This window comes from Bos taurus, chromosome 25 (genome assembly GCF_002263795.3).
Source record: "Bos taurus isolate L1 Dominette 01449 registration number 42190680 breed Hereford chromosome 25, ARS-UCD2.0, whole genome shotgun sequence".
NCBI classification, from domain to species: Eukaryota; Metazoa; Chordata; class Mammalia; order Artiodactyla; family Bovidae; genus Bos; species Bos taurus.
In genome coordinates, this window is record NC_037352.1 from 1,008,811 (window position 1) to 1,485,210 (window position 476,400).

At 55.5% G+C, this 476,400-nt stretch overlaps 26 protein-coding genes, 3 long non-coding RNA genes and 1 pseudogene across 93 annotated transcripts; 15 read left to right on the forward strand and 15 right to left on the reverse strand.

Moving 5' to 3' along the window:
- Window positions 1-384: 384 nt before the first annotated feature.
- LOC132343834 (uncharacterized) lies at window positions 385-5,782 on the forward strand. The gene is made up of 2 exons (XR_009492804.1): window positions 385-936; window positions 5,379-5,782. It is a non-coding gene; the product is annotated as an uncharacterized lncRNA (long non-coding RNA).
- A 42-nt stretch (window positions 5,783-5,824) lies between these two features.
- On the reverse strand, window positions 5,825-20,427 carry LOC617663 (mastin). 5 transcript variants are annotated; one of them, XM_024985342.2, is made up of 7 exons: window positions 18,931-20,425; window positions 16,823-16,883; window positions 16,490-16,670; window positions 16,207-16,282; window positions 16,008-16,092; window positions 12,251-12,411; window positions 11,786-12,165 (listed from the first exon to the last, which is right to left on the reverse strand). In XM_024985342.2, the coding sequence occupies exons 1-7, from the start codon at window positions 19,567-19,569 to the stop codon at window positions 11,998-12,000; spliced, it is 1,371 nt and encodes a 456-aa protein (XP_024841110.1). In that variant the 5' UTR covers window positions 19,570-20,425; the 3' UTR covers window positions 11,786-11,997. The 5 variants fall into 5 exon arrangements, with proteins under 5 accessions (XP_059737470.1, XP_024841111.1, XP_024841110.1 ...); XM_059881487.1 differs by lacking the exon at window positions 11,786-12,165 and adding an exon at window positions 5,825-7,177 and having other exon boundaries at window positions 16,008-16,282; window positions 18,931-20,427; XM_024985341.2 differs by having other exon boundaries at window positions 16,008-16,282; window positions 18,931-20,426.
- A 9,906-nt stretch (window positions 20,428-30,333) lies between these two features.
- UBE2I (ubiquitin conjugating enzyme E2 I) lies at window positions 30,334-42,017 on the forward strand. Of its 4 annotated transcripts, none has more exons than XM_024984843.2 (8): window positions 30,334-30,456; window positions 31,259-31,370; window positions 34,848-34,923; window positions 35,084-35,167; window positions 35,960-36,032; window positions 39,341-39,450; window positions 39,539-39,618; window positions 41,420-42,017. In XM_024984843.2, exons 3-8 carry the CDS (start codon window positions 34,858-34,860, stop codon window positions 41,481-41,483), a joined length of 477 nt encoding a protein of 158 aa, XP_024840611.1. In that variant the 5' UTR covers window positions 30,334-30,456; window positions 31,259-31,370; window positions 34,848-34,857; the 3' UTR covers window positions 41,484-42,017.
- Window positions 42,018-48,278: 6,261 nt separating this feature from the next.
- Window positions 48,279-61,738, forward strand: BAIAP3 (BAI1 associated protein 3). Of its 3 annotated transcripts, none has more exons than XM_059881482.1 (35): window positions 48,279-48,387; window positions 52,148-52,288; window positions 52,512-52,599; window positions 52,742-52,822; window positions 53,052-53,159; window positions 53,585-53,644; window positions 53,779-53,845; window positions 53,918-54,113; window positions 54,351-54,395; window positions 54,516-54,593; window positions 54,683-54,785; window positions 55,114-55,221; window positions 55,310-55,405; window positions 55,536-55,639; window positions 55,836-55,956; window positions 56,439-56,563; window positions 56,651-56,741; window positions 56,878-56,934; window positions 57,031-57,128; window positions 57,232-57,283; window positions 57,373-57,503; window positions 57,650-57,773; window positions 57,850-57,993; window positions 58,081-58,173; window positions 58,265-58,456; window positions 58,543-58,611; window positions 58,701-58,780; window positions 58,852-58,960; window positions 59,367-59,438; window positions 59,583-59,663; window positions 59,745-59,865; window positions 59,945-60,068; window positions 60,151-60,356; window positions 60,485-60,824; window positions 61,540-61,738. In XM_059881482.1, the coding sequence occupies exons 2-34, from the start codon at window positions 52,158-52,160 to the stop codon at window positions 60,586-60,588; spliced, it is 3,459 nt and encodes a 1,152-aa protein (XP_059737465.1). In that variant the 5' UTR covers window positions 48,279-48,387; window positions 52,148-52,157; the 3' UTR covers window positions 60,589-60,824; window positions 61,540-61,738. The 3 variants fall into 3 exon arrangements, with proteins under 3 accessions (XP_059737465.1, XP_059737464.1, XP_059737467.1); XM_059881484.1 differs by lacking the exon at window positions 48,279-48,387 and adding an exon at window positions 48,459-48,557; XM_059881481.1 differs by lacking the exon at window positions 57,850-57,993 and having other exon boundaries at window positions 48,305-48,387.
- TSR3 (TSR3 ribosome maturation factor) lies at window positions 61,526-63,978 on the reverse strand. Its single transcript, NM_001098911.2, has 6 exons — window positions 63,813-63,978; window positions 63,507-63,726; window positions 62,955-63,148; window positions 62,380-62,556; window positions 62,161-62,224; window positions 61,526-61,916 (listed from the first exon to the last, which is right to left on the reverse strand). The coding sequence occupies exons 1-6, from the start codon at window positions 63,922-63,924 to the stop codon at window positions 61,736-61,738; spliced, it is 948 nt and encodes a 315-aa protein (NP_001092381.1). The 5' UTR covers window positions 63,925-63,978; the 3' UTR covers window positions 61,526-61,735.
- Window positions 63,979-64,042: 64 nt separating this feature from the next.
- GNPTG (N-acetylglucosamine-1-phosphate transferase subunit gamma) lies at window positions 64,043-75,077 on the forward strand. 3 transcript variants are annotated; one of them, XM_005224411.5, is made up of 11 exons: window positions 64,043-64,134; window positions 64,244-64,301; window positions 64,380-64,447; window positions 72,924-72,978; window positions 73,042-73,125; window positions 73,196-73,289; window positions 73,361-73,475; window positions 73,551-73,633; window positions 73,707-73,838; window positions 73,913-73,994; window positions 74,091-75,077. In XM_005224411.5, exons 1-11 carry the CDS (start codon window positions 64,083-64,085, stop codon window positions 74,186-74,188), a joined length of 921 nt encoding a protein of 306 aa, XP_005224468.1. In that variant the 5' UTR covers window positions 64,043-64,082; the 3' UTR covers window positions 74,189-75,077. The 3 variants fall into 3 exon arrangements, with proteins under 3 accessions (XP_005224468.1, XP_010817378.1, NP_001017428.1); XM_010819076.4 differs by lacking the exon at window positions 73,042-73,125; NM_001017428.1 differs by lacking the exon at window positions 64,043-64,134 and having other exon boundaries at window positions 64,247-64,301; window positions 74,091-74,303.
- Window positions 74,278-106,939, reverse strand: UNKL (unk like zinc finger). Of its 6 annotated transcripts, none has more exons than XM_005224601.5 (15): window positions 106,855-106,939; window positions 105,416-105,522; window positions 95,819-95,995; window positions 95,372-95,505; window positions 92,367-92,502; window positions 91,052-91,169; window positions 90,561-90,645; window positions 89,961-90,046; window positions 86,714-86,776; window positions 84,228-84,405; window positions 78,843-78,935; window positions 78,120-78,347; window positions 77,543-77,745; window positions 77,155-77,412; window positions 74,278-76,577 (listed from the first exon to the last, which is right to left on the reverse strand). In XM_005224601.5, the coding sequence occupies exons 4-15, from the start codon at window positions 95,406-95,408 to the stop codon at window positions 76,425-76,427; spliced, it is 1,638 nt and encodes a 545-aa protein (XP_005224658.1). In that variant the 5' UTR covers window positions 95,409-95,505; window positions 95,819-95,995; window positions 105,416-105,522; window positions 106,855-106,939; the 3' UTR covers window positions 74,278-76,424. The 6 variants fall into 6 exon arrangements, with proteins under 6 accessions (XP_005224658.1, XP_005224655.1, XP_010817476.1 ...); XM_005224598.5 differs by having other exon boundaries at window positions 105,416-105,625; XM_010819174.4 differs by lacking the exon at window positions 105,416-105,522.
- A 3,532-nt stretch (window positions 106,940-110,471) lies between these two features.
- UQCC4 (ubiquinol-cytochrome c reductase complex assembly factor 4) lies at window positions 110,472-111,408 on the reverse strand. Its single transcript, NM_001076512.1, is given in 2 exon segments — window positions 110,472-111,280; window positions 111,357-111,408. Coding segments are annotated over 2 exon segments (408 nt in total). The 5' UTR covers window positions 111,389-111,408; the 3' UTR covers window positions 110,472-110,904.
- A 5,729-nt stretch (window positions 111,409-117,137) lies between these two features.
- Window positions 117,138-120,499, forward strand: PERCC1 (proline and glutamate rich with coiled coil 1). Its single transcript, XM_015460241.3, has 2 exons — window positions 117,138-117,826; window positions 119,098-120,499. Exon 2 carries the CDS (start codon window positions 119,131-119,133, stop codon window positions 119,923-119,925), a length of 795 nt encoding a protein of 264 aa, XP_015315727.1. The 5' UTR covers window positions 117,138-117,826; window positions 119,098-119,130; the 3' UTR covers window positions 119,926-120,499.
- A 38-nt stretch (window positions 120,500-120,537) lies between these two features.
- Window positions 120,538-128,324, reverse strand: CCDC154 (coiled-coil domain containing 154). 3 transcript variants are annotated; one of them, XM_059881485.1, is made up of 17 exons: window positions 127,840-128,324; window positions 127,527-127,743; window positions 127,249-127,438; window positions 127,064-127,110; window positions 126,670-126,765; window positions 126,099-126,222; window positions 124,514-124,615; window positions 124,312-124,440; window positions 123,963-124,084; window positions 123,544-123,670; window positions 123,328-123,465; window positions 122,359-122,478; window positions 122,211-122,287; window positions 121,734-121,851; window positions 121,244-121,330; window positions 120,791-120,978; window positions 120,538-120,683 (listed from the first exon to the last, which is right to left on the reverse strand). In XM_059881485.1, the coding sequence occupies exons 1-17, from the start codon at window positions 127,847-127,849 to the stop codon at window positions 120,554-120,556; spliced, it is 2,022 nt and encodes a 673-aa protein (XP_059737468.1). In that variant the 5' UTR covers window positions 127,850-128,324; the 3' UTR covers window positions 120,538-120,553. The 3 variants fall into 3 exon arrangements, with proteins under 3 accessions (XP_059737468.1, XP_024841058.1, XP_059737469.1); XM_024985290.2 differs by having other exon boundaries at window positions 123,963-124,087; XM_059881486.1 differs by lacking the exon at window positions 124,312-124,440 and having other exon boundaries at window positions 123,963-124,087.
- Window positions 128,325-129,352: 1,028 nt separating this feature from the next.
- Window positions 129,353-149,924, reverse strand: CLCN7 (chloride voltage-gated channel 7). Of its 3 annotated transcripts, none has more exon segments than NM_001025331.1 (25): window positions 129,353-130,490; window positions 130,625-130,705; window positions 130,789-130,965; window positions 131,080-131,139; window positions 131,679-131,808; window positions 131,904-131,989; window positions 132,088-132,215; window positions 132,414-132,465; window positions 133,354-133,523; window positions 134,232-134,325; window positions 135,010-135,148; window positions 135,625-135,685; window positions 135,927-135,981; window positions 136,532-136,648; window positions 136,784-136,848; window positions 137,060-137,153; window positions 137,656-137,739; window positions 137,831-137,893; window positions 138,474-138,554; window positions 138,974-139,083; window positions 139,306-139,438; window positions 139,984-140,049; window positions 140,141-140,212; window positions 143,297-143,368; window positions 149,724-149,924. In NM_001025331.1, coding segments are annotated over 25 exon segments (2,430 nt in total). In that variant the 5' UTR covers window positions 149,877-149,924; the 3' UTR covers window positions 129,353-130,403.
- Window positions 149,925-153,181: 3,257 nt separating this feature from the next.
- PTX4 (pentraxin 4) lies at window positions 153,182-157,083 on the reverse strand. The gene is made up of 3 exons (XM_002697976.5): window positions 156,781-157,083; window positions 155,581-156,205; window positions 153,182-154,220 (listed from the first exon to the last, which is right to left on the reverse strand). Exons 1-3 carry the CDS (start codon window positions 156,919-156,921, stop codon window positions 153,580-153,582), a joined length of 1,407 nt encoding a protein of 468 aa, XP_002698022.2. The 5' UTR covers window positions 156,922-157,083; the 3' UTR covers window positions 153,182-153,579.
- A 4,021-nt stretch (window positions 157,084-161,104) lies between these two features.
- On the forward strand, window positions 161,105-162,154 carry LOC787289 (heterogeneous nuclear ribonucleoprotein A1 pseudogene; annotated as a pseudogene).
- A 2,886-nt stretch (window positions 162,155-165,040) lies between these two features.
- Window positions 165,041-176,689, forward strand: TELO2 (telomere maintenance 2). 4 transcript variants are annotated; one of them, XM_010819183.4, is made up of 21 exons: window positions 165,041-165,403; window positions 166,088-166,423; window positions 166,927-167,204; window positions 168,675-168,743; window positions 168,892-169,039; window positions 169,822-169,924; window positions 170,046-170,114; window positions 170,250-170,391; window positions 170,495-170,631; window positions 171,059-171,138; window positions 171,332-171,433; window positions 171,597-171,685; window positions 171,774-171,865; window positions 171,958-172,074; window positions 172,182-172,253; window positions 172,988-173,152; window positions 173,450-173,544; window positions 173,979-174,078; window positions 174,225-174,289; window positions 174,429-174,544; window positions 175,090-176,689. In XM_010819183.4, exons 2-21 carry the CDS (start codon window positions 166,089-166,091, stop codon window positions 175,194-175,196), a joined length of 2,481 nt encoding a protein of 826 aa, XP_010817485.2. In that variant the 5' UTR covers window positions 165,041-165,403; window position 166,088; the 3' UTR covers window positions 175,197-176,689. The 4 variants fall into 4 exon arrangements, with proteins under 4 accessions (XP_010817485.2, XP_005224670.2, XP_024841145.1 ...); XM_005224613.5 differs by having other exon boundaries at window positions 173,453-173,544; XM_024985377.2 differs by having other exon boundaries at window positions 165,041-165,270.
- LOC132343835 (uncharacterized) lies at window positions 168,499-169,827 on the reverse strand. The gene is made up of 2 exons (XR_009492805.1): window positions 169,527-169,827; window positions 168,499-168,723 (listed from the first exon to the last, which is right to left on the reverse strand). It is a non-coding gene; the product is annotated as an uncharacterized lncRNA (long non-coding RNA).
- On the reverse strand, window positions 175,549-233,781 carry IFT140 (intraflagellar transport 140). 7 transcript variants are annotated; one of them, XM_002697913.6, is made up of 31 exons: window positions 233,730-233,781; window positions 232,999-233,100; window positions 229,374-229,551; window positions 227,429-227,650; window positions 222,461-222,582; window positions 222,216-222,358; window positions 220,520-220,695; window positions 219,649-219,740; window positions 218,988-219,094; window positions 218,300-218,445; window positions 216,109-216,312; window positions 215,901-215,973; window positions 215,172-215,263; window positions 208,408-208,535; window positions 206,803-206,920; window positions 205,910-206,040; window positions 205,390-205,540; window positions 204,569-204,700; window positions 202,583-202,782; window positions 185,970-186,147; window positions 185,537-185,727; window positions 185,172-185,267; window positions 184,857-184,989; window positions 184,574-184,717; window positions 184,359-184,487; window positions 184,102-184,284; window positions 183,222-183,428; window positions 182,829-183,041; window positions 182,564-182,730; window positions 181,440-181,581; window positions 175,549-176,267 (listed from the first exon to the last, which is right to left on the reverse strand). In XM_002697913.6, the coding sequence occupies exons 3-31, from the start codon at window positions 229,518-229,520 to the stop codon at window positions 176,061-176,063; spliced, it is 4,374 nt and encodes a 1,457-aa protein (XP_002697959.3). In that variant the 5' UTR covers window positions 229,521-229,551; window positions 232,999-233,100; window positions 233,730-233,781; the 3' UTR covers window positions 175,549-176,060. The 7 variants fall into 7 exon arrangements, with proteins under 7 accessions (XP_002697959.3, XP_015315729.1, XP_015315728.1 ...); XM_015460243.3 differs by having other exon boundaries at window positions 229,374-229,554; window positions 233,692-233,779; XM_015460242.3 differs by having other exon boundaries at window positions 232,982-233,100; window positions 233,692-233,779.
- TMEM204 (transmembrane protein 204) lies at window positions 188,585-201,027 on the forward strand. Its single transcript, NM_001076377.1, is given in 3 exon segments — window positions 188,585-189,322; window positions 193,153-193,308; window positions 200,390-201,027. Coding segments are annotated over 3 exon segments (681 nt in total). The 5' UTR covers window positions 188,585-189,042; the 3' UTR covers window positions 200,635-201,027.
- Window positions 233,782-235,572: 1,791 nt separating the features above from the next.
- CRAMP1 (cramped chromatin regulator homolog 1) lies at window positions 235,573-280,379 on the forward strand. 2 transcript variants are annotated; one of them, XM_005224460.5, is made up of 21 exons: window positions 235,573-235,855; window positions 237,919-238,265; window positions 247,195-247,388; window positions 249,245-249,398; window positions 250,868-250,951; window positions 252,387-252,435; window positions 263,149-263,234; window positions 263,697-263,820; window positions 264,820-264,901; window positions 265,370-266,503; window positions 267,535-267,712; window positions 269,521-269,702; window positions 269,788-269,862; window positions 271,552-271,633; window positions 272,573-272,677; window positions 272,789-272,967; window positions 273,505-273,567; window positions 274,056-274,287; window positions 275,037-275,201; window positions 275,759-275,904; window positions 276,629-280,379. In XM_005224460.5, exons 2-21 carry the CDS (start codon window positions 237,920-237,922, stop codon window positions 276,791-276,793), a joined length of 3,825 nt encoding a protein of 1,274 aa, XP_005224517.1. In that variant the 5' UTR covers window positions 235,573-235,855; window position 237,919; the 3' UTR covers window positions 276,794-280,379. The 2 variants fall into 2 exon arrangements, with proteins under 2 accessions (XP_005224517.1, NP_001192803.1); NM_001205874.1 differs by lacking the exon at window positions 235,573-235,855 and having other exon boundaries at window positions 237,920-238,265; window positions 276,629-276,793.
- Window positions 280,380-280,470: 91 nt separating this feature from the next.
- JPT2 (Jupiter microtubule associated homolog 2) lies at window positions 280,471-293,631 on the forward strand. 3 transcript variants are annotated; one of them, NM_001081546.1, is given in 5 exon segments: window positions 281,017-281,085; window positions 283,692-283,831; window positions 288,017-288,159; window positions 290,253-290,298; window positions 291,117-293,631. In NM_001081546.1, coding segments are annotated over 5 exon segments (549 nt in total). In that variant the 5' UTR covers window positions 281,017-281,041; the 3' UTR covers window positions 291,293-293,631.
- A 3,054-nt stretch (window positions 293,632-296,685) lies between these two features.
- Window positions 296,686-340,658, forward strand: MAPK8IP3 (mitogen-activated protein kinase 8 interacting protein 3). Of its 22 annotated transcripts, none has more exons than XM_010819109.3 (33): window positions 296,732-297,171; window positions 309,791-309,911; window positions 315,202-315,272; window positions 315,453-315,544; window positions 318,131-318,154; window positions 320,133-320,277; window positions 323,244-323,487; window positions 323,649-323,751; window positions 323,940-324,058; window positions 328,792-328,893; window positions 329,668-329,685; window positions 330,825-330,882; window positions 331,162-331,314; window positions 332,000-332,081; window positions 333,094-333,224; window positions 333,655-333,711; window positions 333,802-333,972; window positions 334,558-334,684; window positions 335,019-335,114; window positions 335,224-335,382; window positions 335,839-336,004; window positions 336,223-336,405; window positions 336,506-336,695; window positions 336,794-336,910; window positions 336,983-337,063; window positions 337,153-337,220; window positions 337,335-337,483; window positions 337,812-337,983; window positions 338,059-338,172; window positions 338,343-338,381; window positions 338,564-338,743; window positions 338,851-339,000; window positions 339,094-340,658. In XM_010819109.3, the coding sequence occupies exons 1-33, from the start codon at window positions 296,854-296,856 to the stop codon at window positions 339,213-339,215; spliced, it is 4,122 nt and encodes a 1,373-aa protein (XP_010817411.1). In that variant the 5' UTR covers window positions 296,732-296,853; the 3' UTR covers window positions 339,216-340,658. The 22 variants fall into 22 exon arrangements, with proteins under 22 accessions (NP_001069564.2, XP_010817411.1, XP_010817417.1 ...); XM_010819115.4 differs by having other exon boundaries at window positions 336,250-336,405; XM_010819114.3 differs by having other exon boundaries at window positions 332,000-332,054.
- Window position 340,659: 1 nt separating this feature from the next.
- NME3 (NME/NM23 nucleoside diphosphate kinase 3) lies at window positions 340,660-341,849 on the reverse strand. Its single transcript, NM_001098986.1, has 5 exons — window positions 341,791-341,849; window positions 341,546-341,676; window positions 341,352-341,453; window positions 341,167-341,279; window positions 340,660-341,071 (listed from the first exon to the last, which is right to left on the reverse strand). The coding sequence occupies exons 1-5, from the start codon at window positions 341,834-341,836 to the stop codon at window positions 340,954-340,956; spliced, it is 510 nt and encodes a 169-aa protein (NP_001092456.1). The 5' UTR covers window positions 341,837-341,849; the 3' UTR covers window positions 340,660-340,953.
- A 290-nt stretch (window positions 341,850-342,139) lies between these two features.
- MRPS34 (mitochondrial ribosomal protein S34) lies at window positions 342,140-343,394 on the reverse strand. The gene is given in 3 exon segments (NM_001035500.2): window positions 342,140-342,768; window positions 342,857-342,899; window positions 343,048-343,394. Coding segments are annotated over 3 exon segments (657 nt in total). The 5' UTR covers window positions 343,369-343,394; the 3' UTR covers window positions 342,140-342,475.
- Window positions 343,395-343,491: 97 nt separating this feature from the next.
- Window positions 343,492-349,521, forward strand: EME2 (essential meiotic structure-specific endonuclease subunit 2). The gene is made up of 9 exons (XM_002697918.6): window positions 343,492-343,736; window positions 343,914-344,050; window positions 344,406-344,498; window positions 345,125-345,216; window positions 345,382-345,475; window positions 345,606-345,721; window positions 345,870-346,059; window positions 346,140-348,427; window positions 348,546-349,521. The coding sequence occupies exons 1-8, from the start codon at window positions 343,511-343,513 to the stop codon at window positions 346,308-346,310; spliced, it is 1,119 nt and encodes a 372-aa protein (XP_002697964.1). The 5' UTR covers window positions 343,492-343,510; the 3' UTR covers window positions 346,311-348,427; window positions 348,546-349,521.
- On the reverse strand, window positions 346,801-352,387 carry SPSB3 (splA/ryanodine receptor domain and SOCS box containing 3). 7 transcript variants are annotated; one of them, NM_001034506.1, is given in 7 exon segments: window positions 346,801-347,554; window positions 347,645-347,770; window positions 347,844-347,946; window positions 348,031-348,218; window positions 348,293-348,467; window positions 351,000-351,137; window positions 352,338-352,371. In NM_001034506.1, coding segments are annotated over 6 exon segments (1,038 nt in total). In that variant the 5' UTR covers window positions 351,126-351,137; window positions 352,338-352,371; the 3' UTR covers window positions 346,801-347,234.
- Window positions 352,388-352,596: 209 nt separating this feature from the next.
- On the forward strand, window positions 352,597-358,051 carry NUBP2 (NUBP iron-sulfur cluster assembly factor 2, cytosolic). Of its 3 annotated transcripts, none has more exons than XM_059881298.1 (7): window positions 352,803-353,779; window positions 355,595-355,713; window positions 355,818-356,016; window positions 356,634-356,788; window positions 356,908-357,018; window positions 357,120-357,189; window positions 357,488-358,047. In XM_059881298.1, exons 3-7 carry the CDS (start codon window positions 355,863-355,865, stop codon window positions 357,631-357,633), a joined length of 636 nt encoding a protein of 211 aa, XP_059737281.1. In that variant the 5' UTR covers window positions 352,803-353,779; window positions 355,595-355,713; window positions 355,818-355,862; the 3' UTR covers window positions 357,634-358,047.
- Window positions 358,052-358,893: 842 nt separating this feature from the next.
- Window positions 358,894-361,705, reverse strand: IGFALS (insulin like growth factor binding protein acid labile subunit). The gene is given in 2 exon segments (NM_001075963.1): window positions 358,894-360,713; window positions 361,690-361,705. Coding segments are annotated over 2 exon segments (1,836 nt in total).
- Window positions 361,706-371,539: 9,834 nt separating this feature from the next.
- HAGH (hydroxyacylglutathione hydrolase) lies at window positions 371,540-383,542 on the reverse strand. 2 transcript variants are annotated; one of them, NM_001035274.1, is given in 9 exon segments: window positions 371,540-371,809; window positions 372,218-372,297; window positions 375,659-375,760; window positions 376,248-376,351; window positions 377,047-377,155; window positions 378,258-378,375; window positions 380,341-380,405; window positions 380,893-381,065; window positions 383,409-383,542. In NM_001035274.1, coding segments are annotated over 9 exon segments (927 nt in total). In that variant the 5' UTR covers window positions 383,485-383,542; the 3' UTR covers window positions 371,540-371,709.
- Window positions 383,543-383,708: 166 nt separating this feature from the next.
- Window positions 383,709-385,333, forward strand: FAHD1 (fumarylacetoacetate hydrolase domain containing 1). The gene has a single exon (NM_001075400.1). The coding sequence runs from the start codon at window positions 383,978-383,980 to the stop codon at window positions 384,641-384,643; it is 666 nt and encodes a 221-aa protein (NP_001068868.1). The 5' UTR covers window positions 383,709-383,977; the 3' UTR covers window positions 384,644-385,333.
- Window positions 385,334-387,166: 1,833 nt separating this feature from the next.
- MEIOB (meiosis specific with OB-fold) lies at window positions 387,167-430,630 on the reverse strand. The gene is made up of 14 exons (XM_059881489.1): window positions 430,080-430,630; window positions 426,325-426,401; window positions 421,990-422,047; window positions 417,214-417,345; window positions 415,408-415,480; window positions 411,727-411,922; window positions 409,379-409,479; window positions 408,467-408,519; window positions 408,283-408,378; window positions 404,588-404,689; window positions 400,486-400,639; window positions 398,135-398,318; window positions 393,851-394,848; window positions 387,167-387,422 (listed from the first exon to the last, which is right to left on the reverse strand). Exons 2-13 carry the CDS (start codon window positions 426,391-426,393, stop codon window positions 394,732-394,734), a joined length of 1,335 nt encoding a protein of 444 aa, XP_059737472.1. The 5' UTR covers window positions 426,394-426,401; window positions 430,080-430,630; the 3' UTR covers window positions 387,167-387,422; window positions 393,851-394,731.
- Window positions 430,631-448,818: 18,188 nt separating this feature from the next.
- Window positions 448,819-456,564, forward strand: LOC112444337 (uncharacterized). Of its 3 annotated transcripts, none has more exons than XR_003032667.2 (7): window positions 448,819-449,248; window positions 451,281-451,563; window positions 451,704-451,765; window positions 451,943-452,009; window positions 452,455-452,562; window positions 454,495-454,637; window positions 456,153-456,564. It is a non-coding gene; the product is annotated as an uncharacterized lncRNA (long non-coding RNA). The 3 variants fall into 3 exon arrangements; XR_009492806.1 differs by having other exon boundaries at window positions 448,820-449,248; window positions 451,943-452,005; XR_009492807.1 differs by having other exon boundaries at window positions 448,820-449,128; window positions 451,943-452,005.
- The last annotated feature ends 19,836 nt before the right edge of the window (window positions 456,565-476,400 follow it).

The following is a 476,400-nucleotide window of genomic DNA, read 5'->3' on the forward strand; positions in this document are numbered from 1 at the left end:
GGAAGGGAGGCGTTTACTTTCCTTAATTCTGACCAATGCGCCCTTTTCTTTAATAATTAAAGCAGGTGCACAATGTGTGTTTGATGGCCACAAACAGCCTGAGAGTTAAGTTAGCATAAGATCGAGTTCAATCATGTATAAGACAGAACGACTTCCCCAGACCCCAATAAGTGAATACTTCTTCCATCCTGGGTCAACAAAATGTATTCCACTTGAGGATTTGGTTGTAAATCCTACAGCACCTTACAACCAACTGTTAGTTCACTTTTTTAAGCGTCAAAGAGTTTAGTGATCACTTTTTATTCCCTCAGCCTGTCATCAAGACATTCAGATCAGCTTGTCCTGCTGACACCTATGGTGATCACCACTTAGGCGCATCGACCTTGGACCCAATTTCACCGATCAGGCTCCTGTCATTGCTGCTACAAAAATGGGCAGGTCCTCCAATTGGCACAGAGTCTAAACAGTCAGCTGTCTGCCCAGTTTGTTTTCAAGGACTAGGAATCAGCTGTGTCCAGTTTGAGCTCAAGCCAGTTAAAACTAATTAGGACCCAGAACACTGTAACTGGGCCCCAAACTTCATCCTCAGAGCCCTTGGGTCCCACAGGGAGAGGGGCCAGAATCCATTCTGGACAGACGCCTCATTCTGTTCAGGAGAAGCTGGCTCTTCACATGGGTCCTGAGAGGCCTGGCCGGGGGGAGTCAGCTGGAGGCTGAGCAGCGTGAAGACGTGGACCTGGACACCCCTCCCGCTGGGCCCCCCTGCCGGGGCTGTCTCCGCACCCCAGGCCCCTTACTCCTCCAGTGTCACCTAGACGCACCTCCGAACCCCAGAGACCAGCTGTCCAAGGGGGCCCACAGGACACATCCCGTAAGAAACAGCTGTAGTCGTGAGAGATGCCAGCGGGGACCCCATTCTCCTGGCGCGGGTGTCAGGTGAGGAGGGGTAGGGAGGGGTGGGGAGGGACGTGTGGACTGAGGCCGCAGGGTCTCAGAGAAGCAGGCAACAGACGGCGGTGGCGGGAGGGGGAGAAGCCGAGGATACCTCCCCAGGAGGTGGGCCCACCCTGCTCCCCGCCAGCTGTGCCCAGGGAGCCCACCCAGAGATCCCCCACCCCCACCCCGGTCAGATCAAGCACACACAGCCTGGGAGCAGCTCTGCACAGTTTAATGAGGCTCACGTCACAGACAGCTGACTGCCGGCCTCTCCCTTCTACACGGTGCCCCCTTCTGGAGCCCCTGCCTTCTCCCCAGGACCACCAGGGGCCCCTGAGCGAAGAAGATTGGGGGTCTCCAGGTCTAGGGCCCTGGGGACAGTGGGACATACTGGCGGATCCAGGACATGTAGCTGGTCACCCGGGTGTATACCCCAGGGAAGTCGGGGAGCGCACACTTGTGGCCCCAGCTGACAACTCCCACCTGGACCCAGGAGCATTTCCAGAGGCACACCAGGGCCCCCCCGGAGTCACCCTGTGGGAAAACACCACTCAGTAAGCACTTCCCATGTCCCTAGGCAGTGGGGCTGGCGGGTCCCCTGCTCAGGGGTTGGGGGGACAGATTAGAGGGTGAGTCCGGGATCCCACCTTGCAGGAATCCTGGCCCTTGCTCCCGGCACACAGCATGTCATCCTTGATTGGCTTGGTGCTGTTTTCAAGTTTCTGATAGTGTTGGTTACAAACCTGGTTCCCCACGATGGGCACCTCCACCTCCTGCAGGTGGTAGGGAGGGGGCAGGGGCGCTGCGGGGAGAGGCTGGGTGAGCTCCGTGCTGGGGAGGGGCTCCCCTCGGTCTGCGGGGGGCCTGGGGACCCACTGCCAGTCCGACCCTGGGATCTAGACCCAGCGCCCCTGATCTTGGACTCAGTGTCCCCACAGCCATGAATTCGGGGTCTGATCACATGATTCTCAAACGTCTAGGTGCCCCTGCAGCATGGAGGAACCCTGACCTTGGCGGGTCGCCCACGCTCAGTGACCCAGACCTCCTCCCCATGACCTGATGACCTCCTTGTGTGCTCAGGCTGAGAGGGTCAGAGCCCAGGACAGCTGGGGCAGAGTCTGACCAGAACCCAGAGTTAGTGGCCCACCCCTGAGATTGTTCCAAAAGGTTCCCGTCCAGAACCACACAGAATACCCCTCCCTGGGGTCCAAAGGTCTGCAGAGTGAGCTGCTTTCCCTGAAGACCCAGCCTCCCCAGTTCCTCATCCTTCGCCTCAAGTCTCCCCAAACCTACAGTGAACCGTGACTTTGCCCCAGCCGGACACCCAGCACATCTTCCTCTCAGGGACCGTCAGTGAGGCAGGCGGGAGAGAGACCACCTGGACGTGAGAGGAGAGGCTCACAGGGGCCTCCAGCCTCAGCAGGGCGATGTCCGCCCCACCCTCAGCAGACAGGATTTGGTCGTAATCGGGGTGTTGGACAATCTTGGACACTTTGGTCAGCTCGTCATGGTCATAGAGTCTCAGCTGCCCAACTTGGACCCTGATGGTAGAAGCCTTCTGGCTTTTCCTGGGGAGAGGGACCGGGAGCCACTCAGAGGAGGCTGGGGACCCCCAGAGCTGGGGAGGGGCCCCTGGACACCCACACACACCTCCCCCAGCCCCCTCTGCTCCCCACCCTCCTTGCAGCCAGCCACAGGGACAGGGACATAGAATACTCACGGCTTAACACAGTGGGCAGCAGTCAGCACCCACTGGGGGTGAATGAGGGAACCCCCACAAAAGTGTATCCATAGGCCAGCTGTCCTATTGTAGAACCTCAGGCTCACCTGCCACAGGTAGCTCCTGGCCGAGACATCGCACCCCCCCACGATGCCTACCAGCTCACGTCCTGAGCCGGGGCCTGGGGAAGCAATGTAAGGAGCCATCAGGGACCCAGACAATGGCCTTCCCAGGCAAAGCTGTTCAGAAGCGGGGAGGCCCCTGCCCCCCAGATGGGCTAACCCTGGGTGCAGAAATGGGTCCTGGGATCCTCAGGGCACTACGTGGGGTGTGAACTCACCCAGGGTCACGGGCACGGAGTGCCCCAGGCAGGGGAGGGTCATGACCAGAAGCCACAGCATGTGCAGGTGGTCTTGAGGGGCAGCTGGACCCCCAGCACCAACTTCGGGAAGGGTGGCCTGAGGCTCCAGCTGGTCTGGACAGGAGGGTGGCCTCCTCCAAGCTGCTTCCACGTCTCTGCCCCCGGTTCCCCCAGGGCCCCATTTATCCCCCTCAAACAGGAAGTGGGCACAGGGCTGTGTGCTGTGGCCAGGTCGGTCCTCTACCCGTGGGGGCCAGGGACCGGGGCCAGTTCAACTCAGCCTCCTCCAGCAGGGGGTGGGGGCAGGGGCCCGGGCAGGGGAAGAAGCGAGAGCCCGGAGCCCCCGGCCCAGGTGGGCCCCGTTGGGAGGGACACTCGGTGGGCAGGGAGGAGGGAGACGACTGAGGGGCGCTGGCCGGCTGCTGCCCCAGGGGGTCCTTAATCGGAGGCGGGGTGGTGAGGCCAGGCCCTGCTCTTCTGGGTACCGGCCACCCCCAGGGACCGAGGGCTGCTCTCCAGCCTGGAGCCCAGCGCCTGGGCTGATGACCCTCCTGACGTCTCTCCCAGACCCTGAGGGCTAACAGTTACTGATGCCCATGGAGGCTCCAGAGCCAGGACAAAGGAGCATTCCAGCACTGAGAGTGTGGGCCGGGCGCCCATGGGAACCCTGGGGACCCGGGCATCTCCGGGGGTATGTGGTCTCAGTGCTGCCCTGACCATAGCCTCTGAAGGCAGGATGGGTCTTGGGGCATGGTGGGTAGAGGGTCAGCTCAGGGCCTGTTTGTTCTCAGGTTTGAGATCGGGAAAGAATTGGAGGATGAGGGGTGAGGGTTTCCCTGGGCCCCTCCCTGGTCCCGGTTCCCAACCCCTTGGAAGCTGGCACCTCTCTGCCTGGACCCACTTGCGAGGTGTCTTCTAGGAGAGTCTGGGGTCCAGAGGGACCCCTGTGTGTGGGGAGGGGTGTGCATTTGAGAGAAGTCAGCCAGACTCAGGAGGGCCGGAGGTGTTTCTCCCAGTTCTCCAGGGAGCCCGGGTCCCCTTTGTGGCCTGAGTGATATCCCCTGCATTCCTGTGTTAAAGCCCTGGCCCCCATTCCTCAGGATGTGACTGTATTTGGAGAGGGGGTTGTTAGAGAGGTCATCAGGGGGACGGTCTAATCAACATGGCAGGTGTCCTTAGGAGAAGGACACAGACACGCATGGAGAGACCTCGGAGGACCCGGGCAGAAGGTGCCGTGTGTAGGCCGAGGACAGAGGTCCCCGGAGGACCAGCCTTGCCCCAGCAGGTCTCCACATCCAGCACCGGGACTGGGAGGAGACACGCTCCTGCCTGATCTGCGGGGCTTTGCCCAGCCCGGGTTGCCTCACAGCCGAGCCCAGGATCCCCAGGCCTGGAGGAGGGAGATGGTGGGTTCTCGCCTGCAGGCTCTTCTCTGCTCACGCAGGTCTTCAGCAGGGAGGGTCGGGGAAGGGCAGCAAGGCCTAGGGTTGGGGGAGTGCTGTGTTCATTTCAGATGTACAGCAAAGTGACTCAGTTACACACATACACACATATTCTTTTTTGTATTCTTCATTATACATTATTAAAAGACATTGAATGTAATTCCCTGTGCCATACAGGAGATCCTTATTGGCTGTCTAGACACAGTAAAGTGGATCTGTTAATCCCAAACTCATAACTGATCCCTCCCTTCCCTGGTCCTCTTTGGTCACCAAAAGTTTGTTTTCCATATCTGTGAGTGTGTCTGTTTTATAAATAAGTTTATTTGAATCATATTTTAGATTCCATATAAAAGTGATATCATATGGTATTTGTCTTTTTCTAACATGTCACTTAGTATGATATTTCTAAATCCATTATGTTGCTGCAGATGGCATTATTTTATTCTTTTTCATGCTTGAGTAATATTCCGTCATGTATATGCGCCACATCTTTATCCAGTCATCTGTTCACGGACATTTAGTTTGCTTCCAAGTCTTTGCTATTGTGTTAGTGCTGCTATGAACATTGGGGTGCGTGTATCTTTTCAAACTAGAATTTTGTCTGGACACATGCCCAGGAGTGGGGTTGCTAGGTCATATGGTAGCACTGGGGCTTCCCAGGTGGCTTAGTGGTAAAGAACCCACCTGCTCTTGGCAGGAGACACAAGGGATGTGGGTTCAATCCCTGGGTTGGGACGATACCCTGGAGAAGGGCATGGCAACCCACTCCACTATTCTTGCCTGGAGAATCTCCATGGACAGAGGAGCCTGGCAGGCTGGGGTTGCAAAGAGTGGGACATGACTAGAGCGACCTAGTGCACGTGCATGGTGGTAGCTCTGTTTTCAGTTCTCTAAGGAACCTTCATACTGTCTTCTACAGTTGCTGACCAGCTTACATTCCCACCGACTACAGGAGGCTCCCCTTCCCTTCACGGCCTCCCCAGCACGCGCTATTGTAGACTTCATCATGATGGCCGTCAACCAGGCGTCTCTGCCCTGAACACGCTTGCACATGCTGCAGAGGAGCCCACCTCCCTGTCTGAAGCCCGCAGGCCGCGCCCTCACCACTGCAAGCGCTGCTTCGCCTGCGTGGTGTTTCCAGTGGATGACCCCGCAGCTCATCCCCGCTCTGCGGTGACACCAGCATCGCGGCCTCCAGGGTCTGCCTGCTTGCCTGGATGGCGACAGGGCCCACACACAGTCATTCATCTCCAGCAGAAGGGCTTTCAGGTCGCGTACAGATTCTGCCTACACGAACATAAACAGTGTTTCCATTTGAATCCATTGCTGGTGTGCTCTTTTACCACCTCCCCTCCCCACCCCGAGGGACAAGGGCAGCAGCCTGGCTCCCGAGCCACCCTGCAGGGCAGAGGGACCTGCCATCAGCCCTAGAGCGTCTGCTCCCTGCTGCTGCCACCTCCAGGCACTGTCTCCTCAGTCTTCACCCATCTGGGGTGCAAACGGCCCCTTCTAGATGCCCTCAAAAGGGCTTCCTGGGGACTTGGTGGGAACCAGCTTTCAAATGCTCGCCTTCCATCTCTTAGTCTGTAACCCGCCCCTGTGGTGCCTGTGGTCTGTCTCTCAGGCTGAGGTTCCCGGCCTGTTTCCAGCAGCACATGGCAGCACGCGGCCTGGGTTTGGCACCCCCCGCTCCCCATCACTCCCCCTCCTCACCTGGTCCTCAACCTGAAAGCACCTCAAACCCCCATTCTCCGGCATAAATCCCATCCAGACAATGGGAAGCAGCTCAAAACTTGGCTCCTGTCAAACACTCCCGGTGAGACCAGAGGCACGCGACCCATCTTCCTCTCCACCCTTGAGGACGGAGCCCTGCATCAGCCACTAAATCCACTGATGAGTGGAGACTCATCCCAGCAGAAAGCCTCACGCCTGGCCCTGCCATCGGTGCGGCTTCACAGCAGGACCGATGTCAGGCGGGTCCACCCACCGACGGCTCCCTAGTCCCTCTGGAGGGATGTCACAGGACGATATGTTCTCCTGACTCCAGAAGAGCCTCGGCAGAGAAAGCTCCTGAACCCACAGTGGGAAGCCTCTCCACACCTATGTCACCAGCTCTTGTCCCCTCCCTGCCAGGATTCCCTCCCCTTCCACAGGGAGCCTCCCCTAAATCTTCATCTCAGGGCAGAACCGAAGCCAAAACAGCAGGCGGCACCCCCAGGGGCAGGCTGGGCAGGTGGAGGGGATCCTGACCATGTCTAACAGTCTGAGGAGTCACAGCTCATTTGAAAAATCAGTAGTTGTATCAGATGATCCCACAACAACAGCAGATGCAAGTTGACAGGCAAGTCATCTTTCAGAGTGGTGAAGAAGACAATTTAGAAGCAAGCGAACAGCCATTTGAGGAAGAGGGCAACACAAGCATATTCTCAGAAACACCACATCCCAGACCTTTGAATCGATTACAGTAAAGCTCAATAAAAGGCAAATGTCCCAAAAGATACACTCAGCAAAGGAAATCAAATCTCATCATCAAAGACCATCATCATTCTTATCTTTTTAAAAGAGATGCCGTCAAAGAGAACGATGAGATAGGCAGCCACAGTGACCCAGAATTAACAGTCTAGATGCTGTCCAGATGGCCGATTCAGGGCACGTGAGACAGGAGATGAACGGCCGATCAACGTCTTCTCTTATCGGGGTTGTGCACACATGTCTGTTCTAGAAGAAAAAGGGGAGAAGGTAGAGAAATGCTGCTGCTGCTGCTGCTAAGTCGCCTCAGTCGTGTCTGAATCTGGGCTACCCCATAGACGGCAGCCCATCAGGCTCCGCCGTCCCTGGGATTCTCCAGGCAAGAACAGTGCAGTGGGTTGCCATTTCCTTCTCCAATGCATGAAAGTGAAAAGTGAAAGTGAAGTCACTCAGTCGTGTCCGACTCTTAGCGACCCCATGGACTGCAGCCTACCAGGCTCCTCTGTCCCTGGGATTTTCCAGGCAAGAATACTGGAGTGGGGTGCTATTTCCTTCTCTGAGAAATGCTGGGACAATGCAAATTAGTAAGTTAAGGAGGTAGAAGCCAGTCTGAGGACGTCAGTGATTATATGACATCAAGGCGATGACAGTGAGCTCACCAGTTTACACACCAGCACGGAAGGAGGGCATCGGAAATACCCCGGACACAGGCCACTCACGAGAGTGTGGGATGGAAAAGACGCTACAGGCAAAAGCCGGCCAAAGGGGAGCGTGGGCCACAGACAGAACCTCGGGGACACGCTGGATGGCATCAAAACCAGAAACCTACGCTCCCCAAAAAACACTCCCGAGAAAATGGGGTGAGGAGTCCCAGGGAGAAAGTAATTGCAAAGCATGAAGTACTTGTATCCAGAACAGATAAAGAATTCCCCAGACACCATCCTGAGAAACAAAAACGTGTTGAGTCCTGCCCGAAGGCCACAGGTTCAAGGCTTTGTCCCAAGGTCACGTCCCAAGGCCATAGAAGTGGAGCCCAGAGCCAAGGTCCCCTCCGAAGCTGACTGAGCCCCTTTGTAACCATTGCCAAAAGACACCCCCCCAGCCCAGTCACCACCAGCAAATTTCCTCACCCCAAATTAGGCAAAGATGCCCACCCCAATAGTCAACCTACAGTGCCCTAAAATAAAAAGTGTTAGTCACTCATCTGTGTCTGACTCTTTGTGACCCCATGGATTGCAGCCTGCCAGGCTCCTCTGTCCATGGGATTCTCCAGGCAAGAACACTGGAGTGGGTTGCCATGTCCTTCTCCAGGGGATCTTCCCGACCCAGGGATCGAACCCGGGTCTCCTTCATTGCAGGCAGATTCTTTACCACCTGAACTTAACCAATTACCTAATGCCAATCTTCCAGCAGGAATTTTCTCTGTCTTGAGGCTGTAAAAGATGGCTACTAACCCATGAAAACTGTCGACTCTCCCTGGCCTGTGAGGAGGTTGACCCAAGGTGCTCGCAGCACCTGCATTATCTCTGCTTTTTATTCTTAATGAGTTCCCTCCCTACTGCAGTACTCTGTGTCTGGAAATTGTCTTCCAACCTGCGGTCGTACTGCCCCAACAAAGCCCAAGTAGAGAAAGCGTTTACAAGAGAAGCTAGCAGGGTGCCAAGGAAGCACATGAAAACGCACAGCAGACTGAGTCATTAGCAAAATGCAGGTTAAAATAAGCACTAACCTGTTAAAATGGCATTTCAAGGCCAATGACAAAGTCAAGGGCTACAGAGCAAAACGCAGGCTTTCCAAGAAGAGAAATGGACACACATTCCCACGCAAACCAGTGTGAAAGATTAGCCTGATACACACTCACCAGAGACCTGGAACAGCACCAATATCCTGAGCAGGTAAATTCAGGTTGAAAAAAAAAAAAGGAAATTAAGTTCAAATAAAAATAAACAGGTAGGTGACTTCCGTGGTAGTCCAGTGGTTGAGACTCCAAGGTGCCAAAGCAGGGGCGCAGGTTCAATCCCTGGTCGAGGGACTAAGACTCCATATGCGGTGCAGCCAATACATTAATTAAACAACATAGAAACAAACAGCGGTGCGTTCACGCAGTGGAGAGTGTTGGACGACAGACGCAACCTGGAAGCCAGAGGCTGCGGCTGAGAGCTGGGCGGGGAGGGGGCGGCAGGAAAGGGCACACAGAGAGTATTGGAGGTGTCGGGATGGCCAAGGGTGGCCCGGCCAAGCCATCCCCCTGAGGACCACAGCCCAGGACGACTGTATCAGAGGGGGTACAGCTCCCGGCCTTGGGAAGCCAGTGTCATGGTCCTTTTCCCTCTGGGAACCACCTGCTCCCAATGGTGGTGGTCTCCACCCACTGTCCAGCCTCGTCTGAGGCTGCCCACCATGGTGTTAGGCCCTCCACAGTCTCGTAGGGTCTTTCCCTGGGGTTTCAAGGTGCCCACGGGAGCCCTCCGAGCTGGGGAGGGCCTCACTCTGCCCACTAGGGGAGCCATGCGCCCACTTCATAGAGGGGGCCGCTCCCTACCCCACGTGTCCCGCCCCGTCTCAGCCCTGACCCCTTGGAACACCCTGAGCCTCAGGCCTCGAGTCCCCAGGACACATGCTGGGTGCTTCCTGCCCCCAGGACCCAGGCCTGGACACAGATGTGTAGGGGGGCGCCCTAGTGTCTCCAGGGGGACCTCGCCGGGGCTGGGGGCCCACCCGCTGCCAGACCCCAGACTTGTACATGCTACGGAAAGGGGCAGGATCCATGTGTCCCCGGGCACCTCCAGGTCCCAGGTGGGAGTGATTTTCCAGGCTGAGTATCAGCTTCAGGGAGAGAAAGGGGGACAGGCAGAAGGGCTCATGGGCCAGTCCCTGGGGAACCCTCCACAGGTACTGGCAGCTCTGATCTCACCTGCGTCCCTGAAATGCACAGGGTGGGATCAGGGCCACCCCTTCACTTACTGGGTTAAAGCCCCTCCTAAGATCTTCATGACCAACATAATTACAGTGGTGTGATCACTGACCTAGAGCCAGACATCCTGGAATATGAAGTCAAGTGGGACTTAGAAAGCATCACTACAAACAAAGCTAGTGGAGGTGATGGAATTCCAGTTGAGCTCTTTCAAATCCTGAAAGATGATGCTGTGAAAGTGCTGCACTCAATATGCCAGCACATTTGGAAAACTCAGCAGTGGCCACAGGACTGGAAAAGGTCAGTTTTCATTCCAATCCCAAAGAAAGGCAATGCCAAAGAATGCTCAAACTACCGCACAATTGCACTCATCTCACACGCTAGTAAAGTAATGCGCAAAACTCTCCAAGCCAGGCTTCAGCAATACGTCAACCGTGAACTTCCAGATGTTCAAGCTGGTTTAAGAAAAGGCAGAGGAACCAGAGATCAAATTGCCAACATCCACTGGATCATGGAAAAAGCAAGAGAGTTCCAGAAAAACATCTATTTCTGCTTTATTGACTATGCCAAAGCCTTTGACTGTGTGGATCACAATAAATTGTGGAAAATTCTGAAAGAGATGGGAATACCAGACCAACTGATCTGCCTCTTGAGAAACCTATATGCAGGTCAGGAAGCAACAGTTAGAACTGGACATGGAACAACAGACTGGTTCCAAATCGGAAAAGGAGTACATCAAGGCTGTATATTGTCACCCTGCTTATTTAACTTATATGCAGAGTACATCATGAGAAACGCTGGGCTGGAAGAAGCACAAGCTGGAATCAAGATTGCCGGAAGAAATATCAATAACCTCAGATATACAGATGACACCACCCTTATGGCAGAAAGTGAAGAGGAATTTAAAAGCCTCTTGATGAAAGTGAAAGAGAAGAGTGAAAAAGTCGGCTTAAAGCTCAACATTCAGAAAATGAAGATCATGGCATCTGGTCCCATCACTTCATGGCAAATAGATGGGGAAACAGTGGAAACAGTGCAGACTTTATTTTTTGGGGCTCCAAAATCACTGCAGATGGTGACTGCAGCCATGAAATTAAAAGACGCTTACTCCTTGGAAGGAAAGTTATGACCAACCTAGATAGCATATTGAAAAGCAGAGACATTACTTTGTCAACAAAGGTCCATCTAGTCAAGGCTATGGTTTTTCCAGTGGTCATGTATGGATGTGAGAGTTGGACTGTGAAGAAAGCTGAGCGCCGAAGAATTGATGCTTTTGAACTGTGGTGTTGGAGAAGACTCTTGAGAGTCCCTTGGACTGCAAGGAGATCCAACCAGTCCATTCTGAAGATCAGCCCTGGGATTTCTTTGGAAGGAATGATGCTAAAGCTGAAACTCCAGTACTTTGGCCACCTCATGCAAAGAGTTGACTCATTGGAAAAGACTCTGACGCTGGGAGGGATTAGGGACAGGAGGAGAAGGGGACGACAGAGGGTGAGATGGCTGGATGGCATCACCTACTCAATGGACGTGAGTCTGGGTGAACTCCGGGAGTTGGTAATGGACAGGGAGGCCTGGCGTGCTGCAATTCATGGGGTCGCAAAGAGTCGGACACGACTGAGCGACTGAACTGAACTGAACATGCTCCAGAGACCCCTCCTGGGGGTGAGAGTCCTGAACCAACGTCACGGGAGGCGTGGGGCTGGGCAAGCGGGATGTGATCAGAACAAAGTCACTGCCCTGCACTCACTGGAAAGGGACACACCCAGGGGCAAGGTTAACCCTCCCCCGCAAGCTCCCAGAAAGCTTTCCCAGAAATGTCCCCACCCCCAGACCATGGCAACCCAGCCTAGCGCCAGAGTCCAGGGACCCCTTCAGGGTCCCCCGCACGGCTCCCTCCAGCAAGCACAACGCCACAATCCCAAACCACAGTCGGGGGCTGGCTTTTCTGAGTTTAATGGGAGACAGAGGGTGAGCAGCAGGCCAGGGGCCACCACACTGCCGGGAGACAACAGCGCACGGGGCTTCTCGCTGTCTCTCCCTCCCAGGGCGAGGGGAAGGGGGATTGGGAGGGCAAGGCTGGCCCTGGGAAAGAAGCGGGGTGTTGGCCAGAAGGGGTGGCAGTCTTCTCATCGTGCAGACCCCACCCCCACCCCATCTAGTGTCCGGGGGACAGGACGTACTGGTGGATCCAGGACACGTAGCTGGTCACCCGGGTGTACACCCCAGGGAGGTCGCGATGGCCACAGATGTCTCCCCAGCTGACAATGCCCACCTGGACCCAGGTGTCATTCCAGCTGCACACCAGGGGGCCCCCGGAGTCACCCTGCGGGAGAGGCGGCCCTCAGAGCCCTGCAGTGCCCCCTCGTGGGCGAGGAGGGGCGGGAGGATGGAGCGGGCCTGGGTCCCACCTGGCAGGAGTCCCGGCCCTCGCTGCCCGCACACAACATGTTGTCCTTGAAGATCTGACGGGCGGCGTCTGCAGAGGAGTTCTGATAGTGCCGGTTACAGACCTCATTCCCCACGACGGGCACCTCCGCCTCCTGCAGGTGGTGGGGTGGGCGCAGCGGCCCTGTCGGGGGTCGGGGGCCAGGTGAGGGCAGGCACTCACTCTGCTCCACGCTGGGGCGTCAGCAGTGGGCTCCAGGTCCCCACTGCCAACCCTAACCCTGGGTCCAGACCCAGCACCCTGGGGCCCTGGGGCTCAGCTTCCCCACGGCCACTAAATCCACCCAGCACCAGGACGCAGGGCTCTATAAGCCTAAGGACAGGATGACCCAGGACGGCATTCTTTCGGGAGTTCTTTTTCCCTGGAGAAGGCATGTAGCAAGCCCTTGTCCTGACAAGGTGCTCTGAGCCACATGGGTTCAAGTTTGCACCTTCTGACATCTGAGACCACGGCAGACCCCAGCTTCTCTTTTTCTGTTTGTTTATTTTAATTATTTTTTATTGAAGAATCGTTAATTTACAATGTTGTATCAGTTTCAGGTGTACAGCAAAGTGGTTCGGTTACACCTGTATGTAGATAGTTGTGGAGAGGCACTGGCACCCCACGCCAGCACTCTTGCCTGGGAAATCCCATGGGCGGAGGAGCCTGGTGGGCTGCAGTCCATGGGGTCGCACAGAGTTGGACACGACTGAGCGACTTCACTTTCACTTTTCCTTTCATGCATTGGAGAAGGCAATGGCAACCCACTCCAGTGCTCTTGCCTGGAGAATCCCAGGGACGGGGGAGCCTGGTGGGCTGCCGTCTATGGGGTCGCACAGAGTCTGACACGACTGAAGCGACTTAGCAGCAGCAGTGAGTTTTATCCCTCCCCAGCCTTTTCTCTCCTGGCAACCATGTTTGTTTTCTATATCTGTGACGATTCCTGTCTTGTAAATCATTTGTACAATTTTTTCGTATTCCACATATAAGCAATATCACAAGATATTTGTCTTTTTCTGTCCTGACTTCACTCAGTATGACAATCTCTAGGTCCGTCCGTGTGGTTGCACATGACATTATTTCATTCTTTTTTATGGCTGAGTAATATTCCATGGTGTACCTGTACCACATCTTCTTTATCCACTCATGTGTTGATGCACATCTAGACTGTCTCTATGTCTTGGCTACTGTGAACAGTGCTGCAGTGAATATCAGGGCACAGGTATCTTTTTGAATTTTGGCTTCTTCAGGTACATGCCCAGGAGCAGGCCCTAGCTTCTCGATCCCAGGTTTGCTTCTATGCAGGAGGACAGTCAAGGCCCACCCCAGCGGTCATGGTGAGGACCCATGAGAACCATGGGTGTAATTGCTGGGACCTGGCAGAGAATAAAGGCCCTGAGTCCCCAGTATCCCACACACCTGCCCATCTGAGACCTAGGTCTCAAATACATTCAGCTCAAAGGGGAATCCCCTTCAAAAGATCAAACATAGAATTAAAGGATGACCTGGAAATTCCATACCTGATCTAGACCCAGAAGAATTGAAAATAGATGCTCTAATAGGTGCTGGCAGCCTCAGGCTCATAGCAGCTTGACTCACAGGAGCCAAAAACTGGCAAACACTCAGGCATCCATCAACTGGTGCAGATACACAGAATGTGGTTCATCCACGCAGTGGAATATTCAGTTTAGTTCAGTTCAGTCATTCAGTCGTGTCCGACTCTTCGCAACCCCATGAATCACAGCACGCCAGGCCTCCCTGTCCATCACCAACTCCTGGAGTTCACCCAGATTCACGTCCATCGAGTCAGTGATGCCATCCAGCCATCTCATCCTCTGTCATCCCCTTCTCCTCCTGCCCCCAATCCCTCCCAGCATCAGAGTCTTTTCTAATGAGTCAACTCTTCGCATGAGGTGGCCAAAGTATTGGAATTTCAGCTTCAGCATCATTCCTTCCAAAGAAATCCCAGGGCTGATCTCCTTCAGAATGGACTGGTTGGATCTCCTTGCAGTCCAAGGGACTCTCAAGAGTCTTCTCCAACACCACAGTTCAAAAGCATCAATTCTTCGGCGCTCAGCTTTCTTCACAGTCCAACTCTCACATCCATACATGACCACAGGAAAAACCACAGCCTCGACTAGACGGACCTTTGTTGGCAAAGTAATGTCTCTGCTTTTCAATATGCTATCTAGGTTGGTCATAACTTTCCTTCCAAGGAGTAAGCGTCTTTTAATTTCATGACTGCAGTCACCATCTGCAGTGATTTTGGAGCCCCAGAAAATAAAGTCTGCACTGTTTCCACTGTTTCCCCATCTATTTGCCATGAAGTGATGGGACCGGATGCCATGATCTTCATTTTCTGAATGTTGAGCTTTAAGCCAACTTTTTCACTCTCCTTTTTCACTTTCATCAAGAGGCTTTTTAGTTCCTCTTCACTTTCTGCCATAAGGGTGGTGTCATCTGCATATCTGAGGTTATTGATATTTCTTCCGGCAATCTTGATTCCAGCTTGTGCTTCTTCCAGCCCAGCGTTTCTCATGATGTACTCTGCATATAAGTTAAATAAGCAGGGTGACAATATACAGCCTTGACGAACTCTCCTTTTCCTATTTGGAACCAGTCTGTTGTTCCATGTCCAGTTCTAACTGTTGCTTCCTGACCTGCATACAAATTTCTCAAGAGGCAGATCAGGTGGTCTGGTATTCCCATCTCTTTCAGAATTTTCCACAGTTTATTGTGATCCACACAGTCAAAGGCTTTGGCATAGTCAATAAAGCAGAAATAGATGTTTTTCTGGAACTCTCTTGCTTTTTCCATGATCCAGTGGATGTTGGCAATTTGATCTCTGGTTCCTCTGCCTTTTCTAAAACCAGCTTGAACATCTGGAAGTTCACGGTTGACGTATTGCTGAAGCCTGGCTTGGAGAATTTTGAGTATTACTGTACTAGCGTGTGAGATGAGTGCAATTGTGCGGTAGTTTGAGCTTAGCCGTAAAAAAGGAACGAAGTGCTGAGACTCACTACAATGTGGATGAGCCTTAAAAACATGCTCAATGAGATGAGCCAGACACAAAAGACCATACATTGTATGATTCCATTTACAGGAAGCTTCCAGAACAGGCAAATCCCCAGAGACAGAGAGCTGGTGGTGGCACCAGAGGCTGGGGGAGGGGAGCCAGTGCTTGAGGGGGATGGCGCTTCTGTGTGGGGGGACGTTCTGATGGCCAATGGCGGTGATGGTTGTACAATCATGTGAATGTACTTCATGTACAGTTAAAAGTGGTTAAGATGGCAAAACTTTGTTAGATGTGCTGTGCTTAGTCGCTCAGTTGTTTCCGACTCTTTGTGACCCTATGGACTGTAGCCCACCAGGCTCCTCTGTCTGTGGGATTTCCCAGGCAAGAATACTGGAGTGGGTTGCCATTCCCTCCTCCAGGGGGATCTTCCCAAGCCAGGGACCGAACCCAGGTCTCCCACATTGCAGGAGGATTCTTTACTGACTGAGCCACCCAGGAAGCCCAAGAATACTGGAGTGGGTTGCCGTTCCCTTCTCCAGGGGATCTTACCAACCCAGGAATCAAACTCGAGTCTCCTGCACTGCAGGTGGATTCTTTACCAGCTGAGCTACCAGGGAAGCCCTTGTTAGGTATATTTCACCCCACTAAACAAGGAGAGGATTCCCCCACATCACAGAGAATAAAGGGTTTCTGTGCATGCCCACTGGGTCTCCCAGAACCTTACCTCCGAGTCTGACGTCACCCCAGCCGGTCACCCAGCACATCTTCTTTTCGGGGACCCTCAGTGAGGCAGGTGGGAGGGAGACCACCTGGACGTGAGGGGAGAGGGTCACAGGGGCCTCCAGTCTCAGCAGGGCGATGTCCGCACCCCCTTTGGCAGACAGGAGGTGGTTGTAATCAGGGTGTGGGATGATCTCAGTCACCTTCATCAGCCGGTCTGGGTCATAGAGCCTCAGCTGCCCGACTTGCACCCTGAAGGCAGAAGCCTGCCGGCTTTCCCTGAGGGAGAGGGGTCGGAAGCCACTCAGAGGCCTGGGCTGGGGCAGGGCCAGGCTCGTCTTGCAGCAGGAACAGGGCTGGCTGCTGGCAGAGCCATGGCTTTCTGTGTGGCCCAGCACCTGGCCCCCAGCCCACACCCACACCCCCCTGTGCCCCCCACCCCCGCTCCCCTCCCCAGCCAAGGGGGCAGCGAGCAGAGTGACCCACCGTCCAGTGCAGTGGGCCGCGGTGAGCACCCACTGCAGGTGAACGAGGAAGCCCCCGCACACGTGCTCCCACTGCTCACGCTCCTTGCTGTGCCTTCTGAGGCTGGCCTGCCATGGCCACCGGCCGGGAGGGGCATCGTGCACCCCCACTGTGCCATGCTGCTCCCTCCCCAGGTTGGGATCTGGGAAGCCGAGAAAGGGCGCCATCAGGGACCCCTGCCCGGCTGCACACACTCAGTCCCTCCCGGGGATCGACTGACCAGTCCCCTCTGCACTGGTACAGGGGCATCTGGGTGGCCGGGGCAGGGGACAGGGACAGGGACTCAGGACTCACCGAGGGACATAGGCACGAAGCCCCCCGGGCCCGGAAGGGTCAGGAAGAGCAGCCACAGCATCTGCGGGGGAGGGCAGGGCCCCTGATGAGGCACCCAGGGCCAGGACCCCGGGGGGAGGGTAGACAAGCAGGCTGAGTGGGGGGCTTCCTCACGGGGGTGCATCTCTCACTCCCCTCCAGCCCCTCTGAGCCCCTTTACCCCCAGGGTGGGCGTCCAGGGAGCTGTGAAGCACCTCCTTTCTCGGGCCCCATGGGGACTGAGCTTGGTGAGTCGATCAACAGTCATTGAGGAGCTCCTGCCCCTATCCAGATAATCACGATGGTGTGATCACTGACCTAGAGCCAGACATCCTGGAATGTGAAGTCAAGTGGGACTTAGAAAGCATCACTACAAACAAAGCTAGTGGAGGTGATGGAATTCCAGTTGAGCTATTTCAAATCCTGAAAGATGATGCTGTGAAAGTGCTGCACTCAATATGCCAGCACATTTGGAAAACTCAGCAGTGGCCACAGGACTGGAAAAGGTCAGTTTTCATTCCAATCCCAAAGAAAGGCAATGCCAAAGAATGCTCAAACTACCGCACAATTGCACTCATCTCACACGCTAGTAAAATAATGTGCAAAACTCTCCAAGCCAGGCTTCAGCAATACGTCAACCGTGAACTTCCAGATGTTCAAGCTGGTTTAAGAAAAGGCAGAGGAACCAGAGATCAAATTGCCAACATCCACTGGATCATGGAAAAAGCAAGAGAGTTCCAGAAAAACATCTATTTCTGCTTTATTGACTATGCCAAAGCCTTTGACTGTGTGGATCACAATAAACTGTGGAAAATTCTGAAAGAGATGGGAATACCAGACCACCTGACCTGCCTCTTGAGAAACCTATATGCAGGTCAGGAAGCAACAGTTAGAACTGGACATGGAACAACAGACTGGTTCCAAATTGGAAAAGGAGTACATCAAGGCTGTATATTGTCACCCTGCTTATTTAACTTATATGCAGAGTACATCATGAGAAACGCTGGACTGGAAGAAGCATAAGCTGGAATCAAGATTGCTGGGAGAAATATCAATAACCTCAGATATGCAGATGACACCACCCTTATGGCAGAAAGTGAAGAGGAACTAAAAAGCCTCTTGATGAAAGTGAAAAAGGAGAGTGAAAAAGTTGGCTTAAAGCTCAACATTCAGAAAACGAAGATCATGGCATCTGGTCCCATCACTTCATGGGAAATAGATGGGGAAACAGTGGAAACTGTGTCAGACTTTAGTTTTTGGGGCTCCAAAATCACTGCAGATGGTGACTGCAGTCATGAAATTAAAAGATGCTTACTCCTTGGAAGGAAAGTTATGACCAACCTAGATAGCATATTGAAAAGCAGAGACATTACTTTGCCAACAAAGGTCCGTCTAGTCAAGGCTATGGTTTTTCCTGTGGTCATGTATGGATGTGAGAGTTGGACTGTGAAGAAAGCTGAGCGCCGAAGAATTGATGCTTTTGAACTGTGGTGTTGGAGAAGACTCTTGAGAGTCCCTTGGACTGCAAGGAGATCCAACCAGTCCATTCTGAAGGAGATCAGCCCTGGGATTTCTTTGGAAGGAATGATGCTGAAGCTGAAATTCCAATACTTTGGCCACCTCATGCGAAGAGTTGACTCATTAGAAAAGACTCTGATGCTGGGAGGGATTGGGGGCAGGAGGAGAAGGGGATGACAGAGGATGAGACGGCTGGATGGCATCACTGACTCGATGGACGTGAGTCTGGGTGAACTCCGGGAGTTGGTGATAGACAAGGAGGCCTGGCGTGCTGCGATTCATGGGGTCGCAGAGAGTCAGACACGACTGAGCGACTGAACTGCCCCTATTCACACTTTGCTGTGGATGCACTCTTTCCTGTCCGACTCTGTGAGACCCCAGGGACTGCAGCCCGCCAGGCTCCTCTGCCCATGGGATTCTCCATGCAAGAATACTGGAGTGGGTTGCCATGTCCTCCTCCAGGGGATCTTCCCGACCTCGGGATTGAACCCGTGTCTCTTTTGTCTCCTGCACTGGCAGGCGGGATCTTTACCACTAGTGCCACCTGGGAAGCCCGACATCCAAAACCTCACCTGCCAACCCACAACCAGGCCGGAGGAAACAGGCCCAGAAGAACGTGAAGAGGATGCAGGCTTGCTGGATGAAGTCCTGGAACACTGGCCCAGGCTGGCAGGATGAGGGGCAGCATTCGCCAGTGACCGGGCCGCTTGAGCCGCGGGGCAGCCCCTGAGGCCACTGAGCTCGGCGGGGCAGCTGGAGCACACCACCATCTGCCTGGAGCACAGCTGGCCGCCACCCTCACCACCACCAGCGGAGGGACATGGCACCCTGTCTGCTCTGAGGCTGGGGTTCTCAGAAGCTGTTGCTGAGACAGTGTGACCCACTGGGCCGTGGAAGGCAGGTGGATGGAGCCAGGCTGGGTGGAGGGTGATGCAGGGCTGACCACCGCCCGCAAGGAGGCCCAGGGCATGCACAGCCCTCGTGGGGAAAAAATGCCAGCCCTTACACCACCCTAGATTAGCCAGGGGGCCGACGGGAGTGAGGCAGCCACAAAGGAGCTGCCAGCCCCCCGGACACTGGTCAGCAAGTGCTCCCCAGAAGGGGGACATGGCAGCCCACCCTGTCCAGCACCGTCCACTGTGTGTGAGGATGGCAGCTGCAGGACAGGGGAGAGCGGGGCTCAGGGTCCAGCCCACAGCCACTGCGGCCATGCCGGGGGCCAGAAGGGCCCCCCACTGTCCACTAGACCCCCTTTGGCGATGACCCGCAGATTCACCCCATCCCTGAGGTGTCTGAGCTCCGTCTGGCCACGTGGACGTCTGGGCCGGGGCTGTAGTCCCAGGCCGTCACAACTGAGGTGAGCCAGGGGCGTGCTCTGCATGTGCCCTGCCCTCCATTGTGACACAACAGCCCTCCTCCCGGTGGTCAGTCACTGTCCTACCAACAGGATGCCCCTCGTTCTTGACCAGGGGCCTCTGGACACAAAGCCCAGCACGGCCAGGCATCAACTGCGACTTTGCTTTCAACACCCTTATGACACTGGGACCCTTTGAGGGGCCATGACCCTTGACCCTGCACAGTGCAGACTTGTGGGCTCCGGGAGCACCAGTCCCCACTGAGCATAACAGTGAGCAAGCCCTGCTCCCCTTGCGCCCTCTCGCACCCCGCGTGGCCCCCGCACTCCCCTGGGGAAACCCTGCTCCCCCCGTGGCACCCTGCTTCCCTCCGGGGGCCCTGCTTCCCCATGACCCCACTCCCCTCGTGAGCCCTGCTCCCTCCCGCCCCCATGGGCCCTGACTCCCTCCATGGCCCCTGCACCCTGATTCCACAGTTGGAGACACAGCTCCAGAGAAGGCCTGCAATTCTGCCTGGGATTCATCCTGGAGGACAGCCTGACCCATGACGTGTCACTGCCCAGCTGGGCCACCAGCCAGTGGCTCCCAGGTGTGCCCAGCTGGCGCCTGGCCGTGGGCCTCTCTCTCGCCTCCTAAGGTGCCATGGGACGGGATTCAGACACCCAAGCTCCCAGATAGTGGTGCCAGCCAAGTTCCTGCAAAACCCCAGGTGGACATGCCTCCATCACCACAGGAACAAACCTCTGGTCCTTCCAGGAGCAGAAGCACCGACATGGGGCTCTGTCCACAGGGCCAGTTGCTCCCTGGCAGAATTGTGCCATCGGAGTGGGCACTGGTGTCCTTTGCTGGGAGGCTAAAGCAGCCCTGTTGAGAATGCCCCCGGCCGTGACCACTTTTCCACCAGCCGCCTAGCCGGCTGGGCAGCAACCAGTGCGCTTCACTCCCAACAGGAAGAAGCCGCCGCCCACTGCTACTTTGAAGGCATTGTTGCCCACCCCCAGCTTGGGACCCCTAAGTATTCGACTGATACCACCCTGTCCCTCCAGATCAGACTGGAGCTAGGTGGTCCCTCAATCCAGTGGTGGGTGTCCTTGTAAGAAGAGGTGAGGGCGCTGGGAGACACACGGAGGAGACAGCCATGGAGGTGACAGAGGCAGAGACAGGAGGACGTGGCCACCACCAAGGATGCAGGTGACCCTGGATGCTGGGCGGTCCTCCCGGAGCCCCCAGGACACCCTGAGCTGGACCCCCGGCCTGCAGCCTTCCACTGCTGTAAGCCCCCACCTCCCCTACCCTTGGCAGCCCACCAGGAAGAGTCTACCCAGCAGCTGCTTGGCCACAGCCTCAGGCAGGGACACCCAGAGCCGGCTCTCCTGGGTTCAGTGAGCTGCACAGAGAGGAGGCGAGGAGGCCGTGACCCTGGCCCCACCTGAGGGCATGGTCCGGCTGCTCCCTGAGCCAAGGACAGGGGCCCGGCAGGAAGGTCTCAGAGCAGGGGGTGGTGGAGGACGAAGCTGAGTGAAGAGTGGGCATCGGGGAAGGAGCAGTGAGGGCCCCCTCCTCAAACACCCGGGAGGGTCCAATACCAGCCCGTGCTGCCAGCACCCTGGCTCCTGCCAGGGGCTGAGGGGCTGAGGAGCCGCAGTGGCGGCTGTGGCACAGGCAGGAGGTCATTCCAGGAAAGCTGGGGCCACAGCAGTGCCCTACAACACACCACCCCAGCTGGAACCAGGTTCCCCTCTGGTCACAGCACCACACTTGGCGAGCTCAGGTCTCCAGGGACCCATCACTCCCTCTGGGGGTGAGAGTCACCAGCATCCTTCCTCCTCCTCCGGGGGCCCCAGAACCCCAGGAGATGTTCAGATCTCTACAGAGAACAACCCAGATCCCAAGTGGCCAGGGTGCCATCAGGGGGAGAGAGTCTGCACACAGGAGGGGAGGGGTCCTACAGGCCCCGGGCACAAGCTCTGGGTGAGGGGCCTCCTCCCGACCCCCCACCATCCATCCACCCACGGTGGTGGGTGTGGGTGAGGAGTTGGCTCCCAAGGCCCAGCTGACGGGGACACATCACAGAGGTGACAGCCAGGAGCCCCAGGCCCCCAGGGCCGAGCCTGAGCCTGGGCCCTGACTTTCCGACCCCACCAAGCCCAGATCAGGTGAAACGGGCTGGAGTGGAGCCGGGGAGAGAGGGGGGGCCACCGCTTCCGAAAAGAACCCCGAGGGAGAACACTGGGGGCAAAGACATGGTCTGAACACAGCCATCGGATCAGCCAGAACCAGAAGCAAGAGGTTTGAGGTTTATGGGGGAAAAGCCTCCTGACTATTATTGGCAGATAATGTGATTTTCTTCCCGGAAAAGCCAAAAGCTTCAACTGAAGAGGTTTTTAAATTAAGTTTCTTAAAGTGTTGAAATGGAAGATAAATATTTTAAACACAAATAAGTAGAGAAAGAAAGAAAGTCGTCCCTGCCTCCCAGGGATAACTGTGGGAGGGGCCAGTCTAGAGCCGCATCGGTGCCCCCACCCCCTCTAATAGCTGCACAAGGAATGTTTGCAGGTCTGTGATGACTGCAAAACTCTCCAGAGAAGGGAAACAAAATGCCATTCGAGGTGGCTGTCATCAAACATCAACCCTTCTGACCCCACTGTGACGTGCTGCTGCTGCTGCTAAGTCGCTTCAGTCGTGTCCAACTCTGTGCAACCCCATTGACGGCAGCCCACTAGGCTCCTCTGTCCCTGGGATTCTCCAGGCAAGAACACTGGAGTGGGTTGCCATTTCCTTCTCCAATGCATGGAAGTGAAAAGTGAAAGTGAAGTCGCTCAGTTGTGCCCGACTCTTAACGACCTCATGGACTGGAGCCTACCAGGCTCCTCCGTCCATGGGATTTTCCAGGCAAGAGTACTGGAGTGGGGTACTGCAGGCAAATCTGCTCATTTTCCCGAGGGTGTCTGGAGGGAAATTCAGGGGAGGGCGGCCACGCAGTGTTGTCACCATGCAGACGGGGCTCCAAACTCACAGCGGAAGGCCCGCCGGCTTTCAGCGCTCACTCCCTAAACCCCGGCCACAGAGACGGCCAAGAAGCCGCAAGTAACTGGCATCAACTCGGAGGCGAAGAAAGAGGCCACAGTGTCGTGTCCGTGTCTGATGGGCAAGTGTTTGGACACTGGACGGAGGAGACAGAGAGAGCGGGCAGCAACGGGCAGAGGGAGAAGATGGGCTGACTCACAGGGCTGCTGGAGGGCAAGTGCACAGGCCGACCAGCAACATTCTTCGCCATTACAAGTGTCCACAAGAACCACGCATGCAGAGGTGGGGCTTCATAACCTCAATCTCGAGTCCCTGGTCACCCTCCTCTTCCCTCCTGCTGGCCTGGGCACCGCTGTGGGGCCACAAGAAGTAACGGCAGGCCCATCATTTAAAGCATCTTCAGTTCAGTGCAGTTCAGTCACTCAGTCGTGTCTGACTCTGCCACCCCATGGACTGCAGCATGCCAGGCCTCCCTGTCCATCACCAAATCCCAGAGCTTACTCAAACTCATGTCCATCGAGTCAGTGATGCCATCCAAACATCTCATCCTCTGTTGCCCTCTTCTCCTCCTGCCTTCAATCTTTGCTATCATCAGGGTCTTTTCAAATGAGCCAGTTCTTTGCATCAGGTGGCCAAAATATTGGAGTTTCAACTTCATCATTAATCCGGCAGATGAATATTCAGGACTGATTTCCTTTAGGCTTGACTGGTTTGATTTCTTTGCAATCCAAGGGACTCTCAAGAGTCTTCCCCAACACCACAGTTCAAAAGCATCAATTCTTTGTCACTCAGCTTTATGGTTCAATTCTCACATCCATACAAGACTACTGTAAAAACCATAGCTTTGACTAGGTGGACCTTTGTTGGCAAAGTAATGTCTCTGCTTTTTAATACGCTGTCTAGGTTTGTCACAGATTTTCTTCCAAGGAACAAGCATCTTTTAATTTCATGGCTGCAGTGATTTTGGAGCCCAAGGAAATAAAGTCTCTCACGGTTTTCACTGTTTCCCCATCTATTTGCCATGAAGTGATGGGGCCGGATGCCATGATCTTAGTTTTTTGAATGTTGAGCTTTAAGCCAGTTTTTTCACTCTCCTCTTCCACTTTCATCAAGAGTCTCTTTAGTTCTTCGCTTTCTGCCATAAGGGTGGTGTCATCTGCATATCTGAAGTTATTGGTACTTCTCCCCGCAATCTTGATTCCAGCTCATGCTTCCTCCAGCCCAGCGTTTTGCATGACGTACTCTGCGCATACGTTAAATCAGCAGGGTGACAGTAGACTGCCTTGACGCACTCCTTTCCCAATTTGGAACCAGTCCATTGCTCCATCTCCGGTTCTAACTGTTGCTTCTTGGCCTGCACACAGACTTTTCCGGAGGCAGGTTAGATGGTCTGGTATTCCCATCTCTTGAAGAATTTTCCAGTTTGTTGTGATCCACACAAAGTCTTTAGCATAGTCAATGAAACAGATGTTTTTCTGGAATTCTGTTGCTTTTTCGATGATCCAACAGATGTTGGCAATTTGATCTCTGGTTCCCCTGCCTTTTCTAAACCCAACTTGAACATCTGGAAGTTCACAGTTCACGTACTGTTGAAGCCTGGCTTGGAGAATTGGCAGCAATGGTCAGTGGGTGGTGGTCAGGGCCTCACGATCTCCACGGAAGTTTGTCTCCTTGTTCCCCCACCACAACCCACCTGCTGGCATCACTCTGGGCTCAGGGCCCAGTGCCCTGGGAGGGGTCCCCACAGCTCAGTGTTGAGCACAGCCCCTGTCCGGCCATTTCTTCCAGAGCACCAGGCATCCCGGGAGTCCTTAGGGGCAGGGCATGTCTTCAATTTGTCTCTGGCCCCCTGAGGCCATGGTGGGCAGGGGCAGGGGATGGAGTGGACACAGTTTGCAACCCCCAGATGCCAACAGAAAAGTTCCCAGGGGAGGGCACCTGGCAGGATGCAGCCACCAAGGAGAGGCAAGGAGCAAAGACCTCTGTTTCTGGGATCCCAACCCTCTCACATCTGTGTTCCATGTTTTGTCTTTAAATTTGTTCAAATGTTTAACTAAGATCCAGATTAAAAACAAAAACCATAGCACTGTATAGGAAGAGAAAGCACTGTCACTCGTCACAAACAGAACTGCAATACAAACTCTCCTGCTCACACACCCTCCCTGCAAGGCTGAGGCCCATCGGGACCCAGAACCTTGGTGGGGGCGCTCATCAGGTCCTGCCTGGTGGCCTCACCCCGAGGGCCCAGCTACACCTGGGCAGTCTCCCCTCTGTCTCCCCTGATCTCATTCCTCTGCTGTGAGTCACTGGCCTCTGGTCCTCCTTGGACAACCAGCTCTTCAGGTTTGGCTGTCTGTCTCATTGGTTTGGTGCGTGTGCTCTGCCAGGCGCCCACGGACCTCCACGCGTGCTCCGGTCTGGCCCATGTGTGCTGGCGACCTGCTGTCCTGACCTGTCTGGACTGAGGGGGTTACCAGAAGGCGAGATTTTAGGACATTCATTACCATTAGCACCGTTATTATTGTAAAGCACATATAAACTACGAATGTGCTGTTGTAACCATTTAAAGTGAAGGATTCGGTGGCATTTAGTACATTCACAATGTTACTCAACTCCCACCTCTTGCTGATTCCAGAACATTTCCAAGGGATGAAAGGAAACCCATCCCCATGAAGGCACAGCTCCCCGTTCCTCCCCGCACCACCACCCCCTACCCCGGGTGACCACCCATCCACTTTCCATCTGCCTGTGGATTTCCTCATTCTGAACATCTTGTACAGAGGGGGAGACAAGCTCCATGGTCTTCAGTGTCTGGCTTCCCTCGCTGGCTCAGCACGTTGCCGGGTGCGTCCACGTGGTGTGGGGTGTGGGCCGGACGCCATGCCCTATCTGGATGGAAGGGTCTCCTGACCCATCTTCCCCTGAGGAGCCTGTGGGGTGCTCCTGTTTCTTGCTTGCCGTGAACAGGGATGCTGTGAACACGTGTGGACATGTCTCAGTGTGAATGCCTGGTTTCAGTTCCTGCATATTCGCCTAAGTGGGGGGTGCTGGGTCACATAGCAAGGAGCTTTCCATGTTAAACCCAACCTGCAGGGGTGGGCCGCCCCCTTATCACCTGACCTTACAGCCACCCTCACCCTGCTGCTCTGGCTCCTTGACAAGTAGCTTCCACCACCCGGCTCCACGTCCACTCCTCCACAGGCTCCTCTGCTCGAGCCCCACGAGCCCTACCAGGTGGAGAGCTGCAGACAAGGCCCAGGCTGTGAGCCTGGCAGAGGCCCTGGATATGGGTAGTGAGCCACACAGGGAAGGAGGTGGGCTGCCCTCCCTGCCCCAGGGCTCTGGCGCCGCCCCTCTTAGACTGTCCCCCTGCTCGAGGACAGGCTTCCAGGGACAGAGCAGCTTCAGGGACACACACTCGGTCCTGAGCGCCACTGGGGCCTGGAGTCCTCCAGGACGTGGAGTCTGAGCTCCAGGAAGCTGGGAGGGACTGTCACAGTGGCCTCAGAGCACGCTGGTGTTGGCTCTAAGCTCATCTCTCAGAGTGGGGACAGAGAACACCTGCCCACAGATAGTTCCCAGGCTGGAGGAGCCTGCAGTAAAAACACATCAAATTAGAGGATGAAGGAGACATGCCAGGTGCTTGTAGAATCCCTCAGTTTAAAGCCAAGAGAAAGGCTTGCCTTTGAGCCGCTGTGGCTACTTCAACACCTCTCCACGTCTTGGTATCCTTGTTCCCTCCCATCCCCACCCCACTTTAACAAGAAAGGACAAGTGAGGCCAGAATCTGGGCAGGTTAGGGTCAGGTAAGGCCATCAGGCTTCAAACTCAGAGCGTGGTTCAGTTTGCACTGTTACTTAAGTGCAAGGCACAGGGACACCCCCTATCCAGCTGTGTAGGAAGCCTCCTTTCAGCAGCTGCTAAGTGTGCAAACACACGGCTGGTCTAGTCTGGACTGGCAATACGGCGGGCCGGGGTCGAACCTGCCTTACCTGCCGCCGAGCTGGGGCGGTGGCGGCGCTTTGCTGCCACCTGGCGGCCAAGCTCAGGGCGAGGCGCCGCGGTCACATTGCCGCCCGCCGAGCCAGGTGAGCGCCGCGGGTCTCCCGGTTCTTCCGCTTGGCACCCTGAAAGCTCCTCCCCCAAGCTGGGCGCAGGTTGCGGGGGAGCGCCCCCGTATCGAGGGCTGTACATCCTGCGGGTTCGGCCTTCTGACGCTGGGAGAGGACCGGGAGGGGGCTGGGACTTAAAGCAGGCAGGAGGGGACGCAGGAGGGGAAGGCCTGGCTGCAGTGCTGGGGGAGGGAAGGGGAGGGGCGCAGGGGTACAGCAGCGACCCAGGCCTCAGCCTCGCCCTTGAGGCAGAGCTGGCTGAGTGCGGGGAGGGGAGGGCCGAGTGCAGGGGACTTGACCTGGCCAGCGGCTCTGGGGTCCTCAGAATGCCTACTGAGATGTTGGGGGCTGAGTCTGATAGGGTGCCAGGGGGATACGCTGAATCATGGCTCACGCGGAGGGGAGGGCTCTGAAAACGTTCGCAGGCGTGCCCACCTGCAGGGCATGGGAGCCCGGAACCTCCGGGGTGTGCCCAGCTCACCCCTGAGCACCCTTTCTCTCTCATTGTCTTGTATAGCAAACATGTTCTCCCATCTTAAGATAAAATAAAAACCAACCAATCCTTTCTTAACCCTGGGCTCAATGACAAGGCAGGGAGTGAACGAACCTATGACCAGGTAGGAAGGCACCCTCACTGCATGTCCTCTGTTTCATGGGGGTTGGGAGCCAGGCTCTGTTGGGGCCACTTTCTTTCTGCACTGAGAGGAATGTCCAGCTGCCCCAGGTGACGTTATCCTCCACTCGTAGAAAGGCTCGTGACAATCAAATATTTCTAACCCTGGTGGCTCAGCTTTCTGCAGGACACATGGGAGCATAAATAAAGACCCACCCTTTCCCAGTTGGTAGGCATCCATCCTATGCCTCCCCAGCACGCTTTGCAACCCACAGATACCCCCAGAGTGGGAAGTCCAGAAGTTTGGTTCTCTGAGGACGGCTCCCAAGCTCAGGGAGACAGATGCAGTCCTTGCAAGCCCTAGACCTTCCCACCTTCCAGATTTTTCCATGGCAATTGAACCCAAACCATTTTATGTAACCACCATCTTGTACAAGCCTTCTCCATATTCCAGCCAACGCTCTTTAATTTGCATTTCTTTAGTGACTAGTGGTGTTGAGCATCTTTTCACGTGGTCATTGGCCATTTGTATGTCTTCTTTGGAGAAGTCTTTTCAGACCCTTTGCTTGTTTTTGAACTGGGTTTGTTCTGTTGATGTTGAATTGTAGGTGTTCTTTATGTATTCTAAATGCTAACCCCTTATCAGATATGTAATCTGTGTTTTCTCCTATTCTGTGGGTCACCATTTCACCCTGGTAATAATGTCCTCTGATGCACAATCTTGACATTTGATTCATTTATTTTTTTCCTTTTTAGCTGCCTGTGCTTTTGGTGTCACATCCAAGAAATGATTGTCAAATCGTGTCATGAAGATTTTTCCATTTTCTTCTAAGAGTTTTATAGTTTGAGCTCTTCTGTTTAGGTCTTTGAGTTGGTTCTGTATGTGGTGTGAGGTCGGGGTCCAATTTCATTCCGTTGCTTGTGGATTTTCTTCCTTTTTAACTCAGCCCCTGAAGCAGCAGCCCCTGCACATAGACCTCCCACGGCCTGACCCTCAACAGCCACCTGAGGGAGCTAGCGGTGCTACCCCTACTCTAGGCAGCTGCCAATCACACCTACCACCCCTTCCCCCCACAGTGGGCACATGACCAGGCTCAGTCCACCAGGATCCTCCCCCAGCAATGACCACCACTTTTCACCGGCAAATGTTACTGGTCTGGGTGACTTCCCCATGCAGCCCTGTGCAAACCTCCCCAGTACCCTCACAAAAAAGATGGTGCTGGCACTGAGCCCATGCTCCTGGGGTTCTTAAAACTGTAGCTCAGTGGTCAAGTGCTGCATGGAGGGCCCACATGAGACACTTGTTAAAACGCACACTTCTACTCAGAGCCAGCGAACCAAGGCTGGGGACCCAGAGAACAGATGTCTCAGATAAGCCCCTGAACCTGGCATCTGCCCCGGTGAAGAGACAGGGGAGGCAGTGTCCCAGAACAGGCCCACGCTGAGTCACTGTGGGGACACAGGAGCCGGCAGCCCCTTTGGACTTCTCTGAAGTCCTCAGAGAGGCCTCAGAGAGACCTGGAATGCTCACCTGCTGCTCAAGGGGTCTGGGCCCTCTGGTCTTCGTTACCTGGGACCCCAGGCACTATAACCAGGCCCTCTGGGCCACGGCTGACCCAGAGGTAACCTAGGCAGACTACCTCCCCAGCCCAGCGGAGCTACCAGCCCCAGGAGACGCCCCCACCCCAACCCCACGCCCGGCCCGGGGCCTTCTCAGGGCTAGTGACCGTCTTCATTGTAACAGACGGGCTGGGAGCGCTGAACACCTGCTGAGAGCTCTGGGCCAGACGTGGGCCTTGGGACACCAGTCTTGCGGGGGTGGGGGGCGGGGGCCGGGGCGGTCTGCCCTGGAGGCCAACAGTCTCAGTACAGTGCCAAATAGGGGGCTGCCGAGGGTGGGTTGGATGGAAGGAAACGGAGGAAGGAGGAGACCCAGGGCGCAGGGGTGAATGAATGCAAGCCGGGGGTGGGGGGTCACCTCCCGCCACTTGACCCCAAAGAGCCCACGGGCGGAGGGGCTGACCTTGGAACGCTCCCTCTTTCCCACTCTGGGCCAGGGGACAGGGGTCGGGGGCCGCCCGACAGGGAGGCGCCCAGCGTGGTCGGGAAGGACAGGCGTTCGCGCCTGGGTTCGGGGAGGACCTGAGCTCCCGGCCGCAGGGGCCCAGCCCTGCCCCTGCTCCTCCCCCACCCTCCCGGACCACCCCCCCTGGCGCCCCTCCCCCCAGGCCAGCTCCTGGGTTAGGGAGCGTCTGCACTTCTCCTCCCGTCGGTCGGGCCCGCACTTGGTCTTGTGTACGGGGCCTGCTCATTGGGCACATTAGACGGATGCCCCGCCCAGGGCCCCGAGTTGGCCAATCGCAAGGGGTTTCACAGCATGCCGTAGGCGAGGGATTGTCACCTTACTACGACGCTTGGGGGATCCCTAGGCCTCAGTGGTCGTTGCTCCTCCGCCCGGGGCCCTAGCCTCAAGGAGACCTCCGGGACCACTGCCCGGGGAGGTGCCCGCGGGGCATCCGGAGAGCCCGGGGAGATCTCGGCCGCCCTGCTTCCCCGCCGCTCGCCGGCCCGTCCTCGCGAGGAACAGTGCCCCACTAAGGGGAGTTTGCAGACGCTCCCTGACACCCGGGACGCGGCCCCTTTAAGGACACAGGTGTCCATGGCGCCGCCTGACTGGAAAGCCGCCTCCAGGCCGGGCTCCCGAGCCGGGCCCGAGGCGCGAGCGCGCGGCGGCGGGACACGGGCAGCGAGCGGCGCTCGGCGGCGCGGGTGGCGCGGGGCTGGCGGTGGCGGCGGCGGGGTGCGAGGCAGGCGCGCGGCGGGCAGGCCCCGCAGGCCCCGCCCCGCCCCGCCCGCTCCGGGGTCCTCGAGCGCTCGGGCTGCGCGCGGAGCGGGCTCGGGAGGGAAGTCCCGAGACAAAGGGAACGCAGACGCCGCCGCCGTCGCCGCCGCCGCCTAGTACGCCTCGCTCGCCGGGCCGGGCCGCCCGAGGTGAGCGCCGCGGGGCGGGCGCCGGGTCGCGGGGGCCCGAGCCTCCGCTGCCGGCGGGCCCGGCCGGGCAGGCGCCCTCCGCGCGCGGCCCGGCCCGTTCCCGGGGACCGGCCCGCCCCGGGCTGCTGACGCCGCGGCGGGGGCCAGCCCGCCGGGCTCCCCTCGGGCGGCCCGGCCCCCGGCCCACCGCGGCCTCGGCCCGCGAGGTGGGGGCGTCCTCTCCCCCGGGCGCGCGCTCGGGGCGAGTCGCGTCCGGGGCGACCGACGGCGCGCTCCGCTCGGGCCGCGCTGACAGGAGCGCCGAGCCCTCCGCTCAGGCGGAGCGTTTCCGGGGTCACGGTCTGCGCGCGAACCTGTGGCGCGTTCCAGCCTGGGAGAGGACGCGCAGCACAAAGAGTGCAAAGCCGCGCGCTGCAGGAGCGCCGGCGCGTTTGGGGGTGGCGTGTGATGCCTGGAAACGAAAACAAGCCAGAGCTCTTGCGCCTCTGAGCTCCGCCCGCCGTTGGGGGGACCCACCGAGTGTTCGCGCTTCCCTTGACGGGGAGGTCTCGTCCCAAGACCGCTTTATATCAATTGCACGGAGGCTGGAGCTGGTAGTTTTCGCGAGTAAGAGGAAGGCGAGGGAATGATTAGCTGGGCTGATGGTAACGGCCAGCAGCTGTCCTTGAATCATAGAAGTAGCTGGTTTGGTTTGTACGGTTTGAAAACAAGCTCCGTTCGCAGAGTTACTCCTCTGTTTGCGGAGTTGGCTTTCGTTGGTCTGCTCTTAAGCCCGTGGTCCTCTGTGTTTCTTGCTCCCAAGGAAACCCTGCCTTTGGACGGAGAACCTACCGAGCAGCAGGGGAAGAAGGATCCCATGTTTGTCCTGACTTGCTTTTGGGTGGGTTAGGGGTGAATTCTGCATCGTGCTGCACGTGAGTCTGGCTGGGGGTGCCGGGCTTGCTTTGGAAACAGCCGGGCGTCCTGGGAGGCGTGTCAGGAAAGACCAGGGAAGTGCACCTGGGCTGGAGGGTCTCCTGAGCGCAGGTGAAGCCAGTGCCTTCCTTCTCCTGGCGAGTTTACGGTTGGGTGGGAAAGCCCACCAAGGGCCGCGAGCCTTCATCGGTTTTATCCTGGGCCGACCCCTGGGCTGACCCCTGGGCTCACAGTGCTATCGCCCATTTTACCCGTGAGAAGGTTGAGGTGGGAGAGGGAAGCCGCTGGCCCTCACCTGCAGCCAGTAAGTGGCTTCACAGAGCGTGATCTGAGAAGCGTGGGTTCAAGCACAGCCCATGCTGGAGAAGGGTGGCTGCAGACTTCAAGGGTCTGCCCCAGACTCGGATCCTGTGCTTCAGGCTGTCTCTAGCAGGTCATGGATATCCGATCTTTGCCTCTCAGTGATTTTGCTGCTCTGAGGACTCTCCTCACACTTAACAGCTCCTTAAGTGCCTCCCTGTCAGTTGGGAAAAGCTGATTCGATTCTAAGTGGGATGCTGAAGGAGTGGTTCCGTGTTGTAATTAAAATGTAGCAAATTGGCTGCTTTCTCCTGGGGAGCGAGAGGCCAGCCTCTCTCTGGGCTGGTGCAGGTATGTGCCTGTGACTCTGCTCTGCCTGCAGCATCTATCTGGTGCCGGGTTTGGTTGTCACCCCCAAGGACGGGGTTGCAGCAGCTCTTGTGGGACACCCCCCCTCCCCCGTTACTTTTTGCACCTGAGACAATCACAGCTGGCATCCCGACAGGGTCTGCTGAGGCGGCTTTGTTCCTTGTCAGCAGAAGAGGTGGCCTGTGGCGGGGTCCTGGCATGCGGTCAGCAGGCATGCGGCACTCAGGATCACCCCACCGGCCTTCTCTACATCCTGGCCCAGCCCTGCCGCTCGAGAGCCCTGGAGTGCCAGCTTGCCCATTCCAGAACCCGTGTGCCGCCCAGGCTCCAGGAACCAGTCTTGACGCCTTGCTGAGCGCAGACTCAACAGGAACCTCGCAGTGCACGGGGAGCCAGGCTGCTTGTCTCTGCCGCTGAGCTTCTGTGTGGGACAGTTTAGAGGTGGCCGCAGCCGGTGCCCTGTGCTCTGCCCTGGCCCGTGAGGGGCTCGTGTAGGACATCCTGCACCTCCCTAAGCCCCCACTGGGGGAGGGAGAGGTGTTCCCATCGGCCCTGGGGATGTGCGGGGGGCGAGTTCTGTTTAGAAGGGTCGTGTGAAGTGAAGGGTTTCAGGCTTCAGGATTACTGCCCTCATGTCTTAACCAGAGAGGACCTTAAAGACGAAAGCTGGCCGGCGCTCCCCTCTGCTCTGCTGGCTCCCCACCTGAGGGAAGTGACTCCACCACCTCCCCCTCTGTCCTGTTTCTGGATAGCCCAGTGCTGCAGGCAGTGCCCAGGTGGCCAGCCAACCACCACTAAAACCCAGGGGCACCAGTATACCCATGTCAGCCTTCTGGCCGCTGCGCTTGTGGTCTTCAACTTACATCGCATGAATGAATGAAAATACACGATGGGTGTGTATGTGTAGGGAAGGAGACCCCAGATGGGGTCCTGTCCGTCAGGTCCATGGATGAGGAGGAGGTGGGCGGGCCAGGACTGGAGGGTTGCAGGTGGCAAAGAGAAATTCTGTTTGGGGTCCGGGCTTATTTGGGATTAAGGCCTTCTTGCTTGGAACTTGAGGTTGGGCAGGGTTAGAGCCTTGGAGAGTGTCCTCGGTGGTCAGAGCCGGGCAGCAGCCCCTGTCACCAGGCCTCCTGCGTGGGAACTAGAGTTTCGATGCTCGCTTTTCCTTGTGTTGACCCGAGTCTCCGTGTTTCTTGACAACTCACGGCACCCAGTTGTCTGGTGTCTGCAGTAAATCACCCCACTTCCTGGACCCTGGGATCCTGGGTGAGGTTGTGATGGCAATCCCAGTTCCACCTCCCATATGCTTACTTATTGGGGAGTGGTCCAAGAGCCAGACCCCTGCAGAGTTCTGGCTCCTTGAGGCCATTGGGTCTGGGAACAAGCAGCCGCCCAGGGCCGGGCTCTACTGTCGACCTGCTGACCTGACCCCGCTCCCCTGCACAGACGTGGGCACACCAGAGTGGCCACCAGCAGCCGGTGCTGGGACAAGGTCACCATTTGGCTTGCTGGAGAAGTTGGGGGTCAGCTTGAGCCAAGTGATGGTGGGCCAGTGGCCTCGGTGAGAAGTGGCCCTTCTACCCCTGGGTTTGACTTGAGGCTTCTCCCCCAGTGGGCAGGTTACTTTCTGGGTCTTTCGTTCTCAGCTCTGAGCTGGGCTTGGTCCCCTGCTCTGGGGCAGGGCCAGCACCACTGGGAGGCATGGCCGGTTTCTTGTCCTGTCTTCAGCGGAAGTTTGTTTTGTGGCTGTGGAAGGCACGGCTTGTTGTCCTAGGACACTCCAGGTGCTGGGCCTCTCCCCTGCCAGAGGCGCGAGGTGGGGTGAGCCGGCCACCCGGCCGATGTGCCCAGCTCGGAGACCCTCCCCTCAGTATGGTTAAAGTCGTGCTTGTGGAGGTACTTGATTCGTGGTACTCTCCAATGTTGCCATGGACTTGAAGACCAGTGAACACACTAGGTTCTGTGTGGCCCAGCAGGTTCTGTGGCCTCTGGGGCCGGGTTCCTGTGGGCGGAAGGGTGGCGAGGGCAGTGGGGTTCTGACCTGGGCCTGTTCCTGGTCTGGTCGGCGTGCGGGATCAGCTGCCCTGGGACGTGACCCAACAGCGTCAGGCAATGGGTCTGTGTGCTGATGGCCCAGCCTTGAAGGTCTGGGGTCCAGAGGTGGTAGGGGAGGGCATTCAGAAGTGCCCGGGGGCCCCAGCAGCTTGGCTACAGGGCCCACTGAGCCTTTTGCTGACTTCCCCAAAGTCCAGGGGACAGGCGGCGTGGCGGCGGGTCCTTGGGTGGGGTGTCAGGTGAGGAAGTGGCGGGGCTGTGGACGGCCTGGTGGTGGGGTTTGCTGGAGGCTGGGCTTGTGTGGCCCCTGCCCCTCCTGTGATTGAGCTGCTCTCTGCCCGGGGCCGCCTTCCAGAACACAGGCTCCCCTCCTGGCTGGGCCCAGGCGTGGATTCTGGCAGCACCCTCATGTCCCTCTGCTTAGTGACTGCCCCCTAGGTCTCAGGCTGGCCCTCTGGATGTCCCCATCTTGCTCCTGCCCCTCCTAGTGATATCGGGGTCCCTGTCACTCCAGCCAGGGTTGCAGGACAGAGAGGGCAGGGCTGCTACTGGGCGCGGGGGGCGCCCCAGGGAGCACGACCCCCATGCACACCCCAGGCAGAAGCATGCTCAGAGAGCCTGTGAGGTCACTGGGACCCTTCGTTTGCTTGCTCCTCGGAATCAAGTCTCAGGCTGGGCCAGGTGCGGGGTGAGGGGCGGAGGGCCTGTAGCTACCTTTGCTCATCACACATTCTGCCTGGCTCTTCCAGGGACGCGAACATGTCGGGGATCGCCCTCAGCAGACTCGCCCAGGAGAGGAAAGCTTGGAGAAAAGACCACCCGTTTGTAAGGAAAGCTTTATTTCTGCATGTGGCAGGGTGACGGCATCCCCTGACTGGAATGCCTGCTCCCTGTGGGTCCTTGCTTGGCCTGGGCTGTGCTGGAGGGCTGGTCCTGGGGCAGGCCCACTGCCCGGTGCCGATATGCTGATGCTCTTCCCTTGCAGGGTTTCGTGGCCGTCCCAACAAAGAACCCTGACGGCACGATGAACCTCATGAATTGGGAGTGTGCCATTCCTGGGAAGAAGGGGGTAAGAGGGGCCACCCCTTCAGAAGGACCCAGGCCGGCCCTGGTCCCGTCCCCTGGCCAGGGGACAAGGTTAGAGTGACACGTGCCCCCCGGGCAGCCTTACTTCAGAAAGGAGCTAGGCTGCAGCAGGTGGGGAGTGCACCGTGGGGCCCCACGTCCGGGAGCAGGGGGAGCCCTTGAGGGGTGGAGTGGAACGGACGTGCTGAGGCTGAAGCGGTGCTCCCAAGGCCAGGGCGGAGGGGCTTTGGGTCTCAGACCCTGGCAGATCCTTAGACGCAGAAGCGACCTCTGCCACCTGGGATGGCCTTGTCGGCCTGGTGTCCTTCACTTGGCGCCACGGCGCCACTGGGTACACTGGAACTGGCACGTTGGAAGCTTTTGTGGGCTTCAGGGGCGGAAGGAAGAGACCCCTGAGGTGCCCGGGTGGTGACAGGGCTTCGTCCCTGCACCCCTCCTGGTTGGCACGAAGCTGCAGCAGGAGTGGACGCTGGCAGTGGGGCTGCGCCGTGGAGCTGGGAGGCTGCCTGGGCCCGCAGGGTGTCTGGGGACGGCTTCGCAGAATGTCCCTCCCAGGGAGCCCCCTCCCTGAGTCCTCACCACACCTGCTGGTGTGGGTCCAGGGCCACGTACTCCTCCAGGGAAGGCCCTTTCCATGTCCCCTTGGGGCCGTAGAGGCCCCAGGAGTCCCGGGGAGCTGCCTTGGGGTCCTCCTCCTGGGGGTGCTCTGGGGAAGGCCCCTTGCCCCTCTTGGGCCTGGCCACCAGCACTCCTGATCAGTTTCATTGCCCAACAGACCCCATGGGAAGGAGGCTTGTTTAAACTACGGATGCTGTTCAAAGACGATTACCCATCCTCACCACCAAAATGTAAGTAGGACGAGGTCCTCAGGAGTCAGCCGCTCCCACGGTGTTCAGCGGGTGGTCCAGGTTCCCCTGGAGAGCCTGGGCCCGGGGAGCCGAGCTCGTGTTCCCATCTGCTCCCGGCGGCTCCACTAGAGCCTCTGCTCACTGAGATGGGCGGTGGGCGTGAGTCTGTTTCCACCCCAGTGGCGGGAGTGCATGGAACAGGCTGAGATCTCAGAACCTGACTCATCCCTGGGGCCCCTGGACCCCTGGTGCCCAGCAGGGACCAGCTGCCACCAGCTTCCAGCCCTGGAGGGAGGCAGGTGTGCGTAAGGGCTGCAGTCTGGAGCCTCCCCCGCTTCGGGTTTTGTCGCCTGTTGGGATTTTGTACCTGGTGGTGCTGTGTGTCGCCCCTGCGTGGGTGGTGCACTGGCGCCTCCAGAGAAGGCGCGGGAGGAGCCGGCCCGGCTGCGTCTGAGGTGGTGCTGAGGCAGACTTCCACAAGCAGGTCCGCAGGGCTCAGGCAGGGCCAGGCCCCTCCTCTTGGTAGCTGGAAATCAGCAAATGCTGTGGCTGGTTCGTTGAGCGCATGAGCTCATACCCAGCGCGTGGGGCAAGACTGTGTCGGCGTTCACTCTGGTGCTTGGTGATTCAGGAGTGTTGTCTGTTACAAAGGCAGGACTGGAAGAATTTCTGAAAGGATAGTCAGCCCCCGGGAGGGAGATTGACTTCATTTGCCTTGTTCTTTGCTGTTTCAATTTTTTGCCACAAAGTTACTACCTTAAAGAACATCTTTAAGAAATGAGATAAATTGTAGCAGCTTTCTTTATCTGTCCCACCCTGAATTGGAATTCCAAGCTGATCCAGCCAGAGAGGAAGAGGAAACCCCATGGAATTGGAGGACAAGCCTACAACCAGTTTCTCTCCAAGTCTAAGGCTGCTGAATGAAAGAGCAGTTCACAAAAGTCTGTTTTCATGTGATTACAAGAGATGGCGTCTTCTAAAGTATACTACGTACATCAAATATAGCGGGGTAAATCCAACAGATGTAAGGCCTCACTGCTGGGGAAAAAAAACAGAAGAATTTTAAAGGGAATTCCCTGGCCAGTGGTTAGGACTCCACGCTTTCACCACTGCAGGCAGGGGTTCAATCCCTGGTTGGGGGACTAAGATCCCACAAGCCCTGCAGTGTGGCCAAAATAAAGACGTCTCAGCAAGGATCCCGGCCGCCTCCAGCCCTGGCAGGACGAGTGCGTGCGCGGTTCAGGGGGCCGCGGGTGTCCGCGTCTGCTCTCAGCTCTGCTTGCAAGTCCAGTGTGATTAGGCAGACTTCTGTAAGCTGTCGCCCTGGCTGAGACGCAGGGGAGGCAAGTGCTGAGAATAGTCACGTCCTTGACACACTGGCTGGGACCAGGGGGGTTCTGAGGCCCAGGCTGAGGCTCGTCAGGCAGGCCTGAGGAGCAGAGGCCAGGAAGGCCAGCCGTGTGCGATTGGTCGGGGGGCGGGGGTGGGAGAAGAGGGACGGGTGCTCCTGGGGATCCTGGCGCCCAGAGGGAGAGGAACTGCTGGGGAGATGGCCTCCCTCATGTTGGCGGACCAGAGCCCTTAACTGGAAATACCAGGGGGAAAGTGAGCTGGGCAGCCCTGGAGTCAGGACCGTGCCCTCCCCCGGGGCAGTACGCGTGAGGAGGAGAGAAAGATGTGTCTGTCGTCGGTTCTTTCCCCACGTTCATCGGAGCCCCTGCACGCTGGTGAGGAGAAGCAAGCGGCCATCAGCTCGGACGGCCCTTCGAGGAAGAGGCTCTCCAACTGGCCGGCGGCCCGGGAGGGCACCCAGCTCCTCGTGGACGCTGCGGGGGGCAACCCGGCAGCCCTGAATGCTCCCTGGAGAGCGCTCGGCGGGCCTCCTGAGGCCGCACGCGACGCCTGTCCCTGGACTGGCGCTCCCTGAGGAGGGGCCCAGTGCGCTTGTGCCCAGCAGAAGGCCAGGGAGACCTGGGGCAGCCCTCGAGTCTGCACAGCGGGCAGAGGACGGTCTGCGCAGAGGAAAGAAGGGCCCGCACGTGCCGGAGACAGGAGGCGCTGACTGTGTTCAGTTGGGGTCAGCCGCGCCCATGAGGCGGGGTAAGGTCATGGCGGGGCTCAGGGTGCTGGTGCTGGGCCAGCGTCTTCCTGCACAAGAAGCAAGATTCAGTTAAAGATGGGAAGCAACATCTACCAAAAAGTAAAATTAAAGGAGCAAAGAGACAGACTCGAAGTGGGGGACAAATGCCTGACAGCGGGCCTGTGTCCTGCATGTGTGTGTATAAAGAGCGTCTGCAAGTCAGCAAGAACACCGTGCCAGAGATGGAAGAAGAGCTGCCCAGAGGAGCAGCCCTGACCAGGCATGGCGGGCCGCACGTCGGCACCGTGGGTGGCAGGCACCACTGGGCTGGCACGGTCGTGAAGCCTGGGAGCCTGAAGACCCGCTGGCAGTGTGTGAATTGTTGCAGCCGCCATGCAAACCAGCAGCATCTGCTCAAGTGGTGGTTTCATGCTGAGAAGGCCTTGTGGCTCCATTCGTAGTGGCTGAGCTGTGCCCTGAGGTTTGTAGGCCAGCGCCCAGGCCTGCCAGCGAGGCCTGCGTGGTTAGTGGGGTGGGCTGAGCCCCGGGCAGAGCCGGAGCCCCGGGCCGGGGCAGATTTCTCAAAGCTGTTTGGTAATTCATCGACCACGCTGCTGTGCTTGCTGCCCTCTTCTGGGTATGACGCGTTTAGACAGAGGGGAAAGGGTCCAGGTGAGAAAAACTGGCCAAAGCAGCAGATGAGTGAAAGGTCTGCGGTGGGGCTCAGGGTGGCAGGCTTTTCCTGCTGTTTTTATAGTTTCAAGTTTTGTATGTGTATATTTTTCCTTAAAGAAGGTGAACTGTGTTTTTTGTTTTTGAAGAAAGAGCCTGTGATCCTAAAAGCCTCTGGTTGTGAAGCAGGATGAATCTGAAAATGGCCACTGGTGGGGAAGGGCCCCTGCGTTTCTGCCCGGTGCCCCCCAGGCCCCCCGTCTCCCGCTGCAGGGTTTCCTTGCCTTCTTCCTGAGCCAGGCCACTGGGAGGCCATAGGGCAGGGGTCCCGTTCAGGGCATGGTACTCTGATCACACACACACACCCCCCCCAGCCCCCTGCCACCGCGGGGCCTGCCCTCTGGGCCTGTCTGCTCGGCCTGCTCGCTCCCCCTGCCGCCTCCCCCTGAGGCCAGTTTGTTTTCCCGCTTGGTGTGGGGGAGGGGTGCCAGGGGAGTGGCAGGCCCTGGGCAGAGGGACACCTGCCTACAGAAACATTTCCCTCCCTGTGCTCCAGGCAAGTTTGAACCGCCGCTGTTCCACCCAAACGTGTACCCCTCAGGCACAGTGTGCCTGTCCATCCTGGAGGAGGACAAGGACTGGCGGCCAGCCATCACCATCAAGCAGGTATGCGCCCATGCCCACCCTCCCCAGTGGAGCCCAGCCCGCGGCCGAAGAGCCTGCCCTTCCCACCACTCTGTTCTCTCTCATGCAGATCTTATTAGGAATACAGGAACTTCTAAACGAACCAAATATCCAAGACCCAGCTCAAGCAGAGGCCTACACGATCTACTGGTCAGTAGTGACCCGCTCGCTCGCTGCACCCTCTCCTTGGCCTCCCTGAAGGCCAGTCTAGGCCGCCCCTGGCGGGCGGGAGAGCGGGTGATGGGGTGTCAGGAGGCGGAGGTCGGGGGCTGACCGCTTTGTGTCTGAGCCCTGATCCGGCTCAGTGGGAACGTTCCTCTGGGTGTGGGCCCTGGAGGAGGGGTGACCAGCGGCCCACTCAACCAGGGACGCCAGCCTCCTGCCTTGGCCTTGCTGCGGCCCCCGGGTCTCCCAGCCCCTCTTCCCTGTCCCACCCGGGCTTGGTGCCTCTCCAGGGGGCGGGGGCAGCAGTAGGGTACGAAGCCAGGTGTCTGCTTCACGCCCAGCCGTTTGCTGTGTGTCCCTCGGGGCCTGTGTCCAGGGTCGGCACTGAGGGAGGAGGCTGGGGTGATGGAGTCGGGAAGCACCCGTTACACCTGGTGCTCTGGTCCTTCCCAGGCTGGCCTGGGCAGGGCGTTTAGCCAGGCTGGGGGCCCCGGCACCCCAGCCCCACCCTTCCCTCGGGACTGGGGGAAGGGAGCCCCAGTGCCGTGATGGCTTGGCACCCAGGGCCTGTCCTTCCTGGAGAGCATGGGGAGGTGGTGAAGCCAAGACTGCGGCTGTCCTCAGGCCCCGCTGAGTGGCCAGCACCCCAGCTGCCTGAGTTCCCTGAAAGAAGCACCAAGTTGCTTCCCCAGAACGGCTCAGGTCCCCGGGTGGAGGCCCAGTACTGGCCAAGGGCAGCATGGTGCCCACCCCCGGCAGGGCAGAGGTCCAGTCCCTGAGCCCCCGGCCCACTCACCTCCAGCCTTCAGTCCCCCTGCCTCCTTGGGTCCCCATTGGGAGCATCACTCGTGGTTCTAGCGAGCACGTTCTCACTGCCAGGTTGGTTGTACACTGACTTCTGCCTGACCCCAAGCTGGGTGCTGGGTGCTCAGTTCTGCAGCCTTAGTAGGTAAGGCCAGCGGGTATGCACCCGAGCTGAGCCCTGCAACAGGAGCATGGCCCACGAAGTCAGGGAGTCTCCTGTACCCGTGAGCTTGGGGAGCAGTGCCTCAGGCCGGTTTTCCTGGGTTTCTGTGTTGGTGGTGGTGTGCGGCCGGGTGCTGTGGGGACACCACTCCGCAGCATCCGCGCCCGAGGTCTCCCCAGTGGTGTGGCTGGTGCTGGCCCACACGCCCACGTCCCCTGGGGTGCAGTCAGTCTGCTGCAGGCTCTGGTTGCTCTGCCTCGTTCCCGGCTTGCAGGGCAGCTCGAGCTCTCCCTCTGCGGGTGCTGCAGCCGTTCCCTAGGGAGGCTGCAGGCAGGGTGCCAGGGCTCAGCAGGGCAGCTTCTGCCACCCCACGCCTGGCTGGAGGTGACCACTGGGCCTCAGGCTGGGGTCGGCACGCTGAGGGGCCACGCTTGTTGTGAGCACAGCTTGGGGGGCCCTGGCTTCCTTTCTTTCACACACCTGTGTGCACGTCCCTGATGAGCCTCAGTTGTAAGTGTCGTCTCCCCCCTGGGGCACAGCGCCCCTTTCATCAATAGCGGTTCTCACCCTGGAGCCCCCAGCTGTAAGCTTCCCACGGGCAGCGCTGAGAGCCAGGGGCAGACCCCCGGGACTTGTCTGGTTTTGAGGCAGGTGTGCGGACGCTCTGTCTCCTCCACTGACCAGGGTGGTGGAGGCTGCCTCAGAGACAGAGGAGCTGTTGCTCCTGCTGACCGGTGAGTGCGCGGGCTGCCGCAGGCTCCCGGTACAGCTCGGGCGGCAGCTGCACCTTCTAACATGTCTCTCTTTTGACCTCCTCAGCCAAAACAGAGTGGAATACGAGAAAAGGGTTCGAGCACAAGCCAAGAAGTTTGCTCCCTCATAAGCAGCGACCTGTGGCATCGTAAAAGGAAGGGATTGGTTTGGCAAGAACTTGTTTACAACATTTTTGCAAATCTAACGTTGCTCTACAATTACTGGTCACCTGGGGAGGGTGGGCGGGCGCCATTTTCCATTTCCGCCACTGGTACAGTCTCGACTCGCTGAATCGCCCAGTTTTTCATACAGGGTCTCTTCCTTCAGTCTTTTGTATTTTTGATTGTTATGTAAAACTTGCTTTTATTTTAATATTGATGTCAGTATTTCAACTGCTGTAAAATTATAAACTTTTATACTTGGATGAGTCCCGAGGAGCGCGTTCCCTTCGCTCGCGGACGCAGGCATGCTCCACGCCGCCCAGAGCTGCACTTAGCCTCCCGCTGGCCGCACGACGCCGGAAAGCAGAGCCGCCCGCCCCCAGAGCCCCAGAGCCCCAGAGCCCCAGCCAGCCAGCGTCGCGTTTCCGCATCACTTCCTTTGTGTTTATATGGCGTTTGTCTGTGTTGCTGTTTAGAGTAAATAAACTGTTTATATAAAGGTTTTTGTTGAATTATCATCATTAAAAGTGAGGAGGTGGCCTCCATGTGCCCCCGGCCCCATCCTCTGTTAACAGTGGCAGGCGTTCTCTCCCCGCCACTCTGGGCTCGGGGCTGCGGGCGCCGGAGGGTCAGGTCTGGTCAGGCCGGAACTGGCATCCAGAGGCTTGTCAAGCTCGCAGGCCCAGGCGTCAGGAGCAGGAGACGCTGACCCAGGCCAGGCAGGCGGGAAGACCATGGTCCAGGCGGCTCACCCCCAGTGCCGACGTGTGGCTGAGGGCTGCCGGGCTGGGCGATGGGGCCCAGACTGCAGTGAGGCCTGCAGCGGAGCCCCCACACACCCCACACACAACACCCCCACCCCCACCCCCGCCCCTGCCCCGCGAGCGCAGGCGGGCAGGCCTCGCTGCAGGCCGCTGCCCCACAGGCACCTCCCTGTTGCGGATGCATCTGCACCTGAGGCTGCTCCTCCGGAGGCTCCGCCCCACTCGGGTCCCGAAGATGGAGACGGGACAAGGCAGGCGGGCTTGGGCCCGGGTCCTGCACCCTGGAACTGCAGAGGCCCGGGGTCCAGCTGCCCTCCCACACTTCGAACCCTCACCCTCACTGGCGGACCGGTGCCTGTGGCTCCGCCCACAGGCTGAGGGCCTGAGGAGGACTGATCACCCCGACCCGTCAGGAAGCCAGGCGGGGCCAAGCTCCACTTGGGGACCCACCACCTAGCGACAGGATTGTGTTGAAAGCTGGGGGCCGTGGCTCCAAGGCCCATGTGGCTCGCCCTCTCGTCGGGCTGGACTCGCATGAGCTGCTGACACGGAGGATAGGTAGGCACAGAGGGCCTTTGGGGGTCCACAGGCTGCGTATCTGTAACTTCTCACAGAACATCTTATTTTGTAATGACTGAACTATTCTTCGTAATAGTTACCCGTGTATATGGTTACCATGTGTGGAAATTCAATCTATTTTCTACTTAAAGCATTCTAAGGTAATCAGTATTTCTAGTAAATCGTCGTGACTTTGGCTAATGAAATGTCCTTTTGTGCCACAGTTCTTGGCTTAACAAAGATGTGAATCTTGTAACAAGAACTATGAAATGTGACCACCCTGTCTCTACTATAAGGGAAGAGCGTGTCCCCAGCATGAGGTGCCTCATGACGTGTAAGGAACTGTGGGGTGAATCTAAAATCCTCTGATTAAAACGTTTCCGATAACTGCCGCCTGCTGGAGTCCTTTCCTGCCACCCTGCCCCAAGGAGCCAGGCTGGCTGGTCCCTCCTCCCTCGGCCTCCAGCGTCAGAGGCGCAGCGACCCGCAGGTGTCAGGGGGTGACATTCCCTAGAGCCAAGGTCGAGTGTGTACCTCGAGGTCAGTGCGCAGGCAGCCTGCGTCCGGTGCTGACCCCTGGCCCTGTCCCCCAAGTCTCGCCTGCTGGAGCAGGTACCCACCACGTGGGGCTGTTCCCACCACCAGGGTGGCCCTCCCCAGGGAGCCAGGACGCTGTCCCAGGGTGCTAAGGTGCGCATGAGTCCTCAGCGTGTCCAGGACAGGCTCAGGGCAGCCTGTTCCGAGCAAGGAACCCACATCGGGGCTTCCAGGAGAACTTGACCACAGGACAGGCTGGACACTGCTACCCCAGGAACCCCTGTACGTGGAGCCCCTGTGGCTTCTGGCTGGGCTCTGGGTTCTTGGGACCCCCTGACCTCCCTGGACTCTCCTTGCTGAGCCATCACCATGCCCTCGTGCCTGACCCAGCTGCCCGAGGCCCTCCCACCATGCACCAGGCCCTGCCTCCTGCTTGGGGTTGCCATGACGACGAGTTGCCAGGTTGGAGGGCCTGAATACTGACTTGGGCTGGCTCGAACCGGTCTCAGCCAGCTCCAGCAGGGAGAGGCCCAAGGAGTGCTGGTCCAGGTCTGTCCCCAGGTGACACTGGTGCTGAGTCTGTGGCTGTCTTGCCCCAGCGATTCAGGAGGCTCATCTAGAGGCCTCCAGACCACCATGGTCCTGTCTGCAGAGGCTGTGGGCCGGGCAGAGGGGCGGGAGCACTGGGCCCCTTCCACCCCAAGTTCTCAGACACATGGGCTTTGCCACCTGGCCTGAAATCTCAGGCATCAGTTGGGAAACTGGGTGGTTCAGATGGTAAATAATCTGCCTGCAACGTGGGAGACCCAGGTTCAATCTCTTGGTCAGGAAGATCCCCCGGAGAAGGGAATGGCTCCCACTCCAGTGTTCTTGCCTGGAGAATTCTGGAACAGAGGAGCCTAGCAGGCTACAGTCTGTGGGGTTGCAAAGAGTTGGATACGACTGAGCGACTAACACACTTAGAAGGAACCACCAAGGGACAGAAAGAAGCAGAAAAACATTAAGCACAGTGGAAACATTACTTTTGATGAGATCGTCAACATTGCCCGGCAGATGCGGCATCGGTCTCTAGCTAGAGAACTTTCTGGAACCATTAAAGAGATCCTGGGGACCGCCCAGTCTGTGGGCTGCAATGTTGATGGCCGCCACCCTCATGACATCATAGATGATATCAACAGTGGCGCAGTGGAGTGCCCCGCTAGTTAAGAACTGCAAAGGAAAAAAAAAAAAAAAGGATCATTTGACAACCAGAAAAAAAAAAAAAGAAAGTAATAAGGGAGCAGCAAAAAATAGTCGCAGTGCCCAGGCCTGGGTCCTTCCTCCCCGGGCCTCTCACAGGTGACCCGTCCCAAGGTGGTCTTTCTTGCCTGAGGGGAGAACCGGGGGTCCCAGAGCCAGTACAAGTGCCTCCGCCTCCCGCGTGCAGAGGGGTGTGTTCAGAGGAGCAGGCGCCTGGCCCACTCCCAGCCTGCAGCCCATCGGCCCAGCCTCACAGATACCCATACAGCCTGACTGCGGGGCTGCTCTGTGCCCCCTGCAGCCCCACGGAAACCTCGGGCTCGAGGTCCCGTAGCCCCAGCCCTGCACAGGCCCCACCTGCACAGGTGCAGGACCCCCTCCCCCCACATACACGATGGGCTTCTGCTAAGTGCCCCAGGCCAGGGGCCACACCTGGGCCGGACCCTCGCCTAACTGGAGCCGCCTCCTCTGCTGGCAGAACCAGCACCCAGGCCAGATTCCTGCAGTCCCTCAGGGTCCTCCAGCCCTGAGCAGGGAGGGACCCTGGCTGAACCCCTTGGCCATGCGCCCAGGAGTTCCCTGGGGCCCACCTCCCTCCCTACTTTGCCTGCCACAGTCCTTCCACTGGTGTGGGGGTCAGAATGCTAGGACCTGTGCCTGCAATTCCAGAGGCTGACCCCAGAGGGCGGGATTCATGCCTTATTAAACCTATGGCAGGGGACTTCCTGTGGCCAAGACTCCCAGCTCTCCTTGCAGGGAGCCTGGATTTGATCCCTGGTCGGGAAACTAGATCCCACTTGCCACAACTGAGTTTGCGTGCTGCACTTAAAGATTCCACGTGCCGCAAGGAAGATGGAAGATCCCGCATGTGGCAACCAAGACCTGGTGCAGCCAAATCAATACCTTTTTTTAATGATGGTGGTGCCCTGGCCTCACAGGATGCACCTCACCTCTGCGGCCCCCTGTCCCTGCCCATCAGCAGCCATCAGGGTGGCGACCCAGAGCCTGGTGCTTTTCTCCTGGCCCTAAGGAGGGAAAGCCCCACCTGCTGCCTGCCAGATCCTGTCCAGCCCAAGCCCTGAGGGTAAACCCACTTCCCCAGGGGCCCCACCAAGCCCTGACACCCACAGGCAGGGTGTCTTGTGCCCTGACGCCCCTGCATGCCCCGAGCTGCCCTCTCACTGCGCCTCGAGCTCCTAGTGCCGTTGGGGGTCTGGGGCCAGGTAGATCCTTCAGCCTGAGGTCTGGGGCACAGGCTGGGGCCAGGGGCGCCCTCCCTGCCCTCTGCCTGCTGTGGGGTCACACGAGGACAAGCTTACCCTTTCAACCTGCTGAGGCCAAAGCAGTCCCCAAAGGAAAGAGCCCCTCCTGAGGCCCCTGGAGGGTCCCCGGTGACAGCCCCCACTTCTTCTCCCCTGGAGTGGAGGAGCTGCCACTGACTCAACCAGCACTTGCTCCTCCTCTCTAGGATGGCTCCCAGCCCCTGCTGAGGGCTGGGCTCCGCTGCTGCTGCTATTTCTGTTTGACAAATGAGGAAAGCAAAGGCCCAAGGTGCCGGAGGAGGGCAGCAGGGCAGGACTATGACCCGGGAGGGCCTGACTCCAGCCTCAGGACAAGTCAGGAGACACTGAAGGGGCTGGCGCCAATGGGACCATCACTCCGTCCCCAGGAAATGTCAGTGGAGGGAAGGGTCTGAGGGTTATGCCTTCCTGGGGAAACTGAGGCCCTGAGTTGGGCTTGGTACCCAGCCTGTTGCCTGGACAATCCCTTTCCCCTCTCTGGGCCTGTTTCCCCACCTGCAAAAGAGAGTGGTGAGGTCTCCAGGAGCCCTCTGTGGTCTTAGTCTTGGGGGCTGGTGCATCTCCAGGGTGGCTCTGGCCCCCAGCCCCTTGGCTCCCCTTGGGCATGGGATGGGGGTTCAAGCAGGGGCCCCCTCCCTTGGCAGCTGCCCCTCCTTACTTCCTGTTTACAGCAGCTGCAGAGTCTCATCTCTTCACCCCAAAGCCATTATGATCACCATGGCAACCAAGCCATGTTTGTTCCAACAGGTTGGAAGAACCTGACGCAAGACTGCAGGGGTTGGGGGGCATCAGCTACAAGATCCTGGCTCAGGACCTGCCAGATCCTCAGGGAAGGACATTAGTTGCCCTGACCCCATTCCTATCCCCTGTAGAAGCCAAGGGGCAGCTGGTGGTGTGGGGTCCAGCCCCCTCCCCTGCTCATCTGATTCATTTGTGCAAAGCTGCTGTGCATTTCCCAAGCTCCCCCACCCGCTCTGCCCGGCTGTGCTGGGTCAAGATGGAAGCAGGACCTGGAACTAGAGCCTCCAGCAGTAGAACACACCCTGCAGGGCTGCCCCTCTCCCTGCAGGGCTGTACCCCCTCCCTGCAGGTCTGTTTTCCCCAACCCAGGTGGTTCTGTGTCTCATCCTGCACAGATAGGTACAGGCGGCTCAGACATGAGTCTGGGTCTAGAAGCTAAGACAGGTGGTGGCCCTCTCAAAGCACTGTCCGCCCTCTCAAAGCACTGTCCACCCCCTCCTGGGGTGAGAGGAGTGCATCTTGTCCCCTCCAGACCAAGGAATAGAGAAATCACAGCTGCCTCCCTGCATGCAGCTCTGTGCTGAACCCTGCTCCTCCAGGGTCTCCTCCGCTCAGCTCAGCCCTGACCTCCCAGAGCCAACCGTTCTTTTACTCTGGGGCTGAGCAGAAGTGGGTTCCAGGTCTGTCTGATCCCCAGCCAGCCTAGAGTCCCTCCACTAGAGACGAGGTCCTTTGGGGTGAAAACTTCTCCAAACCACAGTCTGATCCCCCAAGTACAAGGTGCTCTGAGGGTCCAGCAGGGTCTACTAAAGGTAGGAAGGGGATCCAGGGAGCCCGCGCATGTGAGCAGCCTGCAGGGTTCTCAGCTGGGGTGGGAGAAGCCTCAGATGGCGAGGCCCAGCCTGGGCTCTGGGAGTCAGCAGGCCCCGGTGGGCTCAGCCAGCCATTTTTACGGGCTCCCCAGGTGACCATGGCGCGGTGGAGGGGCGCCAAAGATAGGCTGGGAACAGCTCGAGAGGGTTCCAGCCGTCGGGGTAACCTGGCAGGTGGCTAGACATGGGCCGTGGGGTCGGTGGCCCTTTCGGTGACCAGGATTGTTGCGGGCGTTCTGAGTTGACCCCTGCAGCACACGTAGGCACCCCCCGGGGTGCGGGCTGTCCCCTCTGAGAAGAGCGGCTGGGACTGCGGAGGCGGAGTCCTCAGGCCCAGGCCCGCTCCAAGCTCCAACTGCTGGCTGGGAGGGCAACATTGGAGATGACCACACAACCCTTCCAGAAAAGTCTGCGCTGCGGCCCGGGCGTATCCAGTTCGGTTTCCGCAACTCTTGTCTGCCCTGGGGTCCCCGAGAGGGGGTCGTGACGCAGAGCGGGTCTGCTCCGGCTCAGTACCCCCGTGTGGGTTGACTGGCATCCCCGAGCCCCCTCCCCTTAGGGTCCGCGGGCTGGGCACTAGGGGCACGTGGATCCTCGCCCTGCGCCCCTAGCGGCGCGGGCAGGGGCGAAGAGGGGCGCGAGGGAGGCGGGGGCGGGACGGAAGCGGGCCCCGAGCGGCGGGGCGGGGCGAGCAGGCTTAGCCCCGCCCCCGGCCCCTGCAGCCCGGGCGCGGGGCCCCTGGCGCTCAGTCGTGGGCGCTGGCGGCAGCGAGCGGTCGCACCGCTGGAGCGACCCGGGAGCCGGCGCCGAGTGCGGCGCCCGCAGGAGCCCCGTCCCCGCGCCCCCGCCGCCTTGCCCACGGTGAGTGCCGCGGACTCCTGCCCGGCCGTCGAAGCCCAGCCCGGCGCCCCGCCGGCGGACCGCGCTCGCCGCCACCCCGGGGCGCCGGGAGGTCGCCAAGACGCGCCGTCGGCACCGGGGAGACGAGGCCGGCGCGCGCTTGGAGGAGCGGAGCCTCGGAGCGGGAGACGGTGCGCACTGCAGAGGGGCGGGGGAACCAGACCTTCCAGCCGCGGAGGGCGCGGGGCTCCAAGACCACCGCCCCACCCCCCCGACATGCGCAGGGTCACTACGCTCAGACCCGGAGCCCTATCCCCGGGGGAAGCCGCAGGTGGGCGGGGACCGAAGACTCCGAGACCCTCCACGGGGTTTCCCAGTCCACCCTCCAGCGATTAAGACGCCCCTGAGCCCAGCCCGCTCCCCCTCCTCCGGATCCTGGCAGGACCCCTTGTTTTCCCCAAATTCCTCCCGGCGTCTGGGTGGGTCCCCCAAAATACACCCTTTCCAGGCTTCCAAACTGTCCCCGAACCGAACACCCACCAATGAGAGAAGCACCCCGACAGAACTGGGGTGGGGGCGAGGTCCGAGCGGGGGTCGGGAGGAAGGGGCGAGCTGGGAGCCTGTCCCTGAGAAGTGGGAGGGGTGAGCAGGTCAGAGGGACCGGCTGGCCAGGTGGGAGGGGACCTCTGAGGAAGATCGTACGGGCACTTCATTTTAAATGCGTTCATTCTAGAAGCATCTCGCCAACATTTTACTGCTGGTCTCCGGCTTCAGAGCTCTAGGTCCGCCCGCGGAATTGTTTACAATACAGACCTCAGACCCCTCCCTTGGACTGGGTGGGGAGGAGATCCCAGTGAGCAGTGCTTCTAAGAGGCGTTGCAGGCGGGCTGCGGGACGCACTGCGGCCGCACTGTGTGCAGGGGAGCACTGTGCAGGGAGTCAGCGGAGGGGGGCAGCCGGAAACCCCCTAGGAGAGTGAAGGGGGCCAGCTGGGGGCTGGGCTGGGCAGCAGGGAGAGCCAGGTGGCCAGGCCAGACCTTCTGCTGCCCCCTTACACATGCCAGGGGCAGCATCGGTGGATGCCCTACCCCTAAGTCCCCAGGGACCGGTTTCAGTGAGCGGCCCCAGCGCCCTGAGGGTGTTGATTCACGTTCAGGGCGGCCAGTGGGCTGCTAGGGATTCTTCTAGAAGACCAGGCTGGCTCTCCAGTTCAGCCCCACTGCTTCAGACCTGTCTCCTTCAGTGCTAGCCCCCAGGTGGGCTAGCAGAGACAGCTGGGCTTTGAGCCCTGGGTTCTGGGCAAGTCACCCCATCACTGGGATGTGAAATGCGAGTGACATCACTTTGCAGAGTGATCCTTTCCCACTCAACCCCAGGCCTTGGGCACAGCCCTGAAACACAGCAGGCCTATTGCTTTCGTCTGGGTCTTGGTGCCTGTAGGGCGTCCAGCTCCTTGGCTGGCCTCGCTTTGTTCATTGGACAAACTGGAGCTGGTGGCCAGGCCTGAGCGGGGATACAGGTGTTTCCTGCTCAGAGCTTCTGGCCAGGCCTGGGTGGGACTGAGACACGAAAAGTTCAGGAAGGAGTCCTCTGGGGTCTGTCAGACAGACAGGGGGTCCCCTGAAGCCTGTACCCTGCTCACTCTGCCCCATGCACGCCGAGAGCCCCTGGCAGCCAGTGAGTGCTCCCTAGAGATCGGCCCCACGCTCTCTGTCCATGATAGCTCTGAGTGGGTGCTGGCTGGCCCCAGGGCCCAGGCTGCCGGGTGCAGCGAGTCTGTGGCTGTACAGGCAGCCCAGGGGTTCCCAGGGGACAGAGAGGGCTTCTGAGCTCCCAGGAAAAGCCTCTGCATCCGGACACCGCTGCTGCCTCCCTCCTGGGCACAGGCTGAGATGGGAGCAGGGAGGGGCCCGCCTGGACCTGGGATTCAGGACGAGCCAAGAGCTTAGCGCCTGGATGCCAGAGCCTGGGAGGCCGTGACTCTATTCCGGGCTGCCTGCTGCCTGGGTTGACCCTGGGCTTCATGAGCCTGGGGTCTCGGTTTCCTGGTCTAGGTGCGGGGAGCAGAGTGTCACTTCCTATCCAGGGCTGGTCTGAGGAGGGGGCCCCCCTTGCCTTGAACACTCTCGTCTCACCAAGAAAGCCTCCCACCCTGCAGCTCAGGCCACTTGGCTCCTGCGTCATCTTTGTCTCCGGGACTGTGAGCCCTGGAGCCCCCGTCACACGTAGAGGCAGCTGGCGGTTACCCTGGCAACAGCTCAAGCAGTGGCTGCTCCCTCGCTTTGGGGGGCTGTTGGGGAAGCAGCGTCTTCCAGTGAGCTAGAGAGGAAAAGGGGACCCGTGACACCCAGCCCCCAGGGACCTCACAGCTCTCTGGGCTGCCGAGCCCGCAGCAGGGGTAGGGGCTCCCTGGGGCAAGCACCAACTGGCGTGAAGGGGGCCCAGGGCTGCTGGAGGCCGAGGCACCCCTCCTCCTGTCCCAGCTCTCGGGTCTGGCCGGATGGGTTCCCCTGGCCCTGCAGCTCCAGGATTGGAGGATCAGGGACTGAGATGAGGAGCTGAGAGCTGGCGGGGGTCACATACCGGCTATGGCAGCCCAGGCACCACCCCCCCAGAGATACACCCGGCTTGCTCGAAAAGTCTGTCCTGGACCCTCAAGGTGGCAGGTGTGCCTGGCCCCGCTGTCCCAGCAGAGGGTGACCATCCGGGAGAAGGTCAAGGCTATAAATGAGGACGTGCCAGCACTCACATGGCCCCTGGCAGTGGGCACACAGGGCGGGGTGGGTCTCCCTGGCTACCCCACTGCCAGGGACCTGTGAGAGCCCAGCAAGTAGAGCTGGATCTGGCGGGGTCCCCATTTCCTATTTTGTCAAATGAAAAGGACAGGCTCTGGCTGACGTGCCTGGCCTGGGTGGCGGGGGGCGCCCTCAAGAGTGGACAAGGACAGGACCCAGGCAGTGGGCAGGTCCCCAGGTGAGCCAAGGGGAACATGGCGTGTCCAGCACACAGAGGCCAGCAAGCCAGGGCCAGGGAGCCCAATAGGTGGCACTGAGGGGCAGAGGTGGCGCAGGAGAGGGTCTTTGCTTTGACCTGTTGACTTTCAGCGTGGGAACAGGAGACCATGAGACCACCTTGTGAGACGTTGTGGGGGCAGGGGTATCGGGAGGCCAAGGCCGGAGGTAGTTGCCTGGGCCAGGTCACGGGGTGGAAGAGGCGGACTGCAGGGCCCTTGGTGGCTTCCCCCCGAGGTCTGCAGGGGGCACGAGCACCCGCAAGGTGTGAGGGGGTTGGAGTCAGCAGTGACAGCCGTGCGCCCCTCAGGGGCGTCCCAGGGCCGGGCCCCCTGGACAGGAAGGTGTCCCCCAAGCAGGTCCCACTCCCCTTCTGCAAAGTGTGGGCTGTGGGGCCGCAGCCCCTGTCTGCTCCCAGGGCCTGTGTTGCCATAGCAACTGAGCCACCACGCAGCATCCTGCCTGGAGTAGCCTAGATGTCACCCTGGGGCACGGGAATTCTTCTTGCCAAGGGAGGAATGGGGGCTGGGCCTGGCGGCCCCCGCCTGTGTGTCCCCTGAGACCAGCTCAGTCCGAATCATTCTGGTCTGGGGAGCCCAAACCTGCGGGGAGGCAGGGCTTGGACTGAGCAAGTCTGCAGCCTTGGGAGGGTTGGAGCCCATGGCCCCAGCAGTAAGCACCTCTGAGTTCCAGGTCACACCTCTGTCACTGCTCAGGGTGGCACCTGATGTGACCACAGGGGACAGTAAGGCGGGGTTCTCTGCCCACAGATCACCCGCCATGTCCACGTTGCTGGAGATCAAGAGCAGCGTGCTCAGGCAGGTGCAGGTGTGCCCATCCTTCCGCCGGAGGACGGAGGAGGAGCCGGCCAGCGGCAGTGCCGACCCGCCGGAGCCCACAGCCGGGGCCTGGTGGGTGCCCCCCAGCCCACTCCCTTCCTCCCCTGACCTCACACACCAGCACGGCCCCTGGGGGAAGCCCAGGAGGCTCTGAACCCAAGGCTGTGGAGGGCATCACACTGCACCCCCAGCTGTTCAGAGACCCGGGGATCCCTTTGAGTCATGTGGGCTGGCACGTGCTCTGAGCTGCAGTGTCTGGAGGGTCTGCTGACCCCGAGTGTGGCCTTTCTTGCAGGAAACCCGGAGATGGTGTGGAGTTCTTCGCCCAGATGCGCCTCATCCTGAAGAAGGGGGAGGGCAGACAGGGGCTCCCGTGCCCTGAGGTGCGGACACTGCGGGCCCTACTGCCCCTAATGGGCCCGGGCTGGCCTCCCCAGCAGCTGCTCCGTGCTCCCCTCCCTCCCTCCCTGGAGCACTCCCTGCCAGGGAGCCACGGAGACCCTCACCCCCCGGCGCCCCTCACAGGTCCTGCTGCGCAGCAGCTCACCTGCCCCCGCAGAGCCCGTGGACCCCAGCCGTGGCCTGAGAACTTTGAGCCAAGAGGAGGTAAGGGGGTGGGGGTGTCTGGGGAGGGTGGGCCGACCTCCCCATGGGAGTGAGCAGAGGTCAGGGGTGGGGAGGGACCCCTGGTGGAGGCCCCAAAGGTGCAAAGGCGCAGAGGCAGAGACCAGGCTCTGCCAGTGGGAGGAGCGGCTGGGGGCTGGGCAGAGAGGGTGCGTCCGAGGAGCCGAGAGCCCCTGCAGTCGGGACTCAGGGCCCACGTCCCCACTTACAGGTGGACATGCTCTACGAGGAGGCTCTGTACACGGTCCTTCACCGCGCAGGCACCATGGGCCCCGACCAGGTGGATGACGAGGAGGCCCTGCTGAGCTACCTGCAGCAGGTGAGCCCCAGGCCCCGCCCACTCGGCTGGCTCGGCCCCACTGTCTCTGGGGGTGGCTGAGACACTTTCCCCACCTGCTTGTGTTACTGTCGCCTCAACACACAGAGTTGCCCTACGTACATAATACACACACAGGTGCTCAGGCAGACACACATAGGCTGACAGGCATGCCCAGAAAGGTGGACAGACACACAGACACATTCAAACAGAAGAACACACAGATGGACACAGCTACAAAGAACATTGGAAAAGACAGGTAGACAGATGTAGGACTCACACAGAAGGATGGACAGACACACAGAGAAAGGTAGGAAGGACAGACCCCTTTCTTCCTGCTGCGTGTGCTCCCCCTGCCCCGTGAAGCCCCCGGGATGGTAACTGGTCTGCTTCAAGGGCCCCTGGGCCTCACACCTGCCGGCCTGCAGGTGTTTGGTACCGGCCCCGAGGAGCACGCCGTGGCTGTGGAGCGCGTGAAGAAGGCCAAGGTGAGGCTGCTGCCCGATGGGCAGATGCTGCCCTCGCAGTGCTTGTGGGCAGAGGCTCAGGGTGGAGGGGTGCAGGGCCAGCCGTGTCAGGCCCACACCGAGCCCCAGAGACCGTCACTGCCCCCCACCTGCAGGCACCCACCTATGCCCTTAAAGTCTCCGTCATGCGTGCCAAGAACCTGCTGGCCAAAGACCCCAACGGTGAGTGGGGGGCCAGCCGGGTCTGGGGGCCACGGGGGCGGGGCTGGGACTGAGGCACCCACCATCTCCTAGGCTTCAGTGACCCGTACTGCATGCTGGGCATCCTGCCGGCCTCAGGCGCCGTGCGGGAGCCTAGCCCGCACAAGGAACAGCGCTTCAGCTTCCGCAAGGGCAGCAAGCGAGGTGGCCCACTGCCAGCCAAGTGCATCCAGGTCACCGAGGTCAAGAGCAGCACCCTGAACCCCGTGTGGAAGGAGCACTTCCTCTTGTAAGGCCCCTTGTCCAGTTGGGCAGCGGGGTGGCTGGGCGGGGTCTGCGGCGGTGCCGGCTGGTCCTGGAGCAGCTGCACCCATAGGTGGTCTCAGTGCCTGCCCCTGGGAACCGAAGGGCTGGTCCTGTGCCCACTTTCCAGAGCAGGAGACTGAGGCTCAGAAATTGTCCCTGCCCCAGCACCGGGCAGGGCATCACCTGGACCCTCCGGGGCACCTCTCTGTTCTCCTTACAGTGAGATCGAGGACGTGGGCACAGACCAGCTGCACCTGGACATCTGGTAGAGGCCCCTGTGCCCTGCAGGGCAGGGGGTGCGGGCGCCTCTGGTCTGGGCGGAGCGGGAGGGGGCAATCAGAGCCAGGCTGAGCTGCAGACAAGCCAGGCCCCCCACTCCCTCCAGGGATCACGACGATGATGTGTCTCTGGTGGAAGCGTGCAGAAAGCTGAATGAGGTCATCGGCCTGAAGGGCGTGAGCAGGTGGGGCAGCAGGACCCTCCCACACACAGGGGCCAGCGGGTGTGGGCTCCTCAGGGGCCACAGGCCTGAAGCCATCCTGCTGCCCCCAGGTATTTCAAACAGATTGTCAAGTCTGCCCGCGCAAATGGGACAGCGGGGCCCACGGAGGACCACACTGATGACTTCCTGGGGTGCCTCAACATACCCGTCCGGGTGAGTGGGCTGGCAGTTTTGCTTGCCGAATGGTTGCTCCTGGGTGTCCCACCTGGTGTTGGCAGCAGTCCTGCCCCACTGCTGCTATGTCCCGTGATACCCCAGCAGCTTCCCATCCTTCCTGAGCTGGGGCTGGGGGAACATCATGCTGCAAGTGGGGAGGGACAGCCTCCAGGAACCTCTAGTGTCCAGGCACCCCTGAGCGCCCCTGTGCTGGTCACCAGCGTTCAGTGGGAAGTAGAGGCCTGTTTCTCCTGCCGTCCCAGAGACAGTCTGTGCAGGGAGGGAGCGTTAGGCAGAACCACCAATCTGAACTCCCTTCCCCTAGGAGGTGCCTGTGGCTGGGGAGGACCGCTGGTTCAAGCTGGAACCGCGCTCTAGCGCCTCCCGGGTGCAGGGTGACTGCCAACTGATCCTCAAGCTGATCACCACACAGGTGGGAGCCAAGGGCCCCCCTCCTGCAGCCCTGCACCCCAGCCCATAGGCTCGGGAAGGGCTACTGACCAGCCGGCCCTGCGTTCCAGAGGGACACGAACATGAGCCAGCGTGGGCGGTCGGGCTTCCTGTCGTACCTGCTGCTGCTCAACCGTCTGCTGCAGTTCGAGCACCGAGCGGAGGAGGTAGCGCCAACCTCCGGCCCCAGGGCCAGCCAGGGGCGGCTGGGGAGGGCGAGGCGGGGAGGCCAGGGACCTGGGGGCCGAGAGGGGATGGGGGTCTCCCGCCTCCACCCACGGCCAGCCCGTCCCCCAGCCCAACTCGAGCAGCTGGCGTGGCGAGCTCAGCGGGCCTGCGGCCACCGTGCTCTGTCTGCACGGCGCACAGAGCAACCTGTCGGCGCTGCAGCTGGCTGTGCTGTGAGTGGGCGGGGCCGCGTCGCGAGGGGTGGGGCCTAGGCGCACGGGGCTAGGTGGGCTAGGCCTGCCGCAGGGGGCGGGGCGGGGCGGGGGCGGGGTCTGGGAAGGGGTGGGGCTATCAGTCGGAGGGGCACGGGTCCCCTGCTGGGTCGGGCCCCTGACGCAGCTACCCTGAGCCTGGGCTGGGGCCCCGCAGGCACTGGCAGGTCAGCAGCCGCCACCATCAGACCCGCACCCTGGACTACGGCTACCTGCTGGGGCTGCTAGAAGACCTGCAGGCTCACTGGGAGGAGGCGGGCTCGCTGCCCCAGGAGCAGGTGGGCTCGCATGAAAATGCTCCTGGAGGGTGTGCCGGGGGGCTGTTCAGGCTGGGACAAGCAGGGACAGGACCGCCAGAGTCCTGCCCTGCTGGGGTGCATAGCCTGTGGGAGTGGTAGGGGGTTAAAAATAAGCGGACAAAGCGCGGGACTTAAGAGAGAGCAGCTGCTGTGCGGTCCCAGGACAGGGCTGTGCGATACCAAGAGGGAGTCCCGCGGGAGGCAGGCCGTGCGGCTTCAGCCCCGCGAGCAGCGGAGGGAGTGGGCCGCAAGGAAGGAGGCGCAGCTCGTGCTGCGAAGGCCCTGGGGGCGTCTGTGTCTCCAGGGGGCGCTGTGGAGGCTGGAGAGGGCACCGGGGCGAGGCCAGTGGGGTTGGAGGCCCGTAGTAGGGAGGGTGCTCTTCAGGGCAGGGCCTTGCAGACCGGCTGCTTTTGACGAGGAGCGGGCACTCAGCGTCCGTTCTGAAGGGCCCTGTCCCTCAGGAGGAGGGCCTGGCAGACAGCTTCTCTGCCTTCTCTGAGTTTGGGCTTCAGCTGCTGCGACAGCTCCGGGACTACTTTCCTGCCACTAACAGCACAGCTGTGTACCGCCTGGAGCTGCTGTTGAAGTGGGTGCAGCCACTCATCTGTGGGTGGGGGTTGGGGCTGGGGGACTGGGTGGGGCAGCCCCCAGTCAGCTGCAACCCCTCGCCCAGGTGTCTTGGCAAGCTGCAGCTCTTCCAGCCTTCGTTTGAGATTTGCCCCTTCGAGACGGAGCTAAACATGGACATTGCTGCTGCCCTGAAGGTGCGTCTGGTAGCTGGGTCTGAGCTAACTGCCCATCCTTGCCCGTGCCCCTGCCCTCAGGCTGGACCTGTGGAACCACACACACTTGCCCTTTTTCCCTCCCACCCAACACGCTTCCTCGGCACTTCCCTTGCAGAGAGGCAACCGTGAGTGGTTCGACAAGCTCCTGAACACCCAAAGTCCTCGTGAGCAGGTGTGGTGGCAGAGTGGGGGGGGCGTGGCCACAGGGGAGGTGCGCGGCCACAGGTGAGTGCAGGCCAGAAGGTCAGTGTGCTGGGCCTCCTTGCAGCCAGGCCCACAGCGCCTCGCCGGGCTGATCAAGCTGGCTGACACCATCTACGAGGACCTGCAGTCCTGCTACGGCATCTACGCCAGCCTCTTCCACAGGTGGGGCCAGGGCTCTCCCTGCTGCCCCTGCACCCAGCCCCTAAAGTGCCACCACCCAGCTGGGGAGCAGGGCGAGCAGGTATCTGAGGTGTGTCCTTTGCAGCATCATCAAGGTCGACTTCTTCACCCTCACCTTTCGGCAGCTGGAGCGTCTGGTGAGGAGGGGGCGTGGGGAGAGCCCCCTGGCTGGGAAGGGGCCTGGGGTTCCTTGTTGCCACCAGCCTGAGTCCACCCTCCTGGGCAGGTGGCTGAAGAGGCCTGGGTGCTGACAGAGGAGCTGAGCCCCAAGATGACCCTGGAGGTGGCCTTGGGGCTCTTTGAGCTCTACCTGACCCTGGCGGACATCCAGCGCTTTTGGAGCAGCATTCCGGGCCGGTGGGTGCCCTGCCCCACCTGTCCTCCAGTCTCCTCTTGGAGGGCTCTCTGTGCAGTCTCCCCAGGGCCTCTGCAGGCTGGGAACCTGGGACATGTTGGCTCAAGGTGTTTGATCAGGGTGAGCGCTGACGGGCCTCCCACTGCAGGGACAGCCGTTCCCTCGCCCTGGCCGGCATCCATGCCCCATTCCTGCCTGCTGTGAAGCTTTGGCTGCAGGTGCTGCGGGACCAAACCAAGTGGAGGCTTCAGGGAGCCGTGGATGTGGACACAGTGAGTGAGCTCTCAGACTTGAGGGGGCTGGGCTCATCTGGGCTCCCCCCAACCTGGGCCTCCTCCTGCTTCCTAGCTGGAGCCCATGGATGCCTCTTCCAAGCACAGCAGCTCTGCGGCCACTGCCAGCCTCTGCTTCAGCCACATCCAGGAGCTGTGGGCCTGCCTGGCATGGCCTGACCCCGCCCAGGCCCAGACACTAGGCACCCAGCTCAGCCAGGTGGGGACTACCCACCAGGAGGAGATTGGGGTCTGGGTGCAGAAGGGACATGGCCCACAGTTCCTGAGCCCCCGTCTTCCACCCCAGGACCTGTGTGAAGCCGCCCTCTTCTACACAGAGCTGCTGCGAAAGAAGGTGGATGCTCAGCCTGGGGCAGCTGGAGAGGCAGTGAGCGAGCCCGTGAGTAGGGGGGGCGCAGGAGTGGGGGATGGAGGCCTGGGGTGGCCACCACCCGGCTGCCAGCCCACGCATGTCTGTCACACCTCCCCAGCTCTGTGTGGTCCTCAACGACGTGGAGCTCCTCCGCAAGGCTGCTGGCCAGGCACTGCGTGGCCTGGCGTGGCCGGAGGGGGCTGCGGGGCTTGAGGGCACGCTCCCGCGGCCCCTGCTCAGCTGCACACAGGCCCTGGACGAGGACCTGCAGCGGGAGGCCCGAACCGTGACAGCACACCTGACCTCCAAGGTGGCAGGGCCGGTGGGCTGGGGCAGGAGCCAGCTGCCCCTCCCTGCACCCGCGTTGCTAAGCACCACTCTCCTGCTCTCCCACAGATGGTGGGTGACGTCAGGAAGTATGTGCAGCACGTCAGCCTCTCGCCGGACTCCATCCAGAATGACGAGGTGAGTGCCCGGCCAGCGAGGTCTTGGGCTTGGTGGGGAATGCGTGTGTGCACTGGGGCCCAGTCCTAGCCTGAGGACCCTACCTGCAGGCCGTGGCCCCCCTTCTGAAGTACCTGGATGAGAAACTGGCTCTGCTGAATGCCTCACTGGTGAAGGAAAACCTTAACAGGTATGGTCCTGGGCGGGTGGGCAGAGCAGGGCTGGCCCATGGTCGGGTCACAGATGCTGAGCATCCTGCAGGGTGCTGGAGGCCCTCTGGGAGCTGCTGCTGCAGGCCATTCTGCAGGCTCTGGGAGCAAACCGAGACGTGTCTGCCGACTTCTACGGGCGCTTCCACTTCACACTGGAGGTAGGGCCCCATGGAAGAGCCTTTCCTGCCTGAACTCCTGGTTCCTGGCCCCTCTGCCCTTGCCCCCTGGCAATAAGACTGCTGACCCTTCCACCTGCACGCCCCCCTCCGGCCTGGTCCCCAGCCCAGACACTCCTCCTCTGGGAAGCCATCAGGCAGCATCTCTTTCCCTGAGTCTGCTGAGTCAGCAGCATCTGGGCCACCTGTTCTGACAGCTGTCTGGCTTTGGGTGCCCTCATGTCCCCAAGCTTCCTGGCAGCTTCTGATAACGGCCCAGATGTGAGTGGCTCTGCCTTGGGCTCCAGACAGCCCAGGCCGGGTGCTGCTCAAGGCTCCATTCCTTCCCACTCTCTGTCTCCAGCACCCACCCCGGCCCTGATACCTTTTCTTTCTTGCCCCACCCCAGGCCCTGGTCAACTTTTTCCACGCTGAGGGCCAGGGTCTGCCCCTGGAGAGCCTGAGAGATGGAAGTTACAAGGTAAGGTTTGGCCCTGGGGCCTCTGACAGAGGAAGGGGGAGGGGCGGACACCTGAGACCCAGGTTTGAGTTCAGCCCCGCCCCGCGCGTGAAATGGGGCCGGTGAGGAGCTCCGGTAACACCAGGCGCCGCCTCCTCCCTGCAGAGGCTGGAGGAGGAGCTGCGCCTGCACCAGTGCTCCACGCGGGAGTGCATCGAGCAGTACTACCTGGACAAGCTCAAGCAGGTAGTGCGGCCCAGGTGCGCGCACGAGGCTCCGCCCCCAACGACCCCGAGCTCGTCTCACCGGCTCCTGGCCTTTCCACAGAGATCCATGGAACACAACCGGTTCGGGCGCCTGAGCGTCCGCTGCCACTACGAGGCGGCCGAGCAGCGGCTGGCGGTGGAGGTGCTGCACGCCGCCGACCTGCTCCCCCTGGACGCCAACGGTGCGGGCGAGCGGTGGGGAGGGCTGCCACCGGGCGGGGCGGGGCTGGCGGCGGGGTGCGCTCACAGCCGTGTCCCCAGGCCTAAGCGACCCCTTTGTGATCGTGGAGCTGGGCCCGCCGCACCTTTTCCCGCTGGTCCGCAGCCAGAGGACCCAGGTCAAGAGCCGGACGCTGCACCCCGTATACGACGAGCTCTTCTACTTGTGAGTGTCCCTCCCCACCCTGCCGGCCCGGAGTGGGGAGCAGGGCTCCAGATAACGACCCACCTCCCCTCTCCCCACGCAGCTCCGTGCCCGCAGAGGCCTGCCGCCGCCGTGGCGCCTGCGTGCTGTTCACCGTCATGGACCATGACTGGCTGTCCACTAACGACTTCGCGGGGGAGGCAGCCCTGGGCCTGGGCAGCGTTGGCGGCGTCGCGAGGCCCCAGGTGGGAGGGAGCGCGAGGGCCAGCCAGCCGGTCACCCTGCACCTGCGCCGGCCGCGAGCCCAGGGTGAGTGAGCTTCCGGCGGGGCGGGGCCAGCCGGGCCGATGCTGGCCCCGCCCCCTGCAGAGCCCAGGGTGACTGAGCAGTGAGGGCGGGGCCAGCAGGACTGACACCGCCCCCGCCCCCGCCCGCAGTGAGGTCCGCGCTTCGGATGCTGGAGGGTCGCCCCAACAAGGAGGCGCAGGAATTTGTCAAGAGGCTCCGGGAGCTGGAGAAGTACATGGAGGCGGACCCCTGAGCCCTGCGGGCGAGAGCCAAGCCCTCCACACGTCCCGCGCTGTTGTCTCGCCTTGTGGTCAGCTCTGTGCAGCTGGGCCATGGCGCCCTGTCCCGCTTCATGGTGTGTGTTCCGTGGCTGGACTCCCCGGCTCCCTTCTGCCCCACCACGTCTGTGCGGTGTGTGCTGTGAACTGTGCCCAATAAGCCCTACCCTACTGGATCTGGACAGCCGACTGGAGGAGCCCTGGCCACCAGGTGAGCTTCCCATTTCCCCTCAGGTTCCACGGCCTCAGGGTGGGAGGACCCTGGTCTTAAGACAAGGTTCTCAGTTGGGGGCCTTGCCCCCAGGGGACGTTAGGCAGGGGGGATCAGTCACACCTGGTGATTGGTGGCTGTGCTGTTGGCATCAGTGGGTAGAGGCTAGAAGTGTGGTTTGACATCCTGCCATGAGCCCTCCTCCCAACATAGAATCGTCCACCCGTAAATGTCACCAGTAACCAGGGAAGACCTCTGTCCTGGGCCTCTCTGGGGTCAGGGCAGAGTCTCCCTAAGCGGAGAGGCTGGAAGGTCTTGAGTTTGGAGTCTGGACAATCCAGGCCTCAGAGGGAGAGGTGAACACCCGCAGCGCCCCCACCTTCTCTGGGGATGCCCCCCGCTCCAAGAGGGCATATGGAAGGGGTTCTCCTGAGAGCTCCACAGGTCTCCAGTCCCCACCCAGCCCACAGGCCCAGGAGAGGGACCTCTGCGGTCATTGTGGGAGGCTGAGGATGTCACGCCAGGCTGATTGGGTTAGTGTAAGGCACTCTGTGCCAACTGTCTGGCCATCTCCTTTTCATGAATGCACAGCGTCCACACAAGACCTACCCAGGGGTCCCATCTCTACACCCCAGGCTCTCTAGGCAGGATGTGGCTCACTAGAGGCCGAGTGCCGAGAAGCAGAGGCTCACGCGGGGGTCTTCTTGGCTTGCAGCTTCATTGGGAGGGCTCTGAGGCAGGACCCAGAGCAAGGCTGGGTAAGAAGCGCCGGGAAAGAGCCCAGTCCGAGTCCAGTCCTGCTTGCAGCTGCACGGCCTGCGGCCGCCAGGCCCGTCTGTGTCCCACAAGCCCCACTGCCATCTCCAGATGTCCTCGTCACCCCGCCTCCAAAATACACACCTCTGCGACTTTCAGTCTCTCTGCCGTTTCTTGATTCCTTTCCAAATCTCTGTGGGGACCCTGGCTTCAGCCCCTTGCTCAGCAGTCTCCTCCTCTTCTGGGCTGCTGCTGCTGTCTCCCCCACTGTCAGGGTCAGGCCCAAGTTCCTCAGACTCATCTTCAGTGTCACTGTCAGCACCATCTCTGGGCAGCCTAAGAGAGAGGGGTATGTCCACTGGCCTCCCCGACACACCTACTCACTCACCAGAGCCCCCAAGCTGAGGACAGATTCCTACTCCCCATCCTCTCAAAGTGGAAACCCCTCCAGCTTCCCTTCTCTGCAGTCAGAAAACCATCCTGATGTTTAAGACAGTCCCCAACCCTGCAGAAGGAGGGGCTGAGATCAGAGGTGGAGGAGAGCCTTGAGTCAAGGCTATCATGACGCTGGGGGACCTACCGGGAGCCAGTCATGGGCCGATTGGGGTTTGCAAACTCTCGCCCTGAGTCCACATCAAAGGGATCTGAATGGAAGAATCAAGGAGGAAAGCGGCCTGAAGTAGGAGTCTCACAGCTGTGGCAGGAAGGTCTTCCCAACCCCGGGGCTTCTCAAGGGAGGGGGCAGGCCTGGAGGGTCCTGGCTCCCACCTGGGGGGTAGGTGTCCCTGCCAGGCCTCACCGATTTCCTCCTCTTCGGGGTGCTCCTTGGCTTGGGCCAGGAACTCCTGCTCTGCCTGCAGCACCTCCTCTGGGCTGCTGCAGGCCGCATATTTGTCCAGAAGCTGGCGATTCAGATCCAGAAAGCCTTTACCCCACTTGAATTTCCGCAGCAAAATGACAGCGAGGTCTGAGAAGCCTGTCGGTGCAGGAAGCCTATGGATGTAGACAGTCCCTCTCCTGCCCCCCAGGAACTGACAGTCCCGCCAATACTGGCCCACAGCCCTCTGCAGCCCACCAAGTCCCTCTCCCCACAGGGCGTCTCACGGGACTGCCCGTCTGAGCCTCCGTGTGGACCTTAAGTTCTCAGGGGATGAGCTGGGTTAACAGGGCTCTGGGGGCCGTTGTGCCCTGACGACAGCCTGACAAGTGCTTGGAGGCCAATGGTCTGTTCTGTCTCCACCTCCGCCTCTCAGGGAGAGGACTAAAGTGGGAGCTGGGAGGAAACCCTGGCCACCACCCAGCACGTGGTCAGGCTCCTCCCGGGACTGGCAGCAAAAGCACACCGACTCCCAGCTGCCAGGCCCTGACACTCACCCAGGATGCAGAAGGTGGCAGCAAAGGCCTCCACGCAGGACAGCCTGCAGGGCCGGCCATAGTTCACAGGGTTGGCAGCCACCAAGTGGGGCAGGAGCCGCAAGTGGCTCCCACGCATCTTCCCAAATGGAGTCTCATCCAGTCTGGCCCAGGAGCAGTCGATGACAGCGACCCCAGACTGTGCCACCAAGTGTCTGCCAAGAGCAGTGTAGGGCTTGGTTCTGGGTTTAACTGGGTGCTGGCCCCAGGGCAGCTATGTCCTAGGAGACTGGCCGCCCTGGGGATTCAGGGGCATCATTCAAGGACTCTCACGGGCTAAGCATCTGAGGCAACTGGGGGAAAGCTGTTCCTCCATGAGGCTTTTATTCACTCAACAAATGTTCACTATTGCCTGCTACCTCCTGGGTTCTGTCCTAGGCAACGGGGGCCAACTAGACAGATAACACAAACAGGTGAGCCCTGAAGGGAAAGATGCGCCAAGGCTGGGCGCTAATTAAGAAGAGTCCGAGCAGGCCCACTCCGTTTCCCCGCACCCAGTCCTCTCGAGCCTACCTGTCTGCGGGGGACACGTATTGGGAGCCCACGGGGCTGAGCACGAGGCCGCCGAACCTGTGGCCCAGGCGCAGGCAGCGCACCAGCCCCAGGCGGGCCAGCTTGCGGCCGGTGCAGCGCCGGGGGTCGCAGTGGCCCAACTCCCACATGGCCAGCGTGCAGGGCAGCTGCGCCGGGCCCGGGCCGCCCCGGTCCTCAGGGGCCTCTGGCTCCACGGACGCTGCGGCGGGCAGAGAAGGGAACCCGGCCTCAGGCGCGGCTCCGCGGCCCGACCCTCGGCCCCCAACAGGATCACGCCCCACTCACCGCGCAGCGCGGCGCCCACTTCCTCGGCGAAGGCCTCCAGGGAGCGGCCCGCTGGGCGCCGAGCACGGCCGCCCTCCGCGCCCTGCCCGCGCGAGGCCCTCCGGCGGCCCATAGCGAGAAGCCGGGCCCACTACGCCTACCGCGTCTCCGCTCCTCCGGCGGCCAAGTTGTGCGCCGGCACCATTTCCGGTTCAGGTCCCCATGTGACCGCGCGGCGGGGCGCCACTTCCGATTCCGGCTCCCACGTGACCGCGCGGCGGCGGCGGCGCGATGGCGGCGAGGCTGGCGGGCTTGGCGGTGGTGCTCGGGTTCGCGGCCCGCGGTGAGTGACCGTCCCGGCGCCTCCGTCCCGGAGCACCCTCTCTGGTCTCCGCGGCCCCGCCCGCGCTGCCTGCCCGCCTGCCCGCCTCCTCACTGCTCGTTCCCCGCAGGGCCCGCGCCCGGAGGCGCCGCCAAGATGAAGGTGGTGGAGGAGCCCAACACTTTCGGGTGAGTGGCTGCGCGGGGAGTGGGGGTGCGGCGCCGCGGCCCGGGCCTGCTTCTCCCTGACCCTGCCGCGTCTCGCAGGCTCAACAACCCGTTCCTGCCCCAGACCAGTCGCCTCCAGCCCAAGAGGGACCCTTCACCCGTGTCTGGTGAGTGCGGGGCCCTGACCGCTGACGTGCCGGGGACCCGGGGCAAGCAGGGAACCGGCCCAGCTTCAGCACCGGTGGGCCGCGTCAGCTCTCGGGAGCCGGCGCCAGGGAGGGAGAGGGGCCTTGGAAGTTAGGACCTGGAGGCTCATGCTGTCCTTTGTCAGCCTTCTAAGTGCACGCTAACCTTCCAGAGCGTGCCTGTGCCGGGTTCACTGGTTAGGGACTTAGTCCTTAGTTTGTTTTCCTAGAGGTGATCTCTGTTATCAGGTTTGGTGTCTGTTTTCTTAAACGCTTTTTAATGCGTTTACATGCATAAGCTTACACGTAAAAAACGTGTAGTAGGTTTTTTGTGTGTGACCTTTGCTTTCTTGTTTTGAGTAGTACCATTTTACTGCTCAAAACGGGATTCTTTGGTAGCTCAGCTGGTAAAGAATCCGCCTGCAATGCAGGAGACCCCGGTTCGATTCCCGGGTCGGGAAGATCCGCTGGAGAAGGGATAGGCTAACCACTCTATAGTGTTCTTGGGCTTCCCTGGTGGCTCAGCTGGTCAAGAATCTGTCTGCAATGAGGGAGACCTGGGTTCGATCCCTGGGTTGGGAAGATTACCTGGAGAGGGAAACTGCTACCCACTCCAGTATTCTGGCCTGGAGAATTCCATGGACTGTTTAGTCCATGGGATCACAAGAAGTCGGACACCACTGGGCAACTTCCACTATGCAGGTTTGCTAATTTGCTGTTGTTGCTCACTGTGGGTCTTCGCTCTTCTCACTTGGTGCCTAGCATTCCGTAGGATGCTCTGTGTTCTTTCATTGTCCAGCAAGGTGTTGTTTATTGGTTTCGGTCGCTAAAAGCATTGTTGAGAAGAATATCCCTTCTAGGGGTCCCTGTTTCTACATCTATTGGAGTGGTTTCCTGCAGCAGCATCTCAGGAATGGAATTGCTATGTTGTTAAATGGGTGTTAAATATAAACAAACCAAAAATCCAAGGGAATTTTTTCTCTGGTGGTTAGGACTTGGTGCTTCCACTGCAAAGGGCATTGAATTCAATCCCTGACGCAGGAACTAAGACCTGCAAGCTGCACAGCGCTCATTCATGTCCGACTCTTTGCGACAACGTGGACTGCAGCCCACCAGCCTCCTCTGTCCATGGGATTCTACAGGCAAGAATACTGGAGTGGGCTGCCATGCCCTCCTCCAAGGGATCTTCCCGACCCAGGGACTGAACCCATGTCTCCTGAATTGCAGGCAGATTCTTTACCAATGAGCCATCTGGGAAGCCCACCAATTAAAAAGAAAAAAAGTCCAAGATCTCTTTTTAAAACAAATACTTATTTGGCTGCAGCAGGTCTTAGTTGAGGCACTTGGGATCTTTGATCTTCACTGGGGTATGTGGGTCGAGTTCTCTGACCAGGAATTGAACCCAGGTCCTCTGTGTTGGGAGTACAGAGTCTTAGCCACTGAACCACTAAGGAAGTCCCTCCATTTTTTTTTTTTTTCAGTTGAATGCTACCATGTGTTAGGGTCTATGCTGTGGATGCAGAAATGAAGAAAACATACAGTGTCCTCATGGAGTTGACAGTCTTAATTGGCAGGGGAGTAGGCTGACAAAAAAAAGTCGGTAAAATGTAGACTGGTGAAAAGTGCTCTGTAGGTACGGAAGGCAGAGAAGAGTGTGCGTGCGGGGTTGTTCTGGGGATTGCCATTTTAAATGGGGGGCTAGTTCAGGAAAAGACTGAGAAGTGAAATTTCGGTCAGAAACTGAAGGGCAGTGGGAGTTAGGGCTGTGACTATCTGGGGGGAGAAGAGTCCAGCAAAAGGAGTGGCCACATACAGGCCTTGAGCATGGATGCCAGGCCCGGAAGGATTGGCCATGGGGTGGGGGTGGGGCGCCGAGATCAGAGACGGAGGGTGCAGCTGTGAGCTTTCACTCTAGACAGACTTTAGCTTTTTACTGTGAAAATATTGAATAGAAAAACTGAGGAATGGGGCTGTGAACAGCAGCATACACTCCGACTCAGTGCAAGAGCTGATGTTCTGCTGTGCTTGCTTTACCTTCTTCTCGTTTGAGACCAGGGTTTGATCCCTGGGTCGGGAAGATGCCGAGAGAAAGGAATAGCAACCCACTCTAGTATTCTTGCCTGGAGAATTCCATGGAGAGAGGAGCCTTGCAGACTACAGTCTGTGGGGTTACAAAGAGTTGAACACAACTGAGTGACTAGCACACACACCCACACAGAATGCCTTGTACAGCTATCCCGGGTCCCACACTCACCCCGACCCTCGCTCCGGGAATCAGTCAAGGGGAATGTATGCGTCTGGTTAATTCCGCGCTGGGCCAGCCGTCTCACTGACTATGAGACAAGTGAGCAAGGTTTGAGACTTGCAATTTATTTTGGAGTGTGTCCAGCCAGAGTTGGGCAGCAGGGCACTGTGGTCCACCCTTCACGAGGTCATTCTTTTTTTTGTCATCAGTTTGATTTGCAGTTGGGTTGCTGTGTTTCTGCTTGTGCTCAGTTTTAGTGCTTACTCTACACATTTTTACTTTTGATTTTTCCTTGACTTAGAAAAAAAATAGTTCTAGACAATTTCAAGCATGTGTGAAAGTGGAAGAAGGGTGTGTGAAGCACCAGGCACCCTCACCTAGCTTTCTCTTTGCCACTCTGGTTACTTTGAAACTAATTTCTCTCAACTTAATTTATTTGTAATATTTTGGTGTGCATGTATTGAAGGACACAGCAACAGTATCAGTCGGTAAAATGCCCTCGTTGGTGAGATGTCTCCAATAGTCTTATGCTCTCTAACAGGCCGGTGGTTTGAGTCAGTAGGGAAGGGCCGTGTGTCGTGCACTTGACACACGCCCACGTGTGCTCCAGCTTCCTTGACTCTATAGATCCCTCCCTCCGGCTCCTTGCGATTTATCTACTAAGGAAACTGGGTCGAGTGTTTCCCACATTCTGGACTGTGTCCATTGGATTCCCGTGGTTAACGTTTGTTCGTGTAGTAGCTGGAGTCCAGCTGTGTGCCTGCGTGCTGGCCGGTCCTCTGGGTTTCTCAAGAGCAGTGGGGAGAGGTGTCCCCCACCTGGCCTCTGTCTCTCACCTGAAGCTCCCATGTATAGCCCTTTCTCAGGGAGAGGACCTTCCAGGCTGTTCCTGGTTGCTGAGTTTTTACCATGAATAGCTGTTGGGTTTTGTCAAAGGTTTTTTCTAAACCTATCAAGGTGGTCCTGAGTTTTCTTTTGCAAGCTGTTTCTAGGGTAGGCGAGAAGCTCTATATAGTCAGCAAAAAGATGACCAGGAGCTGACTATGGCTCAGATCATGAACTCCTTATTGCAAAATTTAGACTTAAATTGAAGAAAGTAGAGAAAACCAGTAGACCATTCAGGTATGACCTAAATCAAATGCCTTAGGATTATACAGTGGAAGTGAGAAATAGATGATAGAGTGAGTGCCTGAAGAACTATGGACGGAGGTTCGTGACATTGGACAGGAGACAGTGATCAAGACCATCCCCAAGAAAAAGAATTGCAAAAAGGCAAAATGGTTGTCTGAGGAGGCCTTACAAATAGCTGAGAAAAGAGGAGAAGCTAAAAGACAAAAGAAAAAAGGAAAAATATACCTATTTGAATGCAGAGTTCCAAAGAATAGCAGGGAGAGATAAGAAAGCTTTTCTCAGTGATCAATGCAAAAAAAAAAAAATAGAGAAAAACAATAGAATGAGAAAGACTAGAAATCTTTTCAAGAAAATCAGACCAAGGGAACATTTTATCCAAAGATGGACACAGTAAAGGACAGAAATGGTATGGACCTAACAGAAGCAGAAGATATTAAGAATGAGGTGGCAAGAATACACAGAAGAACTGTACAAAAAAGATCTTCATGACCCAGATAACCATGATGGTGTGATCACTGACCTAGAGCCAGACATCCTGGAATGTGAAGTCAAGTGGGCCTTAGAAAGCATCACTACGAACAAAGCTAGTGGAGGTGATAGAATTCCAGTTGAGCTATTCCAAATCCTGAAAGATGATGCTGTGAAAGTGCTGCACTCAATATGCCAGCACATTTGGAAAACTCAGCAGTGGCCACAGGACTGGAAAAGGTCAGTTTTCATTCCAATCCCAAAGAAAGGCAATGCCAAAGAATGCTCAAACTACCACACAATTGCACTCATCTCACATGCTAGTAAAGTAATACCCCAAAATCTCCAAGCCAGGCTTCAACAGTACGTGGATGGTGAATTTCCAGATGTTCAAGCTGGTTTTAGAAAAGGCAGAGGAACCAGAGATCAAATTGCCAATATCTGTTGGATCATCAAGAAGGCAAGAGAGTTCCAGAAAAACATCTACTTCTGCTTTATTGACTATGCCAAAGCCTTTGACTATGTGGATCACAACAAACTGTGGAAAATTCTTCAAGAGATGGGAATACCAGACCACCTGATCTGCCTCCTGAGAAATATGTATGCAGGTCAAGAAGCAACAGTTAGAATTGGACATGGAACAACAGACTGGTTCCAGATCGGGAAAGGAATACGTCAAGGCTGTATATTGTCACCCTGCTTATTTAACTTCTATGCAGAGTACATCGTGAGAAATGCTGGGCTGGATGACGCACAAGCTGGAATCAAGATTGCCAGGAGAAATATCAATAACCTCAGATATGCAGATGATACCACCCTTATGGCAGAAAGCAAAGAAGAATTAAAGAGCCTCTTGATGAAAATGAAAGAGGAGAGTGATGAAGTGGGCTTAAAACTCAAAATTCAGAAAACTAAGATCATGGCATCTGGTCCCATCACTTCATGGCAAATAGATGGGAAACAGTGGAAACAGTGAGAGACTTTATGTTTTGAGGGGCTCCAAAATCACTGCAGATGGTGACTGTAGCCATGAAATTAAAAGATGCTTGCTCCTTGGAAGAAAAGCTACGGCCAACCTAGACAGCATTATTAAAAAGCAGAGACATTACTTTGCCAGCAAAGTCAAAGCTATGGTTTTTCCCATAGTCAGGTATGGATGTGAGAGTTGGACTATAAAGAAAGCTGAGTGCCAAAGAATTGATGCTTTTGAACTGTGGTGTTGGAGAAGACTGTTGAGAGTCCCTTGCACTGCAAGGAGATGGAACCATTACATCCTAAAGGAAGTCAGTCGTGAATATTCATTGGAAGGACTGATGTTCAAGCTGAAACTCCAATACTTTGGCCACCTGATGCAAAGAACTGACTCATTGGAAAAGACCCTGATGCTGGGAAAGATGGAGGGCAGGAGGAGAAGGGGACGACAGAGGATGAGGTGGTTGGATGGCATCACCAACTCGATGGGCATGAGTTTGAGCAAGCTCCGGGAGTTGGTGTTGGACAGGGAGGCCTGGTGTGCTGTAGTCCATGGGTCGAAAAAGAGTCGGACACGACTGAGGGACTGAACTGATAGGGTGGGGATCTTTGGCTTTTGAACATTGAGCCAACACTGTGTTCTCGGAATAAGCTTCCCTTGAGCATGATGAATACGTGTATTTTCGGGATCTCTGGGCTAATTATTTCTGACTTTTTAAAAGATTATTTTTAGAGTTTCACAGCTCTTTCTAATTTTTATTTCTCTGCTGAGATTCCATTTATGCACCTTGTTTTCCTTAACACCCTGGAACATGGTTGCAATATAGCTGCTTTACAATCCTGTCTGTGTAGGAGAAGAATCCTGTCTGTGATATTTTGTTGTAGCAGCTCGAATGAACTAAGGACCTCATGTAAGTGGAGTCATGCAATACTGGTTCTTCTGCGATTTCACTTAGCACAGTATCTCAAAAGTTCACTTCGTGGCCTGTGGCAAGACTGCCTGCCCTTTTTAAGGCTGAATAGTATTCCGTTGCCCATGCGCACTGCATTCTGTCTATTCATCTGCCGTGCACACTTGCGTTTTTACCTTTCGGTTACTGTGAATAAGGCTGCTGTGAACATGGTCCACGTTTGAGTCCCTGCTTTCAGCTCACGTACCCAGGAGTCAGTTTGCTGTATCAAGTGATTCTGTTGGGTTGGCCAAAGGTTCGTTTGGGTTTTTCTGAAAAATCTTTCGAGAAAAATCTGAGATGAACCTTTTTGGCCAACCCCATATGTTTAAGCTTTATGAGGAACCACCAGACTTTTCAGCAGCGGCTTGTGCATTTTACATTCCCACCAGCAGTAGCAGTGTGCAGAGGTTCTGGTTTCTCTGTATCCTAACCAGCATTTGTTCTCTGTTTGCTTAATAATGGCCATACTAATGTAGATGAAGTGATATCTCATTGTGGATTTGATTTGTATTTATTTTTCACTTCAGGAAAATGTCTAGTAATCCTTGGTCCATCTTAAAAAAATTTTTTTTTCTGATATATTTGGCTGTGCTGGGTCTTAGTTGGGGCATGTGGGATCTAGCTCCCTGACCAGGGATAGAACCCGGGCCCTCTGCATCAGAGTCTTAGCCACTTTTCTAAGCCACTTGGACCAAGGAAGTCCCCGTGGTCCATCCTTTAATTGGGTTGTTTGGGGCTTTGCTGTTGCTATGGGAGCGCCCCACATTTCTAGTTTTCCTTTTGGTACCGTTGCCTTTGGCGTCATTGCCAACGCTCTGATGTTTGGTGCCGTGTGCTTGTAACTGTCACGACCTTGGTGAGGGGACCCTCTCATGTGTAACACCCCCCTTACCTCCCTGAACAGTGCTGACTGGCAGTCTGTCTCGTCAGGTGTCGGCGTGGCCGTCCCCGCTCGCTCTACTTGCGTCTTTTTCCATCTTCTCACTTGCAGCCTGCTTGTGCCCTCGAGCTTCAGTGTGTCTCTTATAGATAAGAGTATGCACAGTTGGGTCACATTTCTTTACCCGTTTAGCCAATCGGTGCCTTCTGAATGGTAGAGTTTAATCTGTCTACGTTTAATCACTGATAAGGAAGGATTTGGAGAAGACAAAACAGCAAAATTTGTTGTATAGTTGTTTTTTGTTGCTCGTTCCCTCCATTCCTTTTGTTGACCTTTTCCTAAGCGACCTGTTCTGACATCCCTCTTACCTCCTTTTGTGTGCATTCTATGTAGCCATTTCCTCTCCAGTCGCCAGGGGATTACATATGATCATGTAACTCAAGTCTAACTTGTACATGATTGAAGTTGGTGTGACTTGAAGGACTTCTCCTGCACAGCTCTGTCCCTCCCCAACTTTGTGCTGGACTTCAGAAAGTGACCCTTCAAGCATGAATCTGTAGCTACATCCATGCTTCTTGTCTTTTGAACCCTGTAGATTTGCGGCTCAGGACCATGGCACTGCTTTGAGTTTGCCCGTGTATTTGCCTTTCCTGGGGGCAATAAGGGGCTCCGTCCAAGGCAGGCTTGGTGGTAATGAAATCGCTCAGCCTTTGTCTGGGAGAGTCTTGATTTTGCCTAACTCTTGGAGGAGGGTTTCCTGGAGATAGACTCCTTGGTTGACAGTTTGCCTCCCACCCCACTGCTTCCTGGCCCCCCAAGTGCAGCAGATAAGTGGTGGGTAATCACTGGTTCCTCCATGGAACGAGTCACTTCCTGGCACTTTTGCCTTGGTGTCTGCTGTTTCTCTTCAGTCTCGGTGGGGGTCTCTGAGTGTGTTGTACATGGAGTTCAGTGAGCCGCTTGGATCTGTCCATCCGTGTGTTTTGTTGGGTTGGGGCAGTTATTTCCTCAGATCCCGTCTCTGCCCCTCCTCTTTACCTCCACTGTCTCGTCACTGGTTCTTCTCTCTGCTCAGAACTGTTGAACTCCTTCTGTGGGTTTATTAGTTCAGTTGTATTTTTCGGCTCCAGGGTTTTCTAGTTCCTCTCGACATGGTTCTCACCTCTCTGCCCACGTGTCATTTTCCCGACTCGCTTTGGTTCTTCCTGTTTCCCTCCAGCCCCTTAAGTATATTTTAGGCATTTGTTTAACTGAAGTCTTCAGTCAGTCCAGCGTCTGCGCTTCTCCCAGGTGGTCCTGTTGCGTTTTCCTTTGGAGAGGCTGCGGGTCCCTTGCAGGCTGGCTCGGTGCTGGGGCCCTTCACCAGGCTGGGCCCCAGAGTTCAGAGCCTGGGGGCGTCCGCGTGCAGGCCCCCGGGGTCTCCCTGCACTCCTCCTGGGCCCAGACGGCCTGCTGTGTGTGTCCAACCGTCACCCCTCACCCGCAGCCTTCATGAGCAGCCCCCCTTTCCTGCCTGGGATCCGAGTTGAGCAGAACAGCGGCTGGGCTCCTGGCAGGCCTCAGCCAGGCTGCTCCTCAAGGCCCCGCTAGGGCGGGGGCTTCACTGCAAGGGGCTCACCTGGCTGCAGGTAAGCCTTCTCTGGAACGCTTGGCCGTGTTTTCACAGGGTGTGAGCCGGCGCTATGTGAGGTCGCTCACGCCCTCCACCTGGCTGTCACGTTTCCGGCACTCGCCCTCCCAAAGGGCCCTGACTTTGGGCTCTGCGCCTGCTCAGGACACCACGCTCAGCAGGCTACGCTCTCCCCGCAGGCCCCGCGCACCTCTCCAGACTCTCTGGCAAGTGCTTCAGCCTGGTGGAGTCCACGTGAGTGAGGGCAGGGCAGGGTGGCTGGGGGCCGGGGCCCCGCTGACGGCACCGTGCCCGCAGGTACAAGTACGAGCTCTGCCCGTTCCACAACGTGACGCAGCACGAGCAGACCTTCCGCTGGAACGCCTACAGCGGGATCCTCGGGTGAGCGGGGTGCGGCCGAGGCCCCGGGGGCACCGTGCCCGACCCCGCCTCACTCTCTGCCCCTCCGCAGCATCTGGCATGAGTGGGAGATCACCAACAACACCTTCAGGGGCATGTGGATGCGGGATGGCGATGCATGCCAGTCACGAAGCCGGCAGAGCAAGGTGGGCGGTGGAGGTGGGGGCGGGGCGGGGGGGCGCCTGCTTCCCCCACTTGCTCACTGAGGTCCCCCCAGGTGGAGCTCACCTGTGGCAAAAGCAACCGGCTGGCCCACGTGTCTGAGCCAAGCACCTGTGTCTACGCGCTGACCTTCGAGACGCCCCTCGTCTGCCACCCCCACTCCTTGTTAGGTGGGTGCCCGGGCGGGCGGCGGGGGGTTGAGGGGCAGAGGGGCTCAGCTCAGCCAGTTTCTCTTGGACCCTCAGTGTATCCGACCCTGCCTGCGGCCCTGCAGCAGCGGTGGGACCAGCTGGAGCAGGACCTGGTGGACGAGCTGATCACGGCCCAGGTGAGCCGTGGGCAGGCCCCAGATGGGGGCCGGGCAGCCCAATGGGCGCTCCCTCCTCATCCTCCACCTGCAGGGCTACGAGAAGTCGCTCAGGGCAATTTTTGAAGATGCTGGTTATCTGAAGACATCAGAACCAAATGAAGCGGCGCAGCAGGAAGGAGGCACCAAGGGCCTGCGGTTTGAGACGCTGGAGAGCTGCCAGGAGGTACAGACACGGCCCCCTGGCCAAGGACGGCCTCCCACCAAGGGCCTGACCACTCTTCTCCACTCCCGGTCTAGGCACATAAGGCCCTGTCCCAGGAGATAAAGAGACTGCAAGGCGTGCTGACCCAGCACGGCGTCCCCTACGGGAAGCCCACAGGTCTGTGGTGCCCGGTGGGGGGTGAGGGGGCCAAGCCCACCCGGGCTTTATGCTTGCCGGTCGGGTCCTGACTCCCACTGTCTGGTGTTTCGGCAGAAACCCCCAGCTCTGAGCACTGGGGCCCCCAGGTGCCCACGGCCGGGATGGCAGAGCCCCTGCGAGGCGACCCTGGACTGCGTGGGGACACCCTGTGACCCTCAGGACTGTGGGCTTCGGCCTAAGGACCTTTCTCTCCTTCTGAGCCAGCAGGCCCTCGGGGTTGTCCTCAAAGATGCAGACAAAATAAAGATCAGAGTTTTAATTAATTTCCATACTGATAAAAATAATTCCATGAATTCTGTAAACCATTGCATAAATGCTATAGTGTAAAAAAATTTAAACAAGTGTTAACAACTTTAAACAATTCACTACGAGTAAATGATTATGCATTATAAATACTACCTTCTGGGTTAAGAAAACTCCATCCCAATAACATTCTCATCTAAACACTCGAACATACAGATTGGGGCTTCCATAAGTTAATTTGTATGAAGCGTCCACAAGGAGTCGAGGTCTTCTGCCCACAGCGACAGACGGTGGGATGATGGAATGTCACCGCTAACACTGAGCACGCAGGAGCTGACACTCGGCAGCAAGAGCCGCGGCCTCGCCGAGCACCGTGTAGCTTCAGCTGCTACGCCCAGCACCCCCTTTTGTCACCCGAGTGCGGGGCGGTGACACCCTGAGCCCGGCCCGGCCCAGCCTGGGAGGCCCGCTCAGCCCTTCAGAAGGCCAGGGCCACCCGGCCGCTGGGGGGCAGCCCAGGAGCCCCACCCCGGTGGTTCTTTGGTCTTGCCACCACACCTGTCGTCAGAGCCAGCAAGTACCTGGGGGGTGCGCCTCCAGTTTCTGGAACCCCACAGAGAGTACTGACCGGGGTAGCTTATAAATACACCTAAAGCTTAATTGTTCCTGTTTATAATTTGAAAATGTCTAGGCTAGATGTCGATTACAGACATTGTCCCGTTTGCCTAGAAGGCCAAAGGCCTGCTGTGGGAAACAAGTGCATAAATATTAATAAAAATAAAGAACTTTAAACAGTGATTACAGTAGCACAAAATATACGTAATTTCTAAGAGCTAATAAATCATCATCACTATAATTAGAAACAAAGGTTCACCACAACTGAGTCAGAGTTACCGTTAGCAGCGGGCAAGCTGCATGGAGCCATGGACCCACCTTTGAATGACAGCTTTCCCATCAGTGTGTCATTAAAAAAAGGTTTTCAACCTCTCACTATAGTAAATACATTCTAATTTGGTCACTGATAAAAATTTTTACCTAGTCACTTTGCACTTTAAAAAAATGCTATATAAAGTCTTTGGCACAGCCCTGGGCAGGCGGGCAGGGACAGCCAGTCCCTTCTGGGCCAGGGCCCAGTCCCCGCTCCATGCCTGCAGCAGACTCCAGGGAGATCCTTGCCCTATCTACGTCTGCAAGTAAGGTCTCAGCCAACTACAGACAGCTTTTACTTCCTCCCGGATTCCTCGGAAAAGTGACCCAACGCAGACAGGAGAGACCGAAGCCAGCACTGAGATCTGACCTGTTCCCAGCAGCCCTGCTGCACCCTGGCCCTGCACCGCCCTCACGGTGGCCAGGTCCTCCACCACCTTGTGGTCACGTGACCACAACACCTGGACAACAGACCTGGCGACAGTGTCTCCCACGCGGGTGGGCGAGGCTCCAGCCAGGAAGCCCACTGTGAGCTTGGGGGAGGGGAGCATCCAGGGCCCTCCCTGCTGCCCTGCTGCCTCGCACGCTGGCCGGGTCCAGAGAGGAGGAACGCGCCATCCCCGGCTCTCCAAGGCATAGGCACTTGAGCGGGGCCTGTGGCCACAGGGCTGTCACTGACGCTGCAGTTACTGTGCACACTTTCAGGAAGTGAGTTCCCGTCATAAAATTTCATCTACATGTATATGTCTCTCAATAATCACTCTGCTATAAATACTATTGGTTTGCACTTAATTTGAAAACTGTAAAAATCCTAGGTATCTCTCACTACTAGATAAATGCTCACTTCATAAGTACTAATCTCAGATAGGAACTAGCATGGTTACCGTGCTACGGGCTGAGAGAGACCAAGAGGAAGTGCTCTGTTCACAGTACACGTGTAAAGCTTCATATTACCGCATATTAAAAACACGAACCTCAAAGCAGCTCAGAGCAACTTGGAACCTCTGCCTAAACTCTTCCATCTACAAAGTGCTTCTCGGGACTCGAGCTCCCAGGATCCAGTCACAGTGGCGTCAGGACCACAGACCCCAATGGGTCACCCTGCCTTCACGCCCCGTGGGGCACCAGGGTCAGCGAGGAAGAGTCTGAGGCCATGGGTGGGCCATGCGGGGCGGGGGTCCCGACGTCGGTGGCACCAGGAAGCGGACGAGGCAGCCGTCACCAGGGCAGGGGCTGGCCCGCGCAGTAGGCGCACTCGGGGGCGCTGGCCGCGCAGGGCTCGCAGAGCACGCGGTGCTGGCAGGGCCGCAGGACGGCGCCGGCACGCTCCCGGCACACCACGCACTGTTTCGCCCGCAGCTGGAAGATCACCTGCGGGCCAGGCGTGAAGCACCATTAGGCTGGGGCATTAGGCTGCCCTCCTGCGGCCACCCAGGAGCCAGGAGAGGGCGGGAGGATCCACCACAAGCCTCCGGGGTGGGGCTGGGCTCCCAGAGCCTGTGCCACCACAGGGCGAGGGGAGGGGAGCTGGGCAGGCGGCCCGTGGAGGGGCCTGGGCAGGATGGACCCGGCTCCTGAACAGCCTCCAGCGAGAAAAGCCAAAGCCCGTGTACAGGCCCCTCGGAGATGAGGTGTGTGCAGGCCGGGCCAGGGAAGTGACATGCGTGACAGGCAGGGGCGGGGAGCCCCCAGACGCCCCAGGCTCTAACAAAATGCCTGGTGTGGAAGGGTCTTCCTGCTGAGCCAAGGGCAGCAGGTTCAGCACTACAGCAGGGGGGTGACCAAGGACCCTGGAGGGTGACCCAAAGACGCGGGTGACATGGCCCCTGTCCAGGGGGGCACGGTGGCTGAGAGGAGGCAAAGGGGGAGTGGACGGAAGCTGTACCGGGCCCCCCGCCCCACCTCGGTGCTCAGCCCGCTGGTTCCTTGAGGACGAGCCTGGACTCACCCCGTCCACCGCCTCCAAATCCAAGCGCAGCTGACTCTGCAGCGAGTGCAGCTTGGGCAGGGGGATGGCACCGATGTCGCCACAGCCGCTCAGCCCGGGGAGCGCGGAGGCCAAGCCCCGGCCCTCCAGCTCCTCCTGCAGCCGTCGGAATTGCGCCTCCACCTCCTCCTTCTTCTGCAGCGCCAGCTGCCGGGCACTGTCGGCCGCAAGCGCCCGCTCCTTAGCCTCCTTGGCCTCCCGCTGCCATGCGTCGCAGGCCTGAAACCCAGGAGCCGAGGTGACCCTGCGGAGCCGGCTCCCCGCCCCACGCCCTGCTCAGCCCCGCGCCCCGCCCCGTGGGCCCCGCCCCCTGCCCCGCCCGCCCGCACCGTGGCCCCCCGCAGCTCACCTGCTTCACCTGCTGCCAGGACTCCTCCCACTGCCGGATCTTCCTCTTGGCCTCATCCAGCTGCCTCCGGACCCGGGCCAGCTCGGCGCTGCTGGGACTCACGCCTGAGGAGGCCGCGGGCCCGGCGTTCAGGATTGGGGATGGGCTGGGAGAGAAGCTGCCAGAGACGAAGTCCCAGATGCTGCCGGGGACGCCGTTCAAGCCTGAGTGTGGAGGAGCTGGCGTCAGCCTGCTCGAGCTTGGGCCTCTTGGGCATCCCCCCAGCCAGCTCTGGGGACCCCAGCCCTGCCCCCCGACAAGGACGCCTGCGCCATCACTCGCCCCAAGAGCTGTGTCGTGGGGGCCGCGGAGCTCAGACCCTGGTCCCAGAACCCTGTCCACACTTAGGACCTGGAGGACCCCACAGGGTTTCTGGTTACCTGAGTGACATCTATTGACATATGTGACATCAGAGAGTAAAACAAGCATTTAAAAACATGGTTTCTTTAAAAATAACAATAAAAACATTCTTTTAAAACAGATCACAAGTTTCCATTTGCAGATGGATTCTGCAAATCCATCTGACGAGGCCACTCACCGAAGGAATTGTAGGACGAGACTGAGGGGCCCAGTGCTCTGGGCTCCGACTTGAGGGGCGGCGGCTGCTGGGGGGGCGTCATGGCCGAGGAGATGAGTGGGCCCGGCAGGGACTGGGAGAAGGAGCCGAGCGGGGAGGCGGACAGGGATGAGGAGGAGTGCAGGGATGGGGAACGCGGCAGGCAGCCCGGGATGGCCACAGGGGCAGAGCCCCCCAGCGACCTCTGACCTGCATGGAGTTGGGGGAGTGGTGTCAGGTTAGTGGGAGGCGGTTGCTGCAGCCCCAGGGACCAGACACACAACAGGAGACCCTCTGCCCTGGAATCTCCCGGCACTGCCCAAGCTGGGGGACTCCCACCCAGGTGAGAAGGCCACACGTCTCACCCCTCAGATGCTCTCTAGGCCCGCCTGGGTGACCTGTCCACAGGCACAGTGGTCCCAGAATGTTTTAGGCCCCAGAAGTGTTTTTTTTTAAGATCAGAGAAATTAAAAAAAAAAAAGATGAACTTTTACATTGAAGAAAACGATTCAGTATCTGATGTGAACTGTGAACCTATTTGTCTTCATACCAATGTGGTGGTTACTCGTCTCCTCGAAATGGCCACAAAGGCCTGCCCCGGACTCTGTAGGGGCTTTGGGGTGGGGGGTGCAGGGAGGCAGACAGGACCCCTCCCACCCCAGAGGCACAGGGGGCGGTCCTGGAAGGCATCGGCTTAGGCGCTACCTGTGGGTCCCAGGTCACGGCCGTCGTGTTCCTCCAGGTCCTTATCCGGGGGCACAAGGCTGATGTCACCAAGGTGAAGGTCTAAGGTGGATCCTGCAGGACAGATCTAGTGTCACCGAGGGGGGATCCAGGCTCCTGTGGCGGGGGGACCCACCTGGGCTCGGGGTCCACCCCTCCTATAGCCATGGCAACCCAGCCCTCATCTCGCCGACTGAGCTTCTGATCATTTGGTAAAATCTGACCGGATCACATGCCTGCCTAGTAAAGAAAATCTGAGGAGGGCGACGTCCATGGGGAGAAAGGGGCTCACGGACAACGCGGGGGGGGACCTGCACTGACCTCCACCCCAGGGCCCAAACCAGGTCCTGCAAGTGGGCAGGGTTGTTTCCCTCCTGTTCTGCTGGGGACCCCTGTGCACCCCCCCAGGCCTGTCATAGGGACAGGGGAAAGGGCCGTAGCCCCCACTGTCCCCACCTGACACGCCCTCCAGGCCCTGGCACAGAGTGGGACGCTGTCTCAGGACGGCCAAGGTCAGGTCCGCCAACCCCCCGAGTTCCCGTGGCCCCATGGGGGCAACTTGGGGAAAGTGTGGCCTGGGGACCAGGGTCCAGGGGAGCAGGAGCTTCAGGGACAGACCCAGGGCCTGAGCAGCCACCCAGCACAAGCCACAGCCAGGTCTGGGGAGACGTGGTGATGCTGAGGGCCCAGCACATGGGAGCGCTGCCACCCCAGATCCCTTCTGTCCCCAACCCTGCTGGGGTCCACTCCAGAGCACCCCCTCCAGGAGGCTGGGGCCTCTCTGGCATGGCTCCGTCCTATGCCCCCTGCTGGCCACAGGGCCCCACAGTGCCCCTGATGCCTGGTGGACGCACCGAGGCCCATTTCAAGAGGCCCCAGACTCCAGCCCGGAGTGGACAATGGGACCCTCGTCAGGCCTGCCTGCTCTGGGTCAGCCTCCCGCCTCCGCTCCCAGCTGCCCGGTGCCAAGTGGCAGAATTCCTGGATGGCGACCGACAAGCAGCAGAGAGCTGCGCTTCCGCCCAGGCTCCTGGGGCCCACCCTCCTGCCTTCCCAGCGGGGAATCCTCAGTGGTCCTCAGTCTGTGGATGCTCTGGCCTCCCCAGCGCCTTGTCCTCCTGTGGTCGTCCCTCCCCTGTATTTTGTGTCCAAGTTTCCTTCTTCTAAGTACATGTTATATCATATTAGGACCCATCCTAATGACCTCATTTTACCTTAATTACACCAGTAAAGACTTTTATTTTTCACTTTTTGGTGGGGGGCAGGCTGCACTTCACGGCTTGCAGGACCTTAGTTCCCGACCAGGGGTTGATCCTGGGCCCTGGGCAGTGAAAGCGAGGAGTCCTAACCACTGGACCACCAGGGAATTTCCTGCAAAGACTTGTTTCTAAATAAGGTCACATTCCCAGGGTCAGAAGCAGACAGTGCAGGGCTGAGGCAGGCCTTTAATTTAACCATCAGTAACTGGGACCACCCATCCTCACCAGGCTGTTCTCTGTGCCCAACAGCACCTCCTGCAGGCCTGGGGCTTCAGGCCTCTAAGGACCCCTCCTGCCTCGGTCAACTCTGCAAAGGGGGCCACCTCTGGCTCCCACCCTTCCTAAGACATGATGGCAGGCCCCTCAGGCCCTCACCCAAATCCAACCTGAGTTGGCTGACCCCCACGTCTTGCGATCCCCAGTTTCCATCTCACTCTTCAAACTGTTGCCCCAGCCTTGCCCCCCACCCCTGAGTGGTGCTCCTAAATGCCCCCACCGCCACCCTCCACCTGTCCTTCTTCCCTCCTCTGCCTGGGGCCACCTCCTGGCCTTCCCGTCCTTCTTGGCAGCCCCGCAGCCCCTCCTGTGGCTGTCACACCCGGACACCAGTTACCTCTGTGGTGCTGACCTGCAGACACCAGCTGTCCTCCAGCGCGGCTGCATCACTGCCTGCCGGCAAGGGAGGACCCACAGCAGCCCTGGCCCCTTAGCAAACTGTGTGCGCGGTGCCTCCCTCAGGCTGCTGCACCGGCACCCACGTGCTGAGCAGGAGCCCAGCGCGGCCCTCAGCTGCTCCCCCCCACCCCCTTAGGGCCCCCATCTCTGCAGGCTGCCCCCAACCCTGACCTCTTCTGTCCCAGGAGACTTTCAGGGATGCCAGCCCCTTCATGTCCCAAGCCCGGCCTCCTGGAAAAGACGCACCCCCCTCAGTGACTGGTCCACGCTTCCCAGCAGGACCCTCTCTCACCCTCACCCACCCCGGCAGGGGCCCCTCTCTGCCTTCACACTGCAGCGCTGCTGTGGGCGGCAGCTTCAAACACAGCTCCCATCAGCCCCAGCACTTCTGAGAAAACGCCAAAACCCTTTCAGAATCTCCCCCTGCTAGATCCCTTCAAGTCACCTGGACCGTGTGGTCCATCTCAGACCCAGACCACTGCGGGCTGACGTGCAGACTCACCTGCTGTGCATAAGCAGGGTGACCCACCCATTGCATACTTGCCCCGCACCACCTCCCCAGGCTGGGACATGCCCGTCAGCTGGGCCCAACAATGTGGACTTGGCCCTTCACCCTGCAGTGGGGGGATCAGGTTGGCTTCAAAGCTGGCAGAGTTTCAGAAACGTTTTTTTGACTAACAAAGGCATGTAAAAGGAAGGAATGGATGGATGGATGGAAATAAACTGAGCGCAGGAGCCTTTTTCACCTGGAAGGCATTTACTTCATCCCACTCCCCCACCCCCACCCTGTGACTCAGCACAGAAGGACCTTGCTGTTGCCCTGCCCCCCTCTGGTGCAGCCAGGGCACAACCGGGACCAAGTCTCACCTGACAAGCCACAGCCTGTGTGGGGTGGTGGCAGGCGCCCCCGAGAAGTGTCCCGGCCCCCAAAAGAATCAGTGCTGCTTCTCTTGTTCTACTACACACCCCACTGCTCCCTGAGATCAGACCCAGGTTCTGAGATGTTCTCTCAAAAGAAATGACTTTTAACACTCAGAATCTACGTGACTGAGTCACCTGACCTATAACCTGCCGTACCTGACCGTGTCAAAATGCCAGGAACTGCCCAGACATTAGTGAGCAATTAGCTGAAAACTGCTGAGTAACAGCCCTGACAAAGCTCAGTTCCCAACGTGACACAGCACATCTGAGGGATGCCCAGGTCCCCAGGACCAGGAGACACATGGGGACAACTTACAGCGCAAGGAATTAGAGGCCAGAATGGGAAACCCTGACCCGTCACCCCCTGGGGTGGGCCAGGATGCCCCTGGCTGGCTGTCCTTCCGCTAATTGCTGGATGGACACGCACCCGACAAAGCGGCTCACTGCTGGTCTGAGTTCCCCATAGCGCAGCGGCAGTTCGCAGCAGGACAAGGCAGGGACCCTGGGAGCGGGAGACCCACCCACGCTAGGCGATGCATGTTTCCCTGGAGAGCCCGGTGGATGGCGCCCACGCAGGGAACACCCGAGCGTCCCCGCAGAGCAGGGTCCTAAAGACGGGAGATTTGTTTTGGCCTCATTCCGCAACCCCTAAGATCCTGGCACGGACCCCTGGCTGTCACACCTGGTCGGGGCGCAGGTGCCGCAGACTGCTACGAGGGCCACTGGGTGGGGAGGGGGCGGCCGGGGTGGCGAGAGGAAGAAGCGGATGCACCGCACCTGAGGGGTCACCTGGCCCGCTTGGGGGGACGGGAGTTGGCCGCCTGCGGGGAGGGGATGGGGGGTGCATCTAGCGGGGGGCAGATGGCGCACCGCCCCATCCGCAGCTCCGGGGAATGACGGCCCGCACCTTACCGGAGCGGGGCTGACAATGCTGACTCACCGTTCCCGCACCCCGCGTTGGTACCGCCGTCACCGCCGCCGATTCAAACGCGGCCCACTCCCCGCCTGCCCGCGCCGGCCCCGCCCCTGGTGACGCAAACCTGAACACCCCGCCCCAGACGGGATGCCCCGCCCCTGGTGTCCCGCCCCGGTGACGTAAGCTTTAGATCGCCCCGCCCCTGAAACGTCCCGCCCCGGTGACGCAGGCCCCTGGGTACCCCGCCCCGGCCCCGCCCCCTGGGTACCCCGTCCCACTGCCCCGCCCCGCCCCTGGCCCCGCCCCCAGGGTACCCCACCCCTGGCCCTGGACCCTGGCCCCGCCCCGCCGTGCAGACAGGTGCTTGCGGACTGGTGCTCGCCTCGCGGCTCCGCGTCCTCGGAGCACAGCGTCCCCACCGCCCAGAGCACGGGCCTTAGGCGGGGCACTCCACCTCTTCGCACCAGCACCTGACTCTGCCGGCGCTGCAAGGCGGCGTGCCGGGACCCCGGGCCCAAAGTGTGCGAAAACCACCGCGGCGAGGGCTGCTCTGGTGGGTTAAAGTGGGATCTCCGCGAGCCCTGTCGCCGGCCGGCTGCTCCTACCCTGCCCACCCGCAGCGGCTCAAGTAAAACGCTCAACCTAGCGCCCGTGGGGTTAACAGGCCGTGACCCTGCCCTCAGCTGCCCACAGCCTTGGGTCCCTCCCTCCCGGGTCCCACCGTTTGCCAGCCACCTGGCAGTGAACTCTGCAGGGCTCCACCTGTTTGTGTGAGGTGGAAGGCAAGGGAGAGGAACCTGCCCAGTGGCCCTGAAAGGGCTCCACGGAGTCCATGAAAGGGGGAGGTCTGTAAGGAGCACCGGCTTGTTTGAGCTGACTCTCAGGCAGTGAGTGCATCGCAGAGGTGCACCCCGGGGGAAGCAGGGGCGGGGGGGGAGGAATGGGGGAGTGGGGCGTGGGGAGGGGGGAGGAATGGGGAAGTGGGGCATGAGGGGGCGGGGGGAGGCTGTGCACTCCGGGTCCTGGGTGCCAACAGCGGAAAGGCCAGCCAGGGCCCTCCTCCCGGGGCCAGAGGGCAGCTCTGAACGTTCTGTGACTTCCCACAACAGCAAGGTGCCCACTGTCCAGACGGGGATCAGGGGACCGGCGTGACCTGGAAGGCGCCATCTCATGCACCAGCTCCACTCTTCCCTGGGCTTTCACCACAGTCCCAGCCAGGGCTCTGCGCCCCGACCACCGCCCCTAACCGAACCCCCACGTCCGATTACATGGGTGATTAGTTCACAAACCCACAAGGACGCCCAGCCGCCAGGGACGCCTTCCGCTCCCCACCCTGGTCACCGTCGAATCTACAGGCCCCCGTCATTTCTCTGAAGCCTCGGGCTCTCGGTGGTACTGCCGCTCTGGCCCGCCAGAGGGCGCCATATCCCCTCTGCCGCTTGTGGCGCCCAGCGAGGTAGGCGCTCTCCCGGGGCAGCACGGCCGGAGTGGCAGATGACCACCGGAAACGCTCTTCTGCAAAGGAGCGTGCGCACACACGCGTGCACCGGAAGGTGTCAAGGCAAGTGCAGAGAGGCAGCAGAGCCCCGGGCTTACCTGGGACGCCCTCGCCGGCACTGCCAGAAGGGTCGAGCGGGTGGGTGCGGGCCGAGAGGGCGGGCAGAGCGGTGGGCGAGGAGCCGCCTGAGCCGGTGCTGGACGCCAGGCTGGACGCGAGGCTGGAACTCACGCTGGGAGCGAGGGGGTGACCCACTGCCAACACCGCAAGGTGGCTCTGTGCAAAGACACAACAGGATGAGCCAGTGCTGGGCTCGTGGACAGCAACGTGATCACGGCCGCACAGTGACAGAGGACACTGGGGGACAGAGACAACAGAGTCACAACGGACAGGCCAGGTTGCTTCGCTCCCCACAGCAGACCAGAGAGCCAACTACTCTTCCAGATATTCTAGAGGGAGGGGCTTTAAACGTCTGGTTAGTTAGAAACTGTCGCTGCAGAATCGTAAGCTGCTACCACCCAGGGATGGGAACAAGTGCATCCAGAGAGTGTCATTCTTTATAGTGACAATAGTAAGAATCATGGTAATAGCGATGCAGAGCAGAAAAAAAGAAGCTACCACGGCACGAGCAGCCAGCCAGCAATGCTTCTGATGATTTCAATGAAATAACCTTGTAATCTCATTATCCAACAACAAAAATAAAAGATTGGGGCAATTCGCATTATCTTTATTTGATAGATTAAAAGGAAAAGAACTGGCACAATCTTGGATAAACAGCCAGGAACGTGGAGGGCACTGCACACAGTAAAGGCAGCAATAAAAATGAACCAGGACTGAGTCATGAAGTCAGGCCTCGGGGCTTTCCAAGGTCACCAGGAAACCAGGAGTCAGAGGCTATAGCAAAGTAAGACGGTGCGTTGTCTGGGCTATCCTGTCGGGGCCCAGGGACTCAGGGTTCTGTGGCTGCAGGAGGAGACGGAGGTCCTGGGGAGGAGCGGATGGCACCCACACGCAGGAAGGGGTCCCCAAAGCAGCTCTGAGCACCAATTGCCCACAAGAGCCAGCAGGCCAGCCTCACGGCCATGGCGTCCCCTGGGCATTCCAGCAGACCCTTCAAACAAGTAGAAAGCTCAGGGTCCCAGGGTCCCTCTTAGATGGCTTTCCGATACTGCTCCCCAACCCCTGTTCACTGTCCCTGGAGCCTGGCTTGGGGACAGGATGGAGGGGGTCCCTGGGTGTAGGTGAGCACTGGCTGGTAGATGAACCTGGCCAGCCTGCTCACAGTGCCTGAGGGGGTATAGCTCATATATCACATCAGAAACTGCCCACCCCTCTCGAGGTGCCCCGCCATGCATCCCACTCCTCTCTAGGCCCTTCCTCCACAGCCCTGAGATCACAGCCACAGTGCCCTGTTGGCTATGCTACTGTTAACATTTCATGTTTCAGATTCTTAATGAGCAACGTCTCGATTTCAATATCTTTTTAAAAAGTCACAAAGTAACTGGGTTGTATTTTTACTTTCAATCATCCTGCTGACTTCAGAGATGGCTTCAGAACTTCCTAATGGCAAAAAGTCCTGATTATCTCCCTCTGAAAAGTCCCCTGGGAGGCACCCTCGGGGCACCAAGAAAACCAGCAGAAGAGAAACAGCAACACCCTGTCCACTTGGGGATTTAAAAGAAAGCACTGAGCAGAGACAAGTGACAATCGAGCAGAGGGTGTGTGCTCGTTGTCTGCCGACCAGGCCCCAGCCTTGCAAAGCTGGCGAAACTCCCTCCGCCTTTCCACAGTGGCAGAAAAACACGTGTCCCATGTCTGAAAAAAATCCCTGCTTCTCAAACAACTCGGTTAAACGAGCACACGGGAAGCTGGGTGGCACAGAACAGAGAGAAAGGGTCCGACTCGGGGGAAGCCTCCGTGTAGCCTCACAACTCCCGCAGAGGTGAGAACGAGCCCAGGTTGTGACCCAAGAGGGAGCCAGGCTCACCAACGGACGCTGTCGTGGGCTCGGCTGGAACTGACATGGGGGTCCTGACCCCCCTGCACCTCTGGGCGGGACCTGACTGGGAGTCGGGTCTTCACCAAGGGAATCAAGTTAAGACGAGGTCGTCAGGGCAGGTCCTGATCGACAGGACTCATGTCCTGATGGCAAAAGGACGACTGCAGACAGACACAGATGCAGAGGGAAGACGGCGCCCACTGGCAGACGGCAGAGGGTAGCCCCAGGAAGAACCGCCACCGCCGACCCCCCGTCTGCAACTTCGGGCTCCGGACGGAACCGAGGCCTGCGGTTTAAGCCTCGGTCTGTGGGGCCGTCACCCACACAGAAGACCACGAAGGGCACCTCTTTTCCCAGGGCGGGGGGAACCTTTAAGAGGCTTTGGTTCTGTTGTTTCTAAGGTACATTTTTTAAAACGTGAAAACAAAGGAAACACGGAACAGACGCCTCTATGGGGGCTGTGAGAAAGGAGCTGTCTCACAAGTGGACGTCAGCCCGGTCACTGTGTGAGGCGGGGGTGAGTGTGACCAGCTGCGTGCAGAGTCCTAACACAGGCAGAGGTCGGTTGCAGACAGCACGAGGTACCTGCTTGCCGTCCTGCTCGCTGGCCTTCTGGCTGCCATCGGCAGGTGACTCTCTCCGCTTTGCCTGCAACAGAAAACGCACTGGCTGTTGGAAGGAGAAGCAGTTGATCAGAACCCCAGAGAGACCTCAGCTCCACCAGGAAGGCAGGAAAGGCCAAGCACTGAAGTCCAGGGAACAGAAAAGGCTTTCAAGTCGCTGCTTCTGTGTCAGCTCTCCTGGGCTCCATTTCCCGCGCCCGACATGGATCTCTGAGCTCTCGGCTGGTCTGTGTGGAGGCAGGTGAGAGGTCCCTGAACCCACAGTGTCAAACAAAGTGTCCCAGGCAGGGCTGCACCTCCAGTGCGGGGAGAGTCTTGGAAAGTCAACCCCTGAGGCAAAGGATGGTTTCCTGGAGGTGATTCTCTGCCCTCTCCTTCTGGCCTGGACACAGTCCCCTCCCTCCCAAGAGGAGGGGAAGGGCTTCACCCCAGAGAACTCAAATCACCTGGGGCTGCAGGAGGCTGAACCTTACCACAAACTCTCTCCGTAACCCTCCTCTTCCACTATTTCCCCCATGTCTTTGCTGCTGCTGCTGCTGCTAAGTCGCTTCAGTCGTGTCCGACTCTTCGCGACCCCATGGACTGCAGCCTACAAGGCTCCTCCGTCCATGGGATTCTCCAGGCAAGAGTACTGGAGTGGGGTGCCATCGCCTTCTCCTCCCCCATGTCTTTACCATCCCGTAATTCAGCTCCCTGAAAGCAGAAACCCCTAGGTCTAGTCACTTCTTCACTATTTATCGCTCTCTGTTAAAACGGTAGGTAAGTCCTCAGGTCTGGCATCCCAATGAATAAATAATAAATCTTTCCTCCAGCTAAGCTGGCTTTGGTCAGTTTAATTTGCGGGACCCCAGACACTAACCCTGAAAGGGTAGAGGGGACCGTTCCCCCCCTTTGCCTGTGTGTGTGGACTCCTGACTCCCACGAACCACCTTCTGGGGCTATTGCGAACGAGGACGGCTCTGCCTACAGCGTCTGGGGCCTGGACTTCCTCAGGGCAAACGTCGGCACAAAGCTGCCGTGAAATGCCCCGCAGGCCTGAGAAGTACTCTGGTTCCTGTGTCTGATCCTATGATGCGTGAGCCTGCGATGGCTCCAGTCACCCCGTCCTGTTTGGTTTCTGCATTTGCAGGAGGACCCATGGAGGGTGGAGAAGTGATGCTCACGCTGGCCCTGACCGGGGCCCCTTCCTCCTGCCCGATGGCTCAACTCTGAGCCCATCTGGGTATCTTTGGTTTCCTAGAATTCCACAAGTGACCCCGCGACCCCAGTTTGGGCGATGGCGCCAAGGCCCTGACCCGGGACCCGAGATCCTCGCTCCACGGAGAAGCTACACTGTGAAGGAGCCAGGCCATCCTGAAACAGCTCCACTTGGCTTCCTCATCAAGTCCCAGGGCTCTGCCCCATCCAGGCCCCTCTGCATCTGCCCTGTGCCGGGGACGGGGGTGGGGGCTCATGCTCCGCAACACCAGGAATTCCCATCACATTGAGCAGGCGCTGAGCTGTTCACAGACGCACTGGAACGGGGCGGGAGGAGGATGGGAAGAGCAGTGCGCCTCTGGGCACAGGGCACTTCACTCACACTCAGCTCGGCTGTCAAAGGCGATGAGATCCTGGGAAACAGGGAAGGGAAGCTGCCCTCTAGTCCGAGCCCCAACGTGGCTTATTTATTTTTTCATATTTATTTATTTGGCTGTGCTGGGTCTTAGTTGCGGCACACGGGATCAACTTCCCTGACCAGGTGGATCAAACCCAGGCCCCCTGCATTGGGAGCTCAGTCTTAGCTCCAGTCTACCAGGCCACCAAGCAAATCCCCTCACCATCACCTTAAATGAAAATGGCTCATTTGGGACAGCAAGACTCATGTTGAGGTCTGACGGTCTCCAAATACCCCAACCGACACATTCCCTTAGGGTCTTGACCAAACCAACGTCCCTGACCTCATGCCGAGGCGTGGGCCCAACTGACCCCAGCGCCTCAGATCCCACATGTTTCCTGGACTCTCAAAGTCTGTTTGAGCATTTGCTGAAAACATGGGGCAGAAGGAACAGCCAGTTTCCAGGTCCTGCTCCTGCCCAGGGGAAGGCTGGATGTTTCACTCTGAAACACTTTGCTCCAATCTTTTATTGGACGCTTTGTAACATAGGAAAACAAATCTGACTCCATATTGGATCTCTTTCACTTTAACATTTGTATTGTATTGCCTTTGCTACAAATTAATCACTAAAAGAATGTTGCCTATGGTCTGAAATCTACAGGCTAACCCAACCAACCACAGTCCCACTCCCATTTTAGTGCAAAAGAAGCCTGATTTCTAACTGGGTTCTTTGGGAAACGAGTCTATACCGTTTTCTTGGTCTGCTGGCTTTCTGAATAATGTTGCTATTCTTTGCCCCAACAACTCAGCCTTTTGACTTATGACCTGTTATGATGAGCAGTACAAGGGATTCCGTAACAACTCCTTAGAGGATCTTACTAACTTCTCTCTCAATTTCCAGTTCTGGAGATTTCAGTTTCAGGCCCTCCCAAGTTCTGGCTCACATAAGGTGAACCAGAAATGGTGGCTGGACCACCACTGTTCATTCACCATGAAGGAGCTGCACTGGAGTTCCACCTCAGGGTAACTGAGGAGCTGGGAGGGGGCTGCATCCAAGTGCAGCCCTGTATACGGCAGCAGTGGAGCTGAGAGCCCGACCCGGGCACAGGGCGGGCATCGTCCAGGAGGGCAGCCCAACTCCCTGCCCCGCTGAAAGAACTCAGCCCCGTCTGCAGGCAGATGCGGAGGCAGCACCTGCAGACGGCTTTATGGAAGTCACGGCCGATGAAGAAGAACTCCTGTGATACTCACTACCCCGAGACGGCGCCCCCGGGACACGCCTGCACCTCAGACACTGAGTCCCAAGCTGTCAGCTGTGCTCCTCACGGGGGAGCTGCCAGCATGGCCTCGCCTGCCCGATGGGGGTCCTTCTTCACCCTCAGGCGGAGACCGCGCCTCGCACACGACTGACACATGCGTTTCTGACAAAACACGAGGCCAAGCAAGTCCACCTGAGTCAGGACTCGGCCAGGACTCTTCTAGACGCTTCTACGCCACCAACCCTGCAGGCAGGCCGCCTCCAACCGCATCACGCAGAGACCACACCCATCCGAGTGCCTGACACTGGATTCAAACCAAATGGCAGCGGGCATCCTCCTTGGATGTCCCCACTTACGTGTCCGGGCTGCCCACTGGGGGTCGTGGGGACGTTGGTGAGGGCAAGGTCTCGGCAGCTCCAGTCGCTGGCCATCCCGAGGCTCTCTGCAGAGAAAGGGGGCTTTGAGTGGCTCCTGGCTGAGACTCTGCTTAAGGGACCCCAAGCTGGGGTTGGGGTGAGTGTGTATTAGCCTCTGACAGGTATAAGCTGACCTGCAAGGGACCCTCATGTCTTCTGGGGTGAATCATGAATGACTCCAAAGTCATGGAGAATTTCAATGGGAAAAGCCCCCCTCACCATTAAAATAGAAAAAAAACAGAAGTAAAATTGGAATTCGTAACATGCTCGTAAGAGCAGGAACCCACGCTCACAGCTTTAGGAGGAAGCTCCCAGGTGCAGTGAGGAAGGGCTGCGTCTGTGCACCTCCCGAACCCGAGGCTGCTTCCCCTTCAGGTGCTTTGTACAGGCTCATCTGGTCACAGTGACTGCACTCAGGACCTTGGGGCACCCAGAGGCAGGGCCAGGCTGGGCCCCAGGAGGCCCAGAGGCCCCCGACCCTCCCAGCCACCCTCGCCCAAGGCGGAGCCCCCGCCCGATCCCAGCAAAGGTGGCACGTACTGTCCACGTGTGCGAAGGCGCAGAAAGGGCCCCGGGGGCAGTGCCCGGTCTGGCGCATGTCGTTGCACTTGGTCGACTTGTAGATCTAGGAAACAAGGGCGACACAGCACGTAGAGCACCGGGCTGGAGACCCGTGTCCGCGGGAGGCCTGGAGCCGAGCCAGTCACGACGCAGAGCTCAAAGAACCACACAACGGGGTCTCCTGAAGACGACGGATGCAGGCAGCATGCCTCCCCCCGCCTCAACCCTCCAGCGGCCCAGGGCGCTGCGCCTGCGTGGGCCCATCAACCCCGGGAACCACGTGGGCCCAGGCCACTCCTGTGGCACCTGTCCTCGAAGCCACCCTCCAGGTCAGCTTGGCCACTTGGCGTTTCCTGAAAGATGCACCTGGCTCAGTGGCCGCCACCCAGCAGGTGCCCAAGGAGTGCCTGCTAAGCGGCCATGGCATGTGCCCCGTGAGCAGACTGCGAGTCCCCATCGGGCGCCCGTACCTCGGGATGGAACTGCTGCTCCGTGCGTGAGTGGCAGAGCGCACAGCTGTCCCCGCTTGCGCACCTGGACGGCTCGCCCCACTCGTCGCCATGCTTCACACTGGGGCAGGGCGTGGACCTGCGGCAAGGAGGGCTCAGGTGGGCAGATGGCCTCCCCATGCGCCCCCGGAGACCAGGCGCAGCCCTGCGTACTCTGGCCCTTCCTCACCAGGACAAGCATCCAGGGGAGCCCAGAAAGCATCTGGGAGCCTGTTTTCATTTTCCACAAAGTGTGAGTGAGTCTCGGTAAGAGCCCCCAGCGCCCGTGAGACTCAGCCGGGCCTCCTGCAGCATCTGGGCGACCAGGTCCAGCCCCGCACAGCCCACCAGGGACTAACACCCTCTTTCTCCCCACCAGACTGCTTCAACACTGCATCTGAGACCCAGGGCCCAAGACACGAGAACCCTAACAACCCCCTCCATGCTTCAGGTGCTTCCCAGCAGCTTTATTGTATGGGGTTTATTTTAAACTTATCTGTGGGAAATAGGACATATTTTATGATTTTCTACCCTTTTATATGCAGTAAAATTTACTTCACCTTCTCGAGACGACATCAAGTGACTAATACTCAGAGGTTCTCTGACCCTCAACTCTCGTTAAACCACTCAGAACAGTAACCGTCATAAAAAGATCTCTTTCTATGTGAAGGCCAAGTAAGGCATGCGAGGCAGTGTCAGATGATTGGAGAATGACTTTTGGCTCAAAGAACAAGCTGGACACAGAGCTGGGGACCCACAGGAGGGTCAAGGTGAGGGGCCAGATGCCTGGACACCCCTGGAGGTTCTGCGCCCCCAGCCCCCACCCTGCCCAGTGCTGGGCCCGTGCGGCGGGTTGGCAAACCAGAGGATAAGCCGGGCACCAAGGTGAGGATAGGTGGAGGGAGGAGGAAATGGCCCAGGAAGAGATCAGGACTACCCAGGTGCACGACCCCAGGTGAGACCCAAACCCACAACCTGAGGAAGTCAGGCCCCCAGAGAGGGTGAAGCAGGCTGTGGGCACCAGGACTCCCAGCCTCGCCAGGGCGGGCCCTCGCCAGCAGGCGCCCTTGCCGGAGGACGCACAGGTCACGGGGGGGACAGGGAAACAGAGGAGCCACACCCTGACCACACCTGCCACCATGGGGGCATCTGCTGGGCTGGCATCCCTGGACACCAGGGCCTCCAGGGAGGCTGAAGGGAATGGAGGGGCCGCTGCCTAAAGCAGAGCCTCGAGCCAGACATAAGCCCAGTGGAGGGGCAGCCAGGCCCACACCCGTGACCCAGGGCCCGGGCTCACCTGTACTGGAACCGCCTAGGGTCCCGCCGCCGGTCCCTGCTGTTGTGGAAGTGTGGGCATGCGTAGCCCTGGCGGCACAGGCGCGGCGGCTTGGGGCACTGCTCTGTCTTGTAGCTGCCCAGCACAAAGTTGGTGTCTGCAAGACAGGGGTCCACACGGGGAAATGCGCACGCCCGCTCACGGCGGCCACGCTGCCCCAAGCGTCTCTGGGCAGGCGATGAGAAACGCCATGCAGTCTGTCCTATAGTGGAGGCAAAGGGGTGAAGCACAGACAGGCGTGCCACGTGGGTGAGCCCTGAGCGGGCCGGATGCGTGGTCAGCGAGAGCGGCAGACACAGAAGGCACGGCCTGACCCTACTTAAAGGAAGCGTCCAGGACAGGCAAACCCGCGGCAGAGTGTGGCCGGGGCTTCTTCGGGGAGACTGGACAGAGTTTTAGAACCGGATGAAAGTGAAGGACGCACACCACTGAACACACTAGAAACCTCCGAAATACACTTTTAAAAGGCTTGGTTTGACCGGCAGGTGACGCTGTGACAGCCGTCCCCTGGCACCAGGGCCACCGCCTGTGGGGAGGCAGTAGCCACGTGAGAAGCCCCCGAGCGTTCCATAAGGTGGGCCCCAGACCTGCCCTGAGAAATAAAGTCTATTTTCTAAATGGTTCATTTCATGTTATCTCAAAGCAAAAATAAAAACCTACCAAGGGTCATTTATAAGCCGTATCCAATAAAAGGAGATTCTTGAAAATAATACGCATTCCTGAGCAATGCAGGAGACCTGGGTTCAATCCCTGGGTTAGGAAGATCCCCTGGAGAAGGGAATGGCTGCCCACTCCAATATTCTGGCCTGGAGAATTCCATGGACAGTCCATGGGGTCGCAAAGACTCAGACACGACTGAGTGACTTTGACTTTCTTTGGGCTGGTTAATAATTGACCTTCCCTTTATATTTTTACAAACGCCATTGTTTTTAACCAAACTTGCCCAGCGGGGCTGACCGTTGAGGTGTTGCGGGAAAGGCCGGGGCAGTGCTGTGCCGACGCCCAGGACATGCTTCCACGCCCAAGTTTAATGGCCCCACCTCCACCAGGCCAAACTCAGTTCCAAATAACTGATTAAATGACAAGAAACATGAACCGCACAGCAGGGCATGGCGAGGACAAAAGGAGTTTGAGCAGAAAAGATGATTTTGAGAAAATAAAAATTGTATGCTGTTTGTTCACAAGCACTGACTGAAGGTCTCCAACAGACAGAGGTCCTGCACTGCATGGCATGACCCACGAGGAAGTAGGCGGCGTGGCAGCATCTGCGAGTCCCAGGGGCTGGGGACACCCATCGGAGGGTGATGGATGAACAAGCCCCCCAGACCTCTTCAGCAATAAGAAGACACTAGCAAGCCCTGAAGAGACCAGGGGACCCCTGCACACACAGCACCAAGTGCAGCGGCTGCGCACTGTGGTCCCCACTGTAGGACAGGACCGTGGGGTGAAAGGTCAGCGGCCGGCAGGGAGGGGGAGGGACTAGCCGCAGAGCAGAGAGGGTCTGAGGGCAGTGACATCCTAACGGGAGGATCCAAGTCTTTACACATCTGCCCAAACCCGGAGGACAACACAAGGCGGGTGAGAAATTGGGTATCAATACGATCATGTATCAATCCTGGTTGTCAACTGGGTATCAATACAATCGTGTATCAATGCTGGTTGTCAACTGTAACAAACGTTACCACATCAATACTAGGTGTTCCTGAAGCACCAACAAAGAACTTCCCTAAGAAAGAAAATCTGCTCCTTAAAAACTCAATCCACAGGGCTGAGAATCACTGGGCCTGGCCCGGCCCACTTTACTTCTTCAAGCTCAGCCTGCCCGACGGTGACGAGGGCACTCACACCCCGACCCGGGCCGCCAGCCGGAGCGCACGGGCGGAGCTGGGGTCTCGGACCAGGGGGGCTGAGGGGCTGCAACACAAAACGGCTGCTCTGCTGAATGACAAGCTCTGAGGTGCCGGCGAGCGGGAGCCGCGGGCGGCCGTTCCTCTGTGGCAGCCTTTCCCCGGGCACGGCTGGACAAGCACACGGACGGTGGCCCGCAAGGCCCGTCCTGAGAAGGCCTGGGCGGCCACCGTTATAAACACATGCCTGGGCCCCGGGCAGCTCAGGGTTCAGCAAGCAGGGGAAAGACCCTTGCAGGGAACTCAGCACTGAAGTGAGGCAGCCTGAAGTGTTGTGTGGGAAGCTTCTGAGGAGACATGCTGGCATAACTTAGGGGTGGTGGGGGCGGTGGGGCCTGTCTCTTAAAACCACACCGCCCGAGAGAAGCATCAAACAGGCGGCCCCATGGCGGCAGAGCCGGGCCAGGGCTGTGAAGCAGGCCCACTAACAGGCAGGGGTTTCTGTCCGAGGTGATGGAATGTTCTAGAACCAAGGTGACGGCTGCACACACTGCAGACATGCCAAATGCCACAAGCTGTGATGCTGAGATGGTTAAAATGGAAGATTTATGTTGTGCCGCTACGTCACTTCAGTCGTGTATGACTCTGTGTGACCCCAGAGACGGCAGCCCACCAGGCTCCGCCGCCCCCGGGATTCTCCAGGCAAGAACACCCGAGTGGGTCGCCACCTCCCTCTCCAATGCATGAAAGTGAAGAGTGAAAGTTAAGTCACCCAGTCGTGTCCAACTCTTCACGACCCCATGGACTGCAGCCCACCAGGCTCCTCTGTCCATGGGATTTTCCAGGCAAGAGTGCTGGAGTGGGGTGTTTATGTTGTGAGTGTTTCACAATTAAAACCGCTCGCTGCCCGTGGCCATCACCTGTGAGGCTGCCGGGGAGCAGGCAGGCTCCGGGACAGGACACTCTGCAGGAGCAGGGGCCGCCATGCAGTCCCGTCCCCAAGCAGCCCGGGGACCAGACCCATGAGCAGGGGTGCTGACGGGGGCCAGCGTGCACGGAGCCTCGGTCTCGAGGTCCACTATGTGGGCACTCTGCAGACGGCAGTGGCCACAGGGTTACCTTGCCACCGGGGGTCCTCGCCCAGGATCTTCTCCATCAGGGCCTGGCTGGCCAGGACCCCGGGCTGCAGGTCAGGGATGCCATCCCCGGCGCCGAGCTGGCCGTTCTGCAGGGCTTCTTGCGCCTGCAGCTCCCTGAAACCAAACAACGCGTGGTCACGGCACTGCGCCCCGTCCGAAGCTTCGGACGGTGAGACGGCCACAGGGCTCTGTCACTTTACGGAGCCACCTAGGCACGTCCATCCCGGGAAGGCCGCCTCAACTCAAACCCCAACAGGCCTGAGAGCTGAGCACCCAAGACGCCCGAGCTCCCCATGCCCAGGTCAGCAGGACAGCAGCGGGTCACTTTCTCCTTAGGAATAAAATCCAGGCCCCGGAAGAGCCCCTGGAGGCAAGCGAAGCCTGAGGCCGGGGGAGCAGAGCGGCTCCTGGCAGGACGGCCACTCACCGGACGTCACACACGGGCGGCCGCAGGTCCAGCGGGCCGTGGGCGAAGGCGCAGTGCAGCCCGTTCTTCACGCAGTGGCCCCGCGCGTCCGTCTCGTGGATGCAGGTGCCCGTCTTGTAGTAGCGCAGGTGGTACTTGCGCTCCGTGTCCCCGGTCGTCCGGTGCAGGTACGGACACCTGGGGGCACAGGACAGTGCGTGTCGGGGCCCACCTGCTCCCCGGCCGGCTGGCTTGCGTCAGCTTTTCCCAGATGCCTGCTCTGGTCGGAGGGTGAACAGCACCAGAGCCCCATCCCTGCCCCAGACCCCTCACATGGCCCTCAGACCCCACGAAGCCCTCGACGACACGTGGGAGGAAAGCACAACACCCAAGCTCCTGGAAAATCACCCTTCGTAATTTTTTTGAATCAAGTGGAAAACAAAGTTCCCATCAGACAAGCGGCTGGCAGCCTCTCCCTCCTCCCATCCAGGTGCTTCCGGGGACCCCTCGGCAGAGGCGGCGCTGGAGGACGCTGTGGGGGACAGGCCGGGGAAAAGCGACTGGGGGAGGACGGGGCAGTGTCCCTGGGGCCACACAAAGACCCAGAGCCTCACATGCCCAGGGAGAGCCACGGGCAGCTCCAGGAGCACCAAGGGTCAGGGTCAAGGCCAAGGTCAAGGGTCCCACGCAGGGAGATGTCAGCAGTGAGATGGCATGGATGGTCCCAGCACAGACATGGCGGGAATGAGCCCACCTCTAGGTCGGTCCCTCCAGACAAAAGCCATGGACACAGAAGGATGGGACAGGAGCCCCTCTGAGCAGCCCCAGGACGGCCCGAGGCCGATGCAGGCCACAGCTGCAGGCCCCCAGGTCTAAGAACACGGCCTCGGCCCCTCCCCGAGACAGCAAGGCAGCACTGTGTGGGAGTTGGAAAAGGCCCACTCCTGCCTCACTGTCAGGCAGGCCGTGGCCCAGGCGCTGGGAGCACCTGTGGGGGTGTGGGGGCTCCCGGGCAGAGCACAGATGGATGGGCAGGACCGAGGGTAAAAGGAAAGCAACCGAGGGGCAAGCAATCCGCATCCCCATCTCAGAAGATGAAGAAACAGAGGCTCCAGGTTAGGGCAGCTCACCGCAGACCTGACCACACCTCGGGCGTGCAGGCCGTGAGCAGGAGGCAAGAGGCAGAGAAGACCCCGTGCCTGGCAAGTCCCGGGGGCCCTGCAGCCACCAGGGAGAAGGTAAATGCTGCGGGCCCCAAAGGGACGCCTCCAGACGTACCCCCGAAGGAGCCAGGGTCTCGAGGAGAAACTTGTGCCCCCACGACTAGAGACACAAGAGCTTAAAGCTGGAGATAAACCAAGTGTCCACCAACTGATGGACAGATGAGCAAGGCGTGGTCCATCCAGACAGCAGAGTGAGTGTGGACGCGGCTGCAACGTTCCGGGAACGCTGGTTCTTGCAACGTTACGGGAACCAAGCCAGACACCAGGGGACACACACTGTGGGGGTTGTTTCACACGAGGGCCCTAAAGCAGTCACTTTCACAGCAACAGGAAGAAGAGAGTGGGACCCGGGGAGGGGCAGGGGGAACGGGTGTGTAAGAGGGCGGAGCTTCTGTCTGGGAGAAAGAATCTGGAAACAGACGGTTGCACAACATTTTGAATGTAATTAACGATGCTGAATTGCACATTTAAAAATATTTAAAATGGCAAACTTTAGGGATGTTATCACAACTTAAAGTCCACTGGAGACAGAAGCAAGAGCTGCTCTCCACATCTGTAGTGAAATACCACTTACAGGGACACGAGTCACAGATCACACATGGCTGGCTTGCGGCATTTCACCTGAGTGGCAGCATCCAGATAAGAGGATGGAACACAGCCAGCCCGAGGGCCCCCGCACATGGACACGAGGGTCGGGGGAAGGGATGGACCGCACCCTCTTGCCTGCGGGCAGGAACTGAAAGTGAGGCAATTCCTCCAATTACCTCCGCACAACACTTCCAGGCAATCCCAGCGGCCGGAGCCGTCCTCATGAGATAAAGGAAAAGAGGAAAGTGGAGAAAGCAGGTTACAGGTCAAGTTGGTCCCCACTTTACAAAAAAGAGAAGAAAAAACTTGACTATTACTGTCTCGCACACAGATAAGGGAAAGGAAACACTCCGCGTGCTGACTGTGCTCCACATGCCGAACACGAGCTGTTTCCTCCATGTTCCCAGCGACAAGCTCCAAGGACCAGTTCTCAGGGAGTGTGAGTGGAATGGCCAGGCGTCTCCTGAGCAGTTTTACTGCGTTAGCTGCCGGTGCAGCCTGCTTTAAAATCCCTCCCTCAGAGCTGCATCTCACATCTCAAGCTCCTCCTGGCACTCCTGCGCATCTCTGCACGACTCAGTCCCTGGGATCCCAGAGAGGAGAGCTGTCCGGGAGCAGCCTCTGCCACACCAGGGAGCCTGTTCTAGAACAAGGACCCCCTACTTTTTGCATTAATATACAGACTAATATCACTAACAGATAAAGAATGTAGAATCAGGGACCAGAACGTCACAGGACGACAGCTAGAGAAACAAACCAGGAACTTAGCTCAGTGAAAATGCAAAGGGTCTGGAGCACTGAGAGGCACTCGCCTTGCTTCTGATGAGAGAAACTCACCTGGAGGCCCGTCTGTTCCAGACAGAACCCGGGGCTCAGGGCGACAGCCAAGTGACACTGTTGCCGGCCAGTGACAGGCACCCAGAGGACATGTGCCCTTACCCTCTGTCCCAGTAACCGTCACAGACAGACTAGCAAACAGAGACAGAAAGATGTGCTGTTTGTAACCGCCAAAGGTTGGAGACAACCGAGTTGTGGGATAAACACCAAGGGAGGTCCGCAGAGGCAGAGGAGCGAGCGGGTGGTTTGTATGAGCGGGTGGTCTGCGTGGAGGGCTTCGGGAGGGGTGCCAGGAGGCACCTCGAGGTAAAAGCACCAAGAAAAGGAAGCGCTGCGCCCTACAGTTCACCTCGGAGGGTGGGGGAGGGGCAGGAATACAGACACACCATCTGCTTCCATCAGAAATCATGGAAGGAAGGGCTGTTTCGTGGGGACGTAGTTTCGGTTTGAAGATGGAGAAGTTTTGGAGGTGGATGGTGGTGATGGCTGCACGGCACCGCGAATGAACTCAACACCATTACACTGTACACGTAAAAGAGCCAAGCTGACAAATTTAATGTTATGTTTCGCCTCAATAAAAGATAAAATGACTTAAACAGGAAAACAGCCATTCTGCAAAAACAGTTCCAATCTTCAGAAACACTCACTCATCTACTGTACGTTTAAAGGAAGATAATTCCAGAGTCTGGGGAGGGAGCCAGCACACCAGAGCCGAGGCAGCATCTGCAGGTCTGTCTATAGAACCAAGTCTGCAGAACAGCCCGAGCAGGACCACAGGACCTCGAGCACCACCAACGGGCTGACACAGGCTGTGGCAGAAACTGCAGGAACCTCCCGGACCCGGGGAGGGAATGTGGTGGTGCCACACCCCTCCCATTTCCTAGCGGTCCCTCAGGTCTGCTCTTAGCATCATTTTGTTTCTTTGCCAGTACCATCTCCATGGCAACCAGAACCTGGCCAAGGTCCCCCTCTCCCTAGCACTGAGTACCGAACAGGCACTATTATTTCACTAGGGGCATGTCACCTCTGCCTGCAAGCATGAGCTGAGATTAAGATATTGAAGAACATTTAATGAAAAGAAAATGGCTTCACCTAAGAACATTTAAGGGGCCTCCCTGGCGGCTCAGATAGTAAAGAATCTGCCCATAATGCAGGAGACCTGGGTTCAACCGCTGGGCTGGGAAGATCCCCAGGAGAAGGAAATGGCAACCCACCCCAGTATTCTTGCCTGGAGAATCCCATGGACAGAGGAGCCTGGCAGGCTACAGTCCATGGGGTCATAAAGAGTTGGACACGACTGAACGACTAATAGACACTATGCTAAGTCACTTCAGTCGCATCCGACTCTGTGAGACCCCATAGACGGCAGCCCACCAGGCTCCCCCATCCCTGGGATTCTCCAGGCAAGAACACTGGAGTGGATTGCCATTTCCTTCTCCAATGCGTGAAAGTGAAAAGTGCAAGTGAAGTCGCTCAGTCATGTCCGACTCTTAGCAACCCCATGGATTGCAATCTAACAGGCTCCTCCTTCCATGGGATTTTCCAAGCAAGAGTACTGGAGTGGGGTGCCATTGCCTAAGAACATCTAAGAGACAAAAGGCCCTCACCGAAGTGGGGAAGGGGCCGGGAGACCCCAGGGGTCAGCTCAATACGGCAGGCAGGTGCTTCCTCAAAGCAGGAGTTCAGTCATCCAACCCCCAGGCCACTGACAGCCTGGCAGCACGTGTAACATGACTCAGTCCCACAGCCCACCAAATTCAGGGCGGTGTCCATAGCTGACAAGCCCATACAACCAGTGACCCACTCTGTGTAATTAACACAGGCTCCGTGGATGCCGTGGTGCAGCAGCACATGTCAGACACAGGTCTGCCGCAAAGCTCTGGAGCCGCTAGAGCCAGGAGGGAGGGGTAGAGAGGAACACAGCTCCAGCAGTTCCCTCCTGCAACTCACCCAAGCAATGGTGGACACACAGACCCAGTGCCACTCTGCGTTAACACCAGTTAGCAAGCCAGGCCGGAGCGCATCAGAACCATCTGGACAGTCTGGGCTGACACTGGTGGGAACTGTGGGTCTAAACTGAGGGCAAGTCCTCAGGTGACGGTGTGGCTGCTGGGCTGGGGCCGCACTGGGAGGACCACTGGGCTCAGAGGGACACTCAAGTACAAAGTGATTCTCTCCTGGTCCTCAAGGAACAGGAATGGAAAGTGAGTGGCAGCAGAAAAATGGGAAAAGGAAGACCTGTGGGTCACACCCAGCTGGGGGTAGGGGAGTAAGGGGATGAAGAAAAGGGGGGGGTCTTGTGCAGAGAAGCTTGAGAGTCTCCTCTCCAACACTAGGGGTGGGGGGCTGCCAGCTAACCCCAGGCTGACACACCTTTCCTCTGCACCCCCAGCTTCTGGCTTCCAAGGGCTTCCCTGGACTCTTGAGCCAGGCTAGTCACCCTTCATTAATCCCTAACGTGGACCATCAGCCCAGCAATGTCCACCGCCCTCCTCTGCACCTCCCAGCTGCCATCCTCTCCAGGGATCCTGTCCCTGCGGTGGCCATCTCCCCACTCACCCCCAAGGAGCACCAGAGCTCTCGCCTTCTCACAGCCCCCTTTTACTCATTGCAGGACAGACTGAAGTGCTAACATCACTCACTTTCTTCTAGCTCTTCTACCTACTGGTCTCTCACAGATCCAACTCAGTCACCTGATTGTAATGTCCTTAAGTTGGTCAGCTTGTAAGCCTGTGTCTTCCTCGAGACTGTTAAGTAGCCCCTGACTCCTAAATAGGGCTTCCCAGGTAGCTCAGTGGTTAAAAAATCTGCCTGCAATGCAGGAGACACAGGTTTGATCCCTAGATGGGGAAGATTCTCTGAAGGAGGAAATGGCACACTACTCCAGTATTCTTGCCTGGAGAACCCTGTAGACAGAGGAGCCTGGCGGGCTACAGTCCACAGGGTCGTACAGAGTCAGACGTGACTGAGCATGCACAACTTCTAAATATTCTGCTCTCATGTTCCCAGCCTGCCCTTGGCTTTCACCTCACCCCCAAAAGCCCAAGCAGAGTTTACTCATAAGGTCGGTTTAACACCAAGAGTTTATAACCCTCCTGCAATGAACAGACTTTCACTAAGCCTTGGGTCCCAGGATTTATAACCCTCTTGCAATGAACAGACTTTAACTAAGCCTTGGGTCCCAGGACACCCGACTCTTTAAACATGGCAAGAGCATCTCTCAGCAGAGAGACTAGACTAAGGACCCGTATGGCACAACAGGCACACCAAGCCTTGGACATGTAGAAAAGTTTCTGTAGGTCAGCAAGCTCCCACGGTGCCCAGATTCACAGGTGGAAGGTCCCCAAATCACACATCATCGCTGAGGCAATGGGGCCGTGTTACCAGATGCCCCCGGTGCAGTGGGGAGAGGACAGGGCCTGCCGGTGGAGCCACGGCAGGGAGCCCTGCAGGCAGGCAGGCAGGCCTCTAGAGGACCTGGAAACTTACAGCACAGGATGGGGGGGCAGGCCCACTTCTTACCAAAACCAAGAAAACATCTATTAGACGTGGGGCCTGGAAGGCCACCCACGGGCGGCCTGACTTTGGCAGAAGGAGGGTTATCAGCAAAGAGGGAGGCAACTTTGTACTGGGCAGAGTTGGGGGCTGCTTGTATTGTTTGCCAATGAAAACATTTCCGGGAGGGGCCAGGAGGGGCCCCTCGGAGTCCTGGAAGGGCCTTCGCTTTGAACCGACCTCTGTAGACGCACCTGACACCTTTTACCAGCACAGGAGGGATACAAGGTCTCCGGGGAGCGGAAGCAAGACCCGCGAGTAGGACCAGCTGAGGGCCCGGGGCCGCTCTCGGACAGCTCTCAGCGGGCGGCTGATCTGGAGAGACCTCCGGCCACGCTGCGCTCCGGCCCGCGCCGCTTTCTTCGAAGAGCCAGCCTAGGGAATACCTGAGACGGATCCGCACGGGGAGTGAGGGAACACGCACCCGGGGCTGCGGGCCTGACCCCGCGGCCAGAGGCAGCGCCGGGCCGACTCGGAGTGAGCGTGGCCCCAGCCGCCGGGAGGCCAGTTCCCACGGGGGTGGGGCGGGGCCACGTGACCCCGCGGCCAGACTCGCCCCGCCGAGGAAGGGGCGTGGCCACCGGAACAAAGGGCGCCGCGGGGGGGCGGGCCCACAGGGTGTTCCCCTGGGGGCGGGGCGAAGCGGGGGCGGGGCCAGGGAGGAGGTGTGACAGAGAGGAGGGTGACTGCCGCTGGGGAAAAGGGGTGACTGCGGGGTGGGGGGTGTGCCCGTGGGGGAGAGGGGATGGGGGGCTACCCAGAGACAGCTGGAGTTCTCACTGGGGTGGTGGGGACAGGTGGTGAGGGCGCCCCAGGAGAAGGGGCGACAGCAAGAGGGGAGAATGACCACATGCCTAGCACAGGAACTGACATCAGGGATGCCAGCCTTCTTGGGGGTCCCCGCTCCTGCCTGTGGCTCAGCCCCACGGCTCCATCAGACTGGCAGAACCGCCTTGGACGCACAAGTCACCTGAGCTGACTGAAGGGTCTTTGCTCTCTGATACATATTCATGATTTACAGTAATAGGTTGGTCCTATAAAAGCCCAAAATAGACATTTCAAGAAGCAATGAACTGAAATAAAAGGAAGGAGGCTATTTCCCTGCTCTGAAGGGTAGAGTCTATTTACAGATCCCATGGCAACCCTGCATGAGCCAGAATATGTAATTCAACAGGACAGACTCCAGGAAAGTCCATCTCAGGCCGAATGAGTAGTGATTACTAACGAGAGACTCTCAGGGGAGACGTCTGGCCTGTCAGACACTTCCTGTGGGGCTAAAGCAAGTCATCTCACTTGCTCAATAAAAGTCACAAAGGAAATCTTTAAGAAGACACACATGTACTTTCACACTATGTGTACATGTTCACAGGATACACCCCAAACAGTGTCAGACACCCATTTTAATCCCACTCTTCTCAGTGATGACTTGCATGCTATTCAGGCTGCAAGTGTTTCCACCCCCACCTCCCCCACCCCCCGGCCATGCTGCCCCACTTGTGAGATCTTAGTTCCTCCACCAGGGACTGAACCTAGGCCCTTGGCAGTGGAAGTGTGTACTCCTGACACTGGACCACCAGGGGATTCCCCATGTTAACATTTTTATAATAAACTGCAATACTATTTAATTAATGTTTAAACCCAGCTTAAAAGGACCATCACCAGGTAGGTGTTCACCGCAGTACTCTTCAGGAGTACTCTTCAGGAACTGGACCCTACCCTGAAGCCCAGCAATGGGTCTGAATCAATACCAGGCCCTTCAGACTCTGGAACCCAAAACAGCCACTAAAATACGCTTTCTTTTCATCATCCATGAATACTGCCAATCAGTCTCCCATCCTGGGCTCTGGAATGGGGTCACACACACTAGGTGACTGGGTCTTTGCAGCAGGGTCTCATCAGTGGCCCCCTGAGGGCAACTCAAGGCTTACATTCAGGAGAGGTGACTGACATGGCCGCGGGAAATGAGGAGTCGGGGCTAAGCCTTAGCTAGGCAAAAACATCTCTCTTCCAAACACCCATTTGCAGGAAACAGCAGCTCAAGATGCAATTAAATAACGCACTTTTAAGACCTCACAGAATATAATACCATCTTAACCAAAATGAAGCCAGTTACATTATTTCCACAGGCTACAGGCTGCCTTAACAACCTTATTTGACTATCTGGTGTTCAATTAAAAACCTCTCAGGAAGTAGAGCTTTTAAGATGATCGCCAAACATCAAAAGTTTACTCCCTGGACCTAAGCATTTTTTAAATGAAAAACAGGGGACTTCCCTAATGGTCCACTGGTTAAGACTTCACCGTCAAACACAGGGGGTGTGGGTATGATCACACATGCCCCAGGGCCCAGGAACCAAAGCAGAAAGCAGAAACAACACTGCAGTAGATTCAAGAAAGACTTTAAAATATTTATCGATTAGCATTAGTCGCTCAGTCGTGTCTGATTCTGTGACACCATGGACTGTCAGAGCCTGCTAGGCTCCTCCGTCCATGGGATTTTCCAGGCAAGAGTACTAGAGTGGGTTGCCATTCCCTTCTCCAGGGGATCTTCCTGCCCAGGGATTGAACCTGGGTCTCCCACATTGCAGATTCTTTAATATCTGAGCCACCAGGGAATCCCCTGAGAAACCAAAAAGACCTCCCCCAAATCAGACTTGGATCTGACAGAAGCTGAACCCTAGACGTTTTTTCCAAGAGGCCCTGGGGCACAGTGCCGCCACCTCACCTCCAGGAGGGACTGGGGAGGCCCTTTCTCCTGACACAGCCCACAGGAAAAAAGCAAGACCTCCTGCTACAGATCTCTGCTGGTTTCATGAAAGTACAATCTAACTTGTACTTTCCTTGTTTTCGTATTCTACATACTTCAAAATGAAGACATCTGTTCATAACACCATTAGGAAACTTGTAAAAAAAAAAAAAAAAAAAAGCAACCAAAACAAAACATGGATTTCTTAAACTTTAAAAGTGCTATACAAGTGACAGTCTGCAAATAACCCTCCTGTCAATTCTTTAAAATTTAAACATATAAACAGCAAGCAAGAAGCCATTCTGGATACATGTGCACAATGTGAGCAAACCTCCTAACAAGCTCTCTGACCAGAAAGCAAGAGACGACTACAAAATGATCCTAAACTCAAAAGCTGTACCTCGTGAGGGTTGGCTCTAATGCAGGGAGTTCAGAGAACTGGGCCGTGATCAAAGCGGGAAGCGCAGCAAAGTCGGTTTGCCCCCTGCAAGGGCTATCCCCCAGCCGCACGCGGTCCTTCCCGCACTGGCTGACAAATGTCCCCACCAAGACCAGCGGTCACGGGGAAAGTTCAAAGCGGAGACGGGGCCTTCCGGCGCGAGGGGCCGGGAAACCCGCGTCCGCACCCGCCGGGTGTGGGCCGCGCCGCCCGGCAGCCGCGCGCACTCACTCGTCGCCGTCCGGGCACACGCCGCTGGCCTCGTCGTACTTGGAGCAGTACACGTCCGGGCTGTAGTTGAAAGTGCCGTCGCGCCTGCGGAGCGGTCTGCGCCGACGCTGATTTAGGAAATGCCAATGGAAACAGGTAAATGGCCTGTGCTGGGTGCACTTGTGCTGCACAAACAGGGAGCACTGCTCTGTCCTAAACTCCTTTAGATACCTAAAAAGACAAACAGCGTTGGGGTCGCTTCCGCCGCCGCCGCCGCCGCCGGCGGGCGGCCCGAGGACTCCTGGGCAGGGGTCGGACCCCGTGCGCCCGAAGGCCCCGACCCCAGGCGCAATCCCCGACTCTGCCGTCCCCCCGCCCCGCTCCCCCGGCCCAGGCGCATTTCTCGGACCCCAGAGACGATCCCACATCCCCGACCCCAGGCGCAGTCCCCAGCTCCAATCCCAGGCACAGCCCCCCGCCCCAGGCGAAGCCCCCCATCCCCACCTCAGGCGCAGCTACCCATCCCAGACCGCAGGTGTGATCCCCAATCTCTTGCGCGACCTCTCACTCCAAGTTCAGACCCCTCCCCACCTCCCTTCCCTCTCCCCTTGCCCCGCCTCCCTCTCTCCTCATCCGTCTCCCTCCACTCCCCTCCACCGCCGCCCTGAAAGCCCACGCGCGTTCCTCGGATCCCAGGAATGATTCGTCAATCCCAGACACGGTCCCCGACCCCAGGCACGACCCTGCAGAATCCAGACGCGGATTGGCCCAGGGCGCAGCTGGCCCATCTCGGAGCTCAGGCGTGACACCCACTCCGATTCCAGACGGTCCCAGGCGGCCGCTCCCCCAGAGCCCAGGAGAATCTCCTGGATCTCAGGCGCGTTCCCTCAGACCCCGCGCGCAGCCCCCTCATACGGAACATAGACATGACCTCCGGGACTGCAGGCGCGCCCCGGCCCCCGGGCCCCGGTACCAAGCCCCGAGCCAAGGAGGCAGCCGGAGTCCAGATGGCCGCCCTTCCCTCGAGCCCAGGCGCGGTCCCCCATCCCCGACCACAGGCGCATTCTCGGCGGCCCCGACCCACGACCCCAGGCGCTGTTCTCCTGTCCCCAACCCAGGTGCGGGGACCCCCGACCCCGTCCCCCAGCCCCCAAGCCCAGGTGCCACTCCAGAACCTGGGCGCCGCCTCCTGTGCTCGGGCGGCGGCAGCCGAGTAGGATGGCGGTCCACCCTCCAGAGCCCAGGCACCGCGCGGAGGCTGGGGGGCCAGCTGGCTAGGGGCCGGCAGGTGAGAGGCGGGGGCCGAGGGAGCCGGGAGAGGGGCGGCGCGGGGCCCCAGGCCGCACCCGGCGGCAGCTCCCAGGCCCAGGGGCGCGGGGGCGCGGGCGCGCGGGCCCGAGGAGCGCGGGGCCGCCCCCTGCCCCGCCCCCGCTCCTGCCGCGGCCAGCCGGGGCACTGACCTGTAGTGGGTCGGCTTCTCCGTCTGCGGGGGGGACCCGCTCAGCGCCGCCGCCGCCGCTTTCGAAACCGACGGCATTTTCAGTCAAAACAATGCAGCGCGCATGCGCCGCGCGTGCCCGCCCCCGCCTCTCCGGATCTCCCCCCGCGTCGAGCCCACCCGCGCCCCCCGCCCGGCCGGCCACGCCCTCCCGCCACGCCACACCCGCGCGCCACGCCCCCATCCGGCGCCCGGCGCGGAGCTGTCGGCCCTGGGCGCCTCCGGTCACCCTGCGCCCAGAGGGGACGCGCAAGCACCCCGGACCCCGCCACGCCCCGAGCCCGCAGTCCCGGCCGGTCGCCCCCACCCACTCCCGCGGGGTCCCCGAAGTCCACGTTCACGGCCCATCCCGCACCCGCTCAGTCCGCGGCCCCGCTGCAGCCTTCACCCCAGCAGGGCTGCCCACGCGCTCCGCAAGCCGGACAGCGCCCTGCGCAACTCCAAGCTCCGAGACAGAGGACAGGTCCCGAGTAAAGACAGCGCGGCCCGGCTGTCACGCGCGCCTTCACTCATTCTGTGACCCCGGGGGGATGCTGAGACCGCGAAGAGTGGCTCCAGTTGCTTAGGGCTCGGTGTGGGAGACAAGGGAGCAGAAAGAGGCCTGACTGCTCACTGGTACCCGGGTTCTTTTAGGCGTACGAATAGGTCCTAAAATTAGAATGTGGTAGTGGTTGCTCCCTGCGAACGTACTAAAAATTTTCACTTGTTTACTTTAAATGGGTAAATATGAACTGCATATCAATAGAGCTGATTTTTTAGAATCCAAAGGCGCGAAGTCAAGAGGGAGACCAGACACACACCCTTCGCCAAAAGGGTGGGAGGGGAAGCACAGAGGGCGGGAACTCCGGGGCAGGCAGCATCCGCCCCCCACCCTCGCCCCCGGCCCCTCCTCAAGACTCACTCGGAGGTCCAACAGTGGTCCCTGAAGGAAGAAGCACGGTGTGCGTTTGAGGAAGAAGAACCCAGGCCCAGAGTGCATTATTTTGTAAATACGTAGCATAAGAGACATTCTTTTTTTTTTTTTTGCAGGGCTGGGTGGCTTGTGGGATTTTAGTTCACCGACCAGGAATTTAACCGAGCCCTCAGGGCAGTGAGATTGCAGAGTCCTAACCACTGGGCTTCCAGGGAATTCCCAAGACAAGTTAAATGTTTAACCTCGCCAGTAATTTTTTTTAATGCAAATTAAACAAAGAAGGGGGCTTCCCAAGGCAGTGCTACTCCTAAAGAACCTGACTGCCAGTGCAGGAGACAAGGGTTCGATCCCTGGGTGAGGAAGATCCCCTGAAGGAGGAAATGGCAACCCACTCCAGTCTTCTTGTCTGGAGAATCCCCATGGACAGAAGGGCCTGGTGGGCCATAGTCCATAGGGTCGAAAAGAGCCGGACACGACTGAAGCGACAGAATGCACAAGAGCTCTTGGAACAGGCACTCTGGTGTTATTCTGAACAGAAAATCAACAACACTCTAACCTGCGGCAAGAATACCCTTGAAGGAAGTGTGGCTAGAAGGAAGGGGTATGGATCTTTATGGAAAGCTAATTTGTTCCATTTCTAGAGACTCCAGCCTAAAAAAGAATGAGATTCAAACAAAGATGTACAAAGATATTAGAGTTATTTGGCATAAACTTAAGAGCACCTCGCAGAGAATAAAAATGCTGAGAATTGTTAACAAGAAAAATGCTCCTCCTCAAGTGACAAGACAAAGCAAGATATAGCAGTTCCATACATTAGTTGCCAAGAATATAAGTTCCTGTTGTTTTTTCAAATACAAGTAACACATCGAATAGTATGAACTATCATTGGTGGTGGGATGAGTGACTACCTTCCTTATATGTTCACATTGCCTAAAAGATACACTACTTCTACAAACTGTACATTGAAACCTGGAAATTAAAATAGCAAAAAATGAACAACAGGACATTTTTTAAGGAAATCAAGCAGGAGAATGAAACAGGGCCCGTGAATTCTTTGGAAGACAAAACAGATCTTGAAGACTTGCCAGGATGTAGGAAATGAGAAAGATGCCTAGGATAATTCCAAGGTCCCAAGCTGGGAAGGATATAAAGAAACAGGTTTGGGAGAGCTGAATTCTGTTTCCAACCTAAGGAGTTTGAAGCACCTGTGAAGTCCAGTGGAGAGGCACAGAGCCGTGTGCGCCTGCTCAGTCATGTCCAACTGTTTGCGACCCCGTGGACTGTTGCCCACCAGGCTCCTCTGTCCATGGGATTCTCCAGGCAAGAATACTGGAGTGGGTTGCCATTTCCTTCTCCAGGGGATCTTCCGACCCAGAGATAGAACCCTTGTCTCCTGCAGATTCTTTACCACTGAGCCACCAGGGAAGCCCACATACATTGAGCTTAAAAAAGGGCTCAAGATAAAGAAATTTGGGCATCTTTAAAACGATGCCTCCTTTTCCTCCTCACTCAAGAGGCACCTTCCTTGAAGAGAATTGGGATAGGCTGTAAAGACTGTCGTTTTTTTGACTTTTGAAGAATGTTCTTAAAAGGCTGGGATAGTACCCAGACACACACAAAAAATAGCACAGCTGCTTAGAAGATATGAGATCATCGACCTCAGTAACTTTTCCTGGGATTAAAAAAAAATTGTCTCTATCTTCTGCCCCAAAAGCTTTGAAAGCGGTTATCTCTAGGTGGTAGGACTCGAGTGTTTCCAATTCTCTTCTTTCTGCTTACCACACTGTCTAACTTTTCCAAATATAGCTTATTGCTTTGATCATATGAAAGTTAATTTTAATGAAAACAAAATTTCTTCTTGTTAGTTCTTCTTTCTTGCAGGAGCTAGTGAGAGTAAAGCCAGGATTCAGGTTTGAATGACTGTTGCTCAAAAAAAATGGTTCACAACCAAAAAGGTCAAAATCACTCCAGGCCAGAGAAAGAACGTCTTAATTCTCTGCTACTAGTGGGACTGAGGATGTAGCCTGAGCTATGATTAGGCCAATCTTTTCAAATCTTGGTCTCTCCATTTTAAAAAAATGAATATACTTGACTCAGTTGCCCCTCCCTAACAAGCATAATTTACCAAGGTGGGCCAGCCACTTAGAGCACTTCTGCAGGTGTCTTGCAAGAAGCCAGTACACTGCAATAGAGTCAGTGGTCTTCAATCCGAGTGAGAGAAATTTCCAGTTAACTTTGGCACCAAAAAAGTCAAGATAAAATGTTCTACTAAAATGGTAAGTAAATAAAATCATCCCTTTACGCGTCCTGTATTTAATCCAGAATTAAGCACGCTTCCTACTAAGCAGTACTTTGAGAAACATAATCATTTACATATCCAAAATACTGTAAGCTGTCAATAAAAATATTTACCAATTTTACTCTACTCAGAAAGTTATTGCCTTGCTAAAAATAAAAATGTACAGAGAGCTGAGAAAGCTCATTATTTCTGGTATTGTTTGATCATATTCCATCAGTTACATTTAGGTTTCTTTCCTCAGCTCCTATTCTGGGGTGGCGGCGCGGCGGGTGGTGGGGGGGTGGGGGCGGAACTAAAGGAATTGAAATGACTAGAAGGCTCCCTTTCCTAAAATGAAGTGCTAAAAAAAAATTGGCTTAACTTCACATTACCAACTTAAAATTTTATTGTTAAACATCAATTTATACACATCACAGTACACTGTAAAATAAAGTGTTTAACTCTTCTGTCAGTCACTCTGTCTCAGAAAGTGGATCACACCGGACTACAGGTGTCACTACGTTGCTTTGTAAACATGATAATGTACAAAGACACCACAAATCCAATAGCACATGCTGCGACCAAAACCTTTTCCGTGGATCTGAGAAAGCTTTCCGACATATTCGATGGGAAACGAGCATCAGACAAGGAGCCGGTTCCGATCTGCTAACATCCTGTGTCGCCTTCAAGGGGTCAGCTTAGCCAGGTCGGTCATTCAAGTCCCTCAGTCTCAGGACGCAAGTAATAACGGGGACAGAAACGGTCAAACGCGACGCCAAAGCCTAAGGGCTGAGGTCTGTTGCTTCGTTCCTGGCACCCCATTAAGTCCTCGCCCCGTGGGCCACCGGAGCTCCAGGCTTTTCAGAAGCGTCGCTGGGCTCCGGTACCTCTTCCAGCAACATCTGTCTCAACCACTGGTCCGCGCTGGTCTCCCGCCTAAAGAAGCACCAAATGACCAGAGCCATGAGGGAGAAGCTTAAGGGCAGCACCACCCACCAGGGTCGCTGCTGCCCGGTTCCCAGGGACTGCTTCACTGTCCAGCGGGGCGGCGCGGCTCTGCTGGAGGAAAACCGAAGGGGGAGGTGAGGATCATCCTCTTCGTCGCCCTCGGCCGCGAGCTGGGCTCGAGCCCGGCCGCTGGGTGGCGGAGGCGGGCTTCGGGAAGCCCAGCGCACGAGCCTCAGCGCCCGGAGCGCCCTGGAAGAGAGAAAGCAGTGAGCGCGCGCGCCCGCCCCTTCCGCCCGAGGTCCCGCCGAGACCCCGCGCAGCTCACCCGGCCGCCGGCGCGGACAAAACGCCGCTCATCGCGACCCCAGCTCCGCGCTCGGCGCCGCAGTCCTGTCACTTCCGTCGCGCGAAGTCGGAAGTTCCGTGCTGTTCCGGGCCTCCGCGCACGACTACAGAACGTGAGTCCCCGCTCGCGCAGCGGAAATGACTCACATCCTCCTGCAACCTCTTCCGTAGCAGGCCCGCCCCTGGTCGGCCGCGCGGGCATGCCGGGAAATGTAGTTCGCGGCCGGCCCGAGACGGTGCTAGCTTTCCTCTCCCTGGGCTTGCGCCCCAGGCCTGAGGCCTGTCGGCCGGGACGGGGCGTTAGCATGGTCCTCCGACGAGCTCGCCTCAGCGCGGGTCCCCCGATAACGGCCCACACTACGCACCCCTCCCGCCGTGCCGGCGCAGCCCGGACGCCTCTTCCCCCGTCCTTGCGCCGCTGTCTTGCTCTCTTCGTGGGACTTCAGCTATGTCCCGTCGACTAGTGTCCCCGGCCCCGGGGCCGCGGGCCCGCACCCAGCCCTTGCGCTCTGCGGGCTCCGAGCTGCGCAGCGGTCGCCGCATATACACCATCCGACCTGCTTGGCAGGCACACGGCTCAGCCGCAGGGCTATGGGCCTCACCCACGGCACCAGGGCACGCCCGTGGCCCTCCCCGCGGAGCCGACGGGCACTCGGGCACGTTTCCCTCTTCAGGCCGGCAGGAACACCTGCCTAGGGCCCGGAGCGCCATTGTTTTGGATGGAGGGTGCAGCGTGCTCCTCGGGGACCTTCTCGTCCACCTGCAGGAGTCAGGCCGGGAGAGGCAGCTCTGAGCTGTCCAGGGACTCCCTGTCTACCCTGTACCCCAGTCGGCTCCATAGGGAAGCTACTGGAGCCTTCTGCCATCAAGGCAAACTGGCGCTGGGTCAGCTGAGCCGTCCTGTCTGGAGACCACATAGGAGGACCCCGGCCATTACCACAGACTCTGTGACGATGTGGGAATGTGCTGGGCTGGGGGTGAGGGGGCACTTAGTGACAAAATCAGATTACAAGGCCACCTTGTGAGCTGTGACATTTGAAAAACAAAAACCACAACATGAGAGGGGGCTTTTCTTTTTGGTCAGTTTTCCCTTAACTCCTTTTAGGGTGTGTTGAAGGTCAGCCACTACGGTGGCTAGTGACTTCATTTTTGCAGAACCAGGTGGCTAGTGCCAGTCTTTGTTGGCAGCTGCAATTTGCCACCTCCCTGGTTCCGCACCTTTGCCTCGAGCATATTCTGCACCTGCTTTCTGGTGGGAGAAGCGCCAGCCTCGGGGATCCCGCCACACCCCAGGAATGCTGGAGACACTTGAGCAAGGGTGGCGGAATGGAGGTGTTCCTAACTCAGCAGCACCTGGGAAGTCTCCCCACCTGGGGAAGCCCAACTCTGAACCCCTGGTGGTGGCTCAGCTCCAAACCCAGGGCTGTGTCCAGAGCTGCTGTGTCAACAGAGGTGCCTGTGTGCTCACATCCTCCTCACTGGGCTCCGCCCCACCTGTTCCACCCCAGAACCCCACCCAGAGTCACTGCTGAACCAGTTCAGCCACAGGGAACCCCAGGAGCACCAACTATAGGCAGGAGGATGGACCACAATCATTCTGGTATGCAGCCTGTAGGGCTTCCTGGAGGAGGCAAAGATAACTTGAGGAGGAGGTTAGGGGTGGAGCTGCTGACTGCAGCTTATACAACCACCTGGTTGGTCTGTTTTCAGGCATCTGGGCACAAGCTGCCCTGGGCCAGCAGAGGGGGCCCAGAGCTGGGGAGGTCAAGGGCAGGGGCTGATGGGGGAGCTGGGACCCCACCCCCGTGCAAGGCCGCCTCTAAAGGGTCACTAAAACTGTCTTGATGACTGCCTTGGATGCGTGACAGAAATTAGACACCTGGACAGGCACCTCTTGAGCCTCTGCTTCCTCAGCTGGAAAATGGGCATCTCCTGTCGTTCACGGCTGCTTCCAGGACTGGAGCTCTGCCTGAGGGGCCCTCGGCAGCCCCTGGGGCAGCTGTTAATGTTAATGGGACAGTGTGGAAATGTCCTCCCATCCTGAAGCAACGGATGTTCCCTTATGGCCGCCAGCCTCCTAGGGTGCTCTGAGGGCAGAGTCCAGGAGGAGCAGTGCAGGCCACAGCAAAGATTTAGCAAATCCACATGTCCTCTGTGCCCAAGTCCTGCTGGCCGGGTCTCCATTCTAGGTGAAGGCATGATGCAAAGGACACAGGGTCCTGTGGAGTCAGCAGGCCTTGATCTCTGAGAGCTGGTCTAGGGCTCAGAGTTGGGCTCTCCCATGGAACAGAAACAACTTCAGAGAACATCCGTGTTGGACCAGGGCACTCCATGACCATGGTGGCTCAAGACAATCACGTCTGAACACAGACAAGACATGGACATGGCCCAAACCTCAAAAAAAGACCAAATACCCGCTTCCTGGCTAATGGGAGGGACTCTGGTCATTCACCAGCCATGGCTGTCCTTCTTCTGGACAAGATGTGTTAAGATGCTATACTAGGGACTCCCCTGGTGGTTCCGTGGTTAAGAATCTCCCTTCCAATGCAGGGGATGTGGGTTCAAACCCTGGCCGGGAACTAAGCTCATACATGTTGAGGGGCAACTACTGAGCCCATGTACTCTAGAGCCTGTGCTCCGCAAGAAGAGAAGCCACTGCAAGGAGAAGCCCGAGCACCGCGATGAAGAGTTGTCCTCACTCTCAACAACGAGAGGAAGCCCGCGAGCAGTGAGGAGCCTGTGTACCACAACAGAGACCCAGCGCAGCTAAAAAGAAGTACAACTTTTAAGTGATGCTACACTGGACTGAACAATGTTCTTCCAAATTCTGTCCCCCCAGAGCCCACCACATAATCCCTATTTGGAAAGGTCTTTGTGGATGTAATTAGTTAAAACTATGTCATATTGGATGGGGTTCCCAGGTGGCGCTAGTGGTAAAGAACCCGCCTGCCCATGCAGGAGATGTAAGAGATGCGGGTTCAGTTCCTGGGTCAGGAAGATCCCCTGGAGAAGGGAATGGCTACCCACTCCAGTATTCTTGTCTGGAGAATCCCACGGGCAGAGGAGCCTGGCGGGCTACAGTCCATGGGATTGCAAAGAGTCGGACATGACTGAAGCGACTTAGCACCCACGTATGCATATCATATTGGATAGGGTGGGCCCTAAATGGCATACTTATAAGAGGAGAAAAGACCCAGAGACACGTGGGGAGAAGGCCATGCCAAGAGGTGGGCGGAGACTGGAGGGATGGAGCCAAGAGCTGAGGAGCTGGGAGGATCCCGGCTGCACCAGAAGCTTAAAGAAAGGCCTGGAGGAGTTTCTTCCTCAGAGTCTTCATGGTTTCAGATATAGGAACTCTGTTGTTTTAACTGCCCCGGCCGGGCCTTGTGGGTGATACTTTGTTACAGCAGATCCTGGAGACTCACAGCCCCCAGAGCACAGCCCACAGGAACACAGCTGAACCCAGAGCCCTTTGTTAAGCCCCACCTCCCGAGACACCTGCACTGCGGCCGTGAGCTCTCCCTGCTGAAATCCACTTGTTCAGTGACATGTGTGTCCCCTCCGGCCTCTAGCTGGAGAGTGACAGCAGCCCCAAATGCTGGGGTTTGCTTGACTCTCCGATGCAAGGGAGCCCCAATGGGAAAAGCCACAACCAGATGCTCCTGGGGCCACCCCCAGAGCATCTCCAGGACCCTCCCCTTCCTGACCCCAGCAATCTTGGCAGGGCGCTGGGTGATAGGTTCCCCACACTGGCAGCGATGCCCCCGCTCCCCCGGGGTATAAACCAACACCTCAGCCTTCATTATCTCAAAGCACACACAGAGCAACCTCACACGGGCCTAATGCTCCACTAATGGGAGGGAGGCTGCCGCCCAGTGTGCCCGATGACGGGACTAATTTACTGTAGCGCCACTTGAGAGCTGACATATTGGACCTATTGATTTTCCCTGGGAAGATCAATACAGGGTGCGTGGGGACAGGCAGGGCCACCACCTTTGGAAAAGCAGAGCCTGTCTCCGGGTGTCGAGGCCTGAGAGCAGAGGTGGGGGCAGGTGGGCACAGAGCTGTGAAGGCCCCACACCGCGCACGAGGGGGACCGGCTGGGAGCAGGCGCTGGGGGGCCTGGCAGCCTGAGTGCCTTGGCCCCCGGCCCACTCAGGGGCCCCAAGGGTCAGGGGGCTTGGAGGCCACTCCATTCCTTGGCTTGAGGCCCCTCCCCCTTTCAAAGCCAGCCGGGCCCCTCTGCTTCTGTCGCCCCGTGTCCGCTCACCCGGCGCTTGGCCCCTCCGCCTTCCCTCTGAATCACGGCCCGTGGGGTAACCTAGGGCCATCTCCCATCTCGGGGTCCTCCTCTCAGTCAGCCCCGCTGGGTCCCTCTGCCAGGTGAGGCAACGGCAGTTTCCAGGGCGAGGGGATGGGCATCCTCGCCAGGCCGTCCCTGCTGCTGGAGCACCTTCACTGCCCCCTCAGTGCCCGCAGACCCCCTCCTTCATGAAGACCCCCTCTGGCCACACTGTAGGACCTTCTCCAGGGCAGGGCTGCACCTCACCTTCATCAGCCCGGCCCCCCCCAGGCAGGGGTCCGGCACAGGCGAGGGCTGGAGACTGACCCACAAGCCCTCCTGGGGCCTCCGCCCAGATTGCACTGCTCTCGCCACCCTTCACCCGGTCGCCCAGCCAGACTCCAGCCCTTCCCCAGGCCCGGGCCCTGGTTGTTCCCGACAGGGAACTGCAGCTGGGGTCCGGGCAGATGCTGGGGTCCAGGCCTGGGTCGGTCACGGAGGGCACTCCTTGGGGCTGTTTCTGGGCAGAGAGGGACCCTGGGGTCCCAGCCACCCTGGGCAGCCACTGGACCCCATGCCACAGCTTCCCTTGGCTGCTGTGAAGGCCCCCGCGGGGCGGGTCACCGGCCTGGCCTGGGCGCGGGTTGCGTCCCTAGGGTAGAACTTTGCATTTCCTGTCATTTCCCCCAAAGCCAAAGCCAGTCCTGAAGGCAGGCGTTGGACCCTCCAGGTGGCGGAGAAGTGACTGGCAGCTTTCAGCAGGGCAAGTCCCCCCACAGTCCCCACTAGGACCCCTGTGGGATGGGAAGGGAGCAGCCCCCTGCAGAGGGCGGTGGAGCCTGGAGCTGAAGGGCCCAGGGAGGGGGTGGACAGGTAAGGCCTGCAGCCGGAGGGAGATCTCGGGCCATGAGTGACCGTGGGGCCCGGGGGCCGGGCACATGCCAGGTTGGGAGGGGCTGCTGTCCTATGCTGAGAACCTGGCCCCCCAAGCAGCGGTGGCTTTGGGAGACCCCCAGCCAGCACTGGGGGTGCTGTCCGGGAGAAAAGCACCCAGCTATGCCCACATGTGGTGGGTGACGAGGCAGAACAGTGTCCCCCAAACCGTGTCCACATGGACCTCAGAAGGGAACCTCACATGGAAGGAGAGTCAGCGGGGCGAGGTCAGAGGGACTGGAGTGGTCCTCAGTCCTGCGACAGGTGTTCTCGAAAGAGCAGGGAAACTCGGACATGACACAGGGTGGGGTGGGGTGGCCCTGCGATGAGCGGAGGCTGGGAGGCTGGGAGCCTGGGATCAGGAGGGAGCAGGGCGGGTGGGCTCCTCGATAGAGCCTTGGGCAGGACCTTTCACTTCAGGCTTCTGGCCTCCAGGGCTGTGAGAGGCTCCCCCAGCTCTGTTCAGCCCCCTGGTTTGCTGGGAACTGGCTGGGCGGCCCCAGACGCAAGTGCAGCAGCACATGGAGGGGGCAGGGAGGACGGCCCGCGAAGATGCTGGGGTCCGGGCCTGGATCCTGGGCGGGGGTTGGCGGGGTCCAGGCCTTCTGGGGTCCTGCTCGCGGTGTCGACTGTAACCGCCCTGGAGACGCGGGGAGGACACCCCTGGGCGGGACCCCCGGGGCTGAAGGGGCTACCACGTCCCTCAGAGGAGGACCCAGATGCCAGAGAAGCAGGTGCCAAGGGTGGCGCCCCGGGGGTGGCGGGGGTTCCTCAGGGTTTGCCGCACGTGCACCTGCCGCTCTGGAGCGGTGGGAGGTGGCGGGAGCAGCCCGGCTGGTGGTCCCTGGCCCAGAGCCTGCTCACCCAGGACGCTGCGGAGGCAGGATGTCCTCTAGAGAAGGCTACTCCAGAAGTCAAAATAGCATGAAATTTAATTTTCCGCCTATTTGACAAGGCTGGGTCTGGGCCCCAATCAGCGCTGAGATAAGGGTCCTCGGCCGGGTGTGAGCCAGCTGGGCGAGCGGCAAACACTCCACCGTCCCCGGGCAGGCTGAGGCTCCCCCCGCGGGACCCTGGTTGCCGGGCGCTAAAGCAAACGGGCTCTATTTGCCCAGTCTGCGATGACAATGCAGTCATCAAATATTTGCTGGCCTGGCCGGCCACGGAGCTCGGCTATAAACGCTTGAGCCCAGGTGGAGGTGGGCCTGCCCAGTGGGAGCTGCAGGCCGCGGCAGGTAGGAGCCAGGCTGGGTGGTGGGTGGGCGCGGGTGGCAGAAGAAGACTGTGGGCTCCTCTGCCCAGGTGGTCTCTGCAGACCATCCACCCACGGGGAGGGGTCACCAGCAGGGTGGGGAGGGCTGGGCCATTGAGGACAAAACCAGGCCAGGGGGAGACAGACACCCGAGGCTCGGCTCCCCACCAGCGGCCATCCGTACCCCAGCACTGGGGCCACGGGACACCCAGGCGGGGAATAGAGACCCCAGAACTGTGAGCAGACAGCAGGGGCAGGGGGCAGCAGAGGGGAGCTCCCCTGACTCCGACTCCTCGCCCCTCCCCCACGCACAGCGTGGTTTCCTGAAGCTGGGACCTCCTCCGTCTCTGAACCCCCTTCCCTTTCTTCCTGCCCCCTGCCAGGGCGCCCACCAGGAGGCCTCTTGGCCAAGGGTTGGCCCACCTGCCTCCCTGAAGCAGAGGAGCTTGGCCTGTCCCGGGGTGGGGGCCTCCCACATTCATAATCAGCTCCCTGCACCCCCGACCCCGCCCGCAGCCCCCCTTGGCTTGCAACCTGTCAGTGACTTGCCCAGTCCTGCCTGCACCACCTCCCCACACCTAGCCTCAGGCTAGGAACACTCGAGGTGACCCCGAACCAGAGAGCACAGGGAAGCCTGGGGTGGTAGGGGTGGAGAAATGGCTCTGTCTTCCCCCAAAGGCCCCCCAGAGTCACCGTCACAGCCCCTGAATCCCCCAGACTTCAAGGGACAGAACAGCTGGGTCAAGGTGGCCAGGCCCGGCCTCCTGGGCTCAGCACTGGCACCTCAGGGACGGGGGGACCCTGCCAACCACAGACACTCATGGGGGCCACCAAAGGGGTCCCCCGCTCCCACCCCGCCCCGGGGCAGATGCCGCGTCAGCCAGCCTGTGTGTCAAGGGCCACAGCGACCCTGCGCTGCGACAGCGCTCTGCTCTCCAGACCCCAAAGCCACCCACAGCCCAGCCCAGCTGGCTCCCTGCCCCCTGGCCCACTCCCGTCTCTGAGGTGCTGTTTCAGTGGCACTGTCGCCAGGCCCCCAGCCCACAGGGCAGGATGAACCCGCCCCCTCGGGGTGACCGTGGCCCGCACGCCCCCTCCGGCCGCGCCCACCCACCCGCGGGCCACCACCTCGTCTCTCCCCAGACATCAGCCGTCCCCGAGCTCGGCACCCGCCCCAAGCCTGCAGTGGCCGTTCCCCTAGCTCGGCTGGGGTCCCCGCCTGCTACCCTGTCCCCTCTCTTCCTTCCTCCACAGCCGGAACCCGCTGCCCTGACAATCCAGGAGGAGATGGCCGCGGGGGTCATCCGGCCGCTCTGTGACTTCCGGCTGCCCCTGCCGGCCCTCCAGCCCTTCCTGTCCCCAGTCCCGGAGCCCCCAGATACTTCTGAGGAGGAGGAGGGTGAAGAGGAGGAGCTGGAGGCCGAGGGGCCAGAGGGCCATGGCCCAAACTTCTGCACCCCAGGCTGGGCCCCCGAAGATCCCCCCCTGGACCCCAGCAGCCCGGAGACTCCGCTGCAGCTGCTGCGGTTCTCGGAGCTCATCAGCGGCGACATCCAGCGGTACTTCGGCCGCAAGGACCGGGGGCAGGACCCTGACGCCTGTGACATCTACGCTGACGGCCGCCCGGCCAGCAGCTTGGCCAGGGAGCTCTCCTGCGCCGATCTGGTGCGCCCAGCCCGCAGCACCCCCCCAGAAAACCGTGAGGCCACCGAGCCCGGGGGCTGCTCCCCAGGATGCCCCGAGGGGCAGGCGCACGGGCCAGGCCTTGGTAGGGATGGGCCACCGCTGCTGGGGCCCCTGGCCGAGCTCTTCGACTATGGGCTGCGGCAGTGCCCTGGTGCCCAGGCAGTGAGTGGGCGGCGACTCAGGCTGGAGCGCAAGTACGGCCACATCACCCCAATGACCCAGAGGAAGCTGCCCCCATCCTTCTGGAGGGAGCCGGCACCCAGCCCCTTGGGCCTGCTGCACCCCGGCACACCTGACTTCAGTGACCTGCTGGCCAGCTGGTCGGCAGAGGCCGGGTCCGAGCTGCTGGGCACGGGTGCCCCGGGCCTGGAGGGGGTGCAGCTGGCCGAGGCCTAGTGATCAGTCGAGGGTCAGTGGGGGTGAACCGAGGGCTCCAGGCATCCAGACTCACCTTCCTGCTGAACTGGAAGGAGCCAGGGGACCCCCAGCCACGGCGGCCACCAGGACTTGGACCAGCTCAGGTGGGGGTTCCCCAGGCCAGGGCAGGGGTGGGCCGGACCTGCCCAGGGGCTCTGCCCACAGGAGGGAGGGCAGGGCAGGAGCTGCAGCCCCTCGGAGGTGGGGGCTTGAGTCCACATGCTGTGGGTGAGTCCCATGTCCCCCAGGCCAGCCCCCAAGGTTCCAGCCAGCGGTGTAGGGCCACCCTCTGCACTGCCCGCTCGGCTGGCCCCAGGGTGGCCCCTCCTTGCGGTGCCCACGGCAGGCCAAGGCCAGCTACTGGGCCGAGGGCTTTCTGGTGGGGCGGGAAGTGGGCGCCGTCTCGGTGTGGAGCGAAGGCCCAGGGGGGCGTGGTGCTGTGGGCAGGAGGCCCTGGGGAGCTGTGGGGCCTGGGCTTGGTGGCTCTGGCTGGAACAGGGGTTCTGGGAGTCTCGGAAAGACCCTCTCGGTTTTTTTCTCTGCCCAGGGCCTCCTGCCCCCCCCCGGGAGGGAACTCTGGACTCGCACAGGAATGGGGCCGGCACGTTTATTTCTGGGGAATAGGTAGGGATGAGAGTTGGCGGGCAGGCTTCTGGACAAGGGGCTTCTCCAAGGCCGCGCTCCTGGACATCTGCCGGGCTGCCAGGTTCACGAGAGCCGCCTTCCACTGTAGCCACCTGCCCGAGACACGGCTCACGCCCGGGGCTCACCTCCATCCCCTGCCCTGCGGCCTCCCCTGAACCCGGATCTGCAGGCGCTCTGGAAGGTGGCTCCTGCTGCCCACCTCACGGCCTGATACACGCCCCAGCGATTCATGGGGACCACGTCGTCAGGGGCCACGTCCTTGATGAAGAGCTGCTGCCGCCCCAGGGACATGGGGCCCCTCCTGCTGCTCAGTGTCGGGGTCCAGGGGCCCTCCTCGCTCCACAGACGCAGCACGCTCTCCTGCAGGGTGGCCATTGCCTCCGTGCGCTGTGGACGCGGGAGTCGGACCAGACAGGGGCCTGTCAGCGGGGATTATCTCCCTCTGGACAAACCCGGGCCTTATCTGCCGGGAAATGCGGCTTGGGCCAGACACGCAGACAGACAAACGGCTGCGCAGAGAGGAGAGCTAGGAGGTGGCCGGGTTGGGGGTGGTGAGGGCAGCAGGGCGTCAGGCCCCGCACAGAGGAAGGCACGGGCGGCCCCCCTGCAGGCCTGGGGGGCGGGAGCGGCCAGCACGGGTGCCGCCTCTCACCAGCTTGGTTTCTGTATTAAACTTGAGATTCTGGATGGTCTTGTTGTCCTGGATGCTGGTTTCCAATTTCATCATTTGGTTCTGAAACTAAACACGGCCCTCCATTCATGGCCACGCACGGACGCAGGGAGTCTGCAGCCCCGGGCGGCAGCCCCACCCCAGCCATTTGGGGCAGGAGGCTCTCCCACGAGAGGGTCCTGGCCCCTGGGTGGAAGCTGGCAGCATCACTGTGCCCAGTGACAAGGCGGGACTCGGCAGTTCTCAGGGCCGCTCTCTCCCCTGTGACTGTGGACGTGCCCCAGCATCTGAAGGTCCATGTAGGAGCCCCTACTGGTACTCTCAGAGGCTGAGGTATGCAGAGCCAGCAGCAGAACGGCTGGTTCCATGGGCCTTGCCCCACCCGCCAGACATTGTCCTGGATCTGAGCCTCCCTGGTGGGGGGAGGTCTGCGTGGCCCCGGCCCCTGCCAAGTGTGCCAGGCCCTGGGTACCGTGGCCAGCTTGCCCTGGATCTCGGCGATCTTGCGCCCGGGGTTGCCCTCTCTGAGCAGCTGCACGGAGGACAGCAGGGCAGCCAGCTCCTGCCTCACGGCCTCGACCGCCAGCTCTCTGTGGGCACAGAGGTGGGGCTGCTGGGCTCTGGGAGAGCCCACGGGGGCACACAGGGCGGTGGAGGGAGGAGGCCCTGGGAGGGGCAGGGGTGCTCAGCCTTGCCACCTCTCTGGTGGGCACCGGGGGGTCCCCAGGAGGTGACAGGGGGAAGGCAACCCCCAACAGGACCCAAGCCCAAAGATGGGCCAGGTGGGGCTGGGAAGGGCTTGGGGCAGCCACAGAGGCAGGGGCTTGGGGAGGACGCCCACCGTCAGGAGACCCGGGAGGCCGCAGGTGATGCTAAGACAACTGTGCCCTGCTTGGGGGGGCAGCCCCGCCCCGAAGGCCCTGCTGGCCGTGTCGGAGCCGGGCCTCACCTGGCTGTGGCCTCGGCAGAGATCTTGCAGTCCGAGTCGCTCTTGTGAAGCACGCACTTGTCGGTGACAGCCTCTATCTGAAACGTGGAGCGGGCGGGCAGCTACGGCCTGGCACAGTGGGAGGGGAGGCCGCCTGGCCCACACCCACCTGCTGGGGCAGCTGGTCCACTCGCTCCTGCACCTCCCGCAGGTGCGCCTCTGCCTCCTCTCGACACCGCGTCAGGCCTTCCCGCCACCGCTGCTCTGCAACCTCCCACTCACTCTGTGTCTGGGGGGGGCACCAGTGAGGGCCAGAGCCCAGAGGGAGTGGGAGGGGGGAGGGGCGGACAGATGGACACGTACCCAGACCCGACACAGTCACCCCCACACAGCAGAGCTCCTGGAGGGCTTGGGGCACCCTCCTTAGGTCTGAGCAGGTCCACACTAACTGGACATAGCCTGGCCTGGCACACGGCAGGCCTGGCTCCCTGCCCCAGTGGCTCACAAGCCTGTGTAGACAGGCACTGAAAACAGACATCCGCCCCACCGCCGAAGGGTGATCATGTGTGCACACGTGTGTTCACGGGAGGACTGAGGGCATCCGAAGGGCAGCAGCTCAGTGCCCATCAGCGGACAGGTGGATAAGCTGCGGTCTGTCCACGGCGAGATGTCACAGCCAAGAAAAGGAGGCGGGTGCTGACGCACAGCACGGATGGGCCCCAGACACGTGACGCTCAGTGAGAGATGCTCAGTGAGAGATGCTCACAGAGGCCACGGGGTGTTCGGTCCCACTTATGTGAAACGTCCAGAGCAGGCAGATCCACAGACAGGGAGCAGATCAGTGCTTGCCTGGGGCTGGGAGTGTCCACGGACACACGGGGTTTCCTTCAGAGAGGAAGGAAAGGTTCTAGAAGTGACCATGGTAGTGCTTGTACAGCTCCGAACGCACGAAGAACCACGGAATTACACACTCTGAAAAGGTGGACTGTTGTGTGCCCTGAACCTCAATAAAGCTGTTAGAAAAAGAAGACAAAGAACCCCTGGGAGGAGGCTGCTGTGCTGGCAGCTTTGTGGAGCCCGTGCGCTCTGGGCCCGGGGCCGTGGGGCCAGTTGCCAGAGCGGCGGGACGGGTACTCGCCTCCCGCAGCCGCATGCTCAGCGTCTGCTCCTGCAGGTCCAGCCGCCAGCTCAGGGCCAGGAAGTGGTCACTCAGGTCCTTCACCTGCCTGACCAGCTCAGCCACGGACACCTCCAGGGCCTGGCTCTTCTCTCGGAGCTGCAGGGGGTGGGGCTGAGTGTGCCGCCCGCCTGGAAGGGGGACCCTGTGAGCCCGCCCCCTGCCCAGCGGCCTCACCAGCTCCAGGGCGCCCTGCGTCTCCTGCTGGGCCAGCTCGCCGGCCAGCTGCATAGCCTCCAGGTTCTCCTGCAGGTAGGTGGCCAGCTCCCCAGCCCGGCTGTCTTCCAACTGCCCCTTGGCATCCCTGGGGGTGGGTGTCACTGAGAGAGACTGACCTCCAGCCAAGGCTGGCCCCCACCCCGGGCACTGGACTAGGGCCACTGGCTTCAGAGCCTTCCAGGAGGCCCCAGGGACGAGATGATGGGCGTCATCCCAGGGGCTACTGGACTGGGCTGTGTCCTCTGCTACCACTCAGAGCACCCTGCGAAGCAGGCTGGGGTGTTGAGGGGAGCCCCCACTACAAGGCCGCCCCTCTGCCCTGGGGCACCATGCTAGGAGGACACCTGCCCTGCCTGAGGGCCCGCTCGGACACCCACCAGGCCTTCTGCTCAGCCAGGAGGACGCGGTTGAGCGACACCTGGTTCTGCTGCACGAACTCTGTCAGCTGGACCACGGCCTTGTCCAGGCCCCGGCACTGCTCCAGGAGGTGGCACTCTTCCTGCTGCCGGGTGGAGGGGGCCTGGCACACTGCCCACCTGGCGCTGCCCCCACAGGGCCCGCACATGCTGTGCCACCCCCCTGGCCTCTCCATCACCCACCTGGCACTGCCCGTCCCCCTCACTGGGCCTGCGCCTCCCTGCTGCCTGGCAACGTCCCCACCTTCCTTGCCTAGCACCGCCCCCTCACCTGGTACTGCCCCTCCCCCTGGCCCTGCCCCTCCCCCACCTGGCACTGCCCCTGCAGGGCCCGCACGCGCTCCGTGTCCAGCTCCTGCAGCTGCCGCCACCTGCCCTCCAGCTCCTCCCGTAGGGCGCTCTCCGCCCGCAGCCGCGCGCTCTCCGAGGCCTTCATCCTCTGCAGCGGCCAGTGGCCATGAGCCTGGGGCGTGAGGGGCATGGCCACCCCCACTACCCCCACAGGCGCCCACCTTCTCCAGGGCCAGGAAGCTCTTCTGCAGGAAGCCGCACAGCCTGGCCTCCCTCTTGAGGAAGCGGAGGCTCATCTCCTCCCCCAGCTTGGTCATCTGGGCCTGCGGGCGGGGTCCATGTGGTCACCATGGCAGTGGGCATCCCCCACGTCCGCCCCCTCGCCCACAGTGCCATGCTGTGCTCTCCCCAGCCTTCTCTGTCGGAGGCAGCCCTGGTCCCCACACCTGCAGAGCCGGGCCCGTCACGCCCTCCAGAGGATGGCAGGTGGGCAGGTGGGCAGGCGGGGCCCTGGTCCCCAAGGGCTATGAAGGGGCCCAGGACACACGTGGTCCCCACAGTGACCCCCAGACCCCCGGGCCAAGGGACGCTGCAGACCAGCCACCTATCCCACCCCTGCCAGGAGCTTGGTGCCCGTTTGAGCATGGATGCACACACGCAAACACATGTACACACACACATTCGCTCGTACACTGCCTGCCCTTGCCCCCGGGCCCAGGGAGGAGGCCCTTCCCCTTTCTCCCTCCATTGTTCCCTTCCTGCCTCACCAGGGGTCTGGGTGCAGCCCCGCCCAGCGCCGCCCCCCGACACGCCCACAGGCTCGAGGCACCCTCTCCTTTTAAGGCCGGGAGGGCCGCCCCTAGTCCAGGGCAGGTGTGCCTGGCCGGCACGTGCCTCCCTGCCCCATGCAAGCTGACCTAGAGCCGGGCTCAGCTGCTTCTGCAAAGAACCAAGAGGCAGACATTCGGGTCGATGGGCCCAGGGTCTCTGTCACAACCCTCCAGCTTCGTGGCTCCTGCGCCAGAGCAGCCGTGGGCAACAGTAGACAGACGACCACAGGCCGAGGAGCCCACTCAGTGCCCTGGGGCACACTACGGAGGCGGTGGGCCAGCCAGGCATGGGGAACCCTGGGCCCCGACACTGCCCGGAGCGCCTGCCTGTCGATGGGGCCAGCACACCACCTTCCCACAGGGCCACGCAGGGGCGGCAGGCAGCAGGGCAGCTGAGCTATGCAAGCAGCAGCTGGGGACGTGGTGCGGGGCCTGGTCTCTATTTGCAGAGCTGCAAAGGCTAGGCCAGAAGTGCACGGCCCCAGCCCTACCTTCTAAGCCACGCGCACTGGCCCAGCAGCGGGCCTACCGGGATATGCATGTCCATGTGCGGGGGTGGAGGGTGGGGAAGGGCCTCAGGGTATGAGCTTCTGTTTCCAGATCCAGGGGCTGGTCCCTTGGGACGGGGAGGCGCTCGTGATGGACTTTCTGTAGGGGAGGAAGTGCTCTGTCTCGTGGCCGTGACCGTGGCAGTAGGCGCTGACCACAGGTGGCCACAGGGCACTGTGGCCTGGCTCGTATGACCAAGGAGCCGACATGCAGAGACCCCCATGGCCAGTGGCCACCACAGTGCACAGCGTGGGTCTTGGGGGTTGGTCCAGGTCCAAACACGTGGACAGAACCAAAAGGAGAGCCGGGGAAAGGAAGAGCCCGCTGACGGAGGAGACGCCGGCTGGGAGGGATCCGGTGTGGGCCAGCTCACTGGCAGCTCGTCGGCCGCTCAGATGCCTGGGCCCAGCGTGGGCCTCCTGGGTACCTGCATCCTGGTCACCTCATGGTCCACCTTCTGGCCCGCCTCCTCCTGGCTCTTCTGCAGGGCCCCGCAGGCCATCTCGCGGTCCTGCTCCTCCTGCTTCAGCTTCCCAGTCAGCTCGGACAGCCTGGGGGCAATGGCTGTAGGTGACGGCAGCCCAGCCAGCCGGAGGGCCTTGGGGTGCCCCAGGGATGCTGCGGGGGCCTGGACATCAAGTCCTTCTCAGGCCTGAGCCTGTATCCAGGGGGTGGAGACTGATCCATGGGCTGGCAGAGCAGGGGGTCTGACCCCGCCGGGGTAAACGCTCTCGAGAGGCCAGAAGCCCAGCGCGTGTTCCCCCTGCGCCCCCACTCCGGGATGGTAAGAGCTGGGCTCCCTGTGAGCGCGATGACGGCGGAGGGGTGGGGTGGGGACCCTGGGCTCAAGTCTCTTTTCCCCACAGAGTGTCCACAGGGGTTCTGAGGCCTCCTGTCAACCAGCAGCTTGGCACCCAGGGCGGGGGGACACCTGCCCTGCCATGGGACGCCCCAACGACCACTTATCAGGTCCAGAGACCGCCTCCCGAGGGGCCCACCTGAGGCTGGCCTCCTGCTCAGCGCCCTTCCGCTCGGAGTCCTGGAGTGCCTGCTTCCTCCGGATCTGGGTTAGGGCCTCCCGGACTTCCACCAGCCTGGCACACAAGAGGCTCATCTGCCTGGGGCCCCGCCCAGTGGCCAGGAGCAGGCTGGGCAGCCTTCAGGGTGGGGGCTTGGCCAAGCCTCAGCCCCCTTCCTGGGCTCCCGGGCTCCAGCAACCAGGCCTTCCGGAGAGGAGCTGTGGATGGATTTGCTAACCCGAGAAGACGCCACATTGGAGGGAACCAAAGCCCGGGGCTGGGGCCCACGCTGGCCGGGCAGCAGCGGCTGCTTCCCCAAAGGCCCTCTCCCTCCCCCAGGCCTGTTCTGTGAGTGGGGGGTACGGGGGGGTACCTCTTGTCCAGAGCCTGCATCTGATTCTGCTGCTGTGGGCCAGGGAGCTGCGAGGCGGAGACACGGGCTGAGTGCAGCCGGGGCCTCGGAGCCCGACCCCGGGGGTTGTCGGGGTGCTGGGCCTGGGCTGAGTGGGGCTCAGGTTCTGGGGAGGCGCTGCCCCCAGGCCTCGGGACACGCCCCACCTGGACAGCCTCCTTCTCGGGGGCTGGAGCCACCCGCCGTGTCTCCAGCTGCAGCCTCTTCAGCTGTGTGTCCTGCAGCTGCAGGCAGGCCCGCACCTGCAGCAGCTCCCGCAGCAGGCTCAGCGTGGCATGCTCACAGCGGGCCCGGTGTCCCCGCAGGGACGCCACCTCAGCCTGCAGGTCGGCTACCCTGGGGGGCGAGGAGCAGGCCGAGTCGGCCGTCTGTGTGGGGCGGTGGTACTGACCATGAGGCTCCCTCGCCTGCCCCAGGGGCTCACCACTGCTCCAGCTGCTTCCAGCGCTTCAGGGTGCCCTGCTCCAGGTCAGAGGCCTCGGACTGCAGGCGACTGCACGCATCCTTCTCCGAGACCTCCTCCGGACTCAGGGGCTCGGGGCTGGCCAGCTCTTCCTCCAGGAGCCCCAGGTCCTCTGGGGCAACGGTGCTCAGCTGGGAGGGCGGTGAGGCCTCGGATGAGGGGCTGCTGTCTGTCCACTCTACGAGAAGGTGCCTTGGGGTTCGCCTTTGGGGCTGACCGGGGAGCTGCTCCCAGATGGACCCCAGACCCTGCCGCAGGCACCCACTGCGCTCACCGTGGCTCATCCCACTGGGTACACAGCGAGGCTCAGGGAGGGCTTGGATCCCGCCGTCCACACAGGAAGCTCAGGCTGAGAGAGGTCCAGGCCCCACTTGAGGACACACAGCGTTGGACAGCAGAAGCAGGACAGTGGCTGCCAGCCCAAGGCCGCCAGGGCTGTGAGGGTAGCCGGGGGTCCCACGGGACACAGAAGCTCTTGCCCAGACAGTCCCTCTAGCTCCAGCCGCCACTCACAGCTTCACCTGCAGCCCTGCTTGTGGCCGGCCTGCTGCTAGGAGGCCTGGGCCTCGCGCCCCGCGGCGGCCCAGATCCGGACCCGGGGGTGAGGGTGAGGGGCAGAGGGCACAGTGGGGAGTCAGAGCCAGAAGCTCCAGGGTCAGGGGAGCACGTGGGGCGCAAAGAGGCTGCCCCTGCCCTCACATCCCTCCTTCTGGGACAAAACCAAGGTTGGAGGACAGCGGGGCTCTGCCGGAACCTTCTCCTCAGCAGAACCTCCTGACTTCACGGCCCAACTGCCGGTGGAACCCGAGCCCTCAGCTTCCCTGTCCCAGCGAGGCCGCCCCAACTGCCCACTCTCAGATGGACCCGAAGGGACGCCCCTCTGCCCGTCGGGGGAGTGGCTGCTGGCCGCTGGGTCAGCCAGGGAACCCCTAGCCTGGTGGGAGGGGTGGCCTGGAAGCAATCACCCATCCTCTGGTCAGGGAGCCCAAGCGGGGAGGCTGGAGGCCAGGACCACACTCGGTGGGAGGGGTGGCCAGGCCAAGGGCACGGGGCCACAGGGGCGATGGGGCGAGGCCGGGGCAGGGCCACTTGGAGGGTGCAGCCGCAGGGCAGACACAGCCCCGCGAGAAAGGGCCGGCCAAGCGGACCTGCAATCCACTCAAAGCAGGTAACTAACACGCCGCCCAGCCCCTCGCTCGACGTCAATGCCCGGCGACTGGGGATGGCGCCCGCGCTCTCCTTGTGTCTCAGCCTGCAGCCAGGTGCCAGGGGGGCCACATCTGGCTTCAGGCCCGTGTGGACACTCGGGCCCCTCACCCCACCCAGGTGGTCCCCCTGTGTGTTACAAGGTGTGCCTGTGTCAAAGGCAACCCCTCCCCAGGGAGCCCGACGCCCTGCAGCCACATCACACACCCTGGAGGCCGGCAGGTGAGGGACAGGGTGGCTTAGGGGCCGCACCCCGACCAAGCAGCCGTGGCCTGGGGGCCCCCGAGTGTGGGGACCGGGGCCGCAGTCGGGAGGCAAGGGAGGGAAGACAGCCTTCTCCAAGGGCTCTGCGGTGGTCCCAGGAATGTGGACAAGGATGTGGTGGCCAGGGCCCACCCTCCCTGGAGCATGGGGTGGCCCCAGGCACTTGCCCATCCACGGGTCTCTGAGTCCCTCACCTGCATCCCCAACTCACGGGCGTCCCCACTGGGGTATCCCCCACCTCCACCCCTGTGAGCCAGTGAATCCTGGGTGCTGCATCAGGGTCCACACTGGGTGGGAACAAGGAGCTGACAACGGTCATCAGTACCATTCCTTTATTTCTTCCATTCAGATCCCCACAATCAGACCCCCGTGCCCCCCACGGAGGGCTTCCCCACCAGCAAGAGAGCCACCTTCTGAGGCCCCACCCCCTTTAAAGGGGCTGAAACACAGCTGGAACGCCTGCCAACCCACCACAGAGCCATCCATGGCTGCCACCAGAGTGGGTCAGGGACGCCAGTCCCTGCAGAAGAAAAGTCCGGTGGGGCCTCAGGGACACAGCATCCCAGCTCTGGGCCTGCCCGGCCTGGGAAGGGTGCGTCCCTGCTCTGGGCTCGCTGACTCATCCCAGAAAGCCCCTGCCCCCAATCCTGGAAGCAGAGCTGCTATAGAGTATCACTCAGGGCCATTGGGGCGCCATGTGCCAAGAAGATCCGCCTTCCCAGCGGTGTCCACAAGGGCGTGGTGACAGAGGCGTGGTTTGACTCGGGGGTCCGGGCCTGAACGAGGGTCTCAGGTCTCCCCCTGGGCCCAGACCCCGGCGCAGACCCCACTGCACTGAGGGGGGTGAAGCCAGGGCTGCAGAGGTGAGTCTAGGAGTCCGGCTCTGGGGTCTGCGCTCCAGGGTGGTCCTGCTCCCCAAGCCTTCGCCTCTGTGCCTCCAGTTCGGGTCTCTGTCCAGACCCAAAACCTGACGGCCACCAACCGAGCCGAGGCCCGAGGGCCAGGGCCAGGGGTGTCTGCTGCAGCCGCTGGTGGTGCTCAGGGCGCAGGCCTAGGAACCAGCCCGTCGTGGGGCTGCAGCACTCAGACCCACGGGCCCCTGCTCGCCAGCTGTCCCCTCGCACACACGCAGACATGCGTGCTCACGGGCTCTTGGGAAGAAAACAGCAGTTGCACAGATTCCTAAAGAATCAGGAACAGGAGGCTGGGTGTGGGACCCCAGGGGTGAGATTGGGGGAGGGAACACTGAGAACACAGAGCGTCCATGTGCGCCACACACTGGCCAGGCCATCCCCAACGTCTTGCGGTCACTGGATCTGCTGCCAGGGAGTGGGGCAGGGCCCTGGGGGAGGTGCAGGCGCCAGAGCCTCACGTCTGGGCCAGAGAGAGCTCCTCCAGGCCCCCCTTTCCAAGCCGGTACCTGGCGAGGTCCTTCCTGGTCACCAACCCGACCACCTGAGAAAGCAAGGCCGGGTCATGACGTCCAGCGTTCCCTCTATGGATGCTCCTGCCCTGCATGCAGGGGATGGCATAGCCTGGGGGAGCCCTGGGGGTGGGCAGGCAGGCCAGGGACAGTGGGCCCCCCTCACCTGATTGCAATTGTCCACCACCACCAGGTGCCGGAGGCCCAGGGCCCGGAACAGCTTGAACACCCGTGGGAGGGACGCCTCCTGCAACATGGACACGGCCTCAGCTCACCCGCCAGCCCCGCCCCACCCGGGAGGGGACGGGGCAGGATACCCCCCAGCAGTACCTGGGGCACCGTGTAGGGCGAGGGGTTCATGAACTCAGACAGGTCCATGGTGCACTCCCGCTCATCCTGTGACACGTGGATGGACTGGATTGGGGGGAAGCGTGGGTAGGCGTCACGGAAGTCCTTCAGCCGCAGCCGGCGTCGCAGCAGGCCCATGCTGGAGCGCTCCACGAACACCTGCGGGAGGCGAGGTTGACGGTGGGGCGGGCACTGGGTGCTGGAGCGGGCACTGGGTGCTGGAGGTTCAGAGCCCAGGGCCCCGCCTGGCTTCTGGGCCACCCGATGGCCTACCTTGTGCTTGAGTAGGACGATGAGCTGAGAGCGCAGGATCAAGCCCTGGAGCCGAGCTGGCTGCACAAGAAATGCCTCATCTGCAGGAGCCCTGGGACCCACCCGCCCGTCTGGGCCACTGGCCGCCAGCGCCAAGACAGCTGGGGGCTCCAGCCAGGCTCCCGGGTGATGCCGACAGCCCACGGGCACTAGCCATGCAGCAGGCACTTCCCCAGGCAGGCTTGCTGGTCCCCAAACGCCCAGGAGAGGCGGCAGGACCCAGACCATGAGGTGCCGAGAGGTCATTGTGTTAGTGCGGGCAAGAAGCAGACTCTGGCCCCTGGCCCAGATGCCAGAGGCAGCGTGGCTGCACATCCTGTTAGGACCCCGACAGTCAGCCCTGACTCCTCGGCTGGGGTGCAGCCTGAGGTGGGACCACAAGACGCTGGGGTGCTTCAGTAACCACCACACCACGGGAACTTCGCTCACGGGCAAAGCGGTGTGAGCAGAGGATTCTACCAGAAACCCCAGAGCAAGATGCCCACCTTCACAGAAGCCCGCCCCCACTCGCCGCCCTGGTCAGCCCAGGTGTCGGCCTGGCCTTCCACGGGGCTCGATACCTGCGTGCCGTCAGCATCCTCCACCACGGGGAAGCCGTTGTGATTGGACGCCGTGCTGCTCAGCACGTCCACGATGACGCCCACCTTCTCCCTCCTCCGCAGGCAGGTGACCGGCGTGCTCATCACCTCCCTGGGGAAGAGCCACGCTGTGACCCACCATGTGGCTGATGAAGCCTCCCAGGGCGTCCAGCACCCGCCCAGCCTGCAGGCCTTCCTGGAGGGTACCTGGCGGTGAGTGAGTGCGAGGTGACAGGGGCCTCCCAGTGCAAGAAGGGCACGCTCTGCAGCTGGATGTGCATGTCATACAGGCCCTGGGGAGAGTGGGCAGGGCCATGCACAAGGCTGCTGGGGACCACCCCCACGGGCCCGCCCTCGCCACAGCCGCCGACCCCCAGTCCCCCTGCCGAACCTCGATGAAGACGTCCCCCACGATCTTGGCGGTCATGAGCACCAGCATGATGGGGAAGCCGTAGGTCACACTGCTGGTGGCCTCCATCATGATGACCGTCAGGCTCAGCGTCATCCTCACGATCCCACCTGCCCCGGGGGAGGGGGAGGGGAGACTGAGCGGGTAGGGCAGCAGCCCCACGGTCCCCTGTGCAGCACCCCGCTGTCCATCCAACCCTGCGGCCTGGCCCCAAGGCAGCACCAGATGGGCGGGGGAGGTGGGGGGTGGGGGGAGGTGGGGGAGTGGGGGGAGGTGGGTGGGACACCCACATGGTAGCCAGCACTCACCCAGCTGCGCAGCGGCTCCCATTAGGGCGTACTTGCCAGGGTCCGCCCAGACCTGCAGGGAAGACACGGGATGCTGGGGGGCGTGGTAGCCCCGATCCAAACCCACCCAGGCTGCACTGACCGCACTGCCCAGGAGCGAGCGTCACCTGAGTCTGTGAACACGCTCACTGGGACCACTCAGGGACAAGTGAACCTGGCCGCCTGAGAGACGGGCATGCGCTACGCTGGGGCGGGGCCGGGTGTGGGCAGGAGTCTACACACAAACACCTGGGCCACACCAGGAAGCGTAGAAAGGAGTGAAAAGCCGACTCGCACTACTGCACGGGCGAGCCGTGGAAACACAACGCTCACGATGGCCCGCCTGCACAGACAGATTGCCGCAATAGCCAGCAGAGGCACGATACATTGCCTCTGCAGTAGTCCACGGAGGCAGAAAGCTGACTAGGGCTGCCGGGGCCGGGGACACAAACGGGACTGCCTAGCGCAGACAGCTGTCCTTCTGGGGTAACGAGAACACTCGGAACTCGGTGGTGGTTGTGGTCATACAACTCTACGACACGTTGTATCGTGAGGAGCTGCCCAGCTGTTCACTTCCACAAGGCAGGAGTTTACAAAGGTGTGAAAGTCACCGTAACGAAGGCCAAAACCGTGTCTCGAAGGAAACTTGGGCCACACGACTTAAACCTGGCGAGGGAAGACCCACTGTACCCCTCTGATGGCTTTTTAAGGTTTTGTCTGAACCACCGCAATACAGCTGGAAGGCCCACAGGCTGAAGGCCAAGCCACCCGGGGAGGCAGGTGGGAGGCGAGCAGGAGGCATCGCCAGGGCTGAGGCCTGAGCTCCACCCCCCAGGCTCCGCCCCCGCAACGGTGGGCTCCTGGGCCCGCCGTGCTCTCCCAGGGCACTGGCCCGGCTGTGGCCCGGAAGACCCGCACTCACCGCAGCCCCCGTGATGTAGGACAGGGAGATGCCGAACAGCCGGCCCCAGGCAGCCCCAATGAGGAGGGACGGAATGAAGACGCCGGCTGACACCGTGAGCCCGTAGGTCCAGCAGGCCAGGAAGAAGTAGACCAGGGTAAACAGGCCGAGCGTCATGGGGTTGTAGGAGCCTGCGGACAAGGCGCTGGCCAGGGCCTGCCTCGCGGACGCAACCCTGGGTGCTACTGCCCACCCAGTGGTCCAGCTGAGTCCCTGGTCACAGCCCATTCCCCGAGCCTTCCCATCCTCAGAGGCCCAGTGCAGGGTCTCAGGGCCCGGCCCTCGGGCACAAGCCCAGATGCCCAGGGGACAGGCGGTGGGGAGCGGGGGCCCTGGGCTGCCACTGACAGTGGGCGACAGCCAGAGCTGAGGCAGAGGGCTTGCAGACAGGCACCGAGCGGCCAGGGCGGCCCCTCGCCCCTGGGTAACCAAGACCACTGCACTGGAAGCAGGTCTGCATCCAGCCTGAGCCTGTCATTAGGAACATGGGATTGCGCAAGGCTCTAGCGCCAGAGAGCGCCTCCCCAGGCTGTCTTCTGACCGAGTGACCCCTGTGGGCAGCAGCCAAGAGGGAAGCCCACCCTGGGAGGCAAGTCCATCTGAACAAAGGACAGGATGGCCTCCAGGAAGAGAACCAGACAGCCTGGGGAGCCTGGCTGGGCCCCCGGGCACTGGCTGCCAGCTGCAGGCCCTAGTACAGCCAGCCCTGCAGCAAGGCTGCGGGTGCTCAGCCAGAAGGCGTCAGTCAGCCCTGCCCGCGTCTGTGCACGCGCAGACAGGCCAGAGGGCACAGGCCTACAGGGGACAGGCAAACGACAGCTCGGAGCAGGGGCACGTACCTGGGGGGTCGTGGAAAAGGCTGACCACGCTCTTCTCCGGGGTGTTGAAGAAGGCCACGGCCATCGAGTTGTACTCCCCATCAGCACAGAAGAGCTGCAAGGGGTGAGAGTGGATGGGCAGTGGGATGCGGTGGTCCTGGGCCGGGCGGCATCAGGGACAAGCACACACGGGGGGTCTGGCTGCGGCCTCGGAGAGGAGGTGAGGCCCGAGAGCTTGTGTCAGGAGCAGGCTCCCACAGTGCCTGGGCGGACGTCAGTGCCCGGCGTGTGCTAGGCCCAGCCCTCAGGCTGAGCAAGACTGTGCCCCCCTAGAAGCCTTAACCTGAGCAGGGGCTCCCAGCAGAGTGGTGTGTGTCCATCCCACGGCCCCAGCTGCGGGCCTAGACAGGCCTGTGAGTGTGTATTCCGCCCTGGACAACCGGCAAACAGCTCCCGTCTATGAAGGAGCCTGCTCTGGACGTTTCCCGTAAACAGAACCATGCCACGTGTGGCCCTTCCCATCTGGCATCTCTCAGGTGGCAATGTGGGAGCACGTCAGAGCTCAGCCCTCTCCACAGGGAGGGGACCCACTGTGTGTGTGAACCACCGGGTTCCTGCTTGTCGTGGGCGGGCACCGGGGCTGCGGTGAAACCTGCCGTGGTGAGCGTGGGCACACGGGTCTCCCCTGCACACCCACCACCGCACCTTGCAGACCCCGTCAGCCCACCACTCCAGGAGGCCAGGTAGGTGCCTGCCCTCGTCTGGGGGCTTGCCCTGCCCCACCCCCTCGGTCGCCTACCTGGAGGGGGTAGGACACGGAGCTCCCCCGCAGAGGCTGACAGTCCCGGGATGAGTAGATGAGCACGAAGGCGGCCGTGGCGGTGACGGCGGCGACCAGCGTGGCCTCGACCACCTGGAGGCAGGGCCGGTGGACGTACCTGGAGCGCACAGCCGGGCCAAGTGTGGGCTGGCCGGTGGCAAGGGCGACAGGGCCCGCCACTCGGGAAGGCCGCCCTGGACGCCACGCCCATCTGCCCACCCGCACCAGGCTTCTGCCTGCTCTCGGCTGCCTCCCGGAGTGAGAGGACAAGGAGAAAGAAGGCCAAGACCCCGCCTCGGCCGCAAACACCAGAGGCCCCCGGGATGGCTCTCCCAGCGACACGAGCAACTCTGCCAGACAGAGTGTGCCTGGCAAACACCCCTGCAGACCACCGAGGCTGATGCGAGCAGCCCGACACACCTCACCAGGGCCGCACCAGGTCCACGGGCCGTGCCTCCTGCCAGGCCTCACGTGCCTCGCCATGTGGGGGGCAGGGAGCACACTGGGCACAGGGCTACTGCATGGCGAGAGCACAGAACGGGACTGTTTCTAAGAGACCCCGTGTGGCCACACCTGTCAAAACTTATTTCTCACCTGATTCGAAACATCGTCAGCCAGTAATTCAAGGCGTTGAACACAGCTCCGAGAATGCCCCCTGGGAAGAGGAAGGAGCAGATACGTGTCTGAGACTCAGGGAAGGCTGCCCAGGTGGCAGGGGGGCCAGAGGGGATGCCCGAGGAGGGAGGGCCCCCCCACGGACTCAGAGTGAGGAAGCTGAGGAGCTGTCCCCCTGGGTGGGCCCCCCCCCGCCACCCGGGAGAGCCAGCAGAGCCGGGGCCGTGAGCTTCTCTGGACCCCACAGCCAGGCTAGGCCTGGAGCCCGCGACCGTCCTTACCCACAACACCCATGGCGATGAAGATGGGGATCTCGTGGATCACGTACACCATGGTCTGTGTGGAAAAACAAGAGCAGGCGTCCATGAGCAAACCACCGGCCCCTGCTCAGATGAGGCCAGGCATGTCCAGGGGCCCTACGCCTCCCCACAGGGCACAGACCCCAGGAGAGGAACCCTAGGCACTTAGGCAGATCAGACCGCCTGCCTCCTCACAGGGAGGCTGGGGACGGCCCAGGGTTTTGCAAATGGGCAAGTGAGGGGCCACGAAAGAGGAAGAGGACGCTGGTGACGTGGCCACCAGCAGCCTGTCATGGGAAAGAGCCAGCCACTGAGGACCTCTTGGCCTCCGGGAGCCGCTGCAGGGCACCAGCCATCAGCCTCAGTGATGCCGCCCGACAGTCTGCAGACGCCTGAGCTGCCCCGAAGCACTGCTGGCTGATGGGCGCCCCACCTGCAGGGCCAAGCGAGACACCCCCTCCTGGGGCAGCTCCAGCCCTAGCCCCACAGACAAGGGCTCCCCCCACAGCTGCTCGGGCTGAGCCTCGAGTGCATAGCCCGGCCCCCTCGGAGAAAGGCTGCAGGGCGAGGGGTGCTGTGGCGGGCACCTCAGTATCAAATCTTCCAAAGTTGATGAGCCCAGGGCTGGACAGGTCCCACGCGTTCCCATGGTAAATACTCAGGACGAAGTTCAAGGTGAAAGTGGAGATCATGGAAGCAAAGAACTGCAGGCAGAGAGACGCACACTGTCAGCACCAACGTGTTGCAGCAGGACACAGCTGAGCCCCAGCGGGGGACAGCGGGGAGGGACTGTGGGCTGAGGGCTGCCCAGCCTCAGGAGGGCCGTCCCTGGCACTCACGATTCTCCACGTCAGGAACTGGTTCCAGAAGGACGCGCCCTCCTCCAAGCTGAACAGCACCCCACCTGGAAGAGCAGCCGCCAGCCCTAAGGTGACCGCCCCACCAGACAGCCCTGCACCCATGGCCGCCCCCGCCCCCGCCCCCAGGGCACCTGGCCCATGACAGAGGGCCATCGGGGCTCTCGGGAGGCCCGCCCCACGTGCTCAGTGGCAAGAGTCCCCCAACACCAAGACCCTCCTTCCCCACAGCGGGGGACAGCAGTCACCCCTCCTCACCCACAGGGGCCCCAAAGGCTGCGGACACTCCAGCTGCAGCTCCTGCCGAGACGAAGTCCCGCTTCTCTGTGTCTCTGCGAAAGTACTCGAAGATCTGGGCCAGGACAACAGAGACGCCTCAGCCCCGGCCTCCGATGGCACTTCTCTCAGACCAGGGGAGGGGGCCCAGACTGAGGGGTAGGGGAGGGGTGGGGGAGGGGAGGAGAGAGGGAAAAGGGACTCAAAGTGAGAGGGAGGAAGGGAAGAGGGAAGGGAGCGGATGGGCTCAGCCATGGGGTCGGCTGGCAGGACTGCAGAGCAGGGTCTCGGGCAGCCTCCTTGCCCACTGACGTCCAGAGAAAACTGCCCACTCCAGGAGTGACCACACGCTGTGGTCTGTGCACGAAGGACCAGCCCGCACACGCGAGCTTCCCGACCTCTCTGGGCCACATTCCCGTGGACACTTCTCAGAGCTACACGCCGTTTCCACACAGACACACACCTCCGCACGGAGCACTGAGCAACCGGATGCCCCACGGACCAGAGGCTGAGGACAGGAGGCTGCAGGGGAGGTGGGCCTTGCCCGGGGTTTGGCCTTGGGCACTCGGGGGACTCACCTTGAAGTCCCGCTTCAGCGACGTGGACCTGCCCTGGGAGATGCCCGCGGCGATCACCGAGCCCGAGTGGATCATCGGCCCCTCCTGGAAGGCAAGGACGGTGTGCTCTGAAGGTCAGCCTGCCCCCACGGGGTAGGGGCAGGGGGTGCAGGCTGGGGCAGCCGCGTTCCGTTACCTTCCCCACGGCCAGTCCCCCCACCACTGACAGGATCACGCCAGACACTTTGATCACCAGGGTCTGGAACACAAAGGAAAAGATGCCAAATCTGATTACAGGCCACACGTGGTCAAGAACCCAAGCGACAAACTGCACACAGAGAGGAACCTCATCGTGACCCCAGCAGGCAGGAGGCCAAAAGGGGGCCAGGGCCCAGGCAGGCGTCCAGGGATGGGGGGCTGGCAGCTGGCGTTCCCCTGTCACCCGTTTCCTCAGACCTTCCATCCCAGGCACTCACGCCCACACAGGAGACACGCAGAGCAGCTGTCGCTCTGTCCTCGGGCTTTGCTCCCTGCTCCCCTGAGAAGGACCAGACCCCCGACTGCCTGGAGCACCCCATCCCCAGAAAGGGCAGGAGAGACGTCACCAGCAAACCCCCGGCCCAGGTCCACCAACCACCCCATGGAAATGCCCAGGAGTCGTCGTCCAAAAAAAGTTCCCATAAACTTGCCAGCACGTCCACACAGAGGCGTGTCAACAGCAGACAGCGCGAGTCTGGGCAAATTGTGGAGGTGAACGTGGGCAAATAGAACACCGCTAAGTCGGCAAGGAAGCGTCCTGGGCTGAGCCCTGAGCCCCCAGGGGCCGCCTCGCACCTCACCTTGAGCCTGACCACGTGGGGGATCTTCACCCCATTGAGGAAGCACTTGATCTGGGGGATCCCGCTGCCAGCAGCAACCGGCTGGAAGGAGAGGCAGCACTGAGCCCACAGGCTAGGCGAGCCACTGTCGCTGCCACAGGCCCAAGAGGACGTGCCTGGTGGGGCTCGATCCACCGGGGGAGGGGGCTGCTCGCCTCTCCCACCCCCACACAGAGTGACCACCGAGGGGAGTAAATGCCACGGGCTTAGGGGGCCCGGTGGCCCCCTGGGCAGGTGGGGGTCCCAGGACAGGGGGCCCACTAAGGGGCCCGTGCTCTTGCCCGCCTAGAGAACCCTGCACTGCACCCAGGTGCTTCCGGACACAGCCCCCCCCTCCTTCCAACACCCCCACAGGGACGAGCAAAGGGGCATGGGGAGGAAAGGGGGTCCTGGGGCACGTGACCCCTCAGTGCGGCCCTCCGCCAGCAGACCTGCAGGGCTGGGCCGGCGGGCCCGCCTACCTCTATGAAGGCGACGATGGTGGAGCCGAGGAGCACGAAGGCGGCATTGAGTGCGGCCCAGAGCAGGAGGGAGAAGGACAGTCCGCCATGCTCGGTGAACCTGTCGATGTCTGCGGCTGTCAAGGGCCACGTGCTGTGGGGTCACGGGGCGCCGCTCCCCAGGGGGCTGTGCTCTGGCCTACGGGACACTTAATGGGCATCTCGGGGTCACCACACAGCCCCACCCTGAGACACGTAGCCCCGCCCAATCACGCTGTCTGACGCACAGCAGAACACGGTGGGGACCCCTCCTGCGGGTCCACTGGCTTCCAGTGACCACGGACAAAGGATACTGTCCTTGACGAGCCTGTACTTGAGGCCGGCCAGCTTCTCCACCACGATGTCGATGAAGCAGGCCACGAGACCCGTGAGGATGCCCACCATGGCGCAGATGACCCAGCGCTTGATCTCCACCGTCCGGAAAGCCTGCGGGTCGCCATGGGCGGGTGTGGTTGTCAGGGGCCGCTCTGTGACCTCCACTGTGCACAGGCTCACCCTGCGGGCCCCCAGACCCAGAAGAGCAGCCCACTGGCGTCTCAGAGGCTGTGGAGCCCTGGAGGACGGACCCCCAACCAGGGCCGTAACTGGATGCCGATGCTCCGGCCGCCACCTCCTCAGAGGTGACAACGTGACGCTGGCATGGGCACCTGAGCCCTGCCGTGGGCAGTGCTCACCCCAGAACGCCAGGAGGGGCTGGGGCGGGAAGGAGAAGGAGGGAGGCGGCGGGGTCTCACACAAACAGATGGACGGACACACACACATACAGACACACTGCCCCCTGCAACCCGCATCACCCACAGGCTCACCCCCCGGCTTGCCCGCCCCGGCTCGCCCCCTGGCTTGCCTGCCCCATCTCACCTGCAGGCTTACCCAAAGGCTCACCCCCCGGCTCACCTGCCCCAGCTCACCTGCAGGCTCACCCCCAGCTCCCACGCAGGCCTGCCCCCGCCCCGGCTCCCCCGCAGACTCACCGTGTGGTTGATACGCCGCTCTTCCTCCAGGAACAGCTGGTTCTCACTGTTGTCGTAGTCCAGGCTCTGCGGACCGGGCGGCAGACAGTGGTGAGCGACCCTGGCCCGTGGGCACAGGCCGGCCACGCTGGGGGAGGGCGGGGCGCAGGGGGCCCACCTCGTACTTGAGGGACAGCAGCTTCTCGTTGTGTGGGATCTCCCTGGGGAAGGGGTGAGGGGGGTCCATGTCCTGTGGGGAAGAGACAGAGCCTGGCAACCCAGCACGTGTCAGGACACAGCGGCACAAGGAAGGGGCTGTGCCCGCGCGCCCCATAGGGCAGCGATTCTGAGCCCAAAGCCAGGCCAGGCATGTGGCTGGATGTGGAGATGAAGAACCTCAACAGGAAGCAGGCGGTCAGGCCCCGCGACACCTGCCAGGTGGGTTATTCCAGGAACCAAGGTGGCCTGGCCCCGAAAAGCAAGATGGCAGATGTCTGTGGTGCGACGGGACACCCACTGTGGGCGCTCGTCCATGCACCAGCTCCGGCCCCGGACACCTGGCTTCTCTGAGTGACAAGCGAGTCTGGGCTGAGAGAGGGCTGGGCTGGGACTAGAAGACCACCACAGGACCAGCGGGCTGGAGACGCAGCTGTTCTCCAATGGGCAGGGGTCAACCAGTCCTGCCCACGCCATGGACCTCCACTCAAACCCCACACGGAGCGGTCAGGGAGCTTCCCGCCAGTGAACGTGGAGGGCTGGGAGAGGGCTCCCAGGGAGGGTGTGGGGCTCCGCACCCCTTCCCATACCTTCCCTGGGGGTCTCCCCTATCTGGCTGTTCCCGAGTCGTGTCCTTTGTGGTAAACCAGTAACATAAGCAAAGTGCTCCCCTGAGTTCTGCGAGGCATTCTGGCAAGTTATGGAAGCAAGGAGGGGGTCGTGGGAACCCTGATTTGCACTGGTCAATGGGAGCAGGGTGGCGGCCTGGACTGGTGTGGGAAGGGGTTGTTTCATGGACTGAGCCCTCAGCCCGTGGGTCTGTGATGCCGTTAGGGCCAGAAGGAACCGAGCTGCAGGACACTTGGGGGCGTGTGGACAAGCAGAAGGTGACGTGGTGTAAAAGCAAAAACAGGCCAATACTGTTTCAATAAAGGACCAAATCCACATAGAGCACCTCAACAGACACAGGGAAAACACCTGACAGGACAGAAGAGCGTGGGGGACCTCCTCCACCGACCAAGGTGCCTGTGAAGCCCCACACGTAACTACACGCTCAGGGCTGAGAGACTGAGACCGCCCCTCTGAGACTAGGACAAGGTGAGGGTGCCTGCCGGGCACCTCTGCTCAGCTGGACAAGGTGAGGGTGCCTGCCGGGGCGCCTCTGCTCAGCTGGACAAGGTGAGGGTGCCTGCCGGGGCGCCTCTGCTCAGCTGGACAAGGTGAGGGTGCCTGCCGGGGCGCCTCTGCTCAGCTGGACAAGGTGAGGGTGCCTGCCGGGGCGCCTCTGCTCAGCTGGACAAGGTGAGGGTGCCTGCCGGGCACCTCTGCTCAGCTGGACAAGGTGAGGGTGCCTGCCGGGCACCTCTGCTCAGCTGGACAAGGTGAGGATGCCTGCCGGGGCACCTCTGCTCAGCTGGACAAGGTGAGGATGCCTGCCGGGGCACCTCTGCTCAGCTGGACAAGGTGAGGGTGCCTGCCGGGGCACCTCTGCTCAGCTCAGTCCTGGAGGCTCTTCCAGGGCAATCGGGCAAGAGAGAAAGGGAAAGGCACTCAGGTCAGGAAGGAAGAAGTGAAACTCTTCTTTGCAGGTGGCATGGTCTGATATGTAGAAAACCCCAAAAAGTACTCTAGAAAAACATATTTCCATGTTCCTGCAATGAATAATCCAACAAGAAATTAAGAAAACAACTCCATTTACCACAGCATAAAAAGACTCTACAAAATAAAATTTATTTCTAGAAAGCACTTAACAAAGCAAGTGAAAATCTGTACACTAGGAACTATAACACATTGTTAAAAAAAAAAAAAAAAAAGAAGACCTAAACAAATGAGAAGCTATGCTGAGCTTGTGGATCAGAAGACTGGATGTTAAGAGTCGACGCCACCTCTGTCTAAACTCCAGCTGGAGCTTCTGAAGAAACTGATGAGCTGAGCCTGAACCCCACAGAGAAACACACAAGGGATCCTGAACAGCCAAAACCTCTTTCAGGAAATGAACAAAGTGGGATGACTCAAACTTCCTACTTCTGAAACTTCCTACAAAGCTAGAGGCGTCAGAGGAGTGTCGCCTAGGCACAGGGACAGGCTCAGAGCCCAGAAACAAACCCGTCACAGCAACTGACCTTCAATGATGGTGCTGAGACAACTCAACAGGGAAAGCACTATCTTTTCAAGAAACGGTGCTGGGAAAACTGGGCACCCAGGTGCAAAGAACGAAGCTGGACCCTTATCTTACATCATGTACAAAACTAGGGGTAAGCAGATCAAAGATCTAAACTGTAGAACACGAAAGACGGGAGTAAACGCTTATGACCTTGGCCTGAGAAGTGGTTTCTTACCTATGACACCCAAAGCACAAGCAACAAAAAACAGACCAAATGGACTCTCTGTGTCAAAATTAGCAGTGTTTGTGCTTCAAAGGACACCGGTATAAAGTGAGAAGACCAGTAATGGACAGGAGGAAATTTCTGCGGATCCTGCAACCGACAAGCGATGTGTGTCTGGAGTGTACAAAGACCTCTCAGGGCTCAATCACAAAAACACAAACAACCTGGTTAAGAAACGTGACAGGACCCAGAAGTTCTCCCAAAGATACAAAGACACGAAGGCTGTGCGGTGCCAGCAGCCTCACGGGGATGCAGGCTGACTCCCGAGGTGGGGGTCAACTGCACGACTCGGGGGAGGGTCTCGGGAAAAGGCTAGAAACTGCTGGATACTTCAACCCCCGAAACAGGGGCAGGAGAAGGGACGCCACCCAGGTCCAAGGGCCCAGCACCCTGAGATGCCATCCCTGGGCCACCACGGGCCCCGCGCCTGGCCCTCCCAGGCTGCACACAGCAGCTTGCTCCTGACGTGCGTGCCCCCACCTGCGCTCATCATCTCAGCCTCGGGGATGGGGTCCCGCAGGGGAGCCTCCTCTGGTGGCCCGTGTGCACGGCATTGTCCCCACGCTCTGCACAGCACTGTCACCACCTGCTATCCTCCTGTGTGGCATTCTCTGTCCGTCCTCTGCCAGGCTGTGGCTCCACAGAACGGGCCTGGCTGTCTGGGGTGGGGCAGGGAAGGGGCCTGGTCAAGCAGGCAGGGAAGGGGCCTGGTCAAGCAGGATTCCACTCACAGGGTCCAGAAGCTCATCATCCAGCTCCACGCTGCTCAACTGTCCGATCCGAAAGAATGCCGAGTGTGGTGACTGGAAGCAGAAGAGAACCATACGCTGCTCAGCTGCAGGCCAAGCTGCATCAGCATAACCCCCTCCTGGCCCCCCGACCCCGGTGTCCTGGCGTCCTTGGGGGAACACAGACCCACATCCGCATGTGGAAGATGCCAGCGGGGCCAGCGCTGCCCCCAGGCCCAGCCCGGGACCCACAGCCTGTCCCATCCCCGGGTCCTCCTGGGTCCCTCTCTCCTGTCCTGGGAAACCCAGGGGATGAAGCCCCTCCTCCAGGAGCCCTTCACCCCGCACCCCCCGGCCACCTGCAGAGGCCCCATCTCTGTCCCCCCATCATGACATGAGCCACTCCACCAGGTGGGCCCGTCACAGGCCTCCCAACTACCACCCCTACCCAGACACACGGTCAGAGGAGCATCCTTTCTGGGGCAGGGCATTCTGAAGCAAGGCGTGCTACTGGGCCCAGGACAGGTCAATCGCAGAGGACAGTCACTCTGGCACGTGCCCACCCTCACGCCCAGCGCCGGGCATGGCACACATGAGGACCAAGAGACGAAGCATAGGCCGCCACAGGCGCAGCCCCGGGAAACGAGCCCCCTGTGGGACACAGGGGCTCCCGGCGCTCAGGCGCCTGGCCTCTCCTCTGCAGAAACCACGGAGCACAGAAGGGATGAGGACCGCGGGCCCGCCACATGGGAGCCCAGAACACACGGGCACTCCAGCAGGAGGGCGTACACTCAGCAGCACGCCCAGCCGCCAGCAGTGCAGGCCCCAGGCTGAGACCACAGCTGCAGAGGCTGCGGCAGAGAAACGTTCTCTCAGCTCCGCGGATACAAGTACCAGCGGGGAGCATGCCCGCGCAGGGTCGGGAGGGAGGCCCTGCCCCTTCCCATCCCTGGTGGTGTGGCAGCCCCTCGGCTGTGGTCACATCACTCCAACCTCTGCTCTGCTGCCACCAGCCTCCTGTGTGTGTGCATATGTGTGCCTGCAGGTGTGCACGTGGACAGGTACGCACACGTGGTGTACATGCGCTTGAGTGTGGGTATGTGTGCACATGTGTTGTGTGTGTCCCCCTCTGAGGACACCAGCCTGACCACACTGGGGCCTGGCCTCAGCTGCCGAGACCCCACACAGGCTCCAGGCTGGGGGGACCCCACAGGGGCACTGCTCCCCCACGACAGGTAACCTGTCAGGCGTGCTCACGAGCCCACCATCCTGCTCCAGCCGCTTTCCTCCAAGTGTAAATGGCAAACATCAGTACAATGGGAGTGAGCAGAGAACACAACTGCTCTCTTTCCTAAAAACAATCGGTAACATCCTTAAAACTGCTGACCCTGATGAGGAAGGCAGGAGGGCCTGGCCCACTGGGCCAGAAAGGACCCGACTTCACAGGTCAGGCCCGAGCTGGCTGCAGCCTGTGCTCCCCACACAGCCACATGTCGCCAGAAGGCACGCCGGCCGCCAGCCCACTGGCGGAGCATGCACTGGGGACTTCTCCATTGAGGAGATGGGGTGCAGAGATAGGCAAAGCTGAAAGTGGGATTCGAAAGCAGCAGCAAAGACCTAACTGCCCTCCAACCCAACAAGCGGAGCCGCAGAACCAGGCGGAAGGGGCATGCGCGTCTCAGTGCCACTGACAGAGCGCACCACCAGTCGCTCCTGCTGAGCCGTTGGTCCACAGAGCAGCTCCCCTGCCAGCTCAGCAGCCCCTGAGGGCCAGGCTGCAACCACGCGGTCTAGGCAGAGTGGGCAGCACAGCCCCAGAGGCGTGGACTCCCCCACCAGGAGTCACCGGGTGAGCACGTGAGGGCAGCAGGGAGCTGCGGTCAGACCCAGACACGGGCTCCTGCAGGGACGGAGCCCCTGCTGTGGCTCCCGGCCGCACCCCTCCTCCAGCACCCTCGTGTTTTCATCATCTCTCCCCCGAACTCTATGAGCATCTCACAAACGAATTATCTTCTGTGATGAAAAAGCCGTTTACTGGATTTATGGGGACTTGTTTTCTCTCTTTTCTTACACCCAAGCTAATTGCTAGCACGTCCCCAAACTGCTGATGCACACGACAGCCTGGATGAAACCTCCATGCTTCCGAAAGGACTGCAAGATTTCACTCCATGTGGCTCCCCTGAGCCGACATGCTTGGAACGCCAGTCCTGAGGGAGAGCAGGCAGGGGCTGGGCAGTGGCTGAGAGAGGCAGGATGCGGGCACTGACGGGTGTGCCCTGCGGGACAGCAGGGCGCTGGGCACACACACTGTGCCAACATCACTGCCCAGTTTTGGCATGGCACTGCCCCGGGATAAGACGGAAGGCCCCCGGGAGATGGGGTGCGGCACACAGGCTCTCTTGTACTGTCTTTTCAACTTCCCATAAATCCACAATTAATTAAAAATTTATATGCGAAGGGAAGTACATCAAAGTGAACTTCCATGCATCACAGGAAACGATGAACAGAGTGAAAAGAAACTAGTCCTACAGAACGGAACTCCTGCAGCCCGACAGCAACGAACGACTCGACTAAAAAGACCGGCCATGGGGCTTGGGGCGTGAAGATCAAAAACACAGTGCGATACCACCTCACACCCGTGAGGACGGACAGGGTCAAAAAACAGAGAAACAAGCGCTGGTGAAGACATGCCAGGACCAGAGCCCTTGTGTGCTGTTGCTGGGAGCGTAAAACAGAGCAGCTGCTGTGGAAAACAGGACAGCGGTTCCTCAAAAAATTAAAAATAGAATTACCTCATGACCCAGGAATTCCACCTCCGGGTAGAGGCCCAAATGACCAGCAAAAGGGGTCTCAAAGAGGTGTGTGTACACCCACACTCACAGCAGCATCGTTTACAGTAGCCAAGGGGCAGAAGCACCCCAACTGCCCACTGGAAGATGGTGCATAAGCCTAACGTCCACGCACGCAGTGCAGCGCTGTTCCGCCTTAGAAAGGAGGAAACCCCGTCACATGCTCCAGCACGCACAGACCTGGAGGCGCCGAAAGAAGCCAGTCACAAAACAACAAATGCTGCATGACGCCGCTGCTCTGAGACGTCACGCAGACAGCAGACCGGCCTTTGCCAGGGGCTGGGGGAGGGCTGGGGAGTCGGGGCTCACAGGGGACAGAGGTTCAGTCTGGGAGGACGAGAGGTCCTGGAGGTGCTGCTGCTGACGGTGGACTTAGTGCTGCCGACGTGTGCTTAGTCACGCATGAGGTGGTCAACTGTGCTACGTAGCTTCTGCATCATTAAAACAAATGGCAAAGTTCACCGGCTGTCTGCACACCCCTGCCCTCTGCTCTCCAACCCCCCTCAGCCCGAAGCCCTCCGCCCTGAGCACTGAGGACATGCACAGGGCCTCTGCCACCAGGGGCTTACAGTCAGAAAAACCAGGCTGCCCATAAACAAAGTCAGCATAAAGGAAGGCTTTGAGGGTGATGCCAGGGCCCAAGAGCGGCGGGGCGGGGGGCAGCGGCATCGGGCCGAGAGCTGACGGAAGACGGTGGGGGATGAGAACAGCCCTGCCATGGCCTTGCTGTCTGGGCACAGCTGCCTCTGCCCCGGGGGCCTCCCGGACGCCCTGACCGGCTCTGGGCCCACCTTGTCTTCATCTCTCCCACATGGTTCGGCTGTACTCACGTCCTCTGCCTCCCAGACTCTGAGCCGCCTGCACCAGCCCTGGGCAGAGGCTACTGCAGGCCTGGGGGAGACAGGGGAGAGAGGGAGCCCTCGGGGAGGTGCCGGGGTGGCTGGCCTGCACCCTGTGACGTGGAGCCAGGGCAGCTGGAAGGGGAGGAGGACAGCACGCGGACACGGAGGCAGAGGGACTTTCCGCCGACGCTCACCCCAGCCCGGAGCTGCTGCCGGCTCAGGCTTCCCTCTGAGTCCTGAGACGCCTCTGCTTCCTGCTGCCCACCCTCTGCCCGCACATATGACTGTGACTTGCTGGCTGACGCCACCTCCCCTGCCCCAGGGGTGGACAGGCAGCAACTTGCCTTCACCCCACACTTGGGCATGACAGGCCAAGGACCAGAGAGAGAGAAGAGCAGCTCCGAATGGCCTGGTTCCCGACGGATGGGGCTACACTCGGGGCGCCCCACAACCATCCTGCCCAGGACGGCCCATAGCAGCCCCCAGAGCGCCTGGCAGGTTCCCATACTGGGTGCACTGGACTCCGGCTGGGGACACCCTGCAGGAAACCCCAAGGCACCAGGCTGCCACTTCAGTTCAGACGGCCCTGTTCCAAGAGCAGCTTCCAAGTGTGCTGTGGTGAACTCAGCCTGCCGGTCCAGAACCGCCCCTCCTGCAAGATGGCTGGCCTTGAGGGGCTGAGTCAGCGGCAACCCAAAGACCACCAGAGCCAAACTGCTGTTTCTAATACCCCTGGGAGTGACCAGTGTTGACCACCTCATGACGGGCGGCTGGGGGCTGGACATGGGTGACCCTCCTTGCCAGCAAGGAGCCTGAGCACTTGCCTCTGCTGGTGCAGAGCAAAGCTCCTGCATCAATGCCTCCAGTGACCCCTAGCCCCTCCATTCGCCCACCCCAGGCCGTCTGAGCATCCTTCAAGGCTGGAGTTTCCAGCTTCCCGAGGTTTCTCCACGAGATAAAGACAACAGGAAGCCCACAGCTGTCCCTGCGAGTCCATCCTGGCTCTTTCCCCCGCCCCACCACTCACTCCAATTTGCTTCCCAAATGCACTCTCCCTTTCTCTCTCCCCTCTGTCTACTGGCCCGAGGATCATGCAGGCTTCAAGACTGGACCCAAGGTGACCTCTCCTGCCCTTGGGGCCCCTCACACAGTCCTCCCAGAGCCCTGGGCCTGTTCTTCCTGGAGTTGGAGCCAGTGGCAAGGGAGCTGCGCTGTTCACCTCTTGTGTGCAGCTGGGGCACACAGCAGATGCACCACACGTTATTTTCAAATTGCTTAAGAGCAACTGATACTTACTAGACACAAATGAAAAACAAAAAAGCCCCTAAAGGTTTTTTACAGGGGAATGAGTTTCAAGGGAAGAGTCAACAGGTTCTTAAGGAAAAACAAAAGAAAGTCAACTCCCGTGTCTATGCTGTCTAAGGAGAACTGAGAAACCCCCGCACACTGAGTCCTGAAATAAACTCCAATTCCATCTGGAAGCTTTCAATCATTTTACCTGTCAGCCCTTAGGGCCAGTTTCATATTTGTAGTTTGTAGATTTCAGATCACTTTCTTTTTTTTATGTAATCAAGTTTTATTAAAGTATGAAGGAGATAGACAAAGATTCTGGCATAGACATCAGAAGGGGGCAGAAAGACTGCCCCTGCCGCTCAGTCATGTCCAACTCTTTGTGACCCCATGGACTGTAGCCCACCAGGTTCCTCCGTCCATGGGATTCTCCAGGCAAGAATACTGGAGTGGGTTGCCATTTCCTTCTCCACACTTTAAGGAGGAGAAAAGAAACAAACATTTTGAGAAGAAAATAACAAAGCAGCCCTGTCTCCTAGCAGATCAAAAACTACTGTAAATCAAACCCTTTAGGTCACTTCTCACGCGGACAGACAGCGCTTGAGCAGAAGACCTCACTCACGGAGCAGACTGTGACCCTCACAGTCCAATGCATCTCTGGGGGACCAGGGGAATCTAATGATAAGTTCTAGGGGAACACCCCATGCTTGAGTCCTTCCTCATTAAACACCACAAAAGGGTGTAAAGGACACATCTAGAACACAGTGAGAAAAAAGAAAGGGGAAGAAAAGTCACAAAACAGAGTAAGGCCACGCAATCAACTCAAAATTAACACAACACACAGGAACTGACTTAAGTGACACAGACTTCTGTGCTGACTCGCAGGGCACATTTAGACCACTCGGACTTGTCTTCCTGCATCTGGCCGCGCTTGCATTCCAAAGAACAGCTGCGGGAAAACCGAACGCAGGTCCCTGTCATTCCAAAGATCGCCCTGACACCGCTGCGTCTAAAGGGGCCTGGCCGAGTCCCCAAGGTATTCCCACTGCAAAAGCAAACTCCGCGACCTAAGCTCTTGAAACATCTTTCCTAGCGGATCAAAAACGACCCGGTAAAAATAGTACCTCGTATTTAAAAAAAAACAAAACCAAAAAGTAATGGGTGACCTGAGCAGCAGACCACCTGCCTTCTCTTCACAACCGCTGTGGAGCAAACAGGGAGGAAACAGCTTCGTGCTGCCGGGAGTCGACCGCAGCTGCCGGGCTCCACCGGGGACGAGGGGACGGCCCCGCGATCCCGCGAGTCCAGAACCGACGGGGCCCGGCTTTCGAGCCCGCCCTACCGTCCGCCCGGCGGTCCGAGCACGGACTCGCCGCGTCCCCGGCCCCCGGCCCCCGGCCCCCGCGAGCGCGGCGCGGACCCTGCCCGGCCCGCCTGCCCCCGGCTCACCGCGCGGGCGGCCGCGGGCCCAGCCCCGTTCAGCAGCGGCGCCGCCTCGCCGGCCGGCACCCCGAGCCGCGGCGCCCTCCGCAGCAGCGGCGCCGCCTCGTCGTCGTCCAGGTCGCGGCCGGACCACGACACCTTCTTGGAAACGTTGGCCATGTCCGGCCGCAGTGGACCGGCCGCCGGCGCCGCGGCCGTGTTTGTTCTCGTGACCCGCGCAGCCGTCACGTGACGGCCGTCCGGGTCACGTGCCCCGCCGGCGCCCACGTGATCCGACGGCGCCGCGGGACGCGCGTGGCCTTCTGGGAGTTGCAGTTCTGCTGCCCGGCACCGGCTGGGCCGCGCGGAGAGTGAGCCGGCTCCAGGGCGAGTCCGCACAGCCGTGCATGCAGACCCGCCTGTCGGGACGAGTCCCCGCGCAGCAAACGGTTGTGCTGAGGGCACACCATGGCCCTGTGGCTTTCCTGCAGAAAACGCTGCACTGAGCGCATCACACAGGGAAAATCAGTTGAACCCCAATTTCGGGACACGTGCCAGCTAGGCAGCTCTTCCTGCAGTGTCAGCGTCCACCGAGAAACACCGAGGAACACCGTGAGACCGCCCTGGATGACAGGAGATTCAGAGCCGGGCAACCGAGGCTGCTCGTGGGCCTGGCATTTGGGGAACAATTGGCAAAGATGAGACATGCACTGTGTATTAGGTAGGGGCGTTACTGCGGCGCCCAAACCTGGGGCGTGATCTTCGTCTGGGTGTCATATCAGAAAAGCCCATTTCCTCTGGAGACAGCACTGAGATATTCGGGGACTGTGATGTGATGTCTGCAGTGTAGCCTCAGGTGATTCACAGGCTAATGGTAATCACAGTATGTAGCTACCCACAGAGGGAGAAAGCAAGCTGGTGGGATGTTAGCACGGATGAATCCAGGGTAAATACACCTGTGCCATGTATTCTTCTGGTAACTTTTTTCTTTAAATTTGAAGCTTTTCAAAATAAAGACATTTTAGAAGTTCTTTATAGGCTTTTTTCTCCCCGCATGTTTCAAAATAAAACCAAAACTGAAACCAAAATAAGAGGAAGGAAGCCCAACAGGATTGTAAGTTTTCCCCATGATCTATCACAAAAGGTGTGACCTGGCTTTGCCCTTTTACGGGATAAGAACAATCGTAAGCCAGCCCTGTCTGTGGAGGAGGGCCTGGAAGCTACGGAGTACAGCTGGCTCAGGCTCCGAGGAGTGGTGGGGCTGGTTCTCAACTGAAGGGAGTAGGCAAGTGCAGGTTGTATGAAGCCCAGGCCTGTGGAGAGCTGCACAGAGCAATGGGGAAGTGAGAACAGGCCTAGGGACGAGGGGTCCGGAGGGGAGGCCCCTCTGCATTCTTCCGTCCTCCCTACCCAGGAACGCAGCGGACTCAGATCAAAAGTGGGGTTGATAGGATTCGAGGTGGGTGTGGCTCCCATCACTCACCCATTGGGGATCCCCATGTCTTGTTCAGCCTCCCCTGCCCCAAAACCTAGACGGGCTTCCCTACACTCCTCGGTGGAAAGCCCAGCCCTGCCCAAATGCCTAATGACCTGAGTTCCCACCAATCTCCCCTGCAAACACCTTCCCAGGTGGGTCTCCCCTCCTGGAGAGGCCCCACCAAGCACCTGGACGAAGGTCGGCAGACAGCCACTGCTGTACTACCTCTGCCAAATGCCCACCGTTTCAGCATCTGTGAACACTGGGCAGAAATGCTGCTGTGGTTAATGGACGATGCTGTGTTAACGGACCTGTTATAACAGGTGTTTGTAACACGCATGAAAGCTGCAGAGGGCGGGAAACAGCCTGCGTGTTCTCTCAATGCTGGCGACCCAGCTGTCCCTAAAGAAAGACTTCCTAATCAAATTAGTCTTCCCCTAAAAGATGTCATCTCTCCCTCCTCAATGGTGCAATGCAGCCAGGGCTATAGAAAAGGCCAGAGGATCCTGGGAAAGAAGAGACTGAGAAGGGCAGCTCTCTGTGAAGACAGACACGCCCTGGGGAAGTGCCAGGGGAAGCAGAAGTCTGTGGTTCTAGGACCTTCCTCTGGCCACCCAGTGGGGTTTCCAGACCTGGGATTCATCCTCTGACCTTGACTCATGGGTGGTTGGGGAATGGGCTGGGAAGGGGGAGGGGAGGTGGCTGGCCAGACTGGCTAAAGGCCTGGGATCACTGCTAAGAGGCCCCGGGGACTGATTTCAGCGCCCCCCCAACCCCCGCCGCCAACCCCCGCCCACCAGCAGGCCAGTTTCCAGACTTAGTGATTCTAAGCTTTTCCGACAGATGAGCAGACATGCCCGCCGCCCCCACCACACACACCCCAAAGCTGCTCTTTTCTGCGCCCACAGATTGACTTTCAGGTTCTGAGCTCTTGCAAGGATTAATTTACATCACAGATTCTTTTTCTTTTTTTTCCTCCCGGGCTGAGTCCTAATCACTGGAGTGCCAGGGAATTCCCCACACCTATTCTGCCAATGCATTTTTTTTTTTTAAACTTGCCATGATTCAAAATTCTGAAAAAAGAAGAAAAAAAAAAAAGCTGTCAAAAACAATACCCAGTACTGGCAAGAATGGGGAGTTGTGGCAACCATCATAGAGTGCCAGCAGGGATATAAAACAATACAGTCACTTTGGAAAACAATTTGGTGGTTTCTTTGAAAGTTTAAACATGATTTTATCATTTAACCCAGGAATTCCGCTGTTAGGTATCCGCTCAAGAGAAACAGAAGCATGTGTCTACAGAAGGACTCAGAGGAGGGTGTGCACAGCAGCTTCATTCACAAGGGCCCCCTACTGGAAACCACCCAAGTTTCCATCGACTGATGAATGGATAAACAAAACGTGGGTCATTAGGACAGAAGGTCATTCATCCACACAAAGGAATGCAGCAGACAGACACCACAACACAGACAAACCTGGAAAGCATGATGCTCGGTGAGAGAAGCCAGACACCAAGGACCACACAGTGACGGAGTCCATTTATGTGAAACGTCCAGAACCGGCAAATCCACAGAGACGGAAAGCAGGAGCGTGGGTGCGGAGCTGGGGGAGGGGCTGTGTGGGGACAGGAGTGACCCTAACAGGCATGATGTCTCTATGAGGGGGGGACAATGGAAATGTTCTAAAGCTGGATCATGGTGATGGTTGCATACTTGGCAGATTGACTACAAATCTTCAAACTCTACACTTAGAATGGGTGAATTTCATAGTAGGTAAAAGCATTGCCCATCCTCAATGTGTGTTTCTGAGTAGCCTGTTTCCTTTGCAAGCCCCCTTCCCGGTGGCTCTGATAGCCTCACCAGCCATGTCACAGAACCCTGATGGACCCCCAGGGTGAAGGAGCTGCAGGGCCAGGAAATGAACTCTCCGGCCCTTCTCATGAGAGGTGTTGGAACAGGGAACAGACAAACAGAAACTCTCACAAGCCTCATGGAGAGAGGACCATGGCAGCTAACACAAGCAGAAGAGTTTTCCAGGAACCAGCCTGCGGCTGCCCCAAACCCACACCCAAGAAGCGTGGAGCTAGAGCCTGCCACCACCACATGGCCGGTCAGCTGCGCGGAAATGACGTCATACTACAAAGGGGGGTGTTTGTAAGAACACTGCAGGAGGGAGAGAATGCAGTCCTGGGGGCCCTGTGGCCTGGCTCTGCCTTGTTGGCTCCCCTCCTCCACCCCCATGCAATGCCCACATCCTGTGTTAGAGGGCAGGTGTGCCTGGTCCAGGTCGGGGGCAGCAGACGGCCTCTCAGTCTGAGTGGGGGCCCTCTATGGACTGTGCAGAGTTTGGGGGTGCCCCTCCCGCTGGCCACCTCAGGAGTGCCACTGCTGTGTGTGCGGTGAGCCCTCAGGGACACAGCTGTAGGCAGGTGCAGTTCACCCTCTGCACGAATCCGCCCACTGACGTGGCATTGTCCAGTGTCAGGATGGCACCCGTCGGGAGCGCCTTTCCCATGGCCAGGTTTGAAATCTCACCAGGGACCAGCACACGGTCCCATATGGCCAGGCCTGCCATGCTCCCCACGAAGGCCTCCGAGCTGTCAAACCCACCCCCCACGTGGTCTTGCTCCTGGCCTAGCACGAGGGACCCTCCTGGGGGGATCTCGTACCCCTCCCTGAAGCGGGAGCCGGTGGCCACGAGCCTTCGGTCCACGTGGAGCCAGTACCTGCCCAGGATGGACGTCCAGATGACACACACATGGTGCCACTGGCCATCTAGCAGTGGCTGGAGGGGCAGCTCCCTGAAGGCTGGGTCTCCGATCACAAAGTGGACGGAGCCAGGGGCCAGGGAGTCACGGCCGTGCAGAACCAGCTTGTTGTCGTTTTCCTCGGTGGCATAGGACAAGAGGGTGCCCAGGTGGTCCGCGGCTGTGCGGACCCAGCTGCAGATGGACAGGGCCCGCAGACCCGTGAGGAAACCGGGGCGGAGGAAGCCCACATTCATGGTGGAGGCATTTGGAAAGATGAGTGCAGGGCCCACGTTGCAAACTAGAAACAAACAAGGAGGGAGAGTCAGCCCGAGTTGCGGGGGGCGGCGGCTCACTTGTCCTCACGTGACTGGCGCCATCTCCCAGATGGGAGGACTGACGCCCAGGGCACCTGGCCAGCTGCGCTCCTTGCAGCAGGGAGCCCCAGATGAGTGTCACGTGGCTGCTGGGACAAACCCCCCACAAATGCAGCGGCTCAAAACAAAACCCAAAGTTAGCATCTCACAGTCTGGATGTCAGAAGTCCCCACGGGTCTCTCTGAGCTGAAGATCACGGTGTGGGTGGGGCTAGTTCCTCTGGAGGCTCCAGGGAGAAGCCCTTCGCTGCCCTCTGACCTCTGCTCCTGCCTCACATCTCTGTCCCTGACGCTGAGCCCCCTGCCTCCCTCTCCTGAGGACCCTGTCATGAGGTCGGATCAGCTCCCATCTCAGGGAGCTGGATGGACTTTCACATTAGAAAGTCCTCTTGCCATGTGAGGTGACGCAGCCACAGGGGCTGGGGCCAGGACGTGGGCGTCTTTGGTGGCATCATCCTGCTGACCAGACTTCTTCCCAAATCTGCCCGAAGGAGAGTGGGTGGGGCAGGGGTGGGGAGCCTGCATTTCTAGCTCCAGGGTAGAAGTGGGGGCTCCTGTCATGATCTAGGGCAGTGGTTCTCAACTGGATACACCTGTGTGCCCGGGGAACGTCCAATGACGCCTGCAGACAGGTTTGGTTGTCAGGATTTTGGGGGTCCCCAAACTTGTAGCCCCGCTTTCCCGGGAGCCCTGTTGATTTCCTGAAGGTCAGCTAGTCAGCTCAGTCTTACTGGTGAGGCCCCCAGAGCCATGCAGATGGAGGGAGATCTGCTCCAGACTAATGGGCCCTGAGGGCTGCCAGGCCAGACTGGGAGCAGCCGGGCCACAGCTGAGAGTTTGAGGTAGGTGGAGGCCAGAGAGGTGCCGAACACCTCTCGGTGCCCTGGAGGCCCCTACAGCTGGGGACGACCCGACCCCAGGTGCCCCTGGAGGAGAACCCTAAGCTGGTGATGAGAAGCGGCAGAGGCCAGGGGCCCTCCATGAGTGGGCACAGACCCCATGGGCTATAGACCGGGGCCCCAGCCCTGCAGGAAGGACCCTGCTGGTGACGGCTGAAGATGCCAGCCCTGACCTGTGTGATCACCAACCCTGAGTGGGCATTTACTGCCCGCAGGCAGCACCCGACTCATGGGTGTGCCAGGCGGCCTGACCTGCAGGCAGGCCATCTCCTGGGCGGTTCCTTTCTTTGAAGGTGGGGTGTGGGGGGGTGTGAGGGCACTAAGGGCTAAGAAGGCCCCTGAGGGAGAGGTGGAGACCGATGGGGGTGAGCGGGTGTGGTGCTTACCCTCTCCTGGGCTCTCGGGGGGCCACGCCTGCTGGTTGCCTAGGCCCAGGGGCTCTTGTGCCCCCTGGAGACGGTAAGCGAAGTCTAGAGGTGGGTCCCGGGGCTCAGGCGGAGCTCTGATCATTTGCCCGCCCCCCTGCAGCTGCAGGGCGCTCGGGTTCGACGGCCTAGATGGGTCCGGGGTCACATTCCGGGCGGCGGGGCTGGGGCCGGCCAACCGCAGCTGGCCCTCGAGAGCGGCTAGCCTGGTACTCTGGCTCTGGACAAGGGGCGTCAGGCGGAGCAGCGCATCCTGCAGGGCCCGCACGTCTCGGGCCAGCCCGGAGACAGCGGCCCTCTGTCTCTCCTGCTCCCGGGCGCGCCGTGCACTGCCCTCGCTCATGGCAGCACTCAAGGCCAGCAGCCTGTGGTCCGCCTTCCGGCCTCGGCGCTGCGTCCTCCGCACCCAGGTCCTGAGGTGGCCCAGCTTGTCCTGCACGGCCGCCTGCGACTGGTTGAGTGCCAGGGCCACGGCCCGGCTCTCATGGGCCAGGCTCTGGAACCGGGCCTCGATGTCGAAGGACAGGTTGTAGTGGCTGGCGATGCCCTGCAGGTGCGTCAGGGTCACCTCTTGGAACCTCCGAAACTGTGGAGAGGACACAGGGGGTCCCAGGGGCTCGGTCTTCAGGGCAGCTCGGTGAGGTGACCGACCTCTGCCACCAGCGCCCCCACACCGAGCTCGCAGCTGTGGGACGACCCCAGGCCTGTGCTGCAGGGGGTGAGGGCCCCCAGGCGGCTCCCACCCCTTCCTGCAGCCACACTCTTCACTCCCCTGGTGAGGGTGGGCAGCTTGTGTGGGGATCAAAGTGAGGAGGGCTTGGGCTCCTAGGAGCCGGCCGTGGCCCCACACAGGAGTCTCTGCTCCATGGGGAACCTGAGATCCGGTACCCCGAGGCCCAGAAGGCCCCAGCACACCTGTGGGTACCCTCCTCGGGGTTGCCCCAAGTCTGCCCACCCTCACACACAGCTGACTTATGTTCAGAAGGAGCCCACCAAACCTGTTTTGCTGTTTCAACCATAGGTGAAAAATCAGACCATAAAAACTGCAAACTCCACTCTGAGCCCACAGAGCACAGAAACTTCCCATTGTTTCTGTATCACCTCTGCATCACCTGCTGTCAATTAAAAAACTCTACCGCCTCAGACAGTGGGTGCACTTACCTGCTCTTCTAGTCTACGGAGCCTCTCGAAAAATGGTTTTCGTTGCCCCACAGGGCCGGTTGTTTGCGACAAAGCTCCATGTAGATATATGTGCACAAGGATGAGGAAGAAAGGCAGAGCTCTTCCCGTTGGGCTGCCCATGCTGAAAAGGGGCAAGAGGCACCCTGAATGCAGGAGGACGGTCTGCTTGGAGCTGGGCCTCCACTAGGCTGGCCCGCCTCTCCCGGGGGTGGCTTCCCTTCTTCCCCTCTGGCGGGCAGTCAGGTGCCTCCCACCACCTTGATGAGAGACATTCACTCTGGACACTTGAGGTTCCTAAGGACACAGGCTGAAAACAGATGCGGTGTCTTTGGAAAATAGGTCTACTGGGTACAAGGCCTGGTCCAACTGGCTTGGAGGCGGGCGGGGTGATTGCTTTAGCAGGAGCGTACAGACTCGTGTTCCCACCAGAGGAGTGGAAGCTGCACAGGGACCCTGGTGGGGGCAGGGGCTCCTTAGAGCTGTCTGCAGCGGGCCCAGCCTGCTGGCCGTGCACAGCAGATCCGGATCCATGAGGCCCCTCCCTCGCCCTTGGAGGAGGCAATGGAAACAGAATTGGGAGCCACGTTAATTCATCTCAGGCCTCGGGCTATGAAGTGGGCTGAGTGGTAGGTCCCAGGCTAACCCTGGTGCCTGCAAATGGGAGCTTATTTGGGAAAAGGGTCTTTGCAAATACAATTAAGGATCTTGAGATGAGTTCATCTTGGATCATCCGTATGAGTCCCAAGTCCAAGGATAAGTGTCCTGAGACAGAGAGGAGACACGCAGGGGAGAGGGCCGTGTGACACGGAGGCCAAAGTTGGGGTGGAGCTGCCTCAGGAACACAAGGAGCTGGGGGCGGGGGGCGAGAATCCTCCCAGGAGCCTTCGGGGGGAACATGGTCGTGCCAACACCCTGATCTCCAACTTCCAGCCTCCAGGGCTGCCAGGGAAAGCGTGGCTGTTGTTTTAAGCTCCTCCGTTTGTGATCATTGGTTACAGCAACCCCAGGGGATGAACACAGGCTGCCTGCCTAAGTGAACGGGGGGCAGAGACCTCATTCCAGGGCCAGGTCCATGGCCAGTGTTTTCCCAGTGAGGGGAGCAGGAGAAAACCACGGTCAAGGCTGAGAGTTCCAGGTGAACAAGGCACCGGGGCACAGAGACTGATCTCCTCTCTTTCCCCAGGGTCACTCTGATGGCGGCCAAGGGACACAGCCTGGAGGAGCCACAGGGCAAAGAGAGGAGATGCAGCAGCTGCCCTGGGGAGCAGAGGAAGGGGCAGAGGGGACCCGGGCAGGCAGGGAGTGGGTCTGCGTCCTGGGGCTGCCATACCCCATGACCACCCCAGGGAGCGGGCACTGGAGTTCATTCTCCTCTGGCTCTGGCGGCCGGAAGTCTGAGGTGGAGGGGTCAGCAGGACCACCCTGGATCCAAAGACTCTCAGGAAGGATCCCCCGGCTGCTCCTGGGGCAGCCTCATCCCAGCCCCGGCTCCGTCTTCACAAGGCCTTCTCCCCTGCGTGTCTCTCCTCTTCTGTCCAACAAGGACACCAGTCATTGGATCTAGGGCCCACCCAGATAATACAGGGTGATCTATCTCGAGATCTGAAACTTGGTTACATCTACAAAGAGCCTTTTCCCAAAAAAGTTCACATTTATAAACACGGGGGTTAGGACTTAGATGTGTTTCTTGGCGGCCACCATTCAGTCCATTACAGGGAGGTTTGAGGGGTTGGGGGCGTCCAGGGATGGCGGGGGGCTGGGGCGATGTGCAGGCTGGAGAGAAGAGACTCATGTCAGTCTGAATACAGAGTTGCCGGCCCCCTGCCTCCTCCCTGACCTGCTGCGCTGGGTGGCTGCTCCTGCCCACCAGTCCAGCCCCAGGACATGGTCAGCTGGTTCTCTGAAGCCGCGATGTCCAATCCCAGAGCCCCAGATGCGTGGGAGTGTTGAGCCCGTCCCATGAGGCTAGCCTGGGTGGAGATCCGCTGCAAGTATAAAAAACGCACTGGATCCCAGGATTTAGTATAAAAAAGGAATGAGAAATACTTCCTCAATCATCAGATTTTATGTATGATTATAAAGGCAATGGCACCCCACTCCAGCACTCTTGCCTGGAAAATCCCATGGACAGAGGAGCCTGGTAGGCTGCAGTCCATGGGACCACGAAGAGTTGGACACGACTGAGCGACTTCCCTTTCACTTTTCACTTTCATGCATTGGAGAAGGAAATGGCAACCCACTCCAGTGTTCTTGCCTGGAGAATCCCAGGGACAGGGGAGCCCGGTGGGCTGCCGTCTATGGGGTCACACAGAGTCGGACACGACTGAAGCGACTTAGCAGCAGTAGCAGCAGCATATGTAGAAATGGTAATAATATTTTGGATGCACTAGGTTAAATAAAATGTTTTAAAAATTAATTTCAACTGTTTCTCCTTTTTAGTAAGACTACGAAAATATTTAAAATTAAATATGGAGCTCATGTCATTGTTTGATTGGACAGTGTCACCTTGGAGAAAGACTCTGGTTTGTGGGCCCCCAGGCAGAAACAGGGGTTTTCCTTTGACTCGCTTTCATCATCCGTTCTTTAAAAAAAAAAAAAAAAAAAGGTGGAAAAAAACATGAATCACAAAATTCACTCATTTTAAGGGTGAAACTAACAACATGTTATTGAAGTAAACATCTACCTATTGGACTGGGAGTCTGAGGGTTCTGCCAGCTTCTGGAAAGCAGCAGACAGGGACCTTCCCCAGGCACCTCCTCCAGGCTCCTGCCCCCAGGCAGGAGGAAGAAGGGAGCTTCTTCAGTCCAGGCAGAAAACCTGCTCTTACTAACATCATGGGCAAGAGCTTCCTGCACCCCGCCAAACCAACTTCCATCCACAGGGTAGACAGAAATCTGCCCCAACAGAAGAGGAACCAGGAGACGATGCAGAGGGCCAAGGAAAGGCTCAAAAGCAATCTAAAGAACACCTTCAGAAAGGCAAGAAAAGCTTTGTGTCCACAAGGCAAGAAATGGATGCTGTGGAAAAAGGAATAATCAGAAAGGATGAAGCTGCTCCTGGAAATGAAAAGCACAATTTTCCAAAATACAAAGAATAAAGTAAAATGCAAATAAATATATAAGTAGAATAGAAAAATTAAAAGGCAAAGTTAAAACAGTTGGTCAGAAAGTAGGCAAAAAGGCAAAGAAATAGAAAAGAAGAGCCAAACACTGGATTGATCTCAGTCCAATGAAAAGACACTATGGCGTATGAGACTACAGGAAAGAAGGGAAGGAATTTCTAGGAAGATAATCTGTGAAGGTGCTGCAGACAAAGGCATCCATCACTTGAAGACCTTGTGGCAGAGAGCCCCAGGCCAAGGGACAACTACAAGGCTCATCTTTAAGTGTCAGACACCACAGATGAGAAGATTCTAAGTGTCCAGAGAAAAAACCTGGTCACCTGTGGATTGAGGCTTTCCCCAGAGGCCTATTGGCCACCTCAACAGCAAGGCTGGCTGCCAAAGACAGGGGACAAAACTTGATGACTCTGAATGAAATGATTTTCATTTAAAACTGAGCACGGCTTCCCTGGTGGTCCAGTGGTTAAGAATCCATCTCGCAATTCAAGGGACACCATTCGATCCCTGGTCCGGGAAGATCCCACATGCCCCGAGCAACTACTGAGCCAGGACTCTAGAGCCCGAGAGGTGCAACTACTGAAACCAGCCCACCCAGGGCCTGTGCTCCGCAATGAGAGGAGCCTGCACAGTGCAACAGAGTAGCCCCTGCTCGAGGCAGCTAGAAAAAGCCTGAGCGGCATCACGGAATGTAAATAAATCTTGGACAAAACAGCAGTTGGAGTGGCCACTTAGCCCAGATGATTAGAGAATAATACTGATGAATTGTGTATCTATTAATAGCTCAAATGTGAATCCACCTGGAGCAAAGAATAAAGTCATTTTTTCAGATATGCAAAGGGTTAAGAAATGTATCCTCTGTGCCCAGTCTCTTGAGACATGACTGAGTGACAGGATTCAGAAAAACGTGGGGATAGAGGGAGAAGGAAGCAGCTGTAGGAGCCAGAAGTGAGAGCTGTAGTCCAGAAGCCACCTGCGAGGCGCACCCACATCCAACCCATCTGGTCTCCCCGAGGTGAGCCCCTTTTCATCACCTGACCCCTGGCTGTTCTCCTACCGGATGCCTCTTTGGGCTTTCTGCATCCGCGGTTGCCCTCTACTGTACACTCTCCTAATTGCACCCTGGGTGGACCCCTCTTGATGAAAGTGTAAGAGCAAAGTGAAAAAGTTGGCTTAAACTCAACATTCGCTTTTTTCTGCCCGTGGACGCCGCCGAGAAAGCATCGTTGAAGTCTTCCCTGCCTCCACTGCCATCATGTCTAAATCAGAGTCTCCCAAAGAGCCCGAACAGCTGCGGAAGCTCTTCATCGGAGGATTGAGCTTTGAAACAACCGATGAGAGTCTGAGGAGCCATTTTGAGCAATGGGGAACGCTCACAGACTGTGTGCTAATGAGGGATCCAAACACCAAGCACTCCAGAGGCTTCGGGCTTGTCACATACGCCACGGTGGAGGAGGTGGATGCGGCCATGAATGCAAGGCCACACAAGGTGGACGGAAGAGTTGTGGAACCAAAGAGGGCCGTCTCAGGAGAAGATTCTCAAAGACCTGGTGCCCACTTAACTGTGAAAAAGATTTTTGTTGGTGGCATTAAAGAAGACACTGAGGAACATCACTGAGAGATTATTTTGAACAGTACAGGAAAATTGAAGTAATTGAAATCATGACTGACCGAGGCAGTGGCAAAAAGAGAGGCTTTGCTTTTGTAACCTTTGATGACCATGACTCCGTAGACAAGATTGTCATTCAGAAATACCACACTGTGAATGGCCACAACTGTGAAGTGAGAAAAGCCCTGTCTAAGCAAGAGATGGCTAGTGCTTCATCCAGCCAGAGAGGTCGAAGTGGTTCTGGAAACTTCGGTGGCGGTCGTGGAGGTGGTTTTGGTGGGAATGACAACTTTGGTCGTGGAGGAAACTTCAGTGGTCGAGGTGGCTTTGGTGGCAGCCGTGGTGGTGGCAGATATGGTGGCAGTGGGGATGGATATAACGGATTTGGTAATGACGGAAGCAATTTTGGAGGTGGCGGAAGCTACAATGATTTTGGCAATTACAACAATCAATCTTCAAATTTTGGACCCATGAAAGGAGGAAACTTTGGAGGCAGAAGTTCTGGCCCCTGTGGTGGTGGAGGCCAATACTTTGCCAAACCACGAAACCAAGGTGGCTATGGTGGCTCCAGCAGCAGCAGTAGCTATGGCAGTGGCAGAAGGTTTTAATTACTGCCAGGAAACAAAGCTTAGCAGGAGAGGAGCGCCAGAGAAGCGACAGGGAAGCTACAGGTTACAACAGATTTGTGAACTCAGCCAAGCACAGTGGTGGCAGGGCCTAGCTGCTACAAAGAAGACATGTTTTAGACAATACTTATGTGTATGGGCAAAAAACTCGAGGACTGTACTTGTGACTAATTGTATAACAGGTTATTTTAGTTTCTGTTCTATGGAAAGTGTAAAGCATTCCAACAAAGGGTTTTAATGTAGATTTTTTTTTTTTTGCACCCATGCTGTTGATTGATAAATGTAATAGTCTGATCATGATGCTGAATAAATGTCTTTAAAAAAAAAAAAACAAACCTCAACATTCATGTATGGAAAGAGTAACATGGAAACTTATGTTCAGTTCAGTTCAGTTGCTTAGTCGTGTCCAACTCTTTGTGACCCCATGAGTTGCAGCATGCCAGGCCTCCCTGTCCATCACCAACTCCCAGAGTTCACTCAGACTCACGTCCATCGAGTCAGTGATGCCATCCAGCCATCTCATCCTCTGTCGTCCCCTTCTCCTCCTGCCCCCAATCCCTCCAGCATCAGAGTCTTTTCCAATGAGTCAACTCTTCGCATGAGGTGGCCAAAGTACTGGAGTTTCAGCTTTAGCATCATTCATTTCAAAGAAATCCCAGGGCTGATCTCCTTCAGAATGGACTGGTTGGATCTCCTTGCAGTCCAAGGGACTCTCAAGAGTCTTCTCCAACACCACGGTTCAAAAGCATCAATTCTTCGGCGCTCAGCCTTCTTCACAGTCCAACTCTCACATCCATGCATGACCACAGGAAAAACCATAGCCTTGACCAGACGGACTTTTGTTGGCAAAGTAATGTCTCTGCTTTTCAATATGCTATCTAGGTTGGTCATAACTTTCCTTCCAAGGAGTAAGCGTCTTCTAATTTCATGGCTGCAGTCACCATCTGCAGTGATTTTTGGAGCCCAAAAAAATAAAGTCTGACACTGTTTCCACTGTTTCCCCATCTATTTCCCATGAAGTGATGGGACCGGATGCCATGATCTTCGTTTTCTGAATGTTGAGCTTTAAGCCAACTTTTTCACTCTCCACTTTCACTTTCATCAAGAGGCTTTTTAGTTCCTCTTCACTTTCTGCCATAAGGGTGGTGTCATCTGTATATCTGAGGTTATTGATATTTCTCCCGGCAATCTTGATTCCAGCTTGTGCCTCTTCCAGCCCAGTGTTTCTCATGATGTACTCTGTATATAAGTTAAATAAGCAGGGTGATAATATACAGCCTTGACGTACTCCTTTTCCTATTTGGACCAGTCTGTTGTTCCATGATAGCCCATGGGAATTTGCTCTATGGCTCAGAAAACTCAAACAGGGGCTCTGTACCAACCTAGAGAGGTGGGATGGGGAGGGAGGTTCGAAAGGCAGGGAGTATATGTATACCTATGGCTGATTCATACTGAGGTTTGACAGAAAACAACATAATTCTTTAAAGCAATTATCCTTCAATTAAAAAAGTAAATTAATTTAAAAATATTTGATCTAGACTCAGAAAAAAACAAAAACTCAACATTCAGAAAACTAAGATCATGGCATCCGGTCTCATCACTTCATGGCAAATAGATGGGGAAACAACGGAAAAAGTGAGAGACTTTTTCTTGGGCTCCAAAATCACTGCAGATGGTGACTGCAGCCATGAAATTAAAAGACGCTTGCTCCTTGGAAGAAAAGCCATGACCAACCTAGACAGCATATTAAAAAGCAGAGACATTACTTTGCCGACAAAGGTCGTTGTAGTCAAAGCTATGGTAGTCATGTATGGATGTGAGAGTTAGACTATTAAGAAAGCTGAGCACTGAAGAATTGATGCTTTTAAAGTGTGGTGTTGGAGAAGACTCTTGAGAGTCCCTTGGACTGCAAGGAGATCAAACCAGTCAATATTCATTAGAAGAACTGATGCAGAAGCTGGAACTGCAATACTTTGGCCACTTGATGCAAAGAACTGACTCATTGGAAAAGACCCTGATGGTGGGAAAGATTGAAAGGAAAAGAAGAGGGCAGCAGAGGATGAGATGGTTGTTTGCCATCATCGACTCTATGGACATGAATCTGAGCAAACTCTGGGAGATAGTGAAGGACAGGGGAGCCTGGCGTGCTGCAGTCCATGGGGTCGCAAAGAGTCAGACACGACTTAGCGGCTGAACAACTACTGTACGTGTACTTTATTGTCTCCTTGACGTGTGAACACAAACTTTGCTTCAGTCTCTGCCCTGCAAGAGTGCCTGCTGGCGCAGCAGGCATTCAGTTAACGTGTGTTGAATTTATAACTATTTCCCAGGTTTCCCCTCAACACCCCTTGGGCTGAAGATCTTGGGAGGACTTCCCGGGCCGCTCCCCAAGTCACCATAGGACGTTCTGGAAGACAGAATGTCCTGTATCTGTGCTGTGCATCTAGCCCTTGACACATGGACAGCGCGACCAAGGAACTGGCCCGGCGGCTGGTGGCTACCGTGCTGAATATTGCCGCCCCTGCCTCAGGATAGCACCCCCGTTGCGACTGCTTCCTAGTCCGGGCCCTGCCTCAGGGCGGGCGGCAAGGCCGCACACGAGGTCGGGGCTCAGTAGGAGCTTGTGGGGGCGAGAACGTGTGGGCTCAGGAGAGAAACGGAGCTCTCGGGTGAAGGGAGGGAGGGAGGAGGTCACCCCGGGAAGACGCACTCAGCGGCAGAATCAACGCCCGCAGGCGCGAAGCAGCTACGGTCCTTCCGAGCCACGTGCGGTTCACCCCAGAGAAAACAGCCCCGCCCACCAGAAGCCCCGCCCACTCGGACACGCCCCGCCCCCGCGCCCGCGCAGGCGCAGATGCGGCCGCTCGTCCTGAGCCTCTTCCGGCTAGCAGATTGGCGGCAGATTCGTTACGGGCAACCTGCGGGAACCCGCGCCCCGAGCTCAGATATTTAGTGCCATCTCTTTAGGCCCCGAGAGTCCTTGCTGTGTGCCACGTGAGCTGGGCCTCGAACTGAGCGCTGAGCGGGCCTCGAGGGCCGTGGCGAATCGGCGAACGGTGGGCATTGGCGGAGCGAGCGGGGCCGCGGCACACCACTGCAACTCGGTGGGCCCGAGGGTGCGCCCCTCCCGGCGATCCCGGTCCTTCTTGACGCCCCTTCTGCCCCGAGACCCCCGCGCGTCCCGACGCCCCGTCCGGCTCCCCGAGGACCCCGCCGGTCCCACGTGGTCCCTGTCCGCTGCGCCACTAGGTGGGCTCAGAGCGCGCGCCGGGGCGCGGGCGCCGAGCCGGGCGATCGCTGGCGGCTCTGCACGCCGCGAGCGGGAGCCCGCGAGGGCCGGGCCGAGCAGGGAGGCCCAGGCTCGGGGGGACACTCCTTGGGTCCCGATCTAGTGTCTGGGTGCACTGGTGTCAGACAGGTGCCGACTTCATGGCGCTCGTGCTGCAGGGGCGCCCGACCCTACCGTCACTACCAGTAGTGCTACTGATGGCTTCTGGGCAGGGAGGGGGCTTGGCAGGGTGAACCCCAGGTGGGCCTCCCGGCCTCAGCACCGTTGACCTCTGGGTGTGGATTCTTCCCTGTTGTGGGCTATCCTGCGCCCCACATGTGGGATGTTTACCAGCGTCCCTGGCTTCCACCACGCACTAGGGGCAAAAAAGTAGCAGCCCCCAGTTGTGACATATAAAGGAGTCCCCAGACACGGGTTCCCGGGGCGTGGGTACCCTACTTCAGAGCCTCAGACCAAGAAATGGCTCTTGGTGGAGAAAGCCACAGCTGCTGAAGGGAGGGGAGTATACTGCTGGGTGCCAGCAGGGGGGCCTGAGGGTGGGCTTCCTGAGAGTGTGTGAAAAACGCTTCCTTATCCGAGACTGAGTCCCACGTGGACGATGATGGCCCCTGGGACTTCTCACACACCTTTCCTGTGAACCCCAGGATGGATCCTGTGGCCTCTGCTGTCCGCCTGGCAGTCCAGGAGGCTGTTCACATCCTTTCTTCATCTGAGGATGGGGGCCACATCATCTCCACGCTGCAGTCCCTGAGGCGGTACCTTGGTGAAACAGAGACCCAAGCCCCCCCTGAGGAGCAGGAAGAGTTTAGCAGGACCCACTTTTCCACCATTCTCAGATGTCTGGTCGGCAAGCTGAGCCCCGACTGGCTGGACCTGCTGCCTGATGGCCAGTTGGAGGAGCTGTGGGCCAGCTTCTTCCTGGAGGGCCCAGCTGACCAAGCCTTCCTGGTGCTGATGGAGTCCATTGAGGGTGCTGCCAGGTGAGTGAGGCTTGGTCTGATTATGGGGTCACTTGTAACATCTGGAGGATTTCGAGCCAGTGGGTTCTCCAAATTACATGAGAATTCAGCATCCTGAGAAGTGAGAAAGTAAAAGCAGTGCATGTCAGAACACTGAACTAAAAGAGGGTTTCGTTAATCTCTGCAATGGACAGGCCCTCTGTCCTGCCATGTGGGTGAAGGGACTGCAGGAGTGGGTGCACCCGGGTGGCCAGGCGGGCCTGCGGGGTGGCTCCGGGCTTAAGTGGTCTAAGCAGTCAGTGGGGTGTGGCCATCCTTGGGTGGGGGGAGCCCTTTCCTTCACTCTGTGGCTCCCAACTCGGCGTGAGGCACCCCAGCAAGACCCCTCCCTGGGCATCAAGCACCCTGCGGGGATGCCGGTTAACCTGACTCCTTGCGGCGGGATGGGAGGGGGCGTGTCCAGGGATCCCAAAGTGTGGAGAGTGCTCAGGAAGCGAGGCTGCTCACACCTGCTCTTGGTTCAGCCCCAGCTTCCGTCTGATGAAGATGGCGCGGTTGCTGGCCAGGTTCCTGAGTGCAGGCAGGATGGCCGCTGTGATGGAGGGGCAGTGTGGGCAGCAGGCGGGGCCGGCCTCCCGCCTGCTCCAGGAGACCCTTCTCACCCGGGTGGTGGGCCTGCCCGATCACCTGGGCAACCGTCTGCAGCGGGAGACGCTGGCTGCCTTCTTCCCTCAGAACTACTTCCCTCTGCTGGGCGAGGAGGTCCTGCGGGTGCTGCAGGCAGTGGTGGACTCTCTCCGAGGTGAGGGCCCCTCTTCTGACAGCCTCCCCAGCCCGGCGTCCACTCCATCATGCCCGCCCTCTCCGGCTTCCAGGGACTCTTCCACCTCTGGGCAGTGCCACGGGCAGGTCGGATGTTATGGTCCGTCTGGGGCCTCAGCAACCCACCTGTGAAGTTTCAGCCTGGCTCGGCTTGCCTTGGAGATGGAACTGGCCCTGAAGTCCTTGCTTGTGTGTCCAGCCCCCCCACTCAGAATAAGGGAACGTCTGAGGTCTGGAAACTAAAGAGCTGTGGTGTGAAGAGGGTCCATCTGAGGTGGCTGCCGGCCGAGGTGCCCGTGTCCCTGTCGTTGTGGGTAGAGGACCTCGGTTCTCTGGCGGGTGGGGGCAGTGCTGGGGGCCAACTCTGAGGGAGCGTCCTGTGCCCAGGGCAATGAGGGCAGTGTCCCTCCCACCCTCTCTGGAGCAGCAGGAGCCTGGCTTCCCCACCAGTGTGGTCCTGTGGTCTGGGAGCCAGTAGAAGCTGGGGTCGTAGCAGCCTGAGTTGGGGTGGGCATTGGCCCTCCCCACAGTGAGGCCCTCCTTCCCTGTGGCCTGGCCCCTGCGCTGCCCCAGGCCTGGACCGAGACCCTCACCTACCCCTCCCATCTTGTCTAAACTGAGCAGCTGAGTGATGCTATTACCTTAAGCCTCGCTCAGGACCTCCCAGCAGCTCACCCCGCCCCTTCCCAGCTCCACCCCACCCACCTCACCTATGCCCCGCCCACTCCCAGCTCCGCCCCGCCCCCTCAGCTCTGCCACGTCCCCCTCACAGCTCTGGAGCGGCTCTGGCCTCGGGTGCTGCTTTTCTGGGCCACTTCCCGGTCACCATCTCACCCTGTTTAGTATCACAGCCACCAGCTTGACCTCAAAAGTGCTTAGAGTGGCCCCTGTCCTGCTGTCTGACTTTCCCTCTGGCGTGAGCTGCGATCCCGGACTTGTGTCCACAGCTGACCTGGTGTTCAAAGCAGCAGCCCCTGGTCCTCACGGGTCTGTTGAGAGGAATGGACCTGAGTGTTGGGTCCTTGGGGCTGACGCGTCTGGAACACTTCTCGTTCCCACCCCCCGCGCCGTGTGGCCGGGTTGAATTCACTCCCACCCGGATCCCGGACGCCCGTCTGTAGATCGCAGATGCCGTGTTCCCGTCATGCGGGGGGCTGTCTGTTTCCTGCTTGGTCCGACCAAGCGGTTCTTATGGGGCAGCTGTGGCCTCTCCCAGCGCCCCACATGGTCCCTGCTTTGTGGGATCACCGTGACGATGAAGCAAGTGAACATGATGCTTTTTGATGTTTTCATTGGCTCTTTGAGTTGGAAACAATGCTGGTGGGGTTGGGGTTAGACTGAACATGTTGGCGTTTTTACAACACGGGGTCCCCCTGCCAGGAGTCAGGTCTGTTCCTGCAAGGCCGGGTGCACACAGGTGGTGGCCTCACTGCTTCCTTCTTCATCCCAGGTGGCTTGGACTGCTCCGTCTCCTTTCTGTCTCAGGTCCTGGGCAAAGCCTGCGTCCATGGGAGACAGAGTGAGTGTCCCTGCCATGGGAGAGGCTTCGATGTGTCCTGGGAGGGGCGGTGCCCCCGCCTGGGCCTGGCCCTGCTGGGTGGGGCTTGGCTGGACTCCCTATGGCCCCCGGGCTCAGGGGGCTCAGGGCCCCCTTTTCTTCCCCTCAGAGGAGATCCTGGACGTGCTGGTGCCCCGGCTGACAGTGCTCACCCAGGGCAACTGCCTCTGGCAGCGGGTCTGCTGGCGCCTGGTGGAGTGTGTGCCCGACCGGGCCATGGAAGCCGTGCTGAAGGGGCTCGTGGAGGCCGCCCCAGGGTAAGAAGCGAGGCATCTTCCTACTGAAGATGCTCCTCTCCCAGGAGGGCGGGTGGCGGGGATCCAGAGGGTGCCTGGCCTTCCCGTCTCTGTGTGGTCAGTGCCATGGCACCTGGTGGGGGCCCCTCCATCTGGTGACTGGTCCTTGCTTGGAATTCGGTCCTGCAAATGCCCATCCCTCCTCACTCCTGGTGGCCAAGTCAGGCCCCCCCTGTCTGCACTTCTGTCTTCTCTGCACCGGAAGGTCCCTGTGCTCAGAAAACTTAAGTCCTACAGGAGGGTGCTGGGCACGCGGCTCCATCCCGCCTGGTGGCCATGCCCGGGGCTCTCACGAAAGCCATGGGAGAGAGTGCTGGTCTCTCACTTGAAGCAAACAGGGGTCTCTTAGTCTAGATCAGGGTTTGCAAACTACAGCCTTTGCAGCTCACCCTGTGCTTTTATGAATGAAGTTTTATCGGCACACAGCCATGCTCAGTTGTGGACCTACCTGCCATGGCTGCTCCCAGCTGCGGCGGCTACAGAGCCCAGTGGGCTGTGTGCCTGGCCCTGCCCAGAGAAAGCTGGCTGCCCTGCATGGATGGAGCATTTCACCTGGACCCGTTGGGGCGAGGAGCGATGTCCTCTGTGTCCAGCGCTGGGCTCCCTAGTCTCCACAGTTACTGGGAGGAGGGAGGGTCAGCACTGACTGGAGGCTGGGGTACCTCCCTGGCCTCCCAGTGGTCAGCACGGATCCGGGGAATTCAGAGTCCTGCTTTTCCCTTTCACCCTGCCACGCCTCACAGGCCGGAGGTCCTCTCGCGGCTGCTGGGGAACCTGGTGACAAAGAGCAAGAAGGCCCAGTTTGTGATGACACAGAAGCTGCTGTTCCTGCAGTACAGCTGCTCGGTGAGGGTGCCAGTGGGGTGGGAACTGTGCTTGGCTCCCTGGACCCTCCTGCCCCCGGGCTCCCTGGCCGGCTGGGTGGTGTCTGTCTGTAGACGGTGATGGGAGCCCGGCTGTGTCGCAGATGCCCATGCTGCAGAGCCTACTGGGGTACTTGGCCATGGATAGCCAGCGGCGCCCGCTCCTCGTGCAGGTAAGGGACCCCTGACCCCCAGAGAGAGTGTTCCTGCTGGGGGTGGAGGGCGCTGGCCGGAGCCTCCTGGGGGCTGGTGGGGACACTGTGAGGAGGGGGTGGGGTGACTGACACACTAGACCCGCCACCTGCCAGGCGCTGAAGGAGCTCCTGGAGACGTGGGGCAGCAGCAGTGCCATCCGCCACACACCCCTGGAGCAGCAGCGCTATGTCAGCAAGGCCTTACTCATCTGCCTGACGCACCTGGGGGAGGCGGAGCTCCGGGCCAGCCGGGACGGTGAGCAGTGAGCAGTGAGCAGTGAGCAGTGGGGCACCCCATCCCCCACCCCGGCACCTCCCCACCCTCCCCCAGCTCAGCCCGTGTGGCTCGGTGCTTCCAGAGCTGCTGGCCAGCCTGATGGAGGGAGTGAAGAGCCGCCTGGACAGCAGCCTGCCGCCCGTGCGCCGCCTGGGCATGATTGTGGCCGAGGTGGCCAGCGCCCGGCTGCACCCCGAGGGGCCTCCCCTGAAGTTCCAGGTGAGCGAGGGCCCTCCCAGAGGCGCCGTCACTCTCGCCCCAGTCGCTCTGCCCGCCCACTGGGGTCCAGGCTGCGGAGCCTCTGTGTCCCCAGGTGTCTGCACAGCTGGGAGGGGTGGAGGCACAGCCCCCATGCTGATGCGGGAGCACGAGCCCCCAGGGGACTCAGGACAGAACTCTCAGGCCCTTCCATCCGCCGAGCCCTCTGGGATGTCCTCGGAGACGGGGCCGCATCTGCCCCGTCCCTGGGGACGCCTAGACCCTCCAGCCCCCGGTGCCACCCTCTGCGGAGGGAGACGTAGTTGCTCTTGAGGGGCGGCTGGCTGGCCGGCTCTGCAGCCCTCGAGCTGTGATGGGGGCTTCAGGGGGTCCCCACGGCACTGCCTGCTGGACCCGTCCCGCCGACTCCAGCTCATTTCTGTTATAGTACGAAGAGGATGAACTGACCCGAGAGATGCTGGCCTTGGCCGTGCCCCGGCCCGCGGCTGACGGCCCTTCGGAGGCGGGGTGAGGGTCCCACTTGGAGCTCTGGGCATGGTGGGCCTGGGGGGCGGCTCCTTCCCACCTGCTACTCCTGACTTGTCCTGGCTGAGACAGAAGCTGAGATGCAGGCAGGGGCGGAGCGAGCGTTCCCCAGGAGGCTGGGTTCTGGGAGGAGTCTTGCAGGGCAGCCCTGAGGCTTCCTTTTTTGTTTCCAAAGCCCGCCTGTGGCTCCCGTCAGTGGGGAGTTTCCTGACCAAGAGACGGTGGACAGTGGCGGCCCCCAGGCTGGGTGGGAGGGCTCTGACTCTGAGCTGGACAGGTAGGGGTGGCCCCACAAGGGAGGGCGTGAGGGCTGTGGCGGGATGTGGGCCCCGCGGCACTGGCTCCCTCTGTCCCTCGAGTCCTCCTCCCATGGGGAAATCAGCCCGCAGGCTCTGAGGGGCCCAGGACCGGTGGGACTGAGTGTCTGTGTTCTTCCTCAGTGATGACGAGCTTGTCCCCTACGACATGTCAGGGGATGGGGAGCAGAGGGGCAGCAAGACGCCCGCGTACGTGCGGGACTGCCTGGAAGGTGCGTCCTCTGCGTCCCGGGTCCCCCGCCCCCTGCCCAGCCTGCCCACCCACCCCGCCTCACTTGGGCCGTGGGGGCCTCTCTGCAGCTCTGACCGCATCTGAAGACTGGGAGCGCTGGGAGGAGGCCCTGCGGGCCCTGGAAGGGCTAGTCCTCAAGAGCCCGGCTGCCACCCGGGAGGTGAGCAAGCGGAGCGCCCTGGCCTCCCTGAGGGCAGGGGCGGGGGCGGGACCGCTTCCGGTGTGCACCTTGACCCTTGACTCCGTGGACAGGTGAGCCTGGAGCTGGCCAAGGTGCTGCTGCACCTGGAGGAGAAGACAGCCGTGGCAGGGTTTGAGAGGCTGCGCCAGAGGGCTCTGGTGGCCGTCACAGTCACAGACCCGGCACGGGTGAGTCCCCGCTCTGTATGGAGCCTGGGTCGTGCCCTCGGCGGGGGCTGTGCAGGGGCCCCCTCCGGGGTCATGGCCCTCAGCCGCCTCTCGCCCGCCCTGCCTAGGTGGCAGAGTACCTGGCCGTGCAGTTCTACGCCCTCAACTACAGCCTCCGGCAGCGCATGGACATTCTGGACGTGAGTGCCCAGGCCTTGCCCTCCCCCATCAGAGCGGCACTGGCGGGCATGGAGGTGACGGGGCAGGCGTTTGCCAGAATCTTCGTGGAGGGACCAGAGGCCTCCCCGGCCCCTTGTCCCTGGCGTGAGAGGCTGGGACCAGCGCCTGTCCGGTGCTTTCTTGACAGGGCACGGCCTCGGGGGCTGCGTCCTGTGTTAAATAACGGCTTCACTGAGTTGTGATGCACACGGCGTAAATTCAGTTTTATGATAAGCAAAATAGGGTATGTTCACCCAGTGGAGCATGACTTGGCCTTAAACAGGAAGAAAATTCTGACATGATGCTCAGTGAAGTAAGCCAGACACCAAAGGACAGACAGCAAATGACCTGACTTAGAAAACGGACGGGCGGGAGGGGCAGGGAGTCCATGTTCCCCGGGGCAGGGCTCCGTCTGTGAGGACGGGGAGGCTCTGCGGGTGCCGGGGATGGTGGCGCTTTCCCTTTGTCCACGAGACAGGGATGGCGGGACTGGGTGGGCTTTGGGAGAAGTGACCGGGGTGTGGGCTCCTCAGCAGGGAGCGCCCACCTGCCCCCCACAAAGCGAAGTGCGCCTGTGGGGTCAGACTTGCTGCGGGACTCCCGGTACCTCCACTCGGGGACCGCTGGGCCCTCCGCGGCCCCACCCCACCTTGAATTTGGAAATCGTTGTCCTTCCCCAGCAGGGCGGCGGCTGCCCCAGTCTCCTCTCCTCTAGGTCCTGGCCCTGGCCGCCCAGGAGCTGTCCCGGCCTGGGCGCCTCGGGAAGGCTGCCCAACGGGGCTCCCCGGGGCCCGGCTCCCAGCCCAGTGGGGCCGCGGTCCCGGCCTGGAAGGCGGTGGTGGAGGAGCGCGTCAGACGCAAGACCCGGCGGTTCTGCAAGGTCAGCAGGCCCCCGGCGTGGCCTCCCGGGCGGGACCTCTGCCCCGTGGGCGCGGTGCCCACTTGTGCCCCGGGAAGGGGAGGGAGGGTTTCGGTGGTGGACGAGGGCCGCAGGGCATCGGGCTGAAGGGGCTGTAAGGCTGGGAGAACAGCCCCAAGGCTCAGCAGCAGCTATCGGCCGCTGGGTGCGACATGGGGCCATGTCTGGAGACATTCTCGTCCTCACCGGGGTGGGGGGTGCCCAGCCCTCCCAAGGGTCCCCGTGGGTCCACAGGGCCTTGAGTGCGCGTGTGTTTAGCAGGGCTCCACGGGGCGGGCAGCAGCTGCTGGCCCCAATGAATTCAACGCAGTGGCTGGATACTTCTTCTTCCCCCTCCTTCAGCGTTTCGACAGGTGAGGGCGTTTTCTAGAGCCCATGGTTTGGGGAACAGGAGCCCTGGACACTCCCAGGCTGGGGGCTGAGGTGGGCTCAGCGGGGTCAGGATCTTGGCTGTGGTTGTTCGTAGCGTAAGTGACGATAGGGCGTCAGGGCATCTGTCACAGACGCTGGGCTCACGGCCGGGCTGGGCCAGAGCCTCCATGGTGTCTCAACACAGCCGCCCACATGTGCCTCCTTGTCCTGGCTCCCTGCCCCAGGCTGGGCTTGACCAGGCGGCCCTGCAGAGTGACGGGGCGTCTGTCCACTGCCTCCCCCTCACGGCTCTGGGCAGTACGTGGATGAGGAGGTGAGGAAGGCGGACAAGGCCTGGGGTCCCTCTGTGGCCCAGGAGGTCGGGGAGCCAGCCCTGAGCGCCTGGCTGGCATCATTGCTGGGTTCTGTGTTGTAGGCCTGTGGTGACCTTTGACCTTTTGGGAGATGACCAGCTGGTTCTCGGGAGACTGGCCCACACCTTAGGGGCCCTGATGTATCTGGCCGTCAACACGGCGGTGAGCACCTGACCCGCCCCCGGGGAGCCCACCCCGGCCTCCTGGCCCTGCTGGCCTTGCCTCGGGGCGGGCGTGCTGGGCCTCATGGGCCCTGCGGTGGGGGCTGCTGGCACCTGGACCCCTGCCCACTGGCGTGCCTGTTGCAGGTGGCTGTGCCCATGGGCAAGGCCCTGCTGGAGTTCGTGTGGGCTCTTCGTTTCCACGGGGACGCGTGAGTGGCTGCAGGGCTGAGGGCAGTCGGGTGGGGGTGTCTCGGATCCTGTGGGACTTGGACAGCGGCAGGCGGGCTGGGCTGGGGTGGACAGCACCACGCAGCGTCTCCTCCAACCCAGCCTCCGTCTTCTTGGCAGCTACGTGCGCCGGGGCCTGCTGTCCGCCGTCTCTTCCGTCCTTCTCAGCGTGCCAGCCGAGTGGCTGCTGGCAGACCTGCCGGACGAGCTTCTGGAGGCCCGGTCCTGGCTGGCAGGTGGGCGCCGGGCCAAGGCTGAGGTGGTGAGGCTGAGGGGGTAGACACAGCCCAGGGGCCGTCAGCTCGGTGGTGGGGACACGGTGCCATTGGTCACTTCAGGGCACCCTGTGGGGAACGTTGGGGCAGTGCCTGTATCTAGGGTGGACGGGTTCGCCCTCCGTGAGGTTACCAGTGTCCTGGCCCCTGCCCCCGGGTCATACGTTCTTTTTAAAAATTCCCCTGTGGTCAGTGTGACCTCTGCCTGTGGGCACTTGAGCCACAGCCCTCAGCACGCTGTGCCCGTGTACACCCGCGAGGCTCGCGACTTAGGGGGTTCTGATGATGGCCTTTCTCTGCCCACCTGCCCCCACGAGGCCACCAGCCCCTGCAGCCAGCCTGTCGGGTCTCTGCTGGTTTTCCAGCCGTCGTCACGCAGTGGCTGAGGCGCCTCCTGGGCCGGGCTCCCAGCCCAGGTGCCCCGCGTCTGGGCCGCTTCCAGCAGGTGACGTACAGGCTGGGCCTGGCGCCCTGACACTGTGGCGTGTTCCTTTCCGTCTTCACAGACGTGGCGGAGCAGGACGCGGACGAGGACTGCCGGTTGCTGGCGGTGAAGGCGCTGCTGCTGCTGGAGAAGCTCCGTGACAGGCTCCTCCCGCTCTCCTCTCCTTAGGCCCCGACCCCTGACCCTTGAGCCCAGGAGGCATGTTGCTGGATGAGCAGGGCGCCTATTGCAGGCTGGAGTGCCTGCGGCTCGGCTCAGATGTCCACCAGGGCCTTGGGTGCTGTCCTCCACGGCCTGGCACTGGGACGTGGCCGCTGCGGCTCTGGGACTCGGGCTCCAGGATTGCTGCTGGGCAAGAGCGGGGAGCCGCGGCTCAGCCTGGCCCCCATGCAGACTGCAGACTGGGGCGTTGAGAACCCCGGAAGGAAGCATGAGAGAGGGGTAGATGGTTCTGTCTCCAGCAGGGACCCTGGTGCCCAGACAGAGAGATGCGAAAATGGGGCCACGAGGGGGACATGGGTCCTTGAGAAAATAGGCTTTATTTGGAGGATTTCAGCAAGGAGACGCGGGGCTGAGGGTGCGAGAGGGTGAGGCAGCCCCTGACAGCCCCTCACAGTGGGAGCTGGTGACGGAAGGGGCGCAGCCTGGAGGGACAGAGCCTCCAGCTGCAGCCAGTGCCAGCTGCTGTCAGCCTGTGGTCAGGACGGGCTGTGCTGCAGGAACTGGCCAGACGTGCTGCCAGGCAACCCGTGTGGGTGCCAGGAGACACCTCTTTCTTACACCCTGTACTCAGGGGGAACGTCATGGGGAAAAACCTACTCCCTTTACTGCAAAAGGGCTAAAACAAACCTCGGCAGGAGCCAGGGACTCGGAGGGGTGGCTTACAGACACCCCGCCACCCCCACCAGACAGGCCAGCATGTCTTCCTGCAGCTCTGCCTATGGTCTCGGGCACTGAGCTCAACAGGGAAGTCGGGCTCCCCTCTGGCCACGGTGGGCGGGTCCCGGGCAGGTCCCAGAGCCCGGCTGCAGCTCAGGGCCCACTTTCCACCTCCTCGGCCACCTCCTCGTCCGCCTCCTTGTGCTCCTCCATGCTGCTGTGCTGCGCGCGCTTCGGCGCTGCGCAGGTCAGAGGGAGCCCCAGGCCCTGGTGCACGGCGTCCACGGTGTGCTGGCTCACGTAGTAGGACACGTTGGCGGAGGGCAGCCGCTGCCGCATCTCCTCCAGGTACCTGTAGGCCTGGGGACACAGGGCAGCCAAGACAGTCAGTGCACAGAACGAAGGCCCAGCCATGGTCAGAGTGGGCAGCGGAGGATGGGGCTCCGGTGACCCTGTGACCTTCCCAAGCGTGGAGGCGGCCAGGGCTCTGGGGCCAGTGCTGTGACTTTCCCTGGGAGGAGTCCTGTGGGCAGCCTGACAGCAGGATCTTGTGTCTGGGGCCATGGCCCTGGAGGGTGGGCCGCCCTGGACGCTCACAGGGGGACCCTGGGAAAGGGATCACACGCTTCACTGGGGTGGTGGGCAGCATAATTTACACACACACAGTTTGTCTTGCTCTCGTGCCACAACTACGGAGCCGTAAGCCACACTGAGGGTCTGCGAGCCACGGTGCGTGCTGGTGCAGCCAAATAAATTTAAAAGGTTTCTCTTGTGTATTTTGACCAGGCGTCCAGTCTAGTGCAGTCAGTCGGCCCTGTGGTTAGTGAGTCTCGTGTGTGTGTGTGTGTGTGTGTGTGTGTGTGTGTGTGTGTGGTCCTTGGCTGGGGGCTGGTGTTTCCTATGGGGCCTCTTCTGGTTCTGCCAAGTGGGAATCTGGGGGCAATGGGGGCCACCGAGGAGCTCGGGGGGGTGTCTGAGGCAGGATGAACATGCTTATACCCACTCCACCTGCGCCCCCGCAGGGAGGGTCACACGCAAGCATGAGGGGCCTCACGTGGCTTGTGTGGATTCACTAAGAATCAATTCAGGGAAAAAAGAATCAATTCAGGATGTGAACAAAGTTTCCAGGAACTCTGACTATATGAGGAAATGATGGTCACATCTAAGTATTTCTTACAGATGATACAATTCTAGAGCAGTCATCTCAGATGTAATTGAGAGAGATAAACAAAGATTGTGAGATAAGCTGGGCTATTTGGAGGGACGAGGGGTGCAGCGTATAGGTGCCCAGACTCCCCAGTGATGGGGAGGCGGTGTTGGGCACCAAGGGCCGGCCCTCGTGTCTGTCGAGTGCCGGCTGTGGGCCAGTAGCCGTGCTGGGGCGCACAGTGCAGAGCACAGGAGGCCCAGGCCAGGCTGGTGGGCACTGCGGTGAGAGGCCTGGCCCAGCAAGGGGGGAGGTGGTTGGGCAGCTGCAGGGGTCGTGCTGGGGAGCTGCTACGTGGATGGGAGGGTGGGAAGCAGGAAAGGACTTGAGGGGGCGGGGCGGGGGGGACTTGGCGGCACACAGGGGCAAGGCAGCAGCGTCTCCGGGAGGGCTAGGGGTCTGGGCGGGGCTGTGATGACGGGGGAGGGGCGTCTGGGGGAGACCCCCTCCCCCCACCCAGCTGCAGGGAGGGTTTCTCTGCCCTCCTACCGGAAGGAGACACGCAGGCCTGTCCTGTCTCTATTTATAGGTTTTTTAAATTTGGAGTTACTGTTTCCCTCAGGGGACCCCCCGGTGGACCAGTGGCTGAGACACTGCCCGCCAGGGGCCAGGGCTCCATCCCTGGTCAGGACATCAAAGATTCCGTGTGCTGCAACGAGCACCTGGTGCAGCCAAATAAGTAAATAAAAGAGCTTAAAAATCCCACAGGCTTCAAAGCTTGAGACCGCAAAGAATTTGGTGAAATGCTTGCAGTGTGATCTGATACTGAGGATTCAGAGGTCTAAGCATCTCTGCCGTCCAGCTTGTGTTCTCCTAAAAGGGGGACACTGGTTCACTTCAGAGCTGTCTCCACAACAACAGAAGGGCTCGGAGCTGGAAGTGGAAGGGCTGAGAGGACACAGGCGAGCCGGCCAGGAAGTCTGAGCTCACAGTGCAGACCCTCAGGCTGGGGCCTTGGGCGGACGCTCAGCTTCCCTGGGAATTGGGGCCGTGCCCCACGAGGCCGGCATGGCCTGCTGGCAACACTTCTGGAACGACTGGCCGATGCTGGGCTTGTGAGCGCTTGGGAAAGGAAGGGGCCTCGGGTCACTGGCTGCGGGGGCTGGGCTGGGCAGCGCTCTGGGCTGCAGCGAGGTCTGTGCACAGCCCTTGGGGACATGACAGGGAAATGTGGCGGGCAGAGCTCTGCTGTCTGCACGAGAGGACGGAGACCCAAAGGATGAGGACAGAGGCTTCCGCTGAGCCCGCTTTAGGTCAGCCTCCCACCAGCAAAGACAGGCTGCACAGACACGCTGGCCCCAGAAAACAGCCGTGACAGGTGCTCTGGGGCCCACGCTTGGGTGAGTTCTGCTTGTAACCACTGCCTTGGGGAGGCCCGAGTCCCGGGCGCTAGGGAACGTGAGAGGCACACAGAAGCCACACCCTGTGGTTGAAAGAGCCAGAACCAGAACCAGAACTGCGTCCACATGGCAGCCGGTACTCGAGGAACAAGGGAGCCCTGGAGCCCAGGTCCTGGCCTCTGCTGGACCCTGACATTGCATGCAGTGTAGATGGGCTGAAAAGAATACGGCAGAAAAAAATATTTGGATGAAAAATAAATTATAGCTTTCCCAAATACAGTTTCAAAAGGATCAAACTGTTTTCAAGTAACACTCATCTCAGAAGAAAGCTCAATGGTGTCTAAACACACACTCAGGGCTTCCGTGGCTCAGTGGATGAGAACGCGCATGCCAGTGAACGGGTTCAATCCCTGGTCTGGGAAGACCCCACGAGCCACAGGGCAGCTAAGCCCGTGCAGCACATCTATCGAGCCTGTGCTCTAGTGCCCACGCGCCGCAACTCCTGAGGCCCGCGTGTCCTAGAGCCTGTGCTCTGCAACGAGAAGCCTATGCACCTTAGCAGGGAGTAGCTGCTGTTTGCTGCAGCCACAGAAAGCCTGAGCGCAGTAGCGAAGACCCAGCATGACCAAAGATAAATAAATAATGTAAAAAAAAAATAGACACACACAGGGACACAGACACACACACATAGACAAAGACATCATCACTTGACAACCTAAAACATTTATAGTGTCTGCTGCTGCTGCTGCTGCTAAGTCGTTTCAGTCGTGTCCGACTCTGTGCGGCCCCAGAGATGGCAGCCCACCAGGCTCCCCCGTCCCTGGGATTCTCCAGGCAAGAACACTGGAGTGGGTTACCATTTCCTTCTCCAATGCATGAAAGTGAAAAGTGAAAGTGAAGTCGCTCAGTCATGTCTGACTCCTAACGACCCCATGGACTGCGGCCCACCAGGCTCCTCTGTCCATGGGATTTGCCAGGCAAGAGTACTGGAGTGGGGTGCCATTGCCTTCTCCGTTACAGTGTCTAGAATCCAATAAATAATCACCAGGCCTGCAAAGCAGCAGGAAAATACGAACCACAATAGAGAAGACTCAACCAACAGAAACACCGGGACTTAAGCCGGGAGCTGAGGACTGTGCGGTAAACACATCTCATACACAGGAAGGCAGAGGAGAGAGCCGCACAGAAAGGAGACTGGGAGAGCAAGGTGCGCTGCGGGGGCCGCAGGGGCGGAACCCAAAGGAGGGACGCGAGTGTCTGCGTGGCTGGTGTGCTTCGCTGCACAGCAGGCACCACGCAGCAGTGTGGAGCGACTACACTCCAAAGAGAGAGAAGACACACGCGAGACGGAGGGAGGAGAGGCGGTCCAGACCCACCGGGGGCACAAGTGCAGACGGAGCGACAGCAGGGCTGTCAACCTGGTCTCGGTCAACCTGCAGCAACAGCAAAGCAGCTGCGCCAGTGCAAACAGGAAAAATTCTGAAAAAGGGATCGGCTGTGCCAGGGCCAGTACACCCACACAAAACGGGTCCAGATGGGGGGTGCAAGGGGCCCCCACAGATGGAGAGGACACAGCAGCACTCAGGTCCGATGGGGATTTGTCCAGGCCATGCTCACCAATAAGAGGACAGACCCCTCGAGACTGGGGGGGAAGCGTGGGCGTTCGTGGGGGAGAGGGGCCTGCAGACGGGGCGTGACCACCACCGTGAGACACACTGTGCACCCGCCTGCATCGAGGCCGTGGCGAGCCGTCCTGCACTGGGACTTTCCAGATGAGGGCCCTGTGACGTCGGCCAGCGGATTTCTCCAATGTGTAATGAACTGTGTTCACGTTTGCACAATCCAGTGAACCAGTATTTTCCAAATGACCACTGTGATGTGATAAAATCACGTGTGTGTACAAGATCCAAGACAGACCAACGGGTTCTAAGCTAACAAGTACGAAAAGCAAGGCCTGGTCTCCGCCTGAGGAGTGTGGTGAGGAGACAGACCCACGGACACCCGGCGAGGTGCGGGAAGGCCCGCCCCTTCTCGCCTGCATGCTGGTGTGAGCTGGGTCTTCATCACAGGTCTCATATTTCAGTTCAAACAACCTGTTTTGTCACATAGAATGCAGAAATCAGGCATTAAAGAGACTTGCAAAAATGTACAACAAAGCTACTTTTCTCATAAAGGTCTTCGTTTTGGAAATTGCTGTTATTTTAAACGAAAATGTCATCTGTGTTACCATATTGTGGGTTTTTCATGATTAAGTAAATTAACAAATATTTTATAAATTTATTATTCTCTAATACGGTAAGTATTGGTAGACATAACCCACATAAACAAAAGCTCTTTGAGTTGTAAGTTTCCCAATGTAAAGGGGTCCCAAGATCAAAATGCTTGAGAACTGTTCTATTAAACTGAATGATCAAGAGCCTTCCAGAAAGAGTGCTCTGAGGCCAGAAGTCCACCTACACGCTCCATCTGGCACCTAAGGACCTGACATCCATCTTACTGTACAAATTCCCTCAGGAGCTCTAGGAGCTGGGTACCCCGAGTACAAGCAGACTGAGGGGTGAGGGGCAGGAAAGGACTCTGTGCCTCTTGAATGGCTCAGGAAATACTCATTTTGTGTGTAAAATATAAATCTTAAAACATAGAGTGAATAAATAAATATGACAAGATATTTTAAAACTCATCAATCTGGTAAAGGGTAATTGGGGTTCTATTATTCTTGTAACTTCCCATTTTTAAAGTATTTCAAAATAAGAAAGGTAGGAAAGGAAGGGACTTTCCTGGTGGTCCAGCGACTGACTGCACACTCCCAGCGCAGGGGGCCTGGGTTCGACCCCTGGTTAGGGAACCAAACCCAACATGCCTCAACTAGGACCCAGCACAGCCAAGTAAATATTTTTTTAAAAGACTGAAAAATCAAAACCGACGCGGAGCCGCAGGGAGCCAAGCCCCGCCGCACCTGCAGGCACGACCCCGCCCAGGCCTCACCGTCTGCAGGTCTCCCGAGTGCACGTGGCGCTCCACCAGGAAGCCGTAGACGTCCCCGACACGGACGCCGCTGTCCAGGTGCGGCTCTTCCAGGAGCAGCTGGCACTGCCGGACCGACCCCTTGGGGTCCTCCGTGTAGGTCCTGCTGGGGGCACGGACAGCCTGAGCCCCAGCCCCGCGAGGGCTGTGTGTCAGGGGTCAGGGCAGGCTTTCGGCCTGGAGGGCGCAGCTTTTGTGAAGGCAATCCCATGAGGTCCGTGAATTTGTTGGTGAGTCACGTCATAAACTCAGTAATTTAACAAAACGTGCTGGCTGCTCGCAGGGCCTCATTGGACTCTGGAGGGCACTGGCCTGTTCACACCTGGCCCTGCCTGGGGTGGGGGGCCTGGGTCGGAGGCCAAGGGCCTGGAGAGAGTGCGCTGACCCGGGAGGTGGTCACGCAGGGCCCCCCGGGGAAAGGCCAGCACAGTGGTGCCAGGAGCTCAGCGGTTCCCAGTGAGTTTGGGTGAGGGGCACCAGGAGGCCCTGCAAGCCCCGCAGGCCCGTCCTCCAGTCTGTCCGGGCACCTGTCCAGGACTGTGCCCATTCCCTCCTGCCACCCCGAGGTTCCTGAACCTGCACACGGAGCCGGGAGTGCCCTCCAAGGAGCCCAGCTCTGTAAACAGCTTCAGAACAGCCTGGGGCTCCTCTTCGGAGAGCCTGCTCTCAGGTAAGGAAAGTGCTTCTATTTAGTCAGAAGCCGAGCTCAGGGCCCACACGAGGGTCTCGGAAGTGCTGCACGAGCAGCCAGTAAATAAGAACTGGGGTCCTGGACATGTCCAGGTCTGGCAACAGCGGGCCTCCACCCCAGACCCGCGCCGGAACTGGGGGCTGGAGCCCCTGCGCATCAGAGCGGGCCGCAGGCTCCCTGCAGGTACAGCCTCCCGGAGCACACCTGCCTCCCTCAGACGTTTTGGGCTATCTCTGGAGCGACCTTCCTAGAACTGGCCCAGTTCTGCGGGAACCAGAGGGGCCCTGACACCGTGCCTGGGGCTGCAGAGTGCGCCTGCCAGTGCCGTGCCCACTGTGCAGCGAGCTCCAAGGGAGAGGGCACCCTGCGGGCGTTGTGAGCCCCACGGCCGCACCTGCGCGCCTGCATGAAGCGCTTCACCAGCGTCATCCTGCTCTGCAGCTGCGCCAGCCTGGCCTCCTGGTCCAGTGGGCTCCTGGCCTTGGCCTTGGACAGGCACTTGTAGGCCTCGGTCAGCGCCCCATGTGCCTTGTCGTAGTTCTGGTACTCGTCGACCTCCACCTGCAGGAGGCAGCATCAGGACCAGCATGGGACCAGCGCCCCGCCCTGCCTTCCCCCCCACCCCACCCCCGGGCCCGGGCTGGGGAGCGGGGCGGCACCTGGGCGCAGGCATCGTAGAAGCCGGCCAGAAGGTCCAGCGCACGGCCCTTGGTGTAGAAGCTGATGATGCTCTTCATGACCTCGGGGTCCTTCCGCCAGTCCAGGGACTGCAGGTAGTTAGCCGCCATGACATAGATCTCCTTCTGCCGCGAGACGCCCGCGAAGAACACGATCTTCTCCGTGTCCCCAGACTTGAGCAGCGCCCTCATGGCCTGGACAGAGAGAGAGCCGGGCTGGGCCCCTCCAGGCACACGGACGGAGCGCCCACCCGACGCAACAGGCACAGCTTTAGGACGAGGGAGCTCTGGGCTGCAAGGGCCTTGCGGGCGCCCCCGGAGCCCAGCCCAGGAAACTCGCCCTGCGGGACGTGAGCAGGAGCCTACCATGCTCACCTTCAGCCTGTCCCCTGCCTGCGTGTACTTCTTGGTGGCCAGGTGGTAGCTGCCCTGGCGCATGCAGCAGCTGGCGATCTGCTCCAGCAGCACCCGCCGGGCCTCCTCGGACAGCTCCTTGCAGTCCTTGGGCACCGTCATCTTCTCAGCCATCTCCTCGGTGATGGTCAGGTTCTGCTCCAGGCACAGCTGCAGTGCTTCCTGATACTGGGGGCCACAGACACAGAGGAGGGGTGGTCAGCTTCGGGTGGGTGGGCGGGCGGGAGGGGGGCATCCCCAACCCCACCCTGGGTTGGGGGAGCACGTGGCCAGGGTAGGGCAGGGGACCATCTCTCCCTGCAGACACTCTAGAAGAGCCAAGGAAACGCCGCTAGGAAGGAAGGTATATTCGTCATGGAAGAAGAGACCACAGATCAATTTTCTTTCTCAATTCAAGTTTTCAGAGTAGGAGGTTTAATTACTTTTTTCTTAAGAAAAATTTTCTATTTTTCACTTGAGAAAGATTCTTGGAAAGAAAGTGCAGTGTGACCTGGGCAGGGATACCCCCTGCGGAGGCTGCACAGGCAGCCTGGCAGGCGTGCTGCCCAGATGCAGATGGCAGGCCTGCTGTTGCGGGCCTTGTGCACACGCCACTCCTGTGTGTGAGTGTGCTGTCAGACACAGGGAGACAAGAAAGGGGGGCGTGTGCTGAGCTGAGGGGGACAGAGTCCTGGGGATGAGAGGCCCTGCGGACAGCCCTGAGCTGCACACCCAGGAGCCCCCGGCGGGACTTCCGTGGTACGTGCACTGGGAAAGAGCGGTGAGTCTCTCACAGAGGGGCCTGCACCCCAGCACAGCTGCCCGGCCCTCCTGGGGAGCAGGCCCATGTCTGCAGCCGTACCTTCTTGGCGGCCAGCAGCAGCTCCACGGCCTTCTCGCACTGACCGTGCTCCAGGAAGAAGTCAGAGCAACGGGCCAGGAGGACGGGATCCGACTTTTCATCCAGGTCCTCTGCCACCAGCTGCAGGGCTGCAAACTGCTGGGTGGCAAAGGCCAGCTCCAGGGCCTTGGAGAAGTGGCCGGCCTGTGGACAGCGGGGCTCTGAGTGTGCCATTTGGGCGCTGCCAGGCGGGGCTGGGCCAGGCGGGGCGGCCTCACCTTGTGGTACAGCATGACGGCCCGGTCCATCTGCTCGCCCCTCTCCTCGTAGTAGCGCGCGGCCTCCAGCATGTCCTCGGGGGAGCTCAGCAGGGCCAGGTTCATGAGCTGGTCGTCCAGGCCGTGCTCCTGTGGGGGCACAGACGTGGAGGGGACCGCCTGGCGGGAGGGTCTCCCCTGGAATGGGACCCTGGAGCGGAAGCAGGGGCGCCCACCTTGCACAGGCGGATGGCGTTGTTGAAGGCCTGGGCACGCGTGTAGAAGTGCACGGCCTGCCGCACCTCGTTCTGGCTCTCGTACTGCCGGGCCAGGTGGTAGGAGGCCGCCCAGTTCCCAGTCTCGCTGGCTATCTCGGCGGCCTAGAGACACCAGGGACAGTGGCCGCACGTCCAGCCCGCCCCGCTGCAGCAGGCCCCCTCCCCTGGAGCACCCAGCCCCCTCCCTCGGCACTCCCACCCCGTGTCCCCCGGCCCGACCCAACCCGGTCGGGGCACCCACCCGCTGGATGTTGCCCTGGAAGCAGTGGATGCGGACCAGGGAGAAGTAGTCCTGGGCCAGCTCGTAGTAGTGCAGCGCCGCGTCCATCTTGGCCTGGCTCTCCAGGTACTGGGCCCACCACCGCCACAGCGTCCTGCGGAGCCACACCTCTCCTCAGGCCCTTGCCCCGGCCCACAGCAGCCGGGAGATGGGATGCTGGGCGGCCGAGCCTGGGTGAGGTCCCGGGGAGGCCTGGGGTCCAGCCTGGAGGGGCTGGGACGCTCCATGCCGTCGCACAGAAGGCTCCAGCGGGAGGCCCCGCGGGCTGGCACTCACTTGTCCTTCATCTTGTTGACGTACAGCCCCAGAGCCTGCAGGTCCTCCACCAGCATCCGCGGCACCTCGAAGCGGTGCGTGTCCGACTTCTCGTAGCTGCGGGAGCAGAGACGGCGTCACTCACCCCTGCCCAGGTTCAGCCCTGAGGACCCGAGGACGGATGGCACCTCGCTTCCCGCCTGCAGCTCTGCGGCCGTGCTCCCGACTGCGGGCCCCACCAGCACACTGTCTGGTGGGGGCCCAGGCCCATGCACACAGCTGGCCGAGCCCGGCTCTCCCCCTAGAGCCACAGGGCTCGGGCATCCCCTGCAGCGGTGCTGGCCCGGCCCCTCCCCAGAGAAACTCAGACACTTGGGGCGGCTCACTAGCTGAGGGCCGGGCTGCAGTCCCCGCTGGCCTCCAGGTGCCGGGCGTAGTTGTAGTAGGTGGTGCGCAGGTGCATGCGGTCGTGGCGCTCGGCCACCTCGATGGCCCTCTGCCACTGGCCTGAGGCCTGCAGCAGGCGGTTGAGGAGGTCGTAGCGCCCACACCTCCTGTAGAGCTGCTCTGCGTCCTCCTGCGGCAACAGGGGGGTGCGGGCACTCTGGGGTGCGGGCGGCCAGCCTGTCAGCTGGAGTCTGACACCCCCATCACCGAGGGGCTGATGGATCCCGTCAGAACCGGGGGTGTCCACTCCCTCACCCCACCCCTCGTTATGGCCTCAGCTTGCCCGAGGGGTTTTCTGCTTCCTGTGAGCCAATGACCCAGATAAGCCCGCATGGGCGGGAAATGGGCCCGCATGAGGGGCGTGCCACTCACCAGCATGCCCAACTGCACGGCCAGCATGGCCACCCTGGCCTCCGGCTCCGGCTCCCGCTGGGCCTCGCGCAGCGCTCGGGCCCCCCGGGCGTGGCCCATGTGCCCCAGGCACACCCTGGCCACGTCCAGCCGCTGAGTCTTCACGCACATGCGTGCCATGTTCTCCCAGACGGCCTGGCTGTGGTGGAGGACACGGGGCTTGGTGAGCGGCCGCCCCCCGTGCCAGGTAACGCAGGGACCTGGCCAGGCACATGGTCCCCAAGGAGGAGGCCACGTGCGAGCCCCACAGCTTCACCCACAGAGCGGCCCAGCAAGCTGGGGCCCACAGGCCCTCCCGAGGAGGACGCGATGACAGCCCTGTAGCCCGGTCCGCAGCTGGGACCCTGCCCCTCGCCCAGGCTCCCCTCTGCCACCCTCTCACGAAGACTAGGGGTGTCCTGCACAGGCTTCCAGCCCCGCCATGCCCCTCAGAGCACACCTAGCCCCCCACAACCAGCACCTCCATCCCAGGCTGGGCTCCTAGTGGCCCAGCGTCCTCCCACAGAGCCCCTGGGTCGGCGGGGGACTGGGGGATGAGGGAAGGTGGTGAAGGTCCCTGGGGCCGGCCTGCAGAGCTGCCCTCTGACCCCCCGGTACAGGCTCGGGGCGGGGGTCTTCCTCTTTCGGAGATTTCTGGCATCTCTCTCCCTCCCACCCCAGCAGGTCGGGCCTCCCCAAGAAACGAGAAATGAGGCTGATGGGAGGGAGGGTGCTCCATGCCCAGAAGACCCCACGGCCCTGAGGAGCACAGATCAGTAACTCCTGGGACGTGAGCAGCTGGTGGGCCTACCCCACTACCAAGCCGGGCTGGGAAAAGCCCGTGGGAAGTGCCATCCCAGCACGCTGGCCACTCTGACGGGTCCGCACACCCGACGGACAGGCCACATGGACACCCGCCCAATGCCCGTCTGACAGTGCAAACTCCCTGCTGCCCGGGCCCGCGTGTGGACTGTACCCTCAACATAAGGGGCAGACAGGCTCCCAGCAGCCGACTCTCCGATAAGCCCAGGCCCCGCAAAAGTTCCTGGGACCCGCTGAGGCCCCTCCTCCTGGGCTGCCCTGTGGAGACCCCGGTGGATGGGGCCATGGTGGACGACAGCTTCACGGCTGCCCAGCGGCACACATGGCATTGCACTTCTGCCATGCGTCCCTGCTCTAAGGTTATGCTCCTGTGAGTCCGTGCGCAGGAGCAGGGAGGCCTCGGGGGTGCTGAGGGCCCTGCTCGCGGGGGGCAGTGCTCGAAGGACGAGGGGACCCTCGGAGGGCGAGGTCACTCCTGACTCAGGTCTGCTCCTAGGCCAGCCCCCAGCCTCGTCCCAGCTGTCCCCTCCGCCCGAGGCTGGGGGCTGGGAAGGCGCCGGCCCGCTGGCCCACAGGAGCCCAGGCGGGTGACCTGGCCTGCGCCTGCCCAGCCCGGGAAGACAGAGCAAGGACTGCTATTCCTGAAACCACTGCCTGCTGTCCAGCAGAAGAGAGCACGTGAAGACTGGCTCAGGAAGAGCGATGTAAGTAAGGAGCGAAGGCAACGCTCTGCTGCCAGAGGTTGTCGGGAAAACCTCCTTCTGAGGTGAGTGACTGCACCGTGTGTGCAGCGACCCCAGCCCGCGGCCCCCTTGGAGGGGCGCCCCTCCGCAGGGTCTTCTGAGCTGATGGTGTGAGGAAGATGTAGGACTGCCAGCATCTCCCAGACACGGCATGGCCGGTGGAGCAGAGGTCAGCCTCGCCTCTGGCCCCGGAAGGAGGAAAGTGGTGAGAACTCAGTGAGTATGTCTGCTGTGAGCCCTGGTGGGAAAAACCCAGAAGAGGTAAAAATCTGCTGGGAGTTGACGGCCCCTGCCTCTCAGGAATGTAAACTTGGCCCCTGCAAGGCGGACCCAGAGTGGGCGGGGCCTTCGGGGGCTGACCCGGCCCGCTGGGAGTCAGCACGGGAAGGTGGGCCGGATGAGGGTCTGAGAGCCCAGCAGGCTGACGGTTTACGGGGTGCAGGACAGGGCGCCCCCCGTGGGACCGGCAGACCGCTTGGGCCTGTCAGTGTTGGCAGCAGACGCGGCCCGGCCCTCACTCGGGCTTTGCTGGGTGCTCAGCTCACCCACAACCCTCTTCTGCACATGGACGACGGCCTGCTCTGGGAGGGGGGTCTCTGAGTGTGGGTGAGGGTCTTGGCTGGGAGGGGGGGCGTCCGGGGCCCCCAGCACACCAGCCTGTCTGTGGTGTGCACCCATGTGAGAGGGGAGCAGTTGATGGCGGGGGGACGCCCTGTGCCCAGAGTGGATGATTGGCCCCCACCCACGCCACCCGCCAGGGCCAGACAGACAGCGGCCCGAGGGCGGTGGGCGGGCGCGCGTAACTCCCAGGGAAGGTGGGGTGCGGGGGAGGGTCGCGGAGGCCTCCCGAAGAGGCCCCTGCCTTTCCCATCAGGAAACACATCCTGTGGGCGTCTGGCCGCTATTTGTTGCAGTTGGCTACGCCCTCCGGCTCTCCAAAAACAGCCTCAAAAACAACCATTTCCTCCCTGCCAGAGACGGGGAAGACGCAGGCGCGAGGCACACTCACACACACACGCGCCTCCTCTGCCGTCTGCTCTCCAGGCCCAGCTGCTCCGCGGCAGAGGCGCCGGCAGGGGCTCAGACCCGCCACCCGCTGCTCGCTGCTCCCCGCCGCCGGCTCTGCGCCCGCCCCACGCTGGTCCCCAGAGTGGCCGGCCCCGTGCTCTCCCGCCTTGCCTGCCTGTGGTTTTCTGCTCGCTGCGGCCTCCGCCCCCTAGGAAGACGGCGCACTCAGGACTCGGGGCTCTCGCTGCTGCCCCTGTGTGCCCCCCGGGATGGGAGGCCCTGGCCTCAGCGCAGGCCTGGCGCTGCTCCAGGTGCAGGAGGCCGGGTAAGGGGCCCGCGAGGCGGGCGCCCCCGCACCTGCCGCCTGGGCCTTCCCGCCGCCGCCGAGCATGAGTGGGGATGTCCTCTAGCCAGCCCCGCTGACACGCTGACCAACCGCGGCTGGGACTCTCTCCACGACGCGAGACGCCACCACGGCCGCGATGACCGTCAGGAAAGTTGTGGCCACGGCCGTACTGGTGGCCCTGGTCTCTCTCGTCCTCAACAACGCGGCGGCCTTCACTCCCAACTGGGTGTACCAGACGCTGGAGGATGGCCGGAGGCGCAGCGTGGGGCTCTGGTGGGCCTGCTGGCTGGTGGAGCGGCCCCGGGGGGCGCCCGGCCCGGGGGCCAGGCCGGGGCCAGCCGACGTGCGCGACTGCGAGGCTCTGGGCTGGGGCTCCGAGGCAGCCGGCTTCCAGGAGTCGCGAGGCACCGTCAAACGTAAGTCGGCTTGTGTCACTGCCTCCTTTAGAGTGGCTGGCCGTGCGTGGGGCACGCCGGCAGAGAGGAGCTCCTGGGGACCCGGGTGCCAGGCTCCATGTCCAACCTGCACTGGCCCTTTTGGGACAGAATTCTTCCAGTGCAGGAGGGCGCTTTTCTCTGCCATTATGCATAGCTGGGGGACGGATACAGTAATCGAAGCAAGGAAAGTGCGTTTTTCCTGGTGGAAAATAAAGATTGCTAATGAGTGAAATAAACAAGGAGCGTAAAACACGCGGCTGGGTTGGACTTCGTTCCACAGTCGTCAGGGTCCTTCGGGCTGTGGGCAGAGCTGAGGGAGACCCTCGGGGGGCTGGCTGGAGGTGGGTGACCCAGGACAGACTGGCAGACTGAGGCCTGTGGAGGGCGGGGAGGAGCCCAGGGCCCTGGCTGCCCCTACTGCCCCCAGCGGTCCTGTCTGGTTGGTCACGTCCGGCACGGGGTCTGGAAGGTGGGAACTTGACTTTGAAAGCGGGATTGGGTTTGAGCATTTGCGAGGGAAGGTCCAGGCACATGAAGACGCCTGACACCAAGTGTGCGGACCCAGGGTTCCCGGCGGCCGACGGGAAAGGCCGCCACCCGGGCTGGGGACAGCCCGTGACAGCTGCGGACGGGCCCCGACGCACAGACCTCCTCCCCCTTCTGAAGGCAACTCTCTTCCTGGGAGAATGCAGCTCCAGCAGGGCTTTGGCCGGCACAGGCCTGACTGCCCCCAGCCGGCTGGGCCCCCGGAACTGGGCCCTGCTGGGCCCCCTTGGGAGCTGGCTGGAGGCTGTTGTCTCCACTTGGCAGGCAGAGATGGAGGCTGCGGGAGGTGCAGGGTCCCCGCGAGCCCCTGAGGGGACGCCTCCCCGTCTCTGCAAGTAGAGCCCTCACTGCACAGCCGGCGGGGTGTCCCATGGGGAGGGGCCTGCCTGCCAGCCCCCCGCCCTTCATAAGCAGTGGGCCACAGCCTCCCTTAATGTGGGCAGAGCCTGGAGGAGTTGGCCTGTCCCATGAGCTCTCAGACCAGGGCCTGCGGGACGCTGGCAGGTCCTCTGAACTTGGGGATCCGGGACCTGCCGGTCGGGGGGGGTCCCCTCTGGGTTCTGGATCTGTGCTGAGGGGCAGTGAGAGTCAGGGACCAGGGCTCCAGCGTGGGCTTGGTGCAGGCCACGCCTCCCCGACCCCCAGGGGCCCTGTGCTCTCCTACAGGCTCCCCTGCCTCCCAGGGCTCAGGCCGCCTGCCACAGCCCTTAACACCACCACGCAGGTGCCCGCTCCAGGCACCCCCAGCCGCCCCCTTGCTAAGCCAGGCCGCAGCCTGCTCTGGACCCCCATGGCTGCCCCGCCCTGAGTCCTGAGCAGCCGCTCGGCTGCCCTCACGTGCTGTCCTAGCTGGGCGCCGCCTGAGAGGCCCCTCAACAGCTCTTAGAACGCCCTCCTCCACTACTGAGCACTTGCAGCAGCCGGCCCTTAACGACACCCTGAGCATTGGATATTTTCCCCAAAGAAGGGGGCAGTCAGTGTAGCTGCTGACGCGTGAGCTGCCACCAGGAAGAGGCGCTGACACCCTTCTCAGCAGCTCCCTGCGGCACAGCGCTGCCGCCCTGAGGCCCAGAGGCGGGGGCTTCTGGTGTTTTTCTGGGCCTGTCCCCGCCAATCCAATCAGCAGCTCCCAGCAAAACCCCAGCCCAGGCTTTGCCCGATGGTCCAGCCTCCTGCTGAGCCAGGAACAGGAGAAGGGGGCAGCCTTGACCGTGATATCATCTCCGTTCGGACACCCTGGGCCCTGTGCCACTCCATCCAGAGCCAGGCTGACCTGGAGGTCCCAGACTCCACATAGGTGCCGAGGGCAGCCCTTGGGGAACAGCAGCCACCCTCCCGCTGGCTCTGTGCCTGCGTCCTGGCAATGCCTGCGGACCCCAGCCAGAGCTGCTAGGCGCGTGGGGCCAACTCTGCCATCCCCCGAGGGGCAAGCTTCGGTCAGGGTGTCCCGAGTGCTGGGTCAAGCCCCCAGCCACCCCCGTCACGTCGGTCCCGTCCTAGAGCACAGGGCCCCTCCCTACATCACTGGCTGAGCACGTGCTGCGGCCCTGACTTTCAATACTGATCAGGCGGGGGTGTGTGGGGGGGAATCGGTCTTGCTTTCGGATCCCCGTTCTCTCTGCCGCTTTCCATCTCTCCATGTGTTGGACACTCTGTCAGGCCCTGACACAATCCTGTCCTTTCCCTGAACCAGAGGGGACATGAATAAACGCATGTCCGGTCTCAAGCTTCACTTTCACGGCTCCTCCAAACCCAGAGCCACTGCCCAGGCTGCGCGCGCAGCAACTGTGAAGACTTGCCAAACGCCTGGGCTCAGAGGACGCCGGTGGGACTCATCCACCCGGGTGGCTGGGGGTGGCGAGGCCGAGGGGCGAGTCCGCGCCTCAGTCCCCTCGGCCCCCGCTGACTCAGGAGGCCCTGCTCACGCCGGGGCGGGGGGAGGCTCAGGGCCTCGCTGCGCCGGGACCCGCACCCTGCAGCATGGATGCTCCTGGCACGGCCGGCCAGTCTGCGCGCGTCTGAGGCTGAGCCCCGGGACCAGAAGGACTTTCCTGGGTTCAGGTGGACCCCACACTCGTACTCTGAGCATCCATCACCCTCGACAGCCCTTGTCTCCACCTCTACCTCCAAACTCGTGATCTCTTAGAGTAGCAGAGCCTTCCCGTAGGATAAAGTTGTTTGAAGGGTAAACGTGGTTGGAAAGTCCAGGTGAAAAGGCAGGAAGAGTGCGATGAGCAGCCTCCCCGGGAAAGCCGGCGAGTGGCCGAGCCCCGTGCTGACGGGGGACCCATGTGGCCTCCCGCTCCTGTGTGCGGTCAGGGGACCCAGGAAGCCCTCGTGAGCAGCCAGGAGGGTTCCCACAGGTCACGAGATCTGCTGCCCTGCCGCCCCTTGTGGGGAGGCCAGGGACCTGAGCCTGCGTTGGGACTTCGGGCTCCCGGGGCCTGCCCTGAGCTCTCCGGCTCCTCGCTTTAAAGGTCAGGGTTCCCAGAGACCGCAGCCACATCCTGTGGTCGCTCTGATGACTACAGAACCCAGGACAGTGAGGCAGGGACCCAAGAGCTGCAGGCTAGAGCGTCAGGCAGAGGAGCCATCTGTCTGTCCGTCCGTCCATCCACCTGTCTGGGAGTGCTTCTAGGCCCTCGGTGCTGGGCACCAGTCCACCCGCCCACCCCCAGGGCTGCTCCCATGTCTGTCCAGAGCCTGGGGTGCCCGCAGCCCTGAGCAGCCGCATGGCACAGGCCTGGGACCTGGGAAGGCGAGACTCCTCGAGCTCTGCAAGGCAGGAGAGGGGCCGGGGGCAAGCCTCCCAAGGCCCCTGGGCAGGAGGAGTGATCCTCTGGTGGGAAGCGGCATAGCTGACCACACACGCTAACGGAGAACGCCGCTGGCCCACAGTGCCCTGCACCCAAGGCCCCAGCGCAGGGGGCTTTTACACCCTGGAAGGACCACAGGGAAGGGGCAGACTTCACAGCTGAGGGCTCTGCCGTCTAGCACGCGGGTGGGACGGTATCTCCCGATGGGCCTCTCGACACCCCCCAGCCCCCTCCTCTATGGTCCGAGCCCCAGGCTGCCCCATATGCACGTCCTGTGGGTCTCGTTCAGGGTCTGGGGTCCGGGGTGCAGGTGGGTGGGGCTGGGGAGGGGGTTATGAGACTTAGGGAGACAGAGGGAGGAGCCCCAGGTGGGCAGGGAGCCCGGCCTAAGCAGCCTGGCCAGTGCCAACCGCGCTGACCGCTGCTCCCGTCCCTCCCGCCCCGCAGTGCAGTTTGACATGATGCGAGCCTGCAACCTGGTTGCCACGGCGGCACTGGCGGCCGGCCAGCTCACCTTCGTGTTGGGGCTGACGGGCCTGCCCCTCCTGTCGCCCGATGCCCAGTGCTGGGAGGAGGCCATGGCTGCCGCATTCCAGTTGGCAAGTAAGTACTCGGTGAGGCGGCAGGTCAGCTGTGGCTTCTAAAGTCACAGCGGCCCCCGCAGCTCACCCTTCCGCCCCACCCGTCACTGTAGGCAGCAGCCAGACAGAAATACATACGGTGTGGGGGTGGGGGCTGCAGTGCAATCTGAGAGGTTAGTGTCTGTCTGCCCGAGGCCTCCGGGCCCTTCCCGCCATCTAAGGCGAGGTGCCCACACTAGACACTCGGGTGACTCGCTTGGCTTTTCAAAGTCTCCGGCACCTGCTGTTTCTTTGCCTCTCTGCAGCCCGGGTGGCAGGCGGCCTGGGTTCACGCTCCTCCCGCGAGGCTGCCACAGCCTGCCATGGCCATGTGGGCACGTGGACAGAGGCGGGTGCCCTTCTGAGCCCCGCGTTCTTCCTGGCTAACAGTCAGCAGGCAGGGAGTTCTGGGCACACATGTGGTTCCCAGCTGGCCATCTATAGGCTTGAGGTTGGGCTCGGCTGGGGTCAGACGAGCGTGGTTGGGGCGACGCTGGGGAAAGGGGTAAGGCCGCAGGCCCTCAGTGAACAGTCCAGAAGCCACCTTGCTCTGGGGATGATGCAGGTGGGGCAGGGCCTGGCCACTGCCAGCGTCCGAGGACAAGAACAGCGGCCCTACAGGTGATGAATGGGCCTGGCGAGGGAGGCTGTACAGTGGCCAGGAAGCTCCGAAGCCGCCCACCTGTGTGCCCCAGGAGTAGGGGTGGGGGGGACGTCTGTGCTGAGGTCCCCCCACCCCGCCCCCCACCTGTCTTGCTGGCCCAGGTTTAACCATCATGGGACCCTGGGCTTTCAGGTTCCTGCTGCCCATGGGGAAGGGCAGGTGGGTGGCCGACAGGACAGGGGGGCCAGGCATCCGGCTCGGGGGAAAAGCAGCGCCCAGCGGTGAGGCTGCAGTCCAGCCCTGTTGGGGGACAGGAAGTGTGAGTGAATCACGGGGGACGATGGATCCCGGCCCCCTCCCCACTTCCTGGAGAAGCGCAGTTTCCAGAACGCGGCTGACAGCTGGCAGCACTCATGCTGGGAAGTGCCGGGTGGGACTCGGAAACAGGCCCTATTCACAGGGCGGCGCAGCCCTCGCCGGTCACTTCCCTGGGGCCAGGCAGCCCGGGGCGCCACGAGGCCCAGGAGGGCGCACAGTAGGTGTCAGGAAAACAGGGCTGCGTCCGCCCCTGCGGTCACCCGCGAACGGGGCAAAGCCACCGGGGTGATGCCCACCCTGCCCAGGGCGATTCTGGGGCCTGGGACCGCCGCCCCCTCCCTCCTCCAGGACCGTTCCACGGGCTGCCCTGCTGAGCTCGGTGCTGTGGTTCCGCGCCTTGCTGAGACCTCCCTTCCCCCACGAGGGGTCATCTGGAATTTCATCCCTTCAGGAAGGAAGTGGGAGATTCTGAAAATGTGATTGGAAAAGCTGGATTAAAGACACATTCGAGTGGTGTTAAAGGAATACCAGTAACAGCTCTTGACTCAGAAAGGGACTCCTCCCTGCAGGAGGACCTAGTGTGACACTGCCCCTCGGAAGAAATGTCCCTGACACACTTATTTGGAGTTACTGGAAAACGTATTGTGGGTTTGGTGTTAAACCTGACATCTTACTTCCTGCAAACTCTTGTTTCAGAACAAAACTGTATTGTTTCCAAGTAACACACAAAAAAATCGAAGCGGGGGAGCCCTCCCCCATTAACTAAAACCACACTGTCCTGCAGCGATGGGCATGGGGGGCGCGCACTGCCCTCCTGGGCATCCCCAGGCCAGCACCGCCCCTGGGAGGCAGGACCAGGCTCTGCCCAAACCCGTCAGGCCAGCAGAGGCCGATGGAAAAAGCCAGGAGCCCGCAGGGCACCTGCAGCCCTTCCGCGGTCCGGTATGTGGCCCTGCCTCCGCAGGCCAGCTCCCTGTCACGGTCCCTGCCCCCGCCCCGCGTCCGACTGTCACCCCCCGCGGGGCTGCTGTGCCCAGAGAGGAAATGCACTTGGCCCTGTTTAGACTGTTTCATTGACAAACAGTACAGAGCACAGCGCTGGGGCTTTCTTCTATCACGCGGCTAATTTTAGAGTTAGGTTTTTTCCTGTGCTCTGGTCTGTTTTAAACAGTCAGAGAGAGACTGAAGGGCGCCAGGATATCCTGTCCCAGGAGGGGGAAATGCCTGCTGGTACCTGTTATGCAAGGGAACCTTGAGTCCCCACTGCAGGGCCAGAGGGTGGGCGGGGGAGAGAAGGTGCTCGTGGAAGCAGGGGAGCGTGGCTCCCCGGGAGGCAGGAGCACGGGGATCCACCAGAGAGCAACACCCCAGCAGGAGGCGGCCTGTGGCTCTCCCGGTGGTCCCACAGCTGCTTTGGGCACTGGTCCCCTGGGCACAGGATGCCCGGCCTGCTCCCCCTCGATCAGGGATGCAAGTCCAAGAGACCCCGTCTCAGATGCCAGGGAGGACCCCAGGAGAGAGCGACCGCCAGCAATTTCGCCTGCTGTGCTCTACTGCACTCAGGCCACACGAGAGGGTTTCCAATTCTTTACAGAATCTTCCAAGTGTGATTTTCATTTACCCTAAAGTTGAAAAAACTCCTCGCCGTCCCTTAGTCCACCGCCACGCATGAGTTGAACATGCCTGTGTGAAAGTGCTGTGCACAGGGGCGGGGGGAGCAGGCGCCACGTGGCAGCCATCTGCCAATGCCGCCTGGCCGGCCCCTCCTCAGACACGAGCCCTTCAGACCCCGCAGGGGTCGAGAGCAGCATTTACGCAGACCGTGTGGGCTTCATGTCTGCTGGGCTCCTCTCTCCACTTCTGCAAATCCTGAGATTTTTTTTTGTTGTTGAAAAACTTACCAACACGCTAAGGGCCGCTTACCCTACACCTGAGGAGGAGGCTGACTTTACTGTCACCAAAGCTCAGCCGGGTGACACGTGGTGGCTGCCCTGGCATCTGAGCTGGAAGGGACCTCCTTGCACCAGCGGACCCCTTTCTGTGCTGTCCGAGCGCCTGGCTCAGGCTGGACGGCTCGCTTTCCTGTCTCCTGCCCCGCTGCTCCTGTGACCGTGTCCTTTCCCAGACTCTCCCGGGTTGGCGGGGGTGGGGGGGCAGCACCTGTCCACACCCTCTGCTGCCCACGGCGTGGAAGCCCGCCTGTGGCTGAGCCTCAGGGCCCCACATGCGGGGCCTCAGCTGGTGCTGCCCGTGGCCCGTGGCAGGCGCCCGTGAGAGTTCAGGGCTCAGCCCCACAGTTTCCATCCGCACCTCCGCGTGGGCTGGATGGCCACTCCGGAGGATGCCTGTGACAGCTGGCGGAGCCCAAGGAAGCCCACAGGAAGGAAGAGAGGAGAGGGTGCCTGAACCATGCTGCCCCAGCCACAGGCCCACAGGAAGGGGCTGTTTGCTTTGGAACATAAGCTCGTGAGGACGGAATCAATTCCACGTGGGTTTACTGCAACTCTCCCCTTAGACTTGCTTCCCTGACATCACGGAAAAGGCTCCGGAGACGCTCAGGAGCAGGGGGCCCTCAACCCGGGCTGAGAGAGACGGATGGCCTGGCTTCAGAACCTCGTCAAAGTAAAAGGCCAGTTTGCTTTCAGGAGGATGTGCACATTGCCTGTGCAGCAGCTGCCAACTCTTCATGTCCCTGTGGCTTTTCACTGCCCACACGTGGTGCATCGCGGTCCTTGCCGCAACCAAGTCTGCTCAGCCACACTGCCCCTGCTGGCCGAGGGCGGACGCGGATGAGTGCCGTCCTGCTGGAAACCCACCCGCACAGCTCACTCTGGACGGCAGAGAACGCTGCTCAAGACGGCAGAGAACGCTGCTCAAGACAAAGCGCAAGAGAGGCGAGGCTCAGCCTGCTCTGGTCACTGACAAGCGTCCCTCTGAGAGACTGTGCTCACCTGGCCCCCACCTCTTGCAGCTGTGTGTGCAGAGCTGTCTATTCACATGCCAGTTCACACTGCTTTCTTCTGGTAACATAAGAACATCTCCTGTGTACTTGCACAGAAGTGATAAGCTGAGTAAAATGGCTACAGAGTAACCACCTGTCCTGCTGCTGCTAAGTCGCTTCAGTCGTGTCCGACTCTGTGCGACCCCATAGACGGCAGCCCACCAGGCTCCCCCGTCCCTGGGATTCTCCAGGCAAGAACACTGGAGTGGGTTGCCATTTCCTTCTCCAATGCAGGAAAGTGAAAAGTGAAAGTGAAGTCGCTCAGATGTCTCCGACTCTTAGTGACCCCATGGACTGTGGCCCACCAGGCTCCTCCGTCCATGGGATTTTCCAGGCAAGACTGCTGGTGTGGGGTGCCATTGCCTTCTCCGACCACCTGTCCTATTTCCCTCCAAAACAGAGGATGTGCTCTTCAGCGCCCTCTCAGCACTGGAGACTCCCAGGGTCCTGGTATCAGACGCCCAGCCCCTCGTCCTAAATGCTGCGTGGTGGGCGCCGCACCTTGGGGGGGCCTGGATCAAGGGGTGGTGATGCCCAGCTGTGTGCTGAGGGGCCAGGACAGGAGGACCGGAGGCAGCCTGCCCCCAGCTGATGGACACAGGGCGCAGCACCAGGAAAGTGGGGGAGGGCAGCGTACACGAGGCCTGGTCAACTCCCTAGGGCGGTAGACGCTAGCGGGGATGACATGTGTCCTCTATGGCCTCCGCGGGGCAACTGTGCAGCTGTGGGGATTCACGTCCCCAGAGCTGTGACGCGCTCCAGGAGGCACCCGTTAGTGGAAGAAGGAAAGGTTAGCTGCACTTCCAGAACCTTCTAAACGTCCTCTTGTGAACCTTACATAGACAGGGCTCAGGAGACACGCATGTGCTGCTGAAGACACACGCGTGACACTGGGAAGCCTGTGTTCCCTGCCCCGGCCTGTCGGTGGTTGCTGCCCATCAGCTGAGCCCGTCTGATGCAAGCACTGGAGCTGGGCACCCGCGGCCCGCACCCAGCGCTCTGTGTCTGATGACCGCGTTTCAGACGCTGCTGGCTTGGGTCACAGTCATGTTTCCTGCGATCTGTGACAAGCAGGGTCTTACTCAGGCGTGTCCTGGGAGTGGGTCTCGGGTCCCCGGGCCATGTGTACACTCCATCAGCATGCCCTGCCCTGGTCTCAGCCAGGGCCTGTCCAGGTCGGGGTCTCACGACTCACAAGCCTCCACTTATGAATTCAAGGTCCTCTGTCCATCAGTGACGCAAAGCCACCCACGTCGGACTGGCCCAGTGCTTTGGCCCACGCCCTGGGGATGGGCACCACCACATAACAGATCTTGTGTAACACGTACAAACCGGATGAAGCTTCCCTAAGACGGGGCAACAGGCTCTGAGCACCGTGGAGGGAGGGGCCGGGGGAGTCCTCCGCCCTGCTCCCCCTCCCCCGACTCGGCTGGCGTGCTGACTTGCCCCCCACCCCATCCCCCGCTTTCTGAGTCCTGTTGACAGAAGGCCCAACAAGCGCCCAGACACTGTGACAAGGAGGGGATGCAGAGCGCTTCCGCCTTCGTTTCACAGAACACAGGCCCGAACCCCTCCCGTCATGAACGCAGAACAGGCCGCACGAGACAGCGGGCGCGGCCGTCTGTCCTGGTGGGCACAGAAGCGCCCAGGATTTCTTGCCGCCAGTGTGCATGACCAACAGAACCCGTTATTTCTAACAGAAAGGGAGCATGGACAAGCGTCAGGTGTAACAAGATCCACCAAATACCATGGAGAATGAGCACAGGGCTTGGTCAGCGCCACTGCAGCCGAGCACGTGACCGACGCAGCACAGACACTTGAGCCAGACTTTCTGGAAGGCGCAGGGAAGGCAAGACCATAACGCTTGTGCTTCGAGAAAAGCTCAGCCTGCGCCCGACACCCAGTCAGGATGTGGCTATTAGAACTCAGCGCGGGCACCACTGCGACGGCCCTCCGCCCCGGGGCCACCCCGGCTCGTGCGTGGCCTGGTTTCCCAAGGAAAGTGGGCGGGGGGGGGTGGTCTGGCAGGAGCAGAGTGCGGATGTCACGGCACAGGGACTCGGAGGGCTCGGCTGGCCAGGGCCCAGGGCAGGGGCCGAGACGGTCTGGGAAGGGTGGGGAGTCCCATCTGGACACTCCAGGTCCCTGAGGGCCTTTGTTCTCATCAGGCACGTTCGGTTCCTTAGAAACAGACTCAGCCTGGTCGGCACAGCAGAGGGGTTGCCAGGGCTGCCTGGTTGGGGGCTGATGACCCAGGGCTGGGAGGAGGGGCGGGCTCCGGACAGCTTCCTGAGCAGGACCACTGCCTCTACCCCTATTCTAGCCACCAGGGCTTCCGGCCCAGACTCAGACCTGAACTCTCCCCAGCGCCAGTGCCTGTTGGCTTAGCCCACAGACCCTGGGTGTAAAATCCCAGTCTTCTTATCGTAGGAACCAAAAGATAAGTCTGTGGAGCCCTGAGAGACTGAACCACGTCTCTCAGTGATGACGGGCCTACACGAACAGCTGACAGAGGGGAGCGAGGCCGCACAGGGCGCTGTGCACAGTCCTGGACGCCCACCCCCGGGGCCCGGCATCATTTGAAGAGAGACAGGGATGAGGGGGACGGGACGGGGTGGGCATGCTCTAGGACCACCTGCAGCTGCTCAGAGGGCAGAGGAGACGCCTGGAGCCCAGCTCCCAGGCCCCCTGCCTGCTCGGTGTGCCAGGAATAAGAGAACTCTTAAGGATGGGAATTCAACTAAGTCACACACCGGTCTGAGCTCTTCCAGGTACAACATAGGAAACACGTGTTTTCCTTCACTTTGAATGAATAAGGCATTTACAGGCCTGGCGGACCTCACGTGGAGTCCCTGCTGGGCTGTTTGGGGTGAGGAAGCGGGTGTCAGCGTCCCCTCTGCTGGAGGGGGGGGCGGCCGAGACCAGACACCTTCCAGGGCTCAGGACCCACCTGAGCCCCAAGACTGGGCCTGGCTGGGACAGACGCCCCACCAGACCCACGGGCCCCGTTGAACACAGCCGACCCCGAGGCAGGGAGTGGGGCGGGGCTGGGCTCCTGGCCCACAGGACAGGGTTGGCGGAGGAGGCCGGGCGGGGAGTGGGGCCCTCCAGCGGCTGCCTCACCCCGGACTTCGTCTGCAGGTTTTGTCCTGGTCATCGGGCTGGTAACGTTCTACCGCATCGGGCCCTACACCAGCCTGTCCTGGTCATGCTACCTGAACATCGGTGCCTGCCTGCTGGCCACCCTGGCCGCCGCCATGCTCATCTGGAACGTCCTGCACCGGCGGGAGGACTGCACAGCCCCTCGCGTGATCGTCATCAGCCGCTCCCTGACCGCACGCTTTCGCCGCGGGCTGGACAACGACTATGTGGAGTCGCCGTGCTGAGGGTGAACCCCTCCACCCCAGGACCTTCTGGGGAGCAGGGCACTGCTGTCCACTCGAGCACACACACCACACGCATTGACCATGTTATCCACGGACACGGGGCTTGACCACATGGCATCCGCGCCCTCCCCGCGGCCCGCGTCACGCTCCTGCACGGTCTTGCACTCTGCCCTGGCCCACGTTAATTTATTCAGCATCTGCTGAGAGGGGCGTCCTGGGTCCTAACTACTCTGATAAAACAGAACACGGGGAGAGTTTGCGAAATGCACGGACCTCCCTCCAGGGACTCAGAATTCACAGTCAGATGGTCACGGCTTTACGACAGCATTGTGTAAATGAGATCCATTTACTCCTGATTATCCTTCTAAGTTAAAATAAAATGCCAACCTCTCACCATGGCTTAAAGCTTGTGTTTTATCTGCTACACTGCCACGTGGTGAAGAATCGGGCCAGTCCTGTAGTTTTGTAGGCTGACCATCAGAGAAGGTGCCAGGCAGCGTGGCTGGGGGTCACTCATGCCTCACTCACGCCTCCACTCACAAGTCCCCGTCCCTACGGCTCCTGAGCTCCGGCTGCATGATAGCACATCCAGGTTGGCAAGTAAGAGAGACGTCTATTGGCTTCAAACAATTCAGAGGTTGCTTTGCTTCTTCCCCTAGCAGAGTCTTCAATGCACAGAGCCGGGACCCCGCCACTGGTGGCTTCAGACCTCCGTCCCAGCCCCAGCTTGGCGCCAACAGCCCCGGACCCAGCAGTTGGGCTGGAGCCCCGACTCCCCGCGCTGAGCACCAGCAGCTCAGGGGTTCACACCAGCAAGCACCCTCAGGCCGGCGGCTACCCGCCCACATCTGTGAGGCCCGCGGGTGCTGCGCCCCCTGGCGGCGGGAAGCGCTGCTGGTATCGTGCCGCCCAGGAAGCCAGGCGGGGGCGGGGAGGCATCTGTGCTAAGTCCTCTGCTGCCTCCCCACAGGGCCGGCCCTCTAAGAATGCTAAAAAAGGTTTAGCTTGGCTGCCGCACCCTTCCCCACAATGAGCGGTGACCAGCCTGGGGCTCAAAGGCCATGCTGCCCCAGGAATTTCTTTAGTCAGAGGGAGGGATGGGTCGCTCTGTTGCTTTAGGTAAATACAAAGCAAGGGAGGACAGCTTCAAAGCACACCTAGCCTGACAGAGTGTCAGCGCAGCTCGGGCCGGGGGCACACTCGGGGGCCGCCCCTCCTCTTCAGCAGCTCAGGGTCCAGCCTTGGCAGCGTTCCGCACACGACGACACACTGCAGCGGCCCAGTGGTCACGTGTGGTCTGTGGTGGAGCGTCTATCAAACGGCAAGTGCCGCCAGCCACTCTGCACTCCCCGACCAAGGGCCTCTCGCCCACCCAGGGGATGTGGGGAAAAGACTCTCTGCTCTAGACCACGATGACCAGAGTCTGACCCGGTTACAGACCCGTCTCTGCAGACAGGATGGGGGGGCGCTTAACTCCCGTCCTCTCCCTCCACCTGACTTCCATCCTTCAACAGTTTTTCTACCCTTTGTGATTAAACTGTCAGATGCTCTTGAGAAGCTCCCCCAGGAACAGAGAAAAAGTCGCTTATACACAACCCTTGACGGACAACTTCTCTTGGAGCGATTTTAATTGCATTTTGCCTGCCGTTTTGAGGGTTTACTATCAAAACCTTTTCTGGGTGGTGCAATTATTCCCAGAGAGACAGGTACTATAAATATTTAGTGACGGCAGAATTTTCGACTAGGAAGTGTACAGACAGTAAAATAAATCCAGACAACTGAATCGCAGCCCCTGAGGCTCTGAGCACCATGAGTCCAGCCGGATGCCATTCGCGTCCCGGTTTCCACCAGCATCTCCTTGAACCCGTGAGACACCACACACACCAAGCAGACTCAGCGACGGTGACCGCCCCCACCGCCCCCTGCCCCCCCGCGAGCGGCCCCTCACCTTTTGATGAGCTTGATGGACCTGAAGGCCTCATCCATGTCCCCGATGGTCAGGAAAAAGCTGAAGTTGATCATGGCGTCCCGCGTGGGCTTGTCGCAGTCCTCCAGCCCTACGAAGTCCCGCAGGGGCCTCCTGCCCACTGCCTGGGGGATGCACTGGGACCCGGAGTCCAGCTGGTCCTCCAGATTAGCTTCTCCTGGCTGGATGACAAAGGGCGCAGTCTATCTGTGGGTCCCTGTGAAGCCAGTGCATGCCCCGGGCCTCTCCCCAGGGGACCCTCTGCACAGACCCCACATTTAGCAATGCTCTTGGCAAAAGCATCACACGGCTGCAAGCCCTCGAAGGGACCAGAGCACGGGGCTCCAGCTTCAGAGTGTGGGTGATGCAGGCGTCGGTATGCAGGGACCTGCGGCTGAGGCAGTGACATCAGCGGCTCTACAGCCATGAACATGTGAAAACCCCACCCATGAGCTGCCTGTAAACTTCCTAGAAAGAGCTCTTCCTGTCGCGTCTGACCGTGTGCCCGTGCACGAGGTGCTATAAGCACGTGCAGCACCACTGCCTCCTGGTCCATTCCCACGTCTGGCTACAAGAGGGATACTTGCTAACACAGAAAACACAGAGCTCATGTTGAGGCCTGATTTTAAGTCACCTTAAACTAAAAGCCAAAAAAAAAAGAGAAAAAATCCAAGAAAAAGCCTGCACACTTTAGTTCTTCTGACAGGACAGTGAAGAAACAAGTGAAGAAGCAAAGCAGCAGGAAGCACAGAGCTGGGGGAGGGGGAGCGGCAGAACTCAGGGGAGCCACTCAGGTGGCACCCCACGTCCACAGGACCAAGGCAGAGTAACGGGCTGCAGCCTGCACAGGCCCCTCAGTGCAGGGGGCTGTGGGCGCCCGGCTGAGAACAGGTGGCTCAGCCGGTGTTTCAGCTGGGCTGGAAGCTCTGCCGTCCATCACAGACGTGCCCACCCCTGATCAGCACTGACCTTAGGGCCAAGGATGCCAATTTCAGGCCTGGGCGGGACCATGGAGATGCAGAGACCATGTCCCAGGGATGGCAAATAACTCATCTAAAATGGCTGGGGCAAGTGCTGACAATGACCCCATTTGACCAGAAATTTAAACACACGTGAGTACGTAACGGGGCGTCCCTGTTGGCTCAACTGGTAAAGAGTCTGACTGCAATGCAGGAGACCCAGGTTTGATCCCTGGGTCGATCCCCTGGAGGAAGGGACAGTGTATGTGACGCACACATGCAGGCTACAGACGGAACCTCTCCCTAGCTGTCCCCAGTGGCACCTCTGGGGGCTGCAACCATGGAGATTTGTATCACCTCTGGTCTTTATTTCCTCATTTGCAGTTCCTGAATTTCCTACAGTGAATATGGGAATAAGTCAGTCGATAAGTCATGTCCAACTCTTGTGACCCCGTGAACTGCGGCCTGTGAGGCTCCTCTGTGCATGGAATTCTCCAGGCAAGAATACTGGAGTGGGTTGCCATTTCCTTCTGTAGGGGATCTTCCCCACCCAGGATTGAACCCTGGTCTCCCGCACTGCAGTGAGATTGTTTACTGGCTGAGCTTCCCTGGTGGCTCAGCTGGTAAACAATCCGCCTGCAATGCAGGAGACCTGGGTTCAATCCTGGGTGGGGAAGATCTCCTGGAAAAGGGAATGGCTACCCAGTATTCTGGCCTAGAGAAAAGTCAGACACAACTGAGCAAATATAGGAATAGAAACTTCTAAAAAAGCAGCTAGACTTTTTTAAAAAAAGACAGAAAGGTGGAAGGGCCCAGTGCTTTTGGGGGAGCCAGGAGGGAGACCCTTCAGTGGAGCTGCTGCCCACCTGCCCGCCCTCGACCGTCCCCACACAGACGGCAACCTTGGATCCCGGGATCTCAGGGGACAGCTCAGGGCACACGCTTTGTGTAATGGGAGCCCCCGGGGAGGAGAAGGGCCCGAGGATATGGCCGCGCCCGCAGGGCCCACCTTTCTCGTGAAGTAGTAGTGGGGCACCTGGATCCCCAGGAGCGTCTGGAAGGCAGGGGGACGGGGGAAGCTGTCCTGCAACAGGAAGCCGTGCTCTTCTGAGACGAAGAAGGACAGGACCACCACGTCTGCCTGCGGAGGGACGTGTCCTGTCTCAGTTCGATAGCAACTTTCCTGGTTCTTGTCTCACCCTACTTGTCCGACATTGCCAGGAAGTTTACATAAAACACAGAGAATGTAGAGCAGCCGACAGGCTGGCTCTCACATAACCCCACTCTCCCTGCCGAGGACCCTATGCACAACCCCTGTAGAACAAGGTAGGTCACGCATGCAAGAGGGTCAAGAGGGCTTTGTATGGGATCATTGGGTGTCCTGTAAAATAGGACACTGGAAAGCGGTGGAGTCTGGGCCCAATGAGGGGATGGGGCTCGGAGTCACTGGCGTTGGAGTGTTGGGGAGGAAGACCCTGCAGAGAGGGGAGCAGGGTGGTGAAAGGGGAGGGCAGTGACCGAGGCTGGGGGCCCACTGATTGGGGAATGACTGAGGGGACCTTCGTAACCGGACCCACAGGACGCGCCCAGATCAAGGGAGACTCTGATTCCCAAGAGAAAATGGCACGTGACAGAGGGTGGGGCCAGCTCTCGATGGCGACCCAGAGGGGAGAGGTGTCCACTGACGTCCTGGGGGTGGAGACTGGCTCCCCGGAACCCGTTCCCTACGACTTCCCCAGGGACCACATTGGAAGACAGAGCCTGCCCTGCCTGCTGTCCAAACACACAGGTGACCGCGCGAGGGGCGAGGGGCAAGGGGCCCGCACTGGCCTCGGCCAGCGCGTTCCTGTCCGCGGGCTGTGGTGGGGCGCCGGGCACCTCGCGCACGGCTTCGCACACGAACAGCCGGGGCTCGCTCTGATCCCAGAAGTGGCTGACGGGCACGAGGTCTGTCAGCCTCTCATCCTCCAGGGCCTGGCTCCTGAAAAAGAAAGAGAACCGCATGCGCGGTACACCAAGGCCCTGAAGAAAGACCGGCAGGGACGCTGATGGCCCTCTGTACCCCGAGACCTGGGGCTGCCCATGGGCACTCGCGTTGCAGCCCTTTTGGAAGCTCAAGTTCCTGGCCCATGACTCCAGAACCTCAGAACCGAGGAGTCAGATTAGACTCAAATCCCTGCGACGGCCCAGGGGAGCGGGCTTCTGTTTCACCTCTGGTCCCCATTGCTCATGATCACTGAGCTCTTCCAAGTATGAAGAAAACTTAGCAACAAACTGGCTCAAAGCCAACAAGTAACTGAGCATTTTCAACATCTTTTTTCAACAAAGTCCTCCCAAACCACAGGCTTACTTCTTTGTCTCCTGCCCATTAATGGACAATGTCTCTCTCTGATCTATCTGTCCTGTCTTGAGGTCGAGGATGGTCACTGTGTCCATATCCACGTCGTAGAAGCAGATTTTTGAATCGGGGCTATTGTCAGCCTAGGAAGAGAGAGCCGGAGCTCAGTGTGCCTGCCCACTGATGTTCCACACGTTTGGGAGAGGTGCCAAGGTCCAGACCGTGTAATTCCAATGTCAGCCTATGTTCATCCCACTGAAACGGCTGTGGGTTTACTCTTTTCTAGTTTCAGCCGATCCCCCATAGTGGCTGGGCCCACTGCTGCCCTCCAGCCCTGCTTCTCTCCTCCCAGCTCTCACCAGGGTTGTAAAAATTTACTTGAGTCTGCTCATCCACAGGGGTGGCGTCGAGTCCCCCATTTAACACATCAGTTTGTGTTTACAGTACCCAGCAAAGTGTGTGGTACACACGGCCGCGAACAACCCACTCGAGTGAATGAGGGAATGAGAGTGAATGAATCAGTGAGTCAGTGAATGAGTTAGTGAGTGAAGGGATGAGCGTGTGAATGAGTGAATGACAGAGAAGCACATGAACAGACACTGATGGCGGGAAGGCACCAGCCCCTCTAGAACCAACGCCCCTGCCACCTGGCTCCTTCACACCCACTCTCAAACCAAGAGGCTCCAGGTCCTCCCACACCAGTCACCCCTGCTGCCCAGAGACCTTAGTCTGATGATGCAAAGAGGCAGAAGAGAAGAGGTGAGGGTCTCTGCAAGAACCACTGCTTCTGATGACACAGGGAGTGAAGTGAAGGAAGGTAGGGAGGTGGAGGGAGCCCAGGGGGTGGAGGGGGCGCCAGGGCTGCAGGGGGGCGGGCAGGTGGGGCAGCGCACGTAGGGACCCACCTTGCTGAGGAGGAGACTGATCTTGCTGCCGCTGGCACTGCATCTGAGTGAGGTCAGGCCCCCCACGCCTGGGACCAGCTCGGCCAGGCTCTTGCAGCCGCAGTGCACCTTGGCCTCTCTGCAGGGAGGGAGGTGGTCTCAGTGGCCCCGCTGGGACGGCAGGCGAGCCCTTCCCCTTGGGCCTGGAACCTGGGACCAGCGGCTCTCACTTCAGGAACGGCAGACTCAGGAAATGGGCTGAGCTCAGGAGACAGGGCGAGTTTTCCACATTTTTTGGTGGAGATATAATCGACACACACATTATCTGAGTTTCAGAAGCACAGTGTAACAGTCTGCTATTTGTGTGGCTGAGGTTTTAAAGTTCTGTTTTTGTGAACAGGCAGGAGCACTATCTCGTTCCCATCACAGACAGAAGCAGCTGATTACAGATGCCACGCCGTCCCCACAGCACGGCCGTGGGCTCTGCTGCCCACGCTTCGTTACAGTCACGTGCTTTTCCACTGTGTGGACAAACTCAAATTTATTACACTAGTCCTGTTTAGCTGTGTCAAGCTTGATGCCTCCAGAAACAAAACTGGCTTGTAGAGGTAGCTCACCATGACTTTCTTTACTTTATTCACATTTCCTTACTTTCCCCCTAGTGTTCTCTTTCTGCCCGGGACCCCCATCCAGGCCTCACGTGGCATCTAATCATCTCGTCTCCCTGGGTCCCTCTGGGCTGGGACAGGGCCTCGGGCTCCAGGCTCATCTCGTGTATTTCCTGCCTAGGCCCAGAATCCATTCCAGCATCAGTCTCCTAGGAGCCCACTCCCTTTCCTGCAGGAGGACTTGGACCCAGATCTGGGCATGGGGTGTGCTTATGGTTCCTGGGGTGTCGCTGCTCCCAGACCTCAGTGGCGGACAGACCAGGCCGTGTGCACTGCCCGGTACCTGCACACATACCTGCCTCCACCTGCATCGACACGAAGCTTCACCTGGCTCCAGACTCAGGTCTCCACCTTGGATGCATTCGCTCAGGGGTCACTCAGCCTCCTCCCTTGATGACTTGGAAACCACCCCTCAGGTGAGAAGCCGGCTCCCTGCCAGTCCTCATCCTGACACTCAGCTGCTCACGACCAGCCTAGACGCCTCCCCGTGCCAGTGGGAACTGACTTTATCAGCAGAGTGCATGCTGCGTGCGGGCCCTCAGCCATTAGTCTCAGGGCCCCGCTCAGGCCCAGGGTAACCCGGGCAGCTCCTGGCGCAGAGGGAGGCAGTTCCACACACTCATGAATGGGGGTTGTCCTGCCTTGTCTGCCTTTCATCCTGGGCCCCCCCTGAACTGAAAGGTTGTTTTAATTTGCAGATACTAACGCTCACTGTGAGCTGTAAAGGTCTGTGGATTTCGGCAAGCATGCTGTGTCACGTGTCTACCACACAGTGACGCTGCTCCCCACTTCGTGTAGAGATTAAGACTTTAAACCAAGGCATCAGGCATTTCCAACAGGAAAGTGCACATTAATGTTGAAACGAGAACATAAACAGTCTGCTGCCCCCGTCTGTCTTCTACCCATCGCATCGTCTCCCAATGCATTTAAAATACTTTTATTTGGACAAAAACTGTACCTTCGGGAAAGATCAAAGCTTTTAAAGTGAGCCAAGTCCGTCCCTACAACCAGGAAAGTTCCACAGATGTCCAAGAAGCATGGGTTCCCCTCTGACTCGGAGAACGGCAGGAGCTGCTTCACGGTCCCCTAAGGAAAAAGGAGGGGACAGGGACCTCAGGGGGGCTTCAGTCACAGGCCCCACCCCTTGCTGGAGTCTCACCCCACGTGGGAGGACAGGCCCATTCATCGGGGAATCCCTGGTGCTTCCGGTCATGGGGGAGGTACAGAGAAGCCAGGTCAACAAGCAGGTACACACGTGACTCAGCCTGAGCATGCGCAGACAGGTGACGGAAGGGATGCTAAAAGAAAACTATCTAGGCGGCAGCATGTGGAATTCCATCCGTTTGGGTTGACGCAGGAGATGCTGCCCACGAGGTCTTATGTTAATGCCCCAGTGAAGCTGACTGTGTGGCTAGTGGTCACCTCTGGGGAGGCCATGAGTGGAAGGTGTGGTGATCACGTCCCAGGTATGTCCATCTGCAAAAACTCATGAGCCGCCCACACCACATGCCTACTTTCCCGTGTGTCCATCATATGCTGGTAAATGCCTGAGAACAGGTCTTGTCTGGGGGCAAGTTGAAGTGAGCCTGGGGGGAAGGAGCCAGCCATTGGAGAGCTGCACTGGCCTTCCAGAAGGAGGAGGAGCCGGGTGGCAGGAAGGAAGGCGGGCCCTGAGGCGGGCAGTGAGCAGACACCACACTGGGCATCAGTGCAGGCCAAGGGAAGAGTCACATTTTGTTCCACATGAAGCTGGAAGACTCTGGAGGGTTCTGAGCCACAGGTGACTTAAAATCATTTATGTTTTAAAATGTTGTTCTTACAACACATCCCACTATTGTTATTTTGGAAAGAGTGACCAGAGTCAGGCCTGGGCAGAGCTTACACTTTTGGGTGTCTTATGCATGGATTGACCCCTCTCCTTGGAGCTGAGATGGGTCCCCAGCTCAATTTGAAACAGGAGGGAAGGGGGCAGGGCACAACTTATGAAAGAGTGACATAACCCAAGGACACAACATAAACCAATTAGAATCAAATGGGTCCAGGGTGGCAGACTCCACTTCCCTGTGGCTCAGATGCTGAAGAATCTGCCTCTAATTCGGGAGACCTGGGTTCGATCCATGGGTCAGGAAGATCCCCTGGAGAAGGGAATGGCAACCCACTCCAGTATTCTTGCCTGGAGAACTCCATGGACAGAGGAGCCTGCAGCCTATAGTCCATAATGTTGCAAAGAGTCAGACATGACTGAGCGATTAACACTTTCACTGTCACTTTCAAAGAGGCAGACAAGTCAGCTTCCCCTAGACTTTGATCCTCAATCAGCAAGCTAAATGACCACCTAAAGGCACTATGACAGTTCCAAGACACCAAAAGTCAAAAGACCCAAAGGTGGGTGGTGGCCCAATTGCTGGAAATCTCCACCCCTTCCCCCAAATAGCTGGAAAAATCCTCCCACTCATTAGCTTATGAATTCAGTTCAGTTCAGTCGCTCAGTCGTGTCCAACTCTTTGCGACCCCATGAATCACAGCACGCCAGGCCTCCCCGTCCATCACCAGCTCCCGGAGTTCACTCAGACTCATGTCCATCGAGTCGGTGATGCCATCCAGCCATCTCATCCTCTGTCGTCCCCTTCTTCTCCTGCCCCCAATCCCTCCCAGCATCAGAGTCTTTTCCAACGAGGCAACTCTTCGCATGAGGTGGCCAAAGTACTGGAGTTTCAGCTTTAGCATCATTCCTTCCAAAGAAATCCCAGGGCTGATCTCCTTCAGAATGGACTGGTTGGATCTCCTTGCAGTCCAAGGGACTCTCAAGAGTCTTCTCCAACACCACAGTTCAAAAGCATCAATTCTTCGGCACTCAGCCTTCTTCACAGTCCAACTCTCACATCCATACATGACCACTGGAAAAACCACAGCCTTGACTAGACGGACCTTTGTTGGCAAAGTAACGTCTCTGCTTTTCAATATGCTGTCTAGGTTGGTCATAACTTTCCTTCCAAGGAGTAAGCACCTTTTAATTTCATGCCTGCAATCAACATCTGCACTGATTTTGGAGCCCCAAAAAATAAAGTCTGACACTGTTTCCACTGTTTCCCCATCTATTTCCCATGAAGTGATGGGACCGGATGCCATGATCTTCGTTTTCTGAATGTTGACCTTTAAGCCAACTTTTTCAGTCTCCACTTTCGCTTTCATCAAGAGGCTTTTTAGTTCCTCTTCACTTTCTGCCATAAGGGTGGTGTCATCTGCATATCTGAGGTTATTGGTATTTCTCCCGGCAATCTTGATTCCAGCTTGTGTTTCTTCCAGTCCAGCGTTTCTCATGATGTACTCTGCATAGAAGTTAAATAAGCAGGGTGACAATATACAGCCTTGACGTACTCTTTTGCCTATTTGGAACCAGTCTGTTGTTCCATGTCCAGTTCTAACTGTTGCTTCCTGACCTGCATACAGATTTCTCAAGAGGCAGATCAGGTGGTCTGGTATTTCCATCTCTTTCAGAATTTTCCAGTTTACTGTGATCCACACAGTCAAAGGCTTTGACATAGTCAATAAAACAGAAATAGATGTTTTTCTGGAACTCTCTTGCTTTTTCCATGATCCAGCGGATGTTGGCAATTTGATCTCTGCTTCCTCTGCCTTTTCTAAAACCAGCTTGAACATCAGGAAGTTCACGGTTCACGTATTGCTGAAGCCTGGCTTGGAGAATTTTGAGCATTACTTTACTAGCATGTGAGATGAGTGCAATTGTGTGGTAGTTTGAGCATTCTTTGGCATTGCCTTTCTTTGGGATTGGAATGAAAACTGACCCTTTCCAGTCCTGTGGCCACTGCTGAGTTGTCCAAATTTGCTGGCATATTGAGTGCAGCACTTTCACAGCATCATCTTTCAGGATTTGAAAGAGCTCAACTGGAATTCCATCACCTCCACTAGCTTTGTTCGTAGTGATGTTTTTTAAGGCCCACTTGACTTCACATTCCAGGATGTCTGGCTCTAGGTCAGTGATCACACCATCGTGATTATCTGGGTCATGAAGCTCTTTTTTGTACAGTTCTTCTGTGTATTCTTGCCACCTCTTCTTAATATCTTCTGCTTCTGTTAGGTCCATACCATTTCTGTCCTTTATCAAGCCCATCTTTGCATGAAATGTTCCCTTGGTATCTCTAATTTTCTTGAAGAGATCTCTAGTCTTTCCCATTCTGTTGTTTTCCTCTATTTCTTTGCATTGATCACTGAGGAAGGCTTTCTTATCTCTTCTTGCTATTCTTTGGAATTCTGTATTCAGATGCTTATATCTTTCCTTTTCTCCTTTGCTTTTGGCTTCTCTTCTTTTCACAGCTATTTGTAAGGTCTTCCCAGACAGCCATTTTGCTTTTTTGCATTTCTTTTCCATGGGGATGGTATGATCTCTGTTCATTTCCAAGGCAAACCATTCAATATCACAGTAATCCAAGTCTATGCCCCAACCAGTAATGCTGAAGAAGCTGAAGTCGAATGGTTCTATGAAGACCTACGAGACCTTTTAGAACTAACACCCCAAAAAGATGTCCTTTACATTATAGGGGACTGGAATGCCAAAGTAGGAAGTCAAGAAACACCTGGAGTAACAGGCAAATTTGGCCTTGGAATACAGGCCTTGGCATGAAGCAGGGCAAAGACTAATAGAGTTCTGCCAAGAAAATGCACTGGTCATAGCAAACACCTTCTTCCAACAACACAAGAGAAGACTACACATGGACATCACCAGATGGTCAACACCGAAATCAGATTGATTATATTCTTTGCAGCCAAAGATGGAGAAGCTCTATACAGTCAACAAAAACAAGACCAGGAGCTGACTGTGGCTCAGATCATGAACTCCTTATTACCAAATTCAGACTTAAATTGAAGAAAGTAGGGAAAACCACTAGACCATTCAGGTATGACCTAAATCAAATCCCTTATGATTATACAGTGGAAGTGAGAAACAGATTTAAGGGCCTAGATCTGATAGACAGAGTGCCTGATGAGCTATGGAATGAGGTTCGTGACATTGTACAGCTTATGAATTACCCAGCCCATAAAAGCTAACCACACCATATTTCAAGGCCTCTGCACTTGTCCTCCATGATGGTCCACACTGCTTGTAGAGTGTGTTTCTCTCTGAATAAACCCACTTCTTACCTATTATTTTGTCTCTCACTGAATTTCTTCTGCAATGAGATATCATGAACCTGAGCTTTATCAGATCCTGAAACTAGGTCTGTGACCTCAGTGGGAAGACTGTGGGTTTTGGCCGGTTTGAGTCCCAGCACGTGGGTTCAAGTCCCAGTCTGAGGTAAATGGTTTCACATTCAACCAATGCCCAGTGAGTTTCTGCTTGGCTTGGCACTGGGCTCGGAGCAGAGTGGCCAGGGGTGGGGTTTCCCACAGAACTTAGTGGGCTCTGCATACCAGGAACAGAGACTCAGAGAGTCTTCATTTATTACAATATTACTTCTGTTTCATATATATATATATATATATATATATATATATTTTTTTTTTTTTTTTTTGGCCATGAGGCAAGTGGGAGCTTAGCTCCTTGACCAGGGTTCAAATCATACCCCCTGCATTGGAAGGCCACGTTTTAACCACTGGACCAACAGGGAAGTCCCTGACATATATTCCTTTCAATAAAAATTTTAAAAGGTTAAACTCTTGTCTATGGTCAGATGCTCCTAAGTTACTGCCATGATTTCTAGCTTGACTTTCACCCCTTCCCAGCATGCTGTTCTCTTTTCCCAGCAGGCCTTTTGTCCCTTCCCAGAATGCCTTTCACCACTTTCCCAGCATGCATTTCACCCCTACCGGCAACCTTTCACCCTTTTCCCAGTAAACTTTTCACCCCTTCCCTGAAGGCCTTTCTGTTTCCTCCCAGTATGACTTTTGCTGCTTTCCCAGCAGGCCTTTTTATTCTTTCCTCATAGGCCTTTCATAATATGCCTTTGGTTCTCTCCTGACACGCCTTTCATTCTCTCCCAGTATGCCTTACGCCCCTTTCCCAGCATGCTTTTCACTCCTTTTCCAGTATGCCTTTTGTTGCCTTCCCAGTGGACTTCTCATTCTCTTCCTGTATGTCTTTCACTCCTTTCCCAATATGCCTTTCATTCTCTCCCAGTATGCCTCTCACTCACCTTCCTAGCATGCCTTTCGCCCCTACCAGCAACATTTCGCCTTTTTCCCAGTGTGCCTTTCGTTTTCTGCCAGCATGCCTTTCACCCCTTCTCAGCAGGCCTTTCCTTCTCTCCTGCATGCCTCCACCTTCTGGCTCTGGAGTTCATCCCTCTAATAACCCAGCTGCTCCCTCATCTGTTGTTGGCAGGGCTCCTCCCTACCTCAGCTTTATGTCCACACCTGATGCCCCTTCACCACTATCAGCGGTCTGCAAGCCCCATCCCTCCGCCTCCCCACCTCCCCTCTGACCTGAACCTGGCCAGGCATCTCTTGAGGCCCAGATCCCTCCCTGCAGTTCCCCCAGGAGGCTCATGGGACTGCGGCCACCTTCCCCACCTGTCAGGTCTCTATTCTAACGTGTCCCCCTGCAATACTCTCCAACCCCCTCCATACTTTACTGTGCTCCTTACCGTCTGACCCTTCTGCTAGAGGCTAGAACTGCAGGGAAGCTCCTTCAGGAGTTACTGAATAGAGAAGGGGAGGTATAAGTCTGTGAGGTATAAGCACAGGACAGACCTTAGGAAAGAACTCAGAGCTGGACACAGTGGTCACACACCGAGAGCCAAACCAGCAGCACAGCAAGTGTCCTCAAATGTGATGCAGAACACTGCTGAACGTGCGGGGTGAATGGTCTCCCCTGAAAGATACACCCACTTGGATGTAAACATGACCTTATTTGGAAAAAGGGTCTTTGAAGATATAACTAAGGCTCTCAAATAGAGATAACTCTAGATTAGGGTGGACCCTAAATCCAGGGACAAGCGTCCTTCTCAGACACAGGGAGAAGGCCATGTAAAGATGGAGGCAGAAACCTGGCTACAGGCTACGGAACGCAAGGAATGCTGGCAATGCCAGCAGCTGGAGGAGGCATGGGACAAACTCTCCCCGAGAGCCTTAGAAGGAGCAGCCTTGCCCACACCTAGATTTTGGACTTCTAGCCTCTTGAACGGTGCTGAGGAAAATAAATATCTATTGTTTTAAGCCATTCAGTTTGTGGTCATTGGTTATGGCCAGTCAGGAAACTAATACTCCGTGTCAGCCCCAGGGATAAAGCAAGTGTGCACAGGATGCGGGCAGGCAGGGGCTCCCCTACTGCACCCCCTGCAGAAGACAGAATGGTGCTAGAGGCTGTGGGTCCTGGAGGTACGCGTGGCTCCCACCCTCAGACACATGCAGGAAAAGGTCTAAAGCTGTGGCCAAAACTGACGGCCCCTCAGTCCTCTAGGTGCACATTAAACAGCACACCTTCCTCCCATTTCATAATGCACTCTAGAACCAGCCAGGCAGTCCTTTTCGCTGCAAAGGGCCACTGCCTTACCTCCTGATTTCTGAAGTCACAAGAGCTGTCGATGGGAACAGCTATGTGAGAATCCATTAGATTCACAATCCAACCAGACACCCAGTGAGGGGATCTGATAAGGCTGGGTGAAGTCAATAAGCAGGCTCTGGCTTGATTTAGAGGTGGCGTTTTAAACTCTGCTCTAGTTGTCTTTAACGTCACAGGCCACTCACCGTAGAACAGTCATTTACCTGCCAGGTTCGAACTTGGACTCTGTTTGGCTCCACCGTATAAACGTTTTCTTCATGCATGGCTAACACTGGAGACTCACACAGGAAGGACCCTGAAATGACAGACAGAGGTCATGACACCAGCAGCTAGTCTTGTCAGAGCTCCTTAGAGTTTCGGAAGCATTCTCACACTAAAACTAGAACTCTTTATAGAGTGATTGATGAGAAAGACTGGAATCTAGCACAAAACATCTTCTACAACTAAAGTCATAATGAAGAGCCTCAGGCTATAAAGATGGGGAGAAAAGGCAGAGCTGTAGTATCAAGAATGTTCTCACGTGTGTTCCCTACTGCTCCTTGGCCCCACAACAGCCTTGTGAAAGGTGTGTTTTCTTCATCTTGGTAAGTGAGGCTCCAAGATACAGGGACTGCCCAGGGCCACGGCTGCCAGTGACGGCCTGATGGGGCACCCAGTGCCAGGCACCCACCCTCACCACTCACTGATGCCCTCACCTCCTCCCTCTGGTGAGCAGCTGGTGCTTCCCATAGCGCAGCCTCTGTGACAGCACCACTGTCAAAGCTGCAGCTCATCATACATAGGACTCTGGAGGCCACGAGCTCTAGCCCGGGCACGAGAACGGGTGTGGGGTCTCCCGGTTGCCCAGGACCTGCCCCCTCCCGGCCCCTCAGGAACTAGCACCCCCACCTGCATCAGACACAAGACCCTCCGGGGGCTGAAAAGACTCCCACCTGCACTGCGTAACGTGGCTCCAGACGGCTCAAAGATCACCACCTGTTTTCCATTCCAGACGGCAACAGCATCCTATGAAGAGCCACGGAAGGGAAAAAGCAACCAGTCATCCAGGCCTCACTGTCCCCAGTGACCCTAACAACTGGCCAGGGCTTCTGTCTACATCAGTGACCCTGCCCCCCGCCCACAGATCACCCTGGCAGTGACCTTGGTGGCAAACACTCCGCTGACGTGCATGTCTGTGCGCAGGCTGTGGGTCACCCCCGTGGACAGGAAGGACACGCTGAGGAGGCTTGGGGAGACCTGCACGGCGGCCACCTGCTGGTGGAAGTGGGATGACATGGCCTGTTCATGGAGGATGAGCACGGAGCTGATGCTGTTCACGGCCAGGAGGCTCTTCCTGGAGCCCCACTTGGTTTCCACGAGGAGAGACACCACCGAGGTATGAACAGAAAGGAGACGTGCAGTCAGGGCAACGTCACAGGTATGAAGATTCATAAACAGCCTCCAAGCACTGCTTCTTCTCATTATTTAAAGTGAAGTGAAAGTTGCTCAGTCGTGTCCGACTCTTTGCGACCCCATGGCATTCTCTAGGCCAGAATACTGGAGTGGGTAGCCTTTCCCTTCTCCAGCAGATATTCCCAACCCAGGAATCGAAACAGGGTCTCCTGCATTGCAGGCGGGTTCTTTACCAACTGAGCTATCAGGGACGCCCTCTTGTTTAAAAACATGACTTTAAAAATTTATAAGTGTAAAATGTGTAATTTGCAGAAAAGCTTAAAAATACTGGATCTCAACACCCAGAGTTGAGATCCAGCATGTAAACTTATGTGCTGGTTCTAGTTTGTGTCTGTTCTGACTGGCTGAGCATCTTCTAGAGCTTAGTTTACCGATGCAAACTTAGGGGCATCTGTGTTTTATAAACGGAAAGAGAGTTTACACCCTATCAGTGAACTACCTGGCTTCCCAGGTAGCTCAGTGGTAAAGAATCTGCCTGCCAAAGCAGGAGATGCAGGAGACACAGGTTCAATCCCTGGGTTGAGAAGATCCCCTGGAGTAGGAAATGGCAAGCCACTCCAGTATTATTGCCTGGAGAACCCCCATGGACAGAGGAGCCTGGTGGGCTACAATCCATGGGTTGCAAAGAGTCAGATATGACTGAGTGGCTAACAGTGGAGGATCTAAAAGAAATTCCTAGAATTGCTCTAAAGTGAAAGTGAAGTCGCTCAGTCATGTCCGACTCTTTGTGACCCCATGGGCTGTAGCCTACCAGGCTCCTCCGTCCATGGGATTTTCCAGCCAAGAATACTGGGGTGGGTTGCCATTTCCTCCTCCAAAATTGCTCTAAGACATCCCTAAACTATTTACCATATAAGTTTCATTTCTTGATTAGATTATTTAAACTTCATCTTAAAAAGTTCAGGGAGTTCCCTGGGGGTCCAGTGGGCAGGACACTACCCTCCCCTAGTCAGGGAGCTAAGATGTTGTGTGCTGCACGCCCATATCACACAGAGCAGAGCTGACAGGCCAGGCCCAGGATGGCAGGCGAGGAGCCCTGAGGACACAGCAGGCGTAACTGGTGAAAACTGTGAGAACACAACTGCCCATTTTTCTCGGAATCGGGCACAAAGTTAAATGGAGAAAGAAGGACTGAAGAAAATCTACTGAGTTTAGAGAGAAGAGCAGAGTCTGCGGCAGGTGAGCCTGGCGGGCAGGTTTGGCCAAAAGGCCCAGGGAGGGATGGCCGCCAGCGTCTCTCACCGCTCAGCTCCGCACACAGGCCAGCTCCAGGTGGGTGTGCGGGGAGGCTCTGCCTTTGGGGTGGAGCCTGACCACACAGACCAGGCCTTCGCCCTAGCTTGCTTCTCACGGGGAGGCAGTCCCAGACAGAGGCTCTGGTGCCCAAAGCCGCTCTCCCCACAGGCAGGCTCTGGAGCAGCAAGCTCCCAACACAAGCAGCTCTATCTAAAACAGAGCATGGGCAAGACAGCAGTGCCCGGAGAGCGGCGGAGGTATGGAGCATCGGGAGGTGGCTGGGGCAGGCGCTCCCCGAGGCCCAGCCGTGAGGACTCGGCACTTTCACTGCCAGGGCCGGGCTTCAGCCCCTGGTCGGGGAGATAAGATCTCACAAGCCGAGGGGCACGGCCAAAAAAACATAAGTGAGAAAACAAAACAGAGGATGGTAGAGACAAAAGGACAGGTAAATCGGTAAAATAGATAAATATAGACTACCGCAGACCCACGACCGCTTATATAATTTCTGACCCAACAGGCCTTTATATTTTATTGTTGCTATTTTTTAATCTTAAGTTGAACAACTGACAAAAATAGGCTCAGAGCCAATTACTGCCTCCACCTGTGCAAAAAGCGAGGGCCCCCAGCACCCCACGGGCTGTACCTTTATCTGCATGATGTTTCCTTCCAGCTCAGTGGGGGCCTGAAGGGTCCACTTGTCTTTGCCCTCCGCCCCGCGGCCGTTCGGGAGGCCCGGCGCTTTTCTCCACATGGCTACTCGCCCCTTGTCGGTACCTGCTGCCAGGAGACCTACAGGTAAAAAGAGAGCTCACCTTAGCTGAGCCGGAAAGGGATAAAGTGGCAGCGGGCGCCCTCTGACCACCCTCTCAGACGTATCAGCCCGCCCAGTAACTCTGCAGCCACTTACCCAGCTGATCCCCTTTGTAGGAGCTCACTGCCGTAGCGATAGTATGTGTACGCGTGCGTGAGGCGCGTGTGTGTGCGTGTGAGGAGCCACACAGGACTTGGCACTTAGTGGGCACAGAGGTGCTGCTCCCATGCATCTCCTATTCCACTGTGTGTGCGCGCATGGGTGCACACGTGTGTGTACACATACACACATCCATGCACATATATATTAATATACACACACATATAATGTTCCTCACGCTGACTCTCTACCGAGGGTTCAGGAGGAACAGACACCCATTCCCGCAGCCGGATGGTCATATTCCTGACCATCTCCTGGGCCACCATACGGGACAAACACAGCGCCCGCCTCTCTCTTGCTCTGGGCTGACCATCCTCGAGTGGCTGGTTCCGAGAACAGCCCCTGACGCCAGAAGTCTCACCTTTAACTTTACAGTAAGAAACGCAATTTATATTCTCTCCTTTTTCAAAACCAAACTTCTCCTCTGGACTCAGGACGTAGTTCTCCCCTCGTTCTAAATCCCAGAATCTACAAGGCAAGCAGGAAAGCCCATGAGGGGCCTGCGTTAGTGTGTTTCCCTCAGCTCCAAGGGTCTTGTTCAACTCGCAGATTAAACATTAAATACCAGGAAAAAGACACAGCCCTTCAGACTCTACAAAAAAAAAGTTTCTCATCATCATGTTGTCCGTTAGGCCTTGCTCATGACCAGAGGGAGATGCTGCCAATGCAGAGGGCCCCTGTGGGACACCAGGTCAGGAGGAGAGCACAGGAGCCCCGAGCACCTGAGCCCAGGAGACCCCTGCATCACGTGGACTCAAAGCAATGGCCCAAGAGGCCATGACATGGGTTTCCACGTACACAGGGGGCAGAGTCAGAAAGGCAGGGGACAGCAGGACTCCGTGGGGCGGGCGCTGGGGCTCTGCCTGTCTGTTCGTCCACCTCGGGGCCGGTTACAGACAGTGGTGACAATCGGCCATCATTCGTGTGCTGGCCTCTGTGCACGTTAGGCTCCAGTACGGAGCCGACTCACGAGAGTGCTGGGAACAGATTTCTCCCTCCAACCCCGCAGGGTCGGCTCTCACCTGAGCGCCGCCTCTCCGATGGCGGTCACGAGCAGGCTGCCGTCGATCAGCGCGATGTCTGCCCGGTGGCCCGTCTTCCCGCTCAGCTTCACCTGCACGACAACAGCCACCTGAGAGGAGGGTGCCGCCTGTGTGGAGGCTGTGTCGCTGCTGACGGGCTGGACTCTGCTGGCAGCAACTCCGGGGAGAGTGCCCACGCAAAGGAAGTGCGGGCGGCCCCAGCTTTTCAGGCCAGAGCAGTTAATGGAGCCCCTCATGGGGGAGGCGCCCTCACACCCACGCACAGAACCAGCGAGGGGCCAAGGGGGGATTTGAACCCAGGTCCATGGACTCAGTGACCACATTTCAGCTGCTGTGCAGACACAGGTGCACGAGGGCCCCGAACACACTGACTTTCTGTGTCTACCAGACCACCTCCAGGGAGGTTCGGGGTTCCTGAGAACCTGGAATCTGCGGGTGGAACCGAGAGACCGCAGAAGGGCAGCAAGTGGTCCTCAGGGAGCGGTGCGTGCTGCCTGACCACACCCCAGGCTCCGGGCGTCCTCCTGCGAGCAAGCCCCCAGGTCAGGGGCGAGGCGCCCACAGGGATGGTGGGGCGTTCAGAGTTGCGACCGTCACACGTGTGGACCAGCCGTGGTGGAAACACTGGTGACAAGCCCCAAGGTCTGCACGTGACCAGGCATCCCCACCACACCCCCTGCCTCCCGAGGCTCGGGCGGCCCCTTCCCCTGACATCTCCCCAGCCTGTGACTGCGATGGTCCACAACAAATAGGCACCAGAGCTCTGGTGACCCTGCAACGTGGACCCCTCAACCAAGACGAAGAGAGGGTGAGGCAGGCCAGAGGGCGGCCCTGGGGTGGCCCCACGCACCTTCATCACCTCCTCGGCCGTGCCCTCGGGCGTCACTGTGAACAGGCAGAGCAGCAGGCTGTCCGTCACCGCCACCAGCGCCCCCCTCTGCTCCAGGTAGAACAGTGTCTGGATGGAGCTGTCTGTGGATGCCACCTGGGCCGTCCTGCCTTTCTCGTCCACGTGGTGCACGGTCCCTGTGAAAGAGCCTTGTGTCCATGGAAGCTGGACGCTCCCGCGGCCATTCTACCTGCTTACGGACACTTTCAACATAAGCATCTTCATCACAATCATTTACAAATAGACCATTTTAAAAACCACTGGCAGACTTGCCCAGAGGTCCAGTGGCCAAGTCTCCATGCTCCCAAAGCAGGGGCCCTGGGTTCAATAGCTAGTTAGGGAACTAGATCCCACATGCTGCAACTAAAGACCCAAGGCAATAAAATAAAATAAAATAATTAAAAAACAAAACAACACTGGCCCGTAACCGCTACACCTGCCGTCTCGTGCATTAGTCCAGCCGGACTCCTGCCCCTGCCGTCCCCTCCACCACTGTCCAGCACTCAGTGACCGCCCTCCTGGTGCGCAGCCTCTGTGCTCCGGTCATGTCTGTCCCCAGAGCCTGAACCACGACCTTCCCTGGGGCCTCGACCCAGGTCCTCCATCCCAGGTCCCGGGTATCACAGCCTGCCCCCTCTTCCCCTCCCAGGCCCCTCCCAGTCTGGATCCCTCGCCTTGGCCCCTAGCTGCCTCCCGGTTCTGTTTTCAGGTGAGCTCTCGGGTGGGCTCATTCTGCGGCTCTCAAGAGCCCCTCACCCTCGGGGCCCCCATCTCACTCCCAGAAACAAGCACCTGCTCCGCAGACACGTGCGGTGGGCTGGGTGTGCACTTTCACGTGAGCTCTGCCTGTGGGGAGCAGGAGGCAGGGACTACTGTGTCCCCAGGGCCGTGCCCAGGAGCTGAGGCACAGGGACTGTGGTGCCCGGAGACACAGAGCCTGGCCCGCAGCGCCCAGCACCAGCATTGCCCTCTGCCCTCAGGGCAGCACCCTGGTCCCTCCAGCTGCCCTCCTGCGGCTCCACCCCTCACCCCGACATGCCAGTATCTCTATCTTTAAGATGACCAGCACCCGGCCCCTGCCCGCGGTCACCCGTCACAGTCAAGCTGCCTGGCCATGCGCATCCCAGACCCCATCACCCCGCGCAGCCCCACCTCCTGGACCCCTTTCCTGCAGCGGACGCAACCCATGAATGTCCCAAGAGGATAAGACCCTCATGCTGCGTCTGCCGCTGCCTCCTGCCTCCTGGCGCACCGAGGAGGAGCCATGTTACAGCTGACACCACGGCCTGGCCCCCAGGGCTGCCACCGGGGGCTGTGGCTGGCAGAGCCCATCCAGCACCCCAGTCACGGCCCCAGAGCTGAGTCTGGACGTGGGCATGGAGACCACGTGGGTGCCCCGGCAGTGACTCGTCTGGGCCCGCGAACCGGACAGCTTCCTCCTAAAAAACTTTCCAACACAAATAAAAGCTGTTTGTCTCCACTGGCGCCAAGGGAAGCCACCCTTTGGGCCCAGGATAACCCTGGCATGGGAGGGCCAAGGCATCCGTCCAGGAGGGGCGCACGGCCTGCAGCTTTATACAGACACTCCGTCTGCTCGTTGGTGACCGCCAAATGCCCCGAGATGCTGTGGTGTCCCTGACCCCAGCGCGCGTCTCACCGTCTGTCAGGCTGACAAAGAACGAGAGGCCCTCCTGAGACCCCATCTTCAGGATGCTCCTGAAGCCGCTCTTCTTCCAGTTAAACATGTCCAGGGCCTTCTCGTCCCCGCTCACTGCCGCCCTGGCCAGCTGAACCAGGTCCCTGAAAGCAGACGGGATGGGGAGCTCCTCGTGGCCCCTGGGGTGCAGGCGGGGTGACCACAGACGAGAACCCCACTGCCACCCCCTCCCACGGGGTACTCACTCGCCAGGCGGGGGCAGCAGGAAGATGCAGTGGGTGAGGGGCTGCCCGTACTCGTGCCGCAGTAGCGGCATCCCCTGCACGCGGCCCCGCTGGTCCAGCCTCCAGAGGAGCAGGACGCCAAGCTGTAAACCCAAGGTCACATCCTCAGCGCGCGGAGGTGACACCACGCCCTGGAGCGTGGACTCACTCCCTCTCCAATTTCAAAACTACAGCAGGCACTGTAAAAAATCCAACAATCCACGGGCTCCGCAAGGAGCCAGAACCTTCTTTGTGCCCTCTCCTGCCTTCAGTCCCTAAAGATCACAAGCATCACGTGTTCAGTTTCAAAAAACAAACCTTTGAGGACAGACTCAGATTGAAGGGAAGGTGGCAAAGGCAGTTGGGAGAAGCCCCAGCCCAGCCCCAGTTGCTCCGGTCACCAGGGGACATGCCACTAACTCCAGCTGGGGCTTCACGCCGTCTCCTCAGCGCCTCCTCTGGGACCTCGTCCTCACACACGTGGTGGCTGCACCTCCTCGGGCTCCTGCTTCAGAGGCCTGTCCGGTGTGAGGAGGACCAGCCCGGGGTTCCAGAATGTGCCCCCCGGCGGGATATGTCTGATGCTTTTCTCCTTGTTGACGGAGTGGCAGGTTTGAGAGGGACATCGAAGGGAAAGTGCTGTTGTTGGCATCTCTGATCGGGGTCATGCCCTCGATGTGGCCTCCCTCACTGGGCGCTCCTCCTCCTGCCATCCCGTCCAGCTTTGAAGGAACTCGCTGGGTGCGGCCCACACGTAGGAGGAGAGTGACGTCTCACCTCTAGGTCATCTGGAGATGTGTCCCAGCTCTCCGGCATTTACTGGTTTATTAAGTCATAGATTTTCATCATCTGGACCCACGGATGTCTAGTTTCTGCTCACGGTTATAGCTCAGTATTGCTTGGTGTAGACACTCCAGCTCCGGCCGTTGGGCGCTCTTCTCTCTGCCTCCACTGTCCCTTTCACACGGCCGTCGCCATGGGTGTGTGAGCCCCTCCTCGCGTCCTGGCTGACAGATCCTCTGGGCTCACGGTCCTGCCCCAGTCCAGGACCAGCTGCTTCTCCAAGGAGCCCTTGTTCCTTTTATTGGAAGAAACCAACCAAGATCTGGATGCCAGGTGTACTGTACATTCAACATCAAAGTCTCAGATTAACGGTTCAGACAAGCGCTGGAAAAGTTCAAGTTGGGAGAGACTATTTGGCCTGGGAGCAGTAGTCTGCGAGGGCGTCTGGCTGTGGATGAGCCTGGCTGTGTGAAATGGTACCGTTTCCATCACAGCAGAGCCCAAGCTGTCCTGAAGGCGCGTTTCCCGCTCAGGTCAGCGGGCATTTTAGCAGACAGTGAGGTCATCTTCTCTCCCTTCATTCAAGTCGCTTTCATTCCAAACTAGATATATCAGGGGGATATATTTGGGGGATATATATATATATATATATCCCCCAAATTGGATAATATCACTTAATTGTATATGAAAAGAGGATTTTCAAATAACTGGGCCTTACAAAGCAACCTGCACAATGAATCTCTAAGAAAAGCACGTTAAGAGTGGACATAGTATGTAACCTGAGTGTACATATAATCTAAATCACGTATTATTAGACTGATTCTTCTACTTTAAAAAAGATATTCACTTCTGGCTGTGCTGGGTCTCAGTTGTTGAGCGCAGACTGTCTTTAGTTGCGGCGAGAGGGGCTACTCTCTAGCTGCAGTGGGTGGGCTTCTCCTTGCGGTAGCTTGTCTTACCGCAGAGCACAGGCTCTAGGGCCCAGGGGCTTCAGGAGCTACGGCTCCTGGGCTCGAGACCACAGGCTCAGTGGTCGTGGTGCACGGGCTTTGCTGCCCCACACATGTCACATCTTCCCAGACTAGCGATCAAATCCAAGTCCCCCACATTGCAAGGCAGATTCTTCGCCGTTGGACCACCAGGGAAGGCCAAACAGATTCTTCTTGACTTTGCCAGCTTTATAAAGACAAGAATAAAAGCACTCTTGGTTTCTTTGTGTTTAGAAATTACTTTTAAAATACCCTGTGAGTGCAGCCGGCTAGCACTTTTTTCTTTTCTGGCGGTGCTGTGTGGGTCATGGGATCCTAGTTCCCGACCAGGGATGGAACCCAGGCCCTGGCAGGAGAGTGCTGAGCCCTGACCACTGGACCGCTGGGGAATTCCTGCCCAGCACTTAGTTTTTAACACAGTAAGTCACTGTTTTACCGGCACACGTGACGACCCCTTGGGCTCCTGAGCAGCCATGCACACTCTGCACGTCCAGGCCCCGACAGCTGCTCCGGGGATGCGTCTGGAGCCCGGGCCCTAGAGCGGTGGGCTCGGCTCAGAGGCCTGCGGACCCCTATTCGGACACGAGGACAGAGGCACCACGGCGGGTGGGGGGAGGCCACGGGAGGTCCTCTCGTGTCTCTGGGAACCAGGCAGAGACGACTGCCAAGCGGAAGACAACACAGCAGATGCTCCTGGGCCCCCCACCACTCCTGAGGGCTGCTCTCTGGGTGCAGAGCAGCTGCCATTCACCCCAGTTGCTACACTCAGACCTTCTTCTCAGCTCCCGCCCTCCAGCTTGGCTCCCGCCCCTGGAGACGTGGGACACTTCAAGGCTTCCAGACTGTGCTTTCTTGATGCATCTGGTGAATCTCAGGGTGACCAAACCAGGCCTCTGGTGGAAGAGTGGAAAAGACCCTCAGCCAAGCCTGGGGAGCTGGCATCTCAGGGGTTGCTACTCTCAGCGTGTCTGTTCGTTAGTACGTCTTTTCCTGTTGGAGTCCAGTATCAAATTGGGACATGATTGCAGATTTTCTGAGAGAAGGACCAGGTATTTTTGTTCTGAAATCCTCTGACTCCAGAACTCGGTCAGCGGTGACCGGGGCTCCAGGTCACGCTCGAGTCATTCGCTATGTCAGTTGTTTCTCCTTTCTTCAAGATGCAAATGGTGATGTTCAAGGACCCTGACTCCTTTTATCCCCATGGGGGATCTTCAGAGCAGGGAGATGAGGAAGGGGTAGGAGCCCACAGGAGAAGGAGCCTGGGGTGGGGCAACGTCACCAGGTGTGAATCAAACAGAAAAACAAGAAATGTCTGGAAAAAAGGAATAAGTAGAATAGGGAAGAGGCAGTATGAGTAGAAATTAAGTATAAATGGCTTTCTAGGTAACATTTACCCTCAGGAGGAAGAGAAACGCACACAAACTGGGACACAACCGAGACAGCACTTCTCCAAGATCTTGAGCTTGGTCACGACACACGCGTGGGTTGGTGTGAGCCGGTCAAGCCCCGCGGAGGGAGCTCTGGGCACACCGATCAAACCACAAGGGCACGCCCTGGGTCCCACCTCCCTCCAGGACTTTCTCTAAAGGTTCACACATGAGAAAGGACAAAAGCATGAGGCCAGCTGTCGTGTCACCGTCCAGCGAAGAACTGAAGACTGCTTCCCCCAGAGGCTGCGAAGGCAAATAATAACAGGTTCGTGGCACAAAGGGCAGGTCTAAAGAGAGTGAGGAGGCTTGCTGTGCGCTGCCGTGGAGAGTGGAAGACACGGCTTCTGATGAAAAGCCTGAAACATCACAGTGTGTGATGGGTGCTGCCCCTCACGTGACAAGGATCCAGGAAAACAGGGAGGGGACTGTGTCCCCGTGTGAAGGCACTCACAGTGGTCAGGAGACAGCCACACGGACCTGAACCAAGGGACTCGCTACACAGTTACGAGCTGGACCCCTCAAAATGTCGATGTCATCAAAGACCAAACGAGAGAGAGAGAGACGAAAGAAGAGAGCAGGGATGGAAGGAGACAAAAGTTACACTCCCAGTGCTACGATGGGAGGAGACAAAAGAGGAACGGCAGCAGAGGCAGAGAGCGCGCGGCAGCCCCAGGTGAGGACGGGCTACCAGGACGGCAGGAGGAGCGCCACACCGACCGCGGCGGGGAGCGCGCGGGCCTTGCCCTCCTGTGCGACAGCACACGTGGTTACGCGCCGAGGACACGGATGCCAACGCATCGAGGGGTGAAGTGTGACATCTGTGACAAACTCCCCAATGCGCAGGGGGAGTACAGACACCCAGAGAGCTAATGTGTCGAAATGTTAACAGCTACTGAACTCACAGCAAGGGCACAAGGGTATTCCTTGTGCTGCTCCTTCCTCTAACGTTTATGATTTTTCAAAGCTGGAAGCTGGGGAGAGAATGCACTGCATGCTCCTGTGTGTTCCCGTGGGAACCCAGAGAGACATGAAGGAGCCGCAGGTGCCGGGGGCAGGGTGGGGTGATGAGGAGAGTGTTCTCAGCATGTACCTTTTAGCATTGTTTGAGTTCTGAAACATGCAAACGTATTACCTTGAAAGTGTAAGAGAAATAAACACACCGTACACTTTCTACTGTCCCTTTTGAATCAAAAGGTCTAGAGCAGGCCTCTCAGCCCAGGCCCTGCGGACGTCTCTGGCTGGTGACTCTCTGCGGTGGGGTCTGCCCTGAGCGCTGGTGGATCCTGAGCAGTAACTCTGGCCTCCACCCACCGGATGCCAGCAGAAAGCACCCTCTCCCTTACAATGAGGAACGACCTCTCCAGTGTCCCCTGGGGGCACGTCCACATGCTTAGGAGGCCCCAGGCCAGATGATGGGGACCAGGGACTCCTGGGCAACAAAGCGATATGCTCAGAGGGCACACTGGGGTTTGGGGTACCTGAGGCACCGCACCATCCGTGTGAATGTGGGTATCTAGAGATGTTCCTTTACAAAATTACACACTTCTGCCACAGAGTGAGAAGGTAGAATAAAGCTTTCAAATCTTGCTCCCAACATAAAACACAGCCTGCCGTTACAGCTGACAAGGTCAGCGGAGCCCGGCAACCACGCGTCGCTAATAACCTGGTCCCTGAGAGCCTCCCGCATCCCTGAGAGCACAGATAGGGCAAGGCTGAGACCCCGAGCGGGCCGCCGCGCGTCTGCTCACCCTGTCCCCCGACACTAGGCAGTTCCCGTTGGGGCTCCAGGCGAGGATGGCAATGTCGGCTGTGTGCGTGGCGGGGACTGCATGCTGCTCCTTGTCCTGCTTGTTAAACATGACCACTTCTCCAGACTCCCAGCCAATAGCCAGGATCAGCCGCGTTGGGTGCCAGCACAGGCAGGTGACCCGGAACGACCTCTCAACATGCATGTCTGGCACGCGCTCGCCCTGCGACACACAAGGTAAAGCCCTTATTACAGGGAATGGCGGCGACTAAGCATTTCTGCCTCATCAGTGGAATGATATCAGGTAGAGGATATAACAAGCTGCTTATTAAGGAAACAGTCTATTTATTTAATTGTCATAGAAACACCCATATTGCCTCAGCTGAACTATGACAGCACAAGGCAAACATTTAACCGACCCCACAAACCAGCTTACCAATAAAACTTTATTTACAAAAGCAAGTGCTGGGCCAGCAGGTGAAGTGTGTTGACCTAAGGTTCTCAAAGTGTGGCTAGGTGACCCTAAGAACCTTTTTGAGGTCTGCAAAGCCAAAGTCATTTTCAGAATGATACTAGGATGTGGTTTGCCTTGTTAACTCTCGTTCTCTCACAAGTGAACAGTGGAGTTTTCCGGAAGCTTTGAGATATATGACAATGTCATTGCTCTAAGAGTTAGTAAGATATGTGCTCTTGTATTCTCATGTTTTCTAGAATTTTCAAAGGCAGCAGGTTAAAAGTATAAACGTGTGTGTTTTCAGAGATTAACTCAGTTTTGTTTCTCAGCACTTCTACTGGGCTCTTCCTACCAATCTCCAGTTATACCTGCTGTATCTGTGACCTTCTTATCATCGAATAAATCATAATTTTGAAATCCTACAGTTTTCCTTCTGCCAATTAGAAACACATGAAGTTTTGTAATAGTGTGCTTTAAATTTTCTGAATTTTGAAGTTTTATCTATGGAATTCCTTGGTGGTCCAGTGGGACTGGTGGGCTGGACCGCAGGCCTGTGAGTTGTCCCCCAAGAGATGGTAACGTAGCCTCAGGAGGAGGAAGGGATGGAGGGAGAGGAGGCCAGTCGGGGATGGGGGAGGCTGGACGCAGCAGGCTGGGTGAGGAAGCCCCTTGGGTGTGCTCTCCGGAGGACATCACAGGAGGGTGCCATGTGTGGGGAGGGGATAGTAGGTGCGGACCCAAAGCATGAGAGGTAGATTTCCGGGGAGGGTGGGACAGGGGGCGGGAAAGGAAATCCATTTTCCTTGGTGAAGTAGGAGTTTCTAGAAAGTTCCTGTTATGGAGTTGTGTGGCCCCCAAAGATATGCTGGTTCCTAAACCCCTGGTTCTTGTGACATGACCTATGAAACCAGGGTCTTTGCAGATGACCAAGCTCAGACGAGGTCATTAGAGTGGGCCCTGGTCCAGTATGACTGGTATCCTTACATGAGGAGGAAAGAGAGCCCACCACAGCTAGGGGGCACTGAAGACTGCAGGCTGCACCAAAGTAAATGTGCAGCAGGGTACACACCCTCCATTCGAGCCTTCAGAGGGCAGGGCCCTGCCAGCCCCGGGCTGGGGGTTTCTGGCCCCATAACTATGAGAGGATAAACTTCTGTTATTTTAAGGCATCCAATCCGTGGTAATTTGTTATGGCTGCTCCAGGAAACGAACAGTTTCGAAGGCTGGTGTGACCCAACAAGGCTGGCGAGGTGGGGACAGACAGCCCTGGTGGTGACTGTGAACTGACGGTGGATTCTGTCTCAAGCATCCCTAACTGTGTACCCAAAACTAAATAATAAGGGTAAAAGAATTACTTATATAACAGGGCTTTTACAGTGTTGAGAATTTGGACCTCGTGAGACACACACACACACACACACACACACCAGAACAAAAGAACAAGACAAGAGCCAGATGCCACTGCAGTCAGATTGCTGCTTTCCACACTCACTTGCTCCAGATACACATCCACGCTGCCTCCTGAGGTTGTGCTAACAGAAGCAACCGCCAAGAATGGGTAGATGGGATGCCAGCCAATGTGGGACGGAGACCCGACTGTGTCTGGGGCTTCTATGCGGTGGTCAAAGTAGAGGGCCATGATGGAACGCAGGCCTGCTCAGCACCGAAACCTGCTGGGGAAAAAACAAGTCCTGTTGGTTTTGAACAAAACTCCTACATATGGAATTAGGAAAAAAAGGTAACACAAACCCACAATCATAAGACATCAGGCAAGTTATCAACAGCCTTATCAACACTCCTTCAGACCGATGCACGCAATTTATGTGGAAGAGATCTCTAATGTGGGAAACACAATTAGAAGCAAGGGATTAGGCCTGGGGTATGACGGAAAAGAATAACACACGTTGCCATCAAAACAGTAAAGAAATGAAGCCTGCAGACTAGACCACACGTGCCACCCTTGATCATTTTTATTCTAATCATAACAAGGACAATTCATATTTTTACAGTTCCCCTTTAAGCAATATTTTCAAACAACAAACCAAAAAAAGCAAACTGTTGCACAGAAGAGAAATGTGCAGAAAAACCTAACCCCCAGTTTTTGACAGAAAACCAAGGTGGTCCCTGCTGTCCTCTTGCGGTGGCAGGAAGCAAAGGATTCATCTGTCAGGGAGTGGGAGGAAGCAAGGCCACAGGGCAACTGGGGAAAAAATAAGCTTGATCAGTTACCTAACATCTCTTTCTCTTTCCTTCCCTAAGAGATGTGCACGTTGTCCCTGTGTGTGAGGGGCAGGAGGGTGAATGGAATGACTGTCTGACTGCCACTCATTTGTTCACATCCTAGAGTCAGTCTGGGGAAGCAAACTAGCCCAGAAAAGTCTCTTTGGGGTGGTTGCTATCATTTGAAATTATTCAACTTCATCCCCCTCAGGATGGCTATTATCAAACAAACAGAAAGTAAAAAGTGTTGATGAGGCAACTGGAAGCCTTGTGCACTGCTGGTGGGAATGTAAAATGGTGCAGATGCTGTGGAAAGCAGTCTGGTGGGTCCCTCAGGCTCACACACAGGATCATCACATTATCCAGCAATTCAGTTCTGGACACAAACCCATAAGAATCGAAAGCAGGGATATGAACAGATCCTTGAACACAATATTCATAGCAGCATTATTCATAGTGAAAAGGTGGAAACAACCCAAATGCCTATCAACAAATGAATGGATAAACAAAATGTGGTATATCCATACAATGCAGCCTTACAATGGGATGAAGTTCTGACACATGTTACAGCATGGATGAACCTAGAAGAAGTGAAATAAATCAGACTCAAAAAGAACAAATAATGCATGATTCACTTATATGAGGTACTTAAGAGTCACCAAATTCAATGCCTCCGCCTTCCAATGCAGGCACCGCAGGAGCTAAGATCACACATGCTTCATGACCAAAAAACCAAAATGTAAAAACAAGAAGCAATTCTGTAACAAATTCAATAAAGACTTTAAAAATGGCCCACATCAAAAAAATCTTTAAAAAAGAAAAAAGAAAGTAGACTGGTGGTTGCCAGGGCCTGCTACAGGTGGTGATGGGCAATTAGTGTTTATTATATATAAGGTTTCTGTTTCGAAAGACTGGTAGCGATGACCACACAACAGTGTGAAGGTACTTAATGTTGTCATCGAACTATATACTTATATATGGTTAAAAGAGTAAATCTTACGTATATTTAACCACAACAGAAAAACTGCAAAACAAGCTATCCAGCACCTACAAAATCCCATCACTGGAGAAGGGAGCAGGCTACGCCATTTGCTTTGAGCAATGCAACGGTTGTATCAGAGAAAGCCATGCAGGCTCATTTTGGGTTCAGAGAGGGAGACCCTGTTTTTCCAGAAGCTGGAAGGCAGGAGAGTACAAATGAACAGTCACATTTCAAATGCGTATCTTTCTTTTATGAAAATATACCCTGACCACTAAAGTCACCACCACAAGCTGGTGGTGAGTTTAATGGGTGCTGAAAAGCACCCATTCAGGCTCCTGATAGATGGCTGGGCACTGGCCGGAGGAGCTGGGGGGATGGGAGACTGGGGTCTGTGGGGGTAGGATCCATGGCCAGCTGCACACACTCCACTTAGGGGACATGTGCACTGGTCCAGGGCTCTGGATTCCTTGAGTAAAGACTTCATGCAATCGTTCACACAGAGCCACAATGAGACACACTGGGTTAAAAATTGGGCAGATTAACACAGCAAGGAAGCCTTTTACACTGAGTTCTAACATGTTGCAGCCACCAAGGGTCTAAATTCTGGGCTACAGGAAATTCTTACTCATGTTTAACAAGTTTACTCTCTGAAAATATGCCTTGGAAAAATGAGTAACATATCAATCTTCTTGTAATGACGGAAAAAGAATTATAAGAGCACTTGGAAAAGTTAAACCTGATTTCCTCTATCTTTTATTTCGAACATCACTTTGTAAGGAGCGAGTATGCTAGAAGATCTTTAAGTTACTTTCTTCCTGCTGGGGCTCTCCCAGAGGCTCTCCCCCTCACACCCCTGCACTGGGTACTCAGGACCCTCTTTCCACCAGGTCGTCCTGGGCTTCTGCCCAGTGTCCTCAGAGAACCCTGTATTCTCCATTTAGACTGTACTGTAAGTCTGTGATTGACTGACCATCCTCCACTCCTCACCCAATTACCTGACCCACAGAGTGAGGGGCCACCGGAGCATACCCGGCCCCAGAACACTGCCTCCACCAAACAGGCCCCAGTACATGAATCTCTGATGGACATACTTACTAGCAAGGAAAGAGGCTTTTGATGTCTTGTTAGTTGCAGAAATTGGGGTCAGGCCAGGGTGAATGAATCCAGTTTTATACAATGAATAAATGCTACCTGGGAGAAGGCAATGGCAACCCAGTCCAGTACTCTTGCTTGGAAAATCCTGTGGACGGAGGAGCCCAGTAGGATGCAGTCCATGGGGTCGCTAAGAGTCCAACATGACTGAGAGACTTCCCTTTCACTTTTCACTTTTATGCATTGGAAAAGGAAATGGCAACTCACTCCAGTGTTCTTGCCTGGAGCATCCCAGGGACGGGGGAGCCTGGTGGGCTGCCGTCTATGGGGTCGAACAGAGTCGGACACGATTGAAGTGACTTAGCAGCAGCAGCAGTAAATGCTACCTGTGTACCAAGGCTTTCCTCGTGGCTCAGTTGGTAAAGAATCTGCCTGAAATGCACGAGACTTGGGTTGGATCCCTGGATCTAGAAGATCCCCTGGAGAAGGGCATGGCAACCCACTCTAGTACTCCTGCCTGGAAAATCCCATGGACAGAGGAGACTGGCGGGCTCCAGTCCATGGGGTCACAAAGAGTTAGACACGACTGAAGCAACTGAGCACGCACATACACATGTGCTCTTACAAACAAAAGTTATCAAAGAAAACAAGAAGGAGAGATGACTAACAATGAAATCGCATCCATTAATGGCATCGGTTCAGAAACAAGGGCACTTCCTTTCCTAAAGGCAGGGTACCTCTTGAACATAATGCCGTTTGTCAATATATAAACTTTGGAGGAAAGAAAAAAAAATTCCACTTCTCACCGATTTGCTCCTCTCACCTCCAGCCGTGCAACCTCTTCAGTCTTCAGGTAAGCCACCTTTTGGGAAGCAACGGCTTGTGGTATTAAGGATGACTTCAGTTGCATCACTGCTTGGAGACGCTGTGGGAGGGAACCAGAAGGACTTTGAGGCAACGGGGGCTGGGTGGAGGGGCGCAGTGGAGGGCACTGGAAGACACCCCGAAAAGCCTCACTCTGAACCACCGCCCCCGACCCTCGTCAATGCAGGCTCATCGCTGCATCCCGTGGACATGAAGAAACACCATCTCCGGCTCGACCGCGCAGTCCCGCGGGCCACAGAACTGACAGCGCAGAAGGTGGTTTTCTGAATCCCTTCCGGGCCCCCGTCCCCTCCCCTCCCCTCCAGCTCCGCTCTCCCGGCCTCGCGCCGCCACGCGGCCCTCAATCGGACCTCGCCGCGCACTGAGCCCTCAGACACCCGCCCCGCACCCCTAAGCCTTGGCCTGATCGGCCACCGCTCGGGCGATCGGCCCAGGCAGGGTTTCTGGGCGAAGATAATCCAGGAGGCGGAGAAGAGAGTCCGGCGCGCCTCGGCGTCGCCCTTCTCCCGGGCCCAGGCTCCGGGCTCCCGGACCCGCCAGACTCCCCGAGCCGTCCCGGCCCTCGGCCTCGCGAGCCCATCCCCGGCCCTGCCTCGTCGTTGCCCTGTCCTGAGGCTCCGGGCCCCCAGACCTCCTACTCCTGGGTCCCGGCCCGGGGGCCGCACTCGCCTTGGCTGGGCCGCTGCGCCGCCGCGCGTTGCCGGGACAACGGCCGCGAGCCCAGCTCGGATACAGCCGAAGCCGAGCGGGCGGACGCCGAGACCAGCCGAAGCGCCCCGAGAGGCCGGAAAGAGCCGAAGACGCTCGGAAACGTTCGTACGCAGCCGAGGGCAGGATTCCTCCCGCGAGTGGCGAGCTCCTGGGCTGTGCAGGGCAATTTCCCCCTTTCTCGATGGTTGTCTAGAGCCCACAACGCTAGCTCGCAGAGGGGGCCGAGGGGACAGAATATGCCTTTCTGCCCAGAGAAGGGAAGCTAGTGTATTCTGTATGTGATGGGGATACACGGTCGGTTCGCGACCCGCCCCTGTAGTTCAGTTTTTCCAACCACATAGGTCAGTCAGGAGGAAGGCAGCAGGGAGACTGGGAAAGGAGAACGCCATCTTTAAGATTCTCTCCTCTGGTTAATCTTATTGCTTGGACCCCGAAAGGTTTGCTAGATTCTGATTTGTCTCCAAGAGGGTATCGTTCAAGAGTATTTCTGAGAAAAGTCAGTTGATTCAACATAGTTCCTTGAAGTTGGTTCAGTGCTTTGAGGGGGGAGGCTTATGGACGCCATTAGAGAGAAAATAGCGTAGAGTAGAAAGTACGAGTTCATTTAGTTAGAAACTAACCTTTTCCCTAACCTTGGCGGCTGACTGCATTCCCTAAGGTATTATCAACGTGCCGTCCTGCTCTAACGGTCTGGTGGGTTAAACTAATTTTAAAAGAAAAAGCTACGTTACTAAGAAAACTTACTATAGCAAACAGCAGCAAAGGTCTTTCACTTGTTAAGCATACAAGGAAGATTCTATTTTAAAAAACCCATTTTCATGAACACTAGGATTTTACTGAATAAATTTAATATGTAATATTGCGTAAATTTAAGGTGTACAAAATCTTACTTTGACCCATTATATATTATGTGATTAGATTGTAGAGATATTTATCACATTAGTCAGTACAGTATTATTGTCTGTATCCATTATATTGTGCAAGCTTTCCAGGTGGCTCAGTGGTAAAGAATCCGCCTGCCAATGCAGGAGACAGGGGTTCGATCCCTGGGTCAGGAAGATCCACTGGAGGAGGACATGGCAACCCACTCCAGTATTCTTGCCTGGGAAATCCCATGGACAGAGGAGCCTGGCGGGTTACAGTCCACCGGGTCGCAGAGTTGGACACGACTGAGCACGCAAGCGTAACATTGTGCGTTACATACTACTCCTTAACAAATTTGTACCCTTAAGCCCCATCACTCTTATCCCTCCTCCATAAACTCCACTCCTTTATCGCCAAAACGAAGAAAAACAACCTAAGCGTCCAGCACCATCGGCAGCACTAAAAAACTTGAAAGCCTTCACACTCAATCCAATAAAGGCTGTGTTTATCTGCCTCAGTCGCACTTCCACACTTTTTCGGTAAAAACCCGGTTCGCGCCGGATTCAAGACTCAGAGCTGAGGCGGCGTTTTCTTCTCACGCATCCGTCAACAGGGCTCGGGCCAATCACAGGCTAGGCTCTCACTCTATTGGCTGCCGATCCACCAATCCGGAGAGACGTACCAGTCCGCACGGCCGCGAGGCTAGCGTCACAACATTACCCGCGTCGCAGATCCGCCCTCCGCCCCCACCCAGCGTCCCTGCGTGTAAGCGCGCGCGCCCGCCTCTGACCAATGGAAAGGCGCCTAGAGGGGGCGCGCCCGCTGGAAACCTTGGCGTGCTCGGCCCCGCGCGCGTCGCCCCGCCCCGGCTCGCACTCCCGCCGCCCCGGCCCCGCCCCGCGCGTCGGCCCCGCGGACTCCGCCGGCCGCCGTAGCCGGAACTGCTCCTGTTCGCCGCGGGCCGGGCCTCAGGGAGGCTGAGGGGCGACAGCACCGGCGCCCGCAGCCTCCTCACCCGCACGCCGACCGCCGAGGGGGACGTACCCGGGCGAGTGCTGTTCGGCGACTGTTTCTGAGGCGGGAGGACCACACCGGCGTTGCGGTCTCTCAGCAGCCGGCGCTCGGGGGCCGGGCTGCCCGACTCGGCCGGTTCTGCGGGCGCCCGGGAGGACCCCGGCGGGCCCGGGAAGCCAGGCTGCTGCGAGGCGTTGATGAAAAAGGTGACCGGAGGCTGGGGGCTCGGGAGGGGTGGACCGCCCCGACTGGCTATCGCGGCGAGGCCGGCTCCCAAGCCCGAGCGGGGCTGCGGGAGAAGCGGCCTGCGCCTTGACGGCGGTGGTTACGCACGCGGTGCTTCGTCGGGGCGGCTCGGGGAGCCGGGACCCAGGAGTGTTGGGTTGACGGAGCTCTTTGTGTGCAGCTAGAAGTCAGCCAGGGAGGTGGGTTTTGCTTTTCCTTTCCCAGAAGGTGACAAGTGGTGTCCTGCCGGGATGGGGCTTGAGGCGATCCCTCCTGTGTGCGCGGTCAGGAAGTAAGGTTGGAGGGACTCTTTGAGAGAATTCCATCTCCTGTTTTCCTTTTCCCTCAAGGGAAGACTCTGAAATACGTCAATACCTCTTGAATTCTGAAAAGCCACGTTCTTCTGTATTCAGGTAGTGTCTCCCAAGATTTAGCTTGGCCAACGGGCAAGTTTATTCTGTTGTAGCTGATAGAACCACTACTTGGGTCCTGGGTTGACTGTGGGTAGCTTTGGGATGATGGCTTGGTTCCTGGAAGGTAGGGTTCGCCACATTATAACCCAGGTTTCTTAAGTAGAAACGGATAGGATAAGGGATGAATAGTGAGATGTCCTGTACTACCACGAAGTCCTTTAAGTTTGGGCATCTGTCTTACATTACTATTCTTTGGCATGGCAGGTCTTTTTAATTTTTATTTGTAACTGACGTGGATTCAGATGGTTTATGATAGACATCAATTTTAACAGATGAAAGCTGTAGCAGGTAGTTTGGAGGCATAATACTTTTGAGCAGTGGTAGGTATCACTATGATTTTAATCATTTCCAAGTCTTTCTAGGAGAGTTCCTTACACTCCTGTTACTGTATTTCATTTTTGGCCTTGATGTCTTACTCTCATTTTCCTTTTCTCAGCAGTCGTGTTGAGCATATCAAACACAGTTTGGGCACAGTATCAACACCTGTTGAGGAATCTAGTTTTTAGGTTTCTTGCTTCATCGCATGTGCACATTACTATTTCTGGACTTACAACGTTGATAGTACCTGAATCTCCTTGAATAAATTGAGTGGATCTGCTTTTTGGGCAACAAACATTTTTAAAGTCATCATATTTTGTCAATGACATTGCTCACAACAGAGTCACAAAGTTGGCGCAGGATTTTTATTCATGGTTACCTAGCGTTTTGACAGAATTATCTTCTGTCCATTCTTACCTGGAGGTTACTGTGCTGTCTGTCACTTTCACGGGTGACACCAGTCTGTTCCACACAACAGGCTCCTTTGTTGCAAAAGCATTTTTAATTCGTAAATCCCCGCAGCAGCACACATCTCCCACCCTCGGAAGCAAGACTCCCAGAAACCCCGAGCTTATTATTCTTTATGTCTGTTTTAAAATAAGCAGGCGGACTGGCAGCCTCGGGCCACCATGGAGTTCCCTGTGCACGCAGGCGAGCCCGCGCCTCTGCCCGGCCGGGGTCGATCCGGGCCCCTCACCCTCGCTCCGGAGCCAACTTTGGGGGCCGGAGTGCGGGGCAGGTGCGCGGGCCCGGAGCCCCGCGCGTTTTGGGGGGCGGGGTGGGGTGGGGTGGGGTCGAGGGGCTCGGGCGCCGAGGCCCGGCCGGCTCAGGCAGCGCGGGGAGCGAGGCCGGCGCGCGGGCTGCCCGGCGCGCAGGCCATGAGCCGCGGGCCCTTAGGGTAGGTGGCTGCAGGACCCCTGGACCCCGACCCGGGCCCAGTGCCCCTTCTCCGACCCTGGACCGGGGCGCCGCGCGGACAGGGCCGTCCGGGCGCGGCCGCCCAGCTGCCGCCCCGCCGCCTCCGCGTCGCCGGCCACCGTTTCCTGGGCGTCGGGCGGGCGGGCGCGCGGGGGTCCCGGCCGGGGTCCGGCGGGCGGCGGCTCGGGCCCGCTGGCCGGGCTTGGGCGGGCGGGCCGCGGGAGGGGATCTGGAACAAACAACGGCGGCCATGTTGAGAGGGGAGCGGTGCGGCTAAACTTCTCGCAGGCTGCGGGCCGCGCCTCACCCGGGCCCCCTCTCCCCGCCCCGGCCAGGATGACAGTGAAGTTGGGAGACGGCGGCGGCGGGGAGGACGGGCTCAAGAGGCTGGGCAAGAGGTCGGCCGAGGAAGACTCGCTGGAAGGAGAGGGGCCTGGCGGCGGGGACGCGGCCGAGGAGAGCGGCGGCACAAAGAGGGACGGCAAGACCCCCCGGGACGGCGGCGACGGCCCCCAGGCCCCCTCGGGCGGCCCGCAGGCCCCGTCCCCGCCGCCCGCCTGCCCCCAGGATCAGCACCACTTCCTCAGGTCCAGCGTGAGGCCGCAGAGCAAGAGGCTCAGGAAGGACTCGTCCTGCGCTGGGGGGAGCAGCGGTGCGGGCAGCTCCGGGCCCCGCGGGAAAGGTAAGGCGACCCTGTCCCCTTGCAGGGTGTGCCCTTGCGCCCCCGGTGGGGGGCCCCTCCCTCATGCCTCCCTGCCTCCACCCCGCTGGGGTTCCCTCGTGTGTCTGCACCCGCACTTTGAGTGGCACTTTGGAGGGGACATGCTCTCTTCCTGCTCCAAAGAGACTGTTTCTGTGTTTCGACTGTGTTAAGGGGCAGTAAGTATTCTTTCCTTGGACAAATAGGATAGATTTCTGATGGTTGGGTTTTTTTCCCCCCTCAAAGGCGCTTGGGTGATTTATATGGTAGGCTATTTTAAACAGTAAACAGTAGTTTAGAAAGGGATTGAGAAATTACGTGCTGTATCTTTTCCTCAGCCTCAGATGGTGAAAATACAACAAAGGAATGGAGTTTTGAAACTCTTGTGGGGAAAGGTTGATAAGTCGAAAATGAATGATTCCGAGGGTCCAGCTTGGGCCCATCACCCTCTACTTCAAGTATGCTAGGTTTGAGAGTGTTAAGGGCCTCAAGACATGGCCCTTTGAGTTTCTACTAAGGTTTCCTTGGGTGCCATGAGAACATCTCCCCTAGCGTAGTAAGTGGTGAAAACATTTATGACCTGACATAAACGAGTAGCAGTCCACAGGATTTGTCCTGGCATTCTCAGGTTGTTGAGGACGTCTCTATCAAAATAGTAAGAAAACCATGTGTCAATTCCCCATTGTTTTCTGCTTGTATCTGTTTATATTTCAGTATTCTGTTTTTTCTTAATGGTATAAGTGAATTGTTCTTAATATTCTGTTTCAGGCCAAGTCTGCAGCACTTTTATAGATAGCATATGTAACACCATTTTCTAGTGAGTTTCACATGAGAAAAACTTTGACTTGGTTCCTTGGGCGATGGAATTTAAATCGTTAGCTGGTCCTGATAATATTAAGAAGGAAATACCTCAGAAGCTAGTGGAGGACCCATTTTGGAGATCTGTGCCAAATGTGTGCAGTTAAACTTGCTAACTTCTGCCTCATTCTCAGCTGAAGAGGACTGGCCTCTGAAGTCATAGCCTTACTCATTTTTGGGGGGAGGTGGGGGGGGGTGAAGACTTTTGGTGTAACTATACTCACTTGGAGATGTAAGCATGAGATAATTTTGTATGCTTCAGAAGTTAAAACTTGTCTCATAAAAGTTTATTTTGGTGTGAAAATTGCTGATTGATTAGGAAAACATTAATTTGTTTTCATGGCTTTGTTTTGTAAAAAGCAGTTTTTCACTCCTACTCAGAGAGATGTCTTAAGTTACCGTGTGTAAGTGCTAGTGAGCCTCCAAGGGTCTGTTTGTGGCTTCAGAAGCACTGGCTCTGACGTCCGGTCAGAGTCTCTGGCTTTGGTCCCCTGGCCCTCTGACCTCCGTCTGCTCGCTGTACCCCTCTCACCGGCTTTCTCCTTGGAGAGGCATCCTTCCTTCCCTGTGAATTGAGGAGTGCCGGGGATGGCTCCCCTCTCTCCACGTGTAGCTGCTAAAATGGAGTGAGGCACTGGAAGCTCTCTGTCCCCTGTGAATGGCTGCCTGTGAGGTGATGTGGCGTGGATGGGACGTGAGACTAAAGTTAGAATGTTGGCAGTGGGTAAGGGGCGGTTTGCTTTCCCTTGCACATTTGAGTGTGGGGCTGATGGGGAAGGTTTCTGATTAGCCTGGCCTCAGATGTGTTCTTAATTCTTGCCCAAACGTGGTTGGAACAGCCATCCAGTTCCCATCAGTAAAATGGAAGTTTGTTAGAAATTGTGCTGCTTACAGCTTGTGTATTTTCCTGTTTTAGCATGCAGAAGTTTGCTAAAGTGAATAATGAAGCTGAACTGTGGTGTTGATGTTTGGGAGAGGAGTGAAAAGTGTGTTTCCTCTGCTTCACAGACTCCTGGGCCTGCCTCTGGCCCGGAGCTTCCTGGCGAGGCCACGTCTGGGCTGTGCCTCAAGTTTCCCCGTGCCCAGGATATCCCCCGCCTGCTTCGGGCAGCCTCTCCTCCCTCTCCCGCCCCTTTGACCGGCAGAGAGCAGGTCAATTGTAACCTTGGGGAACATTCTTGGAGGAGCTGTTCGTTGCACAGACGGTGGAGATCTCCACCTGTAGTGATGAGTATGGACCAGTAAGGGAATTTTTCCAGGTTTTTCACTTCAGGAAAGTAAAAATTTCCATTATATTTGAGGTACAATCACAGCCCAGCCAGAGAAGGCTCCTTTGGTCACTGACCGCTTTCCAGTTTCAGTCTTAATGCATGGAGAACTCTGCCGGCATTTGGGAGGAAAAGGCTTGGGGAGGAAAGGAAGTTTTCGTTTTGCTTCTGTCCACACAAATACTGTCTTTTCTTTTTTCATAAGAATGGACTCTTTTGTCAACTTCAGTGAAAAACCAGAAGTGGAAGTCTGAATCAAATCCTTTTTGAATTGACCAGGGGCAAGTGGCAATGATTTAGCACCTGTGTGCCAGCCATCTTGCACCTCTGTTACTTTGCTTTTTATCTGGGCGCAGATACCGAGGAGTGTTGTTCAGATAACGTGTTCAGCTGAGACAGAAGGTAGGCTGCAGGTCAGAAACCAGTGGCTCTGCTTGATGTCAAAACAAATGCTCCCCTGGCCCTGCCATGCGCCCCAAGTGGCCTGAGAACACACTTGAGACTGACTTCACAACCTGCAGGAACCAGGCCAGGAGGCAGGGCCCCCACGCCCTCCCGTGTGTTCAGTTCCTGATGCACATCTCAGGTTCTCAGGATAACCCTAGTGCCTGCCTCACTGAAATAAGTAACGCCCCGAAGCCCTGCTCTTAGGGAAAGCGGGCCTGGCTGCCAGGTCGAGCTTCAGGCAGAGTCTGAGTGGATGGATGGGGTGGGCGGGGTCACCTGTTGGGAGGTAGGATAGAGGTGCCAGGAATGCCCCCGAGCCTCTAGGGGGTGGGATCCTCAGGGGACGCCTGAGTTGGGGGCAGAGTTAGACCCTCTGTTTCCAAGGCCGTCCCCTCCCCCCACCCAAGCAGGCCGATTCTGCAGAGTCAGGGAGCAAGTCAGAGGAGGCGCCGTCTCCACAGTGCGGCTGCGTCGTCTGGCTTTACTGTGTCGTGCTTAGAAATCAGCGTTTGCATTTTGCTTAGTCTGGGGCCTGCCTGTACCTTCCAGAATTTTTTTTAAAGATGTCTCAGACGTACCTCACCCTGTTGCGGCTGACCCTGGGGAGACGGTATCCTTTTGGGAGGAAGGATGATCTGTGGTCGGGAACCCAGTGTCTCCACTCTGAGCTCCAGGGATTCATTCAGCTGGGCTGGAGGGGTGCTTGCCCTGCCCGAACTTTATGCTCCTTCCGTTCAGCACCAGATGGATCAGGCCACGGCCGAGGCTGCGCTTCCCTCAGCTCAGAAGTGCCTGGGGTCCTGCGAGAAGGCAGAGGCCCAGAGGCCAGGTGGTTGTCTCCCTGGTAGGTTCTCCTTAGCCTTCACCTCGTGAAGTGCCCGGCCTGGCGAGGCCCTGCTGGCATCCATGCCGCGGTCACTCTCGTCCCTCCCCAGGCCGGGGCAGCCGGGCAGGGCAGTCCCTGCCTTCCATACCCACCAGGGGCAGGGGGACACACCCGACCCTCCAGAGACCATGAGGCTGGAGCTCTGTGGTCCTTGTGGCCAGTTGGATCGTCACCCCAGGGTCCCTCAGGCTCTGTGAAGGTCTCAGCTTTATGGGAGGAGAAGTGAGAGGCAGGCCGTTCTTCCAGCTGTGTCCAGCACATGCCTCTCTCCCTACTGAGGCTGCATGTGCAGGAGACACGGGGACTGCGACACGGGCTCTATTGGGTGACACAGGCCCCCTGTGTGTGTGGTGGGTCAGGAGACCCGCCGGCCCAGGCCGCGTTAGAGCGGCCACAATGGAGCCGTGCCAGATGGAGGGGACCCCGCCTGTGGAGCAGAGCTTCCAGGAATCCCTCAGTCAGAGCTGTGCCCTGAGCTGGCTTCATGTCCAAGACGTGGACAGATAGCCTGGGCAAGTAGGTAAGGGAACAGTTGAATTCTGGTTTAAAGGCTGAGCTAACTTTGGAGTATTAGTACTTCCTTGACTTTCAACGTCAACACCGATGCTTCTGTGGTGTCTCGTGAGCTTCTGCGGTTGTCTGGTGCCCACTGAGAGTACACGCGTCAGGGTTGTCATTTCAGGTAGTACGTTGTGTCCTGTTTCGGATGATATGAAAATACAAAGATAGCAGAGTCACAGATGCAGAAACCGTCTTTGTCCTGGATGGCGGTGTGCTGGAGTGCTTTATCACATCAAGCAAGGCTGGTGTTCTCAGCGCCGAGGACCAGCGTGTGAAACGTGCCTTGGAGTTGTGGTCCCCACGTTACTCCCTGAGGAGGGTGTACGTTTTAGTGGGAGCGCTGAGTTGTAGTTGTGTTTGTCTTAAATATCTGTGAGAGGAGCGAAAGTCTTCGAGGGAGGCCACGCCTGGTTTGAGAGAGGGGGACACTGAGCCTTGCGAGGTGCCGTTGAGGCAGATGGAGCAGCAAGTGCTGAGGGCGGTCCTGGTGGGCAGCACGCGGCTCTCGGGGCCCAGCGGACGTGGTGGGGATGGGGGTGCTTGGATTCGTCCGTGGGGCGGCACCCTTCCTGGGAACCATCCACCTTGTGCCTTGGTGGAGAAGGCTTCTTCAGCAGCAGCACAGAAGCACCTCTGAGACCCTGGGTGTCACACCTCCCATTTGGACTGAGTACAGCCTGGGGTGCCCGCCGGGCCTCATGTTGGGCGTGCTGCCCTCTCGGCCGTGAACTTCCACGGTGCCAGGCGGCGCCCTAGTGGGGCTGGGGGCGGGCAGGCGGTGAGACGGGAGCGTGCCTCCTGCCCAGCGCAGGTGGGCTTGGGTGGACGTTTCTGAAGCCCTCGAGTCCAGCCCGACAGGGTCTTCCTGTCCCTTGGGACTTTGATGTTATGCTCGGGAAGTTCGCAGGCTCCAGAGGAAGGCTGAGGACAGGGAGTGTGCTGTGACGGGGTGTCACCACATCCTCGGAGTCCCCCGGGACGTCACACGGCCGTGCTAGGCCAGCATCCACCAGAGTCCTGAGCCTGCTGCCACCTCCATCACAGACGGGGGGCGCTGAGACCAGGGTCTCTCCTTTGTCTGCCCGTGGCTCTGTGTGTCGTAAATGCTGAGGCAGCCACGGCCCAGGTGACAGCCACCGTGACGTAACACGTCCTGGGGGAGCCCCGTGTCCCGGGAGGATGACGCCAGGTCTGGAGTATGAGGAGGGGAACTGGCTGGGCCCCTGCCGTCTGGGCCATGCGGCTTTCCCGCTTTCAGGGCTTCTTTCCCCCTGGTGATGGTGACTGCACACGAGGACAGAAGGGAGCAGGGCGTGAAGACGCCCTCCTCGGGGCTGGGCACCTGGGCTTCCCCGGCAGAAAGATGGCTGGTTCTCTGCTGCGCAGTGCTGAGGGGGCATGGGCAGAGAGAGCGGGCGGTCTAGCTTGTCTGGAGTGGATGCGGGCAGCGGGGGACGCAGGCAGACGCCGCACATCTGTGTTCCTCAAACGTGAGTCCTGGAGAGGGTTGCGGCCTGGGTGGGTGGTCTGGGAGACCAGAGAGGGCACTGAGGGGCCTGCTCCGAGGTGGCTCTGAGCCTCCGGAGGACTGGCCCACCCACCGCTGGCCGTGGTGGGTGGGAGGGACGGCGCCGGCTCCCCAGCTCTTGCTGAGCACGCTGTGAGGCCTGACGCGGCCGTTCCTGCTCTGAGGTACAGGGAGGCTGCCGGGCTCCGGCCTCGTGTGTCCTTTCCCTCCTGCCTTCCCGATGCTGACTTCTCACGTGCAGGCTCTGACTAACCTCTTTGTGGCCTCAGAAGCACGGTTGCAGGTGTCACATTGACTTGGGGCCTGTGCATACCCACGCCCACCCCAGGGAGAGCCCCACACCCATTAAGCCTTGTTCAGAGTTGTCGTCTCAACACCCCCCCACCCCCCTGCCCTTTGCCTTCCTGCACCTCTGTTCTTCTCGCTGGCTTCTCTGTCTTCCCCTTTCAGTCATCACTCTTTCTGTCTGGACTTTGCCCGGTAACCATCTCGTTCTCCCAGTGTCTCTGATCCTACTTGTCTTTTCCTGCTTGAGTCGCAGTGCTCGAAGGAACCAGAGCTCAGCTGGGATGCCGTTCTTCCTCCTCCTCATCTGAATTTTCAGGGATGTACCAGGTGCTGTGTTGTGTTCTCTCCCCCCATGAAGTTTTGTGATTTTACTCTGTTTCTGAGAAGCATTCAAGGTCTAGAGTGACGGGCAGCAGATGTGGAAATGGTCGCCTGAGGGTCCTTGGCTTTATTTTCCTCTACTGAGGACGAATGTTTTTGAAACCCGAGCAGGAGAGGCTGAGCATCGCTGCTCTGACCTCTGGCCTTGAAGAGGGCATGGTTGGTGGCCTCAAGGACCTCCTGGGAGCAGCTTTTAAGTCGTCCTTTCCTTCGTGTCTGCTGGTTTGGTGTATTCTGTGGGCTACTCCTGAGGTCCCTCCAGGCTCAGAGATGCTGCCATTCAGTTTTCCGTCACTGTTCATCCTCCTTGTTGCGGGTTACCAGTGAAAATCTCACAAAACCCAGCAAGAGGCCTGCGTTAACAGAATTTTCAAAAATGTGTGTAATTTCAAGTACGTTGACACCAGTGTGGGCTGGCAAAGCTAAACCTGAGCTGTGATTGTTAGCAAGTTGCCTTTGTCTTGGAAAAGGAGGGTTTATGAAATTCTTTGTTGTGGGTGGTGCAGAGGTGGACAGACAGCCCTTCCTCAGAGGAGTACTCATGAGGAGTTATGAGCTCCAAGTCAACCAGAATTTCTTTTATTTGAGAGTGGGTTTAAATGGCACCCGTGACCTGATCTTGAGCTCATGGAGAGGCGTCTCTGACCTGCGCGCAGTGGAACAAAACCGACGATCCCTGCACACGAACTGAGTTGCCTTGCCTGTTGAAACATCTTGGGACATGCCGGGCTCATGAGTTAGGTCAGGGGTTTGGTTTGGTTTGGTGAGGAGCTGACAAAGTCAGGTCCTGTGGCGAGGGCGTCCTTCCCCCACTCTGCGCACGGGGATTCTCAGGTACAGATCTGCTGAGCCTCACGAAGCGGAGGGAAGCAGCTTGGGACCGGCTTGTCTTCCCTAGCTGTGTCTAGGATGTGAGGGGTGAACATACAGGTGCGGTGACAGAAAGGTCCCTCCCACGCTGTCTGGCATGGGAACCCCTGGCCCCCTGTGGACCCAGACCACTAGAGCTGTGGCTGGTGTGACTAACGAACTGGGGTTTTATTTAATTTTAATTAAGATTTAAATTTGAGTAGCCTCGTTAGTGATCGTCTAATTGGGCTATACAGCTCTGATAAATTGTGAATTCTGTTAGCTGAGTGTGTCGCTTTCTGAAGGTGGCCCGCTGGCCTGATAACACATTTCCCCACAAGAGAATCAGGCGCATTCCATGTACCTGAGTGGTTTTTCTACACATATGAACACATTCTCATGCCCAGTAGCTGACTGATAGGATCAGCTTTTTTTAGATACTGCTTATGTTGACGTTAGGCCTTCCCAGGTGGCTCAGTGGTAAAGAATCTACCTGCCAATGCAGGAGATGCAAGATATGCAGGTTCAATCCTTGGGTCAGGAAGATCCTCTGGAAATGGCAACCCACTCCAGTATTCTTACTTGGAAAAATACATGGTCAGAGGAACCTGATGGGCTATATAGTCCACGGGGTTGAAAAGAGTCAGGCGCAACTGAGAACACACACGTGTCAATGTGATTACGAGGATCCGCACCTTGAAAGGCACAGTGAGGCATCAGGGGGGAGAGTGACTCCGCCCTGCCCGGGGCCCCAGACAGCCCCTGCACTTGGATTCTGCAGGGGTGGTCTTTGCAAGCATGCATGGAATCACTTTTAATTTGTCACTTTTTTTATTTCTCACGATTGTCTTTTATTCCCTTTGGAGGCAGAGCCCTCTCGGGGGGCTGAGGGAAACATGGCCCTGAGTTCCCAGTGAGCACGTGTCTGCCCAAGGAGGGCCCCCAGCAAACTGACTGGGAAGTGGATCTGATGGAAAAGCTCATGATTATCTCATCAAGAAAGCATCCTAACAGTTATCTGCACTTGTTTGCTTTTCCTGTTTGAAGCACTTTTGTTTTTATGATCTTATTTTTACCCTTGTCATTCAGAGTTTGCAGATTCTAACCATTGGATGGCCCTGTGGTTCCGAGAAAAGAGAATGCTGGTTATCACAAAAATACACTGGGAGTTCCCCTTCCATCTGAGAGGAAGGAAATGGAATGGGTGGGAAGGCTGGGTCAGGTCATAAAGTGTGTAGTTATCTGTGACCTTTGCCTTGGCTTTGCTGCCTGTGTCCTCCTGGGAGCTCAGAGTTCTGGTCCTGGGCCTGGCTTGGACCCCCATGCTGGACCGTATGTGCTGCTGCCTCCAGCAGGGTCTTGAAGGACTCATCTCGAGATACAGAACTGGTGCTTCAAGAGCGTGTGTGGGATGTCACTCACTCTTAGAACACCAGACTTTGTTGATAAAAAGTGATCAAGAAAAACAGGAGTTTTGAGACTTTTAAAAGATGCTGTGGGGTTGTGTGGTGCATATGTTGAAGTTCCAGTTGTAGCTCTAAGAAGGTAGTATCTTACACACATGTAGATGTTTTCTTGATTTTGAATTTCAATTTGTTTATTTGAAAATATAATTACTTTACCCAAAACCTCTTTTGAGAAAGAGGTGCTGAGTGCCTCAGCAAGGCCTTGTCCTTGTACTCTCAGTGGTGCCACATAAACGCTCTGTTTCCTTTTTCTCACTGTTTAAACGTTCACAAGGGTCAGAGGTCAGGGCAGGACCATGTCACTCACTTGCTGGGGGCGGGGCCTGGGGCAGCTTCTGTTGGTAACAGGTCACTCACTGTAAGGTTCTTTCTCTCCAAGGAGCTGATGGTGGTGGATCATCGGCTGCAAATGGGCCTGGGGTTGCCCCTGCTGCCCCTGCAGGGGGCTCTCGCTCCTCCTCCAGGAACCTGGGGTCTTCCGGCGGGGAGAAGGAGGAAGGCAAGAAGGTTCGGCGGCAGTGGGAGTCCTGGAGCACAGAAGACAAAAACACCTTCTTTGAGGGGCTATACGAGGTAAGCTTCCTGGAGCCTGCAGAGCTGGTGGGGCTCCCCCCTCACACCCCATTTGGTGGCCCCAGGCCTTGCCCTCTGACCTTGGCCCTTCATCTCCTTGGTGTGACCTTCAAAGCTGTTTCTAGTGAGGTGGCTGTTAGGAAGTGTCTTTGCTTCTCTCTTCTAAGATGCTCTCCAGTGGCTCAGAGTGGTGCCCATCCCTCTGGGCCTTCCCCTTGCAGCTGGTGGCAGTTTTGTGGGAGAGGAAGTACCTGAGCTAGACGCTGGAGGAGGCACCTCACGTGCAACTCTGTCTTGTTCTGGCTCACCTGCCATTGCTTTTTTTAAAACAGAGAATGAGTATTCATTCTTTAGGATTTTTACTTTTTGATCTTAAATTTTGAAATGATTTCAGAATTGGAAAAACCACAAAAAGAATACAGGGAATGTTCACGTGCCCTTTTCCTGCTTCCCTGATACCCTCATGACTGCAGGGTGACCAACACAGTGAGGAGGATCAACCTGATGTCATCAGTGTTTATTCTGGGGTCCTCCTCCGGGTCACATTGACCCACATTGTAGTTGGCTCCTCCCAATTGGGACAGGTCCCTCAGTCTCCCCTTTTTACCCTGGTCTCTTTTGAAACATCCAGTCTGTTCACTCGTGGAGCACCCCTCGTTGGGCTCACCTGACATTTCCTTGTGGTTAAGCTTAAGCTTTGTGTTGAGAGTGCTGCAGGAGTGCTGTGCCTCCTTGGGTGTCCTTGTGGGAGCCTCTGCTGTGCTCTCGGGCCTGCTCTGTGAACCTTGGTCTCTGCATTCAGGTTGCATCTCTCAGGTTCTCCACCACCAAGTCTTCCTCTTTTTTTTTTTTTTAACTTTGAGGCTGTGTGAATACCCTGTTTCGCATCATTTTTCCTTCTTCTAATTTAAGCAACCAGTGCTGCTGCTTACTGGAACAACTATTACTGTGGTGTATGCCCAGTGACTGCCTTCTAGCTCCCTTACTCTACGTACATTTATTAATTGGGAACCCCACGCCAGGAGCTCTCCCTTCTCCATTTATGTTGGCTCCTGTGTCCTTCTAACATGTTTCCTTTCAACCTTGAGTATTTCCTCTCTCTCTCTGGCAACTCAGGATGCTCTAGACATTCCTGGTGTTTTCCTTGCCCCAGACTTGGCGATGCCCATTTTCCCAAGGAACTCTGTTCGTTTTGGAAAGTGGGATTTAGAAGCCAAGCCTTGGGCACCCATGGTGCTCATTGCTGCCGGCGTGCCGTTACCTGCAGGTCCCTTCCCACGCTCTTGCTTGGTGTGTGTTGATGAGAGTTTCAGTCATGGGCAGTACCTGAACAGCATCGACACTGTGTTCTCTGGAATGTAAATTCCGTCCTGAAAATCTAAGCTGTACTTGGTTTCTGTGTGGAGTTGCTGAAGGAAGGTCCACAGCTGTATTCAGAGCACATTCTGTGTGATCCTGTTTAATACCTTTTGTATGAGTGAATTGGTGAGACTGTTTCTGAATAGTTGATGTTTTAAGATACCAGATACACAGCACCCTGAGCTCCTCCATCCTGTCATATCTTCTGGTTATTGTTTATTCAGGTATCCCATTTCATGGGCTCTAAAGAACTCTAGAGGTTAAGCCCTTTGTCCAAGTGATAAGCTTTATGTTTCTCCTGCTCCGGCTCCTTGCCTCTTGGGACCCACATGTTAAGGTCATTCTATTGCTGCTTTGTCCATTGTTCTGATGGAAACCTGAGGTTCTGGGGAAGCCGGGCTGCAGTTCACTCCCAGTGAGAGCTGTGAAGCGTCTGCCTTGCCCAGAGGCTGCCTCGTGGTGATTGCCTTGTGTGTGCCGCGGGCTCTGTCTTGCAGCACGGGAAGGACTTTGAGGCCATCCAGAACAACATCGCGCTAAAGTACCGGAAGAAGGGCCGGCCGGCTGGCATGGTGAAGAACAAGGAGCAGGTGCGGCACTTCTACTATCGCACCTGGCACAAGATCACCAAGTACATTGACTTCGACAATGGTAAGCGCCGCCTGCCCACCTCTCCCTGGCCCCGTGCCCACCCAGCACACGGCTTGGGGTGTCCTCGGCTCAGCATGCCTGCTGGCAAGAGGCCTTGTAGCTGGTAGTTGGGCTGAACTGCGAGGACGCCTGTGGCGTCTGGGTGCCTGGCTCGCTTGCTGGCAGGGAGGGTACCGTGGTCCTGGATCCTACCTCTTCATTACCCGTCCTTCTCCCAAGAGGGCCCTGGTGGGTTAGTGGGCCGGGCCTGGCATGGAAGGCTGGGGGTGGAGGGCTGGCCATCCACGGCTTTCCCAGGCCCTTGTCGCTTGTGTTTGAGTCTGGTTTGCGTGGTACTATCTTTAAGTCACATGTCTAGGTCATTGCCAGGTGCAGTCCTGACTTCCTACTCCGAGCACCCCTTCCATCAGCATCTGTCCTCGGGGGAGGCATTGCCGCCTCCTTTGTCCACACGCTGGGAGAGCTGTGTCCGTGTCACTTCTGCCACTTCTCATGGCTCAGTCCCTCCTGTGACCACCTGGTTCTAACACTCCCCATTAGCAGCACTGCTGATGCAGGATGACTGTGGTGGCCACGCTCACGCCACTCCTGTGAACTCTGCCTGTGCCTTGCAGGTGGTCTTTGGCCAGGCAGCGAGTTCTCGCCTCCCTGATGACCCCTCCAGCTTCCCCGCTGCCTCTCCCTGTGGTCAGGTTGCCAGGGCCGGGGCTTCCCCCAGCCTGGAAAGGTCCAGGGGTGGTCCGAACTGTCCTTGTATAAGGAGTCTGGCTTTGGAGGGTTACTGTCTTTACTGAAACTGCTTCACCCTGCTTCCTCGCTCGCTTGGATGGGGTGTGGAGGACTGTGTGCTGCTGCTGCTGCATTTGCGTGTTTACAGAGAGCCCTGGCTGGGTCTGGCTTGCAAGCCATGGTTTGCTGTCCTCTGCCCTGGAGAAGTCCTTTCTCGATGCCATGGCCAGCAACAGGGCTCTCGGGACTGTGGACCAAGCTCCAGACAGTCATGGTTGTGATGGTCACTGCACTTCCCGTGACAGTGTCCCTGTCTTTCCTTTGAATCTTTGTGGATGTCTCCAATCCGCCTGTCAGTCTTGCTGGTTCTGTTCTGAGCTTCTCAGATCTGTCTGTGCTGCCCAGCCTCCACTACCCTCCACCCTCCCCCAAACCCGCGCCGGGCCTCAGCTGGCCGGGTCTGTGCACAGAGAGGTGATCCCATACTCCCACGCTTGGTGGAAGCCCGCCATGTTGGGCATTCTATTTTCTCTCTAGGGACATTGCCCTGCCTGTTAGGGTCCCCTCCTCCCTCTTTTTCTTCTGAAAAGTGCAAAAACAGCACCATATTGCTGTGTACTCTGCCCTGTGGTCCAGGGTGCAGGGGTCAAAGCCAAGAAGCACCCCCAGTGCCCTGGCGTGACCTCGAGCCCCGCACGTCCGTGCTCTCCTTCTGAAGCTGCACCTTCCCTTGTTTTCAGTGTTCTCCCGTGGGCTCAAGAAGTCCTCCCAGGAGCTGTATGGCCTCATTTGCTATGGGGAGCTGCGCAAGAAGATCGGGGGCTGTGAGTACCTTCCCCGGGGCCGCCTCCCAGTGGGGCTGCAGCTTTAGTCCTGGGGCTCTTTGTTTTCTTCCCAGCTTTCAGCCTGAAAACACTTTAATGTACAGAATGTTTTAACATTGTGGAAGTATTGAAGGAGGATGTATTGATCTCACATGCTGTCATTTAGATTTTACTGGCCTGAACCTTGGCCATATCTGTGTTACCTCTCCTGCCCCCAGCCCCTCCACACACTGGCTTTCTTCTTGCTCAGCCATGGGACTGTAAGTTGCTAACACCCAAGCACACTGTCAGCCCCTCACCTGCTGGCCCCTGAGAACAAGGATGTTCCCCTGCACACCCAGCATGTGTAAGATGTTTCCAGTGGGCACCACAGCCTCACTGGTCTCCTGACCAACTCAGGTCTCCCAGGACATCCACCACACCAGGCGGCGCACGCCTGTCCACAACATGCTGATTCACAGCTGCTGTGTCTCCTGGGTCTGGACTTAGAACAGCCCCCACGTCCTGGTCTTTCCCAACTCTGGTGCTCTGAGGGATCTGGGACCCTCCCTTGCCTTGGTCTGAGCGTGCCCTCATAACTAGAGTCCTTTTAGCTGTACAGGTGTTCTGGCCTCCCCGTGTGATTATGCACGTGAGGCTGCAGCCTGTCAACATGGCTTGGGAAGGCACACCCCTGCAGGGCCATCTTGTGAGATGAGGATGAGCTGCCACCGAGTGCGTCACAGTGGGCAGGCTGGTGGGGCGGGCATTCCCTGGGTGACCTGCGCTCCCTGAAACAGGCAGGACTTCCAGGAGCCTCTGAAGAAAGGGCCAGGTGTCCCAGCTCCCCGCCCCTCCTCCTGCAGGCTGAGGACTCCTAAACAGACCCCTGGCTCCTGCTCTTAGTGCTCTGCTGAGCTCCTGAATCCCTGTCCTGCCCTGAAGCACTCCTGGTCCTGGAGTGCTGGCCCAGTGCTGTGGCCCTGTCTGGTCTTCCCATCCGTGTCACCCAGCTGGACCCCTCCCCACAGAAGGCTCCCGCAGCCTTGTCCTTTTGTCGACTTCCTATCGCCCCTGGGTGGGGGGTGGGTGCACGTTCACTCTAGTAAGCAAACACACAGGGCCTCAGCCCGTGCTTTGGCAGAGCTGTTGGGGGCAAGCCCACAAGTAGCCCAGGAACCCAGCAGGACAAGTGTAGTGGGGCATGATGGTCCCCAGGAAAGGGTAGTGTCTCATGAGGTAGTTGGGGGCGAGTGGTTGGTGGAGAGGGGACAGTGCTCTTAGTGCAGGTGACATGTGGGTTCTCGGAGGCTGCAACTGACATGGATGTTACTCTGGGAGGCCCTGATGTTCCATTAAGTGGTTTGGATTCTGCACTGAAGATAATCACATGGAATCTTGCTGGGCTCTGCTCCGGACACCTTGATGCTCACGTGTGTTTGTTTTTGCACCGAAGGCATGGACGACAAGAATGCCACGAAGCTGAACGAGCTCATTCAGGCTGGGTGAGTAGATGGCGTGGGTGGCAGGCTGGCTCCCATGAGTTTATACTTTTTGCTCAAATATAGACCTTGAAATACATGCAGTTTTCTCCCCTTTTCTCAGTGAGAACCATCAAAACTTGAACTCTTCAGAGTTAACCCTTATGTCCTTGCAGCTAAGCATCTGCCCGTTAGGAGGTGGCCAGCCCAGGGGAGTGGATTGACCTGCCCCAGCTTCTCCCCGAGCTGGGGTCCATCCCTCTTCTTGGCAGGTCTCCACTCGGCCCTCACCTTCACGGTCTCACTCTTCTCCTCAGTCTCGTGCTTTGTAGTGTGGGAGCTCCTTTTGCCTCTGGAAGGCCCTCTGTCCTGTGCATTTTTCTGGCAGCCGTTTTGGCACCCCAGCTGCTCTCCTTCCTTGGCCTGATGTTGGATGGCCGGTGGGCCCCTGTTCCTCAGGCTGAGGGCCTGCCAGGCCGGCTGCCCATGTGCTTTTGCGCTTTGGCTCTGGCCCAGCATCTGTGCTCACAGAGGCTGGCGGTGGGTTCCTAGGCTCTGTGTCTGAACTGTCACCCGTCTGAGCAGGCCTGAGAATGACCAGGTTGTTTGCACCACCATGTATAAAAGAGCAGAGACTCATCCTGGTGGCCAGGAGGAGCAGGTGGCTTGGCCAGCTGGCATCACTGGGCACACCAAGCCTCCCAGAGGTATGGGGTATGGTTGGAGGTCAGCGGCCCTGGCCCCAGGGTTGTTTATTACCCCCATCCACCTGTGCACCGTCAGTGTCAGAACTGCCTGCCTGCCTTCCTGCCCCGCCTGTCAGGTGGGAGCTGTGTTGGCTCCAGGATCTAAAGGTTTGAGTGGTGGTATGTGCACGAGCCTTCCCTGGAGTGTCATCCCTGTGGCTGTGTGGATCCATGGTCTGTTTATCCTTCCCCCACTCCCCGGTAAGGGACATAGGCAGTTTACGGAGAGTGAAGGACTTACCGTTGACGCCAACATTTGTCATAGATTGCCAGGGAAGGAGTGGTGGGCGTGTGTAGACCTTACAGGGGGCTGCCAGCTTGCTTTCCAAGGAGGCTTCCAGGTACCCCAACACGCCCCACGCTGGGTGTGCTCAGACTGTCTGATCTGAGCCACTTTGCTGGTGAAGGGGTGTCTCACTGTGGTTTTCACTTCATTTACCTGAGGGCTGATATTGAACACCTTCCAAAGACTCGCTGGTTGTCTCTTGTGGGGTGCCACTTCAGGTCTTGTGCCCACTGAGTTTTGAATGTCCTTCATTTGTTCCAGACAAGCCTTGTGTCAGGCAAGTGACTTGCAGACGTTCCCTCCCAGTCTGTGGTTCATCTTCTTAGTGGCTTTATCAGTGACCTTCATAGGGTAAACATTTTAGCTGTGGTGTAGTCCAGTTTGTTGTTCTGTTGTTTTTTTCATATTTGGATCATGCTTTTAGTATGTCTAAGAAGTCTTTGCTGAACTCAAGGTCACAAGATTTTTTCCAGTGTTTTTTTTCTAAAAGTTTTATGGTTTGATATATAAATCCACTCTGAATTGACTTTGGTGCACACCATGTCGTTTGTGCTGAGGTCCAATTTGTGACCTGTGGGTGTGTCCATTGGGACTGGCCCCAATTGCTTCCCCTATTCGCTGCTATTTCACCCTCGTCTAAGGTCTGTTGACTATACTGTGTGGGTCTGTTTCCAGACTTTAAATTCTGATCCATTGATGTATTGTGTGTTCTTTTGACAACAGACATCAGTTTTGAAAAACAAAGCAAAAATCCTGTAAAAGTGACAGAGCTGGGGGGAGTTTAGGAAGGTACCTGTGGAAAAACTAGTCCTTGACATCAGAACATTGAGTATTTATCTCACTTCCCATCCCTGCCTCTCATGCAGACTACTTCCAAATAACTGTCTATCTCCCTTCATTATAAAATTGTAGAATTAGATCAAGGAGTAAATGAATTGAGAAAAGCTCTAAAATTAAATCTCATTATATTGGTTGCAGACCCAGCAGCATAGAATTTGGCACATGTTTATTAGACTTACCAAGTTAACTTTGCAGAGAAGTAAATGAAAAATATAAGAAAGGACAGCTCGACTCCCATGCACACAGAGCAGAGTTACTCTGCTGCCTGTTTTGTTGAAGTCAGACTGGTGGAGGACTCAGAGGGGTCTCTGCATCGCTCTGTGCGAGCAGGGACGGGCCTGATTCTCCTGCAGGTGCTCCTCCCCAGCCTGGCTAGGGCCAAGCCTCCCTGTGCTGGCTCCAGCCTCCAGCCACTCCTAGAACTTTGATTTGTGAGAAGAGGAAAGGGATCGTAACCTCAGAACGGTCTCTAGTCATAAAGCAGGCCCTGTTCAATTTCTCTTAAAAAAAAAAAAAGGAAGTCCCAAAACAGCAGTTTAACGGAAAATGTGGTTATCACAAATACAAGTGCCACGTGACATGGCTCCCCAGCTCTTTAAATCTTGCTGCTGCTGTTGTATTTGTTTGGGATGGAGGGGCAGGAATGTCCACTTGTTCCAGAACCCTTTAATGGGGGGAGCTGTGTAAGAACTGACCCATTGTTCTTGGGTCACACTCCAGCATCATCAGAACATCCTGGGAGTGCTCTGCTGTGTGTGTTTCCCCTGAGTTGAGGTGGTTCAGTCTCAAGCACTTGGTCTCAGTGGAGACCATGTTCCCTGCAGGCTCTCATCCTCTCTGAACCTCCCATCCTGACACAATGGTGGGGAGAGCTGGCTCCTGGGGTCTGCCTGCCCAGATAACTGTTTCTCCTAAATTCACAGGCTCAGAGAAATTTAAGTAAAAGGAAAAACCAGAGGAATTACTCCCAGTTAAAAGAACAAGAGTATAGAGAAGGGGCATCTAGTGGTGACAGAGGTTCTGATCAGACCAAGGACCAGAGAGGGAATGTGATCTCCCCTGAGTCATGGAGGGACTGGTAGAGCTGAATAAGAACCCGCGCCTGTAACTGAAGACACAGGGGTCTTTCTGCTACACTTTTAAGAGACAGACCCTAGGATCTTTGCACATTATCTTATGGGAAAGACTGCCTAGAGTCAGAAAGAGCTGAAAAGCTCTCCTGGGTGACTGTTAGTTAATGAGGCCAGTGTTGGATGGATTGGCTCAAAAGATGACAGGCGCTGAAACAGAACCTGAGGAGGGAAAAGGAAAGTGGAACCTCACCTTCAGTATCCACTGCCAGAAAGCCCCTCTATTTTTGACCTCTATTACAAGCAGAAAGCCCTAAGTAGAGGCCTGTGTGAATATTATGTTAAAGAAGGCTGTGAAAGTAACCTGATCACAGAATGGATAGGGCCAGGGTATGAGAACCTCTGCTTCCTATGGTGCATTCAAACATGGGACACCAGTTTTGGTTGAGCCATATTTGCCGGGTCCCCAGAGCAAGCTGGCAGTGGACTGAATCGTTGAATACATGTGCTGTGGCTACTGGCGCTCCTGTGTCTGAGGCCTCAGGCCCTGACCCCACTCCACCATGGACTCTGGGCTGCTCAGGTTTCTGCTTATCCCACCACCCTTCTCCTGGGACAGCTCTTCCCGCTGAGTGGTACCCATGTGGGAAGCTTTTGTGTTCATCAGCTGTGACCTGTAAGAATAAGACTTTTAAATCCTTAAAAAAATAAAAGAATGAGGGAAATCTGAGAGAACAAATAATGAAATAATCTCTCCAGTCTACCCCATGCTCAAAAAGGAGGTAATAAAAATGCTGAAGGAATTAAGAAAGGCTATCATTAGAAATGCAGATCACTGGCATAAGGATCTAGAAAGTATAAAGAGGAGCCAATCAAAATTAGACAGTTCAATTACCAAGATGAAAACCGAGCTAAAGACAGTAAACAGTTAATTAAATAATGCAGAAGAACGAATAATTGATCTGGAAGATAGAATAACAGAAATCACCCAATCAGAACAGACAAATGGAAAAAATGAAAGCAACATACAGGATCAGTGGAATAATATGAAGTGTGCCAATCTACGCGTAAAAGGAAACCCAAGAGGAGAAGAAAGAGAAAAGGGAATCAGAAATACATTTGAAAGTTTCCCAAACCTAAAGTGGGAAACAGTTTTCAAGAGACCAGAAGCACAGAGGGTCCCAAACAACAAGAACCCAAACAGACCTGCTCCAGGGCACATCGTGACAGCAGATAAAGAGAGGGTTCTGAAGGCAGCAAGAGAAAAACAGAGTCAGTTAGGAGAAACCCCACACGGCTATCAGCTGATATCCCTACAGAAATGGTCCAGGCCAGAACGGAGTGGCAAAATAAATGCAGAGTCCTGATGGAAGGGAAAAACCTTCCATCTAGGATACTCAACCCAGCAAGATGATCATTTGGAGCTGAAGGAGAGCAAACTTCACAGACAAGCAAACACTAAAGGAATTTAGTGTTTGTGATACTAAACCTATCCTAAAAGGAATTGTGAGAGGTCCTTTCTAAATAAAAAGAGAAGCAGGAGTCTATAGGAAAGGGAAATATCACAATAAGAAAGAGAAATCTATTAAAAGGACTAAAGATCACTTTAGATAAGCCAGTATATAGATTTAAAAAAATAAATTCTGTGAAAGCGATTATAACTACAATGAACAGCAAAGGATAAACATGAAGATGTAAGACCAGACCTCAAAATCACAAAATGTGGGGGAGGGGAATAAGAAAGTGTAGATCTTTTGGAATGTATTTGAATATATATGACTTCCAGTGTAAAGCTGGTAGATACATTTCTGGGTTCACATATTTGAGAACCAAGGTAACCACAAATCAAAAACAAGGAGTAGATTCACCAAAACCAAACAGAAAGGAACTCAAGAATAAGACCAAAAAACCCATCAGGCCACAAAAGGGAAAATGAAAAGTGCAAAGCAACACCAAAAAGAAATATAAAATTAACTGGAAAACAAGATTTAAATGGCAATAAATACATACTTATCAGTAGTTGCTTTAAATGTCAATGAACTAAATGATCAAAAGATACAAAGTGTTAGGTGGGATAATAAAAGAACTTACAATAGGCTACCTATAAGAGATCCACTTTAGAGGGAAAGACACAGATTGAAAGTGAATGGATGGAAAAAGATATTTCATATGAGAAATGATGAGAAAATGGAAGTCACAGTACTCATATCAGACAAAATAGGTGTTAAAAGCAATAGGGAATTCTTGGTGGTCCATTGGTTAAGACTTGGTGCTTTCACTGCCATGGCCCTGGTTCAGTCCCTGGTTCGGGAACTAAGATCCCACATGCTGCAACTACTGAGCCCATGTTCTCTAGAACTCGTGCTCTGCAATAAGGGTGGTCTGTGCATTGCAACATGAAGCCCTTGCACTGCAGCTGGAGAAAGCTCACATGCGGAAATGCATACCCAGCACAGCCAGAAACAAAAAGTGAAAAACCAAGTACTAACAGACACAAAGGGAGAAATTGATGGGAATGCAGAAATAGTAGGAGACTTTAACACGGCACTGACAGCAATAGACATGTTTTCTAGAGAGAAAATCAGTGAGGCAACAGAGATCCTAAATGACACAATAGAACAGTTAGACTTAATTGACAGCTACAGGACACTACATTGAAAAAAACCCAGAATATACATTCTTTATAAGTATCCATGGAACATTCTCTAGGATAGACCACATACTAGGACATAGAACAAATCTCAACACGGTTAAGAGAACAAATTATTTCCAGCACCTTCTGATCACAACTGCATGAAATTAGAAATCAACCACAGAAAGGGTAATGAAAAAATGATTACATACAGAGTAAACAGTGTGCTACTAAAAGTCATCAATAGCTCAGAGATGAAATCAAAGAGAAAAAAAACTCTTAAAAGACAAAAGGCAGTGAAAACACAACCATATAAAGTCCATGGGTATAGCAGAAGCAGTCCTGAAAAGTTCATAGCCATATAGGCCCTTGTCAAAAAAAAACAAGAAAGAACCCCGATAAATCGAAACCTACCACCTAAAAGAATTAGAGAAAGAAGAACAAACAAAACGTGAAGTCAGCAGAATAAAGATCAGAGAGGACATAAATAGAAATTAAACAATAGGAAAAAAATCAATTAAACCAAGAGTTGGGATTTTAAAAGGACAAAAATATTGATAAGTCTCTAGCCAGGCTCACCAAGAAGAATAAAGAGATGATCCAAATGAGGTAAGAAGAGAGAAGAAATGGCAACTGACACCTCAGATATATTAAAAAAAAATTAGAAAATATCATGCAAAGTTCAGTTCAGTTGCTCAGTAGTGTCCGGCTCTTTGCAACCCCATGGATTGACTACAGTACACCAGGCCTCCCTGTCCATCACCAACTCCTGTAGTTTGTACTCAAACTCATGTCCATTGAGTTGGTGATGTCATCCAACAATCTCATCCTCTTGTCCCCTTCTCCTCCTGCCTTCAATCTTTCCCAGCAGCAGGGTCTTTTCCAATGAGTCAGTTCTTCGCAGCAGGTAGCCAAAGTTTTGGAGTTTCAGCTTCACCATCAGTCCTTCCAATGAATATTCAGGACTGCTTTCCTTTAGGATGGACTGGTTGGATCTCCTTGCAGTCCAAGTGACTCTCAAGAGTCTTCTCCAACACCACAGTTTAAAAGCATCAATTCCTCAGCACTCACCTTTCTTTATAGTCCAACTCTCACATCCATGCATAACTACTGGAAAACCCAAAACTTTCACTAGAAGGACCTTTGTTAGCAAAGTAGTGTCTCTGCTTTTTAATATGTTGTCTAGGTTGGTCATAACTTTTCTCCCATGGAGCAAGCATCTTTTAATTTCATGGCCGTACTCACCATCTGCAGTGATTTTGGAGCCCGAAAAAACAGTCTGCCACTGTTTCCACTATTTTCCCATCTATTCACCATGAAGTGATGGGACCAGATACCATGATCTTTGTTTTCTGAATGTTGAACTTCAAGCCAACTTTCTCACTCTCCTCTTTAACTTTCATCAAGAGGCTCTTTAGTTCTTCTTCACTTCCTGCCATAAGGGTGGTGTCATCTGCATATCTGAGGTTATTGGTATTTCTCCCAGCAGTCTTGATTCTAGTTTCTGCTTCATTTAGCCCAGCGTTTCTCATGATGTACTCTGCATATAAGTTAAATAAGCATATGAAAAGTTACATACCAACAAAATGAACAACCTAGCTGTAACAGCCCATCAAAACTGAATCAAAAGGAAACATAATTTGAATAGACCAGTCACTGGAAGTGAAACAATATGTAATTTAAAAACTCCCTTCATATGTATAAAATAGATAACTGGTGAGAACCTACTGTATGGCATAGGGAATTCAATGCATTGTTGTGGTGACAAATAGGAAGGAAATTTTAAAAAGAAAGGATGTGTGTATGTGTATATATATGGGCTTCCCTGGTGGCTCAGCAGTAAAGAATCTGTCTGGAATGCAAGACACCTGGGTTCAATCCCTGGGTTGGGAAGATCACCTGAAGTAGGGGGGAATGGCAACCCACTCCAGTACTCGTGCCTAGAGAATCCCACAGACAGAGGAGCCTGGCAGGCTGCAGTCCGTAGGGTCGCACAGAGTCTGACACAACTGAAGAGACTAATCTGCAGCAGCAGCATTTGTGTGTATAGATAATATAACGGATTCACTTTCTGTACAGCAGAAACTTCCAATAAAAATTAAAAAAAAAAAAGCTCCGTGAAAACAGATGGCTTCACTTGGAGAATTCTGCCAAACATACGAAGAACTTATATTAATCCTTCTCATACTCTTCCAGAAGGCTGAGGGGAGGAAACACCAAAGTGTTTCCTCCAAAGTCAATCTGTGAATGTACCATCAGCCTGATACAAATCCAGGCCAATACCAAAAATGATGACCAGCCAGTATCTTTGATGAATTCAGATGGAAAACTCTCAGCACAATATTAGCAAGCCAAATCCAACAACATATATAAAAGATCATATGCTGCAATCAAGATGGATTTGTCCCAGAGTCCCTAGGATGGTTCAGCACATGTGAGTCAGTCAACGTGATTAACCACATCAGCAGAAGAAAAGACCATGCAGTCATCTCAAATAGATGCAGAAAAAGCATTGACTCTCACCAAAGTAGGTGTGGAGGAAACATTTCAACATAATAAAAACTAATCTTGACAGACCTATAGCCAACATAATGCTGAATGATGAGAAGCTGAAAGCCTTTCTGTCAACTTCTGGAAGAAGATAAGGATCCTACTGTCATCATCTATTTAACAAAGTATTGGAACTCATAGCCACAACAGTCAGGAAAAAGAAAAGGCATCCAGACTGGAAGGGAAGAGGTAAAGTTGTCATCATATGCAGATGACATGACTCTATATAGAAAACCCTGAGGACTCCACGCAAAAGCCACCTGAACTTACAAAGTGAATTCAGTAACATAGTAGGGCACGAGATTAATACACAGAAATCTGTGGCATTTCTTTACGCTGAAATACCAGAAAGAGTAAAAATAGCTTCTCAGCCTTTGGTTAAGGTCAAGGGTAGAAAGAGTAAATTGTGCTTAAAATCGCATGAAAAAAAATTAAAATTTTAGAAATAAACCTGACCTGCTGCTGCTGCTAAGTTGCTTCAGTCCAATTCTGTCCAATTCTGTGACCCCAGAGGGATTCTCTAGGCAAAATCATTGGAGTAGGTTGCCATTTCCTTCTCCAAAACTTGAACAGGGAGGTGAAAATTTTCTATGTTGAAAACTATGAAACACTGATAAAGGAAATCAAAGATGATTCAAGGAAATGGAAAGATATCCCATGCCCTTGGAGTGGAAGAATTAATACAGTTAACATGGCTGTACTGGACAAAGCAATTTGTAGATTACCCATGATGTTTTTCACTGAATGAGAACAAGTAATCCCAAAATTTGTATGAAACCAAAAAGACCCAGAATTGCCAAAGCAAATCCTGAGGGAAAAGAGCAAAGCTAGAGGCATAACCCTCCCAGACTTCAGACAACGCTACAAAGCTACAGTAATCAAAACTGTGTGTGGCCTTTGTGTAAAGACAGACCTTTGGATCAGTGGGAGAGAATGGAGAGCCCAGAAATAAACACATGCCTATGGTCCATTCACCTTTGAGAAAGGAGGCAAGAGTACGCAATGGCGAGAAGACAGTCTCTTCAGCAAGTGGTATTGGGACAGCTGGACAGTCGGTCACATGTAAACCAATGAAGTTAAAGCACACCTTCACACCATATACAAAACCAAACTCAAAATGGCTTAAAAACATAAATACAAGACACAGCACTATAAAGCTCCTAGCAGAGAATATAGGCAAACCGATGCTGTTGTTCAGTCACTCAGTTGTGTCCAACTTTTCAACCCCATGGCCTGCAGCACGCCAGGCTTCCCTGTCCTTCACCATCTCCCGGAGTTTGATCAAACTCATGTCCATTGGTGGAATCTAAAAAATAATACAAATAAACTTATTTACAAAACAGATTCATAGATGTAGAAAACAAACTTGTGGTTACCAGAGGGTAAAGGGGTGGAGGGATGAGTTAAGAGTTGGGGGTTAGCAGATACACAGTACCATATGTAAAACAAAGAAACATGCAGTTACTGTGTAGCAGAGGGAACTGTGTTCAGGATCTTGTAATAGTGAAATCTTGTGAGAACCGGAAAAGAATGTATACACGTATAACCTAATCTCTTTACTATGCTTCTGAAACTAACACAATATTGTAGTTCAATTTTTAAAACAGGTAAAAAAGCAATCATAAAAGCAGTAGATATCAGCCTGGAACCTTTTGTAAAATATAAACCTTTCTTTGTTCACCAACCATTGGGTGGCTGGCCAATGCCTTTTCTTAGGGGCTCACTCCATGGAGTCTTGGGGTGGTTTTATTTGGAAGTTCTAGCCAAGACGTGTCATTTGTGATTTTCCTGTTTTCAAGTGGAGCAAGAACATAGAGGCTGCAGGGACCTTCCTGATCACCCCCAATCTTTCGTGATTGTCTGGCCTACCTTGTTTGGCTGCAGTCTTGAAGACAGTCTACCTTTATTGAGTATTGCCAAAGCGTATCAAATGTGTTTTCAGAGGGAGCTATTTTTCGTGGCTTTTATTTTTCTTTAATTAGTTAGTAGTAGTATTTCTTTATGTAATTTGAACATTGTATAAATTGCTGCCACAGCAGTGTTCAGAGAGAGTCACCCACAGCTATGACGTGTAGGGCAGGCCCCACTGAACCTGGGCCCGCTGCAGGCCAGTGTGGGGAGCACAAGCATGTAGCACCCCCACCTGCTGGCTTCCAGGGCCCCAGCCTCCACTCGTCCCCCAGTGTGGTTTGCAGAGGCATGGGTGACGTTCCTGATGGGCAGAGGTGGGGTGGGTTGAGAGGTCACGTAGAGGTGGGTGAGCCCATCTGCTCTGGGGCGGGGGTGGGGCGGCCCTCCCCCACTCCAGGAGCAGGCTGTTGGGTGGGCAGTGGCGGGTGCTCGTGGCCAGGCAGGAGGGTAGGGCGTGTCCTGAGCGGTGGGCACCCCCTTTGTGGCGTGCTGCCTGCTCAGGGAGGTCCAGAGCCAGCCTTGTCGTCTGTCATGTGACGTCCATCTGCCCGCAACTCTGGGAGCTTCTGCAGGGGCCCTCTCTTGGGGCTGAGCAGAACCCCCGGAGGCCAGGCTGGGTGCTTGGCTGGGGCCCTCCATCACTGCACAGGGTGGGAGTGACTCTACTCTGAGGCCTCAGCGCTCCTTCAACCCCTCTCCCAGGGCCACCACAGTCCGGTACAAAGGGAGGAACCTGCGGATCAAAGCACCCATGTGCCGCGCCCTGAAGAAACTCTGTGACCCTGATGGTACGTCAGATGCAGCTCCGCTGGGGCGGGCCAGGCCAGGCGTTGAGGACCCGTTTCCGTCAGGGAGGCTTGCTGGACGGCTGCATTTAGTGATTTCCAGCCTGAGCTGAAAACGTCCTGTGGCAGCCGAGCCTGGGTGATCGCTCCTGGACTGCGACTCCAGGCACAGTGATGTGTCTACTCAGGCATCTAGTTCAGCTCTGAAGCCCCAACCGTCCTGAGATGGTGCATCAGAGGTGTCAGGGCGAGTCTCCTGTGGCCGGGCTGGGGCCTGGCACAGCGGGCATGTGGTGGCTGTGGCAGATGTAGGGCCGCTCCTCGCCCTACCCCCTCCAGCGTTCCCCAGGGCTGCTTGCCCCTCCTCCTCTCTGGGCACCTTAGCCGTCCGACCAAGAGCTTCATCTTATCATCGAGGTCTGTCTGTACCTGAACAGACGGCTCTAAAGCCCCTTCCTGTCGCAGGCCTGAGTGACGAAGAGGACCAGAAGCCAGTGCGCCTGCCCCTGAGAGTCCCTGTGGAGCTGCAGCCACGGAACAACCATGCCTGGGCCCGAGTGCAGAGCCTCGCCCAGAACCCGCGGCTCAGGTGAGACGATGGACGTTTGGAGGGGAGCGAGCTGCAAGGGACAGGGCTAGAGGGGCCCCTGGGGGAGCAGCAGCCGTCCCTGGTGCCCCGGCTCCACCTGAGGGTAGTGTGAGGGCTGCCTCGGCGCGGGGTCCTCGGACTCCGGAGCTGCATTTGCATCGCTGGCTGGGGTTTTGCAGGCTGACAGCGGGTGTGAACACATCACGTGGTCACAGGCCAACAGCTTCAGGGTCTTCCCTCCTCTTTCCCTGAGAACTGCTCCCTATTTTCTCCTTCCGTGTGTCTGGTTATGCACCAGGCACTCAGGAATGGGTCATTCTCCAGTTCTCATTATCTTGTAGATTAACTGCAAGCTCTTTTTAAAGGCCCAGTTCAGGGCATTGGGCACCTTCACAGTGTTGTATAGCCGTGACCTCTCTCTAGTCACAGAAATTTTCATCCCCCAAGAGGGAACCCCATGCCCACCTAACACTCACTCCCCATCCCCCCGTCCCTTCCCCAGGCCCCACCGGCCTCCCTGCACTGGTCCTTGTAGATTCACCAGTGCTGGACGTTTCACGTCAGCAGAAACTGTACGTGGGTCCTTTCTGTCTGACCTCTCTCAGTGAGCATTGTGGTCTCAGGGTTCATCTGTGTCGTAGCCTGGGTCAGGACTTCATTCCTTCCATACATAGTTTTATTTTCTTGGGCTTCATTAAGGCTGGACCCACTCTGACCCCTGAAGGAGCTGGTAGGGGAGGACCATTGTGCCAGGCTCTGTCCTGGTTGAGGCCTCATCCTGTAAAGCGCGCTTGGTTCTCTTACTTTTTCTTGCAGTTTCACGTGGGCCTCCAGTTTTCTCAGTTTAAAGGGTTGGTGTTAGGAAAAGAGCCAGGGGCTCTGCAGGGACACTGTGGCTCGGGCCTTGAGATCATGGCAGCGTCTTGCCACCACAGCCTCCAGGACTCCCAGAAGGCCCCGCACGTCCCAGCCCCTGCCTCTGTCTGTCATTCTGTGCAGGATGATTGTGGAGCTACATCGGAAGGTCTCCAGCCTCATTGAGTTCCTGAAGCAGAAGTGGGCACTTCATGAAGTGAGAATCGTATCTTTTTCTTACTGAAGCAACCCTGGGACTCCGCAGCACCTGCTGCCTGAGACTTGGGGGCATCTCTGTCTCAGTCCTGGCTTTGCAGCAGAGCCCTGGGGTGTAGCATTTGGGCCATGGGCTGGTGTGGAACAGAACTAAAACCTACAGCCCTTCGTCCTCTGGGCTTGAGGTCTGAGCCCCCTTTGTGGTTTCCTCACAGTGTGAGAACTCTTCTCATAATGGCCCTCCATGCCTGAATGGCTGCTGTGTGGCCCACGGGCTGTGGCCAAGGCACCCCTGCCAGCAGGTTGAGGGAAATGACTGAGGTCAGCTCTCCATCTTCATGTCCTTCGCAGTCCCCAGCCCAGAGGGCGGGTGATGGGTGTGGGGCCCCTACAGAAGGAAGTGGCCCGCCTGTCTCCCCGAGGCCCCGTGGCCTGGGGGTGCGAGCTGCCACAGGTGGATCCTTGACGGTGCACTCAGCGGAAGACGCTGGAGGAGCGGCAGTTGCAGGACTCATTCTCGGAGCCAACACAGGAGAAGGTGGCGCTGCACTTGTTCCCGGGAGAGAACTGCACGCTGACACCGCTGCCAGGCGTGGCCCGCGTGGTGCATTCCAAGGCCTTCTGCACAGTGCACTGGCAGGAGGGTGGCCGGTGCAAGCAGAGTGCCAAGGACACCCACACACTGCCCCCGGCCCAGATCCTGGGCATCCAGAGCGGGCAGGGCACGGCCAGGGGCCAGCTGAAGTGCCCGAGGGCCATTTCCGAGGCCAAGGCTGGGGGGCGGCCTCCTCCCTCCACCGATGCCTCACAGAGCTCCGGGGAGAGTTCCCCAGAAAGTGCCCCTGGGGAGGGGACTGCCGCAAGTTTCAGCAGCCCAGATGCCTCCGACAGGCTCCCTCCGGGGCTGCAGGATGCTGGGGGACGACTTGAGAAGACCCCAGCGGTTGCCGCTGCAGAGGGTGGGGACGGCCCTGCCCGAGAGCCTGGGGCGCCAGCTTGTGCCTGCGGCCAGCTCCCGGATCTGGAGGATGAGCTGTCCCTGCTGGACCCCTTCCCCCGCTACATGAAGTCCTGCCAGGACCTCATCATTCCCGAGCAGGGCCGCCATGTGGACCCGCGGCCCGCAGCCTGGCCGTCCCCGGAGGCCCGAAGCGCGGAGGGGGCTGACCTCGCCCGGACCAGGGCCCCGTCCCCTGTCCGTGGCCCGCCCGGCCCAGAGCCTCAGTCCAGCCCCGGGTTCCAGCCAGACGTCTGCACTAAAGACTTGCTGGACACGCCTGCGGAGGAGCCTCAGGAGAAGGTGAGCCCCTCGGACCCTCCGCCTCAGGGCCAGCCTGCCGCCAAGCCTCCGAAGGATGTCCCGGCCAGCCGGCTGGCCCAGCAGCTGCGCGAGGAGGGCTGGAACCTGCAGACCTCTGAGAGCCTCACGCTGGCTGAAGTCTACCTCATGATGGGCAAGCCCAGCAAGCTGCAGCTGGAGTACGACTGGCTGGCGGTGCTGGGCCCAGAGGCCTCAGGCCCCCACGCCGGCCCCCAACCCGCCACCTTCCACAAGCAGCGCCTCCTCAGCTGCCTGCTGAAGCTCATCTCCACTGAGGTCAACCCCCGGCTGGTAAGTGGGGTCCAGAGAGGAGGGATCGGCCTTGGGGCAGGTGGTCGGGCCCAGGGGCTCCCAGAGGAGCTGGTCTGGGGCTGGCCTGTGGTTCCCTGGAGCAGGGTGGGGTGCACGCGGGCACTGTGCCCTGTGGTACAGGCCTTTGTCCTGTCCCGCGGGGCTCACACAGGCTGCACTGTGCCTGGCTGTGGGGAGGCCGCTGTGCCTGAGCGTGTGGGCCATGGGGATGAGCCTTGGATGGGTACGGGGGCAGCGTGGCATGGAGCTGGGAACAGGGCAGGTTTCAGTGTGCTTGGGAAAGGCCTTCCTGGGGGGACGGTGGGGGCACAGCCGGGGAGCAGGGAGCAGAGCTGGGTAGGGGCTGCGCTGGGTGGAGTGTGGCCCGAGGACCTGGTGGGCAGCTCCCTGGGAGGTAGCTGGTTGGAGTGGTCTGGAGTTCCTCGCCAGGCTCCTGGTTGAGGGGCAGTGGCTGCGATGGCCCTGGGAAAGGGCAGCCTGCTGGGTGGACCTTGCTGAGGCCAGTGAGCAGAGCCCCCACATGGGCCGGAAGAGTCAGCTCTCCTGGCAGGAGAGCAGTGGTGCTGGGGGCTGGGGGGTGAAGTCACAGGCGTGGTGAGCGGAAGGGGTGCCTGTGTGGTGGGGGCCTGGGCACTTGATGGCAGCCAGGCCGGCAGGAGCCGTGGCCTCAGGCAGGCCCACGAAACCCCTGAGGTGGGGGTTTTGACTCCGCAGAGGGCTCTTTGGCCGTGCTTGTGTTTAGCTTTAGAAATTACTCTTGTGTTTCCTTTCTCTGACTCACAGAAGAGGCTTTAAGAAGGTGAGTCCCTGTGGCTTGCTGCTCGGCGTCCCCTCCTGTCACTGCGGGGTACATCCTGTCTGTGCCACCATGGCAGTGAAGGCAGAGGGCTCCCAGAGGACAGCGGCTGTTTCCCTGGGGGCCTGGGGCGCTGACCATGTGTCACGGCGTGTGACCTCTGACCCTCTGCTGTTCGTCCACGCTCAAGTGTCTTTCTGTGCCTCTGTCCCAGGCTCCAGAGACGAACACTGGCTCCACAGCCTCCGTGAGGCCCGCCCAGGAGGAGCAGTCGACGCCGCCGCCAGGAAAAGTGGTGACCGTCAGCTCCCGCAGCCCGCGCTGCCCCCGAAACCAGGCTGCCCTCCGCCACAGCAAGGCCTTCTCGCCCAGCTCCGTACCTTGCTCCTCAGGTGAGGCTCGGATGGCCACATGCGGCGCTGGGCCTACAGGGGCCTGGGGCTCCACTGTGTTGGCCACAGGCTGGTGGATGGCATGCAGGTAGAGAAATCACCACCGCCTCACAGGGAGGGGAGAGCAGGGCCCAACGTAAAAGCCCTGGGGTACTGGGTGTGGGAGCTGACAGGAGATGTGGGGGACCCCGGCCAGTGTTCACCTTGGGGGACTTGCCTTCTGAGGTCACCAGGAGCCTCTGTCCTGCTGAACTGGTGGTTTAGAGCCTGAGGAGGGCTGGTTCTTTCTGGGTCTTAGAAAGGCTGCTTTTCTTTTCCTCTGAAATAATAGAATAGTGAGGCTTTCAGTTAAGGGATTCCCCACCAGCTGAACACAAATCTCGGAAAGCAAGACTGGCCTACCTGCTGGTCCACAGTTGTGTCTGGGAAGTAATTGTTCAGGGTCTCTTATTCGGTTTTGTGGCACATAAAACCACAGGAGAGACAAAACCCATTTCCCTAAGGCGTCGATTTACTTGCTGTTTTTATTAGAAAAAACATACGTCGTCGTGGCTGGCATTGCTCACTCTGCAGGATTCTAAAGAGCGACGCTGGTGGAGGGTCAGGCCCCTTCTCCTGCGTCCATGTTTCTGTTTCCGTCCTGGTGTTGGTCCTTCTCTGGCCGTGGCCCCTGTGGGGCAGCCACAGACTCTGAGCCCATTGTCCTCAGGGCAGAGGCACGTTCATCAGAGTTGAACCAGGGTGGTGCCAGCAGGTAGGCTGTATGGTCTTCTCCACCTTCTCTCTGGGCTTCAGTTTTGTGATTCTGTGAACTCTTAAATATCCACATTTTTCCTTGATTGAGGATGCTTCTGGCCCAAGGCACCTGCAGTTCTAGAATCCTGACAGGCATTGGGAAGATACAGTCTCTGGACTGTGTGTGTCGATTCAGCCTCACAGATTTGCAAATAAAGAACAAAGAAAGGGAACCCATCTCTTCCATGAAATAAGCTGCAGCAGTGGCTGTGATGAAAACAGTGAGCAGAGTCCCCAAATGTTGTTCAGTTGCTCAGTCATGGCCGACTTTTGCGACCCCATGGACTGTAGCCCACCAGGCTCCTCTGTCCATGGCATTTTCTAGGCAAGAATACTGGAGTGGTTGACCATTTCCTCCTTCAGGGGATCATCTGACCCAGAAATCGAAACCGCATCTCTTGAGTATTCTTTACTGCCGAGCCATGTGGGAAGCCTGGAGTCCCCAGATAGTAGTTCATAAATACTTTGTCCTTTTATTTTTGGGCCTTTTTTCTGTATAATCAGACTAAGACCAAGAAGATCAGTGGATCATGGTCCATAGCTTGCTGGTTGTAAATAAAGTTTTATTGTAAACTTTATTTAAATAAAGTTGTAAATAAAAGTTTTATTTTGTTTACACTGCCACTGGCTCACAGGTTGTCTGTGGCTGCTTTTGTGCTGAGTTCAGCAGAGACCATGTGCTCAAGGCTGACTTCTTGTCTGGCCATGTCCAGAGAGCATTTGCTGACCTCTGGTCTAGACTGGATGACTTGGAAGGTGCATCTCCCCTTCCACTGAGGTCAGCGGAGGTCAAGGAAAGCTCTGATGTGCTTACTTGGTGAGGACCAGAATTTCAGGGAGAGAAGGAGAAAAGCAGCTTCTGAGAGGACGGATGGATATACAGGAGATTTCTTTCACGGACAGCAGATAGGGTCGTCAAAAATTCCTTTCTGATTTTCTTCCTGGTGGACGCCCTTCTGCACTGGTGGTGTTGCTCCGGGAGCACTGCTGTCATCTCCCTTCTCCGTCTCTAGGTCTGAGAAACCCTCCGAGGCCCCTCTTGGTGGCCAGTCCCACCAGCACGGGCAGCAGCGACTCAGACGGTGGCCTTTTTGCTGTCCCAACAACGTTGCCACCCAACAGCCGGCATGGAAAGCTCTTCTTTCCCAACAAGGAGACAGAGCTGACATTCCGGCAGCACCTGAGCTCTATCAGCGTAAGTGGGCCTGCCCCCCACCCCCGGCTGCCAGGCCGCCCAAGCGCGGACAGGGCGCACTCAGCCCAGCACTGTCTCCCCGCAGATGCAGTCGGACTTCTTCCTGCCAAAGCCCAGGAAGCTGCGGAACCGGCACCTGCGGAAGCCGCTGGTGGTCCAGGTCAGCACCCCGCCCACCGGCATGCCTCCTTGAGGGCTGGCCGGTCCCGCCGGCCAGGCTGCTCAGAACACGCTCGTGTCCTCCTGGGTCTCAGGTTTACCATGTGAAGTGGGGAAGTCCTTGTTCTTTCCTCCTCCTTATTAATAATTAGGACAGATAGAGTAGTCACAGCAACCGTAAAGAAAGAAAGTGTAGTTGCTCAGTTGTGCCCGACTCTTTGCGACCCCATGGATAGTAGCCTGACCCAAGCTCCTCCGTCCGTGGGATTTTCAAGGCAAGAGTACTGGAGTGGGTTACCATTTCCTTCTCCAGGGAATCTTCCCAACCCAGGGATCGAACCCAGGTCTTTCACATTGTAGACAGACGCTTTACTATCTGAGCCACCAGGGAAGTCACAGTGATCGTAACTGTACCTAAAAATAAAGGTAGATTCAGCACAGCATGAAAACTGCTTAGAGAAAAGACAGAAAGTTCTAGGGATTTGGGTTCCAAGAATGTCTGAGATTGGACTATATTTGAGGCTCTCAGAACATCTATTTATAAACTCATCAATGGAAGCAGTTGGCAAGGTTTACGGGTTGGCCAGAGGCCAGACCTCTCCTGGGCTCGTCGTCATGAAGCTGGGAGCACCCGTGGATGCGGCCTGCAGACCCACAGGGGAGAGCCGGGTGTGAGAGGCACAGGAGAAAGGGGGCGTTTTTACGTGGAGGTGACAGATGAAGGAGATGATGCTGAAAGAACTGTGGGCTTTGAAATGTATGAATGTTTGTGAATTAATGCAAGGTTCTCCTTTTACTAGATGCAGAAATCTGTTCCTCTTTTGGAATTAATTTATTTAGGAATGAGGGATTGCATCACAGACCTTAGAAAGGAAGATGTATTCCAAGTGCCCCATGTTTTTTGTGCACCCTGATATAACATTGGGGCATTTAATTTTTAGTGTATTTGGTTAAATACATAGACCCTCCGCCCTGGATGAGGGAGCACACTTCCTGGCTTGGAGGATGCGCTGCAGCCCAGCGTCTCAGCCAGGACACCCTTGCGGCCTGCCCGTGGCTATTTTGTGTTGTTCGTCAATGGCTTTATTGATACTTAGGAAGCCTGCCCATTTAAAGCATACAGTTCAGGGTTTTAGTATGTTCATGGGGTTATGCAGCCCCCTCATGCCCCAAACAGAACCCCGACCTGTTACCTGCACTGCTTCCTCCCAACCCTGGAGCCACTTCCTGTCTCTTGGGAGCTGCCTGTTCTGAGCATTTCACATAAATGGAATCACACTTCATCTGTGGTTCCTTCACTTAACGGTTTTTGTAAAAGTTTCGCTGGCACACGGCCCCGGTCCCTCATTTCCCTGCTGTGCATGGCTGCTTTCACAGCACCAGGGTGGACACAAGTAGCCATAACAGACACCACGCGGCCAGAGCCTGCAGGTTCTACTGCCTGGCCCTTTCAAAGAGGTGCAAGGCTGGCCAGGGATCCAGGGCCTCTCACCTCATGGACAGTCAACGCACCGGCTCAAGGCGCCTGGCAGCGCCCAGGGAGGCCCCGCTGTGTACCCAGACCTGTCGCGCCTCCAGCCTCCCTGGCTGACACACTCTGTCAGCGTTTCACATAGACAGCCGGCAGCGTCAGCGATGAGCCTGCTTCTCGCAGCCGGTGGTGGTCACTCTGCCTGTTTTCCCTCCACAGAGGACGCTGCTTCCGAGGCCATCTGAAAACCAGTCCCACAACGTCTGCTCCTTCTCCATCCTGTCGAATTCCTCTGTGACCGGTGGGCACCGCAGCTCCTCAGGAAGCTTTCCTTTCCTCGCAGCCCCGACTTGGGGAATCACAGGCGTCTGTCCCCATAGCTCTCTGAGTTACCTTCCAGGCTTTCCTGGGTCCATTCTATCAACGCACACATGGGGTGCAGCTGCAGGGGGCAGTGGGCCCAGGCAGTGGTATGGGCAGGCAGCTGTTTACTGCTGACCAGTGGTTTGCAGGCAGTTTCATCCCCAGGTGGGCTCGCATGGCCCTGGATGGGGTGCTGTGCTCAGGTCACTTTAGAGAAGGGTCTCTTGTCCACCCTGTCCATGATGTCTTCAGGCGTGTAGTGGGGTACGTGAGTCTGTAGGGTGCATGACTCATGCTCCGTGCTCCCCCAAGCTCAGAGGGGCCCCTGCTCTTTGAAGTGAATCTTAAGCAGTGAGATTCCTTCAGTGAAGCACGTATTCCATGCTTTATCCTATCAGTCTTCATTTCCCAAGACCCAGACAGCAGTCAGTGGCTTTTTCTCACACCTACTTTTCAATGGCAGAATGCCTGCCAGGAAGGAGCCAAGTGGAAGAGACAGAATTTTGGCCCTAGGTCTGAGGCTCTGACCATCTCAGAGGAGTCTGTGACTCAGCTCAGGAAACAGCCACCGTTAAAGGGCTATCTCTGGGGACAACAGTCATGACCATAGCCATTCAGCAGCCCCCAGGAGGCGCAGTGATGCCGCTGTCATAGGCAACAGTGCTTTCTGCCCATTGGGGCCCTCTGTGACCTCTGACTTCCTCAAGTTGGCGAGTGTTAGGACATTCAGTGGTTTCCAGCTCGGCTCAGCTCTGTGGTCGGGACCGTGGCCGTGCAGGAGACTGGTTGGGAAGGGGAGTGTGTGCAGCCCTGCTGCACGCCCAGCAGCTGTTGGCTTGTGCAGCTGATATGTCTGCCTCCGCTCACATCCTCACAGGGAGAGGCTCCTTCCGGCCCGTCCAGTCCTCCCTGGCCAAAGCAGCTGTGTCCCGGCCGATTGTGCCCAAGGTCCTCCCCCCACAGGCCACGGGCCCCCTGGCCAGTAAGTCTGCGACTCTGCCTGATGTGTACGCGAGGCCTGCATGTGGGGGTCCCCTCCATGTGGGCGTCGGGTATCACGGGAGCAGAGGCTTGCATGTTGCTCCTTCTCCAGGTGCTATCGACCTAGCAGCTAAAAGTGCTGGCATCATCCCTGGGAGCCCCCTGCCAGTCCTGGACACAGATGGCTTGTCCGGCATCGCCCCGCTGTCTTCAGATGAGGTGACAGCGGCTGTCACGGGGCCAGACTCCACCGGCCCCCACCAGAATGGAGACCCACTCCCCGCCGTAGGGGTGAGTGTGTGCAGAGGGCTTCTCCAAGCTGCCACCAGCTCCAGAGGTGGCACGTTAGGGTCCAGTCCCTGAGAGTCACAGCCACAGGCTGAGGTGGTATGGGACTCCAGCTCTGCTCTAGAGGGAGGAGGTCACTGAACAGGGAGGCCAGGGCCTGAGTGAGGCCACGTGGCACAGTGGGTGAGCCATGGATGGAGGCAGAGCAGGTGATGAACCCAGGACTCTAGGCCACTCAGGCGCTGCCTTGGCCCCCTGCTCTGTGGGCGGCCCCTTAGGACCGCAGAGCCAGCCCCGCCTGGGTACCATGAGCTGGACCTCTTGCTGTGGCAAGTTGGCTGTGGACTCACAGACGGTCTTCAGTGTGGGGCGGTGCGGGGGGCGCGCTCTGAAAGCAGCGGGCTGTCTTGCCCCCGGGAGCGGCTTCCGTCCCTCAGTCTGTGTTCTGCCTGTGAGGGGCTATGGGCTGGAGCGGCTTCCCCACGGCAGCCTGGCACTGGCTGGCTCGCACTCACCGGCGTCCTCCTTGTGTTGCTGTAGGCAACAAGCGACCCATTCATCAGCGTCCCCTCGAGGCAGGAGCCAGTGGCCGACAGTTTCCAGGTAGAGTGTACTGCTGACTGCTGAGCAGAGTAGCTGCCCCATACCCCAGGGAGCGCCAGGTCCCACCTCGTGGTCCTGCTCATGGTCCTGGACTTCCCCCTCTCCGTGATGCCCGGTGGCCGTGCCTCCCTGCACCTGCCTTGATCATGCACACATGGCTCCCATCTCAGGCTGCCAACTTCCCTCTGCAAGTTGGCTGATCGAGACACAGTCCTTCAGGGTCTTAAGTTTTCTGGGCCGGAGAGAAGAGTTCTCAGCTGGGGGTGGAAACAGATCCAGGCCACATTGGCCTGGCCCCTCAACTCTGTGGTCCTCCAGGGTTTCTGGGGGCAGTGATTCCCCAGGGGTGTTTCCTGGTGGGAGAGTGTGGGGTTTCTGCCTCTCTTGCTGTCCTCGTCCTCAGTCACTGCTCTGCGGGGCCCGGTTGGCTTTCGTTCCTCGATACGGCTGCCTTTTGCATCGTGTCTCAACAGTACCTGTCTCCACAGAACCCCCCCGTTCTCTCCTTGTCTGAGCTGTCCAAGGCCCCTGTCCACAATGGGCTCTCCACACCACTGCCCCCATCGGAGGCCTCCAGCACCCGGCTCTCCCCGCCTAACGTCTCTGCCCTGCTGGACATCTCACTGCCCGGCCCCCCTGAGGACGTGCTCTCGCAGGGAGAGCCCGCCACACACATCAGTGACTCCATCATCGAGATTGCCATCAGCTCCGGCCAGTATGGTGAGCCACAGGCGCTTCTGCCAGCCTCCCAGACTCAGTTCCCGTGGGGAACTGACCTCCCGCCTGACTGCCGCCTCTAGGCACCTTGTCGTCCGGCTCAGCTCTTCTTATGGTCGTTGAGCCTCTGCATCTTTGAGGCACCGCCAGCCTTAGTGGGGGCGGCACTGGCATACAAGGCCCTTGCAGGCGGGACCTGAGCCATGGTGGTCTGGAGTAACTGCCCGGGCTTTGGGATACAGAGGGGCTGACGTGGCGTCTCTGGCCTGGGGATCAGGCAGGCCATCTCATCGGCTCTGAACTGGGGTGATGCCTGTTGGCTGGCAGGTTCTAGGAGGCGTTGGGCTGGTACCTATGGGCTTTGGCTCCCCAGCTCCCGGAGATGGTGCCACAGAAGGCAGTGTGGTTGGCACCTGCTGGTCAAGGCCAGCCATGGATTCAGAGCTGAGTCAGCAGCTGGCAGCACGTCACCATGGGCCAGTGACCAGCCCCTTTGAGTGTGTTCCCCTCCCTGGGGCCTTGGGGACACGAGGCAGCTTGCAGGGCTGCTGTCGGCAGCAGCAAGAGGGCTCAGGTGCCGCCTTAGCATGGGCCGCCTCTGTTGTGGCCAGTGTCCATGTCTGATCATGGGTGTGTGTCCCGGCTGTTGGGGGGCCCTAGTTGGGTCCTGGGTCTCCCAGCTCAGCTGGACATGCCGTGCTCCCTCAGCCATTCACCCCACGTGGTGTCTGACCCCAAACTTTGGTCGACAGGTGAAGGAGTTCCTCTCTCTCCAGCAAAACTGAATGGCAGCGACAGTTCCAAGAGCCTGCCCTCCCCGTCCAGCAGCCCCCAGCCAGACTGGATCGCCTCTCCCACCCACGACCCCCAGTGGTGCCCTAGCGACCCCACAGACTCGTCACTCAGCAGCTTGTTTGGTGAGTCTAGGAGCACCAGGATGCACAGAGCTGGCATCTGGACAGTCCCGGCACTGGGTGCTCGGATATTGGGAAGGAGGTGTTAGAAGACCCATCAGCTTCCATCTCCTACCCAGAGGCGCTCCCGTGGCAGGTCTGGGACCTGCACACTTTGCATTTGTAGAGCATGGCCAGGGTGTGCACCCGGCTCGGATCGGGGCAGGCTGGACCCTGGCAAGCCAGGCCAGCACCAGGGAGGGCACGACACCTGGCAGCCCAGAACAGACAGGGGCTCTGGTTTGGGTGGCACTGGGGGCTAGTCCTCTCACAAGTTCTCTGCTCAGAAAGTCCCAGGGAGCAGTGCAGAGCCCACGTCAAAGGGAGATCGCAAGCCTGGAGTTGTGTGGAGGTGGGCGTGGTGGCCTCGCTGTGGGCGCGGCAACCCCCCAGGCTGCGGTGGGCCCTGCAGGGCTCCCCACGCACGGCAGGGCAGGTGTGGCCTGACACCTCCAGCCGCAGCACCGAGTTGCCTGGGGGGCCCAGGCCCAGCTGCTCAGGCCCCTCCCTCCTCTGTGCAGCGAGCTTCATCTCCCCGGAGAAGAGCCGGAAGATGCTGCCCACCCCTGTGGGGACCAGCAGCGGCACCTCCCTGCTGGGCCCCAGCCTGCTGGACGGGAGCTCGAGAGACTCCTTTGTGTCCCGGTCCCTAGCCGACGTCGCTGAGGTGAGCGCCTGTCCTCACCCTGAGTCTGAGCACTGGCCCCCACCCCAAATTTGCCAGGCCCCTGCGCAGAGTGCCAAGTGGGGCCTCTTGGGGCCGGGCACTGCTGCAGGCCCTGAGCAGACTGGTCAGAGTCCCCATCCTCGTGTGGCTGACTGTCCGGTCTAGCCGGGACCAGATCTGCCCACAGGACCCCAGCCTGATGCTGGAGGCCCCACTGTACACTCGGGTCTCCACCTCCACTCTCTGCCTCACTCGCTGTCTCCTCCACCATCTTTGCTGATTCTTAAACAGCTGGCTGCTCCCACAGGGCCTGTGCACTTGCTATCCCTTCTTGCAGGCATGTTTCCCTCAGGTCTTTACACAGCTCGCTCCTGCACTTCTGCGCACATCCTGCCTCAGAACGCCTGTGTCACACGCACCCATGAAAACTCCCTCCTCCACTTGCACCTCCTCCAGGCAGCCTTGGAGTAGAACCAAGCTGCTGCTCCCTCTCTGCCCCTCTGGCCACTGACCATCGTCCCAGAAGTCTCATGTGGGTGGGGTCCTGCCACTCTGACCTGACTGCCGGGCAGTGGCACTTGTTCACAGAGTGAGGTTCACAGTGACGACCCTGTGGTTGTGATGTGGCTCCTGGGGGGACTCTAACCCTCACCATGGAGGGGCACGCACTGCAGTCTGGCCATGGTGTCCAGCCACCTGCTGACAGGCCTCCCCGTCCCCGCAGGTTGTGGACTCGCAGCTGGTGTGCATGATGAACGAGAACAGTGTCGACTACATCTCCCGCTTCAACGACCTGGCCCAGGAGCTGTCCATCGCCGAGCCCGGCCGCCGGGAGGCTTTGTTTGACGGCGGGGGAGGTGGCCCCCCAGTCACAGACCTGTCCCAGTGACGGTGCCTCGTGGTGGGGGCAGCTGGGGGCTGCGAGGGTGGTGGACGGGGTTGGTGGTCCTCAAGTGTCCGGGGGAACTGTCTTCAGACGGGAGGAAACGCAGGTCAAGTTGGGACTCCCTGGAGACAGTCTGAGCAGGAGCATTTCTGCACCCAGGACGTGTGACGTGCACACAGCCCCGTCCTGCCGGCCAAGGAGAGGGGCCAGGACATGCGGAGTCCGGCAGGGGCAGCGTCAGCTGTGGCTGTGGCGTTGAGCCACCCGTGGCAGGGGCATGGGTCAGGGCCTGTACAGTGCCCATACTTCCACCTTGGCGGTTGTGTTGGATGTTTAGGGGTTTTCTTTTCAAAAGGAAGGAGCGTTGGGCCTGGCTTTTGTTGTTCTGGCTTGGGGAGTTGTGACTTCCTGCTCTCTGCAGGGAGGCTCCAGGCTGTTGCTGCCTTCTCTGCCAAACCTTGCCATGCTCCGGTGGTCCTCTCTGCGGCTGGAGGACAGCTGGGTGTGGCCTGGCTCTGCCTGGTGTCTGCACCGTGACACAGCGGACACTGTAGGGGACACTCCGGTCACAGGGCAGCAGAGGGTCCTGGGCAGTGTAGCGAGTGCCGTCTCTTCAGAAATCCTGGTCCTACCTAGTGCTTCCCTCATCTGGGCTTTTGTCCTGGCTGACTCAACAGGACAGGGAAGAGAATCATGTCTTGCTGTGGGCTGCGTGGACTTCTTGCTAAGCTGGTCAGAAAATGTTTTGCTTGTATTTTAAAATGAGTTAGACGGTGGAGACATTGGAAGAACAGGTCCCTGCTCAGTTGGTTTCTTCCCCGCATCCATCTGTAGGTTTCTTCTTGGTGACCTGAGACATTGTTTCTCTCACTGGGGGATCCCTGAGCACTCTTTTGACTACAGATTAGACCTTACTGATGACCTTGACTCTCGGACACCTTCCTCCCTGGCGTCTTGGACAGATGCCCTTTGCAGGGGAAGTTCTCTCTTCCTCCTGTGGACGTCAGTGCAGAGTATGCCCAATTCACGTATACAGTCCTTTGCTTGCACTTTGCCTCATGGTCTCCTGTTTCTCTTCCTTCTTTATGTCCCTTCCGGAGTCCAGGTAGGGATCAGACATCAGGCGCAGTCAGAGTGCGCCGAATCCACCTCCCTCTGGTGTGCTCCTTGCGCCGCCTTGGGTGACCAGCAGGGAGTCCAGTGTCCAAGTTTTCCCCAGTGAAGCTAACGGGGCTTCTCTGCCTTCTCGGACTCGGTGGGCCCAAGGTGCAGACTGCCCTCCAGGCACACCCCTTGTGGGTAGGCGCCAGTGCTGTGGTGCTGGATTCCCCACCCACCCACTGCCCACCCTCCACCTGGCAGCCGCAGTCAGTGTGGCTTCCTGAATCCGGCCCAGCCCACCCTTGTTTGTGTTTGTCCCCTCGCCTCCCCCCAGCTCGCTGTGGACCTGCAGCCTTCCCAGCCAGCCTGGCCCCTCTGGCTCCTCCCTTGCCCTTGAGACGAGTTGAGCCAGTACGCGAGGCAGAGCGGAGGGTCCTCGGCATGTGCCTGAGGAGGGGCCAGTTGATCACACTGCCTCCCCAGCTCCCTCCTGCCTCTCGAGCTTTCCCAGGGCTCCAGCCTGCCAGGGGTCTCCCTCTTTCAGCTCTGGATCTGGGCACAGACATCAGAGGAAAAGCCTCTGTAGGCAGCTACTCTGGGCTCTTGAGAAGAGTCCCAAGCCCCTGGAGGTCTGAAAGAAAGGGGCGTGGCACCACTTTGTGAAGGGAGACAGACAGCAGTATTTGAGTCCACAGTCTCTCTAAATTAGCTTGTGTTTTGTGATCAGTGTATCAGCTTCTTGAAGTTAGCATCTTATCGAGCCAAACAAGATCAGGTCTGTCTCTGGGCATCTGACTCTGCTAGATCTACAGTGGGCTGGGCTGAGGTTAGGCTACTACCAGCTTTCTCCTTTCCCCACTGTCTGGGACCAGCGATGCCAAGTCACGTTACTGCACCCATGGTGGGGGCAGTGCCCAGTGGCAGCATGCCCCGTGCTGGGGACCATAGAGACCCAGGCTGTTCATCCATCAGGGGGCGCCCCGAGGCGGTTGGTGGGGAGGTCAGTACCTGTCACCTGGTGATGTCTAGCATGAGGAAAGCTCTGGAGATTTGGATAAGCCTTTGTCAACCCTTTACTCAGCAGCACCTCCCACCTGCGTCTCTCGAATAGACTCCTTGTGGGGGTAGCTGACTGGCCAGTGTCTGCAGTGGGGAGGTGAGTTCCCGAGGCGAGGATTGTCTCTTCTCACCTGTGAAGCTGACATGATTCAGAGAATGCTGCTTCTCTAGCAACCAGACAGCTGTAACTGTTTGCTTGCCATAATAAGGGAAAATGGTGTCATATGTAGCATTAAGACGTTGGATGCATTTTCTCCCAGCCTAAATAATTATATATGTATACAAATAAGCAACTGTTACATTCAAGGCTGGGATTTTTCAAAAGACCCAAGTGGAGAAGCCTCCCACTTCCAGCATCTCCCTCTGCCTTTGCAGTGGAAGGTGTGATTGTCTCTGTCTGCACTTGTGGCTGCCATTGTGTGTTGAAGTATGTTGTGATTAAGACCAGGTCAGTCTCAGAAAAGCCTTTCCCTCATCACTGACGTCATCAGGGATCTTTCTGCTGGCTCGTCTACCCTGAAGAGTGAGACTGAACAGCCCCTGCCTCTAGGCAGTTGTTTTTGTCTTGCTTCTTCATTGTGAATACTCAAGTGATGAGCAGCCCATTCTTCAGAAGGTAGAGAGGCCAGCTGGGGGTCCCCTGCGTCTCCTGGGTGTAGAGTACTTGCTCAGGGCGGAGGGATATTTGGAACCCTTTCATGGGCTGATCCACTCGCTTTCCTGCATCAGTCCTGTTCTCCATTCTGTACCGCAGCCTCATTACTGGTGGTGTCTCTTCAGTTTAATAGCATCTTTAGCTCAGTCACACCGCTGAATCTAAACATGTGCAAAGAAAGGCCACAGAATAAAAAACACTTGAAACAAATGGGAGAAGGAAAATGCCAGTTGCTTTTTTTTCACGTTGAAATCTATCCCAGGTGCATTTAGGAGGAAATATGGCACTTTTGTCTTAAGAAAAACCCAGAGCAAATCTTTCCTGGCTGTCAGACAAACTCCTAACCCTGCAGTACCTTGTATGTCGTGTGAGGGGAGCAAGTCCTGGAAGCACTACAGCAGCCCGCCCTGCTGTTCTGTAGCAGGATAGCCTGCTCCCGGGCTTCTGGGAAGCAGAGATTATTGCTGTTTCTTCTAATAATCGTTAAGCCATATCATCTAAAGTTTTCGGCTTGTTTGAGATGTGAATTTGTTTTATAGATTATAAATATACAGTGTATGTATAAAGCAGAATGCCTGTCCTTCCTGATTATTTTTTGTACCATATTGTAAATTATATTATTTATTCTTTACCAATTTGGGGAATAAAAGGTGTTTGGTTATTTAATATAATAAACAAAAGCTGTTAAACTTCTTATGTTTAAATTTCCAGTTGAACTTGTAAATCTGTTTTTATTATTGTGCATAAATACAATACTAATACTTGGTCTAATAATTACTGTTTCTGCTTTTTTCTTTTTAACTGTGCACTCTGCAAACAGCCCAAGTGGCCATCATCCGGTGTGATCTCAGAGGAATCGATGGACTGTCTACAGTGTAATTTAGAAACAACACCACTGAATGTATTTTATTTTTGTTTTTTCCAACTAGGAATCAGCTGCACGCTTTATCCCTTGCTTCCCATTTCTTAGTGTTCTTGCCCCCGCGACGTGCAGGACAGAGGAACTGCTGTTCCGTTTCCTTTAGCCATGTATCCACGTGCCATTGACTGACTCGCGAAAACCAGGCTTCTCAGTATAGTCTGGACCGTGCTCACATCGCCTCTCGGTATGGAGGCCGCCTGGTGCTGCGGAGAGTTTTGGCAAGGTGCCCGGATAGAGTCCGACCCCGCCCACCTCAGGGAGCGGGAGGACCATCCCCTTCGGCTTGCTACCCAATGGCGACGTCCGGCCCCGTGAGCGACATCTACTTTTGCCAATCATCTGCGGGTCTCCGCAAGCCTTCGTCTTATGAGGCGGAGCCCGACACCGCGATAGGCTGCCGCTGCTTGACTGACGTCGGCGACTCCCAATTGGGACGAGCAGGCGGGTCTTTGACCGCGCGGGGCCGGGCGGGAAGGACGGCGCGGTGGACTGGTGGCTCGGAGCGGCGGGCGACATGTTCCGGGCACCAGACAGCGAGGGCGGCCGGGCCGGCCCCAGGTGCGGCGCGGGTGTGGGCACGGTCACGTGGGGGGCGTGCGGGCGGCGGTGCTGCCGCGGTGAGCTCACAGAGCCGGGGCCTCCGCGGCCAGTTGAGGGAGGTGGGCGCGGCCGCGGGAGGCCTGAGGTGCGCCTCTCCGCACCCCGGTCTCAGCACGCGCCGCTTCCTGGGCGGGCGCGCCGCAGACTCTGGCAGAGCGGTCTGCAGCGGCGGGGCGGGCGTGGCGGCGCGGCCGGGACCCCGGCGCCCTGTGGCGTGTGTGCGAGCGGACGGCCCTCAGGGCGAAGTCCCTTCATGGGAGCCCGCAGCCCCGGATTCAGGCGGCGCCCTCTTCCCAGAATCCCGCAGTCGGGGAGCCAGGCGACACCCTCGCCTCTAACTCCGGAGCCAGGGGGTGTCCTCCCCGCTAACCCTGAAGCCAGGGTACGCCCTCGCCTCTCACCCCGCAGCCCGAACCCAGGAGTCGCCCTCCCCCAGTTTACTGACCAGGAAACAGGCAGGACAGCGAGTGACAGAGCAGACCGACTGGGCTTAAACGATCAGGAACACACAGAGCGCGGTGGCTAGCTTTCTGGCTTGGGGAGCACTGGGTACTGGGAGTCACGTAGAGTTCCCCGGGCTGGAGGTGTCCTGCCGTCGAGGGAGCCGGCCGCGAGGTTGAGCTGGTTCTTCCGATGCCTGAAAGTTTCCTATACTGTGAGTCCTTTCTGTGGCCCGGCCGGGCAATAAGAGCAGAGGAGTGTGGCGTTTGTGGAGGTAAACAGTACATAGAATGAAAGGATTGTTTCAACTGCTAAAATCCCTGCAAATTTGAGGGAATCAGGTCAGTATTCAGTAGTACTCCTGGCCAAATCGTCAGTCATTAGCCCCTGTAACAGTGACCACTCATCCCTCCTGTCTGGGTCTGTGCTGATACGGGACCGGAAGTTTATACTGGAGTGCTCATATTGAATCAAGTTTCTGGCCCTGAAAACCGCTGTTCGGCACCCGGCACCAGCTGGCCGAGGCCTGCCTTTCTCAGTTGTGTGCACTAAGGACACTCTGTCTTTGTTTACACGGCCTGGCACTGGGTGCCCTGCAAACACTGGTGCAGTTAGCGAGGACGCGCCACAAAGACCACTGCCCCTGGGCTGGCTTCCAAGCTGTGGGAGACAGTGCAGAGCGGCTGCTCTCGACTGATACCTCACTTCTCTGGAGTGTTAGTTTTTTTGAGAAGATGAGGGGAAAGTCCTTCCTTGTAGGATGCTGGAGAAGGAAAAGCCATCTTCTTAATTGGGTGATTAATTGGGAGCCTCTGCTTGGGGTGGGGCTTCCCAGGTGGCACTAGTGGTAAAGAACCTGCCTGCCAATGCAGGAGGTGCAAGAGAAGCAGGTTTGATCCCTGGGTCTGGATAGATTCCCCTAGAGGAGGGCATGGCCACTCGCTCTATTATTCTTGCCCAGAGAATCCTATAGTCAGAGGAGCCTGGTGAATTACAGTCCATGGGGGTGCAGAGTTAGACACGACTGAGCCACTAAGCACACGTGCTTGGGATCCGTTAGCAGCTGCGGATCTTGAGGCCATGTTAAAGGAAGGGAATCAAGTGGTGGCTGTTAAGAGGACTAGGTCAGATTTCTGTCTTAAAGCCCTGCTTTTGTTTTCTTGCTAAGGGATTATCTGGTGTTAAAGGGATTTTAAAAGCGTCATGCTTCAGCCATTGTTAACCTGAGGTCTTTTAAGCTGTAGGGTGTATATTTGTAAAGAACTTAATCCAAGTCTGTATTGCAGCTTGACTCTGAACCACCGGTCCCCAGTAGCTTTTATGGGACATGGGGATAGGCTGTTGAGGGGGCGGGTGGTGGGGGCAGGCCTTGACGAGCATGGGCCCCTCCAGGCAAGCGTCAGTGTTATGGTCCCTGCCTCTGCAGTGGTCTGCTTGCAGTGTGTTGTCACATGCCTTGCACTGCTGCTGCTGCTAAGTCGCTTCAGTCGTGTTCAACTCTGTGCAACCCCGTAGACGTCAGCCCACTAGGCTCCTCTGTCCCTGGGATTCTCCAGGCAAGAATACTGGAGTGGGTTGTCATTTCCTTCTCCAATGCATGAAAGTGAAAAGTGAAAGTGAAGTCGCTCAGTTGTGCCCGACTCTTAGTGACCCCATGGACTGCAGCCTACCAGGCTCCTCTGTCCCTGGGATTCTCCAGGTAAGAGTACTGGAGTGGGGTGTCATTGCCTTCTCTGGCCCAGCACTGCTGCTGCTGCTGCTGCTGCTGCTAAGTCGCTTCAGTGTCCGACTCTGTGCGACCCCAGAGACGGCCCAGCACTACTGTCTGCTAATTAAAATGACAGTGAAACTCCATTGAACTGGCTCCATTTGCTTGTTTAAGGGAAACGTTTAATTTTACTGATGAGAGGTCCCAGCAGTAACTTGAGAGCCTACACACCTCTGGAGGTCTTGGCAGAACCAAGTTGTGCCAGGAAAACCTTTATGGGAACTCATGGGCAGGTGGGAAGGTTTGCTGGCTGGCCATGAGCATGTCGTGCCCCTCCACAGGCGTCTGCCTCAGCCCCTGGACGGTGGTGCCCGGGCCAGCCACCATCGGTCCCTCACAGCCTCTCTGCTTGCAGGGCTGCAAAGCCTCCGGGAGGAGAGCCAGGCGATCGTCCAGAGGAAGCCGCGCCTCCCCGCAGGCCGGACAGGATGGCTTCTAATATTTTTGGACCAACTGAAGAACCTCAGAACATACCCAAGAGGACCAACCCCCCCGGTACGGGCCTGTGACTCTTTAATCCTCTGGCCTCTACCTGCTCTCTTTTATGCTGCTCTTTTGATAAAAAAAAATCTCTCTCTCTTTGTATCAGTCCTTTCAAATGCTTTCTGGTGTGGCACATCCCCTGCCGTCAGTCCTGGAGAGGAAGGGAAGTTTGATCCCGACTTAAGCTCTGTGTCCTCCAGGTCGTTGTGGACTTGCTCCTCACCTGTGAGCAGATAGTGGCCGTGTGCAGGCGCCGAGGCGGGCACACAGGCACGTGCTGGGGCTCTGCTCCCCACTGGGGAGGCTCCCCGCATCAGCTGATGGACTCCTTCAGGTTCTTGAACTTGCCTGCAAGCTGTGTGTTCAGAGTATTCTTAATCAGATTGTGAGCAGGATTGAAACTAAATAAAAAGGACGGCTCAGCCTGGCGTGCAGCCCTGCGGCTTCTCAGTCCTTACGCACCCTTTAGTGGCTCCAGTGGGAGGAATCTCAGAAGAGCCTTTCTCTTGGCTGATGGCTGGTCCAGCCACTGTGTGTGAGTGACCACACAGTGGTAGTTACCTGAGGGGCCTTCCCCATCTGTGTCCACACGGGAAAAGCAAGGTTTGTACCATCCTTAAAGGTCAGAGATGCAACACAGAAGTAAGTGTTTCAGACAAATGATGAAGTCAAACAGAACTGGAGCTGGAACTGCTCCCTTCCCTGTCCTGATGCTGGGTACAAATATCGCTTCACAGACCTGGAGCAACAAAAGCAATGGATGCAAACGCTGGATTTTCGTGTGGTTTTCAGTGGTCAGGTGGGGTGGAGGTTTGCAGTATCTTTGGATTTAGTTACGGCAGAGAAGCAGGTGGTTTTGTTGGGTGTTTTTTTAATTTTTGGTTATGCTGAGTCTTTGTTGCTGCACGTGGCTTCTGGTTGCAGAGCACAGGCTCGAGGGCGCACGGGCCTCAGTAGTTGTGGCTCCCAGGTTCTGGAGCAGCGGCTCTAGCTGTGGGGCATGGGCTTAGTTGTTCTGCGGCATCATCCCAAACCCTCCGGACCAGGGACTGAACCCGTTTCTCCTGCATCGGCAGGTGGATTCTTATCCACTACACCGCTAGGGAAGCCCAAGAAGCAGGTGGTTCTTACTGAGGAACATTCTCATGCACCCAGTTGATGGGTGCAGAGCCCGAGTGCTCAGCCCTGCGCATCCTTTGTACCAACCATGTGCTGTGGCAGGTAGACTCAAACGTGGTCACCTAGGGGTGGGCACGCTGGCTGCCGGGGCGTAGCACCGTGGCGTCTGCAGCTGTCTCTGGGGCTTCGGGTTCTCTAGGAAGTATGCCACATGGGGTAGTTCTGCTTTGCCAGGCTCTTGAAAATCTATGACCCCTTGGCAGCCTGGCCTCCTACCCAACTAGAGAGTTAGAAAACCAAAGTGTAACAACAGCCTGGGGGCACCCTGTGCTGAAATCTCTGCTCCTCGCGGTCCTGTTGTTTTGGGTTTGTTCTCTGTCCTGCCAGGGGCTCTGAGATGAGAGCTGAGCAGTTAACAAATGCTGGAATCCCCTCCGCCTCCCATCACCCAGAAGCGCATTTTAACTGGTGAATGAATTAACATGGAGAAACACTTTTTAAAAAGGAAGGCAGGAAGGAGCGAGGGGAGAAAATCACCCATGATGAAGTCTCACCGGCAGCTGAGAAGGGAACCTGCAGGTGCATCCCGCCCGGCAGACTCACCCCGTGGACTCTGGGGAGGTCCCCTGCCGCCCGCCGACTAATCGCGTGCGGAACAGGGGCCTCACTGCTGGCTGGCCCTGGACATGGACCTGGGCTGCTTGGTACCGTGTGTCACCTACTCTCCTGATTTAGACCTGAAGGTGGGGATGGATGTGGGCAGGCTGTTTGGTGTTTGCAGGGCTTGTGCAGGGTGCTGGCTGTCTCCACAGCCTGGGGAGATACATGATCCCCTCTGCGGGGGAGCTGAGGCTCAAGTCCACCAGCCAGTCTGGGCCTCAGCTCCCTGGCAGCAGAACTCGCCATTGGATACAGGTTTTCCTGACAACCGGCTTACCTCCAAATACTCCAAGTGGGGCCGACTTCCTGAAACGGCATCGCCAGGTCAGTATAAAATGCTGGTGCTTCTTTGCCTGGTCTTCAGACACGTCTTCCAGGGCGTCAGCAGCGCCCACTTCCCACACTCCACCAGCACAGGGTCGTGTCTCCTGAGATTTGGGTCTCTAAAAAGTGTATCTTGGATTCATTTTTCTCTCGTTACGAATGAGTTGAGCATCTTTTCCACCTTGAAAGTGGAATTCATCTTTCAGGTAAAGTGTTGAGTAATAAACGCACAGTGTGATTACTTTTCATAAAGTTCAAAACAGAACCGTGGTGTTTTTCGAGCGTGTACTGACGAAGGTGAAGGGGAGGGAACTTCCAGTCAGACTGACCCACGCTCACCTGTGATCATTGCTGGAATGTTTGCTTTGTTTGTGTCTCAGGAATTTCTCTGCGTCGTGTTTCACAGTTTTTAAAATGTCTTTAAATGAGCAGTGCTTTTAGCCAAAACCTTCAGATTGAGTTGCTTTTATTTTTGTCTCGCATTTTAAAATAAGCAGAACACTCATCTTAGAATTTCCTTAAGCGTGACCAGCAACAGCTCAGTAACAGGCACTCGGGGGTGGCCTTGGACAGCAGCTTTTCTGCACTTTTTGGCCTGGATATTTTTGCTGATGACACCCAGTAACAGCAGCGTGTCTGGGAGCTTCCTCTCCAGGCCCTCCTCCGCCCAGCCCCTGTGTGCTGACTCCAGCCAGGTGCTGTCCTACAGTTGGTAGTGGCTGAGCGGGACCCAGCCCAGGGCCTGTGGGAACCTGGGCGGCTGTGGCTGGGACTGGAAGGCTTGCGATCAGCCTGATGTGACGTGGATGTGTGCCTTTTCCTGCAGTCAGACCCACCTGTTCTCTAAGCTTCTCCCACCCCAGAAAGGGTTCTCGTGCTGGGTTCTGTCCTCAGAGTTCTGCTGCTCGCCGTCCTGTCGGTGTGCGTCATAACAGCCAAGAAGTGACTGGAAATTTTAGCTTCTTGGAGGCAGTCAGCAAAGATCACTGCTGTAAAAATGAGCACATTTAGAATCCTAAGCTCCCACACCACTGCTGCCACCCCAGTTGGGGGGGGCGGAATAATGGAGTACCAGTGCCCTTTATCAGATCCAGCTCTTTAAGGACACCCTTCTGCCTGCAGCATGGAAGCTGTGTGCCGTCCACACTATCTTGCGTTGTTTCACTGAGCAGTGTGTCCAGCATTGTGTGAGCGTTGGACACACACGAGCTGCAGTGAATCTTGACTCCTCTCAGCGCCTTGAGGCGGGAGGGGCCTTTATTACCACCGCTCTGAGGGTGAGGAATGGGCACAGAGGGGCTGGGTAACTCGTGTCTGGTCTCAGCTGCGTGTGGAATGCGCCTTCTTTCTCCTGTGAGATTGTAAATCTTAGCTCGGCACTCGGTGGAAGGGAGGCGCTGGTGTTTGCTGATTGCAGGGGTGACTGGCCGGCGCCATGTGCTAGAGTCTTTCTGTTTAATGTCAGCATCTACGTCCCATGTCTATGCCCCAGCCATCAGCTTATAAGAACTAACATCTGAGATGCATATTTTCAAAGTAGCTCGTCAAATCGTTTCTGTTCGTCAGCAAAGATGTTAAATATCTGTAATTCACTGGCATATCTAATTGTCATTGGAAGTTCCAGCCAGATTGAGGTCAGGAGAATGACTAATAAATGTTTTCCAAATTGCAGGTTTGCCTTGAACAGGGCATGTTAATTCAGTTTTGTCCATCTCACCTCAAAAGTTAGCAGCTGTTTGCCTTTAATGTATGAAAGAACTTTTCTGGGTTCAATGCAGAAGATTCTTGAGCAGAAAAATCTGAAAAGTTCAGGGTTAAGGACACTCTAGAGGAGAAAATGCTGTTTTAGACCACCTGCCCATCTTGCCCCTCACAGCCAGCCCAGTGCAGTTCAGGTCCAGTGATGAAGGCCCAGCTGACCCCGAGAAGGGGCTGGGTGTGATGTGGGTCTTTCAGGATCCCTCGTCAACCCAGTCACCTCACCCTCAGCCTGAACTCAGGACTGGTCACCGTGAGGGGAGGTCTCTGAAGTGACCAGTGTGGCGGGGTTGGATGGGTGTTCCGGGCCGCTCACCACTCTGCTTGTTTCTGCAGGGGGAAAAGGAAGCGGTATATTTGACGAATCAGGGCCTGTGCAGACTCGACCGCGTCTGAACCCACCGGGGGGCAAGACCAGTGACATTTTCGGGTCCCCCGTCGCTGCTGCCTCACCCACGGCGCACCCAAACAAGCCCAAGGTATGGATGCGCTCAGAGGGCAGGCCTAAGGGTGAGAAAGGCAGAGCTGGTGCCAGGCACTTGGCTAAAACTGTTCCGAGCGGGTATGGCGTGCCTTAGGAGGAGACAAGGCGGGTGACGTTGCTTTTCCTGGCTGCGGCCATTAGTCATCGGGGCTGCCCTGAGTCGTCGGGGAGTGTGCTCCAGCCTCGTGATGACGAGCCCTGGGGGTCGCTGGTGGCAGGGGCGGCCGACTGCAGGCAGGCCACCACTCTTCTCTACGAGCCACGAAGAACTGCTGAGGATACTGATAAAACTGAACTTAACACGGGGAGCTTACCTCTCGGCAACATTTCACTGTTGTCATCAGTCAGTAAGTAGAATAGCTACACTGGATTAAAATTCACCAAATACTTAGAATTTATGGGTTCCCGCTACTATTTTTAAAAATCTAGTTTGTCCCCTTTGGAGAATGTCCATCTGGAAAACTGCTGACGGATAGAATCAGGCACTTATTTAGCCAGTGTTTCTCCATGAAATGTACGTACCTCAGGATGACAGCTTCTGAGGGAAAGTTTCCTCATTCTAAAGTATTCCAGCCCGTAAATGACGAGTGAATAACAGAATTCAGAAATGACCATTTTGCAAGCTTGTAATGAAATTGTAGATCCAGGAAGCGATCATCAGTGGCTGCTTATACATCAGAAAACAGGACACCTCCAGAAATGATGGACTTCATGCTAGAAATTCATCACGGGCCACCTTTGAATTCTTGTCAAAACAACCAAACTGAATCCAAGCAAACCTCCTATTAATTGATGACACAGGGATTCAATCAGAGTAACGCCGAATATAGGAAACAATATGGATTCCTTTTCAAAGACTGATGGTTGGAGAATATGTCAAGAACCCCTACAGTTCAACAGCAAAAAGACAGATACACAGCATACCCAGAGATGGGTAAAGGCAAGGGGGAGAGATGAAATGGAAATCTGGGGTCGGCAGATGTGAACTATTCTATATGTGGTGATTAAACAAGGTCCTGCTGTGTAGCACAGGAAGCTATACTCGATAACCTGTGAGGAACCGCAGTGAAAAAGCTTATAAAGAAGAATGTATGTGTGTATAGTTGAATCACTCTGCCATATAGCAGAAATTAACACAGCATTGGAAGTTAACTATACTTGAAAAAAATAAATTTTTAAAAATAAAAATTTCAGAACCAAAAAAGGGAGGGGGCAAAGGATGTGAATAGATGTTTCTCTAAAGAAGACATCCAAACGGTCAGTCAGCACATGATCGGTAGGGAGATGCAAATCAGAATCACAGAGAGAGACCACCTCACACGTACTGGGATGGCTGTTATCAAAAAGACAAAGTAAGGAATGGTGAGGACGTGGAGAAATTGGAACCCTCCTACACTGCTCTGGGGAATGCATAATGGTGGAGCCACTGTGGAAAACAGTTTGGCAGTTTCTGAAGAAGTTAAAACACAGAATTTTACTGTATGAACCAGCAGTTTTAGGTATATAACCTCAGTTGTGAAAACAAAACAAACAGATACTCGGGGAGACCTGTTTTAATGCATTGTTCTCAGTGACCAAAGGGTGGATACAACCCAGCTGTTCCATCACCAGATGACTGGGTGAGCCAGATGTGCTGCGCCGCGCACATGCTGGGGATCGCTCAGCTGCAGAGAGCAGCGGGGTTCTGTCACACGGGTGGGCCGTCAGTGAGAGCGCGTGCTAAGGTTAAACTGGACCCTGCTTGAGACGTTTAAGGAGTCATTAATTTTTGCAGTTCAAAGAGCTGCATCTTGGAACATTTATGGATCAGTGAAATATGGGATTTGCTTTCGAATCAGCCAGTGAGGGGGGTGGGGGCTGGAAGCTGGCAGGACTCTGGCCGAGACCAGAGTGGAGGCGGGCTGTGGAGCAGGGTTACCTGGGGGCTCACAGGACTCTTCCTGAGGCTTTGTTTCCGGTTAAAACTGTCCAAATAGACACTTTTTAAAGATAAAGTAGACCCGGGTCACCCGCACCTTTCTCCTCGTCCACCTGAGCAAGGCCGCAAGTATCCGAGCAGCGGATTGACCTGGGTTTGCCTCGTTGCAGGACCACGTGCTCCTGTGTGAGGGAGAGGACACGCCAGACCTCAGAGGTGAGCTCACTGTCCGTCCCTTGCCCGGGCTCAGCTCTGCGGGCGCTGCTGGTGGACCAGGAGGGGTCCCTGTGCCCCAGACCACCTGCTGATGAAGACGGCAGAGTTGTGACCGTGGGCGGGTTTTGTGTAGGGAGGAGGCAGGGGAAATGGGCTCAGTTACTCAGTGACAGCATTCCTGCTGGCTTTTCTGCACCTCCTGTCCATGCTGGTCAGTCTGGGCCTCAGGCCACAGCGTCCTCTTCTAGAAGCTGATCTTGTATAGTGAAGAGCAGAGGTCCAAAGCCTTTAATGAACTCTGACCAGAGGCTACACTGGCAGCGGGGGGTGGGGGGGTGGGAGGGATGGGGGGCGGGGAATGCAGGGCTGCACGTTGCAGGGCGGCCTCCCCCAGGTCACCCCACGGTGGGCTGCCTGCTCGTGGGGCTGGGTGTCAGGCTCAGTCCCCAAGTGTCTCGACCTGACTGGATGCTAATTTCTGCTTTCAGTTGATGAAGAGGTGGGAACGGGGTCAGTCAGGAAGTCCAGGGAAACCTGCCTGGGCCCTCCACTTAGGACGAGCTCCTCACCCTTCTCACTCGCTCTGAGGTTTTCTTGTCAGACTTGAGGTGGTAGGGAGCAGCACCGAGGCCAGCCAGCAGCGCGGAGACAAACCCTGGGGGTTCCCCCGAGGATGGCTCAGGGCCTTCCGTTCTGACCTGGCCTGACACCATGCCCGTGCCTGCTGCTCCAGGGCGCAGACTTTGGTTCGCGTGTGCAGCTTGCCTACCAGGTGGTGGGCAGCCACTGACAGGCCCTGTGCTGACTCTGTCCTGCAGCCAGTGCCTCACCCAGACAAGAGCCAGGCGAGCCTGGCGGCCCGAAAGAAGCAGCCCGCGTCCAGGAGCCCGCGCCCGCTGTCGACAGCCACGAACCCCGGCTGGGCCCCCGGCCTCGCTCCCACAACAAAGTCCTGAACCCGCCCGGAGGCAAGTCCAGCATCTCCTTCTACTAAGAGGCCTGCTGTGTCCCATAGCCAGACAAGAAACTCCAGAGATAGGATTTCAGATAGTGTAGTTCCTTTAGCCCACAGGAGAGGGTGGGGAGAGGGTCTCGGGTGGACACCTGAAGCTGCCGTCCTGTTCACGGTCGTCTCGAGATGAAGACCCACCTTCTGGACTCCGAGGGAGAAGGCGGGGCCCTGGTGTGAGAGGAGCTCCCAGGTGGGCGGGAGGGGAGTGGAGCCAGACCAGTTGCCCCCAAGAAGTGGGGTCTCACGTCCGTGGTGTGTTGGCTAATTGGGTATCTAGGGATCACTAACACAGTAGCAGAGCTTAAAGCCTTTGAGAGAAAACCAAAACCGCGGGTCCGCCACTACGGGACAGAGGAGCCACTCCGGGAACTTGTTTGGCCCCAATGTTTTTCACCTCCGTTCCAGAGATTTTCTTGAAACGTCTTGATTGCTTTTCCTCAGCAGCTGTCAACAGAAAACCAAAATGCTGTGTTCCGTCATACACTTTATGGAGGGATTTTGCACCCTGCTTCTGCCCTCTCAAACCTCAGCCAGGTCTTACATAGGAATCTCTGCTTTTGTCCACGAGAGACTGGTTTAGACTCTTTACAGGCAGTCTTGCTTGTGAGTTATTCCTTTTTTCCTCATCAGCCTTAAGTCTGGGCCTTTACTCCTCACCAGTGATGTGGACTGCTCCCTTCACCAGTGACACTTCCTGTCGGCAAGACCACTACCTTCTACAGGACTTTAAAACTACCCAGACGTGTCCAGGCACTGGCATTCTTGTTCCTGTGTCCTCTATGTTCCTGCTGACAGTGGGAAGAATAGATGCCTGAGAACCCTGGGTTCTTAGGTTTGGCTTCTTTGGTAATAGCTCAAGACCTATTCTCAAGTGCCAGCTTTACTTCAGTAACTGTTGACTCTGATCTGTTTCTGACACCTTTCTAGAAAAAAGTCTGTCGCTCAGGTACACCAAAGAGGAAGGAGAGTTTTCTTAGCCCACCCTTTTAAAGCTTTGCAGAACCTCTGGGCCATATTCAGTTTCCAGACAAGACTTAGAGACCTTAGGCCAGGAGATTAAATAGTTGGGCAGTAAATTCTCAACTGGCTCATTCCATGGTATTTGCCAGCAGAGATGCCAGACTGGCAAGAGTTGTGATGCTGTAATCTGTCAGATGGAAGTTTCTCCCATTGAGCCTCTAAAGGGCTACAGTGTCAGTACCTGTACTGCAGTCACGAGAGACCAACAGTTTGGGTGGGGGGACTACTGGTACGAGTGCCTACTAAGTTCATACAGGTGCTGGAAACGTCTTCATTACTACAGTGTGGCCACGCTCGTAGTGGCCTGAACACTCCAGTGCCTGTGGGAGCTCCCTGCCCGGCTCCACACCCTCCACCAGTGCTGGGGGTCCGCATGGTGCTTGCCAACCAAAGACCCGCTCCTGTCCACCTGCTTACTTTGGAGCTGAGAAACTCTCATTCCATGTGATTCTCTCAAGCACCTCCTGTCTCCCTCTAGCCTTCAAGTGGTCGTTTATAAAAAAGTTGTCTGGAATTCAGAGCATTTTTTTCCCCATTAAAAACTGACGTAACTGGTGATTAGCTTTTAAGCTCAAACTCACTGACTTACACAAGTTACAATGAGATGTTCCAAAAGTAGATGTGAACTATTTATAACTCTTTTGTTGTGTTCTTTAACATACAAGAAAACAATTTGTGAACTCCATATTGGATGGCCAAGAAGACCCTGACATGCTGCTGGCCCTTGGGGCTTCAGTCTTACCGTCAGCCGCACGAGGGGAAGAGCTTTCTAAATCCGTCCCCTCGCAGGGACTTTGGGGCAGAGCTGGGAACCAAGGTGGGCGGGCTGGGGGAAGAGATCACCACCAGGGCAGAGCCCAACGCAGCAGGACCACGTCGCCTTACTCTTGTCCCCAGCTTCCCTCTTCCTTTCCCTCCTTGGGGCTGTGGGCCTGGGTTGAGGGAGCTGGGATGGTCTGGTCAGGGGAGAAGCCGCAGAAAACTTTGCTCCTTTGAACCTGATGGGGGAGGCCATTTGTATTTAGAAAATGCTCTGTACATTGGGGATTGCCTGTGTTTGGGAGGTTCATTAACTCTCTGCATCCTTTTCTCAGCCTCCAAGCTACATTGAGAAATTACTGGTCTGTGTTTTTCTTAAGCCTTAAAACTTTTTTTACATGCATTTGGTGCCAACTTTTTTGTAAAGCTGTCATTGGAAACAACAAACCTGTGCTCATATCACAATGTAACCTTGAGAGGAGCCTGTTTTTTTACAAGGCAGGAGTGGGTGTAGCTGTTGAATTAAACTTAGCAATCATGTACTCATGCTTGTTGGTCATGTGCATAGTGTGTGTGTGTCCACTTGAGGGTGGGCGGGTGGGCAGACGGTCCTGTGTGCTCACGTGTTCCCTCTGCATCCATTCTCCAGAGCTTGAACTCTGCTCCTTTCCTCACAGCTCTTCATTGGTTGAAGGGGTTTGCCTTTTTATTTATTTATTTTTAAGCCAGAAGATGCCCAAATTAATCTTCTGAAAGTTTATGGATTCAAGGTTTTTTCATTTGAAAACCAAAAACTTAGCTTATAAAACAATGGATGGGAATGTGGCAGTGTTCTTTTAGTTTCTGTAAATTGAAGGTAACGATTCTTTTTTCTCTTAACACCACTCATTTTCCTGCAGAACTTGCCTCTGAGTTGACTTTGAAACTGCCCTGAAGCCTGGCCATGAATAGATGAAAGTGGAGTCGCTCAGTCATGTCCGACTCTTTGTGACCCTATGGACTGTAGCCTATCAGGCTCCTCTGTCCATGGGATTTTCCAGGCAAGAGTACTGGAGTGGGCTGCCATTTCCTTCTCCAGGGGATCTTCCTGACCCAGGCATCAAACCCGGGTCTCCAGCACTGTAGACAGATGCTTTACCAATTTGAGCCACCAGGGAATTCCATGAATAAAGTGCTGAGCTATTAGAATCTGCCTGTAGATTTGCGTCCTATAGAAAAAGCATAGATTGTTTTTCCTTTCTATATATTAGCCATTTTCATATGTCCTGCAAGCGCATTTGATATCCTTATGTGTATTAAGTGGACTGGGGGGAATGGAGCTACTTAGCCTGCCTGGAAAGCCCCCTAGAAGAAGCTTCACCCCGTTCTGCCAACTACCAGGGCCAACCAACTACCAGGACAGCACTTAAGAGAGAAACCCGACATAGGTGACCTGGCACTGTCTTCACTTGTTCATCTGAAAATGTTTCTGAGAGTGCTGCGTGTGCTCCCGGGACTGGGTGGGGCAGTGGCACCTACTTGTAGCAGCTGCTCCAGCCGCGGCCAAGCACTGAGGCCTCAGCCTCAGTGAGTTGTCGCAGCCTGTTTGTCTCCAGAGGCCAGGCAGTGGCTGAGTCAGAGGACCAGGGTGGCTCCCCTACGTTATGGGGCAGAAATGAAAACACCTAAGGGCTCCCTCTTCAGTTCCGTGCCTTGTCTAGAAACACACTGGCTCTTTTGACAGTGAAACTTGTTCTAACACCTTTGTGAGTCGAACCCTGCAAGGACGTCTGTCTCATCCCAGGTTATCCTGTTAATTTTTTCTGAACTTTTGTTATGTTCTTAATCCTTAGCATTCTTGGAGCTCGGGAATGAAGTTTCGTGTTATATGTGTGACTACAAAGTACAGGCATTTGGGATGAATACTTAGAAATTAAAGTAGAACTTTTGAAACCTGTGTGTCTGGACATCTTACATTTTAGGGTCTTAAAATGAGAAAAAAAAGCTGAATAGCCAATTGTCTTTACAAATCTGAAAGGAAGCAAGTTCTAATTCAGTTAGCTTGAGCTCTGAGTGTGCTAGTATTCAGTAAGCATCAAAAATTATCCAGCATATCATTTTGTTAAAACTTTATTTTCTCTAACCAATTTCAAGTAATCTGCCCAAACATGTGAAAACTAATAAAGTTGATGCCAAATCATTTGGCCTCTCACTGCTGTGGTGGCTGCTGTACTCTATTAGATATTGCAGTAACTCAAAAGGGCCTACATTTCCCGGAGAGGACTAGGGTAGAAATCTAAAACATTCCCCAAAACATTCACAACCTTCCTCTGTAACTTGTTCACCAGAAGAAACATTTCATCTGTCCTGGCTTATCATTTTGAGAAAATAAAACTAACATGTCTATATTTATTGCATGCTTAACTATTTGCTAGAGATGATACTAAACTCCTTTCATGGTCTTCCTAATGTTCCCAGTAGGTTGGTAATTGTTTTAGGCTCAGTTTTCCAGTTGGCCAGGATCAAACCCCAGGCAGGCTGAATGTGAGACTGAAAGCTCCAGCCTTTACTGAGTGGGGCGGGTGAGCATCCATACAGCAAGGGGAAGAATGTGAACAGTATTTAGGGCATGACCCAGAGGAACTTTCATGGGTGCAATCAGGTTAGTGGACTTCACTTTGAAGCACTGCATCAGGAAGGACAGGGATAAAAAGCATTTCTGTTGGCACTCAGCTGCCACTCATGGGTTTTTGATCAGGATTCACACCGTCTGTGTGGTCCCCAAAGCTGAAAGTGGATGTCTTGGGTTCACGGTCTCATGTCAGTGGAACAAAATGGAAATCAAGTGGCTAAAAGTGGAAGAAATAAGGGCCTATAAAAACTGGTAGAATTAGTCTAACAGGACAAATGGAAACTTAACCGTTGAGGGACTTCCTGCCATCACTGCAGGGGGCACAAGTGCCATCCCTGGTCGGGGGAACTAAGAAGATCGCATGTGTCCCGCACCTCCCCCAAATCGCTGAAATTAAAAACCTGGTGTAGGAGTTAGGTTACACAGCTCAAGTGAAACTGGGAAATAAGTTACCCAGTATCAGGACACAGAAGTGAACTAAATGAGATTTCGTTACTGGATTTAGGATGAGCCGTCAACTTGCGGAGGGAACACGGGAGGGCGCGGGCACTGGGGAGGGAGTTGGGAAAGCCTACTCAGGAGCACGCACTGCGCTGCAGTGAAGGTCCACAGCTACCAGGCCGGCACCGCGGGCACCTCAGGGGAGGGAGGGGCGCGCGAGGATACCGCCCATTTCTTTGTAGGCAAGGGTGGACACACGGACGCTCGCTAAGTTCCTAAATCGTACAGGGTCATTTATATATACTCTTCGGAGAGACGCCGTCACTTTATAAAAGTCCACTCCGGCGGCACGGGCGATAGCGCCTCGGACACGCGTGACAGGAAGCGGTCCCTGCCCCGCTCGACTGAGCTTCCGGCCCGGGGACGGGTTTCCTCCTACGTCACGGCCCCTGCGACCCCTAGCGGCTCAGCGCCGCGGGGCTCCAGCGGGCTCCGCCCCCTCAGTCTGGCGGGCGGGACTTCCGGGCGGCGGGACTTCCGGCAGCTGAGTGACGGGCGCAGCATCAGCATCAGCATCAGCGGCGGCGGCTGAGCCCTGAGGCGACAGCGGCTGCGGCGGCGACGACGGGCCGCGGCCTCCGGACCACGAGCAGCCGGGGCGGGCGGGCGCGCCGGCGGACAGCGGGCCGCGCTGGCGGCTGCGGTGGCCACGATGATGGAGATCCAGATGGACGAGGGCGGCGGCGTGGTCGTCTACCAGGACGACTACTGCTCGGGCTCGGTGATGTCGGAGCGGGTGTCGGGCCTGGCGGGCTCCATCTACCGCGAGTTCGAGCGCCTCATCCACTGCTACGACGAGGAGGTGGTCAAGGAGCTGATGCCTCTCGTGGTGAACGTTCTCGAGAACCTCGACTCGGTGCTCAGCGAGAACCAGGAGCACGAGGTGGAGCTGGAGCTGCTGCGCGAGGACAACGAGCAGCTGCTCACCCAGTACGAGCGGGAGAAGTCGCTGCGCAAGCAGGCCGAGGAGGTGCGTGGGCCGGCCGCGCCGGGGCCCCGCCCGGGGACCCCCGCCCCGCCCCGCCCGGGGACCCGCCCTCAGCCCCGGCCCTGCGCGGGCCCTAGCTCCCGCCCCGCCCAGCCCACTAGTGCCCCCGAGCCCCGAGCCCGACCCGGGTGAGCCCTACCTGGGGGTGAGCCCAACCCCTGGATGAGCCCGACCCCGGGATGAGCCCGACGGGGGAGTGAGCCTGACCCGGGGGTGAGCCCTCGTTCCCCTTTCCTCTTGGCAGGCTGCTCCAGCTGGGAGCCCCAGCCCCGAATCACCTGGCTTCCCTGGGGGACCTTGCAACCTAAACCTTCCCGGGCCTCCTTTATATCCCCCTCACATTGCAGACGCCAGTTCGTTTTGCTTTTGTGTGTTTTGCGCAAACATGTTCTAGACCGCAGTTACTACTTCTGGTTTGCTGCAATTCTAAACCCTTCCAGGAATGGGATTTATGGTCTTAGGGTTCTGCGGCCAGAAGAGGTGTTGTCGGATCTTTTCTGTGCCTTTCTGACCCAGTGTTTTGAGGGTCGGTGACTTGGGTGAATTTGGTGACTGACGTAAACACATAACCAAAGCCATGGTTAGATTGCTCTTCTTGCATCAGATGAAAGACTCCAGGTTTCTGGAGGTGAGTGCTCTGTTCTGTGGTTTCCTCCTTTGGGAAGATGGTCAGCTTATGTGGGAAAGGCTGAGAAATTTCACTGTGGCTTTTGAGAAGATAAAAGTAGAATTTTGAAGTATTCAGTCGTCTTCTCGGATACCTCCATAGCCTGGAGCTCACTTATTTGTGAACCCATTAGAAGAGTCATGCATTGCAGGGAACATCTCTTACCTTCGTTCATTCACTGTGAAATCTTTAGCCCCATTGGCAGAGCCAGGTGGATTCGGGGGCCCGGGTCCTCCTTCCTGCTTTGCGCCTGTGACCTTGTCCATGTTGCCTGCCCCTCTTCCGGATTTTGATTTTCCATCAGTCATATGAGTTGGCTGCCCTGGGTGATCTCTAAGCCCTGAGGTTCTGATGTTCCAGGCACTAGGTGATGCTCTTTGACTTATGAATAGGAAGTTTCTTATTAAATGAGTTAAATTTCTTTTTAATTAATTTGGGCTAACTTTTTTTATTTTAGTATTGAAATGGAAGATTGCTTCAATATCTTGGTGTTTTCTTAAGGCAGGACAGCTTATGTCCTTTTCGTTTGGTTTAAAGCATGTTTATAAAATTCCACCATGCCTTGTGTTGTCCCTACTTACGGTGGCTTATTTTGTTCCGGGGTTTTCCATCCATCTGTCAAAAGGAGGTTGCCTATTGATAAGGGTGCCAGGCTCCACCAAAACTGGTTTAGGACTCTCGACTTAAGGGGGTGCAAGAGCTTGTGGAATTCTAGAGTTCAGAGTGGCCCTAGGCATTTACTGGGAAACGAACTGGCCCCGACTGGGGGTGGGCCAAGGTCACATGGCTAGAAGAACCAGGCCAGGACCCAGTCTGCCCTCACCCCTGACTTCCTTCCATGTCATGCTGCTGTGGGAGGGCAGAGAGCTGCACCCCCAGGCTGGAGCGCAGGGGCTCCCCTCGCCAACCAGGGCCAGTGGCTGCCTCGTGCTGGGCAGCACCGCCCACTCCTCTAACTGCTCTCAGCCGCCATTTGATGCCTCACTGAGATTCTGAGTAGGTTTGTTTTCTTTCGTCCTGTATCTGTGTGGTCAATGTAGTGGACGAGAAGAAACTCAAAGGAGAAAGACGGACAACCTTCAGGTTGAGAATCCTAACGTTCTAGCCTAAGAATTAGCTCTGTGTGGATGAGGCCTCTGCTCTGCTGTGCTCAGTTCAAGTGTAGCCATGACGAGAGTGCTTCTGGCCTTCCCGCTGCCGCCTGGTGCTCGCGCGGCCTGGGGAGAGTGTCCTGGAGGCCGAGCCCCACCCCCGCCCCACCATTAAGAGCTGCTGAGCAGAGCCACAGAGCGTATGAGCGCTTGGCTGGTGGGCAAGCAGGCTGTGACCTGATGCTTATAATGTGCCCTTGGAGAGACCTCATGTGAGGTTACAACCAAGAAAAGGGCCAGGGACTTCCCTGGTGGTCCAGTGATTGGGACTTGGCTTTCCAGTGCAGGGGGCACGGGTTTGATCCCTGGTTGGGGGGCTAAAATCCCACATGCCTAGGTGCTAAGAAACGGGGACGTAGAGCAGACAATATTGTAACAAATTCAAAAGATCATCCACTTCAAAAAATCTTTAAACGAAAGGCGGGGGGCAAACTCTGTGACCATTTTTGCACTTGAGCTCATTTACTAAATCCAGCAGACAGAAAAGACATGGTGGCCTGGCTTCTTTTTGCAGGCGGGGCCTGAGAGCAGAGATGAGGGCCTGAGACCCGGGAGCTGGCCCAGCCCCGGCTGCAGGCGTGTGTGTGATGCAGAGTGGCTCCTGCTCTGGGGTCACCCTGCTCAGGAAGGCTTAGTCAGAGCTGGGTAACCTGAGCCGCTGCAGCCTTCCAAGCACTCGGAATCTGCAGAGTTAGAGGGAGCCTGGAGCAGGGCAGATAGCCCTGACCCGCACTTCTTGACCGTAAAAGCCGCAGTGAGAGGTGGCGAGTATGTTCTTGTCCCCAGGAGGCTCATCCATGGGAGTGACGGTAGCTAGAGACATTGGAGCCTGGGAGGGGGCCAAACAGAGTCTGCAGGTGCTGGGGTGCCAGCCTCGCCTCTGAGAGCCACACGCCTTGCAGTCCATCTCCCCCTTTCTGGCTGCCCTGGCCACATGGCAGCCCCTGTAAAGCCAGTTGGTTGCCAGAGGTGGCACATTGCTTTCATCTCAAGTGCCAAGTCCCATGATTAGCTGTTGTTTGCCTGGAGAATTGTGGCAAGGCCGATCTAGCCGAGTCAGGGAAGAGCACCTTGATGGGGTTGCCTCCGCTGGCCAGCCTGGGGCGCCTCGATCTCTGACCCTGAGCGTTTTGTCCTTGTCATCAGGGCCAGCGAGTCCCTCTCAGATCTGCAGGGCTAAATGGATGCTGCTGGCTTCTGAAACCTCTACAGAGACTTTAAAAATGCTGAAGCTGCGTCCTATACAACGTGTTTAAAACCCACTGAGTTCTTTCTCAATGGGAAAGAAGGTTGGAAACGGGCATTTGATCAAGACGGCCGGGAGCGAATGGGCGGTCCAGGCCGCACTGCCCACGGCAGCCCCAGGGAGGTTCGGGCCGAGGCCGTGTTGGCTCTGATCCTGGGCAGCGCAGGGCTCAAGCGCCGGCTCATAGGAGGGCAAGTGTCCGAGAGACAAGGTGTGGGTTTCTTAGCCTTCCTCTGCCTGAAAATCTCCTTGGCCCTAAAGAAACTACTACTGACGCGTCCCCTCCTCCTTGTCAGCGACTCCAGTGCGGTGAGATGGGGCTGTGGGTGTTTGCTCAGCGTTTATAAGCTAGACAGTTTATTTCTATCCAAAACTGTGTCGAATCGCCTTGTGCAAAAGTAAGGCTTTCCACTGAGAGTTATTTGTACAGCATGAGGCTGGAGGGGGCAGAAGCCATCATCCTACTCTACAGTGAGAGGCTCACTTGGCATTTTCCGTAAGTGAATTAATATACCGAATCAGGAGGTCTTCTTCCTACGTGCCACGTTACAGACAGTAGACTCACCCCTGCTTGGACAGGTGTGCAGTTTCTTCTTCTGCCATGTTGTCGTAAAGCAGGTTTTTTTTTTTTTTTTTTTTCAGTTCTTAGCTTTTCTTAGAGGAAGCTATTAAGATTTGGTGCCTGGATCTGCCTTGCATGGTCGCCTCTAAATACTGGTCCATTAGAGCTCTACAGTCACACCAGACTCTCCCTAAACATGGAAACAAGCAGGCCCCGCAGGGCAAGAGTCTCTGCTTCCTGCTCAACCAGGGGCAGTGCCCTTCTGGTCCTTCCTGCTCCAAGGTCGGGTCCCACAGAGATGCCAACTGCCTGTGCGTGTGCTCCTGAGGCAGGAGTGTGGCTCTCCTCTGCCCCTGCCCCGTGCTGAGCTCTCTGGTTCCTGGAGGGCAAAGCCGCTGTCTCTGGTTTTCAGCCATCCATCCATCGTCTGTCTGACACAGCTCTGCGTGAGGACAGAAATTTCTATTGTGTTGTATCCACACAGGACCACACACTTCACGTGTGGCTCAGGCTCCTGAGGATAAGTTTCTATTATTTTTATGTAATTTAAATTAATTTAAGTGTAAATAGCCACACGTGGCTGAACCGGGGAACTGGGCAGTGCAGCCGTGGATGGTGTGGCTCAGTCCTGTAAGGGCAGGCAGGAAATGATTCTGTGACTTGTTTCATAGCCTCCGGTAAGAAAAGAAGGGACTTAAAAGGGGGAGTGTTTTTCCTTCAGTGAACATGTTCTACAAAGAGAGGAGACCCCAAAGTGTAGCAGGTTTTGAAACAGGAGAACAGAAGAAAATATTAAGGAGGAAAAAAAAAGGGAATTCTAGCTATTTAGGAAACAGCAGAGAGGTGATGAAATTCTCGAGAGGCTGAGGAGAGGTCTGGAGGGAATTCCCAGCACCTCGAAAGCAGCTGTGCGCACGGCTCCCGGTTAGACCATGGAGCCCGGCCTTCTGTTCTGTTCTTTGTGAGGTCAGAGCACTAAACTGTAATGTTTGAAGTGTGCAGTTTGGTGACTTTTGACACGTCTACACCTGAGAAACCATGCTTACAGTCAAGATGACGCTGACCTTCACTGTTCCCAGAGTTTCCTGCGCCCCTGCCCCCAGGGTCTCTCCCCGCTCCCCCCTCCCCAGGTGACCGGGGCTGCTCTCTGTCGCTGTAGCTTGATGTGCACTTTCTAGAATTTTGTTCAAACGGAATCCCGCAGTATGTGTTCTTGTCTGGACAGGCTTCTCTCATGGGCGAAACAACGTGAGGTTCACCCGGGTTGTGGTCCTCCTTTAATCCATCCTGTCCTTGCCGAGTGCAGCCTGCTATGGGGTGTCAGTAAGTCCCCTCTGGAAGACGGGCAGGAGAACTGGGCGGTTAGAATGCGCTAGTAGCTGGCGGGGTGTCCCAGGAAAGCATCCCTGTCACTGGGACAGGGAAGGCTCACTCCCCATGGAAGGAAACATTCGCCAACACCCAGAGCCATGGAGTCATAAGTCAGTGACCTTGTCCGAGCCCCTCATGGTCGAGAGATTTAGGAAGCACCAGGTTCGGCAGAACGCAGCTCCAGTGGTAGTTCATTAGACAGGGTCAGGGTGCTTGGATTCTGATCTTCAGCAGCGGTGGGCTCCCGGCCCTGCCTCTGCTCCAGCGCCGTGGGGGCCCTGCTTCTGCTCAGCTGCAGCTGGGGCTCCTGCCCCCTGCCCCCGCGTGGCCCCTTACAGCCCCCTCCCCCAGCAAACTGGACCCAGATCCAGGCGGGTCCCCCTGTGTGAGGCCTCGGGCTTGCAGTGTGTGCTTCCGGACACAAGACCCCGTCCTTCGGTCTCTCCTGTTGGGCTGAGTGAGAGGGAGGTAAAAGCCGAGCAGGTTAGGAAATTGAAGTTTGTGTAAACTGCTCAGAACGCTTCAGAGAACGCAACCTACTGGATAGGAACTTCCCCCAGGGAAGTTTCTCCCAGGTCCAGACACTTAGTTTTAATCTTATCTTCCTTTTCGTTTCCTTCCTCTGGTACCAACCATGTCATATATAGTAAAGAAATGTAATATGGATTTCAACATGCAAAGTATATATTAGTATTTAACATAAAATACTTAAATAAATATTAATGTATTAAAGTGTGTAGATTTTACACACACACATCTTTCCTGTCTGTCTTACCAGCTCTTGAAAATCGGTGTGAATTAAACCAGTGCCGTTTGTTGGGGTTTCTCTCAGGCAGATGCTGATCCAGTGGTCCCTTTAACCTCAATGAAGAATCTTTGCTTTTTTCTGAAATGAATCCAACCTAGTGCTTGGGTTCCTTTCCACTGTCCTGATAGCAGGGTGCATGCGTGCTAAGTCATTTCAGTCGTGTCCAACTCTGTGCGACCCTATGGGCTGTAGCCCGCCAAACTCCTCTGTCCATAACTCCTCTGTCCATGGGATTATCCTGGCAAGAATACTGGAATGGGTTGCCATGCCCTCTGCCAGGGATCCGACCCAGGGATCAAATCTGTGTCTCTCATGTCTCCCGCATTAGCAGGCAGGTTCTTTTCCACCGGCGCCGCCTGAGAGGCCCAGCCTGATCACAGACACTTGTCTGAAGCTTGAATGCGGACGTGCCCTCCCTCCCTCTCCCACCTGCCCACACTGCACTGTAGACTAAACGGTAGCAGTCGAGGGATATGGGAAGAAAGCTGGGAAAAACCTCCGAGGTGTGAGGTCTCACAAGTTCATCACGTCGGTGAGCGCCCGGTAAACACTCGATTGTGACAGAAGTCACCGACAGCAGCTGGGCACTAACCGTCGTCTGGAGAGGGGTCTCCCTGGGCACAGAGCCTGCACTGCTCTGCCTGCCTCAGATCAGACACCCCAGAAGAGGCTTTTTCTTTTGGAAATGCACTCTGCACCTCACCCTCAGGAAGGAATTATGTGCAAAAGAACAAAATCTTTGATTCCTGTTGAGTATATTTCAGTTCAACCAGAATTGAATTATCTCCTGTGTGTGACCCTGGCCTAAAGGACATATATAAGAGGGAAGGATTGGAGTTAACGTCTTAATTTACTTTGCCTTTAAGTAAAATAACCTCGGTTGTGAATGTTACCAGAATTCTAATGACTGTGCTACCAGGAGTGATTGCCTAGTGACCTCTCTCACTTGGACTTGGGGTTGCTGGCTTCTGTTGCCTTAATTTTGTATTTGACACAAGCAGTCAGTTTACTCCTTAAGTTGGATTTTATGTATAGACTGGGAAGAATGCTCTCGATCAATGGGACACTGAGAAAAGCCGCCTTGATTCCTGGATTTTACAAGAGCCCACATCTCAGGTTACTTCAGTGTGTACCTTGAAATTCACCAAAAAGTAAATTCCAAAAGCTAAAGCTGAATTTAATTTCAAAACAGAGCCTTTTTTTTTAGTGGGAGGGAGGGGAAAGTATATCTTAGAAACAAAACCTGCAGAGGGGACCGTGTGGTAAACTGGTATTTAGACGTGGGAATCAGGGGTTTCCCAGCTCAGCATTCCGGTTAAGTCACCCTGATGCCTTTTCCTCAACTGTCAGTTGTTCGTCATTGCTCTTCAGGAGCAAAAGATTTATTGTGAGATGACTTTGAACCTCTGTGTGTTCTAGGCGCTAAGTGACACTTGGAATAGCCTTGGTTGAACAGATGACATTTCCAAAGAACCTCAGATCTGTGGTGCGTGTAATTGACACATCATTGGTGTGTGTCTTTTTCACTTGGCTGTGGCCAAGCCTTCTGGGGGTGTCCCAAGGACATACCACGTGCGAACCATGTCTCAGACAAGAGATTCATTCTGTTTCACCATCCAGCACCAGGCCGACCCACTCAACCCAAATGCTGTCAATTAAAACTTTTATTCCTCTCATTCCCATTTGTATTGGATACATTGGCCATATTCAATAACAATGGAAAAATGTTTAGCTTTCTTATGGAAGACTTCTTTATAGAACTAACTTACCCTGTGCCCCACTCCTGAAAACTCTTGACTCTCTTAAATCTTAAGCAAATGATCTAGGACTTCCCAGATGGTCCAGTGGCTAAGACTCCGAGCTCTCAATGCAGGGGGCCTGGGTTCGATTCCTGCCTAGGGAACTAGACTCCGAATGCTGCAACTAAAGATCCTGTGTGCTGCAACTAAGACCCAGTTCTGCCAAATAAATAAATGTTTTTTAAAAATAAAGTAAATGATCTGTAAATACAAATACTTTCTGCTTCCTTGAAAACATCTACTGGATCTTTGTGACCTTAACCCAGTTAAAAGAGTTCCCTCCTGACCCCTCGCCCCGCCTCCCCCAGCTGCTACCTCCTTGCCTCACTTCACCCCCTAGCCTCCAAGCCCCCGCTTCATTCCACCAATCGCTTCTCGTTTGTCTTACTTCATCCCAAGTCTAGCCCTAAGGATTGCTTACACAAAGCAAAGATTCAATAGCTGCTCCAAGAGACTTCCCTGGTGGTCCAATGGCTAAGACCCCCGCTCCCAGTGCAGGGGCCCAGGCTCGATCCCCCGTCAGGGAACCAGATGCCACAACCAAAGATCCTGAATGCCGCAATGAAGATCAAAGAGCCCGTGTGCCACACCCAGCACAGCCAAATAAATAAAAATCAGTGTTTTAAAAATCAGTAAACTAAATAAAGAAAATGGTCTCTAAATAAAGTATGTTCTGCTTCCTTGAGAACACCTATTGCACTTTTTGTGACTTTGACCCAGTTAGTAGAGTTCCCTCCTAACCCCTCTCCCCGCCTCCCCCAGCTCATTTTGGAGAACTGTGATTTTCAACCATTTTTCCGCACTCACTTCACCACCAGCCTTGAAGCCCCTACTTTATCCCATCAGCTGCGCCTCACATGTCCAGGGGATTCTTACTTCATCCCAAGTCTCACCCCGAGCGGTTCCTCATTCAAAGCGAAGACCCAGTACCTGTTTAGTCTTGGCCGGGCACTAGTCCTTCACATTATTTATCCCTCATAATATTTGATGAAGGTGACGTTGAATCTTCCGTTTCAGTTAAAGAGCTAGCTTGGCTCTTCATTAACTAAAATTACTGTAGTGATGTTGTAAGAGTCTTTTCAGGAGAAGAAAGAGGACATCTTTCAAGCTTAGAGCAGCGTGTTGTGTGTGTGATGCTTCCGTGGGCGCAGAGCCCCTGAGGTGCCCTTAGTCAGCTCTAGGCTGACCCCCGAGGCAGCAGGCAAGGAATGGCTCCTCCACAAGCGCCAGGTGCGGTGGTTGCCGCCCCGCCAAGGGCCTTCAGCGTCCCAGCACTGGTCCAGCCCGGCAGAGAGGCCGAGGGCTGGCCCTCTAGTTGGCGGAGGTCCCTCGTGAGTTTCTTGGGGCTTCTCATTCATCTGGGGAGATGCTGCCACCCGATGGTGATCATGAAGCGATGAGCTGATTCATGGCGTGACCAGGCCTCTGGGGACTGTCACCAGCATTGGATTTTTTTTTTCCTCAAGTATTTTGTTTTAAATCAAGAGTTATTCAGTTAAACACTTGCTGAGCTTCCCTGCTAGCTGGTAAACAACGCAGGAGACCCCGGTTCTATTCCTGGGTCAGGGAGAGCCCCTGGAGAAGGGATAGGCCACCCACTCCAGTATTCTTGGGCTTCCCTGGTGGCTCAGCTGGTAAAGAATCCGCCCACAATGCCGGAGACCTGGGTTCAATCCCTGGGTTGGGAAGATCCCCTGGAGAAGGGAAAGGCTACCCACCTCAGTATTCTGGCCTGGGTCACAGAGTCGATGTGACTGAGCAACTTTCACTCACTCATCAACTTTTCAGGCAAGAATACTAGAGCAGGTGGCCATTTCTTCCTCCGGAGGATCTTCCTGACCCAGGAATGGAACCTGTGTCTCTGGTGTGGCCTGCACTGGCAGTGCCGCCCGTGGGCCGAGGAGTCTGGCAGGCTGCAGTGCATGGGGTCGCGAGAGTCAGGCGCGACTCAGCGACTAACCCACCGCCAGCACCACCTGGGCAGCCGCTCTCTTGGACTTAGTGACCACCTATCAGGACGGATTTAGAAGCATCTCACTGACCCCCTTAATCTTTCTCTTACGTTGCCTTTTGCTTCAAAATCGTTTTAGCTGACTGTCAACTATGAGATGCAGGTAACAAGATGAGATACAGGTGGGAATCGTAGGGAACTGGTTGGCACCGCAGAGTGCTCTTCTTTGTGTAAAACCTTGGTGTTCCAGCTTGGACGTGGGCCCTGGCTTGGTTTACAGGGAGGGAGAATTTCGCTCTTCCCGCCTCCCGCCTTCCTTCTGCCCCATCGCACCTCTTTTCACTGGCTCAGGATGAGATTTCCCTTCCTCCCAAGTCCAACCTTGAGCATTTTGTCATGAAAAACAATCCTGAGGACCGAAGAACAGATGCTTCCTGGCAGGCAAAATGCTGATTCAAAAAAATGCGTGCTTAGTCACTTCAGTTGTGTCCGACTCGAAAAATAAACAAGTAAATGCAAGGACTTCCCTGGTGGTCCGGTGGCTAAAACTCTGCTCCCAGTGCAGGGTCCCAGGTTCCACCCCTGGTCAGGGAATTAGATCCCACATGCTGCAATTAAGATCGAAGATCCCTCGATTATTCAAATGAGATGCAGCACAACCAAATCAATAAGTATATAAATAAATAAATAAATAAGTGATTGAGGAGGACTTTCCATTTAATCAAGAAGGATCTGCAAGTGGGAATAAATAAAGTTCTGATAAGGAAGACTGAAGAAGTGGACTGTATATCAGCCATTAAAAGACCCTGTAACACTACAAGTTTAAGGAAACCTTTGGTTACTGGATCAGATATAGACTGAAATAGTCTTAGAATCTAGCAGATGACAAAGGTTAGGGTTAGAAGAAAGAGTAAATTATTAAGTAAAAGGTGCAGAAGTAAGTCAACTTCTATATTGCACACAAAGTACATCCTGGGAAAAATACTTGTAGCATACAAGACAAATTCTTGAATGGATCTAATAAGTCCTTACAAATTGTTAAGAAAAGTAAGAACCTGTAGCAGAAAATTGGACAAAGGACATAATGAGCTGTGGACAGGGAGCCTGGCGGGCTACAGTCCATGGGGTGGCAAGAGTCAGACACGACTAAGCGACTAAACCACCAGCAGAGCAACCTAAAAGTCCAACAAGAGGCAATGCTAGTTGAGTAGACTCTGCCCTGCACACACAAGCCCTCAGGGAACATGCATACAGCTGTCAGAAGTGGGAAGTGTAGAATACCACTCTTATAGTGGAAAGACATTCAAGCGAGGGAGTGGGTCAGATCCAGATACCATGTACAAAATGACGGCACGTCCAACACAGACACACACACACAAGTCTGGAAGAGTGTCACCCAGTTTTATCTGACACTCTCTGGATGCTAGAATTTGGTTTTGTTGTTTAATCATTGATAGCACAGCAGAACTATGTCTTTTTTTTTTTTTTTTTTAAGTTCACTTAACACTGTCATAAGATTTTTCTATAAAAATATATGTTTATATCACTTTTTAGTAATAGGAATTAAAATTACCCAATTAAAAATTTTCTTTACCAGTCAGGTAACAGCATGTCTGTTCTTCATATGCTGGTCATGACCACAGTCATTCAAAACTGCTCATTTTAGTTTTTTGTGCAGCTACACCATTTGTGTGCGTTTTCATGGCAGCGGGTTATATGTTCTTCATCATTTATTTTACTTAAGTTGCGTGTGATGTCATCAGGGCAGATTTTCCTTCTCACTCCTTTCCCCGGTCCTGCCCTCTTTGTCACTGCTCTGGGTGAGGCATCCCTCAGGCAGGAGCCCCAGTGCTTTTCAGCACAAAGACCTCTGCAAAGCTGCTGCGGGGAGAAGCGTCTCTGGGGCCCGAGTGGGGCTGAGGGGCTGAGTGCAGGTGTTATGGGAAATACAGCTGTGGCTGACGTGAATTCATCAACTCCCCAGATGCCTGAAACCTGGAACCCACAAGCCGCTTCACATTCCCATCCCCTGAAGCCTCTTGACATCCTCAGAACCCAGCTGACGTGTATGCTTCCTACAAATGAAATTTGTTACTAATATTTCTATTTCCCAGGCAGTACAATCGAGGTTTTAACAGCTCCCATCAGGGCTGTGGCCGGGCTGTGTGTCCTGGAGGCCCCCACCTGGTCCATCCCTCGGGAACCAGAGCCCGCCTTCACCCCAGGCTGTCAGAGTTAAGCTCGGTCTCCTCCTAAGAACATTTAGCATTTTCTTTTCCTTTGTGAACTGCTTTCTTCTCACTTGATCTGGTAATAATCTTGCTCAGAAAATTACCACATAAGGTGCAGATTCCAAATCCAGACCAACAGCCCCCCTCCCTGTTTTTAAAAGAATCAGAGCAGCACTGTGCGTTGCTAATTATTCTACGAATGACGGCATCCTGAGCTGAGCGGTGACCGAGATACACGTTAGGAGGGCAGTACGCCCGGCCTCTTTTAGATGCTCAGGGTTCAGTCTTTTCCACAGCTACGTCATTTGTGGGGCTCAGTGTCAAAGTGGAAATGCAGGCCTCTTAAAAACTATTAAGAGGGACTTCCCTGATGGTTCAGGGGCTAAGACTCCGTGCTCCCAATGCAGGGGGCCCCTGTTTGATCCCTGGTCAGGGAACTAGATCTCACGTGCCGCAATTAAAGATCTTGCATGCCACAAATAAGACTCAGTGCAGCCAAATAAATAATTAGTTTTTAAAAAATAAAAAATAAAAACTATTAAGAATTTTGAGATTAAAGTGAGTGTGTGGGCTGTTCCAGCTTCAGGGCCCTGAGTGACTTCCCAGGCAGCTGGTCAGAAGGCCGTGGTGTCCACTCTTGGGGAGCTGTCTGGCCCTCCTCTCCCCCAGGGCTGCCGTGGGCAGTGGACAGAAGGGAAGGGGCTCGGCTGGGAGGCCCACATTCTGAGTCCAAGCCCTTGCCCTTCTGAGGGGCCGATGTCATCTGGCCCGCCCACATTTACGACACCTGCTGTTTCTCTTCCTTGCACGTATAGAAATTTATCGAGTTTGAAGATGCCTTGGAACAAGAGAAGAAAGAGCTGCAAATCCAGGTGGAACACTACGAATTCCAGACCCGCCAGCTGGAACTGAAGGCCAAAAACTATGCAGATCAGAGTAAGTCGGAGCCAGAGGCAGGAAACGGTTCCTGACCGCACTTGGCCTCAGCCCTGCCCCAGCGCGGAGGCAGGCTGAGCAATGAGGGCCACGTTTCATCTTCATTGTCATTTATTTGTTTTCTCTCTTTACATGGCTCTGTGTGTCTGTCAATGGCCTCAATTCCCCTGTGGAAATAAATAAAGTACATAAATAAGGCCCCTCTGATGACAGAGCACGTTTGCTCAACGCTGCACTTTGGCCTGAAATGCACAGTCTCTGTGTGGCCTTTTAGGACAGGCTACCCAGCTGTGGTTTGGGGCTCCCACGAGTGCTCCTGGGGAGCGGGTGTTCCTCCGTGACCCCAAAGGGGATGCCCTTGTAGGGACAGTTCCTGGGGAAGGTTTGGCCCAGAAGGCTGCTTACGGGAACACCCTCTCCCTTGCAAAGAGAGGCAAGGAAAGCATTTTGTTTTTAATAAAAAATATTATTTTAGCTTTAGAAGTCATTGTTTAAACAATACTGTCAGGGACTTCCCTGGTGGTCCACTGGCTAAAGACTCTGAGCTCCCAGTGCAGGGGGCCCAGCTTGGATCCCTGACCAGGGAACTAGATCCCGCATGCCGCACCTAACACCCAGCACAGCCAAATAAACAAATATTAAGGAAGAAAAGAAACTATACTGTCAAAGTTATAAGGACCCCTGTAATTTCAGGTTTCTGTGATAGAGGTTTGGATGGCCTCGTTTGCTGCCTTATCTCACTACCTTGATAACAGGTGCCTTCATTCCTCTGAAAAGTTCAGTTCAGTTCAGTTCAGTTCAGTAGCTCAGTCGTGTCCAACTCTTTGGACATGCCAGGCCTCCCTGTCCATCACCAACCCCCGGAGTTTACCCAAACTCATGTCCATCGAGTCAGTGATGCCATCCAGCCATCTCATACTCTGTCCCCTTCTCCCCCTGCCCCCAATCCCTCCCAGCATCAGAGTCTTTTCCAATGAGTCAACTCTTCGCATGAGGTGGCCAAAGTACTGGAGTTTCAGCTTTAGCATCATTCCTTCCAAAGAAATCCCAGGGCTGATCTCCTTCAGAATGGACTGGTTGGATCTCCTTGCAGTCCAAGGGACTCTCAAGAGTCTTCTCCAACACCACAGTTCAAAAGCATCAATTCTTAGGCGCTCAGCTTTCTTCACAGTCCAACTCTCACATCCATATATGACCACTGGAAAAACCATAGCCTTGACTAGACGGACCTTTGTTGGCAAAGTAATGTCTCTGCTTTTGAATATGCTACCTAGGTTGGTCATAACTTTCCTTCCAAGGAGTAAGTGTCTTTTAATTTCATGCCTGCAATCAACATCTGCAATGAAGCCAAAAAAAATAAAGTCTGACTCTATTTCCACTGTTTCCCCATCTATTTCCCATGAAGTGATGGGACCGGATGCCATGATCTTAGTTTTCTGAATGTTGAGCTTTAAGCCAACTTTTTCACTCTTCTCTTTCACTTTCATCAAGAGGCTTTTGAGTTCCTCTTCACTCTCTGCCATAAGGGTGGTGTCATCTGCATATCTAAAGTTACTGATATTTCTCCCGGCAATCTTGATTCCAGCTTCTGCTTCTTCCAGCCCAGCGTTTCTCATAATGTACTCTGCATATAATTTAAATAAGCAGGGTGACAATATACAGCCTTGATGTCCTCCTTTTCCTATTTGGAACCAGTCTGTTGTTCCATGTCCAGTTCTAACTGTTGCTTCCTGACCTGCATATAGGTTTCTCAAGAGGCAGGTCAGGTGGTCTGGTATTCCCATCTCTTTCAGAATTTTCCACAGTTTCTTGTGATCCACACAGTCAAAAGCTTTGGCATAGTCAAGAAAGCAGAAATAGATGTTCTTCTGGAACTCTCTTGCTTTTTCCATGATCCACTGGATGTTGGCAATTTGATCTCTGGTTCCTCTGCCTTTTCTAAAACCAGCTTGAACATCTGGAAGTTCGCAGCTCACATACTGCTGAAGCCTGGCTTGGAGAATTTTGAGCATTACTTTACTAGCATGTGAGATGAGTGCAATTGTGTGGTAGTTTGAGCATTCTTTGGCATTGCCTTTCTTTGGGATTGGAATGAAAACTGACCTTTTCCAGTCCTGTGGCCACTGCTGAATTTTCCAAATTTGCTGGCATATTGAGTGCAGGACTTTCACAGCATCATCTTTCAGGATTTGAAAGAGCTCAACTGGAATGCCATCACCTCCACTAGCTTTGTTCGTAGTGATACTTTCTAAGGCCCACTTGACTTCACATTCCAGGATGTCTGGCTCTAGGTGAGTGATCACACCATCATGATTATCTGGGTCGTAAAGATCTTTTTTGTACAGTTCTTCCGTGTGTTCTTGCTACCTCTTCTTAATATCTTTTGCTTCTGTTAGGTCCATACCATTTCTGTCCTTTATCAAGCCCATCTTTGCATGAAATGTTCCCTTGGTATCTCTAATTTTCTTGAAGAGATCTCTAGTCTTTCCCATTCTGTTGCTTTCCTCTATTTCTTTGCATTGATCGCTGAGGAAGGCTTTCTTATCTCTCCTTGCTATTCTTTGGAACTCTGCATTCAAATGGGAATATCTCCTTTTCTCCTTTGCTTTTCACTTCTCTTCTTTTCACAGCTATTTGTAAGTCCCCCTCAGACAGCTGTTTTGCTTTTTTGCATTTCTTTTCCATGGGGATGGTCTTGATCCCTGTCTCCTGTACAATGTCACAAACCTCCGTCCATAGTCCATCGGGCACTCTATCTATCAGATCTAGGCCCTTAAATCTATTTCTCACTTCCACTGTATAATCATAAGGGATTTGATTTAGGTCATACCTGAATAGTCTAGTGGTTTTCCCTACTTTGTTCAACTTAAGTCTGAATTTGGCAATAAGGAATTCATGATCTGAGCCACAGTCAGCTCCCGGTCTTGTTTTTGCTGACTGTGTAGAGCTTCTCCATCTTTGGCTGCAAAGAATATAATCAATCTGATTTCGGTGTTGACCATCTGGTGATGTCCATGTGTAGAGTCTTCTCTTGTGTTGTTGGAAGAGGGTGTTTGCTATGACCGGTGCATTTTCTTAGCAAAACTCTATTAGCCTTTGCCCTGCTTCATTCCGTACTCCAAGGCCAAATTTGCCTGTTACCCCAGGTGTTTCTTGACTTTCTACTTTTGCATTCCAGTCCCCTATAATGAAAAGGACATCTTTTTTGGGTGTTAGTTCTAAAAGGTCTTGTAGGTCTTCATAGAGCCATTCAACTTCAGCTTCTTCAGCATTACTGGTTGGGGCATAGGCTTGGATTAACGTGATATTGAATGGTTTGAAGGAAACAAACAGAGATCATCCTGTCATTTTTGAGATTGCATCCAAGTACTGCATTTCGGACTCTTGTTGACCATGATGGCTACTCCATTTCTTCTAAGGGATTCCTGCCCACAGTAGTAGATGCAATGGTCGTCTGAGTTAAATTCACCCATTCCAGTCCATCTTATTTCCCTGATTCCTAGAATGTCAATGTTCACTCGCCATTTCCTGTTTGACCACTTCCAATTTGCCTTGATTCATGGACCTAAGATTCCATGTTCCTATGCAATATTGCTCTTTACAGCATCGGACCTTGCTTTTATCACCAGTCACATCCACAACTGGGTATTGTTTTTGCTTTGTCTCCATCCCTTCATTCTTTCTGAAGTTGTTTCTCCACTGATCTCCAGTAGCATACTGGACACCTACCGACCTGGAGAGTTCCTCTTTCAGTATCCTATCATTTTGCCTTTTCATACTGTTCATGGGGTTCTCAAGGCAAGAATACTGAAGTGGTTTGCCATTCCCTTCTCCAGTGGACCACATTCTGTCCACTGTCCACATTCTGAAAAGTTAAGATGAAATAAAAACAAAAGAGGTTGGTGATTGGATCTATCATATCCCAGACCAAGACACGAAGGCCATTTGCTGAAGCCAATACCCCACGGGTGCTGTAGGTGAGTGTGTAGGTGACCCATGCCCATGGCAATGCACACACACTCAGGCATATAGACACAGACATACACACACACACATGCAGACACAGACACACACGCAGACGCAGACACACACATAGACACAGACACGCACAGACACAGATACAGACAGACAGACACATAGACACAGAAACACACAGACATACACACACACACATGCAGAGAGAAACATACACATAGACACAGACACACACACACATAAACACAGACACAGACAGACGTATAGTCACACACACACGGACACATAGACACACACACACACACACACACACATGTAGACAGACGACACACACACACACACAGATAGAGTCAAACACACAGACACAGACACACACACACACACGTCTTTGCAGGATGAGAACAAGCAGGGGCCCGTTTCAGTTCGGCATAGATCCACCCTTTCTATAACTCCACAGAATCCTTCACACTCCCTTTGCTTAGAATACTTTCACATATGAAACCTTTTCATCTTTTCTCGGAGAAGGAAATGGCAACCCACTCCGGTACTCTTGCCTGGAGAGTTCCACGGACAGAGGAGCCATGCGGGCTACAGTCCATGGGGTTGCAAAGAGTCAGACATGACTGAGCGCACAGGACATCTTTTCTTAGAAGGAAAACACATATAAGGTCCAAAGCACACTTTGAATTTTCCATTTGGTCAGCGCCGGGGGTCAGGATCGTGGAAAGGGCACGGCTGCCCCGTGCCCCATCCCGTGCTCTGCGCAGAGTTCTGCTGGGCTGTGGCTGGAACGAAGGCCCAGGGGCACAAGGTGTCTGAGGCCCGGTGGCCCTGGGGTGGCCCTCCAGGTGGTCCGGGCACTCACAGAGCATGCAGGGGGCCATCCCAGTGCCTCAGCCCAGAGATGGCATGGTCATGACCCCGTCTCTCCAGCCCCAGGTCCAAGTGAGGGACACGGTGTGTTCCACCCTGTTTTGGACTTTCTTCTCTTGAACGTGTGTCAGAGGCTGCTTACTTCCGAATTCAGCCTCTGTCCATGAACCATCCGCTCACTTCCTGTCCACACTCGACACAACTCAGCATGCCCGTGGGTTCCTCCCGCACCTGGGAGCTGCCTGCTGACTGAGGCCCGTGCAAGTCTCCCCCCCTGGCCCTCTCGGAGCCCGCCTGCTCGTGTCCCCAGGGCAGCTGCCACGGGCGAGGCCGCCCCTGGGCTCAGGGCACTGGGCTTGGGTTTGTCTGCAGCCCTCCACCCCCAGCAGGCCAGCCCGGAGCAGGCCGTGACCTGGAGAGGTGGGTGGCTTGTGTCTTCCAGTTTCCCGGCTGGAGGAGCGGGAGTCGGAGATGAAGAAGGAGTATAACGCGCTGCACCAGCGGCACACAGAGGTGGGTACTGCCCGGCCCGGCCGCCTTCTGTCTTCTCGCGGGGCCCCTGCCAAACCGGCGAGCTGTGGCCCCCACGTGACCGACGCCCGGTCCCTACGCTCTGCCTCCTCCTCTGTTGGAGCCCTGAGAACAGTGGCTGGGGCGGGCAGGCAGCGTCACACAGATGTGTCGTCCCCATAGATGATCCAGACCTACGTGGAGCACATCGAGAGGTCCAAGATGCAGCAGGTCGGGGGAAACAGCCAGACGGAGGGCAGCCTGCCAGGGCGGAGGTAGGAGCCAGCTTCACCCCAGCGCCCCGACCCCAGGCTCAGGAAGGAGGTGTCTGGTCAGAGAATGTGGCCTGAGCGAGGCTGTGTGCTGAGGAGGTGCCCATTGGGTGCGGGACCTTGGGCAGTCACGAGGGCCTGGGGGAACCGCATGGTTGATCCTGATACTTGCCGATTCCGCGTTGGTGAACTCGCCTACTCTGGTAAATGTACTTGTAGCCTCAAAACCAGCACTCAGAGCACTTGGCAGTCACCTGCAGGTGTGCGCAGAGCGTGACAAGTGTGAGTCACAGGACGCCAGCTGGGGTGGCACCAGGTGCCGCTCCGTCCCCAGCAGACACGCCCAGCAATGGGGCGGGTGGGGTCCTGCAGGGTGCTGGGGCCTGGGGCCAGTCAGCGAGAACGGGAGGCTCCCGGCCCTGGCCCCGTCCTCTGTGACGCGTTAAAGGTCACCACGTGCTTCTGCACCTCATCTTCTCTTTTGTAAAATAAAGGAAACAGGATCCACCAGGATGGGAGGGGGATGGAGACTCCCTGTGAGATGCGTGTGTGCGTGTTTGCACTGACTTTGTCGGCCACGACCAGCTCACATGGCGGGAACTGGCTGTCGGAGGCGGGGAGGCCCCTCCACTTGGGGGTCCAGCAGACACAGCCGTGCACCCCACGCCAATTTCATTCGGGGAGCAGAGACGCCTGCAGAGGCCAGGCTGGTCCTGGTCCATCTTCAGTCAGGACAGAAGCACACCTCCGTCCCTGGAGAACGCACGGTCAGAGGTCTTCTCCCAGGCCTTGCCTGCACAGAGCTGTGTCTCATCAGGCTGGAGGAAGGAGGAGGGGCCTAAGGTTGGACCCCAGCAGCCCCTGCCCCACAATGGAGCTGCCTCTGGAGCTGTGGCCCTTTGTTCCTTCCGCGAATGCCTAAGGCCCCGGTGCGTCCTGTAAAGGCTCCGTTTTCTCAGCGTTGCCTCCTTGGTGGGTGATGTCTGCAATCAAGATATTTCAGGCCCGTCCATGCCGGGCTCATCAGCCCCTCGCCCGGTGAGGTGGGCACAGCTGTTGGGTCCTCGGATTCAAAACCAAAGTGCAATGTGTCTGCAAGGCCTGGCAAAACCTGGGAAGGATGGGCGCCAGGACCGCCAGCCTGTTTTCAGATGGTCTTGCTGCTTCCGGTGGGGAGAGGGGCTCCAGCCGCTGTGGATGCTTCCTTTCTGGAAACACGAGTGCCCCAGGAGAGGGTGTCAGGGGTCATTATGTGACCCCGGCTCCGTGAGAGTTCACTGAGGGAATATGTACCAGAGTTTGTTCAGATACACAGCCTCTGTAGACGTTGTTTCTGGATCAGGTTTGTCTGAAGGTGGGCAATGTCCATCTCCAGGCTGCCGCTGCCCAACACCACGGACGCCTCACGCCTGCCACGAGTCACGGAGAGACTTCCCAAGCGACCGAACCGAGGGCCAGCCTCAAGTCGGGGGCTCCCTCTGTAGTTCTGGGGCCCACCTCTCGTCCTCCTGGGTGTGGCCTCACCGTCGCCCTCTTCCGGCTCTCGGGCTCTGCTAAGACTCCTTCAGAGCGGAGCCCCAGGGAGGAGACCCCTGCCTGCAGAAAGCGGCATGGGGGCTGCCGCCCGTCCCCCCCTGTGCCCTGGAGGTGAAGAGGCACCTATCTGTGTGTGGGGGGGCGGGTGGCCAGAGCAGTGCTTGTGTGGGAAGCTGAGGGCAGGGCCATGCCTGGGCCGCGCCCGTCGCCCTGCCAGCTGGCTGGCCGCCTTTGGCTTCACCTTCACCGCAGGGCACAGCATCTCTTGCCTGTGCCTGCGGCAGCATGTGGAACTGGGCTCTGCTGCCCTGCAGCCCTGCCTGAACCTGGGTTGTGATCGAGAGGTTCCGGGGCCCCGTGCGTGTCTGATGGCCCTGGGCAGACTCGAGGTGAACAGATGTGGGTGGCAGCCCTCCCCGCCCCCCCAACCCCCCGCATCCAGACAGCGCCCTGATGGGAGGAGAGGGAGCACCGTCCCACTGGGGCCCGTACGGCAGGTTGAGGGGAGGCCCACTTTTCTCTGGGGTACATCCTGTCCTGACGCAACTCTGGATCCTGTGGAGGCTCCCCCGGGAGGGCCTCCTCCTTAGAACTGGCCCCTGAGCCTCGGTCATCTTCCTCCACCCCCGGCCTGGTGTCATGAACCTGTGTGTCTAGAATAAAACTGATGAGCGTGTTTGGGCCGCGAACATAGCGTATGTGACCGTGTGCCCTGTCACCGCGCGGGTGTGCCCGCGTGTGCTGGGGCGTCTGGGGGAGGACGCTCGACCCACCCTGTCTGAATGGGTGCCACCTGCCGTCCAAGCCAAGAGGCTGTGTGTCTATGTGTCCTGTGTCCATCCGGAGTAGGCGTCTGCATGTCCCACATCTGTCTATTCCTGTGGGGCCCATTCCTCTCCGTGTGCCCACACGTGCCCCAAACCCCGACCATCGCCCTCTAATGTTGTCTTCTTGTCTCGCCCCCCCCGCCCCGTGCCGCCCCCACTGTGTGCTGCCCCCACTGTGTGCCGTTCCGCCGTGTGCTGGCCCCGCCTGTGTGTCGCTGCCCCGCAGTCCTCGCCAGTCTTGGAGGAGAAGGTAAAGCCCGCAGCCGTCCCCGGGCCTCGGGTTGGGGGAGCATGGACGGCTGCCAGGGTCGCGCGTCGATTGGAGGCTCCAGACGCACGTTTACAGGGCCTGCGGCTGAGGAGGGCAGGTGGGTCTCAGAGATGGGAGCGATGCAGACCCCACTGGCCAACACCCGCCGGCCACAGGCTGGACCTCATGTCCACACCCCAGGAGGCGGCAGGCGCTGGTGGAGACACTGCACCCGGTGTCAGGCAGCCCAGCTTGGTCACTCGGCCCAGAGCCAGAGGCATGCCATCTGTGAGCCGTGTGGCCCTCTCAGGCTGCAGCCTCAGGGGTAGATGGGGACTGAAGTCCCCTGGGGGAGCTGCGGGCCGTAACAGGAGGATGTGCTGGCCCAGCGTCAGACCGGGCTCTGGCTGGCCAGCCAACAGCAATCCCCACCGAACTGGCTCAGAGAGGAGAGGACGCGGGACTCATCCCTTGTGAGGATTTCCACTGGGGATCTGGGCCTGGCCATCTCCGTGCATGCACAGAGCCATGGAGGCGGGCGACAGAGAAGATTGCCATCCTGGGAGGCAGATGGTCCCATGCTGCCCCTACCGTCATATTGCCCTGTGGCACCTGGTGACAGCCTGGCCCAAAGGACCCTTGTGTGCAGCCCCCCGTCAGAGCTGGGCCCAAGGAGAGGAGGCCCCCACACCGGAGCCCCGTGGAGAAACAGCAGCGAGCAGAGGCTGGGAGCCCCAGGGAGGCCCGGGGCCAGGGCCTGTGGCCAGCAAACAGCCCTGGGGAGAGCCACGGTGGATTTACGGACCCAGCCTGCCTAGCTTACCATCTGAGCTCCTTCTAAGCAATGGCCGAGCCTTGTAGAAAGTGCGTCTGTCTTGGGGGACGAGGGCTGACGGAGGAGGCACACGGTATCATCCGCGGGAGACATCCAGCCCCCCAGGCCTCCTCTGGCTCTGTACCCACAGAAGAGCCCCGGAGGGCACAGCCAGGCTCCAAGGATCCAGGACACTGTTCCGCAGGGGCGGCATTCTCCTGAACAGGACAGACAGGCAGGAAATGGGGGCCCCAACCATACCAGCCCCGGAACTGTGGGGGACCCCCGCAGAGACCTCCTTCTCGGAGTCGTGCCCCTGGCCACTCCGCCTGCCTGTCCACCACTTGCACTGCAAGGCACCGTGAAGAAGATACCCCTTCTCCAGACAGCCCAGCCTCTGAACCGGCTCCTGGAGACCCCCGAAGTGGCCTCGCCACCCCCATCTCAGCGCCTGTGTGAGGGGTCCAGACGCCTGGCCTGACCGGGCTCTGAGCAGCATGGACTCTGTGCCACCCCGGGCCCGGCTCTGTGCCCTCACCACTAACAGCCCGGAGCGTCTTCCAGGGACTGACCGGCCTTGGCAGGCGGCTCTAAACCTCCATCTAGCCTAACGGACGTTCCCAGTTTGCTTACGGAGCTTTAAAAGGAAGAACCACTGAGAGCAAGAGAAAAGCTCGTGTGGCTGCAGACAGCATAAGCTCTCTACTCCAGACCCAGGGCTCCTGACAGCAGTGATGGGACAAGCAGCAGAGGAGAAAGGTTGACCCCTCCTGACCCTTGGAGGCAGAAGCTGTGCCAAGGAGAAGTCAGGCATGCTGCCTGCGAAGCCACAGGGCCTCCACAGGCCCTGCCATGCAGGCCTCTGTTTACAGTGGATGCAAATGAAGGGGTGGTGATGCTGCAACAGGGGGATGGACGGAGGGACCACTGTGGAGCGGAGGTGCCCCTGGCGAGTGAGCAGGCTAGTCAGCCTGGCTGCAGTCAGTGGGGATCTCAGGCGCCGGGCCCAGACAGTCACAGCCTACTCAGCCCTGGGCAGAGTGGGGGGGGTCTAGGGGAGCAACCCCAGCTGCACCGTGGGTGCCCGTGCGTCCAGGAGGGGTTTGCAGCCCTGCCTCGGGAGCCCCTCCTCTAACCCCTCCCTGTCCTCTCTCTGCCTTTCAGCAGGAAGGAGCGCCCCACGTCCCTGAGCGTCTTCCCCCTGGCCGATGGCTCGGTACGTGCACAGATGGGGGGCAAGCCCGTGCCTGCAGGGGACCACTGGCATCTGAGCGACCTCGGCCAGCTGCAGCTCAGCTCCAGCTACCAGGTTTTGTAGCCATGCCGCGGAGTGAGGGCCCCACCTTGCCCCACTGTGTCCAGGAGGGTGTGGTCCGCACAGGGTCCCGGCCGCTCCGGGAAGCTGCCTGTGCCAGGGCGAGCCCAGGGCAGGGCTGAGCACAGTGACTGTCCCTCACCACACCCCAGGCCAGGCTTCTCCCCGCGTGTGGTCCTGGCATCCCAGGTTTGTGCTCCAACCAGAAGGCCGGAGGCCGGGGGCAGCTTCTCTTCTCTGGGCTATTCTCCCTGGCCTGCCTGTGCTGGTGACCTCTGGGCCCAAGCTTGAGAAGGTGGACATCCGGGCTGCCCAGTTTAGTGAGCACCACCCCCTGGCACTGGGGTCCCGCAAGGCCAAGGGCAGGCACTTGTGCAGGGCTCCCTGGCACTGTCCACGCATCTTGCTCTGTGGGCTGCATCAGCCTGGAGAAGGCAGACCACGGTCCCCCTGCCCGTGAGGAAGCCACCTTGGGGGAGATGAGGCCGCCCTGGGTCTGGTGATGCCCCTCCGAGGCTGTCAGAGGGTACCTGTGGGCAGCAGAGCCCTTGGCCTCCAGGTCGGGGGCGGACCTGGGCCCAGGCCTCCCTGTAGCTTCCCCCCGGCCTTGCAGCACCCGGCCGGGCTGCAGGAGGCTGCCAGCTACCAGCTGTGTTGGAAAGTGACCCCACTCGCTCTGCATTTGTTCTGTGGAGTGAGCCTTGTGCCTACCAGTTACTGAGGGTCCTGCCGGCAAGTGGGGTCTGGGCAGAAGGGCTCCCCAGGGCTCCTGCCGGGCGCGTGAGCCTCAGAGCTGCGGGGTGGAGGGCCTCCTGGACGGCCCCTCGCGTCCTCACCGCGTCTCTCCTCCTCCTGCGTTGTCTGAAATCGTCCTCTCTTAATAAACCATAGTCTTTTATGTTTTAGTTCATAGGTGTGTTTTGTTTGATTTCTTTTAACAGTTACTTTTAAGTTCTTTTTATTTTATGCTGTAGGTTTTCAGGTTTTCCTAATTTTTTAATTTGTTTTGTTGTTTTGTTTTGTTTTTTGTTTTTATGTACTGTACTTTCAGTGTTTTAACCAAACAGTTGTGGCTCCTCATGGGAGGCACGGCCGCTGGGATGTGGGTTCTTTGCATTTGGAGGCCACTGCTGCACGTTGGTGTTAGAGGTTGGCAGGTTTCTTTAGGTAAGTAGTGGCCAGGGAGTGTCCTGTGGGTAAGTGGTGGCCTGTTGTAGGGCAGCAGACAGCTTGGGAAGCCAGGGAGGCCTGGTGATGCCGCCTCGCCCCACAGTGATCACCAGGGTCAGGAGGCCCAGGGAGCAAAAGCGTTCAAGTCACGGACAGACAAGGAGCATGGCCGTTGAGTCAGGTGGTCTGGAAATGTGTGCTTCCATGTGGCGTGGGCTCACGTGGTGCCCGCCCCTGTGAAATCCCGGGACAGCAGCCTCACGCACTGCCCTCCTTGGGCACCAGCAGGAACCCTCCCCGTGGGTCACCCAGGCGCCTCTGTCGCGTGGGCAGACAGAGTACACGGGGCCATCACAGAGGCCCGCAACATGCACGGTGCTGTGAGGAGGAAAGGGTTTGTCCTTTACAAATTGGCCCTAGCCTGCAGAGCCCAAAGCCAAGTCAAAAGTGTTTGCAGGTGACCTCTCACCGCGGCCCATTGGCAACGCAGCCAAGTGTGGTTGGCTGGGGGGCCGTTCTGTGCCCTGTGGGGTGTTGTGGGCACCCCACCTCCACCCACCCCCAGCTCTGGCTCTGGTCACCACAAGTGTCTCCAGACACCACCAAGTGTCCCCTGGGGACACAGCTGCCGGGATGGAGGCCCCTCCTAGCGGTGATGCAGACAGTGGAGGCATCTCAGCCCAGGATGGGTGGCACCCAGGGTGACCAGGCTGCTTGGGGCAAGGCAGATCTCAGAAGTTCCCAACCAGCTCTGACCCCCAGTCACCTGGAAGCGGCCCCAGGAGCCCAGCCAGCCCTGCCTAGTTACAGGAGGGAGTCCCAGCTTCCCTCCAGCTTCACAGAGAAGGCCGCACCCCACCATTGGGTCCTCTGGAAGCACCAAGGGGAAATGTGTGCCTGGAGGGGACACAGGGCTGTCCCCCCCACCCCGCCGAGACTGTGCCCCTTCTCTGCATAGGAGAGAGACTGCAGGCCCCGGGCTCAGTTCACAGATCAGGGGCTGCTGCTATTGAGGTTCCCCAGGAAAGACGGATGGAGGGGAGCACAGTATTCAGACAGCATTTTCTGTCTCCAGGGAGATCCTTAAGGCTGACAGTCGGTGGCAGTTTTTACTAATCTGATCTTTTTGCACTCTTGAAATGTTTGGGGACATCCCATTCTGCAGAAGTCGGGTTTCAACTTGTTTGCACTTGCGCAGGTGTCGAAGGCAAACTTCAGTTCAGCTGGGCCGTGGAGGTTAAGTGAAGCCCGTCCCCTGGTGTCTCTTTGTTGGGGAGGGGCCACCACTGGCAGAATCGGGGCGTCACAGCCCCTGACTGTCGCCGGGGCAGGACGGGTCCTCCCTCGAGGGCCTCGCAGAGGAGCGGTAACTTGGTCAGAAGGCACGCCGGCCTCCCCAGTCCCCTCCCCCGCTGGGGCGCCTCTGCCCTACCCTGGGCTGTGGCTTAGCTCTGTCCACCCTCCGGCTGCAAGGGGTTACTTGCCCCGTCCACATAACTTCCTGTCTGTCCTGGGGAAGCCTTTTAAATAAGCTGTACCTGCCCCTGGAGAGCCAGAGGCTGCAGCCAGATGAGCCGAGTGACAGGAGGAATCAGCCCGGTGGGAGAGAAGTGTCCCCCTGTCCTGTTCACTCCGGCCCCAAGTGCTGTGTTACTGCAGGGTGGCAAAGACCCCAAGTGAGGGGGCCTCAAGGCAGTGGACGTTACACCCACCCGCCCTGCGCAGTCCAGCTGGCCTCCCAGGGGCGAGACCCACACCTCGAGCCTCCCTCTCCCTGTGTTTGGCCCCAGTGTCCACAGGACGAGATGTCCGAGTCGGGCCAGTCCTCAGCAGCGGCCACGCCCAGCACCACGGGCACCAAGTCCAACACGCCCACGTCCTCCGTGCCCTCGGCCGCAGTCACGCCCCTCAGTGAGGGCCTGCAGCCACTGGGCGACTACGGTGGCTCCAAGAACGGCAAGCGAGCGCGGGAGAAGCGCAACAGCCGCAACATGGAGGTGCAGGTCACACAGGAGATGCGCAATGTCAGCATAGGTACTGCGCCCGGCCCCCGGTCCCCCAGAAGAACCCTCCCCTGACCCTCCTGCCCACGCTGGCCTGGCCTGGGGTCTCCGGACAAGGGGGCCCCAGGGCAGCCACAGGGAGTGCCAGGAGCCGCCGGCCACCCCCAACCCAGGCTCCACTGTGTCCCCCAGGCATGGGCAGCAGTGACGAGTGGTCTGACGTCCAGGACATCATCGACTCCACCCCAGAGCTGGACATGGGCCGGGAGCCCCGCCTGGACCGCACAGGCAGCAGGTGCTTGCTGGGCCCAGAGCCTGTGCCCGCAGGCCTTGGGGGGAAAATGCCTGGGGTGCTGACCCAGCACCTGCCATGCCTGCCCCTGCGTGGGCGGCGCTGGCATCGGCGGCCCTGCAGGGGTGTCCTCATGCCTGGTCCTGCGGCGCTGCCTGCTCACTGGTCTCCCTCACCGCGTGTCCTCATAGCCCAACCCAGGGAATCGTGAACAAGGCTTTTGGCATCAACACCGACTCCCTGTACCACGAGCTGTCGACGGCGGGCTCCGAGGTCATCGGAGACGTGGACGAAGGGGCCGACCTGCTAGGTAACACAGCCGTTCCGGGGCCTGCTGTGGGTGCTCTTGTTTTGGATGAGGGTGGAGTCTCTGTGAGCCGGGAAGTTCTTTGTACCAGCTGTAAATGTGGAGGGTGCCACCCTGCAGGGTTTGCGGTGCTCACAGAGTTGAACCACTAATTGCAGAAGACACCATCACCCCAAGAACGGTCCTGTCCCCAGTAGTCCTCAGCGGCCCCTGTGCCGAGCCCCTCCCACCTTCAGGAGACGTTCTGGAAGGGTGGCCGTTGCTAGCTCTTCCAGTTCTCGAGGAATGTGCCCAGACAGTCAGCTCCCTCCACAAGTGTGAGATGGTACAGAGAGAGCCCGTGTAGCCCAGAGGCTGGGCTGGGGCCCTCAGGGCAGTGGCGGCAAGTGCTGCAGTCTCCCAGGTTCCACCCCACCCCTGGACGCGGCACACGTCCAGAGCGGAGCCTGCAGAGGCAGCCTCGTCCCTGAAGCGTCCGTCCCGCTCTGAGCCAGCGAGGCAGGCATCGGGGCTGCGGTTCCGGTGCATCCCCTCCCCACCCCCGGGGGGGAGGGTTCTCTTGTTTCTCCTCGGGCTGGGGCAGCAGCTGGAGCCGGCACGGCTGCTCCCTCTGGACGTGTGGCCAGCGGGCTGGTAGCGATGCTCCAGCAGCATCTGGGAGCCCTGCCTTCTAACATGTGATGGTGTTTGACCAGCAGCCTGAGGAGGCAGGGCTGTCCAGCATCCCGGAGTTTTGGTTGTCAATCCTGCTGCTGCTGTCTCTCCCCCGACAGACATGCCCACGGGCGCTCGGGGCATCTCCACAGTGGGTCCCTGTGTGGACAGTGCCACCCGGCTAGCCTGCCAATTGCCCGCACCGCCGGGCCTGACCCGTAGACGAAGGGGGCCCGGCTGGCGTTTTCAGCTGGCACGGCCCCGCCTCCTCTGCCTAGTGGTTCCCAGGAGCCGGCTCTTCCTTGGGGTGGGGGCTGCGGGCTGCAGCAGCACCGGGGGCTCAGCACCAGCACGGCTGTGCCAGCTGTGGGTGCACAGTCACGTGCATCGGGGTGCCATGAAACACACTATGTGAAACTCACCACCGTCTCAGCTGTCAGGCGCATTTCAGGACTGGGAAGTACGTTCACACTCCGTGCAGGAAGACTGAAAGCATCCCCTCTAAGATTAGGGACAAGACAAGGATGCCCGCTCTGGGCAATAAATATTTTTAACAGAATCTTTCTCATAAGCATTATATAAAAATACATATTTTTAAATGTACAAAACTATTAGTATTCAAAAAAAATCTATTAGGAATAATCACCTTTAATATTTTGACATCTTTCTGCTCTTTTTTTACATGTTTCAGCTAATATCATATAAGTTTAATTTTTAGGCATTTTTCTCAGTTTTGGAAAAAGGGTACAAGCTGGTAATAATGTTAAATAATTATCACACTCTGCCAAGAAGAGAGTAAACAGCAAAAGCAGCCCCCCGCCCCCGCTGTGTCGTGACAAGAGACCCCCTCACCAGCACATGCGCCCAGGGTGTGGGGCGGCCACGTGCATCCGGCCTGTTCTCTGTGGCTGACGCTGATGTCCCCTGAATGACTAAGTTCCGCAGCACGTTCTACCTTCCTTATCTTCACGTGACTGCAAATGACCTGATGGGTTCCATCTTGGTTCTAAATTGTACTGTTCGACTTCCACTCTCATAGCCACTTGCGGGCTTAGGTCTTTGCCAGAGTGTCCGGTGATGTCTTCAGGAGAGGTTTCTAGACGTGGGTCCCCGTCCCCCCGTGGACTCATGGGGACGGGCGCAGGCCGGCAGGGCCGGGTGAAGCTGGGAGGAGGCACCTGGGTCCAGGCTGCGGTCACTGGAGCGAGCGCCCTCCTGCCAGGGAGGCTGCGAGGGGCTGAGGGCAGCCTCGTGCACGGCAGAGCTTTTGCACCAGGGCCCCGCACGCTTGGGAACCGTGCAGGCACAGGACACTGCACTTCCCTGTCGGGGGCGGAGGCCCGCTCCTGGCTGCGCTGATGGTGGGGGTCTCAGGGACGACGCTGGGTCCCGGGCCTCGTGCCTTTCCCCGTTCATGTCATGTGACAGGACTCCTGCATTCATCACGGTCCTTACGAGAAGAGGGCTGCCAGCATGCTCTGTGCACGGCACTGCTGATGGCCCATGTCCCAGAGAGGAAACCAGGGTCACAAGGGTGAGGTGCGTAGGCAGAGTCAGGACTTGACCTCACGCCCAGCCCAGGCAGTAGCCCTGCCTCGACCAGCAGCTTTCCGGAGGTGGGATGTCCACACCACGCTATCTGTGCGCTCCTCACCGTGTGACTTCCGCTGCAGCGGTCCCTGCCACCTCCCCCGACCCCACGCCACTGTTCCACGTCCCGTCTGCAGACGCGCCTCCCTGGGCACTTCATGTCAGTGCATTTTGCATCTGCCCGCCTTCATTTAGCAGAATGCCTTTGAGCCTCATCCGCATAGGAGCGTGTCAGGATCTCATTCCTTTTTAGTGGCTGAATAGCGTTCCAGTGTGTGGACAGACCACACTTCATGTCCAGCCATGGAGGGGCATTTGGGTCGTCTCCCTTTTGGCTGTCAGGACTGAGGCTTCTGCCTCGCTTGTGGCGCCTCACGTGGTTCTTAGAGATCACGGGAGCTCACAGGCCTCCTCGCTCCCTGGCGGCACTGAGTGGCCTGCTCGTGTCGATCCCTCCTGCTGGCCAGATCTCCTGCTCCATGGCCCCAGGCTGCAGAGCTGGTCCCTCCCTGCCGTGCCCACGGCTGCAGCGCCGACGGTGGGTCCACTCTCACCGTGTGGCCGTCCCTCCCATGTGGCCGTCCCCGCCCTCCCACCTCAGCGCCCCCGGGGCTGGCAGATGCTGTGGCACTTGGCCACCTCCTGTGGTTCAGGCGGCACCGCCCTGGATGTCAGTCCCTGTAAACTGCACATCAGTTGGTGTTACCTGGAACCACAGAACTGAAGCAGTAGGTGAAGGTGGGTCACCGGCCCCCAGCATGATGTGCACAGGGCTCCTGGGGCTGGTTCCCTGGAGCAGGAGTGCCTGACCTGATCTTCCTGCGGGAGGTCTTAACTAGCGCCTCCGATGAGTCTGCTCTGAGGGGCTGCAGGGAGAGCTGTCTTCTCAGTTGGGAGGGTGGGACCCTGAGTCCTGGCACTTTGTCGGGCGGAAGGCCTCTTGGGCACCACTCAGCTCTGCTGGAATGAGACCCCACTTCTGGGGGTGACAGGCCTTTGGGGACCTTTCTGGAGGCTTCAGTGCGAGGGGCACAGGCAGGGCAGGCAGCCCTGAGGAGCTGAGGAGGGTGGAGAGCTCTCGGGACGTGTGGACGGAGCCCTGGAGCGTGGGGCTGGCCCTTTGTCCAGGGATGAGCTGGACGGGTGAGCTGGGGCTCTGCTCTTGTGCCCAGAGTCCAGCTCAGCTGGAGGAGGTGTCAGCAACGGGAAGCCCGGTCCCCTGTCACTGACGCCAGAAGGTGCCCGATTATGGTTGACTTAGCATATGTACTGGAGTCGTTGAATAGCCACTTGGAAAAAATGAAGTCTAATCTAACCTCACACCATGTACATAAGTAATTTCTAGGTGGATAAAGATCGACGTAAAAATACGAGGATAATAGAACCAGAAGAGGGTATCGGAGAGTATTTTCATAACCTGTGCCTCTCTTCATGGCCAAAGCCTACATATATATGTGGTCTCCATGATTAATATTAAAGGAAGTAACATACAACAGGAAATGAGTAGAGGATAAAGTAGGACATTCACAGGACCCACAAACCTGAAAAGCTGCTCAACTTCAGGAGTAACAGAAATGAACCGTGATAACTCGTTTTCCTCAAATGATTGATGAAAATGAAGCGGGTGCTGTCCGTGCTGCTGGTGGGAGGTGATGGGTGACATGGAGGCCGTCTGGGCCTGCAGGAGTGAGGCCACTGTTCGTCCGATAGGGCCAAGCGTGCCCACAGGAGCCCGTGAACACGCCGTGGTGCCTGCACAGCCCCGGGTCGAAACGCCTATCAGAGGAGCTGCGGCAAACAGTGGGGCGTCTCCACGTGGACGCTTTCAGGGTGATGGTTGGAGCAAGTTGCCCGAGACAATGGGGAGTGTGGTCGAGATTTTGTTTTTTAAAAAGTGATGTCTGTGTAGAAAGAGGTCTAAGGAGGACACCGGGCTCCGGAGGCAGTGATGACAGTGCCTCCAGCAGAATCCGTCACTTGTCACTTCCGTCGGGCGGCTATATCATTTCTTTCTGCGTGAAGTGAACCAAAGTGAAGACTATCATTTCAAGTCTTCAGCTGGGTAGTGGGGAGCAGTTTGGCACAAAGAAGGGCCACCTCACCCCATCCTGACTCAGTGATTTCCTCCTGGCAAAGAAGAGGGCCCTGGTCTTCTGGGCTGGCCAGGCCCCCCGCCCCCGAGGCCAGGTCCGTGTCGGCAGCTCACCCACTCTGGGGGCACTTGTGAGGCTGGACGCCCAGCACCCACCACACCCCCACACACAGGCTGGCCTCACGGGCGGGCAGCCCTCCTGATGGGTGGGGGGAGCAGAGAGGGCCACGCCCGCCCCCAGGCCTGGGGACCGAGGGCCGTGCTGTCCCGGCCTCCCCTTTCCCGCGGGGGCCCTGCCTTGAGTGGCAGTTGGCACCCACGGGCCTGGGGATGTCCGCTCATACTCTTTCGGGCTCTTCAACCCGAAATGGCTGGTCATTGCTGCTTTTTCTTTAACAAGAGCCTCTCGATTCTGCTGGTTTCAGTCACCAATTGACCTTTGTCGCTTCCTCCCCCCGGTCTCGCCATGCCTCGCTGGACGTGGCTGCAGGGGAGTTCTCAGGTGTGTATCTCTCCTGTGACCCTCTTCCCCTCGGTGGCGTCCCGGTGGAGGGGTGGCACCCTGGGACACCCCAGCTGCAGCCCGTCCGCACCCGACCCCGGCCCCAGCCACCAAGGCACGCTTGCTTCCGCTGCCAGCCCACTGCTGCTCCAAAGCTTGTTTTGGTCTGCTTCACTGGCCTGCGGACAGCGACCCTGACAAGTGAGGGGGAGCTGCCACACCCTGGACCTGGCCTCTCCTCCGAGGCTGTCTCTTCAGCTTCCGCAGGGCCGAGAGTTAACGACACCACGTGGGGGCCCGGTTCTGTGGTGTCTCCCCTCTGTCGGGTGCAGCCTGGAAGTCAGGGGTGCTCTGCAAGGGGCGCCTGAGCCACGGCTCTGCCCGCCTGCTCTCAGCAGGGGCTCTGGGGCCCTGACCACCCTCAGGTGGTCATCCCCCACACACCCACTCAAAAGCACCAGGCCTGGCACAGCTCCCCCTCACTTGCAGAGACCCCGCCCTTAACTCCCCCTCCTCCCAGGAGTTCACTGTCAGATGTCCGCTGGGCTTCCCTGAGCTTCCCCTCACCGCTCCGCGCTCCTGGCCTGGCAGGCCTCTGTGTCGCCCAAGGGTGACCTTTCTATCCCGCTCCCGCAAGCACCCCTAGCCTGATGAGCAGCAGCCCTGACGTCCCCCCGCCTGCTCGTCACACGGGCTTAACGCGCTTCTCTTCTCTCCCTCTCCTCCTCCCGCCCCGGTCGCCTGTCTCCCGTGGGACTGGGATGGCACCCATAGTGCGTGATGATTTTTTTGGTAAGGCCAAGGCCCCAGTTCAGTACGCGTTTCCCTACTTCTGGCTTCCTCTGCCTCCCCGACACCCCCTCACGCTTCCCGAGCCATTTGCTTTGTTGAGCCTGATGGGGGGGCGCGTGGGGGCAGCAGGGCCGTGGCTTCTGGGCGGGGTGTGGGGCCCCCAGCAGGCATGGCGAGTGGGCACCTGACCCCCTCGGAGCAGGCCCTCGATGGACTTAGCGGGGAGCCTCAGCGTCTCTGAGCCTCGTTAGTTCAGAAGGCCTGCGCCCAGGGCCAGCTGTGTCCCACCTGAAGGGCAGGCAGGCCCCACTGGGGACGGGGAGTTGGGGATGGAAACAGCAGGGGACCCAGGCTGGGCACACTGTGCGGGGTCACCTCGTGCCACGGCCGTGTTAGGCTGTGGGGTGAACTGCGCGGGAGGCTGTCCTAAAGGATCAGCCGTGCTCTGGGGCTTTGTGGCCTCCTGGGTCCCCACCAGGCACCGCCCTGGGAGCGCTGCCCTCCTCACTCCCACCTCTGACCCCTGCGGGCCCTGCCCTCGGGCCAGGTCCCAGGTCTGCTCCCAGCCCACTGAGAGCTGTACCTGCCGTGGGCCATCCTGCCCCCTGGGCCTGGGGCCCTGTCCTGTCACCACAACTGCAGCCTCTGTGCTCCTGGGGGAGGGTGGTGACGCTGGGCGGGGTGGGCAGAGATGGAGGAGGTTGTGCAGAGGCCTCTCGGGGCCCTGCTGGTGCGCAGACTTCATGTCAGTAGACAGCCGCAATCCCCATCGCTGAGCTCTAGAAGTCAGCCCAGGGCTGCGGTGTCCACCAGGACCCGGGGACCTGCCCAGTGCCCTGCAGAGGCCAGGCCGAGACCCCACGAGCTCACACACAGCAGGTCCTTCCCCAACTGTGTTGCTTGGTGGAGAGCCTGTGCCGTGACCAGCAGAGGCCTCTCCCGGAATGGCCCAGCCTGCTGTCTTCCTGCAGTTTGGGCCTCTGGTCCTTGGCCCCTCACGTCGGCCCCAGTGGGTGGGGTCCTTCCAGCGTGGGCTGCGCCCCCTCCCCCAGGGAGACGTTTGTTACTCTGAGGCAGGGATGGGCATCAGGGTCTGGCTTCACCATGCACATGTGACAACTCCGTGCCCTTTGTTTCAGGAATGGGCAAGGAAGTGGGGAATCTGCTGCTGGAGAACTCACAGCTTCTAGAAACCAAGTAAGAATGCCCTCCCTCCACCGGCCAGGGGCTCCTGTAACGGCTGCAGCTGCCCAGCCTGCAGGGTGGCCTGCAGGGAAAACCTGGAACCACTGGACTGAGCCCACCCTCCTGGGGAGAGGGTGGCGGTGGTCACAGCCTCTCACCACCACCTGTCACCGCTCATTCACTTTTGGGACCAGGGTGTGTGTGCTCAGATCACCAGGGTGGGCAGCTGCCTCTGAGAGCCCATCCCTTAATTTAGCACACAGCAGCTCGCCTCTCTCTGCCTTTTCAAAGAAACGCTCTGAACGTGGTGAAAAACGACCTCATCGCCAAGGTGGACCAGCTGTCGGGGGAGCAGGAGGCGCTGAAGGGGGACTTGGAGGCCGCCAGGCAGGCCAAACTCAGACTGGAGAACCGCATCAAAGACCTGGAGGAGGAGCTGAGGAGGTGGGCGTGACCCGCGGGGCGGGGCTCCCGTGGAGGCGGGGCCGGGCATGGAGGGCGGGGGCCGGCCCCGCCCTGGGCGCCCCTTCCTCTCGCCTGCGGGAGTCCTGCACTAGGGACAGCACTTCGTCGTGGGTGTCCCTCATCCAACGGCTGAGCCGGCCCTTCCCGCCGCGCTCACACGCGGCCTTTCGCTCAGGGGAAGGGGAGAGGGGAAAGGGCCTCTAGCCGTTGTGGGTCCCGGCGCTCCCCCCTTGCCCTCGCCCTCAGCCCAGGAACGGCTGGGGTACCCGCTCAGCGCTCCGCACCTCCCTGTGGCCTTTTCCTCCATCGTCACCCCGCTCTCCCGACCGGTGTCTCTGGCTGCAGACAGGAAAGGGAGGTGTGAGGGGCAGGCCCGAGACAGGGGGCGCCTGTGCCGGGGTCTGTGGGGCCCAGGGCCAGGTCTCCCCTGGCCAGCACTGCCTTCCCACCAGCGCTTGGCCGGCTGACTGGAGGTCCTGTTCCTTGGCCGGGCTTCGGGGAGCACATGGGCAGGGGTGGAGGGTGGACCCAGGGCTCCGGCAGGAATGCTCAGGGCCTAGAGCTTGAGAGGAGAGCCCTGCGAGCAGCTGAGAGGTGTGACACAGCCCCGGTGGTGCACGGGGGGGGGCCTCACTCCCGCCCCGCTCCCGTCCTCATCCCACAGAGTGAAGTCGGAGGCCATCACTGCCCACCGTGAACCCAAAGAAGAGGTGGAGGATGTAAGCAGCTGTCTCTGTACAGAATTGGTATATTCCACTATTAACGTGCAGGGCGGGGTGGGGCGCGGGGGCGGGGCGGGGAGCGGTGGGACGGTCAGCGGGATGCCCTAGTTCCGGTCTCTGTGCCCATCTCCTGTGTGAAGCCTGCACCCAGCAGCAGCACCCCCACTCTGGACTCTATGAGGTCAGAACCAGCCCCACTGTCTGTAGGATGCCACCTCACCCAGGTCCTAGCAGCTGTGGATTGCCCACAGTCACAGGCGGGCTCTCCCTGCTCACCCGGCCCAGTGACCTGGCTGCCCTCCTTACACAGAGGGCGGTCCTGGGCCTCTAACCTGGGGTGACGTTTGGATGCTAACCTCACACTCATCAGCTGTGGGGTCGTGTGACACACCTATCAGACCAGTCCCACAGCCAGCACCTGGGAAACTAGCTGCTCACCTGGCCCACCCTACGCAGCCCCCACCTCCAGATACTCTAGGAGGGGACAGAGCCACAGGTGTCCTGGGCAGCTGCCACTCCCCAAGGCACACCTGGGGCCTGGTGGGGGAGGCGCCCGATCAGTGCCTTGGCCTTGTATGGGGCCTGAGGCTGCAAGCACAGCTGTGAACTCCAAGTGCCGGTCCGGGGGGCACTCAGGGAGGGCGACCCCAGCTAGGGCTGCATGAGGACACGGTTCTGCCAGGGACAGCAGCTTCACCGGTACCTTAAGCGATGAGTTCTGACGTAGTGACCCCGGTCCTGCTCACCAGACCCCCCAGACCCTCTCTTACTGCTGTGCCCATGGGCCAGTCCTGCCTGTTAGCCTTGATGAGGGCGTTTGGGACTGCCAGGAGCTTCTAGGTAAACACACCGCATAGTGGCCCTGGAGTGTGCCACGTGGCCTTCTAGGAAGAAGGGGACCCATTCCCGGTGGGTGGTGCTGTCCCGTGCCCAGCCCTCCCCACCGCATTGCCTGAGCCCATGGGGAAGCCGCCCTAGGGCGCGCCCACTCCCAGAGGCGGCCCCTCACCACTGAGCAGCGGCACTCTCCCTGCAGGACAAAATCCCCATGGCGCAGCGCCGCCGCTTCACGCGGGTGGAGATGGCTCGCGTGCTCATGGAGCGCAACCAGTACAAGGAGCGGCTGATGGAGCTACAGGAGGCCGTGCGGTGGACCGAGATGATCAGGTGGGCCTCCAAACTCCTGCGGTCGGGGGCGGGGATCACTCTCAGAGGTCCTGGGGAGGGAAGTGTAGCTGACCTCCCCCTTCCCCTCTCTTCCTGAAAGACTGAGGGTGCCAGGGCCTCCCTGGTGAATCTGCAGGGGCCAGCAGAGCCAGGCCTCTGGTACAGCCCTGGTCTGGCCAGTGGATGCACCCTCTGGGCTAGAGAGAGGCTGGGGCACATCAGGGCCAGCGCAGCAGGATCCCTCTAGGAAGTGATGGGTAACACCCAGGAGCCCCTCTCATCCGATGCTCCCATGCTTGTGTCCAGGGGGAGGGTCTGAAGCAAGGAGGCAGGAGGGCCCAGTGATGGCACGGGGGCTGGCTGGACTGGGCAGGGCAGAGTCAGGCTGGGCTGGGCTGAGCAGGGCCTCTCCCCCACCCCTTCCCTGCAGAGCATCCCGCGAGCACCCGTCTGTCCAGGAGAAGAAGAAGTCCACCATCTGGCAGTTGTGAGTTGGGGGCTCTGGGCGGGTGTGGGCAGTGGCTGCTGGGGAGGCTGCCCCTTGGGCCTGCCCTCACTCCCTGTGCCTCGCTGGCAGCTTCAGCCGCCTCTTCAGCTCCTCGTCCAGCCCGCCTCCAGCCAAGCGGTCATACCCCTCTGTGAACATCCATTACAAGTCGCCCACCACAGCCGGCTTCAGCCAGCGCCGCAACCACGGCATGTGCCAGAGCTCAGCGGGCAGCCGGCCCCTGGAATTCTTCCCAGATGAGTGAGTCTCCCGGGCCCTCCCCTCCGGCCCCCACCGTGCTGCTCTGGGGTCCCACCGAGGGTCCACACCCGTGGGAGCACTGGGCATCCCTGGCCGAGGCCATGCTCCCCCCCACTCCCTCCGCATGGTCCCAGGGGCTGGGCCTTGCTCCTCTGGTGACCCCCACCAGGCAACCAGCAGCGACCCTAGGCCCCACCGGGCGGCTCCTGCACCCTCTACTCCACAGAGGTTCTCGGAGTTGACAGGAACTTTTCCTGCAGCGTTGAGCTTCTTTCTGGGGAATGAGTTTGTGTCTGGAATTTTGTGCTGTCCTTAGTTTTGAAGCTAAGAATCTGGGTCCAGGGCCGAACGGGGAATTCTGTGCCAGGTCAGAAGACTGTGGGGGTTTCCCCAGAAGGGAGGGGGAAGGAAGGGGGTCGGCCGTGGAGGACGGCGACAGGGACATCTGGGCCGAGGCAGCTGCTGGAGTGGCCTCCGAACCGTCAGATGCGCGCCCGGCAGGGGCAGTGCAGGTCCAGGACGGGGAGCCCCGGGGCACAGGCGCCCTCCTGCAGACCCAGTGACCTGCCCGCCCTTCCCCGCCAGCGACTGCACGTCGTCCGCGCGGCGGGAGCAGAAGCGCGAGCAGTACCGCCAGGTGCGCGAGCACGTGCGCAATGACGACGGGCGGCTGCAGGCCTGCGGCTGGAGTCTGCCGGCCAAGTACAAGCAGGTGCTGGGGCGGGGCGGGGGCGGGACAGGCGAGGTCCCAAGTACAAGCAGGTGCTGGGGCGGGTCGTGGGTGGGCCGTGGGCGGGGCCCCAACTACAAGGAGGTGCTGGGGCGGGGCGGGGTCCCAGGTACAAACAGGTGCTGGGCGTAGCGGGGGCGTGGGCAGGGCGGGGTCCCAAGTACACGATGGGGCGGGGCTGGGACAGGGGCGGGGCGGGGGCGGGGCAGGGCGGTCCCAAGTGCGCCGCCCGCAGGACCCGGCAGCGGACGGCAGCCGCACGCCGGTGAGCCGGACCGGCCTGGCACCCACAGCGCGCGCTGCCCTGTTCCTGCAGCTGAGTCCCAACGGGGGCCAGGAGGACACCCGCATGAAGAATGTGCCGGTCCCCGTGTACTGCCGCCCGCTGGTGGAGAAGGACCCGACCATGAAGGTGAGGCTCCGGAGCGCGCCAGGCGGCAGAGGCCCCCAGAAGCTACGTCCAGGAGGGCGGGGAAGCCGGGGGAGGCCGGCTCCCCGACCTTACGGCCGCCTTCCCCCAGCTGTGGTGTGCCGCGGGCGTCAACCTGAGCGGCTGGAAGCTGAGTGAGGACGGCCCTGGGAATGGAGTCAAGCCCGCGCCGGGCCGCGACCCTCTGACCTGCGACCGAGAAGTGGAAGGAGAGGCCAAGAGCAACCACGCGTCCCCCGAGAAGAAGAAGGTCAGGGTAGCGGGCGTCCTGTCGTCCAGAGGGCTCTGCCGCGCCCAGTCTGGAGAACAGCTGGGGACAGTGGCCGGAGACCCGGCTCACCTGAGATCCGCTGCGGGTGGGCGGGGCAGCGAGGAGGGGCGAAGGTTAGGGCAGCCAGGTTGGAGCAGCGTCTCTGCCGCCAGGGAGCTAGGCTAGGGGCTGGATGCTGGGGCTTCACTTCACCTCCAGGCTTGAGGTAGGAGTCAGCGCCTTAATGCTGGGAACTAAGCTTTCTTCTGGGGAGGTGAGGCTCTGAGTTCCTGGACCTAGACACGGAGTACAGTTCTGCCTTCTTGCCGTCCTGGCCACAGGGGAGGGCGAGGCCATGGGCAAGGCCAGATCCTGAGAGATTGTGGGGCCCCCTTACCGGCCCCCGTTGCTGCCAGAATAGTGGGTGCCCCAGCCTGTCCCTGTGCTTGAAAACAGGCCAAGGAGCTCCCCGAGGCAGATGCCACCTCCAGCCGTGTGTGGATCCTCACCAGCACGCTGACCACCAGCAAAGTGGTGGTCATCGACGCCAACCAGCCGGGCACCGTTGTGGATCAGTTCACCGTGTGCAATGCCCACGTGCTCTGCATCTCCAGCATCCCTGGTGGGTGCTGGGTCCCCAGGGCGGGCGTCCAGGGGGGAGCTCACCGCCCCGTCCTGTCGCTGACAGAGGTGGAGACCCCAGTGCGGCACTCACCCGGGACAAGGAGATGGGGTGGCGTCACAGGCAGCCCCTCTCCTCCCAACACCCACACTGGGACTGGAGCTGGGGGGTGTCACGGGGGCCCCTCAGAGCTGGGTGACGGCTGTGACTCCCTCCAGCCGCCAGCGACGGCGACTACCCTCCAGGGGAGATCTTCCTGGACAGCGACGTGAACCCCGAGGACTCAGGCGCAGATGGGGTGCTGGCTGGCATCACGCTGGTGGGCTGTGCCACGCGCTGCAATGTACCACGCAGCAACTGCTCCTCCCGGGGGGACACCCCGGTGCTGGACAAGGGCCAGGGTGAGTCCTGGGCCCGGGGGACACCCCAGTGCTGGACGAGGGCCAGGGTGAGTCCCAGGCCAGGCCCGTGGCCATCTCCTCTCACCCCTCCCTTCCACAGGGGAGGTGTCGGCTGTCGCCAATGGGAAGGTCAACCCGGCTCCATCCACGGAGGAGGCCACGGAGGCCACGGAGGTGCCAGATGCAGGGCCCAGCGAGGCAGAGGCAGCCGCCGTGAGGCCCGGGCCCCTCACAGAGCATGTCTTTACGGACCCGGCCCCCACCCCACCCCCCAGCACCCAGCCTGACAGGTGGGCTCTCTCAGGATGGGGCAGTGGGAGTTGGGAGGACTGGCGGGGGCGGGACCAGGCTTCCGTGGACCTCCCTGGAGCCGCCATCCTCCCCACAGTGAGAACGGGCCGGAGGCTGACGTGAGTGGTGTGCAGCCCGAGCCGGAGCCCAGCGGGGACCCCGCGGGCAGCACCAGTGCCGCGCCCACCATGTGGCTGGGAGCCCAAAACGGCTGGTAGGCAGGGTCGCAGGGGTCGGGGTGGGGAGGGCACCCTGGGCACCCCTGCCCACTGGCCTCCTCCTGCAGGCTGTATGTGCACTCGGCTGTGGCCAACTGGAAGAAGTGTCTGCACTCCATCAAGCTGAAGGACTCGGTGCTGAGCCTGGTGTGCGTGACCCCGCCGGGGCGGGTGGGCAGGGAGGGCCAAGGGCGGTGGCCTGAGCCCAGCTCACCACCCACCTGCCCTCCTGTCACAGGCATGTGAAGGGGCGCGTGCTGGTGGCTCTGGCCGACGGGACCCTGGCCATCTTCCACCGGGGTGAAGGTGAGACCTGGCTTGAGGGTGCGGGGGGGCCTGACATCCCCTCAGGGCGTGACCCCCCCACGTGAGCAGAAGCAGCGCAGCCAGGCCTGAGCAGGGCTCGCGGGCTCTCTGCAGACGGCCAGTGGGACCTGAGCAACTACCACCTAATGGACCTGGGCCACCCGCACCACTCCATCCGCTGCATGGCCGTCGTGCACGACCGCGTCTGGTGTGGCTACAAGAACAAGGTGCACGTCATCCAGCCCAAGACCATGCAGATCGAGGCGAGTGCGGCAGGGCTCCCCACGTGGGGGCTTCGTGGGGTTGCAGGAAACGCCCTCAGTGGGGCAACTGGTTCGTCTGAGGTCATGGGCCAGCATAGGGCGGCTGGGTTGTGAAAGCCTGTCTGCCTGGAGCCCGCCTGCTGCTTCCCCCTGACCCAGCAGTCACAGTCTGCGCAGGCCCCAGGCACCTCCCTTGGCACAGCTGTGGGGAGGTCCCGGGGCCCCCAGAAGGAGAGGGCAATGAGGCCCTGAAAGGTGGCCGTGAGCTGCCTCTGCTGTGGCAGCTTCAGGGATTCTGCCCCGTTGACGGGCTGCCCTGACCCCACAGAAGTCGTTCGATGCCCACCCACGGCGGGAGAGCCAGGTGCGGCAGCTGGCATGGATTGGTGACGGGGTCTGGGTGTCCATCCGCCTGGACTCCACACTGCGGCTCTACCACGCCCACACCCACCAGCACCTGCAGGACGTGGACATCGAGCCCTACGTCAGCAAGATGCTGGGTGAGGGCGGCCGGCCAGCGTGTGGGGGCGGGGGTCCCCCAAGGCCACCTCGCTGACCACCCCCCGCCCCCACAGGCACGGGAAAGCTGGGCTTCTCCTTCGTGCGCATCACGGCCCTGCTTATCGCAGGCAACCGCCTCTGGGTGGGCACCGGCAATGGAGTCGTCATCTCCATCCCCCTGACCGAGAGTGAGTGCCCCCAGGTGCCTGCAGAGCCGGTGGGCGCACATCAGGGGCCCGGGTGGGCGCGCTGCCAGGCCACGGGCGGATGTGGGCTGCCCGGGCACAGCCCCCTTGGCCCAGTTCCTCTGTGACCACCTGTCTCTCTCCCTTCCTTGCCCTGCCCTCACCCTCCCCAGCCGTGGTCCTGCACCGAGGCCAGCTCCTGGGGCTGCGAGGTGAGTCCAAAGTGCCCACCGTCTGCTTTCAGGAGGCCCCCATCCTGGATGCCCTGGGGCTGAAATGGCCTTGCCCTTGGCTCAGCTGAGGGCCCCAAGCAGGCCCCACCCCATCCCTTGCCTGCTGGAAGGCCCACCTGCCCAGTGGGCAGGCTCAGCGCCCCCGGCCCCTCTCTGTTTAGCCAACAAGACGTCCCCCACGTCGGGAGAGGGGGCCCGCCCCGGCGGCGTCATCCACGTGTACGGCGACGACAGCAGCGACCGGGCAGCCAGCAGCTTCATCCCCTACTGCTCCATGGCGCAGGCGCAGCTCTGCTTCCACGGCCACCGGGATGCCGTCAAGTTCTTCGTCTCGGTGCCAGGTGAGCTCCCGGCAGCCCCCCTACCCCACCCCGAGGGCTGCAGCGAGGCCCTGGCAGGAGACCGTGCGGGGTCCCCGCTGCCCTGCTAAGGCTTGTGCCCCTGGCAGGGAATGTGCTGGCCACCCTGAACGGCAGTGTGCTCGACAGCCCCTCCGAGGGCCCTGGGCCCACCGCTCCTGCTGCAGATGCCGAGGCCCAGAAGCTGAAGAACGTGCTGGTGCTGAGCGGCGGGGAGGGCTACATCGACTTCCGCATTGGTGAGGGCGCGCCACGGGGCGCGGTGGGGGTGTCCTGGGCAGGCGGCCCCTTCACGGGCGGGCAGCCCCTTCACGCAGCTGTGCTCTCCTCAGGCGACGGCGAGGACGACGAGCCGGAGGAGGGCGCTGGGGACGTCAGCCAGGTGAAGCCGGTGCTGTCCAAGGCCGAGCGCAGCCACATCATCGTGTGGCAGGTGTCCTACACCCCCGAGTGAGCTGCGCCCCTCCACCCTGCCCGCCCAATGCCGCCCGCACCTGTACATACGCCCCACCCACCTGCCCACCGCCGCCCTGGGGCAGCCAGGCGCCCGTCCACCCCACTTCTGACCTCTCAACCTGCAGCTTTCACCTGAGGCCCGGGGCCTCCCCCTGCGAGCTGGCAGAGCAGTGGGTCTGGCTGGGGGTGGGGCGGGGAGCAGGCAGCGTTCTGACCAGGGAGGCGCAGAGCCTCTTGGAACACCGGCTCCCCAACAGCTCCTGGCCGGCACCTGGCTCTAAGTCCTCCAGGCCCAGGGCACTGCAGGGCCAGAGCGAGACAGAACCCCAGTGGGGGTCAGGCCAGGGCACACCCCTACAGGTGGCCCTGGCTCCACCCGGAGCCTCCCACTCCCATCACGCTCTCCCAGGGTCCCCCCGGGGGACAAGCAGGGACTCAACCCTGCTGAGTCTTCCCACCCTTGGTCCACTTGCCTTTGACTGCTGTCCACAAGAGCAGGGCTCCAACCCTCAGGGAGCTGGCCCAGCTGCTCACCTTCCCTGGGCTCCCTCCACCCCGACCCCTGCCACCCTGGGAACTGGCATGAAAGCACGTAACCAAGCTTCCTGGGGCAGCTGCTCGAGAAGACAAAGACAGACAGACGCCCTCATCCCGCTCGAGCCCTGTGATCGTCCCGTGTGCTAGGCCCTCACTGACCCGTGTCTTCCCCTCCCCGCTGGCTCAACCTGGGCAAAGACCCACCTTGTAGGAGCAGGCCCCTTGAGTCCCACCCCTCTCGGAAGCCCCTAGGGTGGAATTTCTCAGGCTGCCAGGGCAGGCCCAGGCCTCAGGAAGAAGGGGTTGGTGGGTGGGGGGGGGGCCTGGCCTCTCCTGGGGTCAGTCCTTGGATGTAGGCTCAGCCTCAGGGTGATGGGAAGGAGTGCTCCAGGGCCTGCCTCCGGTGCAGTCTCCGAGGAGCCTGCTCCTAAGACACGCTACTAAGTGCCTGGGGTCGGCGGTGCGACCTGCTCCCATGAGGGCCCTGACGACAGGCTGATGAGCAGAGGCCAAGGAGAGGAGCTGCTAGGTATCCGTGCCTGCTGCTCTGAGGGGCATCGCCCTGGACTGCTACCCTCCCTGCCCAGGCCTCACTCCTGTTCCTCCAGACACTGGGTAGGGTCGCCCCAGGCCCTGCTGCCCACCCCCTCCCACAGAGAAGCACAGACCCTGGGCAGCTGCCCCCAAGCCCAGCCGGTACCGCTGCAGGCTTCCCCCACGCCCTGCCACTCTCCACTGTGATGTCCGTCAAGTCCCTCTCTGTCCTCAGGGGGCCTGAAGCGACCTGGGGGGAGCCGGGTGGGTGCAGCCAGGGGAAGGGGCTGGGACGATTCTCCTCAGGCTTTGGCCCTGCAAGTGACCCTACGTGTCTGCTCTGTATGTAATAAATGTCTTAACACCATAACTTCTGTGTCCCTGTGCCCAAACCAACTGGAGCACAAAAGTTTTCTTCCGTTTATTATAAAAACAAATGCCGGGGCAAGCCAAGTACCAGAGCTGCGCCCTGGTGCGTTTGCAGGCGAGCTGTAAACGGGCGCGGGCTGGGCCGAGGCGCCTGAGAACCCCATCCAGGGCAGGAAGGCAACCAGAGCTCGGCAGGCGGGCCACCCACCTGCCCTCGGGAAGGCTGCTGCGGGGCTACCACAGCTCCGGGGTGGGGCCTGGAGGGGGCGGGGTCAGCCGCAACCCAAGAGGCCCAGCTACTCGTACAGCCAGTGCCCCGAGCTATCCTCCCAGCACAGGAGCTCGTCTGTGCGGAACCAGAGTGCGATCTCGCGGCGAGCGCTCTCCACCGAGTCGCTGCCGTGAATCACGTTCCTGTGCGGGAGAGGCGGCATGAGCACAGCCCGGAGCAGGCAGAGCTCGGTCAGGGGCCCGCGCAGCCCAGTTGGGAGACTCGGAACCCGACTTACTTGCCGACCTCGATGCAGAAATCGCCGCGGATGGTGCCGGGCGTGGCGTCGGCCGGATTCGTGGCTCCGATGAGCGCCCGGGAAGCGCGTACAACGTCCAGACCCTGCCACACCTGCCGATAGGGTCGGAGGTCAGCGCCGGGTCAGCGTCCCGCCCACCCGCCCGCCCGCCGGCCGACACTCACCATGGCCACCACCGGCCCGGAGCCCATGTACTTGACCAGGCGCCCGAAGAAGGGGCGCTCGCGCAGCTCGGCATAGTGTTCCCGCAACAGCTCCTCCGAAGCCTGGGGAGGTAGAGGGACAGGCCGCGTGCTCGGGGGATTCTGGCCCCCGGGGCCCCGCCCTACTACCCACGACTGGGGACTCCGGTGCTCACCTGCACCAGTTTCAGCGCCACCAACTTGAAGCCCTTCCTCTCGAAGCGCCGCACGATCTCGCCCACGAGCCGCCGCTGCACGCCGTCGGGCTTCACGGCCAGGAAGGTGCGCTCGTGCACGCCGGTGTAGGCTGCGGGGACCGGCGGGGTCCGGGCGCGTCAGGCCCGGCTGCACCCCCTCCCCGGCCCGCGCAGCCCGGCCGCACCCCCTCCCTGCCCCGCGTGGCCCGGCCCCCGCCGCTCACCCGCCGGGAAGAGGTTGGCGAAGATGGTCAACACCAGGCAGATCATGATGGCGACGGCGGGGCGCGGGCGACGCGGGCCCGGGGCGGGGGCGGCGCGCGGACCGGGGCGGAGCCTGTGCTTAAAGCGGCCTTGTCGCCTGGAGCCGCAGCCTCGGTGGGCGCAGCGGGGCGGCGCCTGTAGTCCACGCCCACACTGGGACCTCTACGGCCGCGCCCGGACCGCCCCGGTCCCCTCGGGTCTCCGCACCAACGGCCGTAAGCAGCAGTGACAGCCTGTTCCTCCCTGAAGCCCTGCCACCAGCCCGCTTTGGTCCCTCAACCCCAAACTCAAAAGAAGCCACATCCCAGGCTAATTCATGTTCCTTTATTCGCGTTCAGTTTCTGCCCGGGTCGTGGGAAGGGGAGCCAAGGTGGAAGTGACAGGCCAGCACTGGGCTCCACACTTGCTGCCCTGCTGCTTCCAGCGTGCCCCCCAGGAGCCACTTCTGGCAGTCAGATAGATCTGCGAGTTGGGGAAGCCGGGACAGAGGAACCAGGGTGCAGACCGCACCCTTTCTACGAAAACGTAAATCCTCGACAAGTTGGCGGGGAGGTCAGATCCAAGATACCAGGGGGGCTGATTCCGGTGTGACCCAAAGGGGTGCCCTGTCTGGCACCCTTGGGGCAGCCTGCCCGCTCCCGCACTTTAGACTGCAGTGCCCTTGGTCTTTTTCTTCGCCTCCTGATTCTCTGGATAGTCCCAGGGATCAGTGCGTATCCTCTCCAAGCTGAGCATGGGCTCCTCCGTGCTAGGATCTCCGTTTTTCTGTCGCTCTGCTAGAATCATGGCCCGGAGGAGCGGCGGGTAGGGGACCGGGCGCGGCTTCTCCTCTGGCGCCGGGGTGAAAGAGGTGAAGGCCGCCTCCTCGTGTTTGGGCACCAGCCGCCAGTCGTGGTGCATGACCTGCTCGATCTCCCGGGCCTCACTCTCCGTCTTTCCTGGGGAGAGGAGACCGGGGCCCTCGCTCAGACGTTGCCGGAACAACCTGTTGCGGGCAGCCTCCCCACCGAGTCTCCGACACCTTACCTTTGAAGGTTAGGATGCCCCAAGCCTTCCCATGGTCCAGGTTCTGTAAAGCAAGTGGGGGAGGAGGTCAGCTCGGAAAGCGCTCGCCCAGGGGTCGGGCGACAGGAGACCCCCTCCCACTCGGTGGCGCGCAGGGGAGGCGCCGGAGCCCCGCGGAGCCGGGAGCGGCGCGGAGCTCCCGACGCGCGCACCTGCGCCGTGTAGTCCGGCCGGACACGCGTGAGGCGCCAGTAGCATGGCTCGTCGTGCTGCCACAGCCAGGACTTGCGCGTGACCAGGCGGCCCAGGCCGAAGAACGGAAGGCGGCCGAGCAGCTGCAGGAGCCGACTCTCGCGGCGCACGTCGACCCAGGCTCGCAAGGGCAGCTTGCGGCCCGAGTGCGGCCGTATCAGCGTCTCGTAGTCCAGAGCGTAGCGCACTGAGTCGCGCGGCCGCTCCCGCTGCTCGCGCAGGGCCCGCACACGGCGGGCCAGCTCAGCGATCAGCCGCGGCCGCACCTTCCTGCGCGCCATGGCCAGGGCGGCCTCCGCGGTCGGGCGGAAAGACGCCGCAGCCGCCGCGCGCTGCAGACCCGCCTGGCGCCGGAAGCGGCGGGTGTGTCCCCCGTAAAGAAGTCCGGGCACGGCCGGAAGCGGAGAAGGGGCCGGGCGGGCCATGGCTAGGCCTGGACCCGGGAGGGCCGGGAGCGCCCGCCGGGGCCTGGGAGAGCGGCGGCCCCCGACGTGGGAGATCTCGGATTCGGACGCCGAAGGCCCGGCTGGCGTGGAGACCCCTGCGAGGGGCCGGGACCCGGCTGAAGAGCGCAGGCCAGCGGCCGAGGCGCTGCGGCGGCTGCGGCCCGGGCAGGCAGTGCGTCGCCTGGCGGTGCTCGTGGACCCAGGTACGGAGAGCCGCCCGGGTGGGAGCCCGGCCTTGGGCCCGGTTGGACGGACTCCTCCCTGCGCCTTGGGAGCCGGCCGGGGGTCAGTGCTGGCAGCGCGCTGTCTGGGCGGTGGGTGTCCGGTGCCCGCGCGGGGGAGGGAGCAGTGACCGCCGGCCCCCCTGCGCCCCGTCCCAGCCGTCCTGGAAGACGCCGGTGCCGACACCCTGATGGAGGCCCTGCACGCCCTGGGCTGTGAGCCCCGCGCGGAGCCGCAGCGCCCGGCGCGGAGCCTCCGCTGGAGCCGAGAGAGCCCAGACCCTTGCCCGCGCGGTGTGAGTGTCCCGGGGGTGGGGGCCGAGTGCAGCCCTGGGTTAGGTGTTTCACTTGGCAGAGCTGCTCTGAGAGGCACGTTTCCCAGAGCAGTGAACTGAGAATGGGAGTCGCGGAGCGGGCTGTACAAGGCTGGGACCCAGAGCCTGAAGGAAGGGCCGCGCTGAGGGACCGGCCCTCTCGGCCCGTCCAAGGCTGTGGCCGCAGGCATAGACGCCTGGCACTCTGGGTCGGTGTTAGTAAAAGTCGGGACGCTGGGCTGGAGAGCAGTCCGGGGAGAACCTGTGTGAGCCCCAGCACTCCTGGGGGCCCGGACTGTGGCCTGGGGTGGGCAGCAGCGCCCCCCATGTTCCCCAGGTGCCCCCTGAGGTGTGGGCTGAGGATGAGCCCCACGTGCTGCTGCTGCTGGAGCCCGAAGAGTTTGTGCGAGGCGTCCTCCAGCTGACCCAGGTGCGGTAGGGGAGCAGGCAAAGAGCCTTGTCGGCAGATGGCAGGGCTGGGCGCTCTGCCTTGGGCATCAGGGCTGAAGTGGGGGAAACCGCTGGGCTGTAGAAGCCACGATAGGGCAGGTACTCTTGAGCCCTGAGTCAGAAGTTAGGTGGTCAACTGCGGGTGGGGGCCAGGCGACCAGGGCCGCAGGCTGGCTGTGCAGTCGGCCTTGTGACACCCCACAACCCAGCCCCTCCTGGTGCGAGGAGAAATAGGGATTGCTCTCAGCTGACGTTTGCACCAGAGTGTGTTTAGGTCCGACCCTCTGCCAGACCCTGGACGTCAGGGTTCACAGTTCATCAAGCACCTGTTCTATGCTAGTTAGAGGTGGGCCAGGAATGGGGAGGGGTTTTCAGTCCAAGTCTTCTAGGCGCCTGGGATATGCCTGGGGACTTTTGTAGACTTTCCTGTGGGAAGCACAGGGCTGGTTTTCTGAAGAGCAGGCTGGGTGGAGGAGTCCACCCCACCCCTCCCAGCACCGAGGGGTCTTTCTTGGGCTGGCTCCCCTGCTTCCTGCAAGCTGGTGCTGGCCGGTGGACCCCACCTGCCACATCCCCGAGGAACAGGTGAGCCTCCTTGGCTTGCAGGTACGTGGCCCGACCTGTCCTGTGCCCTGGGTCACACCTGAGAGCCCTGCCCGTCCCCACCTAGCTGTCATTGGGCTGGACGCTTACCTGTGGTACTGGTCACCCTGACACTCTTGGCCTGCCTCACCGGACGGGAGGGTTCAGGGGGAAGGCGGGGTGGCTCTGGGGGCTGGTGTCACAGCTGACCCCCTCCCTTGGGCAGCTCTGGGCGAGGGAGGAGGGTCGGGGGAGGCCAGAGGGACGGTCCATCTGCCCAGGTCTCAGAAGCCCAGCGCTCAGGAGACACAGCAGCCAGAGCATCCAGCGGTCACTCGCGCCGAGGTGGCGGTCGGCTGGCCTGAGGTGGAGGAGGTGAGGCAGTCAGGTGGGCCTGGGGCCTGGTCCTTGGCTGCTGTCCAGGGCACATCGGGGCTGGTGTGGCCCGTGGGGGCATGTGTTGTTGGGGAACCCTGTGCCCCACACCACGGTCACTCCCACCTAGGCCCTGGTGCGCCTGCAGCTCTGGGCAAACGTGGATGTGCTGCTGGTAGCCTCCTGGCAGGAGCTGAGCCAGCACGTGTGTGCCTTCACCAAGGCCCTCGCCCAGCGCCCCTTCAAGTGCGTGACTCTCTCCCTTCTGGGAGCTGCTGGGGGGCCGGGAGCGGCGGTGTCCCAGGGCTGAGGGGTCCCAGGCTCTGTTGAGGGGGGGGCAGGGTGCTCGGCAGAGGCAAGGAGCCTCTAGCACCTCCCTGCACCCCTTCCCCAGGCAGGCCCGGGAGTCTGGGGCCTTCCCCTTCTGTACCTCTGGGCGCTGGGCGGCAGGCGAGCAAGTGGCCAGAGATGGCACGGGGCTGCGGCGGGCCTGGTGGCGGCAGGTCAGGCAGTTCAACCGTGTCAGCCCGGCTGTGGCCGACGCCATTGTCAGCGCCTTCCCATCCCCCCGCCTGCTGCAGCAGGTGGGTGCCCACCCTCACCCAGACCCTGGGTACAGGGGCCGGCTCCCAAGGCCTGCTGCTCACCCCTGCACCCGCCCTAGGCGTACATGGCCTGTGGCACCGAGCAGGAGCGCCTGGGCCTGCTGGCCGACCTCCCGGTGAAGACGGGCAAGGGTGTGCCGCCCCGCAGGGTGGGGCCCGACCTCTCCCGCCGCGTCTGCCTCTTCCTGACCACCACTGACCCCGACCTCCTGCTGGACCTGGGCTCCTGACCACGCCTCCCCTGCCTGCAGGCAGGAGAGAACACAGCTGCCCCGGGGACCTGTGGGAAACCACGGGGGTGGTGCGCCCCACACCCCGGGCTCTCGGTCGGGTCTGACCCCGAGCTGGGGGATGAGGGGGCAGCAGAGAAAAATCTTGCATAACTGGGAGGAGAAGTGGAAATTCTTTTCTCGCCTGCGTAAGGTCTAGAGACGGTAGGGGGCGGGGCTCACATGCCCTAGGTGTGCACCCTGGCCTAGGGGCTGGTAGACAGCTGGCACTGGCAGGAAGGGCTGCAGGGGCCTTGGGTCTCACAGGGGAAACTCCCATCACTGGGAGGCTGGGGGGGAGCACCTTCATTTTTAAGACAAGCTTTAGAGGGAGGAGAAAACCAGGCTACCTCTCCCCAGGGTATCGTGAGGCCCCAAGAGGAGACAAGTGCAGACACCTGTGAGCCCCAGGCCTCACTTTGACCCGCTTCGTTCTATAGGCAGCTGGACATCAGACTTAAGAGTTTATTATGGTCGCTTTCAGCCTCAGACAGGAGGAACAGAGCTGACAACATGCAAAGCAAGTTAAGAAAAACCTGAGGCCGGTGGTGGCAGGGAGAGCCAACCTCTCAAGGAGCATCCTCCTTGCAGGCAGCAGCCCACAGCCCCACAGCCCCTCCCCTGCCAGCCCCCCAGACCTGAACCCAGATGCGCTTGGGCGGCAGCTGTTCTCACGCCCAGCACCGGAGCAGACAGGCTGGGTCTCGGGGTCACAGGGCTGACAGCCCGGAGCCCCCACAGCGAGGCCCGTCCCAGCCTCAGGCAGCAGAGGGGCAGCGGGACAAACCTCAGCTCGGTCCTCCCCTCGGCGGCCATGGGGCAGTTCACAGGCAGGGGCGGGGACCTCGCTGTCCCAGCCCCGGGGGGTCTCGATGAGGGAGCAGGCTAGGTCCTTCGGCAGCGCTTCCGCTGGCAGCGCCGGGGCTCGGGGCCGTTGGCCGCGGGTGAGGGCGCCGGGGGTTGGCGGCTCATGCTCAGGACCCAGCCCAGCTTGTGGTGCAGCACCTGTTTGAGGCCAGGTGGCAGGGGCAGGCCCTCGAGCGTGTCCCCCGAACCGGGCCGCAGCTGGCGCAGGCGGAAGCAGCACAGGTACTGCAGGGAGGTAACGCTGGCGCACGAGCGGATCACCTTCATGCTGCTCTTGGCCGCCGTGGAGCACACCATCGGGTAGAACCTCTTGTTCTGCAGCTGCGTGGCCGCCACACCTGGGGCGGGGGTAGGAACAGCCTCAGGGCACTCAGCCCCCCAGGGGCTCTGACCCTGCTCCCTGGGGCCACAGGAGGTCTCAGCCTCACCTATGCACTTCCTGTTCTTGAAAAAGGTCAGCGTCCCATGCCAGGTGTCCAGGTGCACGCCGATGATGGAGCCCTGGCCGAACCTCGAGGAGAAGCTTGTCTTGTCACCCTTGTGATGGAGGAGGCCTGGGGGCAGCGGGGTAGGGGTGAGCCCCGCGGCCTGGGGGCCCCCAGCCCCGCCCACCCGGGCCCCACGCACCCGTGTAGGAGAGGCCCCAGCTGTCCTCATCCCGGCCGAGTAGGCTGCAGAACGTGTGGTGGTACTTGTCCAGGTCCACGTCCGACGTCCCGATGCCCACCATCTGGGAACAGGGGGGCGGGCAGAGGGGGCAGGGGACCGAGGCGCCTGGCAGCACCCCCACCTCCCGGCCCCACCGGCCACTCACCATGTCGGTGCCATAGACGGGTGACGTCATCTTGATCTCCCAGAAGTGCTGGCCCTCCCCCAGCTCCTTGGTGCCCCGGATGGCCGCCGTGCCGCAGCTGTACTCCATGTGGAAGCTGACCTTCCGGTTGTCACAGCTCAGCAGGGTGGCCGAGGACTTGTTCAGGTCATCCCAGACCCAGTCGAAATCTGCGAGAGTGAGAGGCCCCGGCTGAGCCCTGGCCCACCTGGAGGCCCTCCGCCCACTGTGGCCCTGCACTCACACTCATCCTCCTCGCCGCAGCGGCAGTCCCGCCCCCGGTGGGCGGTGTGCAGGCTGCCGCAGAAGGCCTCGCTCTGGCTGTCACAGTCGCAGAAGGACTCCCCGGTCACGGGCACGGCGCTGGGGATGGACGACGGTAGGGACGCACACTCGGGGTCGGAGTCTGAGTCGCTGTGCTGAGGGACATGGGAGATGTTGCCGCCCGACCTACCGGCACCGGCCCAGACACCCTCCATCCACCTGCCCCGCTGCAGGTCCATGGGTCAACAGCCAGACGTCCGGAGGAAGGGACCTGGGGCTTGGCCTCCAGAGGACCACCCCTGGCCCCGGGGCACAGCCAGCCACTGCAACCATGGACACCTCTTCCGGCCTCCTCCTCAAAGGCCGACCACGAGGAAGCTTCCTGGGAATGGAGTCAAGAGCCCTGGAGGCCCAGTGGCTCATCAGCCCCTGGCAGGGCTGCACGCTCAGCCATCCCTCAAGGTCAAGAGCTCCTAGGTCACGGATACACAGGGGAGCCCGTGGCAAAGCCCGCCACTGACCTAACGAAGGCAGCTTGGTCTCCCCGGAGCAGCAGCTGGGCTCCTAGGGCCCGATCGCCATCACAGGGCCTGCACACCCGGCCCAGATTGCAGCTTCCCCATCTGTGCCCAGGGCAGCTCAACCCCCGTCACAGGGCCCTGCTGAGGGAGCCCTGCGGTCGCATGCCCTCTGCACGGGGGCTCAGTCCTCACAGGAAAGACTCCAAGCCTTAGGGGCCTGATATCAGCCCAGCACCAGACGCCAAGGCTAAGCTGGTCAGGTTCCGGAGACCAACTGACCAGACCCTCCTGAAAGCCAGCTAGAGTGCCTCCAAACGCCCACCTGGGCTCCAGACCCCGGCCAGCCAGCGAGGGCCCAAGGCACAGACCGCTTCTATGTGCCTGTGCTGAGCCCTCCCAGGTTGGCCTGGGCTCCTGGGAGGGCTCAGGCCTCCACCCTCACTCTCCTGGCCTCTGGGTGCCCCTCTGGCCCAAAATGCCCTCTGCACAGCAGTCCAGTGGACCTGTTCAGACCTGAGATTCTGCTGCCCTGAGAGCAAAGCCCACAGACTTACCCTCCTCAGACAGCGTCAGCGCCCCCACCCGGCTCCCTGTCCTGCCCACCCTTGTCCCCTTGGGGTCGGGGTGGGGTCTGTTCGCCCCTGGATCTCTCTTGGATACCAGTTCAAAGAGGCTCTGCCAGGCCTGAGTTCTGCGTCCTCTTCCTTCCTGTTGGCTCCCTGCTCACCTGCCTCCTCCCCCAAGGATGGAGTCCCTGCTCAATCACACTCAGCCCTGAGTAGGAGGGAAGCAACGCAGAGGCCAGGCAGTGAATGAGGAGGTCAAGCCGATCAGAGACCTGCACCCGCGGAAAGGCTGAGGGACCCCAGCACCCGGCTCTTGGGGAACAGGCAGGCCCCCTGCTGTGGGAGGATACACCCCTCCTCGATCCAGTGCGCAGACCTGAGCATTGCTGGCCCTGGAGTTCCCATGCTTGGCATCCAGCATGTAACCCCCTGCATGGAGGGCAGAACTGGCCTCTCCACAAGCTGCACAGAGAGCTCAGAGCAGCAGGGGCAGCGATGTGTGCATGTAGCCTTCAGGGCTGCTGGACAAGAGGACAAACTGCAAGTGTGTGTCAGATACCGCGCCTCCAGCCCCTGGATGCCTCCCGCATCCCACAGCAATGAGCCAGCAAGGCAGACGCAGGCAGGAAAGACTGCCCGGGCCACGTGGTCAGTGGGAGCTGGAGGCGGGACAGGAATGCAGGCCGGGGCCTCTTGCTGGCCTGGGCAGGGAGCTAAGGGAGGCCTGGGAAGGGGGCCCAGGATACCACCAGCTCCAATTCCGCCCCAAAGCCTGGTGGTTCCAGGTTCTCAGCTGCCCTCATGCTGGAGGTGGCGGGGAGAGACATCTGTCCCCCCAGACACCTGGATAAGCCAGGGCACCAAGGCTGGGTGAGGTTAACAGACCAGAGCCAAGTCAGAGATCCCCAAGAACAGCGGCAGTGACTCAAGGCAGAGCCCAAGCCCAGCTCTGCCCTGAGAGGTTCAGGAGCCTGACTGCAAGGCTCCCCACGGCAGACACAGAGTGCACACAGCCCCCTGCAGGGTCAGTGCGACAAGGCTCCGGCTGCAAAGCCCCAGGTCCCTCAGGAACCTGCCCAGCAGACAGACAGCTGAGCCACCCTCCTCACGGCCTCTGTGTTCCTGGGCCTCGCAGAGCTCAGGATCCTGAGCACAGGAAGGCACAGTAATAGTGGTTGTCTTTAAGAATCAAAGTTCTTTTTTTCAGGTGCATATACACAAATACAGAGCACAGACTTCAACAGGCAGAGGAAATGTCCAAAAAGTTGCACTTGGAGATACAATAACCACCCTTGTAATCGGCTGAGTAGATGGAACGGAAACGTTTTTGTTAAGTGAACTGACCGAAATACCCACTGACACCCACTACAGAGAAACGTATCTGCCTTGGGGTCCTACCACACAAGGCCACGTGTGCCCTTAACTGGTGTGAAGTGCTTGGGAGAGCAGAAACAGCATGTGCAGCGACTGGTCCAGCCAAGATGATCTCCTCCTCTGCCCCCAGGGCCATCTTTCCCTTCCCATCTCAGTTCAGGCAGTGCCTGCCCTAGGGGTCTCCTCACTTTTGTCCAGCCATGCCGACCTCACCCACTGGACCTACCTGCCCATCAGAGTCGTAGCCCCAGTTGGCAGTCCCTGCCAGAGCGACAGCCCGGGCATCCGCATCTCGGCGGGCTGCACTCAAGACAAAATGCCATGCTCTGCTGCTCCGCGGGCGCCTGGCCATGGTGGACAGGAGCTGGAAGAAACCACAGGGTCGGAGCAGAGAAAGACACAGCACACCAGTAGGTCCCACAGCCTGTGCCAGCCCACCCAGGTCTGGAACTCTCTTCACAAGCTTGTACCTCGCTCCAGGATCCAAGCACCTTGATGAAACTCAGATAGAGAGCGTGGAACACCATCCAGACATCCATGACTCTCAAAGGTCCCTCTCTGAGTTTGGCCTCAGGAACCCAAGTGTCCTGCCTACCCGTCCCTTGGGCATCTCAAGCCCTGCCTGCCCTTCCTCCAGTGTCTAGTTTGACAAATGGCATCTCCATTCTCCCAGTTCCTCATGCCAGACACACAGCAGTCATCCCAACACCTCCTCCCACCACGGCCCTCCACGCCCCACACCACCTCCAACGGTGTCCTGAACCATCTGCCGCCACCGCGCCTCCCCCACCCCCGCACGACTCCTCCGCTCCGGCTCCGCCCACTTCATTCACTACAACCCAGCTTTTTCGAAACACAAATCCCTTAAAAAATTTTGAATTACCAAGTTATAAACTTCTCAGGGCTTGCCATTGTTCTCCGGATAAAATGCAAAATCCTACCAAGCCCATCAAGTTCCGGCCCTGTTCCGGCTGCTGGTTCTTTCCAGCCCTTTGCCCAGAACGCTTTCCCCTCCCCTCTTTGGCTCTCAACTTCCAAGCCTGACTTACAGTTACAAGTCGATCTCTGGGATCTTGTATTGAAATTCCCCAGGAGGACCGGGACTGTCCCCCGCCACGATCCCGAGGGATGGCAAGGGACGCGCGCAGGCACAGCTTTTGAGGGATGGGAGCCCGTCTGCAGACCCGGGTTCGCTACTGGAGCCGGCCACGGCGGGCCCGGCCTAAGCCCCGCCCGCCACCGCCACGGCAACAGTAGGCGCCAGGCTGTGCACGCGGGATGCACGGCCTCGAGACAACACCGCTGCAGCAGGGGTCGCTTCCCCGTCGGGTATCGCACTAAGGGTCGGCGAAGTCGCGGGGTTCCTCCCACCCGCCGCCCCGCCCGGCCTGCGGCGCAGAGCCTCGCCCGCCTCTTCTGGCTCCGCCGCCGCCGCCGGAACAAAGGCGCGCCGGCCGCGCCGCCCGCAGCTCCGCGAGGCCAACGGGTGCGGTGGGGTCCCGACCCAGGCGGGGCAGCAGGGCCCGGAAGACCCGGGGAGGAGCGGCCGAGGCCCGCCGCTCACCTGCAGCCGCTCTGCGCCGCCGCGCTCAGCCGGGCCAGCCGTGACCTACTTTCCGCTCCGGAGCAAGACGTAAACAATCCCCGCCCCGCGGTCCGCCCCCGGCGCCGCATTGGCCCCGCAGTGCACTTGACTTCGGCGTTCGAAAGAGGGGCGGGCCCCGCTGCACACGCCTCTTGCTGAGAGGCTGCTGGGCCTGTCAATCCTAGCTCGACGTCCTCATTGGCCACATCTGAAGCGGCTGGAGACAAGTCTCGCACGCCTATTGGACATGGGGCGGGCAAACGAAGCGGTCCCATGCTGGGGCGTTGACACGGAAGTGGGTCCCTGTCCTGTACATCGTCTGCGCCGGAACCTGCGTGAACCCCTTGCGCAATCTGATTGGCTAAGGTAGCGCGCGTGGGCCTATCAAAAAGAGCCGAGGCGGGTTCGCGTTGCCCATTGGCCCGAAGGCGCTTCACTCAGATTGGAGGGAGGCGGGCTGCGAGGGGGAGGACGCGGGGCGAGCAGGGGAGGATGGAAGCTGCTGCGGGTGAGTGTGCGTGGCCGCGGGGCGTTGCGGGTCGGCGGGCGCCGAGGCGAGAAGGAAAGGGCAGACCCGCAGCTGCTAGTCGCGGCTCCGGGTTTCAGCACACCATCTTATTTGCGGTATAAAGTTCTCAGAGGTGCGCGCACGTGTCATTACGGCGCTTAGAAGGAAGTCTTACTTGAATAAGGCGCTCTAAGAAGGAGAAACCTGAACGTCACATTCTGTTTTTTGTAGAAGTTTTATTCTGATTTCCTAAGCCTTTTTTTTTTTTTTTTTTTTAATAAAATCTGCATGGAACCCAATGTATACCTTGGGCACAGCCGGATTCGCACAGATTCAGTTAAGTCGCTCAGTTATGTCCGACTCTTTGCGACCCCATGAATCCCAGCACGCCAGGCCTCCCTGTCCATCACCCACTCCCGGAGTTTACCCAAACTCATGTCCATCGAGTCGGTGATGCCATCCAGCCATCTCATCCTCTGTCGTCCCCTTCTCCTCCTGCCCCCAATCCCTCCCAGCATCAGGGTCTTTTCCAGCGAGTCAACACTTTACGTGAGGTGGCTAAAGCTGAGTTTCAGGTTCAGCATCAGTCCTTCCAATAAACACCCAGGACTGATCTCCTTTAGGATGAACTGGTTGGCTCTCCTTGCAGTCCAAGGGACTCGAAAGAGTCTTCTCCAACACCACAGTTCCAAAGCATCAATTCTACGGCACTCAGTTTTCTTCACAGTCCAACTCTCACATCCATACATGACCACTGGAAAAACCATAGCCTTGACTAGATGGACCTTAGCCACATTATTTTCTAAAAGACTTCGGGTCTGATATCTTGAGCACAAAGTGTTTACAACGCTGGATTCATCCATCAGATTATAAACATAACACTGGATAGAAAAATCAGAAGAAGCTTGTTATGGTAAGGGCACACTTGCTGCAAGGGGAGGGGAATGGTTTCTGGGTTGATGATGAATACTTATTTTAACGAAGAGGCAAATGCACACAGAAATTCGAGAAGCCTCACGGGCTATGCAGTAAACCTCCCTGTGCCCAGAGGCAGCTTCTGTTGTCAGGTGCTTGTATCCTATTGGAGAGATTCTTTACATACAAAGACTCCCATACTTGTCCGGTGTATCAGGTAGGTAATCTTGATTTGGGTGGACTTAAGGCTTGATTGGTTGGTCCTCTCATCCACACGTGGGATCCTTCACTTCCTCTGTGGGGAGACACTGCTTTCCTTTGTCCCTTCCGGGCAGCCTGTCCCCTGTAGTAGTATGCATTTGATTTGTCATCATTTATAAGCCTTTGAGTTTACTTAAGGCAATGGCGCCCGCTCCAGTACTCTTGCCTGGAAAATCCCATGGATGGAGGAGCCTGGAAGGCTGCAGTCCGTGGGGTCGCTGAAGGTCTGACATGGCTGAGGAACTTCACTTTCACTTTCATGCACTGGAGAAGGAAACGGCAACCCACTCCAGTGTTCTTGCCTGGAGAATCCCAGGCAAGCTTAGCTGCTCTGTGGCATGTGAGATCTTCCCACAGCAGGGATCGAACCAGTGTCTCCTGCATTGGCAGGAGGATTCTTCACCACTGAGCCACCAGGGAAGTCCCCCGCTCCCCACTACTTTCTGGTATTAAAGCAGTTTAAGTAATAGCCTTTTAAGTCATCACGGTAGCCTGAGGCAGGTGGCCGAGGCTTGTGTTTGTTGGCAGTGACCCGCGGCTAGGGGATGGTGCCCTTTCCTTGTCACCGTACAGGATCTCCAGACGGAGACCCAGGACAGGCACTGCACCGCCTTACGCCCGGGGCCTGTGGAGAGGCCAGGTGCACCCTGAGTTCCTTCTAGGGACCCTTTGGTGGCAGCGGCCTTTGAACCTGTCCATGAGAGATGGGTCAGGAGGGAGACAGTGTTCACTCACCTCACACTGAGCCCTTCCTGGGGAGCCGGGGTGCAGGGAGGCTGCGGGAGTGAGCAGCTGGCTGCAGGCCAGGCAGGACTCTCCGTGGTGAGGTCCTCAGGGCTCTCTGCAGGGGCTGAGGGTTGTTTGTACACAGATGGCGCCTCTGTGGGGTAGCAGGGGTGGGAGTCGTGTGTTCAGGGTGGCATTTCAGGCTCACTGGGAGGAACAGGAGCTGGGGCAGAGTCTGCCTGGGGTCTGGCACTGGCACTATGGCGCCCTGGGGGTACCCAGGGTTTCTTAAGGCGAAACTGAGCCATCCGAGTGACCTGACTCCTCCGCCCTCACACGGTGTGGGTGCCTCCTGAGCCGGAGGCCAGGGCTGCTAGGAGGGCTGCTTCTGCCCCCAGAGGAGGGCACTGCCCCCCTGGGGTCAGACCTGGAGATGCTGGCACAGGGGCCGGCAGCACGTTGGTCTCCACCCTCATCCCTTGGAGCCACTGGGAGGTTTTGGCTGGAACTGGCCTCGTGCATGCAAGGTGTGCACGCACTCACGTGTGCACACTGCAGAGCAGAGGGTTTGCAGCATTTCTAGCCGCAGCAGCCCTGCTCCAGACCGAGCGGGGACAACCGTTTCTGAGGAAGCAGTGGTTTGGGTCTGGGGTCTGCTGGAATCCCTCTCACGTGGCCGCATTTGCATGTGTGGTGATGGGGCAGGTCTCAGGACGGCCCTCTCAGGACATGAGTGTAGGAAGTGCCTGTGACCATGGTGAGTGGGCAGCGGAAGGAAGGTACGAAGGAGACACCCGGCCCTCCTCCCCTCTGTCTTTCCGACCAGAGCCTGGAAACCTGGCCGGCGTCCGGCACATCGTCCTCGTCCTCTCAGGAAAGGGGGGCGTCGGGAAGAGCACCATCTCCACGGAGCTGGCACTGGCCCTGCGCCACGCGGGCAAAAAGGTGAGTGCCTCCTGTCTCCTCGCGAGCCCCCGCTCTCTTGGGTAGGCACACAGGGCAGCACCTGGTCAGAGGCCCTCACAAGCCGCCTGGACGCCCTCTTGCAGGTGGGGATCCTGGACGTGGACCTGTGCGGCCCCAGCATCCCCCGCATGCTCCGGGCGCAGGGCAGGGCCGTGCACCAGGGCGACAGTGGCTGGGTGCCTGTCTTCGTGGACCGGGAGCAGAGCATCTCCCTCATGTCTGTGGGCTTCCTGCTGGAGCAGCCGGACGAGGCTGTGGTGTGGAGAGGCCCCAAGAAGAACGGTAATGCCACGCCAGGTTGCTTGCTCCCCACCCGCCCCACCACCTCGGGCGCTGGGGGAAAGACTGTTGCCGGTCTTCACTTCCAAGACGCTCCCCCCAACCCTGACCCGTCAAGCCTGCAAGTACGCAGACAGTTGGCCTGGGGAGCGAGAGCATGAGCCGCAGCCATGAGGCCTTCAGCTGCCTGGTCCTCCCCCGGGCAGGAAGGCGCCCTGTGGGGCACCTGGGCAGGCTCTGGTGCCTCTGCCTCAGCAGACAGGGTTCGGCTCCCTCCGAGGGCCAGTGCGGGGCTGCCAGGTGTGGGAGCAGGCCCAGGGTGGGGGCTGCTCCCAGGCCATGCCTGCCTGGCGTTCCCCACAGGCCATCTCTCTGGGGCACAGACATCTGCCCTTGGAGGATCCCCGCTCCAGCCATCGAACCTAGGGCCTGAGCAGAAGTCCTGGGGGTGCTGGGGAAGGGTCTCTCCCTGCTCCTGGCGCACAGTGGCACACACAGCTCTCCGAATGCAGGTGGGCCCGGGCCCAAAGGTCGCCCTGCCCTGGGGGGAGCGTGGGCCCAGTGAGACCCTGCCTGCCCGCCTGCTACCCCCAACCCTGAGCCTCCCTGGGTCTCCGCAGCGCTGATAAAGCAGTTTGTGTCCGATGTGGCCTGGGGGCAGCTGGACTACCTGCTTGTGGACACGCCCCCGGGGACCTCTGATGAGCACATGGCCGTGGTGGACGCCCTGCGCCCCCACAGCCCCCTGGGGGCCCTCGTGGTCACCACGCCCCAGGTACTGTTCCCACACGGGCGCCTTTGCCCCGGGGCAGACGCTCTGCCCTGTCCTCCTCACCCATCTTGGCTGTTTTCGGGGTACCCACCTGCTGCCCCGGCCCCTTTCCCGGTCTCCAGGCGGTGTCCGTGGGGGACGTGAGGCGGGAGCTGACCTTCTGCAGGAAGGTGGGGCTGCGGGTGATCGGGCTCGTGGAGAACATGAGCGGCTTTGTCTGCCCCCACTGCTCGGTGAGTCCTGGGCGATTGCGGGCATGGGTGGCCAGCTCCCCCCAACCCCGCCCGCCCCCTGCGAGCAGAGGATGGAGGTGGACCCCGTGTCTGTGTCCCAGGAGTGCACCAACGTCTTCTCCAAGGGAGGCGGCGAGGAGCTGGCGAGACATGCCGGCGTCCCCTTCCTGGGTGAGTGGGCTGGGGCTGCCACAGGGCCCTGCCCCCCCCAGGGAGAGGGGGCTTCCTCCCACCCCGCCGACTCCCCGCCCCGTGAGAGCTGCCAGCCACAGGCGCCCTGTGCTTTCTTCTGCAGGAGCACCCGGGAGGCGGCAGGGCCTGCTGGGTGGCTGCTGGGCGTCCTGGGGAGGTTGAGCCCGGGAATGGGTCCAGCGGGGCCTCGGCAGTGCTGCCCGCGGGCTCCTGGGCTGAGGGGGTGGACTGGGCCTCCCAGCCTGGCCCTCACCGCCCACTCTCCACCCCCACCCAGGCTCGGTGCCCCTGGACCCCGAGCTCACGCGGAGCCTGGAGGATGGCCGGGACTTCATCCAGGACTTCCCCGACAGCCCCGCCTTCCCCGCGCTCTCCTCCATCGCCCAGAAGATTCTCAGCGAGACGCCTGCGGGGCTCTCCTGACTGAGGCGGGCTGAGCGCTCCTGTGCGCTGTGGGGCTGGAGGTCTGGAGCAGGGGCCCAGCCAGGCCCCGTGTGCCCCTCTCCCCACGGGGCCCACCCTGGACATTTGCGGAGCTTCGGCAGCATCTAGGCTGAGCCACCGACAGTGAGTGGCTCTGCCCAGTCACCCAGGGATGGCATGGCGTCCCTGCGCCGTGGCCTGCCCTCCCTGCTGGCACAGCTTGGTACCCCTGTGGCCCAGACAGACTGCTGCTCCCGACAGCCAAGTCTTCACGTTGTTCATGCACCACAGAGCTGGTGCGTCTGGAATCTTGCCTGGCCTGCTGGCCCGGAATCCCAGTGAAGGAGGTGACACCCAGTCAGGGGTCAAACTTGTAACTCAGAGGAGCTGAAATAAACGCATCACACAGCCGTGTTTACATGTCTGACCTTTCTAGAGCATTCCGCCCGGACCCCGTGTCACCATGTCCTATGCAGACAGTGTCCACCCCCGAGTCCCAGGAACTGGCCAGCAGTCCTGCTGTGTGAGTGGCCAGGCTTGGCCCAGAGACAGCCGAGGGCCTGCCCCAGGCCGGGGGCCAGGCTGACGGGCAGGAGAGGCGGGTGTGGAGCGGAGCCCCGGGCCTCTTCCCTGCGTGGGTCCTGGGGAAGCTGGGATGCATCCTGGGCGGTGGAACGGCAGCCTGCATGCCACTCTCCCGGGGAAGAGTCTGGGTGCTCTGCCAGGGGTGTGTCCAGGCCAGGGGGCCAGCCCTGGGCCCCCGCTTCCATGGGGGGGAGTGGTGACGAGTACGCCCTGGGGGGCTTCCTTTGGGGGTGAGGGGTCTGGCTGGGAGCACAGGGACCCAGAGAGGGATGGTCGCACCCCCTCCACCCCCCTCTTCCCAGGACCAAGCTGCCTCTGAGGACGCTGCTGGTGAGGGGCTGACGCGTGAGGCTCCCGGAGGACCCGAGTGAAGGCCCACCACTCCCAGGGGGGTGACCTGGGGATTCACAGATGAGAAGGGAGGCTGGGCGCAGGGCAGGCCATGGGGCCGCGGCAGCCAAAGGGGTGCTGGCTAGCACCCCACCCGCACTGAGCTGTAGCCCTGCCCTCACACGTGGCCCCGTTTATTTGGTTGCTTTAATTGATGACAGCTAGGGAGGCCGTGTCCCTGACCCTCATGAACAGGCTCTCAGGGAGCAGGCTGGGGCTCGCAGGTCCCGAACTGTGTCCCCCCGGGGTCGCGAGGGCCCGTCAGGACGCCGGGGCAGCCTTGGGTCAGCAGTGGGCAAAGTGGGCCTCGCCAACGTCGCGCAGGTCGAGGCCCGCCAGGCTGGGCGGGCTGGCGCAGGTGATGTTGTTGTAGGCCAGCACGGGCGGCTGGCGGTCGTCGTTACCCTCTGCCAGGGCCTGCACAAAGCGGGGCACGGAGGCTGGCTGCTGCAGGGCGAAGGCCCGCAGGGCGCCCAGCGCGCAGCTGCAGTCCCAGGGGTTGCCCTCGAGCCACAGGCGCTCCAGGCCAGGGGGCTGCGGTGCGAAGGTCCTCAGCGAGTTGTTTCGGAGGCTGAGGAAGCGCAGGCGGCTGAGTGGTGCGAGCGCCGCCGCAGGCAGCGCCTCCAGGCGGTTGTGGGAGACGTCCAGCCAGAAGGTGCGCTGCAGGGGCCCCAGGGCGTCCGCCGGCAGCGCAGACAGCCGGTTGCGGGCGAGGAGGAGGTACTCTAGGCGGCCGAGGTCCTGGAAGAGCCGGCCGGGCAGGTGCGTGAGCTGGTTGGCAGTCAGGTCCAGCTCGAGCAGCTCAGCCAGGCCCCCCAGGCTGCGCTCGTCCACGTCTGCGATGCTGTTGCCCTTGAGGAAGAGCCGGCGCAGCCCCGACAGGCCCGCGAAGGCAAGCGGGCCCAGGCGGGCCAGGCAGCCGCCCTCCAGGTGCAGGCTGTGCAGCTTGGCCAGGCCCTGGAAGGCCCGCTCCGGGAGGTCACGCAGACAGTTGCTGGAGAGGTTGAGCACAGCCAGGTTGCGCAGGCCCAGGAAGCCGCCGGGCCTGAGCTCCTGCAGCTGGTTGTCGTTGAGGGCCAGCACCTCCAGCTGGCCCAGGCCCGCGAAGGCCTCCTCGGGCAGCTGCCGCAGACGGTTGTGGCCGAGCTGCAGCTCCTCCAGGAAGTGCAGGTCCTTGAAGGTGCGGGGCCGCAGGCCAGCGAGCGCATTGTGTGAGAGGCGCAGGACATGCAGCCCCAGCAGCCCCGGGAAGCTGTCCTCCAGGAGGCTGCCCACGCGGTTGTGCGACAGGTCCAGCCAGCGCAGTGCCTTCATGCCCAGGAAGGCACCCGGGGCCACGGCGGCCACGAGGTTGTGGTCCAGGTAGAGTTTCTGGAGCTTGGGCAGCTTGACGAAGACATTGGCCTTGACGCTGCGCAGGGTGTTCCGGCTCAGATCCAGCTCTCGCAGCTCGCCCAGGCCGCAGAAGAGCGCAGGCTGCAGGTAGGCCAGCTTGTTACCTGCCAGGACCAGCTCCCGCAGGCCGGCCAGGCCCTGGAACGCGGTGTCGGGCAGCACAGTCAGGCTGTTCCAGCCCAGGTTGAGGTCCCAGAGGTGCGCCAGGCCCCGGAAGAGGCCCTCGTCCAGGCGGCTGAGCAGGTTGTTGCTGAGGCCGAGCGAGGCCAGGCCGGGCGTGTGCAGGAAGGTGTGCGCCGCCAGCGCGTGCAGACGATTGTGCTCCAGGTGCAGGTGGCACAGGCCGCGCAGGCCCAGCAGCGCCTGCGGCTCCAGGCTGGCCAGCCCGCTGCCCTGCAGGTTGAGGAAGCCCAGGCCCGAGAGGTTCCGGAAGGCAGCCGCAGGGATGGAGGAGAAGTTGTTCCCGTCCAGCCAGAGCGCCCTAGTGCCGGGCGGGAGGCCCCCGGGCAGCTGCGTGAGGTTCCGGGAGCTGCAGAAGACGCTGAGCTCGTCCGTGAAGTCGTCGTGGCCACAGGAGCAGACAGCCGGGCACTGCAGGCCCTCAGGGTCTGCTGGCGCCACGGGCTCCACTCCCTCCAGGCCGTGGGGACCCAGCGCTGCCCAGGAGACCAGCAGCACCACCAGGGCCGGGACTCCTGCGGGGAGAGGGGCTTGGGGAGGGGCCCAGGACGGGGACTCAGGTCGGAGCAAGACACGGGACCTTCCAGGCCTCAGCTGCACCCCAGGACCACGACACGCACCCGTTAAGAGAAGGCCCTGCTGACCAGAGCGGAAGGTGTGGGCAAGAGAGGCGGGCCCCACGTCAACGGGCAGGACTGGGACGTCCTCCGGGTCAAGACCGGCTGCCCTTTCCACTGTGCAGGACCAGAGGGAACTGGGGACCAGGGACCTGGCCACTAGGCCGTGTGTCACTCTCATCCCCAAGGTGGACACTCGAGCCAGCCTAGGCTGCCAGGCAGGCCTGGAGGAAGGCGTGAGCGACAGAACCTTCTGGAGCAGGCCTGGGTGGGCAAGCGCTTGCTGTCCTGAGGGCCTGGACACTGAGCTGGATGCCCACTGCCCCAGTCAGACCCGCCAATCAGGGGCACCTCCCTCCCTGGTATGTGTGTGGCACGTACCAGGGACTCAGCCCAGAGCCAGCATGGGGAGAGGAGGAGGGTGCCAGCCTCGAGGGCCGATGGGGCCCCAGGCCTTTGACCACTGGAGACTGGTTTTATCACTGGACAAAGGATGCCAGGCTTCCCCTCAAGGCCCCCCAAAGTTCCACTGGGCACTGGGCTTGTCCCCGGCACCGCGCCCCTCCCTGTCCTGAGTGCTCCGGGTCTCAGGGTGGGCACGGCAGCTGGGGTGGGCGAGGCTCTGCAAGGGGACCGGGTGGCACTGGCCTGGCCTCTGAGGAGTGGGGGGGCCTGGGCGGGGCCCTGGGGTGGTGCGGGGCCCTGCATCCCCCGCACCCCCTCCTGGGCCCAGGGTGGGAGAGGAGGTGGGCGGACCCCCCAGACAAGTGGCCACGCTTCCCCCGGGGGCTCCCAGAGCGAAGCCCTCCCGGGGGCAGCCCCTACCATAGTGGGCTTGGGGCATGGGCTGGCCACCCCTGCGCGAGTGGCAGGACTGCGGGAGCCTCACCTCTGCTTGGGGCCATCCCTCGTGCCGAGCGGGAGCAGGCGTCTGCTGGGCCGCTGCTCCTGCCCTCTGGATTTCCCCTCCACGGGGCAGCACCCGTGTTGCCGGCCAGCCCAGCTGCTGGCCCCAGCGCCGTTAACCCCCTCCTGCCGGGCGCCAGCGGCGGCTCTGAGAGCGGGGCGTGGGGCAGGTGGCACAGGGGACGGGCTGGGGGCGGCGTCTGCCCACCGTGCCCTCAGGGGCAAGGAGGGTGGGTGCAGCTCTGAGGCCCGCAGGCCCATCCCCATCATCCTGGCTCCCCCGCCCCCATCCCCCTGCAGGGCTGGCCACGAGCTGGGGCTGAAGGCAGTGCTGGGCGGGGGTCTCCCTTGGAGCAGCCTGTGAGGGGCTAGTGTTCAGCCACCCCCTGCTTGGGGGTGGGGGCCCTTCGGGGCTCCTGGGGGCTCCCTGCCCAGCCGATGGCTGTGTGGGAGTTAAGCTGGGCCTGCCAGTCCCCCGAATGCTGACCACGCCCCGCCTGTTCCTCCCCACCTGGGTGGGATCCTCGGTCAGCTCCCAGGGCCTGGCCCAGCCTCCGCTTCTCCCGTGACCTCAGGGTCAGCTGCTGTCTGGCCGTGCCCCACCCCCAGCCTCTTCTAGGAATGCTTGGCCGGGTCCTGGCAGCTCTGTTTGCTTTCCCGGCCCTGTTCTCCAGGGAGGAGAGTGGGGGTAGCCTGGCCTCGGGGGCCACATCCTGGGGCCGTGAGACCAGCCCCCGCAGTAGCGGCCCTTCCTGCCCTCTGGGGTACCCGTGGGGCACGGCCACCCCACACTGTGCAGGCCGGGCCGGGCCAGTGTCTGGCCTGAGGTCAGCCCCGGGTCAGACGTGGGAGGCAGGGTGCGGCTCCTCCAGACCCAGCTGCGTCCCTGGGCTGGCCTCCAGCCGCCCCTCCCCTTCACCAGGACTCTGCCCGTGGCTGCGGCGCCCGCCTACCCCTTCTTCCTCTGCTCCCCCTGGGGTGGATGGCCTGTGTCATCAGGGCTTGAAAAAGGCGGAACCATGCGTGGATAAGGCTAGGCTTGTGGAGGCCTCCCGGTGAGGCCGAGGAGGAGGGCTGGGGGTGAGGCAGGAGCCCCCGGGCCCAGAGACCCCGTGCCTCGTGGCCCCTCCCCAGATCATGCCATGACTCAAGGACTGGCTTTGTCTTCCTCCCTTTATCGAGCTTTGACTTTTTTCCAGGTCATCTCTCAGCTTCTCTTCTGAGAAATTATAGATCTGCAGGGAGAAAGTCCACACCCAGAAGTTTACAGGGCAAACACGCATTTACACAGTAGAAAGTGCAGACTCAGCAGGAGTCAGGCCCTGGGGCCTCTGCACCGAAAAGCTCCCAGCCGGCAAGCAGCCGGCGCCTGTCCCCTGACACCCACAGGCCTGGGGTGGGACTTCCTGTAAATCCCTGGGGAGCTTGTGTGTCGGGGAACCCTTGTTGGGACTGCGGCAGCCGGGTTAGCCTTGCCCAAGTCCTGCAGTAGCTGGTGGTCAGCCCGCTGAGTTGGGAGAAGCCTGGGGCTAATTCTGTCCCTGCTCCCCGGGGTGGCCTGTTCTGACCCAGGACGACTACTGCCCTGGCCTCTTCCCACTTGACCCCAAGGGCCCCTGAGGAGCCTGGTTTCCGGTCTTCATGGACAAGGCACCACGTTGTAGACCCCTCCCCGCCTCCTGCCTTGGGGCTGCGGCCCTGAAGGGCCCTGCGCATTTCTATGTCCTGAGTGGACCTGCCGGGCCCAGGGTGTGTCGTCCTGGCAGGTAACAACCCCCCGCCCGGGGCCAGGGGGGCCTCACTAGCACCCCACCCTGTCTACTCAGCCCAAAGGCAGGTAAGCAGTGGCTGTCGCTGTCCCGCGTTTCTTCAGTCACCAGTGACGGCAGGCAACGCTTCAGAGAGACTCACTGCCCAGAGGGTTGTCGCCTCCTGTAAAGTGCGTTTTAGTCTCTTGCTGAGTTATCTGGGTGCTGTCAGTGCGACTTGTTTTAAACTGTGTTCTGGATGCAGCCCCTTGTCGTGTGTGGCCAGTAGGCCTGTCTTCGGCACCCTGATCTGCCTTTCCATTCTCTTCATTGTCATTCTGGTGAGAGTTCTAATCTTCATGTGGCCTCATAAGATGCTCCTTAAATGGAAAAACTGTGGGGAGAAAAGCTTTTTAATCTAGGCTGACGTACATATCAAGCTCCTTGCAGTGTCACGTCCCGTTCTGCCAGTGGACTTGAGAGTATTCTCTTAAAAGACCTGGGGGACCCATCACTGCCCTTTCTCTGAGATGGTCTCGGGGCCTCCCCTCTCTCTTGCTTCCTAAGAGTGAGCTGCCGTTTGAGCTTCATTCTTCCTGGTGGATTTCGGCAGTGGCTTTCCCTTCTTCCTCCCTCTCGGGCTCCAGCTTGCTGTGGTCAGGTCCAGGTAGCCGGGCCCTATCTGGGCTCCCACGGAACTCTGCAGGCAGAGCAGACCCCTCTCCGTGTGCAGGGGCTTCCGGCCTCCTCCTTGTCCACGGGGGGCAGCCTGTCGCGTGTGCACAACTGCCTGTCCACTTTTGACCTGGGGCAGTTTGAGTCTCCCCTTCCAGTGTGGACGGGGCACAGTTGGGTCTTCTTCAGTTTCTCTCCCTGGTATTTGTGTAGATTTCTGTGTTATGATCTTGCATATATTAAAAAAAATTTTTTCCTATGGATGGTTGTTACTTTTGATACTGTTATTAAGTGTTACCCTTTTTCCTCCATTTCATTTTGTCTAGGCTGAAATGTTTTTCTAGAAGTATGTTGGGATAATGTAATAAAGTATCAACTCTGATGCCTTTACCCAACAGTTTTTTTTTTTTTCCTAAAACAGGTTTCAGTTCAGTTCAGTCCCTCAGTCGTGTCCGACTCTTTGCAACCCCATGACTCACAGCACACCAGGCCCCCTGTCCATCACCAACTCCCAGAGTCCACCCAAACTCATGTCCATCGAGTCGGTGATGCCATCCAGCCATCTCATCCTCTGTCATCCCCTTTTCCTCCTGCCCTCAATCTCTCCCAGCATCAGGATCTTTTCCAATGAGTCAACTCTTCGCGTGAGGTGGCCAAAGTATTGGAGTTTCAGCTTCAGCATCAGTCCTTCCAATGAACACCCATGACTGATCTCCTTTAGGATGGACTGGTTGGATCTCCTTGCAGTCCAAGGGACTCTCAAGAGTCTTCTCCAACACCACAGTTCAAAAGCGTCAATTCTTCAGCGCTCAGCTTTCTTCACAGTCCAACTCTCACATCCATACATGACCACTGGAAAAACCATAGCCTTGACTAGATGGACCTTGGTTGGCAAAACAATCTCTCTGCTTTTCAATATGCTATCTAGGTTGGTCATAACTTTCCTTCCAAGGAGTAAGCGTCTTTTAATTTCATGGCTGCAGTCACCATCTGCAGTGATTTTGGAGCCCAAAAAAATAAAGTCTGACACTTGCCACTGTTTCCCCATCTATTTGCCATGAAGTGATGGGACCAGATGCCATGATCTTCGTATTCTGAATGTTGAGCTTTAAGCCAACTTTTTTACTCTCCTCTTTCACTTTCATCAAGAGGCTTTTTAGTTCCTCTTCACTTTCTGCCATAAGGGTGGTGTCATCTGCATATCTGAGGTTCTTCATATTTCTCCCGGCAATCTTGATTCCAGCTTATGCTTCCTCCAGCCCAGTGTTTCTCCTGATGTACTCTGCATATCAGTTAAATAAAACAGCTTTACTGATACACAATTCTCACACCATGAAATCCACCCGTCAGCACACAGTACAACTCGGAGACTCTCAGCAAGCGTGTGCCACTGTGCAGGCGCTGCGGTGTTAGAGCGCCCCGCACAGCAGGCGCCCTTTGTGACTCGCCTGTCTCGCCGAGCACGCTTTCAGGGTTCGTCCACAAAGCGGGCATCGGAACTTCATTCCTCCTTGTGACTGAATAATGTCTGTTTACTCATACATCAGATGATAGACATCTGGTTGGTGTCTCTGGGGTTATTATGTATAACGTTGCCGTGAGCCTTTGTGTGGACACAGGTTTCACTCCTGTTGGGTAGATTCTTAGCAGTGGAGTTACTGGTTCACATAGTATTTTGTTTTTAAAAAATGTTTTCCAAAACGACTGCGTAATTCTACAGACTGTGAGAGTCTGGTCCCACATCCTCACCGCTATTTGGTACAGTCGGCTTTGTTCTCTTTTGGTTTTGAGCCCTTCTGTGTTTCTCTGACGATTGATACTGGGCACCTTTTCATGTGTTTATTGGCATTCTTGTATCTTCTTTAGCACAGTGTCTATTCAAGACTTTCATCCATTTTTTAACTGTCTCCTTACTGAGTTGTTACGCTGAACATTATAGACAGGACTTTATGGATTGTCAAGGATAACATTTGCAGATATTTTTATGTTTGTGGCTTGCCACTTTTTTTTGCTGTTGTCTTTTGAAGTAAGAGAGTTTATTTTAATGAATTCCAGTGTATCAGTTTTTTTCTTTCATGGCTTATGATTTTGATGTGGTGTCTAAACTCTTTGCCTAACCCAAGATCACAAAAATCTTTAAGGAATATAGAATCTATTTACTTACATTTTCTTTCTCTTAGCAGTTTTTTTTTTTTTTTTTTCTGGTAGTTTGCAGTATATAAATCTTGTACTACTTTTGATAATTTCTAAGTACTTTATGAGTTTTGATGCTATATGAATGGAGCCGGTTTTTTCCTTCTTAAAATATACATACATGTATGTATGTATGTGGCTGTGCCAGGCCTCAGCTGTAGTGTCTGAGGTCTTTAGTAGTGACGTGCAGGATCTTTAATTGCAGCGTGTGAGCCAGTTCCTTGCCCAGGGATCAGACCTGGGCCTGAATCGGGAGCGTGTCGTCTTAGCCACTAGACCACCAGGGAAGTCCCTGAGCGCAGCTCTTTTAATTTCCTTTTCAGATTGTTTTCACTATGTACAAATACGGCAGGTTTCTCTTGGTGATCGGGTTTCCCAGGACCTTCCTAATTAGTCCCAGGTGTGTGTAGCTGGATTCCCTAGGATAAGCCATTGCTCAGTCGTGTCCAACTGTTTGCAACCTCATGGACTATACAGACTATTGCAGGCCAGAATACTGGAGCGGGTAGCCATTCCCTTCTCCAGGGGATCTTCCCAACCCAGGGATCGAACCCAGGTCTCCCGCAGTGCAGGTGGATTCTTTACCAGCTGAGCCACCAGGGAAGCCCTATGTAATATCACACCATCTGTGAATAAGGACATTCTCGCTTCCTCCTTTTCAGTGTGTGCACTGCCTTCTGTGGCAAGAGCAGAGATCCTTGCTGTGTTCCTGACTTCAGTGAGAAGCATTCCATCACTAACCGTGAATTACGACGCTGGCTTACGTCTCTGATCCACAGTGTCGCAGGCAGAATAACGCTGCCAGCCACTGTTGCACATGTCCTTATCCCTGGAATCACGAATATGTCGGGTCACGTGGCAGAGCAGAACTGAGGCTGCTGATCAACTGACCTGGAGACGGTGAAACAAACATGGATTTCCAGGTGGCCCCACTATAATTCCAGGCCATGAGAGGACTTGGCCCCCAGCTGCTCACCTCTGAAGATGGAGGAGGAGGGTCAGGAGCTAGGGACTCAGGTGCCTCGCACAGCAGGGAAGGGCAAGAAAACAGATTCTCCCTTTGGAGCAGAGGGAAGCAGCTCTGCTGACAGTCCAGTGAGACTCCTGACAGACTTCCGACCTCTCGATTGGCAGGTGATATATCTGTGCCACTTCAAACAACTGAGTTGTCATGGCTTGATACAGCAGCATTTGGAGATTAAACAGATGTCCTTTATCAATTCCAAGAGGCTCCCTTCGATTCCAGGTTTGTTGACTTTTTTTTTTTTAAACCACAAACGGGTATGGGATTTTGTCACAGTTTCCCGCATCCATTGAGATGATTTTGTCCTTTGTTCTATGACCGTGGTTTATTATTATTTTAGATGTTCAGTCAACCTTGTGTTCCGGTTATAAATCCCACCTGTCTGTGCTGTGGAATGTCACTGTATTCGGATTGCTAACGTTTTAAAGACTTTACACCTGTGTTCACGAGGGACATTGATCTCTGGTTTTGTTGGGTATTGGGATAACGGCCTTGTAGAGTGAATTGGGAAGTGTTCCCTCCTGTGTTTTCTGGAAGAGTTTGTGAGTGATTATTAGCATTACTAGCGGAATGCACTGGTGAAGCCATATGGCCCTGAGCTTTCTTTTGCATGAAGCCTTAAGACTTCTGTTGAATCAACTGAAGGAATGTGTCCATTTCATCTAATTTGTTGGCACCGCTCCCCTAGCGTTCCTTTGCAAGTTCTGGTCATTTCTTTGGGATTGATAGGATGTGCCCCTTTTCAAAAATCATCATTTTGGTAATTCGTGTGTAAATATTTTGTTGGTCAGCGAAAAACCACTGTTTTCTGTTGCACTGACTCCTTGCTAATCATTATTTCTGCTTCCTTTGGGTTTTGTTTTCTCTCCTTTTGTGTTTTAAGGCAGGAGCCCGGGTTTTTTGAGGCCTTCTTCTGTTACACTGCTTAGCTGCATCCCACACATTTTGTGTTCATTTCCCTTCTGGTTGACGCACACAGTAGTTCGATGTGTTAACTTCCAAACATCTGGGTTTTTCCAGACTTCACTGTGTTGTAGCTATCTAATGTAACTGGAGTTTGGAATTATACAAAGTATGTTCTTTAGAATTCATTGTGATCTATGGGCTGAAGATATCATTTGTCCTGGACAATGTTCCATGAGCACCTGGAAATGTTGGAGGAATGTTCTGTAAGTAGGTTTGATTGAGTGATAGCGTCCTGTTATCAACTGGACTATTAAAGAATCTCCATTATTGCTAAACTACCCATTTTCCCTTTCAGTTTTGCCCATTTAAAGTAGACATGACATACTCATTTCTTCAATAGAAGATTAGAACAGAAATCAGAGAAAAGAGAGAGAGATTATTGGGACCTTAAGAAGTCAAGATTCTGGCTTAAGAAAATATGCTGACCAAGAATAAGATGACTCTGAGCTGCAAGAGCCAGAGAAAAACAGATATGCGTACCCTGGGGGCAGCGTGGGACAGGTGCGTGTACTCTGGGAAAGCATGGGACAGGCGCACCTACCCTGGGGGCAGCGTGGGACAGGCGCATGTACTCTGGGGGCAGCATGGCTGTAGAATCAGCCTTCCTTTCTGGATCCACAGCACCCAGGCCAGGCTCACTCCCATATCTAAGATCCAGTTCTTCCCCAGGACTCTCTGCTGCCCCAACTAAGAACCAATGTCCCTAGAAGTGGGTGGTCCAGGAAAGCCTCTCCTTTTTTTCTCAGGAGGAAGAATCAGAGACCCCTGAGGAGCTAGGAAGCAGGACCCCAAAGCCAGAGGACAGACAGCAACGGGCTCTGCTTGGAAGGAGCAGGGAAGACAAATGCCACAGCAGAGACGAGAGAACACAACAGGCCGGATTTGAAAATGTAGGAAAGGAAGTAAGCTACCAAAAGCAGCTGGAGGCAACAGCTCTTCTCACCATTAAAAAACAGGATCACTGTTTTTAAAATTCCCACAACAGAATGCACCAGGCTCAGACTAGCGTCTCCTTCTCTACAGACTCCCCCAGCAGTGAGGTGGCTTCCAGGCTCCCTTCTCATCTCTAGACCCAGAGAAGAGAACGTGCCAAGGAAGCGGGGCCTCGCCCGGGAGCATGTGACTGGGCGCTGGAAGCTGCCTGGCCTGAGGAGCGCGTGCTGGGCCGGGCAGACGCGCCAGCAGCCCCCAGCCCTGCTGCCGGCCCTCCAGGGCCCGGGGATCCCCCGGCAACACAGCCAGCCCGCCCTGCTCGACCCACCCCTCACGCCCGGCCCCAGCCTCTCCACCCAACTCCTGCATGATGGCCCGGCTCCTGGCATTAGGACGCCCCACACGCTGGAGACATGTCAGACTTGACCTGTGCCCTGCGCACAGCACGCACGGCTCTAGAGGCCCACACGGATGGATGAGCAGCGTCCTCATAATTGGAAACACTTCAGATCACAAAAAGTCACTTCTTCCCAGCCTAGTGAGTCGACATTACGCCATCCCAGATGCCGGACAACGAACACCCTGGTCTTTACACAGAAGAGCAAAGAGCCAGGACTCTCCTGACGGATGAGGCTGGGCCGCAATCTTGGGGTTGAAGAACCGTATGGGGACTGTGAGGCAGCGTCAGCAGACAGACAGACAGACGGACAGACAGATGGACGGGATGGAGGGCCGCAGAGCAGGCTGGACCCTTGGGTGCCGGCTCGCTAGGGCGGCGGGTGGTGCAGAGGGGCTGGGACGTGAGGCGTCAATCCCTCAGACAGCAGCACAAACAGCTCGGCAACAAGAACCACAAACCGGAAGCCACTGGGTCAGATTACAGGGCGGCATCAGAGGTGGGAAAGAGTTGCTAAACAGGCTGCTAAACACAAAACCATTTTTCATGAAGGAAAAAATATACATTCGACAACATCAAGAATTCCTTTAACAGACACCAGACGGTGAGACCAGCATCAAACTAGAAGACTGCAAACACAGAAACAAAGAAATCATAAAATATGCAACGTGAAACAAAGGATTCCTAGTGATTAGTAACAAAGACTTGGTAGCAACCAGTGAAGAAACCCAGGAGCAGAAGCGGCCCCAGGAAGGAAATCCCAGTGGCCAGTGAGCTGTGGAAGGTGGTCAGGAGCCAGGCACCTTCTGTGGCCCCAGACCAGCGAGGACGAGGGTGTCCGGCACGTGGGGCAGGCGCCCCGAGCGCAGCGGAGATGCTGAGAAGGAAGCCCCGCGTCCCCAGCTCAGCCGCCGCCAGGGCCTGTGGCCACGGGGTACCAGCGCGGCAGAGTGAGGACTCGCCCCACTGCTTGGAGGCAGCACCATCGCAAGTGTGCAAAGAGAAGCGCTCCCTGCTGAGTGCCCCGGGCTCTCGGAGGACGAGGAGAGGGGCAGGATGGTGTGCGTGTTCCTCCTCACGTTTCTATAGATGAGGGACATGGGCCCGGCGTGCTGAGGGACAGGGGCCTCTGGCAGCGGGTTCTGGGGAGAAGCGCTCACCCTCGTGTGATCGCTGTGCTGCTGGCGGAGCTCAGCATCCCTGGGAGGGGCTGCCAACACCAGCCGCCTGGAGGGACGGATGCGACTCCCACGTCCTGAGGTTCCTGCACCCGCATGTCCAGTTGCTGGTATAAAACCATGGGGAGCACCAGGAGGGCCCATGCAAACTCCCTCCAGGTCTCCAGGGAGCTCGGGCTCCACAGAGAAAGCACTGTGGTTGGAGGGGAGCCCACACAGGCGGCTGTGGGGTGACGCGGGCCCGCTCGGCCAGGACAGGACCTGAGGGATCCAGGGAGACGGCGACAACCACGCTGTGCCGTGACCCATCTGGAGGAGACGTCAAGGGGGGCATCACCGCAGCAGGTGATGTCCCAGGACGGGCGGCCTTCACAGGGACAGCGCCCAGACCCCGCCCCATGCTGCACCTGGCCTGGGATCCCACTGCACGTCAGCACACACACGACACTGGACACGAGCCGCGAGAGGAGGCTTCCTCTAGAGGTACTGGGGAGGGGCAGGGAGGGGGTGGTGATGCCAGGTGTCCGTTTGCAGGGGCAGGAAAAGGGGGAGTGCCCACCCCAATGGGGGCCTTGTTCTGGGAACCCAACCAGGGCGTGCTGGCTTGGCCGGGGCCAGTGGGGGCAGCTCCTCCTGCGGTGTCGTGTGGGGGCTTCACACGGCAACTGTAGGGGCGCCCATGAAAAGGTCGGCGACAACACGCGGTCTGCAAGCAGAGCTCCCGGGAATAAACACTTTCTAAATTTCTCTTATAAATATGCATTAGAACATTTGATAACACAAGCAAAGCGCTCTGCAATTAATTTAAAATTAAACGAGGCAGAACTTCCTGCAGTCCTGGCCGGAGAGTCAGCCGGCACAACTGAGTGCCCGGGAGGCCCCGCAGCCGCTAGTCCCGCGGCATCTTGAACTGGTCCTTCTCTTTGCGGATGGCCCTCATGGTGGCCACAGGCTCCGTCTCGCCCGCGTGCTGCTGCACCGTCTTCTCCCTGCGAAGCCAAGCGCCAGGCTGCAGGCTGCACCCAGACCCACGGCCCCACCACCCCTCCCAGAGGCGCCAGGGGAGAAGAGGGCCTGCAGGCGGCGGCAGCCAGTGGACAGCCTGGGCGTTCGCCTCTGCGGGAAATGCGCTGGCCGAGCCAGCTCCGCTGTGACCCAGTGACGCCCGCTCCACACTGGCGTCCGGCACCGCCCAGCACGTGGAGGCACCCCAGGCACAAGTCTCATCACCTCCCAATCATGACCCAGGGTCAGAAAGGACCCACACCCTCTCCAGGGCACCAAGAACAGTGCTCACTTTAAGAAATAGCATCTGCTTCACTGGCCGCCCTCTAAGGAGAGTCGGGGGCATGGACCCTGCCCGGCGTGCTGCGCAGCAGGGACGCCCGCGCCCTCACCTCACTCGCATGAATGGGTTGTAGGTGAACTCCTCGGCGATGGTGGATGGCACCGTGGGCTCCCCGATGCTGTACTTCTCCTGCAAGACAAGCGGGTTGCTTTAGTGCGGGAGCTTCTAAAGGGGACAGCTGAGCAAGCCTTCACACGTCGTCCACCTGAGAAGATCCAGTGAGCACACGGTCAGCGTGAACACAGGCCCTTCCCTGCCCGTGGAGAGGGGCACGAGCGCTCCGGCCGCCACCACGACCCACCACGACCCAGAGGTGCAGGGGGACAGGGGGCTTTCTGTCATTAATACAAAGCTTATGTTTTATATGACGGAAGTCACAACCAGCAAAAAGCCAGGAAACAGAAAGCACAGCCCCACCCCAAAGACAGCACGTGGTTCGTGAGCACCTCACTGCCAAGAACGGTGGGGCAGCCAGTTCCCAGGAACCCTCCCTGGGGTGACACCCCCCAGAGGGCGGCTGTCATCACAGGGTGCTCAGACAGCTCGCCACCTCCACTCAGGACGCCTTCGCTCCTGATCAACACTGACCAGGGCAGATGGAGAGAAGATGCAGACGGGGACGTCTGGACAACTGTTCACTGCTATAGAGACGCCTACAGGAAGAAGGTCAGAGTTAATAGCTGAGGGTCTCCACCCGCCCCACAGCCCCTGCCCTTCTACTGCTGGGCTCACCCTGAGGGCCACAGGGCCCAGGAGTGGAGAGCCGCTGTCAACAGCTGTGCTCAGGCTTCCTGACCATCAGGAGCCCTCATTCCCAAGGGTCCCACTCCCACCCACACTGTGAGCAGTGGCATCAGGACGCCTTCAGGGGCTTCCCTGGTGGTCCAGGGGCTGAGTCCATACTCCCAATGCGGGGGGCCTGGGTTTGATCCTTGGTCAGGGAACTAGATCCCACATGCTGCAATGAAAGATCCCTCCAGCAGCAACTAAGACCCAGTACAGCCACATAAAAGAGGGGAGGATCACTACAGATCTAGCAGATATTGGAGGGGGTGGATTAGGTCATACTGATCTAAAAGTTAAAACTATAAAGCTTCCAAAATAAAACAGGAGATTTTTTTTTTTTTGACCTTGGCAAAGCAAAACTTTCTTAGATGGGAGATAAAAAGTATGAACTACAAAAGAAAACACGCTGTACATCATCAAAATTTAATGTAAAAGAATTTGCTTGCTCTGGAAAAGACAGTATTGATAAAATTAAAGGCAAGTCACAGAATGAGAAACTTCACAATACATGTATCTGAAAAATAACTTGTATCTAGAATAAACTTTAAAAAAAAAACTATTATTCAACAAGAAGACAATCAAGTTTTTTAAATGGGGAGAAAATCTCAATAAACACTAAACAAAATGACCAATAAGCACATGGAAAGATGGTCAAAATTATTATGCACTAAGGAAATTAAATTAAATTTATTAAATTAAATGCAAATTATTAAAGTTATTAAATTATTATAATAAATTGTTAAATTTATTAGATTAAATGCAAATTAAAGCCACAATGAAACACTACTGCCTGCCCATGAAGATGGCTAAAATGAGAAGATCGACACACGTGGAGCACCCAGAGTGCTCCTGTTTCACTGGTGGGGATAAAAAACAACACAGCCACGTGTCACACAAAGACCTGCACAGAGACGTTCACAGCAACTTTACTCACAACAGCCAGTAACTAGAAAACGTCTATTGACAGGTGATGCATAAGCAAACTGTGGTATGGTCGAACAAAGGAAAACCACTCAGCAATGAAAAGGAATGAACTGATACAGGCAGCAACATGAGTGAATCTCAAAATTATTCTGCTTGGTAAAAAAAAAAAAAAAAAAAAGATATGAGTACACTGTATAGTTCATTTATATGAAATTCTAGAAAACGTGAACTAAGTTCTAATGGCATCCTGGAGCAAGGCAGAGAAAACGAGACAGGAAGCTTTGGGGGTGGAGATGTTCTAGGTCTTAAACATAGGGGGAGTCATTTAATCTGTCAAAATTCACTCAGTTCATTTTAAACGGATGCAATTTCTTACATGTGAACTAAACTTCAACAAACTTGAAAATAAAAAGGGAAACTAAAAACTGTCAGTAAGTTTGAAAACCTTGATGAAATTCCTTGAAAGACACTAGTTGCTAACAAAACTGACTCAAGAAAAGATAGCCCAGAAGAAAATCTGACAGCCCTACACAAATTAAAAACATCAATTCATAACAAAAAAATCTTTCCACAAAAAAGAATTCAGTGTCCAGAAGACTTCATTAGTGAATCCTAACAAACACTAAAGGAAGAAATAATAACAACCGCAGAAACACTCAGTAAACAGCAGGAGGCGCTGCCAACTCTTCTTTTTTGTGGCCAGCGCCACCCTCACATTAAGACCAAAGACACGACAGAAAAATAGAACTACGGACCAACATCTCTTAAGAACACAGACACAAAAATAGACACCACCATGACTAAGGTTTGTCCAGAAAGCAAGGTTGGTGTAGCATTTGAAACCAACTGATACACTTCTCCACATTAATAAGAGTAAGGGAGAAAAAAAATACATGATTACATAATAGATGAAGAACAATCATTTGACAAAATTCAACGTCTACTCATGACAAAGCTCTCAGAAAACCAGGGATGTATGTGAACTTCAACTTGATAAACATACTTTAAAAGAACTCACAACTAAAGCAATTAGCTTCATGGTGAAACTGAATCTTTCCCCCTAAGACTGGGAACGAGCCAAAGGTGTCCACTCTCACCATGTCTACTTAACATTGTCCAAGAGAGCTTAGCCAGTGCAATAAGGCAAAATAATAATGAAATATATTGGAAAAGAAGAAACAACACTATCTTAATGTTGATGGCATGATTGTGTGCTAAGGAATCTATGAAAAAGATGCTAGACTGAGGCAAGCAAAGTCACAAGGACACAAGATCAAAATACAAAAATCAATATTTCTAAAGACTCGATAATCATTTCCAATAAAATCCATACACATGAACTGTTTCGGAACACATCTGACAATGTGTACGAGACCTTTCATCTGAGAATTACAGAAAATGCCTGCAGGACAATACGTGACCGTGGGACGAGCCACGGGGCACGCTGGGGGCCAAGGCAGAAATAATGCCTTTCAGACAAGCAGCCTCCAAGGTGCTTTCCCCGAGCGGACAGGGGCCGGCACCTGCTGCTGCGGCCTCCCCTGGCTGCTGGCTGATAAGGATCCCAGGCCCAGCCCAGACCCTTGAGTCAGAAAGGATCTCAGGGAGACAGCCCAGGCTCTGGCTCCACGTTGGGCTGGAACCCACCTGGTCTGCTGCTGCCTGCTGTCCCAGGGAGCCCTTTCCACCTGCTCTGGAGCCAATACTGCGAGCGCTGTGCTCCCGGGAAGCGGCCTCACGGCACCCAGCCCACATGACCCTCCGCCTGCAGCCCGCTCACCTTGGCCCAGGCCAGTTTCTCCCGGACGGCAGTGTTGTCGGGCTCCACGTGGCGAGCAAACTTCAGGTTGTTGATGGTGTATTCATGGCCACAGTACACTCTCTGAGGACAGAGCCAAACCCGCCAGCTCTGAGGAGGCTTGTGAACCCACCCTCCAGCCCCTCAGAGGTGGCGTGAGGGGCCTGGGCCCGTCTGGGGGCAGCACCCGTGAGACGTCCCTCAAGGTAAGCGCACGTCCTGTGTGTGTCGTGCCTGACCCTTTGCGACCCCATGGACTGCAGCCCACCAGGCTCCTCTGTCCATAGGATTCTCCAGGCAAGGATTCTGGAGTGGGTAAGCCATTCCATCTCCATGGGATTTTCCCAACCCAAGGACTGAACCCACATCTCCTGCATTGCAGGTGTGTATGTTAAATGACAATAAAAAGTACATTCAAGGAAAAAAACATGCTTCCAGAAGCAATGCTTCTACTGTCCCGCTCCTCCCAATGCAGGAAGGCTTGAGAGACCCCGGGTGGGGAGCTGGCCCGAGGGCTCAGCAGGAGGTGAGGGTCTTGCTGCCACTGGCGAGCAGACAGGACACTGCCTACCGTGTCTGCAGGGAGCCGGCCCAGGACCTCGAGCAGGGCTTTGTACATCTCATCCGCTGTCCCTTCATAGAACTTCCCGCAGCCGGCCACAAACAAGGTGTCACCTGCGAGGCAGGACAGCGTGGAGCTGGAGGGCTGCTGGCCGCGCACGCCCCCATTAGGGCCGCTGCTCAGCTCCACAGCCAGGCTCCTCACTGCCCCCTGCGCTGACCCAGCCACAGCCCCAGACCTGCCCCCCACCCGACAGGGCCCAGGGCCCCCCTGAGTCTCGGTGCCACCCTCTCCATACCTTTAACCTCCCGCCGCACTGACTGGCCCCACCAGGCCCCAAGCAGCTGCTCAGACGCAAGCCCGGCTGCTCCCCTCACTGCCCATTCCTATCAGCCCTGGCTCTCAGACCACCCGCCAAACCCAAGTTTTTCCCCACCTGCCCAGCAGCCCTTCCCAGGCCAGGCCATCTTGTGATCCCTAAATTCTGACAGCCAGCACCATCCTGCCAAACGCCCACCATCTCACCAGCCCCGCCTGGACCCTCCAGGGACCCCTCATACAGGACCACAGCTCCCAGGGGCCCTGCAGATGGGACTGAAGCCCAGCCTGGAGGGGACACTCTGCCCAGTGCCCACCAGGGCTGCCTGGCCCCTGGGTGTGTTTGTGCCGAGGCCCAGGCTCTACCCCAAGCGCTGGGGCCCACACAGGGCCAGCACAGTCTGCCTGGCAGGACACGCTCTCTGCTCTGCCCAGAGGTTTACAAAAAATGCCAGGCTCCGCAGCTCACACCTGAGCACTCTACACTCACCTGTGAACACAGCGGGCGGCTCGGGACTGTTGGGCTTGGTCACAAAGTAACAGATGTGTCCGGAAGTGTGACACGGCGTCGACAGGCACTTGACATGGAGAGACCCCACCTGAAACACAGTGCACACCAGCCTGTGTCCCTGCGTGTGGGGGCCTGTCTGCAGGCCCACAGGTTCTCCCAGACCCCGCCAGCCCCCCGGTGCGAGCTGCCATCAAGGGCGATGGGGCTTCCCCAGCCGCGGCTCCACCCCGTGAGGGTGGGACTTGCTGGTGACCACGGGACCCAGGCCTGGAGGTGCAGGGACCCCCGTGAGCCGGTGCTTGCTGGTGTGCCCAACCAGAGGGCTGACCCTGTTGTTTCCTCAAAGCCAGGCCAAGTCTGCACCAGGCGTCTTGTGGGGAAGAAGGTTTTCTCTTAGTTGCTTGGCCTATTGTTCCCTTATCCACCTCCACCCCAGCCCCAGTCTTTACCTCAGAAACGTTCTAACCTACCCGAAACTGAACTGATGTTTCTGTGTGCCCTCTACCTGGGTCACCAAGTGCTAACAGGTCCACTGTGTGGCAGCTGCTGCCCACACACGTCCTGACACGCTGCCCAGACGCCCCAGCTGCCTCTCCTGAGCCAAGGCCACCCTCCCATATAACCTCACTGTGGTCCCCTCCCGAGAAATCCACCCCTGATGTGAAAGAGGATTCCATAGAGTCTGTATTTCCGTGTCCCCGGGCGTCTCAAGGGCTTCCCTGGTGGCTCAGTCAGTAAGGAATCTGCCTGTGAGGCAGGAGACCCGGGTTCGATCCCTGGGTCAGGAAGATCCCCTGGAAGAAGAAATGGCAACCCACTCTGGTATTCTTGCCTGGAGAAGTCCATGGACAGAGGAGCCTGGTGGGCCACAGTCAATGGGGTCACAAAGAGTCGGACACGACTGAGCGACTGAACCACCAGGCGCCTCAAAGCCACACCTCTGGCTTCTCCCTCGGCCAGTCACCATCTGCACACTGACCTGCGCGCCAGACTCTCGGCAGAGGGACTGTGCAGGCCAGGCAGGCCCTGGAGCGCGTCCGCCTATGTGCAGGCTGGGCTGTCTCCACAGCTGAGCCCTCAGTGCCCCTCTGGGTCCCAGGGGCGAGCCAGGGGACCGCCAGGAGGCAGCGGGCACAGGGCCTGGAGCCCAGCAGGACCACACCTGAGCCCTGCTGTCGGTCCCTCCTCACCTGCAGTGTGGACAGGTGTGTGACCTTGTGAGTCAGGGCCCCAATCCGGTCATCACCCCCGTACACCTTCAACCCAGGTTCCAGCTTGACCAGCTTCTCGTTCCCGCCAGCGTGGTCCCTGGAGGTCAGAAAGGGGGAGCTGGGGCTGCTGCTGATACACAGGGGGTGTGCCCACTTCCACGCCGTGACCAAATGGAGTTTTTATTTTGCCCAGTTATGTTTCTCTGAAGCAGAAAAGCATCTTCCTGTTCTTGTCCATCATTTGGTTCTGCTGAGAAGAACGTTCTCAGACACCCCGTCCCCATGAGAGGGCCCTGCCATGCCCCGCCGTGCTGCTGCTGAAGCTTCTGGAGCAGATGGAGCAAACTGCATGCCCTGAATGACTCCTGTGCTCCCGGCTCCCAGGCTTCAGGCACACCAGAGTCACCTGGGGTCTGGGAACAGCGAGGCCTGACCCCCAGCCACGCGCGCGCTGATGCCCTGGGCACCCTGAGGCCCTGGGCCTGGGGCACGCCCTGCAGGCCAAGTTTGAAAAGCCGTCAGGTGACTCTGATTCACAGCCCAGACGGGCCCACTCTGAGCAGACCTAAACCACCACCACCCAGCTGCCAGGGGCAGTGTCACCAAGGGACAGGCCAGTTCAGAACGACCTCCCCAGGAGGCTCAATGGTGCAGCCAGCAGCAAGGCGCCCCCTGGACACGCACACAGGAGCTCCCTACACTGCCCAGTTCAAGAGAAGAGCTCCATGCCACGGGCTTGCTGGGGGAGAAACACACCAGGACAAGCCCTGTGGGGCCCTGAATGCAGGGCAGGGCTGGGGTGTCCTGTGCCTGAAGATGAGCCTTTCCAGGCTGAGGCGGGGGCTTTCCAATCACCAGGGCACACCTGCTCCTCACTACACACTCACCCACAGGCCCGGCAACAGCGGGGCTCTGAGATAAGAGCAGGCCACCCTCGGCCCTCCTTGTGGGGCTGATACACGCAGGCCGAGCCAACCGTGAAGCACACTCAGTGTTGACCTGGGAAACGCCACCTGTAAGTGGCAAGGTGGCACGGGCCACACCCTGCAGCTCAGTTTGGGTCCTGGTTTAGTTTGTAAGGCACCCCAATGTGGGAAAAGCCACGTGTGACGCAGGGGTTTCTCAGTGCAAGAAAGTCACACTGGGAGAAGTCGGGAGGCGGAGGCCCCGCAGCCCACAGAGGCCACACCGGGCAGAGATCCCAAGAGCAGCCACAGGGCACCCAGGAGCCACCGCAGGCCTGAGCCCCTAAATCAGGAAGTAATGCCTGAGGCCCCGGAGGCTGAGCCACCCCAAAGGTCTGCAGTTACATCAACCAACAAGTCTCCAACATTTAACAGACTCTGGCCAACCGCGTCCACACGACACTCCCACAGATGTTGGAAGGCCTCCCTTTACCCTGGGACACGCCCCGAGCTCAGCCAAGCGCCACAGGAGCAGGTTCAAAGACGCTCGCTGCCCTTGGGCAGTTATTTGGAAAAGAATATTCAGAGCCAAGTAAAGATTTTTTTCCTAGCTTTGAAGAGCCTCAAAAGTTTCAACAGGGCCCTGGGCAGGCACTTCTAGGCCTAAGACCCAAACATCAGAGCTTTTTCCATCCTTTAGCTTTCAAGTATCTAAAAAATCACAAACTCTTCAAAAATGACAGCTTGATTTTCAAAAACACTAACGTCTAGACCAGTTTACTCTCCAATATTGAGGCCAGCTTCCCACCACACAAGCTCAAGAGCTTGCAAAGATGTTGCTAGAGGCCCACTCACGGCCCCAGGACCCTGGTGTGAGCCTCTGCCCTCAGGGCCCCCGAGTCACTAGGCCTGAGGGACGCGGGGCAGCAGCGCAGAGGCAGGTGCCTGGAAGCCCCGTCAGAGGCCCGCTGGGGCTGACCCGCAGCTCACAGTCACAGAGGGGAAAAAGGCTGCCAGGCCCCCCCGGGGGTCCCCCAGGAACCTGCACACCCCGGCCAGCCCACCCGGTGGACGCTCCTCCTCGGGGCATGTGCAGCACAGCTGCGAGCCCCAGGGGCCCTGCTGGCACAGAGGAGGCTGGGCCCCGGAGCACTCACCAGTGGTGGTGGGTGGTGAGCACTGTGGTCAGCTTCACGCCGTGCTTCCTCGCCGTTTCCACCACCTGCAACCAAACAGGCGGCAGCTCACAGGCTGGTCACGCCCCGGCCCAGGCCCATGCATCAGCCTGCGGGCAGGGGTGCCCAGGGAGCTGGCCCACCCGCCCAGACTCCAGGAGGGCAGGGCGACAAGAAGGCCTTTTCTTTTGTGATCCGTGGGGCACGACCTCTCCAAGCCCCTCCAGCCAAGACCACCCCCTGAAGGCAGTGCCAAGGGGCACAAAGCCTGGAGGAGGTGGTGGCGCTGGAAGGGCCGCTGCCTCTCCTGCCCAGGTTCTCTGCACACAGGAGCCCTTCCTCTCCACACCAAAGCCTTTGGTGGCCTCCAGCCCCTCACTGTTCCTTTGCCCTGATAACTGAGTGGCGGGACACTAGTTCCTTTTTCAAAAACCAAATGGGTTAATTTCTGTTTAGCTTTGGCCAGGTTGCAAGGGCCCTGGGTTAGCAAACTCATCAGGAGATGGAAAAGGGGCACTGGGCCTGGCCTCCCACCTTCTGGGGCTGCACCGGATCCACAATGGCCGCCTCCTTGGTGTCCTCATCAATGAGCAGGTACATGTAATTGTCGGTCAGAGCCGGCAGTAACTCCACCTTCATGGTGCCCTGATCCACGGTCAAGCTCTTCCTTAAACCCAAGTGGTGGAGGCTTCCCAGCAGGGCTGGACCTGAAGACAAAGTGCAGTTCCAGTCAGCGTCCACACGAGGCCATGCTGGGCCGAGACTTCAAAGCCAGCGCTTAGCCCCGCAGGACAGGCATCCGCAGAAGCAAGATCCTAGGGACGCAATGTGCAGAGCCTCGACATGAGAGGTTTTCTAAGTTTTCTTAGAAAAGAGGATACCCTCATTAACCACATCCATGAGGAGAATACAGAACACAGCTCATGTTCATATTCGTGGAAATTGGCTCTTTCACACTTAGGGTCCCTCTTTTCTTTCTCGAGGGCTCTAAAAGGACACGACAGCCAGTGTAACTGCAATTCAAACCTCTGTGAGAGGCGCCTACAGTCAGCTCTGGGGTTCTTCACACCTGACTCAGAGAAAGACCACAAAGAAGGAAACCCAGAGTGAAAGCGCCAGGCGGGCTCTTCTCCCCCTCTGCGAGCTAAGGGAGCCCAAGTCCCCTGCAGCGACTCAGAGCCCTTCTCAGGTCACGCACCAGAGAAGGAAAGCAGATTCACTCTCGAATGGCAGGGACTTGAAATCTGGATGATGTATAAAACCCCTCCAGCACAGCCTGAGATATGGGAGAGCTGGCCACATCTGTTTGAGATTCAAGTGTGCAGGACACAGAACCACTGTCCAACTGAGGCAAAGGAGGCAGCCAGGGTGGGCTGGGAGCGACCACAGGGCAAAAGCATCCTGCGCCCCAGACACAGGGGCCAAAATACTTTCCACAACGAAACCCCTATTTAGTCTGGTAGGTGCTAGGATGGGGCCTCTCCAGGAAAGGGATCCAGAAAGTGGGCGGCATCGACACACTGACTGACTGACTGACAGACTGAGTGAGTGACTGGCTGACTGACAGACAGACTGACTGGCTGACTGACAGGACACCTCTGATGCAGAGTTCGCAGTCATCTGCCATGCCCAGGGAACTGCCTGAACTTCAGCATTAAGGGACACAGGTGTGACAACCAGTTGGGCTTTATCCAGGCCCTTCTCCTCAGGCTCGGCAAGAAAACCTATTTTTCTACAATTGGGTTTCTGGGCTATGCCACCTGCTCTCAGCCCCAGTATCCAGAATCTGAACCCCAGGAGGACTACGAAGCAGAGTCAGGGCCGAGTCTTGAGACACATGGCGTCCGGCTTCTCTGGACCTGGGAAGCTCCTTCCTCACCACAGCAGAGGGCTGAGCCCCCCTCTGAATAAGGCAGCCACACTCCTGCTGATCCCCTCCAGTCCCATTTCCACCACCTGTCTGCCTCCCAACACAGAAACTCAGCTGACCCTTTAACGGGTCCCTACGTGGAAAAACCCAGCTCTTTCCTTAGATATGGTGGCACACCACGCACTCCAGACACCCTCTGCTCTGGGTGAGGTCAGGACACGGCCAAGGAGGGCTTCCACCTGCTCCTTCTCCCCACCCAGGGCCCCGTGGTCACTCGGCTCACTGCTCCAAAATCTCAGCTTAACCTACCACCCCTGTTGCTACATCAGCCTGATAAGGTATCAGGAAATAAAAGGCGATTTCAAAATCAAGGTCAAAATATTTTAAGCAAGCAAGAGGCAATTGGGTGAAAATCGAATCTGACAGCTGTCCGATCAGGGCCCAGGAGGTCAGGCTGTCCAACGCCTCCCGTTTTAGAGGCCGGGATAGGAGAACTAGGGAGGGCAAGGGTCCAGCAACTCGCCGGCCACAGTTCACGTGAAAAGCCGGGATCCACTTCGTGGAGCACACACAGCACGCACGCCGTGCGGATTCAGACACGGGTGCAACGCCCCAGGGCTTCACAAGTGCCGGGCTTGCATGGGCTGGGGCGGGGCGGGGGGGGGCGGATGCGTGTGGGGGAGCCCTCGACCCCCGCAGTCCGGGAGGACGGGGGGGGGCGCTCGCTGGCTGCCAGGCAGACCCCGGGAAAGCAGGGGTCCCGAGACGGGGCCCCCCGAGCGCCCCCGCAACACACATTTCCTTACCTAGCACAAATCCGTTAGCACCCCCCAGCTGACAAGCTACCCCACTCTGTCTTCAGCCCTCTCAAAGTCTGACTCAACTGCTGGGTAGCCTTTGCTCGACCCCAATAGGCCTGCCCGCCGGCGTCAGCGAGGGCTTACAATCCTGTGTCAATAAAAAACATCGTCAGCCACGGCAGCCCCGCCTGTGCGGGCCCCGCACTGGACCGCCTCGGGGAGCCCGACCGGCCCAACCGCCGTTAGCCCGGCTACGACGCCGGCCGGGCGGCTCGCCTCGCCTCCGCGGGCCGGCTGCCCTGTCCCAGGGCCCTGACAGGCCAGCCCCTGGGCGCCCGGGCCTTCCCGGCCCCGCGTCAGCCCCGCCCCGGCCCACCTACCCAGGCCGAGACGAGCGCAGACGGCTCCCAGCTCTGCGACGCTCCAGCGGCCGAGCAGCCCGCGGCCCAGCACCATGACCGGGGCGGCGGGCAGGCTGCGGCGGGGGCTGCGGCGCGAGGGGCGGGCTGCACCCGCAGGCGTCTACACACCGCGGCCAATCAGCGCCTGCCGCCCCGCCCCCAGCCAGTCAGCGCCCGCGTCCCAGCCCGTGCCCGCCGCCCGCCCCTCCCCCCGGCCAATCAGCGCCCGCGTCCCAGCCCCTATCCGCCGTTCGCCCTGTCTCCCGGCCAATCAGTGCCCGCGTCCACACCTGACCCTGCCCCGCTGAGGACCTGAGGGCGATCCGGGAGGCACCTGCTCCAGCCGCCGCCTCTCTGCGGGCACCGGGCCCGGCAGCCCCGGGGCAGCCACTGGACAGCCGCTGCCTACAGGACGAGCGCCGCGACTTCCGGGCACCCGGTGGAGTCCGCGGTCCGGCGCCCCGAGGTAATTGGTCCTCTCCGGCCAGCCGTCGGCGTCCGTGGCCGGCCGGGCGGGGTCCACGTGACTCCATGCAGCAGGCAGGAGCATGGCCGCCAGCAGGCCGCTGTCCCGCTTCTGGGAGTGGGGGAAGAACATCGTGTGCGTGGGCCGGAACTACGCGGACCACGTCCGGGAGATGCAGAGCGCCGCGCCCAGCGAGCCGGTGCTCTTCCTGAAGCCGTCCACCGCCTACGCCCCCGAGGGCTCGCCGGTGCTCGTGCCCGCCTACACCCGCAACCTGCATCACGAGCTCGAGCTCGCCGTGGTGATGGGCAAGCGCTGCCGCGCCGTCTCGGAGGCCGCGGCCATGGACTACGTGGCCGGCTATGCCCTGTGCCTGGACATGACCGCCAGGGACGTGCAAGACGAGTGCAAGAAGAAGGGGCTGCCCTGGACTCTGGCCAAGAGTTTCACGGCCTCCTGCCCGGTCAGTGCCTTCGTGCCCAAAGAGAAGATCCCTGACCCTCACAACCTGAAGCTCTGGCTCAAGGTCAACGGCGAACTCAGGCAGGAGGGTGAGACATCCTCCATGATTTTTTCCATCCCCTACATCATCAGCTACGTTTCTAAGATCATGACCTTGGAAGAAGGAGATATTATCTTGACCGGGACGCCAAAGGGAGTGGGACCCGTTAAAGAAAATGATGAGATCCAGGCCGGCATACATGGCGTCCTCAGTATGAAGTTTAAGGTGGAGAGGCCAGAATATTGAGTGTATATTATACAAAGCACCCTAACTTCTTAACATACGTTTCAGGGGGAAAGGAAACGAGAGACAAAATCAAGCAATGGTTATTTAACTAAACGTGACAATCCTTTAATAAGAAACCAATTTTTAAAAATGATTGGGTTGCTATGCCTCAACCCAAGGAAGATGGACCCTCGGAGAAAACCTGACCTAGACGAGCTGGGCCAGAAATGGAAATGCAAAACAGTGTCTCCTAGGAAACAGGAAATCAAGATGTTCAAAAGACTTACTTTCTTTTTCTAAAACTGGACTGGATTAGACTTTTCAGTGGGTCACTCAAGGACCACGTGTTCAAGACTTAAAATCTGCAAAGGAAGTGGAAGAACACGTTTCATCAGGGTTTCCCAAAGTTCCTTTATGATCGTGAAAACCATCGGGAGGTATTTGTAAAAATAAAAATGTCCAATTACTGGACCATCCCAGGCGCAATGTGTTATTTAATGGACTCAATCTCTGGCACTCCAAGTGATTCTTATCACGGAAATATGGAGAAACGCTACTACACATAGTCAGTTAACTTAAAGTTTTATTTAATAAGTGAGCAATTAATGAAGACCTCACTCATTTAGTTAGGGTGTGTATTCTGGCCCATAGAGTCTGAGTTTGGGGGATAATTTTTAAACTGTTGTTTCCTAAATAAATAATGCTATCTTTTGTGTGGTCTAAAAGTGTACTTTTTCCCCCCAGTAGTGGTTATGAGGGACACATCCTCACTAAGGAGCTTCAGACCTTGGTCTTTGGCCTTTGGTTTCCTGAGCGCTGTGCTTTATTAACAGAGTTGACCAGCACCTGTACCTCACACCCCGTGATAAGGAAGCTTCAGGGAAGTAAAATGGCCTGGGAGTGCTGCTTTTACTTTCCCCTGCCCCCTTCTCTGGGTTTTCCAGGTAGCTCAGGGGTAAAGGATCTGCCTGCTAATGCAGGAGACGTGGGTTGGATCCCTCATTGGGGAAGATCCGCTGGAGGAGGGTATGGCAACCCACTCCAGTACTCTTGCCTGGAGAATCCCATGGGCAAAGGAGCCTGGCAGGCTACAGTTCATGGGGTCGCAAAGAGTCAGACACAACTGAGCACTCACACACCCTTCTCTGCAAAATACTAGGTGAGGTGCACAGCTGTCAGGGTGCCTGGTGGAGTCCTTTAGGCCTAGGCAGGGGCTCCTGCTGTTAACCTGAACAGAAGGCACCTGCTAGCTCCTAACGCTTATTGAGCACTTAGTACTACTAGGCACTGTGCCAAGAGTTTTCTGTGTAGTATTTAATCCTCAACAAAGCTGGTACTATTACTACCATCCCTGTTACAGAGACAGGGATTAGCCAGCCTGAAGTGGCAGAGCCATAATGTAACACAGCCATCCCAAGATAGAAACCTGAAGTCTTTTTCCCCCCCGTTTTTTAGCATATAGTGATTCATAATGTTGTGCCAATCTCTGCTATACAGCAAAGTGCTTCAGATTTACTCATATATACATTCCATTATGGTTTACCCCAGGAGATTGGATAAAGTTCCCTGTGCTATACACTGGGACCTTGTTTTTTCATTCTAAGTGTGGAAAACCTAAAGTTGTGACCACACTCCAGGCTGCATCTTTGAAGTAGATACATTAGAAAGTTCAAACATTTAGGTCTTCTGAAAGCCCCAATTTATAATTTATTATGAGGAAGTGTCAGAGTTGGATTTGTTTCTAAAACATCACACTATCTTCTTTCCTCTTCACCTGGAGTTGGACACAATTTAGTGACTGAACAATAACAACAATCTTCCTTTATCTTTTTTGTTTTTGACTGCATCCGAGATACAGTAGCAAAAGCCCAGAAGTCTAACCACTAGGCAACCAGGGAACTCCCTTTTATCTTTTAATAAGAGTTCTTTTTTAAATGCTTAAGCAATAGATATTTTTAATAGAAGATTCAGAAATTATGCATAAGCCCAAAAGCCAGAACACCCTAAATTCCATACACCCAAAGATGGTCCAAGTTAAGCTTTTGTTGTGCATTCTTCCAAATCTGCAGATGTAATTGTGATCTTTTAAATAAAATTTGTTCATACCATACAGTATGAACTGTCTTCCCGTATTGGCACATTTCTGAACTATTTTCAGTGACTGCTTGCTGTGAAGTCAGCCCTCCGTTTCTGGCAGCTGAGATCATCTTTAACTATTTGCTGGTTGTTGTTCCCTTTGGCTAAGGAGGCGTCCCAGGGGCTCAGTGGTAAAGAATCGGCCTGCCAAGGCAGAAGACGCGGATTCAGTCTCTGGGTCAGGAAGATACCCTGGAGTAGGAAATGGCAACCCACTTCAGTACCCTTGCCTGGAAAATTCTATGGACAGAGGAGGTTGGTGGGCTACAGTCTGTGGGCTCGCAAAGAGTCAGAAGTGACTGAGCATGCATGAGCACACGGAACCTTAATAACCAAAAGAAGCCAGAAAGTATTAATAGACTTTGTCCTTTGGCTAGGTTCCCCTAAGTGGAAGAGCTGAATCAAGGGTGTGCTTTTATTGAGAGTTTATTAGTAAAACTATCAGATACAAGGTCCAACTGAATCAAGTTTACCAAAGCTGACAGATCTGAAAGCAAGCTAAAGGTACGGCAGGAGTAGTGTCTGCATGTGGCCCTTGGGTGGACAAGCCAGCACCCAGAGAATGTACGGAGCCCCCAGTATCAGTGTTCACTCCAGTGGTGGCACAAGCTTTGTCACAGACGGTTGCTGTCAGCATCGCAGGTGCAGCACACAAACTCCCTGGCTGCAAGAATCAAAGAGAGACACCAATTCTCACAATTCCTGATGTTGGTAAAATCACAATAGTCCTAATACTCAGAAACTACATTTTCCTCAACTTTTATTTTGAATAAATTTAAACCTACTATGAAATTGAGAGACTAATGCAACAAACTCCATACACCCTGCATTAAATTCAACAATTGCTGACATTTGCTATGTTCATTCTCTCTCCTCCCACCCCTCACCTTGTGTGCCATAGGGTTGCAAAGTGTCCCACACTGAATGACTAACTATTTCACTTTCAATTTTCACTTCTCCCGTAACTTCCCCCAGGGTAATTCTCCAACCTTCATAGAAGTTGAGGGTTAGGTGCCTACCAGAGATCTGGGTGGAGCCCAATACTCCCCTAGATGTTACACAGGTTTCTAATGCTTTGCTACTAGAAACAATGATGCAAGGAATATCCTCCATACACAACAGTTCACACTTGTTTATTTCCTTAGGAAAAGTCTTAGAAGTGAAACTGATTAAATAGTTTGTACTTTACATTTTGATACTTTTTGCCCAATTGCCTAAGGGAAAGGATATAATAATTTGTACTTAACAAGAGTGTTAAAGAAAACCTTTTCGCCCACACCTTAGTCAACACTGGGTATTGTGGCTGTGGTCTTTTTAATTTGTATTTCTTTGATTAATAGGGAAACTGGAATTTCCCTGGTGGTCCAGTGGTTGGAAGTCTGCCTGCCAGTGCAGGGGACGCTAGTTTGATCCCTCGTCTGGGAGGTTCCCTCATGCTGAGGAGCAGCTGGGCCCATATGACACAACTACTGAGCCACATGCCTGGAGCCTGAGCACAAGAGAAGCCACCGCAGTGCACTGCAACAAAGAGAAGCCTCCACTTGCCAGAACTAGAGAAAGCCCGTGTGCAGCCAAAGAGACCCAGCACGGCCATAAATAAATAAATATTTTTAAAAATAGTGAAGCTGACATCTTTTCATGTATTTATACACAGTTATCTCTTTAACAACATCTGTTGGGCACATCTTTGGTGTAGATGCTGGTTCAGTATCTGGTTTCAAGGAAGTTTTATATTTCTTTGCAATACAGTTAATTCATATGTTAAAATCTTCTTGCATTCTAAAGGGAGAGAAAAGTAATTGTAATCTAAAATTCAAGCTGTAAAAGCAGAATAGACTTAATACAACAAATATATTGCCACATATGAATGCCAATGAAATTGCTATACCTCGACATTTATATTACTGATACTGATTATATACTAAGTACTTGAGTCTAAGCATTTTACATACACTAACTTATTTAGTCTTCAGTTTAGTTCAGTTGCTCAGTCATGTACGACTCTTTGAGATCCCTTGGACTGCAGCATGCAAGGCTTCCCTGTCCATCACCAACTCCCAGAGCTTGCTCAAACTCATGTCCATCAACCATGACATGATGATGCCATGCAACCATCTCATCCTCTGTTGTCCCCTTCTCTTCCTGCCTTCAATCTTTCCCAGCATCAGGGTCTTTTCCAGTGAGTCAGTTCTTCATACCAGGTGGTCAAATTATCAGACCTTCAGCTTCAATCAGTCCTTCCAATGAATATTCAGGGTTGATTTCCTTTAGGATTGACTGGTTGGATCTCCTTGCAGTCCAAGGGACTCTCAAGAGTCTTCTCCAACACCACAGTTCAAAAGCATCAATTCTTCAGTGCTCAGCTTTCTTTATGGTCCAACTCTCACATCCATACACGACTACTGGAAAAACCAAAGCTTTGACTAGACAGACCTTTGTTGGCAAAGTAGTGTCTCTTTTTTTAATATGCTGTCTAGGTCATAGCTTTTCTTCCAAGGAGCAAGCATCTTTTAATTTCATGGCTGCAGTCACCATCTACAGTGATTTTGGAGCCCAAGGAAGTAAAGTCTCTCACTGTTTCCATTGTTTCCCCATCTATTTGCCATGAAGTGATGGGACCAGATGCCATGATCTTAGTTTTTTGAATGTTGAGTTTTAAGCCAGCTTTTTCACTCTCCATTTTCACTTTCATGAAGAGGCTCTTTAGTTCTTCACTTTCGCCATAAGGGTGGTGTCATCAGCATATCTGAGGTTATTGATATTTCTCCTGGCAATCTTGATTCCAGCTTGTGCTTCATCCAGCCCATCATTTTGCATGATGTATTCTGCATATAAGTTAAATAAGCAGGGTGACAGTATACAGCTTTGATGTATTCCTTTCCTAATTTGGAACCAGTATGTTGTTCCAAATCCAGTTCTAACTGTTGCTTCTTGACCTGCATACAGATTTCTCAGGAGGCAGGTCAGGTGGTCTGGTATTCCCATCTCTTGAAGAACTTTCCAGTTTGTTGTGATCCACACAATCAAAGACTTTGGCATAGTCAATAAAGCAGAAGTAGATGTTTTCCTGGAACTCTCTTGCTTTTTCGATGATCCAACAGATGTTGGCAATTTTATCTCTGGTTCCTCTGCCTTTTTAAATTCAGCTTGAACATCTGGAAGTTCACCGCTCACATACCGTTGAAGCCTGGCTTAGAGAATTTTGAGCATTACTTTACTAGCATGTGAGATGAGTGCAATTGTGCGTTAGTCTGAACATTCTTTGACATTGCCTTTCTTTGGGGTTGGAATGAAAACTGACCTTTTCCAGTCCCGTGGCCACTGCTGAGTTTTCCAAATTTGCTGGCATATTGAGTGCAGCACTTTAACAGCATTGTTTATTAGGATTTGAAATAGCTCAGCTGGAATTAACATCATCTCCACTAGCTTTATTTATAGTGATGCTTCTCAAGGCCCACTTGTCTGTGGACTCCAGGATGTCTGGCTCTAGGTGACTGATCACACCATTGTGGTTATCAAGGGTCATCAAGCTCTTCTTTGTACAGTTCTTCTGTGTATTCTTGCCACCTCTTCTTAATATCTTCTGCTTCTGTTAGGTCCATACCATTTCTGTCCTTTATTGTGCCCATCTTTGCATGAAATGTTCCCTTGGTATCTCTAATTTTCTTGAAGAGATCTCTAGTCTTTCCCATTCTGTTGTTTTCCTCTATTTCTTTGCATTGATCACCGAGGAAGGCTTTCATATCTCTCCTTGCTATTCTTAGGAACTCTGCATTCAGATGGGTATATCTTTCCTTTTCTCCTTTGCCTTCAGCTTCTGTTCTTTTCTCAGCTATTTGTAAGTCCCCCTCAGATAACCCTTTTGCTTTTTTGCATTTCTTTTTCTTGGGGACGGTCTTGATCACTGTCTCCTATACAATGTCACAATCCCCTGTCCATAGTTCTTCAGGCACTCACTCTATCAGATCTAATCCCTTGAATCTATCTGTCACTTCTATTGTCTAATCATAAGGGATTTGATTTAGGTCATACCTGAATGGTCTAGTGGTTTTCCTACTTTCTTCAACTTAAGTCTGAATTTGGCAATAAGGAGTTCATGATCTGAGCCACAGTCAGCTCCCCCCACCCCCCCTTTTTTTTGGCTGACTGTATACAGCTTCTCCATCTTTGGCTGCAAAGAATATAATCAATCTGATTTCAGTATTGACCATCTGGTGATGTCCATCTGTAGAGTCATTTCTTGTGTTGTTGGAAGAGGATATTTGCTATGACCAGTGCATTCTCTTGGTAAAACTCTGTTTTAGTCTTAACAGTTGCCAACAGGAGTTGGTATTATTATCCCCATTTACTGGAGGGGAACCACAAACTTGGAGAATCTCAGAGCTAGGGCCCATCCTGGGAGTATCAACTGGGGTTTGAGCCTGCAGCCACAGAGCCTGTCCACTTAGCCACCTCCAAATCTACCTCCTCTAACTTGGCCTTCATGTCCCATCTATAAAATGGGCAAAATAACAGTAACTGCATAAACCAGATAAGATAAAGTGCTCATCACAAAATCCATCACATTCAATAATGTGACATTATTGCAGCAACTTAATAATCTAGAAACTTACTTACCCCAAGGAAATAATTAAGAATGTGGCCAAAGATTTAGCTATGGTCATTATTTGTAATAAATAATGCAAAAAGTGGGAAACATTTTAAGTGTCAAGTGTTATCACATTGATTACATTCACTATTTTATACATGCTCAGTTGTGTCTGACTCTTTGTGACCCTATGGACTATCACCTGCCAGGCTCCTCTGTCCTTGGGATTCTCCAGGCAAGAATACTGGAGTGGGTTGCCATTTCCTCCTCCAGGGGAACTTCCGCACCTAGGGATCGAACTTGTGTCTCCTGCATCTCCTGCATCGACAGGTATATTCTTTACCACTGAGCCACCTGGGAAGCCATTCACTATCCTATGCTCATATAATAAAATAATGGGCAGTCATTGAAACTGTGTAGAATATTTAACAGCATGAAAAGTTTATTATAAGTTATTAAGTATAAAAGTAGATTATAGTATAACCCGTATTTGTAAATCATATTTTTGGTTTAATTTTATAAATTACATGCTTTAACATAGAAAGATGGATAAAGAGATGATTTTTTAAAAAGTCAGGAAAGACATTTACAGAAATGTGGGATGCCTGTACACAAATGTTCATGGCAGCCATGTTTGGCTAATCATAATAGCCAAAAGGTGCAACAGCCCAACTGTCCACCAAGACATGAATAAATAAACAAAAGGTGGTGAATTTATCCAATTCATACATACTACTCAGCCACAAAAAGGAATGAAATTCTGACTCGTTGTAACATGGATGAACCTTGAAAACATTATCCTCAGAAAAACAAGGTAGCCACAAAAGGACAAGTGCTGCAAGATTCCCTGTGTACCAGGTACCTAGAATAGTTAGAGTCACAGAGACTGAGTATATTACAGATTGCTGGAGACGAGCATAGGGGCAAATGGGAGTTATTGTATCTTAATGAGTACAGAATTTCAATTCATGATGATTAAAATCTTCTGGAATAGAGAGTGGTGATGTTTATACAAAATTGTGAATGTACTTATTGCCACTCAAATCATACTCTTAAAAATGGTTAGAATGATACATTTTATGTAATGTATATTTTACCACAATTTAAAAAAACATGCATAATAAAAGAATGTTTCCTACCAGTTAAAAAAATTTGGGAATGGAGATTATGGGTTTTCTTTTATCTTTCTTTTGGGGGGAGGAGTTATCTATTATTTCCTCTAATTTTTCTACAATAAACATGTAAAACTTTATAATAAAAATATTTGAAAAGCAAAAACAAGGACTTCCCCGGTGGTTAAAAATCTGCTTTGCAATGCAGGGGACACGGGTTGGATCCCTGGTCAGGGAACTAGGATCCCACCTGTCGTGGGGCAGCAAAGCCCACATGCCACAAGTAAGGAACCCGATCCCACATGACACAACTAAGACCCAATGAAGCCAAACAAATATTTTTAAAAAAGACAAAAACAGCTCCAGGTTCCTCAAGAAGAGTAAAAGGTGGATAAATGTATGTACAGCATATTGTAAAACAAAACAAAACAAAACCCTCACCAAAGCAGAATTAGGAAAGGAATATTGTGCTTAAATGAACCACTCATAGAAGATTAGGAAAAATCACAGTCATCCAACTGTTTATAGAGCAGTATAGAAAATGCAGATAAAAGTCACTAGGATCAGGAAGAGCAGCTTCTGGAGAGCAGCAGAAAAGCAGATTCTGGGCAGACGGGTTGTGGACTTTGCGTTGACAGGGCAGAAAGCTTCTTTCTTTTACTTGTTTAAGTGCCTATATTCAGCTAAAAAAGCCCAGTTTTAGATGTTGACAGTTTGTAGCCTTCATTCCGTAAATGTGTAAGTTAAGCCTTGTGAAGCACCTCTGATTCAGTGCAGCTTGACAGCTAGCCCTATAGATTCCTACTTCATCAGAAGAAATAAGTGACTGTGATGTCCCTCTGGTGACAGGCATGGTGTCTCCTTGGTTAAATGCTAGTGGACTGAGAGGTTACCATGGTAGCAGTGAGGAGGTCACACAGAGCCCTCACAGGCCTTGGTTAGGGGCCCTGGGCACTGCGTATGTGCCTACTCTGGGAATGCTGACCCAGGTGTTGGCACTCTGGGGCGTGCTGCTAGAGGTCAGGGCCCTAGCAGGCCTGGCACAGCAACTCTGGACACACTGTTTGGGCCAAGCATTCTCACCCCACACAGCTCTCTTTCCTGCCTTCCTTCCCTCCCTGTCCACCTTCACAGTCACCCTGATAAACACACTCACCCCCTCCCCACAGGGGAAAGGAAAGAAGCCCTTCATCAAGTACACTTGATATCTGCATACCTATGGCCACGTCCTTAATTACTTCATTTATCACCACAATTTGGGCACACTGGGGGTCAACTCATATCCCTCCCCCATGGTCTCACATGGTAAAAGCCAGAGAAAACCCTACAACAAGATAAGTTTATCTCCCAACCCCAGAACACCAGACTTACAAAGGAATTTCGTATACTTACTTTTTCTTTTTATCACTCCTGCAGTAGGTGGTAGGTGGTGATCTTTAAATCACCAGATTCAAATTACGTTGGCCAAACCTCCCACACCTTGGATCAACACTGACCGTGGTGACGGGTCTGTGCCTCGAAGTAAGAGACCTGTGACTGGAGATGGTGTGGGCTGAGTAGAGTGCTCTGGGGCTGCTGCAAAGGCAGCTGGAGTGGAGCCATGTCCAGCCAAAGCCAAGAAGTCTCCCACGCCTGCAAGTTCCCAGGACTCAGCACCGCTCATGAAACTTCTGAAGCTGATCTCCTCCCAGTTGATTCAGACCCACGGGTGTCAAGCCTGAGTCAGCAAGCCTTCACAAGCTTTGGCTAGCTCTGATGTGTCATCAGAGAAGGCAACAGATTAGAAAAGCTCTACAGCATGTAAAGCAGCTGCACAGCATTGCCCATGGACGTCTGCTGTCCCCACCTGGCACAGGGAGAATGTGCCATACACGCCCATCGACTCCAGCCAAGTGGTCTGAGACGGGGCCAAGGCATTTGTGGAGGTTCTGATCTTTCTCCAAGAAGACAAGACAGAGGGGAAAGGGGTTTAAGAAAATAAATCATTGTGTTTGTGGGAGAGTAAACTTGTTTATTAATTCATGCAACCATTTTCCAGCTTGGGAAGAGAGAGGGCCAAGCCAATAGAAAAAGGCTTCTAAGAAATGAGCTTAAATAAGAGGGAGATTTTAGGATTCACCTGGAGTCAACTCTAGGGGGCAACAGAAGGACAATTTACAGAAACATTCTCACCACATTTGAACAAGATACAATTATATCTGTAATTTTCAAACTCATTTCCCACTTTCAAGGTGGTTAAAATGCATATTCTTTTCCAGAGTTTAAAACTGTATCTAGTTTTGAACACTTCCTTGTCCAGACAAGTTCCTACTTGCCTCAATAGAATCTGCAAGCTTACACGAAAGCACACTCACTCTCAGTCCACCCCTCGCTCTGTGCGATATAAAAAACTGCAAGAAGAAAAAAGAGAGAGTTTTAAAAATCACCTGGTATATAAAACTGAAAACCAATGACCACAGAGAACAGCAATGAGTTTTGTTTAATATGTGAACAAAAACTTCAATTAAAGTTGTAAGACAATGGAAAGAGTTCCAGTCTCAGGTAGAGTTGGGAGAAAGATTATGGATCTGGTTTCTGACAGTGATTTTCTAAGAATCCAGGTCATTTTTTCATGATGTTTCTCTCAGGTAATAAAGTTGAGATATCAAATCCAACAAGTAGAAAAAGGACTTAAAGTGTGTTCAGACCACCAGCTATGACAGACATGAACACGCAGCAATGACATGGTCTGTTAGAGCAGATCCGATATCATGACACAGTTTATGAATAATGATGTCACACTTATGACAATTAAATTTTTAAATTCCACGTTCTCATTTATAACAATTGAAATTGTATGAGTCTCATAATCTTGATTACATTTTGTGACACTATATGTTTTAAAACATTAAAATGAGTAACAGTTTGAAATCCCTCCAAATGAATAATTTTAAGTAGCCATTATTTTTTATTGAAATATGATAAATACACAAAATGTCCTATATGGAAATCCTTTGTTTTTATCTTATTTGCAGAGAAATATAAGTTCTTATTTTTTTAATTACATATTCTAACTTTTATAACAATTTAAATTATATTTGTCTCATAATCCTTATTACATTTTGTGATATAATCACTATCTGCTTTAAATCTTTGTTAAATATGACAATATCTTTTTTTAGAGACATTTATTTATTTATTTGGCTGACTCACATCTTAGTTGCAACATGTGGAATCTTTAGTTACAGCATTCAAACTGTGGCATGTAGGATCCAGTTCCTCGACCAGGGATTGAACCCAGGACCCCTGCTTCGGGAGCACAGAGACCTAGCCACTGGACGACCAGGGAAGTCCCTGACAAGTATCTTTCTAACATATTCCTTGGAAAGGTACAAACTGAGAGCAGTTGTTATATTTGAATCCAGTTTGGAAAATATAAGCAGAGTGTCATGAATTTAAATTTATGAAACTCACAGCAACTGGTACCTGTTGTTTGGAAGGAAACCATACAACCGGGTAGGGATCTGAGTATATTCGACTTGGGAATAGAGTACAGTATTTGGGACGATCCATGCTCGTGGTGGAAGAGATAGGGTATTCTCAAACCAAGGTCCTAGAAATACTGGTAAGGCCATTGGTGACTCTGGGTGTGCAATCTGTTCAGATATGCTTGAGGCTGCAAGGGCAGGAGCCACTGGGAAATGGGAAAGCCTGCTTCAGAGCTGAGGTGGAGCAGACCCAGTGTTCTCTTTCAGGTTCTCCCTGATCAAAGCTATCTTCATAATAATGTGAAATTGCTGTCTGCCTTTCTTACTCGCATTCTTTCACCAGAGTGCACTGTAGTTTCAAGAGGCTACCAGACATGAGATGATAGCAGTTCTGACTGCTAAAAGACTGTGTGCTCGTGAATACATTTAAAGTTTTCCTCAATGTTAAGTTCTAGTACAATAAATATTGACAGGTATAACTCATTTAAGAGCTTGAAAATGTTTTAGAGTGTGAAGAGAAAACATCTGGAATAATATAAATGGTAGCCCTATCTCACCAGTGACTTCGGGCAAGAAGCAACATTTCTTGTCCTATTTTCCTCATTTGCAAAATAAAGGGAGTTTATCCCACTGCCTTTTTTACATCTTTAACACTAAGATCTTGTGCCCTTCCAACACTGAAGTGTTGCTATTGCTACGGGAATCTGCTCTGGTCAGACTTGTAGGATCACAGCAGATTAGGGGCTTAGAGAATTAACCTCCCCAAGGTCACATGGGCTGAAGAATGGTGGAACTGGGATTCAAATGGAGTCTCTATCACCCCAGCACATAAGCATGTAACTATGCTGTTGAATACGACTCACTGAAGTGAGGATCACTGCCCATGGGGGCAGGGACACCCAGCTCTGACTCTAAAGCCCAGTGTCTAGCCTTGATGTTAACATTAATGGATATTTTCTTTGCTGGTCTTTTTCTTTTGTGTCATTTGTAATTCTTGTGTGTGCGTGTCCACTTAGTCACTTCAGTTGTGTCCAACTCTTTGTGACCCCATGGACTGTAACCTGCCAGGCTCCTCTGTCCATGGGATTCTCCAGGCAAGAATACTAGAGTGGGTTGCCATGCCCTCCTCCAAGGGATCTTCCCAACCCAGGGATAGCACTTGCATCTCCTTTGTCTCCTGAATTGCAGGCAGATTCTTTACTCCTGAGTCACCAGGGAAGCCTTGTAATTCTTTATGCTATATGAAAAAACCTGATTATTTTCACTGTTTCTATGGTAGCCAAACCCTTCTGCACATTTGGGAATTGAACATTATTAAAAATAACCCTAAATTCCCTAATTTACTAGGTCATACTCTGGGATTTTCATATTAATTGAATATATAGAATAGTATTATTTATATTATACTATATTATTTACATAGAATTATTATAAAGTGCACTAACTTTTAAATAAATTTTGCTTCTTTCCAAAAGAAATTGCCACTTTAATGCTGTTTTCTGTTCATCCGTCATTGCAAGAAACTCATCTACCTGGATTAAAAAAATTAAACATTTCCAAAGAATATATAGATAACTCATTTTGACAATAATGTAAAACTTAAATTTGCTCTAGAGATGAAATTTGATCCATTGTAATTACAGCTCAACTCTCTTGATGGAGGAGATGAGGCCAGACAGGCTCTAAACTGAATCTCTGAAGCCAGCCAGAGGCCAGCACAGAAAGCCGCTCTTGACAAAGTGGACACCACTGAAGTTCAATGGTAAAATTTAAGAGCCGGTTCTAACAATGAAAGTATCAAACGAAACACCAAGCGTTTAAGTTAATCTCTGCTGCTGTGCTCCAGGGCAGACTGATTTTATGCACCTGAGTAGGTGAAATACCACCAAGCCCTCCTCACAGAGGACCCTGCTCAGTGTCTCCAAGGTTTCATTTTTGCCCACTGTTATCTGACTATATAAAATGTCATGTATATTCTCCACTGTTACCAAGGACCTCTCCTGTTATTCCTAACAGTTAATGTTAGCTAGGATATTAATATACAGCATGTAATTCTTTATTCATTAAAACAATGTGTGTTTAAGTCAAGATTGATTTTCCCCAGACCTCTTTATTAAGGAACTAATTTCTATCAAATGTTCACCAAAATAACTTATATGTTTTGGGAAGAGAATTCAATTTGGAAGTATTTCTAAGTATTATTATTTACCGTGCATCCCAAAGTCTCCTCAGCCACACTTCCTGTGAGACTACAGGAATGAAGGGTACCTGTGTGATCAGTAAGGTCGATTAGCATATCAAAGCTGAGAAAAACCGATTTAAATCCCGAAGAATCTTTGTTGCAAGTTGTACAAGTGCTGGATGCTTCATTTACAGTGTAACCACAGACAGAACTGAAAAGAAACAAAGACAATGATAAAATGTGAAGGCCCTAAGGGACAGCTCTGATCTTTAGCAGAACTATTACTTAGACTTTTAGTCTAAGTTAGCACATGAGTTAGTAATTACAGAGTGCTCAGCCCTGAGTAGGACACAAAATAGACCCAGGAAATAACAGGGCACAATGCAAAAGGATAACAAACACGCTCTCTATGTGGTCAACCTCACTTGCAGTATTCCTGCTTCTGAAACTGCGATCAGCCAGTCCTTTCAAGGTTCTGCCTCCTACCTTCCCCAAAGCTGGGGTTCTTGCCCAGGGTCACCTCCCCACTGGGGCCTCCCTCTCCTGCACCCCAGCCCCATCCCCTCCCTTCTCTGAGCAGACGTATAATTTACACTTTAGCACGGACTTACACCCTGTCACATCCTATTTGGTGTTACTGCAGATAGGTCTGCTTATCTCCTGGCTCAGAGTTTGAGGGCAGGAATCATGTCTTGCACCTGGAAAGCTTAGGTTCTGTGAATGCTCACTTGTCTTGTACTAGGTCCTCTGCACATTCACAGAATCACCCAGGGCTGGAGAGGCTCACACCCTAAATGCTGCCAGTACTGCTAGTGACACACTCCTCTCTTTAAGGGATGTGCTGTGCTGTGCTTAGTCACTCAGCTGTGTCCCCATGGACTGTAGCCCACCAGGCTCCTCTGTCCATAGGGATTCTCCAGGCAAGAATACTGGAGTGGGTTGCCGTTCCCTTTTCCAGGGGATCTTCCCAACCCAGAGATTGAATCAGGTCTCCCACATTGCAGGTGGATTCCATACTGTCTGAGCCAGGGAAATTACATGCTATTCTATATTTCTGAAGCAGGCATTACTTTAGCCAATTTGAATAGGAAGATTAATTCAAAGTCTCAAGGAGAGGGAATGATCTAAAGACACTGCTTTCTTATAAGCCACAGATCATTTTAAAATTAAATATTAGACACTTTTCCTCAGATATCAATATTAAAGATGAAAGGGAAAAAAGGGAGGTGATAACTTACAAAAACTTTTTAAAGAGTATTTTTCAAAAAATAAGCACCTGCCTTATACAACAGCCTTTACATTAGGTTTTTCAACTTTAATACCAAATCACACAATGTTTTAGAAATCCATAAGTCAATTTCTTGACTGTTGATACACAAACTTACACATGCAATAAAACTACATGGAATTTAACACACACACACACACACTCGATACATGTTAATCTGGGGAAACTGAATAAGATCAGTGAACTTAATTAAGATCATTATTGTCTGTGATGTGGTACTATAGATTTGCAAAATGTTACCATTCCTGGAGGAGGCTTCCCTGGTGGCTCAGCTGGTAAAGAATCCACCTGCAACGGGGGAGACCTGGGTTCGACCCCTGGGTTGGGAAGATCCCCTGGAGAAGGGCACCCACTCCAGTATTCTGGCCTGGAGAATACCATGGACTGTATAGTCCATGGAGTCACAAAGAGTTGGACACAAGTGAGTGACTTTCACTTTCATCCTTGACCACTGGGGGAAACTGGACAAAGTATACAGTTTATTATTTCTTACAGTGCCATAGGAATCTAGAAATATGTCAATAAAAATTTCAATCACAAATCTACAGGGAGAGTTTCACAATAATATTTTAGAGTTTTCTTACCAAGCATTTTTTTTTTTTTACCAAGCATTTTTTAGCTAAGGTAATTAAATCTACTTGAGGTTACTTTTCTATGTAAGTAGATACTAACTGACTTAGGAGAGGTTGGAAATCACATTCATCATTCATCTTGTTTCATTATCATGAAACAAGTTACTAAAATACTATTATTTTTATTGCTATAGGATGTCACCAAAACAATTTTCAAATTCATTACAAAACAATAGTTTGTCATCCCAGTTAAAAGGTTTTGGCAGTATCATCTATTTTTGGATTGCTAAAACACATTGAAATACATTTTACTTTAAAAGAGTATTAGAATCTTTGGGTCTAAACAGTTTGTTAAGGAAACTTTAGTATGTGTTATTTATTTATACATTTCTTTTAAATACATAACCACTACTATGTCAAAGAATAGCTTTAACTTTCATATAATTTAAAATGTATTACCAATCATTGTTTTTTATTTCTTATAAGAATGAATTTCTAAAAGTAATTTGGTTGCTTACCATCTATTTCGAACTACTTTTGTAGTTTCGTCATCAATGTTCAGTGTAGAAATGTAAGCGTAAAGAATTCCATAGAAAGGTTCAGCTTTTCCTTCATTCTTCAAAGCTTTTACCTTTAATTGTTCAACTGTATAAACATCAACTATTGTATTTACTAAAAAAAAGAAAAAGTCATTACAGTTCTAAGTATATTCTAAGAATTCTAAAGGATTATATCCAAATAGAAAACCTACAGAGCTCAAATGAAAATATGTAGTAGTTTAAGTTCTGTAATAAAAAAGATTTATTATATATGATACATTAAAACTTATTATATAAATGGACATGAAAGTTTAAAAATAAGCAAAATAGAAAAATAATGAGAAATTTGTCTTTATTAAAATGAATAATTTCTAATCATCAGAAGAGTCCATTAAAAGAATGAAAAGGTAAGCCATAGAGTGGCAGATGCTAGCAATTTATAAGAAGATAAAGGATTCATAACCAAAATATCTAAATTGGAATCTTAAAAATCAATTTAAAAAAAGTCAATTCAATTTTCTAAATGCGGAAGAGATTGTATGTATGTATGTATGTATGTATGTATTTTTGGCCCCACTATGCAGCTTGTCAGATCTTAGTTCCTTGACCAGGGACTGAACCTGGGCCACAACAGTGAAAGCACCGAGTTCCTAACCACTGGGCGGCCAGGGAAAAAGTCCCTGGAAGAGAGTTTAAAAAGCACTTCACAAAAAGAATATAAAGAGAGACAATAAACATACTGGCCTTATTAATCATTAAGTAAATGCAAATTTAACAACAGTAGGATTCCACTAAATATTCACCATTTAAAAGACTAACCGTACAAACATTGGTGAGGCTGTAGAGCAGCTCAAACTCCTGAACACTACTGGGAGAAGTATAAATCGGTGCAGACATTTTGGAAAACCATTTAGCAGAATCACTTAAAGGTGGACATGCATGACAAAGCAATATTCCTACTGCTGCTGCTGCTGCTGCTGCTGTTAAGTCGCTTCAGTCATGTCTGACTCTGTGCAGCCCCATAGATGGCAACCCATCAGGCTCCCCCATCCCTGGGACTCTCCAGGCAAGAACACTGGAGTGGGTTGCCATTTCCTTCTCCAATGCATGAAAGTGAAAAGTGAAAGGGAAGTCGCTCAGTCGTGTCTGACTCTTAGCGACCCCATGGACTGTAGCCCACCAGGCTCCTCCGTCCATGGGATTTTCCAGGCAAGAGTACTGGAATGGGGTGCCATTGCCTTCTCCAATATTCCTACTAGGAACATGTATATCCAACAACAACAACAGAAAAAACAGACAGAGGTTCACCTAAAGTCACACTTAAAGAGAAAGTAAAAATTTTGTAGAAGGAAACAATAAGATAGAGAAATAAATTGTGATATATTCATATAATGGAATTGCATACATCAACGAAAAACAACACTACACACAGCAGTGTGGATGGCACTCACAGACCTAATGTTGAACAAAGGACATCAGACACAAGAGTGAGGTCCTATGATACAACTTCACTGTTAAAATTCCAAAACAGGCTAAATTTATCTGTGGTTTCTATGGTGCAATAAGTCAGAATCACATTTGGGCGGGCATGAGGGGTCTTATGGGCACTGGCAATTAACAGGTGCGTACTCTGTGCGATGGTGCATGGTACTGTCCTCTCATTCTTGTCTACTGTTCATATTCTTTGTGATAAGTACATGCATGCTAAGTCACTTCAGTCGTGCCTGACTCTGTGAGACCCTACGGACTATAGCTTGCCAGGCTGCTCTGTCCATGGGATTCTCCAGGCAAGAATACCGGAGTGAGCTGCCACACCCTCCTCCAGGGGATCTACCCAGCCCAGGGTCTGAACCTGCTTCTCTTGCATCTCCTGCATTGACAGGCAGGTTCTTTACACTTAGCGCTACCTGGGAAGCCCACATATGTTATACTTCAACTTAAAAGTTATTCTAAGAAAATTTACAAAACTAAGAACTATTAATCTATTAGTCATTTGTTATTTTTCTTAATCTTAGAGGAATCTTACAGGTCCAAACATTACTTAAGTAAGAAAGCTTTTAACAGGAGTTGCCAGTTCTCCAGCGCTTTACTACTTTCTTTTCTTTTGTTGCTGTTAAGCACATGAAATTTTGTTGCTGTTGTTCAGTCGCTAAGTCATGTCTGACTCTTTGTGACCCCGTGCACTACAATACACCAGGCTCCTCTGTCCTTCACTAACTCCTAGAGTTTGCTCAAATTCATGTCCATTGAGTCGGTGATACTATCTAACCATCTCATCCTCTGCTGCCCCCTTCTCCTCTTGCCTTCAATCTTTCCCAGTATCAGGGTCTTTTCCAATGAGTCAGCTCTTCACATGAGCACAGATGGCCAAATTATTGGAGCTTCAGCATCAGTCCTTCCAATGAATACTCATGGTTGATTTCCTTTAGGATTTAGTTATGCAAGCCCCTTCCCCACGACAAGGCTGTGATTCATGAAAGGGACGTGAAATTTAATTTTCTTCAATAAAGGGTCCAGTTATGTGTATCTATTTATCTTACTTTTATGTCTTTATCCTGCTGTCAGTTCATATGCACTGGAAAATGGATTGGAAGATTTTCCCAAAATAACTCTTTATTTCTGGGTTTTTGCTGTATTCTGTGTTGTGTTTACTTTTTAAATATTGAACATTATTTTAACTAAAAATAACAAAAGCTTTAAAGAAAGTATTGTGATAGTTTTATTCTGAAATATCTAATCAGTTTCAACCTATAAGTTTTTTATGGGAATAATGAGCATTTTAAAAGATATTGCAACTCATTTTTGCCTCTGAGCAAATTTAATGATAGAAGTTTCCACAGTGGAAAAAAAAAAGTTTCCACAGTGAAATAAAAGAAAAGGAAACTTAAGTACCACTTTTGTGGTTACTTTGATATGAGTCATTGATCATGAAAATATTCTCCACTCAAATCTGATGGCTCTGAGTAGAAGACAAGAGTAGACACTGTTGTTCTTGTCCCCGTTTTCAGGTTCAGAGACAGGCAGGGACTGAGACAGTGTGGCAAATCCATCTCAAGGCCCAGTGAACACTTTTGGGCTTCCTGGAAGTCTCCGGAAATGGCATTTGTATGACTGGACATTTAAAAATGCTTCCAAAGTAACAATAGTAGCTTTATTTTAATTCTAATAAATAATACAACTTTAAGCTTATCCCTTCTTGTAGGCAAAAAGATAATTATAAACCAGTAGTTTTGTTTTGTTTTTTCTATTAGTGATTGCTATTGAAAGGAAATGTGTTGGGAATTCCCTGGTTGTCCAGTGGTTAGGACTTGGCGATTTCATTGCCAAGGGCCAGGGCTCAATCCCTGATTGGGGAACCCCCACAAGCTGCACTGCACAGGAGAAAACAGAGCGAGAGGATGAAGAAAGGAAGTGTTAAACACCCTCCAGCAATGCATAACAAAGTTCTTCTTTCACAAGTTAAGGTGATTGCAGAATACTTTTTCCTCGATTAACTGAATTGTTACTCTCCTGAGATGAATTGGGTGTCCTCGATTATGAGAAAGAATTTCACCCCTTAGGATGAAGTTACAGGGGGATCTAAGCCCTCCCTCTGCTTTTCCCCATTCTAAGCATAAGCTACAGGTGGCAGCAAACAGCATCCTTTTTAAAGTCAAGCCTCAATCTGGGGTCTGTGAATACATGACATTTTGCACAAAATTCTATATGTGGCTACAGCTGCTTTTTTAGGGAGAGGGTCATTAACTCTCATCAGATTGGCAAGAGGTTACATAAATCTCCAAAAGTTTTAAACTACCTTTTTAAAGTAGAAGTATAGCAGTTACCAATCCCTAGGTCAGAAAGATCCCCTGAAGGAGGAAATGACAACCCACTCCAGTATTCTTGCCTGGAAAATTCCATGGACAGGGGAGACTGGCGGACTACAGTCCATGGGGTCATAAAGAGTTGGACATGACTAAGTGACTGAGCATGCACACACATAGCAGTTACATAATGAGAATACAGTGTCTTTTACTAAGTCACTTTATAAACCCAAATTCTGGCCTTTAAAAAATTCAAATAATATTTAAAAGTTACTTACAATTCATGGATTCTTTCAAATAATTGTCAATTTCATCATCCAGAGGATTCATTACTTTATTTTCTCTTATAAAATTCAGAAGGATGTTAGCTTCTGGTGTATCTTAAATTGGAAATGCATAATAAGTAAACTGCAAACTGATCACTTTTTAAATAACTGTGAATGATCCAAAACTATTTTTAATGGTAAAAAGTGAAGACATATAAGAATAACACAAATAGAATATTACAAAGCCATTAACAATGTGATGGGGTTCTCTATTAACACAGAGAGATGTACAGCATATATCATGAGTTTAAAGAGCAGTTTACAAAACATTTCATACATTTCCTTTGATTTTAAAAAGACATAAGCAAAATTATCTGGAAGAATATATAATCATCAAAGAATGATATAATCATCAAATAAACCATCAAAGAAATGATGATTTCTTATAAGATGAAGAATTTCTAGTTCATCATTGTTTTCTTTTTTATGCTTTTATATATTTTCTGAATTTTGTATGTATTTCTTCTCTCATCAGAAAAAAATTGTTAAGGTTATTTGAAGAGCTTATTCTTCAAATGGGACACGAATGTTCTCCGGGATAGTCAGAAAATGTGCCAGAAGGCATGAATCTGATTTTGAAAAGGCGCTGTCTGACTCTGACACCCTTCAACCCCAAGCCCCAACCTCCAACATCTGCTTGTCTTCCAGCCTTCCCCCAACATTCTGCAAGCCATCCTGCCGATGTCAGACCCCCTGACACCCCTGGACAGAGTCAGGGTTTCTTCCTCCTCACCCTGTTGTACCACAAGTCTTATCACTGTTGCTTCTTCCCCAGAACTAGACCAGAATCCCAGACAGGGGGTTTGTCTTTTCATTTCTGTACTTCCAGTGTCTGATATAATGACTATCCTTCCATCCATCTCAGCATCCATCCTCTCAGGTACTTCCTTGTTCCAGAAAGTGTTTAAGTTACTTCACTACTTGGTAAATAAAAGGAATTCACTAAATATTTGTAAATTAACGAGAATCTTGGGGCATAAACCGGTAGGAAGGGTGGGGTGTGGCACTGCTGTCAAGATCTCTAGAGACAACAGGTCTATCCCAGACTGTCTGTGGGGGGACAGAAATTCTTCCTTCCACATCTGACCACCAAACCATTTAGAGGTTCTTAATTTCTATGTGGCATGTGTAACCCAGGAAATAAATAAGACTGATTTTTAAAAGCATATTGAAATTCACACACCCTTATACATATTTTCCTTGTATTCGTCTCCTTAATAATAAGTAAGACATTTATTCTAATTATGTTGACATTGCTCAAAACACTTTGACATTTCCCCTCTGAATCTGTTTTCAGAGCCAAATGCACAATATCCTTCAAATCTGTCTCTTTAACTTAATCTTGAGGTTTCGAGACAATTAGTATTATCAAGCTCGATAATCTTTTCCGTCAAACAATCCCAACGGTCTTTTAGAAATTTTCCCAGACCAAATTTACCCTTAGAGGATGGAAACTCTGTCACTGATGTTATTGAAAGCACTAAAAATAGCCTATTAGTATTATTGTATTATTAAAAATAAGAAACCATAGTACCCTTCTCAAAAGAAAAAAAAAAAAGGATTGAAGAGTGACAGTATCATCCTGTGGTAAGAACAGACCATGGTTGTGTCACCACCAATGTAAAAGAAGTCACTGCAATCCTTTTAGAACTTAGATAATGTCACTGCCTGGCTCCCCTTCCCACAGAGTAGAAGGCAGCCTGTACAGCCTTCCGATCACCTCCATTTCTTCTCTGACCTCAGCCCCTCCTCCTGCCCTGCTCCTTCAGCTCCAGCCACACTGGCCGCAGAGCCTCTGTACTGGCTGGCTCCTCTGCCCGGTGTGCTCTTTTCCTATGGTTAATGCCACCGTACACCCCCTCACCCCACTCAGATGTCACCCTCTCACTGTGCCTACCTGACCACTCTATGTAAACAAGCAACCTGCCCTACGCACACCATGGCATTCTGGACCCTCCCAACCCTGTTCTCTTTTACTTCTCAATCATTTCAAATTCCAAAATTTGCATGTGTTATCCTAATTGTTCATTCTGTTTCCCCACTGCTAGGATGTGAGCTCCATGAGCAGGAGAGATACCTGTGTTTGGTCACTGGACCCAGAACGGTGCTCAGCACACAGCACATGTGTAGTAGATGAGAGTTCAACAAGAACAAATCAATGAGTGCCATATCACCTCCCATGATACTGCTTTCAAGGAGACAATATTTCTGCAGTAGATGAGCAAGATCTAATTACTGATATTAAAACACAGTCTTGCTATTTTATACCATATCTCATAGTAATTTCACTTCTAACAATTCTGATTATGGTTTGGTCAAAGATATAAAATTGCTTTATAGCTCTCAGTCACTGCTTTGTCATCAATCAGTAGAGCGAGCGCATAGTTAAAATGATACTTGCTACATTTATATTCTCTTAAGACTTTTCAATGAAGATCATGGCATCTGGTCCCATCACTTCATGGGAAATAGATGGGGAAACAGTGGAGACAGTGTCAGACTTTATTTTTGGGGGCTCCAAAATCACTGCAGATGGTGATTGCAGCCATGAAATTAAAAGACGCGAAGGAAAGTTATGACCAACCTAAATAGCATATTCAAAAGCAGAGACATTACTTTGCCAACAAAGGTCCATCTAGTCAAGGCTATGGTTTTTCCTGTGGTCATGTATGGATGTGAGAGTTGGACTGTGAAGAAAGCTGAGCGCTGAAGAATTGATGCTTTTGAACTGTGGTGTTGGAGAAGACTCTTGCGAGTCCCTTGGACTGCAAGGAGATCCAACCAGTACATTCTAAAGGAGATCAGCCCTGGGTGTTCTTTGGAAGGAATGATGCTAAAGCTGAAACTCCAATACTTTGGCCACCTCACGCGAAGAGCTGCCTCATTGGAAAAGACTCTGATGCTGGGAGGGATTGGGGGCAGGAGGAAAAGGGGATGACAGAGGATGAGATGGCTGGATGGCATCACCGACTCGATGGACGTGAGTTTGAGTGAACTCTGGGAGTTGGTGATGGACAGGGAGGCCTGGTGTGCTGCGATTCATGGGGTCGCAAAGAGTCGGACATGACTGAGCGACTGGACTGAACTGAACTGAAGACTTTTGAAGGATTATTCATCCCTGGGACCTCTGTGCTCTCCTGGGGTGCTGAGTGGGCCTTTCTCTCTGGGCTACAAGCAACCTTAGGATGCAATCAGGGTACCCCCTCTTCTCCCTAGTCCTACTCCCCTCATTTCATACTGGGACAAGCTATAACCACTTCACAACCACTCACAGTGATGAACTAAGTATCACATGATGATACTACATACATGTTCTCCATGCTCCAGCACTAAATTATTTGAATGCATTGAAATCAAATTTATTTTTAAATGGTCAATAATTTAGGTTATCCAATCAATGGCATTGATCTCTCAAAATTAACACAAGGGATAATGCTTTACAAATGAATCTGGCTTTTCACATTTCTTTTGTAAATATATCAAAGATACAGTTTACTGTAAGTTTTAAAAGTCATATAAGGCAGCTTTTCACTTTTAACTCAAATGAAATCCAAGCTTTATTTTCATTCTTAAACACACTATACAAATATTGGAATACATGATATAGTCATTTCCAAAGGGATTAAAATTTTCAGATAGCTTTTTACCTGGATTAGTTGTAATAATGGTTTTTGAGATTACAGTTGCTGTCATGCTGTTCCGAAATTTGTCAAAACTTATCCTTACATCTGCAGCAAATATTACTGTTTGGGGAAAAAGCCATTTTAAAATTATTACACTGGAGGATAAAAAATTACAAATATTGAACACAATCACTGAAGTATGCGATACCTGTTTCTTGTGGAACCCAGCTCTGTGCAAGTAGAATAGATTCACTATCCCAACTGCATGTGTGAAAAAAGAAATGACAAAAATCAAATACATTAGAAAACACTGACAGTGACCATGTTATTTATCAGAAAAAGGATGTCTTAATGGGTGAGGTTAATAATCCCCCATGTGATCCAAGGCACAAGGAAAGGTTTTGGTTTTTCCTGCATTTTTCAGGGCTACTCTGCCTATTTCACAGAAAATTTAACACCCATGGAAAGCATTCCTTCAGCACATCCATCTCTAACAACTTCTGCTCCTTCCATTCCCTCTTTTCCTATCACCAGGTCACTCCACACTAGTTATAACTGAGTAACTACAAGTCTAAAAATTGTGAAGTCACTCTTTCATGCCATTAACTGATTATCCCCATAATGGATAAACTGCTTGAGGAACCTGATGGATTGAAGGCCTGTTTCAAATTCAATTTTGAGTCTAAACACCACCATAGTATTCCCTGGTATGCTTCAGGGTGTAGCCCTGCCCCACAGAACCCAATCTGTGACAAAACTTGCTTCTTCACCATCTTCCCATGGCCTGCTCCAGAGTACCACCCAATGGATCACAGAAAGTCTGTCTTGTTCTTTATCAATGGGACTTAGTAAATGATCATTTGTTACAAAAGAGTATGATAGTAAGTAAATTACTATAGAATCCATCTATGAAATCCCATGCCATCAGAAGATCTCATTTTAAGGTAATCATAGACTGTAATGACTGGACACACAAGAGGAAGGTTTTATTTTTAATACCATTTCCTCCTATCATCACTCCTCTCCTGATATGACATCCATCACCTCTTGATGAGATGAAAATGTTCTGACTTGACGATAATAGCACAGATTTCAGTTTGGAACAGATGTGGGGAGTTACCATATCATTGCAAAAGAAGACTCTGTCTCATCGTAGAGTTTGACTTCACACCTCTGGCCTTTTCTTCGGTCTGAAGTTGTAAAGTATTTTGGCTCCCCAACCTTAGAAATGGAAGGAAACAGTTACTCTTCTTCACCTATAGCTGTAGAGGTACTTAAATATTTGTTGATGGAAATACTCAAATGTTTACCTTTTAAACAACAAATTAGAAATATCAAAATAGTGAGACTCACTAATATGTATTTAAAAGTATCTTGTACCTCTGCTGCTGCTGCTGCTAAGTCGCTTCAGTCGTGTCCGACTCTGTGCGACCCCATAGACGGCAGCCCACCAGGCTCTATATTTAAGTTGAAAGGTACACACATTGATTGAAGAGAGACACAGACATATGTGCTCCAAAGACTGTGGGGCCTTTTCAACGTGTCAGAACAAACACTCCATGACAGGTCCCTGGGTGACAGCTGTGTGGACTCACTGAGGGTATAAGATTCCTTTCAATGTCTGTGTGTCCCCATGGCTTGGCATAGGGCCCGCATGGAGCTCAGTGATTGGATGGATTCGCCTGTCCAGGCATCTTGCTGGCCCAGGTACAGGTTATCAATAACCACATTCCTGCCTTCTTAGGGATCAGCTGGAAGAACCACATGAGGGATCATAATGGGAATGTGTGTTGATATACTGTCTGATTCAGTCCACACTGTGGTGTAAGAGAATTCATGGTGGAGGTGAATTCAGGGGCCCCTCTGTGCCCTCAGGGAGTTCGCAATTGGACCAGCAGGCACCTCTGATGGCTACATAGCAACGGCTCAAACATGGACAGTCAGCTGCCCACTGTGCACTGCCTCCATGATCTATTGTCAGGACTGAGCTCCACGGGAAGGGGCTGGAGAAAGAGTCACAGCTGCCCACAGAGGAGAAGGTTTACAGAGTCAGAGAAAAGAACAGCCTGTCACAGCAAGCAAGGAAACGACATGAAAAGGAGCTTTAAAGGGAAGAAACCTAAGTAGAGGTGAGACAGAAGAAAGAACAGGTTAAATAAAAATGTAAAGAAAAGGAAATATAAGAGGGATGGAAGCAAAATGGGAGTAGAAAGGCATGAAAAGGAAATAATATAATCCTATGAAAGGTGGTACCAGACTCAAAGAGTAGAGGCCGGAAGTGGGACATGGAAAAAGCTGTTGTAGGGTTTTATTTTTTTTTGTTTTAATTTATTTGGTTGCACCAGGTCTTAGTGGCAACATGCGGAATCTTCATTGTGGCGAGATCTAATTCTCTGACCAGGGATTGAACCTGGGCCCCTGAAAAAGTGTGGAGTCTTAACCACTGGACCACCAGGGAAGTCCCATGCAGGTTTTATATTCACACTGAGTTTTAGAAAATTCTTACTACATTGTAATACGATGGCATTACATAGAATTTCAGAGAAATTCAGAGATCATATTCTGCCTTTAAGTAAGATTGAACCTAAGTTGCCCAGAAAGGGATTTTTCCGATTGTCAAGACTGTCATGTAGGGTGTTTATTCCTCATTCCTGACTGACACGAAGTGCTCACTGTGTGGCAGGCACTGTGCTGTGCTGGGTTGGGGTGGTGCCTCTGTTGGCCTGTCATTGGGGATGATTGACACTCTTGCAGTTATTTAACATGGAAATGCAATTAGCAAGTACTTACAACAGTAACTACAAGTATCTAAATCTATTTCCCTCCCTTTTCCCCCCTTGGTTATCCTCATTTTGTATATTGAAGAGTTGTTCTTGCTCCTTTATTCTTATTTGTGTACTTTATTTTGTGTAAATTTGCTCCCTGTCAAGTGACTCTAGTCTGTCCAATGGAGTTCAAAACTTGCTGTAATTGCTAAGAGGGAGGTGTGGATGCAGAAGGTGGTGAGACAGTCTGCCCTGCTTTCCAGCACCCATAGCTCACAGGGCCCCTACCACAGCACCCTGGGTTTCTCACTCTGTCCCCCATCTCAGGGCAGCTCTGAGAACATGCACTGAATTAATTCCTTGATTTATTCAACATACATTATTTAAAAGAACTTCCTGGAGATCGTCAAGTCAATGAATTTACTCTTTCTATTCATGCCTTTGTTTAACTGAAGTATGAAAAGCTCTCATATAGTTAGTGAACCATTTATGACTGTGTGCTGCATTTAACATTCAAATACAATTTTATTTTGCTACTCATTCTCAGGTAAAATGCTGCTTTCTTTAATTTTCTAAATTCAACTGAGGATGGATCAAGATATAGAGAAAATTTTACTTCAGTGATTACTACTTTCCAAACACAAATACTATGCTAGAACTCCCCCACCAAATTGAACTGGGCTTTGTTGGGGTTTTAACTTACCGACCTCACAGCTGCAAGAACATTAATAATTTTCCCATCAAGACTGTGTCCATTCGCAACAATGTCACCCAGTGAATAATAATCACAAGACTCTTTAACAGGTAAATATATCAAAGAAAGTAACTTGGCATCCACTTCATAACTGGAACAGAGTTTTACCGTTGAGTGATTCTCACTGAGCAATAGTTTATAATTGCTAAATTGTAAAAACACACACACAAAGTTAATATCAAATGATTTCTAATAGAAAAATATTTCAAAGTTCACAGTTAAATTTTGGTTGTAATTTAAACTATACTTTAAAAACTATATTAAGATTTATACTTTTCACTCTTAGAAACATTGAAAAACTGTAAAATACTTTCTGTATAAAATCTATTTCCATTAAGAAAGTGTTTTAAAGACCAATTTGCTGCTTCGGGTGCTAATTGCAGCATGTGGGATCCTTGTTGCAGCACATGGGCTTAGTTGTCCCACCGCATGTGGGATCTTCGTTTCCTGATCAGGGATTGAACCTGCGTCCACGACATTTGAAGGTGGATTCTTAACCAGTGGACCACCAGGGAAGTCCCCTTAGAAACCTTGAAAAACTGTAAAATACTTTTTGTATAAAATCTATTTTCATTAAGAAAATATTTTAAAGACCAATTTGTGTCTGAGTTTCAAGCACACTAATAGTCTAATCTTGCCCAATAAACTGAGTTTCAGTTTCTTTGTAAAAAAATTTTAAAAAAAAGGATGTAAAAGCACTCTAAAACATTGTGTGTTATGAGGAGATTGAGCTCCATCTCTGTGACACTGACTGTGCCACCTACATGCTTTCCTGACCTCTTCAGAGCTCTGTGGGCTTCCCTGATAGCTCAGTTTGTAAAGAATTAGCCTGCAGTGCAGGAGACTCCAGTTCGATTCCTGGGTCGGGAAGATCTGCTGGAAGGGATAGACTGCCCATTCCAGTATCCTTGGGCTTCCCTTGTGGCTCAGCTGGTAAAGAATCTGCCTGCAATGCGGAAGACCTGGGTTTGATCCCTGGGTTGGGAAGATTCCCTGGAGAAGGGAAATGATACCCACTCCAGTGTTCTGGCCTGGAGAGTTCCATGGACTATACAGGGTCGCAAAGAGTCGGATACAACTGAGCGACTTTCACTTTTGAAGCTCTGTAGGAGCAAACAGATGCACCTTATGCACACACTGAACTTGAGGTGCTCTTCCCTTTGGCCAGTCAGCTTCCAAGTGTGCTCCATGGAGCCTCTTTCTTACCCTCTATTCCAGCCACCCCCGCCTCCTCCCCTGCTACTGCCTTAGGTGTTTACCTCATAACTTCTTACCCAAATTACTGTCTTGTCTCCTAAGCTTTATTCCCCTACACTTGGTCCTCCTCAGGTAGCCAAAGTGACCTTCCTAAATCATGAATATGCATATCTTATTTCCCCGTTCAAAGATCTTCTGGGTTGAAACAAAAAGCAAAGCTGTCTGTGAAGGGTCTCCACTTCCCTCTTTTGCTGCTTCTGCCTACCTATACTCCAGCCACATCAGATTCCGAGGCTATGAAACTATTATTTTAGAGGGAAAAAAAGTTGAATATCAACAGTTTCATGAGGTTTAGATGACTAACTGTTCTGGAAAAGGCCAGGAGATTTTGTGTTTGTCCCCTCTGCCAGGAGTGTTCTCCCCCTTCACTCATGCCTTCACTCCACAAACACTTCCTGAGAGCCAACTATGTGCTAGACCACAGTCCAGGCCCCGGGGGATAAGTGGTGAGGAAGACAGACAATGACCTATGACCTCACAGTCTCACATGCGAGAGAGGGAGACAGACAAGAACAATTCATCAAATGATCCAGGCTTGCGATCAGTATTACATGCTAAGTTGCTTCAGTCGTGTCTGACTTTTTCCAATCCCATGAACTGTAGCCTGCCAGGCTCCTCTGTCCATGGGATTTTCCCATGCAAGAATACTGGAGTGGGTTGCCATTTCCTTCTCCAGGGGATCTTCCTGACCCAGGGATTGAACCCACGTCTCTTGTGGCTCCTGCATTGGCAGACAGGTTCTTTACCACTAGCGCCACTGTTATGATGGTGCCTATAACCCTGTGTACAGGACTAAGTCCTAGTAATGGGAACTGGATGGGCTACTACAGAGCAGATATGGAAGGCCTAAGGAGATGACATTTAAACTAACACTTGAGTGAAAAGTAAAAGTCGCTCAGTCGTGTCAGATTTTACAACCCCATGGACTATACAGTCCGTGGAATTCTCCAGGCCAGAATACTGGAGTGGGTATCGTTTCCCTTCTCCAGGGGACCTTCCCAATCCAGGGATTGAACCCAGGTCTCCTGCATCACAGGCAGACTTTTTACCAGCTGAGCCACAAGGGAAGCCCAACACTTGAGTGAAGAGAAGAGCAAATAAGACTGTTCTCTGCAGAGGGACATGAACATGCCATGCTATTAGCTCAGAATGAGCCAGGATGTTCACAAAGTAAGGACTCTCCATGTGGCTGCAGAGAAATGAGGCCTGTAAGATGAGGTCAAAAGGTGTGCAGGTGCGTGTAGTAGAGACTGCTGTGCCCACCTGAGCCCTTCACCAGCTACACCCTCTCTCTAGATCTGCCCTCAGCCAGAAGTGCCTCCGTAGGAACATGGGCAGACTTCAGCCAATAACCTGTAAACTCAGGGTACCAAAGCCCAGGCACCTTTCTTCAGAGGGTAGCACTCTGAGGTAAAACTGATACTCCAGAGCTCCCACCTGGGTCAGGACGAGGTGGGGCTTCTGCTGAACCTGCCTCTTTAAACACTCCTTCCTCCCTTACAGCTGTCTTTCCAGGCTGCTTCTGAGAGCTCTCCCTCAACAAACCACCTGCACAGAAGTCTCTGAATTCTGCTTCCTGGAAACCTGAACTGAGAGAGCAAGGCATGTGAAGAGAGCCATAAACTGAGATGTAAAATGGATATATGACTTCTAAGATTTATCTTTTCATTTTTCAGGTTTAATGTGACTAGAGTCAAATTTCTGTAAATCTAAGAACGAGAAGTGAAGTGTTAGTCACTCAGTCATGTCTGACTCTTTGCAACCCCATGGACTGGGGCTCATCAGGCTCTTTTGTCCATGGGATTCTCCAGGCAAGAATATTGGGGTAGGTAGCCATTTCCTTCTCCAGGAGATCTTCCTGACCCAGGGATCAAACTCAGGTCTCCTGCATTGCAGGCAGACTCTTTACCATGTGAGCCACCAGGGAAGAATGAGAATCAAAGTATTAAAAATAAAGTCATTTTTAATGTGATCCTATGTCGAGGTAAATTATTTGATAATCAAAGATAAATACTGTGTGGCAGAATTAAACTCTGAATTTTCAACCTAAAGTACACACATCTTTAGTAAGTGAAAAAAGTGAAAGTGTTAGTCACTGGGTCGTGTCCGACTCTTTATGACCCCATGGACTGTAGCCTGCCAGGCTTCTCTGTCCATGGAATTATCCAGGCAAGAATACTGGAGTGGGTAGCCATTGCCTTCACCAGGGGATCTTCCTGACCCAGGGACAGAACCCATGCATTGTAGGCAGATTCTTTACCATCTAAGCCACTAGGGAAGCCCCTACACCACTCCCAGCTAATCTGACATACACAAACCTATTAGTAATAATCATTCGGGCACAAAGGTTGTTGACCTCTGTGCTAGATTTACCTAGGAGTTGCAGGACTGAACTTTTCTTCTCTTTCTAAATCCTTTGTTTGGATCAGAGGATTCTCAATTATCACTATAACAGAGGGGAAAATATGATGCTATTACCAAAAAAGTAACAGGATAAATTTAAAAAACAAGTGTACATAACAATGAACATTACAATATTATTTCTAATTTTGAGTTGCTGTTAATATCCTTCACAATTTTTTTCTTGTTTTGCTGTGAGCAATGGAATCCTAGTGTATGACCAATCAATTTGATCTCAGATGATACTTCTTATACTTTGTGTTTAAATTCTGACATTTGACCTGCATTAATATTATTTCGTTAAAAAATATTACTTTGTTGATTAGTTATACAGAACATTTGATGTGATTACAACATACCCTGCTATAAAATGAACAGTTAAATTGATCTTCACCCAATTCACAGTTGTTCTCAAAAACAATAGTGGTAGTTAGAAAGAGCAGTGCAAAATCTGGGTCCTGATTTGAAACCTACAACTTATAGCTTTATGACTTAGTATTTTTGGGTTTCCATTTCCTATGGGTCTATGTTAGACATTTTGTGCTGCATTTTGTTAATTCCTCACACAACCATCCCTTTATTATCCCTTTTTCCACGTGAAGAAATTGAAGTTCACAGAGGTTAAATAATTTTCTTGAGGTGTTATATCAAGAAAGTAGTAGAGTTAGAATTGTTTTGATTCAAAAATCTATAATCTTTTTACTCAGCCACACCAAACTCTTATTTACTTTTATAAGCATCATCAGATTTACATCCTTACGATCCCTCATCTCACTCGTCCTGACAACAAGCATCAGTGTGGAATGCAGGTTACTATCGAATATATCTTCAGGTCTATGTTAGTGTTGTTCTGGCATGCATCCACAGATGCTTCTGCTTGTCCTGGGCCCTGAGATGTCTCCAGAGTTTTCTGCCTTCACAGGCCATATGTCCAATTACCTTATTATTCAGTTAGCAAAATACTATATAACCCTGAAAGTTAATAGTGTGACTGGGTGCTGAGTAACCAGTATGGGTAATAGGCTGCTAGATATTGCAGGATTAGACAGGAATAGTTTAATTGTCTGTGTTACTCTTTCTCTTCTTTTTTCTACCATGAAAGAGAGCTGGTATACTGCTTTCTTGTTTATTATATGAGGCTAGAGCTGTTATCTACTGAGCGACTAAGTTCTACACTTCATACCAGGCACACTGTCTCATTTAAGATTGATAAGAATCTACTGGGTATTAATTTATAGTTGAGGCTCAACAAGATTATGAAATTTTCTCTAAGCCACTATGTAAATAAGTGTTAGTATTTGGATTTGAATCCAGAGCTACCTGTTCCCAAAGTCCTGTTCTTTTGAATATACAATACTGTACTATCACAGAGATACTGGGGTAGGCAGAGGATATGAAGATTTGCTATTTTAGACTAAAAATTTCTTAAAATTCCATCAAAAATTCATGTCATCTTTTATCAAAGTCTACTTAGCAGTTCTATTTTATGTTTACAAAATGATATATGATTACAGTCACAAGAGGGACTGATGCAAAGTGAAACAGAAATAAACCAAAGATCACAGAGCTCCTAGTAAAAGTATGTGATTATTCTGTTTGTATGTTTCAACTAAATGCTGAATGCCTTGTTATACTCTTAACACTTGACTTTTTCTGATAAGATTCTTGAGAATAAGAATTGTGTCTTATTTCATTCCGATGCCCTCAGTGTAGTTACCACAAATATATCATGGGACTAATACTGTAAGAGAAACAGTTTAAGAATCAGTGCCAACTTACCACACTCACCGACCCTAAAGCTGTCAGAAAGTGATCTGATGTAATCTTCACTGCCCCAGGATGTTGCATTTACAAAATGGGTTGTTGAATCACGAATGGTGAAACTAAAAGTGTACCTTTCTGATCCAATATCTAAGGGAAAACCAAAGCTTTTATTTTTCAGATGAAAAGTTTTAATTTTAAACAAAGGTGATTATTATGATACTAAAACACTCAAACACATGGTATAAAAAATTATTTCAGATATAAATTCTACAAGTTATGCTTTAAGAATTGCAAAACTGCCAAGGTAGATAATTCACCTCACTGTGACTTCTTTGTTCCCTTTCCCTAGTTACCTCTATATTCAGAGGGAAATAACGTGTAGGTTTGAACCATCCTGATATTAGATTACATTCTCCATTTCTCTCTTACTGTTGTTTTAACCTAAGTTAAATCTAAATTATTTCAAAACAAATAAATGTGTGCTAACTAAAAGATACCACTAGGGGTCAGCAAGCACTTTTTTCCAGAATAAATTCCAAAATAAATTTCTTTATTGTTTTTGCTAACTAAAAAAGTAATACAATGAATGATAAAGAAAATGTGGTACATATATAATCAGTCTGATTTTGGTTTTGACCATCTGATGATGCCCATGTGTAGTGTGTTGAAAGTGTTAGTTGTTCAGTCGTGTCCGACTTTTGGGGACCCCATGGACTATAGCCCGCCAGGCTCCTCTGTCCATGGAATTCTCCAGGCAAAAATACTGGAGATACAAAATACAAAAATAATGGTTAAGGGTTGTCATTCCCTTCTCCAGGGGATCTTTCCAACCCTGGGACTGAACCCAGGTCTCCCGCATTGCAGGCAAATTCTTTACCATTTGAGCCAGCAAGGAATCCCATCCATGTGTAGAATCAGCCATAAAAATAATGAATTTTAGTCAGTTCTAGTCACTACAGATGGTGACTGCAGCCATGAAATTAAAAGACGCTTACTCCTTGGAAGGAAAGTTATGACCAACCTAGATAGCATATTCAAAAGCAGAAACATTACTTTGCCAACAAAGGTTCGTCTAGTCAAGGCTATGGTTTTTCCTGTGGTCATGTATGGATGTGAGAGTTGGACTGTGAAGAAGGCTGAGTGCCGAAGAATTGATGCTTTTGAACTGTGGTGTTGGAGAAGACTCTTGAGAGTCCCTTGGACTGCAAGGAGATCCAACCAGTCCATTCTGAAGGAGATCAGCCCTGGGATTTCTTTGGAAGGAATGATGCTAAAGCTGAAACTCCAGTGCTTTGGCCACCTCATGCGAAGAGTTGACTCATTGGAAAAGACTCTGATGCTGGGAGGGATTGGGGGCAGGAGGAGAAGGGGATGACAGAGGATGAGATGGCTGGATGGTATCGCTGACTCGATGGACGTGAGTCTGAGTGAACTCCGGGAGTTGGTGATGGACAGGGAGGCCTGGAGTGCTGCGATTCATGAGGTCGCAAAGAGTTGGACACGACTAAGCAACTGATCTGATCTCTGATCTGAGTGAGTGAACCTAGAGCCTATTAAACAGAGTGAAGTAAGTTTGAAAGAGAAAAACAAATATCGTATATTAACATATATGTATGGAATCTAGAAAAGTGGCATTGCTTATCCCATTTGCAGGGAAGACATAGATGTAGAGAACGGACGTGTGGACACAGTGGGGGAGGAGTGTGGGACGAACGGAGAAAGTGGCCTTGACATACACACACTATCATATGGAAAACAGGTAGCAGGTGAGAAGCTGCTATTTACACAGAGAGCCCAGCCTGGTGCTCTGTGATGACCTAGAGGGGTGAGATTGGGGGAGGGGAAGGAAGCTCAAGACGGAAGGGATGTATGTATAACTATGGCTGATTCACACTGTTGTACAGCAGAAATCAACATAATATTGTAAAGCAATTTTCCTTCAATTAATAAATTTAAAAAAATTTTTACAGAAATACAAACAGCATGCTACTGACACAGAAACAGACACACAGATCAGTGAAATAGGACAGAAAGCCTGGAAATAAACCCACACAATTATAGTCAATTAGTCTACAACAAAGGAGGCAAGAATATACAATGGCAAAAATACAGTTTCTTCAATAAGCAGTGCTGGGAAAACTGAACAGTTACATGTAGAAGAGTGAAATTAGAACATTCTCTAATACCATATACAAAAATAAACACAAAATGGATTAAAGACCTAAATGTAAGACCAGATATCATGAAACTCCTAGAGAAAAACATAGGCAGAACATACTTTGACATAAATTATAGCAATACTTTATTGGATCCATTCCTAAAACAAAGGCAGTAAAAGCAAAAATAAACAACTGGAAACTAATTAAACTTAAATGCTTTTGCACAGCAAAGGAAAAGATAACCTACTGAATGGGAAAAATTATTTGCAAATGATATGACCAACAGGGATTAATATCCAACATAAATCTTCAGCTCATACAACTCAACATAAAAAAACCCTAACAACCCAATTTAAAAAGTAGGAAGAACTGAATAGGCATTTTTTCCAAAGAGGAAATGCAGATGGCCAACAGGCACATGAAAAGATGCTCAACATCACTAATTATCAGGAAAATATAAATTAAAACCACAATGAGCTATTCCCTCACACCTGTCAGAATGACTATCGTCATAAAGAATACAAATAGGGGCTTTCCTTGGTGGCTCAGTGGTAAAGAATCCACCTGCCAATGCAGGGGACATGGGTTCAATCCCTGGTCCAAGAAGATCCCAGATGTCTCATGGCAACTAAGCCTGGTGCCACAACTACTGAGCCCACCTGCTGCAACCACTGAAGTCCCACTCCCTAGAACTTGTGCCCAGCAACAAGAGAAGACACAGAGATGAGAAGCCCGAGAACAGCAACTAGAGAAAGCAAAGAGTAGCCCCTGCTCACCACAACTGGAGAAAGCCTGTGCACAGCAACAAAGACCCAGCACAGCCAAAAATGAAATAGATAAATATATTAAAATTTAAATAAAAAAAGAAATCTTCCTTTTAATATGGTGTATATGTGTGTAATGCTCACTCAGTCGTGTCTGACTCTCTGCAACCCTATGGACTGTAACCTGCCAGGTTCCTCTGTCCCTGGAATTCTCCAGGCAAGAATACTGGAGTGGGTAGCCATTCCCTTCTTCAGGGGATCTTTCTGACCCAGGGATTGAACCCAGGTCTACTGCATCGCAGATGGATTCTTTACCACTGAGCCACCAGGGAAGCCCACCTGTCACTATGCTGCTGCTGCTGCTGTTAAGTCGCTTCAGTCGTGTCTGACTCTTTGTGACCCCATAGACGGCAGCCCACCAGGCTCCCCCATCCCTGGGATTCTCCAGGCAAGAACACTGGAGTGGGTTGCAATTTCCTTCTCCAATGCATGAAAGCAAAAAGTGAAAGTGAAGTCGTTCAGTCATGTCTGACTTTTAGCAACCCCATGGACTGCAGCCTACCAGGCTCCTCTGTCGATGGGATTTTCCAGGCAAGAGTACTGGACTGGGGTGCCATCGCCTTCTCTGACCTGTCACTATACCACAAGTCAATTAACACAGCCACAATTACTCAAGTGATTCAAACAAAATAGTCTTCTGTCAAAATTACTGGCTGGCTGACTAGAGCTCTGATTCCCTCAAGCTGTATCAAAGGATTTATACCATACCCTTTAATAAAAAGCACTGACACTTTAGAAGCTAGAAATAGTGTATTGCTACTTTTGGCATTCTATATTGTATCTGTGCATGTAAACTATAAAAGTTTGAAGATCGGCTGATTTTACTTATTTATTTTGGTCTCTGTTGCGGCACGCGGGATCTCAGTCTTCCTCCCAGCATGTGGGACCTAGGTCCTTGACTAGAGATCAAACACAGGCCCCCTGCTTTGGGAGCTTGAAGTCTTAGCCATTGGACAGCTGGGAACAGCTAGGGAAGTCCCTGAAGGTCAGTTGATTTTAAAAATCTGATTTTAGTCTTGGATTATGTTTCCATAGTCCTAAAACTGTTGCACAGACAACTAAATAAGGACCACTAAAGCCAGACTTAACTGTATTTCCCACATATGAAAGATGATTTTTTTCCCCTGAATCATTTAGTTCTTTGAATAAATACACAGATACTGCTGCATACTTCCCTCCCTCAACACTGTCTTGACATCCATGCTGGAAAACCTTCCTCCTACCACTTTCTGTTTTCTATGAGACTTACCTGTGTGCTTGTATCTGATACTGACAGTTTACACGGAGTTCCTACTCTATGTTACACACTCTTACATATACAAGCTCATGTAAGTCTCATCCCAGCTTTGTTTACCCTGATTCTGAGGCTCTACATAGGACAGACTCGGGGGTGAGCCCTGTCAATCAGGCTCCACGTCCATCCTCTCAGAAGCTCTCATATCTGAGGATGATGATAGAGACTACAACTTCTTTCTCCAGTCTTTACACTGGGTTTTGCACAATGGAGGAGCTCAGAAAATACACGTTGATACACATTAATGAGCTGACCAATTTAACTAGCTATTTTAATACTGTATACACAGCTTTTAAAGTTATGCTTTAGAAATATCAAATAAAACCATTAAAATGATTTTAATGCCCTCACACATGTGGCCTTAAGTCAAGTACTTTACCATGCAATAGAGAACATGGCCATTGCTCTTAGGGAGTTAAACAGGCATGAGAAATTTAATCACTTAAATATACTTTGTTGTAGTCATAAGCCACAGTTGATGAAAAGTGAAGCAAAGAGTTAAATAGAACTCAGCTTTTTCTGTCTGGAAAGCCTTTGACATCTGTTTTTCCAATAACTATGCCGATTATTTTCTGAAAAACAAAAGGGTTATAGAAGACGAATATTAAACACAGATGGAGATGGTAAATTTAATTTCATGGACTTGTTATATTTTACTGGTTCTAACAAACATTTTTGACTAGGAACCATTTAAATGTATTTATTCCAGACAAACATCTAAAAGAACTTCATAAATGTTCATTCTACAAGGAATAGTACAAAGTAATAAGACAGTTAACTACTATTACAAATATAATCATTTAATACTTAGTATGTTTCTACTTTATTTTCAATCACTAGGTGGAGCACAGTAACTGCCCTATGCTATCAATTCTTACTGAATTCATTCAAAGCACATGTATAATGCAATTTAATTTGCCATGGTCTTCAAAGCTTTCTTTTATATACGGTTTTCTAACAATCCACATAGAATTGCTTAGCTTCTTAATGCAAACATGCTGGACAGTAACATATATTAGATTGTAACAAAACTTGCATATCACTGCTAATAAATCTAAGCTCTAAAGTCCTAGATCTTAAATCTTAAAGGTATTAACATGTCTTTAATATTTTTAATGTTCTCTATAGTGACTAATAAAGAAAAATTAAATATTTTTAAATACTTTAAAAAATAAAAATAACTACCTTTTTCTGAAAGGATGAACTTATAATTCTAGCTACTGACTTTAACCTTGCAATAATCTGCTCAATTTCAAATACATGCAATCTTTTAAGACTACCACATCCTAGCTGAGCTATTAGCTAGCCTTATTACATTTAGACACACTGTTATTATTTTTTTTAATTCCATATGCTGCAGCTCTCACTGAATTTTGTTAGGAAAACAACTAGTGAGAATATTGAGTAAAATTTTCTAATGAAGAGGCAATTAGCAAAGAGTTTACCTTTCAAGAAAAACTGTAACAGCCATAATTATTTTTAACATTGCTAAGTCACTTCAGTCGTGTCCAACTCTGTGCGACCCCAAAGACGGGAGCCCACCAGGCTCCCCCGTCCCTGGGATTCTCCAGGCAATAACACTGGAGTGGGTTGCCATTTCCTTCTCCAATGCATGAAAATGAAAAGTAAAAGTGAAGTTGCTCAGTCGTGTCCGACCCTCAGCGACCCCATGGACTGCAGCTTTCCAGATTCCTCCATCCATGGGATTTTCCAGGCAAGAGTACTGGAGTGGGGTCCCATTGCCTTCTCCGATTTTTTTTTAACATTAATAAAGTTTAAATTTAATAAAGTTTAAATTGCAAACTATTAAAGTTATATGTGCTGCTGCTGCTGCTAAGTCGCTTCAGTTGTGTACGACTCTGTGCGACCCCATAGATGGCAGCCCACCAGGCTCTCCTGTTCATGGGATGTTCCAGGCAAGAGTACTGGAGTGGGCTGCCAGTGCCTTCTCATGCATGAAAGTGAAAAATGAAAGTGAAGTCGCTCAGTCGTGTCTGACTCTTAGCAACCCCATGGACTGCAGCCTACCAGTCTCCTCCATCCATGGGATTTTCCAGGCAAGAGTACTGGAGTGGGTTGCCAGTGCCTTCTATGAGAGTTATATGTAATTTATCTCATTTTAAGAAATCTGATTTGCACATTCCAAATATAAATAGCAGACTGCTGGGGGTAGGAAAGATAAGGGAGTATGATAATTGCTTTATAGTAAGCTCTTCACTTTATGATATGATTCCACCTAGATTTCTTTCAAATAAATAACAATCTTCGCAAATTTGAAATAACTGGTGCCCCCACAACCTTTCTCACCAAAATAAATTTTCACACAATGATTTCAGAAACACATCATTTGTGTACCTTTGTCACAAAAGCAACATAATAACAAGTATTTCAGCATATAACATGGACAATTTGATTGGACAATAGATGCTGCTTAACAAAAATGCTTTAATTTTGCAATGCTAATTTTTTAACTTTACAATATTGTATTGGTTTTGCCATATATCAAAATGAATCTGCCACAGGTATACATGTGTTCCCCATCCTGAACCCTCCTCCCTCCTCCCTCCCCATACCATCCCTCTGGGTCGTCCCAGTGCACCAGCCCCAAGCATCCAGTATCGTGCATCTGGATGCACGTGAACCTAGACTAGCGACTCGTTTCATATATGATATTATACATGTTTCAATGCTATTCTCCCAAATCATCCCACCCTCTCCCTCTCCCACAGAGTCCAAAAGACTGTTCTATACATCAGTGTCTCTTTTGCTGTCTCGTATACAGGGTTATTGTTACCATCTTTCTGAGGAAACCAGAATAGAAAGAGACACGTGTACCCCAATGTTCATTGCAGCACTGTTTATAATAGCCAGGACATGGAAGCAACCTAGATGTCCATCAGCAGATGAATGGATAAGAAAGCTATGGTACATATACACAATGGAGTATTACTCAGCCATTAAAAAGAATACATTTGAATCAGTTCTAATGAGGCGGATGAAACTGGAGCCTATTATACAGAGTGAAGTAAGCCAGAAAGAAAAACACCAATACAGTATACTAATGCATATATATGGAATTTAGAAAGATGGTAACAATAACCTTGCAATGCTAAATTTGAGTGCATATTAAATATTTAATTTGTTGTTGTTTAGTCATGAAGTCGTATCCAACTTTTTGCTATATTTAATTAAAATAATACAAATAAACTTCCAATAATTTTTAACAATTACTAGTCATATCAGCAGTGGCCACAGGACTGGAAAAGGTCCGTTTTTGTTCCAATCCCAAAGAAAGGCAATGCCAAAGAATGCTCAAACTACCGCACAATTGCACTCATCTCACACGCTAGTAAAGTAATGCTCAAAATTCTCCAAGCCAGGCTTCAGCAATACGTGAACCATGAACTTCCAGATGTTCAAGCTGGTTTTAGAAAAGGCAGAGGAACCAGAGATCAAATTGCCAACATCCGTGGGATCATGGACAAAGCAACAGAATTCCAGAAAAACATCTATTTCTGCTTTCTTGACTATGCCAAAGCCTTTGACTGTGTGGATCACAATAAACTGTGGAAAATTCTGGAAGTGATGGGAATACCAGACCAGCTGACCTGCCTCTTGAGAAATCTATATGCAGGTCAGGAAGCAACAGTTAGAACTGGACATGGAACAACAGACTGGTTCCAAATAGGAAAAGGAGGACGTCAAGGCTGTATATTGTCACCCTGCTTATTTAACTTATATGCAGAGTACATCATGAGAAACGCTGGGCTGGAAGAAGCACAAGCTAGAATCAAGATTGCCGGGAGAAATATCAATAACCTCAGATATGCAGATGACACCACCCTTATGGCAGAGAGTGAAGAGGAACTAAAAAGCCTCTTGATGAAAGTGAAAGAGGAGAGTGAAAAAGCTGGTTTAAAACTCAACATTCAGAAAACTAAGATCATGGCATCTGGTCCCATCACTTCATGGCAAATAGATAGGGAAACAGTGGAAATAGTGTCAGACTTTGTTTTTTTGGGCTCCAAAATCACTGCAGATGGTGATTACAGCCATGAAATTAAAAGACGCTTACTCCTTGGAAGGAAAATTATGACCAACCTAGATAGCATATTCAAAAACAGAGACATTACTTTGCCAACAAAGGTCCGTCTAGTCAAGGCTATGGTTTTTCCAGTGGTCATGTATGGATGTGAGAGTTGGACTGTGAAGAAAGCTGAACACTGAAGAATTGATGCTTTTGAACTGTGGTGTTGGAGAAGACTCTTGAGAGTCCCTTGGACCGCAAGGAGATCCAACCAGTCCATTCTAAAGGAGATCAGTCCTGGGTGTTCATTGGAAGGACTGATGCTAAAGCTGAAACTCCAATACTTTGGCCATCTCATTGGTTGATTCATTGGAAAAGACTCTGATGCTGGGAGGGATTGGGGGCAGGAGGAGAAGGGGATGACAGAGGATGACATGGCTGGATGGGATCACCGACTCAATGGACATGAGTTTGAGTGAACTCAGGGAATTGGTGATGGACAGGGAGGCCTGGCGTGCTGTGATTCATGGGGTCGCAAAGAGTCAGACACGATTGAGGGACTGAACTCAACTGAACTAAGTCATATCTATAATCTCCTAACGTGCAGACAAAAAAAAAAAGACGAATTTTCATTCAGCTGGCATAAATACAAAGAGGTTTAGGAGTGTTTAATATCTAACAATCACCAGTGCAATAAGTATCTGTATACTTGTCAATTATACAAGCATGTGTTGAAACGAATCAATAATGTTGACACAATGTAATATCACCACCTAAAGCTTCAACAGAGAACAAATGAACTACTGCATTGCTGAAACTTACCAGATTAGCCATATTTGGATGTAGATTTGAAAGTGCAGTAAAGTTCTTTGATGCAATAGAGTTGGCCATTCTTTTATCTGCATTTTAGAAAATATAATTTAGATGCATAAGTTAAACAACTGAAATAAAGCTTGAAAAATTCCAAGACTGAAAAAAGAATTTATTTAGGAAAGTATGGGATATTCTACTCATTCTTTGGGAAAACTTTATTTATTTGGCTGCACTAGATCTTAGTTGCAGCTTATTAAGGCCTTCGATCTTCAATGCGGCATGAGGAATCTTCAGGCTATAGTTGTGGAAGATCGGATTTGTAGTTGCAGCATGCAAACTCTTAGCTGTGGCATGTGGGATCTAGTTCCCTGACCAGGGATCGAATCCATGCCCCCTGCATTGGGAGCTCAGAATCTTAGCCACTGGACCACCAAGGAAGTTCCAGGAAATTTTTATATTACAACAGTGAAATGTAAGTTAGATTCAACCTGTAAAAAGTATATTTTTAAAAGGTCTTTTAAAGTTACGAATGATATAGTTAGGTTTCAATTTTTAACTTTCACTTTGCAAAAAAAAAATTAGTCAATATTTGAACAAATTTAGAGTTTCAGATGAGAGATGGGACATTGCAGATTTAAATATTTACTACCATAAAGCCTACTTTTAAACAAACATAGCAAAACTACACTGTAACCACCTCTCATGCTTCTAGTTACATTGTGTATGGATTTAGGCAGTACTTCACCCTCCCCTCTAAGCTCCATCAGGGCAGAAGCAGCATCTTAAAATTTGTGAGTGCATTTCAATGCTATCTTGCACATAAAAAGCACTCAATAAACATGAGATAAATGAAACAGAGACTTGTCCCTCAACTTAGTCACTAGAAAAGGTTTTAATGTAGTAACAGCTGTCAGCTACACCAAACTAGCAGATTTACTTGATTTCACTTCATTTTATGTGGCCTCTTTAGAATGCTCTCATCTCCAGGCTGTACTTTCAGGACACATTGCATAGCATAAGTTTCAAGAAGGCTGCACAATTACTCAAATATGATTTTGAATTCCAGCGCCACTAGTTTGTGGTCAAATGTTTTGAATTACTGAGCTTTAATCTTCTCATCCACAAAATATGGATAATCTATCCTACAAGGTTGTTGTGAGAATTCAAAATAGTGTACATAAAGAGCCAAGATGTCCACAGGCTCTTGACTGATGAGAACACTGCTTTTCATTCTTATCCAATGTAGCAGTTTCTGCATTCAAGCCAGAATAAACAATTTAGCAGTGTTAAGGTCCTATTTATTCTTCAGCGGAGTCTGATCTGGTTGAAATTGATCACTATGCAATTTCAGTCTCTGAAATACTTGCCAGCCTGACAGATTCATTCATTCATCCATCCACTCAGCCAACATATATTGAGAGTCTGTCCAATGCTAGACACTTGAGGCTAGAGAAGACAAACTATTCAGTAGCTAGATTTTGTGTAAAAATACTATCCATCTACATACTGAGTTCTCCAAAATTTTAGCCCTTAACATCTCTTGCTGGTTACTTACTTAGAGGAATATCACATGAACTCTTTGAAGTTCCTTCACTTCTTACTGTTAATCAAAATATATGGTGATATACTTTAGTGTCTGTCTACAAAAAGAAAATGACAACTTACTTCTCTAGGTTTTTGAGAAATACAAAATTAACATGAAATAAAGAGGCCAGTATGGTGATACAGAGATTACACCATTCATCAGCAACTGCTGTCCCTTCTATTTTCCAAATATATTTTAAAAGTCTCTGTTTCTCCATCTCCAGTGCCATCTCCTCAGTGCAAGGGTCAGTCACTCCTCATCTAGAGTACTGCTATTTCCTAGTCTTATACATAGTTTATTCATTCAACACATGTGAGTTGAGTGTCTGACATGTATCAGGTACTGAGTCAGGACAGGAGGGGTGGCTCAGAGAGAAGCTAAAAAAAAAAAAAAAACAAAGTGCATGGTGTGGAGCTAGACGTGCACAGCCCGAAGACCACAGACACAGCTCCTTGACAAGGGAAAGGGAAAGGTGGTGGAGGAACTAGTCCAGTTAAGGTGACCTGGTGGCAATGTCACAGGTAATAGTTGTGGAGTGACTATTATGAGGTTGGCCCTATACTACAGACACTAGATATACATCATCTCCACCCCCCCACCCCCCACCGCTGATTACCACTCTCCAGATAACTCAGCAGCTCTCCTCTCTACAAATGGGACCTGGGACTTTGGCACACAGTTCCGTCTTCCTTGAGCATCCGCTCCAATCCCACCCTCAGATCCTCCCAAGACAAGAGCTTTAACATTTTGGGGGTCTCAAAGAGAAGATCTTATCACCCTACTTCAAGTATCCCCAGCCTCTATTCCTTCTCTCAGCATTCTTAATTCTCTCATTACAGGGTGGGGTTCAGGATGACAGGGCTGTGCCTTGCCTTGCCCTTACTGTGTCCTACAGTGCCTAGTTAGGCTAGCACCTCAGGCATAGTAGCTGTTAGCTATTTGTTGACTAAATTAATGAGCAAGTCCTAAAGAAACCTGATTTGTAATTTGAGAATAATATTGCTACAATTAACTTTCTGGATAAACAGAATTTTAGTTAATAACTAATTTTACATTTATATCCAGCATTTAAATTACAGAAACAAGTACAAATTGTAACCTACTATTCTAGATCAACAGAGCTTCCAAAGAGCTGGCATTGATGGTCCTATATAATCTTCTAGTTTATTCTACAGACCTGTGCTGGGGCTGCTACAGAGAAATCCTCTTATGTGGTTATTTCTGTACGTGAAAATCCCCCCGAACTTCCATCACAAACCAAAGACTTTTTTTTTTTTTTTGACAAACTTTGACAAAGTTGGCCACCTTGCCTAGAGGGGAACAGCTGTTCAATTATTTTTATAAATCCAATTCAAAAGGGTAGTTTTTACTCCTTCAGTGGGAACTCAGCAAGTTTTGTATATTCTGGGTTGGCCATAACAAAACGGGGAACCGCCCATCTCTGGAGAACTCACCAGCATGGAGACAAAAAGAGCACTTGCTAGTAAACTTTCAAGGTAGTCTTAATTTTTTTTTTTAAACCAAACACTGCTTTGAAAAAAAGAACGAAAGAGAGGGAGGAAGGGACATGACTTGCACACAGAGATTAAAAACCGTCCCTTTTAAACCCTCCACGCTTTAAAATGTACCTGAAGATTCCAAATCTAGGACATTCTAGAACAGGGAGCACTGTGGAGAGGGCGCCTGAGGTGGCGGGGAGCGGGGTGTGAGTCGTGGGTGGGGGCCTCCAGGGCCAGTGCCCGTGCGCACGTGTCCGCACACACCTGTCAACCCCACAGAACGGCCGCGCGTCAGCCAGGCTGGGAGTGGGGGGAGCGGGCGGGTGACGCACTGAGGTACCTCAGAACGCGCTTATCCCCCCCGCATCGATTACACCCGCGCGTCTACATGCGCCGCGCCACGCGAACGAGCACACTCCACCCGTGTCCTGTGTGTTCCTACGTGACTGTGACTCCGCGGGTGTGGACTGGAAGCCGGCGTCAGCTGCCCACTTCGCACCCCGGGGCGTCCCCCGAACCGCAACCCGCCGGCTTCCACCTCTCGAGGGCACCGGGGTGACCGCCACCCGCGGGCAGCCGGGAAGGGAGACCATTCCCACCGCGGACGGCGCGGCCCAGAGGCCTGCCCTCAGGAACAGACGACGGCCCGCCGCCCGCCGCCCGCCGCCACCCGGTTTCACCTCAGCGTTCTCGCCGGCTGCTCCTAGGAGCGCTCGCCTAGACGCTCTCGCTCTTGGACAGCAGCCAGCCACACGCAGGCCCCGCCCAGACACCTCCCCCGCTCGGCTGGAATTCGGCTTCTCCACAGCGCTTTCTGCCCACAGCCCCGGCGCTCGACGGTCGCCGCGGGAGGACACCCTTGGACCGTTAGCCCAGGCCCCGCCCTCGCCGATCTCAGACTCCGCCCACTCCTGGGCTCTGCCCAGCCCCCGAGTTCTGATCCCGCCTCCAGATCCGACTCCACGCATGCCTCTCCCACCGATCTCAGACTCCACCCACGCTCTGACTCTGCCCCGCCCTCAGCTTCGACCCCGCCCCGCCCCCCTCTGCAAACTCCGGTTCCACTCACTCCCTGACTGCCCAACCCAAGCTCTGCTGACTCCGCCCACTCCTGGCCCCGCCCCTCACCTCGCCCTGACTCCGCCCTCAGCCCCGCCTTGCGGCTCCAGACGCCTTGAGGGTCGCCGTCCCTCTGCAGTCTGGATAGTGAGGAGAGAGAGACTCGGGAGACTGGCCGCGGGTGGTTCCCGTTTCTTTGCTTTCCCGGGGGCCCGAGCCTGTCCTCCAGTCTCCCGAGCGGGAGTCCGGGCTGCTAAAAACCAGGTGTCCAGGAAGATGCTGGGGATCTTTTCTGCTGAAACAGCAGAAATACAGGAGACATTGCTATAGAAAGTGCAGCAGCTGAACGCACAGCTACAAACATGTGCTAAGTGTAGCCGGGGAAATCTGGAAAAGCCTGCGTGTCTACTCAGCAGCCTAGTTGTGAGCTAGCAGGATGTTCTGACTGGGGAGAAGTGGATCGAGTGTAGCAGGGATCTGTTAGTTCTTACGCGGCATGTGACTCTGGATCTCAGTGAAAGAAGAGAGCACGGAAGAAAGAAGGGTGCACGGCTGCTGATAAAGCTTCTAGAAGAGGAGCGGGTGTTGGATGCAGACTTGTCACCTGCTGGGGGAGTGTGAACAAAGGCCAGGCTGCTAGATCGATAACGCTAAACCCTGATGATGCTATTTGTATCATTTCAGATGCATACATATAGATATACACTGTATGTATAATTTGATCTGCTAAATATTGGGCTTTGGTGAACGTGACAAAACATTCGCCGGGCTTTTTAGTTAGTACCATTTGGAAATCTTTTTAGTTTAATGACATAAATTTTTGTTGAAAGAGGAAGACCCCTGGAGAAGGAAATAGCTACCCACTCCAGTATCCTTGCCTGGAGAATTCCATGGACAGAGGAGCCTGGAGGGCGACAGTCCATGGGATCAAAGAGTTGGACGTGACTGAGCGACTAACACATAAAGGAGTACTAAATCAGGGGCAAATAAGTTAAGATCCAAAAACTAAATTCTTAAAATTTGTCACCATTTACTGTCCACTTGTAGCATTACTTAAATTATTGAAATTCTTTCTTTAACAGGAAAAACAATTTTGGTACTTATTATACAGCTATGTACTGCAAAAGAGAAGTGCAACATCAGGGGCAAGTCTTATGTTGTTATCAAAACATAGTTTTATGTTGCATCTTTTTTTTTTTTTTTTTGCTGTGTTGCTCTGTTTCCAGGATTTTGGTTCCCCCATCAGCAACTGAACCCCAGCGCCCAACAATGAGAGCACCAAGTCCTAAACACTGGACCTCCAGGCAGTTCCCTCCTTTGTTATTTTTTAATTTCCCAAACAATGGTAGAAAGAAAAATAAAGTACCTGCATTCCTGCTGCTTAAATAAAGTTAAAAAAATTTTTTTCTTATTCCTTTCCACTCTTGTCTTTACAAGCACATACCTTGATCTTTCCAAAAGAAAAGGTAATGCCTTACCTGGCATTCTTAGTCTATTCTAAAGGGGGAAAAAAGGGTATAAAAAATAATTTGTATGCATTTTTCATTTGAGCCTCACTGGGGGAGTAAAATTTTAAATTTTCATTTGCATTTTTTCACATTTTAGCAAATTAATTTTAGCTGAAAGGTATCTAAGATTAAGCAAGTATAGTCAACTTCACCAGGACACAATAGGCTTTTCATAAGATGTGCTGCTTTGAAATACAAGCCTGAAAGAGTGGAATTGTTTGATGTTAATAATGAAATTGGGACACCCCCCCTTGTTACATAAAGAATTCATCTCTTCCATTTTTATAGCAATTCCATTCTTAACAATAGAATTGACTTGTCAATACACTTTGGATGGATATGAACAGAAGCAAAGACAGGGAACGCCTAGCCTCACCACTTGATGTAGAAGTCGAGGGTGAGTGAACAAAGGTCAACATTGAAATTGCTTGCGTGTCTGGCTAAAGAAAATGGTGTGAGGCCACACCCATCACCTCCCTGGAGCATGCCAGCTGTCAGGCCATTGAGGAGCATGTCACAAAGGGGTGACAGGCAAAGCATGTAGCAATCAACTTCACACCTACTAATCGCTGGGGTGGGGGGGGAATGACAATTATTTTAATGAATTACAAAACCACCTTTTATTTATTCAACAACAAAATAACTTTTGTAAAGTTGGTCCAGTGATTACACATCCTTCCCAGGAGCTGAAATACTGACAACTCAATTACTAGTCTCGCTCTCCACTCCTCCATCTAAAATGAGACCAGCCAATAAGGGGAAAGAATCTGAAAAAAATATATGGGGTGGTGGCTTCCTTGGTGGCTCAGTCTGGTGGCTCACCTGCAATTTAGGAGACCCGGGTTTGATCCCTGCATCAAGAAGGTCCCCTGAAGAAGAAAATGGTAACCCACTCTAGTATTCTTGCCTGGGAAATCCCATGGACAGAGGAGCCTGGTGGGTTACAGTCCAGAGGGTCACAAAGATTGGACACGACTTAGCAACTAAACAACAAGAAATATGCACTAGGAAACCAACATGGCAAGGCAAATAGAAAAAACAAGGCAAATGCCAGGGCAACTTTGCTTCCAGCCTCTAGCCCTTGGTGGTCTAGCAGCTGGGATTTCTAATTTTCATCCAGGCTGAAGTGAAGTTGCTCAGTCGTGTCCAACTCTTTGCAACCCCATGGACTGTAGCCTACCAGGCTTCTCCATCCATGGGATTTTCCAGGCAAGAGTACTGGAGTGGGTTGCCATTTCCTTCTCCAGGGGATCTTCCCAACCCAGGGATCAAACCCATCTCCTGCATTGTAGGCAGACGCTTTACTCTCTGAGCCACCAGGAAACCAAAACACTTGTTTTTTCTTGCATGGAACTGAGCCACATTATCCCCAAGGTGTGCCTGTCATTGGTGTCTGGTCCATGCTATGCATCCTTTCTGCACTCTGCACGCCTGCCCTGTGCTGTACCAAAGAGAACGTGTTGAGGGAAGAATAGTGGAAGAAGAAGCTCTTCAGCACTCGGAGCACAGGTGTCCCTTTGGGGAGGAGAATACAGTTGCCCCCCAGCCTGCCCCACCAGAGGGTTACTCCTGGGACAACACAGGGAAGGGCCCCTCTCTCTGGAGGGCTGTCATGGGCCAGGTTCATCACAGTTTGTTAGGCATAAACTGAAAGTCGGACTCGAGTTGACAACAACAACAGAGTCCAAATTACTCCAAGCTAAGAGTACGAGTGTTTGGGAAAAGCCAACTTCCACATGCAGCTCTACGCTTTCTTTCCTCTGGGTGCAAATCCCGGGCTCTGTTCTGTGTTTGCTTTATGACTTTGCTCAGCACTCAATATCCTGTCTGTGTTGTTCACATGTTGGCCAAATACTAAAAGATGAAAGAGAAAAACTCAACAACAAGACATTTTTATTTTTAATTGTTAAAGGACCATGGATATTTCTCAGCGTGCTTAATTCCAACACACATCGGCCAGAGTTCTCTCATCTTAGCTGTTTTATCGCACAGTTGTCTAAATGAGAAAATAAATGAATTCTAGAAACTAAAAGTCAAGCTATCTGGTCAAAATTTCACTTTTGCCATTAATTAGCTGTGTCAGTCAAGACTCTCTGAGCTTCATTTTCCTTATCTGTCAAATAAAAGGTTTGGGCAGACCCAAGGGACAGATGAACCTGTGAGGGAAAGGCTCTCTATTTATCTGTGTGTTTGTTGGTCTCTTCTGGATGCACAGTTTTGGAAAGCTTGTTCATGTCAGATTTCTCCCATGGCTAACGTGACAACTGGGCTTCTCAGGTGGTGCTAGTGGTAAAGAACCTACTTGCCAATCAATGCAGGAGACATAAGAGACGCAGGTTCCATCCCTGGTTTGGGAATATCCCCTGGAGGAGGGCACGGCAACCCACTCCAGTATTCTTGCCTGGAGAATCCAACGGACAGAGGAGCTTGGTGGGCTACAGTCCATAGGGTCGCAGAGTTGGACACGACTGAGGTGACTTAGCATGCAAGATAGCAACTGGCCAAGAGCTGGTGTTTGCTGAGTGAATCGTTCGATAATCATGAATAACATCAACTTCTAAAAGGTGACACTGCTGAAAGGGGGGACGTTTTGCTCACTTGGGGTGCATAGAGGCTGCTACATGTATTGAGAGGAGATAAACAGATTTGTATCTTAGGGCTTTTTCAAGTTCTTTCTAGTCCTAACTTAGCTGACTGTAGTGGTCTTAGAAGAGTTATTGAAGTCCATGTAAAATGTAAATAAACATGACTCCTCACCCTTTTTTATTTTAAACTCCTAAGGGACATAGTGTACTCCTCCCTATGAAGTAACAGATGGGAGAGACTTCCTTGGTGGTCCAGTGGCTAAGACTCTGGGTTCCCAATGAAGGGGACCTGGGTTCAATCCCTGATTGGGGATCTAGATCCCATATGCTACAGTGAAAATCCTGCATACTGAAACTAACATCCTTTGCAGCCAAATGAATAATTACTTTTAAAAAAAGGAAATAACAAATGGGAAATTAAGGATGGCTGCATTCCATTGATAACCATCACTAAAACAGGTTGCAAAATACTTTAACTGATATTCCTGGCTGATAGTATTCTGGGACCAGGTAGGCTATGAAAACAAGTTGAAATGGCTCCACCATTCTCCTTTCAACTCAATTTTCCCTAAATTAACCAGAGTCTAGTACACAAAAGGGGCTTCCTTTTGGAAGATGGCTCAGACTGTAAAGAATCTGCCTGCAATGCGAGAGACCCAGGTTCGATCTCTGGGTCAGGAAAATCCTCTGGAAAAGGAATTGCTACCCACTCCAGTATTCTTGTCTGGAGAATCCCACAGACAGAGGAGCCTGGCAGGCTACCATTCATGGGGTCGCAAAGAGTCAGACAACTGAGCAACTAAACAGAAGCCATACAGGAAAGAAGCAGAGCACTGTCACAAGTTTCCTGGAGTGTCCATGTGTCTGTCCTTCCTTGGCAGAGCTCAGACCAACAGCCACACAGAGCCCTGCAGCCTCAGCAGTGTTCTATGGGCATCACCAAGTTCCACGCAGGGGACACATCAGGTCATCAGTTGGGGAATTCTCTCCCTCAAATTGGTTTTCTAACAATTTTAATATCATTGGGGGTTGGAGGGGGGAGAAGGGTGTCTCAATTGAAATGTTAAATGAGGTGGAAGGCGTGGAAATGCAACCAAGTAATAAACATTCCAACCCGGTGACACAGTCGGAGTGAACGTTGGTAAAGAATCGTGACAAAGTGTCTTAGGAAGCAGGGTGTGATAGGGAATTTAGGGCTTTATGAGGACTTAAAACAGGCACAATCCTAATGTTAACAATAGGAGTACAGGAAGGGCTGGGCAGGAGGATGAGGAACAGAGGAGAAACATGCAGTGCACAGGTAATGGGGCTGTGCAGACTGAAAAAAAAACCCCAGCAATGAGCTGTGACTTCACGTCCATTACGATGGCTGCAATTAAAGACAGACAATAATAAGTGTTGGCGAGGGTGTGGAGATATCAGAACCTTCCTACACAGCTGGTGGGGATGAAAATGACACATCTGCTGAAGAGAAAAAAAGTCAGGCAGTTCTTCAAAGAGTTACTCAAAGAGTTGCTCAACAAAGAGTTACTGTCTGACCCAGCAGTTCCACACCTAGATATCTCACCAGGAGAACTGGAAATATATGTCTACCCAAAGTTATATATGAATGTTCATAATTCATGTCTGTGTTAGTCACTCAGTTGTATCTGACTATTTGCGACCCTATGGACTGTAGCCCGCCAGGCTCCTCTGTCCACAGGGATTCTCCAGGCAAGAATACTGGGGCGGGTTGCCATGCCTTCCTCAAGGGGATCTTCCCAAACTAGGAATCGAACCAGGGTCTCCTGCATTGCAGGTGGATTCTTTACAGCTGAGCTACCAGGGAAACACATAATGACCCCAAATGCAAACAATTCAAATGTCCCTAAACTAATGAATGGATATACTTAGAAATAGTTAAAATGGTCTATCCATACAATGGAATATTATTTGGCCATAAAAAGGGATTAAGTACTGGGACTTCCCTGGTGGTCCAGTGGTTAAGCTCTGCACTCGCAGTACAGGGGGCACAGGTTTGATCCCTGGTTGAGAAACTAAGATCCTGCATGCTTCACAGTGTGGCCTAAATAATTAATTAATAACTTTAATTTAAAATAATTTATGTCTTGATTACCTATTGAAAAATTGTTTGTTTGTTTTTTTCAAAAAGAAATGAAATCACTGATACTTATTACACCAAGAGGGCCTTTTTGAAACCATTATACTAAGTGAAAGAAGCCAGTCACAAAGAGACACAGGTTGTCTGACTGTGTTATATGTGCTATGTGCTAAGTCGTTTCAGTCGTCTCTGACTCTTTGTGACCCTATAAACTGTAGCCTGCTGGCTCCTTTATCCATGGAATTCTCCAGGAAAGAATACTGGAGTGGGTTGTCATGCGCTCCTGATCTTCCTGATCCAGGGATCAAAACTGAGTCTCTTGTGTCTCCTGTGTTGGTAAACGGGCTCTTTACCAAAGAGCCTGGGAAGTCTGCACTTACATGAGTCATCTTGCACTTACTGCTGCTACTGCTAAGTCGCTTCAATCGTGTCTGACTCTGTGCGACCCCATAGACGGCAGCCCACCAGGCTCTGCCATCCCTGGGATTCTCCAGGCAAGAACACTGGAGTGGGTTGCCATTTCCTTCTCCAATGCATGAAGTGAAAAGTGAAAGGGAAGTCGCTCAGTCATGTCCGACTCCTAGCGACCCCATGGACTGCAGCCTACGAGGCTCCTCCGTCCGTGAGATTTTCCAGGCAAGAGTGCTGGAGCACTTATATGAGATGGCCATAATAGACAAACCCTTAGAGACAGAAAGTAGATTACTGTTTGCCTAGGGTTGGGTGGGGGATGAATGGGTAAGGGGTTTCTTTAAGGGGTGATGAAAATGTTCTGGAACCAGATAATTGCACAACTCTGAATATACAAAAAACCATTCAATTGCATACTTTAAGAGGGTGAATTGTATGATATATGAATTCTATCTCAGAAAGCCATTATTTTTTTAAAATGAGCCTCAGATTTCCTCACTGTTCTTGTGGAAACTATGAGCCAGGGAACAGTGACCTTCTGGGATTGGAAAACCCAATGCTTCAAATCTGCTGAGAACATACAGAAATTTTGACACCATCCTGAAAGTTCTGGTTTATGGACGAGAAGGAGAAAAATGGTACCCCTGTATAACACATTTTGTGATCTGAGTTTAAATTTGAGTTTCCCCAGCATGAATTACATTTTTTTTTGAATTACATTTAAAGACACACCAAAGGGTTCTTTGCTATCTATTATTTAATTCTTGCCATAGTTATGAGGCCATGAATAGAAGACACGAAGTTTTGTTTTTCAATTTGTTGATCGAAAGCAATCAGCTTATTAAAAAAAAATTAAGATTAAAAAAATCATTGGTTACACTTGAAACTAACACTGTAAATCAACTATAGTCCAATATAAAGTGTGTGTGTGTGTGTGTGTGTGTGTGCACGCGCTTGAGAGCTCAGTCGTATCTGACTCTTTGCGACCCCACGGACTGTTGCCCTCCAGGCTCCTCTGTCCATGGACTTTTCCAGACAAAAACACTGGAGTAGGTTGCCATTTCCTTCTTCAGGGGATATGCCCAAACACCAGGATCTCTTGCGTCTCCTGCAGTGGCAAGTGGGTTCTTTACCTCCGAGCCACCTGGGAAGCCCATAATCCAATATAAAATAAAAATGTAGAAAAGAGCCTGGGAATTGGCACAACATTTTATGTTTTGCCCCTAAATTAAATGTTATTTTGATATTTATATGTTGAGTTGTATGGGGGAAAGTTATCTGTATGTGGTCTCATGTATTGTTGCGAAAAAAATCACTGATGCTTTTTCTTCGTGTCTTAGTGTTTGGGCACACTGACGTCAGCTTCCAAGGGCTATCTAGTAGAATTCCAGGACTTTTGGCTTTTCTTCTTAGCATTCTTGAAATAAAAACTGACTATATTTTATTATTTAATGATAGCATATGATGTCAGACAATATTTGTATAGATTTTACCACTCAGCTTTAGAACAGATGGTGGTAAGAAGGAGTTCATTCTCTCCCTGTCTTCACAGCTAAGAATAAAATAGGTCGATACAGTCACTTCTATATCATAAAAATTTTTTCCTCTTGATCAGTCCTTTTCTGACCCCAAGGTCACAGCTATTGCAAAATTTTATTGTGGCTTGACAAATTCTCCATGTCAACTGCATATTACAGGACCTTTCATTTCTTCAATTAAACAAGTGGAAATGGATACCACCTGTGCTCTCATATTTATGATGTCAATAAAGCCCACCATAATTACACTGTGCTGTTGAAAAATGGCATGCCAGCAAACTGACAGGCATTTGGGGGTCACCATTTCACACAATACCCACCACTGATCAAGTTATTTCAAAGGCTTCAAGCCACGGATTAATAGGAAAAAAGACTTTGCCTGTCAAATGCTTTCATTTATATTTTGCCAACCACTCCACTAAGCAAAACATATTTATTATATCAGTCTCTTTACAATTACAAGGGGGGAAACTTGAAAACATGTTGAAAAAATGATGCTCTTTGAACTACAATTAGAAAGGAAAAATGCTAAAGTTTACAACAGTGATTCCACATAGATTCACTTTTAAATAATTATTTCCTGAGAGGAGATGTTGATACAGGGTCCATCTTGAATTTATAAGTTTTAATAAAAATTTTAATTTTTTATCCCACTGGGCAAGACAGTAGAATGTGATCAGGAGTAAGAAATTAGGAATGACGGATTCAAATTCTACTTCTAAGACGCATCTTAGATCATTAACATCTGAAAACCCTTTACCTACTTATGCGAATGTTTCCAGAGTTCTGGTGTGAATATATTAAAAGGTTTCCTATCACAGTGTTTGGGCTTCCCTGATGGCTCAGACTGTAAAGAATCTACCTGAAATGCTGGAGACCCAAGTTTGATCCCTGGGTTGGGAAGATCCCTGGAAAACGGAATGGCTATCCACTCCAGTATTCTTCCCTGGAGGATTCCGTGGACAGAGAAGCCTGGCAGGCTACAGCCCCGGCAGACCACAGAGCTGGACATGACTCAGGGACTAACAGTTGCAGTGTTTAAAAGGGAGTCAACCTATGAAAATAGAAATGTTCCCCAGCTGGACTGGCTTTGTCTTGTGTCAGTGTTCTTTTTGGCAATTTTTAAAAATTAGAGTATAAAGACTGAGTTCTGTTTAAGGTAATAATAAAGTTCTGAAATGGTGATGGTTATAAACCCTGTGAAAGGAAAGTCACTGAATCATACACTTTAGAATGGTCAAAATGAAATTTAAAAAAAAGGTTAAAATGGGAACTTCACTGGTAGTAAAGAGCGGATAAGGATCGGTCTGCCCATGCAGCGGACACGGGTTTGATCCCTGGTCCGAGAAGACGCCACGTGCTGCAGAGCAGCTAAGCCTGCCCCACAGCCACTGAGCCTGCGCTCCAGAGCCCACAAGCCGCGGCTGCTGAAGCCCAAGTGCCTAGAGCCTGTGCTCTGCTGCAAGAGAAGCCTCCGCAGCGACACCCGAGCTCCTCAGCGAAGAGTAACCCCAGTCTCTGCACCTAGAGAAGCCTGCGCAGCAGTGAAAACCCAGCACAGCCAAATATAAATACATATTTTTAAAATGGCAAATTTTATGTTACATATATTTTACCACACATAGAAAGATTGAATTCTCCTGGCCCTATGAATGGTATCAACCTGAGGCTAAACATTTCCGAGAAGTCAAATTGCAGTACTTTCCATTTTTCTATCCTCTCGAGGATGGCAGAAACCGGTTTGATAAAACTGAGAGAATTTTTATACTGCTCATTACATTTACCTTTTATCTGGTATACCTCTGAGTATCCTTCTTAAACACCTAGAAGTAGACTATAGCTAAACACTCTTTACTCCACTGTGACATGGAGCCAGGAGAGGCGTCTAGACCAGGGGTCCCCAACTCCTGGGCCACATACTGGTACTGTTCCGTGACCTGTTATAAAGCAGGCTGCACAGCAGGAGGTGTTGTTATCGCTCTTTAGTCGCTAAGTCGTGTCCAACTCCTTGCGACCCCATGAACTGCAGGCTCCCCTATCCTTCACTATCTCCTGGAGTTTGCTCAGATTCATGTCCATTGAGTTGATGATGTCATCCAACCATTTCATCCTCTGTCATACGCTTCTCCTCCCGCCTTCAATCTTTTTCAGCATCAGGGTCTTTTCCAATGAGTCAGCTCTTCACATCAGGTGGCCAAAGTATTGGAGCTTCAGCTTCAGCATCAGTTCTTCCAATGAATATTCAGGGTTGACTTCCTTTAGGATTGACTGGTTTGGGATGTTTTTTTAAGTCCAAATAAATGGATGAATAAAAGCAATCCTTTCGATGTCTGCATCTTCTGCAAATAAGTAACTGTGCAATCCAACTCTAAAAGACGTTGAAAATATCAAGACCCAGAAGAGAGAGTTTTGGAAGCTGGGAGAACAAAATGCACCATCTAGACAGGCTGGCAGACTCTATCCCATGGACTAAATCTGGCCTCCACCTGTTTTTCTGACTGGAGAACCATTGGATAGTTTTCACATATTTTAATGGTTGAAAAAAATCAAAAGAAGAATAGTATTTCACAACATGTGGGAATTATACGAAATTCAAATGTGTCTATAAAGTTTTAATGGACACAACCACCATATAGTCTAGAGTTGCCTTCACACCTCAGTAACACATTCGGACAGTTTCAACTGGTACCATGTGTGTGAGAGTATGTTCAGTCGCTTCAGTCGTGTCTGACTCTTTGTCATTCTATTGACTATAGCCCATCAGGCTCCTCTATCCTTGGGATTCTCCATGCAAAAATACTGGAGTGAGTTGCCACACCCTCCTCTAGGGGATCTTCCTGACCCAGGGATCAAACCCGCATCTCCTGCTTTGCAGATGGATTCTTTACCCACTGAGCCAGCTGGGAAAGCCCAACAGAGACTCTGCTGCTGCTGCTGCGGCTAAGTCGCTTCAGCCGTGTCCGATTCTGTGCGACCCCATAGACGGCAGTCCACCAGGTTCCCCCGTCCCTGGGATTCTCCAGGCAAGAACATTGGAGTGGGTTGCCATTTCCTTCTCCAATGCATGAAAGTGGAAAGTGAAAGTGAAGTTGCTCAGTCGTGTCCGACTCCTAGCGACCCCATGGACTGCAGCCCACCAGGCTCCTCCGTCCATGGGATTTTCCAGGCAAGAGTACTGGAGTGGGGTGCCAGAGACCCTATGTCCTACTAAACTTAAAATGCTATCTGACCTAGGTGGCTCAGTGGTAAAGAATCCACCCGCCAAAACAGGAGACACAAGAGATGAGGGTTCGATCCCTGGGTCGGGAAGATGCCCTGGGGTAGGAAATGGCAACCCACTCCAGTATTCTTGCCTGGAAAATCCTATGGACAGAGGAGCCTGGAGGGCTACAGTCCATGAGGTTGCAAAGTTAGGCACGATTGAGCACACACACACAGTTTTATAGAAAAATTTTATTGACTCCTCTTCTAAATACTCTCTGGGCATAAAAAGTTTTCCATTGGTGGCAGAATTGAGCAAGGTGGCTAGTCTTAGGTGGAAATCTTATTTACACGTGTTAAAAACAATGCTGTATCTCAGTAAGTAAAAATTAGCCTTCAAAAAGTACAACTTGCCCTCTTGGGGGATCCTTTCCTGGGAGTTCTTTTATGATCAGAGCATAAAAATCAATGGTTTCTATAAAGAAATTGCCTTATGGTCAACCTGGCTGAAATGCACTGATTATACAAAGTGGTGGGTAATTGCTTTTGAGGGGCTGGAGTGGCAGCCAGTGTGCTTCAGGAACACGTTGCTGGCTTGTGAGACAGATTGAGCCATGATGTTTTGGAGGGCTTGGTTTCTCTCCATAAATTAAAACTCTGTGTTACTAGCAAAAGTAGGGTTAGGATAGGTTGAAACTCAGGTTTAAAGGCTCGGCTCCAACCATTCTGACACTTTGCCAGGAAACTGTGACCATTGGCACTTAAGAACCCCTGTAGAAGTGCTCTTTAAAAATCTTGAGTACATACTATCAAAAAAACCTATAGTAAAAATGTCAATAAGCAGGGGGAAATTACTCCGTGTCTAAAGTTATTGACACCAAGATGTTCGTGGCGTTTCATTTTACTCCAGTGCGTGACCCCACATGTTAGCCGCCACAGTAATGGCTCTGTAGAAGCTAAGGAAACCACAGAGCACAAAGCTCGAAGAAATTTTTATCATTCCCAGGTTTCTGACTCAGCGCTGAAAGGTCGAGCTTTGGGCCCTTCTCTGGTTTTAATTGCCTTTTTGCACTTATTCCTAAACGTTAGGTTGTAACTTGACACTCACTTCATGTCTCCCCACACCTTGAGGGCAACAAGTTATTGTTTCATAAAAAGTGCAGTTAAACATGAGTACCGCTGTACCGGATCCATCACCGATTCCACAGTGATACCCCTGATACTTAGTGATCGAGAAACCATCAACTCTGACTCCCTTACTCCTTGTCCCGATGTTTCTCCTTTTAGATCAATTCTTTCTCCTTATTTCTCAGAGCACTCAAAACAGCTTGGGGGTGGGCGTGGGGGTGGATTTCCTTGTCAGCCCAGAGGTTAAGAATCTGCCTTCTTCCCCTGCCCCAAAAGAATCCGCCTTCCAATGCAGGGGATGGAGGTTTGATCCCTGGTCGGGGAACTTAGATCCCACATGCTTCTGGGAAACTAAGCCTGCATGTGGAAACGAGAAAGCCTGTGTGCCACAACAAAGACCCAGAGCAGACATTTTTTAAATAAATTAAGAAAACAGCTTGGAGGATAAAACCCCATTTATGTAAAAGAACGATTACCTAGCGATCAGTTACCTACTGCTATGTAAGCACCGAAAACGTCACCGCTTAAGACAACCTCCATTTATCATCACGGTTTCTGTGGGTCAGGAATCTGGGCATTCCTCGGCAGGGTTGTCCACTTGGGGTTTGCACAAGGTTGCAATCAAGGTGTCATTAGGGCTGAGGTTTTATGGAAAGGTTCAACCAGGGAAAAATCCACTTCTAGACTCATGTATTGGTTGACAGAACTCAGTGCCTCCAGTGCTGACGTCTGTGGGCCTCAGCTCTGTGCAGGAGGAGGTCCCCAACAGAGCAGATTGCTTCCTCAAAGATCAAGGGCTGAGAAGGCACATAGTCTGCGAACAAGACATGCGTCATAATCTTTTGTGATCTAATCATGGAATTGATGGCCCTTGACTCAGCTGCATTACTGGGCAGAATCTTGCCCACGCTCAAGGGTCAAAGATAGCCCAGGCATGAATGCCAGGACTCTGGGTCACTGGGAAGCAGCTCAGAGGCTGACCACATGGAAGGGCAGGTGTGTTTTCTTGCTTGATTATACATAGAAGATTTCTGGTAGAACACAGAATAATTTATTAGAAATTTCTGGGAATTCCATGGTGATCCAATAGTTAGGACATGGTGCTTTCACTGCTGAGGGCCCGGGTTCAATCCCTGGTTGGGGGCCTAAGGTCTCACAAACTGCATGGTGAGCCACCCTCCTCTTCAAAAAAGAGAAAGAAAAAGATGGAAATTGTTGGTAGTGTTTACCTCCAGAAATAGGACTAGGGCATCAGAGATAGTGGGAGAAGGATTTTTACTTTTCACTATATACGTTTCTATATTGTTTTACCTTAAAACACAAATGTAGTTTGTTATGTTTTAGTTTTAAATAGAAAAAGGGCACTCAAAGTTATTTTCCAATAACTGTACCTTTTTAAAAAGTAGTCTGGACTCAAAGAATAAAAATCAGTGAACCCAATTCATTTGTGTGCACAAATTAGTAAATAGTACAGAAATGTAAGTAAATATTTAGCAGTAGTATTTTTATAAAATCAAATTATTTTTCCGGACAGCCTAAAAGGGGCATACATCACTCACTTCCCTCACAAACATTTTATTGCATTCAGTCAGCACAGGAGCTAAGAGATAGATCAGGACTAACCCATGTTCTGGAAATTACCTCTAATCATTAGATTGTTTCAGAATCGATGACTACTTTGGCTTCATAAAGGGGCTCATTTCAGTGTCCTGTTTCTCCCCAAGTTTACCCAACATTGCCAGATAAAATACAGGATGCCTAGGATGGCCCTTGTAATATTTGGAAAGAACTTACACTGAATGGCTCAGACAAAGAATCCACCTGCAATACAGGAGACCTGGGTTCGATCCCTGGGTTGGGAAGATTCCCTGGAGGAGGGCACAGCAACCCACTCCAGTTTTCTTGCCTGGAGAATCACCATGGACAGAGGAGCCTGGAGGGCTACAGTCCAAGGGGTCACAAAGAGTCGGACATGACTGAGTGACAAAACACAGCACTTTCACTGAAAAAGTGTTCGGTGTTTTATCTGAAGCCCAGATTTAACCAGGCAGCCTGTAGTTTTATTTGCTTACCTGGCACACAACCCCAAAGTTGGCCCCACTGAGCTAGCACAATGGCTCTGGCGGGGGGCATGGTGATCCTGCCCCCCAGGGAACATTTGGAGATGTTTGGAGACTCCTGATTGTCACAGTGTGACGTCTGGGTGGAGGGGTCAGGTGCTGCTGGCATCTAGCGGGTAGAGGACAGGGATGCTTCTAAACATCCCACAGCGTGCAAACAGCCCCCACAATAAAGACTCCGACCTCAGATACCAGTAGTGCCGACACAGACCGTCCACCCTCGCTTCCCCAAACTCAGGCCTGACTCACCGCTGGCCTCCGTGCGGAGCTGTGGATGCTCAGGTGAGTTTAGAAATCATTCTCCAGGTGCTGGCAAGATAGGGGGCTGGGGGTGAAGGCTGTGGCCTGGGGGTGTTCCAGCAGATTTTGTCCACCAAGTAACAGCTCTTCAACCATCTAGCAGACACTCTTTTTTTTTTTATTAATTTTATTGGCGTATACTCGCTTTACTGTGTTGTGTTAGTTTCTACTGTACAGCAAAGCGAATCAGCTCTGCTGTTGTTCAGTCGCTCAGCCATGCCTGACTCTTTGCGATCCCATCGACTACAGCACACCAGGCTCCCCTGTCCTTCACCATCTCCCGGAGTTTGCTCAAACTCATGTCCATTAAGTCGATGATGCACGTACACACATATCCCCACTTTTTAGGATTTCCTTCCCACTTAGGTCATGTAGAGCACTGAGTAGAGTTCCCTGTGCTAAACAGTAGGTTCTCATTAGTTATCTATTTTATATATAGCATCGTATGTATGTCAATCCCAATCTCTCAATTCATCCCACCCTATCTTCTCCCCTTGGGATCTACGTGTTTGTTCTCTATGTCCATGTCTCTATTTCTCCTTTGCAAATAAAATCATTTGTACCATTTTTCTAGATTCCACATATATGCGTTAATATATGATATTTGTTTTTCTCTTTCTGACTTACTTCACTTTATATGACAGTCTCTAGGTCCATCTCTGCAAATGACTCAATATTGTTCTTTTTTATGACTGCATAATATTCCATTGTATTTATGTACCACATTTTCTTTATCCATTTCTCTGTTGATGGACATTTAGGTTGCTTCCAAGTCCTCGTTGCTGTAAATAGTGCTTCAGTGAACATTGAGGTGCAGGTGTCTTTTTGAATTATAGTTTCCTCTGGGTATATGCCCAGGAGTAGGATTGTTGACTCATATGGTGGTTCTAGTTATAGGTTTTAAGGAACCACATACTGTTCTCAATAGTGTCCAGCAGACACTCTGAAATCTTTACTACCAGCTCATGCTTGTTTGTCTTCAACTGGTTCTCCGAAGATCTGAGCACATTTCAGGCAGCTACAAGGACCTGCAAACAACAAGTGATTTAAGTGACCTGACAGAGAATGCAATTACCCTTTTCCTTTTTTAATAAAGAGATTTTACTAATACCCTTGTCCAAACCATTTCATTGTGGTTAATGTTCCCAGAGAGAATCAATCGAAAATTTGCTGATAACACAAATGGAGTGGTGGGGGTCCCAGGAGCATCTAATAACCCACAAAGTAATTTGTTCAAGATTAACACCGTTTCCTAAAGAGTTCATACAGCCTTCATACATCCTAGATGCACTGTAGGCAAGAATTGTATCCAATCCTTCATTTTGCCTCTTAAAATCTATTAGAATTATTTGAGAAAGTTTACCGAGTACAATCTTAATCTTAAAGGTTGATCGGAATCGCACTGCAAGGTACCAAAAATATTAAGTTGTAATTATGCCAAGTGCTGTTACTGCTAGTGAAATAATACTTATCTATACTTCAAACCTGAAGAATACATAAAGCAAAATGAGAAGAGCCGTAATTTGATTTTATTGGGTCAGACTAGTGGCAATGCAAGTAGGGAGCTGGAAAGGTATTAATTATTCTTTCCCTCATCCAAAGACTGCACTTGCTGGCCGTTGAACATTGAAATGTATAAAAAAGTAAGAATGTAGGTTCTAATGCAAGAGAGCAAGTGTGAGACATTGTGATGTTTAATCTAAATTTTTACTCTATCAACTTAGTAAGTTACTGTTAACTCCTGTGCTGACTTTTTGGCTTAGAACTTATAACTGTGTGAATTATTGAAGTGTTGGGGCTTCCCTGGTGGTCCACTGGCTAAGACTCTGCACTCCTAAAGCATGGGGCCCTGGGTTCGATCCCTGGTCAGGGAACTAGATCCCACATGCCCGCAACTAGGTGTTCATATGCTGCCACTTAAAAAAAGATCCTGCATGCCAAAATGTCCAGCACAGCCAAATAAATAAACATAAATATTAAGAATAATAATTTTAAAAACCATTTAAAAATTATTGAGGTATTGTAAAACTTTTTTTGAAAAAAATCCAAGCTCATATTTAATAGAGAAAATAACTAAAAATACTTTACTAATCCATCACTCTGGCAATGGAAAATCAGTTCCCTCCATTTGAACCAAACAACTTCTCAAAATTGAAGTGAGTTTTAAGGATCTGGCTTTGTGTGTTTTTTTGTTTTTTTTTTTTTTGCATGGGAGATGAGGGAGATGATAAAATCTGAAGCCTGTAATGATTAGGTTTTGCATGTAGACTGGTAATTCTGCCTGAGTGGGAGGATAAGATGGCTGTGTATCCTTGGGAAAGTTGATTAACCTCTCTGTTTCTTAGTTTGCTCAACAGGTCAACCTGCAATCCTGTCCTACGTCTTTCCATTATTTTGTGTTAGCATCCTATGAATTCCTTCATGGCCTTTTTTGACATTGGCAATCATTTTGTTTATAGACTATTTAGCCTGTTGCCCTCCATTTGGATATCAGCAAAGAATTGATGCTTTTGACCTGTGGTGTCGGAGAAGGCTCTTGAGAGTCCCTGGGGCTGCAAGGAGATCCAACCAGTCCATCCTAAAGGAAATCAATCCTGAATATTCATTGGAAGGACTGATGCTAAAGCTGAAGCTCCAATACTTTGGCCACCTGATGCAAAGAAGTGACTCATTGGAAAAGACCCTGATGCTGGGAAAGATTGAAGAGGGGAGGAGAAGTGGACGACAGAGGATGAGATGGTTGGATGGCATCACCAACTCAATGGACATGAGTTTGAGTAAACTCCTGCATGCCAAAGGGAGTTGGTGATGGATAAGGAGGCCTGGTGTGCTGCAGTCCAAGGGTTTGCAAAGAGTTGGAGATGACTGAGCGACTGAACTGAGCTGAATATTCATTTATTTTGTTCTCCACATTCACGTTTTCATTCATTCCATAAGCCTGCAGGTTCTACTGTGTGCCAAGCACTGGTGCAGACACTGTAAGTAGAATGAAGTCCATGCCTGTTCTGGAAACCGATCTGAAAGTCTGCGATTGAGTCTCAGCCCCACCTGCTGTCATCCTGAAGCTCTCACTTATGCCGAAGGCCAGTGGGCGAAGGTGTGTCCCCAGAGACGTCGGTATCCATCATCAGGTTGTTGGGGCTGGCCAACCCCTTTGCAGCTGCTGTAACAACTCCACGAACTGAGGGACTTACAACAACAGAAACCTCTCATAGCTCAGGAGGCCAGAAGTCCTAAATCAAGGTGGTAGGACCAAACTCCCTCCCAAGGTTCTTGGGCAGAATCCCTCCTTGCCTCCTGTATGGGCAGGGGGTGCACAGGGGTGCTGCTGCAGGCGGTCCTGGACCCTCCTCGGTCGGTCGTTGCATCACGTCCATTTCCACTCCCGTGGTCACATATCCTTCTCCCTCTGTGTGTGTCTGTATCCCCACCGGGCTTCTTACAAGGACACCAGTCACAGAATTCAGGGCCCACCCTAGTCCACTATGACCTCATCTGAACAGATTAATCTGCAAAGACCCCATTTCCAAATAAGGTCATGTGTGGGGTTCCCACTGGACGTGAGCTTTGTGGGGGAGACACCACTCAGTCCAAGTACAGGCAGCACCCCTTGGGGTATTTTTTTGATGCCTTTCACCTGATGGACCCACAGATGCTGCTGCCCCCAGTATTTAAAATGAAGTCTTTCGTGGCATTGCTCACTGGAGCCTCAGAATGACCTGGGACGTGACACTGTATCACCTCCTGATTGAAAGCGAGGAAGCAGAGGTTCAGGAAGGTGGTCATGAGTATCCAGGCCCCGAGAAAACGGCGGAGGGGGATGCAAAGCTTGGGCCACTGACGCCACAGACTCAGTCTGTTCTCTCTCCTGCCTCTGTGGGGTGGACGGGCTCCCCAGGTCCGTGGTGTGAGAGTGGCTCGTCCCTCTGCACTCCCGCTCTGTCCTTGGCTGTGGCGCTGCTGACATCGAAATAGTGTTGTAGGACTGGGACCCTGGGGGAGCTTCTGCACCAGGTCAAGGGAAAGGCTCCAGGAGCCCCTCTTCGCAGGCCTGTCCCCAGGAGTTATTCCCTTTCTAGTTGCATTAAACGGGTCCCAGTTTTTTTTATTAATTAATTAATTTGGCTACACTAGGTCTTAGTTGCAGCATAGGGGCTCTAGTTGGAGAAGGCGATGGCACCCCACTCCAGTACTCTTGCCTGGAAAATCCCATGGACAGAGGAGCCTGGTAGGCTGCAGTCCATGGGGTCGCTAAGAGTCGGACACGACTGAGCGACTTCACTTTCACTTTTCACTTTCATGCATTGGAGGAGGAAATGGCAACCCACTCCAGTGTTCTTGCCTGGAGAATCCCAGGGATGGCAGAGTCTGGTGGGCTGCCGTCTGTGGGGTCGCACAGAGTCAGACACGACTGAAGCGACTTAGCAGTAGCAGCAGGGGCTCTAGTTCCCTGACCAAGGATCGAACTCAGACCCCCTGTATTGGTAGTGCAGAGTCTTCGCCCCTGGATCACCAGGGAAGTCCCCAGTGGGGCCCCAGTTTCATTGACAGGACACTGGACTGTGCTAGCCATTTCTTTTTTTTTTAACTTTTTATTTTATATTAGAATAGAGTTGATTACAATGTTGTGGTAGTTTCAGGTGTACAGCAAAATGATTTGGTTATACGTATACAGGTCTCATTTTTCAAATTCTGTTCCCATTTACGTTATTATGTAAAATTCAGCAGAGTTCCCTGTGCTATACAGTAGGTCCTTGTTGGTCACTCATTCTATTTTTTGAATTTATTTTCATTGAAGGCTAATTACTTTATAACATTATAGAGGTTTTTGCCATACATTCACATGAGTCAGCCACGGGTGTACATGTGTCCCCCCCCATCCTGAACCCCCCCCACCTCCCTCCCCATCCCATCCCTCAGGGTCGTCCCAGTGTACCAGCCCTGAGCACCCTGGTGATCTATTTCACATATGTTAATATACATGTTTCAATGCTATTCTCTCAAATCATCCCACCCTCGCCTTCTCCCACAGAGTCCAAAAGTCTGTTCTTTACATCTGTGCCTCTTTTGCTGTCTTGAATATAGGGTCATCATTACCATCTTTCTAAATTCCATATATATGCGTTAATATGCTGTATTGGTGTTTTCCTTTCTGACTTAATTCACTCTGTGTAATAGGCTCCAGTTTCATCCACCTCATTAGAACTGATTCAAATGCATTCTTTTTAATGGCCGAGTAATATTTCATTGTGTATATGTACCACTGCTTTCTTATCCATTTGTCTGCTGATGGATATCTAGGTTGCTTCCATGTCCTGGCTATTGTAAACAGTGCTGCGATGAACATTGGGGTACACATGTCTCTTTCAATTCTGGTTTCCTCGGTGTGTATACCCAGCAGTGGGATTGCTGGGTCATACGGCAGTTTTATTTCCAGTTGTTTTTTTTTTAACTTTACAATATTGTATTGGTTTTGCCATATATCAACATGAATCCAGTTTTTTTAATGAATCTCCACAGTATTCTCCATAGTAGCTGTACTAGTTTGCATTCCCACCTACAGTGTAAGACGGTTCCCTCTTCTCCATAGCCCCCCAGCATTTATTGTTTGTAAACTTTTTGATAGCAGCCATTCTGACCGGCATGAGATGGCATCTCATTGTGGTCATCCATTCTATTTTAATTGGAGGATGATTGCTTTACAATGTTCTATTGGTTTTTGCTGGACAACAAAGTGAGTCAGTCATAAGCATACTATATCCCCTCTCTCTTGAGCCTCCCTCCCACCACCCCCCATATGCTAGCCATTTCTGAGATTTATTGGGTTCTGCTGAGTTCTTAAAATTATGTTCTAATTATATTTCCTTGCACATCCAGATCCTTCCTACATAAATGCATTGTAAGAGAATCACCTAATATTATTGTTTCAGGCAATGTCCTGTTTTGTAAAGGCTCTGTTGGCAGTTGTGTTGTCAGCCTAAAAAAATAAAGAGGCAAAGAGGAAAGTTTCTTCTCCAATCAACACTGAAATCACTGTAGAACACACAGACTGTATCTGAGACAGCTTCCCTGTGAAAGACCCTCCCTTTATGGTCTGAAAGTCAAAGCGTTGTGTGCACCGTGTTGCTGGGCCAGGCTGTGGCCGTAGGAAGAAGTATCAATGAAATCCAGCTGCCTGGCCTCCGATCTGAGGTTCCCAAAGGCAATCTAAAGGTGTGTAAACTAGAGCTACTCACATATAGCAGGAGATAGTGTGTCCATCATTTGCCTCAACCCCACAGGTTGCAATTTCCTCACAGACTTCGATAAATACTGGGGATTGTTTCCTAAAATATCTCCGTCTTTTCCCTAAGTGCCCTCTCTCATGGATCCAGGATGCCCACCCCCTGGCCAGGGATCTGTGGAAGAGATGCAGGTAAAGGAACCAGAATGAGAACAGGGAATGGGACTCCTCCCGAAACAAATGACACACGTTTGTATCCCTCGATTGTGTAACCACCACCATCAGAATGAGTCTGACCTGCTTAGTGATGGGGGATAGGTATGGGGGAAGTTCTGAGGTCTGTCCTTTAAGACTATGTTTGTCTCATAGATGCTGCTCCTTAGGAATCTTTTGCACTGGTTGCCCTCATCACAGCTGATAAAAACGTCTGCAGTAGGTGCTTTTTAAAAAATTTTGTTTATTTACTTATGGCTGCTCTGGGTTGCTGCACGTGGGCTTTCTCTAGTTGGGATGAGCGGGAACTACTGTCTAGATGCTCGGGCTTCTCATTGCAGTGGCTTCTCCTGCCGCTGAGCACAGGCTCTAGGGTGAGCGGGCTTCAGTAGTTTTGGCACAGGGGCTGCACATGGGCTCAGCAGTTGTGGTGCACAGGCTTAGTCCCTTTTCCTGCATGTGGTTCCTTTACCTGCACCCAGCACGTGGGATCTTCCTGGACCAGGGATCAAACCCGTGTCTTCTGCATTGGCAGGCGGATTCTTAACCATTGAACCACTGGAGAAGTCCAGCAGACGCTTTTTAATCACTCTGATTTTCCAAGTGTTTGCTGGAAAGAAATCCTGCAGAGTCTTCTGAAATACACAAATTCGGATTTTTTGTGACAGGTAGATGGAGCTGAATTCTGGAGGAATTCAACCCAGCCATCGAGGGGTCTTTTTCTTCATTATCAGTGGATCCCTGCGTGGGAATCTGCACCCTCACTGATGGTCCAGGTGGGTTGGTGGTCTCGGTTTTCCTGGCTGCAGGGGAGGGGCGTGTTGCATGGAGTTCCTTCAGAGAGTCTGCATCTATTCCTGCTCTTGTTGTTGACGACTTTGAGCGGAGCAACGGGATGCTTGGGAGTGATTATAAACATTTGAAGGACAGAAAATCTTCGGCTGTCTTATCCTATCACTCCTCATAAACATTACTGTCTCCTTGAGATAACAAAATCATTCCAGGGTACCTTGGGAACATCTGGCTTGTGTTTCCTTTCAAGGCTGTGAACCTAAATGTGCCATTTTGAGTAGTAGATTCTTTTATCAGATTTTAGGGTGAGCTACCTTCCGGTCCCTTGGATGCTGGCTTTCAGAGAAAGGCTGGTGAGGCTCAATGTGGTCCTTTCTGCTCGAGGGCTGCAGTCGACAAGGCCAGGGGGCTGTGAGGCATTTCTTCTTTCTTCCTTTTGTCCTAGTCTTTTAAAAAGTTCTTTTGTGGGAGTTTTTTCCGATAGTAGGAAAACCGATACCCTTGTGGACAGGTTGTCTCATTCATAAATTGATTCATGTGTCACACGCTGTTTGGAGCCTTCCCACTGCCTGGCACTGTTCTGATCTCTGAGGGTCTCTAGATGGGGGTAAGCCAGTGGAGGGGGGCTGTCCATTGAGTGGGTGTGGTGGACTGAACTGCCCCCAGTTAGGGAGCAGCATTGGCAAGAGTGACAGGTATGATTGGCACTGTTCCCCATTGGCTGGCATTTATTTTCCCAGATCATCCAACTAAAAGAAAGAGGAATCAGCCTTTCAAAATTATTCAACTTTCAAATTCCAGACTTACTTCTCAGCTGAAATCCACGATGATAAAAAACATGTTTTCCCGGAAGTACAGGCGGTCCGTTCTCATTACTGGCAGATTCCATATTTGCAAATTCGCCTGCACGCTAAGTCGCTTCAGTTGTGTCCAACTCTTTGTGACTCTGTGGACTGTAGCCCGCCAGGCTCCTCTGCCCATAGGATTCTCCAGGCAATACTGGAGTGGGTTGCCATGCCCTCCTCCAGGGGATCTTCCCGACCCAGGGATCAAACCCACATCTCTTCTGTCTCCTGCATTAACAGCAGGTTCTTTTCCACCTGTGCCACCTGGGAAGCCATGATTGGAGGATAAACCTAAGGAAATCCGGGCGTGAGCCCTGGTCCCTCCTTGAGTTTCCGAGGGCCCGCGTGTGACAATGTGCCATTCATGTGCTCCTTGGATCCAGGAAAGTAGCATTCTAGCACTTTTATGCAAAGGCTTGAAATCAAAAGCTTGTAGAAAAAACAAAAAACACTCTTTTAGTCTTTCCTGGTTGGCTCAGTCTGTAAAGAATCCACCTGCAGTGCAGAAGACACAGGAAGATGCAAATTCAATCCCTGGGTCAGAAAGATCCCCTGGAGGAGGAGATGGCAACCCACTCCAGGATTCTTGCCTGGGAAATCCCATGGACAGAGGAGCCCAGTGGACTGCAGTCCAAGGGGTCGTGAAAGTCAGACACGACTTAGTGACTAAACCACCAGCCAGAATATTGTTTCAGGTTTCAGTTTTCTGTCTTCTGAAGTCATGCATCTCAAACCTCCAGGTTTAGAGACATCACCACCTGGGGCTCTTGTTAACCGGAAGACCCGCATCCCAGGGGAGCCAGGTGGGGCCGAGGTCCTGTTTCTAACCAGCTTCTGAGTAAGGCTGAGGCTGATAGCGGTAAACTCCCTGTGTGCAAACCTGTTTGGACTGCTGTTTTCCTCACTTGCACCCAAAAGATATCAACTGCCATCCGGAGACCTCAGGCTTCTTCTTTCCCACCCTCCATGCTGTTTTTTATCCCATGGCTTCCCTCAGGTCTCCCTTCTTTGGGGAGCTTAGATATTGCCTCCTCCAAGGAGCCTTCCCTGATTCCTGCTTCCTGCCCTCAGGGATTCTCAGAAGCAAACTCCAGGGCAGCCATTCACAACCTGGGAGCTTGGAAACCATCTGGTCTCCAGGCCACACCCCAGACCAACCAACCCGGAATGTCTACAGTTGCAACCATATCTGTGTCTTAAGAACTAAGCTCCAGGTATGTGTTACCTCCAACATTTATCAAGTTTTAACAGCATCTGATTGGCTCACCAAACTGGGGGAAAGTCCCAGGTGAAAGCTCACCTCGGTGAAGATGATTCAGCCTTAGAAAGGAATGAAGCTCTGATACATGCTTCAACACGGATGAGCTGTGAAGACAAGTCTTCAAGACTTGGTCTCCTGCAGGAAATTCCCTGGCAGTCAGTGATTAGGATTCGGGCGGTGGCCTGCCTGGGGTTCAATCCCTGGTCAGGCAACTGAGATCCTGCAAGTCATGGGCTGCAGCCAAAAATTTAAAAAATGGTGCTAGAAATAGGTTTGTTTCTTATGTTACTAGCATCCAGAGTTTCATGGGAAGAGGTGCAGAATCAGAAGAGATCCTTAGCTCACAGCACGCGCATTCTGCAAAGGCAAATGTTAGTCACCTATTTCAGGAATGGTGCGCTGTGTGGGAGCCTCCGTGGATCCTTATTCATGCGCATGCTTTTCATAATAGACGCTAACTAACATGAGTGAAAATATTGACCAGAACTCTTGTGAAATAATTCTGTCACATGTCCTAATTTATCAGCATCCCAGGTGTACTTTGCCTGTGTTTGTCAACAAGAGAATTGAGTCAGCAGTCACAAGCTTGGTTACCATTTAGAAAATTGACATGGCCTCAACCTAACTTCTCCCATTTGAATTTAGCATCTTCAATGGGCCAGAGATTCCCAACAGGTGATACGCATGTGAGCTACTCACAAAGTTTTATAAGAATATAAATGTCTTCTCAGGCTTCCTAGATGGCACTCATGGTAAAGACCCCATTTGCCTATGCAGAAGACTTAAGAGACATGGGTTCAATCCCTGGGTTGGGAAGATCCCCTGGAGGAAGGCGTGGCAACCCACTCCAGTATTCTTGCCTGGAGAATCCCATGGACAGAGGAGTCTGGGGGGCTACAGTCCATAAGGTTGCAAAGAGTCAGACACAACTGAGTGACTGAGCACTCACTCATGCAGACATCCCCTCCAGACTTACTGAATCTCTCCGCTTGATGTTGCTTGTTTAAAAAAAAAAAATTATGTCTAAGGATGACTATATGTTCTGTCTTGAGATGTTTTTTCATTTATAAAATTTATGTCCATTCACTTTTATAAATAAGAAGTAATATTCAATGTCTTCTTTGAAAACAGGCTTAGTCATTAGGCTTAGAGACATTTTGTCTTAAAAAAATTTTTTGGAATGGTTTTATGATCTTGCTTTGCATGCCCCAGAGCCAATCAGATTTCCTCGGCAGTTGCATTTATTCTTATTATGAACTCTCATCAGACCTTTCAGATTTGAAAATTATCATTAATAAATTAACCAGAGTCACCCAGTCTCGGTGTCCACAGATAGTTTTTGTTTTACTCTGATGCTTGCATGGATGTCTTCCTGTAAGCTATGGACCAGAGCTTGTGCCTTCAATAAGGAAGAATCTTCCGGAAAAAGGACTGTAGCAGCTTGTTTGAAATTATCAATGCTTCACAGAATGACCTCTTGAGAATAGTTTGGAGCTGAGGCCACTAAAGCAGCTTTCAGATGATACTGACTGAGGCAGGATTTCCAGACTCTCTTACTGGAGGATCATAAAGGCTTCGTGAGACCCCAGGTCCAGCAGAACAAGAATCAATCACACAGGAAAACAACTTAAAAATAAAATTAAATACATTGGAAAATAAAAAAAAGAAAGAAAACAACTTAGAGGGAAGTGTTATTACAATTACTTGTTTGGAATATGGTTGGTGTAGTTCTAATATTCCATTTTCTGGGTATATAAGGCAGACTTTTCTTGCACACAATCTCAATCACTCAGTCCTGTCCCACTCTGTGATCCCCATGGACTGTAGCCCACCAGGCTCCTATGGCCATGGGATTCTCCAGGCAAGAATACCAGAGTGAATAGCCATTTCCTCCTCAAGGAGACCTTCCCAGCCCAGGGATCAAACCTGCAGTTCCAGCATCTCCTGCATTGACAGGTGGATTCTTTACCACCAAGCCCCTTTCTCTTCTTAAACAATTTGAAATCCACAGAATTTCAGCAAACTCTGCTTTCATAAGCCAAAATGAAACTTTTAAAAATGACATATGATTTTCACTGAATTCAGAAACTCTTTACTTTTCATGAGATATTTCATTGCACAGGTTCAATAAGAATCTTTTACCGGGATATAATTGGACACATTTTTGTACACCCAAGGCTGGGTTGGAGGGTCATGGTAGAGATGATGATCACTGAATCAGATAAGACCAACCACTTTAAGGAAGAAAAGTTGGTTTTACCCATAAATTCATCCCAGGAAAACAGCCCCTGTATGAGGCCTAGTGGGTAAGGAAGGGCATTCAGGACAGCCCTTAATGTAGAGAGGAATTTGCCCAAATGTATAGAGTCTGTGGATGAATTGCAATGGAGAGAGCTTCTTGGACTTGGTTTTCATATCTCAGGAAATAGAAGCTTTTGAAAGTCCAACCCCAGAGTCCTTACAGAGACTTCTGGCAAAGCAAACTGTGAGCTAACTCATTGGAAAAGATACTGATGCTGGGAAAGATTGAGGGCAGGAGAACTGGATGACAGAGGATGAGATGGTTGGATGGCATCACTGACTCAATGGACATGAGTTTGAGCAAACTCGGGGACATAGTGAAGGACAGGGAGGCCTGGCGTGCTGCAGTCCACGGGGTCACAAAGAGTCAGACATGACTGAGCGACTGAACAACTGGGTCTGAGAAGGAATGTCACAGTGTGAGCAGCCTCTGGCATGCACGACCCTCGATGTGGCCTGTGAGCTCCTGCCAGCACCAAGGTTTGGGGTGGGCCTCCTTCTGGACGCCGTTAGTAGGCTCTGCCTGGAGCCCACCTGGTCACCCATCTCCTGCTTGTCCCACGTGTTGGTTTGATCAGCAAGCCCGCTCTGCCTTGGATCCTGTCATCCCCTGGGGGCCAGGGACACAGTTGCAGCCCAGACACTACCACCTCCACCAGCAAACACACCAAATTAAAAAAGAACGTCCCAGCCCCTCAGCTGAAAGCCCCGGAAGCGGGTCTGAGATCTGCTCTCATGAGACGCAAGCTTCTTCATCCCTGAGTAGCAGCTTTGCATCTGCAGGGAGAACCACACACGCCCTCGCCATCCTCCTGCCCACAGGTCCCCCCACAGGATCGCCCCACTCCCGACCCTCCCAGGGCAGCACCCAGCCAGACGCTTAACTGACACAGGACGTGACAAGCGCCGCTGCCCATTGCCCCCTCACCGCATCAAGTGCCCAGCAAGCGGGGCTATCTCCTGGGGAATATCCCAGGGGTTCCAGAGGCTTCGGGCTTCGTCTCTACCGAGACTCTCCGGTGACTCGCCTCTGCAGAGGTTTCCTGAGCACAGACTTGGGGTCAGACCCTGGGAGGGGCCCTGGGATGGAAGATGGACGCATGACCCCTGCCCTCAGGTCACTGCCGTGGGGCCCTGTCCCATGAGAACTTGGCGGACAGAACCCAGCCACTGGAAGGGAGAACCCCAGGAGCTGGGTGCAGTCCATCCGGCTGCAGAGTGGCCCACCTTGGAAGGCTCTGGTGTGAGGGGCCCATCTCTGAAGGTGGCTGGCAGCCCACAGACCTTCACCCACCGGGAATGAGAGGCAGGAAGAGCCATTCCTGCCCAGGAGGTCGGTGAGGGCCATCCCTTCAACAGGCTCTGCGCAGGGAGTTCTTTCTTTATATGCTTTTTTAAAGCCTGACATCCAAGAACAAAGCCAACGTTGGCAGCAATAAGTACCCTCTTGGGACTTCCCTGGTGGCCCAGTGGTTAAGAAATCTGCCTGCCAGTGCATAGGACACGGGTTCAATCCCTAGACCGGGAAGAATCCATACGCCACAGGGCAACTAAGCTGGTCCCCCACAACTGCTGAGCCGGTGCTCTAGGCACGGGCTCCACAAGAGGAGACGCCCTCTCCGACTGAAGAGTAGCCCCTCCTCTCGGCAACTAGAGAAAAGCTCGCACAGCAACAAAGACCCAGCACAGCCTAAAATAAATGAATAAATAAAATGAAAAGAAGCACCTTCTTGGTTCTCTGCATACATGACCCAAGGGATGGCAGAGGCATACGCTATGTGAGCACGCCTGGAGAGGCACGGAAACTGACGTTATACGGTGGTCCCCAAAAGTGTCAACAATAGGCTGGCAGGCCGGTGCAGAGGGTGATTGGCGTCCATCAACAGGGCTGTGTTGGGGCTGCGCTATCGACACCTGACGTGTTTGTTGTAATTGGTTTCCCAGCCAGCCCCGCTGCCTTCCTTAATTGCACACATTCCTTGACAAAAATGACATGCTGGTGGCAGCGACATGGGCTTGAAAACGCAGGCGCCTTTTGATCTAGCCCTAAAGTCACGCTTGTGACCAGAACCTAAGACGGGGGCAGAGCCTGCAGGTCATTTCTCTCCTGGGAGCATGGGATAGAGTGGCCTGTTCGAACCGCCTGTGTAATTGTGTCACCTTGATATGCCCACTTGGTGACAGTTTTCCTGGGTCTGCAGGTCTAAACGCATAATGGACTTTAGACAGACTTCGTCTGCAGACCTTTGGAAGCTTGAGTTTAATTCTGCAGAGGACAGGGAAAGGATGTTCAGAGAATGTCTGGAATTCGAACCGAACGCTCAGTGCATCGCTACCATGAGTGGGTAAAAGTGTGAGAAACAAAATAAGTGTATGATTCCAAGGTACCTCCCTCAATTTATATTCATTGCCGAGGGAGAAATAGTCACTTTATGGGGCAGACACCACCTTAACTAGGGGACGAAGGTTCACAGTGCCCGGAACAAGACCCAAGGAGCCCATGAGGGGATACCCTAAAGATCACCTCCCCTGAGAAATTCTTAACCTAAATCCAGAACTTCTATCCAACCGTGAGAGTGCATTGGACAAAACCAACTTGAGGGACTTGTTACAAAACCTAAGAACACTGTTCTTTAAAAGGATCAAGGTCACACAACTTCCCTGGTAGTCCAGTGATTAAAAACCCACATTCCAATGCAGCAGATGTAAGAAATGCAGGTTTGATCCCTAGGTCGGGAAGATCCCCTGGAAGAGGGCGTGGCAACCCACTCCAGTAGTCTTGCCTGGAGAATCCCTTAGACAGAGGAGAGCGTGGTGGGCTACAGTCCATGGGGTCTCAGAGTCGGACTTGACAGAGTGACTCTGTTTCACTTTCACTTTTCCAGCGCAAGACATTGGGAACTAAGATCCTGCATGCCTTGGGGCAACTAAGCCTAAGTGCCTCAACTACTGAGCCTGCGTGCCTCAACTAAAGAGAAGCCCTTGCCCCGCAAGGAAGATTCCACATGCCGCAACTAAGACTCAACACAGCAAAAATAAAATAAATTGTAAATTAAAAAAAAAAAAAAAAAGATCAAGGTCACAAAGGGAAAGGAGAGACTGCAAAACTGTCACCGACCAGAGAAGGAGACATGACAATTAAAAGCAACGTGGAGCCCTGGGACAGAGAAAGGACATTAGGAGCAAAGCTGATGACATCTGAACACAGTCCATAGCCACTGACATGTGCGATGTCCATAATGGTTTCTTGGTCATTGTACTCAGTCAAACAAGATGTCGACATCAGGAGGAAAAAGCTGGGTGGCAGATGACATGGGAACCCCCTGAGTAATCTCTGCAAGTCTTCTGTAAGTCTGAAATTAGTTCATAATAAAAAGTTTTTCAAATGTAAAAAAAAAAAAAGCTCAACTCTCCCCCACCTAAGCTGCCACACCCCCGGGGCCACCCCTGGGGAAAGTCTGCTACCTCCAGCTGTCTCTTGTTTTCCTGCATTTCATTCTTATAACTGTTAAATCAATAGCTACATCTTCATAGTAAATAATTGTGTCTGTGGTATTTTAATGGTCTCCTACATTTGAGTTGTCAGGAGCATTTTTGTCAGCAGAGCAAAACCATTGATTTTTCTGTCTGAGCATCCAAGGTGCACATGGATGAGCTGCCTGTAGCCTGGGATCAGAGCTGGGGAGACAAACCCCAGAGCCCGGGACTCTCCGCCCAGCACAGGCACCTACAAACAACAGATAAAATATTTTATCTCCACTGAACCAGGTTCCAGTGCAGTTAACTTCCAGGGCAGGAAGGGTTAAGCATCTTCAGTCCGGGAGAGCTTGGGGAATCCCACGTATGGTGGTGTGCTCTGCCATTTTTCTGGGGTCTGAACCCTAGAAGCAAGTGAGCAGCATCACAGAGAGAACACGGAGTCAAACTGGCAGGTGACTGAGTGCCTGGGAGCTCTTGGCTAGCAAATGGAGGCATTGTCATGTGTGTGTGTTCAGCCACTAAGTCCTGACCAACTCTTGTGACCCCATGGACTGTAGCCCGCCAGGCTCCTCTGTCATGGGCTTTTCTAGGCAAGAATCCTGGAGTGGGTTGCCATTTTCTCCACCAAGGGATCTTCCCCACCCTGGGATCGAACCCAGGTCTCCTGCGTCTCCTGAATTGGCAGGCAGGTTCTTTACCACTGGGCCACCGGGGAAGCCCACATGTTCTCCTGACTGACCATGAATTGCAGCTTCCAACTGCAATAGCTCCATGATTGCACAGTTGTATTGTTCTTGACCGCTTTTAAAGTAGGACCTGTGTGTGCACGCTTTGTAGGCAGAAATAAATGGTGCATGTCCCTGGGGAGAGGCAAAGACCTGAACGGGCAGTGTTTGTGAAACATGCTGCCCTCCAGAGCGCAGCTCGACTCAGGCAGCCACCGAGAGCAGCCAGGAAGGACCGGGAGGTAGGCTGGGCCAACCACAAATATTTGCACAGGTGAATACAATTTAGGAAAGGAAGTCAGTGGAAGCATTCAGATGAGAGAGGAAGAGAGATATGGTCCCACTGAGCTCCACACCCTGGGGTTTTGCAGAGAAGCTGCTGCAGCCTCAGTTTATGCACTGGTCCAGCTAGTGACTCTGGTTGGCATAACTTACCATGAGGCAGCACCTCCTCCCTTCTGACCTCCGAGGAGCCTTTCTGGGCTTCCTAGGAGGCTCAGTGGTAAAGAACCTGCCTGCCAATGCAGGAGATGCAGGAGACATGAGTTTGATCCCTGGGGTGAGAAGATCCCCTGGAGGAGGAAATGGCAATCCACTCCAGATTCTTGCTCAGAGAATTCCATGGACAGAGGAGCCTGGTGGGCTACAGTCCACGGGGCCAAAAAGAGCTGGACACTGAGTACTATCTACATGGAGCCTTTCTGCTCATGTGTAGTTGGGAAGGTCTCCTTGACTTCAAGGAGGACTATGTGGTCTCTACCTGTTATCTAGTTTTTCCAGTAGTCATGTGTGGATGTGAGAGTTGGACCATAAAGAAAGCTGAGTGCTGAAGAATTGTTGCTTTTGAACTGTGGTATTGGAGAAGACTCTTGAGAGTCCCTTGGATGGCAAGGACATCAAACCAGTCCATCCTAAAGGAGATCAGTCCTGAATATTCACTGAAAGGACTGATGCTGAGGCTGAAGCTCCAATACTTTGGCCAACTGATGCGAAGAACTGACTCATTGGATAAGACCCTGATGCTAGGAAAGATTGAAGGCAGGAAGAGGGGACAACAGAGGATGAGGTGGTTGGATGGCATCACTGAATCAACAGACGTGAGTTTGAGCAAACTCCGGGAGATGGTGAAGGACAGGGAAGCCTGGCATGCTGCAGTCCATGGGGTAGCAAAGAGTCGGACATGACTGAGCGACTGAACAACAGCAATCTTTTACCTGGGCAGGGCTCAGCTCCTCTCTTGTTCCTGTTCTTTTGGAGTATCTGTCCACAGCAGAGGAATCTCCTACCTCAGCTGGAGAGACCCATCAGGGTGGGGTGTAGGGGACCCTGTGAGGGTCCTTGGCCCAGGAAGTGTTGCCTTGGGCCAGCCCTCCGCCTCTTGCTCCTTCCAGACCTCCTGATCCTGCCCAGCCTTTGTGTCTGACCTGCTCCAGGCTCCCTCTGGGGACAAGCTGAACAACACAAATCTAATTTCAGTGATTCTGCATACCAGTTCACTGCAGGATACAAAGACAGATGGTAAAAGTCATCCTAATGTTTAAATTTTAATTTTTTTCTTTACTTAGAATGACATTAAACAGCAAATAAAATCACCGTGACACTTTTGAGTGCATGCGTATGAGCCTGAGAGAAAGAGATTGTGGAAAAGAAGGGAAAGCTTTCTAAATATTTTAGTACCTTTAACGGCACTTTATTCCTACTTTTGAAAAAAACAAAAAAGGATCCCACATTTTCATTTTGCACCAGGCTCCAGAAATTACCTAACCAGCCCTGGTTTTACTCCACACATGAACAAAAGCCCTTTGGGGTCTTCAATTTTTTTTGAAGATTTTTTTTTATGTAGACCATTTTTAGTCTTTATTAAATTTGTTACAATATCGCTTCTGTTTTATGTTTTGATTTTTTGGCTGCAAGGCATGTAGGATCTTAGCTCCCCGACCAGGGATTCAATAATTCTTAAGAGTGCAAAAGGAGTCTTGAAAAAAAATGAATAGATTTTTTTTTAATGGAAAAAAAAGGAGTCTGAAACTAGAAAGTTTGAGAACTGATGTCCTAAGAGTCTCAGCTCAGGACCTTCGCACATGCCGTTCCCTCGGCCAGAAAACCCCACGTCTGCTTTCTGCCCATTACTCCTCTCATTTCTTAGGTCTCAACCCGAAAAATCACCTCTCAGGGGAACATCACTGAGTCCTTATATTAATATTTGCTTCCTCTTGCTGGCAGGAAGATCCCCTGGAGGAGGGCACGGCAACCCACTCCAGAGAATGGGAGAATTCTCTGGACAGAGGAGCGTGGTGTGCTACAGTCCATGGGGTCTCAAAGAGTTGGACACGACTGAAGTGACTGAGCATGCAGCATGCAGCTGCTATAACAAATGCATATTTCTCTTATGGTTTTGGAGGACAGAACTCTAAAATCGAAGTGTCCACAGGGCTGGTTCTTGCTGAGGACTCTAGAGGAGAATCCATTCCCTCCACTTTCTGGCTTCGTGAGTCCCTGTGTCCCTTGACTCTAGGCCCCTTCCTTGCAGCAGTCAGACCTTAGCTTCCGCCCTCACCCCTCCTCTCACTCCGACCCTCCTGGCTCCTTCTCTTAAGACCCCATTGACAACACTGGGCCACAGGTCACTCCCTGCTCCTTAACTGAATCCCATCTGCGGAGCCTTCACCCTGGAGGGGACATCCTCACAGGATGCAGGGACATCTGAGAGGACCACACAGCCCCGCCTCCAGTCCCTGCTTCCTGGCACTTTGGACTGTGGATGCCGGGGTGACTGTTTATCGTCTGTCTGCCTAACAGACAGATCCCGTCCTCTGCCAGGCCGGGGCTACTTCTGCTCAGAAGGCACCTCCAGAGCCTGGCACGTGGCCTGGTATGTGGTTCACCCCTGGCACATGCTTAAGGAATGATCAAAATCAAGGTTCTCTGTGAAAACAACAGCCAACAAGGCCTCCTCGGGTATATCCAAGCTGCAGCTGAAGCAGCTAGGCCGGGGTGGGTGGGAGTAGGGGGTGTCTAGAGTCTCCCATCCTGTCTGGTGGCCCGGGACACCGCCCAGAATGACTGTCTTCCCTTTGCCCCCTGGTCCTGCCTCGTCCTTCTGCCCTCCATACTGATGAACAAGCAGAGCCGTGCTGTGCTGTGCGCGAGCCACGGTCCACCTGCCCCAAGATGACTGAAACCCCCTCCGCACTGAGATGCAGAGACGCAGAGCAGAGGGCGGGCAGGGGGTCCCAGGCACTGGCACCAGCGGGAGGGCCTGCCTTGGCCCTGGCAGACCCTGTTGATATGGCCACTGTCCAGTCAGTCGCCTCTCTCCAGGAGCTCTCCCTGGCAGGGTTAGAGTAAAAAGTCCTTCCCTGGCAGCTCAGATGGTAAAGAATTTGTCAGCAATACAGGAGACCCGAGTTCGATCCCTGGGTTGGGAAGATCCCTGGAGAGGGAAAGGACTACCCACCCCAGTATTCTTACCTGGAGAATCCCATGGACAGAGGAGCCTGGCAGGCTATAGTCCATGGGGTCTCGAAGAGTCAGACAGTTTCTTTTTCCTTTCCCTGGCCCTAGGAGAGAGGAGCTGGGTCCAGAGGCCCTGAGGGCCAAGACACATGTGAAACAAGGGCTCAGGAGCACCGGCGGCAAGGCAGCTACAAAGTCCTGGCAAAATCAGCGCACAGCGGGGAAGAGGCGTGCGTTCACTCCCCTCGACTCGGTGCCACTCCCCCCATCTGCACCCATGACAGAGCACGAGGTCAGTCTGTGCCCTGCACTTCCTCCAGGGCAAGGAGGTGCTCTGCCCATCAGACCAGACATGTGACCCTGCGCCCCTGTCCTCGGCTTCTCCACCTGCCGTTCGGACTGAGGGGGCTTCAGGGAACCAGACCCTCTAAGAGGAAGCCGGACAGATCTGTGCTTGTCTTCTTGATTCAAAGCCACATGAATGTGGAGCTGAGAGGCAGGGACTCCCTGCCCACCCCTCCAAAAGAAGGAAAGAGAGAGAACAAGAGAGACTGTGCAGACAGGAAGTAGAGTCGACTCGAGGGGCTTCGGGTGTGATTTAAAAGCCCACACCTGGTCCCCGGCAAGACACAACTTTGCCTCTCTCTAGCTCTCAGAGTGGGATTCGGCTTTGATTTTTTTTTTTTCTGGAATGGGGGGAGGGGTGCTGGAGTCACCCTCCTTCTCCTGGCATCCCTCGGCCCCACGAGGCAGGGGACACACCCACAAATCATGTCAGGATGTGAATGCAGGAGGGGCCGCAGGCAAATTCTGTGGAGGGCCTGTCAGCCATGTCACCATGATGGGCATGAAAAATCCAGTAACCAGCAGTTAAGGTCACACCATCGTCATCAGGACATCGGTGCCAGTAATCACATGGTCACCAAGGTGTCTCCCCTAAGCTTCAGGCTGGAAGCAGGCAGACCCGCCCGCCGTGGTGACTGGAGTCAGGCTTTCCCTGGAGGAGAGAGAAGAGGCCAGTGGGGCAGCCACAGGGAAGATGGCATCAAGGCATGGACGGTCACCGGGACAGAGACCCGGGCTGCTGCAGCCCCACGAGGGCCTCCCTTTCCTTAGGGCTTTCCGCGTGAGTAGCTCTTGGGAGGAAGTCCAACCCAGGGGGCTGCTCTGAGGGTCTCTGTCCACGGAGCCCACGGAGAGGGGCCTTCTGGCAGTGGCTGTGTTGCTGACCAGCAGCTGCCCCCCTGAACCCTTCTTCCCCAGGGCTCCCTGCCCCTGGGCCTTTTTCTTCCCTCTTTATGGGAGGGAAACACAGGTCGGGGGTCCACGGGGCACACACGGAGTCGGGGCCAGGCCCACACGGAGCCAGGATGAGACATGGCTCTTCCCTCGAGGACTCATCTTTGGTTGGTACGAGGCAAGAGGGCCCCAGAGGCTGCAGGCGAGAGCCTGTGATTGAGACTTGCGACCGGGCCTAGACAGGATGGCCAAGCCCGCGTCTTTGTGTCAGCAAGGGAGCTCCGGGGAGGGGTGAGGCAGAACCCCAGCCCAGCGTTAGAAAGAGCTGACAGGGACCTCCCTGGGGGTCCAGGTTAAGACTCCGAGCTCCCACTGCAGGGGGTGCGGGTTCAATCCCTGGTCGGGCAGCTAAGATCCCACATGCTGCATAGCATGGCCAAAATAAGTAAATAAAATAACTTTTAAAATTTTTATTTATTTACTTATTTATTTTTGGCTGCACTGGCACTTGGTTGCCCAACCCAGACCTTCTTGAGCTGTGGGGGCCGCTCTCCAGCCGCAGTGTGCAGGCTTCTCATTGCAGCGGCTTCTCCAGGTGCAGAGTGCCAGGTTTCAGTCGTGTGGTTCCCGGGCTCCAGAGCACAGTCTCAGTAGTTGTGGTGCACAGGCTTAGCTGCCCCACGGCATATGGGATCTTCCCAGACAGGGATCAAACCCATGTCTCCTGCATTGGCAGGCAGATTCCTAACCACTGCACCACCAGGGAAATCTCAAAGTAAGTAAATTAAAAAAAAAAATGTTTTTAAATAATAGAGATCTATTCTCTTACCTGCGAGGAGGCGGGAAGCCTGAAACCCAGGTGTCGCGGGGCTGGGCTCCCTCTGGAGGCTGGGGTGGTGGCTGGGGAGTCCTTGCTGTCTCTTCAGCCTCTGGTGTCACCAGGCGTTCTTGGGGTTTCTCAGCCTCCCTGCTGTCTCTGCCCCACTCACGACATGGCCATCCTCTCTGGGTGTCTCTCTGTGTCCTCACCACTTAAAAGGACATGAATCATATGGACCCAGGAGGCTCTCATATCAAGATCCTTAAATAATTGCGTCTGCAACAACCATATTTTTAAATAAGGTCACAGCCACAGGCTCTGGGTGGACATGGACTCGGGGGAATGCTATTCAAGCCACCACAGACTCCCTTGGGCAGGGAAACACCTGGGGACTCCTCGCTTTCCTGTCTGCTGAGGCAGGAGCCTCCCTCTGGGAAAAGTCTCGATTTCCCACTCCGCTCACGTCCAGGGCTGTGGGAGGATTGTGAGGGGGAGTCCCTTGGACGACCGAAGAGTGAGGTCTGCCTGAAGCACGCCAAAGCACGTCTCAGGACTAGAAAGGTCCCCAGGGAAGTTCCTGGTGGCAACACACACCCTTACACAACCCCTCCCAGCCGCTGCCTGGAGAGGACACAGGCCACTCCCATCACTGTCCACCAGCCCCGGCTTGATGCGGCCACAGGCAGAAGCCCAGGGTGTTGGCATCAGGTTCGGGATTTTCTACCCCTGGCTCTCCTACCACTCCTGGAGCTGTCCTCCAGCCCAGCGGCTCTGCGGTGCAGCTGGGGACTTGGAATAGACCTGCACATCTTCCCCGTGACCCGGAGGCCCGTGTCCCAGAGCATCTGTGTTTACAACAGGACAGGGACTAAATGCTTGCTTCTGGCGGGAATTAAAAGTGAGCTTATGATACTTAATAGAAACCAGACGGTACCCCACGGGGTCTCACCCAGAGTGGCGCCAGGCTTCCCAGTCCTTTGGGGAGGGGGAGTAGGATAGGTGACCTGAAGCGGGGTTTGCCCACCTGTGGGGGCCCCCGGGCAGAAATGAGTCATGGCCCCGTGGCTTCCAGAGTCTCCCCCACACCTTGTCGTCCAGAAAGTGAGGGCAGAACCCCGTCTGAGCCCTGCTCCTCTCTTCCAGAACTTTCTTTCTCACTGGCCACTCTGTCGTGTTAAGTTTTCTATGCTGACCAACAAATGACCACAAATTTAGCAACTTGGCCCAGTGTGGAGCTTGGCACGCTGGAGCTTAGCCCCCTGGAGCTTAGCTTGGGATCAGCCAGGATGGTGGGCAGGGGCCACCTGAGATCCAGGCACCGCTCCCAAGCTCCATGGCTGCTGATGTTTCATTGCATCTGTAAGATGGAGGCCCCGTTTTCTTGATGGCTGCCGGCTGGGACCCTCAGCACTGGAGGCAGGCAACTCCTTTGCAGGTGGCCTTCACAGACCCATTGCCATGTACTGTTGGCTCTCTTCCAGGCCAGCAAGGGGACTCTCTCTGATTTCTTCTGTAACTCCCTCCTAGACCCACTGTTATGGACTGTGTGTCCCCACAAAGTTCCTGTTGCAATCCTAACCTCCCCAGGTGATGGTATTAGGAGGTGGAGCCTTTGGGGTAACTAGGTCGTGAGGGTGGGATCGTGCCCTTATGAGAAGAGATGCTAGTGTTGCCTGCTCCCTCTGCCCTCCACAAGTGAGGACACCGAGAAACACGACTGTCTGCAGGCCAGACACCAGATCTGTGGGTACCTTGGCCTTGGACTTCCAGCCTCTGGAATGCTGAGAAATGTGTCCATTGTTTAAGTCACCCGGTCTGGGGTCTTTATCGCGGTAGCCAATGCTAAGCCACTCCCTTTGTACTGCGGTGTTTTATTTGGGGGGTGGGGAGGGCTGCACCAGGTCTTAGTTGCAGCATGCAAGGTCTGTTAACAGTTCCCTGACCAGGGATCAAACCTAGGCCCCCTGCTTTGGGAGTGTGGAGTCTCGACCACTGGACCGCCAGCGTGTGCATGCTAAGTCGCTTCAGTCATATCAGACTCTTAATAACCCCATGGACCATAGGCCACCAGTCTCCTCTGTCCATGAAATTCTCCAGGCGAGGGTACTAGAGTGGGTTGCCATACCCTCCTCCAGGGCATCTTCCCAAACCAGGGGTCAAAGGTGGGTTCTTTACAAGTAGTGCCACCTGGGAATCCCACTGGACCACCAGGGTAGTCCCTTATTTGGTTTTTATTGCAATGAAATTCACATAACATAAAATTAATCATCTTAAAGGGAACAATTCAGCGGCATCCCTGGTGGCTGAGATGGTACAGCGTCTGCCTACAATGCGGGAAACTGGGGTTCAATCCCTGGGTCGGGAAGATCTCCTGGAGAAGGAAATGGCACCCCACTCCAGTATTCTTGCCTGGAAAATCCCATGGACAGAGAAGCCTGGTAGGCTACAGTCCATGGGGTCGCAAAGAGTTGGACACGACTGAGCGACTTCACTTTCACTTTCAATGCATTCACAGTATTGTGCAAACCGTCACCTCTGTCTGGTTCGACAGAGTGTTTATCACCCAGATGAACCACACCTGAATGGGCGAGGCCCAACCAGAACGCTCTTCCTTGTGATGAACTCAAAGATAACTGAGTAGCAAGTAAGTCACAAGGATGACATCCATCAGGTGCATGCTTAGGGGGAGGGGGGTCTTACAGGACGTGCACACCAAGGACTGGAGACCATGGGGGCCATCTCAGAATTCTGACTACCATGCCTGTCCACCAAGGACCAGCCCTGAGGGTCTGCTTCCCCCTCTTCTCCAAACTGGTACCTACTTGAACGCCTCACCCCACAACACGGGCGTCCAGGGCCTGAGCCACAGGCAGACGGTCCTGGGGTGTGTGCTCGGCCAGCTGCCGGTAACTCGTGTTCCTTCTTGGCCTCGGTTTGCTCAGCTATAAAATTACCTGGTAAATAAAATAGGGCCAGTTGAGCATCTGCCCAACTCTGGCAGTGCACTCAGTACTTTCAACACATTCTCAGTACTCACAACTGCCAATTCCTGGTGCAGAGCGAGTGCCCAGGAAATGCAAGCGGTCACCTGCGTCCTTTCCTTCTGTCCCGTTCTTTCTAATCTCCCAGCTTTGGGGCTCTTTCTGAACCCCCACGAGGAGTTCTCGGAACTCCCTAGGCATGAAGGGAATCCTGGATTTTCTCCTCCTGTTTCCTGCAGGTCTTGCCCAGGGTTCTGGGCCCCCAGCAAGGCTCGTCCTGGCCTTTGAGCCTCTCCCCACTTCACACCCAACAGGACCAGCGGCGGCGAAGGCAACAAACATCCCTGCCTAAGAGGGCTCCCGCCACCCACTCTCCACCAGAGTGGAGACCGCTTCCGGAGGCTTCCCCCGCCCCAGAATCTTCGTGGTTGGTGGAGGGGTCGGCCTGCTGCAACAGCCATTCCCTCCTTCCCCCTCTCCCACGGGAGGCAGACTTCCCCGCAGTGGTTGCTCCTCTCCATCAGATACCATCAGGCTTTCCATCAGATATCCATCCTCCCCCGGGGCAGACAGAAGCCGGTGATAGGTTCTGACTCACAGGCGGCTGTCGGGTCAGAGGCTCTTCCTTGGGTGCTCAGAGCCGCCGGGCTCCCTTGAAGGGAGAGACTGGAGAACAAGATCTCTGATTGTTCTCCCTGGCCTGACTGCACCCCACTCTCCCTTGCTCGGCACCCTGGTGTACGAAATCATCCTGGCAACGGTTTTGCATTAACTGTCTTGGTTGACTGGCTGTTTTGGTTCGGCTCTTCTAAGAAAGCACAGGCAATGTGGCTCAGATTAAGCAGGAATTCCTCGGCCTCAAAGCCTGGAGCTTGGCTCTGAGCAGGAGAAGGGACCCCAGCCTCTTGTCTGACGGCCCTGGCTGGCTGGGCAGTGCCTGTGCCGGGGATCAGTTTAGAGGAGTCTCCTCATTTCTGAAAGGCAGTGCTGACCGTCTCAGGGCAGCAGGCTTGGGGTCAGAGACAATGCCCGAGGTCAGTGGTCTGCAGTCCATACACGCCTGGAGGGTTTCCTTGGCTTTCATGGGTCTTCCTGATGGCCATCATGAACAGAGCCCCAGTGAGCCAGGCCTTCAGAGCCAGGCTCTGCCCTTAGCTGTCAGGAGATACAGCCGGGCAGCCCTCGTCCAAAGGGTGGTGCCCTGCCTCCGGACCCCGACACACTGGCCAGCCTCCAGGAGCTGTCCTGGGCTTGCACCAGCGTGTCCACCTTCAAACCCCACCCAGTGTTCTGAGCAAATCTCTCCTCCCCAAGCCAGCTTGCCACCCTTGCCCTGGCAGCTGACCAAAGAGTCTCCGAGGGGAGCAGGGTGCGGTGGGGTGGGATGAGCTATGAGGAGCTGCTGTGCCTGGCCAGTGGACACTGTGTCTCAGACACATGCCCAGCCCAAGGCTCCAGCGGCCCAAGATCCAAAATGTCCCAGAGCACAGTTCACATCAAAGACAAAAGCCCAGCATGAGGGCTGTAGTCCAGGGTCTAGCAAGGGACCAGGGCTGCAAAGGGACAGCTCTGGCACAAAAGGACACAGGCTGATGTTCTGACTGTGTTTTCTTAGATTCCATGCTTGTCTGCATGGCACCATTAATCTCAGGGCCAACCTGCCAGCCACAGCTGTTTATATCTGCCCTGGACCCAGAGCCCACATAGTAAACCCCTCCACTTCCAATCCTCCCACCACGCCAATATCAACCCCCTCCCCCTGCCGAAGTCACCCAAGCCAGGGACCAGACAAAGAGGGTCAGCCCCTCTGCGAGAACACACTCACCCATCCGGGGCTGTCCCCTTATCCTGTGTTTGCCTGGGAAGCCCCAGCCAAGGCTGTGATCTCAGCTTCCCTGGCCTCTTTCCTCCTCCTGGGCCAGCGCTAGTGCTTCTCCAGGTGGCCCGGCATGGCACGGCATGCCCCTTCTCTCTTGGGAAATGTAAGTAATAAAAATATTATTTTATGGAACTCCTCTAGCAGTCCAGTGGTTAAGACTCCATGTTTCCACTGCAGGGGTTCCATCCTTACCAGGGAAGATAGGATCCCACAGGCCAGCACAGCATGGCCACAGATAAATAAATGAATAAAAGTTCTTTTAATGGCATTGGCCTCTCTGTGTCATCACCCAGTCCATTCACCTCCATGAATGAAAATCCCAAGGGCACAATCTGAGACAGTTGGTCCACAGCCTGGACCTCTGGATCTAATTGCAGGTCCTAGATGTCCACAACCAGACGGAAGTCAGAGGAAACGGCAACCTGCAGGCGGTTTCTGGAGCCACGTCGAGGTTGGGAAGACCCCTCTGACCTTCAGAAGCACCAGAGACCCCAGAGGTGCCGTAGTCCCTGAGACTCTAAGGAGCAGAGCGTGCCCACGGGGGCCAGACATGCCCCCCAGCGTGTTAGACAGTGCATTTCCACCCAGCATCAGCCCCTCACCCCCACATCTTGTACAAGAAGCACCAAGACCCTCTTCCCAGAACCTGGAGCCCCTCCACCTGACAGCCCCCTCTTCAGGGCATGTCTTGCTCAGAACTGCGCCCCACTTCCAGGTGGTGTTGGTCCCACAAGGCCCTCAGTGGCCCCCTGAGCCTGTGGAGACAGTCAAGGGCCACGCACAGCTCAGTACAACTGAGTAACAAGGTGTGTGGACTCGAAGCCACCTCCCGTGGTGCCAGTCTGCATGGGTCCGTCCCGGAGCTGGACTCTCTGACGGCAAGGCCTGCGCACGATGGCCCCTCAGAGGCCCGGGGAGCCCACATCCCCCTCCTCCCTCCCCCCACAGGGGCGGCGTGACCCAAAGGCTCCTTCACCTCTAGATGTCAGGACCCTCCTTGCGTCTTAGATGCAGACAGAGCAGGCAGGAGGGATGGGTGAGTGACTGTGGGCACCGTGGTGGGCACACGCCTCCGGCCAGTCCCAGCGTGGGCCAGAGTGGTCAGACTTGCCCCAGGAAGTCCGTGGGAGTCAGCCCTGCCCATCCTGGGATCCTTGGAGGGGACGTGTCCCATTCACGGCGACAGCAGGTCCAGAGCCCAGCCAGGGCTGTTTGGTCTCTTTCTTCAGGATGACACAGTCACTTCTTTCTCTCTGACGTGAAGGTCTCTGCTTCTGGCCGAGATAGAGTAACAGGGGCTGAATTTCCCCTTCTGCCTGAAACAACTGAAAAACAGGACAAAACCCTGCAAAATCATGCTTTTCAGACATTGGATGGCAGGCAGCACCAGACAGTGTAGCTGAGAGACAGGAGACAGGCAGGTGAGTCCCTCACCCACCACAGCTTGCTGCCCAAGGGGCAGGGAGAGGAACCTAGGCTGGCCAGGCGACTCCTGGGAATGCAGAGCTGGGCTGAGCATTCGGGGACCAAGCAGCTCGAGAAGAGAGACCTGCGGAGGGCCCCATCTCAGCTGAGGGCTGGGGGCGCAGGTAGGGGACACATGGCTGGGGACAGGGCACCTCCCCGACAGCAGAGCCAGGGTTGTGCAGCCACCACCACGCCCATTAAGTGCTCACCCCCAGGCCCCGCCCCAGTCTCTGAGCCCCTAGAAACCATTGATCTGTTTCCTGTCTCTGTGTATGGACTTGCTCTTCTGGAAACTTTCTATGCCTGCAATCATAAGATACGTGACGCTTTGTGACTGTCTTCCTTCACTGAGGTTTTTCCAAGTGTGCTAATGTTGTTGGTTTGTCACTACTTTGTCATTTTATGGTGAAATAGTATTCCATCTTATGGATGGACCATGGTTTGTTTATTCTTTCACTCAGTGGACACGAGTTGATTCTATCCTTTGGCTCTTGAGAAGAGAGCAGCCACGAACACTGGTGTACAAAGTTTTATTTGCACACTTGTTCTCCACTCTTCTGTACCCACGGAGGGCTTGTTCCACAGGCACAGCTTCCTTACCCAGCCCTCCTTCTCCTGACCTCCCGTCTGCCTCCCACCCGAGCCACCTGCCGCCCCCACCCCTGTGCTTCTCCTGTTACTTTGGAAGGTGGTCCCTCTCCTCAGGGAGCATAATGTAGACACGCAGGAAAGAGAGAAAGCAACTTCAGAGCCAGAGAGCCCCGGGGAGGAGCACAAGGGACCCCATGGATGGCAAGAGGATGAAAGTCAAGCTGCCAGCACTTAGAACCTCCCTGGTGGTTCAGTGGTTAAGACTCCGTGTGCCCAAGGCAGGGGGCCCGGGTTCGTTCCCTGGTCGGGGAACTAGATCCCACATGCCCCAACTAAGAGTTCACACACCACAACTAAAGAGCCAATGCAGCCAAATAAATAAATATTAAAAAAAAAAGTTGCCAGGACTGAGGGGCTCCTCCCCACATCTAGAATTAGGATGCATGACAGAAAAGGATTTTGGGGTCAATGGGAAGGCTGGATCTGGGTCTCCAGCCTGATACAGGAGCCATTCAGGCCCTCAGGGTCTGCTCGGGGTCTCCAGTGCCTATAAGGCTCAGAGTGGAGAATGCTGTCCTCACCCCACTGGAACCAGTACCAACCATGGCTAGAAGTACTTGGGGAAAAGCACCCCCAAGTTTGAAGCAGCCACCTCCCCAGACGGCTCCAAGCCCCTCCCAGACACCCAGGGCTTTGAAGAGCCCCCAGCCCCACCCCACCCCCATCTCCTTCTCCACTGGGAGGAACAGGAAGAGGGTAATTGAATCAGCATTGCTCACTCCATCTGGAACATTCCAACATGGAAAACCCACTGAACAGCTGGGGAAGCAATTTAGGGGCTTTAATTAAAGGCCGGTGGCTCTCCCGTGGAGCCCCACCCCCATGCACAGCCAGGAGGACCCCTACGGCTGCCCTCAAGGCCTTCTGAGGCCCAGCTGGGCACCGGGCACCGGGCGCTGGCCCTTCAGCCTGGTCTCCACGGGCAGCAGGTTGAGCAGAGCAACGCTGTCCACCTTTCTCCTCACTGCTCCCAGACTGCCTTCTGAGTGGGGCCTGGCCCCCAGACCAGACAAACTAGGGCCCCCATCAGCTCTACATCCAGGAGGCTTCGGGAAGGAGAAGGCGGTCACATGGCAGGCTCGTGAAAGGAACTTTAAGCACCTCTCAGGAGAAATGAGCCAGCTGAGAGTTCAGCTGCGGGGCCTACAGCTGCCTCCCTCTCAGTTGACACCTTCTTCAGGAAACAGCATCCCCAGCAGGGGGAACAGCACATGCAAAGGCTCTGAGGCAGGCAAGGTCCTGGCGAGTGGGAGGAGCTGATGGGGAGAAGCCTGGAGGCTAGCTAGTGAAGGACAGAGACCAGGCAGAGGGACGCGCCTTGGAGGGCCTTAAGAGGTTCAGTCAGGCATCTGGTCTTCATTCTAGAAGCAAGAAGGTGGGGAGAAGATTGGAGGATTTTAAATAATAGCATCTGGGTTACTCTGAAGATGCCCTTCTGGCTGCCGTGTGTGCAGAGTGCTCATTGCAGGAAAACAGAAGAGGTGCCCCCGGAGCCGTCCACTCAGGAGGTGGCGAAAGTCTGCACAAGGGTAGGTCCCAGGAGAAGAAGAAACATGCAAGGTCCAGGCTGGCCGCAGGGCCGACGGCCTCCCCTCCTGCCCCATGCCGGCCCTAACTGGACGACTGGGGAGTGGGGCAGAGCTGCCAAGGCGGGTGCTCACCACCCAGCAGGATTCCAGAGCAGGGTGTCACCCCTCCTCATCATTGTGACAAGCCAGCCCTCCCCCACACCCAGATCAGGAGTCTGAGTCTTGGGGGAGGGGGCTGTGGGCACGTCCACACCCACCCAAATCTGCCACCGTGTTTCCACTAGCCCTGGCCCAGCCTGGCCATCTGACACGGACCCAAGGACTGGGCCAGGGTATGCCCAGGCCTGGGCCTAAGGGGCCCTGGAGATCATAGTTAGGACAGCTGGTGGGCACCTGACGGACAGCACTATGCCCAGAGGCAGGTGACAATCATTACGGAGGGGGCCCTGGGTTTCTAGGGGAAGACAGACGGAGTAGGGACCCCAGCCTGCCCCAGTCTGGCCTAGCCTGGTTAAGAGCCGAGCTGGCAGCTGGGCTGCAGCTGGGCATTCTTGCTTGCCCATCCTCAGGGAAGGAAGTTGGATAAACACCCCAAAAGTGGGGCCCAGAGGGCCGGGGGAGTGGGCGTGGCCTGCAGAATCTGGTGGGCGGGGCCTGTGATGGTCAGAGCCTAGGGGGTGATGCAGGGCTGTGCAGGGAGCTGCCTGGAGGCTGTCAGAAGAACCACTCTGCACACAGGAGTCCCCCACACCCGCTGTCTGGAGAGTCCACCAGGTTTCCAGGAACAGGTGTCCACTGGGCATAGGGACACAGAGTAAGCTGGGATCGCGGGTGCATCCTGGAGAGCCGCACAGACTCATCTCAGGTGGGCAAGCTGGGGCCTCCACTTCCCCACCTGGAACAGGGACGGCCCAGCTCGGCCTCCCAGGGCTGAGAAGAGAGCCCGAGGGTGGTCTCCAGAGTCACCAGGGCGGAGCTGTGTGTCACCGAGCGGGCCCCTAACCTCTCTGAGCCTAAGTTGCTCACTTGTGACAAGAAGCCAAGCTCACCGCCCACCTGAAGGGATGGATAAGGATCGAGTTTCTGTCAACTCCTGGTATGAATGGTCCCCGGTCATGATTATCCCCAACCCCAGAGGGTCTGACCTGGTGACTCAGATGGTCAAGAATCTGCTTGCAATGCAGGAAA

What these genes read in the sequence shown, in the direction of transcription:
- LOC617663 (XM_024985341.2), bottom strand. Translation starts at nt 19,569, where the DNA reads ATGGCCGCAGTGGCTGTGGGCTGGACCCTGAGCCCCGCTCTCCCCTGT. An exon ending in GCCTGGTTGTGGGTTGGCAG is followed by an intron (nt 16,884 to 18,930) that starts GTGAGGTTTTGG and finishes CCTCCCCCGCAG; the next exon opens with ATGCTGTGGCTGCTCTTCCT. An exon ending in GGGTGACGTCAGACTCGGAG is followed by an intron (nt 12,412 to 16,007) that starts GTAAGGTTCTGG and finishes GACCCCCGACAG; the next exon opens with GGCCGCTGCGCCCACCCCAC.
- UBE2I (XM_024984843.2), top strand. Translation starts at nt 34,858, where the DNA reads ATGTCGGGGATCGCCCTCAGCAGACTCGCCCAGGAGAGGAAAGCTTGG. An exon ending in CCCATCCTCACCACCAAAAT is followed by an intron (nt 36,033 to 39,340) that starts GTAAGTAGGACG and finishes CCTGTGCTCCAG; the next exon opens with GCAAGTTTGAACCGCCGCTG. An exon ending in CAGCCATCACCATCAAGCAG is followed by an intron (nt 39,451 to 39,538) that starts GTATGCGCCCAT and finishes TCTCTCATGCAG; the next exon opens with ATCTTATTAGGAATACAGGA.
- BAIAP3 (XM_059881482.1), top strand. Translation starts at nt 52,158, where the DNA reads ATGTCCACGTTGCTGGAGATCAAGAGCAGCGTGCTCAGGCAGGTGCAG. An exon ending in GAACTTTGAGCCAAGAGGAG is followed by an intron (nt 52,823 to 53,051) that starts GTAAGGGGGTGG and finishes CCCCACTTACAG; the next exon opens with GTGGACATGCTCTACGAGGA. An exon ending in TGGAAGGAGCACTTCCTCTT is followed by an intron (nt 54,114 to 54,350) that starts GTAAGGCCCCTT and finishes TTCTCCTTACAG; the next exon opens with TGAGATCGAGGACGTGGGCA.
- TSR3 (NM_001098911.2), bottom strand. Translation starts at nt 63,924, where the DNA reads ATGGGCCGCCGGAGGGCCTCGCGCGGGCAGGGCGCGGAGGGCGGCCGT. An exon ending in TACGTGTCCCCCGCAGACAG is followed by an intron (nt 63,149 to 63,506) that starts GTAGGCTCGAGA and finishes TGCTCTTGGCAG; the next exon opens with ACACTTGGTGGCACAGTCTG. An exon ending in CCCCGAAGAGGAGGAAATCG is followed by an intron (nt 62,225 to 62,379) that starts GTGAGGCCTGGC and finishes TCTTCCATTCAG; the next exon opens with ATCCCTTTGATGTGGACTCA.
- GNPTG (XM_005224411.5), top strand. Translation starts at nt 64,083, where the DNA reads ATGGCGGCGAGGCTGGCGGGCTTGGCGGTGGTGCTCGGGTTCGCGGCC. An exon ending in GCTCGGGTTCGCGGCCCGCG is followed by an intron (nt 64,135 to 64,243) that starts GTGAGTGACCGT and finishes CGTTCCCCGCAG; the next exon opens with GGCCCGCGCCCGGAGGCGCC. An exon ending in TTCAGCCTGGTGGAGTCCAC is followed by an intron (nt 72,979 to 73,041) that starts GTGAGTGAGGGC and finishes CCGTGCCCGCAG; the next exon opens with GTACAAGTACGAGCTCTGCC.
- UNKL (XM_005224598.5), bottom strand. Translation starts at nt 106,931, where the DNA reads ATGCCGTCGGTTTCGAAAGCGGCGGCGGCGGCGCTGAGCGGGTCCCCC. An exon ending in CCGCCCGTGTGTGACGTCCG is followed by an intron (nt 95,506 to 95,818) that starts GTGAGTGGCCGT and finishes GTTTGGTTTCAG; the next exon opens with GGAGCTGCAGGCGCAAGAAG. An exon ending in CCGTGACCTGGGACCCACAG is followed by an intron (nt 78,348 to 78,842) that starts GTAGCGCCTAAG and finishes AACTCCATGCAG; the next exon opens with GTCAGAGGTCGCTGGGGGGC.
- PERCC1 (XM_015460241.3), top strand. Translation starts at nt 119,131, where the DNA reads ATGGCCGCGGGGGTCATCCGGCCGCTCTGTGACTTCCGGCTGCCCCTG.
- CCDC154 (XM_024985290.2), bottom strand. An exon ending in CCCTGCAGGGGCAGTGCCAG is followed by an intron (nt 124,088 to 124,311) that starts GTGGGGGAGGGG and finishes TCCACCCGGCAG; the next exon opens with CAGGAAGAGTGCCACCTCCT. An exon ending in CGCAGGGCGCCCTGGAGCTG is followed by an intron (nt 123,466 to 123,543) that starts GTGAGGCCGCTG and finishes CACCCCCTGCAG; the next exon opens with CTCCGAGAGAAGAGCCAGGC.
- CLCN7 (XM_059881286.1), bottom strand. Translation starts at nt 140,209, where the DNA reads ATGGACCCCCCTCACCCCTTCCCCAGGGAGATCCCACACAACGAGAAG. An exon ending in AGTTCCTGACGTGGAGAATC is followed by an intron (nt 136,649 to 136,783) that starts GTGAGTGCCAGG and finishes CTCTGCCTGCAG; the next exon opens with TTCTTTGCTTCCATGATCTC. An exon ending in CCGTGTCCTACCCCCTCCAG is followed by an intron (nt 134,326 to 135,009) that starts GTAGGCGACCGA and finishes CACCCCTTGCAG; the next exon opens with CTCTTCTGTGCTGATGGGGA.
- PTX4 (XM_002697976.5), bottom strand. Translation starts at nt 156,921, where the DNA reads ATGGGCAGCCCAACGGGAAGAGCTCTGCCTTTCTTCCTCATCCTTGTG. An exon ending in TCCGTAGACTAGAAGAGCAG is followed by an intron (nt 156,206 to 156,780) that starts GTAAGTGCACCC and finishes TCCTCTCCACAG; the next exon opens with TTTCGGAGGTTCCAAGAGGT. An exon ending in CCCCGAGAGCCCAGGAGAGG is followed by an intron (nt 154,221 to 155,580) that starts GTAAGCACCACA and finishes GTTTGTTTCTAG; the next exon opens with TTTGCAACGTGGGCCCTGCA.
- TELO2 (XM_010819183.4), top strand. Translation starts at nt 166,089, where the DNA reads ATGGATCCTGTGGCCTCTGCTGTCCGCCTGGCAGTCCAGGAGGCTGTT. An exon ending in AGTGGTGGACTCTCTCCGAG is followed by an intron (nt 167,205 to 168,674) that starts GTGAGGGCCCCT and finishes TCTTCATCCCAG; the next exon opens with GTGGCTTGGACTGCTCCGTC. An exon ending in GCCCGGCTGCCACCCGGGAG is followed by an intron (nt 171,866 to 171,957) that starts GTGAGCAAGCGG and finishes CTCCGTGGACAG; the next exon opens with GTGAGCCTGGAGCTGGCCAA.
- IFT140 (XM_002697913.6), bottom strand. Translation starts at nt 229,520, where the DNA reads ATGGCCCTCTACTTTGACCACCGCATAGAAGCCCCAGACACAGTCGGG. An exon ending in TCAGTCTCCTCCTCAGCAAG is followed by an intron (nt 206,041 to 206,802) that starts GTGGGTCCCTAC and finishes CTCTCTTCCTAG; the next exon opens with GCTGACAATAGCCCCGATTC. An exon ending in ACTACTACTTCACGAGAAAG is followed by an intron (nt 202,783 to 204,568) that starts GTGGGCCCTGCG and finishes TTTGTCATCCAG; the next exon opens with CCAGGAGAAGCTAATCTGGA.
- CRAMP1 (XM_005224460.5), top strand. Translation starts at nt 237,920, where the DNA reads ATGACAGTGAAGTTGGGAGACGGCGGCGGCGGGGAGGACGGGCTCAAG. An exon ending in CTGAGGTCAACCCCCGGCTG is followed by an intron (nt 266,504 to 267,534) that starts GTAAGTGGGGTC and finishes CCTCTGTCCCAG; the next exon opens with GCTCCAGAGACGAACACTGG. An exon ending in GTCACTCAGCAGCTTGTTTG is followed by an intron (nt 275,202 to 275,758) that starts GTGAGTCTAGGA and finishes TCCTCTGTGCAG; the next exon opens with CGAGCTTCATCTCCCCGGAG.
- JPT2 (XM_015460218.2), top strand. Translation starts at nt 280,821, where the DNA reads ATGGCGACGTCCGGCCCCGTGAGCGACATCTACTTTTGCCAATCATCT. An exon ending in CGCACCCAAACAAGCCCAAG is followed by an intron (nt 288,160 to 290,252) that starts GTATGGATGCGC and finishes GCCTCGTTGCAG; the next exon opens with GACCACGTGCTCCTGTGTGA. An exon ending in GGACACGCCAGACCTCAGAG is followed by an intron (nt 290,299 to 291,116) that starts GTGAGCTCACTG and finishes TCTGTCCTGCAG; the next exon opens with CCAGTGCCTCACCCAGACAA.
- MAPK8IP3 (XM_010819109.3), top strand. Translation starts at nt 296,854, where the DNA reads ATGATGGAGATCCAGATGGACGAGGGCGGCGGCGTGGTCGTCTACCAG. An exon ending in GGCAGCCTGCCAGGGCGGAG is followed by an intron (nt 315,545 to 318,130) that starts GTAGGAGCCAGC and finishes GCTGCCCCGCAG; the next exon opens with TCCTCGCCAGTCTTGGAGGA. An exon ending in GCTGTCTCTGTACAGAATTG is followed by an intron (nt 332,082 to 333,093) that starts GTATATTCCACT and finishes CTCTCCCTGCAG; the next exon opens with GACAAAATCCCCATGGCGCA.
- NME3 (NM_001098986.1), bottom strand. Translation starts at nt 341,836, where the DNA reads ATGATCTGCCTGGTGTTGACCATCTTCGCCAACCTCTTCCCGGCGG. An exon ending in TGGCGCTGAAACTGGTGCAG is followed by an intron (nt 341,454 to 341,545) that starts GTGAGCACCGGA and finishes CTACCTCCCCAG; the next exon opens with GCTTCGGAGGAGCTGTTGCG. An exon ending in CCGGGCCGGTGGTGGCCATG is followed by an intron (nt 341,280 to 341,351) that starts GTGAGTGTCGGC and finishes CCCTATCGGCAG; the next exon opens with GTGTGGCAGGGTCTGGACGT.
- EME2 (XM_002697918.6), top strand. Translation starts at nt 343,511, where the DNA reads ATGGCTAGGCCTGGACCCGGGAGGGCCGGGAGCGCCCGCCGGGGCCTG. An exon ending in GGCGGTGCTCGTGGACCCAG is followed by an intron (nt 343,737 to 343,913) that starts GTACGGAGAGCC and finishes GCCCCGTCCCAG; the next exon opens with CCGTCCTGGAAGACGCCGGT. An exon ending in GGGCTGGACGCTTACCTGTG is followed by an intron (nt 345,217 to 345,381) that starts GTACTGGTCACC and finishes CCATCTGCCCAG; the next exon opens with GTCTCAGAAGCCCAGCGCTC.
- SPSB3 (XM_059881299.1), bottom strand. Translation starts at nt 351,125, where the DNA reads ATGGCCAGGCGCCCGCGGAGCAGCAGAGCATGGCATTTTGTCTTGAGT. An exon ending in CTGCGGCGAGGAGGATGAGT is followed by an intron (nt 348,219 to 348,292) that starts GTGAGTGCAGGG and finishes TCACTCTCGCAG; the next exon opens with ATTTCGACTGGGTCTGGGAT. An exon ending in CTGGGGCCTCTCCTACACGG is followed by an intron (nt 347,771 to 347,843) that starts GTGCGTGGGGCC and finishes CGCTGCCCCCAG; the next exon opens with GCCTCCTCCATCACAAGGGT.
- NUBP2 (XM_059881297.1), top strand. Translation starts at nt 352,606, where the DNA reads ATGGGGCGGGCAAACGAAGCGGTCCCATGCTGGGGCGTTGACACGGAA. An exon ending in GCGCAATCTGATTGGCTAAG is followed by an intron (nt 352,725 to 355,594) that starts GTAGCGCGCGTG and finishes CTTTCCGACCAG; the next exon opens with AGCCTGGAAACCTGGCCGGC. An exon ending in TTGTCTGCCCCCACTGCTCG is followed by an intron (nt 357,019 to 357,119) that starts GTGAGTCCTGGG and finishes TCTGTGTCCCAG; the next exon opens with GAGTGCACCAACGTCTTCTC.
- HAGH (XM_059881229.1), bottom strand. Translation starts at nt 380,997, where the DNA reads ATGAAGGTGGAGTTACTGCCGGCTCTGACCGACAATTACATGTACCTG. An exon ending in ATCCGGTGCAGCCCCAGAAG is followed by an intron (nt 380,406 to 380,892) that starts GTGGGAGGCCAG and finishes GTTTGGTTGCAG; the next exon opens with GTGGTGGAAACGGCGAGGAA. An exon ending in AACCCATTCATGCGAGTGAG is followed by an intron (nt 371,810 to 372,217) that starts GTGAGGGCGCGG and finishes TTGGCTTCGCAG; the next exon opens with GGAGAAGACGGTGCAGCAGC.
- FAHD1 (NM_001075400.1), top strand. Translation starts at nt 383,978, where the DNA reads ATGGCCGCCAGCAGGCCGCTGTCCCGCTTCTGGGAGTGGGGGAAGAAC.
- MEIOB (XM_059881489.1), bottom strand. Translation starts at nt 426,393, where the DNA reads ATGGCCAACTCTATTGCATCAAAGAACTTTACTGCACTTTCAAATCTA. An exon ending in CTTTAGGGTCGGTGAGTGTG is followed by an intron (nt 415,481 to 417,213) that starts GTAAGTTGGCAC and finishes CCTCTGTTATAG; the next exon opens with TGATAATTGAGAATCCTCTG. An exon ending in CATTATTACAACTAATCCAG is followed by an intron (nt 404,690 to 408,282) that starts GTAAAAAGCTAT and finishes TTCCAATTTAAG; the next exon opens with ATACACCAGAAGCTAACATC.